The 576,716-nt window shown below is 46.0% G+C and overlaps 1 protein-coding gene across 2 annotated transcripts; it reads left to right on the top strand.

Annotated features, from left to right (window-relative positions):
* Nucleotides 1-157,632: 157,632 nt before the first annotated feature.
* Nucleotides 157,633-474,411, top strand: POLE (DNA polymerase epsilon, catalytic subunit). 2 transcript variants are annotated; one of them, XM_078667255.1, is made up of 49 exons: nt 157,633-157,747; nt 174,286-174,421; nt 177,290-177,370; nt 178,249-178,293; nt 179,099-179,191; nt 185,679-185,833; nt 195,145-195,289; nt 214,662-214,742; nt 214,947-215,054; nt 234,902-235,012; nt 235,513-235,598; nt 237,123-237,242; nt 239,021-239,153; nt 239,294-239,407; nt 255,106-255,318; nt 269,703-269,810; nt 274,833-274,961; nt 325,549-325,651; nt 334,084-334,230; nt 334,335-334,480; nt 335,287-335,435; nt 338,948-339,040; nt 339,179-339,323; nt 339,998-340,155; nt 341,235-341,430; nt 341,604-341,818; nt 346,662-346,764; nt 347,211-347,291; nt 375,047-375,169; nt 376,791-377,006; nt 393,160-393,372; nt 393,552-393,695; nt 395,835-395,975; nt 404,172-404,325; nt 408,313-408,419; nt 408,650-408,826; nt 413,244-413,467; nt 413,914-414,134; nt 414,367-414,571; nt 416,364-416,537; nt 448,342-448,467; nt 448,573-448,705; nt 449,871-450,054; nt 452,350-452,481; nt 452,629-452,822; nt 458,886-459,086; nt 460,492-460,617; nt 467,477-467,566; nt 473,653-474,411. In XM_078667255.1, the coding sequence occupies exons 1-49, from the start codon at nt 157,686-157,688 to the stop codon at nt 473,764-473,766; spliced, it is 6,855 nt and encodes a 2,284-aa protein (XP_078523381.1). In that variant the 5' UTR covers nt 157,633-157,685; the 3' UTR covers nt 473,767-474,411. The 2 variants fall into 2 exon arrangements, with proteins under 2 accessions (XP_078523381.1, XP_078523382.1); XM_078667256.1 differs by having other exon boundaries at nt 449,874-450,054.
* The last annotated feature ends 102,305 nt before the right edge of the window (nt 474,412-576,716 follow it).

Below are 576,716 nucleotides of genomic sequence, written 5' to 3' on the forward strand. Positions count from 1 at the left end.
ACTTTGATGCTTGTTTCTGTGGTCTTTCCACCCTCTGTGGCTTCTCTGTGCCACCCCTGTGGGTGCTCTCAGGCTCTGCCGCGCTCTTTAGGGTACCTGTGAGGTGGCTGGTAATCTTTCTGGCTCTCTGTTCCTCTGGGCTCCTGGTTCAGTGGTCCTGCTTGGCCCTGGTGCTCGCTGTGCACCGGTGAGGTTGCTGTTGCTCTTGGTGTTGCTTCCTTGCCAGTGGGGGGTCTGTCATCCCACCCTCGTCGCCATTGTAATGTGGTTAAAACCCAAGGAAGACGCTGGAGCCTCTGTATGGTTAACTATGTTTATTGCTCAGATTTTCCCTAAAGAGCGCCGAGCCTGTGCTGCTCGTACCGACTCTCTGCGCTGCTTTCGCGCCTCTGCCTAGCGCGATGCGCGCGCAGCCAACATGGCCGCCGGCACGTCACGTTGCCGACGTGACATGCAACCACTAGACTGCCACTACAATTCTTATTCCTCACTTGTCATTCTTATGTCTCAGCCCTACTTTTCATCTATCATCTCTTTTGGAATGACATGTGCAGGCGGGCACTCGGATGTTGGTTCTGTTGCACGAGTCAGAGGGTGCCGCGACGTAGTCGGCAGTGTTGAGCTCCTTTACTGGTTGTGTACTATTCTGAAGTCGTACTCCATCAGCCGTATCCCCCCATCTTTCAATTTGCAGAGGAATGTTTGCGTTCGAGTTGCCGTATATCGTGACCAGTGATTGGTGATCTGTCACAATGGTGAATGGCTTTCGGTAGATGAACATGTGATGTATTCCTATAGGTTCTGTATCGATCCCCCTATTCCTGACCCTGTTCTGGTTAACAATTAACTAGCAGCCATCCCATGATGCAAAAACCGTTATCTGATTAAGCCACACCACGGCACAGGAACGCGTTATCTGATTAGGTCATAACGCTTGCCATCTAATTAGGCAAGCACTATTCCTACAGCCCCTGATAAGGCATACGGAGTTCTCAAAACAAATCAAACCTATGACAACCTGGGAAAATCCCTGCGGCCATTGTTTTGATTCCACCGAGAACTTCAGTAAAGAATGTGCTAACGAGCAGTTCGTATGACATCCTTATTGACGTATCTATGTCCATCCTTACGTCAATCTCGGCACCTTACAGGTATAAATATTACCGACATTGCCTTAAGCAAACACACGCGGTGGTGACGAGATCGGAGCAGCGAGACTTGCCGAAGAGGCCAGCACAGAGCGGACCCCGCTGGCGCTGCCCCACCTTCCTGACGCGCTGAGAACGAGACGCTGCTTTCTCCTACCGAGAAATCCAGCTCCGGCGCTTCCAAGCAGCCCTTGCAGGCAGCCTGGAATATCGAGACCAAAGACGAGAGATACCAGCCCTCAACCATTCTAGATCTCAGGTACAGAACTGAATAACCCCTTGCAGAGAATTCTTGAGTCAGTCACTTGGCAAAACAAACTTAACTTAAACTGCTACTTATCTACTCCCGCCCACGTATTAGGCTTAGGTCAGGTACACTGGGGTAGGCGTAGTTAGAAGCACCAGTTGAGTAAGATTAGTCAAATGTATATATGTATGTATCTATTTTATCCATTTTAAACCACCATATGGCTTAGAAACCATATAAATGTTTTTACAGTATTATTTTATACTTCTGCTTTTATTGTATGCACTTTACTTAACCATAAGTATTGCAATAATATCGATTCATTTCTCTTGTACGAGAAAAGAGACTGATCAATAAATACCATCTTTTATTGAACACGCCCGTCTCTTCCTTTTCTCTACAATCTGGTGAAACTAAGAATGCACTGAACTGACTGAGTAAAATAAGTTGTCTTTTGTTTTCACACGACTCTAGAGATACACTCTTGATTAGGGGAGAGCAAAGTTGTCATGTTCTATGGTTGTCAGAAACGAAATCCCTTCTTGTCTATCCAGGGAGGTTCAACTCCTCCTTGCCTATTCGAGAAAGTTTCTAGTGAACTCTGAGCTAGCTGGCAAACCCAAAACTTTAAGTCTAATATCGTCAGTAGAAGACCTAGTTAACCTCCGTCCTAGGTCTATACTATTGAAGGTATTATTCCAATGCGCAGAGCCTATTGGGATAATAGGAACTACACTACATGGCGCCCAACGTTTGGAAAGGCGATAAAACTAACGCAAGACATTAGAGTAACTCAGTCGTGCTTTTTCACACAGAACCCCTTTTTTCCCATAATACTCCAAAGACGTCTGGAGTGGGTGAAAGGTCATATCCGCCAAACCTCGCAGGAGGAGACTCCTATGTATGGTTCTTGGTTTAGTCAACGTTGAACGATACACTGTTCCAAAATATTGTGCATCTAATCTTTGTTTCCATAAGAAACCTGATCTGCAAACAAACGGAATAACCTTCTGGACAGTACAATGTCAGAAAGTGAAGAAGAAAGAGAGACAGCTAGAATAGCAGCTGAACTAGAAGCAGCTGATAATACTATGCAAGAAGCAGACCCGGATATAATACTGATCCCGGTCAACATAAGAAAATCTGTAACTTTAAAACTTATAGAAAATGGACTGACGCCTAGAGGTGGCACAGTCATATTCGTAATAGAGGCACACGAATATCGGCAGACAGAGGTATTCTATTCATGGATAAACTTTCCAGCAGCTAATGCTGTAACAAAGGTCTTCCACTATTACAAAACAGAGGAACCTCCTAATGAGTACACTCCTTTCGAGGAGGTGGAAGTACCACTCAAATTCCAAGAGCACCTGCTCTTGTTTGATGGCGCCCTAAAACATAATAATCACATCACCGGGCTCGGTCCACTAGGTAGACCAGGAGCAACGTGGCCGGTCCTAGCCGGATACACACCACATCCAGACATCGATGGGATGTCTGCAGCAGCTCTTTTAGTACAAATAAAACAATTAATAAAATTACATAGACAATTAGTCCAATATGTAATGCGGACTTCAACAATCCAACCGGCAATCAAAATTCCACAGCTGACCCCTCATCAGGGGAACACAAATAAAATTACACCACAGAACATACAGTCCTGTCTAGGTAAAGTACCCGCAAAACGGGAACAAATACCTTTCTGGCTAGCACAAAAAATCACTCAAATAGAGGCGGTGTTTCCAGACACCACTCCTCTTGAGAAACACAGGATCCTGACTATCTGTCTTCCAATGGGAATCGCACCACACGTGGAGGACTGTGACACTTGGGGTACAGTCTTTGCTTCCATCTACACAAAAACACATGGTGTACCATCCATGTCAGTAATACCAGATGTGCTAAAACAAATTCAAGATGAATATGGTCCAGAACCCGCTTTAACTCTTGGTATGAAATTACTGAAAGACTTCAAGCAGGTCTCGGCTATATTATTAGCCAACATAAAGGGAGAAGCAACAAACGTGGCGATCCGCCAAAGGTTAAAAGAAACAGATATAGCAGACCAACCAACTGAAATTGCCAGAATCATAGAAAAATCCTATGAAGAACTAGGAAGAGATAGTCTGGGTGGAATACCGGTGAAACCCCAACTAATTGAAAGTCCTGAAAAAGTATTTATTAAAAATAATTTAACAACACAAAAAAAGAGCTGGGATGGAAAAAAACAATCCAATCCTAAAGAAAAAAGATTCCAATCCAGAGGAAGGTCTCCTCGGCGGAGAGAAAGATCTCCGAACCAAGGACGCAGGTCTCCCCAAAGTGAGCCCTCTGGGAAAAAATACAACCTTAGAAATAGGGATAATATAAAGAAACCTGATAGATATCAAGATAATGATACACGTCCCTCTCAATCTTTTCAGACTTCCTCGCAGAAATCGGAAAGAAGAGGACGATCAGAACACAGGGAAGAGCACGTCAAGTCCAAAGACAAGGAACCTGCTCATCCAAATAAAAAATTACAATTTCCAAAAAAGAAGGTAGCCAGCATTAAAGTAATCAATAATGCCGAGAATACTGAGGACACAACTGAAAAACGGAGAATGGGCTCAGACAATGCTAGACAGCGCAGCAGAAGTGAGCATAGCTCGCAAAGTCCTTATGAATCATCTGGAGACAGTGGACACGAATGAATACATTCAGGTGGAAACTGCCGACACCAGAGTTAGCAAACCTCACAAAATATATGAAATAACATTACGTATAGAGGGGGATAAGACTAGAAAAATAAGGGGACTATTTTGGGATAATCTCTCCCAGGGCTATGACATCCTTCTAGCTGAACGAGACTGGCCACCCGAGTTTGTCAGGGAGTGCCCTCATGGCGAAGAAATAATTATGCCTGCCTTCTCAAATCATATTCCAATTCATAAAAAATACACACTTGCAAGAAAGTGGGCAGTAGCTCTAGCTCCTGCTTTATATAAAAATCATGTAGGATGGGATAAGGACTCTCCTCCTCATAAAATCCAGTTAAAATCACAACCTACTGCACAGAGGCAGTACCCAATTAAGCAAGAAGCTAAAAAACAGGTAAAAGAGATCCTAGATCAACTTGAATACCAGGGGGTGATTGAAACTTGCACCTCACAAATGAACAACCCTTTGTTTCCTGTCTCCAAACCAGACAACTCATATCGTCTAGTTTTGGATTACAGACACCTTAACTCATGTTGCAAAACTTTTGCAGTACAAAGTTCGCATAGTGCTGCGCTAATGAATAACATGGTGCGCAAAAAATACAAAACAACATTAGACATCTCTAATGGATTCTTTTGTCAAAATATAGCACCAGAGAGCAGATATTTGACTGCGTTCTCGGTAAATGGCTCGCAAAAAAGTTTCTGCCGTTTACCCCAGGGGCACAAGAACAGCCCAGGATTATTCTCAGCGAGAGTAACAGAATTACTACAAACATATGATGACGGGGCATTATCCTATGTCGACGACATTTACCTAACAGATGATGACTTGGATACTCACTTGAAGAGAGTGAACACCATAATACTTGGGTTCGCATCAGAGGGTTACAAATTCAACTTTAATAAATCTAGAATTGCCCATTTAACAGTCCTGTTTTTAGGATATGAATTATCAAGTGAAGGCAAAAGCCTGGCTGACAATTTCCTAGAGAAATGTGCTGTACTCCAAGCACCTAGAACACTAAAAAACCTACAATCAATTCTAGGCTTCCTAAATTTCGGAAGAACATACATTGCAAATTACGCAGAAAGGGTAAAACCCCTTTATGATCTAATAAAACCAGATTTTACAAGAATCAATTGGACTCAACTACACACAGAAATTTTGAGATCCTTACAAACAGACATGTTAATTAAAACAAAATTAGAAACACGTGACAATACACGCAATCTTGTAATTCGAGTCATCCCAGGAAGATGCGGATTCACGTACCTGACCTGTAATGAGGGAGAAAAGGTACCAATTGCATATAAATCACACTTGTACACAGAAGCTGAAAAGAGTTTCAGTATTAAAGAAAACATTGTTCATGCAGTTCAAACGGCTATAGCAAGAGAAAAAGACAACGCTGACGGTAGACGTATCACAGTCAGAACAGCAGAATCAGCCTTTGAGGCATTAACAACCCCATGTAATTTACCAACAACAGCGTTGAATCCTGAATGGATACAATGGGTGAATTCAATTACAACGGACAGAGTAAAATACTACTTTGATCCAGAATTAAAAGAATTAAAATATCTAGAATATGAAATGACATACCCTCTGCCAATCGAGATTCGGCCCTTACGACAGTACGCCTGTATAATCTATACAGACGGCCATGCTCAACCACCAGGGTGGGGAAAACAAGCATATAACCCCACATGTGAAATCACAAAAGAAGTGTGGCACGGAGGGAAACTGAGACCTCTGCTAATAAAAACACTTTCAGTAGAAACTAATTCAGAAGAACAAACTGAAATAATAGCATTGAAAATGGCGCTAGATAATGCAGATCGAGAATTCCCGACACTTATAGTGTGCGATTCGTATTACTGCGTCAAATCATACAACTACGATTTGCAGAAATGGATTCAAAACGGTTACAAAGATGACACAGGTGCAACAATAAAGCAAAAAGTGCTTTGGAAACAAATAGTTCTTTTACAGAAAGAACTACCAAAGACTCACGTGATACACTCACTGAGTCATCAGCGTGATGGCGTTCACGTTGCAGGGAATTCATTGGCTGAGACAGCCACAGCGGTAGCAACTGAATCGGCTTCCGTAGTTAGAAAAAAGCGTGCAGTAAAATACATTGACGGTGAAACAGTGCTGGCGGTGAAAACGTCATCAAAAGGGGACTGCTCAGCGCTACCGATCAACTATCCACTCAAATATACATACATGATCGATGCAAACTCCATTCCTTTTGCTCGAATCCCTGGAGTGGGGGACAGAGTAATTCCAAACACGGACAGGAGAGGCTTGTTAATAGCAGACGCACATATGGGAGAGGGTCTCAGACACCTCAAACTAAAAGATTCTCTGGAAGAATTACAATCAAAATACTGGTGGCCAGGCATGAGCCTGCAGCATCATATTTTTGTAAAGAAATGCCCTAACTGCAACAGAGAACGCAGTGGCGAGAGAAACGGTATATTACCATGGCGTTTCACTCCGGAATGGATCAACAACAAAAATGAATGCGTCCAATTAACATATAAAGACTAGTTTCCACTTGTAATGTAGATCCCCAGCACTCGGCTGACGTCTGAACTGTTATAAAAAGATTTACGAGTCTATAATGGCATATACGCTAGAAGCATGCTACGTTTGGCTAATGTTTTTCCTCTTGCCCTAAAGCGTGTGGAAAACATGGTCAAATGAGCATAGCATAGCGGGACTCCTCTCACTTCCTACCTGAGGGAACGGGATGGTGTAAAGAAAAAACCAAAGGCATAAAGTAATCTATAACAGCGAAGGTATTAGGTTCGGGAGCTGGGTGGGTCAAACATCTAATAAGTGTCCAACGTAGTCTAAACAACCTGCCAAGAAATTCTCTGAGGGGATTCAGTCCGTACGAATTATTGTTTGGGACTAGAATGATGGTCTTAGATCTTGACAGTCAGACTTCAGTGGTTAAAGAAAAAAGCTTTGATATCAAAGATCGTTTGGCTATTTTGCAGGACTTAAATGAAACAAGGAAAGACCTGAGCAACATAAAGTTAAAACAACAGCCAACGACCACTGAAGAAAAACCACCTGTCCCAGCAAGACCTGTCTGGATTCCAAAAGTCGGGGATCTAGTCAGAGAAAAGATCGCGGTAAAGAAGGAATTTGGGCCTTCTTACAGAAAAGCAGTTCCTGTCTTGTCTATCAACGGGACAAGATCAGTAGTACTACCGCCCCTTGCTGGTAAAAAGGAGAACAGAGTTGTATCAATCGACCTGGTAAAACCACAATCATGTGGCCGATAACAAACAGTAGGCCAAGTGGACTCCCGATAAGTAGTAGAACACCAAGGTTTGCTACAAACACAGAGGTTCAATCTAAGAGGCTACTCACATTTGAAATGCCTACAGAACTACAACAAGGACTATGCAACAATGCTATGGAACTTAAACCTCTAAAAACCCAAATAAAAACATTTAGCAGAGACACACCAATCTACAATGAAGTAACAAATGACTATGCTGCTGCAACAAAACACACTAATAAAGCAAACAGTAATCCTGAAGCAATTGGAACAATAGACAGAACGGCATTCGGCTACTTCATCAACTTCAATGATTCTTCTGAAGATCTGAGTGAATCAAAGGAACAGACACCAACAAAAACCTTTAAAGATAAAGTTAAGGAACTTTTTAAAGAACTGAAAGAAACCTATCTGATTTCTCCATGGATTGAATTCTTGGTGGCCTTAGGTGCACTTATCCTCATACTTTGGCTCATCATGGTACTATGTTTGGGACATTTCATTGAGGGAAAATATGCTAAAATGGACACAGCAAGCCAGAAAATCAACTTGGTCCTCAAACCACACACGTCTTCACACGTCGAGAAAAGAGAACTTTCTTCAGTCAACTTCACAGCCAATCCTATACCCGGTGGGGTAGCATGGGACAATACTGATTATGAAATCTATGGTCCGGTTGAAATCCTGAAATATCTACATCAAATCAAGATCTCATTGAGTGACTTTGTAAAACCAAGCTCATTTGCTGATGATTGGGACTTTGAAAGTATTAATGATATGATGTCTGACCTAGTAATGTCTGCTAAATTTACAAAACATGATTATTTGCAGGGGTCGTCTAATTATGATAAGATGTTCTGCTATAATCACTTTGGTAACCATTATCTGCATAAATCTGCACAACCTAGAAATGTTTTAAATTATAATCAATGGGAACACTGTGCAACCCCTCCAAAAGGTAGCTCAAGAACTTTTTATGACAAATATTCATATTTTTCAGGGTTCAACACAAGTAATGCAGAAACATTTTATTTCAAATTGTCAGATAAGACAGGTTCGAAGACCATGCTTACAAACACTAAATTGATATATTCAGACTCGTTTTTTGAGCAAATGAGTACATTTGGTTTTGATTATTGGGACAAAAATGTTGAAGTAAAAAGTGTTTGGGGTACAAAAGAATGGCAAGTACAAGGTATAGAATCATTGTTTAGAGCCTGCATGATCCCAGAACAAATTATATTTTTGAATGACACTGTTCAACTAACTACCTGTCTTGGCCTAGCCAAAATCAAAGACTTAAACAAACCGTCTATTCCAAAGCCAACAATGAACAGTAATAGCTCTATAGATGAGGAGATAGACATAAACCATATATTAAGCCAAAACAGAACACATCCTGATTGGAAACAGTGGTTGATCTGGCCCACAAATACTAATAACTGTCAAGACAGATTCCTGAACAAAATACAGGGGTTCACATTGACCAGGCCAGACCCTAGATATTCCCAAAGACAACACCCAGGGATAATTACCACGTACAGTGTGGGCAAGCTTTGCCTTCAATGGCTACAAACATCCACACTGACAGAAATTAAGCAACACCTAACTTTACTTACTGATGGTGCTGACTTGCGTGACTTCATTATGGGACCGCGCAAACAGCGTCAGAAACGCTTCATAGCAGCCTCTATATATGCAGCTTATAACGAAGCCTGGAAAATAACTCAAATTGAAACATCAGAGAGAATACGGGAAATTGACCGTATTTATTTTGAAAAATCACTTTCTGTAGTGGACAATGGGTTAATGACTCTGTCCTCCAGAATATACTCATTGGACAGCATTGTGTCTTCAGCAATCGACATAATATCGCAAGACTTACTGTTGTTACAACACGGTCAGTCCCAATTGCGTTCTATTGTACAGCTTGGCTGGACGTTACAAAATCTGCGTTCAGGCTATGTGCCTTGGCGTTTAATCAACACAACGTCACTATTCAATATCTTTAACCTTACTGATAAACAAATCAGTATGGCACAGAAGGGTGCTGATTATACAATCCTGAGCATTGAGAAACTCGAGAGATTACCAGTGACAATGTCAGAACGACCTGTCAGTGAATGGATAATACATGGGATAATTAATATTCCAATATCTACTTTCAGGTTTCATTACTGCCAAAAATATATACAGGCTGGCATGTACGAAAAATTGGGTAAAGGGTACATTAAGTCAACATGGAACTTGCCCTATTCACATGCATGTGTCAGTAATAAAGGCCAGAAAGTGTTTCTTAGTGGCAATAATTGTGCGATGTCACTAAGCGGTACACTTCTGTGTAATGGAATTAGTTTACACGGAGCCTGTGAAGGGTCCTCAAATAACCTTTCATGCCACCAGCTAGGCACACCTGCAGCAAAAATAGAACCATTCTTTAGCAGACTATCGAACGGGAGTTACATTGTAATTGTAGACCGCAGATGTTGTAGTTTGGTGCCCGGAGTACCTTATCTCGTAACTACGACTGCGAAGGTCATGTGCTGTGAACAAGTATTGTTCCCCAGCGCAATGCCAGACAGGGAGGCAAGGTTATGGCCGAACTTGAAAATTGCTTCTATTCGAATTGATACTTTAAGCAGAATGAAAACAGTGCTCCTTCAGACGCCGACCAGGCTCACGTCATCAAAAGAAATGTATGATCTCCAAGTTGCAAGGACAACGGCAGAGATTAATTCATTGTTATCAACTAATTCCCCCATACATTTCGCAGAAATCCTGAACGAAATCTTAAATATTTCTGATACCAGTGGAGTCTCAAATGTATTTAAGACAGTGTTTTCGGGGGCTTTAACACCATTTAAAGCCATTCTGGGTATTTTTCCGGACTTTGTCCATTCCATCTTTGGTGGACTTCCTCTCCTTTTGGGACTAGTGGCAGGAATCCTATTTTTGATCCTGTTATTTCGCTATGGCAGACCGTGTCACAGACAAAACACCTGCGACAAGGGAAGAAACAATCCTAGCCATTGGATACCGGGACCGGATATCTAAGATCCTTGGACTATCCCGGCTTAGAGACCTGAACATGACTTGGTTTCTTTCATTTAGACCAATGTGGCAAAGATGTGTTTTACCTGTATTAAGGTGCTTGCTATGCGGAGAAGAATGCGTGTTGGACACCTGTCTGACGCTACAATCGGATGCGCCAATGGATGCAGAAACTTTGTTGGGTCCGGTCACGGCTCATGCATTGTGCTGTCCCCAGCGGCTACCAATCCTGATGACGGCATTCGTGGAAACTTCACCACTACGATTGAGGGGTAGTGAGGTTCAAGATGAAAGCAGCATCGATCAGGTACGACCTTCTGTCAGCTATGCTGATCAAAACATTAATGGAGGCAATCATGCTCATGAATGCATGGTGACCACTTTTTCCGAGTTAGTGGAGCTTTCACAGGAAGCTGTTGACAGCTTTTTCGACAGTCTAAATGATATGATGTTCTCACCAGAGCAGAAATAATGACTTTTGAGCAAGCTAGCACGTGGCGTTCCAACCACCGTGAAGTTGGCCTTCAACTTTAATGATAAAGTAACGTGAACAATTTTTCTCCAGTCTACGGACAGCAGATTTTTTCAAAACCCCCAAAATATTTTTATGATTTTTTCGGGACACTTATCTTCTGCTTAAAGTAGAAACTATTCTTAGAGAACTAAATTTCTATTTTAGGAACTTTAGAGACATTAGCTGTCTTCTGGCATGTTCATGGATATTTTATTTTGTGATGAAATGGTCTCGCACTTTTTCTTCTGTATTAAGAGCCATTTCATGTGTCATTTTCATATCTTATTAATAGTGATGTATACATATACGTGATTAATTAGCATTCCTCTACTGCTTATGTGCATATAGTGCATATGATTATATTTTTCTCGTATATTACATAATTTCATAATTTCAAAATGCATATGGATGTATTTTGGGGTGGTACGGTATACACATACGTCACTGTATATTTACTATGCCTAGATTAGTAAACATGGACATAGTTAGCGTGGAGTGGGTGTGATGTATTCCTCTAGGTTCTGTATCGATCCCCCTATTCCTGACCCTGTTCTGGTTAACAATTAACTAGCAGCCATCCCATGATGCAAAAACCGTTATCTGATTAAGCCACACCACGGCACAGGAACGCGTTATCTGATTAGGTCATAACGCTTGCCATCTAATTAGGCAAGCACTATTCCTACAGCCCCTGATAAGGCATACGGAGTTCTCAAAACAAATCAAACCTATGACAACCTGGGAAAATCCCTGCGGCCATTGTTTTGATTCCACCGAGAACTTCAGTAAAGAATGTGCTAACGACCAGTTCGTATGACATCCTTATTGACGTATCTATGTCCATCCTTACGTCAATCTCGGCACCTTACAGGTATAAATATTACCGACATTGCCTTAAGCAAACACACGCGGTGGTGACGAGATCGGAGCAGCGAGACTTGCCGAAGAGGCCAGCACAGAGCGGACCCCGCTGGCGCTGCCCCGACTTCCTGACGCGCTGAGAACGAGACGCTGCTTTCTCCTACCGAGAAATCCAGCTCCGGCGCTTCCAAGCAGCCCTTGCAGGCAGCCTGGAATATCGAGACCAAAGACAAGAGATACCAGCCCTCAACCATTCTAGATCTCAGGTACAGAACTGAATAACCCCTTGCAGAGAATTCTTGAGTCAGTCACTTGGCAAAACAAACTTAACTTAAACTGCTACTTATCTACTCCCGCCCACGTATTAGGCTTAGGTCAGGTACACTGGGGTAGGCGTAGTTAGAAGCACCAGTTGAGTACGATTAGTCAGATATATGTATGTATCTATTTTATCCATTTTAAACCACCATATGGCTTAGAAACCATATAAATGTTTTTACAGTATTATTTTATACTTCTGCTTTTATTGTATGCACTTTACTTAACCATAAGTATTGCAATAATATCGATTCATTTCTCTTGTACGAGAAAAGAGACTGATCAATAAATAACATCTTTAATTGAACACGCCCGTCTCTTCCTTTTCTCTACAATCTGTTGAAACTAAGAATGCACTGAACTGACTGAGTAAAATAAGTTGTCTTTTGTTTTCACACGACTCTAGAGATACACTCTTGATTAGGGGAGAGCAAAGTTGTCATGTTCTATGGTTGTCAGAAACGAAATCCCTTCTTGTCTATCCAGGGAGGTTCAACTCCTCCTTGCCTATTCGAGAAAGTTTCTAGTGAACTCTGAGCTAGCTGGCAAACCCAAAACTTTAAGTCTAATATCGTCAGTAGAAGACCTAGTTAACCTCCGTCCTAGGTCTATACTATTGAAGGTATTATTCCAATGCGCAGAGCCTATTGGGATAATAGGAACTACACTACAAACATGTGGTAGTGTTCGCATGCCCACACTACTGCTAAGCTCTCTTTCTCTGGTTGAGATTATGTCCTTTCTATGTCTGACAGGCTCCCACTGGCATACGCAACGATCTGTCTTGGTGAATCTCTTCCTAGCGTATGTTGTGTGAGAATGGCTCCTAATCCCACTTGGCTGGCGTCTACAGGTAGCTCAGTGCATAGGGATTCATCGAAATGGTGAGGTAGTCTACTGCTATGCCTGCATGCCGGCTGTCTTCAAACCCCCTGTCGCACTCTGAGGTCCAGAGGTATGACTGTCCCGGTTTAGTCAGTTCACAAAGTGGGGTGCTCACTGTGGTGAAGTCTTTGATGTAGCGAGCACAGTAGTTCCCCAGTCTAAGAAATGACCTCAACTCTGTTACGTCCACTGGGGGCCGTGTTTTGCGCAGTGTTTCAACTTTGCTGCAGTCTGGTCGCATTCCTTTTCATAAGAAAATGTATCCAAAGAACACGAGTTCTCCCTTCTCCAGCTTGCACTTGTCTTCATTTAGAGTCAGGCACTGCCAAGCAACGCACAGAAAGCTACGAACGACGACACTGAGAAGGGTGCAGACGGAGCACCGCACAGCAGCGAAGAACCTCCCTAGGGCAGTACCAGCAGGGGAAGAGCAGGCCCAGGAAAAGGAAAGATCCTGCCAACGGGAGTGAGCCGAAGACTGAAAAGGCTCAATAAAGAACTATAATGATGGGTCGAAGATCTATGTCTGGAACACAGCAAACAATGTACCTCTCTCTTTCTCTCTCTCTCTCTCTATTTCCTCTTTCTCATGTTCTCTGATATTTTCAGGTGGTTACTATTTCCTGCAAAGGCGGGGAGAAAAAGCAATATTTATCAACAAAGTAGGGGAGAAGTCAGAATAACATGTGGAAGCGGCCACTAGGACCCTGTACAGGACAGATGGGGATGTGAACGGACACCACTTCTGATCATTGAGTGGGGACGCAGGGCATTACTACATACACCCACGAAGGCCAAGGAGGGACCTGTGTGCTCTGTGCATACAGAGCAAATAAAGGAACTTGTGTACACTCACCAGCCTCTGCGTGCTGTTCTTTGGGGCTGGGACGCAAAATACACGACAGTCCCTATTTCTCATCCAACACCTTTTCTCAATACATGCAAATATTTTGAAATTAAAAGGATGGAGATTTTGGAAAAAAAAATAAGGGGACTGTAGTTTATCCACGGAATTTCACTGAAGCAGAGGCAATTACAGGCAGGAGATTAAATATAACTGTTTTTGGTTCTACAAATCTGGAGTCTCCCGCATGAATTGGGTCTGTTGGCATGTATGTACTTCTTATCCTTACCTCTCAAACATCACCTCTGCATCTCACCATCCTTACTCATCATTCATCATCCTTACTTCTCATCCATCTATCACATCATCATACATTCTCCCTATGCATTCTCCCTATGTCTCATCCCTAATTATAAGTGCATCATCCATCATCCCTACTGGTTCCTCCATGCAATATTCGGATGCATTGATAACGTTCCATGAGAGATAAGTGCTGGGGACAGTTATGTGAAACATTTTTGCATTAGAGGTATTTGAGTCTGTCAGTAGAAGTGTGCGGATAATATAAACAAATGTGATGTTTTAACTGCAGCATTCAAATATGTTGGCTGTAAATTGTGAAGTGCTGCCAGTAGTGTTTCAATATACAACTGTATAATACTGCAGACACCATTTAACGCCATCAAATTTAAATATTGTTGGCTCAAAACTATTTGTGCAATCCCAGCAATAGAGCAAAAAAATTAAAATTAAAAACCAGTGAAACAAAACCCTCTTAGATATGAAACCCAGATATCAACAACACCGCAGACAGGTAGCTAAAATATCTGTACAAATTACTGCTGCAAAAAAGCTGAAACCTTCTGGGAAAGTTTCAAAATACGGAAATATGAGATTTAAAAAAATGGCAATACTAGGTATATTTGATATCTAAGAAGAATTGATGCATGTCCTTACAAACAGTGTCTCAATGAGTTGTGTTTTTTTTTTAATACAACATAATATATGTGTCAAATAGGAGAGAGAGGAGCTCAAAACACAGTTCAGATATAGTGTGGTTACATGAAAAAGGCAACATGAAGGTGAGAGCATTTCCCAAATTGGTTAACATTTTCCTTGAGTGCCAATCCAATATGGCACTCTAGTGAAGAGCTCTTATTGAACACAACCCACGCGGTAGGGAGGAGGTACATAGGGCCCGAGACTGACAGATAGCTGCCAGCGGTCAGGTGTTCTGCCCAATCCCCTCAGTCACGGACTGCAGTGGCCCCAAGGCAGGGACCACACGGGTGGCCTAACCTAACTGCAAGGCGTGAGGCAGCAGGGAGGTGGGCTGCCATGCACCAGAGTGCCTGGGTGACAAAGACCCATATTGATCAGCAGAAGACAGTGGTGGCCACAGCAGAGCTGGGTAAAGCAGTCAACAGTCAGTCATCACAGTAACCGTCGGTGGCTGAGGTTCCACCCCTGCAATTGAAGGACGCCCTCCAGGTCTACAGCAACCAGCTATAATAGCAATGGCCAAGTGCATCTACATCAGCTTTAGGGGCCCAGGGCATCTAATCAGGCAGCGGGACTGTTTCTCTGAATGCACAATGGGTATTCAGTGGAGTTGCTGGCCTCCTGTAAGTCTCAGGCTGGATGCTGCATGTTACACAAGAGGTACACAAAGGACAGGCCCCACCAACAATGAAATAAGCACACGCATCTACCACCCTTTTCGTCCATAACAATGCTGTGTGACAAGAGGGGCACCCCTTGCAATTGGCTAGATTTGAAAAATATGCATTTCATAGTGACCCAAACAAGACCACTGTGTCGCTGATATTTGATCCTATGGATCAAGGAGATCATGAACCCTCCATCAATTACCCAATGCATGCACTCAGGAACACTTGATCCATTCTGGAAGGGTAAATTGATATAGTTGCCTTGGATGTTATCCTGATATGTGCCGACTTCAAAAAGATCTCTGCTAGGCTGACAGCCACAGAACAAATCCTCAAAAAACACTCGTGTTAAAAGCCAGTATAAAGAGGCTCAGCATCTCAAAGAGACTACTCACTGATTACATGTCAAAGCCAAGGATGTGGAAGGAAGGTCACATCGCAATAATATCTGGCTTGTGAGCTTTCCTGAACACTGTGAAGGTAAATGCCTGGAACACTTCCTTGCGGACCAAATAGCCCAATGATCTTTCTGTCCATCTTTCTGTGCATTTTGTAGTCAAGAGGGCAGGCACCATGCCTCGGGAATCGCCTAAACTAGGAGCCAGGTCCCAGCCCCTTATAGTCAAATTTTGAAACGTTTGTGACAGTGATGTGATTCTCAGTGCCGTACAGAAAAATGGTTTCCTACATCATGAAAAAATCAGATGGCATTGGTGTTCCCAGACTATACACTGGAGGAACTAGCAAAGTAAATCTCCTATACTAAAGTTAAATTGGAACTGAGAAAGCTTGACATTTAATACATGATTCTTTTACCCCGTGAAACTGTGGATTACCTCAGAGGGATGATCTTAATTTTATACAGAGGGATGATCTTGGGATTACCTGGAAAAATGGCAACCAATGGAACTTTAAAAAACCAGAGGAGATTGACAAATTGACTATACCAACACACCATGGCCAGGGGGAATAGGGAAAGAACAATCACCCTCAGAAGAAGGGGTAAAGGCGCCACCACCTCGGAGTCAGAGAAGACTGATGATGACAAAATGGAGCAGCTGCAACATTAACAGAACTTATTGAACTAGAGAGAGCACAGATAAGAGACGGGCTGCTCTATAACGCACTCACACAGTCCCACTTGCACCATCATGAGTGCACGATAGGCAATGAAGCGTTGCAAATACGGGAGTCACAGATGCCTCCTGCATTAGGGTCCGTGAAATCTCCAATGGGGTTAACCCAGTATCCCTAAGAACCTGGGCAGTTAATCAATATTACAACAATTGGTTCCTTCGGGTGTACCACATTCCTTTTTACTCAATCATAGTTATATGTAGTGTACAAAGTAAAATCAGAATCCAACACCAATCGTGTAGTTATGCACTATTTTATGAATTATAGTCATTCATAAATACTCTTTGTAATTTTCAAGAAAGGCTGTACAATAAGTGAAAAAGTGCAATTTGTGACATTTAGTGCTCAGTGCTGGCGGCGCAAAAAGTGAACAGGAACTATACAGTACTTATATACAAGGAAATATACAATAATTCAACTTCGGTCTGCGCAATTACACATATACCACTGTATACTACAAAAGTCAGTTTTCAGCACAGGGTATTGAGGCAACAGATCCAACTATTCGTCGACGTTTCGACCCTCTAAATGCGCACTTGCGGCGTCAACCACGGGTCTTCATCAGGACTGGGAGGGGACGGGACAGCCTTCAGATGAACTGTTTAGGTGGTGTAGCTTGAACTGCATATGTCTGTCGGTGGTGCGTGGAATGCATTATTCTTGTACCCGGTCGTGCTTCACCATAAAATTTGAAAAGCCACGGGAATCTCTTCCTTCCTAGCGTGGTAAAATTCCCATGAAATGCACCGGCGTCCAAGGACGCCGGTGCATTTCATGGGAATTTTACCACGCTAGGAAGGAAGAGATTCTCCTCCAGCATTGGAAATTGAGTAATAGCGGAATCCCGTGGCTTTTCAAATTTTATGGTGAAGCACGACCGGGTACAAGAATAATCTGGAATACCCAGTTAGGATACAATTGGGCACAGCGCTACAATAAGAATAACCGTCGGAGAGCATTCCACGCACCACCGACAGACATATGCAGTTCAAGCTACACCACCTAAACAGTTCATCTGAAGGCTGTCCCGTCCCCTCCCAGTCCTGATGAAGACCCGTGGTTGACGCCGCAAGTGCGCATTTAGAGGGTCGAAACGTCGACGAATAGTTGGATCTGTTGCCTCAATACCCTGTGCTGAAAACTGACTTTTGTAGTATACAGTGGTATATGTGTAATTGCGCAGACCGAAGTTGAATTATTGTATATTTCCTTGTATATAAGTACTGTATAGTTCCTGTTCACTTTTTGCGCCGCCAGCACTGAGCACTAAATGTCACAAATTGCACTTTTTCACTTATTGTACAGCCTTTCTTGAAAATTACAAAGAGTATTTATGAATGACTATAATTCATAAAATAGTGCATAACTACACGATTGGTGTTGGATTCTGATTTTACTTTGTACACTACATATAACTATGAGTGAGTAAAAAGGAATGTCCTGCATTAGGGTGGCAACCAGTTTTAGGGCTGTTGCAGGAGGCAGTAGGGTGTGGGCAGAGAGCTGTGGAGGGAGCGGAGTTGGAGAGTTTTGGCATAACTGGGATTACATTTGTTACTTTGATAGAAGGGCAATAAGAAGGCGGCACAGGAACCTATAGCTGCAGGTTTAACAGGGACAACGGGGCCACATAAGCTTATACTCAAAATAAACATGTGGAATGTTAATGTCCTGGCCAGCAAGGTGAAGAGAGGAATTGTCACTAAACTGTTCTCGAGGCATTACCTGTCTGTATCCTGCTCCAGGAGACCTATCTTGTCAGTACAAAATGTGGATTTACTGGGAGGGGACGTATAAGGTTCTGGTTCACTCAGAGTCACGAAAAGCTCATAAGAGAGCGGTATTTTGGAAAGGAGATCTCTCCCACTCGTGATGAACCGAGTTTGGGTCAACCAAGAGGGCTGCTATGCAGTGATCTGTAGGGAGTGGAATGGGGAAAGGATTCATGTCAGTGTATTTCCACCCAGGATTGCAGTCCATGAGACTGGTAAAGCTGGGAAACTGGATTGCCCAGGCCGCAGAGGCCATGAGGAATATAGTGACAGACCTAAATCTTACTCTGCAGCCAAACATGGATAATAGCACTTCCACGTGCCACCCGAGGAAGAATAACAACAGACTGTGAAGCTACTTAAAGGTCTTCTTGATCTTAAGTGAGTAACACACGCCTCAACACAACTATATTCTTATAATACTTGAAGGTCGCACTACTTCTTCAGACTTGACTGCTATTTGATACAGAGGTCCCAGGACTTGAGTTTCAATGATAACCAGTACTTGCAGTGCAGCATTTCAGACCCCTCCCCACTCAGTCCTATACTAAACACACATCTAAAGTGAAACTGAGAAGTCAAACAATAGATAACACACACCACTGACTTATACATTAAAGAGAACATGGGTTTGGTAGATGCAGAAGAAACACTGTGGGACGCCTACAAAGCAATATTGAAGGGGCCAATGTATTGCCATTACCACTATGCTATTGCAAGGAAAAGGTTCAAACATTACAGGATTTAGAGGATCCGACCTCTCCTCTACCTAGGTCATCCTTCGAGGCTTAAGCTCACCATGCGCCCCCCTAATAGGGAGACAGGTAAAGGGCCACAATGCTATTATTGTGCTGGCTGGGGCCATATCGCTCGTTATTGTCCTCAGGATTCTACTGTAGTATCGTGTGCAGCAGTCTAGTGTTTGGGATAGACTGGTGGGAGGAGCAGGAAAAGGAGGAGCAGGGAACCGGGAACGGGAAGTCAGTTATGAGCAAGCAAGGCTGAATAAAGGTTGTGTAGTAACCTGCTCCCGGCTCCTGTGTTAATTGGGGAAGGCGACAATGGCGACGAGGATGGGATAAGTACTGAAACCCACATTGCCTAAGACCCCTGCCGTCCGTGAACGGCCAAAGAACAGAGAGCCTGCAGCCTGTGTCGGCGCAGCGTGTGAAGAGCGCGAAAATGGAATGCTCCACACACCGCGCCTGAATGCTGCCCCAGGACCCGACGACCGGGGACCGCGATAAGCTGCCTGCACTGGTGGAGGGCCACCCGGAGCGTCCCTGATTCGGGAGAAATGGCCGGAAATAAAGAGAAACGGTGCGAAAACGGCACAGAAGCCTGAGAGCGCCCAGAAGCCAGAGAGCGCCCGAGGACAAACTGCCTTGATCAGGCGATCGTGTGAGGCCCTGACTAGCAAGCGCTGTTGAGCGCTGGAGCCGCCTGAAGCCGAGCGCTGGTTGGCGCCTGTTGGACAGGCCCCATGAAGGGCTTGCTCCCTCCCCGCAGGACAGGGCCCGGGTCCCGGCCTTCCAGGTACTGCCCACCGAACAAACCCACAACCCGTCCCCCATGGGACGCCTGCTCCCGGATGCCCCTGCGTCACGGGCCCGGGCCACCGTCAGCACCATTGCCCGGCCCAGCCGCCATCTTGGACACGGCACCACGCGGCCGCGCGGCCTCAGCCCGACCCCAACCCTGGGCCTGGCCAGGCCCCGACATCCCGGCACCACCATCCACCCAGGAGGTGAACGGACCACTTGGCAGGTCAATGGGAGTAAGAAGTGTCGAGGGCTCTCCCCCGCCAGGTGCCGATCACCCCCAGCCTCCTCGGGCACTGGCTCCACCCCCCTGCTGGGTGTCTGGACTCCCTCATCCCAGACCTCCCGACCTCCAAGAGCGAGGGTCCGGACATCAAAGGGGGCCAGACCTATAACTGAGGCAGCCCCAGGACAGGAAGGCAGTTGTATCCTGGAGTCGAGAGACACCGCGACGAACTCATCCTTGACGGACTGCTGGCGCTGCCACAGCCCTGCCTTGTGAACTATTGTCCTGCCTGCTGGCGCTGCCGCGGCCCTCTGCAACCTTCATCCTCGTTGGGACCTGCTGGTGCTGCCGCGGCCCGTTGCCACCTACGACCTCGTCGGGACCTGCTGGCGCTGCCGCGGCCCTCTGCAACCTTCATCCTCGTGGGACCTGCTGGCGCTGCCGCGGCCCGTCGTAACCTTCATCCTCGTGGGACCTGCTGGCGCTGCCGCGGCCCGTCGTAACCTTCATCCTCGTTGGGACCTGCTGGCGCTGCCGCGGCCCGTTGCCACCTACGACCTCTTCGGGACCTGCTGGCGCTGCCGCGGCCCGTTGCCACCTACGACCTCTTCGGGACCTGCTGGCGCTGCCGCGGTCCGACCCATCCTAACACCGAGCTCGAGGATTGTGAGCCACCACCATTACACCTCAGTACCTGTGGGTACCAAGACTGTCCCGCTACCCCCTTCCCCTACTAGAGACTAGAATTGAGAGGATCATCGTGTCCTGATCGCCTTGTATCGTACCACCCTACTCCAAGAATTGCCTATAAAAGGTGTTACCCTGAACTTCGTGTGGTGTCCATCTGTGGGGGGGAAGTTACCTGTCTGTGCGATCGCTAGAGACGGTCCTCACTGGAGGCCTCTCCCTTGTGCTCGGCCGACCCTCCAGGTCGCCGTCTAACATTGGTGGCCAGCGGCGCGATCCGAACCAACGCGTACCGTACAGACAGTAACTCACCCTACGACTAAAACCATAATGACGACCAAAGAGAGCGGATCGGCAGAGAAGTTCCAGATGGAAAGGCTGGAAGAATACAACCACCGAGAGCTCAAACAATTTTGCATGGACTTAGGCATTGCTACCACCGGGCTAAGCACAAAAGAAGACTTCAAAAACCCCCTAGAGGCCTGGACAGAGACGAATACCGCAACCCCCCGGGACCCCGTAGCCCCGGAAGTCAACACCACCCTGACGGAAGAACGGAGAACAGGCCCCTCCCGAGAAGAGATCCAGGAGCGGGAAAAAAATAGATTACACGAGTTAGACTTGGCACGACTCAAATTAGACGGAGAATTGAAGCTGGCGGAACAAAAAATAAACTTAGAACACTTACGGCTCAGAGAAGAGCGAGAGGAAAAACAGAGACAGAGGGATCTCGAAGAAAAAAGACTGGCATACGAGCACGAGTGCAAACTAGCGGAGATAGAAATACGCAAACTGAACAAAAACCTAGGGGTGCCCGAGCCACCGCGCTCACCGGGTACTACCGAGCAGAAGGTCCACATCCCCAAGGATGTGGTCCGAGAATATCACCGAAACGACGACATACAGCAGTGGTTCAAGGCCTATGAGATCGCCATGACTGCCCACCGGGTCGCTCGAAGTGACTGGGGAGCCGGTCTATGGGGGAGATTCGTCAATGAGGGCCGTGATGCCCTGCTGCAGCTTCCGGACCATCAAATGACGTCCTATGACCACATGAAGGCCGCCCTCCTCAGTCGATATGGGCTTACGCCCGAAATGTACCGCCAGAGGTTCCGCAACTGCACCCGGATCCCAGGTACAACGTGGTTGGAATACGTGAACTATTTCAGCCGGGCCTTAGAGGGATGGATCAAGGGTAACAACGTAACCACTTACGAACAACTCTTCAATCTCATTGTGTGGGAGCACCTCTCCAACAACTGCTTCGTCGAGCTCAGGCAGCACCTCCTCGACAGTAAATTGACTGACCCACGGCAGCTCGCCACCGAGGCTGACCGGTGGGAGAGCACCCGAGTGGCCCGGAGTGGGCCGAACGAGCAGACCAGAACCAACCAAGGTCATCATCGCCCCCGGGGAGGAGGTGGAGGACAGGGCCGGGGCAGAGACGCGGTCCCAGCCGCTCCCGCTAACGCCACCCCGCCCCCAGCGGGCCGGGGAAACCCCCCGATGCGCCCGGGGTTCCGAGCCAACGTGACGTGTCATCGATGCCAGCGAGTCGGCCACTATGCCAGTGACCCGACCTGCCCGAAGAACCAGGTTCCCGGGCCCCGCCAGGTGGCGGCCGCCGCCCTAGGAGAAGAACAAGTCTCCGAAGACTCTGAGGCCTACGAGTCGGAGCAGTTCGAGTGGGAACCCGCCGCCATGACCCTGGCATGCCTAGGAGGAAGAGACATGGTCCCGCGGACTCCCCTGCCCGCCAACATTCGGAAGTACAGCCAATGGGTGAGCATAAATGGGCGCAAGGCCGAGGCCCTGCGTGACACCGGGGCCAGTGTGACGGCCGTCCGCTGTCACCTGGTGACCCCGGAACAAATCCTGCCAAACGTGCTTTGCCCCGTCCGATCGGCAGATAACTCGGAGAGCCTGTGTCGGATGGCCTGCGTCCCCTTCGAATGGGGAGGAGTGTCCGGCATGCTGAAAGTAACTGTCCGCGACGATGCCCCCGTGGACTGCCTCCTGGGGAACGATCTTGAGAGCTCCCCGTGGGCAGCTGTGGAAAGAAGAGAGCATCTGGGGATGTTGGGTCTCCCGGACTGGGCGTGCGTGACCACCCGGTCCATGGCCACCCGCACCATCCCTGGACCAGAAGAACCCGAATGGGCAGCACCTCCGCCCTCGATCGCTCCAGAAGAAGACTTCCTCCAGACCGACCACCCGGACCCCACCACAGAGGGGTCCACACAGCCCCCCCAGCTTCCCGACCTGGCTCAGTGGCGTCAAGAAGGGGGGCCCACCCAAGAACAATTCCGGCAGGAGCAAAAGACCTGCCCCTCCCTCGAGGGATTGCGACAGCAAGCGCTCGCCCAGGGCCAAGGAGACACCACCGGGGCCCACTGGGTTTATTGGGACAATGATCTCTTGTACAGCGAGCAGAGAATCGCAGAACTGGGGGCCGGGCGAGTGCTGGTGGTGCCCCTCCACTTTAGAGACTTCCTGTTGAACCTGGCCCATGATGTCCCCCTGGCTGGGCACCTGGGGCAAGACAAGACCTACCACCGCCTGGTGACTCACTTTTTTTGGCCCAAAATGAGAAATGACGTCTCCAACCACTGCCGGTCCTGCCCGACCTGCCAGGCCAGCGGGAAGAGCGGCCGCAAACTCAAGGCACCCCTGCAACCCTTCCCCGTGGTGACCACCCCGTTCGAAAGGGTGGGAATAGACATTGTGGGGCCCCTGGACCCCCGAACAGCACAGGGGCATCGCTTCATCCTGGTCCTGGTGGACCACGCTACCCGCTATCCTGAGGCGGTCCCCCTTCGTACTATAACAGCCCCAGTAGTGGGTCGAGCCTTAATGGGGATCTTCTCTCGAGTGGGCTTCCCCCGGGAAGTCGTCAGCGACAGGGGTACGAACTTTATTTCAAAGTATATGAAATCCCTCTGGCAGCAGTGCGGGGTCACTTACCGATTCACAACACCCTATCACCCCCAGGGGAACGGACTGGTCGAGCGGTTCAACCGCACTCTCAAGGGGATGATTATGGGGCTGGAAGAACCCCTACGCCGCCAGTGGGACGTGCTGCTACCGTGCCTCCTCTTCGCCTACCGAGAAGTCCCCCAGAAGTCCCTCGGCTTCAGCCCCTTCGAACTCCTGTACGGACACCCCGTTCGCGGGCCTCTCAGCCTGGTGAAGGAGGAATGGGAAATGGCCCCCCTAAAAACCCCTCCAGACGTCTACAAATACCTCCTGACCCCCCGCAATCAGACCCGGAAATTCAGGGAGATCGCTAAAGCCAATCTGGAGGCCAGTCAAGAGGACATGAAGAAGTGGTACGACCAACATGCCTCCTCCATCGAGTTTGAACCGGGTCAGCAGGTATGGGTGATGTCCCCCATCGAACCGTGTGCCCTGCAGGACAAATGGACGGGGCCCTTCAAGGTGATCGAGCGCAAGAGTCCCGTCACCTATCTCATCGACCTGGAGTCCCCCCGGAACCCCCTCCGGGTCATCCACGCCAACAGACTCAAACCCCACTTCGTGCGCTCAGAGCTCAGCCTGCTGATGGCTACCGACAGTGGCGCAGAAGGAGACTCCGAGCCCCTCCCTGACCTACTGAGGACCCGGGAAAGAGATGGTTCAGTGGACGGGGTCCGACTCTCCGAGGCCCTGACCCCAGAGCAGCGTCAAGATTGCCGGGCCCTCCTGCTGCCATTCGCAAACCTGTTCTCCCTCGCACCCGGAGTCACCTCCTGGTGCCTGCACGACGTGGACACGGGGGACAGTCCTCCTGTTCGACACCGGGCGTACCGAGTACCGGATCGGGTACGTACATGCATCCAAGAAGAAGTCTCCAAGATTCTCGCCCTCGGGGTCATCGAACCTTCGGACAGTCCCTGGGCCAGCCCGGTCGTCCTGGTCCCCAAGGCCGCAGCCCCGGGCACTACACCGGAGCTCCGATTCTGCATCGACTATCGGGGTCTGAACGCGGTCACCCGAACCGACGCTCACCCTATCCCCCGAGCAGATGAACTAGTCGACCGCATGGGGGCAGCCCTCTACCTAAGCATCTTCGACCTGACAGCGGGCTACTGGCAGATCGGCCTCACCCCCAGGGCCCAAGAACGTTCCGCTTTCTCCACCCCGGATGGGCACTACCATTTCAGAGTGATGCCCTTCGGCATGAAGAACGCTCCAGCCACTTTTCAAAGACTGGTGAACCAGGTATTGGCGGGCCTCGAAGAATTCAGCGCCGCCTACCTGGACGACATCGCGGTATACAGCCGCCACTGGACAGACCACCTCCACCACCTCAGAGAGGTCCTGCAGGCCCTCCAACAGGCCGGCCTCACCATAAAGGCCAGCAAGTGCCAAATCGGCCAGGGGTCCGTGACCTACCTCGGACACCAAGTGGGGAGCGGTCTGGTGGCCCCCCTCCAACTCAAGGTAGCTGCCATTCAGTCCTGGCAACCCCCCGAAACACAAACCGAGGTCCGAGCCTTCCTGGGGCTCACCGGATACTACCGGCGGTTTGTAAGGGACTATGGCAGCATTGTGGGGCCCCTCACGGAACTCACGTCTAAGAACCACCCAAAAAGAGTCAACTGGACTCCCGACTGTCAAACAGCCTTCGAGACGCTGAAGGCCGCCATGTGCACCGCTCCTGTGCTCCAGGCCCCCGACTACAGCCGCGAGTTCATCGTGCAGACCGATGCCTCCGACCATGGTATTGGGGCCGTCCTCTCCCAACTGAACCCCGACGGAGTGGACCAACCAGTGGCCTTCATCAGCAGACGCCTACTGCCCCGAGAACAGCGCTGGAGCACCATTGAGCGAGAGGCCTTCGCAGTGGTATGGGCCCTCAAGAAGCTCCGGCCGTACCTCTTCGGAACCCATTTCCGGGTACAGACAGATCATCGGCCCCTGCAATGGCTCATGCAGATGCGGGGGGAGAACCCCAAACTATTGCGATGGTCCATCTCCCTGCAGGGGATGGACTTCACTGTGGAGCATCGCCCTGGTCAAGACCACGCCAACGCGGACGGCCTGTCCCGCTTTTTCCGCCTCGACGAAGAAAGTCCCCAAGAAGATGGGTGACTCTCCCCGCCTTCAGCTGGGGGGGACGCATGTTGGACAGGCCCCATGAAGGGCTCGCTCCCTCCCCGCAGGACAGGGCCCGGGTCCCGGCCTTCCAGGTACTGCCCACCGAACAAACCCACAACCCGTCCCCCATGGGACGCCTGCTCCCGGATGCCCCTGCGTCACGGGCCCGGGCCACCGTCAGCACCATTGCCCGGCCCAGCCGCCATCTTGGACACGGCACCACGCGGCCGCGCGGCCTCAGCCCAACTCCGACCCTGGGCCTGGCCAGGCCCCGACATCCCGGCACCACCATCCACCCAGGAGGTGAACGGACCACTTGGCAGGTCAATGGGAGTGAGAAGTGTCGAGGACTCTCCCCCGCCAGGTGCCGATCACCCCCAGCCTCCTCGGGCGCTGGCTCCACCCCCCTGCTGGGTGTCTGGACTCCCTCATCCCAGACCTCCCGACCTCCAAGAGCGAGGGTCCGGACATCAAAGGGGGCCAGACCTATAACTGAGGCAGCCCCAGGACAGGAAGGCAGTTGTATCCTGGAGTCGAGAGACACCGCGACGAACTCATCCTTGACGGACTGCTGGCGCTGCCACAGCCCTGCCTTGTGAACTATTGTCCTGCCTGCTGGCGCTGCCGCGGCCCTCTGCAACCTTCATCCTCGTTGGGACCTGTTGGCGCTGCCGCGGCCCGTTGCCACCTACGACCTCGTCGGGACCTGCTGGCGCTGCCGCGGCCCTCTGCAACCTTCATCCTCGTGGGACCTGCTGGCGCTGCCGCGGCCCATCGTAACCTTCATCCTCGTGGGACCTGCTGGCGCTGCCGCGGCCCGTCGTAACCTTCATCCTCGTTGGGACCTGCTGGCGCTGCCGCGGCCCGTTGCCACCTACGACCTCTTCGGGACCTGCTGGCGCTGCCGCGGCCCGTTGCCACCTACGACCTCTTCGGGACCTGCTGGCGCTGCCGCGGTCCGACCCATCCTAACACCGAGCTCGAGGATTGTGAGCCACCACCATTACACCTCAGTACCTGTGGGTACCAAGACTGTCCCGCTACCCCCTTCCCCTACTAGAGACTAGAATTGAGAGGATCATCGTGTCCTGATCGCCTTGTATCGTACCACCCTACTCCAAGAATTGCCTATAAAAGGTGTTACCCTGAACTTCGTGTGGTGTCCATCTGTGGGGGGGAAGTTACCTGTCTGTGCGATCGCTAGAGACGGTCCTCACTGGAGGCCTCTCCCTTGTGCTCGGCCGACCCTCCAGGTCGCCGTCTAACATTGGTGGCCAGCGGCGCGATCCGAACCAACGCATACCGTACAGACAGTAACTCACCCTACGACTAAAACCATAATGACGACCAAAGAGAGCGGATCGGCAGAGAAGTTCCAGATGGAAAGGCTGGAAGAATACAACCACCGAGAGCTCAAACAATTTTGCATGGACTTAGGCATTGCTACCACCGGGCTAAGCACAAAAGAAGACTTCAAAAACGCCCTAGAGGCCTGGACAGAGACGAATACCGCAACCCCCCCGGGACCCCGTAGCCCCGGAAGTCAACACCACCCTGACGGAAGAACGGAGAACAGGCCCCTCCCGAGAAGAGATCCAGGAGCGGGAAAAAAATAGATTACACGAGTTAGGCTTGGCACGACTCAAATTAGACGGAGAATTGAAGCTGGCGGAACAAAAAATAAACTTAGAACACTTACGGCTCAGAGAAGAGCGAGAGGAAAAACAGAGACAGAGGGATCTCGAAGAAAAAAGACTGGCATACGAGCACGAGTGCAAATTAGCGGAGATAGAAATACGCAAACTGAACAAAAACCTAGGGGTGCCCGAGCCACCGCGCTCACCGGGTACTACCGAGCAGAAGGTCCACATCCCCAAGGATGTGGTCCGAGAATATCACCGAAACGACGACATACAGCAGTGGTTCAAGGCCTATGAGATCGCCATGACTGCCCACCGGGTCGCTCGAAGTGACTGGGGAGCCGGTCTATGGGGGAGATTCGTCAATGAGGGCCGTGATGCCCTGCTGCAGCTTCCGGACCATCAAATGACGTCCTATGACCACATGAAGGCCGCCCTCCTCAGTCGATATGGGCTTACGCCCGAAATGTACCGCCAGAGGTTCCGCAACTGCACCCGGATCCCAGGTACAACGTGGTTGGAATACGTGAACTATTTCAGCCGGGCCTTAGAGGGATGGATCAAGGGTAACAACGTAACCACTTACGAACAACTCTTCAATCTCATTGTGTGGGAGCACCTCTCCAACAACTGCTTCGTCGAGCTCAGGCAGCACCTCCTCGACAGTAAATTGACTGACCCACGGCAGCTCGCCACCGAGGCTGACCGGTGGGAGAGCACCCGAGTGGCCCAGAGTGGGCCGAACGAGCAGACCAGAACCAACCAAGGTCATCATCGCCCCCGGGGAGGAGGTGGAGGACAGGGCCGGGGCAGAGACGCGGTCCCAGCCGCTCCCGCTAACGCCACCCCGCCCCCAGCGGGCCGGGGAAATCCTCCGATGCGCCCGGGGTTCCGAGCCAACGTGACGTGTCATCGATGCCAGCGAGTCGGCCACTATGCCAGTGACCCGACCTGCCCGAAGAACCAGGTTCCCGGGCCCCGCCAGGTGGCGGCCGCCGCCCTAGGAGAAGAACAAGTCTCCGAAGACTCTGAGGCCTACGAGTCGGAGCAGTTCGAGTGGGAACCCGCCGCCATGACCCTGGCATGCCTAGGAGGAAGAGACATGGTCCCGCGGACTCCCCTGCCCGCCAACACTCGGAAGTACAGCCAATGGGTGAGCATAAATGGGCGCAAGGCCGAGGCCCTGCGTGACACCGGGGCCAGTGTGACGGCCGTCCGCTGTCACCTGGTGACCCCGGAACAAATCCTGCCAAACGTGCTTTGCCCCGTCCGATCGGCAGATAACTCTGAGAGCCTGTGTCGGATGGCCTGCGTCCCCTTCGAATGGGGAGGAGTGTCCGGCATGCTGAAAGTAACTGTCCGCGACGATGCCCCCGTGGACTGCCTCCTGGGGAACGATCTTGAGAGCTCCCCGTGGGCAGCTGTGGAAAGAAGAGAGCATCTGGGGATGTTGGGTCTCCCGGACTGGGCGTGCGTGACCACCCGGTCCATGGCCACCCGCACCATCCCTGGACCAGAAGAACCCGAATGGGCAGCACCTCCGCCCTCGATCGCTCCAGAAGAAGACTTCCTCCAGACCGACCACCCGGACCCCACCACAGAGGGGTCCACACAGCCCCCCCAGCTTCCCGACCTGGCTCAGTGGCGTCAAGAAGGGGGGCCCACCCAAGAACAATTCCGGCAGGAGCAAAAGACCTGCCCCTCCCTCGAGGGATTGCGACAGCAAGCGCTCGCCCAGGGCCAAGGAGACACCACCGGGGCCCACTGGGTTTATTGGGACAATGATCTCTTGTACAGCGAGCAGAGAATCGCAGAACTGGGGGCCGGGCGAGTGCTGGTGGTGCCCCTCCACTTTAGAGACTTCCTGTTGAACCTGGCCCATGATGTCCCCCTGGCTGGGCACCTGGGGCAAGACAAGACCTACCACCGCCTGGTGACTCACTTTTTTTGGCCCAAAATGAGAAATGACGTCTCCAACCACTGCCGGTCCTGCCCGACCTGCCAGGCCAGCGGGAAGAGCGGCCGCAAACTCAAGGCACCCCTGCAACCCTTCCCCGTGGTGACCACCCCGTTCGAAAGGGTGGGAATAGACATTGTGGGGCCCCTGGACCCCCGAACAGCACAGGGGCATCGCTTCATCCTGGTCCTGGTGGACCACGCTACCCGCTATCCTGAGGCGGTCCCCCTTCGTACTATAACAGCCCCAGTAGTGGGTCGAGCCTTAATGGGGATCTTCTCTCGAGTGGGCTTCCCCCGGGAAGTCGTCAGCGACAGGGGTACGAACTTTATTTCAAAGTATATGAAATCCCTCTGGCAGCAGTGCGGGGTCACTTACCGATTCACAACACCCTATCACCCCCAGGGGAACGGACTGGTCGAGCGGTTCAACCGCACTCTCAAGGGGATGATTATGGGGCTGGAAGAACCCCTACGCCGCCAGTGGGACGTGCTGCTACCGTGCCTCCTCTTCGCCTACCGAGAAGTCCCCCAGAAGTCCCTCGGCTTCAGCCCCTTTGAACTCCTGTACGGACACCCCGTTCGCGGGCCTCTCAGCCTGGTGAAGGAGGAATGGGAAATGGCCCCCCTAAAAACCCCTCCAGACGTCTACAAATACCTCCTGACCCTCCGCAATCTGACCCGGAAATTCAGGGAGATCGCTAAAGCCAATCTGGAGGCCAGTCAAGAGGACATGAAGAAGTGGTACGACCAACATGCCTCCTCCATCGAGTTTGAACCGGGTCAGCAGGTATGGGTGATGTCCCCCATCGAACCGTGTGCCCTGCAGGACAAATGGACGGGGCCCTTCAAGGTGATCGAGCGCAAGAGTCCCGTCACCTATCTCATCGACCTGGAGTCCCCCCGGAACCCCCTCCGGGTCGTCCACGCCAACAGACTCAAACCCCACTTCGTGCGCTCAGAGCTCAGCCTGCTGATGGCTACCGACAGTGGCGCAGAAGGAGACTCCGAGCCCCTCCCTGACCTACTGAGGACCCGGGAAAGAGATGGTTCAGTGGACGGGGTCCGACTCTCCGAGGCCCTGACCCCAGAGCAGCGTCAAGATTGCCGGGCCCTCCTGCTGCCATTCGCAAACCTGTTCTCCCTCGCACCCGGAGTCACCTCCTGGTGCCTGCACGACGTGGACACGGGGGACAGTCCTCCTGTTCGACACCGGGCGTACCGAGTACCGGATCGGGTACGTACATGCATCCAAGAAGAAGTCTCCAAGATGCTCGCCCTCGGGGTCATCGAACCTTCGGACAGTCCCTGGGCCAGCCCGGTCGTCCTGGTCCCCAAGGCCGCGGCCCCGGGCACTACACCGGAGCTCCGATTCTGCATCGACTATCGGGGTCTGAACGCGGTCACCCGAACCGACGCTCACCCTATCCCCCGAGCAGATGAACTAGTCGACCGCATGGGGGCAGCCCGCTACCTAAGCATCTTCGACCTGACAGCGGGCTACTGGCAGATCGGCCTCACCCCCAGGGCCCAAGAACGTTCCGCTTTCTCCACCCCGGATGGGCACTACCATTTCAGAGTGATGCCCTTCGGCATGAAGAACGCTCCAGCCACTTTTCAAAGACTGGTGAACCAGGTATTGGCGGGCCTCGAAGAATTCAGCGCCGCCTACCTGGACGACATCGCGGTATACAGCCGCCACTGGACAGACCACCTCCACCACCTCAGAGAGGTCCTGCAGGCCCTCCAACAGGCCGGCCTCACCATAAAGGCCAGCAAGTGCCAAATCGGCCAGGGGTCCGTGACCTACCTCGGACACCAAGTGGGGAGCGGTCTGGTGGCCCCCCTCCAACTCAAGGTAGCTGCCATTCAGTCCTGGCAACCCCCCGAAACACAAACCGAGGTCCGAGCCTTCCTGGGGCTCCCCGGATACTACCGGCGGTTTGTAAGGGACTATGGCAGCATTGTGGGGCCCCTCACGGAACTCACGTCTAAGAACCACCCAAAAAGAGTCAACTGGACTCCCGACTGTCAAACGGCCTTCGAGACGCTGAAGGCCGCCATGTGCACCGCTCCTGTGCTCCAGGCCCCCGACTACAGCCGCGAGTTCATCGTGCAGACCGATGCCTCCGACCATGGTATTGGGGCCGTCCTCTCCCAACTGAACCCCGACGGAGTGGACCAACCAGTGGCCTTCATCAGCAGACGCCTACTGCCCCGAGAACAGCGCTGGAGCACCATTGAGCGAGAGGCCTTCGCAGTGGTATGGGCCCTCAAGAAGCTCCGGCCGTACCTCTTCGGAACCCATTTCCGGGTACAGACAGATCATCGGCCCCTGCAATGGCTCATGCAGATGCGGGGGGAGAACCCCAAACTATTGCGATGGTCCATCTCCCTGCAGGGGATGGACTTCACTGTGGAGCATCGCCCTGGTCAAGACCACGCCAACGCGGACGGCCTGTCCCGCTTTTTCCGCCTCGACGAAGAAAGTCCCCAAGAAGATGGGTGACTCTCCCCGCCTTCAGCTGGGGGGGACGCATGTTGGACAGGCCCCATGAAGGGCTCGCTCCCTCCCCGCAGGACAGGGCCCGGGTCCCGGCCTTCCAGGTACTGCCCACCGAACAAACCCACAACCCGTCCCCCATGGGACGCCTGCTCCCGGATGCCCCTGCGTCACGGGCCCGGGCCACCGTCAGCACCATTGCCCGGCCCAGCCGCCATCTTGGACACGGCACCACGCGGCCGCGCGGCCTCAGCCCGACCCCGACCCTGGGCCTGGCCAAGCCCCGACATCCCGGCACCACCATCCACCCAGGAGGTGAACGGACCACTTGGCAGGTCAATGGGAGTAAGAAGTGTCGAGGGCTCTCCCCCGCCAGGTGCCGATCACCCCCAGCCTCCTCGGGCGCTGGCTCCACCCCCCTGCTGGGTGTCTGGACTCCCTCATCCCAGACCTCCCGACCTCCAAGAGCGAGGGTCCGGACATCAAAGGGGGCCAGACCTATAACTGAGGCAGCCCCAGGACAGGAAGGCAGTTGTATCCTGGAGTCGAGAGACACCGCGACGAACTCATCCTTGACGGACTGCTGGCGCTGCCACAGCCCTGCCTTGTGAACTATTGTCCTGCCTGCTGGCGCTGCCGCGGCCCTCTGCAACCTTCATCCTCGTTGGGACCTGCTGGCGCTGCCGCGGCCCATTGCCACCTACGACCTCGTCGGGACCTGCTGGCGCTGCCGCGGCCCTCTGCAACCTTCATCCTCGTGGGACCTGCTGGCGCTGCCGCGGCCCGTCGTAACCTTCATCCTCGTGGGACCTGCTGGCGCTGCCGCGGCCCGTTGACACCTACGACCTCTTCGGGACCTGCTGGCGCTGCCGCGGCCCGTTGCCACCTACGACCTCTTCGGGACCTGCTGGCGCTGCCGCGGTCCGACCCATCCTAACACCGAGCTCGAGGATTGTGAGCCACCACCATTACACCTCAGTACCTGTGGGTACCAAGACTGTCCCGCTACCCCCTTCCCCTACTAGAGACTAGAATTGAGAGGATCATCGTGTCCTGATCGCCTTGTATCGTACCACCCTACTCCAAGAATTGCCTATAAAAGGTGTTACCCTGAACTTCGTGTGGTGTCCATCTGTGGGGGGGAAGTTACCTGTCTGTGCGATCGCTAGAGACGGTCCTCACTGGAGGCCTCTCCCTTGTGCTCGGCCGACCCTCCAGGTCGCCGTCTAACAGCGCCCAAAATTGGAAACTCACCCCCGATGCGTGAGATTTGGCACGCGGTCGCCGAGTGAGCGCGCGACCGAAGAAAAGCAAGGTGGGAGCCCACCTCAACCGTACCTGAATGTGGCAGCTGTGGAAAAGGTGTGGAGACCTGGAAAGTGCTGCCTTTGAGACCGGCTGCCGGTGAGTCCTATCTGAATTGGCCCTGGTGCGAATGAGCAGTGAGGAAGTCTCGTGTGAACTGAGACTTCAATGACGGCGGCCATCTTGAAGTCAGGCAGCCATAAGGACTGTTCCCTGTGGAAATTACAAGCGGCCATTTTGAAGTCAGGCAGCAATGGAAACTGTTAAACAAGCATTGGTAAAGACAAGAAAAGAAACACAACAAGCAGTGATCAATGTAAGTAAATAAAAGGAACAAGCAGTGGCAAATGGAACAGCTGCAGTTAACAAACATTGGCAAGTGCCAGACTATATCAGTGAACAAGCCTTGACGGACGCAAGCAAACAAGCACTGGCGAGTGCAAAAGATAAATGGACACAAAAGCATGCAAGCACAAATGATAAATAAGCACAAGTGAAGGCAACGGTGACATACAGAAAACACGAGCAAACACCAGAGCCAACACAAGCAACCACGAGTGAATGCGAGAAGCGCAAAATGGAAACAAGCACAAATAACGGACAAAGACGACTTGAACACAATCAATAACTGATACGAGCAACGATAAACACAGCAAGCACAAGCCAGTACCAATCTCGAATGCAACAAACACAAGCACATGCAGATCCTGAACGGAACAAGCACGAGCAAAGGCAAGTACCAAAGTAAACGTCAGAACCACATAAAGGCAAATAATTAAGAGTAGAAGAAGCGAAAGCGGGAATTTGCAGAGCCACGAGTCACGCATGGTGCAGCTGAATGGTGGCCATTTGACCTCAGGAGATCCAAGCCTAACTCACTGAAACATACAGAGACAGTCGCGCCAGCGGCAGACAACATACAAGAGTCACCCGAGCGCAGCGAATCTTATCAAAACCAAAGGAAACAACCAAACAAAGACTATCGGCCGAGGGGGGGTCAGCAAAAGAAGACAGGAAGAAAAAGGAACAGTCCTGTGACATTGTTATACATTTCACCATCATGTCGGTGAGAGAAGAAACACACACATCCAAACCCTGCATTGAAATACCACCCCCAGCGACGCAGACCAACAATCAGAGTTTAGGTCACCAATGGAACAGGTGGCTGGAATCACTGGATGACTTTCTTGAAACAACCGGTGAGCGAAGGGACGGAAAACGTCTACTATTGCTACGTCAGCTTGTAGGTCACGAAGGCCGACGCTTAATCAGAACATTTTCGGCAAAAGACACAGAGACATATGGAAAACTCAAAGAGACGCTACGTGCTCATTTCAACGCAAAAGACGACGTGGATCATGAACGCATCGCCTTCAACGCGGCACGGCAGGAACCCCGAGAATCATTACCAAACTTCATAACAAGGCTACAAAGTCTAGTGCACCACTGCCATTTTAACACATTTACAGATGAGGAAGCAGTTCGACTCCGGGTAATTAAAGGTTGCTCAAAACCTGAAACAAAACGCAAGATCCTTCAAGGGCAGTTCTCGCTACAAGAAATCATCAGGAGGGCTGACGTTGGAGAGCGAGTTAAAGCGAGACAATCAGCAAAAGAACTGCACCCGAATGCAAGTCACGCGGAGAAAGGAATGGAGACGTCTCTCATGTCTGTGGAAAAAGCCCAAATAACAAACAAAACCAGAAAGAGGGAGGGCGAAGGCAGAATAGAGACAAGACAGCGGAAGAACCCAAGTGACGTGAAACACCCTGAGTTAACAATACAAAAGGCAGTGAAGGATGATTACGACAGCCTCACTGATACGTCTTCATTGAATCATTCAACAGACATCACAAACTATTCAGAGGAAGCATCAAGTGTAACAGACCACACAGAGGAGACAGATGACAGTCTGCTCAATGGATATGTGGAAAGGACCAAATACAGACGAGTGGACAAGTCACGCCAACTCTGGACACCGGTATACGAACAAACTCGAGTAACCCACTGCCCATCAAATGTTGTGATACAGTAAAGGGGTGGTGATGGACAGAGTATTCCGAATTAATGCAGAACACTCCTACCCAGTCAACAGATCAGGGCTTGATCAATCACCGTTTTTTAGCTCACTGCACCATCCCAGTTCAGAACCTGGCTATATGCAAATTAGTCTGTCCCTGGCCCAGTGCATCATGGGAACAGGGCAGACCAAACTACCAAGCCAATTCTTTCACTGGAAAGGAAACAAGCTTCCGGGGACCGGTTTCTGGCATTACAGCCGTCTTCGGCCCGGCTTGCTTGAATCCTGATGGTGCAGTGAGCAAGGGACTCGCATCCGAGTATACCCTACCACGCTTATGGTGGCCAAAACGATACAGTAAAGGGGTGGTGATGGACAGAGTATTCCGAATTAATGCAGAACACTCCTACCCAGTCAACAGATCAGGGCTTGATCCATCACCGTTTTTTAGCTCACTGCACCATCCCAGTTCAGAACCTGGCTATATGCAAATTAGTCTGTCCCTGGCCCAGTGCATCATGGGAACAGGGCAGACCAAACTACCAAGCCAATTCTTTCACTGGAAAGGAAACAAGCTTCCGGGGACCGGTTTCTGGCATTACAGCCGTCTTCGGCCCGGCTTGCTTGAATCCTGATGGTGCAGTGAGCAAGGGACTCGCATCCGAGTATACCCTACCACGCTTATGGTGGCCAAAACGATACAGTAAAGTGGTGGTGATGGACAGAGTATTCCGAATTAATGCAGAACACTCCTACCCAGTCAACAGATCAGGGCTTGATCCATCACCGTTTTTTAGCTCACTGCACCATCCCAGTTCAGAACCTGGCTATATGCAAATTAGTCTGTCCCTGGCCCAGTGCATCATGGGAACAGGGCAGACCAAACTACCAAGCCAATTCTTTCACTGGAAAGGAAACAAGCTTCCGGGGACCGGTTTCTGGCATTACAGCCGTCTTCGGCCCGGCTTGCTTGAATCCTGATGGTGCAGTGAGCAAGGGACTCGCATCCGAGTATACCCTACCACGCTTATGGTGGCCAAAACGATACAGTAAAGGGGTGGTGATGGACAGAGTATTCCGAATTAATGCAGAACACTCCTACCCAATCAACAGATCAGGGCTTGATCCATCACCGTTTTTTAGCTCACTGCACCATCCCAGTTCAGAACCTGGCTATATGCAAATTAGTCTGTCCCTGGCCCAGTGCATCATGGGAACAGGGCAGACCAAACTACCAAGCCAATTCTTTCACTGGAAAGGAAGCAAGCTTCCGGGGACCGGTTTCTGGCATTACAGCCGTCTTCGGCCCGGCTTGCTTGAATCCTGATGGTGCAGTGAGCAAGGGACTCGCATCCGAGTATACCCTACCACGCTTATGGTGGCCAAAACGATACAGTAAAGGGGTGGTGATGGACAGAGTATTCCGAATTAATGCAGAACACTCCTACCCAGTCAACAGATCAGGGCTTGATCCATCACCGTTTTTTAGCTCACTGCACCATCCCAGTTCAGAACCTGGCTATATGCAAATTAGTCTGTCCCTGGCCCAGTGCATCATGGGAACAGGGCAGACCAAACTACCAAGCCAATTCTTTCACTGGAAAGGAAACAAGCTTTGGGGACCGGTTTCTGGCATTACAGCCGTCTTCGGCCCGGCTTGCTTGAATCCTGATGGTGCAGTGAGCAAGGGACTCGCATCCGAGTATACCCTACCACGCTTATGGTGGCCAAAACGATACAGTAAAGGGGTGGTGATGGACAGAGTATTCCGAATTAATGCAGAACACTCCTACCCAGTCAACAGATCAGGGCTTGATCCATCACCGTTTTTTAGCTCACTGCACCATCCCAGTTCAGAACCTGGCTATATGCAAATTAGTCTGTCCCTGGCCCAGTGCATCATGGGAACAGGGCAGACCAAACTACCAAGCCAATTCTTTCACTGGAAAGGAAACAAGCTTCCGGGGACCGGTTTCTGGCATTACAGCCGTCTTCGGCCCGGCTTGCTTGAATCCTGATGGTGCAGTGAGCAAGGGACTCACATCCGAGTATACCCTACCACGCTTATGGTGGCCAAAACGATACAGTAAAGGGGTGGTGATGGACAGAGTATTCCGAATTAATGCAGAACACTCCTACCCAGTCAACAGATCAGGGCTTGATCCATCACCGTTTTTTAGCTCACTGCACCATCCCAGTTCAGAACCTGGCTATATGCAAATTAGTCTGTCCCTGGCCCAGTGCATCATGGGAACAGGGCAGACCAAACTACCAAGCCAATTCTTTCACTGGAAAGGAAACAAGCTTCCGGGGACCGGTTTCTGGCATTACAGCCGTCTTCGGCCCGGCTTGCTTGAATCCTGATGGTGCAGTGAGCAAGGGACTCGCATCCGAGTATACCCTACCACGCTTATGGTGGCCAAAACGATACAGTAAAGGGGTGGTGATGGACAGAGTATTCCGAATTAATGCAGAACACTCCTACGCAGTCAACAGATCAGGGCTTGATCCATCACCGTTTTTTAGCTCACTGCACCATCCCAGTTCAGAACCTGGCTATATGCAAATTAGTCTGTCCCTGGCCCAGTGCATCATGGGAACAGGGCAGACCAAACTACCAAGCCAATTCTTTAACTGGAAAGGAAACAAGCTTCCGGGGACCGGTTTCTGGCATTACAGCCGTCTTCGGCCCGGCTTGCTTGAATCCTGATGGTGCAGTGAGCAAGGGACTCGCATCCGAGTATACCCTACCACGCTTATGGTGGCCAAAACGATACAGTAAAGGGGTGGTGATGGACAGAGTATTCCGAATTAATGCAGAACACTCCTACCCAGTCAACAGATCAGGGCTTGATCCATCACCGTTTTTTAGCTCACTGCACCATCCCAGTTCAGAACCTGGCTATATGCAAATTAGTCTGTCCCTGGCCCAGTGCATCATGGGAACAGGGCAGACCAAACTACCAAGCCAATTCTTTCACTGGAAAGGAAACAAGCTTCCGGGGACCGGTTTCTGGCATTACAGCCGTCTTCGGCCCGGCTTGCTTGAATCCTGATGGTGCAGTGAGCAAGGGACTCGCATCCGAGTATACCCTACCACGATTATGGTGGCCAAAACGATACAGTAAAGGGGTGGTGATGGACAGAATATTCCGAATTAATGCAGAACACTCCTACCCAGTCAACAGATCAGGGCTTGATCCATCACCGTTTTTTAGCTCACTGCACCATCCCAGTTCAGAACCTGGCTATATGCAAATTAGTCTGTCCCTGGCCCAGTGCATCATGGGAACAGGGCAGACCAAACTACCAAGCCAATTCTTTCACTGGAAAGGAAACAAGCTTCCGGGGACCGGTTTCTGGCATTACGGCCGTCTTCGGCCCGGCTTGCTTGAATCCTGATGGTGCAGTGAGCAAGGGACTCGCATCCGAGTATACCCTACCACGCTTATGGTGGCCAAAACGATAGAGTAAAGGGGTGGTGATGGACAGAGTATTCCGAATTAATGCAGAACACTCCTACCCAGTCAACAGATCAGGGCTTGATCCATCACCGTTTTTTAGCTCACTGCACCATCCCAGTTCAGAACCTGGCTATATGCAAATTAGTCTGTCCCTGGCCCAGTGCATCATGGGAACAGAGCAGACCAAACTACCAAGCCAATTCTTTCTCTGGAAAGGAAACAAGCTTCCGGGGACCGGTTTCTGGCATTACAGCCGTCTTCGGCCCGGCTTGCTTGAATCCTGATGGTGCAGTGAGCAAGGGACTCACATCCGAGTATACCCTACCACGCTTATGGTGGCCAAAACGATACAGTAAAGGGGTGGTGATGGACAGAGTATTCCGAATTAATGCAGAACACTCCTACCCAGTCAACAGATCAGGGCTTGATCCATCACCGTTTTTTAGCTCACTGCACCATCCCAGTTCAGAACCTGGCTATATGCAAATTAGTCTGTCCCTGGCCCAGTGCATCATGGGAACAGGGCAGACCAAACTACCAAGCCAATTCTTTCACTGGAAAGGAAACAAGCTTCCGGGGACCGGTTTCTGGCATTACAGCCGTCTTCGGCCCGGCTTGCTTGAATCCTGATGGTGCAGTGAGCAAGGGACTCGCATCCGAGTATACCCTACCACGCTTATGGTGGCCAAAACGATACAGTAAAGGGGTGGTGATGGACAGAGTATTCCGAATTAATGCAGAACACTCCTACCCAGTCAACAGATCAGGGCTTGATCCATCACCGTTTTTTAGCTCACTGCACCATCCCAGTTCAGAACCTGGCTATATGCAAATTAGTCTGTCCCTGGCCCAGTGCATCATGGGAACAGGGCAGACCAAACTACCAAGCCAATTCTTTCACTGGAAAGGAAACAAGCTTCCGGGGACCGGTTTCTGGCATTACAGCCGTCTTCGGCCCGGCTTGCTTGAATCCTGATGGTGCAGTGAGCAAGGGACTCGCATCCGAGTATACCCTACCACGCTTATGGTGGCCAAAACGATACAGTAAAGGGGTGGTGATGGACAGAGTATTCCGAATTAATGCAGAACACTCCTACCCAGTCAACAGATCAGGGCTTGATCCATCACCGTTTTTTAGCTCACTGCACCATCCCAGTTCAGAACCTGGCTATATGCAAATTAGTCTGTCCCTGGCCCAGTGCATCATGGGAACAGGGCAGACCAAACTACCAAGCCAATTCTTTCACTGGAAAGGAAACAAGCTTCCGGGGACCGGTTTCTGGCATTTCAGCCGTCTTCGGCCCGGCTTGCTTGAATCCTGATGGTGCAGTGAGCAAGGGACTCGCATCCGAGTATACCCTACCACGCTTATGGTGGCCAAAACGATACAGTAAAGGGGTGGTGATGGACAGAGTATTCCGAATTAATGCAGAACACTCCTACCCAGCCATATCGTTTTGGCCACTATAGGTGTGGCAGGGTATACTCAGACATGAGTCCCTTTCTCACTGATCCATCAGGATTCAAGCAAGCTGGGCCGAAGAGGCTGAAATGCCAGAAACCGGTCCCCGGTAGCTTGTCTCCTTTCTGGTGAAGAATTGGCTTGGTAGTTTGGTCTGCCCTGTTCCCATGATGCACTGGGCCAGGGACAGACTAATTTGCATATAGCTAGGTTCTGAGCTGGGATGGGGCAGTGAGATAAATAACGGTGATGGATCAAGCCCTGATCTTTGGACTGGGTAAGAGTGGTCTGCTTAATTCAGACACTCTGTTCATCACCACCCCCTTTTCTGTATCGTTTTTGGCCACTATAGGTGTGGCAGGGTATACTCAGACATGAGTCCCTTTCTCACTGCTCCATCAGGATTCAAGCAAGCCGGGCCGAAGAGGCTGAAATGCCAGAAACCGGTCCCCGGTAGCTTGTCTCCTTTCTGGTGAAGAATTGGCTTGGTAGTTTGGTCTGCCCTGTTCCCATGATGCACTGGGCCAGGGACAGACTAATTTGCATATAGCTAGGTTCTGAGCTGGGATGGGGCAGTGAGATAAATAACGGTGATGGATCAAGCCCTGATCTTTGGACTGGGTAAGAGTGGTCTGCTTAATTCAGACACTCTGTTCATCACCACCCCCTTTTCTGTATCGTTTTTGGCCACTATAGGTATGGCAGGGTATACTCAGACATGAGTCCCTTTCTCACTGCTCCATCAGGATTCAAGCAAGCCGGGCCGAAGAGGCTGAAATGCCAGAAACCGGTCCCCGGTAGCTTGTCTCCTTTCTGGTGAAGAATTGGCTTGGTAGTTTGGTCTGCCCTGTTCCCATGATGCACTGGGCCAGGGACAGACTAATTTGCATATAGCCAGGTTCTGAGCTGGGATGGGGCAGTGAGATAAATAACGGTGATGGATCAAGCCCTGATCTTTGGACTGGGTAAGAGTGGTCTGCTTAATTCAGACACTCTGTTCATCACCACCCCCTTTTCTGTATCGTTTTTGGCCACTATAGGTGTGGCAGGGTATACTCAGACATGAGTCCCTTTCTCACTGCTCCATCAGGATTCAAGCAAGCCGGGCCGAAGAGGCTGAAATGCCAGAAACCGGTCCCCGGTAGCTTGTCTCCTTTCTGGTGAAGAATTGGCTTGGTAGTTTGGTCTGCCCTGTTCCCATGATGCACTGGGCCAGGGACAGACTAATTTGCATATAGCTAGGTTCTGAGCTGGGATGGGGCAGTGAGATAAATAACGGTGATGGATCAAGCCCTGATCTTTGGACTGGGTAAGAGTGGTCTGCTTAATTCAGACACTCTGTTCATCACCACCCCCTTTTCTGTATCGTTTTTGGCCACTATAGGTGTGGCAGGGTATACTCAGACATGAGTCCCTTTCTCACTGCTCCATCAGGATTCAAGCAAGCCGGGCCGAAGAGGCTGAAATGCCAGAAACCGGTCCCCGGTAGCTTGTCTCCTTTCTGGTGAAGAATTGGCTTGGTAGTTTGGTCTGCCCTGTTCCCATGATGCACTGGGCCAGGGACAGACTAATTTGCATATAGCTAGGTTCTGAGCTGGGGTGGGGCAGTGAGATAAATAACGGTGATGGATCAAGCCCTGATCTTTGGACTGGGTAAGAGTGGTCTGCTTAATTCAGACACTCTGTTCATCACCACCCCCTTTTCTGTATCATTTTTGGCCACTATAGGTGTGGCAGGGTATACTCAGACATGAGTCCCTTTCTCACTGATCCATCAGGATTCAAGCAAGCTGGGCCGAAGAGGCTGAAATGCCAGAAACCGGTCCCCGGTAGCTTGTCTCCTTTCTGGTGAAGAATTGGCTTGGTAGTTTGGTCTGCCCTGTTCCCATGATGCACTGGGCCAGGGACAGACTAATTTGCATATAGCTAGGTTCTGAGCTGGGATGGGGCAGTGAGATAAATAACGGTGATGGATCAAGCCCTGATCTTTGGACTGGGTAAGAGTGGTCTGCTTAATTCAGACACTCTGTTCATCACCACCCCCTTTTCTGTATCGTTTTTGGCCACTATAGGTGTGGCAGGGTATACTCAGACATGAGTCCCTTTCTCACTGCTCCATCAGGATTCAAGCAAGCCGGGTCGAAGAGGCTGAAATGCCAGAAACCGGTCCCCGGTAGCTTGTCTCCTTTCTGGTGAAGAATTGGCTTGGTAGTTTGGTCTGCCCTGTTCCCATGATGCACTGGGCCAGGGACAGACTAATTTGCATATAGCTAGGTTCTGAGCTGGGATGGGGCAGTGAGATAAATAACGGTGATGGATCAAGCCCTGATCTTTGGACTGGGTAAGAGTGGTCTGCTTAATTCAGACACTCTGTTCATCACCACCCCCTTTTCTGTATCGTTTTTGGCCACTATAGGTATGGCAGGGTATACTCAGACATGAGTCCCTTTCTCACTGCTCCATCAGGATTCAAGCAAGCCGGGCCGAAGAGGCTGAAATGCCAGAAACCGGTCCCCGGTAGCTTGTCTCCTTTCTGGTGAAGAATTGGCTTGGTAGTTTGGTCTGCCCTGTTCCCATGATGCACTGGGCCAGGGACAGACTAATTTGCATATAGCCAGGTTCTGAGCTGGGATGGGGCAGTGAGATAAATAACGGTGATGGATCAAGCCCTGATCTTTGGACTGGGTAAGAGTGGTCTGCTTAATTCAGACACTCTGTTCATCACCACCCCCTTTTCTGTATCGTTTTTGGCCACTATAGGTGTGGCAGGGTATACTCAGACATGAGTCCCTTTCTCACTGCTCCATCAGGATTCAAGCAAGCCGGGCCGAAGAGGCTGAAATGTCAGAAACCGGTCCCCGGTAGCTTGTCTCCTTTCTGGTGAAGAATTGGCTTGGTAGTTTGGTCTGCCCTGTTCCCATGATGCACTGGGCCAGGGACAGACTAATTTGCATATAGCTAGGTTCTGAGCTGGGATGGGGCAGTGAGATAAATAACGGTGATGGATCAAGCCCTGATCTTTGGACTGGGTAAGAGTGGTCTGCTTAATTCAGACACTCTGTTCATCACCACCCCCTTTTCTGTATCGTTTTTGGCCACTATAGGTGTGGCAGGGTATACTCAGACATGAGTCCCTTTCTCACTGCTCCATCAGGATTCAAGCAAGCCGGGCCGAAGAGGCTGAAATGCCAGAAACCGGTCCCCGGTAGCTTGTCTCCTTTCTGGTGAAGAATTGGCTTGGTAGTTTGGTCTGCCCTGTTCCCATGATGCACTGGGCCAGGGACAGACTAATTTGCATATAGCTAGGTTCTGAGCTGGGGTGGGGCAGTGAGATAAATAACGGTGATGGATCAAGCCCTGATCTTTGGACTGGGTAAGAGTGGTCTGCTTAATTCAGACACTCTGTTCATCACCACCCCCTTTTCTGTATCGTTTTTGGCCACTATAGGTGTGGCAGGGTATACTCAGACATGAGTCCCTTTCTCACTGCTCCATCAGGATTCAAGCAAGCCGGGCCGAAGAGGCTGAAATGCCAGAAACCGGTCCCCGGTAGCTTGTCTCCTTTCTGGTGAAGAATTGGCTTGGTAGTTTGGTCTGCCCTGTTCCCATGATGCACTGGGCCAGGGACAGACTAATTTGCATATAGCTAGGTTCTGAGCTGGGATGGGGCAGTGAGATAAATAACGGTGATGGATCAAGCCCTGATCTTTGGACTGGGTAAGAGTGGTCTGCTTAATTCAGACACTCTGTTCATTACCACCCCCTTTTCTGTATCGTTTTTGGCCACTATAGGTGTGGCAGGGTATACTCAGACATGAGTCCCTTTCTCACTGCTCCATCAGGATTCAAGCAAGCCGGGCCGAAGAGGCTGAAATGCCAGAAACCGGTCCCCGGTAGCTTGTCTCCTTTCTGGTGAAGAATTGGCTTGGTAGTTTGGTCTGCCCTGTTCCCATGATGCACTGGGCCAGGGACAGACTAATTTGCATATAGCTAGGTTCTGAGCTGGGATGGGGCAGTGAGATAAATAACGGTGATGGATCAAGCCCTGATCTTTGGACTGGGTAAGAGTGGTCTGCTTAATTCAGACACTCTGTTCATCACCACCCCCTTTTCTGTATCGTTTTTGGCCACTATAGGTGTGGCAGGGTATACTCAGACATGAGTCCCTTTCTCACTGCTCCATCAGGATTCAAGCAAGCCGGGCCGAAGAGGCTGAAATGCCAGAAACCGGTCCCCGGTAGCTTGTCTCCTTTCTGGTGAAGAATTGGCTTGGTAGTTTGGTCTGCCCTGTTCCCATGATGCACTGGGCCAGGGACAGACTAATTTGCATATAGCTAGGTTCTGAGCTGGGGTGGGGCAGTGAGATAAATAACGGTGATGGATCAAGCCCTGATCTTTGGACTGGGTAAGAGTGGTCTGCTTAATTCAGACACTCTGTTCATCACCACCCCCTTTTCTGTATCGTTTTTGGCCACTATAGGTGTGGCAGGGTATACTCAGACATGAGTCCCTTTCTCACTGCTCCATCAGGATTCAAGCAAGCCGGGCCGAAGAGGCTGAAATGCCAGAAACCGGTCCCCGGTAGCTTGTCTCATTTCTGGTGAAGAATTGGCTTGGTAGTTTGGTCTGCCCTGTTCCCATGATGCACTGGGCCAGGGACAGACTAATTTGCATATAGCCAGGTTCTGAGCTGGGATGGGGCAGTGAGATAAATAACGGTGATGGATCAAGCCCTGATCTTTGGACTGGGTAAGAGTGGTGTGCTTAATTCAGACACTCTGTTCATCACCACCCCCTTTTCTGTATCGTTTTTGGCCACTATAGGTGTGGCAGGGTATACTCAGACATGAGTCCCTTTCTCACTGCTCCATCAGGATTCAAGCAAGCCGGGCCGAAGAGGCTGAAATGCCAGAAACCGGTCCCCGGTAGCTTGTCTCCTTTCTGGTGAAGAATTGGCTTGGTAGTTTGGTCTGCCCTGTTCCCATGATGCACTGGGCCAGGGACAGACTAATTTGCACATAGCCAGGTTCTGAGCTGGGATGGGGCAGTGAGATAAATAACGGTGATGGATCAAGCCCTGATCTTTGGACTGGGTAAGAGTGGTCTGCTTAATTCAGACACTCTGTTCATCACCACCCCCTTTTCTGTATCGTTTTTGGCCACTATAGGTGTGGCAGGGTATACTCAGACATGAGTCCCTTTCTCACTGCTCCATCAGGATTCAAGCAAGCCGGGCCGAAGAGGCTGAAATGCCAGAAACCGGTCCCCGGTAGCTTGTCTCCTTTCTGGTGAAGAATTGGCTTGGTAGTTTGGTCTGCCCTGTTCCCATGATGCACTGGGCCAGGGACAGACTAATTTGCATATAGCTAGGTTCTGAGCTGGGGTGGGGCAGTGAGATAAATAACGGTGATGGATCAAGCCCTGATCTTTGGACTGGGTAAGAGTGGTCTGCTTAATTCAGACACTCTGTTCATCACCACCCCCTTTTCTGTATCGTTTTTGGCCACTATAGGTGTGGCAGGGTATACTCAGACATGAGTCCCTTTCTCACTGCTCCATCAGGATTCAAGCAAGCCGGGCCGAAGAGGCTGAAATGCCAGAAACCGGTCCCCGGTAGCTTGTCTCCTTTCTGGTGAAGAATTGGCTTGGTAGTTTGGTCTGCCCTGTTCCCATGATGCACTGGGCCAGGGACAGACTAATTTGCATATAGCTAGGTTCTGAGCTGGGATGGGGCAGTGAGATAAATAACGGTGATGGATCAAGCCCTGATCTTTGGACTGGGTAAGAGTGGTCTGCTTAATTCAGACACTCTGTTCATTACCACCCCCTTTTCTGTATCGTTTTTGGCCACTATAGGTGTGGCAGGGTATACTCAGACATGAGTCCCTTTCTCACTGCTCCATCAGGATTCAAGCAAGCCGGGCCGAAGAGGCTGAAATGCCAGAAACCGGTCCCCGGTAGCTTGTCTCCTTTCTGGTGAAGAATTGGCTTGGTAGTTTGGTCTGCCCTGTTCCCATGATGCACTGGGCCAGGGACAGACTAATTTGCATATAGCTAGGTTCTGAGCTGGGATGGGGCAGTGAGATAAATAACGGTGATGGATCAAGCCCTGATCTTTGGACTGGGTAAGAGTGGTCTGCTTAATTCAGACACTCTGTTCATCACCACCCCCTTTTCTGTATCGTTTTTGGCCACTATAGGTGTGGCAGGGTATACTCAGACATGAGTCCCTTTCTCACTGCTCCATCAGGATTCAAGCAAGCTGGGCCGGAAGAGGCTGAAATGCCAGAAACCGGTCCCCGGTAGCTTGTCTCCTTTCTGGTGAAGAATTGGCTTGGTAGTTTGGTCTGCCCTGTTCCCATGATGCACTGGGCCAGGGACAGACTAATTTGCATATAGCTAGGTTCTGAGCTGGGGTGGGGCAGTGAGATAAATAACGGTGATGGATCAAGCCCTGATCTTTGGACTGGGTAAGAGTGGTCTGCTTAATTCAGACACTCTGTTCATCACCACCCCCTTTTCTGTATCGTTTTTGGCCACTATAGGTGTGGCAGGGTATACTCAGACATGAGTCCCTTTCTCACTGCTCCATCAGGATTCAAGCAAGCCGGGCAGAAGAGGCTGAAATGCCAGAAACCGGTCCCCGGTAGCTTGTCTCCTTTCTGGTGAAGAATTGGCTTGGTAGTTTGGTCTGCCCTGTTCCCATGATGCACTGGGCCAGGGACAGACTAATTTGCATATAGCCAGGTTCTGAGCTGGGATGGGGCAGTGAGATAAATAACGGTGATGGATCAAGCCCTGATCTTTGGACTGGGTAAGAGTGGTCTGCTTAAGTCAGACACTCTGTTTATCACCACCCCCTTTTCTGTATCGTTTTTGGCCACTATAGGTGTGGCAGGGTATACTCAGACATGAGTCCCTTTCTCACTGCTCCATCAGGATTCAAGCAAGCCGGGCCGAAGAGGCTGAAATGCCAGAAACCGGTCCCCGGTAGCTTGTCTCCTTTCTGGTGAAGAATTGGCTTGGTAGTTTGGTCTGCCCTGTTCCCATGATGCACTGGGCCAGGGACAGACTAATTTGCACATAGCCAGGTTCTGAGCTGGGATGGGGCAGTGAGATAAATAACGGTGATGGATCAAGCCCTGATCTTTGGACTGGGTAAGAGTGGTCTGCTTAATTCAGACACTCTGTTCATCACCACCCCCTTTTCTGTATCGTTTTTGGCCACTATAGGTGTGGCAGGGTATACTCAGACATGAGTCCCTTTCTCACTGCTCCATCAGGATTCAAGCAAGCCGGGCCGAAGAGGCTGAAATGCCAGAAACCGGTCCCCGGTAGCTTGTCTCCTTTCTGGTGAAGAATTGGCTTGGTAGTTTGGTCTGCCCTGTTCCCATGATGCACTGGGCCAGGGACAGACTAATTTGCATATAGCTAGGTTCTGAGCTGGGATGGGGCAGTGAGATAAATAACGGTGATGGATCAAGCCCTGATCTTTGGACTGGGTAAGAGTGGTCTGCTTAATTCAGACACTCTGTTCATCACCACCCCCTTTTCTGTATCGTTTTTGGCCACTATAGGTGTGGCAGGGTATACTCAGACATGAGTCCCTTTCTCACTGCTCCATCAGGATTCAAGCAAGCCGGGCCGAAGAGGCTGAAATGCCAGAAACCGGTCCCCGGTAGCTTGTCTCCTTTCTGGTGAAGAATTGGCTTGGTAGTTTGGTCTGCCCTGTTCCCATGATGCACTGGGCCAGGGACAGACTAATTTGCATATAGCCAGGTTCTGAGCTGGGATGGGGCAGTGAGATAAATAACGGTGATGGATCAAGCCCTGATCTTTGGACTGGGTAAGAGTGGTCTGCTTAATTCAGACACTCTGTTCATCACCACCCCCTTTTCTGTATCGTTTTTGGCCACTATAGGTGTGGCAGGGTATACTCAGACATGAGTCCCTTTCTCACTGCTCCATCAGGATTCAAGCAAGCCGGGCCGAAGAGGCTGAAATGCCAGAAACCGGTCCCCGGTAGCTTGTCTCCTTTCTGGTGAAGAATTGGCTTGGTAGTTTGGTCTGCCCTGTTCCCATGATGCACTGGGCCAGGGACAGACTAATTTGCACATAGCCAGGTTCTGAGCTGGGATGGGGCAGTGAGATAAATAACGGTGATGGATCAAGCCCTGATCTTTGGACTGGGTAAGAGTGGTCTGCTTAATTCAGACACTCTGTTCATCACCACCCCCTTTTCTGTATCGTTTTTGGCCACTATAGGTGTGGCAGGGTATACTCAGACATGAGTCCCTTTCTCACTGCTCCATCAGGATTCAAGCAAGCCGGGCCGAAGAGGCTGAAATGCCAGAAACCGGTCCCCGGTAGCTTGTCTCCTTTCTGGTGAAGAATTGGCTTGGTAGTTTGGTCTGCCCTGTTCCCATGATGCACTTGGCCAGGGACAGACTAATTTGCATATAGCCAGGTTCTGAGCTGGGATGGGGCAGTGAGATAAATAACGGTGATGGATCAAGCCCTGATCTTTGGACTGGGTAAGAGTGGTCTGCTTAATTCAGACACTCTGTTCATCACCACCCCCTTTTCTGTATCGTTTTTGGCCACTATAGGTGTGGCAGGGTATACTCAGACATGAGTCCCTTTCTCACTGCTCCATCAGGATTCAAGCAAGCCGGGCCGAAGAGGCTGAAATGCCAGAAACCGGTCCCCGGTAGCTTGTCTCCTTTCTGGTGAAGAATTGGCTTGGTAGTTTGGTCTGCCCTGTTCCCATGATGCACTGGGCCAGGGACAGACTAATTTGCATATAGCCAGGTTCTGAGCTGGGATGGGGCAGTGAGATAAATAACGGTGATGGATCAAGCCCTGATCTTTGGACTGGGTAAGAGTGGTCTGCTTAATTCAGACACTCTGTTCATCACCACCCCCTTTTCTGTATCGTTTTTGGCCACTATAGGTGTGGCAGGGTATACTCAGACATGAGTCCCTTTCTCACTGCTCCATCAGGATTCAAGCAAGCCGGGCCGAAGAGGCTGAAATGCCAGAAACCGGTCCCCGGTAGCTTGTCTCCTTTCTGGTGAAGAATTGGCTTGGTAGTTTGGTCTGCCCTGTTCCCATGATGCACTGGGCCAGGGACAGACTAATTTGCATATAGCCAGGTTCTGAGCTGGGATGGGGCAGTGAGATAAATAACGGTGATGGATCAAGCCCTGATCTTTGGACTGGGTAAGAGTGGTCTGCTTAATTCAGACACTCTGTTCATCACCACCCCCTTTTCTGTATCGTTTTTGGCCACTATAGGTGTGGCAGGGTATACTCAGACATGAGTCCCTTTCTCACTGCTCCATCAGGATTCAAGCAAGCCGGGCCGAAGATGGCTGCAATGCCAGAAACCGGTCCCCGGAAGCTTCTTTCCTTCCCAGTGTAAGAATTGGCTTTTGTAGTTTGGTTTGCCCTGTTCCCATCATGCACTGGGACAGGAACAGACTAATTTGCATACAGCCAGGTTCTGAAACTGGGATGGTGCAGTGAGCTAAAAAACGGTGTTGGATCTAGCCCTGATCTCTTGACTGGGTGAGAGTATTCTGCTTAATTCAGAGACTCTGTCCCTCACCACCCCTTGTTGTAAATATTTTTGTCCACCTTAAGCGTGGAAGGGTATACTCAGACATGAGTCCCTTGCTCATTGCACCATCAGGATTCAAGCAAGCCGGGCCGAAGACGGCTGCAATGCCAGAAACCGGTCCCCGGAAGCTTGTTTCCTTCCCAGTGTAAGAATTGGCTTTTGTAGTTTGGTTTGCCCTGTTCCCATCATGCACTGGGACAGGAACAGACTAATTTGCATACAGCCAGGTTCTGGAACTGGGATGGTGCAGTGAGCTAAAAAACAGTGTTGGATCTAGCCCTGATCTCTTGACTGGGTGAGAGTATTCTGCTTAATTCAGAGACTCTGTCCCTCACCACCCCTTGTTGTAAATATTTTTGTCCACCCTAAGCGTGGAAGGGTATACTCAGACATGAGTCCCTTGCTCATTGCACCATCAGGATTCAAGCAAGCCGGGCCGAAGACGGCTGCAATGCCAGAAACCGATCCCCGGAAGCTTGTTTCCTTCCCAGTGTAAGAATTGGCTTTTGTAGTTTGGTTTGCCCTGTTCCCATCATGCACTGGGACAGGAACAGACTAATTTGCATACAGCCAGGTTCTGAAACTGGGATGGTGCAGTGAGCTAAAAAACGGTGTTGGATCTAGCCCTGATCTCTTGACTGGGTGAGAGTATTCTGCTTAATTCAGAGACTCTGTCCCTCACCACCCCTTGTTGTAAATATTTTTGTCCACCCTAAGCGTGGAAGGGTATACTCAGACATGAGTCCCTTGCTCATTGCACCATCAGGATTCAAGCAAGCCGGGCCGAAGACGGCTGCAATGCCAGAAACCGGTCCCCGGAAGCTTGTTTCCTTCCCAGTGTAAGATTTGGCTTTTGTAGTTTGGTTTGCCCTGTTCCCATCATGCACTGGGACAGGAACAGACTAATTTGCATACAGCCAGGTTCTGAAACTGGGATGGTGCAGTGAGCTAAAAAACGGTGTTGGATCTAGCCCTGATCTCTTGACTGGGTGAGGGTATTCTGCTTAATTCAGAGACTCTGTCCCTCACCACCCCTTGTTGTAAATACATCAAATGTTGTGGACACTTCTGAAGAAGCACCAAGCAGGAAGACACATTACACAAGTGCCACTGCCGTTAGTGCACCCAACAAACGAGAAGAAGAAACAAATCACATGAGGCGTGGTAAGCCACTCAGGCACCGGAAAGGGATAGGCATGTGCACTAAAGACATCCATGACAATGAGAAAACTGGGGAGAGACAGTAAATGTCATGTGAGAGAGACAGTGACCAAATGCTCCACGACCAGACCGAAGAAATAAATGCGTGGCTAGCAAATAACCTATCCACAGCAATAACACAAAAGACACCTCAAAGGCTACACTCACAAAAATGTCTTACAGATGACTCCGACTCCACGAGCATGTCATCACAGACTACCAGCTCAAGAAATGCATCAGTCAAAACGCTCTCAAAGAAACGTTCTCAGAGGAAATCAGTGAAAGGCTCCTCCAATTCAGAAAACATGTCGGTACGGTCATTCCGGTCAACCGAGTCAAGGTCCTTACAATGCTCATGGCACCAGTCACCAAAATGCACAATAGAAACAGAGAACATTCTCCCCGTCCAGAGCAGCATATCTCACGTAAATGACTCGAAATATTTGATCACCCCACAATACAACACGTCATGTCAGTCAAGGTCATCTCAAGACATAAAATATATACTGGCACCCCTGAAGGGATCCGCTAGGCTGACTCAACGCGCCTGCAGAAGAAAACCAGATATATGGGACAGAACACACCGGGTAAGAAAGGACTACCCTGCCACTCAGCAAGGAAGGCAAAATGGGTGGATAAGGAAGAAACATACACATGCCCGGATGATCAAAGAGTCCACCAGTCCGAAATGCGAGTGGGAGTGGGTGAGACAAACAGGGTCAACAAATGAGTCCCGAGACCAAACCGAGCCACCCATGTCAGATAGTGCCTTACTGACTGGTATGCACCACTCGGAACAAGAGGACATTGCTGCCCCCGACCGGAAGAGACAAAAGGAAGTAAAATCTCATGCAGATGTTCGGAAGAGAACCAGAACACCGTCCATTCTTCAGGAAGTACAATCTCATGCAGATGTTCGGAAGAGAACCAGAACACCGTCCATTCTTGAAGGAGATCGAGCGTCAGTCGAACAAGAGCTACCAAAAAAGACAGATTGCCGCTATCGAGATGAGCCACCAACTGTCACCTTACAAAAGGCAACCACGATTGCGTCAGAATCTGTAAACGAGTGGATAGCTCGGAAGATTATTGGAAACCACAACGAATCTGAGAACCAGAGGATCACACACAATGTCTCGCACTTTCAAAGGCGCACTCCCGCAGTCAAGGATACTCTTGTCAAGGCAGCCGACAGCTCGAACAATGCAGTGTCTCCAACAGACTATACCTTGCCAGCGCCTGAGGAGCTGACTGAGTCTAAGCCTGGAACGGCAACGTGTCTATGACCCGTGCGGACAATCCGCAGACCTGTGCGGCCAGTCAAGAAACTATAAACATACTTGAATTTAACTCTATTTTGTCAAAAAAGGGGAGATGTAGTATTGTGTGCAGCAGTCTAGTGTTTGGGATAGACTGGTGGGAGGAGCAGGAAAGGGAGGAGCAGGGAACCGGGAATGGGAAGTCAGTTATGAGCAGGCAAGGCTGAATAAAGGTTGTGTAGTAACCTGCTCCCGGCTCCTGTGTTAATTGGGGAAGGCGACATCTACCACAAGTGAGACAATGGAAGTGGGTTATTCACTGGGTCGGGTTTTGTGGGTTGAGGGTGGCCCAGATCCCTACCACGTGACAGTTCAGGTGAACAGTGAGAACGCATGAGTACTAGTGGATTCAGGGTGCTGCCATTCCGTCATTAGTCGCAACAGGGTGAAAGAGCATCAATGGCGACCTAGGGAAACAGTAGATAACATGTGTCTATGGTGATTGTAAAATGTACCCCGCTGCTGTAGTTGACGTTGAATGGTAAGACAGAAAAGAATACAACAGAGTAGGAGGGATTCCCCGGCTTGTAGAAGAAATGATTGTAGGAACAGACTATGACGAATTCCCTAGGCTACTAGCTACAGCAGTTAGTCAGAAAAGCGAGCAAGAATGGCTGCAGGAAGCTCCATTTGTAACGGAGAATATGGCAGGCAGTCGGTATAAAGAAAGAAATAAGTGCAGAGAGAAACGTGTCAATAACAGACTAGTTGTTTTAAATGGTTTGTCTAACACACTGTCCGTTCCCGCCACTACATTAATGGGAAACAGGGAGTGCAACGCAACTTCAGGGCAGCTCATAGAGATGACCCCAACTTAGAGAATGCATGGGCTCATGTCGTGTTGGATGAGGAAGGACAGGTAGGACCTTATTTCCATATATCAAAAGGTCTACTATATAGAACGATACAGAAACCTACAGAGACTGTCTCCTAATTGTTGGTCTCATTCCCTTTCAGGGAATGTGTCTTACATCTGGCTCATGTACAGACTGGGGAGGGCATAATGGAAGGAAAAAAATGGAGGAGTATCTCCTAAAACGTTTTTATTGGCCCAGGGTTTTTTCAGACATTAGACGGTTTTGCGCAATGCATGTACATTGTCAGCGAGTGAATCCCCCTCATGGCTCCAGGGCCCCCTCACGGCCATTGCCTATCATAGATGTTCATTTCTCCAGGGTAGGTATGGATCTGGTGGGGCCTTTGGTTACATCAGCCTGTGGGTATCAGTACATATTGGTGCTGGTTGATTACGCTACTCGATACCCTGAGGCGATACCTCTCACCAGTATGACGACTACTGCTGTTGCCCAGGCCATGATCGGATTCTTTAGCAGGGTGGGTTTCCCCAGGAAGATCTTGACTGATCAAGGTACTCCTTTTATGTCAAGATTAATGGCCCAGATCTGTAAGGTGCTCAGGGTCTAGCAGATCCGCACTTCAGTCTATCACCCACAAACGGACGGTCTTGTGCAACGGTACAACCGTACCATCAAGACCATCCTAAAGAAAGCAGTATCTGACTGTGGCAGGGATTGGGATAAACAACTACCTTTAGCACTGTTTGCCATTCATGCACATACCCAATCCTCAACAGGATAAAGTCCCTTTGAGTTGGTTTTTGGAAAGAAACCTAGGACCCTTTTGGATATGGCAGCTGAGAGATGGGAGGATGAGGAAGACAAGGGATTGAATTTACTTGACTCTGCAGCTAGCTTGAAGAGAAGGGTAACCACTCCATAGGAAGATGTGCGTCAGAACCTAGAAAAAGCTCAGATAAGACAAAAAGGTAGTTATTCCTGTGAGCTGAAGGGGTTTGATGTGGACAAAGGTGTTGTATTGCTTCCGGATTCCTCTTGACCGGGGTGGTCTCCCCGGAGGCTCATAGGGGGATAAAGAAAATAATGGAACCGTAAGAATGAGGTTTTGATGTTATGGGGTTTAAGCTCCCTTCACCACACCTTTGTGCTCTATTACGTTTGTGCCAAGTCTGGTAAGAGATTGCGAGCAAAGCCAAGGAAAAATGACTTTAGGAAGAGGGAAATGGGGGGGGGAACGTAAAGCTTTGTCGGAGTTTTAAGTGCCTAGGATAAAAGAAAAGAAAGGTGCACAGTCCTATAGCAGAGGTCACTCAGTGTCCCGGATTATGGAATGGCGTGTATCTCCACAGAAGGGGGGTTCACAATAACAAGTAGTACCCTCCTGTTCACGCTTCCTCCCCTATACTCTCTCCCGCTTCTTCTCCCTCCCCTCTCCTGAGTTACGGCGGCTCCCCAACATCCTCTGGACACTACCAGTCCTCGTACCAGCTTTCCTCGCCTTCCTCGGGGTTCCCTGGTGTCCTAGCGTCCTGTAAGTCGGGTCCCGCGTCTTCCTCCTCGGGTCCCGCGTCTTCTCTACTTCTCTCAGGTCCCCGCCTTCTCTCTCGGGTCCCGCGCCTTCTCTCTGGGGTCCCGCGTCTTCTCTCTCGAACACTCTACTTCGGCGTTCCCTCCCTTCTTCTTCCGCACCTCCTTTGTGAACCTGCTCCCATTTCATTGGTCCATGGCATCTTCTTCCGGTTTGCGGGGGCGGTCCTTCCGGGGCATGCCTGTTGCCGTATCCCTGTGGAAATAGAGTAGAGGAGTCTGGATGGCGCCGTTCTGCAGGTTGTCGCGGAGTCCGCACCCGTGATTGTGGGTCCCCCCTCGGTGTTAGACCGGTAAGTGTCTCTCTCCTCAATGTAGCTTCCTCACGTACCCTTTCCCTTGCTGTCTTTCTTCTAGGGTTTGGATTCTGAGGATATCTAGACAGATAGTCTGCATTCCCTTGATCTTTCCCTTTTCTATGTCTAGTATGGAATCTATAAGGTTGTAAGGAGAGAAACCACCTCAGTACCCTCTCATTGTGACCCTTGTTCCTTGCTAACCATTCAAAGGGTGCGTGATCAGTAAAAAGGGTGACTTCTCTTCCTTCCAAATAATACCGTAAGGTCTCTATAGCCCACTTGATAGCGAGGGCCTCCTTCTCAATTGTAGCATAATTTTTCTCTCGGGGAAAGAGTTTACGGCTAATGTACAAAATTGTTTTTTCTCCTTGCGGTGTCTCTTGGGATAAAACCGCTCCTAGACACTGGTCGGAGGCGTCTGTTTGCAAAATAAAGGGTCGGGAATAATCCGGACTGATCAAGACAAAATCAGAGGTTAGGGATTTTTTTAAGGACTCAAAGGAGTGCAACACTTCATATCACTGACAACCAATCGGACTTCTTTGACAAAAACCTTGTCCCGCCCCTGGCCCGACTCCGTGCTGATGTTAAACATTGGGCTTCTTTGCCATTGACACTTCTCGGACGAGCTGCGCTGTACAAGATGATGGCTCTCCCGAGATTCCTTTATGTCCTGGAAAACTCACCCTACCCGGTCCCGCTTAGATATTTCAGACAGGTCGCGACACTAGTGTCCAACCTACTATGGAGGGACAAGCCAGCACGCATTGCACAGGCCAAGCTGACTAAAAGTTGGTTCGAGGGAGGAATTGCGCTGCCCAATTTGCACTTGTACTATTGGGCTGCCCAACTCAAGATCATCAACTGCTGGATACACGCGCCTCGAGATGACCCAGCATATAGAGAGGATAGAACTCAACTAGGCACGAACAGCATGCTTTCGGCGCTATGCAACAGAAGCCACGTGGCACGACTGCTGGGCCCCACGAAACACACGGGACTGTTGTGGCATGCGGCACAGACAAAACTAGGGTGGAAGGGTGTCATTACTAAACTTACCCCGCTTTGGGATACTAAAGCACTGGGTCAACTGAGAAATAGTAAAGGGTTTACGCAATGGGACACCATAGGTATATCTACGGTGGGAGACCTGTGGGACAAGGGTGATGTCCTATCGTTTTCAATTCTTCGACAACAGTATGACTTAGGCCACAATGAAACTTATAGATATGTGCAGATACGACACGCACTACTGCAGGCAATACCCCCAGGCACTGACGTCCCGGACTCCTCACCACTACAGGATAGACTACTCACGGACTACATGAAACGCAGCGCCACTTCCCTTACCTACAAAAAGCTACTGAATAACCAGGCAGACCCTACACTAAAACTGCGCGACAGATGGGTGGAGGACCTGGGGGACATGGATGAGAATGAATGGAATGAGGGGCTGGCATCACCAAGGGAAGTGGGCATTTCAACAAAGCTCCGACTAGTACAATTGAAAATCCTGCACCGTATATACTATACAAGAACCACACTACATAAATTGCAGAGAGCTCCACATCCCTACTGTCTTCGAAACTGTGGGGGGAAGGGATCGTTCTTCCACACCATATGGGACTGCCCCCAGATTGCCACCTATTGGCGTCAAGTAATGCGCACATTGTCACAAACACTGCAAATATCTCTGATTACCGAGCCGCGTAAATGTTTACTGAACATTTGGGAGCCAAATGACCTATCTAGGTATGGACAGATATGGGGTACATTGGCGATTATGGTGGCAAAACGAGACATAGCACAAAAATGGGGCGCACCTGATCTGCCCACGTTAGCACAGTGGAGCAAAAATCTGGATTTGATAATGATTACAGAGCGAGCAGTGTACGTAACCAGAGCCTGCCCGCGTAAATGTAATAAGATCTGGTCACCGTGGAATAAGTATAGGGGAGACTTGTGTGATCCATTGCCGGAAAATGAAGATGACAGCTCTGAGGAAGGGCTGGAAGGGGATTGAGACTGAAGTATTACCCTGATGCCGGAGATAGACTATATGGAGGGAATTCACTTTAGCAGCGATAATTGTGATTATTGGTCTCAGAACATGCTATAATTCTGCACCCTATGAAACTGTAGTTGTGTAATATGTTAACGTGTATGTTGGTTTACAGGTTTGAACAAAATTACAAAACACAACAAAATTGAAACACTCATAGACCTTAGGGTTCTCCGATACAGGTTATGTTTGAATTGAGTACACCTTAATTTGAAGTGCCGCCGGACCCCAGGGTTGTCGGCTAAACGGCTGTGTTCACTTGGACAACGTTGTGAGTAATGCAGTAACAACTCGGCCGGCCAAATGGCTAAACGCTGTGTTATTACGGAAGTGTACAACAAAGGTCTTTCATAAAAAAAAATTAAAAAAGGAGTGCAACACTGCAGTAGGAGGAGATTGTAATATTGGTTCTGTTCTGCTATTTTTCTGTAGAAGATCGGTTAGTGGAGCAGCCATTTGGGAAAACCTAGGGATAAACCTTCTATAATAACCTAATAGCCCAAGAAATGTTCTTAAATCCTTTTTGGTTTTGGGAAAAGGTATCTGGAAAATGGCCGATAATTTGGACGTCTGTGGTCTTATGACTCCTTCTTCCAATAGGTATCCTAAGTACCTAACTGTCTGAGCAGCCAAATGACTCTTGGCTGGGTTGATTTTCAATCCATGTGACCCTAAGGTTTGAATGACTTTGGAGAGATGTGACAAATGTTGTTCCCATGTATCCCTATATATCACAATATCATCGATATATGCTCCAGCAAAAGTATCATGGGGTCTCAATATCATGTTCATGGCTCTTTGGAATGTTGCAGGAGCCCCATGTAAACCGAAAGGTAACATTTTAAACTGGTATAAACCGTCAGGGGTGGAGAAGGCAGTTTTTTCTCTGTCTTCTTTTTTTAAAGGTATCTGCCAGTACCCTTTACATAAATCCAGGGTACTAATATAGTTAGCTCGCCCTATCCTTTCCACTATTTCATCCACACGGGGAAGGGATATGTGTCAAACTCAGAAATGTTGTTTACTTCCCTAAAGTCAATACAGAATCTTACTGACCCATCTGGCTTTGGTACGAGCACAATGGGAGAATTCCATTCGCCTTTGGTTGGTTCTATCATTTCCATCTGCAACATCTTTTGTACTTCCTCCCTTATAGTCTGACGGCGGGATTCAGGTATGCGGTATGGTCTTAATCTAACCCGTTTACCTGGTGGGGTTTTGATTGTGTGTTCAATGAGAGTAGTCCTCCCTGGAGTCGTGGAAAAAACAGGGCCAAGAGGTTGTAACACCTTGGTCAGGTCCTCATTCCAAGAACTGGGCAAATCGGGATCAATACACTGATGGAACAGTGGGACATGGGGTTCTACACTATGGACTGACACCGGAGCGGGTCCCTCCCATTTCTTTAGCAGGTTCACATGATATGCTTGGGATATTTTTTTATTGTTGTCTATTTCGATGCAATAGGTCACCGGGGTGACTTGTTGGAGTACTTTATAGGGTCCCTGCCATTGTCCTAATAGTTTTTGGTCCGATGAGGCCATCATAAGTAACACAAGGTCCCCTACTTGAAAGGACCCGAGTTTAGCCCCTTTGTCATATTGTTTCTTTTGGACGTTCTGTGCATTTTCTAGATTGTTTCTGACGATGTCTCGGATTTGTCTGAAATGCGTTTTTAGGTTCAAGACATATTCAGGAAGGGGCTTTGTGTCATCTTGTTCTGTTTCCCAATGCTCCTGGGCCATATCAAGTAATGTACGCGGCTTATGCCCATACAATAACTCAAAGGGAGAATACCCGGTACTTTTCTGTTCCTTACATCTAATGGCAAATAAAGCCAGAGGAAGGATATCTTCCCACCTTCGGGCTTCTAGGTCCAACAATTTTTTTAGGGTGGTCTTAATGGTGGCATTATATCTTTCAACCAATCCATCAGTTTGTGGGTGATAGGCGGCTGTTCTGATTTGTTTTAACTCTAACTGCTTACATATGTCTTTCATCATTTTGGAAACAAAAGGAGTCCCATGATCAGTTAAGATCTCCTTTGGGAAACCCATCCGAGAAACAACTCCAATCATAGCTTTAGCGATATTGGCTGTGTCAGGTCGGCGAAGTGGTATGGCATCGGGGAACCGGGTAGCATAGTCAACTATGACAAGTACGTATCTACACCCGCTTCTAGAAGGTAGCAAGGGCCCGATGACATCCATGCCAACTCGACAGAAAGGCTCATCGATAATGGGAAGGGGAAGCAATGGTGCCTTTGGAGGGTGGTAACGGCTGTGCCGTTGACAAATAGGACATTCCCTGCAATATCTTTTAACTTGATGAAATATACCTGGCCAATAACATTTTTCTAAGATGGTTTTCTCTGTTTTGTCTGCTCCAAAATGACCCCCTAAAAGATGACTATGAGCAAGATATAACACCTTCTCTCTAAATGGCTCTGGAACTAACAGTTGTGCCTTCTGGTCAGGATTACCTTTTCCATACAATAAGCTGTTCTTAGTGAAGAAATAAGGACCTACATGTTGTGGGTCTTCATCTTCAAGTGCCTTATTCCATGCTTCCTGAAGTACAGGGTACTCTCGCTGGGCAGCGTGGAAATTTCTGTCTGTCTCCCAGGGATTTTCTACTGGAATGATGGGCATCACCAGGGAGTCTCTCCTTTTCTCGGCCCTTCTCTGTCTTCGGCTTTTTCTGGGTTTAGAAGACGGCCATTCCCTTTCTGTGTCTTTGGAAAAAGAGGCTGAAGCTAACCACTCGTCTTCAGCTGAAGAGGAATCTTGTAACAACTGAGGTAGTTTAGCGTAATCATTGCCTAGAATAGCTTGTTCGGGTAGCCAGGGTATCAGTCCCACAGTTAAGGATGTTCCTGAATCCTGAGGATGTTGTATGAGCACCCTAGTAGTGGGGTATGGTTTGGTGTCACCATGTACACATTTGATAGCCACCATTCCCTCTATGGGACCTATGCTGCTACCGAGGCCTTGGGGTCTGACTACACTATGTAAACATCCAGTGTCAGCTGAAGCAGTAACAGACTGTCCATTCACAGAGACTGTGCACTTATAAGGGGGTAGTTTCTTTTCTGGGGGAGAACAATAGTAATTGCGAGCCATTCCTATTTGCATAGGCTCCTCTTTTTGTGGACAAAATCTAGCTATATGCCCCATCCCACCACATTGGAAACACTGGGGTCCTGTCGCAGGTGGTCGAATAAACGGGATACTAGGCAGAGGGGCACTGGGAACGAGAGCAAGAGGTTCGGGTTTCTTGGCTAATGGGGGTCTAGATGGTCCATGGGGTGTGTGTCCCCCTGTTTTCCCCATAATTTCTTCTCTTCCCTTTTGAAAGTGCTGCGCCCTATTATATGCACTGGCTATCTCTACTGCTGTTTCTAAAGTGAGGTTAGCTTGCTGTCGGACCCAACGTTGAATGGGTGGATGAAGGGAAGTTAGATACTGTTCAAGGTAAATCTTTGGCATGATCCCATCCTTGTCAGTAGTGGCGGGTTTTAGCCAACGGTCCGCCATGTCCTTTACCCTGAAGTACAAGGCGCGAGGGTTCTCCTGAGGTCCTTCCTTCGTTTGTCTTAGCTTTAATCTATAGGTTTCCTCGTCTATTCCCAGTCTCTCTAGGATGCATTTTTTTATCTCTGTATACGGGACTTCCCCTTGAAGGGTAGCGGCTTGGTAAGCGGGTTGTAGATCTCCAGATAGAAGAGGTCCCAGGTATTGATCCCATTTGTCTGCGGGCCATGAAGCTGCATTTGCCATTTGCTCAAAGTTACTAAAAAAGAAATCGGGGTCCTCCCCAGCTACATATCGCTGCAGCACTACAGATGGCAAGGTGGTTGGGCCTCGTTGTTGACCTAGGGCTTCAGTGAGTTTATCCATGGCTGCTCCATGGGTCTGACCTTGTCCTGTTAGTACCTGTTGTAACTTGCCCCGATCTTCCTCTACAACAGTCAAGAAATGTTCCATTACTTTACCCAAGTGTTCCTGGTTTTCAGCCATCTTCGCTAGGGCAGCCTCCATTTCGCCTTGCAATCCCACTTCTAACACCACTTGTGTGAGGCAGGTTTGATAAACAGGCGTGGAGGCTGAAGTATGGGTTTAACAAAAAGTGGTTTATTGATAATAGGAGGGGCTGTAGACTGATGGGATGGGTGTCCTTGGCGGTCTTCTTCTTCCTCCGATGATTCCTGTAAGCTGAAGGGGTTTGATGTGGACAAAGGTGTTGTCTTGCTTCCGGATTCCTCTTGACCGGGGTGGTCTCCCCGGAGGCTCATAGGGGGATAAAGAAAATAATGGAGCCGTAAGACTGAGGTTTTGATGTTATGGGGTTTAAGCTCCCTTCACCACACCTTTGTGCTCAATTACGTTTGCGCTCAGTCTGGTAAGAGATTGTGAGCAAAGCCAAGGAAAAACGACTTTAGGAAGAGGGAAATGGGGGGGGGGGAACGTAAAGCTTTGTAGGAGTTTTAAGTGCGTAGGATATAAGAAAAGAAAGGTGCACAGTCCTATAGCAGAGGTCACTCAGTGTCCCGGATTATGGAATGGCGTGTATCTCCACAGAAGGGGGGTTCACAATAACAAGTAGTACCTCCTGTTCACGCTTCCTCCCCTATACTCTCTCCCGCTTCTTCTCCCTCCCCTCTCCCTGAAAACCCCGAGCCGTTAACACTCACCGGCTCCGCCGTAACTCTCCTGAGTTACGGCTGCTCCCCAGCATCCTCCGGACACCACCAGTCCTCGTACCAGCTGTCCTCGCCTTCCTCGGGGTTCCCTGGTGTCCTGGCGTCCGGTAAGTCGGGTCCCGCGTCTTCTCTACTTCTCTCGGGTCCCGCGTCTTCTCTCTTGGGTCCCGCGTCTTCTCTCTCGGGTCCCGCGGCTTCTCTCTTGAACACTCTACTTCGGCGTTTCCTCCCTTCTTCTTCCGCGCCTCCTTTGTGAACCTGCTCCCATTTCATTGGTCCATGGCATCTTCTTCCGGTTTGCGGGGGCGGTGCTTCTGGGGTAAGCCTATTGCCGTATCCCTGTGGAAATAGAGTAGAGGATTCTGGATGGTGCAGTTCTGCAGGTTGTCGCAGAGTCCGCACCCGTGATTGTGGGCCCCCCTTGGTGTTAGACCGGTAAGTGTCTCTCCTCAATGTAGCTTCCTCACACTCACATTGACTTCAGTTGGAGCCTGTGTGCTGAACAATAACACAGGCTCCCATTTAAATAAGGGGTTGTGGGAAAAACCATGCACCCTCTGACGGGCACCCCATGGTGACTGCCTCACTGTGCATAGTTTAACAGGGGGGGTTCCTTGGGTACCCCCACGGATCCCAACCAGAGACCTCAGGGTGTGGGGGGCCTTCTACGGGCCCCAGTAGTCAGATTCCAACAGCTGTATCTTGTCGGGCAGACCGAATCGGAACGGCTGTCAGAATCGGTCATCGTAATCTCTCTTTCTGAAACTGTGTCCATAGAGCTATACGAATTGGCTCCGAACAACTCAAGCTGTCCGAATGCCGTTCGGAAGCGATTTGCACAGCCCAAATGGTTTCCTGGCATTATAATCTGTCGTCCAGAAAGGTGTCAGATTCAGTCGGAACCATAGGTTCTGAATCGGATTCACCAAATCCATATCCTGTTCGGAGCCTTTCCGGACAGCATCGAAATCGACCCCTAAGAGTATTGATGAGATTCTCAAATATGCAAAGTACTGTAGTGATTGTTTTGAAGCAAAGCAGCGGAAGTTGAAGGAAAAATTAATGATTGCACAGACAAAGCATTTACAGAGGAATGGTAAGAATCAGGTGATAGATTCAAATGTTGACTATGGTTTTGTTGATGATGCAAATTTTGATACAAACAAAAACCTGCAGGGAGTGATTATGCAGAGAAATAGTGTGTCAAATGTTGTTTTTTGAGTTAGAGGTTTTCGGATGGAATGAATGTGAATATTAACATGTTGGAAAAAACCACTCCTTGTCAATATAGTGGGCAATTTGGACACAGGGAAAGCAAATGTAAACAGAATCCAGATCGTATTCAAAATATTTTTTTTCTCCGCATGCATCAGATTTCAAATCTGGGATGGGATGGTACAGTCATCTTCCCTATCCCAACTGGCTTCTATGCAGAATCAGAGGCAATTCAATGTGAATATGTTTGTAGCTCCAGTAATGCAGCAAACCTTGCAAAATAAAACATCAATTTTCCCACGGAACCCCAGTTTTCAACAAAATCCTTTAATGCTTAATAATCATTTTCCCAGATATAAATTACTTTTCGTGTTCCTACTGGACCGTATCAGTCGAAATGACGATGCCCGAGGAAGGAGGAGAATTGCATGCTTGGTGCATTCCTAGAGGTAGACTTTCTGATCGATACAGGTGCAACCTGCTCACAGTTCGCCCCACGGAGGCTCCAAACCTACTCCTCTCAGGAAAACAAGCCCACTTTGGTACTAGAAGAAATAAACACTTTACTAATCAGCTCCCAGTAAATGATCTTGTAAAACATGTGGCAATGGAGAATGATCATGAGTTTCTATTATGTGGCTTGAGTTCTGTAAATCTGTTAGGTAGGGATTAACTCCGCAAAATGAAATGGTAATCCATTGCACACTGGAATACTGTGGTAAATCAAATGTAGAATGAAGACGAGATAAAATGGAAAAAGACCATTTATTCCCAGTTCTCACAAAATTATATTTGCCTCTTGCTTTTAGACACTGAGTGAAAGAAGTGGTGTGCCATTTTACAGGCAAAGAAACTGGCTCAATTAAAAGTACAGAGCCAATACAAATTACAGTAAAACTAAATGCCGTCTTCCTTCTAACTACTCAGTACAAGCGTACCAGAGAAGCAGAGGAGGGGATGAAACCTGTAATTGAGATGATGATTGAGCAGGGCATTTTAAAAGAAGTGCTGGCGTGTCCTTATAATTCATCTGTGATGGGAATTTTAAAAAAACAAGTGGGAAATGGAGGGTGGTCCAAGACCTTTGTCAAAGCAATAAAATTGTAGTGGTATGTTATCCTCTGGTACCGAATCCTGTGTTGATTTAATTTAATATTCCTGTGGATGCAGAATGGTACACAGTCTTCGACTTATGCTAAGCATTCTTTACTATTCCTCTTACTGAGCTTAGTCAACATCTCTTTGTGTTCAGATTTTTAAATAAAGTCCTTGTGTGATGTCGTATTCCACAAGGGCACATGCAGGGCCGCTCAATCTTTATCCAGATTCTAAAGAACAATTTGAAACTCTACAATTGCCCTGTAATTCATTGCTGGTGCTGTACATCAGTAACCTGATGGTCGCATCTATAACAAATGAAGATTCTAAGCTAGATTCAGTTTCGTTCTTGAATCATCTTGCAGACAATGGGCATAATGTATCTATCGCCCACAAACATGTAGTACTGGGTTACAAAAGTTATCTATTTTTTGTAAAACTTTTTTTGCAGCTTTACATAGTACGAACTTGATCCAAAGATATTGGAGAACTTTACATGAGCACCAGTCACATTACAAATGGATACACTCATTTTTGGTAGGCACGGGAAGATCTAGTGATTTGCCCAGAATCACAGGATGTTGACCCTATAGCAAGACTCGAACCTGGTTCTTCAGCTCCAAAGTCTGCAGCTGTGGCTGTTACGCCACATCCTCTCCATTTGGGTCAACCTGTTCAAAAAGGGGTGGGGAAATTGTCTAAAGAAAGAGTTACTATAGTCCTGAGAAGTAATCTACCAACCACACAAAGAGAAGTGAGGATTTTTTGGAAATGGTTGACTACTGTAGATAGTGGATTCCTAACTTTTCCCTGATTACAAAGCCTTCACTTCTGCCTACTCACAGTGATGTTACTAATCTGGTTCATCATACAGATGAACAAATGTAGGAGTGCCTTCCTCAAGCTCAGAGACAAACTCTGTAGTGCACCACCTCCAGAAATGCAAATTTATGAGTAATATTTGTACTTATTTGGTCATGAAAGGGAAGTGTGCGCATTATCAGTACTTATACAAAGGCATGGTGAAATCAAGCAGACAATGGTTTACTTTTCTCCCAAATTATATTCAATTGCTGCCACACTTCCTGGATACTGAATAAGTCAATAGCAGAATCTATCTGGCAATTCAGTAAAGTGAAGTGATTGTGATGGGTTACACACTAATTGTGTTAGTCCCTCATTCAGCTGAGGTTTTGTTGACTCATACACAAACTCAACATCTGACAAACAGCAGTCAAACCAAATCTGAACAGACAATCTTAGTGGATGATAACATTTCAATCAGAAAATGCAACACCCTGAATCCTGCAAAGTAGAGATGATGACATTGAGGATTGTGATCACGATTGCATTGATGTAAAAGTTTCAAGTTCACGTTTATTTTTTAAGTGCTCAGTTAATTAAAACCTTAGCACTAAGTGCTCACATAAAACCTTTAAACATATAATAGCATGGTAGTGCTTAAGTTAATGGCAATAATAAAAACACAGTACAAAATGTTAAAATGTTTAAATGTCTGATGTGTTTGATTTGTCCATAAAAAAACAGCTTCAGCCCCAGGCTACCTACTTGTAGTAAAGTGGCACTGTAGCACAATTTACATAAGAGACTTTGTTCAGGGGCCTTAGATTGCCGCAGGGGTTGTAGCATCAGATGAACCAGTGATTTTCTGGTCAATCTCAATCAGGTATTTTGTGAGCCTGCAACAAAACTGTTGTCCGCTGTATTAAAGCAAGCTAGTATTGCAGGCCTACAGCGGCATAACTCCCTCTGGTTCCCAACTGGTTTTAAAATAGATCGTTGTTTTTTTATATTGGCTTTGCAAATGCAGATCTGACAAACCAGGGTCTCACCGCACAGTCGACAGAGCTCTGTTGTGCGGATTCACTTCCATGGAGGTAGATGTGGAAGTGATTGCAGGCAGCTCAAACGAAACCTCATAAATGATGTTTTGAACTGGGCTTGAATGGCAATGCCCTGGTATGGTTGAGGTGTTAGCTTGGTGTAAGATGCCAAAGTGGGCCAAGTGTGCCATCCCCATGCAAACGCTTCTTTATCTGCAAGCAGCAAGCAAGATTTAACATGCTTGTTGACCGTGGTCTTGGTTTGGGAGTAGGTGGAAAAAGTCTCCCATTGCTCTTTTAGACCAAATGATGGCAGGGAGCTGGCAAGGTAATCTCTGGCTGGAGAGTAGTCTCAACCTCTGATTTCTGTTCCATAGTTGGTAGTTCACGTTGTCGCTACTGACTTCTTTTAGTTTGTAGTGAGTTTGATGAGGGCTCCCTGCTTTTCGATGGATTGTTTGACTAGGCCAAATTCGAGGTGCCGCTGGGCTGGAGATGAGTATACTGGTAAGGAAAAGACAGACTTATAAGAGTTTAATAATGGTGTTGTCCAGGGGGATGGCGCCTCTCTTCCTTAAAGCTTCGCTTCCATAGGCAATGGTAACAACTAGTTTGCCCTGAATTATTTTTAGAAGCTGGAGAAGTGTGGAGGATTCTGTGACTGCTTTGATGCACTTGAAGGCAACAGTAAGAATAACAGATTTTTGGTGCACAAGCTCCAGATGTGGTTTGAAAGAGCCCTGTCTGTCAACAAGCATACCCAGGAACTTGTATTCTTGTACCACCTCGATTTTGTTCTTGCCCATATGCCACTGGTGTGGGCTCCGAGGTGGTTTTCGCTGATTCATTATTTTAGACTTCTTTGGGTGATTTACATGGTGTTTGGGTCGGAATATAGGGCTGTGGCATCTAGAAGCCTTTTGAGGCCGATTTTAGTCCGGGTAAGTAGCACGAAATTGTCGCATACATCAAGCACGGAAGTAGAATATTGCCCAGCTTCTGAGCGTGAAAATTAAATTGCGCTAGGCAAATGGGCAAGTCAGCTAAGAAGAGGTTGAAGAGTGTGAGGGCTAGCACACACCCTTGCCATAGCCCTTGGTGGATTGGGATCCTTCTCGATATGTGGGGGCCTCCTCCAAACTCAATTCTGACGTAAGTGTCAGTGTGAAGAAGAACGAAGGCTCAGCAGTGAGTTGGGTATGTTCCAGCTGGCCTACTTGTTCCACAACGATCCTCTGTCCTCTTGATCAAAATCAGACTTGTAGTCAATTAAAGAGTGGATAAAGGGACTGCCTTGTGGCCCTACTTTGATCATACACTAGTGATATGGCCAGGAGGTTAGTAGTTGTGCCCACTCCTTTAGCAAACCCTGTTTGGTTAAATGGGATTAAGGTCTTTTCAGATGCTTGTGACTCTAATTCTTCTAGGAGATAGCCAGCAAAGTCTTTGGATTCCATATCCAAGAGAGCTATGAGCCGGTAATTTGCAGGGTCAAAGTCAGTACCCTCTTTGTAGATCAGGGTGATTGTTAAGCTTTTCCATGAGGAGGGAATGGTTTTTAGAAAAGTTAGGCTCTCATATGCTGACTCCAGATACCTTGCCCATTACGATTTGTCTTCTTTAAACAGAGCAGTTGCAATGCCGTTTGGACTAGGAGCTACTTCTCTTTGGCTTTTTAAGATCTGCTGCTCTATTGTTGCTACCTGAATGGACAAAAGTCTTGAGGTTGAGGGCCCAGTTGAGATGTGATTGGGGTCGAGAGAGCCTGTCACTCAATGTACGGTGACCTTCTGTGGGCTCAGCTTAGGTTCTGGGTGGGAGAAGTGAGATATTGATGCCCCGTCTCTTCAGGGATATTGACTATGTATCTTGATTGGGATAGATCATTTAGGTTGTTCACCATCTTCCAGAATGTATTATGCCTGTTAGCCTTGAGATCATGCAATAGTTTAGCTGATAGATTGTCAGTTTCTTCTCTTTTCAGATTTCACAGGAGCTTTCTGTACATAAGCCTTGACTTCACCGGGTTTGGTTTTAGTGTGTCGTTATTTGATTTTTATGGTACATGTGAAGGGCTTGATTTAGGCTCCATTTAAGCTCCTTGTTTTTTTTGTTTGCCACCAGTTGGGGAGCGCTGTGTACATGTCAGGAGCTTCCGCTGGTGGTTGGATGGCTATTAACAAATCTTGTAGAGAATTGATCCCAAGCACTGTAAGCAGCGTTCATACTATCTGAGAGGGCTGTCCATAAACATTTAGTTCATTCCAATATATCATAAATGGTCCTTAATGACCATTTAAGCTTATTGTTATTTACTGTGTGGATGCTGCCTTGGCATTGGTGTGACAGAATTGTGTACCAAGGCAGAACCAAACATAGATGTTCGACCTGAACTAGCTGATATGACACTCTTTGTGGATGGTTCTTGTTTGAGAGACCATCATGGACCATTGAGGGCAGCATATGCACTCTGTACCATATCAAATTTCATGAAGCATCATACTTGTTTAATGCAACTTTGGCACAAGTAGCAGAATTAATTGTGCTAACAAGAGAATGCTGCTTATCTGATAGATTGAATGGTACGATTCATACAGACGGCCAGTTTGGTTTTGGAGTGGTCCACAATTTTGGACAATTGTGCTTAACAAGGAGTTTTATGTCATCTTCTGTTACTCAGATCCGCAACAAGATTTATACATTTAATTTGTTGGAATCATTGCAGCAACCTAAAGATATTTCTGTAGAAAGGTGTGCTGTCCACAAAACTGGAACCAAATAACTTCGCTGGAAAAGTGCTATGCTCATGAGTTAGCAGGCGATGTATGACGGTACGACGCGTACCGTTTCAACGCGTGCCTTTACAACGTGTCTTTAACAACGCAAGTCGTTACAATGACTTGCGTTGTTGGGCGCGGATAGTGAATAGTATAATTTACTATTCTGACACCAGTCCCCGTGGATAGTAGGGAAGGTGTTGGAATAGTAACTATACTATTCTTTATCCTTTTGTGCCCTCCAGCGCAAGTCGTGGTTACGACTTGCGTTGTAAAGGACGCGTCGTAGAAGCACTGCGGGGTAACATCTGCGTTGAATAGGATGTTCCCCGTTAGCAGGACATTGTGCCCTTGAATCTGCTACAATCAATTCAAGATCAATATAAAACTGAGATCGAAATGTAAAGTATTTCTTGTTAACTTCAGTTCAAACCACGAGTCAGCTTAGGGAGGTTCAGGACTAGGCACCAGAAGATGATAAAAGCAAATGGGAAGCAGTAGGTTATGCAAAAGATGACAATGATGTGTGGGTAACAGCTGAGAAACAATATATTCTACCCAATTCAATGTTATTTTCAATGGCCAGGCTAATTCATGGTCCAACTCATCCTGGGTGAGATCCAATGGTAAGGCTCTTCAATAAATATTTTTACAATTCATACTTTTGATCTGTGGATGAAAATTTGTGTCAACGCTGTATTACCTGCCAGCAGAATAATGCAGGTAAAAGAACCTTGGTGATGATGAGTCACATAGGCAAGTCTGAAGGCCCATTTACTAAGATATACTTAGACTTAATCAAGATGCCTGCTCACAATAGTCTTGCGTCATTCTAGTGATTGTGTGTTTATTTTCTTGGTGGGTGGAAGCCGATAAACTAGTCGATCTGAGAGTATGACATTAGCCAAACTATTGATGAGGAAATCGATTTTGGTTTGTCAACTTCTTTAGCATTAGATACAGGTTCACACTTCGAAATTGATGTGATGAAACTTCTCTGCACAAATGTATGAATTAAGTAGATGTTCCATTGGCGTTACAGACCAGAAGCGCCAGCAGTTGTAGAAAAAGTCAATGGTGCACTGGAATCTAAGGTAGTGAAAGTGTGCCTTGACATCAATGAAATGGTCAAATGCATTTCCACTTATGTTAATGAGCATTAGAAACACACCAAATAAAAAGACAGGACTCCCCCCCCCCCCCCCCCCAACCCCCCACAAAGTTCTTATGTGGATGGCCTTGAGAATTACTTGCATCCATTCAGCTGCACTTGTGATGCTTGCTGTTGTGTTTAATTTCACCAGTTGGATATGTTTCACCTACAAAGGAGAGTAAAGAGTTATCCACTACATATAATAGTATAGCAGACACAGTTAACACATTGGGATAGGTTTCTACATATTGTCAAGAAAAAAGTTGACTCAAATGTATTGTCTGAACACGAGTATTATGTTTGGCTGTTGGTTACAGTTTATCCTCTGCAAGGTCTAGCGTTGGGAAGCTTCATTTGGGGGGCACCTATGCCCTTTATAAATCCCGATTACATAACATGTTACATTTGCACATTTCTTCCAAATCCCATGACCTACCTGCAACTTCTTTTGACTTATTAATTATCATCCAATGTGTTTAATAATGTTTTCTTAGATCAACAATTTCTAGCACTTTAGTTTACAGTGCCACCTTGGAAGCACTTTCTCAAATTGAAGATTTAAAATGTATTTCTAAACACCTGAGCTAATTATACAATCTAATCTGAAATCTAATATGACTATTAAACGTGTGTGTAAATTGAGTGATGCGAAGTAAATGTAAATGTAATGGGCATTTATAGAGCGCTGCTACCACTCCAAGGAGTATCTTGGCGCTTACACAACCCAGGTGGAAGAGTTGGATAGGGGAAGAAGTCCAGGTTTCTTAAACACAGCCACTACACTAGGGTTCTACATAGAGTATCAGACATGGAGAAAATCCAGGTTTTCAATGCCTTCCTAAAAGGGGCTTCTTGGGAGAGAGACCGCAAGGAAAGGGGGAGTTTGTTCCAGGCCTTGGTTCCTAGTACAAAAATGGATTTACCACCCTTTGTGGCCAGTTTAAAGCGGGGAATGGTAAGTAAGTTCTGGCTAGCGGATCTTAGACAGCGTGCTGGGTAGTATCTTTTGAAACCCCTTCGTAAATAGGTTGGGCCACGTTGATGGAAGGCCCTGAAGGTAGTCAAGAGAAGTTTGAACAGAGTTCTCTTTCCTATTGGCAGCCAATGTAGGGTATTTAGAGCTGCAGAGGCTGATGATCTACGAGGCAGACGCAGTACGAGGCGGGCAGCCGCGTTTTGGATCATCTGCAATTTGTGGAGCACGATTTTGTTTGCTCCAGCATAAAGTCCATTGCAGTAGTCCAGCCTAGAATTAATTAAGGCCACTGCGACTGTTTTCCTCGCCGAAAGAGGAAGGAGGTCAAAAAATTTCCTAAGTGCTTTAATGATTTGGAAGCACATACCTGCCACTGCCATAGCCTGAGGCTTGAAGGATAGGCAGTTGTCGAACTTTATGCCTAGGTTACGGGCGGATGCAATTGTGTTAGGTGGGGCTTCTGCATCCGAAGGCCAGCATACTGTGGGGGAAAAAGGTTTATTTATCCCTATGGGTAAGATTTCCGTTTTACCGGCGTTGCACTTTAGATGGTTGTTATTCATCCATTTGAATGTTGCTGCAAGACAATTCCTAAGATCTTCCTCGGCACCTGGTTGTTCCTTATCCAGCACCAAAATCAGTTGGGTATCGTCAGCGTATGAGATAGAACTGATCCTGAATGACTCGATCAAGTTCATCAGGGGTGCCATATATAGGTTGAAAAGGACAGGGCTTAAACTAGAGCCCTGTGGCACCCCTGAGCTGACATTTTTAGCCTCAGACTGATATGGGCCAAGCACTGTTATTTGGCGTCTGTTTGTAAGGAAGTGCCTACACCAAGCCAGCACCTGTCCTCCCACACCTGCGGCAGCCAACCGGTCCAGTAAGATGTTATGGGACACGGTATCGAAGGCTGCCGACAGGTCAAGAAGGATAAGGACAGCCTGTTTTCCCTGGTCCATTGCTGCTCTTAAAGTTTCAGCAGAGTATAGTAGAGCTGATTCGGTAGAGTGTTCTGACCGAAAGCCTGACTGATTCGGGTGGAGAACGTTGTTCTTCTCCAGAAAGTTTGTCAGTTGACTATTGACAAACTTTTCAGTCAGCTTAGATAGAATGGGTAGCAGGGAGATCGGGCGCAGGTTGGAAAGGGTGGTGGGATCGGCCAGGGCCTTTTTTTGGAGTGGCTTGACAGCTGCAAGTTTCCAATCATTTGGGATACTTGCTGTTGCTAGAGAAGAATTGATGATACTGTTAATCATGGGATTAACTATCTCTATTAAATGGTGCAACACCGGAGGAGGACAGGGATCAAAAGGGGAACCTGATTTGCTGGCTAAAATAGCTTTGGCAGTTTCCTCCAGGGAGACTGGGGCGAACTCGTCAAGGCGGCGGGGGGAAGTCATCTTCGCTATCTCTTCATCATCCGTTATGATGGTGGTTTCTGATGGAAAAGTATTCGTGATAGTTAGGATTTTGTTATCAAAATAATCAGATATCGTGTTACAGAGATCTTGCGATGGAGGGATCTCTTGCGATAGAGCTGAGGGCTTGATAAAATCCTTAACAATCCTAAAGATAGCTTTTTGTTCTTGGCCCGCTGAAGAAATGGCCTGTAGGTAATAAGCTTTTTTTGCTAATTTTAATCCTACATGATACTTCCGCCTACCTGCTATGTAGATGTTGCGTGCGGCTGTGTCGTAATTACGACGCCACCTTCGTTCTAGAGTTTTCACTTCGCCTAGCTCAGCCTTAAGAGCTGGTGAAAACCACGGGGCATTTTTTTTCATATTCCTAGGTTTCATATTCTCCTTGTTAGATGGTATAAGCAACTTGCCCGCTCCAGCAATCCAATCACAGAAGATTTGATAGTCTGAAGAAGCACAATCGGCAAAAGTTGGTAATTCATTTTTAAGTTTTTCAACATTGTCAGCTCTCCTGGCTAATGTCTTCCAGTTTGGAGTGGGTTTTATGTAAGGAATATCTGTGCATTTTAGGGAGTTAAAAAAGGATTTCCGAGTTTCAGCTATGCGGAAAGGAATTAAAAAGTGATCTGTCCATACCTGAGGGCAAGGGGGTTTGACTATGAGGCTGGAAAAATTTGAGCAGATACCATCCAATAGATGACCTGCTTGATGGGTAGGTTCACAGTTTAGCAAAGTGAGTCCCAACACTTCAATTGTGTCTAGGAAACAACTGACTCCAGGATCAGTTGGGGCCTCAAGATGTAAGTTGAGGTCACCCAACACCGTAAAGTTAGAGAACCTGAGAGTTAAATCACTCAACACATATGAACATATTAAAGAGTATAATGTGAGAAAGGTGAGAATGAGTAGAAATTGAGAAGAAATAAGAGGACTGGATTGCAAGAAGAGGCTAAGGAGAAATTAAAATATTCAAGAGTGCATCCTAGCCTGACTGGAGCAAGAAAGGAGTAAAGAGTATGGTAAGTGAGGAATCTCAGAGTGGGAAATCGAAGAATTTGCTGGTTAGGTGGGAGTGTAATGTGAATTATGTAGTCGATGATAAGCGACATAAGGTGTGGGTGTGTTTTGCCAAGTTTGCTTTCCTGCTGCTTAAAAGAACCCTAACCTTACAGTGGAGGGTTGAACAGACCCCTCCAGTTATTGCTTGGCACAGAGAGCTGCAGAAATGGGGGAAGGCCAAGGGAGAGGCCCTGTGATAAGAAGAAATTCGGCACCTTCGTAAGCAGCAATTTTAGCAGCTTGGGATACCCTCCTCAGACACTTCCAGCAACTTACCCACAATGACGACTTACCCCATGAACCTGATAGAGCTGACAGTTGTGAATATACAAGCCCTCTCACTACCACCTGTCTTTTCTTGCCCATCCCTTTCCCAATGCCCCTCCCTCCAGGATGCCATGGGCCAGTCCCTGCTACCAGTGCCACCTTTGGAGTCTCCCTTGATCTACCACCGCTCAGCCTGCCAGACCACAGCCTTTGCATGCTAACCCAAGCCCCCGCTCAGCTCAAACTTCCGTCCGGATAACAGCAGGGGTCCCACCCTGGTTCTTCTTTAATACCCAATTCAATTCAATTCAAAAGTCTTTATTCGAATTTGAAAAATTCATAAAAGTAGCCTCATAACAGAGTATCAATTCTAGTGGGGTACAGGAAAAGATGACCTTTATCCACGCTACATAGGCTCTTGTAGGCTCCTGAGAGCCAGTGGATCTCCATACCTTTATCACAACTGAGACAGTCACTTATAATTTGTTGCGTCAAAGTGGCTGATTTGTTCCTCCAGATGGAGAGCTAAAATGACGCTGGTCTTGTCCCAATAAAATCACAAATAAAATGCTAATTTAGTTCCCTGTGACAGATATACTCAGAAGTAGAGTTCGGTGTACCCAAGATTTTTCTGCAAAATCGATTTTCTTCTAATTGGATGCAGTGGTTTTTTGCCAGGCCCTATATCTCTGCCCCATATGTAACTACTGGAGCACACTGCAATTTAAAAAATGTTTAAATAGCCTTAATGGTGCCTATTTTCCTCGGGCATGGTAAGCTGAGGATTGAGTTGATGGCCTTTGAGAACTTGCTCGTGGAGTGAGCCAAATGTCCAGTCCACGAGCCGTTCGCAGCAAAGACCATCCCTAGATATGGGAATGAGCTGGTTGAGTGTAATCTATCACCCCCATGCTTTAATACCCTTGGTAGATATGGTTTAACCTACCTCTTAGTCAGAATCACTACCTCCTCCCCCTAGTTCAGGGGTAACCTCCCCGATCGTCAGATAGACTATTAGGCAGACAGCAACACAGTGTTTCTTCATCCGTTACCCATCACTGAGATGCCATGACAACTGCCTCGCTTACTCCTTTGCCTACCGTACATGTTCCTAACATGTAATTCTCTGTGATGTGGTTGTATAATGTTTCTGAATATCATGAAGGTCTTGTAACACTGTCTTCATTCTTAAATGAAAACTCCAATAATAACAGTTTTAAAAACATTTCGTCGATGATATGCTTATGATTGGTGAAGAACTAATTCTGAAAGAAATATATTATGCTTGTGGTAAAAGTCCCTAGTTTAATCTCCAACGTAAATGGATGGGAAGCTGCTATCTTGCCTTTGGTCTTTCCACATGTTTATCAAGTGAATGAGTTCAATCAAAGGAGTCATATGAGTACCAAAAAAGTGGGACTAAGTTTTGGACAAGTACTGTTAGATGTCTTTGATGTTTTGTTTCCTCCTATTGGTGTGGCTTTGAATGATGTGAAAATGTGAAAGTTGTCTACGATAATGGGTCGCTTAACAATTAATACTGCTGGTGTATTAACACAAAAGAGGAGTTAATGGCTATGCTTTCGGTAGTGGGAAGTTGCTATCTTGCATTTAGTCATTCTACGTGTTTATCAAGTGAATAAGCTAAATGAAAGGAGTCATAAGAGTATCAAAAGAACGGAACAGAGTTTTGGACAACTACTGTTAGATGTCTTTGACATTTTATTTCCTACTATAGATGTGGCTTTGAATGATTTGAAAATTAGAGAATTGTCTACACTAGTGGATCGTTTAACAATTAATACTGCTGGTGCCTTAACAAAAACAAGTTAATGGCTATGTTTGCGATGGTAATGCAAAATTGCCTTGCATTAGATATTCTTCTTGAATCAGAGGGCAAAGTCTTTCATGTATTGTGGGTTCAACAGTGCTGTACTTTTATTACGGATAACAGCAAGCTTAACAATAATTACATTGGCAATATCACTAACATTTCACTTGAGGCAAAAGTTCTTAAAGAACAAGGGTTGTGAGAATCAGTTAGTACATGGCTCATCGAGATTTGAAAGAGTTTTGTAAAGCTTGGTGAATGGTTTGAAAGTATTAGAGAGGGTGTACTTCAGAAAACACTAACCCCATCAATAATGATTTCTTTATGTACACATTGCCTCATTCTTTTGCAGAAATGTCTTGAGGTAATCAGTTTCAAAAGGAGTTTAAATTGTGGGTGTGGAAAGAAGGTGCCACTATTGTCTACAAAGAAAAGAAAAAGTAATGCGGAGTTAGAAGAGATGGCAGACATTAAGGATTGTGTTTACGATGTGATGAAGGACTTCGAACAATCAAGAAGTCAAAGATGATAGAGTATGTGTGATAAAAAAAGAATGGTGGAATTTATGATTGTTTATTCCATTAGAGGGTGATTTGAGGAATTTGAGGATGACATTTTTGATTGATAAAAAGTGTGTGGTTGACATCATGAACATTTTGTACTAAAAACGAAAACACAGCATTTGACCAAACTGTATTTTTGGTGCTTGGCCAAACTAGGCCCAAACTAGTCCTGGCTTAATCGTTCAATGCAGCCATGATATGCGTCTATCTTCATTTCTTGTATCCTTGCATGTAGCAAAAAGTGCATTAGTGAAATGCTCAACATTGATATGCTGTTTTCGAAGAACTCAGGTGGACTTTTACCCTCTATTGTAACTAATCAAGGTGTTTCCTACCTGTTGCCTCTGTAAGCTTATTCATTTATAGGCTTTTCATTGTTTTGTGCGTAACTAGGTTTTTACTCCCACAACCCTTGACAATAGGTCGAATATGTATTGATTAATATTTTATGTAGTTCAATACTGTTGCATATTGTTGTGTTGTGATTGGTTGAGCCCTGTAACATTTAGTTAATTTTATGTTGACTGTGTGACTTTTGCTAATCAAGCATTGTGTTATAAAAAGAACCCCAATTTGGAGGTGAGCCAGTGTGGTTTGCCCAGACCTTTGTCTCTTGCTAGGGTCTTGGCATAATTTATCCTGAAACTTGACTTCATGACAAACTCTTTGCTGCATTTGACTGAATGTTTTGGTTCTGCTAATTCCATATACTTTATTCATAATGTATTTTGACTAGCTATTATTTTGGGTTCTTTAGTGATTTTTAATTTATTTATTAAACAATCATGGCTTCTAACCTTTACTCATCTCAAGAAGGCTTATTTAATTGATTATGTGGATTTAGTTGCTGTCAATTTAATCTCCTTAGGCACATATAGCCAAATACATTTTTTAGGAACAACACAATTCCTGATCCTGCGTTGGCACTTTATCTAAGATTATCTGATTAGATAGTCTAAACATAGTTGACTGATCCTGTCCCAGCTTCTGAAGACCCTGTGATCAAGCCATTTATAATGGTGAAAAAGTCCTTATTTGCTCTGCGCTGGAGATAACTTGTTCCTGCAGCACTGGGAAGGCCCAAATGGAAGTGGCGGCTGGTTTGATGAATGTACACATGACAAATAGGACTCTTAGTGCCCCTGTTTTGACTTGAGCTGCTCCTACCTTAAGTGAAGAGATCAGATGGCCTGGACAGGAAGGGCTGGAGCTAGAGGGCGAAGAGCCTTCAGATGTGGGCGACATCACTAGGTGGCCCATACTTTTGGAAATCTTGAATGCAAAAGCCTACATTTGGAAATTTTATGGTGGATGAAGGAAGAACATTTTTTTAATTACACCTCTGGTGAGGAGGTGGAGGAAAACAGAAGACAAGATGTGCTCCGAGCACAGAGATACAAAAGGGGGTGGTGATGGACGGAGCATCTGAACCAATCAAACACATACACCCAGTCAAAAGATCTGGGTTTGATCCATCACCGTTCTTTAGCCCACTCTGCCACCCCAGTTCAGACATGGCTATATGCAAATCAGTCTGACCCTGTGCCTCATGGGAACAGTCCAGCCCGAACTGCCAAGCCCTGCCTTCCCAGGACCGGAAACAAGCTTCCGAGGACCGGTTTCTGGCATTCCAGCCGTCTTCAGCCCGGCTTGCTTGAATCCAGTGGCAAAGTGAGCAAGGGACTCACGTCTGAGCATACCCTGCCACACTTATGGCGGCCAAAGTGGTACAAAAGGGGGTGGTGATGGACGGAGCATCTGAACCAATCAAACACTCACACCCAGTCAAAAGATCTGGGTTTGATCCATCACCGTTCTTTAGCCCACTCTGTCACCCCAGTTCAGACATGGCTATATGCAAATCAGTCTGACCCTGTGCCTCATGGGAACAGTCCAGCCGGAACTGCCAAGCCATGCCTTCCCTGGACCGGAAACAAGCTTCCGAGGACCGGTTTCTGGCATTCCAGCTATCTTCAGCCCGGCTTGCTTGAATCCAGTGGCAAAGTGAGCAAGGGACTCACGTCTGAGCATACCCTGCCATACTTATGGCAGCCATAGCGGTACAAAAGGGGGTGGTGATGGACGGAGCATCTGAACCAATCAAACACTCACACCCAGTCAAAAGATCTGGGTTTGATCCATCACCGTTCTTTAGCCCACTTTGCCACCCCAGTTCAGACATGGCTATATGCAAATCAGTCTGACCCTGTGCCTCATGGGAACAGTCCAGCCCGAACTGCCAAGCCATGCCTTCCCTGGACCGGAAACAAGCTTCCGAGGACCGGTTTCTGGCATTCCAGCCGTCTTCAGCCCGGCTTGCTTGAATCCAGTGGCAAAGTGAGCAAGGGACTCACGTTTGAGCATACCCTGCCAACTTATGGCGGCCAAAGCGGTACAAAAGGGGGTCAGACTGATTTGCATATAGCCATGTCTGAACTGGGGTGGCAGAGTGGGCTAAAGAACGGTGATGGATCAAACCCAGATTTTTTGACTGGGTGTGAGTGTTTGATTGGTTCAGATGCTCCGTCCATCACCACCCCCTTTCGTACCGCTTTGGCCGCCATAAGTGTGGCAGGGTATACTCAGACGTGAGTCCCTTGCTCACTTTGCCACTGGATTCAAGCAAGCGGGCTGAAGACGGCTGGAATGCCAGAAACCGGTCCTCGGAAGCTTGTTTCCGGTCCAGGGAAGGCATGGCTTGGCAGTTCGGGCTGGACTGTTCCCATGAGGCACAGGGTCAGACTGATATGCATATAGCCATGTCTGAACTGGGGTGGCAGAGTGGGCTAAAGAACGGTGATGGATCAAACCCAGATCTTTTGACTGGGTGTGTTTGATTGGTTGAGATGCTCCGTCACCACCCCCTTTTGTACCGCTTTGGCAGCCATAAGTGTGGCAGGGTATGCTCAGACGTGAGTCCCTTGCTACCTTTGCCACTGGATTCAAGCAAGCCGGGTTGAAGACGGCTGGAATGCCAGAAACCGGTCCTCGGAAGCTTGTTTCCGGTCCAGGGAAGGCATGGCTTGGCAGTTCGGGCTGGACTGTTCCCATGAGGCACAGGGTCAGACTGATTTGCATATAGCCATGTCTGAACTGGGGTGGCAGAGTGGGCTAATGTACGGTGGTGGATCAAACCCAGATCTTTTGACTGGGTGTGAGTGTTTGATTTTTTCAGATGCTCCGTCAATCACCACCCCCTTTTGTACCGCTTTGGCTGCCATAAGTGTGGCAGGGTATGCTCAGACGTGAGTCCCTTGCTCACTTTGCCACTGGATTCAAGCAAGTCGGGCTTAAGACGGCTGGAATGCCAGAAACCGGTCCTCGGAAGCTTGTTTCCGGTCCAGGGAAGGCATGGCTTGGCAGTTCGGGCTGGACTGTTCCCATGAGGCACAGGGTCAGACTGATTTGCATATAGCCATGTCTGAACTGGGGTGGCAGATTGGGCTAAAGAACGGTGATGGATCAAACCCAGATCTTTTGACTGGGTGTGAGTGTTTGATTGGTTCAGATGCTCCGTCCATCACCACCCCCTTTTGTACCGAGCACAGAGAGACATGATGATTAGAGTGGAAGTAATTACAAAGATGTTGGAGAGGGTGAAAAAGAATGTGACAGCAGTAAAAGAACAATTAGGTAAAATTTAAATATGAGAATCGGTGTGAACGCAACAATGGATCAGGGAGGAGAAGAGTTCAGATTACAGAATTACAGAAGTGCACCTGAATGAAGAACGCGACTCTGGAGCCTTGGAAGGTAGCATCTTTTAGGAAAAGTGTTGTAAATGCTGTGTGGATGGACGTTGGGTAGAAAGCAGTTTTACCCTGCATCATCACAATTGAATAATGGGTAAAGGGGTGCAGTGGTTGAGTGTACAATCCCATTGTTAGACTTTAATGGTGTCGTTTTTTCACTTTAAGAATAGCATGTGTGCGCCTTGAAGCGTTTTTGGGTGTTAGTAACCTATGCCACTATGGGCCATATGTATGACAAACCGAATTTGCGATTCTCAGATTGCGATTCGTAGCGAATCGCATTTTGAGAATGGAAAATCGGTATGTAAAATAAAAATTGCAAATAATTAGCAATTCCTTAAAAATCGCAGAATCAGTTGCGAATACCCAAATAGTGATTTCTTAATTGCGTATTCGCAGAATTATTCTGATTCAATTTTTCTCACAATTGCTAATCACTAATTTAGCGATTAGCAATGTTGCGATGCGGATGTTGCTCATACATAGCATGGCTGTGTTTTGCGATCGCAAAACAGCTTCATACATCTGGCTCTATATTCTATTCTGCACCACAGTACTCCTTGCCACTGCACTGTGCGCCAATATACTCTACTCTGCAACACACTGCCACTGCACTTTACACCACTGCACTCTACATCACTTGTTTCTACTTTGCACCACTGCTCTCTACACCAATGCACTCTGCACCACTCTACGCCAAAGCTTTCTATTCCACTCTAATTTACTGTGCCTCACTGCACTCTGTGACACTGCATTCACCTCTCTACTCTATGCCAGTGTACTCTGCTCTAATATGCACCACTGCATTCTTTGCCACTCCACTCTAGGCCACTACTCTATGCCACTCCTCTCTACCCTGCAAAACTCAACTTTACCCTCGACCAATCCACTCCATGCCACTTCCCTCTACTCCAAAATAATCTACTCTAAGCCACTGCACTCTACTCCACTCTATCCCACTGCACTCTACACCACTGCAATCTATACTGCACCACTCTACGCCACTCTACTTTAAAACACTGCACTCTATAACCAATGTACTCTACACCACTCTACTCTAAACCAATGTTCTCCACCCCACTTTACTCAAAACCAATGCACTCTACGCCAACTACTCCATTACACTCTACACCGCTATTCTCAAATTTGCGACACGGTACTCTATGTCACTGCACTCTATGCCATTCTACACCACTGCACTCTACTCTACACCACTGCACTCTATGCCAACTACCCCGCTCCACTGCACTCCACACACTACTCTAATCTGCAACACTGTACTCTATGACACTGAACTTTTCGCCACTCTACATCATTAAGCTCTACGTCACTCTATTCTACTCCGCACCACTGTCCTGTATGCCACTGCTCTCTAAAGCACACTACTCTGCAACACTCTACTGCACTCTATGCCACTGCGCTGTACAGCACTCTACTGTGCAAGACTGCACTTTCTGCCACTGAACTCTACTCTATGCCACTTCACTGTATGCTACTGCCTTCTCCTCTGCACCACTCAACTCTACGCCACTCTTCTCTTCACCTCTGCCCTCTATCCTACACCGCTCTACTCTGAAGCAATCAACTCTATGCCCTTACACTTTACTCCACCCTGCACCACTCTACTCTATGCCACTGCAATAACTCATTGCACTTGACGCTACTGCAATCTATGCTGCGCCAGCCCACTCTGAACCAGTCTACGCTACTGCACTCTAGGCCACTCTACTCTAAGCCAATGCACACTACACCACTTTATTCAAAACCAATGCACTATATGCCAATCTAATCTGCACCACTGTACTTTACGCCATTTCACTCTAGGACACTCCACGGTATTCCACTCTAGGACGCTCTACTCCATTAAACTCTACGCTTCTCTACAACACTATTCCTCTCTACAATGCTCAAAGCAACTACCTCTACGACACTCCATGCCACTTTACTTTATTCTACATCACACAACTGCACTCTATGTCACTCCACTCTACCACTCTTTACTCTATGCCATTCCACTCTACTATACTAATCCACTCTACGATAATCTACTTGCTCTACTTCACTCGACTTCACGACACACTACTCCACTCCACTATGCGCCCTTCCAATGTATAGCACTCTATTCACTCTACTGCCTCCACGCCACACCACTCTATGCCATGCCACTCTACTGAACTCTACGCTACTCTATGCCATTTGTAACACTCCACTCTACCCCATGACACTCTACTTTACAACACTCCACTCTACTTTCGTTTACACCACTAACTTTTAGCCATGCTGAACAGCAGCCACGCTGGTGTAAAACATGGCTAAAACGTATTGGCAAAGCAAATAGCTTTTGCATGGGCGAGACCTATTGACTTTGTCAATGTTTGTTTAAATGGCTGCCTCGAAATATCTCAGCTCCCTCAAATTAGTGCTAGGTCACACAGGAACCTAATTTAGTCTTGAGTTTGTAGTGTACCATATTCATGTCTCAGCTCCTGTAGGTGTAACTTCTTCCAGTGACTACTAAGGCTGAACTTTGTCCGGTCATTGAGTCAATGGTGTGGCCCTGGCTCGTGGGACCTACATAAGCAGAAATGCCCGAGCTGTCTGTCATTGTGAGGTCACTGAGAGCGTTACAGGCACAGTGTTGACTGGTTGGCCATTTAATTTGTGATGTAACTGGCTCGTGCTTCATAGTTCTTGACCAGACCTGCTCTTGTTAGTGTTGCACCGCTAGACTTCAAACGACCAGCTGAAGGTGTTTTCAAGGGTAAGCAGTACTATAATTCCCTAAAACTTCCTGTCCTCTCCCCTGCCATTTTACCGTAGACAAGCCCTCGCTTACACTGTCAAAGGAATTATTTGAAAGGTTACATCTCAAGTGAACAATGTGGTATTCGAGAAAGCAGTTGTTGTTTCAGCCTTGCTTTTTATTGTTTTATTCAGGTTACGCTCAATTTATTGAATTTTCGTGAATGTTTTGTAATCGGATTCGGTGTCCTAAAATAAAACATTGAACTGCTGGTGTTAATTTCTATGGCTGTTGTGCAACATGTATAGATTAAAAGCTATAGCCCTACTCTTTAATCTAGATTTGGGGTTTTGTACTACCGCTTAGAGGACGCAGTATTTCATTTCACTGTCTTGCTGATCTGATGCTTGACTGCAGATGGGCTGCCAGAGTAAACGGAATTTCGAGCGGATTTTCTGAAGGGTGAGGGACTATGGGTTCATGTACAAATTCCCATCGAAGGGAACAAAATAACTAGGTGCACATTACTGATGTGAAGCAAGGGTGTAAAATCACGTGGGTTAGAGCTTCTGCTCAACGCATTGGCAAAGTAGGCTGGCATAGGAGAAACAACAGTGCAAACGGTTGGACCCAATGTAGAAGTCGGCCTTCTTTCTTGATGGACTGAAGCCTGCCCAATTGTGATGTCCCCCCCCCCCCCCCCTATTTAGGAAACGCATCATGCGGACAGTGTAAAATATCCCTTGGTGCAACTCTTTTGCGAACTGGAAGGCACGATGTGTATAGTACAGCAAAATACAATGTAGCAGTAAATAAGAATTCATATTAACAGAAAATGTGCCTGAAAATACATACTACGGAAATATACTCCACTACAGGCAAATACCACAGACAGGAAATGGAGAGTAATGCTATTACTATTATTATATCGCTAAAGCCATTTCCCCCACCTGCGGCTCCTCCGCCTCTCTGCGACCTGCAAGTTTACCTACTCTCCCCACGCATCTCTGCTGCGGGCAGTGCTTTAAATGGGAAAAAATAAGTGCAGGTACTCATTAAAATGCGCAAGAGGTGTAGTGAGTGGGCGGGGCTAGGGGCGGAGCTAAGCGCAGGCCATGATGATACTTAACAACTTCTATAATAGTTGCAGCACACAGCAAAACACATGATAAATGTGTTTATATAAACAAAGCAGGTTAACTCATTACACAAAATGAAAGAGAAATGCAATAATAAGTTAACATTTCTTTTTTTTGCAATAGTTGCACCTTCTTAATGCCATACTGTTAATTGCTGTTGTTTAGCACAATACTATATATTTTTGAGCAAGTGAGTAGGAAGAAACTGAAAATACCCCCACTTCGAACCAAAGCTCTTATGGCACCAAGCAAATCATCATGACCCTCCCCAGAAGATATCTCTTGTCTCTTCCATCGATCTATCCATTCATCCTTTCATCCAACCATTTACCTGCTGATGTTCACCATTTGCCGTTTACATTCTGTTTATTCAGTTTTTCATCCATCATTCAGTTGATTTTCACCATTCCGTCTGTCCACCCTTCATATCCAAACCTATCCATCCTTCCTTAAACCTATCCATTAATCTTTTCCCTCATCCATCTCTTTATCCACCTTTTCACTCATCCATCAATCCTTTCGCTCATCTATCCATCAACCCTTTCACTCCTTAATACCATCCGCCCTTTCATTCCATCCACCCTTTCACTCAATCCCTCCTTTCACTCATCCATCATCCATCCTTTCATCCATCCTCTCTACCTTTCATTCATTCATCCAATATTTAACTTACCCACCCATCATCGGCCCTTATATCCAATCATCCACCCTCTTTCACCCATCCATTCACTCATCCATCCATCCATTCATCTGCACATCCACCCTGGCTCACTCATCCACCCATCCACTCACTCACTCACCAACACTCCCTACTATGTTATTTATGAACCTTTGTCTTTGTCGCCAAGCAGACATGTACACGCAAAGGGCCACCCATTTTCTTTAAAATAACTCCTGAGAGTTTCTTGATTCTTTCTCTCTCACTTTTTTTGCTTTAAAAAAACAGGCTTACAAATGCAGGCAAACAGACAAACATAAGCAGACACATAAAAGATTTCGGTATGTTAAAAGCCATGTTATACTCTTCAATATGGCTTTTTTAATTGCCACTGCCAGGGGATTGCCAAAACTGCTAGTGTAGACAAAACGTAGTGCATATTAAGCCCAGACAGACAACTCTAGTGTGCCCATTTGCAAAGCCCCCTGCCGTGCTGGAGCCCCATAATCATTTTCGTAACAAACATTTTAAATGTCAGCAGCAGGAGAATATTAAATGATCTCTTTAGAGCTGTCAGAACGATGGACCGAGGAGCTGCTGGCCTGGCACCGCGTGGATCTCTAGCCTGTCTCTTCTTCAGGGAGTCAGACAGCGAGCCTTGCTGCAGTGTCTCTGCCTGTGCCCTCTGCTCTCACCATGAGACTCACAATGGCGTGGTGAGTCTGGGGCAGAGGTCAGGAGGAGGTGTGCAGGTGCTGAACCCGGACCCTCTGCAGGTTGCAAGTATCCTAGTGTTAGAGTTCTCTTCTGCTGATATGGTAAATGCTCTGTGCCGCGTAAAATCCAGAACACAAACACATTACCAAACATGGTTGGAAACTAGTGTAAGCCTTTTGTAACCGTTTCCATTCCAAACCAAAGCCACACAGTGCCCTCCAGGAGACCTTTAGCTTTGCTAATTAACGTATTCACCACATTTACATTTCTTTTAGGAAGGAGGCAGTGTTTCACTGCCAGCTCTTCCTCACACAGTATAAATATAGTGCGAGGAGCACAACGTGCAAGTCGCCATCCACCACCACAACAGGCACCAGCGGGCTCTCAGGAAAGAAAAGCACTTGTGGTGTTTTAAGCAGGGCGTAGCCTTTATTTTGCACATTAAATTCCAACTCCATGCAGCAGGGGAATTTCATGGGTGCACTGGGGCCAGCTGGCTGGCAGGAAAGGCAAAATCCTGCCACAGCCTGGGCATATAAGAAACAGACCTTGAGGCATTTGGCGTTAGGAAGGTGGGCGCCTCAGTGCAGAAAATCGTTAGATTAGCGCTCCAGGGGCCTCTTCGATCGCATAGACAATGCGATCGAAGAGGCCCCTGGAGCGTCAATCTAACTGTAGGGTTAATGCCCAGACAGGGCATTAACACTCACATCAAGAGAAAGGACGTGTGAAATTCCGCCGCCCTTTTGTCTGATAACATTTCTTATGTTCAAAGTGTTACCCTGCACTGACTTTTTACTTTTCACTACCTGAAGTGCTGCGCTTTGAAAATCACACGCGCGCACACTAGCAGGTAAAATGAATCTCCACCCAGCTCTGTCAAGCACAGCATGACGGCGAGCACCGGTCATTATCCAAAAGAGCTCTGCTGAATAGCTCAGCTGGGGCTCTGATGGGCGGGAGGGGGCTGCAGAAGCGGCGACTCGCCTGCCAGTGACATGTCCTACTCCGGCTCACCAGCCCAGCCACGAGCAGACCTTTTCATGAGTACCGGTACTCTCCTCGGGCAGTAGAGAAGTGCCGGTACTCAAAGTGATACATTTAGGAAGTGCCGGTACTCAGTACCGGTGAGTACCGGCCCATTTAAAGCACTGGCTGCGGGGGTTCCTGACGAGGTTCCTTGGAGTAGTATCGGGAGGCCCGCCCCCCAGCCACACTGCAGCCACAACTAAGGCAAACCTCCTCAGAACTGTATTGAACTGGGCTGACTCTGGGCTGTTCAGCTAATTAGAGAGTCTGCGAGCGCGGCTGCCGTTAGAGGCAGCTGCGAAGTAAGAGCCCGGGGGGGGGGGGCGGGGGGGGGTGGTCTAGGCTGGTCTGTCTAGGTCCGACCTTGCCAGTGGCCCCCCCTGCGTGCCCCGCTCGCTCCAGCCTGCCCTTCAGTGGCTCCCCAACAGAAGGGCGCAGACGCCAGGGGAAAACGCCCGACTGACTGTTCTCGAAAGAAAAGTGACCGGGCAGAGGATCTACGCTGCCTAAAATTGAATGCCCTTGTCACAAAAATCACACACGTTGTTCGCTCTGAATTTGCATAAAAGCAAAAGCAAAACATAGTAACCCTGTACTCTGCGCCTGCCCGAGGACACGCAGTGGCCATAGAGAGGGCGGGCCACTAGTCTCGGAGGGCTGTCCCGCCCCCCAGCAGGATGTTCAGCTTCACCTCCTCACTGGTTGGAGGAGGCGGCTGGCGGTGATTCACGTCCGGGGCGGCGGGGAGGGGCCTCCATGGGTACTTAAGTTCCTGTACCCCGTTGGAGGGCCTCTTTGCCTCTCCGGACGCCGTCGTGAGCTCGTCGGGACACTCTTTTTCCTTTGTTGTGCCGCGTCGCGCCGTGGGTCAAGCAGTGTCGGTGTTTGTACGGTGAGTCCAGGTTTTGGGGCGCTCCCAGTGTCAGTTGGCAACTCACGGGTTAATGCGGCGGCATAGCGTGGTGAAGGTGTTGATGCTTGGGTATTTGCCCCCGCTGGGTACGCTTCGTGTCCTGGGTCTGGCGTCGTAGTTTTAATGAGTAACGGGGCATGGCTGCTTCAGCGTGGCCTGCCCGAGCATAGAGCGGCGCGGCCTTTGCCTGTTATCTGCCCCCGCTGGACACGCCTCGTGTCCTGGGTCTATGTCGGGGTTGTTGATGCGTCCCGGGGCATGGCCGATTCAGCGTGGCCTGCCCGAGCTTAGAGCTGCGCGGCTGTTGTCTGTATTTACCCCCGCTGGACACACCTCGTGTCTTGGGGCGGGGCTTTGAAGTCTGGCAGTGGCTCAGACATCAAGACAGCATGCCACGAGGTAGGGCCAACTGCGAACTAACCGCTCGCTGTTTCCTTCCACCTTACCAGCAGGGCGTAGAAATTGCCTGTTATCTTGAGTCGAATTTTCATGTGCTCCTAAATTGCTTTGTATACGAGTCCCGGGCGGGACCGTCCGAGCATTGAGCTGCGCGGCCGCTTTTGGCCGGGTCTAAGTGATACGCTATTCGCAGTGGGCTGTTTGTATCGGATCGCCCCCACCGCTCACGCTGCAGAGGGGGAGTTGGTGGTCAATTGCAAGAGGCGTCCGTCCTCGGACTCGTAGATCCAAGGTAGGAGTCATGGGGTGGTCGGGGTCTAGTAGCGGCTAGATCTGGAATTATTCTTAATTTGCTAATCCGTTTTGCTGTATCTCTCAATGCACGGGTGTTTGCGTAGGGGATAGCCTACCAACTGGTCGATCGATCTCTATTTCGGGTAGCCGGTTCGAGTTTCGCCCACGAGTCTCAACATCGTGTGATTAGCAGGAAATATTTTGCATGGCAAAGCGGTGAATGATGGGCGCTTTGGGCCTCACAAGCTGTCCGCTGGAGCTCCATGCAGTGCTCAGTGTGCTACCCTTGGAGCTATGGCTCAATAGCAAGGTGTTCTGCCACTGGTGGCAGGGTTCTCCAAGGCAAGGGTTCGGAGGGTGTTGATGCCGGCAAACGTGCAAGGTGGTTTAACAAACAGGCTTTCGATTGTGCATTTAACCATGTGTGGCAGGGTTCTCCAAGGCAAGGGTTCGGAGGGTGCTGATGCCGGCAAAAGTTCAAGGTGGTTTAACAAACAGGCTTTCGATTGTGCATTTAACCATGTTCTGTCCCGGGGGTGTGGCTGGGGGTGAAAGGCTGATCCCACTCGTGGAAGCGGGGACTACGAACTGTTTCATGTGTAGTCGTGATCCTGCGGTTCCAGAAACTCTTTTGGAAGACAAAGCCTAACAATTTCCCCTTTAAGCCTGGTTGGTTAGAGAGGGAGTCCTGCTGCCCCCGCATCCCTCTGCATGTCGTGTTTTCCAAATCGCCTAATACTGTGTTGTCACCAGTCGGACCCTCCCATGTGACCTCCCGAGTGGAAAGGTTATTATAGGAAAGTACAAGCCTTGGGTTGGCAATAACCTACTGGCACCTTAATCATGTCCATCTTCAATTGAATTACGGGGTCATAATAGATCTCATGACCCATCGGATATGTAAGGTCCTAACATTATTTCTGTCTACATTGGAGGTTTTAAATAGTTTCCTTGATTACTCGTTGGTCTGCTCCCTCTCCTAGCGCAGCATGTAGAGAGGGTCCCCTCCCCGTGATTTGGTGGCTTAGGGCCTATCAGTTCCACCTCTTGTTCTCTTTTCTGCTCGGGCTGCGATGAAGCTGCGGAGACGCTGGCGGACCGGTGCTTACCACAGGACGGCCTTGCTGGTTTTTCTCCCTTTACTCTGGCCCGCGCGCAGTGCTTATGCCCAGAGCAGAATGCAAGGCATGCGAGATTTGTTACATATGGTCTGGTCGATCATCTTTGGCAGGATATGGCCTATGCGTCTTTTGTGAGGGTGATTGGCACTGGTCAGCGCATTTCGGTATTGGCGTCCGTATGTGGTCTTTGACTAGGTCGCCATGTTTCTCATTGGCAGGGGCACGTGGGTATTGGCGGCCGTGTGCGGCAATCTGCTTGGGTTGCAGGTTGCGCAATGTATGGTCCACGTGGTCAATGGCATCAGGGTGCGGCCATTTTCTTGGTCTTTGTCCGGCGCGCGTGGGGTCAGCCTACGAGCGCGGCTTTCCCAATTTTGTCGGCATGTCAGCAACGATGCAGCCTCGCGGAGCCGGCTTTCTGCCGCTAATCTTCATGTATGCGGGCTCTTATCTGGGGGCCGCCCCCAGGGACGGTTCAGTCTGAACGGGTGTGTACGGACCTGCCCTTGGCCGCGCAACACAGATTTCTCCGGGAGCGGGGTCAGACGCATTCGCTTCCCAGCCGCTTTCCGTCCTCAGAGTACTGGGGGTCTCTGGCTTCGAGCTGCTTTCTTCGACCCCCCCCCCTTTTGTTGGTTATGTTGGTCTGTTCTCAATGATTGCTTTCCAAAGCATTTTTCTGCCCTCACGTGTTGTGGATGTGCCGTCGTGGCGCGCGAGCCGTTTCTCATGCTGGTTATTCTTTCTAAGCTGAGCCATGTTGCCCCCCCCCCGCCTTCGGCTTTCCACGTCTGCCCGCTCAAAGGTGGGTGCGAGGCCGCGCCACACTCTCCGTGTGGGTTAGTTTCCTCGCATTCCAGGGTGACTGCTCACCACACGTAAGGCAGCGCAGAGGACTTTGGAGTCGAGGCGCAGTACTCGCGAACCAGCGGGCCTGCGGGGACCTTCAGGCCGAGTCCAGCTTTCCTGCGGGAGCCGGGGTCATTTTATCACCCCCATGGCCGTTCTGTTTGGGCCGGACGCTCTGCCTCAGCCAGGCGTCCTAGTTCCCGACGCAGCCTGCACCCCACCCACAGCGTTTTCGGGGGTTGCGGTGGCAGGCAGCTTGATAGCGGTATGAACTTTTTCCCAACGGCAGGGGAGCAGTGATTCGTCTGGTACAGATCGGCTGGGGAGGTAACTGGATGCGGTTGTATGTGTAAAATGATTACTTTTGTTTGGCTATTGGAGTACGCAGGTTGGTACATGCGCCTGGCCATAGCAGCGCTTCAGCGGCACCAGTTGCTCCATTTAAAGGCATCCTGGGTACGAGTGAGGGCTTGCAGTGGCGGGGGGAGCAGTTACAGCCATTCGTTTCCCCTCGCTTGGTTTGAGGCCCTCCTGATTGCCCCCCCCCCCCGGCGGGGTCATCGGGCAGCCGCACTCCCGTCAGTTCTGATTATTATTCATTTCGGGGGTTGCCCTCCGGGAATAGACTCCCTCACTCCCTTGTTGAATTTTAAAGTGATCTGGCACATCGGGGTTTTGCGACGTTTCGGCTCCATGTAGTTGAAAGGACTAGGACGCCATGGCTGTTTGGAGCCTGGGCACCGCAGGTGCTCTGTTGCGACCTCCGGTCACCAGAGATATTTCACTAATTACAGGTCCATTAGATAGCACAGGATAATACGTGTGGGCTAGCCGGTACGGACGTCGGCGTTACTCGGAGGTTGGCAGATGGAGGTTATGAGGCACAGGTTTTCAGTCATAGTGCTAGGCGCCGAGAGTCCGTGTAAAACACTTAGTTCCCGGCGCGGGCTGTCTCGGACTGTTTATGCGGTGGCAGGAGGGGGCTTCTCCTCTAGTTTGTGTCACCTCGGGCGCAAGTGTGTGCCAGCTTAGCGGGTTTGAAGCAGCTTCCAACAGTTGTGGTCCTCCATTTGCATGAGACCTTTGGTCGGAAGCGCCGCGTGTTACAATTTTGGCGGTGCGCGGGTGGCTTAATTAATTCAGGGCCGACTGTGGCCCTGCTCGGAGTTCATAAATTACATATACCCTAGGAGCGGGCGCTCCGCCCCCTCTTCACTCTCTCGGGCAGGCATGAGCGTATCCCCTGTTGTAAAGGATCACTCGATTTACGTAGTAAATTCCTTTATTATAGAAAGCTAGCACGAGGATGGGATGTCCTGTAGTGGACACTAGAACTGCAAACACAACATCCCCTTGGCCGCACTGCACCGTGGGTCCCCCTTAGCCCCAGCGTATTTCAAGTTGGTGTCTTTTGGGCCGGTTGGGGCGGTCCGGGCGGCTGCGAGGCTGCCAGAAACACTAGTGGCGTTTTGAGACAGGACAGGGTTTTGTCCATTAGTTTGCCGTTTATACTAGGTGTCACTGAGGTTATGCTGAAGCATGCGCTGTTACCGTTTTGTGCGTTTGCTTGGGCTAATTACTAGTTCGGGTGCTCGGAGATGTTGAATGTGCTGGGGGAGGGCAGTGAGCGCTGCATGGCGCTCCCCTTCCTTCAGGGTTGGCATTCCTATCTTTATTCCAGAGGTGCAGTAGGGCTGGCAGTATAAAATGCGGACACATGTACAGACGCCGTCATTGTTATCATGTATTTTCAGTGACCATCTCTTGGCTAGTCGCCACAGTTCTTGTATGTTAAACTTTGAGATGTTATGATTTAGCTGCATCACAGAGTAATGCAAAAAGCGACTACTCCGGTTTGCACACTGATTTAGACTTTCCTCGTATTAGTTTAGGTTTCTGCCCTTTCAGGATAAATGACCCTCTCTGACTCATGCATTTATTGAGATTTCCCGAAACGGCTCAGAATGCTGATCGGAACACGAGGAGTCGAATTGGCTGTCATGGAGCATTATCCATGCAATATAAGGTAGCAGCCAAAAAGCAACAATGACTAATCTGCTTATGACCTTGTTAAATAGTGCAACTGTAAGGTTTGCATCCCAAGGGAATGTAGGATGCAGCAGCGGTGCTGAGAAAGAATGCGAATGACTGCTCAAAGGATGCCTGTCGCCTCGTGTCCTAAACATCTGACACGCGCGTCAGAACTGCCACGCTTCCGGGTGTTTGCACCGACACGGAATGCACAAGCGGAAGTGCACGTGATTCAGGTCACTTTAAGGTTTGAGAGGTTGCTGTAGTATCAGTATCAGTATCAGAGTGACGTAAGCCGCCGTGCCCCTGTTGGGCTCTGCCCCTGGCACTGCCAGGTACCATGTATGTTAAACAGACGGGAATGTGTTTGGTTGGTTCAGTCGCCCGCGTTGCTCGGAGGCTGCTTTAATTTTAGAAATGTTATTTTACATCAAGAGTCTGATCGAAAGGGGACGTCAAAACCAATAGTGTTATTGATTAGCATGGTGACTAGAGATCAATAATACACCTTTTCGCCAATTTTTACATTCACTTGGAATTTTCCTAAGTGGTCAGTAATAATATGCTCTCGCGGATAGCGACCAGGCATCTTAACGCTGCGTAAAGGCACTCAGAGGAGTTGCCATTGCCTGTAGTCTAGAATTGACAGCCAGAACACACAGCTGCCTGAAGGCACAAGGGTAGAATTTCGGTGTCCTTTTCAGGCTGTTTCACAAAGATGGCTCGTTTGAATAATTTAGGTGTGCTTAGGAGCAAAGGGATTTGGACGGAAACGTCTGATTAGGTGTGCTGTAGTCCACACTCTAACCATCTTATGCCTTTGTGCACCACATGCTAATCTACTAATGTAGTATAGCCGAGGACCAGCATTGTGGGAGAGTTGTTGCAAGGGAGTTATGAGCTCTCTGGTGCAGTGTATGCTCATAGTAAGACAGTCATGAACTTATGATAATTTACACGACCTTGTGCCTGGGTTTTAACAGATTTATCTTCAAAAGCTGTTTATCTCAATGAGTTTCCACATCGTAGCAACCATTATATGCAGGGGCGTTGCAAGTTTTATTTTGCCTACATGCTCCCTGTGCTTCCTGCCACAGGCTGGGTGCTTCACAGCACTAAATATACTGAAGTCACTAATTTCACTGGCTCTCTGGTTCAGAATACACCTTCATCAGGCTCTCCCCCCTTGGGGATCCGCGTTTCTGTCCGGTATCGGTCCTACGGGCCTTCTTGGCCATGCGGCCTGCGGGGCCTGGTTACTTGTTTGTCCATGCTGACCTCAGCCCCTTGACTAAATATCAGATGGACAAAATAATGCTTGAGGATAGTTGCTCAAGCGTACACTAGGCACAGTTTACAGTTGTATTCTGTACTCTGCATTGCAGCAGAAGTAGTACATTACTGGGTGTAGTCTGCTGATGCTTTATGCGAAGGTGTGTGGTGGGCTTAATTGTCATGCGCTGGTTCTGCTATGGTTCTGATCAGGGAGAGATATCAGCAGGGGAGGTCCCCTTATCGCTTCGGCTCTTTCCAGGGGTATTACCTCTAGAACCAGGGTTAGTCTACACTATTGCTGTAGAGGGATTCATTCCCTGGTGTATTTGCTGACTAATTCAGTGGGCTTGTGGTGTCAGCGGGCGTGCATGTGGCAGGTAGGGACCTTACGGGGCACTTGGTTCCTGTCCCAGCAATCCCTGGTGGTGGTCTTCAGTCACTCTCACAAACAAGCTATCTACAGGTAGCGTGGCCTAAGCTGCTTCCAGACTAAACCCGAGAGGGCAGGGTATGCCTGTGGTTAATACCTGTTCAATCCTGTAGTGACATATGCAGAGTCATCGCCCAGGGATATAGTATAATATGTATTTATCCCCCTATGCCACTGTGCTCTTTCGAGTTTAGCTGCTCAAGCGTCATTGTAAGCACTCTTTCTCCATGTTATGCGGTGAACGACGCACAGCAGGAGTTGTAACTGGCTGGGGATAGCCTGCTGACGCTTGTTGTGAAAGGATGAGGTAGAGTTGCTGGGTATGTGCTGGAACGCCTATTGTTTGATGCGAAGCACTTTCAGTAGTAGGGTCCCTCCTCATCACGTTGTGATTCACCTGGAAGTATGATTTCAGGTAACCGGGTTTGGTTACACTATGGTTGCAAAGCATTAAAGTGACCCGAGGTATCTGCAGATTTGGGGCAGAGGGGCCTGGGTTCTTCAGGCATGTAATTTTATGTCAGGATCAGGTCGCTTCTAGGTGGAAAGGCTCCACCGCTCACCTGTCGTTTTGGTCTTGTTCCTTGGACCGCAATATGCTCTGCAGAGCAAGGGTTGAAGGTTTCCCTAAAAAGCAAAGTGGTGGGGGGCCGTGAAAAGATTCGCCCAACGGAGGGGCCTGGGTTTCTTCAAACATGAGATGATTCAGGACAAGGTCAAGGGGTACTTTGAAGCTGGGGTTCATCTCACGCCAGTAGGCTTAGACCTGTTCCTCCTAGACCTTAAAGAAGCTTGGATGAGCAAAGGTTGCAGGTAATGAGGAGTAGGAATGGTGGGGGGCCTGTGCGGCAGCGGGTACCACCGCACAGGCTGTGGCGGAGTTACTGGGCGATCCGGAAGATGAGAGGTGCCCCCCGGCAGACTTCCGTGGGATTTAGGGCACTCCACCGGATTACTCCGGAACTGCTGGCGCAGGCTTGTGCAGACCATCCCTGTGTGTTAACTGGGAACTTAGAGGAGGATGTGGAGCGATTGCAGGTCTGGCTCTCAGAGAGACTTAATGATCTTGCTCCCCTGAGACCCCTCCGCAAACCTGGAAAAGGCGCATCTGCCCCTTGGTTTACGGAAGCATTAGCGGCTTCACGGCGGCAATGCAAGGTGGCGGAAAGAGCATGGCGCGTGAAATACGACGCGATGGCGAAACTCGCCTACAGGTCTATGGCGAAAGCTTATCATCGGAACATCCTCGGGGAGAAGAAGGCCTATTTCGCGAGAAAAATTGAAGCGGCCTCCAATTCCTGTAAGGAGCTTTTTGCCATTGTGCGGGAGTTTACAACATCTCGCGCAGCACCAACCCAGACCCCCCCCCCTGCGCCTTGGGTCAGGGCGATTGCGGACTTTTTCACCTCCAAGATCCAGCGGATCCAGGACTCCTTCCATGTGCTGGAGCCTGAGATGCCAGGTCGGGCGGAGAATGCCGTTGTTACCCGACCTAACGCAGGTGTGGCCCTGGCAGCTTTCCCTCCTATCTCGTTGACCGCTTCATTTGACCTGATGGCCGGGCTTAAATCAGGTTCCCCCCGGGACGCCTGCCCCGCAAATTTTTTGGCTAGAATGGCAGCTGTCATTAATCCACTCGTGAACCCCCTGTTGAACTGTTCTCTTGCACAGGGTGTGGTTCCCCAGTCCTGGAAGCAGGCTATGATTATTCCCCTGCTAAAAAAGCCTGGCTTGGATGCGGAGGTGTTGGCGAATTATCGACCTATATCGCTTCTGCCGGCTTTTGCGAAGGTCACTGAAAAGCATGTCCATAAGGTGCTTGCCGATTACCTGGAGTCCCACGACCTACTGCACCCCACCCAGTCGGGTTTCCGCACCAATCTTAGCACCGAGACGGCTCTCCTAGAAGTCTCGGAGGCGATAAAGGAGGTGCTGGATTCGGGCGGGAGAGCGATGCTGGTGATGTTAGATCTGTCGGCGGCCTTCGACACCGTCCCTCATGAGGGTCTTCTTGCAAGACTCTCTGAGATTGGTCTCCAAGGGACGGTGCTCCAGTGGTTTCGATCTTTCCTGGCAGGCCGTCGACAAACGGTCTGGGCTTCGGCTTGCTCCGCCGAGATGTTGCCATTGGGTGTCGGAGTTCCTCAGGGCTCTGTCCTGAGCCCAACTTTATTTAACATCTTCATGACCCCTCTGGCGGCACTGGCGGAGTCTTTCGGGGCCCAGATCGTTTCTTACGCCGATGACACCCAGCTCCTCTTCACCTGTGAGAGGGGTGCGGACTTCGATGGAGGTAGGATCCAGGGTTGCCTTGAGGCTGTGTTCCAATGGTTCCATCATAACAGCCTCAAGTGCAACTCGGATAAATCCGAGGTCCTCTTTTTCGGGTGCAGTACGGATCCGGACTGGAAAGTGTGGTGGCCTGAGAACATGTTTCCACCAGCATGTTCGTCCCTGGTAGCTAAAAACCTTGGGATCAAGATCGACAATGGCCTCACACTACGCTCACAGGTAATCGGTCTCACTGGTACCTGCTTCGGTTTACTCCGGATGCTACGCAAGTTCCTTCCCCTGCTATCGGAGGAACATAGGAAGATCACGGTGCAGGCGATTATAGGCTCGAGAATTGACTATTCCAACGTCCTTTATCTCGGCCTGCCAGAATACCTGCTCCAACGGTTACAGGTTGTCCAGAATTCGGCAGCACGTGCTATTTTTGGACTATCTCGCCGTGCCAGAGCCTCAGGCCACCTGGAGGCCCTGCACTGGCTCCCTGTCCGGAAGCGGATCATTTTTAAGACTCTCACTCTGGCACACAAAGCCTTGCACGCCTCCGGAGCAAAATATCTTCAGAAAAGGTTGACCTTCTACCGTCCTGCCAGGTCGCTTAGGTCTGAAGCCCTGTCCCTTGCGGCGGTTCCTCGCGTGAAGAGAGCCCGCATCGGTGGCCGCTCTTTTAAACTACTAGCGCCTCAGTTGTGGAATAAACTGCCTGTGCCCCTGCGCAGCATTCCTAATCTGTTGGCCTTTAGGAAAGGACTCAAAACCTGGCTTTTTATCTCTTAGTTCTGGCCCCTAGTTAGGTTTTCTTCCTCTCTGGTCTCTTTTTACTTTATCTCCCTGTTGTGTTAGTGTGCAATTCAAAGCGTCGGGACACTCTTCTGAGTAGCCGTACGCTATATAAAACCTTTTATAACATAACATAACATAACATAACATAACAGGTGCAAACGATGTACTTCAGCGGGCACATAGGAGTGCCAGAGCCTAACCTGTAACCTCATGGGAGGTGCAGGAATTCGTGTCGGCACCCCAGTAGTCCTTCGGGCGGTTGTGGGCCTGTGCAACCGGGGGTTTGCCTAGTCACGCCCCACAAGGGGCGTGTCAGTAGTTTTATTCTAATTGTACAGCAGTTGGGTGGTTCGCCACTGTGCTGTTCGGCTCAACAGGCGGGCAGGTGGCGAGAATGCAGCCGGCCCGGGATCGCCCGTAATGTTTACCCACCTTCATTACATATGTTGTATGTAATAAACCTGCAGCAAATTTTTCCCCAAACTAATACGATGTCTGTGTATTATTTTGCACGTTTGGGGAATGTGGGGGCGGGAGATTTCCTGTGGCCCTGATGTGACTATGCGCCTGCCCGAGGACACGCAGTGGCCATAGAGAGGGCGGGCCACTAGTCTCGGAGGGCTGTCCCGCCCCCCAGCAGGATGTTCAGCTTCACCTCCTCACTGGTTGGAGGAGGCGGCTGGCGGTGATTCACGTCCGGGGCGGCGGGGAGGGGCCTCCATGGGTACTTAAGTTCCTGTACCCCGTTGGAGGGCCTCTTTGCCTCTCCGGACGCCGTCGTGAGCTCGTCGGGACACTCTTTTCCCTCCCTTGCCTCTAACCCAGAGTGTCTGTATGAGGGAATTGTGGAGGTTTGTTGATGTGTCTATTTATCGTTGCAGGTTGGAGTTAAGCGGAGTTACTGGGCGATCCGGAAGATGAGAGGTGCAAACGATGTACTTCAGCGGGCACATAGGAGTGCCAGAGCCTAACCTGTAACCTCATGGGAGGTGCAGGAATTCGTGTCGGCACCCCAGTAGTCCTTCGGGCGGTTGTGGGCCTGTGCAACCGGGGGTTTGCCTAGTCACGCCCCACAAGGGGCGTGTCAGTAGTTTTATTCTAATTGTACAGCAGTTGGGTGGTTCGCCACTGTGCTGTTCGGCTCAACAGGCGGGCAGGTGGCGAGAATGCAGCCGGTCCGGGATCGCCCGTAATGTTTACCCACCTTCATTACATATGTTGTATGTAATAAACCTGCAGCAAATTTTTTCCCAAACTAATACGATGTCTGTGTATTATTTTGCACGTTTGGGGAATGTGGGGGCGGGAGATTTCCTGTGGCCCTGATGTGACTATGTGTGTGGTAGAGGAGTCAAACTGCCACACACCACAACGCCTGACGGCAGCTGATTTAACCTTCTGTGAGCAAGCCGCCCCACTCCACCTTGTACCGCATTCCAGCTTGAGGTTGTAAGGTGTGAGCCCGCGACTTAAGGCCCCCTAAAGCCTCCTACACCATCGCAGGCTTAACCAACTAATAAAATAAGCTGCACACGCCACAAGATGACAACACGGATCCCAGTCACCAGGTCAAAATCAGCCGCAGATGCCAACAGCGGCGAAGCCTCAGTAGGACCTACAACGAACGCCTCAAACACACATTGCACAAACGCTTCGCACCCAGGCAACCTCCCCGGGGCCTCCAAGCTACCGAATAATCAAAAATCCACCAACACAGGCCTCATAACCAATTACTTGCTTCCACGGCCTTTAAACAACCTACCAGCTAAAGACAGGACAGACCACTCAGGAAACAGCTCAAGTGGCTGGGACGACTCTTCTACTTCCGCAATAACTATTCAGGGCCCCTGCCAAATGGAGATCGCTCTCTCACCACAGTATGGACACCATTAACAGTCCCATTCAACTGTGCTCGGATCCCGACTTGGCCTTTAACACCAACACAGGCTCTGCCCCAGCAGCTCCCCACCATTTACTTGACACAGACAGTTCTAAACTTGCCTTAAGTGGGCACGCCAGAATTACAACAACCGAGGCATTAATACATCAACCTCACTCACCCACTAGGCAAGTCTCCTCTCCGTGTACACTTACATGTTCTCCACTGTTTTAAAAAAACAAGATCCGGGAGAACTCTCAGCATCTTTTCTACAGCAACTCGAAATCAAAATCGAGCAAACCCTGGAGTCCACCCCACAGCTGTACAGACTATCAAGTGGGACAAACTATCAACATCATACCCCTGAAAATACAGAGAATTCCAGCTTCATGGGTGCCCCTGAATCACCAAAATTCACTAATCCACAATACCTAACGGCTAAAGCTTTACTTTGGCAATCCTCTAAAATGGACCAACAAATGGACCTGCTACAGACAATAGCTACATGTCTATCCGAGCTGAAAGGAAAAATGGACCACATTGCAAACCAGATTTCCAATTCTCAAACTACTTGCTCATGCTCATGTGCGGCCATTGTGGACCGATGGGCAAACCTACCTGCTGTTTTGACCATCCTAGTTGATTCAGTTCGCTCTTCAAGATCCCCTCCTGGTCCTCCCTTACCATTGGCCTCAACTAATTCACACATGGAATCATCTAACAACTTAGTCAACCCACTTGCAGACATCACCGACAATCCTACTAAAAATTTGCAGCTGATCTCAATTGCTGATCCTACCCCAACACCTCTGATGCACACTACACCTACTGTATCTTATCCCTCAACCAGCTGTAAAATAATAGAAGAAACTGAAGCTGCCCCAGCGCTCAATCAAAAGGCAGCTTCACTTTCCAGGAAAGCAAAGAAAAAACTAAAGAAAGCGCAAAAAAGGGAAAAATCCAAAAATCGAGCAGCATCTTTTACTACTTATATAAATAATTCAGTTACCAGCACAGACAAGCTCTATCCAATTTTTTTTTTCACAACAGATTTTATTGATTGATTAGACAAAGGGATAATCACAGTTTTCCACAATCAGGAAGGCACTGTCAAGTGGCAAAGCATAGTTCAATATACGTACAGTCCAATCAAGCGAAAGAGAAGAGGAAAAGGAAAATGGAAGGAAAACCCCCCCAACCACCCCCAGCCACCCCAACTACCCAGTGTCCCATCTACCCACCCCTTATCCCACCCTAACCCAATGCACGTGATCACAACAGTTCCAACAATTGATCGCATTACAGCAATCATCGAGTGTCACTCTAGGCCCGGAGGTCCTCCAATGTAGGCAACTCATCGTCCGGGGCAGCCGGAGGTTCCAGAGTCAAATCCCTGTAGTCTGCCCACCGTTTCCATATTTTAAAGTGTTTCCGTGGGCACCCCCTGGCTTCAAACACAGGTCGTTCCAATCCCATATAGTAGTCAAGCCCCGCCTTCCAGGCCCCAAGTGGCGGAGCTCGGTCACTCTTCCATGCCCTCGCCAGGTCCCGCTTGGCCACCACTAGACCCAACAGTAGAAGGTGACGCTTGTAAAGGTTTCCGCCCACATTCTCCAATACATGTAGAAGACCCAGCCGGGGAGACCGGGGGAGATCCCATCCCAGCACCTCCGACAGACAGCTCCAAACCCCGTGCCAGAACCGGGTCAGACCAACACATGACCACACCGTGTGCAACAGCGTACCTCTCTCAGTCCCACAACGCAGGCACACTGGGGATGCAATCAGGCCCGCCCTATACAGTCTCTCCCGGGTATAGTATGCCCTATGTAGGTATTTAAACTGAATCAGTCGGAGACGTACTGCAATCGCCGCCCCACGCGGCGATTCCAAGGCCTCCCTCCAATCATCCTCATCCAGGGGACCAACATCTTTTTCCCAGGAGTGCTTGAGCGGGAGCAAAGAGGCGGCGCAGTGAGTGACCAGGGTTTGGTAAATTCAGGACACCTTCTTGTCACTCAGGTCTCCCATAAAGATTTTAGCTTCCACTGGGCTGAATTCCGGCAGTCGTTCGAGTCCGACCAGGCTCGGAGCAAGCGCGTGGCGGAATTGTAGGTATTTAAAGAATTGGGATTTAGGCATGTGAAATTCCAAGCTAAGGTCCTGAAAGGATTTAAGCGTAGTCCCAGTTAGCACATGACCAAGGGAGGAGATTCCAATGGAGTCCCAGCCCCCAAATCCCGGCAACGAGGACAAGGCGGGAAGTAGACCGTTCTTCCACAATGGGGTCTTCGTCGTCAATTTACCCCACCATCCCATACGGCGCAGCGCCTGGCGCCATATCACGAAGACCACCTGCGTGACCCGGGGCAAGTCTTTCCGCAGCCTGGCCGAGTATAGTAGCGTATGAAGCGTGTTATCGCCCATCAGCGAGCGCTCAAGGGCATATGCGGGGTCCCCCCTATCGCCGTACCACCACTTGTTAAGAACTAAAAGGTGGGAGGCTTGATAGTACGATAGGAGGTCCGACGTGGCCAGCCCTCCACAGTAAGTGGACAGGAAGCATGTCCGCAGCGCCACCCTGGCTGCGCCCCCGGCCCACAGAAAGCGGCCCAGTACTGAGTTGACCCGACGGAACCACCGTGGATCTATCTGGTACGGGTGGTTCTGTAGCTGGTACAGCATGCGCGGGAGTGCAACCATTTTGAAGATTGCAGATCTTCCAAAGATCGTGAGAGGCATCCGGGACCACGTCCTGATGTCTGCCTGAACCTTCTCCCATACCGGCAGTACGTTGCGCTCCCACGCTATGTCAGAGAACTCGGATAGGAAGACACCCAGGTATTGCAGTCCTCCAGCTACCACCCGTAGGGCCGACGCCCAGGGGCAGACACCGGAGCCCCCGCCCAGCACCCAAAGGGTGGACTTACGTGGATTGAGGAAGAGCCCCGACACCTCGCCGAATATGCGCATAATCTCCAGTATACGGGGGCCGGACCGGTCGAGATCTGTAAGAAAGAAGAGGACATCATCCGCACAGAGCGCAATTCTATCGGAGAGTCCCCCACCCCACACAAAGCCACGAAGTTGTGCATCGATGCGCACCCAGGAAGCCAGGGGCTCCATGACCAACGCAAAGAGATAGGGGGATAGCGGGCATCCTTGCCGGGTCCCCCTACCTATCGAGAATCTCTCCGAGATCGCCCCGGATACCCGCACGGAAGCGGTCGGTTTTATCCAATTTTTACGAAAAAAACATTAAGTAAGAATGACGAAGAAGTGGCATCAACCAACTTACAATCTAAATCACTAAAGATCAAGAGCTCTGCTGAAGACCTAACCATAGAGGCGTCCTCCCTTAATGCCTCTCTCACCAGCCCCCATAACAAACTGAAAGGCGAGGTCTGCACAATGCCAACTGGCCTTGAACCCGCGGAAGGCTCAGGTGCAAGGAAAAGCCCTGCCCCCGGACCACCAAACTCAACTATTTCCTCAAGGCCACACCCGGAGGTCACTGAGCAACCACCCTCCACTATTACACATAATACAAATACGGAGTACCAACAGGCGGCAATATCCCCTCTCGGATCCATGGCTATCAGTACCCTCTCAATACACAGACCAATATCTGTGTCCAATAGCCAAGTCACATCGGGCATTTTAAGGATTAGTAGCTGTCCACAATCAAAAGAGCTGGAGGTTGTACTTACACCAAGATATCACGCTAAAGGCAACCATGATGTCTTGAACAGAGGTAATATTTTGCGCCTGCTTAACCATATTCCATCACTGGAACATATAGGATCTGCAGATATCGCCTGGGTGAAATTTCTAAGCCAGCCAGGCGACTCCCACGACGACTCAACAGTGGTGGGGCTAAAACAACAGACACATTTGACAGCAATGCTACGTGAAGCAAATCAATTCGCAGACTGGGGCATCGACATCAGGCCCCCACCTCAAGATAGATATCCCCACGTACTAGCTAAAAATTTCCAAAACACTTATTCCATTTTAAAATGCGGAGACGACCCGGGCTCCGGACACCACCTGGCCAACATTCCTCTTCAGCACGAACATCTGAGGATCACCTGCTCTACAAATCAGAGAAGGGTCTTTTCCAGCTCTGAGGTCACCAACTATCAATCTGGACACCAGGTCGAAAACGGCCGACAGTCAGCTCGACGGTATCTTTGATTGCCTTAAAGGCAACACGGATCACACTTGGAATAATCAAAATAACGGCCTTACAATCATATCCTGGAATGTGGCTGGCCTCCAGAAAATGGTTAAGAACAATTCGGCTGTAGAGTACCTTCAAAGTGTCGACCTCATTTGTTTCCAGGAAACATGGGCAACTACCACCACCACCCTTCCGGATATTACGAAATGCACGTCCCAGCCACAAGACAGAATATCTTCGGGCGGCCAATGGGCGGCCTTTCGGTTTACACCAAGCATTCGTGCAGACTGGAAGCAACAATGATAGGATCTGATTCACCCGGAATTCATGTAGTACGCATTAACGGACTAAAAAAATCACAATAACCCGCTCCGTTTGCTACTATTTAATTGCTACGTTAATCCTGCCTTGCACCCGAGAAATCAAGCATTGGACGACCTGGCCGCCACAATCGGAGACTTTCTTATTAAATACCCCAACCACAACCCACTTATAGCTGGGGACTTTAATAATAGATCGCTTGACAAACTAGAAAATGGAAACAATCCCGCTAAAGAGGTTGCGCTTCTACAAGCTCTATTTAAAGACAGCTCCATATCATCTGCCTACAACCTAAGAAAAGCAAATGACCATACATGGGCACCACCTCCAACTTATAGAAACATCTCTACCATTGACTACTTGTTCATTGGAAGTACGCTAGCCCTCCACCTAAATGACTTTAACATCGATCATCGAATCGAGAGCAATCACAGGCCTTTAAGAGCATCCTTTAGCCTTTCCATCGCTCCATCCTGCAGATTCACACCTACGGGCGAATCCACGGTCAAGGAAAACGAGCAACTTTCACGTAGGATTAAATGGTCATCAATTTAGACTCAAAACTGGCTGACTGGGTAACGAAAAACGCTCAAGTAAAAATCACTATTGGCCCACAAGCCCTCCTAAATCATTGGCCTATTCTCTTGAGAGATTTGCATCAGGCTCTGGGGGGCTCATCTGCCAATCAAAAGAAACGTACGCCAAAGGCTCTCAACCAAGCTTCAAACCAGGTAACACCTGAAAACAAACGAAAGAGGCAAAATGGCCTACATAGAAGGGAAAAAAGTGAAAGAGCAGCCCAGCGAGCCACAAAAGGGCCACATCGAGCAGCCAGTAAGAAACGCGCATGGGCCCAACGGATCAAACGTATTGAGGAAGCCTGGCTAAAAAATTTCTCCCTCTTAAAAGAAAAACATTCCGCCCGATTCTGGAGACACATTAACCAGCTTAGTAACAACGGCCAGACTAAAGAAAACGGGGTTCCTGAGAACGTATGGGTGGAGCATATCAACCAGCTTTATACCGGCGGGGTAGGGGAGCTGTCACCCCCCTCCCCGCCCCAAGCTCCACTCAATGGAAACACCCTGGGCCTGGCCACATCTGAAATCGTAGTAAGCAAGATCATCAGCCGCATGAAGAACGATGGGGCGCCAGGGCCAAACGGAATACCTGCAGCAGTCTTTAAAACATTTCGGCAGAACTCCTTACACCCCTCTTAGACATGCTTTCCTCACAGCCACAATTCCACCTTCTTGGCAGGGCTCAATACTACACCCGATTTATAAAAAGGGCAATCACTCATACCCGGCCAATTATAGATAAATAGCTCTGTTGGACATTGAAGCCAAAGCCTAGGCCCGTGTTTTACTGACGGAACTAGAAAATTGGGCCAATGAAAATAACATCGTGCCTTGCTCCCAGCCAGGCTTCAGAGCGGGCTGCTCCACGATGGACAATATAATAGCATTGTCCTACTTGTCGTGGAGAGCCACCTTGGCCAACCAGCTTCCTTTATTCTGTTGCTTCGTAGACTATAGCGCAGCTTTCGACAGAGTCAATCGAGGGATGTTATGGCACAAATTAAATTCCTGGGAGATACCATCTCCTCTTCTCTCAGCTCTGATATCCTTGCATCATAAAACTTGGGTTAGGATCAAAACAAGTGCACAAACATCATCCAAAAAAATTGCAACTAAAAACGGCTAAAACAAGGCTGCGTACTAGCTCCGCTACTATTCAACCTCTACACTGCCGACTTACCCAAAGAACTGGCAGGCACAGCCCTGGCCGCCCCAAAACTGGGTGGGATACGTTTACAGACAATGCAATATGCCGATGATATTATTATCATGGATCACACGAAAATTGGACTGCAAATATCGCTCACCGCTCTTAATAAGTATAATACAAAGAACCATCTTTTGATGAATGAATCCAAAACCAAAACCTTGATCTTTGGGAACTACAAAAAAAAGAAAAATCTTACTTGGAGAGTGGGGGGATTACAAAAAGCAACCTGCACCAGCTACAACTACTTAGGAGTCTGGCTTAACGTGACCGTCCTGACTCGTTCAGAAGCGGTCGCTCCCCACACGCTCCCTGGTCACTTGGTATCGTAGCGCTATTGTGCTCATTGCTGCCATTAACCAATTTGCGCATTGCCCTCATTGCCTGTATTATCATTTGTGGCTGACTGGTATCGTAGCGCTATATTGCATTGCCTTCATTGCTTGTATTATTGTTTGTGGCTGACTGATATCGTAGCGCTATATTGCATTGCTCGCACTGCTTTTGTAATCATTTGTGCCTGATTGTGCCGGTGCCTCTGCCCATATCTTAGCGACATCCCAGACTGTGCCCCAATCTCGTCCTGTTTCACTTTTGTTTTTGCTGCCATCTTGTTGTTGTGCCTCCTAGCCCGTCTCTCCACCCCGCTCCCGCCTCCCAGCTGCTCCTCCCTCCCACAGATAGCTAAGGATCGTCCCGTTTGTCTCAGCGCTCTGACCGTCCTGACTCGTTCAGAAGCGGTCGCTCCCCACACGCTCCCTGGTCACTTGGTATCGTAGCGCTATTGTGCTCATTGTTGCATTAACCAATTTGCGCATTGCCCTCATTGCCTGTATTATCATTTGTGGCTGACTGGTATCGTAGCGCTATATTGCATTACCCTCATTGCTTGTATTATTGTTTGTGGCTGACTGATATCGTAGCGCTACATTGCATTGCTCGCACTGCTTTTGTAATCATTTGTGCCTGATTATGCCGGTGCCTCTTCCCATATCTTAGCGACATCCCAGACTGTGCCCCAATCTCGTCCTGTTTCACTTTTGTTTTTGCTGCTATCTTGTTGTTGTGCCTCCTAGCCCGTCTCTCCACCCCGCTCCCGCCTCCCAGCTGCTCCTCCCTCGCTCCGCCCCCCTCCACTCTCCACTTATGACAGATGCATTTGCGCGCAGCGTCCACACGCAGCGGACGCGCCCTATGCGCGCCGAAGGCGCGCCAAAGGTAAGCCCGTCTACGCCCGTCCGCGCCCGGACCACACCCAGCGTCAGACCCCCTGGTCCCCGCACAATCCACTCCACCCGCATAACGTACGACGCCGCAACCCTCTCTGCACTTAACACAGGACGTCTCCCAGTCTGCTACCAAGCTGCCCCAGGACACACCCATGGACCCTTCACCTGCCACTCCTGCAAGCTAGACTGCATCAGGACCCACACCAAATCCACAAACGCCAAACAGAACTCCGACACTAACCACCTGAAGTGCATCCTGCTCAACACCCGCTCGGTCTACAAACACGCCACTGAACTATGGAACTTACTAGACACCACATCGCCGAACGTTGCCTTTCTCACAGAAACCTGGATGAACGCCTCATCAGCGCCCGACATCGCCATAGCCATCCCGGACGGCTACAAGATCATCCGAAAGGACCGAACCAACCAAACAGGAGGAGGCATCGCCATCGTCCATAAAAACACCATCCGCATCATGACCAGTTCCGACGACAACCTCGCAACCGCCGAACACCTTAACTTCCAGATTCACACCGACCCTAAGACCACACTCAGAGGCACCCTCATCTACAGACCCCCAGGACCCCGCACACAATTCAGCGAAGACATCGCAGACTTCATCAGCCCACACGCCCTCCCCTCCAAGGACTACATTCTACTAGGAGACCTCAACTTCCACCTGGAAAAGAACAACAACAGCAACACCACCACCCTTCTGGACAAACTCGCCAATCTCGGACTCAAACAACTGGTAAACACCCCCACCCACTACGCCGGACACACGCTCGACCCAATCTTCTCCTCCAGCAAGTACATCTCCTTCAATCACGCCACAGGACTCCATTGGACGGACCACAGCTGCGTTCACTTCAACTACAAAAAAAACACGACCCACCACCACCCACAACCAATCCCCCGCAGAAACTGGAACAAAATTACCACCGACCAGCTCTTCACATCGCTTTACCAAAACCCTCCCGCCAAATCATTGGACCCAAATCAAGCAGCCATCAACCTCACACAATGGATCACTCACTGCGCAGACGAATTAGCACCCTTGAAAAACCATCTGTAGGAGAGTGGGGTCTGCAATCCCATGGCCACCCCAGATTTTTTGCTTTTTGCTTCACTGGTTTACGACTTTCCCTGGCTGTGGGCCTGCTAATCAGACCCACAGCCTAGCTGTTCTCTCTCTAAATTACAACCATGTACCCTAGGTGCATTTAACAATTGGTACTGGGCCACCTTATCAGTCCCTGTACAGTATACCTTAGGTATCCAGGGCATAGGTGTACCCAGGGCCTACCAGGGGCTGCAGCATGTATTATGCCACCCCTGGCTGGCCACCCAAATCTGACACAACTGGCTGCACGACAGCTGGGGCAAGGTGGTGTAATCACCCCTTGCTTTAGATATAGTATTCCTATGTCTAACCCTAAAATGGACACATATATTCCTATCAGTCACTCCTATGGCAGGCCTTATCAATCCTGAAGGCAGTGCTTGGAATTATGTGAGATGGTGCTCTGGCATGAGCGGAGCCCGTTTGCAGCTTGCAGAACCAAGTCCTTATAGCTGTTCCATGATAACGCTATACCATATACTCTTAAGCGCATTATAATCCTCGCGGTTAAATGCTAACTTTGGCATAGCATTATCAAAACATGTCGAGTAAGGTGTCATACGAATTGGAATACTAACCCCTCGCCAATTCTGGCGACCGGGTTAGCATTCCACCCTTCTAGAGGGACACGACATGTATGTAACTGTAAACCCCGGTTAAAGTTAACTCGAGCCTCAGCATCACAAAATGGATGCTGCCACCACAGACACAAGTCTGACCTCCTGCTGCTGGGAGTCCTTCCAGCAAGGGAGACTCAGACAAAGGGTTTCCTGCCTTGGGAGGTGCTAGCACCACCCCAGACAGGATTTTGTGTATTAGGTAGGCCAAGGCTGAAAGGAATGAGACATGCCTGGGGCACACAAGGTGCCCTGTGCATACACCGGTTCCAACCAGTTGCTGGGGCACTCCAGCCCCAGCTCTGGTGGGAAACTGGACAAAGGATAGGGGGTGTAACCACCCCCCTTCCTGGTCCCACCCAGGGGAGGGACCTAGTCGTAGTGCAGCCCCTTTTAGCTGAATTAAGGTAGGAGCTGGTCCCATTCCAGATTAGATTACTCTTGACAACTTCCACGAAGGACTCTTGACCTTCGACCTCCTGGACACCAGAAGACTGAAGAATCTCCCCTATGGTCAGGGAGTGACCATCCTGCTTCGCAGGCACCATCAAGCTCCTGTGCGGTTTGCTGCAAAGTCCTTCCATCCCGGAATCAGACGACCCAGCTCGACAAGACCCGGACCTCCAGACCTCTCTGACCTCTACCCACATCCACAGCACAGCTGGGACCCGTGGGTGCGACGAGCAACGTGGAGATGGCCATCTTGAAGAAACCTGCACAGCGCTTCCAGCACGACCCCTGAGGGTTCCTCGAGTGAGTGCATTGGGGACTGAGAAGCCCCACACCGACGCAGCTCCTGCACCAAAGACCAGCCCCCCAGCATCCCCGTGATCTGCGTGGGGCCCTTTTGCCTGGTTGCTGCCCTTCCTGTTGTCTGGTCACTTGCCGGCTGGCTTGTGACCTCTGAGACGACGACCCGAAGATTTCGACACTGCTAGTCTGGTCCCCCAGAATGGCCCTTGCTTCCTTGTGAAAGAGAAGCACCCCGGACCCTCCTGGTCCACACCAGACGCCATCTTTGTTCCACCGCGTGGCTTGCATTAGCCAAGGCCTGTTGTCCAGATCGACGATCCGACACCGCCAACAGCAGCAGACTACGTCGGACAGCTCCTGCCTCCAGCCTGGTCGTGAAGAGCAGCTCCTGGTCCGCGCAGCTACAGAGAGAAGCGACCCTTCCTTCACCTGACTGCGGCGACAGCATCTGGTTCCCTCCTGGTTCCAGCACCGTCACTGGCTAGTGACCAAGACTCTGTCTCCTTCCCTTTCAGGACTTCCATCTTCCAGTTCCATCCTTGGAACCACCGGACTCCTCCATCTGGCTGCCTGCCAGCAACTTCTTGTTTCAGGCATCACCGGGATCAACGCAGCAAACCCGACGCAACTTCAGCCCTATGCACCCGCAGCCTGTGGGTTAGGTAACTAAAGCTCCTAGGTGCTGAAGTCTGTGTGCACTATCCTAGTGTCTAGGTCCACTGTTGTTTCCCCTCCATCCAGCCGGGTTCGTCCGGAATCCGTAACTTTCTAAACTGTAGCATCCATAGACGTTGGTACGTATCCCGCGTGAGAGTTTCCACTCTGCACGTGAGTCCCGTGGGCCTCCTGCTCCTTACTTACCTAGTTCGTAGCGTAGTCCCAGCGATCCTCCAGCCTCTGGATCTTCTTACAGTATTTTCCTTCCTCGCATTCCATTGTTTTGAGTATATGGTTTGCCGTGCCCCTCAGGCACACTTGTAGATATTGTGCAAACTCGTATTTCTTTTGTAGTATTGTCATGTGCTTAGCCCTCTGACCTCATAAAGAGTTCAGAGGTGTTGTTATTAATAAACATATCGTTTATTTTCATAACAACCTGTGTGGTGTCCTTTCATCTGGTATTCAAGGGGTTATATTGTGGTAAAACAGCTGGCTTCACATGCCAAAAGAGTTTAGCCTAAAGACTGCTTTTGTCCACGCTACTAGGATAGCTGGTCTATCAGGTTGACTTACAACCAATCACCATAAGGGTTGTTTGGACTGATACAAGGTGATCACTAGAATTAGTCAGCATCATATATCAGGCCAACTTCTCACATTGGTGTGCAGCGGTTGGGATTTGAGCTTGCTGTTGTTTTACCACGTATAATCTTGAGATATCATTTTGAAAGATCACATAGGTACCATAGGTACATATAACAAGCTTAGAAATACTCTGAGTTCTACTGAACCAGCTGTTGTAGTAGAAAGGGCCTAGCACACCCCGACTACAACTCTTAGCAAGGGATCAGTAGGAAAACCCATAGTGTAGGTAGGTGCATCACTTACACCTCACTAGAAAGCATGTCTACCCATGGAGAGTCTGCAGAGACTCCCCTAGTGGTTAGTGACCCTCCACAGGTCCTTTCCAGATATGCAGCTCTCAGTTTCCAGGAGATGAGACAATTGTGTACCTCCAGGAAATTGAAACAGGGTTCTAACCCTACCACTCCTTTTCTGTTAGGTCTCTTAGAGACATCTCATGCTAGGAAAGCTACTCATACAGATGGGAGCATGCCAGCCTTAGAATGTACCCTTGGTGATCCTGACCTCCCTGAAACTGAAGAAGTAGAGGAGGAGGAGGATGAAGAGGTTCTTTCTGGGGATGAGGCAGACAATGGTCCTGAGCTAGTCAGCAGACTTACTAGGGCCAACTTAGACCTACATAGGGAAGGATCTGGGGGACCCCCAGTACTGACCCTAAGCAGGCCTAACTTTGGAGTTAGAAGAGACAGGTCTCATTCTAGGGACTCCAATAGATCTGTGCACTCTCATGCCTCTTCTCAGAGGAGAATGACTTCTCCCCAGAGGAGAATGACTTCCCCTCAGAGAAGAGAACATGAAGCAAGGATGAAACAGGCTAATCTGAGGATTCAGAGGGAAGAACTTGCCCTTGCCAAGGAGAAGCTTGCCTTTGCTAGAGAGCAACAGTTGAGTGGGGCAGTCCCCACTGGTGGCAGCAATATCCCTAAGGATAAAGACAGGAGTTTTGATACTAGACACCTGAGTAAGATAGTGCCCCCCTTTAAACAAGGGGATGACATCCACAAATGGATGACTGCTTTGGAGAGGGCCTGCACTGTCCAGTGCATCCCCCAGAGTCAGTGGGCAGCTATACTGTGGCTCTCCTTGGAAGGTAAAGGTAGAGATAAGCTCCTCACTACTAGAGCTGAGGATGCTAACAATTACCAAGTCCTGAAGAATACACTGATTGATGGGTTTGGCTTAACAACTGAACAGTACAGGTTGCTGTTCAGAGACACCCAGAAAATTCAGTCTCAGGATTGGGCTGACTTTGTTGATTGTGCCACTAAGGCTTTTGAAGGCTGGTTACTGGGAAGTAAAGTTACTGATTACACAGGATTGTATAATCTAATTATGAGAGAACAAATCTTAAGTAATTGTCAGAATCAGTTGTTGCATCAGCACCTTATTGACTCAGATCTGACCTCTCCCCAAGAATTGGGAAAGAAGGCAGACAGATGGGTCAGGACAAGGGTCAAGCAGCAGAACCAGAACCAGGGTGGTGGCCAAAAGAAAGCAGACCCCAAGGGTAATGAGAATAAGCAAAATGACCAGAAGTCTTCAACAGGGCCCCAACAATCTAACGAGGGTGGGTCCCAGAATTCCCAAAAGAAGAAGAATAATGGTCAGAAGAAACCATGGTGCCAATACTGTAAAAGTAATACTCACTGGTTTAGTGAGTGCACCAAGAAAGGCCCAACTCCTACCACTACTGCCCCTAAGGCACCTGCACCCCCTAGTACAGTAGGTAGTGGTAGTAATCCTCCCAAGGCTATAGTGGGGTTAACCCTGGGAACTGAGGCGGGCTCAGGACACCTACTCAGGCTGTTCTTGTTTGTATTGGGGACATGGATATGACCCCTACAATAAGTCCCAGTACTCTGGGCAAGTACAGGCAGACGCCTTTGATCAATGGAAAAATGGCTCAGGCCTACAGGGACACTTGTGCCAGTGTCACTATGGTGACACCAAACTTTGTGGACCCTGACCAGGTAATACTAGGTTCAGACTACCTGGTGACCAATGCTAGCAATGCCACTACCCCCCATAGTATGGCACTTGTTAATTTCTCCTGGGGAGAGGTAAATGGCCTCAAAAGGGTTGTTGTTAGTTCAGACCTCCCAGTGGACTGTCTTTTGGGCAATGATTTGGAATCCTCCTTATGGTCAGATGTGGAGTATATGACTCATGTGGAAATGTTAGGTTTATCAGCACATGTCCTTGCTGTGACTAGGTCAAAGGCCAAGAAATGCCCAGCTGAACTAGTGCTGGATCCTAGAAGAATGGACCAGACACTACCCAAGAGAAAGAGCAGTAGGGGTAAGGTTGACCCTTCCCCCCTGCCTCAGGTGGAGGATCAGCTCTCTCAGGAGACTGACCCCAAGACCCCAGAAGGAACTGTCCTAGAAGAGCTTGAGCCTGAACAGGTTGAGTTTCTTGGGACAGGGGGACCTTCCAGGGCAGACTTGAGGCAGGCACAGTTAGACTGTTCCTCTCTTGAACTCCTCAGACAGCAGGCTGCTGCTGAGGCTGCAGGGAATGCTACAGGTGCCCATAAGGTATATTGGGACGATGGACTCCTATACTCTGAGGCAAGAGACCCCAAGCCTGGTGCTACCAGGAGGCTGGTCATCCCCTTGTCTCTTAGAGGTTTCCTTCTCACCTTAGCCCATGAAATTCCCCTTGCAGGTCACTTAGGCCAGAACAAGACTTGGCAAATCAGGTGGCACAACAAAGGCCCCCCTTATACCACTACCTGTGGTGGGGGTTCCCTTTGAGAGAGTGGGGATTGACATTGTTGGACCAATGGACCCCCCAACAGCATCTGGGCACAGATTTATACTGGTGGTAGTGGATCATGCCACCAGGTATCCAGAAGCTATTCCCCTTAGGACCACTACAGCTCCTGTTGTGGCCAGGGCCCTGGTTGGAGTTTTCTCCAGAGTGGGGTTTCCTAAGGAGGTTGTCTCTGACAGGGGTGCAAACTTCATGTCAGGATACTTGACTGCTATGTGGAAGGAGTGTGGTGTAAATTACAAATTTACCACACCCTATCACCCACAATGCAATGGGCTTGTTGAAAGATTCAACAGGACCCTCAAAGGGATGATAAAAGGGTTACCTGAAAAGTTTAGGCGAAGATGGGACATCCTTTTACCCTGCCTTCTGTTTGCTTACAGAGAGGTCCCACAGAAGGGGGTTGGTTACAGCCCTTTTGAGCTTTTGTTTGGACATCCTGTAAGAGGACCCCTATGTCTTGTGAAGGAAGGATGGGAGTTACCTCTCAAAAAGCCTAAACTTGACATAGTGGACTATGTACTTGGTCTCCGCTCCAGGATGGCAGAGTACATGGAGAAGGCATCTAAAAACCTGGAGGCCAGCCAAGAACTTCAGAAAGCTTGGCATGACCAAAAGGCTGTCCTAACTGTTTACCATGCAGGACAGAAGGTGTGGGTGTTGGAGCCAGTGGCCCCAGCAGCTCTCCAAGACAAATGGTCTGGGCCCCACATCATCATTGAGCAAAAGGGAGAAGTCACCTACTTGGTGGAGATGGGAACTCCCAGGAGCCCTCACAGAGTACTTCATGTGAATAGGCTCAAAGCATTTGTTGACAGGGGGGACATGGGCTTGCTCATGGTCACAGATGAGGGACAGGAGGAAGAGAGTGACCCTCTCCCAGACCTGCTCACTCAGAACCCTGATGATGGGTCAGTAGATGGTGTAGTCTTTTCTGACAGCCTCACTGAGCATCAACAAAAGGATTGTAAGCAAGTCCTTCAATCCTTCAGACAAATGTTTTCTCTGATTCCCAGTCAGACAAACTGGTGCACACATGAGGTGGACACTGGAGACAGTCTGCCTATAAAGAGTAAAATCTACAGGCAACCTGACCATGTCAGGGACTGCATAAAAACTGAAGTACAAAAGATGTTGGAATTGGGAGTCATTGAACCCTCAGAGAGCCCTTGGGCTAGTCCTGTAGTTCTAGTACCTAAACCTCACACCCAGGATGGTAAGAGAGAGATGAGGTTGTGTGTAGACTACAGGGGTCTCAATGCTGTCACTAAGACAGATGCCCATCCAATACCAAGAGCAGATGAACTCATTGACAGATTGGCTTCTGCCAAGTTCTTCAGTACATTTGACCTGACAGCTGGTTATTGGCAAATCAGGTTAGCTGAGGATGCCAAGGCCAAAACAGCATTTTCTACCCCAGAAGGTCATTACCAATTTGTGGTGATGCCCTTTGGTTTGAAAAATGCACCTGCCACTTTTCAAAGGTTGGTGAACCAAGTTCTCACTGGGTTGGATGACGTTTGTTCAGCATATCTAGATGATATTGCTGTCTTTAGCTCCACCTGGGAGGATCACCGGATCCACCTAAGGAAAGTTTTAGAGGCCCTGCAAAAGGCAGGCCTCACTATCAAGGCTACTAAGTGCCAGATAGGGCAGAGTCAAGTTGTATACTTGGGCCACCTTGTAGGCGGAGGCCAAGTTCAACCTCTGGAGAGCAAGATACAGGCCATAAAGGACTGGGCTCCTCCAACCACCCAGACACAGGTCAGAGCTTTCTTGGGCCTGTCTGGTTATTACAGGAAATTTGTCAGAAATTATGGAACCATTGTGACTCCACTTAATGACCTGACAAGTAAGAAAATGGCAAAGAAAGTTCAGTGGACAGTTAGCTGTCAGAAGGCATTCGATGACCTAAAGCAGGCCATGTGCACTGTACCTATTCTCAAGAGCCCAGACTACTACAAACTTTTCATTGTCCAAACAGATGCTTCTGAGTTGGGTGTGGGGGCTGTTCTATCTCAGCTGAATATTGATGGTCATGACCAGCCCATTGCTTTTATAAGTAGAAGGCTGACCCCTAGAGAGAAACGTTGGTCAGCTATTGAGAGGGAGGCCTTTGCTGTGGTTTGGGCCCTGAAGAAGTTGAGGCCATACTTGTTTGGTACTCACTTCAAGATTCAGACCGACCATAAGCCCCTCTTATGGCTAAATCAAATGAAGGGTGAAAACCCCAAACTTCTTAGGTGGTCCATTTCCCTACAGGGGATGGACTTTATAGTGGAGCACCGCCCAGGGACTGACCATGGTAATGCAGATGGTCTCTCCAGGTACTTCCACTTAGAGCAAGAAGACTCACCTGGTCAAGGTTAGTTTAATGTCCCTAAGTTTGGGGGGGGGGGTATGTAGGAGAGTGGGGTCTGCAATCCCATGGCCACCCCAGATTTTTTGCTTTTTGCTTCACTGGTTTACGACTTTCCCTGGCTGTGGGCCTGCTAATCAGACCCACAGCCTAGCTGTTCTCTCTCTAAATTACAACCATGTACCCTAGGTGCATTTACCAATTGGTACTGGGCCACCTTATCAGTCCCTGTACAGTATACCTTAGGTATCCAGGGCATAGGTGTACCCAGGGCCTACCTGGGGCTGCAGCATGTATTATGCCACCCCTGGCTGGCCACCCAAATCTGACACAACTGGCTGCACGACAGCTGGGGCAAGGTGGTGTAATCACCCCTTGCTTTAGATATAGTATTCCTATGTCTAACCCTAAAACGGACACATATATTCCTATCAGTCACTCCTATGGCAGGCCTTATCAATCCTGAAGGCAGAGTGCTTGGAATTATGTGAGATGGTGCTCTGGCATGAGCTGAGCCCGTTTGCAGCTTGCGGAACCAAGTCCTTATAGCTGTTCCATGATAACGCTATACCATATACTCTTAAGCGCATTATAATCCTCGCGGTTAAATGCTAACTTTGGCATAGCATTATCAAAACATGTCGAGTAAGGTGTCATACGAATTGGAATACTAACCCCTCGCCAATTCTGGCGACGGGGTTAGCATTCCACCCTTCTAGAGGGACACGACATGTATGTAACTGTTAACCCCGGTTAAAGTTAACTCGAGCCTCAGCATCACAAAATGGATGCTGCCACCACAGACACAAGTCTGACCTCCTGCTGCTGGGAGTCCTTCCAGCAAGGGAGACTCAGACAAAGGGTTTCCTGCCTTGGGAGGTGCTAGCACCACCCCAGACAGGATTTTGTGTATTAGGTAGGCCAAGGCTGAAAGGAATGAGACATGCCTGGGGCACACAAGGTGAGACATGCCTGGGGCACACAAGGTGCCCTGTGCATACACCGGTTCCAACCAGTTGCTGGGGCACTCCAGCCCCAGCTCTGGCTGGAAACTGGACAAAGGATAGGGGGTGTAACCACCCCCTTCCTGGTCCCACCCAGGGGAGGGTCCTAGTCGTAGTGCAGCCCCCTTTAGCTGAATAAAGGTAGGAGCTGGTCCCATTCCAGATTAGATTACTCTTGACAACTTCCACGAAGAACTCTTGACCTTCGACCTCCTGGACACCAGAAGACTGAAGAATCTCCCCTATGGTCAGGGAGTGACCATCCTGCTTCGCAGGCACCATCAAGCTCCTGTGCGGTTTGCTGCAAAGTCCTTCCATCCCGGAATCCGACGACCCAGCTCGACAAGACCCAGACCTCCAGACCTCTCTGACCTCTACCCACATCCACAGCACAGCTGGGACCCGTGGGTGCGACGAGCAACGTGGAGACGGCCATCTTGAAGAAACCTGCACAGCGCTTCCAGCACGACCCCTGAGGGTTCCTCGAGTGAGTGCATTGGGGACTGAGAAGCCCCACACCGACGCAGCTCCTGCACCAAAGACCAGCCCCCCAGCATCCCCGTGATCTGCGTGGGGCCCTTTTGCCTGGTTGCTGCCCTTCCTGTTGTCTGGTCACTTGCCGGCTGGCTTGTGACCTCTGAGACGACGACCCGAAGATTTCGACACTGCTAGTCTGGTCCCCCAGACTGGCCCTTGCTTCCTTGTGAAAGAGAAGCACCCCGGACCCTCCTGGTCCACACCAGACGCCATCTTTGTTCCACCGCGTGGCTTGCATTAGCCAAGGCCTGTTGTCCAGATCGACGATCCGACACCGCCAACAGCAGCAGACTACGTGGGACAGCTCCTGCCTCCAGCCTGGTCGTGAAGAGCAGCTCCTGGTCCGCGCAGCTACAGAGAGAAGCGACCCTTCCTTCACCTGACTGCGGCGACAGCATCTGGTTCCCTCCTGGTTCCAGCACCGTCACTGGCTAGTGACCAAGACTCTGTCCCCTTCCCTTTCAGGACTTCCATCTTCCAGTTCCATCCTTGGAACCACCAGACTCCTCCATCTGGCTGCCTGCCAGCAACTTTTTGTTTCAGGCATCACCGGGATCAACGCAGCAAACCCGACGCAACTTCAGGCCTATGCACCCGCAGCCTGTGGGTTAGGTAACTAAAGCTCCTAGGTGCTGAAGTCTGTGTGCACTATCCTAGTGTCTAGGTCCACTGTTGTTTTCCCTCCATCCAGCCAGGTTCGTCCGGAATCCGTAACTTTCTAAACTGTAGCATCCATAGACGTTGGTACGCATCCCGCGTGAGAGTTTCCACTCTGCACGTGAGTCCCGTGGGCCTCCTGCTCCTTACTTACCTAGTTCGTAGCGTAGTCCCAGCGATCCTCCAGCCTCTGGATCTTCTTACAGTATTTTCCTTCCTCGCATTCCATTGTTTTGAGTATATGGTTTGCCGTGCCCCTCAGGCACACTTGTAGATATTGTGCAAACTCGTATTTCTTTTGTAGTATTGTCATGTGCTTAGCCCTCTGACCTCATAAAGAGTTCAGAGGTGTTGTTATTAATAAATATATTGTTTATTTTCATAACAACCTGTGTGGTGTCCTTTCATCTGGTATTCAAGGGGTTATATTGTGGTAAAACAGCTGGCTTCACATGCCAAAAGAGTTTAGCCTAAAGACTGCTTTTGTCCACGCTACTAGGATAGCTGGTCTATCAGGTTGACTTACAACCAATCACCATAAGGGTTGTTTGGACTGATACAAGGTGATCACTAGAATTAGTGAGCATCATATATCAGGCCAACTTCTCACATTGGTGTGCAGCGGTTGGGATTTGAGCTTGCTGTTGTTTTACCACGTATAATCTTGAGATATCATTTTGAAAGATCACATAGGTACCATAGGTACATAGAACGAGCTTAGAAATACTCTGAGGGGGGAGGAGCCTAGCTCGAGAGCGTAATGGCCGCCTTTTAGCTCGGCTCCGTCGGCCCTCCGGCCAACCTCGAATATCCTGCAATATATCCTGTACTACGACGATACTTCACTACAGATTTTGGAATTTAACGACCCACTCTTACTCACCGTCTGGTCCGGAGGTTCCTGCGTGCTGTGGATCCGCGGTTGTGCCCTCGGTAGGATTGGGGCCTCCGGGCGCTCGAGACCGGGACCTCGCCTGTGGGACCCGACCGGCGGTGCTGAGATTGCCGGCCCCGGCCGCGAGAGTGAGCCACTGGTGGGAGCCGTTGTGTGTATGCCCCGGCGATCCTGAACCGGCCCCGATTTGTGGACCGTGCGGCTGGAGGGGGACGAGATGTGTTGGGGGCTGACTGTGTGAAGGGGTCCCTTCGCCTTTGTTCTGTCCGGCAGCCCTGGACCCCGCGCCTAGCACCTGCTTGTGGGGCCCGCCACGGTTCGGAGGGGGCCCCCCCCATCGAGCGCCTGCCCGTTCTGTGCCGGTGAGGCCGTTGTTGGGAACTTCCGGAGATCTGTAAAGTCCTACATCTGGGAACTGTTTGGGGGCCCACGGTGGAGTGCGGGGCGGCGAAACTCACAAAATGGCTACCAACAACGTGGGGGGTGATCCGCTCTGCACCGACGAACCTTGCTGGCCGGATTGCGCGGAGGCCTGGGCGTGTGCTCGTGTGCCCACGCTCGGAGATGTCCTGGACGCCTTGATGTCCTTGTACGCTGTCCTGGCCCCCGGTGCTTCTACCGACCCCATGCGGCCCGCCGCCATTTTGGGTCGCCGCTCTTTCCTGCACCCCTGTCGTCCTGATGCCTCCATTGCTTCGCCCCCTTCGGCTGCGCCAGGAGTTGCTGCCGCTGTTCTTCGGCCGCTTGATGGGCCGGTGGCTTTTGAACCTCCGCTTTTTCACCGCCCGGACTTCGAGGACTTGCACACGACGCGGAGATCTGCTCCTTCCCGGACAACTGGGAACTATGGTGGACCGCTGTTTGCTCCCGCTTCGATGGATTCGAGCTTTTGTCCTGGAGGGGTACCTTTGCATTGTCGAACTGCGAAACTGGACTCCGGCTTGCTTTTGCTTGCCCTGTCGCTGCTGCTACAATTGACTGGCTTCATTGACCTTTTGTGTTCCATTAGTATGGTGGCTCTCCCTAATCTACATCACTGCCGTAACCCTGGTCAACATTACGATTATTCTGTGCTGGGTGGTCCGCTCCATGTTATCCTTTATTGGGTTGGTTTTGTGATTAGGAAGGGCTGGGGGTAAGTTGCACAACACTGATAGATTGCTGGTTTATCTGTCCGTTGCACTGATGCTTGTACTCTCGACATTGTGAAACGTTAAAATTCCCCCCCCCCCCCTGCGGGGTTTTTGCTGTATGTGAAGGTGTAGTACTAATTTGATAATTATTCATTTGCTGGTCGGGGGAGGGTCGTAGCCGAGTGTGTTTGTTCATATCCTCTGGCTCCTCCCTCACCTCTTATTTTTGTTTTATATTCCCTTTCCTCCTTCTTTTTGTCTCCTTATTCTACTTTCTTTCTTTACTATATTTCGGGTTTCGGATTAGGGCGACAGGCACGCTGTTTGGAGGGTAGGCCGTAGCCTTCTGCAGGGGTGCGGGTGGGACGGGTGGGCGGGGTCTTTCAGATGTTTCTTTTTTGGTTCTATGGCCCTTTTCTATCCCTTTATAGCGGTGCCGCTTCTGTCCTCGCTTCTCTGGCATGAGTGGGTTGGGGTCTGTTGCTATGCCACTTTTATCAGTTTCGATGCTCCGTCGCGACTGCCACACCCTTCTTCTCGCTAGCTCTCTACTTTCTTCTGTATTATTAGCCGCGGGATGCCTGGCCCGGGGTGGCGCCCATCTTGCACGATTGTGTTTCTCCTTTTATATTTCTTTTTCTTTGTTCCTTCTTCTTCCCCTTTCCCTGTTCTTGCCCTTATTGGTTTCCTCCCCTCTGTTTCCCCCCTATTTTTCCCCCTTTCCCTCCCCCCTCCCCCTTCCCTCCCCCCCCCTTTTTTCCCCAGGCTCATATGGCGAGTAGGTTTCGATCGTGCAGTTTATCCGCTCCCCTTGCCTTGGTTAGCGTGTTATCGGGTGGGGGGCATGAGATGCTGGTAGTACTTGTATGCTTATCTACTATATTTTGCGTTTGTTTTGTGCTACGATCGACTCATGTCTTCACGTCCTCCTCCCCCCCCCTCCTCTTCCCATTTTGGCGTGGGTGTATTTCTGTTTATTGGTTTTTCCTGTATTTTTATGAGTCTGCCATGAGCCTTGTCCCCTTATTATAAAATGGACCTTATTGATCCTGATATTGGGCCGTTAATGTCGCTTGTCCTATCCTTAGCACTGTTTTAAATATGTTTGCCTGCCTGCCAGCTGGCCTTGTGTCGCTTGTTTTGACTTTGATCATTTTTTGACTTGTGGCCGGCCGGATTGGTTGTGGGCCCACGCTTGTCTATCCTGTTGATGCAAATAAAGGTTTTCAAAAAAAAAAAAAAAAAGAAATACTCTGAGTTCTACTGAACCAGCTGTTGTAGTAGAAAGGGCCTAGCACACCCCGACTACAACTCTTAGCAAGGGATCAGTAGGAAAACCCATAGTGTAGGTAGGTGCATCACTTACACCTCACTAGAAAGCATGTCTACCCATGGAGAGTCTGCAGAGACGCCCCTAGTGGTTAGTGACCCTCCACAGGTCCTTTCCAGATATGCAGCTCTCAGTTTCCAGGAGATGAGACAATTGTGTACCTCCAGGAAATTGAAACAGGGTTCTAACCCTACCACTCCTTTTCTGTTAGGTCTCTTAGAGACATATGATGCTAGGTAAGCTACTCATACAGATGGGAGCATGCCAGCCTTAGAAGGTACCCTTGGTGATCCTGACCTCCCTGAACTGAAGAAGTAGAGGAGGAGGAGGATGAAGAGGTTCTTTCTGGGGATGAGGCAGACAATGGTCCTGAGCTAGTCAGCAGACTTACTAGGGCCAACTTAGACCTACATAGGGAAGGTTCTGGGGGACCCCCAGTACTGACCCTAAGCAGGCCTAACTTTGGAGTTAGAAGAGACAGGTCTCATTCTAGGGACTCCAATAGATCTGTGCACTCTCATGCCTCTTCTCAGAGGAGAATGACTTCTCCCCAGAGGAGAATGACTTCCCCTCAGAGAAGAGAACATGAAGCAAGGATGAAACAGGCTAATCTGAGGATTCAGAGGGAAGAACTTGCCCTTGCCAAGGAGAAGCTTGCCTTTGCTAGAGAGCAACAGTTGAGTGGGGCAGTCCCCACTGGTGGCAGCAATATCCCTAAGGATAAAGACAGGAGTTTTGATACTAGACACCTGAGTAAGATAGTGCCCCCCTTTAAACAAGGGGATGACATCCACAAATGGATGACTGCTTTGGAGAGGGCCTGCACTGTCCAGTGCATCCCCCAGAGTCAGTGGGCAGCTATATTGTGGCTCTCCTTTGAAGGTAAAGGTAGAGATAAGCTCCTCACTACTAGAGCTGAGGATGCTAACAATTACCAAGTCCTGAAGAATACACTGATTGATGGGTTTGGCTTAACAACTGAACAGTACAGGTTGCTGTTCAGAGACACCCAGAAAATTCAGTCTCAGGATTGGGCTGACTTTGTTGATTGTGCCACTAAGGCTTTTGAAGGCTGGTTACTGGGAAGTAAAGTTACTGATTACACAGGATTGTATAATCTAATTATGAGAGAACAAATCTTAAGTAATTGTCAGAATCAGTTGTTGCATCAGCACCTTATTGACTCAGATCTGACCTCTCCCCAAGAATTGGGAAAGAAGGCAGACAGATGGGTCAGGACAAGGGTCAAGCAGCAGAACCAGAACCAGGGTGGTGGCCAAAAGAAAGCAGACCCCAAGGGTAATGAGAATAAGCAAAATGACCAGAAGTCTTCAACAGGGCCCCAAAAATCTAACGAGGGTGGGTCCCAGAGTTCCCAAAAGAAGAAGAATAATGGTCAGAAGAAACCATGGTGCCAATACTGTAAAAGTAATACTCACTGGTTTAGTGAGTGCACCAAGAAAGGCCCAACTCCTACCACTACTGCCCCTAAGGCACCTGCACCCCCTAGTACAGTAGGTAGTGGTAGTAATCCTCCCAAGGCTATAGTGGGGTTAACCCTGGGAACTGAGGCGGACTCTGACTTAGTCAGGACACCTACTCAGGCTGTTCTTGTTTGTACTGGGGACATGGATATGACCCCTACAATAAGTTCCAGTACTCTGGGCAAGTACAGGCAGACACCTTTGATCAATGGAAAAATGGCTCAGGCCTACAGGGACACTTGTGCCAGTGTCACTATGGTGACACCAAACTTTGTGGACCCTGACCAGGTAATACTAGGTTCAGACTACCTGGTGACCAATGCTAGCAATGCCACTACCTCCCATAGTATGGCACTTGTTAATTTCTCCTGGGGAGGGGTAAATAGCCTCAAAAGGGTTGTTGTTAGTTCAGACCTCCCAGTGGACTGTCTTTTGGGCAATGATTTGGAATCCTCCTTATGGTCAGATGTGGAGTATATGACTCATGTGGAAATGTTAGGTTTATCAGCACATGTCCTTGCTGTGACTAGGTCACAGGCCAAGAAATGCCCAGCTGAACTAGTGCTGGATCCTGGAAGAATGGACCAGACACTACCCAAGAGAAAGAGCAGTAGGGGTAAGGTTGACCCTTCCCCCCTGCCTCAGGTGGAGGATCAGCTCTCTCAGGAGACTGACCCCAAGACCCCAGAAGGAACTGTCCTAGAAGAGCTTGAGCCTGAACAGGTTGAGTTTCTTGGGACAGGGGGACCTTCCAGGGCAGACTTGAGGCAGGCACAGTTAAACTGTTCCTCTCTTGAACTCCTCAGACAGCAGGCTGCTGCTGAGGCTGCAGGGAATGCTACAGGTGCCCATAAGGTATATTGGGACGATGGACTCCTATACTCTGAGGCAAGAGACCCCAAGCCTGATGCTACCAGGAGGCTGGTCATGCCCTTGTCTCTTAGAGGTTTCCTTCTCACCTTAGCCCATGAAATTCCCCTTGCAGGTCACTTAGGCCAGAACAAGACTTGACAAATCAGGTGGCACAACAAAGGCCCCCCTTATACCACTACCTGTGGTGGGGGTTCCCTTTGAGAGAGTGGGGATTGACATTGTTGGACCAATGGACCCCCCAACAGCATCTGGGCACAGATTTATACTGGTGGTAGTGGATCATGCCACCAGGTATCCAGAAGCTATTCCCCTTAGGACCACTACAGCTCCTGTTGTGGCCAGGGCCCTGGTTGGAGTTTTCTCCAGAGTGGGGTTTCCTAAGGAGGTTGTCTCTGACAGGGGTGCAAACTTCATGTCAGGATACTTGACTGCTATGTGGAAGGAGTGTGGTGTAAATTACAAATTTACCACACCCTATCACCCACAATGCAATGGGCTTGTTGAAAGATTCAACAGGACCCTCAAAGGGATGATAAAAGGGTTACCTGAAAAGTTTAGGCGAAGATGGGACATCCTTTTACCCTGCCTTCTGTTTGCTTACAGAGAGGTCCCACAGAAGGGGGTTGGTTACAGCCCTTTTGAGCTTTTGTTTGGACATCCTGTAAGAGGACCCCTATGTCTTGTGAAGGAAGGATGGGAGTTACCTCTCAAAAAGCCTAAACTTGACATAGTGGACTATGTACTTGGTCTCCGCTCCAGGATGGCAGAGTACATGGAGAAGGCATCTAAAAACCTGGAGGCTAGCCAAGAACTTCAGAAAGCTTGGCATGACCAAAAGGCTGTCCTAACTGTTTACCATGCAGGACAGAAGGTGTGGGTGTTGGAGCCAGTGGCCCCAGCAGCTCTCCAAGACAAATGGTCTGGGCCCCACATCATCATTGAGCAAAAGGGAGAAGTCACTTACTTGGTGGAGATGGGAACTCCCAGGAGCCCTCACAGAGTACGTCATGTGAATAGGCTCAAAGCATTTGTTGACAGGGAGGACATGGGCTTGCTCATGGTCACAGATGAGGGACAGGAGGAAGAGAGTGACCCTCTCCCAGACCTGCTCACTCAGAACCCTGATGATGGGTCAGTAGATGGTGTAGTCTTTTCTGACAGCCTCACTGAGCATCAACAAAAGGATTGTAAGCAAGTCCTTCAATCCTTCAGACAAATGTTTTCTCTGACTCCCAGTCAGACAAACTGGTGCACACATGAGGTGGACACTGGAGACAGGCTGCCTATAAAGATTAAAATCTACAGGCAACCTGACCATGTCAGGGACTGCATAAAAACTGAAGTACAAAAGATGTTGGAATTGGGAGTCATTGAACCCTCCGAGAGCCCTTGGGCTAGTCCTGTAGTTCTAGTACCTAAACCTCACACCCAGGATGGTAAGAGAGAGATGAGGTTGTGTGTAGACTACAGGGGTCTCAATGCTGTCACTAAGACAGATGCCCATCCAATACCAAGAGCAGATGAACTCATTGACAGATTGGCTTCTGCCAAGTTCTTCAGTACATTCGACCTGACAGCTGGTTATTGGCAAATCAGGTTAGCTGAGGATGCCAAGGCCAAAACAGCATTTTCTACCCCAGGAGGTCATTACCAATTTGTGGTGATGCCCTTTGGTTTGAAAAATGCAACTGCCACTTTTCAAAGGTTGGTGAACCAAGTTCTCACTGGGTTGGATGACGTTTGTGCAGCATATCTAGATGATATTGCTGTCTTTAGGTCCACCTGGGAGGATCACCGGATCCACCTAAGGAAAGTTTTAGAGGCCCTGCAAAAGGCAGGCCTCACTATCAAGGCTACTAAGTGCCAGATAGGGCAGAGTCAAGTTGTATACTTGGGCCACCTTGTAGGCGGAGGCCAAGTTCAACCTCTGGAGAGCAAGATACAGGCCATAAAGGACTGGGCTCCTCCAACCACCCAGACACAGGTCAGAGCTTTCTTGGGCCTGTCTGTTTATTACAGGAAATTTGTCAGAAATTATGGAACCATTGTGACTCCACTTAATGACCTGACAAGTAAGAAAATGCCAAAGAAAGTTCAGTGGACAATTAGCTGTCAGAAGGCATTCGATGACCTAAAGCAGGCCATGTGCACTGTACCTATTCTCAAGAGTCCAGACTACTACAAACTTTTCATTGTCCAACCAGATGCTTCTGAGTTGGGTGTGGCGGCTGTTCTATCTCAGCTGAATATTGATGGTCATGACCAGCCCATTGCTTTTATAAGTAGAAGGCTGACCCCTAGAGAGAAACGTTGGTCAGCTATTGAGAGGGAGGCCTTTGCTGTGGTTTGGGCCCTGAAGAAGTTGAGGCCATACTTGTTTGGTACTCACTTCAAGATTCAGACCGACCATAAGCCCCTCTTATGGCTAAATCAAATGAAGGGTGAAAACCCCAAACTTCTTAGGTGGTCCATTTCCCTACAGGGGATGGACTTTACAGTGGAGCACCGCCCAGGGACTGACCCTGGTAATGCAGATGGTCTCTCCAGGTACTTCCACTTAGAGCAAGAAGACTCACCTGGTCAAGGTTAGTTTAATGTCCCTAAGTTTGGGGGGGGGGTATGTAGGAGAGTGGGGTCTGCAATCCCATGGCCTCCCCAGATTTTTTGCTTTTTGCTTCACTGGTTTACGACTTTCCCTGGCTGTGGGCCTGCTAATCAGACCCACAGCCTAGCTGTTCTCTCTAAATTACAACCATGTACCCTAGGTGCATTTACCAATTGGTACTGGGCCACCTTATCAGTCCTTGTACAGTATACCTTAGGTATCCAGGGCATAGGTGTACCCAGGGCCTACCTGGGGCTGCAGCATGTATTATGCCACCCCTGGCTGGCCACCCAAATCTGACACAACTGGCTGCACGACAGCTGGGGCAAGGTGGTGTAATCACCCCTTGCTTTAGATATAGTATTCCTATGTCTAACCCTAAAATGGACACATATATTCCTATCAGTCACTCCTATGGCAGGCCTTATCAATCCTGAAGGCAGAGTGCTTGGAATTATGTGAGATGGTGCTCTGGCATGAGCTGAGCCCGTTTGCAGCTTGCGGAACCAAGTCCTTATAGCTGTTCCATGATAACGCTATACCATATACTCTTAAGCGCATTATAATCCTCGCGGTTAAATGCTAACTTTGGCATAGCATTATCAAAACATGTCGAGTAAGGTGTCATACGAATTGGAATACTAACCCCTCGCCAATTCTGGCGACGGGGTTAGCATTCCACCCTTCTAGAGGGACACGACATGTATGTAACTGTAAACCCCGGTTAAAGTTAACTCGAGCCTCAGCATCACAAAATGGATGCTGCCACCACAGACACAAGTCTGACCTCCTGCTGCTGGGAGTCCTTCCAGCAAGGGAGACTCAGACAAAGGGTTTCCTGCCTTGGGAGGTGCTAGCACCACCCCAGACAGGATTTTGTGTATTAGGTAGGCCAAGGCTGAAAGGAATGAGACATGCCTGGGGCACACAAGGTGAGACATGCCTGGGGCACACAAGGTGCCCTGTGCATACACCGGTTCCAACCAGTTGCTGGGGCACTCCAGCCCCAGCTCTAGCTGGAAACTGGACAAAGGATAGGGGGTGTAACCACCCTCCTTCCTGGTCCCACCCAGGGGAGGGTCCTAGTCGTAGTGCAGCCCCCTTTAGCTGAATAAAGGTAGGAGCTGGTCCCATTCCAGATTAGATTACTCTTGACAACTTCCACGAAGAACTCTTGACCTTCGACCTCCTGGACACCAGAAGACTGAAGAATCTCCCCTATGGTCAGGGAGTGACCATCCTGCTTCGCAGGCACCATCAAGCTCCTGTGCGGTTTGCTGCAAAGTCCTTCCATCCCGGAATCCGACGACCCAGCTCGACAAGACCCGGACCTCCAGACCTCTCTGACCTCTACCCACATCCACAGCACAGCTGGGACCCGTGGGTGCGACGAACAACGTGGAGACTGCCATCTTGAAGAAACCTGCACAGCGCTTCCAGCACGACCCCTGAGGGTTCCTCGAGTGAGTGCATTGGGGACTGAGAAGCCCCACACCGACGCAGCTCCTGCACCAAAGACCAGCCCCCCAGCATCCCCGTGATCTGCGTGGGGCCCTTTTGCCTGGTTGCTGCCCTTCCTGTTGTCTGGTCACTTGCCGGCTGGCTTGTGACCTCTGAGACGACGACCCGAAGATTTCGACACTGCTAGTCTGGTCCCCCAGACTGGCCCTTGCTTCCTTGTGAAAGAGAAGCACCCCGGACCCTCCTGGTCCACACCAGACGCCATCTTTGTTCCACCGCGTGGCTTGCATTAGCCAAGGCCTGTTGTCCAGATCGACGATCCGACACCGCCAACAGCAGCAGACTACGTGGGACAGCTCATGCCTCCAGCCTGGTCGTGAAGAGCAGCTCCTGGTCCGCGCAGCTACAGAGAGAAGCAACCCTTTCTTCACCTGACTGCGGCGACAGCATCTGGTTCCCTCCTGGTTCCAGCACCGTCACTGGCTAGTGACCAAGACTCTGTCCCCTTCCCTTTCAGGACTTCCATCTTCCAGTTCCATCCTTGGAACCACCGGACTCCTCCATCTGGCTGCCTGCCAGCAACTTCTTGTTTCAGGCATCACCGGGATCAACGCAGCAAACCCGACGCAACTTCAGCCCTATGCACCCGCAGCCTGTGGGTTAGGTAACTAAAGCTCCTAGGTGCTGAAGTCTGTGTGCACTATCCTAGTGTCTAGGTCCACTGTTGTTTTCCCTCCATCCAGCCGGGTTCGTCCGGAATCCGTAACTTTCTAAACTGTAGCATCCATAGACGTTGGTACGCATCCCGTGTGAGAGTTTCCACTCTGCACGTGAGTCCCGTGGGCCTCCTGCTCCTTACTTACCTAGTTCGTAGCGTAGTCCCAGCGATCCTCCAGCCTCTGGATCTTCTTCCAGTATTTTCCTTCCTCGCATTCCATTGTTTTGAGTATATGGTTTGCCGTGCCCCTCAGGCACACTTGTAGATATTGTGCAAACTCGTATTTCTTTTGTAGTATTGTCATGTGCTTAGCCCTCTGACCTCATAAAGAGTTCAGAGGTGTTGTTATTAATAAATATATTGTTTATTTTCATAACAACCTGTGTGGTGTCCTTTCATCTGGTATTCAAGGGGTTATATTGTGGTAAAACAGCTGGCTTCACATGCCAAAAGAGTTTAGCCTAAAGACTGCTTTTGTCCACGCTACTAGGATAGCTGGTCTATCAGGTTGACTTACAACCAATCACCATAAGGGTTGTTTGGACTGATACAAGGTGATCACTAGAATTAGTGAGCATCATATATCAGGCCAACTTCTCACATTGGTGTGCAGCGGTTGGGATTTGAGCTTGCTGTTGTTTTACCACGTATAATCTTGAGATATCATTTTGAAAGATCACATAGGTACCATAGGTACATATAACGAGCTTAGAAATACTCTTGAGTTCTACTGAACCAGCTGTTGTAGTAGAAAGGGCCTAGCACACCCGACTACAACTCTTAGCAAGGGATCAGTAGGAAAACCCATAGTGTAGGTAGGTGCATCACTTACACCTCACTAGAAAGCATGTCTACCCATGGAGAGTCTGCAGAGACTCCCCTAGTGGTTAGTGACCCTCCACAGGTCCTTTCCAGATATGCAGCTCTCAGTTTCCAGGAGATGAGACAATTGTGTACCTCCAGGAAATTGAAACAGGGTTCTAACCCTACCACTCCTTTTCTGTTAGGTCTCTTAGAGACATATGATGCTAGGAAAGCTACTCATACAGATGGGAGCATGCCAGCCTTAGAAGGTACCCTTGGTGATCCTGACCTCCCTGAACTGAAGAAGTAGAGGAGGAGGAGGATGAAGAGGTTCTTTCTGGGGATGAGGCAGACAATGGTCCTGAGCTAGTCAGCAGACTTACTAGGGCCAACTTAGACCTACATAGGGAAGGATCTGGGGGCCCCCAGTACTGACCCTAAGCAGGCCTAACTTTGGAGTTAGAAGAGACAGGTCTCATTCTAGGGACTCCAATAGATCAGTGCACTCTCATGCCTCTTCTCAGAGGAGAATGACTTCTCCCCAGAGGAGAATGACTTCCCCTCAGAGAAGAGAACATGAAGCAAGGATGAAACAGGCTAATCTGAGGATTCAGAGGGAAGAACTTGCCCTTGCCAAGGAGAAGCTTGCCTTTGCTAGAGAGCAACAGTTGAGTGGGGCAGTCCCCACTGGTAGCAGCAATATCCCTAAGGATAAAGACAGGAGTTTTGATACTAGACACCTGAGTAAGATAGTGCCCCCCTTTAAACAAGGGGATGACATCCACAAATGGATGACTGCTTTGGAGAGGGCCTGCACTGTCCAGTGCATCCCCCAGAGTCAGTGGGCAGCTATATTGTGGCTCTCCTTTGAAGGTAAAGGTAGAGATAAGCTCCTCACTACTAGAGCTGAGGATGCTAACAATTATCAAGTCCTGAAGAATACACTGATTGATGGGTTTGGCTTAACAACTGAACAGTACAGGTTGCTGTTCAGAGACACCCAGAAAATTCAGTCTCAGGATTGGGCTGACTTTGTTGATTGTGCCACTAAGGCTTTTGAAGGCTGGTTACTGGGAAGTAAAGTTACTGATTACACAGGATTGTATAATCTAATTATGAGAGAACAAATCTTAAGTAATTGTCAGAATCAGTTGTTGCATCAGCACCTTATTGACTCAGATCTGACCTCTCCCCAAGAATTGGGAAAGAAGGCAGACAGATGGGTCAGGACAAGGGTCAAGCAGCAGAACCAGAACCAGGGTGGTGGCCAAAAGAAAGCAGACCCCAAGGGTAATGAGAATAAGCAAAATGACCAGAAGTCTTCAACAGGGCCCCAAAAATCTAACGAGGGTGGGTCCCAGAATTCCCAAAAGAAGAAGAATAATGGTCAGAAGAAACCATGGTGCCAAATACTCACTGGTTTAGTGAGTGCACCAAGAAAGGCCCAACTCCTACCACTACTGCCCCTAAGGCACCTGCACCCCCTAGTACAGTAGGTAGTGGTAGTAATCCTCCCAAGGCTATAGTGGGGTTAACCCTGGGAACTGAGGCGGGCTCTGACTTAGTCAGGACACCTACTCAGGCTGTTCTTGTTTGTACTGGGGACATGGATATGACCCCTACAATAAGTCCCAGTACTCTGGGCAAGTACAGGCAGACGCCTTTGATCAATGGAAAAATGGCTCAGGCCTACAGGGACACTTGTGCCAGTGTCACTATGGTGACACCAAACTTTGTGGACCCTGACCAGGTAATACTAGGTTCAGACTACCTGGTGACCAATGCTAGCAATGCCACTACCTCCCATAGTATGGCACTTGTTAATTTCTCCTGGGGAGGGGTAAATGGCCTCAAAAGGGTTGTTGTTAGTTCAGACCTCCCAGTGGACTGTCTTTTGGGCAATGATTTGGAATCCTCCTTATGGTCAGATGTGGAGTATATGACTCATGTGGAAATGTTAGGTTTATCAGCACATGTCCTTGCTGTGACTAGGTCACAGGCCAAGAAATGCCCAGCTGAACTAGTGCTGGATCCTGGAAGAATGGACCAGACACTACCCAAGAGAAAGAGCAGTAGGGGTAAGGTTGACCCTTCCCCCCTGCCTCAGGTGGAGGATCAGCTCTCTCAGGAGACTGACCCCAAGACCCCAGAAGGAACTGTCCTAGAAGAGCTTGAGCCTGAACAGGTTGAGTTTCTTGGGACAGGAGGACCTTCCAGGGCAGACTTGAGGCAGGCACAGTTAAACTGTTCCTCTCTTGAACTCCTCAGACAGCAGGCTGCTGTTGAGGCTGCAGGGAATGCTACAGGTGCCCATAAGGTATATTGGGACGATGGACTCCTATACTCTGAGGCAAGAGACCCCAAGCCTGGTGCTACCAGGAGGCTGGTCATCCCCTTGTCTCTTAGAGGTTTCCTTCTCACCTTAGCCCATGAAATTCCCCTTGCAGGTCACTTAGGCCAGAACAAGACTTGGCAAATCAGATGGCACAACAAAGGCCCCCCTTATACCACTACCTGTGGTGGGGGTTCCCTTTGAGAGAGTGGGGATTGACATTGTTGGACCAATGGACCCCCAACAGCATCTGGGCACAGATGTATACTGGTGGTAGTGGATCATGCCACCAGGTATCCAGAAGCTATTCCCCTTAGGACCACTACAGCTCCTGTTGTGGCCAGGGCCCTGGTTGGAGTTTTCTCCAGAGTGGGGTTTCCTAAGGAGGTTGTCTCTGACAGGGGTGCAAACTTCATGTCAGGATACTTGACTGCTATGTGGAAGGAGTGTGGTGTAAATTACAAATTTACCACACCCTATCACCCACAATGCAATGGGCTTGTTGAAAGATTCAACAGGACCCTCAAAGGGATGATAAAAGGGTTACCTGAAAAGTTTAGGCGAAGATGGGACATCCATTTACCCTGCCTTCTGTTTGCTTACAGAGAGGTCCCACAGAAGGGGATTGGTTACAGCCCTTTTGAGCTTTTGTTTGGACATCCTGTAAGAGGACCCCTATGTCTTGTGAAGGAAGGATGGGAGTTACCTCTCAAAAAGCCTAAACTTGACATAGTGGACTATGTACTTGGTCTCCGCTCCAGGATGGCAGAGTACATGGAGAAGGCATCTAAAAACCTGGAGGCCAGCCAAGAACTTCAGAAAGCTTGACATGACCAAAGGGCTGTCCTAACTGTTTACCATGCAGGACAGAAGGTGTGGGCGTTGGAGCCAGTGGCCCCAGCAGCTCTCCAAGACAAATGGTCTGGGCCCCACATCATCATTGAGCAAAAGGGAGAAGTCACCTACTTGGTGGAGATGGGAACTCCCAGGAGCCCTCACAGAGTACTTCATGTGAATAGGCTCAAAGCATTTGTTGACAGGGAGGACATGGGCTTGCTCATGGTCACAGATGAGGGATAGGAGGAAGAGAGTGACCCTCTCCCAGACCTGCTCACTCAGAACCCTGATGATGGGTCAGTAGATGGTGTAGTCTTTTCTGACCGCCTCACTGAGCATCAACGAAAGGATTGTAAGCAAGTCCTTCAATCCTTCAGACAAATGTTTTCTCTGACTCCCAGTCAGACAAACTGGTGCACACATGAGGTGGACACTGGAGACAGTCTGCCTATAAAGAGTAAAATCTACAGGCAACCTGACCATGTCAGGGACTGCATGAAAACTGAAGTACAAAAGATGTTGGAATTGGGAGTCATTGAACCCTCAGAGAGCCCTTGGGCTAGTCCTGTAGTTCTAGTACCTAAACCTCACACCCAGGATGGTAAGAGAGAGATGAGGTTGTGTGTAGACTACAGGGGTCTCAATGCTGTCACTAAGACAGATGCCCATCCAATACCAAGAGCAGATGAACTCATTGACAGATTGGCTTCTGCCAAGTTCTTCAGTACATTTGACCTGACAGCTGGTTATTGGCAAATCAGGTTAGCTGAGGATGCCAAGGCCAAAACAGCATTTTCTACCCCAGGAGGTCATTACCAATTTGTGGTGATGCCCTTTGGTTTGAAAAATGCATCTGCCACTTTTCAAAGGTTGGTGAACCAAGTTCTCACTGGGTTGGATGACGTTTGTGCAGCATATCTAGATGATATTGCTGTCTTTAGGTCCACCTGGGAGGATCACCGGATCCACCTAAGGAAAGTTTTAGAGGCCCTGCAAAAGGCAGGCCTCACTATCAAGGCTACTAAGTGCCAGATAGGGCAGAGTCAAGTTGTATACTTGGGCCACCTTGTAGGCGGAGGCCAAGTTCAACCTCTGGAGAGCAAGATACAGGCCATAAAGGACTGGGCTCCTCCAACCACCCAGACACAGGTCAGAGCTTTCTTGGGCCTGTCTGTTTATTACAGGAAATTTGTCAGAAATTATGGAACCATTGTGACTCCACTTAATGACCTGACAAGTAAGAAAATGCCAAAGAAAGTTCAGTGGACAGTTAGCTGTCAGAAGGCATTCGATGACCTAAAGCAGGCCATGTGCACTGTACCTATTCTCAAGAGTCCAGACTACTACAAACTTTTCATTGTCCAACCAGATGCTTCTGAGTTGGGTGTGGTGGCTGTTCTATCTCAGCTGAATATTGATGGTCATGACCAGCCCATTGCTTTTATAAGTAGAAGGCTGACCCCTAGAGAGAAACGTTGGTCAGCTATTGAGAGGGAGGCCTTTGCTGTGGTTTGGGCCCTGAAGAAGTTGAGGCCATACTTGTTTGGTACTCACTTCAAGATTCAGACCGACCATAAGGGTGAAATGAAGGGTGAAAACCCCAAACTTCTTAGGTGGTCCATTTCCCTACAGGGGATGGACTTTACAGTGGAGCACCGCCCAGGGACTGACCATGGTAATGCAGATGGTCTCTCCAGGTACTTCCACTTAGAGCAAGAAGACTCACCTGGTCAAGGTTAGTTTAATGTCCCTAAGTTTGGGGGGGGGGGGGTATGTAGGAGAGTGGGGTCTGCAATCCCATGGCCTCCCCAGATTTTTTGCTTTTTGCTTCACTGGTTTACGACTTTCCCTGGCTGTGGGCCTGCTAATCAGACCCACAGCCTAGCTGTTCTCTCTAAATTACAACCATGTACCCTAGGTGCATTTACCAATTGGTACTGGGCCACCTTATCAGTCCTTGTACAGTATACCTTAGGTATCCAGGGCATAGGTGTACCCAGGGCCTACCTGGGGCTGCAGCATGTATTATGCCACCCCTGGCTGGCCACCCAAATCTGACACAACTGGCTGCACGACAGCTGGGGCAAGGTGGTGTAATCACCCCTTGCTTTAGATATAGTATTCCTATGTCTAACCCTAAAATGGACACATATATTCCTATCAGTCACTCCTATGGCAGGCCTTATCAATCCTGAAGGCAGAGTGCTTGGAATTATGTGAGATGGTGCTCTGGCATGAGCTGAGCCCGTTTGCAGCTTGCGGAACCAAGTCCTTATAGCTGTTCCATGATAACGCTATACCATATACTCTTAAGCGCATTATAATCCTCGCGGTTAAATGCTAACTTTGGCATAGCATTATCAAAACATGTCGAGTAAGGTGTCATACGAATTGGAATACTAACCCCTCGCCAATTCTGGCGACGGGGTTAGCATTCCACCCTTCTAGAGGGACACGACATGTATGTAACTGTAAACCCCGGTTAAAGTTAACTCGAGCCTCAGCATCACAAAATGGATGCTGCCACCACAGACACAAGTCTGACCTCCTGCTGCTGGGAGTCCTTCCAGCAAGGGAGACTCAGACAAAGGGTTTCCTGCCTTGGGAGGTGCTAGCACCACCCCAGACAGGATTTTGTGTATTAGGTAGGCCAAGGCTGAAAGGAATGAGACATGCCTGGGGCACACAAGGTGAGACATGCCTGGGGCACACAAGGTGCCCTGTGCATACACCGGTTCCAACCAGTTGCTGGGGCACTCCAGCCCCAGCTCTAGCTGGAAACTGGACAAAGGATAGGGGTTGTAACCACCCCCCTTCCTGGTCCCACCCAGGGGAGGGTCCTAGTCGTAGTGCAGCCCCCTTTAGCTGAATAAAGGTAGGAGCTGGTCCCATTCCAGATTAGATTACTCTTGACAACTTCCACGAAGAACTCTTGACCTTCGACCTCCTGGACACCAGAAGACTGAAGAATCTCCCCTATGGTCAGGGAGTGACCATCCTGCTTCGCAGGCACCATCAAGCTCCTGTGCGGTTTGCTGCAAAGTCCTTCCATCCCGGAATCCGACGACCCAGCTCGACAAGACCCGGACCTCCAGACCTCTCTGACCTCTACCCACATCCACAGCACAGCTGGGACCCGTGGGTGCGACGAGCAACGTGGAGACGGCCATCTTGAAGAAACCTGCACAGCGCTTCCAGCACGACCCCTGAGGGTTCCTCGAGTGAGTGCATTGGGGACTGAGAAGCCCCACACCGACGCAGCTCCTGCACCAAAGACCAGCCCCCCAGCATCCCCGTGATCTGCGTGGGGCCCTTTTGCCTGGTTGCTGCCCTTCCTGTTGTCTAGTCACTTGCCGGCTGGCTTGTGACCTCTGAGACGACGACCCGAAGATTTCGACACTGCTAGTCTGGTCCCCCAGACTGGCCCTTGCTTCCTTGTGAAAGAGAAGCACCCCGGACCCTCCTGGTCCACACCAGACGCCATCTTTGTTCCACCGCGTGGCTTGCATTAGCCAAGGCCTGTTGTCCAGATCGACGATCCGACACCGCCAACAGCAGCAGACTACGTGGGACAGCTCGTGCCTCCAGCCTGGTCGTGAAGAGCAGCTCCTGGTCCGCGCAGCTACAGAGAGAAGCAACCCTTTCTTCACCTGACTGCGGCGACAGCATCTGGTTCCCTCCTGGTTCCAGCACCGTCACTGGCTAGTGACCAAGACTCTGTCCCCTTCCCTTTCAGGACTTCCATCTTCCAGTTCCATCCTTGGAACCACCGGACTCCTCCATCTGGCTGCCTGCCAGCAACTTCTTGTTTCAGGCATCACCGGGATCAACGCAGCAAACCCGACGCAACTTCAGCCTTATGCACCCGCAGCCTGTGGGTTAGGTAACTAAAGCTCCTAGGTGCTGAAGTCTGTGTGCACTATCCTAGTGTCTAGGTCCACTGTTGTTTTCCCTCCATCCAGCCGGGTTCGTCCGGAATCCGTAACTTTCTAAACTGTAGCATCCATAGACGTTGGTACGCATCCCGTGTGAGAGTTTCCACTCTGCACGTGAGTCCCGTGGGCCTCCTGCTCCTTACTTACCTAGTTCGTAGCGTAGTCCCAGCGATCCTCCAGCCTCTGGATCTTCTTACAGTATTTTCCTTCCTCGCATTCCATTGTTTTGAGTATATGGTTTGCCGTGCCCCTCAGGCACACTTGTAGATATTGTGCAAACTCGTATTTCTTTTGTAGTATTGTCATGTGCTTAGCCCTCTGACCTCATAAAGAGTTCAGAGGTGTTGTTATTAATAAATATATTGTTTATTTTCATAACAACCTGTGTGGTGTCCTTTCATCTGGTATTCAAGGGGTTATATTGTGGTAAAACAGCTGGCTTCACATGCCAAAAGAGTTTAGCCTAAAGACTGCTTTTGTCCACGCTACTAGGATAGCTGGTATATCAGGTTGACTTACAACCAATCACCATAAGGGTTGTTTGGACTGATACAAGGTGATCACTAGAATTAGTGAGCATCATATATCAGGTCAACTTCTCACATTGGTGTGCAGCGGTTGGGATTTGAGCTTGCTGTTGTTTTACCACGTATAATCTTGAGATATCATTTTGAAAGATCACATAGGTACCATAGGTACATATAACGAGCTTAGAAATACTCTTGAGTTCTACTGAACCAGCTGTTGTAGTAGAAAGGGCCTAGCACACCCAGACTACAACTCTTAGCAAGGGATCAGTAGGAAAACCCATAGTGTAGGTAGGTGCATCACTTACACCTCACTAGAAAGCATGTCTACCCATGGAGAGTCTGCAGAGACTCCCCTAGTGGTTAGTGACCCTCCACAGGTCCTTTCCAGATATGCAGCTCTCAGTTTCCAGGAGATGAGACAATTGTGTACCTCCAGGAAATTGAAACAGGGTTCTAACCCTACCACTCCTTTTCTGTTAGGTCTCTTAGAGACATATGATGCTAGGAAAGCTACTCATACAGATGGGAGCATGCCAGCCTTAGAAGGTACCCTTGGTGATCCTGACCTCCCTGAACTGAAGAAGTAGAGGAGGAGGAGGATGAAGAGGTTCTTTCTGGGGATGAGGCAGACAATGGTCCTGAGCTAGTCAGCAGACTTACTAGGGCCAACTTAGACCTACATAGGGAAGGATCTGGGGGGCCCCCAGTACTGACCCTAAGCAGGCCTAACTTTGGAGTTAGAAGAGACAGGTCTCATTCTAGGGACTCCAATAGATCTGTGCACTCTCATGCCTCTTCTCAGAGGAGAATGACTTCTCCCCAGAGGAGAATGACTTCCCCTCAGAGAAGAGAACATGAAGCAAGGATGAAACAGGCTAATCTGAGGATTCAGAGGGAAGAACTTGCCCTTGCCAAGGAGAGGCTTGCCTTTGCTAGAGAGCAACAGTTGAGTGGGGCAGTCCCCACTGGTGGCAGCAATATCCCTAAGGATAAAGACAGGAGTTTTGATACTAGACACCTGAGTAAGATAGTGCCCCCCTTTAAACAAGGGGATGACATCCACAAATGGATGACTGCTTTGGAGAGGGCCTGCACTGTCCAGTGCATCCCCCAGAGTCAGTGGGCAGCTATATTGTGGCTCTCCTTTGAAGGTAAAGGTAGAGATAAGCTCCTCACTACTAGAGCTGAGGATGCTAACAATTATCAAGTCCTGAAGAATACACTGATTGATGGGTTTGGCTTAACAACTGAACAGTACAGGTTGCTGTTCAGAGACACCCAGAAAATTCAGTCTCAGGATTGGGCTGACTTTGTTGATTGTGCCACTAAGGCTTTTGAAGGCTGGTTACTGGGAAGTAAAGTTACTGATTACACAGGATTGTATAATCTAATTATGAGAGAACAAATCTTAAGTAATTGTCAGAATCAGTTGTTGCATCAGCACCTTATTGACTCAGATCTGACCTCTCCCCAAGAATTGGGAAAGAAGGCAGACAGATGGGTCAGGACAAGGGTCAAGCAGCAGAACCAGAACCAGGGTGGTGGCCAAAAGAAAGCAGACCCCAAGGGTAATGAGAATAAGCAAAATGACCAGAAGTCTTCAACAGGGCCCCAAAAATCTAACGAGGGTGGGTCCCAGAATTCCCAAAAGAAGAAGAATAATGGTCAGAAGAAACCATGGTGCCAAATACTCACTGGTTTAGTGAGTGCACCAAGAAAGGCCCAACTCCTACCACTACTGCCCCTAAGGCACCTGCACCCCCTAGTACAGTAGGTAGTGGTAGTAATCCTCCCAAGGCTATAGTGGGGTTAACCCTGGGAACTGAGGCGGGCTCTGACTTAGTCAGGACACCTACTCAGGCTGTTCTTGTTTGTACTGGGGACATGGATATGACCCCTACAATAAGTCCCAGTACTCTGGGCAAGTACAGGCAGACGCCTTTGATCAATGGAAAAATGGCTCAGGCCTACAGGGACACTTGTGCCAGTGTCACTATGGTGACACCAAACTTTGTGGACCCTGACCAGGTAATACTAGGTTCAGACTACCTGGTGACCAATGCTAGCAATGCCACTACCTCCCATAGTATGGCACTTGTTAATTTCTCCTGGGGAGGGGTAAATGGCCTCAAAAGGGTTGTTGTTAGTTCAGACCTCCCAGTGGACTGTCTTTTGGGCAATGACTTGGAATCCTCCTTATGGTCAGATTTGGAGTATATGACTCATGTGGAATGTTAGGTTTATCAGCACATGTCCTTGCTGTGACTAGGTCACAGGCCAAGAAATGCCCAGCTGAACTAGTGCTGGATCCTGGAAGAATGGACCAGACACTACCCAAGAGAAAGAGCAGTAGGGGTAAGGTTGACCCTTCCCCCCTGCCTCAGGTGGAGGATCAGCTCTCTCAGGAGACTGACCCCAAGACCCCAGAAGGAACTGTCCTAGAAGAGCTTGAGCCTGAACAGGTTGAGTTTCTTGGGACAGGAGGACCTTCCAGGGCAGACTTGAGGCAGGCACAGTTAAACTGTTCCTCTCTTGAACTCCTCAGACAGCAGGCTGCTGTTGAGGCTGCAGGGAATGCTACAGGTGCCCATAAGGTATATTGGGACGATGGACTCCTATACTCTGAGGCAAGAGACCCCAAGCCTGGTGCTACCAGGAGGCTGGTCATCCCCTTGTCTCTTAGAGGTTTCCTTCTCACCTTAGCCCATGAAATTCCCCTTGCAGGTCACTTAGGCCAGACCAAGACTTGGCAAATCAGATGGCACAACAAAGGCCCCCCTTATACCACTACCTGTGGTGGGGGTTCCCTTTGAGAGAGTGGGGATTGACATTGTTAGACCAATGGACCCCCAACAGCATCTGGGCACAGATTTATACTGGTGGTAGTGGATCATGCCACCAGGTATCCAGAAGCTATTCCCCTTAGGACCACTACAGCTCCTGTTGTGGCCAGGGCCCTGGTTGGAGTTTTCTCCAGAGTGGGGTTTCCTAAGGAGGTTGTCTCTGACAGGGGTGCAAACTTCATGTCAGGATACTTGACTGCTATGTGGAAGGAGTGTGGTGTAAATTACAAATTTACCACACCCTATCACCCACAATGCAATGGGCTTGTTGAAAGATTCAACAGGACCCTCAAAGGGATGATAAAAGGGTTACCTGAAAAGTTTAGGCGAAGATGGGACATCCTTTTACCCTGCCTTCTGTTTGCTTACAGAGAGGTCCCACAGAAGGGGGTTGGTTACAGCCCTTTTGAGCTTTTGTTTGGACATCCTGTAAGAGGACCCCTATGTCTTGTGAAGGAAGGATGGGAGTTACCTCTCAAAAAGCCTAAACTTGACATAGTGGACTATGTACTTGGTCTCCGCTCCAGGATGGCAGAGTACATGGAGAAGGCATCTAAAAACCTGGAGGCCAGCCAAGAACTTCAGAAAGCTTGACATGACCAAAAGGCTGTCCTAACTGTTTACCATGCAGGACAGAAGGTGTGGGTGTTGGAGCCAGTGGCCCCAGCAGCTCTCCAAGACAAATGGTCTGGGCCCCACATCATCATTGAGCAAAAGGGAGAAGTCACCTACTTGGTGGAGATGGGAACTCCCAGGAGCCCTCACAGAGTACTTCATGTGAATAGGCTCAAAGCATTTGTTGACAGGGAGGACATGGGCTTGCTCATGGTCACAGATGAGGGATAGGAGGAAGAGAGTGACCCTCTCCCAGACCTGCTCACTCAGAACCCTGATGATGGGTCAGTAGATGGTGTAGTCTTTTCTGACCGCCTCACTGAGCATCAACAAAAGGATTGTAAGCAAGTCCTTCAATCCTTCAGACAAATGTTTTCTCTGACTCCCAGTCAGACAAACTGGTGCACACATGAGGTGGACACTGGAGACAGTCTGCCTATAAAGAGTAAAATCTACAGGCAACCTGACCATGTCAGGGACTGCATAAAAACTGAAGTACAAAAGATGTTGGAATTGGGAGTCATTGAACTCTCAGAGAGCCCTTGGGCTAGTCCTGTAGTTCTAGTACCTAAACATCACACCCAGGATGGTAAGAGAGAGATGAGGTTGTGTGTAGACTACAGGGGTCTCAATGCTGTCACTAAGACAGATGCCCATCCAATACCAAGAGCAGATGAACTCATTGACAGATTGGCTTCTGCCAAGTTCTTCAGTACATTTGACCTGACAGCTGGTTATTGGCAAATCAGGTTAGCTGAGGATGCCAAGGCCAAAACAGCATTTTCTACCCCAGGAGGTCATTACCAATTTGTGGTGATGCCCTTTGGTTTGAAAAATGCACCTGCTACTTTTCAAAGGTTGGTGAACCAAGTTCTCACTGGGTTGGATGACGTTTGTGCAGCATATCTAGATGATATTGCTGTCTTTAGCTCCACCTGGGAGGATCACCGGATCCACCTAAGGAAAGTTTTAGAGGCCCTGCAAAAGGCAGGCCTCACTATCAAGGCTACTAAGTGCCAGATAGGGCAGAGTCAAGTTGTATACTTGGGCCACCTTGTAGGCGGAGGCCAAGTTCAACCTCTGGAGAGCAAGATACAGGCCATAAAGGACTGGGCTCCTCCAACCACCCAGACACAGGTCGGAGCTTTCTTGGGCCTGTCTGGTTATTACAGGAAATTTGTCAGAAATTATGGAACCATTGTGACTCCACTTAATGACCTGACAAGTAAGAAAATGCCAAAGAAAGTTCAGTGGACAGTTAGCTGTCAGAAGGCATTCGATGACCTAAAGCAGGCCATGTGCACTGTACCTATTCTCAAGAGTCCAGACTACTACAAACTTTTCATTGTCCAAACAGATGCTTCTGAGTTGGGTGTGGGGGCTGTTCTATCTCAGCTGAATATTGATGGTCATGACCAGCCCATTGCTTTTATAAGTAGAAGGCTGACCCCTAGAGAGAAACGTTGGTCAGCTATTGAGAGGGAGGCCTTTGCTGTGGTTTGGGCCCTGAAGAAGTTGAGGCCATACTTGTTTGGTACTCACTTCAAGATTCAGACCGACCATAAGCCCCTCTTATGGCTAAATCAGATGAAGGGTGAAAACCCCAAACTTCTTAGGTGGTCCATTTCCCTACAGGGGATGGACTTTACAGTGGAGCACCGCCCAGGGACTGACAATGGTAATGCAGATGGTCTCTCCAGGTACTTCCACTTAGAGCAAGAAGACTCACCTGGTCAAGGTTAGTTTAATGTCCCTAAGTTTGGGGGGGGGGGTATGTAGGAGAGTGGGGTCTGCAATCCCATGGCCACCCCAGATTTTTTGCTTTTTGCTTCACTGGTTTACGACTTTCCCTGGCTGTGGGCCTGCTAATCAGACCCACAGCCTAGCTGTTCTCTCTCTAAATTACAACCATGTGCCCTAGGTGCATTTACCAATTGGTACTGGGCCACCTTATCAGTCCCTGTACAGTATACCTTAGGTATCCAGGGCATAGGTGTACCCAGGGCCTACCAGGGGCTGTAGCATGTATTATGCCACCCCTGGCTGGCCACCCAAATCTGACACAACTGGCTGCACGACAGCTGGGGCAAGGTGGTGTAATCACCCCTTGCTTTAGATATAGTATTCCTATGTCTAACCCTAAAATGGACACATATATTCCTATCAGTCACTCCTATGGCAGGCCTTATCAATCCTGAAGGCAGAGTGCTTGGAATTATGTGAGATGGTGCTCTGGCATGAGCTGAGCCCGTTTGCAGCTTGCGGAACCAAGTCCTTATAGCTGTTCCATGATAACGCTATACCATATACTCTTAAGCGCATTATAATCCTCGCGGTTAAATGCTAACTTTGGCATAGCATTATCAAACATGTCGAGTAAGGTGTCATACGAATTGGAATACTAACCCCTCGCCAATTCTGGCGACTGGGTTAGCATTCCACCCTTCTAGAGGGACACGACATGTATGTAACTGTAAACCCCGGTTAAAGTTAACTCGAGCCTCAGCATCACAAAATGGATGCTGCCACCACAGACACAAGTCTGACCTCCTGCTGCTGGGAGTCCTTCCAGCAAGGGAGACTCAGACAAAGGGTTTCCTGCCTTGGGAGGTGCTAGCACCACCCCAGGCAGGATTTTGTGTATTAGGTAGGCCAAGGCTGAAAGGAATGAGACATGCCTGGGGCACACAAGGTGAGACATGCCTGGGGCACACAAGGTGCCTTGTGCATACACCGGTTCCAACCAGTTGCTGGGGCACTCCAGCCCCAGCTCTGGCTGGAAACTGGACAAAGGATAGGTGGTGTAACCACCCCCCTTCCTGGTCCCACCCAGGGGAGGGTCCTAGTCGTAGTGCAGCCCCCTTTAGCTGAATAAAGGTAGGAGCTGGTCCCATTCCAGATTAGATTACTCTTGACAACTTCCACGAAGAACTCTTGACCTTCGACCTCCTGGACACCAGAAGACTGAAGAATCTCCCCTATGGTCAGTGAGTGACCATCCTGCTTCGCAGGCACCATCAAGCTCCTGTGCGGTTTGCTGCAAAGTCCTTCCATCCCAGAATCCGACGACCCAGCTCGACAAGACCCGGACCTCCAGACCTCTCTGACCTCTACCCACATCCACAGCACAGCTGGGACCCGTGGGTGCGACGAGCAACGTGGAGACGGCCATCTTGAAGAAACCTGCACAGCGCTTCCAGCACGACCCCTGAGGGTTCCTCGAGTGAGTGCATTGGAGACTGAGAAGCCCCACACCGACGCAGCTCCTGCACCAAAGACCAGCCCCCCAGCATCCCCGTGATCTGCGTGGGGCCCTTTTGCCTGGTTGCTGCCCTTCCTGTTGTCTGGTCACTTGCCGGCTGGCTTGTGACCTCTGAGACGACGACCCGAAGATTTCGACACTGCTAGTCTGGTCCCCCAGACTGGCCCTTGCTTCCTTGTGAAAGAGAAGCACCCCGGACCCTCCTGGTCCACACCAGACGCCATCTTTGTTCCACCGCGTGGCTTGCATTAGCCAAGGCCTGTTGTCCAGATCGACGATCCGACACCGCCAACAGCAGCAGACTACGTGGGACAGCTCGTGCCTCCAGCCTGGTCGTGAAGAGCAGCTCCTGGTCCGCGCAGCTACAGAGAGAAGCGACCCTTCCTTCACCTGACTGCGGCGACAGCATCTGGTTCCCTCCTGGTTCCAGCACCGTCACTGGCTAGTGACCAAGACTCTGTCCCCTTCCCTTTCAGGACTTCCATCTTCCAGTTCCATCCTTGGAACCACCGGACTCCTCCATCTGGCTGCCTGCCAGCAACTTCTTGTTTCAGGCATCACCGGGATCAACGCAGCAAACCCGACGCAACTTCAGCCCTATGCACCCGCAGCCTGTGGGTTAGGTAACTAAAGCTCCTAGGTGCTGAAGTCTGTGTGCACTATCCTAGTGTCTAGGTCCACTGTTGTTTTCCCTCCATCCAGCCGGGTTCGTCCGGAATCCGTAACTTTCTAAACTGTAGCATCCATAGACGTTGGTACGCATCCCGCGTGAGAGTTTCCACTCTGCACGTGAGTCCCGTGGGCCTCCTGCTCCTTACTTACCTAGTTCGTAGCGTAGTCCCAGCGATCCTCCAGCCTCTGGATCTTCTTACAGTATTTTCCTTCCTCGCATTCCATTGTTTTGAGTATATGGTTTGCCGTGCCCCTCAGGCACACTTGTAGATATTGTGCAAACTCGTATTTCTTTTGTAGTATTGTCATGTGCTTAGCCCTCTGACCTCATAAAGAGTTCAGAGGTGTTGTTATTAATAAATATATTGTTTATTTTCATAACAACCTGTGTGGTGTCCTTTCATCTGGTATTCAAGGGGTTATATTGTGGTAAAACAGCTGGCTTCACATGCCAAAAGAGTTTAGGCTAAAGACTGCTTTTGTCCACGCTACTAGGATAGCTGGTCTATCAGGTTGACTTACAACCAATCACCATAAGGGTTGTTTGGACTGATACAAGGTGATCACTAGAATTAGTGAGCATCATATATCAGGCCAACTTCTCACATTGGTGTGCAGCGGTTGGGATTTGAGCTTGCTGTTGTTTTACCACATATAATCTTGAGATATCATTTTGAAAGATCACATAGGTACCATAGGTACATATAACAAGCTTAGAAATACTCTGAGTTCTACTGAACCAGCTGTTGTAGTAGAAAGGGCCTAGCACACCCAGACTACAACTCTTAGCAAGGGATCAGTAGGAAAACCCATAGTGTAGGTAGGTGCATCACTTACACCTCACTAGAAAGCATGTCTACCCATGGAGAGTCTGCAGAGACTCCCCTAGTGGTTAGTGACCCTCCACAGGTCCTTTCCAGATATGCAGCTCTCAGTTTCCAGGATATGAGACAATTGTGTACCTCCAGGAAATTGAAACAGGGTTCTAACCCTACCACTCCTTTTCTGTTAGGTCTCTTAGAGACATATGATGCTAGGAAAGCTACTCATACAGATGGGAGCATGCCAGCCTTAGAAGGTACCCTTGGTGATCCTGACCTCCCTGAACTGAAGAAGTAGAGGAGGCGGAGGATGAAGAGGTTCTTTCTGGGGAAGAGGCAGACAATGGTCCTGAGCTAGCCAGCAGACTTACTAGGGCCAACTTAGACCTACATAGGGAAGGATCTGGGGGACCCCCAGTACTGACCCTAAGCAGGCCTAACTTTGGAGTTAGAAGAGACAGGTCTCATTCTAGGGACTCCAATAGATCTGTGCACTCTCATGCCTCTTCTCAGAGGAGAATGACTTCTCCCCAGAGGAGAATGACTTCCCCTCAGAGAAGAGAACATGAAGCAAGGATGAAACAGGCTAATCTGAGGATTCAGAGGGAAGAACTTGCCCTTGCCAGGGAGAAGCTTGCCTTTGCTAGAGAGCAACAGTTGAGTGGGGCAGTCCCCACTGGTGGCAGCAATATCCCTAAGGATAAAGACAGGAGTTTTGATACTAGACACCTGAGTAAGATAGTGCCCCCCTTTAAACAAGGGGATGACATCCACAAATGGATGACTGCTTTGGAGAGGGCCTGCACTGTCCAGTGCATCCCCCAGAGTCAGTGGGCAGCTATATTGTGGCTCTCCTTGGAAGGTAAAGGTAGAGATAAGCTCCTCACTACTAGAGCTGAGGATGCTAACAATTACCAAGTCCTGAAGAATACACTGATTGATGGGTTTGGCTTAACAACTGAACAGTACAGGTTGCTGTTCAGAGACACCCAGAAAATTCAGTCTCAGGATTGGGCTGACTTTGTTGATTGTGCCACTAAGGCTTTTGAAGGCTGGTTACTGGGAAGTAAAGTTACTGATTACACAGGATTGTATAATCTAATTATGAGAGAACAAATCTTAAGTAATTGTCAGAATCAGTTGTTGCATCAGCACCTTATTGACTCAGATCTGACCTCTCCCCAAGAATTGGGAAAGAAGGCAGACAGATGGGCCAGGACAAGGGTCAAGCAGCAGAACCAGAACCAGGGTGGTGGCCAAAAGAAAGCAGACCCCAAGGGTAATGAGAATAAGCAAAATGACCAGAAGTCTTCAACAGGGCCCCAAAAATCTAACGAGGGTGGGTCCCAGAATTCCCAAAAGAAGAAGAATAATGGTCAGAAGAAACCATGGTGCCAATACTGTAAAAGTAATACTCACTGGTTTAGTGAGTGCACCAGGAAAAGGCCCAACTCCTACCACTACTGCCCCTAAGGCACCTGAACCCCCTAGTACAGTAGGTAGTGGTAGTAATCCTCCCAAGGCTATAGTGGGGTTAACCCTGGGAACTGAGGCGGGCTCTGACTTAGTCAGGACACTTACTCAGGCTGTTCTTGTTTGTACTGGGGACATGGATATGACCCCTACAATAAGTCCCAGTACTCTGGGCAAGTACAGGCAGACGCCTTTGATCAATGGAAAAATGGCTCAGGCCTACAGGGACACTTGTGCCAGTGTCACTATGGTGACACCAAACTTTGTGGACCCTGACCAGGTAATACTAGGTTCAGACTACCTGGTGACCAATGCTAGCAATGCCACTACCTCCCATAGTATGGCACTTGTTAATTTCTCCTGGGGAGTGGTAAATGGCCTCAAAAGGGTTGTTGTTAGTTCAGACCTCCCAGTGGACTGTCTTTTGGGCAATGATTTGGAATCCTCCTTATGGTCAGATGTGGAGTATATGACTCATGTGGAAATGTTAGGTTTATCAGCACATGTCCTTGCTGTGACTAGGTCAAAGGCCAAGAAATGCCCAGCTGAACTAGTGCTGGATCCTGGATGAATGGACCAGACACTACCCAAGAGAAAGAGCAGTAGGGGTAAGGTTGACCCTTCCCCCCTGCCTCAGGTGGAGGATCAGCTCTCTCAGGAGACTGACCCCAAGACCCCAGAAGGAACTGTCCTAGAAGAGCTTGAGCCTGAACAGGTTGAGTTTCTTGGGACAGGGGGACCTTCCAGGGCAGACTTGAGGCAGGCACAGTTAGACTGTTCCTCTCTTGAACTCCTCAGACAGCAGGCTGCTGCTGAGGCTGCAGGGAATGCTACAGGTGCCCATAAGGTATATTGGGACGATGGACTCCTATACTCTGAGGCAAGAGACCCCAAGCCTGGTGCTACCAGGAGGCTGGTCATCCCCTTGTCTCTTAGAGGTTTCCTTCTCACCTTAGCCCATGAAATTCCCCTTGCAGGTCACTTAGGCCAGAACAAGACTTGGGACAGGCTTGCCACACACTTTCACTGGCCTCATATGTCTGAGGACACTAAAGAGTTTTGTCGCTCATGTATCACCTGCCATGCCAGTGGCAAATCAGGTGGCACAACAAAGGCCCCCCTTATACCACTACCTGTGGTGGGGGTTCCCTTTGAGAGAGTGGGGATTGACATTGTTGGACCAATGGACCCCCCAACAGCATCTGGGCACAGATTTATACTGGTGGTAGTGGATCATGCCACCAGGTATCCAGAAGCTATTCCCCTTAGGACCACTACAGCTCCTGTTGTGGCCAGGGCCCTGGTTGGAGTTTTCTCCAGAGTGGGGTTTCCTAAGGAGGTTGTCTCTGACAGGGGTGCAAACTTCATGTCAGGATACTTGACTGCTATGTGGAAGGAGTGTGGTGTAAATTACAAATTTACCACACCCTATCACCCACAATGCAATGGGCTTGTTGAAAGATTCAACAGGACCCTCAAAGGGATGATAAAAGGGTTACCTGAAAAGCTTAGGCGAAGATGGGACATCCTTTTACCCTGCCTTCTGTTTGCTTACAGAGAGGTCCCACAGAAGGGGGTTGGTTACAGCCCTTTTGAGCTTTTGTTTGGACATCCTGTAAGAGGACCCCTATGTCTTGTGAAGGAAGGATGGGAGTTACCTCTCAAAAAGCCTAAACTTGACATAGTGGACTATGTACTTGGTCTCCGCTCCAGGATGGCAGAGTACATGGAGAAGGCATCTAAAAACCTGGAGGCCAGCCAAGAACTTCAGAAAGCTTGGCATGACCAAAAGGCTGTCCTAAGTGTTTACCATGCAGGACAGAAGGTGTGGGTGTTGGAGCCAGTGGCCCAAGCAGCTCTCCAAGACAAATGGTCTGGGCCCCACATCATCATTGAGCAAAAGGGAGAAGTCACCTACTTGGTGGAGATGGGAACTCCCAGGAGCCCTCACAGAGTACTTCATGTGAATAGGCTCAAAGCATTTGTTGACAGGGAGGACATGGGCTTGCTCATGGTCACAGATGAGGGACAGGAGGAAGAGAGTGACCCTCTCCCAGACCTGCTCACTCAGAACCCTGATGATGGATCAGTAGATGGTGTAGTCTTTTCTGACAGCCTCACTGAGCATCAACAAAAGGATTGTAAGCAAGTCCTTCAATCCTTCAGACAAATGTTTTCTCTGACTCCCAGTCAGACAAACTGGTGCACACATGAGGTGGACACTGGAGACAGTCTGCCTATAAAGAGTAAAATCTACAGGCAACCTGACCATGTCAGGGACTGCATAAAAACTGAAGTACAAAAGATGTTGGAATTGGGAGTCATTGAACCCTCAGAGAGCCCTTGGGCTAGTCCTGTAGTTCTAGTACCTAAACCTCACACCCAGGATGGTAAGAGAGAGATGAGGTTGTGTGTAGACTACAGGGGTCTCAATGCTGTCACTAAGACAGATGCCCATCCAATACCAAGAGCAGATGAACTCATTGACAGATTGGCTTCTGCCAAGTTCTTCAGTACATTTGACCTGACAGCTGGTTATTGGCAAATCAGGTTAGCTGAGGATGCCAAGGCCAAAACAGCATTTTCTACCCCAGGAGGTCATTACCAATTTGTGGTGATGCCCTTTGGTTTGAAAAATGCACCTGCCACTTTTCAAAGGTTGGTGAACCAAGTTCTCACTGGGTTGGATGACGTTTGTGCAGCATATCTAGATGATATTGCTGTCTTTAGCTCCACCTGGGAGGATCACCGGATCCACCTAAGGAAAGTTTTAGAGGCCCTGCAAAAGGCAGGCCTCACTATCAAGGCTACTAAGTGCCAGATAGGGCAGAGTCAAGTTGTATACTTGGGCCACCTTGTAGGCGGAGGCCAAGTTCAACCTCTGGAGAGCAAGATACAGGCCATAAAGGACTGGGCTCCTCCAACCACCCAGACACAGGTCAGAGCTTTCTTGGGCCTGTCTGGTTATTACAGGAAATTTGTCAGAAATTATGGAACCATTGTGACTCCACTTAATGACCTGACAAGTAAGAAAATGCCAAAGAAAGTTCAGTGGACAGTTAGCTGTCAGAAGGCATTCGATGACCTAAAGCAGGCCATGTGCACTGTACCTATTCTCAAGAGTCCAGACTACTACAAACTTTTCATTGTCCAAACAGATGCTTCTGAGTTGGGTGTGGGGGCTGTTCTATCTCAGCTGAATATTGATGGTCATGACCAGCCCATTGCTTTTATAAGTAGAAGGCTGACCCCTAGAGAGAAACGTTGGTCAGCTATTGAGAGGGAGGCCTTTGCTGTGGTTTGGGCCCTGAAGAAGTTGAGGCCATACTTGTTTGGTACTCACTTCAAGATTCAGACCGACCATAAGCCCCTCTTATGGCTAAATCAAACTAAGGGTGAAAACCCCAAACTTCTTAGGTGGTCCATTTCCCTACAGGGGATGGACTTTACAGTGGAGCACCGCCCAGGGACTGACCATGGTAATGCAGATGGTCTCTCCAGGTACTTCCACTTAGAGCAAGAAGACTCACCTGGTCAAGGTTAGTTTAATGTCCCTAAGTTTGGGGGGGGGGGTTATGTAGGAGAGTGGGGTCTGCAATCCCATGGCCACCCCAGATTTTTTGCTTTTTGCTTCACTGGTTTACGACTTTCCCTGGCTGTGGGCCTGCTAATCAGACCCACAGCCTAGCTGTTCTCTCTCTAAATTACAACCATGTACCCTAGGTGCATTTACCAATTGGTACTGGGCCACCTTATCAGTCCCTGTACAGTATACCTTAGGTATCCAGGGCATAGGTGTACCCAGGGCCTACCAGGGGCTGTAGCATGTATTATGCCACCCCTGGCTGGCCACCCAAATCTGACACAACTGGCTGCACGACAGCTGGGGCAAGGTGGTGTAATCACCCCTTGCTTTAGATATAGTATTCCTATGTCTAACCCTAAAATGGACACATATATTCCTATCAGTCACTCCTATGGCAGGCCTTATCAATCCTGAAGGCAGAGTGCTTGGAATTATGTGAGATGGTGCTCTGGCATGAGCTGAGCCCGTTTGCAGCTTGCGGAACCAAGCCCGTATAGCTGTTCCATTATAACGCTATACCATATACTCTTAAGCGCATTATAATCCTCGCGGTTAAATGCTAACTTTGGCATAGCATTATCAAAACATGTCGAGTAAGGTGTCATACGAATTGGAATACTAACCCCTCGCCAATTCTGGCGACGGGGTTAGCATTCCACCCTTCTAGAGGGACACGACATGTATGTAACTGTAAACCCCAGTTAAAGTTAACTCGAGCCTCAGCATCACAAAATGGATGCTGCCACCACAGACACAAGTCTGACCTCCTGCTGCTGGGAGTCCTTCCAGCAAGGGAGACTCAGACAAAGGGTTTCCTGCCTTGGGAGGTGCTAGCACCACCCCAGACAGGATTTTGTGTATTAGGTAGGCCAAGGCTGAAAGGAATGAGACATGCCTGGGGCACACAAGGTGAGACATGCCTGGGGCACACAAGGTGCCCTGTGCATACACCGGTTCCAACCAGTTGCTGGGGCACTCCAGCCCCAGCTCTGGCTGGAAACTGGACAAAGGATAGGGGTTGTAACCACCCCCCTTCCTGGTCCCACCCAGGGGAGGGTCCTAGTCGTAGTGCAGCCCCCTTTAGCTGAATAAAGGTAGGAGCTGGTCCCATTCCAGATTAGATTACTCTTGACAACTTCCACGAAGAACTCTTGACCTTCGACCTCCTGGACACCAGAAGACTGAAGAATCTACCCTATGGTCAGGGAGTGACCATCCTGCTTCGCAGGCACCATCAAGCTCCTGTGCGGTTTGCTGCAAAGTCCTTCCATCCCGGAATCCGACGACCCAGCTCGACAAGACCCGGACCTCCAGACCTCTCTGACCTCTACCCACATCCACAGCACAGCTGGGACCCGTGGGTGCGACGAGCAACGTGGAGACGGCCATCTTGAAGAAACCTGCACAGCGCTTCCAGCACGAACCCTGAGGGTTCCTCGAGTGAGTGCATTGGGGACTGAGAAGCCCCACACCGACGCAGCTCCTGCACCAAAGACCAGCCCCCCAGCATCCCCGTGATCTGCGTGGGGCCCTTTTGCCTGGTTGCTGCCCTTCCTGTTGTCTGGTCACTTGCCGGCTGGCTTGTGACCTCTGAGACGACGACCCGAAGATTTCGACACTGCTAGTCTGGTCCCCCAGACTGGCCCTTGCTTCCTTGTGAAAGAGAAGCACCCCGGACCCTCCTGGTCCACACCAGACGCCATCTTTGTTCCACCGCGTGGCTTGCATTAGCCAAGGCCTGTTGTCCAGATCGACGATCCGACACCGCCAACAGCAGCAGACTACGTGGGACAGCTCGTGCCTCCAGCCTGGCGTGAAGAGCAGCTCCTGGTCCGCGCAGCTACAGAGACAAGCGACCCTTCCTTCACCTGACTGCGGCGACAGCATCTGGTTCCCTCCTGGTTCCAGCACCGTCACTGGCTAGTGACCAAGACTCTGTCCCCTTCCCTTTCAGGACTTCCATCTTCCAGTTCCATCCTTGGAACCACCGGACTCCTCCATCTGGCTGCCTGCCAGCAACTTCTTGTTTCAGGCATCACCGGGATCAACGCAGCAAACCCGACGCAACTTCAGCCCTATGCACCCGCAGCCTGTGGGTTAGGTAACTAAAGCTCCTAGGTGCTGAAGTCTGTGTGCACTATCCTAGTGTCTAGGTCCACTGTTGTTTTCCCTCAATCCAGCCGGGTTCGTCCGGAATCCGTAACTTTCTAAACTGTAGCATCCATAGACGTTGGTACGCATCCCGCGTGAGAGTTTCCACTCTGCACGTGAGTCCCGTGGGCCTCCTGCTCCTTACTTACCTAGTTTGTAGCATAGTCCCAGCGATCCTCCAGCCTCTGGATCTTCTTACAGTATTTTCCTTCCTCGCATTCCATTGTTTTGAGTATATGGTTTGCCGTGCCCCTCAGGCACACTTGTAGATATTGTGCGAACTCGTATTTCTTTTGTACTATTGTCATGTGCTTAGCCCTCTGACCTCATAAAGAGTTCAGAGGTGTTGTTATTAATAAATATATTGTTTATTTTCATAACAACCTGTGTGGTGTCCTTTCATCTGGTATTCAAGGGGTTATATTGTGGTAAAACAGCTGGCTTCACATGCCAAAAGAGTTTAGCCTAAAGACTGCTTTTGTCCACGCTACTAGGATAGCTGGTCTATCAGGTTGACTTACAACCAATCACCATTAGGGTTGTTTGGACTGATACAAGGTGATCACTAGAATTAGTGAGCATCATATATCAGGCCAACTTCTCACACCATCTAACCAAGCAAGGTAGCAAAAAAGCCCCCTGGTTCAATGACGACCTTAAGAAATCCAAAAAGATCTGCCGCACCCTCGAGAAAGCCTGGCAATAAAACCCAACCACTGACAACATGACCACCTTCAAGAACGCCACCCGCAAACACCACCAGCTGATCAGATCCACCAAGAAATCGGCATTTAAGGATCGACTCGACAACAACGCCCACAACAGCAGGGAACTATTCAACATCGTCAAAGAATTTACCAACCCCACCGCCGACACCAACGACATCACTCCATCTCAAGACCTCTGCGACTCTCTAGCCTCGTTCTTCCACAACAAAATCGCTGACATACATAACAGCTTTGGCGACCAGTCCACCCCCCTCACCTCCAAACCAAAGCCCCCCTCCGACATCCTTTGCGCCTGGAACCTAATCAGCACTGAAGACACCATCCGCTTGATGAACTCCATCCACTCCGGATCGCCAACCGACCCATGTCCCCACCACATCTTCAACAAAGCAGACTCCATCATCGCACCCCATCTCCGAGATGTCATCAACTGCTCCCTCAACACTGCTACCTTCCCGGAAAGCTGGAAACATGCCGAACTCAGCGCTCTCCTGAAGAAACCCATAGCAGACCCCACTGAACTTAAGAACTACCGTCCCATTTCGCTCCTCCCATTCCCTGCCAAAGTCATTGAGAAAACCGTCAACAATCAGCTCACCGCCGTTCTCGAATATAACGGCTCCCTCGACCCATCACAGTCAGGCTTCCGAGCCAAACACAGCACCGAGACCGCCCTCATTGCAGCCACAGACGACATTCGAACACTACTTGACAACGGAGAAACAGCTGCCCTCATCCTACTGGACCTCTCCGCAGCCTTCGACACAGTCTGCCATAGCACCCTGATACAACGCCTCAGCAACGTCGGGATACAAGGAAAAGCACTGGACTGGATCATCTCGTTCCTCGCCGGAAGAACCCAGAAAGTCTGCCTCCCCCCTTTCAGATCAGAGGCCACTGAAGTCATCTGCGGCGTACCACAAGGATCTTCACTCAGTCCCACCCTCTTCAACGTATACATGACCCCCCTCGCATCCATCGCGCGCCAACACAACCTCAACATCATCTCCTACGCAGACGACACCCAGCTGATCCTCTCCCTCACCAAAGACCCAAACACCGCCAAAACCAACCTACACGAAGGGATGCAAGAAGTAGCCGAGTGGATGAAGAACAGCCGTTTAAAACTGAATTCAGACAAAACGGAAGTCCTCATCTTAGGATCATCCCCCTCCGCTTGGGACGACTCAAGGTGGCCACCGGCCCTGGGCATCGCACCCAAACCAACGGACCACGCACGTAACCTGGGCTTCATCCTGGACTCCTCCCTCTCGATGACCAGACAAGTCAACGCCATCTCATCATCATGCTTTAACATCCTACGTATGCTCAAAAAAATCTTCCGCTGGATCCCCACCGAAACAAGAAAGACGGTCACCCAAGCACTTGTCACAAGCCGACTGGACTACGGAAACACCCTTTACGCCGGAACAACAGCCAAATTACAGAAAAAACTCCAACGCATTCAGAACGCCTCAGCCAGACTTATCCTAGACATCCCCCGCCAAGCTCACATATCCGGTCACCTGAGAGACCTCCACTGGCTCCCCGTCAACAAGAGAATAACGTTCCGTCTACTCACCCACGCACACAAAGCCCTCTACGACCTAGGACACAAATACCTCAACACGCGCCTGACCTTCTACACCCCCACCCGCCAACTACGATTGTCCAATCAAGCCCTCGCCGCGATTCCACGCATCCAAAGATCCACCATGGGAGGAAGATCCTTCTCCTACTTAGCGGCCAAGACCTGGAACTCTCTCCCCGCCCACCTCCGCCTTACACAGAACCACCTCTCCTTCAGAAAACAACTCAAAACTTGGATATTCGATAATTAACGCTTCCCCGCCCCACCCTCCCTCAAGCGCCTTGAGACCCTCTGGGTGAGTAGTGCGCTATACAAATTCTAACTTAACTTAACTTAACTTAACGCTAGGGCAAACCAAGCAGCGCACCTTAGACATGGAGGAGTGTGGCTCACTGATTAGAGCGGCAGACCCTGATGCAGAGGTCTGGCCCGGGACCAGGGTTCAATTCCCGACGCGGCAGGGTCCTGAGCCCAAAATGTCCACGGACTCGATAATTCTCGCCTCTGTGCCTATTCTAATCATGGGGTCCCACGCTGCAACTCTGGGCAATAGTTGCTTAATCTCCACTACGGCGGCCCACCCCGCTGCGGGATGCCTGGCTTTCACCCTGGGGATACCCAGTAGGGGTTATCTCACAGGGAAAAGCCAGGACGGGTTCCCAAGGCAAGCGCCTTGATGCCTTCGGGTGATACGTGCGCTATATAAGTCGCAATACATTACATTACATTAGACATTTAAGGCCTAAGGGCATGGGGATCACTCACAGCCTGAGGTGTTTGAACCGGCACCTACACAGCCCTTCAGCCGAACCAATCCTAAGGGTGCTACGGGCCAAACTACTACCTGCAGTGAACTATGGCCACTTGGCCTTCCCCGGAAAAATTGAAGCATTTTGGGGAAACTTACAAACAAAAACCTACAAGAAAATCTTCTCCGTCCCACAACACGTAAGGAGGTCGAGGTTGAGACTTGAGCTGGGCCTGACATGCGTAAACCTCTATTGCCTGGGAGACTTAATTAAATTTTCCATTCACACTTTACGAGCTCCAGGACAATCTCTGAAAGAACAATTACAAGCCGTGTTTAAGGACGAACAATCCCCTTAGCACAAACAGTTGCATCTTGCCATTTCCACACTAAAGATTGAAGCCTCCTCCCTTACTAACCCAACTATCCCCGTGTCAGTGTGGAAAAAAACAATAACAAATCAAATCGTTTCAGTTTCATTCCAGACAGACGTTGCTGGGCTCTCTAAAAATTTACTTTTTACAGCCTTGAATGAATCATACATCAAGGGGAAACCTCAACCATATTTTAAATATTCCCTCAATCCCCAGACCTGCAACAAAATACTATACATGAGACTGTTAGCCCTACCAATTTTTGACTTCAATCCGCAGTGGGCCTGGTAAAATGAGCAGCCCACTTGCAGGCTTTGCAATTACATACACGAGTCTTGGCTCCACCTGCTATGCTGCTGCCCATTCTTAGCTATCGACCGACGCCGCTTACTGATTCCTGTCTTCCAGGAACAGTCACTGAGACATTGCAGGTAAGCATCGGCTTTGTGTTTTAGCAACAATTTAGCCCAGGCCCTAGCAAGAGCTGGGAAGTTTGTCAATATTATTTTAACCGCACTGCATAATGCTCAGCACTAAGAATCTGATCATGATTTTATCCATTTAAAAATGTTACTCTATCATGTATTGTTATGTTTGTACATTACGGTTTTTATTAACTGTATAATAAAGTGAAGTGAGTAATGCTATTTGTAGCGCAAACACCGAACGGCCTAGGTTAAGTATAACCGAGAAACCTCAGCAAACAAAGCCACTAGAGGTCCAGGTTTTTAACACTGTGACTTTCTAAGTCAAAAAAGTCCTGAGACTCTGCTTTTTCCTTGAGGAAACCTGAAACACAAAGCGAACAGCCGTGTCCATCTGTTGCCAAAAAAACAACCTATAAATGCTATTTATAACCCTATTAGGGAAACGTGAATATACGTTGGTAATGATTGTCTAACTTGCTGGTCAGTAATATGAATTGTAGTTTGTGCCAGATTAGGTCAAATAAAGACCAGGACTTCAAAAAAGTGGGCTCAAAGTACCTATGGAAGAGTTGTGTAAGTTGGCCTCGAACACACTACTGATGACGGCAGCACAGTCCAGAAAAATCCTCCACACCTGGTCTTGACAGTCATTACTACGAAATCCATGTACAAAGTGTACTAGTCAAGAGATCAATTACTCGTGGATCAGAGTAACAGAGTACCTTAAACACCTAATCGAAAGGTGTATTCCTAAAGCTAGCTGGTACCCTCCACATAAGAAGTTGAAAGAAATCAGCCAGAAATTCATGTCTAGAACTTAACTATCTTATTCTATGAAGAAGACGACACAGAAACCTGAACGAAGGCCTAAACTTTAACTAGACGTTCTAAGTGTGAATGTGCTTATAAGAGCCTTGGTGCTGCTGTTTGCCAACATAGAAACAATACAAATACCTCTAGAATGTTGACATTCTTAGGGGTGAATAAACTAGGGCTTTCCAAAAGGATAAATTAGGGCATAAATGGCAGTTTAACCTATATGTATTAACATCGGATTTAGCTTTGCCCAACACATCCCTACATTGATCTGAGTATACTTAGGAAGTGAAGCTAGTGCCTTCGCAAAAGGGGGACGGTGGGTGTCGGGGGATGGACAACACAGAGTGCGATCAGCTATCATATGTTCTATGAGCTTTTTCCCGAGGACCTGGGATATTGAGAGGTTGCATATCCTTGATAGATAAGGCACTTGACTAATGTTCTAATAGGGCCAGAATACAAATATGCTCAACAGAATGACCGCATACCCCCACCTTACAAGAGTTGAGGCTTACTGCAGGAGGTAGCCGGCCTCAGCAACTCCGAATGAACTTTAGATATGTTTAATAACTTGAAAGTCAAGTCAGTAACGTAAAGAAGCAAATGTTTACTTGTAAATGAAATTATACACACACATATTTGAAGGAAACAAAAATGTCCCAGTACCTCGCAAGTCAGAGACCAACCCTAAATGGCGTTATAGATTTTTTTTGTGCTAACTGCTACATATCTATTCTAACATAAAGTACTCTGGTCAGTGTTAACCTGCGTGGAAGCTCTGGTTCATTGCAAAAGCAATTTTCTTACTAAAAATATTGATGGAAACTTATTTTTCCTTTTTCTATTCAAAGCTTCCGGTCTAGTAGTAGAATCCTCTCCCCTCTGAACAGAGAATCAGGATAGTGGCACATTACAAATGTAACATTCCGTTTCCACCAATGCTAGAAATGCCACATGTGCCTTAGAGAATTGCGACTTCATATCCTGCAGGACCCAGGCGCTCCCATTACACTGTCACGCTTTAGGCTGAGCACCAGGAACGTGGACAGCAACTAAAACTTCCACTCCAGGCATCAGTCATAAAGAGCCCGCGACAGAAGCCAAACAGCGCTCGCTCTTCGCAGCCAAAGACGCTCCCCCCGTCACCCTCCTTCCTTCGAGCCTCCTAGCCTGCTAGACCAAGACAAAAGTGTTACGGACGGATACGAGTAGACTCAGCTCAGGTAGACGGTCTTAAGCTACAATAAACACACTAGAAACGATAGTAAACAAGACGGCTTACACAGGGGCACGTGCGGATCTCATAACAATTCGACACGTCCCAACTCCCAGCGTCTTACTATGATTGGCTGAAGTACTCTCGCTGTTCCAATCGTAGGTCACCTTACACCTCCCATTCACAACGGACTCAGATGATACATTCAGTCCCTTGATTGGTTGGTGTGAGACCCGGTAGTGCCCACGTGACGGACTAATGACAGAAGCTGAAAGATTTGGCGGGTAGAGCGAAGATGGTTTTACAGAACAGCGGGCGGCGTAGAGAGGAGACCAGGGGTGATAAAGAAAATCAAAAGTGAGTACTGTCGTAGATTGTTTCTATTTTAATTCAGCCACGTGCCCAACTCCAAAGTGAAAAAAACATTCGTAAGGGCAGCAGGTCTACATTGATTGTGCAAACAGAGCTATGCATGCGTGCACCGTGTTTATTAGTCCGTACGTTTGTAGTTTTATGCAGCTCTGCAAGTTTGGGGAATAAAAAGAGTATAGATAAATATGGCCAATGATGCAGCCCAGAATGAGACATTGCACAGAGTCGCAGTACTAATAGTGTATGCATTTGTATAGAAAGGACACTGCAGGTTTTGAGTAGTTTCCAAAGTTGTTTTCTGGACTACAACACCGGGCCGGTAGTGACTCCTCCACCAACTCGCCGTCCAACAGCGCCCCAACAATTCAATTGACAGCTTTCCACAAAGAACACCACGATTCCGCTATTCTATTAAGGTGGACAACACAAATAATTAAGAGGAACTGCACATTGTATATCAACATACCCACCTGCTGCACACATCACCCTACCCAATAGAATTTGTTTAAAAAAAGAAATAAAAAACAAACCGGAGCAATTGAATATTAATACAAAATCACAATGTAAAGTACATAACTATATAATCACATCATGTCAAAATGACAGAGATGGGCGAGTCACCACACTTGGCAGGAGAGCCGTCTGGACACGAGTCGAGTCCTGAACATGTTTGCATGTGTAAATCGTGCTACAAATGTCATATGAAGTTATGATACTCTTTTTTTTAATTTTGAAGAAATTCTATTTCTTTAAAATCCGGAAGCGTTATACCTTGAAACATCTGTTTCAAGGTCGAAAGGCATTTAATAAAAGTGATCGTTTTTGAACATGAACTTAAAAAGTTCAGGCCTGTCCTCACCCTGATGACCCTGATTGCCATTAGGGAACTAAAAGCCAAGTCTGTTGTCATGTGTACTCCATATGTGGCCTAGATTCTGTTAAATCAAACACAAGGTTTTTTTACAGCGATTATCCTGAACACATGTATTTGAATGTGCTTGCATGTGATAATGAAAACAAGCATCGGCAAATGCATCAGGTTTCGCCTATGTGATTAATAATGAGCAGTTTTTGTTTTAAGTTGTAGCTTGCTCAGTAGTAGTACAATATAAATTTCTTAAAGTCTGTTAAGGTGTTATGACCTTTATTATGTACAAAAGGCAATGTATTGTGCTGTTGCTAGTGGTATAGTGCAGCCTGTGCAGGTAAGTAATAGAAACATTTAGAAAAATGAAATCAAGGTGGGAAATGATAGAAGTAACTGATATAATAGCAATATTATATGTTTAGAGGAGTTCTGATAACTTTTGGGCCCGGTGCCACTGCACCCGCTGCACCATTCAAATCATGCCTGCAAGATAACTTCACTTGTGGCTACCTGTTTAGCAGTAAAATATAGCAATAATTGGTGGTTATTGGGGTGCCTGGAGCTTTTGTTCTTGGTGTCACTGCACCTGCTGTACTATTGAAATCATGACCCTAGCACTTGCTAAGTAACTGCACTTGTGACTGTTTAGTAAAACATAGCAAGATTTAGTGTTTAGTGGAGTTATAACTTTTGGCCCGGGTACCACTAAACCTGCTGCAGCATTTAAATCAAGACCCTTTCAACTGTAAGGTTACTGCAATTATGACTGCCTGTTTAGTAGTAAAATACAGCAGTTTTAGGTGTTTAGTGGGGTAGCAGAGCTTTTGGCCCTGGTGCCACTGCACCATTCTAATCAAGTCCCTTGTAACTGTAACTGTGACTACCTGTTTAGCAGTCAAATATAGCAATATGTGTTTAGATGAGTTCTGACAACTTTTGAGCTTGGTGCTACTGCACTTGCTGCATCATTCAAATAATGACTGTTGTCTGCGAGGTAACTGCACTTGTGGCTACCTGTTTAGCAGTAACATTTAGCATTGATCTTGGATATTAACTTTATTTATAACGTGCAATGTTTATTTCAGCATTTAGAATTTGATAGTAATGACCAAATAGATTGAGTTGAAAATATCAATCTGATAATGCCTACAAAGTGCAAAGAAAGGTACTGAGGCATGAATAGGAAATGCCACAAACGTTCTAAGGCTAAAGCATCTGATTTACACAACTAAGTACTAAAAAGCAAGCATTCCAGCATACTGTTAGTTGTCTGCCTTTGCCTTTTCTGTGGGAAGAGATAATATCTTGACAGTGAATGGGGCCTAAACAGTGTGAACAGCTTTAGAAGTGTTGGCAATGCGTGCAGCCAGGGGAAGTTAACAAAAAAAGTTCCACACAAAAGCGAATAAACACAGTAATTCAGTCATGGGAACTAATAAGCTCTCCATTTTAAGATATATTAAATAAAAGAGATTTCAAAAGCCCAGCACAAGCTTTTTTCATGCGAAACCTAAAAAGCAGTGTTGATGAAATAAGAAAATAAAATGTTCACCTAGGATCGCACAGTTTGATCAAGCAGAGAAGCCGGGATTCATCCCAGTTTTTATAGTTTCACATTGTACAACTCCGTAACTAGATTGCTACCCTGTTCTTTTTCCGTTAAAGATTAATGCTATGTCTTGCATTCTGCAAGCATGACGCCACAGTGTGGGTCGCAGGCAAAAGCCATTTAAAAGCTTGACTTGATTTGAACTCAAGTGTCCACGGTGTCTTTGAGCTGAGTTGAGAGCCAGACATCTGGTTCGAGCTTTTAATGTCTCGCCTACCTCTAAAATGATCCCTTCTACACTACTAAACCCATCTTCCCTTACAGTAATAATACAGGAGTTCAGAACACATGCGTTTGTCCCGTGCATTTTTCTACTTTCATAAGATTTTCATTCCCAACCTGTCCCCCTTCATTCAACTTCCATTAGCTTAATCTCATATTTCCCTGAGACTGGATTCCAGAATTATCATCTCTGTTCCTTGCTGTTGAAAGTCTGCTTATGTGCCGCACTCCTCCATCCTCTAGTTTTATTGCATTACTGAATACTTAAAAAGTTTACTTGAACTTACTTAACAAGCTTTTACCTTTCGGAACCCCAAATGTTGTCGCAATCTAACACAAGGGTTAACCTGATCAGGAACCAAGGGTACTTACTTTGATACAAAAAGAAACAGCAGTGCTTTGTGAATTATTTAAAACATAATTTCTACAATGCATGGATGAAAATTTCACCAAAGGAACAAATCATGAGAACGTATCTTCTAACCATTCAGGAGCAGATTATCATAAATACTTTTATTAACATATATGCTGTAAAGGCATTCAGTGAAATATGCTCTAAATAAGTCCTCTGTGAACCGCTGTTTTTTGTAGCAGTTCGCCCAATACGTTGAGCCATGGATTAGTCAAATCCTTGGGTAAAGCCAACCATTACAGTAGTTGGCTACTACCCACAAATGACCACCCTCTCATCCCTCCAATACATCCTGCTAGGAAAAGGGGCAGGTGTTTGGCATGATTAGCGACGGTACTAACCAATTAGGAAGTGAGCTGAAACTGTCAGTAGGATCCTGGCTTGCGGCGTGCAGGCTCCGAAATTTGGAGATCAGGCATTCTTACAGGTGGGTGGAGTGCAGGGTGCAAAAATGAGACTCCTATTTAACCTTCATGTATGTTTTGGCGTAGCACTAATTGCCACCAGGAGATGGAAAATGCATATTTTATGCACGCAGGGTGCTGGATGTTCTTGGACCTTTATTCTAAAGTGGGTCATTGTGGGTGAAATAATGCAAGGCCACAGAGTCTAGGGATCCTTGCAGTCTGGACTAAAACAAGCCTACCGGAGAAAGTTCAAAGCCCAATTTCTAGGGGACTGGCAATGCTCCAGGGCTTACCTGACGGAGGTGCCCCAGCAAACAGCTCGCTCTGTACACCCATTACAATAACAAAATGTGTCAGTTGATTTCTGAATCTCAACCGAGCATTGATGCCTCCATTGGTTGTGAAAATACAAAAGTATGACTAAAGAACCGAGAGGTATGGAACCCATTCAGCCTATATCTGGCACCATTTAACAAAACAAGTTAGTGGACTTGACATGAAAGTGTAGCCCATAGATAGCTATTCGTTCCTCTGGGGCTGTCCGTTCTCTGTGTCAGGTCTTATAAACCTGGTCTGCAGGGAAGTGGCTCACCTGCAACTTGTGCGAGTCTCATGCTAAATTGGCATTGCTTCTGTACTACTAAATCTCTGGCAATACATTTAGCAAGACAGAGCATGGCCTGAAACTCCCATCGACATGAACCTTGGAAGTGGTGGGGAGAGTAAGCAGATGAACATAATCGGGCCTAAAGGCACAAAAATATGAAGCTGGAACAGTGCCTCATCCTCTGCCCAGATTACTACACTGTTGCAGATAGACACTAATGTAAGTGAGATGGCTGCCCAAAAAATACAGGTTCAAGGCCCAGAGACTGTCTTTCTGGACAAACAATTTAACTGAAAGAAAGTAGAGACATTTCCACCGACAGTAAGCTATGCTACTGTGAGAAGGACACAAGATTTAATAGTTCCAGGTGTGACTTTTCTCTTCCGAGGAAAGCTCTTTATTGTCCAAGTCTGGAGAAGGGTTTTATATCTATTTGTTCCAACGGACCTCAAGTCTCACTTAGCAGTCGATTCGATTCAAAAATCTTTATTCGGATTTCAGCAAATCCATAAAAGCAATACATTTAAAATATAGAAATTAAAATACATTTCAAGGACTATATACTACAAAAAGTTCATACAAACACAGGTGCAAAGATTCCATATGAAGCCAATTATAAAAGTGCAAAAAATACTTGGGCAACTGTAGTACAAATAAATCAAGGGCATTCCATGGTTTTACGTGTATAAGAGATAACTCTCAGAAAAGTACTTACACGAAATATCAATTCATCATTCTCTAATTTTAGGAGCATAGAATAGGATTGATTCAGGGAGAGTGGTCTGTGTTTTTTAAAATATGGGGCTAAAAACCATTTAATATATTTCATATAAAATTTGCAGTTAAAAAAGAAGTGTAAATCATTTTGCCTGCTAACTCCATCGCATGGGCAAGGCATATTTCCAGAATTCGTCATACTATGGCCCAAAGGAAAACAGAGTGAGAATTTTATAATCCCTGCTCTCATGCGAAATAATAACGATCATTGGCAATGTCAAGTATAATGGGATTTGTTGTAAAAATAGATAATTATTTACGTTATTCACATAAGACTCAACAGTTTGTTTCCGCATTTCTTCTTCCAACCTCTTTTTCCTATAAAGGGCATATAGTCCAGATTGTACTTCCTTTTTGTCAGTGTTCTTAATCTGAAAAGGATCATCAAAAAGGTGGCCTTTGCCTACACTGGTCAAACTTTCCTGCGTTGCTCGGAGCCATGGAATACTCATCCCTTTGTCGCAGACCAAGCACTCCTTCAGGATATCCTGTGTTAGAGTAGCACAGTCATTGGCCCAAATAGCCAGCCAGAATAAAGCAGGCCATGCTGCGATGAAATCAGTTATGTAGGGCAAATTTAATTCAGCATGGCAGATGTACCCAGATGAGGAAATTGGGGCTCCCAGTAGTTTCCTGCACAACCGATTTTCTTCTGTTTGCAGAATATTATATTTGCTGATTATAAGATTTAAGTTCAGGCATTGTTCAGTGGTCCCAACCCTACTTCTAAAGCCCATTTGGCAACGGTCCAGCACCCCCATTTCCTCAGCCCAGTCGTTCACTCTATTGTACAGTACCCGGCCCAGGATTTTCAAGGTGTTGTCCAGGAGCGAGATAGGCCTATAATTTGCGGGGTCAGATCTTTCGCCCTTTTTATAAATAGGTACTATTATACTTGTTGACCAGGTATCAGGGATTGGCACCAACGGAAGACTATTAAAAATATTTACAAAGATTGGTCCCCAAAATTCCGGCTTATATTTAATTATATCTATTGGGAAGCCATCAGGCCCAGGCGCCTTGTTACCAAGGCTCTGGTTAATAGCCGCGGTGACCTCCCCCAGGGTAATTTCTAGTGGTTGCAGATTGCCGGGGCTATAATCTTCTATGGCAGTGCCCAGATTTGCATATATTGTAGAGAAATGTTGTTCCCACTGTTGGCTTGAAATGGTGCAGCTTATTGGGGATAACTGGTTACCCATATCCCGCATCTTTCTTACAGCAGGCCAAAAGGTAGCACCATTCCCCACAGCAGCGGAAACAGTTAATTCCTCCCAATGCTCTGCCAATATAGCAGCCTTCCTTGCCCCCATAGCTGTTTTATAATTTTGTCTAGCAGCCCGTACCTCTATTTGACATCTAGGTTTAGAGTTTATAGCCCTACGGAGAGCCTTGTTTGCTGCTGAACAGCGACTATCAAACCACCTTGGCTCATAATTAATCCTTTTGTTGGGGGCACTTAAAAGGGTCTTTATAATTTTGCAAAGATTAGCAAAATCTTTAACTATCCTCTGATGGTTCCCATCAGAAAGTGAACAAGAATCAACTATGGGTCGGTGGTTACTTGTAATTGCATTCACAATACAGCCACTATCCACCCCCCTCCATTTCAGCCTTAAATTATCGGTTGAGGGCATGATATCCCTGGCTCCAGGGGTACAAACAGAGGCATTGGAGGATCCTAATCTAATGTTCACCTCCAGTGCATTATGGTCCCCAAAGGCGGTCTCCAGGACTCTAGCCATAGTGACTCTATCTATTAATTCTGCTGACATAAAAATATAGTCCACTGTGCTAGAAAAATCTCTGCCTCTAAAGGTTGGGATGTAGGTAGATACATTGGTCTTACTTACATCCATTATGTCCATTAAGATATGTTAATTTATAAAACTTTCTAGTTCCCTACCCCGTTTAGTGGCCCTATCCATTTGTGTGTTGCCCTCTTTAGAGTTAGGAAACTTCGCATTAAAATCCCCGGCTAAAATAATCCTATTGCTCGCACAATTATTAGATAATTCAGCTATTTTTGATAGGTTTCCGAATAATTCTATATAATTCTTATTCGGAGTGGAATGGAAATCATTATTGTAGAAATTAATCAAGTAATAAGGAAACCTACGTGTGAACTCAATTATCTGAATATTTGCACTTTTAGTGGGTATTAATTTAATAGATCCCCCTATGGTTATCCTAAACCCGATCAGTAAACCTCCAATCGGGCGACCAAAGACAGGCTTTTGAGCATTAATACTATAACAATGGAAGCCCTCTATATCTACAGCAGAAATAGCCCACGTCTCTTGCAGCAATATTATATCTTTTTCGGATAGAATGTTTAACCATTCCAAATCCGACACCCGCTGTTGGAGTCCTGCGACATTCCAACTAAGGATCCTGAGCTCATTGTTGGGTTGCTTTTTTAGGTGTTGTTTCCCAGGGTTCGTGTACATGTCCAAAACTTTTTGGGGACTGCTTGGGTCTTGAGGCCCAAATACCACGGCCTCCTTAGTGGTGCCACCTACTAACTCTTCCCTTGTCAATGCCATCCTGTGGCTAGTTGGGCCTGAGACTACACTGAGAACCTCCTCATCACAGGCGTCTTTAGTCTTCATCACCTTACTCTCACTGCCCCATTTATCTCCCTCCAGTGTGGTGTTTTGCAGCCCAGTCGGTGGTAGAAGTCCATCAACCATCTCTAGGCTGCTAAATCTATTAAAGGTTGGGATCCCCCAGTGGGCATCCCTACCTGTTATACTTCTTTGGGGATTTCTATGAGGATTTCTCCCCCACTCTCCCCAATTGTTCCCTGGGTCCCTCTGCCCCACCCGGCACCAACCTCCATCAGAGCCATGGTCATGATAATCTGACCTAGCGTGACTCCTGGGTGGATAGAAAAAGGAGAGGTGCCTTGTCTCAATACCTTCGCTATACACCTCACTTCTCCAGGAGCAGATGTAGTCTACCGTGCGTGGGTCTTCGAAATTAATAATCACACAGTCACCCTGTGTTTTCTTTCTCTCATGGCCCACCCACGGTACTCTCCGGACTGTTAAGATTTTACTTGTGCAATATGGGGGTAGGGGCCTGTTGTTATTTAGCCAATGGTTAACCTTATTTAGTAGGGACCAGGTGGGTTCATCTATGTTATCTAATGTCTCTGGGACCCCCGTCATCACAACTACAAAGGGACCTGAACCTGGGGGCAAATTAGCAGCGAATCTCTCCTTATTTCCTTTGTTCCCGTCCTTATCAGAACTCACGCCCTGCGACTTTGGTGGATTCCCTTGTGATTTTATGTTTACAGTGGGAAGGGTTGGTTTATTTACCACATCCTTGGTCACCAGTGATGGCTTGGGTTTGATGTTTGAGGCTGCCACGGCTTTCTTTACAGGTTGGCCCAGTAGTTGGGGGGGGGGGGGGTACAAGATTTTGCTGCCTCTACTATAGGTGCTACTTTTGTAAGGGGGCTTCTGACTAAGGTGCTTAATTCAATTAATTGTTTTTCTATGTTCCCCAGTCTTGCATCTATAGTTGCCAAATGGGCGGTTATAAGTTCCCCAACTTTCATTATTAATTGGCTGTTTGAGGAACAGTCTTTACATGTTATCCCCAAAGTGGGCAAATACCCTGTGTATTCCAAGCCTGTATTTACTTTCTTATTGCCCTTCTTTGGATTGTTAAGTGGACCTTTCCCCTGCTTTCTCTGTGGCAGAGGACTCCCCTTGGGTATGGATGTACTTAAGCCTTTAAGCTGTTTCTGTATGGCTCCCTCCCTTAGTCCTCCCAGCGCTCTCGGGCTTGGGGTTGGCTCCTCCAATATGTGAGTAATAACTGGGTCTACTACAAGAATGGGATTCGCAGCCACCAGTTCCGAGTCTACAATCAGGATCGGGTCGGTAGCAGAGGCACGTGTGGTATCCGTCATAAGAGTAGGTAATAACTCTGACTCCAGAATAGGGTTCGAAACCTGAACCGGGCTCACAGCAGGGATCGAATCGGTTACCAAATCCAGTTCCGTATTAAAGTTATCAGTCAAATATAAGTTTGGGGATTTTTCCAAGCTTAGCTGCGAATCAGAAAGTCACTGTGTTGCTGACAGATCAACTATATTTGGCATGCTATGGATTTCCACTCTAACTCCGGGCATAGCACCAGTGTCAATATCCCGGTTTGGAGTTTTGGCTGAGGAAATTAGGCCCAGTGATGAGCGTTTTGCCCGTGCCAAATCTAAAGAAACTCTACGTTCCAAAAGGGAAATTCCATGATCTATGGCCTCATTCGCCCTTGTAATAAAGTTATCGATTGGTCCGGTGACCTTAGCTCCTCCTGCCGCAGTCTTACTCCGACTGCCCCTTGTTGACATGATGGCAAATATCAAGAGCGATCACCCACTAGTAATGGATTGTACAAGGCAGATACTTATCTTGAGGGTCCTATTTTAAGTACCAGGAATTTGGAGTTTTCAGGTAAAAGGGGGGTGGGCCGTCCCGTCCTCCGTCGTCCCCGGACGGCCACAGACGGCCCGCCCTTTGCAGTCAGATTAACTCTTTTTGAAGTTAAGTTGACTTCTCGCTTCAACCAGAATGGATGTCGCACCTGGTAAGAAGAACCCATTGCACTGAAAGGAACGTCCCTAGGAAGAGAAGCTGCTTTGCACACATCAAGCTCTGCTCTGATTTGTGGGGATACCATACTTGTGCATTTAATCTGAAGCATTGCATATATAATTTCTGTATTACAAGTGTAGACTGCGTATCTATTTCAGTGATGCTTGGCGGTTCCATTTTTAATTGTGCATTTATCTGGAGCAATAATTGTGATTAAGTTGTCTGGAAACTTGATAACATGATATTGCCTGGAAATATGACCAAGATAAGGCAAAAGTCAGTTAACATATGCATGTTTTTGAACGGTTGTGAAGCTTAATTCAGAAATATGCCTGATATTCTTAGTAAGTTTTGTTGCACTATGCAAGTAGTACTACTGAATAATCCCAGTGCCCGATTTTTTTTGTTTACATTTGTTCATTGCTTTTGTACTTTTACAATTGCAGAAATGCCAGGAACACATTGTACAATAGTGATATCAGTCAACAAGTATACGTTGTTTTTGCAAGAACAATATTGACAGGACAGGCTGAATTATTAGCTACATGTGGTAGGGGGCCTAAAATGCCACACATAGTGCCTGTAGAATTAGGTCAAAAGAAACGGGCAGAAGGCAAACACATGGTCCATTAAAATGGGCGCAGCAATACAATTGTGAAATTCCAGCAAGTGAGGGCATGCATTGTTTACAGGAGGCAATATTGGACAACGTCAGATATAAACAGCTATGGATCCCAAACAGGGACAATGTGATCACATAAAAAGAGAAACATTAATAGTAACTGTTATGCTAGCCCTAACTTTGCAACCCACCCCTCAATCAAACAGCACCGCTCATCTAGTTGTTGAATGGATTTTATGTGTTGCCACCATAAATCCTATTGTTGAGGTCTGCACCAGGTGGAGGCATACTATCTCTGCAGCAAGCATGGCTGTGGATGCAACAGCAGGCAGCGCCTCTCTCATTCATCCTCCTGTTCCTCCATCACAGGGCATCTGGGCATTTAGCGATGGGGGAGCGTTAGTTATGTTATTGTGCAGGTCAGCCATAACGGCATTCCAGCCACCACCGGCTATTGGGTGTTTGCGAAGCCCCAGGGCTTTTTCCCTATGTACGGCAACACTTTATCCTTGCGCCCAGTAAGTGCACAACTGCATCCTGGCTGTGAGGTGTGGGGTATCTGGTGATTACCATCTGCGAGTGATCAGTCTTTTGGCTGCTATTAAACCCAGGTTAATAATTCGGAACGTGTTTTTGTTTTTCTTGCTCCTGTGCATGCACACCTCCCATGTGGCGGAGAGAACTCTATCAGTACAATGTATTAGGAGGAGACTCATTACTCCATGACAATAGCCCTGTAAGCAAGGGCAAGCCCAGAGCATCTGTATAATATCAGCACTTACCAGCTCGCATCAAGGGCATGCAGCATTGTACAGTGAAAATATCTATCTATTTAGTCAGGCGTGAGGTAGGCCCTGTGCACAATGTATAGCTGATTCATACAAAATCGGGCATTGCAGGGTATATGAACAGGACTCCAATAGGGTGGACCATTCCTTGTCGGTGCAGGAGCGAGCAAAGTTAATCTCCCACCGCTCGGGAAGGGATGCAAGTGTTGAGGCTGTGTGAAAGCGCAAAGATACAGCCAGCCAGTGCACCAAATGCCTACCCTGACCTAGAACATGCAGGTACTGTATATTTCAGTGCGTATGGGGTTTGCAGGTCATATACTCCCATCTTTGCCCCAGTGGCCTTATTAGAGTTGTGTGCAGCAAAAACTGACCAGGAGGGAGGATATTCTCGTCTAACAGTGATTCATAAGACAGAAACGTCCCGCCTCTATAGAGCTCGCCTACCAACTGGATTCCTGTCTCAGTCCAAGCAGATAGTTCCGCTGCAGTGGTGAAATGCTGCCCGCGCGGGGTGCCTAAGAGCACTTAAGCTGGTGCGTAAGATGTGGTCTTCCTCGTGAGATAGAGGCAAGGCGATGCGATGCAATGCGACGAGGAGCGCCTAAAAAAAGTGTAGGTTTGCGTGGCAGTGGCCGGGCACAGGTGTAGAACAGCTGGAAGATTATGGCTGGGCATCAGGCTGGGAGCAATGTGGTGGTGTCATTTGGTTGCAAAGTAGCAAGCCACCTCGCTACCCACTGAAGTTAGGACGCCAAGTAATACTGCTTAAATTTGGGGACTGTCAATCCTCTGCGGTCTGTGGGTTGGTAAAGGTTATTGAGTGCTACAAGACACCTAGCGGTGTGACATATGAAGTTCCAAATCGCTCCTTTGGATGTCGGAAAAAGGAGGCGCAAATGTATAAGGGCAGATCAACAAAATAGTACAGGAGCCGGGAAAGTACAACCATCTTGAGCAGAGCCACTTTGCCTGCCATGGACCGAGGCAAAGTCTTCCAGAAGGTCATCTGGGCACGCAGTGAAGTGACAGCATGTGTCAAGTTACTGTAAAAGTTAGTTCAAACAACAGGAGAGTCAGGGTATCAATTTTCACTCTTTTACCCCTAGTATCAATGATAATAAACAACAAAAAAGTGAAACAAAGTATATCCCCTCAAGTGAGAACTCCTATGAGGGAAAATGTGAAACCTGGTGAAAAAACACAACATGTTTCAGCTATCAGAGCCATAATCGCTCAGCATTCGTCAGGACCATGAGTGTGATCCTTCGGGCCACGGCATTGAATGGCTAGGTCGCCAGAGGGGAGTCGCCTACTAAACAATTGTAAGGCGTGAAGAAATCCCCTGCCGTGTCCGCCCATGTTGTGTGAATCGAAGCGCTAATTGGTTTTTGGCTCCAGTAAATTACTGAATGTGCCTACACGGTTAAAGCCGTGAGTAATTTATTACATTTTTATTTTTCACAATAATATCCTCACGGTTGGGTGCGCCTTAGTGTGTGCACACCGCCGGAGGATCACACTCATGGTCCTGATGAATGCTGAGCGATTACGGCTCTGATAGCTGAAACATGTTGACCGACTAAATTTACATAGGACTAAGGGTTTGCAATTAACGAAACCTTTTTTTGAAGTCCAAATATCACCAGTTTTTAACTAATGCGGGTTGGACTATTAATAAAGTAGTTGACAGTCACAACTACGCATTTTTTAAACTTTTTTGCACTCACTTAGCACAATTTGGTTTTCTCACTACATCAACACACAAAAGAACCAGCTCCGCTGTAAACAGACATTGAAGCACACTGGAAGGACATTAGGTCCTTCCAGTGGGAACCCAATGATGAAGCATGTCACCACTAGGTTGGGGAGTGAGGGTTCTTTTCACAATTAACTTCTATGTGTGTTTTTTCACCAGGTTTCACATTTACACGTTACTGTAAAATAAATGTGCAAGGGAACAATAGACTTGCAATACCAGGTATCTGCACGTATTGGACAGCCATGAACTGGGGTTGCAAACAAGTCGATGCCCGGGATTCGAGTGGTCAGAGATAGTGGGAAAAGCCATGATTTGGCCCGGTTGACTTTCATGCCAGGCAGGTCAGTAAATTAGCGGAGAGTGTGGGTGATCACCTCGGGGATAGAAGAAATGTCCCTCAAGTAGGTAAGCAGATCATCAGCATAGAGGGAGACTTAGTGGACGCCGTCTCCAAGGGGAACTCAGCACCTCACACTTGCAGGTGAGCTGCCAATGGTTCCACCGCTAGGGAAAAGAGCAGTGAAGAGTGGACAATCCTGGCGCGTGCCACTTTCCATGGGGATGGGATCAGAAATAAGGGAGCCAGTCTTCACCCGGGTTATTGCAGAGTATATAATAAACTGATGAATCTCAAGAATCTATCCACAAAGCCATAATGGGGCAGCACTGCATCAGAAAGGTTAATTCTAAAGATTTAAAGGCCCTTTCCAAATCAAGGACATAGCAGCCTGCATCAGGCTTTGTGATTGGGGTGTATTCTAGAAGACGGAAAAACTGCAGCAGGTTAAGTGAAGTTGTATGGGCTGGGACCAACCTGTTTTGATCCGGGTGTACTAACATCGAGACCAATGGTGCCAGGCGTTCTGCCAGAATTTTTGCCAGGAACTTATATTCCATCTTCAGCAGTGCTAGTGGTCGGTATGAACCGAGGACCTCAGGATCTTTGCCCGGTTTTAACAGAGAGATGAGAGCGCCTCACAGAGAGACCGGGAGGCAGGAGATTCCAGTGCCTCCACATGCAGTGACAGCAGGTGGGGTATCAACAGTGAAGTGTAAGCCTTATAAAATATTTGCTGTTAAGCCATCTATACCTGAGGTCCTGCCTGACAACAACGCCAGTATGGCCTCCCATATTTCGCAAGGTGTGATGGGTCATTTAGTTCTGCCTCCTGGTCTTGGTTGAGGCTAGGGAGGGCCACAGCAGTCAGGAAAGAGTCAATATCTTCTGGGGTAGCCATGGTATGATCGATTGATAAATGGAGGTGTAGTGTTGCGTTAGTTTCTCGCTGGGTATACAGTACTGGGCCAGCAGTAGAGTGCAGCACCACAATAGGACAGCTGGGCTAGTCATGACGTATCAGCCATGCTAGGAGCGAACCAGCTCTGTCAGCTGTAGCATGGGTTTTGGCTGAATTGGAGGCGTAAGTTATGACATCTTAAGCGTTGTAATAGTGCCATGTGCTTGCGCTGCACTTCTGCCAGTCTAAGGCCGCCAGCTGGGTCTGCAACAATTGTACCCTCTAAGCGGAGGAACTGTGCTCGATGTGCAAAATGTTGGCATCCAGTTGCTGGCGTATGTTCCAGCGCAGTCCCAGACAGTGCCACCCCCCAGCGTCACCTTAAATGCACCCCACTCAGTGGATCTTGCAGCAGTGGAGTCTGCTTTGAGATAAAAAAAAAAATCCTTCAATGACTGCAGCAAAAGTGGAACGAGAGGGCAGGGTCCTCTAGTGTTGATGGCTGTATGCACCATGTGGGGATTGGAGGGGTGCCTGCATCCAATGCAAACTGTAGATATTGGGGGTAGTGATCGGGGTGGGTGTGGCCCAGGTTGTCAGTGTGGGTGACACAGAGGGTGAGTACCAATGTACCTACTAGTCTGTCAATTTGTACGTGCAAGGAGTGAGGTACAGAGTAAAAGGAGTATACTTTGGCAGTCTTGTTACGACTGCACCAGATGTTGGCTAGGTCCCAGATCTGGAGCAAGCAATTAAGTGCCTGAGCTTTTGAGGAGTGTCAAATATTGGGGTTGTGTCCTATAAGTTGGCCGGGTAGGACAACATTTAATGCTAAACAAAGGAAAGACCCGGTCACTGTTTTGATCTGCCTATGTTTTATTTAACGCAGAGTCACACCCTAAGGTACTTAATCCTTGGATGTTTTGAATTTTCAATTGGCTACAAATTACAGTACATTTTTTCTGCAAGTTTGAGCCCAGGATGGCTCCGTGATTGGAATGGGATCCGTGTAGCGCCGGCAGAGAAGCTAAAGCTGAATAAACAAAGGAGACAGTGATCGTCACGATAACAAGATGAAGTCAGGCTAACCCACGAAAGCGCGAATAGCCTGCTGCTGTGGAAGACACGAATCGTAGCACGGAGGCAGCGTCCCTGACAAAAGTGAAGACGCCCCGTTAAGCAAAACAAAGCTAGCACATTCGACGAGCCCCTCAACAACTGACAAGCTAAAAGGTTACACGGCAGGAAAACCTGCAAAACCTAAAACGCTTTTTCAAGAGTCTCAGACCAATACAACAGACTCGACCATCTGGTAGAAGAAGGTACCCAGCTATTAAGCCCTGAAGAGAAGTCCAGTAATTGCATGACGGACTTGGAAACGCGTCGGCGTTGGCTTTGAGACATTCATACAAAAAACGAATGCTTCTTTCACAAAAGGCTTTGTTAAACATGTTTATGAGTTTAATGTCACAAAATAAGTGCATCAAGCTTTTAGCCTTTGTGGTACCAGGTTTATACTAAACTCAAATAGTTCCTTTCAAAACCTGGTGAAATCATCTAGCAGGGTACAATTCTGAAGCTAATAATCATTGTTTGTGTTAAATGTGTTGTATATATTGAAAAAAGTATTTATTTATAATTTTCCAATGTGTTTAATGTTATAGTTTTGTAAATACATGCTCTGTGCACGACAAAGCAACCTCAGACTTTTGGCTCAAACTTGCAGAAAAAATGTACTGTAATTTGTAACCAATTGAAAATTCAAAACATCCAAGGATTAAGTACCTTAGGGTGTGACTCTGAGCTTTTGAGGAGGCAGATGTGCGGGGCAGCGGAGGGAATGACCGATCTAGGGTAGGGTCAAGTAGGGCTGGTGGTGTAGCTGCAAGACAAGAGGCGACTAATCCCCAAATGTCAACCAATAGTAAGTGTCAATACAGCATAATAAGCAAACATAATGAAAGCCATTAGAGGCTATCCCCCTCTTTGGATCAAATACATAAATACATGCTATCCCAGTACCCATTATGTATAAAGTAAGTATAACATGTTCTAAAAGTAAGACAATGTTTAAATACAAACTAGTTGTTAAAATAAGTGTTACGCTTTGGAACTCTGGAAAACTACCAAATAAGCATCATTACTCACCTTCTTTAATATATTTATGTATGTTTCTGAAGTGGGAACTAAGCCAGAGACAACTGGGCACTGGATCAGGCCAGAAGGATGTGTATAGGATGCAGATCCTACCCAGAGTGTTTGTCAGGATCACTTCTGAAACATATTGCAGTCTGCAGGTTCTCAGTTTGAATCCCAGGAAGCCTGTCTGATCCTTCCAAAGTTTCTAAACTGACTATCAATATAAGATAATGGGTAGTAGTAACATAAGTTATGTGCAGCAGTAGCGCAGTATTAAGTGTTCTATAAAATAATATTTAAAAGTGAAGCAGGGACATTGAAGTATAACAGAGATGGGATAACAATTAACATGTGCCCCCCTGGGTTTTGGAATAAGATTAAAAAAAATCGTCTTTGTCTCCTAAATGTGAGGAGGTGTTTGTACATAGTAATGTAAGATGCTGTTTTTGGTGTCTGGTATTTTAGTGATGATGCCTCTGCAAGCTCTGCTGCCAAGCGCCTGGAGCGCAGCCAATGGACGGACCGCATGGATGCCCAGTATGGATTTGAACGCATCAAGGAACCGGGAGACAAGACTGGCTGGCTGCTCAATATGCATCCGGTATGACATGTGTTGATATTGGCATGCGGTGTGTACTAGTTCCTACCTCGATTCTGAGACAGTTGTAGCATTTTTCTGTATTGCACTGAGCCCGACAACGTGCACATTTTAGCTTGATTTGTTATTGCAAAAGGGTATGAAGCATTTGGTGAAATTTTAATTTCCATGAACAATTTTTCCTGTCGAGGGAAAAACATATATGCACTAATGTACATTTATTTAGACCGCTGCTGGAAATCTTACATGTATCATTTTGGAGCTTTGGTGTAATTTTGGAGTTATTTGTGAAGAAAATAAATTACGAATAAAATTATAAACATGTTAACCACAATAGAGAAAATATTCTTATGATGGGTGAAGAGTAATTTCCCATGCCTTGTGAACGCCGATAATGAACTACTAGGGGTCCAATTTCAAGAAAAAGCTCATACATAAACTTGCATTTACATGTGCCTATGTTTTGAGCAAATGTGAAGTTTTGAGATTTTTTTTATCCAGGAATGATGTTTGGAACCTGTGACTGTCGCTGGTTCCCCAGGAGTACCACTTTGTGAATTTTAAGTCTCATACATGTCTATTACATATATGAACCAGGTGTACATTTGCACAACTGTAAATACTGTGCACTCCAAACCCCCTTTATCCCACCACAAGAAACATTTATTTTCTTCAACTAAGATTATATGAAAAACAGTTGTTATTCCTCAGGCATTTGACACAAAGCCAATATGCACGCACAAGTAGAAATGTAAAGACAGTTTAAAGATTAGACTGAGTAGCGATAACATCAAAGTAGTGCTCGTATGTAATCAGCATCTTCTTTGTGGTAATACGACATCCTAAATCAAATAGGGAAGGATCACTTGTCCTGCATAACCAGGGTATGCAGGTCCGGTAACTGCGTGTCCCAAATAAAATTAAATAATAGTGGTAATACGACACTCAAAGTCAGTGCTATAATATTAAAGGACTGTCATTTTTCATTTTTTGAGTCTGAGATTCACATTTGATGTTGGTAAACGACTAAAAAAGATTATTTACACAGTGATCCCTTTAAAGAGTACATAGTCTTGCAATATTGAATCCACTTTTGGCAAATTGAGGAACATGTCAGAGACAATTCTTATAATGTTGGTCCATATATGACTGGAGTAAGGAAAAGGAACAAGTAAAAGAAGGAATTGGTAATACATTTATAAAGGTTAAAGTAATATCGAAGTTTGCTAGTAAGGGGATGATGAAATGGATTATCTTGATTTATGAAATAATCTGCCTAGTCATGCAGTTGCAAGAGCATGGGTCCGCCATAAGAACCTAGACATAAAATAGAACATCTTCATAGAAGAATGAAAATATTTGATAAAACTATTGCGTGGTATAAAAATGTAGATCTGAAATATAATTCTTCTAAGTACTTGGTCTCATAGGCTGTTGTGGAAAATGTATATTAATTACCCAAGAAAAAGGATGAGGCTGCCATATTGGTCATGTGATTGATGGAGTGCCAAAATATATCGTGCACATGTCTGATAATATAATGTTTTTAGAAAAATAACTTTGTGATGAACGCAGTTAATCGATTATCCAAGTTGAGGTTATGATGATTATCTCCAAAGAATTGGCATAGTGACTTAGGCCATAAAAATAAATTATTTTAATAGTAAGTAGTAGCCTCATCTATTATTATAAAGGTCAACGCCCGTTCTGAAGCAGCAGTCTATATGGGGGAGCAGAGAGTACTCGAAATCACATGGAAAATATCTCTATTATACACAGGGCAAGGGGCCAGTAGTTGGTAACAATTCATAACTAGAATATATAACCAGTATCCACAAAGAGTTTGAGTACAGCCCGTGGTTTTGATCATTGTTGCTGGTTCACTTAATCTGTAAGAAGGTGGTCTAATTGGTTTTGGACACACAATTGAAAATCAATATAGCTGCGTAGAGCACCATTTGAAGATAACACCTAGAATGTGATCATCCACAGGGTGAATGATCTCACAATACACCTCAGAACCCAAAGAAACATCATCATACAAAGCAACATTCTAGAATGCAGCACAGAGATTGTTACCTTATTCATCGCAGACGACTCCTACCAGACTACAGGTGCTTTCTGATATTGCTGGACCTCTCCGTCGCCTTCGACAAAGCCAGTCATCCAACCCTCATCCACATCCTGGAATCTTGAATGGGATTCACTGACCGAGTCCCTTCACTGGCTCTCCTCCTGCCTTTCCAAAAATCTCCATTTTGTTCACTGTATCTACAGGTCCAAAATGCTTCCCATAACCTGTTATCTTATTGATTGTCTAGTTTCCTGGACCTCCAAAGTCACTGATGTACACAGATATGGAGGGTTCTTGTCCTTTATTTGCTGTACTGGTTTGGAAAACATGCACTAGCTAACTGCCCCAGCATATGGGGACACCGCCTAGATAGATTCTACTGTTCTCAGAGGGATAGGCAGTAAATTAATTTTCGTTTTCTTAAATTGTTATTTTCTATGCCATAAAAGTAAGTTATGGCACCTAGAGTCCAGAGCAGTCCGCATAATCCACCTTCCCGCAGGAAAGACACACTTAACCTCATTTATTTTATTCATTTATATACCGCATCTAACCTGGTCTTCGAATGATGTTTATCAAATGTGTAATGTGCCTGTTAAGTGCACAGACCTTTCTCTTCTTCCTGGCTAAGTTACTCGATGTAGGTAATGGGTAGGCGAATTTATGTTGTTGATTAATGCATATTTGATACATACATTTTTCTCCAACGGTTGAGGTATTTGTGTTCATTTTTAAAATGCTTTGACGCTTCGCCATTTGGATTATGTTCTTAATACATCTTTCTAATTCTCTTTTAGACTGAGATTTTGGATGAAGACAAGCGACTTGTCAGCGCTGTCGACTATTACTTTATCCAGGAGGATGGCAGCAGGTTCAAGGTGACGCCTGTGATTTGATGCATGGATTGGGGAGTCAGGGCAGAGGGGTAGGGAGTCCAAGTACAGCAGGAGGACACCGAAAATTGTTTTGGGAGAGTTTGAGCTCAGAACATCTTAGTCAAAATAAATCCATGAGCCCCCTGCTTCAGACCTTTTCAGACAGCAATTAAAGACTCCCTTCTTGGGTAATTGAATGAATATATGCTTCAAGGACTTTTGTCGCAAGGACTCTCACCACATTTACAGGGGGAGAAAATTGCCTTAAGAGACAAATTGTAACTCCCAATAGAATAAAGCGCAGCTGGTAAATGTTTCAAAAGTTAATGGACGAGTACACAGAAGTACCTCTCTTCAAGCCAGGCTGTCTTGTCATGTAGTAGTTCATATGCTCAAACCTCCAGAAGCCAAACAGCGAGTGAGACAGAGGGGTGTAGTCTAGAATAGAGACCCAGTGGTGTGAGGAACCGTGCTTTAAACCCAGTGCTCTGAGCTTTAGGCAGCTTGTGCAGGCATGGGCTAGCAGTGGAGACCAGGTCCTGGCCTCGTAGCTGTGCCCTTGCCTCCTTGGAAGGCATTGGTGTTTTAAGCCGTTCCCAGAATGTGTGGGCTCCATCTCTGGCAGCTGGATGATGCAACTCGGACTCTAAACGTTATGTAAAGTAAGGTGGTGGTAGAGGTGGTTGTGGCGTTGAAAAATGTTGACGATATATTAACAGAACGTGTCAAGCTGATGGACCTTACTAAGCTGTTGATCTTTTTGTCAAGGATGAGGGGCTTGCCAATGTGGGAACCAGGCTGTGCATATCTCAAAGCTTGATTAAAATGCGTGAAAGTTCTTGCGATCTGCGTCTTTATGGACTCTCTCTTTCTCTCCCAAGGTGGCGCTGCCCTATAAACCATACTTCTACATCGCTACCAAAAAGGTTTGTTAAAATTTCCTAGGGTTTTTATTCTAAGAGGGGACACTTTAATCCTTTGGGGTGTTTTGTCCACTGGAATAGCATTCTGAGTTGTGGGCTGTGAACCTGACCTATGTGGCCACCAGAATGATTGGATTGACCATTACTGTCTTCTGCTCTGAGCCTTTGGATGGTTGTGCGCTCTTGCCTCCTATACTGATGACCTCTGAGTTGGATGTATGCTTCTATACTCAAACTCTGAGATTTTGGGTAAAAATAGATGCGGTTTCCTGTCATAAAGCGTTGGTGAGAGGGTGACAGTGACACCTCTTACAAAGCTTCAGTTTTTTTTTAGCCCCACGCTACTCTGCTCCGATAAGGAGTTGGATACAGGCACAAACGCCAGAACCATTTGTCAATTGAACCCAACCTCTGTTCTGGGGTGGAGGACTGGTATTGGATACAGGTACCTATGCGTAGACCAATTGTTGCCTGCTATTGCCTCCTGTGTGGAACTTTGGGTGGGCACAGATAATAGTCCTGCAAATTTGGGTTATGATGCAGTCAGTAGACTTTCGTAAAGTAGGTGACTTACTTCTGTTCTGCTTTGGATGGGGTCGTTCCTTATCACTGTATTTTGACTGTGGAAAGGTACGCAGCTGAGTAGGATTGAAGTCTCTGTGCTGAGACTGTGAATTATGAATCCTATAAGCCCATTTTCTGTAGCTCTCGACCTTAGAGTACATGTCCATATATCTGTGGGCGAAGTCTCTGTGTGACTGTACAGGATTGCTTTTCTCAAATGTTCTTTCTCTCTCTCACCTAACAGTACTGTGAGCGGGAGGTTACGTCCTTTCTTTCCAAGAAGTTTCAAGGGAAAATAGCAAAACTGGAAACTGTTCCTAAGGAAGACCTTGACCTGGTGAGCAGTGTCCTCGTTTATTCAATGATCTATTATTTCCCTCTCCAGCTCTGCCCCTCTCCAGCTCTGCCCCTCTCCAGCTCTGCCCCTCTCCAGCTTTACCCCTCTCCAGCTTTACCCCTCTCCAGCTCTGCACCTCCCTCGTTCCCTCTTTTGAGGGTTTCTTTCTCCCATAACCATAAAAAGTAGAAGGATGAAACCATTTCAAAAACTTGTTTTTTATTCATTTATTTATTTAAAGAGTTTTATATAGCGCTGGCTAGACCCGGAGGTATCAGAGCGCTTTACATGAGGTTTCACCAAATTACACGATTACATCAGTTTCGATTTACAACAGTTGCTAGACAAACAATTACAGGAGCATAGAGAACGAGATAAGTGGAGTGTAGAGGGGAAGGGGGTAAGGGTAAAGGGGAGGGAGGGAGAAAAGGCAGAAAGACGAAGGAAGGTCTGCCCAAAGTCCGGCTGGGTAGGTGACGGTCGAGGGGGGAGTCCCAAAACCTATCTCCTCTATAGCTATCGGTAGCTCCCCCGGGCTTTTGCCAAAAAGCTAGGTCTCAATGGGAAACATTTAAAGAACATGGAGGACAGAATAATGGAGCATAGAGGGGAGGGTGAGAAAGGGAGGAAAGGGGAAGAGACAACAAGGAGAGACGAAAAGAACTGTGTCTAAAGGCCGACTGGGTAGGTGACGACCAAGGAGGGAGTCCATGGCCCTTCTCCCCTTTAGCTAAACTAGGTGGCTCCATCGGGCATCAGACAAAATAGTTCAGTCTCAAAACATTGAGAGAGGAGAGAAGGAGAGACATAACTGGAGGGAGGATGCGTGAAGAGATGACAGGAGAGATGAAAGGAAATCTGGCTAAAGACCGACTGGGTAGGTGACGTCCAAGGAGGGAATGCCCGACCTTTCTCCCCGATAGCTAAACCAGGTAGCTCCATCGGGCATCAGACAAAATAGCTAGGTCTCAAATGACAAGGGAAAATTCACAGGTAAACAGGGTGGGGACTAGGGCCAGGACAAGGTGAGGGCAGAGGTCAGTAGCAGGCAAGGGCAGAGTAGTAGAGCGGGGAGGAAAGAAAGAATTACAGATGTTCTCAAAAGGGTAGGCGCAGTCCTAGACAGGTAGAGTAAGTCAAAGTTCAGCAGTGGGGGACAAAGTCATCTTTAAAGGGCATGATGGGGTCAGGCATCCTTGGACCCCGTTCCATATAAAAGAGTGTCGAGAGCGGCGGATCTTTGTATGTTAGGCTTTTGAGTTTGTGTGCTGTGGAAGTTTGGTTTTTATCTTGATGCTCTGCCTGCTGGTTCATGTGGTGGCTCTGTCTGTGTGCAGGAATATTTAGACTGTTTACCTAGGGAGGCTGTTGATGTTTAAGCATTAAATCCTCTTGAGGTTATATAGCACTGTGTCCGGAGTGCCTCTCCATAGACCTAGAGGCCACAGATGTGATCTCTGGAAGAACTGACTCAACCTTCGCCAATCTGAATTTGACACACATTGTGCTGTTGCTTTGGTTAACTATGCCAATGTCATTGCTTAGAACCTTTATGACATCGATTTTGGTGCTCATTCGTCTGTAGTCCTTTCACTTACAGTCTCTAAAGACCGAGGCTGCACTGCTATTTTATTCTTCTGCCATTACTGGCACTGTGGACATTTCTCATCTTGGTTACCTTTTGCCGACATTGGTTACCCTTTGCCGACCTTGGTTAATGTTTTTCTTTTAGGACTGGCGTAAGCCAAGGCATTAAGATTTTACTGACATTTTATATGTGATATATTTGAAGTAGGTTCATACATTGCCAGTGTTTTGGTTTTTACTTTTTTATTACTTAGTGTTTCTTTTGTTTTAAAAGCGTGCTGGGATAACAGGACACTCTCTACCCGCTCTTAATGCTGCTTTTGATGTGAGCACAGGCCTACTATATTCACCTTTATCTCTTCCTGTTTTCCGTTAATGCTGTTGCGTGTTCCTTTTGGAGTCGTCTTTATCTGACCACTTCTGTTTCACAGCATACCAGATTGTGACACTTGAAACCAAACCGTTCTTTATAAAGTTATCCTCTTTTTAGTATGCTCGCAATGATGTTCACTTAGAACTGCATATATATTTGTCATGCTGGTATGTATTTTAATTGAAGACTATAGTTACACTTGTAAACCAATTCAGTCTGTATAACCTGCTTGTATGACTTTCTTGTTTGCCTTCAAAACACTTCTATGTTATGCTTATGGAAAGATGTATCTACTAATATTACTAATTGAAGCTGTGCCATTTATTCTATCTATCTGTCTATCTTTTTCTTTGCTACTCTCTTTTCAGCTCTGTTTATCTAAGCAACCTTATCTTTCTATGCACCACTATTTATTTACCTATGCCTACTTTAGGAAAATAAAGCGCGCAAAGTCGGACTTCTTTAGCCGCCAGTTGGACCAAGCAAAAAACAGGCCAAGAAAGCTGTTCGAACTAATCAAGACTCAAACAAAGACACAACCCTTACAATCAAACAGCACAACAAGCGACACCCCACACTGTGAAGCCTTCTCTGCTTTCTTTAAGCTAAAAACCGACAACATAAGAAATGACCTCATCATGGATGTAAGCCGATTCCCCAACCACACCAGAATGTCTAACACTCAACCTAAAAACAAGGCATCATGGCTGCACTTCGACACCTACTCGGAAGAAGCAATACACAAACTGCTATGCACCTTGAAGCCCTCTAACCACCTCATAGACCCCCTACCTGCTAATGCTGTAAAAGACTTCATCCCCCTGCTCCTCCCACTTTGGACCCAAATCATCAACAGCTCCCTTCAACAAGGTCTCATTCCGGACTCCCTCAAGGTGGGGCTAGTCACGCCTATACTCAAGAAACCTACAGCTGACCCGTCTGACCTGAACAATTACCGCCCTATCACCAATATCCCCACCCTGGCCAAACTGCTGGAAAAATGTGTCCAACTCCAACTAACAAAACACATTGACCAATTTGACCTCCTCAACCATCATCAATCAGGCTTCCGAGCGAAACATAGCACGGAAACAGCTATGACATACATAATTGATGATGCCCTCCAAATCCTTGATCGCAATGAGTCCTGCCTCCTCATCCTTCTTGACCTCTCTTCAGCATTTGACACGGTCAAACATGAGAACTTACTGGAGCTGCTAAGCACTAGAATGGGTCTATCGGGAACTGTTCTCAAATGGTTTTCTTCCTTCCTTCATAACCGGTCTCAGAAGTTCAAGATCGACAATGTGCTATCTACACCTGTGCCTGCAGAACTAGGTGTTCCGCAAGGTTCCTTCCTCTCCCCCACACTGTTCAACCTCGTCATGGAACCGCTCGCCACCTTACTCCAAGCATCCAATGTTCAATTCCATATGTACGCCGATGACACACAACTTTACCTAAAGTTACAATCCCCGGAAGATATCAAACTTCTGAATTCCACACTTAGTAACACTCAATCTTGGTTGGCCGATAATCACCTCAAACTAAATGCTCTGAAAACTGAGTTCCTACTCATCTCACCTCCGGCGAAAATTTCCACCACCCAAACCTGGCTCAATAACCTAACAGCACTCAATGTCAAACCTACCATCGTGGATTCTGCGAAATCCCTAGGCATCACACTTGACGCCAAGCTCAACATGCAACAGCACGTTAGCAAAGCCACAAAAGGAGCCAACTTCCAAATCAACACACTGAGGAAACTTAAACCCTTCCTCCCTGCCAAAGACTTCCAAACTGCTGTACAAGCTTTAGTCATCCCTCGCATAGACTACGGAATTGTGGCCCTCAGCGGACTCCCGCTATCCACAACAGCACCCCTAAGAGCCTCCCTGAACGCTGCCGCGAGGCTCATCACTGGCTCAAGAAAACATTCGCATATATCCCCAGACTTAAAGTCTCTAAAATGGCTGCCTTTTGAAGCCAGAATACAGCTAAAAATCGCAGTCATGACACATTCGGCCGTGCACCACAAGGCACCCAACTACCTCGCTCAAAAGTTGTCTATATCAGGAGGTTCGAGATCCAATAGAAGTACAAAAAATTTACTCCTGAAACCTCGTAGATTCCGTAAAGAAAAAACATACAAGCGCTCCTTCTCAGGAATGGCACCCAGGATCTGGAATGCGCTCCCTCCTGAAACCAGGCTTTTCACCTCCACTGCACTCTTCAAGAAAGAGGTGAAAACCATCCTTCTAGCCAAGATCTCCTGAACTTTTTAGACGCTGGATCAGAGAGACTGCATCGCTTTGTATCATTGATCACCTTGTCTCCGGGCATTATACTCTTACCTGAATGTGACACTACTACGCTACTCTCGTACTACCGACCAATATATGATACACTTTAGTTTATTGAATAACCCTCCCCATGCCCCCACCCCGTGTTCTCTCTATCCTAAGAAATTGGTATAAGCCATCCACACATCTAAGGTTGACCTGAACCCTACTGTAATGGGATCAATGACTTGTGCGTTCTTATATTACTTGTTACCTGATTGTATATTGATATGTTTTCTGTATGTTACTGTTATCCTATTATGTTAGTGACTATTATACTGCTCCCATTATCTGTTCAGTCCTGCTGCCCCTACCCTTGTATCTGTGAAGCGCTCTGATATCTGTAAGGATCATGTTCGCGCTATATAAAACTTTGAATAAATAAATAAATAAATGCAACACTATCCGTGCAAAATTATCTACTTACGTATGCAACACTTTTTTTAGCTGTGCAACACTATCTACCTATCTGTATATGCAACCCTTTTGATCTATACAACCCCCTATTTATCTGTTAGCGCCTTAAGTGTGCTTCATCCGCCTACAGAAGTAAAGACTTGTACGTCTTGGCTCTGATTCTCAGGATAGACAAAGCCAATGCTAATGGAGTCTACAAACTTGTTCACAATTGTAAAACACCCACTGCAGTTGTCTGCCTTTTACCAGATATGGTAGGATGCCTTTTGATGCTTCCTATTTCACACTAGTGTCAAACTTCCTTCTTCGATATGAGCTGTTGCCCACATTTGTACCTGATTATTAAATGATTCTTTAACTTGTATTTAAATAAGCATTCTGTAGTTTGTGCCACATCATTAAAATGTTTTCTGCTATTCGTGGCGTCTGCCACAGACCATTTGTCACTTCGCTTTAAAAGTAAAGCCTAAAAGATGATAATGGATATTCATGGTATGTCTGAGAACTTGGGAACGACATCCCTAATAAATTAGACCAAAGGTATTGTACTTATTCTAAAAGAGACTGCACATGTTGCTTGGTTGCTCCAAACCTGATAAATCAGGAGTGTTGGTCAGATGTCAAAGGCAGAACTGTTTTGTTTTCACTAACAGTTCTGGTTGGATGACTTAAACCTCTATTAGTAAATCTTCCACTGCCTACTGTTATGGAAATTCTCCGGTCCTGCGCAGGCAGAAAACTACACTGGAGGGTCTCCTGAATCTGTCCTCGAGTTCCAGACAAAGAGTGCACCCAAGGCAACATCTGCACAGCTTTGAAGGAGGATGTTGATTTTTCAGAGACCATAATCAGAATGTTCAGAGGGCCGAAAGCACAGAAGGTGTTGGGCGGAATGCTTGTAAATAGTGTAACTGCTAACAATCGCTCAGGGTAGCATTCCAACTCTTAGCTATTCACCCACTGTGCCACTCTAGACAAAGACTTTGGCAGATTGGACTGGATTGTTCCTATTGGAGCAGGACCAACAATGACTTTAATATGGCTGGGTCTAATCTGAGGTGGCACGGTGGACAAAAAAGAACAATGGGTTGGAATGGTACCCCAAGTGATTGCCAGTGGTTAGACATATTGCAGACAAACCTCTCCTCACCCTTTGTAAATGATATGTTCAGTGGGTCGACCAGGTTTCTCCTAAATGGCCCGAAAAATATCAAAGTTCATCCAAAATTTAATCTGGCCTCGGGCATATGCTTTCTTGTTGTTGGTGCTTGATGTTTCCTCAGATTGTTCATCAAGGTGGCAGTTGCATGTAGTGCATTCTTTAGATTATAGCATAGTCTTCATATCTTAAATCTGAGACCAGTATATCAGGTCCTTGTATTACTTGACCCATCTAATGTCCTCTGTCAAGTTGCATAAAGGGCAAGCTACTTCACACATAGCAGTACAGAATTATTTACGTGAAGCAAACATAAATGAGCACAGAGTAATTGTAAACCTCTATACCATACATGTCTTTATTTTTGTTTCCTGTATAGAATCCTGAAACCTTGAGGTCGCGGCCCACAAATTGTACTGGGCTTTGAAGGTTGAAATTTACACGGATCAAATGTCTAGTAATGCAGTAAAAATTCCACCTCCCCTCTTTTTAAGCGTACCGTTTCCTGCGATTTTCTTACTTTTTTGTCTTTGAAACATCCCCTCATTCCCTTTTTGAAATTCTGTGCACCTGTCCTGACCTTCATGTTTGTTACTTGTTTGTTGGCAGCCAAACCACCTTGTAGGACTGAAGCGAAGTTACATCAAACTTTACTTCCTGTCGGTGGATGACTTGGTGAAGGTGAGGAAGGAGATCTCTCCCGCAGTGAGGAAGAATAAGGAGCGTGATCAAGCCAGTGATACCTACACAGCCATGCTAACCAGGTAACCTGTTTTCCCTCATACTATTATGGCATCTAGGTAAAAGACCTGTCCCTACACAAGTTGTGTGCTAGAGGGACACAAATGTTGTAGTCCAGGTAACACGCCTCTTAAACTGTCCTGTCTAGGTATCAACTCATTATACGCTATTCTGCGTTCCAGGTCATACCCTTTCCATAGGATTATACAGTCCAGGTTACATATCTCAAGATATTACTATACTGTGCAGGCGGTACAACACTAGACACTGCCTTACTGTTGCATTGACCTCTTCCAATGTATGGTTATGCTGTTCATATAACACACCTTCTAATACATGACCGTACTGCCCAGGTAGCATAGGTCACCATGCACTGCTTTGATGTTAAGGTAATGCACTACAGCCCTGGCAACTCGCCTCTCTATCCACCCCTGCCCAGGTATTGCCTTAAAATTTGCTAATATTCTGTGCAGGTAACATGCCTCCCCATACTGTACAACTAAACTAAGTCGTCTGTTGATTTTTTTTCTTCTTCTATTTGGAATTGGTTTATATGCTAGTTAACGGGTCACCCCCCCCTTTCCGGTTTTAATCTTAAAACATATGTAAAATATTATCAGTGTAAACCCAACTATTTTAGAAAATCACAGTGTTAAATCAATATAAAATACAAATGCAGTTCAAATGTCTTTCATAGCTACAGTTATCATTTTTACAGAGTGCTTGTGTACATTCCATTCTCCTTAAATTTACGGTCTTCTTTTTAATGATACAGTTCTTCACTGATGTTTCATTATACATCTCTTAATCAGCCAACACATGCTTTTCCCTTTAGTGGCACACAGTCCTAGGCCTTATCCAAGGCTTAGGGAAGTCATATGACTTCTGACCTGCTCTTTGGTTTCTTTCTTGTGTATCATCCTGGCAGGCTTTCCAGAAGTTGTAAGAGGTCTACGAAATGGAGCTGACGATGACAATTCAAGTCTATCTATGAAAGATACCCCAGTATTCTATATGGATTATACTCTGGCTCTATTCTACTAAGCACCACCCCCTATACATCACTGTACTGCCAAAGAGGCAGATCCCTCCATACACTGCCAATCTTTGTAGGTAATTCAAAACTCAATAGACTGCAATGCTGTCCAGCTAGTGTGCTTTTCAATATGTTATCATGCTTTCCTCAGACTTGCCTCGCAATACCCTACCATGCTTTTTGGATTGTCTCCTATATTCTACACGATTTCCCTGTTAATCCTCTGTCAAATATGTGCTGAAATATTTTCAGGACAATCGTCTTTCAATATAGTACCATGGTTTTCTTGCTTTGGACCTACTGATAGACTGACACACGCTTCTAGTAGTTTTTTCTAAATCTACTTCCCAGGTAGGTGACCTAGTTACGAACGTACATGCTTCCCAAGCAATGCACCTCTCGATATAACCACGTGTCGCTCATTTAATATTTGTCTCATATGTTAGCATTTTTCTGGCAATATTATTCTCATGCCCTAGAAGCTGTCCTTGATGGTCATATAACACAGCCATAAATGTGTTCATTCCTGTTGTTTCTTTAATAAACCTACACATCGAAAGCTGGGTTTCCCAGGTGACAATTGACACACTGCCTGCGGTTGACGAAATATCTCTGAATCCGTATGCATGTTCTTTAGTTCATGTATGTTGTGAATATGCAGCCTCCATGTTTGTTGAGTTAAGCTGCACAGCACTTCATCATGCCTACAGACCTTCATTGCATGTGGTGATGTAGGCTTTATCTTCCGAGGTGACTGGATGGTGGGACCCAAATCAACCCCATTGTCTTTCTTACTGTTTCCTTGTACCACTTTGTTAGAGGCACGCTTTAAAAAATATTTATACCTGTTTTTCTGAATGCAAGACATGTCTTGCGACAAGCCCTTTCTTTCCTCATCACTAGAATTCATGTGGGAGTTCTCAGTGTTCTGCATTTGTGGTTGCAAATTGGGTTTATAGAAGAGGGATTTCATGAACGTACCTCATTTGAGACTTTCTTCATCATTTGTTTGATATCTGGTCAGATGTTCATTAATACACTTTGTTGTTAGAAACTACTTTAGCTGCTTCGCAGATGAAGTCCTTGGACTATGGCTTTACTTAGATCATATCAAGATCCTGAAGCAAAGAGACTGTCTTTAAGGAGAATTGGCTGACCTCCTGGGATCTCCAGTATTTAAAAAAGTTGTAGCGTGTCTCAAGCTAAGCCAACCGGTTTGAGTACAATTTTTGGTGACTGTCTAAAGCTTGGTTGGTTACGTTTCCTAAATGACCACTCAAATGGTTAACACGTTAAGAATATATGGGTAGAGTTGAAGTATATAAAAACAATTACATTTTTATGGCCCTGTTAGCAGGCTATTTTATTAATCCAGTAGATGTTTTTCATGTCTTCATTTTTGAGGAATTGAACTTTGTAGCAATTTGAATCGTGCATATTTGTAGTTGAAGCATATATTTAAACTAAATGAAGCTTTCTTTACCAGGCATTTGTATGTGTCTGGTTTACTCTACTGCAGCTAAATGAATTAACCGGATATTGCACAGTGCCACAGTATTTAGCGAAACCAGGGTATGAACTAGTCCTCTCTGGAAGGCCATAAGGCCAGGGTGTCAATGAACCCCAAATTTTAAATATAAAAATATAAATATATGATAACATTCTACACAATGAGTTTCTATGAACAGAAGTGTATAATCAGTTGTTATCCTGAAAATGTGCCACTGAACCAGCCCTTCTGGACCTACATTGTGCTCTGTGCCCTGAATGTTAAGCCTTAACTTTAGTAAGAGTTCAAAATCACTGGACTGCTTGTGAAAATGACTGCTGCTCGTCACAGTTCAGAGAGTTTCTTTTGACTTGTGTATTTTTTGGCATACTTTTTTATTGGCATATAATACAAAATAGTACAAACCAATTGTTATGCATTAATAGCAACCCAGAAATCTCCCCTCCCAGCGCCCCCCCACGCCCCTTTGCTTTACCACAACAGAAGCCCAAGACAATTTATGGGGCAGAAATACAGGTGTAAATGAAGGGATTTGCAAAGTACATATTTTCGGGGCAACCAACCCATCTCGGGTATCACATTTGTATATGCTCCCTAGAAATATGCGCATGGTCACCCAACCCAAACCTCATCTCCCCACCCTTATTTGAAAGCATTGGACAAAGTCTCATTTGATCTAAACAGATCACGAGCCTAAGGGGGGGCAGCGTCTGTGAGCACCGCAGCCCAAGCATGCAAATCAGCTCTCTTCTGCCACTGCCCACTCTGTCATACCTCTCACCCATTCTCGCACCTCTGGGTTCAGTGGCTCAAATGTCCCCTCTCTATCCATATCCCGAGGTATCTCACGCTGGTGGCCTCCCAGGGGAGCCCCAGCGTTGGGAGAGTATGTTGTAGAATCGCTCTTAATCTGCCCAGTGGAACAGTTTGGATTTACATGAAGCCTGGCAAGCTCTCCACCTTACACAAGGGTTGCCAGCATAATGGGGACCGAGTACACCGACTGTCTCAAATATATCAATGTGTCGCTTGCTTATGAGAGACCACATGTTTGGTCTCCGTAGTCGTCACCCCCCACCATGCAGTACTGAGAGCACCTTGCATGATAGTGGCTCCATCGTCAGTGCGAATAGCAATGGCGACAACGGGCCACCCTGTCTGGCCCCCGACGAAGATAAAAATGACGTGACACTGTCAATACATACTCTCGCCATGGGTCCCTGGTAGAGCAACTGCACCCATTTGATTAATGTCTCCCCCTCGCACATCTTTCACAGTACCTGCCATAGGAATTCCCACACGAGGGAATTGAATGCCTGCTTAATGTCCAGCAGTCCCAGAGTGTATGGATCTTTCAATTCTGGCACATGCATGACTAGAGAAAGCTGCCTCAAATTACATAGAGTATTTCTGCGGGGGATAAAACCGCACCGGTCCTCATGGACCAGGGATGGCAGGTGCCAGGTGGCCCAGCAACCTGTTTGCTAGAATCTTGCTAAGTGTTTTTACTTCAATGTTTAGTGTGGAGAGGGGGCAGTAAGAGGGGACCTCCCTGATACTGGTTTAGGTATCATAACTGAGTGCTTCTCTCATAGAGTACAGCAGCGGCCCCCTCTCAAAAGCTTCCTGGTATACTACCAGCAAACGATCTGACAAGGAACCCGTTCTCCTTTGATGTAATTCAGCAGGCAGGCCATGCCCTCCTGGAGCCTTAGAAGTTTTAAAAGCATTGATCGCTGCTTTCATTTCCTCCTTAGTGATGGGTGCATCTGACTGTTCCATGTCGTCCCCAGACAGGCCATTTGCGGACCGGCCAGGTACACAGTCCCAATGGCTTGAGTCATCTGACGTTACTTAACCCCCTGTAGATAATCCGCAAAGACTTCCTTAATATTCTGCTGGGATCATACCTTCCTGCTCCAAGCATCATGCACCGCGACCACAGTTGTCTTCTGGGTTTCATTATGGAGAAGCATAGCTAACATCCTCCCAGCCCTGTCACTCTCCACGTATAGGCCAGTCCCCCAACTGATGCAGCTCCGCAGCCAGACACTCTTCAATTCGCCCAGTCTCTTTTCTTGTCATCCAGCATACGAGCGAGCAGCATTTTAACCCCATTCACAGTCTTCATAAATTCCCCCCGCAGGACCACTTTCATAGCATTCCACTCCATGGCCCTAGTGTTTGTGCTTTTCCAATTTTCCCCAAAGTAATAGTCCAGTACCTCGGAAACAGTAGGTGAAAAGACAGGATCCCCCAAGACTTCCACCCTCTACTGCCAAAGAGGGACTCTGGTGCCCCTCTACTCGTTTTGTAGGAAAATAAGAGAGGGGAATGATCGGAGAGATAGCCAGGTAGGAGGCGATAACCACATTCTGGATCAGGTTACCAGGCAGGCAATAAATAAGATGGCTAAGTGACTTTGTCACTGGAGTGAAACACTGGTAGCTGCTGCTCTGTGGCTTGCACACCCTCCACACATGTTGGAGACCAAGTACTTGCACGACCTCTCGAAGCACCCTAGTCATTGCTGGCTTCGTATCTACCTCGGGAGAGGGGTGTGCAACGATCAATCCCAAAACACAGTTTTAAGTCCCCAGTGAATATCACGTCAGGACAAACCTACTCAGTAGCAGCCTTCCTCAACGTGCCATACAATTCAGCATCATCCACATCAGGGGCATAAACATTTATCAAGCAATGTGCCCTGGCATCCAACAAACCAGATAGCTGAAAAAGGTTCCCTAGATCAGTACTCCAAGCATAACTGGAATAGGAGATCTCATATATCTGTTACCTCCATCATCTGCGTAGCTGACCTATAAAGTCTTCCCAAATGTGCATTTCCTGAAGCAAAGAAACTGAGATCTCATACCTCCTCAGGTACATATACAACCTCCTCCTCTTAATGGGCTGCTGGGGCCCATATCCTTCCAAGTAAGCAGTTTCCAGTTCTGATCCATCCTAGGTGTTAAGTAGAGTCCCCGCAAGCCCATTCTCCCCCCCCCCCCACACACGCAGCAACCACTCCAGTCTAACATCGAGCACCTTTGTTTTGTGCAGCATAGAGCAACTCCACCAACCCCAGTGCGACCAATAACTGCAAAACTAGAAACCACCCCCCAATCATAGGCAGTGTGCCCATAACATCTGGGCCAACACTCGGAATCTACCTCCCATGCACCCCGCAGAGGTTGAGGCCTCAATGTCCCTAATTGCATTTTTTTTTTTTTAAGGTTTTTTATTGAAGAAAAACAAGAGAACACATATACATCGGGTGTCATACACCTAACCCGATACATCAATAGGTGGGCAAGTATACAATGCGTTAAATGCAGTTTTACCGACGGATGCAATTACGGCAACGATACATACTTAAAGGGGAAATACGACCAACAATCCGACAAAACAGTAGTCCGCAAAGGCAGCCCACCCACGATAAAGGATATGAAGGACCACATTAGACACCCGACAAATAAGGAATGCGGTACAGGATAATCGACCCGTCTCTTGTGAAAGAAGAAAGGAAGAAGAAAAAAAGGCCATAGAACTAAACTAATGTAAAATAATAAACCCCTCCCCATTCCCCCCACCCTACACCTCTGCAATGGCTACGGCCCATCCCTAATAGCAGCGTGCCTGTCCCCCCGGAACTGGTCCTAAAAGAAGGAAAGAAGAAAGCGGAGGAGGGAATAACAAACATGTCCCCGGTCCCCTTGCCCCCCGCCGGCAGCAACCCACCCCATAAATCTCCAGGATAAGAAAACACAACAAGTAAAATCCAACAGGGGGGGGAAGCGCATAAAAACCACCCCCCTCCCGCGCAATCATGAGGTACAGTCCCGTGTCAAATGAAGTCATTTTTCAAATCCATACGGTAAAAGTCAACCCTGGCCACTACGATTCTTCATGCAAGCCCAGTCCATTTGAACCGCCATCACAACAGGAAGAGCAAGAAATAGGAAAGTTTCCAAAGCGACACGGAAGGAGTGATAACAGGATAGACGTTTACGAAGTCCCAAAGTAAAACAAAGTTCACTGCCCACCAGCAATAAATCAGCAGAGCGTTTTGGGTCCTTTTGAAAGAAAAGGGGCAGGTTATTAATCCAACTGTCCTTGGAAAACTCACGATGAAATATAGGACTAGTCACATCCATTCCAGGCGATATCGACATACGGCAAAACACACCTCCGATAGTTTCGGGCTCGCTCGTTGCCATCTGGGGTTTACAAAGAATTACAAAGTCTGGCTTCCGCACAGGGTCCTCGGCAGCAGTAGGAGGTCGTTCCGCGGGGAAAGAATCTTGAGCAACAACCAACAAAGGGTCGGAATCCGGCCTCCGGCAGATGATATCAGCCGTTACAATCATCCTCTGAACAATGGCGGTGACTTGTACGTGGAGTTCTCCAATGGCGGCCATGATAGTATGTAGCGACTGTGTACCATCAGCTCGCTTCATCGCCCCTCACTGAGCGACCGGGCAGGTCTCTGAACCCCGGAGGTCGACTACTCCGGGGCACCAGGTAAAGGCTATGTAGATGACAACTGTGGGCACCTCCAAAAGCACGATCTCAACACCGTCGCCGCCAGCGGGGAACCAAGCCCTTCGACCCCGGGGGCTCAACGGGGCCTCCGGGCAGCGGATCCCCGACCAAAGCAGTCAATATGCAAAGCCGCAGCAGTAGCGGGATAAAGCTGTCACCGAACCACCATCCAAAACGGACAAGAAAGACGTCACTTCGGGAGACCGGAAGCCACCCACGTCCCGCAGCCGATGTTGTTCAACTCCAACCCGGCTGGGTTGGAACTCGAGGCCCCGGCTTCAACTCCGGGTTAGGCCGAGAATGGCGCACGGCATATCTTTGTCATTTGAGCAGCTGGAAAGTCCGGGATCGCACCCTTGGAGTCAGGTGCACTTCAGCTGCATGGGAGTCCGGTGGGAATTCAGGATAAGAGTCAGGATTTATGAGCAACCGGCGGAGGTCGGCAGAGCCGGGAGCTTATGCGGCCATCTTAGATGCTAGCGTAGCTCCTCCCCCCTAATTGCATCTTGCTGAGAACCCAGCATCATGCTGGTACAGCAAAGCCAATGTCACTCAAGCTGCCCCAGTGGGACCGTAGTCCTCGATTGCTTCCCGCAAGCTAATGTCAAAAGGCTTCAATCGCAGTTGGTTAAATAACATCACAGAATAAGAATCCCCCCCCCCCATAGAACAACAAAGGGCTTGAAACAGTGTCTCTCCCTATCATCAACAGTGTGCCCAATGACAGTATCCAGGAGTATACATTACTGTATGGAAGACCCCAAACAGTCTCGAATCTGAAGATTCCAGGAGTCCCCAGCTGTGTTGAGTCCGCATGGGATGCAGATCCTAGTGGTAACCTCTGCATGGGATACAGATCCTAGTGGTAACCCCCCATTACAAAGAACAATTCCACAGTCCACGGCGGGGTTCCTGCCACCAGTGCAGCAGAGTCTCTGTCTCCTCTTTCATTGTCCCAAGTCAGTGCTATCACACAGTTAGTTTTGGTCACCCCGTGGAGCCTGAACGATTCACGGGTATCCAGCACACAGTTGGATTCTTTCAGTATTCCATCCAGGCAAACCACACTCCTACCAGTTTGTCGGACCCCAGTCCTTGCCTCTGAGCCCTTGGAGTTCTGACGCAAGCGAGTGGTCCTGCAGCCGCTAGCACTATCTTCCATTGTGCGGCTCGAGGGGGTCTTCCATTTGCTACCCAAAGCGGTCAAGTCAGTCATTAGCCGCCTCCTGGGGTAACAAAAAAATAAGCCTGTCCATTATGTTGTACAGCGAGTTTTGCAGTGAACATTAAGCTGTACCAAAGATCCAGGTTTTGTAGATGTATTTAGGTCGGTATGAAGCCTTTGCGAAGTTCTTGACCTTGCGGGTGTAGTCCGGGAAGACAATAATATTCCTCCTCTTGTATTGTGGAGCACAAATGCACCCAAATATGTTGCAATAGTGCATTGTGGGCCCTATTATTGAAAAACTTGGCACTAATGACACAAGGAGGTGCCCCTGGCTGAGGCACGGGTGCCAACACTCAGTGGGCATGTTCTATTGTGAAGAACTTGGAAAGTTTCCGTGGCTTCAGAGCAGTGGTGATCCAGTCCTCCAGGAATAGCTCTGCAGGTTGTCTCTGCTCCTCCTGGGATGCCCACAAATCTGATATTTTCTTCTGGAGCACCCCTCCGTATCCTCAATCCATTCCTCCTTGCGGGTGGAGAGCAACTGGAATGAAGCCAGTGTCTTCTTTAGTGTCACTAGTTCCTGCTGGAGTTCTGTGATGTGTCCATCTGTTTCGGCCACCTTCTCCAAAATGCTACAGAATTCTGCGTGAAGGAGTCCCACCTCAAAGGCCACAGTATCGATTTTCACTAACATGGCCTCTTTTAAGCCAGTGATTGCCGCCATAATGTCCAACATTTTTGGGGCACTGGGCTCCACAGATGGAGCCTGGTTGGCCTGTACCCCCGTAGCACACTCATTCTTGTTTGACTTATTTGCTTTAGGGTTATACTAGGTAGTCTTGCGTTTTGAAAGGAGTTTTATAACAATGTTGCATAGTTTTTGTATGTGTGTTGGGGTTTTTGTTTTTATTTTTTAAGGCATAGTGTGATGTGACTCTGAAATTTGATTCCTGAAGTCCCCAGGTCATTGTGTGAAGTTGATGTAGGGAAACATGCATGCCCTTCTACAACCTGGATATGTTCGCCTATTTGTAGCACTGCTGAAATTATTATTTTCAACCTTCTCCCTTTTCAGTGCTCTGGCTGGCACCAGCATGGCAATTGGGGAGGAGGAAGGAACCTCCAAGAAGATTGCCGACCAGCTAGATAACATTTTGGACATGCGAGAGTATGATGTTCCCTACCATGTACGCTTGTCCATCGACCTGAAGATTCATGTGGTGAGTAGGAAGCGGGCAGTAAACCAATACATTCTTTATCCTTGGAAAGGAGTTACTTGTTCACAAACTCTAAGGAAGTAGTCTGGCCGAGGGAGTTGCTATAGACTAGCACAGATGAGATCTGTTGAAACCATGAATGACGTAGGATGGTGACACCAACACAGATTATCCCTAGTGGTGAAGAGTGCATAATTGAGCAAAAAAGCTTGGATGCAGGGCCCAGAAAACATGCAACCTTGCCTGATGTGTCTGTATGTTGAAAGCTAAGGGCATGGCCAGCAGGTGTGTTGTAATATCCCATGGTTATTGAATGTGTTATTTTGTAGTAGTCGAGCCATTGTTTATTGCTTTCACCACATCTTCTATGTTCTCTCTGTCTAGGAACATGTCAGATCTCCCCTCATTATACCCATATTGTTTTAGGCTTTGCATTTGTTCTAATGTGTTGTAACTGGTCTTGGTAGCACAATTTCTCACATTTATACAGCATTAGCTGACAAGTTAATGGCTGTGCTTGACCTGTTGCTTGCGCTCCAAAATGTTAGTCTTGGCCTAGCATGCTTGCTGTTTAACATCTCATTTTAATAGTAATAGCAGGTTTAGTCATATGCCACACTTTATTCTTGTTGTTTAATAATCGAAAAAGTGACAGAAGGGTAATTCATATCACTTACTCCCTCTGGTCATAAAATATTCTTTGGTTCAAATTCTGGTTATTGACCAACCTGAGGGCAACCATTTTAGTTTCACAGATTTGTGCTGGTGACTGTAATCACTGCAAAGCCCACATCTCCATTCTCAAAGCATCCTCAGGAATATGTATATTATTATTTGTGTTTATTGAAATTTGCATTAACCAAAACATACAGTTCAATATCAAGTTTCACAGAAATGGTTAGCAGGGTACATCACAATGGGATAGGATTACACAAACCAATGATGATTGAATATGTCCTTATAATGTAGATAGAGGAGGGAAAATGAGACCGGATTCCTGAGTAGGGGATGCCGAGGGGAGGGAGGGAGGGAGGGAGGGGGGGAGGGAGAGGGAGGGAGGATGGGGGAGGGAGGATGGGGGAGGGAGAAACTTAAAGGCGTGAACATGCGACAAACTGGGAAAGAGAGGGGACAGGTGGCACTCTGGGATTGAAAATGTCATGGGATTATGTGATAAAGCCTATCCCAAGGGAGGGCGCACAATATGGAAAGAGAAACAGGTGAACGCGCTCAGGGGGTCACCTGCAAAGGAATAAAGAGGTGCGCCGGCCCTTAACTCACTCCACGTGACTTTATCTGACTGGGAAGCCTGACACAACACCCAAACTAACTTTCAAAACAGGTGTGGGGGGGGCGTGGGGGAGTTCCGGAGGGTAAACTCCTGCGAAAAAGTTATCCTCCTGAGAGTACATAAACTGGGACAATAGGTGCCTCCACACCGTAGCTCTCGGGCAACCGTGTAGACCTATGGCTCGTCCCTATGTCTGACCACTGCCTCGACCCGCACTGGCAGCATTTCTCCAAGCTGAACTGTTTGGAGGTGAGGACATTTCCCATTTCAGTGTAATCATCAGTTTAGCTAGCAGAAGGGCCTGGTCCATGAAATCCTTTTCATATATATTTATAACGGAACCTGCCACAGTGGGAGCTTTTATTTTAGCCATTTCAATGTCTTTGTCAATTGAAGGATAATGGCTCAAGGTCAAGATTAAACTCTGGCTTTCTCTACCAACAAACCAGAATCTGCATTGCCTCATTCAGGTAATCTGCATGTTGTTTGATGCAAAGATGGACATTCTCTTGCCCTTTACCCTCTGTGTGTGTGCCAACTATGAAAGAAATGTCAACAAAATAAAGTTACATCAAAAGTAACACTTTCCCCCCCCTCTTATGAGCAAGGATTAAAAGTGGTTTGTTGGTAGCAGAGTACTCTTTTGATGCCTTGGAAATCCATGTAGATCCCCATATTGGATCTCTTTGAGAGAAACCATGTCCAACTTTCCTTTACATCTGTTCCGCAGGGGCAGGTACTCCTTTTTGTTTTTTTTCTAACTAGTATTTGTATAGCGTAGCTTCTAGATAAGAAGCTCTTGTAGCTGCACTTTAACTGGTTTGTCTGAAGTTAATACCACTGTTTGTCTGTTGCAAGGCTCTATAAGACTTGAAAACTACTTCAAAGCAGGTGATGTATTTAATTTGATGCATCTGAATTTGCAGAACATGCACAAGCTTGAATGCTTGTGGTACTGCAGAATATGCTCTTGTAAGTAAGTGGGTGTAGAGATGAACCATACTTAGATTGGTGAAGTTCCATTATGGGGCCAAGAACTGATCACTGCAAAGTGGAAGGATTGGGCATGTGGTTGTCATCAAGTAGTGACCATGCCAGGTATACTGCATGCCACGCTACTGACAGTGTACAGTGTATTGCCTTAGTGCAAGTGTTTCTCAGTGTGACGTGTTGCCAGTGTTGCTAGCTAGATGCTTGCAAAACAATCTGACATGTACGAGTGATGGGGGCATGCATGCTCTCAGTGTTGGGGTGGTAAATACAATGTGCATTTCTAATGGTGCCAAGAAAAATCCTAGAAATGTATAGACCTCTGACATTGTTGTTGGGTTTTAGAGTATCCCGGGATATAGGTCTGAACAATGAGCTCCACTGGTCATGTGTATCTGGTAAACGGGATGGATACAATAACAATGCTGGATTCATTTTAACTTCAGTTCTAAGGAGAAAGTCAGTTGGATATACTGTTGCTCCCAGCAGGTTGTGAGTACAGGCATGCATGACGGACCAAGCATGCGATCGCTTTCTGGTTTCCCTTTTGTTCCTTTCAAATGAGACTATTTTGACAGTTTTGTTAGGAAGATTCTTGAAGATGTAACGTGTTTGTAAGGACCTAGCATCTTCTAAGTGGAATGTTTTTTAAGAGGCAGTATTGAGGTCCAACCAAAAGTTGTTTGATGATCTCGTCTTGGAGGTTAAATCCTGCCATAAAAAGTAACCTAGCGAGTTGTCACGACTGAATTGATTCTAAGCATCACTTGTGTGTCCATTAAATACCTCGCTACTTTTTAAACACATTGATTAAATTAAAGCCGATTTTGTTGTTGCAAGGCATTAGCAGGCAGATTCAGAACTCGCCTATACATCCTTGCAAATAAGAGATTAATGTTTGAGAAGAAAGGCTCCGGCAGAGTGGCTAAGCCATATAGGCGAGGGTTGGCCTAAATATTGGTCTTTATAGCTTAAAGTAGAAGTGCAATCGAGGGACATTGTAGTTTTGACTGTACTAGCTTAAAGGCTTGACCCAAAGAGTTGAAATTGTGCAAGTGTGTGTTTCCTAAAAGTTGCAAGAGAATTGGCATTTTTAGCCTAATCTTAGAGCATTAACAGCTAGACGTTTAACGGTCTTGTATGCATCAGAGATAAACATGTTAAATAAGGTAGGGGCAAAAACACAGACTTGCTTAAGGCCATTAGGTGTTTGAATTTTTCTGGAAATTGCACCTTTCCTGCCAGCCTTTATCTGAACCCAGGTGTTAGAACATTCCACCTTCCCTACTAAAAGCAGTCGAGCTTCTCTATACCATTTCATCAGCTACTGCAGGTGCTCTTGCGGCGGTTTGGCGCGGCCTCTGGATTATGGATACACTAGGATAGGTCTCAGCTGTTCCCGCTGACATCCCTTTCTCTGTAACAGCGACGAGTGCTTCCGAATAACACACTCATTTGGGTCTGTGATACGTTTAAATACCTGAGGATCCGTGTCGATCACTCAGACAGGGACCTGGTTGACGGCAACCCAGGTAGAGCCCTTACTGGTGCAAGAACTTCCCTCCATTTTTGGACCATATTGCTGCTCTCCCCTATGGAGCGTTTAGCTATTTCTAAGATGCTCCTTCTCCCTAGGTTGTTATATTACTTCTTCGCTCTTCCTGTTATCCTCCCTCAAAAGTTTTTTAGGGAGTTGTAAACACTCTTGACTACACTAATTTGGGCACCGGGACAAGGCGAGTGGTGCTTCACAAGCTGTGCGCCCCTTTGGAGGAGGGCGGCGGCCTGGGAGCCGGCACTATGAATATTATGTAGCCGCACAACTGCAGTGGCCCCTCGCCCTCCGTATACCCCTGAATGATCTCTGGGCGATGCCGGGCTTTGCCGCCCTTGGTTCCAGACCGGATGCGACCAAATGGCCAGACCGCAGCCTCATGACATGGGGCGACTTATTTAACAATAAAATTATTTGCATTTTAAAGAGTTTAGTAGACTATTACGGTATAGCACCAGGATCCTTCTTTCTTTATGCCTCGCTTACTAGAAACTTACACATGGTCTTGCATAGGACGCACGAAGAGCCAGAAACCTCCAAACTTTTTCAGGTGGTGCTAACACACGGGGGTGACTGCCATGCAATCACCCACTTGTATGGCTCTCTGCGAGCATAGGTACGCTGCTGAAGACTCGGTGCCTACTAGGACTATTGCACTCACAGATAAGCAATGGTCACAATGTGTTGGGGTCCTGAAGTGCGTTTCTACGAACGCACGGCTCAAATATACGCAATTCAACTATCTCCAACATACTTATCTTACCCTGGTGAGACTGGTACGCATGTACCCAGGTATCTCAGACTCCTGTCCCCGCTGCTGGAACACTACATTATTCATATGGTAAGGACTTGCCAGAGGTTTGTTCCCTACTGGGACAAGAAAACTGTAATTCTTTCGGGGGCCTTGGACTCCTCTTCTTAAAAATGGCCTTCATTACTTATTGGGGATCACCTTTCACTCTGCAGTGCGTAAATACCTCAAATTTATTGATCTAGCATTGGTTCTAGCTAATCTCAGAATAGTCATGTGTTGTAAATCAGCTACTGCTTCTCCCATTAGGTTGTGACTGTCCGATCTGTGCCCCAGCATTGTTTTGGAACAGGAAGTACTGCACAATGCGGGGACAGAGTGCATAACTCCATCCACCTATTTGACATGAAATATAGGGAAATAGTGGAGACCAAGTCTGCTGGCACTCTCCCTGACTGGGTCTGTGCTGGCCGGGTGCTGGAATCCATGCTTGAGTCAATCTGCCGTCTCCTCCCATCCGCCGTCTCCTGCCTAGAATGGAGTAACATGTCCTATGGCTGTCCCCGTCCTGCTTTTCCCTCCCTTCTCATTGCACCAGACATTCTACACTGTTTATCTTGGGTAGTTACACAAATATATTTGCATAGCCTATATACTGTTTGTGTTATTCTTTCAGTTATGTTTTAACTTTTGTTTACATTATTGATAGTGTAACGGTCCGAACTACTGCATACTGTAAAAATGTCTGTCTGATGTTCAACATCCAATTAACACCCTTGTATTGCATGTAAAGATATTATTTTTTTTCTGTTTGACCAGCTTGAATCCATGACTGTACTTATCATTGTCAAATATGCACAATATGTCAATAAAGGAATATTTAAAAAAGATATATTTTCTTAGCCATTAGCCAGTGCTCTTCAGCTAAAGCTCCTGGCCTTGTTGGGGTACCAATGGACCTTTAGAAGTGTCATCTGGACTTGTGAGACCCACTTTTAACTAACATTTTTAATAATTGTCCACATCTCCTGTTCTATCTTACTAAATAATTCTGGGGACACGCTGAACGGCGTGTTCTGCCACACTTGGATAAGGCGTGGGAGGGTCATCATTTTATAAAGTGCAGCTCTTCCCTAACGGGGTGAATGGCAGCGTAGGGCAGTGAGATACATCATTGTGCAGTCTCTCCAACTGTGGGTAGAGGTTTAATCGGCGGAATATTTGTGAGTCCCTAGTAATGTGGATACCCAGACATTGGCATCTATCCTCCACAATCGGGGCCTCGTAGTCTGACTGGAGCTGGGGAGTCCCCCCGATAGTGGAAAAAACAGCGATTTGGACCAGTTTATTTTTTATCCTGAATGACTTTCAAACGCCCCAAAGATTTGTAGCAGTCTGCTCACTGAGCGATATGGATGGGTGACGTATAGGAGGATGTCATCTGCGTAGAGAGATATACGCTCTTCCCATCCCCTGGGCATAGGGATCCCCCTGATCAACTGGTCCCCTCGCACCCACGCCGCTAGTGGCTCTAGTGCTAGTGCAAATATTAGTGGGGAGAGAGGCCAGCTTGGTGCGTCCCCCTGCCTAGCTGCATATTCGGGAAGAGGTACTGTTTACTTGTGCTTGGGCTAATGGATCCTGGTATAGTACCTGAACCCCTTTGTCGAAATTCGGTCCAAAGCCCATCTTTGGTAGTACAGTAACGTTCTGTCTATATCCATCTACACAGAGTTTCAACTACCAAAGAAAAAATGTACTCTCTTGAGACTATTGTGCTGTACATTGGATATGTGGAATAATCATTGTTTTTTGTTTATATGTATGATTTGTTTAGTATTTGTGTAATCATTTAGAGTATTCAGTCACTATTCACGACTCACTCACTCAATGTATTCTTAGTTTTTGTATTGTTTTGGACTGCTTACACTATGCTTCGAAATAATATGCTAAAAGGTTAAATACTAAAGATTTACCTTCTTATTTATTTGTGGTCAGTGTGTCTGTTTGGTTTTTTGATTTAACCTACACCAGATATATCTTTCCTTTTGTATTCAATACGTTTTCAAAGCAATTACGTTCCCCAACAGAACCACTTTGTTGTTTAATTTCACTGACCCAGGTTCTGAGGGTTATTGGGTTACCCCATTACTTCAATGGCGCCCTTTGTTAATGGCATTTTCTTTTATTTTTATTAAAAAAATCATTACGATACTGAGTGGAGTCAGAATTTTATGTGGGGGAGAAAGAGAGCCCTAAAGATAGTACCTCAATTTGAATAGGAGAAGGAGTTAAGTCAGATAGGTTTACCACGTGTGTGTGTGTGTGTCCATCATTGTGTCACACTGGGCCATTGTTGTCACTCCCATCGAGTCTTCAGCAGAACTGCCTCACTAAGTCACCGATGGGAAATGTAGGCGGTGCAGTCGACATAACTGGTGCTACTCCCATGTAGCCGGGAGAGAAATAACTCATTGGTCCATTACAACAGTTTCCAGATTCTAGCTCCTGATGCACGAAGCGGGCATGGCTGAACAGAGGCAGCACGTCCAACAACAAAAGGTTCAGACTACCATTCGTGCCTCTGTCCCCACTGATTGTGGTGCATTCTCAGGTGTGAGAAAACCCAAAATATATAAATCTAGAACTTTGCAGGTCACAAAGAAACTCGCATGCTTTCCAGATGTAGAATTATCCACGTGTTTATTGCACCGGTAGTGAAAGACTAGACGTGTTTCCAGACCCCAAGTTCTCTTGATCAATAGTGATCACTATGTGTATACATCTTTTTTAAGATGGCACCCATCATATATGGTCATATCCTGCATCACACAAAAATGCTGGCAAGCTTCTGCTTTAGAATATATAGAATAATAGCCTTCCAGAGCATTTTGTAAATTTCTAAATTCTACATTGCAGTTGGAAAATATATTGGATGGCCTTCGAGGCCGGCTGCTCTGCAAATGTTTTGTAAACATTTACTCTCCTCATTCCGAGATGGTGCACCTTTTTGTGTAGTCCTTTCTGCGCAAGAAGTTTGCTTTGGAATTATACTAGCATGTAAGGGTTACCTTTATTGGAAGTTCCTAGTTCTCTTTGTGGGGTAAAGGGCCAGCATTCTGGAGAAAGCGAGAGGAGTTATACTAGTCATGCGTTGGTGGTTTGGAGCATGCACTTTTTTAGGGAAGGAAAAGGAATTGATAATCCTCCTTTTCTCACAGATAGGCCAGAATGCCTAATTTAAAAAAAATGCAACCTTCAAGCTACCTCACTGCACCTCCGTTTACAATTGAGGCTCTTGCATTAATTAGTATGGCTCTTTGTCATCTCAAATTCCAGCATTTACTATTCCTTTGTTACTTTAGACACTGGTAACAGTAGGAAACTCTACACATGACTAGAACCTTATTGGCTAGGTAGACCAAGGTAGTCTTGTCTTTCCTTCATGTTGGTAGGAGGCACGAATCTAACCTGTTTTTTCCCAAATCTACAACACTTTCAGAAAGTAGTCTGTTACGTAAGTCCTGAAGTAGCTTCTGTTACTGGCTCATTGCTATATACTTCCCCTAGACTGTTTCTTGTGATTCGTAGCGTACGCTATTACATACTCACCACATCGGGCATGCCTCTAATGAGTCTCTTTGTGGCTGCAAGGTCTGCTAGCTTTGTCTGTCATTTGTTGTCTTGGGTGGCTATATTTCTGTCTTGTGTTGCTTCTGAAGCATCTGTTAAATGGTTAAACAATGCTTTGTTGAGAGAGTTTACAGCTTACCAGTGCTTGAATTTGAGACGGTGGTTTCTGGTGCTGTGCACCGGATCTTTATTGTCCACACCGGAATTATGACCGCCTGCTCTATAGTGCTGCCCTTTGTCTAATTTTGTGATGAGCACAACAATAGTTATTTAATAATTCAATATACATTAAATAAGCATAACTTGGGCAGTTGGGGAGGGACCATCACCGACGCGACAACGAACTCAGGTCCTTGTTATGTTATGTTATTAATTTTTATAACGCGCACAGCTGCCCCAGCGAAGGGGCGTCCTGGCGCGTGAACAGGTACTAAACATAACAGGATAAAAAGGAGGAGATCCTAGTCAGAAGCAGGGAACAGGAAGGTTTTAATCATACGTCTAAAAACAGTAAGATTATTCAGCGCACGGATATGCACCGGAAGAGCATTCCACAGACCAGCGGCGAGTACTCGGTAAGATCGACCACCCATCCGACTGAGTTTAAAACGGGGGCATACCGCCAGATGAAGCGCCTCCGATCTTAGAGACCTCAGTGGAATATATGGAGTTAGCAAATTCGCTAGAGCCGGCGGCAAAGAAGACTTCAGAATTTTAAAAGCCAGACATAGTGACTTGAACTGAATTCTTTGCCTGACTGGTAGCCAATGAAGAGCGGAGATCGTACTAGACACCGAGCAGTATTTGGGTAGGCCAACTATCGCCCTTGCTGCTGCATTCTGCACCCTTTGGAGTCTAGATGCTTCGGCCTAATTGACCCCCAGCAGAAGCACACTGCCGTAGTCCAGCCGAGATAGAACCGTGGCTTGAACCACGATTTGCCGAGTAGAGGCGTCGAAAAACTTGAGGATAGGTCTGAGGCCCCGCAAGATGCCAAAACAGGTGGCTGCGACCTTCTTCGTATGACTCGAGAAGGATAGGGCTGAGTCCATCCAGGCTCCTAGGTTCTTTACCTCAGTGACAGGGACGGGAATAACGCCCAGTTCCGGCGGCCACCACAGATCACCCCAAAGCTCTGCATGTTTCCCCAACACCATAACTTCGGTTTTTTTGGCGTTCAATTGTAGGCAGTTAGATCTTAACCAATCTGCCACGGCCAAAAGTCCTGCTCGGAATCTGGGGGCATCTATCTCAGGGTCACTGCTCAGAGTCACCGCCAGCTGCATATCGTCAGCATATGAGGTCCTAGTCAAACCCCATTGCTTGACGATCATAGCTAGCGGTTGCACATATAAGTTGAACAATGTGGGGCTCAACGAGGAACCCTGAGGGAGCCCCAGATCCAACGAGTGAAAGGTGGACTGGCCAGGTGGTATAGCCACTTTAAAGGACCGGCCGGAGAGGAAAGAGCGGAACCACTGAAGGGCAGTCCCCGAAATACCAGCCTCCTCCAGACGCAAGGCCAGAATGCGGTGAGACACAGTGTCGTACGCGGCGCTCAGATCAAGCAAAAGGAGCGCCGCCGTTCGCCCCGCATCGAGTACTCCACGTAGGTGCTCGGTCATGTAGAGTAGCGCGGTCTCGGTGCTGTGTCCCGACCGAAAACCATTCTGACTCGGGTCTAGGATATCATTACGGGCAAGATGTTCAGTCAGGATGGAATTGACATGTGCCTCAGTGATTTTGGCTATCCAGGGAAGAAGGGATATGGGGCGGTAGTTCTCAGGTAAAGCTGGATCCAAAGTGGCCTTCTTTAACACAGGGGTGACTACCGCCTGCTTCCATAAGGAAGGGACCGTTCCTGATGTTAACGACAGATTAATCAGGGACAGCATCGAGGCCCGACACGAATGGGGAAGAATCCTGATATGATCAGGCTTCAACGGATCTAGCGGAGATCCAGATTTAATCTTCAAACCCAATGTGTCAAAGGTCTCCATGGACAATGCCGGTAAACAGGACAAAGTCTCCACCTCAGACGAGTTAAAGCTCCCTAACTCTAAGTCATGCAATGAGCAGTTAAATCCTCGATAAATAATCTGCACTTTTTCTAAAAAGGATGCCAAACCTTCACAGTGAGCGTCAGTGCAGATAGCAGTCGAGGTGGCCCTCTTATTCAGAAGATCCTTGATGACCTTAAAAATTAGTTTAGAGGGATTAGTACTGGTTTGGAATTCCTGGGCATAGAATGTGGCACGGGTCCTGCAGATCGTTCTGTGATAGTTCTTAAGTTTGGAAAAATAGATGGACTTTAGGATCGGGTCGTAAGTCTTCCTCCATTCCCTCTCAGCTTTCCGGCAGGTTCTTTTGAGCTCGGCAAGTGAGTCATTATACCATGGGCTAGGTACTTTGGAATGGCATTTAGACCAGCGCATAGGTATGAGGGAGTCGAGGGCATCCGAAATCCATTTACAAAATGATTCATACCCGTGTTCCACATTCTGAGTGAGGCCCAGGGGATCCTTCTCCAGTATCCCAAAAAACTCCTCCAATTTCAACTTGTGCCACTGTCTCTTAAAGACCAATCTTTCTGCCGCTTTAAATGGCAGATCATCAATGGGGCAAAAGACTTCCACCAACAAGTGGTCAGTCCAGCCCTCCGGAATAGGATTGGTCATCTTCACCCTGTTAAGAGTAGTAAAAAAAGGGTCCAAAATATGGCCCCCAGAGTGAGTGGGCAGGGTAACTAGTTGAACGAGTTGTAGGGCTTCAAGGTCCGCGAGCAGAGAATCTATGCCCGTGGATGCCCTACAATCGAAGTGAATGTTAAGGTCACCTGTGATGTTAAAATTTGCACAACTAGGTACAAGAGAGCTTACCATATCTGTGCACACAGAATGCTATGGAATAATGGCTGATTCAACCCATTTGAAATGTATGACCTGGAATGTAAGGGGGCTTCACACTATGACCAAGAGACATAAAGTTCATGCTTATTTAATCCGTAGGGGAGTACATATTGCACTGCTCCAGGAGACGCACTTAACAAAGGCCGAGGGTATAGCGCCGCAGCATAGGTGGCGAGGTCAGGTATACAACACCACTTACTCTGCGTTTGCCAGGGGGGCGCTATTCTGGATTAGGGCGGGAGTGCCTTTCCAGCTGACTAGGCAAACAGTGGACCCTGAGGGTAGATATGTGGCCATTGAGGGGAAATTGAGAGGCAGGGACATCGCCTTTTGCAGTATATACGCACCCAATGTTGAGCAATTACGTTTCAAGGAGGGGCTATCTGGAGCGCTGGCGCAGTACCTGGCGAATCCCCTACTACTGGGCGGGGATTTCAATTCTGTCACGGATGTTGTTATGGACAGATCTCACCCACCGCTAGCTGATTCCCCGACATACCGTTTATCCAAAGGTAGATTAGACTGGCAGGTGCGATGGGGATTGGTAGACGTCTGGCACGCACAGCACCCGGGGGACCGGGATTATTCTTACTTTTCTAGTATGCAGGAGCTGCACGTGCGTTTAGATGCGGTGCTCTGCTCCCCGACAGTGGCGCCCGCTATTGTGCGGACAGAGTATTTAACTAGGACCGTCTCGGATCACAATCCACTGTTAGTTACGATGGACTGGATGGCCGGGATATCATGTGTCCCTACTTGGAGATTGCGTCCAGAAACATTGGATGACCCGCTCTTTCATGCCACACTAGAAGAAGGGATAACGCAGTACTTTATTGACAACGCTGGTACGACGGCGACGAGGGCGACAGAATGGGACGCTTTTAATGTAGTTATCAGGGGCCTCTGCATAGGCAAATATGCAGGAGTGCGGAAAGTGCTCCTGGGGGACCTAGCGAGAGCGGAGTCTAAACTACGAGAGGCAGAGGTGGCGAGACCCGGCCACCCCGAACTGCAGGAAGGGGTCCAGGCAGCTAGAGAAGAGGTGGCAGTTGAGGTAGAATGTTTGCGCAGCTTCGACCATAAAGCGTATACGATGAGAGCGCATGCAGAGGGTGACAAGGCAGGGACACTGTTGGCTTGGCTGGCTAACCCAGCGAAGAGGGGCTCCCCAATCCTAGCGCTAACAACAGAGGGGGGAGATGTGGTCCATACCCAAAATGAAATCTTGCAGGGCTTCAAGCTCTATTATGAGGCACTCTATAAAAGTAAACTGGAAGCGGATGACCCTGATGTCGGCACTTTTTTGGAGGAGCTGACTAGGACGGGTTTAGACGACGACCAAGCGAAAGACTTGGGTAAAGACATTGAGCTTGGAGAAATTCGGAGTGCCATTAAGCGTATGGCCCGTAATAAAACTCCGGGATTGGATGGCTTACCCATAGAATTTTATGGGAAGTATGTTGATATACTGGCGCCGAGACTCCAAGAAGTTTATAGAGAGGCTAAGGAGGCCGTTATCGATGTTAACAACCGACTATAAGATACTGAGCAGTATACTAGCAGCCCGCCTACTACCCCATATGACCGCATTGGTCCATGAGGATCAAGCTGGCTTTATACCAACGCGGAATACTACTACGAACATCAGGAGGTTAGTGCGATTATTGGATGATGATCACTCGGAGGCACTCGAGCCAATGATATTGTCAGTGGATATTGAGAAAGCCTTTGATAGCCTTGAATGGGAGTATCTATACAAAGTTCTAGATCGCTTTGGCTTAGGAGAGAGCTACCTACAGTGGACGAAGGTACTCTACACGTCTGCGGTGGCTAGAGTGAGAATTGGATCTCTGGTATCGTCACAGTACCCAGTGGAGCGAGGGACGAGGCAGGGATGCTCGTTGTCCCCATTGCTGTTTGCCTTGGCGATCGAGCCTCTGGCGATTGACCTATGGACAGGGAGGCATTACCGGGGCTTGAGGAGCAGAGTTGGGCAGCAGTATGTGTCACTCTATGCGGACGACCTACTGCTTTTCCGGGAGGATGCTGACAGAGCCTTAACAGGGGCTGAACGGCTGCTATCCAGGTTTGGGGGAATCTCGGGCTTGAGAGTCAATTGGTCCAAGACCTGTCTGTTCCCGGTTAGGGACGGAGAGACTGAACCGCACTTGACCCGAGCGGTGTGCTGGGAATCCACTTGCTTGAAATACTTAGGCGTGCACATATATCACACAGCGGCGGACATGCTGGAGGGGAACGTGGGCCGAGGAGTGAGGGCACTGAAGGGTAGCATGGCATTCTGGACTACCTTCCCCTTATCAGAAGCGGGCCGCATAGCCCTCTTAAAAATGGTGGTACTCCCCCGGTTCTTATATTATTTCCGAACGCTACCTGTGTGGATACCTAGCTCCACCTTCAAACTGCTGAAGTCCCTCATAGTGTCCTTTCTTTGGGGTACAGGCAGACGTAGAGTAGCACAAGCAACGCTTATACGACCGAAAGTTGAGGGTGGATTGGCGGTACCGGACTTTGAACTTTACTACCTTGCTGCCCAGCTACAGATCTTCACACAAGAAATAGCGCGGGTATTTAGAGGACCGGAACACAAAAGGGATACGGGGACGCCACGCCACGTCCTTTCCTATATAGCTCTGCAACAGAAACTAGACCTTAGAGATCTCCTCACAGAGGAGAAAACAATCAGACTTTGTTGGAATCGCACTCAATGCAGAGCAGGAGTGTTACATCCGTATGCTCCCGAAATACCGCTCGGGATGCTCACGGCGTTCCCACACAGTGGAGACTGGTCGCGACTACAAAGCTGGGAGGACGCTGGGGTGCAGGTGGTAGGCGACTTATATGAGGACGGGGCCATGCTGCCCTACCAGGCCCTACAAGAAAGATTCGAATTGCCGAGCGGGGATTTCTTACTGCACATGGCGGTGACTAGAGTGATACAGGTACACTGGAAAGAAGGACTAGTGGAACCCCCGACATCGATGGCCTGCCAATACACTATGATGGCAGCGGGGACCTTCAAAGCGGTCACGTGCTTGTATTCTAGGATGCTCAATGAGGGCCTGCCGCCCCTGGATGCATTGAAAGGTAAATGGGAAACAGACCTAGGCAGGGACATCCCTGAGACGGCCTGGACACAGATAGTGAGACGAGCCTGGAAGAGTTCGAGGAACGCCAGATTCCAGCTAGTGCACTTCTATATACTCCATAGGGCATACCTGACGCCGGGGAAAATTGGGAAGTATTTTTTTTTTAATTCAAATCTTTTTTTAGTGACAAAAGAACATAAGGAGAACAGAAAGATAAAAAAAAAAAAGCATAGTACGAGAATTGCATACAATACGTGCAGTTATGGCTGGCATTGAGTTAACTTGACAAATGGTGTAGAAAATAACATTGTAATGATATTCATTTATGACATTATACCTGTATTGCACAGCCAAGTAGTTGTTCTACAGACTGAACCAAATATACACGAAATAAATATAATAAATAATACATAATACACATATACTTAAAAGGTATTTTCAAGTAGTACATACACTGGTACAATACATTAAGAAATTGAATATAGCCCATACTGAGATCCTGTCGGTGTCGCAATAGTAAGTGTATGAGGAAGTAAGCCAACAATTACGTCGCACAGAGCATATTCACATACATGCAAGCAAGAGACAGTAGTATCCCTCTAAGGAGGATCGAACGAAATGGAGGAAGCATCAAGAGATTTCCAGAGTTTTTTGTTGTTGATGCACGCCAAGGAGAGGATTGTAGGGCATTATTGTCTACTCCTCTGATGCAAGAGACCCACTCTCGCCACATCTTGAAGGAGACTACCTCAGCATTCTTCCATTTACACAGTATAACCTTACATGCTAAGGTGAGAAGCAGGTCTAGCAGTTGTCGATCATACTCATTAGCCACAGTTGGGTCCAAAGCACCTAGAATGACATAGATAAATTCTCTCCGCGGTTTGATTTTAAAAATATGTTCTATGCAGTTGAAAATGCTATTCCAAAATTTTTTTAGGGAGGGGCAATGAAAAAACATGTGTGATAGGTCACCTTCAGCCTGATTACAATTCCAGCATTTTGGGGTATCCCTTAGTTTAAGTTTAAACAGTTTTTGGGGTGTCCAGAACACCCTGTTGAGCAACATAAACTTTGTTTGTGATAGGATTGGAGAAACTTTGTTAACAAGAGCTTTTGCGTTAATTCTATCCCAGTCAAGTTCAATTCCTGTGTTGTTGGGTTCTTCCTCCCATTTTATTTCATTACTCTTTTGTGCTTTCCCGGCTTTTGGGATAAGTAGTTTATAAACGTTAGATACGAAATGACCTGCAGCTTGGAGGCGTGCTAGTTGTGGTTGTGGTTGAAGCCATGGTTCAAGGGGTTTAAGTGGACGTGAAGCCAGGACTGTTTTCAGTTTTAGGAAAGCGTAAAAGTCCATTGGCGTGAGGCAGTGTGTTGCCTGGATCGCCGAGTATGGGAGTGGTGAGCGTCCGTCATATAGGTCAGAGACCATGTTTACGCCTTTCAATGACCAGTGTTCCCAGTGGAGTGATTCCCCATTAATTCGAATAGCTGGGTTATGCCATAAGGCAATGGAGGTAGTGTTTTTTTATTTTTGGACCGGACGATTGTACTTGGTCTAGTCTTAGAAGAGCTCGCCTAGTGTTTAGCATGATATATTTAGAATGAGGGAAATGCGCTAGATCCATGGTAAGCAGTGCTTGAAGGGGCGCATTGCCAACAATAGCTTTCTCTATCCATAATGGGGTATAACATGGGTCCTCAATAAACCAGGCTGCTCCCTGCTTGCACAAGAATGCTGTCTGGTAGTTTCTAAAATTGGGAAGCCCCAGGCCGCCTTTTTCCTTAGCCAGCTGTAGCTTTTTCATAGATACCCTGGGCTTCTTCCCCTGCCATAAAAATGTTCCAAACAGTTTATCTATTTTGCGCAGGAAGTCATCCGTGAACGTCATAGGGAGCATGCTCGCCAGATAATTTACCAAGGGTGTTACCATCATCTTCAGCGTCTCAGCTCTCCCCCACCACGATAGGAACTTAGGGGACCAACCATCTAGTAATTTAGTTATTTTATTCAGGAGGCGCTTTTCATTGACTCGTAATGTAGTAATTAGGTCTTTATCAAAATCTAATCCTAGATATTTAAAACAGTCCGGTTGCCAGGTTAAACCAGAATTCCCCAAAATCTCCTTATTCCCTATATTATTCAATAGTTTTACCTCAGTTTTATCTTTTTTCAAGAAGTATCCAGAGACTTCCGAGAATTCCTCTATGGTGTTCATAAGGGCTGGTATTGCCTCATCTGCCTTCTCAGACATGACTAAAACGTCATCTGCGTATGCTGTAAGCTTGATGACAGTCATTAAAGGCAATTCCAGGGATGCTATTGTTATTACGGATTTGGTACAAGAAGGGTTCTATGGCCAACAAAAAAAGCGAAGGGGACAGGGGGCAACCCTGTCTTGTTCCCTGCTGTAATTTGAAAGAAGAGGAGAAGGCACCACCCGCTCGGACCCTGGCCAAGGGACAGGTGTAAAGGGACATGACCAGTTTTATGAATGTTGGACCCAAGTTAAATTTATTTAAAACAGCCTCCAGAAACGTCCAATCCACCTTGTTGAAGGCTTTTTCTGCGTCCAATGTTATCGCTGCAGTGGGAGTAGAGAGAAGTTTTGATTTTTCAAGGACGTGTGCCAATATTCTAGTGTTGTCACTGGACATTCTGTTTTTCAGAAAGCCAGCTTGTGAGGGGTGGATAAGTTTCGGCAGGAATTTCTGGATTCGGTTTGCTAAGATCGAGGCTACGAGCTTGCAGTCTAAATTGATGAGCGAGATGGGTCTGTAGTTTTTTGGGAGCTTCGGATCTTTGCCCTCTTTTGGTAAGACCGCTATGACAGCCTCCGCCAGTGTGCCTCTAACCTCTCCCATTTCGTTAATTTCATGGAACAAATGAAGCAAGGGGAAAGCCAACGCTGAGGAAAAGCATTTGTAAAACTTAGCTGTATATCCATCAGGTCCTGGGGCTTTCCCGCAGCGAAGTCCTTTTTATAGCTTCTGTCACCTCGGCCTATGTTATCGGGTTGTTAAGCACCTCCCGATCTTCTAGAGGGAGGGTGGGCAGATCACATTTATCTAATTAGTGTTTAACCTTGTCTTTGTCTACATTATTGTTCCATTATTGTTCCTCGCATATAGACGCTCATAAAAGTCCTTGAAAATATCGGCAATTTTAAGGGGATCAGTCCAGGACACTCCCTTATCATCTACTAGTGAGTTGATTGTGTTTTTCTGTATCTTAAATTTCAGGTAGGCCGCTAGTCCCTTCCCCGCCTTATTAGATTCGCAGACTTTATAACGTTTCCTTCTGTCCAGCCACACCCCAGCCCTTTCACTTATAATTTTGTTGTATGCGTATTTTTGGTTAGTTAGTTTATTCAGAGTCACTTCTGACCTGTTCTGTGTATAGCTGGTCTCTAATGCGGCAATGACAGCCTCTAATGTCTCTAAGGCCGCGTTGTAGTTTTTATTTATGGCGGATTTAAGTTTAATGATTACGCCTCGTATAGTACTCTTTAGGGCCTCCCAACGGGTGTAGTCTGTAGTTTCCCCCCCTCTTGTTGTCTGTTAGATAGTCCTTTATTGCGACTTCAATTGTATTTCTGTGTTTCTCATCCCCCAGTATTTCATCGTTTAGCCGCCATAAGGATTGACGGAGATTCGGTTTTATATTAGATACCGTGAGTGAAATGCAGGAATGATTAGATATAACCCTCGGCTCTATGCTTGTGTTTTCAATTCTGGTTATGGCATTTTTAGTGATAAATAAATAATCAATTCGTGAGAATGAGTCATGTGGAGGGGAGTAGAACGTGTAGTCCCTGCCATCCGGGTTTTGTAGACGCCATGAGTCTATCATATTGAATCTGCTACAGAGTTTGGTAAAGGCCTTATGTGCCTTATTGCTGCGAAAAGGGCATTTAGAGTCCATATCTAGGGTGGGATCCGCCGGTAGATTAAAGTCACCCGCAAGGATGTGTACCGCTGTGTCGGGGATAGTGTCCATCTGTTTTGTGAGCTCTGACCAGAATGATTAGGAAGTATTTTAAGGTTGAGGAGGCGGCGTGCCCCAGATGCACGATGGCAGGAGCGGAACTTGACCACATGCTCTGGTCTTGCCCAGCGATAGGGCTGTACTGGGAGGAGGTGGGCGACACCCTAAATGCGGTAACGGAGAGGAGCTTGGAGTTTGACAGAGCTATCTGTATATTGCACTGGTTTCCCTACACGTCCAAAAACAAAGTCACGAGTAAATTTATAGATTTGGGACTCATACTGGCTAAACGAGAAATCACGAGGCACTGGAAGGCAACGGTGGGGCCATCCAGTCATAGATGGAGGAGAGAGCTCCTGAAGTGGGCTTCGGGGGAAAGCGCGCTGAAATTCCAGCTGGCACGTAGGCGAAACAGCGACAGGGCACTAGAGGCTGCAGCGGCATGGGAGGCATTTGTGCAGGCGCTGTGGGGCTGCGAGCCACACACCACCGGAAGGGAGCAGACCACTGATAGGGGGGAGCCCCTACCATGACAGGTACCATACATACACTGGACCATAGCATACCTGGAAAAGACTGTCAATTGAAAATATGTACGTCGGAATGCGTCAGGGTGGGAAGTTGGGGAGGGGGAGGGATGTTATCATCATTGGTGCAATAGCGATAATGTCATACTATGTAAGTTTGTTATTATTTCTGGGGCATTACCAGCGTGTCCTTATTATAATGTCGATCAATGTAATGTATCACGGTTGGGGTTTTCTCGTTCACCTGACTCTTTCATAGACGATATGGCATTTTTTTGTGTAACGCCTTCAGTGTGTTTGAATAAAAACCAATAAACTTTGTTTAAAAAAAAAATAAGAATAACTTGGGCAGCAGGTGTTAAACTTTTGATATACAATAAAAATGACTGAGTTGTCACACTTGTAAGAGTGGGATGGTTAGGTGTGTTGGTACTGTCCATGGCAGCCCTTGCAGGGGCAATGGGTGGTGTAAGTTGCAGGGGCCTCCTAACGAGGGCCCTGACACTTTTTTTTTTTCTTTAACAGATTAAGCACTGCAGCATACCGTAGATTATTGTTCCTGCTTGTGAAAGGTGGTTATACTAAATTGACGCAAGGGTGGCTCTCCATTTTCTGTTGCAGGCTCACTGGTATAACATTCGCTACCGTGGAAGCACCTTCCCACCAGAAATAACTAGGCGTGATGATTTGGTGGAGCGACCGGTGAGTCTTTACTGCTTTGAGTTTTTAATAAACCTGGTCTTTTATGTCGTCCTTGCCTCCATAATGATATTTCCTTTGCCGTAAACTGTTTCTCTTCAACTTGCCCGTTCACGATCTCTCCTACCGATGTCATTCAACCCCCCCACCCACGATGTACCTGCTGCCTGCACCATGACATTGATTTACTTATATTATCACTTGCAGGATCCAGTTGTTTTGGCATTTGATATTGAGACGACAAAGCTGCCTTTGAAGTTTCCAGATGCTGAGTCTGACCAGATCATGATGATCTCCTACATGATTGATGGACAGGTAAGGAGTTATTATTTCTCTTCAAACCCACTGGGCATTCTCAGACCTTCATTTTTTTTTATTCACACCTGGCTCATTCTTGATACATTGAACTTCCAGGCGTCCATGCCTGCCTCTTGCAAGTGTGGACCTTAAAGTGCTGACCTTCTCAGCATACTTGCCCCAATTCTCATTTTTGAGCTGCCATGCTTGCCCATGCTTTCAATAGCTTGTTCTTCATTTGTCCAGCTGCTGCAATATATAGCTGTACATTGCTGCATTAAAGTTTTTTTTTTCATCAATGTGTGTCGCACCCCCCTCTACCATTCCTCATGCTTGACCCTTGAGGCATTTTCTCCAGTGCACTGCTTTTGAAGCACATTTCGGCGTGTCACCGAATAGGCTGCTCTTCCTTTGTCTTGGGTGCTGCTTCTCTCATCTCGACACTTAAGGCAACCGCCTCATTTCAGATTCCTCCCACCCACCTCCGCCTGTCTCCATAACCCATATGAGATTTTGCCTCTATCAACTTCATTAATATTTCGTAAAAGCAATTAAGCACAGCCTACATACTATCACCATCCTTGAAAAGACACCAGTACACTTTAAAATGTTCACATTTAATAAATGTATATTTGGTGCAGAAAAAGTCAAACATCTGTCAACCTTTAAAGCATGTTTTTTAATAATGCTGGGTAGAACACTAATGCTCCGATGTGCATGAAAAAACTCAATATTTCTTCTGGTTTTCGGTACAAAATGTATTTAATACTGTTTTCCTGACAATATTTTTAAAAAGACCGTAAACCGTTTTAAGGTGTTTGGCTCATGATCAAATAGCATTTTTCCTGCCCTTCGCCTGGGTCCTTGGCTACTCATGTTTCCTTACCCGCGTGAGGTTTTTTGGGGAGTGAGTGACACAGTAGTATCTTGCCTTTCTCAAACATGGCTACATTTTTCTGTCTTTTACTTTGAGGATACAGATCATATCTGGCAATTGTTCCTCTTCTCTTGTCACTAGACCAACTGCAGTCTTTGAAGCCTTACCGAGGGTGCCAATAAAACTGAGAAAGGAATAGGTAATCAAAGTCCGAAAAAAAACAATTCTGCTGCTGCTTTTTCTGGGTTAGGCATCCCTAAAAATGACTGGGATGGGAGAACTAGTTTTCTTGCCTTGATAACCTTGTGTGTGTCCTCTAAAATATGTGCTGCACAAGTTTTCACCAAAGGGTGCTTTGGTGCTGTCTGTGTGCTAACTTGTTTGGTGCCTCAGAAGCCTCTTGTTATGAGAGGAATTTCTGTGTTAGGTTTTCATATCAGTCTCTGACTGGCGGATTCTGCAGTAAAGGACTGGAAAATGGTCACCACAGTGTAATAACCCACCCCCCCCCCCCCGGGCATGCTGTCTTGTAGGAATGGATTGATGTTACTACTAGTGCCTATTACCCGGCACTGTTATATTTTTTTATTGTACGGGGCAGGGTTCGCCTACATCTGTTGTGTTTGTAAGTGGGTAACACAATAAATGAAGATGTTTTTAAAAAAAACTTCTGGTATCAGTGCTAGAGAGCAGATTTTGGCACAGAAAGCCTGTTAAAATGCATACTGTGACAAATGGATAAGGGCTATGGTTTTGATACTGTATTGGCTTTAGTGGCTTTTTATGAATGAAGAAATTTTTTTTGCACAGTGGGAGAGGCCAGTCAGTATTTTCAGGATGGCTGCTTCACCTTGTCTTACTATGCGACACCTCCTTTGCCTTGACATCTCTCGCAGCACGTGCTAGCCTGCCATGATCTCTTTGGAGTTCCTCTCTGGGGCATCCAGGTACCATTCTCGCTTGACCGATGGTGAAATGGTTTTCTACTCCTACATGACTGTGTGAGCCCTCCATTGTATATGGGGTCGCCTGCCACTGTCATGCAAATCAGAATATCCTATGGAATTCTTCTATAAGGTTTAATTGCCAATATTAAATGTCAGCCTGATGAAAACACTGATGACACTTCATGTTGGAGAAATGCCATAATGATGAAATACTCTTTCCCTGGAGAAAAAAAGCTTGGTGGGTTTAAACAGAAGCTCGAATGGCACATGGCGTTTTGATGGCATGGGTGTTGAGGGACACCACAAGATTAAGGAAATGAAGAGGGATCTTGGAAATTAAGGGGTCACAACCTTTTAAAAACCAACAATCTTAAGAATTTTTTCAAGAATGCTTTTCACCAGATTTGTTCCATCAACCTGATTAAAGCCATTCTTGAACAAGTCCTCAACAGCAGTTTCACGAAAAAGATTAGTCAGTACCGTTTTCTACATGTTGGTTTAGCATCAAAACTGCATACAACCATATAATATTTAGGTTGAACTCTTTTTTATTTGAAATCTGCACCTGGAAGACAAGTCAGTCAGCGCAAACATTACATCATCAACAGCAGTCATAAACGTGTGAAAGGTAAGGAGAAGGCTTAAGAAAATGAGCATAACAGTCCAATACCTGTCTAACCCATGGCAGCGTTGACATACAAGGGAAATTATACAGTGCCAACCAAGTGGAAACCCCCCCTCCCCCCAAACTCCCCCTGCCCTTCCCTCGCCCCCCCGTCCAGTGCTCGAGTCAGTCTCTCCCGGCGTCTTCTCGCCAGATCCTGATGCAAAGTCCCCCTGTCTTTCCCTCATGAGGCCTCCGCCTCTGGTCCAGTGAGTCTAAACAAGCGGAGATACCTTGGGCATGTAAGTTCTCTGAATTCAGTAACCAGTAATGAGTGGAACGGTTGCCAAAGCTCGTCATATTGATCCTTGTCCCCGGCTAAAGTAAGTGACATCTTCTCCATCCCCAACACACACCACAACCGATGAAGCCAACCTGTAGTGGAGGGGACTGTGGTAGTGCGCCAGTGTATTAAAATATTTTGGATCGCAGAACCTAGGGCGATACCCTCTGCGCTCACGAAGGGGACGCCAGATGGCTATGTCAGGGGGTTAGGTAGCCCTAGTATGATGTAGGCAGGGAAGCGAGGCAGTTCGGTGTGAAAATGTGCGTCAGTGTCATCGATCACCTGTGTCCAGTATGGTTGTATCAGGGGACAGTCCCACAAGATGTGCAGTAGCGTGCCTATGTGTCCACATCCCCTCCAGCAGTTCTTATCTTTACTGTGGTCCATCTCATTTATCCGTTCCGGTGTGTAGTACCAGTATGTGGTTACCTTAGTCAGTGTCTCAGTAAGTCCGGAGTGGTATGCTGAGTGTCGTGCTCTGTAGGAGATTTGGTCCCATTCTTTGTGGCTCAGGGTCCTGCCTAGCTCCCTCTCCCAACGTTCTCTGCCTGGATTATAAAGATGAGCTGGTTGTGGTTGAAGGAATTTGTAAAGATCAGATAAAAATTTGGTGTCTGAGGTGCGAGTCAGAAGCCATCTCTCGTATGGCTGAAAGTGCAGATCGGCCGTCTCCCTCACCTGCGGCTGGAGTGTCCAGTGGCGAACTTGAAGGTAGCGCATCCGCTCCGTCTCGGGGAAGTTTAATTCCGGTCTGAAGAGTGGAAAGGGGAGCACAACATCTGGGCCAAAGATGTGACAAAGGCAGCGACATCCCGCCGATCGCCAGTGGGCGCAAGTTCCCTTGGCCATGCCCGGAGTGAAGTCCGGGTTATGGACTAGGGGCGTAAGCGGTGAGGGAAAGGTAGTGAGGTCGTGTACGGTATTAGTGGCATCCCACACATTTAGTGGGACCCGCGTGATGAATGAGGCGTAAAGATTAGACGGTCGGGCGGCTTTGCTGAGGAAGGGGATTTCCTGAAGTGGGCGTCCCGCCACTGCTTGATCCTGGAATAACCAGTGTTTTTCGGAATCCCACTTGCTCCATTCTACCAGATAGCGTAGTTGCGCTGCCTGGAAATACTTGTGTAGGTCTGGTATTCCTAACCCCCCCCGCTTCAGGGGCTAAAGTGGTCAGTGCCCTCCTCATTCTCGGCTTCCGACCTTGCCAAATAAAGCAGACGAGGTCAGCCTGCGTTTGCCGGATCCATCCCGTGGGCGGCTGGAGCGGTAGTGCTCGGAAGAGGTACAGGATTTGGGGTAAAATGGTCATTTTGACCGCTGCTATTCTGCCCAGCCACGAGAGGGGGAGGCTCCTCCATCGGCCCAATTCATTGCGTACTTTCCTTTGGAGCGTGTTATAATTGACTGCTGTCATAGTGGGGAGTGTGGAGGTCAGCTGGATCCCCAGATAAGGCACTGCGTCCGCCGCCCATTGGAGGGGAAAGATGGTCCGCAGATACGCCTTGGTAGGGGGCCTCAGGGATAGGTCGAGGGCCAACGATTTGTCAGTATTCATTTTGAATCCGGCCACCGCCGCAAAGGCATCTAATTCTGTCATGCATGCAGGCAGGGCCGTCCGCGGGTTGTCAAGTGTAAGTAAGACATCGTCCGCGTAGAGGCTAATGGTGTGTGTATAGCCACCAAATTTTATCCCCGTCGCTGTTTTGTTTTGACGTATCCTCTGAGCGAACGGCTCCATATATAGGGCAAAGAGCAGAGGCGACAGCGGGCACCCCTGACTCGTGCCTCTCTCAATGGCAAAGCTCCGGGAACTATAGCCGTTTACTCGACCCACTGGTGTAGGGAATTTGTAGCAATTGAAGATGAGGGTGCAAAATTTCTCCCTGATGCCGATTTTCTTCAGGACCATCTCTAGGTACGGCCAGTGAACTCGATCGAATGCTTTTTCGGCGTCAACCGCCAGCATCATACATTCTCCGGGGATTCAGGAAGTCTTTTCTTTGAGGTGTGTAACTCTCTTGGTATGGTCTACTGTTTGGCGGTCCGGTATGAATCCCGCCTGATCCGGGTCTATAAGGCCCGGTAGGTAGGGGGCCAGTCGGGCCGCTAGAATGCTCGTGTACAATTTGAGGTCCACGTTGAGTAACGAGATGGGCCTGTATGAACCGCATTTAGTTTGGTCTTTCCCAGGTTTTGGGATGACTGAGAGAGATGCACGTAAGAGGTCTTGGGGGATGGCACCAGGTTCCGAGAAGGTATTAAAAAGACGGGTGAGAATCGGAGCTAATATAGCGCAGAATGTCCTGTAAAAAAGGGCTGTGAAGCCATCTGGCCCCGGGGGGCTTCCCTGGCTTAAGTTTAGCTATGGCAGAAATCACTTCCTCAATGCGGATATCTCTGTCGAGGTACTCCGTCTGTGAGGGCGCCAGGGAGGGAAGCGTGACCGAGTCAAGATAATCGGTTGCTGCCTGGCTGTCTAGACGGTCACTGGTATAGAGAGTTGCATAGAATTCTCGAAACGTTTCCGCAATCTCTGCGTCTTCTGTGACTGTAGACCCGTCGGTGCAGGAAAGTTCTTTCACTATCTGTTGTTGGCGCATGACTCGGAGCCTGCTTGCCAACAACCGGCCACATCTGTCCCCTCCCGTGTAATAGGCATGTTGCAGCCGCAGGGCTGCGTATTCCGCCCGATCCATATCTAGGGCGGACAAAAGGTGTCTGGCCGCTTTAAGTTGTTTCCAAATTCTAGGAGCCCCCGTTCGCTGCTGGATTCGCTCCAACTCCCGTACCCTCTGTGTAAGCTCATCCCGTTTGTGTTGTCTGTCTTTATTCTCTGCCGAGGAGAGGGCTATAAATTCTCCTCGGATCACCACCTTCATGGCTGCCCACTGCGTCGCCCGTGTCGTGTCACCATTAGCATTGTGTAATTGGTAGTCGTGAATAGTGTCCTGAATGCGTCTTACTACATCTTTTCTATGCAGAAGAGTGTCCCGAAGACACCAGACCCTGGGGGGATTTGAGGTAGGTGGTAAAGTGAGGGTGGTGGTAACTGGTGCATGGTCTGAGAGTGAGAGCACCCCTATCTCTGTCGAGGTGGATAGTGCGCAGACTGGGCCAGAGACCAAGAGATGATCTAGTCTAGCGTAAGTTTTGTGTGCATTAGAATAATAAGAGTATTCTCTGTCATTTGGGTGCGTGCGGCGCCAAAGGTCATGGAGGTCCAGCTCAGTTAATCGGTTTGTGCAGTTGGCGGAGAATGCTCCGGTTTGGGGAGAACGTTGTGCTGACCTATCCAGGACTCTGTCAAACACCATGTTGAGATCCCCCCCCTAGTATGATGTGTCTATATGGTGTGACTGTGACGTCGGTGAGGGCAGAGTGCAGAAAGCATTCCTGGCCGTCGTTAGGACTGTAGATGGACTTGATTGTAAACAACAGGCCTCCCAGGGCAAAGCGGTACGCTAACAGTCTCCCCCTTTGTTCTGCACACTTATGTAGAACCTCCCCTCTAAATGTCTGTGCTACTAAGATCGCTACCCCCCGTTCTTGTTAGGGCCCGAAGAAAAGAGCGGAGTTGGGAACTTTCGCGAGCGGAGTCTATGACAGTCGCGTGCCACCAAGTGGGTTTCTTGTAGTAGACAGATGTCTGCCTGGGTGTTCTCTAGTAGGGACAAAATGGCATGCCGCTTAACAGGATTGTTGAGACCCCGTACATTCAGAGTTAAGATCTTAAGGGTTGTAGGCGGCATGATGTCTACGGAAAACAGACTGACTAGTCTGCACACCAGAGGGGGTGCGGGACGCTGGGCTGGGACCAAGACTATTGTGAATAGAACTGAGCACTGGACAACCCACCCACTCTCCCACCCTTTCCTTTCCCCAACCCAGCCAGTCCCCCAACCCAACTTCCCCCAAACCCCTACCCCAGCATCAACCAAGTCCCCCCCCAACCACCACGTCCTCCCACCAGTCCCCCCCATAACAACCCCGTAGAAAAATACTACTCATAGTCTCGGGCCTACTGGAACAAAGTTCAGGTCCATAGATTGTCACTGTGGAGGGTAACGTGGCAGCGGCCGACTCAGCGGCTCCCCTGCCCTTCCCCCCAGACAAGGCTATAGCGTGAAGACATACCCCTTGATAACAACACCTTACAGTTTAGTCGCTGTGTTGTCTGCTACCTCCTGTACTGCCACCTCCCGTTCTTGAGCGGCCGTGATGGGGTCAGGCCTCCGAAAAGACCTGGGGGATCGTCGTCGTCGTCGTACAGTCTGCCATCCATCTCTGGGTCGTCGCATGGGCCCGTCCTGCGATCTACTCAGGGAGGCCTCTCTAGATCCTGCCTCCTCCGGCACGTCAATGCCCAGCAGTGCACATGTGTCGCGGAGTGATCTGAGTTGGTGTAGTGACCCTTTCCACTTGAAAATGAGGCGAAACGGGTGACCCCAGGAGTATGGCACTCCGCTGTCCCTCAAAAAGTTCGTGGCTATCCGGAAGGTTTTTCGTTTCTGCAGGGTAATGGCAGAGAGGTCCTGGAAGAGGGCTACCAGATCCCCCCGGAAATGAATTGGTTGTTTCAATCGGGCCTCTCTCAGAATACGTTCATTCAGTGAAAAATCGGGGAGGAAAGCCAGTATGTCCGGAGGGGGGGCCGGTGCTCTTTGCGCCAATCCGACTCTATGTGCGCGGTCAATACGAATGTCAAACTCCTCGGATTCCCCAAGGATCTCCCGGAATAGCTCCTGCAGGTAGTTGACAACGCTGTTCCCCTCGGAGTTCAACGGGACTCCCCGGACTCGTATGTTGTTACTCCGAGAGCGGTTCTCAAGATCCTCCGAGTGTGCTTTCAGGTCCACCTGTTGGTCTTGAAGACGGAGGATCTCCTGTTGTAGCCGCTCTACCTCCATGCTGCGGGTCTGGTCCGCTTCCTCCACTGCCGCCACGCGCTCCCCCAGGCCATCCAAATTTCGGCGCAGCTCCCGTTGTTCCCCCGCTAGTTCCTGTTTCAGGGCCTGGAAGTCGTCCCTCAAGGTGTTAAAGAGGGAGGCTAGGAAGGCTTTGGTGATGGGGGAAGTCTCGGCTTCCTGGCTCTGGGGGCTGACAGGCGCCTTCGGGGATGATGTTACCTGGGCCTTCTCTCCTTTTGGAGTGTTTTTGTGGAGTAAGTCCACAATGTTGCGGGATCCTTGTGAGCCATGTCGCTGGAGTTTGGAATCGTTGAGCGTCCGGATGGGGCACCCTAGGAGGCCGCAGGTGGCACTACGGCGATGTCGGGGGCGGAACTCGCTAGGCCCGTGGGTCTGTTTCGGAGTCTTAGAGCTTGTTTTGCTTGAGCCACTTGGACCGTCAAGTACTCCTGCCCGGTCGTGGGGGCTGAGAGCCGATCCGCGCCGGCCCGGGTCCGCTATGCACCCGCGTGCAGAGGGCAAATGCGATGTCGGGAATAAGACGCGCTAGGCCCGTGGGTCTGTGTCGGCGTCCGAGAACCTGTTATGCCTGAGCCATTGGGCCCTTCGAGCAGTCCCGCCCGTTCGTGAAGGCTGTGAGCCAGTCCGCGCCGGCCCGGGTCCGCTATGCTCCCGTGGTCAGGGGCGGGATGTGGGAGCCCTCCGCTCAGGTCCGTAGGTCCCGCGGCCGGCCCGCCGGGGTGGATGCTGGGCCCAGAAGGCCGCAGGGGTGTTCTGTTTCCTCCGGGGGCCCCCAGAGCGAACAGCGGCTGCAGGATGTCTCTGAGTGGGCCACTGGTTTCTGTGCGGTGATCACCCCGGCTTGAATATGGCGCTATGTCGGCGGCCCCCGATGCACCCTAACAGTAGGCCCAAAGCCTGGGCCTCGAGTCCCAGCACTCCGCTTGAGGGGTCGAGCAAGTTGGGGGCGCGGGTGTCACCCCCTTCCGTCTCTGGGGTAATCACCAGGCTGGTAGTGCGTAGGGTCGCCCGATCCCGGTGCGTTACAACTCAGTCTATCCCAGACCTCCAGTCGGCGGCAGCGGCCTCTCCGGGGCCGAGGTCCGTCTCTCCGCCGCCGTCTATTCTGTTCACCTCTGTAAGGGCCTAGTCTCTAGGTGACGGGGTCAACCGCCGTCCACCAAGCCGGGGCGTCTGATGTTCCTCTGGAGGGCCCGCAACCACTCGGGGTGTATGAGCCGCCGCTCCGCGTCGTCCTGCTCGAAGGCTAGGCCCCAAGCCGGGGGTTCAGGTGATTCAGCGGCCTGCCCGGCCGCTAACTGGCGCCCTCACTGCCAGCCCCTTCTGTATGTCGGCCACGCGGAGCCCTGGCTGTCCGTCCGCCGTACTGAGGGTGACAATAGCTGCGCGTGACCCTCCGATCGCGCTGTACCAGACCGAGGGGCACAGGAGTCACTCCAGGCGGCGAGCGCCCGTGGCCGCCATTTCGTTGATTCACGCCGGCGGGGGCTCCCGCTGTATGCCTCACGGCTCCAGAAGTCGACGTAGCCCAAATCTTCCGAGAAGGGGCACCGGAGCAAAGCGTTGTGCCCCCCGCTGTCAAATATGTGATTTCAAGGGGCAGATCACTCTATTAAAAAGGCGATTTGGGGTTCAGGGCTGGGGAGCCTCGCAAGACACGTCTGATCAGGCCGCCATCTTGGCCACGCCCCCCCATATAATATTTAGAGTATTTGTCATCTAGTCTTGTTTTGAATAACCGGCCTGCCAGCTTTGAACTTGATGCAATCAGTAGAAGGTCTACGGTATGACTACATAGACTCATCATATTTCAAGCTTGGCCTTCTAAAGTAAAGATGTTTTCACTACAAAATCTTTAAGGTAGCTAAACTGATATTCTGGGGGAATGGATGTGAGTATTTAAAGATGATTTCGTGTTTTAAATGAAAATTTACTTTACCCTCTGATTGACTAAGCCAAGGTGGGAAGGTGGGGGTTTGGAGACTGAAGTGATTTCAGAGAAAGCAACATTTTTGTTCAAGTTTGAAATTGGGTTTCATATTCTTAGTGAGCAAAAGATTTTACTGACAATGTGTTTTTTTCTCTAGAAGGCTATACTTGCATCTGTTCTTTGTGGTTTCTCTTAAGCCATTGCTTCCTGAGTTATGCAAGAAATGTTTTAAGACTAGTTTAAATAAAAACAATCTTATGCTGTTGTCACAGATTCAGGGCAAGGCTTGGTTAAGACCTCCGAGCATGTATATCTTTTTGCATTATTTTATGTGGTTGAGTTATTTAGCTTTTTCTTTTTTTTTTTAAATATATTCGTTTGATTTTGTCAAAATAACCCCCCCCCCTACCCACATCCCCCCCCTTTCCAGGTCAGATAAGTGGACATACAATAAGTTCTATACTTTATCCACAACTCCCCACTTCGTCAATTTCATAAGCATTTAAGGCATTCACTATACAAACTAACCAAAACTGTGTATGCCGAAGGCAAATGTTCATCATAAATCATAAAGTACAATATTATTTTGGGCTTGACATAAACAAATTCAAAAGCAGTGAACATATTTACTATACAGATTAACCAAAACCCTAGCTGTATGCCAAAGGAAAATGTTCATCATAGATCATACAGTACTATTTTTGGGCTTGCCACCAATCCATTAAGGGGGCCCAAATTCTCAACCCCAATTTGCGTCTCTTCTTACCCTTTCTTTTATAAATGGCAATTTCTAAATTGAAGATAGCTAATAACCTCGCCAGCCATTGCTGAAACGAAGGAGCATGCAAATCCTTAACACAGCCATGGCAGTATAAATTAATTCTTCCCCCGATCCGGACAGACTGGAATCTACGGCCCCTAATAAGATTATTTCATCGGACAAACTTACAGATCTTTTTAATACAGCCGAGAGGAATTTCTCGATCTCCTGTTTAAGCAGGATTAATCCGTCACATGAGGAGAAAATATGTACACAATCAGCCTTGAATAGTTGACATCTAGGGCAGCAAGTTATCTAAAATTGCGCCTGCAGTTTAGTGGACATGAGACATGTTTGTGACATTGAGTAGGTTTTGTGGAATTCATCCAAAGATATCCCTATTTTTCCTTGCCACTTCTGGTCGGTTTTCTCTAGATCATCCGGAAACCTCATATTCACAAGGGAGTATACCCCCCCCATGGTGTTTCTATTACTATGGATTAGAGTTTCTACTAGTATGATTTTCTCGGGCGTAGCCCCTCCCGCCGCTCTTCGTATAATATAATCTCGGATTTAGAGATATTTAAAAAAATCCCTCCTGTCCACCTTTCTCTTAATTCTTCAAAAGATAACATCCCCTCGGTTGAGAAGAGGCTCTCAAAATGTGTAATTCCAGACGCATCCCATTTCTTCATACAATTGACTCTAAAGATCTCTGGTAGGTCGGGGTTATCCCATAAAGGTGTGTAGTATGAGACACGCCCAATGCCCAGGATTTTCCTCAACGCTTTCCAAGTTTTAAATCCACTAAATAACGTCTTGAATTTAACTTTCTCATGGTAGCTGTCGTGAAGATGTCGCCATAGCCGAGGCTTTGATTTCCTATGATTAGTTGAAATATAGAGGGCTGGACGTCCCCAGAGCGCCCCTTATATTTTGCAGCAATTCCTGACTATAGAGCAGTACAGAAGCCCAATAATAAGCTTTAAGGTTTGGGAGAGCAAGCCCGCCTCTTTCTTTTGTAAGGGTCAGAAATGTATAGGCACGCCGGGGTTGTGCGTAGGCCCAAATGAAGTTAGGAAAAGTACGTTCCATTGTTTTAAAGCATTGATCGGGGAATTCTAAACAGATAGCTCTAAATAGATAGAGGATTTTAGGGAAAAAGAACCTTTTCAAGGTGTTAGCCCTACCTATGAGAGAGAGATGTAAGTTATCTAACCGCCGCAGATCCTTTTGCATTGAATCCAACATTGGTTTCACATTTACTTCCACTAAACACTCGAGTTTAGATGTGATGGAGATACCCAGGTACGTCGTCTCACTTACCACTAAAGGGTCGTTCATCTCGATTTCATTATTCACAACGATCTTAGTCTTCCCCTGATTAAGTGCGTATCCCGAAATTCCTCCAAATTTAATCGCCTTACTGGTAATAGCAGACATAGCAGTTTTCGGGTTTGTGGTCACAATTGCTATATCGTCAGCGTAAGCCAAGGTTTTGGTGGTGTGTTCCTGTGACAAAATTGGCTCTATCTCACTATTCCTTTCCAATCTGCGAATAAAAGAATCAAGATACAGCGCAAAGAGTAGAGGGGTGCATGGGCACCCCTGCCGGGTTCCTCTAGTTACAATCAATTACTTTGTAAGACTACCATTCACCATTACCATAGCCCTGGGGTTGATATATAGTTTTTGTACTGTTTGAATAAACCCCGTAGAAATACCCACCCTGGACATGGCAGACCATAAAAATTGCCAGGAGACCCTATCGTAGGCCTTCTCGGGTCGAGAAGAACCAACGCCATAGGGTCTCCTGCAACTTTCGAATGATCAAATTGGGTAATCACTCTTTGAATGTGATTCACCGTAGATCTTCCAGGCACAAAGCCATGCTGGTAGTTAGCTATAACTTTGTAAATGATAGGGGAGATTCGATTTGCTAGAAGTTTTGGAAAGATTTTGGAGTCTGCATTAATGAGCGTGATCGGCCGATAAGAGCCTAGCTGTTCTGGCGGTTTATTTTTTTTAGGAAAGATTACTATCTTTGCGCTGGACCATGATAGGTGGGGGATGGCCTCCTTTGAAAATATGAGTAAATAAATCAAGTAAGATACCTTTCAATTGGTCCAAAAAAACTAAAATAAATTCGGATGGTAAACTATCTAAACCTGTTGCTTTTCCTCTTGGTAAGTTTTTAATTATAGTCACGATTTCTTCTATGTTAGGATTTTCTTCTAGTATAGTCTGATCTGTTTCGCTAAACCTAACTAGACCACTATTATCTAGATAGTTTTGGATCTCTGCAGCGTTTCTTCCCCCCTCCTCCGTGTAAAGGGTACTATAAAATTGCCAAAAAACCTCTCTAATCAATTCTGGGTCAGTAATTATGCCTTGCACTGGGTCCACTATCTCCCGAATCAGGTTAGGTGAAGCCTGTTGTCTCATACGGACAGCTAGCTGCTGGCCAACCTGCTTGTTAACCTCGTACACCAACTCTTTATTAGCTGTAGCTGTTTTTTATGGCTTTAGCAGTGAAGATATGTGATAGCAGCCTATGCAATAGCAACTAGGTTCTGTTGTCTATCAATCTCTTCGGTCCCTAGGTCCCCCATAGTTGCATTTATTAACCCTTCCTCTGCCAACCGGAGTTCTCCCTGCAACTCCCTCATTGACTCTTTGGCACTTTTATTCGCTTTTAATGAAAATTGCAACGTTTCACCGCGAATCCCTGCTTTTAGGGCATCCCACAAAACATCGAGAGAAAAACTCCCCAGGTTGTCTTTTAAACAATTAGAGATCTATTCTCGTATATGTACACAATTCAGGTGATCCGATAGCAGTGATTTCTCAAAAGTCCAAGAACTTGGTGTTGGGTAACCTTGTGCTAAAGTTAGTGTACAGATTAGGGGGTTATGATCTGAAAGAATTCTGGGTAATTTCAAGATTTGGGACTTAGATTTTAATGAATTGGAGATCAAAAAAGGTCTATTCTGACGTGCGTGTGATGAGGATTAGAAAAAAATGTATATCCAGGGTCATTAGTATTGGAGCTTTGCCACCCATAAATAAGCCCATGTGTAAGGCACAAGTGTTTTATAGCCTTAAAAAGTTTGGGCTTACGACCCTTATACAACCAATCCTCCTTAATGGGCCAATCGCTAGGGAGATTAAAATTGAAGTCCCCGCATATCAATAACGGTAAAGGCCAATATGAGAGTTTATTAGAAATATCATTAAAGACAGACGGGTCGTCCGTATTACTTCCATATATGGCACAGATCGTTATCTTCTGCCCCTGTCTATCCTGACATTCAGTGATTGCCCAGCGACCGAATTTGTCAATCTTACAGCTGGAAAAGGTATATCCTGTCCCCTTAGCTAAGATAGCAACACCCCGAACCCGAGCCCCTTGTGTTGTTGCACACACCAGTTTATAGCCAAGTGATCTTAGAAGATATGTTTGAGAGCACTCAATGTGGGTTTCCTGTAGCCAGACAACATTGGCACCCATAGATTGCAAACCTATAGCTACATTTTGCTGTTTCTTTACATCATTTAGGCCGCAGATATTTAAGGATAACGCTCTTAGTGTCCCCATTTTTTATATTCTATTTTCCCCATTGCTTGCTCTGGGTTGAGTACCAACCCCACCTCGTGCTATATTCTAAGGATTCCTACATACCAGATAGCCCAGTTTTTCTTGCTCTTGTGTCTACTTGTAATGAAAACTTGCCTGACCCGCGATACTTCCGCCCCTCCCCCTTTCCCCCCAACCCCTACCCCCTACCTACACTGGAGGTTACCTGGCCGGCCTGGGCCAGGGGTGTGACGTCCGTCATACATTACCCCAGTGAGTCCGCTGAGGCACCCCCCTAAGTAATGCCTATCATAGAAACGCCGAAAAGAATGAAAATACTAAACAAACATAAACCTGCACAAGCAACGCGACCTGTACCTAAAACCCCACGAAAAAAAAACATTCTGAAACCCTACTCATAGAGACAATTGTCACCAAAAGAAACAAAAGAAAAAAAGCAGTGGATACAGCATACCTTACAATATATACCTTTCCTGTCCCTGCTTTAACGCTCTTCTACAACAGACGCTCACGTTGCATGTCATTTAGCTAAGGTATCCCTGACCCATTTTTACATCTTTTTTTGTTTTCCCCCCTTTACTTATGTCCCGATATTTCTTCCAAATACTTTTTGGCCTGTATTTCGGAGATGAAGCTACGAGTGGTCCCTTGGTGAACAATTTACAGTATTGCAGGATTCTGCAGATACACTGTAGCCCCATGTTTTTGAAAGGGATCACAAAGTTGTCTTAGTCTCAACCTACGCTCGACTGTGGTGTGCGCGAAATCAGGCCGAGTAAAAAATGTAATTCCATCATATATTCTCTTGTTTGTGGGTCTGGCAAGATCATACAAAGATTGCTGCAGCAGAAAGTTGCAGAAAAACAGCAGCATAGCACAGGGTGTGACTGAGTTGAGGATTTGCGTTTGCCAGGAGTTAAAGGAAATCTATGTGTTCTCGGGACTTCCTTGTCCCAATCCCATGATTGTAGCTCGGGGAAAGCTCCCCTAAGAAAAGAGACCATAAACTTCCTGGGGTCGTCCTTCTCGACACCCTCCGGAATCCCCAGGAAGCGGAGGTTGTTCCGCCTTTGCCGGTTTTCCTGCTCCTCCAATTTCCACAGGTAGTCTTTTATCGCTCCCTCATGCTCCTCTGTTTTGGTTTTAAGTAAGGTAACATCCTTCTCCAGTTGTTCAGTTCTATCTACTACCGCTGTCATACGGTCAGCAATTTCAGCCCAGGTTTTCCCACTTTTCTCACTGCGCCTTGTAACTTTTTAGCTGCCAGACGAGATCTACGGCTATCTGTTTTACCTTCGGCGTGAAAGTTTTCAATAGATTGCAAAATGTCAATTAGAGTGGGTTCGTTCTTTCGGGCCCCCCCCCCTGGGCAGCACCAGTATCAATAGTGGTTTGATTGCCTCCTGAGATTCCTGAGGCGTTAGAACATATTGTTAATGATGTGTCATTATAATCCCATTTCAACTCATTATCCTCCTTGTCAGAGAGTTAATTTACCCTTTTGTGTTGATCTCTCATTTTCTTCTTTTGGATTTTTTTTAGAGCGATGTTTGTGGCTCTGTACTTCTGACTTAGAGCTGTTGCTCCATTTGATTTCCTCTTCTCCACTCGACAGAGAGATGCTCACATCAGATAATTCAGATTTGTCTGTGAAAGAATAGAATTGATCCTGATTATCCGGGGTTCTTGGCTTGAAATCATGCTGGGTGGTGTTAGGGTCCAGAGGTGATGCTGCGTATGCAGAGCAGTCTATTCCCCTTAATAGTGGGAGTTTCCCGTGGGGGAGCGTTGGCATTATTGCACCTGTTATTGTCCAAAGGAGTGCTTACTAACTGAATGTGAGGTGCGGATCCACTTGTAATAGCCAGGGTGGGGGAGGAGGGAGGCTCGGGCGCGGTGGAGCTTTAAACAATAAAGCATTGCATATGCCCGATTTAGGGTGCTCTGTAGTTTCGCCTACCTTTGGAGCGGGCATAGCAGCAATTACATCCAAACACCCACCCCCCATTTTGGGGTCGCTTTCCTCCCCCCTCGTAGTTGCCATTGCACTGAAGCAATGGTTGACCACAGCCCTTTTCCTTTGTGGTGCGGGCGAGTGTTCTTTTTGCAGAGATATTGCTCACGGTTTCGCTCCCCCCGGGACTTTTCTCAGGACTTTCACCTCCGTCTTTTTTCCCTCTGTTTTTATCAACCCAGCATCTACCCTTAGCCCCTGTAGGCTCGGGTTTCCTTTGGTGTAAGGCTGTCAGGGTAGTATTTCCCTGTATGGTAATTAGTGTTTTTATTTTTTGGGGTGCGGCCCCCCTTGTTAGCCATCCTTACTTGAATGTCCTGGAAGGTAAAGGAAATCTGTAGCGAGGAACCGCTGGTACAGAGAGAGGGTTGCTGGTTTTTCAATGCTGGCGACCTTGACTCTCCGCTCTGTGTTCTTTGAAGTTCGGGACACCGCCGCCAGATTTGCCGCTCTTTGACAACCCCTACAGATCTTTCTATTACAGGGGAAGCGTTTTGGGATTCATTATTCACCATCACCGAGTTGCGGCATCTCCTTTGCACCCCTCTGCTCTTCACCGCTAGTAGCTGGATTCTCCGGTCTCTCACGTCAGACAGTGAGACGCGCAGGGCAGTGTTGATCCGGGATGTCTGAGCCCGTTCGTCGTTTTTGCGGCTGGGAGGGTGTTTCTCCCCCGACTGATGCCGCTAGATCAGGTAGAAAACTAGAAGTTTTGCTTGAAGTTTAGCTTGCGAGATTTGCAGCATGTTTGTGCTATTTTTTCCGTAGGTTTAGAGTTTCTTTTCGGCTGAATTTGTCTTTCACAAGAGGATGCTCCGCGGAACATCACGAAGGTGCTGCTTAGCCGATCGCCATCTTGCCTCCTTGAAGCTCCTCTTTTCCCATTTCTAATTTTAGAGTTGTTTAGCTTTTTAGCGAAAACGTTTCAGTTGAATATTTGGTAGCAGGGTTCTTTGCTAGCTGTCTCTCTTCTGTCACAAACTGAAAGTACTTATCTTCTCTAGAAAGTTGGCTGGTCATCAGTTTTTATTCCTTTGGCCCTAGTTATCATTGCTATTATTCAAGAGTTCATGTCCTAATCCATTAAATAGCAGGTCGCAAACTGATTTATCCATCCATTTACTCACCAACCATTGACTCGTTCTTACATTCACTCATCCAGCCGAAAAGAGACACTCGAACAAACTTGCCAATCCGTAAAAAGGCACTTTTACTAACGAAATAGCCAAACCCATTGGCTTGATCTATGGCTGCTCTCAATTTATTGTTGAAAGGAGGGTATGTAAATAGATATTTAGGAGTTCTCTATTGTAAGGCAAAATTAATTTTATTGAGAGATCCGTGTGTTTTTGCAGTTGAGGTTGTAACTATTTATCAGCCATTGAATGCAATGCTTCTTATTCTGATAGCAATATGTCCACCATTCTGGTGTTTCCATCTTTGTGTGCCTGCTGCTACACACATTTGTACATGGAGACTGACTTAAAGTTGTTCATTTGTAAGTTTCAGTAAGCTCTGATTTCCCTCTACGTGGTAGGGGGAGGGTTCTGGTAAGATACAGCTATGAAATATGTTCTAAAGTTAGGAATGTGTGAAGGATCCACTTTAGGAAAAGCAAACGCTACTAATATGTACCAATAGTTGTGCTCTCAGGGTCTCCTCCCCAGATTAATAATGAGCTACCGTCCTACTGACTTAAAAGAAGAACTGAGGGAAAATATTTTTTCAGCATGAATCCTTTTCTAGAATCCTCCAGTAATGCTTTTTTTTTCTGAATGTCATACCTAATCTCCTCTTGGTTTATGCCCTTCTGTATCAGAGGATTTTGCTGCATGCCCATGTATTTACTTTCCAACTCTGGGGCTTCAATTGTTTTACTTCTCTCCCTCTATTTAAGATGTTCTTTTCTGTTTCCTCTCAGTGACTCTTTATCCACATTAGCTTTTCTGTTTGTGAGCAACAGTGGATACCTTTAAATAGTACTACTTTTTTCATTAAATTCTCAATCTCTGTTTCGAGTGACCTTTTCATCTTCTTGCCTTCAATGGCTTTAAAAGGCTGTTTATCTCCTTGGTGATTCTTTTTTCCAGGCCAAACGCCTTTCTTTACCCTTTCAAACTCTTTCCTGGTGGCATTTTCTTTGGACCTGGTAGGTCCAAACAACCTCATTGATTGACAACCTTTTAGGAATCTCGTTTTTTATGCGACCCTTCCTGTTTGCTTGAGGTTTAACACTGCCAAAGTCGAAATGAGGGTTTTGATTTTGTGTGCTTCGATGGTTCTGACAACCCTCCACTATGGAACTCTGTAGGCTTAGGATCTGACTCCAAGTGATATGATCTATGCATCTCCATGTCATGGCATATGCCTTCTTTGAGGTCTGAATCAGCATATGCTCTCCCTGAGCCTTCTGAGATGTGTCTACATCTACCTTGTGAAACATGTCTGCAGGGCCCATGTGCACCAGTCATTATTTTAAAAAGCAAACGTGAATAACCGTTTTTAATATATGCTGCCTTGAGAGGTATATCAGGTATTATGGATGTTCCCAGTTAAGCGCAAACTTCCTCTGGCAAGTAGGGCAGAAACTAAAGAGTGTGCACATTATACAAATGGTGTTGTATCATCAGAGACATCACCTCCCATATTTAGCAGTCTTCAAATATGTTGAATATCCCCCCTCGCTTCCCTGGTTAATGTTTGACGATCACTCAACACTTTGCAGCTTATTATGGACACCTTCTTGGGAGCTCTCCCGATTCTCCGCTAAAACCACCAGCATAAAAAATAATGTAAAATTTAGGTCGCATTAGAGGGCATTGTAGTCTTGCAGTCACCATCACTGAGTGTCATATGGATTCCTCCTATGACGCTGCTCATCAGGGGAGAAACATTATAAATAAACACTTCTAGACTCAAACTCTAGATGGTGGACTATTCCACAACATGTGAAATTCGAAGATCTTCAAGCTGGAAAAACATTCTTACAGTTGTGTTTTTGCTGATCTCATTGAACCAAAGAGGGGCTCAGTGGTATTGGTAAAGAAATGTAAAAGAAAGCAATCACTAATTTTCTACATATGCTGCCATATGAAAAGTATTTTAAAATTTTCTATTTCTAAGGCCAGGTTTCAAATGTGGAAGCAGAACAAAATAGTGGAGAAAGGAAATACAAAAATAAACATACATATCTAAAATACAATTCGTACAAATATTATATAAACTTCTATGTTTAAGTGTAGCGTAACCAGTGCAAATTATTCGAAGCTTACCAATCTATGGGAACAGCGTACCTACTGACACGGTGACTATTGTTACAGGAACTTTTTCTTACCTTACATTTGCCTTGTCCTTAATGTTATTTCTCATAGCCACTAGCCTATCCTCGGTCAGTCTCTGACCCCAGGCGACACTTAGATTCTTCATGTTGGGTTTTATCTGTCATCACCCCTTCTCACCACCAAGTGGTATTCCTACTAACACCCTTAAATTGCCATGCTCTTTCACCCGGCCACCATCGCTTGTGATCTCAAATTTAGTATTTGTGGCAATTTCAATCTGGAATCTTCTCCTAACTCAAGGTAAATATTCCCTCCCAAGCTATGCATCATTGTTAACTTTACGCAGTAGCCCTAACTCCTTGTTCCCAACCCCTCCTTTACCTTCTTAACCATGAGAACCTGGTAGCCATCATGTTACTGTTACACCGACCGTGTGTGACAATGATGGAGATTGAAGGAGGCACTGAATCAGTGTTCGGTTGTGGAGGATTAGTGCTGCTACTTCTTCGAGCCCTCTTCATGAAGAACATTTTTCACCAATGTCTCTGTACTGACACAATAATCGCGGTTTCTTTCCCAGGGATACCTGATCACAAACCGAGAGATCGTCTCAGAAGACATTGAAGATTTTGAGTTCACGCCTAAACCAGAGTACGAGGGGCCATTCTGTATCTTCAATGAGCCCGATGAGGTGAGTGTGCCAGATGCCAAACTCCAGGCAAGTGTCCTGATGCTCTTGTTCAGACACTGGCACCTGAAAGTGATTGCAAGTGTAAAGCTCTCTGGAAAATGTGTCCAGGCACAGGCTCTGAAAAGTGCTTTCTTTATCCTATAGGTGTGGAATTTAGGGCTTCTGAGCCAATAGTTTTTACTGAAGCATGCTTGATCTCATTCTGTACCTAAGGATCTTTGTGCGCTGATTTTGTAGACTATAGTCCTCTGCATGAGGTGGCCTCCTTCCATTGTAAAGAGTTCCTTCAATAGGATGTTTTTTGACCAGATTCAATTGTCTTTCGAGTTACCTGGCAAAATGAAGGCTTAAGGACTGGCCCCTCCTTCCTTATTCTGCCAACTTGTACACTCTGCACCTGGCTCTGTTCTCATTTTTGGAAGTGGTGACTCTCATTGACTATTTTGCATTTTCTTTTGAATAAATGGGTTTATTGACTAGTTTCACATCTTTGTTTTTAGGCACATTTAATCCAGAGATGGTTTGAACATGTCCAGGAGACAAAACCCAGTATCATGGTCACCTACAATGGGGACTTTTTTGACTGGTAAGTGTGAAAGTATTCTTGAATTCCTCAGCTGAGTTTGTACAGATCTCCCACTTGATCCTTCCTTCGTTGCTTCTCCAGAACTCAAACTGGACTCTTAGATATTGTTCCAGCGTAGCGATGTGTTTACTCTGAAGCCCGCTCTGAAAGACACTCGCTTTTATCCTTCTATAGAGAGGCAATTAAAGTACCTTTAAATTAAAAAAAATAGACTTGTGTGCTTTCAGTTTCAAGAAAGCTTAAAAGCGGATGCTTATTCTTAACATAAGACTATTTTTGGTATGTTCCAAGATACAGCCCCAGAAGGATCCTAAAAATGGAACGAAAAGTCCAGCTGATTCGTAGCAGACTGCCTTGATAAGAACAGCAGAGTTTTGAGAATAACAACAGTCGTGAATTCATGCATGGTGCAGAGGCCTTTTAAATGTCCTCCTGGAAGGGTTTCAAGACATTACATGACTAAATTCCAATAAAAGCCTGGCATGTCCTCGTCTTGAAGGTATCTCCTGACACTGTACTGCTTCCATTAAATAGGCGTGCTATATTCAAGTGCATTGGTTTAAAAAAAAAGGCCCCGTTTCATTTGTCGAATTTCGTTTGGTACTTCAGTGTGCTCTTTATGCTTGTCCTCAACCCACTTTTGGTTGTAACCAAGATGAGGTAATCCCGACAGGCTGGCCATTCTTATGCCTACACATAGATTCTCTTCCCTTTGAGCTATACAGGGCTTTCAACTACTGTACCTGACATTTAGAAAAATAGTTAACTTTCCTCTGTAACTTAAAATTGTGGCAGTGTGATTAGACCTTTTAGTAATTTGCATGCTTGCTAAATATTGTTTTAAAAAAATAAGTAAAATAAATAGGGTGCAAGTCTGACAGGCTCCGGTTGAGCCTTCTTTAAAAAAAACCCTGAAAAACCCCCAAAGAAGTACTCAAGAATGCATACTTGGTACTGTCACCATCCAAACACCTACACGCTTTGTCTTACCTTTGCTTGACTGCGCTCCATTTGGCACTCAGTAGCTTTCTTTAGTCGTGGAGCACTTTATAAAAACAAGAAAATAAAAGTCTGCAAAAATAATGAGATGAATATTTAATTAAAATACTGCTAACATAAAGACCCACAAGCATTTTTGTGGCCTTGAGTGTGGATTCCATTCACAGCATTGGGGAACTTCCAGAGCCGATACTTCTGCGTCCAGCCTGCAATTCAATAGACAGGCTAAAAAGAATTCAGGACAACAACATCTTTACTAACCAAGCTTTTTGGTACTCATTTCAAAGCCAGTGACTGATGTATTTCATAATTGTTCACTTTCAGTCCTGGAGAATGGTACTTTTGCAGATTTGTGAAAGAGGCAGGCTTTCTTGCCTGACCTTCACTGGGACAATTCAGTCAAACCTGCCTCAGGTTTTGTCAGTGGTGGCTGGGACTTGGATAGTGGTTTTCATTGAAAACTGCTGAGGGATGCACGTTCTTGAATGTTGGTGACTTTTTCCTACCTCTTTTGTTTTCTTTTAGGCCTTTTATTGAAGCCAGAGCAGCTGTTCATGAGATGGACATGTACCAAGAAATTGGGTTTCAGAAGGACAGCCAGGGGGAGTTCAAATCTCCCTCATGCATTCACATGGACTGCTACAGGTAGGGTACAGACTCCTGTAAAAGAATATAGCTATTCACCCACCTGGGATAGTTTTTAGGTGGGTTGGGAGTGGGGATGGCCAACTGGTATAATGGGTTGGGAAGGAGGATTCCTTGACACTAACCTGGTTTAAACTACAATTACAGCATTGCCATGCATGTCAACAGAGTCATCAAAGTCCATCAAGCAAAGTCTTCTTTTGTTGTCTAGTTGTTCTCACTGAGCATATTCTAGCCAGCCAGTTTCATCACTTGGTGACAAATTAAAAGTAGATAAGATCACCTACTGGCAAATCAGATGGATTCTGTATGTGAGTGGTGTTCAAGGCAGAGGTATACACCAAGATACATAGTACTCTGCCACTCCCAGACAGGAGTTTGAACACCATTCCTTCTTCAGTTTCCCCCAGAATATGGCAGTTTGCCCTCCAGATGGTGAAACTAACATAGTTTTACATTGTCTGTTATCCTGTGTTGCATTCAGACATGTTATACACTCATATGTGTAAAACAGTCTTGTACTACGTGTACTTAGTGTGTGTGTGTGTATATATATATATATATATATATATATATATATATATATATATATATATATATATATATATATATATATATATTATACAAATTGCCTGTGGCATGAGAGGCACACTGCAGGGCTCTCCTCTCCGGGCTACAGCGTCTCAGCGCGCTTCCCCACGTGCAATGAGTAATTTGCCCGACGCGTTTCTGGGGGACTCCACCCCCGTCATCAGGGGCTGTTACCAAGTAATCCTCGGTGTGCTTCACTTAATTTATGGGCGTTTTTATTGCAAGCAAATCCCTAGGCATGCATGTGGCCAGATAGAGTTATGGGATTTGTAGTCCATAGTGAAAGAAACACCTCGTTTGTCTTGGATCAATAAAATGTCAATTGAAGACCTTGAGTAGGCTTGCTTTTCGTGCTTTGGCGCGCTGATATACCATGACGAGTCCTGCGCTTCTTTACTTCCAAGTAGTTTGGTTGTGAAGCTTCATCCTGCCGCTCCTCGTTTCACAGCGGCAAGCGATGGTGCCCTCTCCGCGGCCAGGCAGCCGCGAGAAAATGTTTATACAAATTGCCTGTGGCATGAGAGGCACACTGCAGGGCTCTCCTCTCCGGGCTACAGCGTCTCAGCGCGCTTCCCCACGTGCAATGAGTAATTTGCCCGACGCGTTTCTGGGGGACTCCACCCCCGTCATCAGGGGCTGTTACCAAGTAATCCTCGGTGTGCTTCACTTAATTTATGGGCGTTTTTATTGCAAGCAAATCCCTAGGCATTAATTGTATAAACATTTTCTCGCGGCTGCCTGGCCGCGGAGAGGGCACCATCGCTTGCCGCTGTGATATATATATATACACTCTCACACATGTACACGCTTAAAATACGCTATATATGTGTATATGTGTGGGGGTGTATATATATATGGTCCAGTGGAAGGCTAGGAGTAGCCGAAACACGTAGGCCGTCCGATTACTGCATGTAACTTTGCACATGGTGTGTTAAAATAAAAACAATTTGACAAAGGACTTACCTGTTTGCTGTGCCGTGACTTCCGCCAGGAGGTGGGGGATTCAACTGAATATATATATATATATATATATATATATATATATATATATATGACGGATCGTTCGATATGTCAGTGGTGTTTGTTGGGTGGATGCGTCTGTGGTTGATTCTTTAAGGGGCAATTAAAGTTAGTGGTGAAGGTCTCCTATTTTACTTATTTATAGCACAAGTCTTCTTTATTGTTAGGTGGGTAAAGAGGGACAGTTACCTTCCAGTTGGGAGTCAAAACCTGAAAGCTGCAGCCAAAGCCAAGCTGGGCTATGACCCGGTGGAGCTGGATCCTGAAGAAATGTGTCGAATGGCCACAGAAGAGCCCCAGGTATGTTTGTGTCAACTAGACATGTTACTAGACATGATGGGTGTTCTGGGAGTTTAGAGACATATGGGGAGGCTGGAGAAAACCTAATATCTGTCTTTGGAATTCCCACACTTTTTCCCCCATTATTTCTTTGCTTGCAGATACTGGCTACGTATTCTGTGTCCGATGCTGTTGCCACATATTATATGTACATGAAGTATGTACATCCCTTCATCTTCGCCCTCTGCACCATTATACCTATGGAACCTGATGAGGTACAGTTTGCTGCTCTGTTTGCTTGATCATAGGTCTTGCCTGCTATAGACTCGACCGTAATGCAGAGGCATACAATGTTGACCAATGTAGGACCAAAACAATCTGATCCACACCTGATTTTCAGCATCACTACTGACTGTGAATTGGTTCCATTTAGATTCATTTGATGTTTATTATGTTATTTTGCATTGTATTGTGCCAGCTACAATTGCAATGACCTACAATTCAGCGTGGCTTTGACTTTCCTGTATTTTCAGCTGGAATAACATGATTTTTTTTACATCAAATTGTATTTGGTTATTTTGCAATATGAAGGGGCAATGGACCACAAATACATAGAAAGCGAGAGGATATTTTTGCTCTAACAACGACATTTCTGACATATAACAACACCCGCCAAACATGCAGGTGTAATAAACAAACAATTCAATTCAATACCACTTTATTCGATTAATAAAAAATCATAAAAGTAACAATACAAAAAATGAGGGATTACATTAATACGCATAAGAGTTAAAAAAAAATATAAACAAACAACATATGGACAGTTTCCGATCGGAATGACATGATTTTGAAGGTACCCGGGTTTCCATTCGATCTGGAATGGAACGATCTGAAACTTGTGGTCCAGTGAGCGCTTAATTGTCTTCTAGACTTTATGCTTTCAGTAATCTGTCGTCTATAGACTTTACGTTATCTTTGAGTTCGGAAAGACCTCGAAATCCAGTTATCCCTCATTCAGAGGCTGGGCTGTATTAGAGAGTGAACAGTGATGGAACTCCCACACCGGCGTAGAACATCCCAAAGACACTTAAGTGTTTCCTTAGCTACACGCCATCACTGCCTGTTGCTCATGTGAACAAATTGATTTCAATGTGTGTAAGAGCATCACTTGGATAAGCAAGATTTTAGTAGCTTCAATGTTTCTGGGGATTAATTTGTTTGATCAGTTGTAGTCTTTGGAGCTTCGTCAGTGCTTTGTGCCTGTAGGGTGCAATTTTATGAGGGAGAACTGCTGGTGAATAGACTTGTTTTTGCTAATTAAAAAAATAAAAAGCATACTAATGGCAACAACAGCTACTCCGGTTCTAAGAGCCCTTCAAACTCTGTGCTATGTAAAATTGTGTGTACATATATAACTGGGCATATTGGAGCAAAGTTAGAGTAACTTCTCCAGTGCAACTGGCATTTGTGAAACTATTGCTAAAGTATTAATGGGTGCCAAGAGTGGGATGTATTTTATAATGCACAGGTAAATCAGCTGTCATAGTGTTCATGGGATTTGAGGAGGAACGGGGACACTGTCATTATGATTTTGAGTAGACCATGTTTAACTCGCTGGGAGGAAATGTACTTGGAATGATGAATTTCAAAATGGATACTGACCGCTTGAAAAAATTGAATATTGTGAAACTCATGTTGGCTGAAGTTAGATCATTTTCGTAATTTTAGCTAAAGGATGTACATTATTTGGGATTGAAGAAATAAAGCAATTATGCTTAATAGTTAGAAAAGTTTTGCCTTACCTGATAAAGATTTGTTTGATTTGTGAATGTTTTTAAGCGCATTGGTGGGTATTACCGGTACTCCGTGCTGGGCAACTGTACTCCTTTATGCCTCCAAATGATATTTGTGTATGTCATGTGTTCATTGATCCAGGGCTTTTTAGTACACAAGTCAGTGCCCCTGAAATTGGATACATTTGATAGTGGGTGTGTCTTTGTTGTACAATGTATTGTACGAAGATAAGCAGATTCTGATGCTTTCGAAATAGCCAATGAAGCGAAGGAAGTGAAAAGTCTGAATTGAGAGCTGGTTTGAGTGTTAGCGGGAAGGTCAGTTGTACATGCTGAGTTCCTCCATTACTATTGGACAGAATTGTGCCAAGCCGTGTCCTCTTTGAATTGTTTCGTATTGTAATGGGCAATAAACACATTTCCAGGACATCTTTAGCTAGTATAAAATGCCCCTTGGTGTACCTTGCAGAGCACCTTGAAACTTCTATTTTCTGTATGTAAAATCTCTAATTTATGCCACTGTCTTTCAGTATCCCAAACCCAGAAATGCTGCTAGATTATTGATTCTTTAAAATTATGATGCAGTTGTTTAGGGAACCTTGATTGCAAAGAGGTCCATTGTAAAGTCTCCCTGAGAAGGTTTGCTTACTTTAGCGATGTAAGAGCAATTCAACAAAAAAGAAGACTTCTTTGGCGGAGTAGCAACTGGTGAAGTATATGGGAATGGTAGAATGGCCAAACAAGTGTAAACATTTTTTTTGCCATTGACCACTGTGGCAGAGACAGGTGCTACCAAAACTGTGGGAATTCATTATAAAGGAAAGCAATTGTACAGGTCACAGATCCCTTCCTGGGCAGAGGCACTGGGTGCAGAGTAGGGTAATATTAGGGAACAAAAAGAAGATCTATATTGTGTTGGGACAGGATGTCCCCTGCATAGTAAATGGGCATGTTCCCCTGCCATAAGTGCCCAACTGTGTTTCTCTTTTTTTTTTTTAGCCCTGGCGTCGCACTAAATTAGCGATTGCACAGAAGAGACCCTGCCTGTCCTTGACGATGAGTAGGTCCTGGACTTGCCCTGTGACTTGGAAGGGTATACCTCATTGGTTGACAGTGGCCCTTGTTGGGTTTAGCACAGCATTTCTTAACCTATGGTCTGCAGATCACTAGGGGTTAGCAGCAGACTAATAAAGTACTTATACACAATGAAGCAGTATTGAAAATGGAAAGTTTTAAAATGCTCTGCGAGTGGTAAGGAATTTGAAATTGGACGCTAAAAATTAGATGAAGTTGGTATCTGGATTCATTGGAGCAGTGCAAGTACTGCAAGCAGAATCTAGTCTGGATGATTGGAGGCCTCAATGAAGCAATAGTATGTGCCAACAGAAAGACTGCATTAGGAGCAAGAAAGACAAAGTGCTATGTTAGAATCTAGAATATTGCTAAGACTTTTAGAAATAAAACTACATTTTTAGCACTCCCATTAAAATTAAAATGTTTCCATAGTTGTGAATTAAATACAGTATTTCATGATTTGGGTATTTGTTTGATGTATACTTGTTTCTGTGTTTTTGTGTATTATTTTGAGGTTTATTTTGTAGAAATAGCATTGGTGGAGGTCCAGTCATGATTTAGTTGGGGTTCCACAGATGTCTAAAGGTTAAGAGCCTCTCAAAAGGTTAAGAACAACCACTTTAGCATATATAGTGGTTGTGGCAGCATACAGTGTTCTAAGAATCAATAGTTGAACAGACCTTTGCATCTGAGACACTCGAATGGAGGCCTGCTGGCCCTTTCGTGTAAAGTTTGGCTTCTATTTGCCTACTCAGTCCCTTGCACTAGCATCCCGAGCAGATGTTAAGCATATTGCTGTGTGTCGCCTTGCTGACACATGCTTTCTGTGTGTGTTTGTGTGTGAGAGAGAATCTGAAAAATGGAGGGCAGTGAGATACATTCGGAGGCCCCTGGCCTGGCCGTGCACAAGATGGAGGTGCAGAATGTGCTCCCAGACAGTGGAAGTGTATTGTTCACATTCCTGTTGCTGAAGTGTGGATACTTAGCAAGAAGAAATCGGATGGAAAGCACTGCTTTTTTTAGATATTCTATAAAGCCATTTGTAGTCAAGGAGCTGCTGATTAGTTTTCCTGAACATTGACATTTGGTGGATGGTAAGGGCTAGGGTGGGACTGCAGACTCTGGTAAATGTTGGGGAAACCTTTAGGTGAGGACTGCATTTTGCCTTCATTTATCCAGGTGCGGAATCCTTACGCCTTTTTGTGCCTCTGTTGTGAGGCAGTTTCCGTACTGTGGTTGGGTTTGAAACCAGACTGGCAGTGTTGAGGAGTTGGTGGTCGTTGAGGTTTTTGGTGTGGTGTCTGTTGATATTTTTCTGTAAGACCGTGGCTGGGTATGGTAGCAAGGAGATCAATCTGTAGTTGGTGAGCATTAAAGGGTCAGTGGAGAGTTTTTTCAGCAATGGGAGGACAGTTATGTGTTTTCCAGCACTTTGGAATGGTCACAGGAGAGGTGGAGGCATTAAGAATGGGTGTTAGCATAGCGCTGATGGGTTGCAGTCCTGTAGGAGACGTGGCGGCAGGGGTCCTATGGGGGTCCTTAGTGGATGGACTGCATGTTGGCAGGGGTTTCTTCGGGGGTGTTGATGCACCATATGATTAGAATTGGTTCTTTGGATAGGATCGGAAAGCGTTTGACGAGGTATGTCGGATCCGCTTGCGGTTTGAAGTGCTCTAAATGACTTTGATTTTGTTGCTGAAGAATTGAGAGAGCTTGTTGCCGCAGTCCTGAGAATGGGTGTTTGAGTTGGAGGCGGCTGCTGGTGAGGTGAAATCCTTCACAATGGCGAAGGTTTCCTTGCTTCTGTTGGTGCTAGCATCAATGCGGTCCTCCAGGGCGGCGTGCTTCGTGGTCTGGATCATTTGGTGGTAGTATCTCAGGATGGGTTTCAATGTACTCCTATTGGCATTGTCCCGGCTCATTGTCCATTTGCACTCCAGTTGTTTGCACTCCAGTTGTTTGCAGTGTCGTTTCATCAATTTGAGTTTTTCCATCTACATACTGGTCTTGGGGTCTAGATCTTGTTGATTTGTTTTTTTTATTTTTATTTTTTTAAGTTTTTATTTGCCATTAGGTACATTTTCAGGTGGCTTAGCACTTTATACAGCAGATTCTAAAAACAGATAATAAATATAGACATTACTATTAACCATACATACATTTTAGAGAGAGCAGAAGTATAGAACACAAATATACTGAAGAGAGCATACAAACCAAAAAACATCCTTACAACATTACTTCACCAAATTCCCGCTCTTTCTAGTGTCATAATTCAACCTATACCTATTCTATTTCCTAGTTCATCTTGGCTTTTTCCCAGCCATTTTGATAAGGGGGCCCAGATCTTATCCCCTTTCTTACTAGCTCGATGACCCTTGTTTTTATAAAGAGCCATTTCCATATTCTATATATTCAATAGGCGAGGAAGCCAAGCGGTATATACCGATGGGTTCGAGTCTTTCCAAGCTGTAGCTATTAATAGCCTTGCAACCTCTATTTAGACAAAACCAAAATTCCTATATGCAGGTATTAACTCGGTGACCATCATACCCTAAAAGCATCAACGGAGCCCTAATCTTGATTGTGCAATTCATCAATTCATACCAGAATTTTTCTATACCCTTTATTAGAGGAGTCCGGTATATACGCGCATAAAACATATGCGTAATGTCCGCCGGGCTGTGCTGACATCTGGAGCACTGATCGTTGTCTCGTTTCCCCCACCTAAAGAGTTTTGCTGGGGTGTAATATAGGTTAAACAGAGTCTTATAATGTTGGGTTTGAAGGTTTGCAGCCAAAAATATGCTTTCACCCAATTTTAATGACATATCAATACTATATCGTTGTCCCCCAGTTATGATGCCCACTTTGACTCCGTGTTCTCCACATCGTCAGGTATTGTTTCTATTAGAATTTTATACATTTCCCCTATCCTCCCATCACCCCAAAATATTTTAGCCAATAGCGGTATTGCCCGGAGGTTTTCCTGTTTCCTGAGTAGGTTCTTTATACATCCCCTCATTTGAATATATTTAAAATATGTTCTATTACGAACCTCAAATTTCTGAGCCAGTACTGTAAATGACAGCCTATCGGAATTTTCGTTAAATAGGTCCCCAACTAGCTGTATACCCACCTGTGCCCACTCTCTAGCCATGTTATCCAAAAATTCGGCTGGGAAAATCGATATTCCCCACAATGGGGTATACCGATTACATTTTGGAATTCCCATAATTTTACATACTTTGCTCCAAACGGATCTAGCTGCTTTCAAACATTTTAGAATGGTTTTTTTTTTATAATAGCTAGGTTCTAGCTGTCTGGGGAGGAGCCCTGTTGATTCTCTCCCCACACCTAGTTGGTAGATTGATGGGACTCTATCCTCACTCACACATTTATCTGCTCCCAATAGTTCTCCAATTTCTAGCACGAAATTTGCCAGGTAATAACCCGATCTGCACTTTCTGCCTCGGCAACCAACGCAGGCAGAGCCCCACGTTCACGAGGAAATACCTTGCGAACCTTAGGGGAGAATAACTTTGGACTCCCTCCTTTGACTATCACCTACCCAGCCGGACTTTCGGGCAAACGCTCCCGCATCTCTCCTGCCCTTATCTTCCCCCTCTCTCTTCCCCCAACTCCCTCCCCTCTCCGCTCCTACTCTTTTCCGCTTCTGTCCTCTGCCTTCACCTGCCCCTCCCCTTGTCCCCACCCTGTTTCTCAGTGAACCTCTTCCCTCGACACTTGAGACCAAACTATTTTGTCTGAAGCCCAATGGAGCTACCTGGTTTAGATATAGGGGAGATGGGCCATGGATTCCCTTCTTGGTCGTCACCTACACAGTCGATCTTTAGACTGACTTCCTTTCGTCTCTACGGTTGTCTCTTCCCTTATCCTCACTTTCTCACCTCCCCTACCCCCCACTACTTCGCTCTCTCCTTTCTCTCCTCTCCTAATGTATTGCTGATTGTTTGATGTAATGTGTAATTATCGATCTTTTTCTGTTATATTGTTGAACCACATTGTTGCACCTCCCTTCGTCTCTCCTGTTGTCTCCTCCGCATCCTCCCTCTAGTTATGTCTCTCCTTCTCTCCTCTCTCAATGTATTGAGACTAAACTATTTAGTCTGATGCCCGATGGAGCTACCTGGTTTAGCTATAGGGGAGATGGGCCGTGGACTCCCTCCTTGGTCGTCATCTACCCAGTCGGTCTTTAGACGGACTTCTTTTCATCTCTCCTTATTGTCTCTTCCCTTATCCTCACTTTCTCACTTCCCCTACCCCCCGTACTTTTCTCTATCCTTTCTCTCCTCTCCTAATGCATTGCTGATTGTTTGATGTAATTGTGTAATTGTTGATCTATTTCTGTTATATTGTTGAACCACAATGTTCCACTTCCTTTCGTCTCTCCTATCCTCTCCTCCCGCATCCGCCCTCTATTTTATGTCTCTCCTTCTCTCCTCTCCCAATGTATTGAGACTGAACAATTTCGTCTGATGCCCGTTGGAGCTACTTGGTTTAGCTATAGGGGAGATGGGCCTTAGATTCCCTCCTTGGTCGTCACCTACCCAGTCTGTCTTTAGACAGACTTCTTTTCGTCTCTCCTTATTGTCTCTTCCCTTATCCTCCCTCTCTCACCTCCCCTGCTCCCTCCACTACTTTTCTCTCCATTTTTCTCCCCTCCTAATTGAATTGCCTATTTTTTGATGTATTGTGTAATTGTTGAATTTGTTCTGTTACATTGTTGATTCTCATGTAAAGCGCTCTGATACCTTCGGGTCTAGCCAGCGCTATATAAAACTCTTTAAATAAAATAAATTAATAAAATAAATAAACCCCCTCTCTCTCTAGGCAAACTTAATGTCCTCAAGGCCCGTCTAGTTTTTTGATAGCTCCAAATAAAATTAGAAAAAATGTAATTAATTTTCTGAAATGAGCAGGGTGGCAGTTCTAGAGGGATCGCTCGAAATAAATTAAGTATCTTCGGGAAAATCTTCATTTTTAGGACATTGATTCTGCCCACTATCTTTAAATGCTAATTATCCAACCGTCGTAGCTCGGTGGATATCTCCTGTAGCACAGGGTCAATATTATTTGCCCATAATGTGTCCATATCCGGCCCAATCTTTACTCCCAGATAGGATGCAATATCTTTCTGACGCTGATCTTGAAAATGTCCCTGTCCGGTGCAGACTATCTGTGTCTTTCCTTTATTCAGACAATAGCCTGACCTACTGCCAAATTCCTCTGCCATTCTCTCTATTTCTACTATTGTTGTTGCTGGGTTTGATGTAATGACCGCAATATCGTCCGCGTGCGCAAGTATTTTTGTCTCATATCCATTGATTTCATAAGGTTCAGTCGCTAAGTTCTCAGTTATCTGTCTAATAAATGGATCCAGATCTATGGCGAACAGGATTGGGGAGCATGGGCAATCCTGCCGAGTGCCCCTTGCTACCTCTATCGGATCTGATGCCACTCCCATCATTTGTAGTCTAGCAAATGTTTTATGATACATCGCCTGAATTGCTGTTATCATTTTTGGACCTATCACTCACTCCGCTGAAGTCTCCCCCCCCCCCCCCCCCACCCACCCACCCACCCACCCCCCCACCCCACCAGATACTGCCACTTCACTCTGTCAAAGGCCTTCTCTGCGTCCAAGAGATTCACAACCAACCCATCCCCCCTTGCTGCAGCTAGATCTAGCAGAGATATTACTCGCCGAGTGTGATCCGTTGCCCCCCTTTCTGGCACAAATCCATGCTGCCAGGGTGAGACCAACCTGGCTATGATTCTCTGGAGCTGAGTTGCTAACATTTTTGAATATATCTTTGTATCTGAATTTATCAGAGAGATGGGTCGGTATGATCCAGGTGCTGACCGAGGTTTCCCCTTTTTATGAAATAAAATTATGTCTGTTTCCTTCCATGAATTAGGCGGGATCCCCCGGTATTGGACATCCAAAAAAAATCCTGAAGGAGTATAGCCAGATCACCTTGAAGTAATTTATATAGCTCTACTGGGATCCTGTTGATTTGCTGTGTTTGAAAGAGGCTAGGGAGTCTCACGTGAGGTGATACAATTGATTACATTCTTAGGGGGCTCCGGTTGAGGACTTCAGTCAGGTTTCTGTGAGGAAAAATCGGTCCAGGTGATGTTGTGCAGCAGGTCCCAGATTTCTGTTGTGTTTTTGGTGAGTGAATTAGATGTTACTGCAGAGTTTTGTTGGTGGTTGCAGAACTGTGTGAGTATGAGAGAGTGAGATTTTGGATGCTGTTGATACAGGTGCTCTGAGGGTTGGGTAATTGCATGAGAATTTGTAGGAAGCTCAGTAGAATGCTCCCTCAGTGTTGTGTGGTGCAGCGAGGCAGCCTCATGGATGGTGGTGTCCAGGGATCAGTGTGCAGTGTGTCGCAGTAGAATAGCGGCAGGAAGGGGCAAGACAAGGATTTCTGGAGCTTGGGATGATCCAGTCACTTACAGGCTTGTCTTTAGCATCTGTGCTGTGGCCACCATTCGATGGGTCCTGGTAGGGGGTGTTGTGATGTCCCTTCATATGCCACAGGATATAATGCATTTGCAACAAGGTGGATGGGATATCCATCACATTTGTGATGGCGTAACCCGTCAAACAAACTCTAAATCAGGCCCTCTGTTTCAATACAGTTACTGTTCGGGTGCGACTAAGCTGCACCTGTATTAAATTTAAGCTGCACCTGTTTTCCCTTAATTATGGCTTGGATTACCCAAAACCATGAAGAGAACTAATGGACACTGGGGACATCGAGGAAGCGGGGTGAGCACAGCCCTTGCCAAAGTAGCGCCCAGGAACAATGACTGTTTTTTTAAAGTTTATTTCACTAGTAGTGTGTAGTATTTAGTACTCTTGTGTAATTCGAGTACTTAATTTCTTCTTTTTTTTTTTCTTTTACATTTTATTGAATTTTCCTCTATTGTCAGATTTACAATAAAATGTTAGTCCTAGATTCAATAACCCAGCATACAGAACAAGTACATAAACAGTACCTCTCCCCTCCCCATCCCCCTCCGCACCCCCATGGCTCCTCAGTCCATTTCTGAGCCATGATTAGAAATGTTTGGATTTTTTTCCCTACAGATCTGTTGATCCTGCTGGGTTCAAGCAAGATTCCACTGTATTGAGCCCAGTACGCCCAAATCTTTAAGTGCTTTTGTGGACAACCTCTGGCTGTGTAGATTGGTATCTCTAAAGTCGTACAGGAGTACTTTTTTGTCCTCCAGAGTGCGGGATGCATCTTTTTTCCAATGCCATGTGATATATCCGTTACTGCCCAGATAAGCCCTTATATGTAGCAGCACTAGCTTTGAGTCTCTTGGGATCCTCCAGTCCCCCCACCCCCTTGTAGTGAGCACGCCTCCCGAAAAGGGGTCAGCTCCTTATAGTACCAAATTGTACGTAGTAGGTCTTCCACCTCTGCTCAGCAAGCATCTCGGAAGAGGGCACCAGACCCCTCTTCCACAACCGATACCTCGCTCAATATGTTCTTTGGAGATTGTACAGCTGAACGATTCTGAATGATGTGGCAATCTCTACATTCCGTGGAGAGCTTCCCTCCAATTCTCTTTTTCTTGCCAGCCTAGATCTGATTCCCAAGCGCCTCTGTTTTAGGAAAGTATCAGGAGTGTTAAGCACCAAGGTGTGGTATATTTGTGACATCTGATGGGGACCCAGGTTTCTCTCCAATAATTTATTCTCGAAGGGGCTAGCCATCAGCGGGTCCTCTAGGGGCCCTGCGTATGGTGTCCATGCATAGGCAGAGTTGGAGATATTGGAAGAATTGGCTTTGGTGGATTTCAAAATCCTCCTGAAGTGTTGCAAACGATTTCATAGTAGTGCTTCGCATCACATCCCCTAGTTTGTAGATCCCAACAGTTTCCCATAAATAGAAGCCTTCCAAATGGATAACCTTGGGGAGTCTTTGTCCCTTACACAAGGGAGTCGCCTCTGAGAATCTACCCTTCCACCCCAATTCTCTATTGGTGTTGTTCCAATTGTGCAGTACTCCTGATGTGGATGGAGGAAGATCCAGTGTATGTATGCCTCCATAGAGGAGGTGTAGCAGGACAGTGCCCAGCCTTCAGCGGCATTTACCCGGTCATCGTCTGAATTATGTCACCAATAATGGAAGGAAGGCAGTTGGCCAGCCCGATGATAGCACGTCACATCTGCTGTCGCTATACCCCCACATATGCTGTCCCTATACCCCCATCGTATGTAGACTTATAACTTCTATTTAATGCAATCCTGGCGGTCCCACCATTCCACAGAAACTTCTTTATAATCCCTTCTAGTTTGGTAAATAAGCACTAGGGGATTATATAGATCGGTTTCTGCAACTGGTAAAGGATTCGAGGCAGTGAGACCATCTTGAGGATAGCTGAATGGCCCAGAAGTGATTGGGGCAGGGCTGACCAGAATGAGATGTCCGCTCCCAGTTTATCTAACAACGGTTGAATGGGGTTATGCCAAGTACTCTGGGGTCTGGTGTAACATAAACCCCCAAATATCTGAACCCCCTTCCGCTCATCAAATGTTTTTTGCCCGTGCCAAGTCACTGGTTGGTCACCAATCGCATACAGAGAAGACTTGGTCTAATGGAGCCACAGCCCAGAGAAAGTACCAAATAAGCTGAGGATCTGTAACAGACTGAGGTCGGACCACTGCAGTTCTGATAGAAACACGAGTACTTAATTGGCCTATAATGTGATTTTGTTCTCTAGTCTTGGTGCCCATTAAAGCCTGGATCTGTGCGTCTGCCTGGATCCATTGCACAAGCGGCTCTATTGCTAGCGCAAAATGGAGCGGGAAAAGCCCTGCCGTGCTCCTCGGCTGATTCGGAAGTCATCAGAGATGACCTTCCAGAGCCTGATGTGAGCTTTGAGAAGTATGAAGTAGTTTGTTGTAACTGCAGAACCTTTGACCCAAATATTATGTTGTGTCGCTCTTCCTCACATAAAACCTGATTGATTCGGGACTCCAGGGTAGAAATAACTGTAGTCTGGCAGTTTGCGAGGGCTTTCGCCATTATTTTGGCTTCTACATTAAGTAGGGTGATAGGACGAGCACCGCTCTGGGGGTCTTCCCGATTTATGTATCGCCACTATCTCAGCTGGCCATAAGTTCTCCAGCAGAGCCCACTGTTGAGCAGCCTCTGCGTACATGGCGGCCAGGTGAAGGACGATGACATCCTAGTGCAACTGAAAAAACTCCAACGGGAACCCATTGGGACCTGGAGTCTAACCAGCCATCAATTGAACCAAGGCCTCCTGCAACTTGCCCTCTGTGAGGGGTCCTCTCATAGTGCTCAGGCTGTCGACTGGGAGGTCCGTGATAAACCTGTCCATGTCATGTCCCAGTTGTAGGCCCCCCTCAGAATATAATTTCGCATAGTAAGAGGCAAACTCTCTAGCCACAGCCTAATGTTCCTTGAGGGGGGCATTGACTGCTGCGATTGTTACTATGTAGTTTCTCAGGATCCTATTTGAGTATAGCCAATAAAGGGTGCTACTTGCTTTGTTACCCCATTGATAGATGCTGCATTAAGTCACTTTCCATGATTGCTTAGCCGCACCCATATATAGCTGTTTGAGGGTATCCTGTGTATGTATACTAAGTTACAGTGTGTGGTGGGTGATGGAGAGAGCATCCATTGATGTTCAGGATGCGAAATTCTAATTCTGTAAGTGTTTGCTGTTTCCTTCTACCCACTCCTGACTGATAGCTAATAAGTTCGCTTCACAGAGTGCCCCTAAAAGCCTCCCACAGACTTATAGGGGAAGTGACGGTATCAGCGTTGGTTTCTAAGAAGGACTTTATAGAAGCTGGAAGATGATGCCTATGACTGCTAACAACCAGGAGTCCAATCGCAACCTGTTTGTCTACTTGCAAGCCCTGTTCTCAATTGTAATTCTATGGGTGAGTGGTTGGGGATGATACGAGCTAGGATCTGGGCGCCAGCCACCCGCTGGATATCTGAGCTTGAAATAAGGAAGTAGTTCAATCAGGAAAAAGTCTTGTAAGCCCCTGAATATAAAGTATATCCCATCTCGTGTAGGTGCAGTGCCCGCCATGGCTCTATGAGCCCAGAGCCTTTGTAAATTTTGCCAGGTGGGTTGCTCTCGATAAGGGACCGCCACGTTAACTGGAACAATCTCAGTCGGAGCTCAATACGCCATTAAAGTCCCCGCCAAGTACTCTCCGACTCAGAGGATTTTGTGCAAGCAATTTCCCCATCGGTTCTAAGAAGGTTCTTGCAAGGGTGGGTGGGGGCATAAACATAGACTCTCGTAAGTGGAGTCAATGCAATAGCCCCACCACTCCTACATATCTGCCCTGTGGGTCTTGCTTAGTATGATGTCCTTCAAAAGGCAGCCGTTTTCTTGAGGATGGCTACACTCCTTAATCACACGGTTTTGTTTTTCATCACTTCTTAGTTGCATTAGTTGTGTCTTGGACAAGGGTAGAGTAGAGCTTTCTAGACCCATAGACATTCTTTGTTGGTATTACAGTACACTCCTTAATCCCCTTGTAAAACCAGCATAGAACACCCTTGAAAATTCCATCTGGGCCAGGAAGGGGTACTGGTTGCCCAGAAGGGTGTTCTCTTGGAGAAGGAGAATGTCTGGTCTATGACGTTTTGCTGCCCTCAAGACAGCCCCATGCTTAATACGGTCTATGAACCCATTTACATTCCTTGAAAGGAATTTCAGTAAGTCCAGTTCAGCGACAAAGGTCATAGGAGTATGGAGTCAGTCTAAGGAGGGGCCCGGGCAAAGAGGGTTCTTCTAAAATGGCGCTATTGTAGGTCACTGACATCAAGAGGTAAACTATACACTTCTGAGCAAAGAACAGTAAGAAAGCAACATTCCTGGATTCAAACCCCTTCCCCCACCCTATACTAAGAGAACATGATGAATCTCTTGTATCGCTGTATGGGGCATAATTGTCTGCACACAAGAAAACACCAACAAAGCCCCACTGTGCATTGAGCCCCCCTAACTCTCCCATACACCTGCAACCAGGGAAAAACAGAGCATTTGACAGTGGGTGGGGAGGCCACCAATGTAGGGTCCTCCTAGGGCCCTCTAAATGTCCAAGGTTTGATTTCAGCATGTGGTACAAAAGGGGGTGGTGATGGACGGAGCATCTGAACCAATCAAACACTCACACCCAGTCAAAAGATCTGGGTTCGATCCATTACCGTTCTTTAGCCCACTCTGCCACCCCAGTTCAGACATGGCTATATGCAAATCAGTCTGACCCTGTGCCTCATGGGAACAGTCCAGCCCGAACCGCAAGCCATGCCTTCCCTGGACCGGAAACATGCTTCCTAGGACCGGTTTCTGGCATTTCAACCGTCTTCAGCCAGGCTTGCTTGAATCCAGTGGCAAAGTGAGCAAGGGACTCACGTCTGAGCATACCCTACCAACTTATGGCGAACAAAGTGGTACAAAAGGGGGTGGTGATGGACGGAGCATCTGAACCAATCAAACACTCACACCCAGTCATCAGATCTGGGTTTAATCCATCACCGTTCTTTAGCCCACTCTGCCACCCCAGTTCAGACATGACCATATGCAAATCAGTCTGACCCTGTGCCTCATGGGAACAGTCCAGCCCGAACCACCAAGCCATGCCTTCCCTGGACCAGAAACAAGCTTCCTAGGACCGGTTTCGGGCATTACAGCCGTCTTCAGCATGATCAGAAGGTCTCAAGACCATAATGCCCTGTTTGCTACATCTCGCCGCATCCGACCATAACTCTTCACAGTCAGTTTGCGGTTGAGCCCGAGTCCAACTTTTAATCATCTAGGCCGTGGTGTCGCAGCAGGTGTCTCCTATCCACTTACATCATTCCCTCTACCTCTGTTATTTTAGATTCCCGTCTAGAGGGGCTTGCAGTGCTCCTGGGGGCCGCTATCTGCAACTTCTTGGGGAGTTATCGGTGTCTGACCCTATGCCTACCCGGGGGTGGAAGGGCACCTCCAGAGCCCCAGCCATGAGACCTTTTTCTGGTGGCAGCATCACTGTAAGGAGCAGCAGTGTTCTCCTCTTCCCAGACTGCTTCCGGCGAGCAACGCATAGGGTAAGGTTTTCACAGCCCCGTTGTCACTGCTTCCAGAGCCAGCCAAAGGTGGATCACCGCTATAGCATGTTCTCCAGCTCGCCCAGAAGAAGCCCCAGCAAAATCAAGTCCGTGGACCGCTCCGAAATATACTGGTCTGACTGGGCACACCAGGTTCGGAGTACTCCCAGCTCAGGGCGACCCCACCGAGGTCTCTTGGACAACCCCGGTGATACGTGTCCTCTGCACTCGCCCAATGCAGTCCCATGGCCTCCACAGATATAGATTAATACAATTCAATCTTGAAATTTTACTTTAGCTATTAAAAACTCCCATTGTTAAATAAACAGGTTATGACCTGCCTCTCAACAGAAGTCATAGAGCACTAGTTCATAACCTAACTATCAAAAATCATAGGACTTCAAAAGAGTATGCATACAGTGGGAATAAGGAGCTAGCTAGATAGTTTGTCTGTACAGTTGGTAAATGCTAAAGCTAGTTAGGCCTTGTGGTCATTATTTGTAGATTTCTAGGAAGCCAGTGGGTCAGTGTGAAATAGCATTTCATTCTTTGAGTGTAGACAAATGTGTTGGGTTACTTAACTGCTCCAGGGACAGACACTTTTTGGAAGCTGGCATCTTTAAAAGGAATGGTTACCGCTCAACATGGAGGCTCTGTGTGGCTATTGCAAAGCTTGAAGGTGTGCAGTGAAACCGCATGATGTCCGTTGATCCAATTACATGAAGTAGTGTGCTGAGGATTCATTGTTATAGGTAAGGAGCCTTTTTTCCTCTAGTACTGTTTTGAAGAATGACCTGAATACGCAATAATTCGAAATGGATACCTAGGAGCTGAAGAACTTTCATTGCCTATTTTGCCTTGGAAGCAAAACATTGCGTATTTTGATATATTAGTCAATGTTGGATTGTAAGTCACTTGTTGATCGAAAGAATGCTTGCTTGTGTGTGTGTTCACCCTCACCTTTCTCATCCCAACTAGGTACTTCGTAAGGGCTCTGGGACACTGTGTGAGGCACTGCTCATGGTTCAAGCATATCACGCCAACATAATCTTTCCAAACAAGCAAGAGCAAGTTTTTAATAAGATGACTAGTGATGGACATGTGCTGGATTCCGAAACCTATGTTGGTGGCCACGTGGAAGCCCTGGAGTCTGGCGTGTTCCGGAGTGACATCCCCTGCCGTTTCAAAATGGTGAGTTCCTGCCTTTCACTTTCACTCCCTCTTTCTATCATGTGTTGGGGTGTATTTCTGTTTCCAGTATGAAAAAGGTGGCTTGGTCTCAACGTTTACTCCATCATTCTAGGACATAATGGATAAACAGAACAGTAACTGGAATAGCATTATCAATGTTTCTAATTAAGCAGTATTTGAATCTGTCAAACTTGAGACCACGCTTTATATCTCTGCTGTGTCACAAACATCATTTGTGAAGTATGTGAACAAGAAATTCGGTCACCTCCTGTCCTCTTTTAATTGTATTATTATTGAGAATGTCAGGCTATATTAAGAGAAGTGAAGTTGTATGCCACCCAACCAAGTCATTGGTTTCTGCCATACATTTCCAGCTAGCTCATGTTTCCTTTACGTAGTCTATGTAGTGTGGCACATATGTTTAATTTGTCATCACTTGAACTGTGGCATATTGCAGATTTCACTCTATATTATAGACCATTGTCCCACACCAAATTGTGCAATTACTTGTTAGATTTTCAATCTGCGTAACCGGCTTTTTGCGAATGGATACTTTATTAGTGTATTAACCCCTTCGCTGCTAGGCCTTTTCCCCTCCTGTGCTGAGGCTTTTTTTGGCGTTTTGGAGTAGTGCGCGCTTAGGCCCTTGTAACTTTTTGACCACATAAGGTATCCACGCCAAATTTGCGTCCTTTTCTTCCAACATCATGTGGATTCTAAAGGCGCCCTGGGTTTGTGGATTCCCTTGGAGGGGGCCCAGAAATTTAGCAAAATATAGTGATTTTTTTGTTTTTTTCAGAAAAATGGGAAAAACGGGCTGCAAATGAAAGCCTCTGGGTGTTTCCCTGAAAATGGTATCACAAAAAGGTTTGTGGGGCTGAAATCTCCATTTTCTCAGCTTTCAGGGAATGACAGACTTTTGTCAGAGAACCGAAATTTTTCACTCAGTTTTGGCATTTTTCTGGGACATAGCCTATTTTTGCTATTTTTAGAGCTTTCCACCTCCTTCCAGTTAATGGTAGAAATGAGTTTGAAAGCAATAATGGATCCTGGAAAGCTTTACATTTTCGAAAAGTAGACAAAATTCTGAATTCAGAAAGGGGTCATTTGTCTAAATCCATGAAGGTTTCGTTATAGAAACTAACAGTTAGATATTGGAATATTTGAAATTTTGTTGAAAAAAACAGCCTTTTGTCTCAACGTTTTCACCTATAACTTTTTCTAATTTTGACAGCTCTTGGAAAGCAATATACCGTTACATCCGTTAGACCTTCCTGGTTGTGGGGATATATAGGACTTGTAGTTTCACCAAGAACCCGACGAACCCAGATCCAAAAACTGAGCAGCAACTTGCAATGGTATTTTTTCATTTACTGGGTATAGTGCACTTTGTCTTGGAAAATGTATACATGGAATAATCTGTATGAAAGACACCTATGTATTTCTGAATTGGGTACAAATTATAGACTTCAGAAACAGTATATAATTGCACATTTTCAAAGTTGGGAATACTCATACTAGCATGAGAATTATTGGTCATTTTTCATAAAGATTTTTTTTTTACTCAATGTCTTTCATTCAAAGGGAGAAATGCATGAAAGCTCAATTGGTAATAACAGTTGATTTACAAATCTGAATTACCCCAAGTGTCCCGATAAAAACGGTACCTCACTTGTGTGGGTCGGCCTTGTGCCTGCGACAGGAAACGGCGGAAAATGCAACGTGGTCACACCTAAATTTAGCAGTTACAAATTGACCCTTTTTTGGCAAAGTGCCTACCTGTAGTTTTTGCACCCTAGCTCTGCCGGCACCTAGGGAAACCTTGCAAACCTATACATTTTTGAAAAGTAGACACCCAGGGGAATTCAGGATGGGGTGACTCGACTGCCTACCCCCAGGTTTTGTTACCCAGAATCCCTTGCAAAGCTAAGTTTTTCACAAAATAAACACATTTTCCTCACATTTCTGTGGTGGAAAGTTCTGGAATCTGCGTGGATCAACAAATTTCCACCCACCCAGCGTGCCCCCAGGTCTCCCGAAAAAAACGGTACCTCACTTGCGTGGGTAGGCATAGTGGCTGCGACATGAAACAGCGCAAAACGCAGCATGGTCGCACCTCAATTTCCCAGTGAAATTTAGCACGATTCGGACAAAAAGACTACCTTTTGTTTTTGCGCCGTAGCTCTGCCAGCACCTAGGGAAACCTAGCAAACCTATACATTTTTGAAAACTAGACACCCAGGGGAATTCAGGATGGGGTGACTTGCCTGCCTACCCCCAGGTTTTGTTACCCAGAATCCCTTGCAAACATAAAAATTTGACCAAAAAAACACATTTTCCTCACATTTCTGTGGTGGAAAGTTCTGGAATCTGCGTGGATCAACAAATTTCCACCCACCCAGCGTGCCCCCAGGTCTCCCGAAAAAAACGGTACCTCACTTGCGTGGGTAGGCATAGTGGCTGCGACATGAAACAGCGCAAAACGCAGCATGGTCGCACCTCAATTTCCCAGTGAAATTTAGCACGATTCGGACAAAAAGACTACCTTTTGTTTTTGCGCCGTAGCTCTGCCAGCACCTAGGGAAACCTAGCAAACCTATACATTTTTGAAAACTAGACACCCAGGGGAATTCAGGATGGGGTGACTTGCCTGCCTACCCCCAGGTTTTGTTACCCAGAATCCCTTGCAAACATAAAAATTTGACCAAAAAAACACATTTTCCTCACATTTCTGTGGTGGAAAGTTCTGGAATCTGCGTGGATCAACAAATTTCCACCCACCCAGCGTGCCCCCAGGTCTCCCGAAAAAAACGGTACCTCACTTGCGTGGGTAGGCATAGTGGCTGCGACATGAAACAGCGCAAAACGCAGCATGGTCGCACCTCAATTTCCCAGTGAAATTTAGCACGATTCGGACAAAAAGACTACCTTTTGTTTTTGCGCCGTAGCTCTGCCAGCACCTAGGGAAACCTAGCAAACCTATACATTTTTAAAAACTAGACACCCAGGGGAATTCAGGATGGGGTGACTCGCCTGCCTACCCCCAGGTTTTGTTACCCAGAATCCCTTGCAAACATAAACATTTGACCAAAAAAACACATTTTCCTCACATTTCTGTGGTGGAAAGTTCTGGAATCTGCGTGGATCAACAAATTTCCACCCACCCAGCGTGCCCCCAGGTCTCCCGAAAAAAACAGTACCTCACTTGCGTGGGTAGGCATAGTGGCTGCGACATGAAACAGCGCAAAACGCAGCATGGTCGCACCTCAATTTCCCAGTGAAATTTAGCACGATTCGGACAAAAAGACTACCTTTTGTTTTTGCGCCGTAGCTCTGCCAGCACCTAGGGAAACCTAGCAAACCTATACATGTTTGAAAACTAGACACCCAGGGGAATTCAGGATGGGGTGACTCGCCTGCCCACCCCCAGGTTTTGTTACCCAGAATCCCTTGCAAACATAAAAATTTGACCAAAAAAACACATTTTCCTCACATTTCTGTGGTGGAAAGTTCTGGAATCTGCGTGGATCAACAAATTTCCACCCACCCAGCGTGCCCCCAGGTCTCCCGAAAAAAACGGTACCTCACTTGCGTGGGTAGGCATAGTGGCTGCGACATGAAACAGCGCAAAACGCAGCATGGTCGCACCTCAATTTCCCAGTGAAATTTAGCACGATTCGGACAAAAAGACTACCTTTTGTTTTTGCGCCATAGCTCTGCCAGCACCTAGGGAAACCTAGCAAACCTATACATTTTTGAAAAGTAGACACCCAGGGGAATTCAGGATGGGGTGACTCGCCTGCCTACCCCCAGGTTTTGTTACCCAGAATCCCTTGCAAACATAAAAATTTGACCAAAAAAACACATTTTCCTCACATTTCTGTGGTGGAAAGTTCTGGAATCTGCGTGGATCAACAAATTTCCACCCACCCAGCGTGCCCCCAGGTCTCCCGAAAAAAACGGTACCTCACTTGCGTGGGTAGGCATAGTGGCTGCGACATGAAACAGCGCAAAACGCAGCATGGTCGCACCTCAATTTCCCAGTGAAATTTAGCACGATTCGGACAAAAAGACTACCTTTTGTTTTTGCGCCGTAGCTCTGCCAGCACCTAGGGAAACCTAGCAAACCTATACATTTTTGAAAACTAGACACCCAGGGGAATTCAGGATGGGGTGACTCGCCTGCCCACCCCCAGGTTTTGTTACCCAGAATCCCTTGCAAACATAAAAATTTGACCAAAAAAACACATTTTCCTCACATTTCTGTGGTGGAAAGTTCTGGAATCTGCGTGGATCAACAAATTTCCACCCACCCAGCGTGCCCCCAGGTCTCCCGAAAAAAACAGTACCTCACTTGCGTGGGTAGGCATAGTGGCTGCGACATGAAACAGCGCAAAACGCAGCATGGTCGCACCTCAATTTCCCAGTGAAATTTAGCACGATTCGGACAAAAAGACTACCTTTTGTTTTTGCGCCGTAGCTCTGCCAGCACCTAGGGAAACCTAGCAAACCTATACATGTTTGAAAACTAGACACCCAGGGGAATTCAGGATGGGGTGACTCGCCTGCCCACCCCCAGGTTTTGTTACCCAGAATCCCTTGCAAACATAAAAATTTGACCAAAAAAACACATTTTCCTCACATTTCTGTGGTGGAAAGTTCTGGAATCTGCGTGGATCAACAAATTTCCACCCACCCAGCGTGCCCCCAGGTCTCCCGAAAAAAACGGTACCTCACTTGCGTGGGTAGGCATAGTGGCTGCGACATGAAACAGCGCAAAACGCAGCATGGTCGCACCTCAATTTCCCAGTGAAATTTAGCACGATTCGGACAAAAAGACTACCTTTTGTTTTTGCGCCATAGCTCTGCCAGCACCTAGGGAAACCTAGCAAACCTATACATTTTTGAAAAGTAGACACCCAGGGGAATTCAGGATGGGGTGACTCGCCTGCCTACCCCCAGGTTTTGTTACCCAGAATCCCTTGCAAACATAAAAATTTGACCAAAAAAACACATTTTCCTCACATTTCTGTGGTGGAAAGTTCTGGAATCTGCATGGATCAACAAATTTCCACCCACCCAGCGTGCCCCCAGGTCTCCCGAAAAAAACGGTACCTCACTTGCGTGGGTAGGCATAGTGGCTGCGACATGAAACAGCGCAAAACGCAGCATGGTCGCACCTCAATTTCCCAGTGAAATTTAGCACGATTCGGACAAAAAGACTACCTTTTGTTTTTGCGCCATAGCTCTGCCAGCACCTAGGGAAACCTAGCAAACCTATACATGTTTGAAAAGTAGACACCCAGGGGAATTCAGGATGGGGTGACTCGCCTGCCTACCCCCAGGTTTTGTTACCCAGAATCCCTTGCAAACATAAAAATTTGACCAAAAAAACACATTTTCCTCACATTTCTGTGGTGGAAAGTTCTGGAATCTGCGTGGACCAACAAATTTCCACCCACCCAGCGTGCCCCCAGGTCTCCCGAAAAAAACGGTACCTCACTTGCGTGGGTAGGCATAGTGGCTGCGACATGAAACAGCGCAAAACGCAGCATGGTCGCACCTCAATTTCCCAGTGAAATTTAGCACGATTCGGACAAAAAGACTACCTTTTGTTTTTGCGCCGTAGCTCTGCCAGCACCTAGGGAAACCTAGCAAACCTATACATTTTTGAAAACTAGACACCCAGGGGAATTCAGGATGGGGTGACTCGCCTGCCTACCCCCAGGTTTTGTTACCCAGAATCCCTTGCAAACATAAAAATTTGACCAAAAAAACAAATTTTCCTCACATTTCTGTGGTGGAAAGTTCTGGAATCTGCGTGGATCAACAAATTTCCACCCACCCAGCGTGCCCCCAGGTCTCCCGAAAAAAACGGTACCTCACTTGCGTGGGTAAACATAGTGGCTGCAACAGGAAACGGTTCAAATTGTACGGTGGTGAATTTACATTACCTTATTGCAAAACTACCTTGATTTTGGGGGGGGGGGCATCTGAGTTTGTGGCCCGGGGCTCGGTGGTATTCTTTGCAAAGTAGCAAACCCAAACAGTTCTGAAAACTAGACACCCGGGGGACTCCAGGGAGGTATGGCATGCATGGGTCCCCCAATGTTTTCCTACCCAGAACTCTCTGCAAACCTTAAAATTAGGTAAAAATTGCACTTTTCCAAACTTTTTGGCGTGGGATCGCCGAGTCGGCAAAAAAGTCATACCACCCTGCGTTCCCCTTGTTCTCCCGAGTAAAAGGATACCTCACTTGTGTGGGTGCCCCAAAGCAGAATACGCCAAAAATGAATTTTGAAAAAAGTAGTTTTTACTCATATTTACGTTTTACAAATTAAGCACCCCAGCCTAAGTCACATGCCTTTGGCCCACCCACACAAGTGAGGTATCATTTTACTCGGGAGAACAAGGGAAACACTGGGTGGTAGGACATTTGTTCCGGCAGCGAGATCCCACCCAAAAAAGTATGGAAAAGTGGGTTTTTTGACCAAAATTTCAGGTTTGCAGGGGTTTCTGGGTAGGAAAACATTGGGGGACCCACGCATGCCATACCACCCTGGACTCCCCCGGGTGTCTAGTTCTCAGAACTGTTTGGGTTTGGTAGTTTCCAAAGATGCCTGCCAAGCCCCGGGCCAAAAGCTCAGGTGACCCCCTCAAAAAATAAGATTATTTGGCTAAAGGTAAAGTTTTTGTCTCCACAGTATGAATTGGGCCTTTTCCTAAAGCAGCCGCTATGCCTACCCACGCAAGTGAGGTACCATTTTTATCGGGAGACCTTGGGGAACGCTGGGTGGGAGGTAATTTGTGTGTGCCCAGTGATGCCACGCTTTCCCACACTAAAACGTGTGAAAAAACTGATTTTTTACCATGCAAAAAATGAGGTTTGCAAGGGATTCTGGGTAAAGGAACGTTGGAGGATCCACGCAAGCCATACCTCCTTGGAAGCCCCCGGTTGTCTACTTTTCAGAAATGTGTGGGATTGGTAGGTTTCCCTAGATGGCTGTCTCGCACGGGGCCAAAAACCCAGGTAACCCCTCTTGCAAAAGCTGGTGGACTTAGGGGTTACCTGGGTTTCTGGCCCCGTGCGAGACAGCCATCTATGGAAACCTACCAAACCCACACATTTCTGAAAATTAGACACCCGGGCGCTTCCAAGGAGGTATGGCTTGCGTGGATCCGCCAACGTTCCTTTACCCAGAATCCCTTGCAAACCTCAATTTTAGCAGAAAAAAATCAATTTTTTCACACGTTGTAGTCTGGGAAAGCGTGGCATCACTGGGCTCACACAAATTACCTCCCACCCAGCATTCCCCCAGGTCTCCCGATAAAAACGGTACCTCACTTGCGTGGGTAGCCATAGTGGCTGCAACAGGAAAAGGTCCAAATCTAACAGTGGTGAATATAAAATACCCTGAAGCAATATAACTTTGATTTTTTGGGGGGGGAGGCACCTGAGTTTTTGGCCCGGGGTGGGTGGTATTCTTTGGAAAGTAGCAAACCCAAACAGTTCTGAAAACTAGACACCCGGGAGAGTCCAGGGAGGTATGGCATGTGTGGGTCCACCAATGTTTTCCTACCCAGAACTCCTTGCAAACCTTAAAAATAGGTAAAAATAGCACTTTTCCAAACATTTTGGCGTGGGATCGCCGTGCCGGCAAAAAAGTCCTACCACCCTGCGCTCCCCTTGTTCTCCCAAGTAAAAGGATACCACACCTTAACAGAGTTACTCAAAAGTCAAACATTCAAGCACGGCTATCTATTCCTCAAAGACACACACATACAGGTTGGATTTGGCACGAGGGCGAGTGATGGTTCAGTACATAAAATTTTATTAACAAGATATTTCAAAAAAATGAAATGCTCTGTCAATAAATAAATGCATAAAAACTGAACCAGTGACTCGCAACTCGTGAGCTGTAAAGCCACGACAAGGCACCAACCGTTTTACAGGCCATTCACGCACCTTTCATACCTGATACAAACCAGACCATTGACACCATCCGAATGGAAAAGCAACACATAACAACAATCACAATAAGGGGCAAGGTACACCCTACTGCAGAAATTAGAAAAAAAACAATTATTACTGCACACCCATCTAATCCGCAAGCACACACACATACTGGTTGGATTTGGCACGAGGGTGAGTGATGATTCAGTACATACAATTGGATACGCAAGTAATTTCATCAAAAATGAAATACACTGCGTATAATTGAAAGTATGATAAACTGAACCACTGACTCGCAGCTCGTGAGCTGTAAAGCCACGTCAAGGCACCAATCTCTTTACAGGCCATTCATACACCTTTCGTACGCGTGACACATGCAAAACATTCACACCGCCAGCCGCGGACCCATCACATTTCAACACTCACACCAGCAAACAGCGCCATTCAAGGGCCCATCACTTTCACACGCCCACATTTCTGACACTGCAACTACACAAAATGATGGACTGTGTGGAGTGTCACTCAACCCAGCCAAGCATCACTCCACGCACACCACCAGCCAAGCGCCACTCCACAAACACAACACCATCCAAGCACCACTCCACACACGCCGCCAGCCAAGCACCACTCCACACACACCGCCAGCCAAGCACCACTCCACTCACACCGCCAGCCAAGCACCTAACCATACACTCCGCCAGCCAAGCAAAAATCCACTAACCCCCCCAGCACAACTCCAATCCATGCACTATTCCAGCCAAGCACCAGACCACGCACACCACCAGCCAAGCGCCTGTCCACGCACACCAACAATCCAAGCACAATCCTGCACACACCACCATCGAAATTAGAATTTTTTAAAGAAATACCACAAATCAAATGTAGAAACCTACAAATCTGCTAACACAAATTCAAAACCTAAATGCTTTGCACTAATGCAAACCTAAAAGCAAACAAAAAAATATTACAGAAAACAAATCAGACAGTACACTTACAAGCTCAATGAAACTCCCAAAACTTCTTTTGTGTGTGGTACGATTTAAAACAAGCTGGCACACACAATCCAGGATTTGAAGGACAGTCAGGACAGTGCATACGAGACTCCCTCCGCACTTCTCTTCGCCAACAGACTCTACATCTTTTAGTGGGTTTGTCTTTTGCAGTTGTGGGAGGAATGTATTCTGGAAAGTGGCGATCTTTCAGTCTAGCCACTTCCTCCACCACTCCAAATCTTGGCACACTTGCCTGTTCCACTAGTACAAGGCTGCCTATTATAGTCTCCTGAAACTTAACAAAAGGCATCTTTGACTCAGGACAAGATTTCTGGAAAACAACAAAAGCATTAAAGGATGCCAAGTGGAAAAGATGGATAGCCAACTTCTTGTACCAAACGTAAGCCTTTCGAAGAGCAGCATAAGGTTCCAACCTCTGATCTACTCTGTCAACACCACCCATGTGCCTATTATAGTCTAAAATGCACACAGGTTTACGCACTTCAGCAGTCTCACCCCGAACTGGCAGAGCTTCAGTGCTTTCGTCATGGATAGTAGTCAGCATGTAAACATCTCTCCTGTCTGAAAACTTCACAGCTAGAAGCTTCCCACATCGCAATGCAGTAGACTGTCCCCGCACAAGCCTTTTGCAAACAAGTTCTATTGGAAAACCTTTCCGGTTACTGCGCATCGTGCCACATGCAACAGTGCCCACTTTGGCCAACTCCTTGAACAAACGCACACTAGTGTAGAAGTTATCTACATATAAATGGTGGCCTTTGTTAAATAATCGTCTACCTAGTTCCCACACAATTTTCTCAGTCACTCCAAAAGTGGACGGACAAGCAGAAGTGTTAATGCTGGAATCCTTACCGGTGTACACCCTGAAATTATAAACATATCCAGTCTCACTGTCACACAGCATATACAGTTTGATGCCATAGCGTGCCCTCTTACTAGGAATGTATTGCCTAAAAACCAAGCGGCCCTTGAACAACACCAAAGACTCGTCCACAGCTATTTCTCTTCCAGGTGCAAACATCTCAGGAAAACGATCAACAAAGTGATCAAGGACAGGCCGAATCTTAAAAAGACGGTCACAATCAGGGTGATCGCGTGGCAACGCTAAATCATTATCAACAAAATGCATCATGCGAAGAAGAAGCATATATCGATCACGAGTCATAACTGCTGGAAATATAGATGTTGCCATCAAGGGACTAGTGGACCAATAAGAAGACATTGATGGCTTCCTTAGCAAGCCCATCAAAAAAGTTAATCCCAAAAACTTCTTCATCTCTTCAACATATGTGGGAGACCAATGGGTAGCTCTGGAATGGGGCTTAAGGCTGGCACTGTGGTCCCTCAAATACTGCTCTGCATACAAATTAGTTTGCTCCACAATCTCCTGCAAAAACTCATCGTCAAAAAACAATTGAAAATATTGAATTGGCAAAAAATTGTCAGTATCCACTCTACACCCTGGAACACCAGTGAAGTCTGGCAATTCCGGCTGCACCATGCCAGGGGCAACCCAGACGTCATCACTAACATGAGGAGAAGAAGCCACCCTAGCCTGCAGGCCAGATGCCTCTTGCTGCACTACATCAACGGGAACACTAGCATCCCCAGATGCCTCTTGCCTCACTACACCAACAGGAATACTAGCATCCCCAGATACATTTTGCATCTCTTCACCAACAGAAGAACTCACATCCCCAGCTGCCTCTTGCATCTCAACATCAACAGAAGAACTCGCATCCCCAGATGCCACTTGCTGCTCAACAACAACAGAAAGACTAGCAGCACCAGATGCCTCATGCTGCTCAACAACAGGAAGACTAGCAGCACCAGATAACCTTTGGCGCACCACAGCAATGTGAAACCTTTTGGGCGCAGCCTTTACCACACTTGCCTGTTCCTGACGAGAAAAAAAGGGAAACCTTGAGGACCTAGGCTGCCGCTCACATGGCTCTTCCCTCTCTACCGGCACATCAATGTCCCTCTCTACCACAGGCACTTCATCAGCACTAGAAGAAGAATCATCATCCGATGATACCATGCGAAGAGAAAACTCACTGCCTGAATCTTCTGCACCTAACTCAAGCTCCGAATCGGAGTCAGTGTCTGGACCATGGTCAGAGGAAGACTCAAAAAGCAAACTAACAACCTGCTTAGCAGTAATCCTGCGAGCAGCCATTATCCTTACAAATCAAGAAGACTACACACACAAGTGAACATCAACCTACACTGTGCAAAGGAAGAAGTAAACAAGGTAGAGTCTTCACACAAAAATCAATACACTCAAAAACAATTCAAATCTAACCAAATATAAGAAGACTCACCAGCACCTACTCTGCTGAAACACAGCAAAAAGAAAGGAAATCCCACTGGAAAGAAAAAAAAACAAGTATAGATTAGACAAAGTACACATCAAGCAGCAATACAAAAAAAAAGTTAACAATCAAGAAACACAAAGCCACACAAACAGCAATAACTTCACTTTTCATAACAACACATTTATCTAGGAAAAATAGTACAAAAAACATTTACTTACCAAGCACATGCAACTACACAAGCTGCAAAACCAGCATTAACCGAACCACAACCTACACCAATACAAACAGCAAAAGCCTGGATCAAAAACAAAGAAGAAAAAAAATAATTTAATACTACATTTCACAAACAACATAACAAATGAATAAACAATACACAAATGTACCCCCAAAATCACATCCACACAGATGGGCCATCAAAAAGGGCAAAACGGACAAAAGTACGGGTTGATTTGCCCACCGGGGGGGGGGGGCCAGAAAATCTAAATTTAAAATCCGACCCACCTGAAAGCGACCCTTGCACAATGGGTCACTTCCTACAATCTAAAATAAAATCCCTGGTGCTAGTGAGGGCATTTCCACCGCACAATCGCAATGCTGTGCGCGACCGTGAGCCAGAAATGCCCTGCAAAGAGACATCAGAAGAGAGGAAAATCACTTACTTCTCCCCTGAAGCCTCTTTGCAAACCCCCCCAAATATCTCAAAACCAACCTAACACCTCCAGGCGCAGGAAGCAAATGGCTTCCCGACCGCCTGGGAATCCCTGAAGATGTTGGCGCGTGCTGTGCGCGCTGACATCATCAGGGATTCTCATGGGGAGGGGGACAACAGAATTACTGTGGTTAACTGCGATGCTGGACAGAGGCACTTGCATCCTTGATTTTCACAAGCGCAATCCTAAAACAGTTCCTATGACCAGGAGCTTCTTTCTCCCCATCTGCTGCTCTCAACAGTCTCTGACCATTTATACACATAAGAGGCATGTGAACTCACACAGAAGATCCCCTATTGGCAACGCCCACCAACTAGCGGAGTGCACCATCTTTCCTAAATTTACCCACTATGATGGACAGCTCACTCAAGGGACCTGTGCACACATTGGTGCGATGGCATAGTAACACACACGGACACTGGAGACAAAGCAAGCGCTCGAGTTGCAGCACAAATTCAGGAAAACATTCATCAGCCCAAAAACATTTGTGACCTTCCCACTATGATTCACAGCTCACACAAGGGACCCCTGCGCACATCTGTGCAATTGCATAGTAACGCACACATGGACACTGGAGACAAAGATGGGGCTCGAGTTGCAGCACAAACTCAGGAAAGCAATCATCAGCCCAAAAACATTTGTGAACTTCCCACTATGATGAACAAATGGTCTCTGTTTCCAGATACCTAAGAGCCTTGCTAGTTTATTCAGATAACAGCCAACACACACTGGGGTCGATTGTGAAAATATGGTATTGTGTACAAAAAAGGGGAGAAATGCTCCTCTTTTAGGTGTCCCCTCACTCACCAGGGTTGCCCCACGGTGACATGCTTCATCATTGGGGCCATCCCAGTCCTCTACGGGCTGGGGCGTGCTGCGACTTGCGAAAGTTACGTAGGAGCACTTTATTAGACTATGTGTGGTGCATGTGTATTTGAGGAGTGGACTATGTGATGTGTGAAATACCTGCCCAGTAGGTTTACAATAAACTTTATTCTTGCCTCGGTGGTAATAAACGGGGTGGAAAGATAGGCTGCCCTAAACGTAATGTGTCCAGATGTACCTATCAACTCCTATCGTCGACATGTTTCGTGCATACACCAAGCACTATGATGGACAGCTCACACAAGGGACCCCTGCGCACATCTGTGCAATTGCATAGTAACGCACACATGGACACTGGAGATGGCGCTCGAGTTGCGGCACAAACTCAGGAAAACAATCATCAACACAAAAACATTTGTGAGCTTCCCACTATGATGGACAGCTCACTCAAGGGACCCCTGCGCACATTTGTGCAGTTGCATAGTAACGCACACATGGTCAATGGAGACAAAGATGGCGCTAGAGTTGCAGCACAAATTCAGGTAACAATCAACAGCCCAAAAACATTTGTGAGCTTCCCACTATGATGGACAGCTCACTCAAGGGACCCCTTCGCACATGGCATAGTAACACACACATGGTCACTGGAGACAAAGCATGTGTTTGAAAAGCAGCACACAAAAAAAAACATTCATCAGGCCAAAAACACTAGTGAGCTTTGCCTAGGCAGCACAGGTGTGTTTTTTAGCCACTTCAGAAACACACATCAGTATAAGTAATGAAGGACAGAGGCACTTGCATCCTTCATTACAATGAGCACTATCATTTTACTTTATAAATGACCCCCATCAGCATTTTTGTACAAAAAACGGCCTTTCCACAACATTGCAGCCAAGAAAAGACTTCATAGATAATGTTCCCCCAACAAGGGGAGCGACCCTTCCCCAAGGGGCCGCTCCCCGAACTAAGAAACTGATCACAAAACCAAAAAAAAAAAAATCCCTAACATTCCTGCTGCACGATCGCACGATCGTGCAGCAGGAAACCTCTAAAATGCCACCGAGGGAAAGGAAAAGCCTTTCCTTTCCCTCGATGCAAGTTGCATCACAATCCCCCCCGCCCCAGCCGCAAAACTAACCTCTTTGTGCAACGACGCGCAGGAAGCAAATGGCTTCCCTGCGCGTCTGTAAACAAAGGAAGCCTCCGGTGACGTCAGCGCGCCTCGCGCGCTGACGTCATTGATGACGTGGGCGGGGAGGGCGGGGGGAGGCAGGGGAAGGTCTTCCCCTGCCATCCCCGCAAAAACAAAAAAAATCAGGCAGACTCGGAGGGAGCGCTGGCGCTTCCCCCGAGGGTGGGGCTCATGACGAGCTGGGCTCGTCATGAGCGTGCGAGGAGGCTACGCCATGACGAGCCCAGCTCGTCATCAGCCCCGAAGGGGTTAAGTCATGTTTGTTAAGCAGTGCATCAGTTGTCTCTAAAAATTTTATTTGAATTCTCTTAACCACCTGCTATTGTTCATTTGGCATTTTCTGAAAACCATGCTCATTTTTTATTTTCCCAGAATCCTTCTGCCTTTGACTTTCTCCTTCAACGTGTAGAGATGACTTTGAAGCATGCAATTGAGGAGGAAGAGAAGCTGCCCATTGAGGAAGTCACTAACTTCCAGGAGGTAGGTAACTTTGGGTACCCCCTTTCGCATGATCCAGACTCTTCAATTTTTTGATCTTCAAAAATCATTTTTCATCTGGTTAATCTATCTCTGTGATTATGGCCGGAGGACAGTTTCCTTTCATTCCCATGTTTACCCCTGATCCCCCGTTGTCCTCTCCTAACCATACACACCCTATACCTCTCTTTTCCATTCTTTATCTATTAAAATGGTTAATGGCAAGAAGATAGTACTCATGACCCCACCCCTTTCTGAGGCTAGTTTCTTGGCCAACCCCCTGGATACTTTCTTGGGTCTGTTTCTTCTGAGTTGCCCTTTTTCTTAATGGTGAGTGTATTTTCCATTACTGTCATTCCTGGCTATTTGCTGTTAATAGCACCTCACCACCTATTTTTTACCTAGCTGTGTGGGTTAGCAGCAGCTACTTCTGCATTAGTACAGAGAGTAACAGGGTGCTTTCCTGTGCTTCAGCTGGGTCTTTTTACTATTATTTTAGCAGTTTTTTCACATTGTTCTCTATTTTCTTTTGCTTAGGTAGCTTAAAACAGGCCTTGCCTTCAGCCACACGTCTTGCGATCAACCGTTTCCTGGCCCATATAACCTCAGTGTTTTGTGTTTGGGAAACATTAATTGCACTCTTTGTGCTTCCAATATTAAGATGTTTTACCAGAACCTTCTGACTTGTATGCAGATTCATGGTGTACACTGATCCCCAAATAGGGTTCGATTCCTTCATCACGAAGAAAATGTGGGTTACAAGTTCATGGCAATGGCTACTCCTCGTATTGGAGGACTACCCCTAACTTTGCTGCGTGACTTGCCCATCCTGTTTAAACACCCAACATCCCACTACCAGAGCCCCTCCTTCATGGAGATCACCCATATTGGCTTTATGCAAATTACCTGAGTCACCAAGGGATAAGCACTCGGGTCACATGACTGGTTTTTAACTGGTACCAATCAGCTTGCTCAAGTCATACCTTGTTATCACAGTCAAAACAGCAGGAAGCACACTTCCTTTTGGGACTGAACCCTCTATCTACTGCTCAGGACAACGCTGCACTATAAAGGCCAATTCCTCATCTGCTCTTTGAGGTACCACCCTGTCTGCGTTCAAATGGGTTAAGCTAGTCTTTCCTTCTGGGTCTAGAACGGTAGACCCGCTGCACCAAGTGGTTGAGACCCTCTACATCCCTGGATGTCGATCTGGGGGGGACGAGTCTCAATTTGATGTAGTAACTCTAGACATGTGCACTTGGGAATCGAACCCCGCAAGTCCTCTTGGTGTTCTTTGTTGCAGCCCCAAAGTGATCAGATATGACCATCTACTGACTCCTCCTCCTCTCTGACTGGTTGAGCACAACTTTGTGACTTTGCAGGTGGCAGTTGAAAATGTGTGTACTACTTAGTGAATAATCAAGGGAGCATCTGCTAAATAAGTGCAGACGTCAGTTATTCACTGAGTTCACTCCTACAAAGTACAGTGGGCACATAAAAAGTACTAAGAATCAGTGGCCTAAATCGCCCTTTCTGAGTACCCAACTACCACAGTCCTATTGGGAGGACACCCTAATACTGGAAACACACCAGAGTACTAGAATCCTCCACATTATTGTTCCAATTTCTGCAGGAGTTGGCACCAGTCGCCTAGGCACTCTGTTTTCCTTGGGCTCTCTGGTGGATATTACCGTGTCAAGGTAAGAGGTGCTTTGTTGTAATTTTAGTCCAAATCATTAGTCTCATCCAATCCATTGGATCAGTGGCAGCTGAACAAGGAATTATTGAACCACTCCCACTGTGATCCGGCTGCAGGGTTTGCTTATTTGCTGTACTGTAATGTTGGGTCAGATGTCTTGTTGGATGCTCTCAGTGCAAAGTTGAAAGCTAAGGAAACCATAAAGGTGCCTGAGCCTTGAGTCCTGCTGCTGTCGTCCATCCATTTGGCTGCAACTCTTGGAGACTCCAGTGCAGTCCCCAGTTTAGAGGACTAACTGAAGGCTGACGGCCCGATCTCTGTCCTGAATGCTCCAACTGGGCTATCTAGTATGGTCAGTTCTCCCATAAACCCTTCTCCCAGCCCACCTCCTCACATGGGAAAGTGGGACACAGATGTTTACTAGGAACCAAGAGGAACCAAGAGGACCCACACCCTGACAACTGATCGAAGACTTTGGAATGCTGTCCATTGAGTCTCGAGTGACTGTAGCTATATATTGGTCGTACAGCAGCTCCCCTTCCTAAGCAAGCCCTAGTCATAGAGCTGCAAGTTCTCAGTCAGGCTCAAGAGATTAAGAGGCCTTTTTCTGAGTCTGTCATCCCAAGAATACTTGGACAATGGTTACAGGCCTCAAGAAAGTTATATTTTTGTGTAAAGTGATGTGCTGTCACATAGTTAATGAGGTTTAGTGTCTGTAAATATATTGTACCAAAATATATGTGAACAGTAGCCTTTTCCTTAGCTGTACCAGTGTCAACACGGGCAGCTACATTCAACTGTAATGTGCCCAGGAGCAATATATGTTTGCTTAACCTGGGGAAAGTAGTGGCACTGTAAAAAGTGCTGGTATCCCTGGACCTCTTAGACACTGCTGCCTTTGTGGTGAACTCCATGGTGATGTGCCAACAGTCATGGCTGAAGCCTTCAGGCCAGAGTATGGGAAAACAAATCCTTCCTTGGATAAGCCCTACCTGTCTGTCATCATCTCTGGAGGCCCTTCCCACTCCTGTATGGGGAAACCACCATAGGATACACAACTGCAGATGCCTTAGATATCTCTGGGGAAAATAATGGCTGTGGTTTAGCTTTAATGGCCATCACATCTAGGTGTGGCCTGTCCTAGACCGCATGCCAAGAAGATTTGCAGGTGCTAGAGGCACCTTCTCATAGGAGCTGTAAAGTCAGTCCTACCACCAAAAACGAGACATGTATACTTTATCTATTGTTTCGTAACCCATACAATCTAAACTAGTTCCTTACACAACCGAAGCTAAAAATGTTGACTTTGGCTAAGGAGACTCCCATTTGATCTCATTACCACCCCTTGGATCTTTATAAATATCTTGGGCCTGGTTGTGGCCTATCTGCAGCAATAGATGTGCCTGATGCTATCAAGGTGATTCTCTCATTTGAATGATAACATATCATCAAAGTAGGTGTAATGAAGTCGGCCCACATTGGATCATGGGGTTTATAGTTAAATTCCCAATCTAAGGGGATTCAGTTTGTGGGACTTATTTTTTTTATTTTTTTATTCTAGCGTCTTGAAAAACGTTCCTCTTTTAGACCAGGCAGGATTATCAGCTAGGTGGTGGTTCACTTCTTCACTAACAAGACTGGTAAGCCTGATGGTTCCAGAGACTTGCATGCATCCTGCATAGATGATGTTCTCCATGCCAAAACCCACATGAAATCCCTACAGCTTCACCGTGCGTAACTTTTAAATCAAATAATGAATAACTGGTCAGAGCATATCTCACTTCATCCATGCTTGGTTCCAACCATACCGCACTGAGCAGATCTCCCTCCCCTCATGGTTGGAAGGATCCTTAATATTCCCTATCCACAGACCATGAGCCACTACAGACCCCTGGGAGCATTAGTGGACGCGATTTATTTGTTGTATGTTGGGGGCAGGGGATTGTCACCCCTTATTAATCCGTGCACATACAGTCTTTAGAGCTGTAGGTTGTGTTTAAAAAAAAATATTTAAGCATTCCTACCTGTTGCGATCTTCATCATAGCAGTGACTTACACAGCCCTCTTCCTTATTAGAATACCGGAAGGGACCCACTTACTATAGCTCTGATGACTACCCATAGTTCTGAAGGAATGAACATTGCAAAACAGCATTTTCCTGTTAACCTTGAGCATTCCGAGGATCATGAGAAACAGCAGGTGGAGCAGGTGTTATGCACTGATCACGCAAATTGAGAAATTCTTCAGGAAGTTTTGCCCAGTCACGAAAGCCTCCACCCTTGTCTGCCTATGCAACTCATCTGAATACCAAGTGTGCCCATTTCTCTTTTGAGATGGGCAGGTGGCCCAGATCGTGTAAGATCACCTTTGTGAAACCTGTGAGATGATTTTGGCCATCGCTCATCGATGGCCCAATGTTGGATTAAACAGTCTTCTTTCTCTCACTTTCATCCAACTCCTGTGAACTCAAGAGTACTCCAGAAGGTCAGGTAGAGCCCAGGTGTGAGCGCTCACTCTACATTGACTAAGGTCGTCAATTTTGTTTTATGCAGCCATCTGTTTTGTAGACCTACTCCAGACATCTACATGGACTGCCTCATATGCATTCTACTGTTCGTAAACTCTAAAGGCTTCTTTTTTGAGTGATTGATGAAATATTTGGCCAGGAAGTTCTGTGTACACTGTTCGCCTAGTCTTAAACTGGCTGATCCCACCTTTTTTTTCCTACTAATTCTCTTGCTGTAGAGCCTACCCAAAAACTGAGAATGGGAAGGAATCATAATGAAAGAGTAGGATTAATCAGCTTTACTTACTCCTAGGGATGAGGGGGGCTTTTTGTCCCACCACTTGGTGCAAGGGTACCCAAAAGTTGAGAATGGGAAATAGTTTACAGACTAAGAGAAACAGATGCACCTAAAGGTAACTTTAATCTGTTAGTTCATGTTTAATTATCCGGCCAAGCACTGAAAGTGGTTGCAAACCAGTTCCTGTCTCAATTAGTTTGTGTTTTTTGATCTTGTTCATCCCTTTATGTTTAAGTGCTTACTCTGTTGTATTGATGCCTCAAAGGATGCTTAATTTATGCTTGATTTCTCTGTTTCATTTCGTGCGTGTGTGGTCTTCTTCTTTCATTGGCTCCATCTAGCTTTGTCTCTTATCGCTTTGCTGGCAGTCTTTGCAGTCCTTTTTGATCTTATGTTCTTCCTTATCACTCCCTTCACTCTTTCTCCTTTTTTACCTTCAACCTTTATTTTTTGCAATTCAGCCCTTCAACCCCCTTCATATCTCCCCATATCTGAACCTGGATTTGCCTTCTCTTCCTGCAGGTCTGTGATGAGATTAAGAAGAAATTAAATTATCTGAAGGAGGTGCCAAACCGGATTGAGTGCCCACTTATTTATCATCTGGATGTGGGGGCCATGTACCCAAATATCATTCTCACTAACCGTTTGCAGGTGAGACTCTGTAACTGTGCCGCAGTTACTCTGGTTTTAATCCACCTTTTCCTCAACCGGTGAGGATATTCATTTTATTTTCTTTATCAGAACTACATTTGCTGCAATAAAGGTATAGTGAGGCTAGTAACAAAGGTGACTTAAGTTGTGTTTTTTTCCCTCCGTCAAATTTCTTGTTTGTTAACTGATGGTCCGGTAGCTGTCCAACACATCCGCTTTTGAGTGGGAAGCCGTACTTTAGATGCTCTTAATATTATTTCGGTAGAGGTGGATTTGTGTTGGTGTGCACATCTGTATGTTTTACCAATGCAGCAATATCCATCCAAAGACATCTGAATACAAAGACAGAATGTCCTTTAGGTATGAGGTCTAATCGGGTGATTTCCCATGGCTCTTAATTTCTTGATTGAGTTCTCTGTTGTTTGCAGATCTTCAGATGTTCAGTAAGGACTTTTAGACCAGCTGATCATCAGTTGATCCGTCTAAACATTCTTGCACGGAAATGCAAAGGATTTTAAGGGAGCGGTTGTGGCTTATCTCAGCAGAGGCTCTTGTATTTGGACGAACAGTGCCGTCCTGCATTTTTCTGCCATAATGTGAAGTGAGAAATATTTAATGGTAAATGGTATTCAAAAATCATTATAGGATAGTGGTGCCAGTAAGAAACGATGATTGATAAAACTCTTGATTTAAAATTTTGAGTGATGCAAATCTTTTAGTATACTCCTAGCAATACCATGACTGTATTGTATGTGCAATATGGGAATCGTTACACAATCTTGCAAAGTTATGAGCACGTCCTGTTAATGAAACTGTGGTCCAACTCTTAACATTTCATTAAAACGCTTTGACCTAGATGGGTTTACAGCATCCCTACTGTCCAAATACGCTGCTCATAAACGGCTAGAAACATGACTAGGGCAGAGCCCCCAAGAATTCCCATCAGTGGAACTATTGAGCCATGGCTTACTTATTGGCAGTGCCTCAGTCTTTGACCCATCCAGTCAGTCTGCTCTATTGCATCCATCTTTTGTATTTCCATCAAGTGTTCTGATGAATCGTGTCCCTTTCGTGGACTGGTAGTGTTCGCTTTTTGCCGTCTGCTTATGTCTGACACAGCACCTGTTGTGACACGGTACCCTTACCAGCATAGACAAATAGATTTTCTAAAGGAGAGAGGGAGAGCCCTGCGGAGCACAACTGTGTCCCATTCTCGGGGGAGGGAAATTAATGCCTTTTTTTGATCACTTTTGTCTTTGGTCTGTTAATAATGAACTGATGCTTGCCCTAGCAACCCCTATCAAGCGCACTTGTCTCCCTTAGCAAGTGATGTTCTGCACTTTCAAAGGCGAGAGTACAACAATATAAGGATGTCTGAAAGTCCAACATCCTTTGCCCAAGGCAGACTGTGCATACTCTGTCCTGTGCCCTGGAGAAAACCATAATCAAAGAATTGATTAACAATGATTAGCAATTTTGTGATGAGCCTCTAACTAGCAGGCCCATCCAGGGAGCATGTTTTTACATCCGGGTGACTGCGGCCTACTGCAGGATCGAAGGTACCACCCAGAAGTCCAAATTATTCTAAAAAAAAAGTATTGAAAAAAGAGTGTCTTTACTGGCAAAGGGTGGGGGATGAAGAATAACCTAGTGTTCCAAACAGCTATCCTACTTGTTCCTCCATTACAGGCATCAGTCTGATTCAATTACAGGCTTCAGTCTGATTCAAAGGATCGTCTGACCTGAACAGGTAACCTCTAGTGCCACTGTGGTAACCCACTAAAAGTACTGAGATTAATTTTCTACCCTTAAGTATTTAAGGAGCTCTCCTCTATCAGGTGTGGGGTGTGGTTGACTGCATGCATACTGGAGTTGTGAGCTGTCAAAGTTTATCATATAAGGCTGAAGAGTTGGCTATTTCCTGCGACACCTATAAATAGGCCATCCTGTTTTCACTTTCAGTTTGTTGAGTACCAGTGGGGATTTTTCAGGGTTTTGCAGCATTTAGAAATGTTTTTGAAATCAGTGGTTGTCCGTTATTTTCTCAGTTCTTTCCTGCTTCTTTCTCCCTTCATGTCCTTTTCTTGAATTTCCCCATTCATGTATCTTTTCATTATTTATCTCACCTCACTGATTGACATATTTCCCAACAATCAATCCCTTCTTCTCTTCAGGCCACTTCCTTCAAGGATCACTGATTTGCACAGCTGGAGATATGTGGGCTGCAATCAAATCTGAATGAAGTACAAATGAAAGGTTAATGGTGGGCAGTTAACACTTCTTCCTGCTGCTTTGTTATTCAGTCAATGACACTTCACTGCAGAAAGATTTTCTTCTACAACCTGGGATATATATTATGGGGTTAAGCAAAAGACCTGGGCACACATTAAACAGTAAATAATCTGGTAGATAAATATTTAAAGCAAAGTAGGACAGTCCAACGGTGGAGGCTTTGTTCTGCAACTTCTCTTTTAATCGTGCATCCGGAATAATTTACAAACAGCCAGCCAACACGGGTTTCATTGTAGAAAAGAGTGCTCTACAACTCTTCAGGGCTATATGGCTGAATCCAAAATTGGAATACCCACATCTGGTGATAATTCCAACCCGGCAGGGTAGTTAGGATCTTGGATAGAAGTGAATGGAGGTAAAATTTGGCAGCCAAAAATAGGCTGATCAGTGAGAAGACGCCGAACACAGTCAAATCAATAACATGTAGCGATGGAAATTCAACGTGTAATCCCAAAGGAAGTAAAACAAGGACCGGTGCAATCCCCGGTGAGGCACGAGTATGTGTCCTCTATAATCTCGCTCTAAGTGAAGAGCCCAGATCCGGCGTCTATCGGCAATCGTATGAGTGCCGATAGACGCCGGATCTGGGATTACATGTTGAATTTCCATCGCTACATGTTATTGATTTGATTGTGTTCGGCGTCTCCTCACTGATCAGCCTATTATTGGCTGCCAAATTTCTACAATGAAACACGTGTCGGCTGGCTGTTTGTAAATTATTCCAGATGCACGATTAAAAGAGAAGTTGCAGAACAAAGACTCCACCATTGGACTGTCCTACTTTGCTTTGAATATTTATCTACCAGATTATTTACTGTTTAATGTGTGCACAGGTCTTTTGCTTAACTGTTGTTGTGTGTTTCTCTACACAGATTGAGGGGTTTTGAGGGTCTCCCCTTCCTGTTGGCACCATTTTGATTATGACACCCAACTATTCACATTACGTTTAAACTGCTTGAGCGCCACTACTTCCTGGTTACTAAAACCCGTCTCGAATCATTATATATTATGGGGTATACGGTGCCCTGCAGTTGCAAACCATGCAATCCACCGTCACTTTAAACTGTTAGTCCCAAAATGCCAAGTAAGAAATAAACTAATACTCATTCCTATTGCCTTATATAGACCTTTTCCTAATCTTTGTCATAGCACATGTTTGTTAAGGAATTAAAATGCTTCTGGTTGGTCGAATGCCCTTAGCAAAGTGTGCTGCATTTTGAAAAACCTGCTGAGGTAGGAAAGAAACTTCTGTCTTGCAGTGATGGAGACGGTAATTTCTTCTGGTAGTTTCTCAATGCAAAACCCTCATGCTGCCTCTAATTTACCACTCAAAAGGTGTTGGGCCCTTCACACCATGTATTACCTTCAGGAGACTTTAAATAAAGATGAACAGTCAAAATACAATTATTATTGTAAGCCAAAAAAGAGAGTTGTTGATTATTTTAAAGGGTTTTATTTTCTAGTCAAAAGTTAATTTTTCTCTGACCCTTTATTCATTAGTAAAATATCAATCAGGTTACAGAATTTGGAGAACAGGAAATATACCAATAATACAGAACACATTACAGTCTGCATATAAGCATTACATGTAGTTATGAAAATGTGGCGCAAAATTTCAGTCACAATTCTTAAAGAGTTTCTAAGAAAAATAGTCTTGCAAAGCTAATCAATAATTAAATAGTTGGCAAAAATCTCCCATAAAGAGAAATAAATGCACAAGACAAATAAATCTTTTCAGACCTAATTAATTAGTCAAAGCATAAACTTAAAGTTTAGCATCTAATTCTATCCTGATCCACTGCACTCTCTGTCTGTCTGTGTCTAAAAGAGGAAAGCAGCCCCTCCTTCACAGGCCTCAAAGGAATGTGGCCTGAAGTGCCAAGATATGACGTGGATATCACATGAAAAAGTGCCACCCCACCTTACTTGTGAACTCTTACTGATAAGCAACACATAAATCTTAATTAGACATGTGCGGTATATTTATTTACCTCTTTTTCAAGTGTTTTTGAAAAACAATCTTTAGTCGTATGTCAGAGTAAAAAACACAACATATATAATATATATACACAACAATTTGACAATTAAGCAAAAGAAAAGAAACCATTACTACATAAACAATGCAATCACTATATACAATCACTATACACAACAACACATATATTTCTACTACCACTCGTTCCAAAGGGCAAGTCACAATCCCTTGCCTAAATGACCATAAATGAATTGAATTGAATGGAACAGTAGTGGAAAAACACAGTTAGAAGGAGATATCAAGAATCATTATTTCTGTAATTCAATGATTATTATTAAAGGGTTTTTAAACTCCTTCTTTGCCGACGCGTTTCGAACTCCATACAGCTGTTATGGGTTCTCTTCAGGGCCTTGTCACTTCTATCTGTATGTGTGTAAGGAAAAAGAACACTCTTTTAGTGTCTATTTCTCTAGCCTCATATTAACATTCCGCTTGTACCTTCTTAAAGGTCCATATTACCTTCACTGTAGCCAGTTGGAGTGTTCCTATCTCTGGGGTTGAATTTTGCGAGCTGCAATCTAGGGGACATGCAAAGATCCCATTTAGTCTCAGCTCCCACTGGTCAACCCGCGGTTACTTTCAACAATAACATTGCAGGACATACCTTTAATATCGTTTTGGGGTCCGGCCGGGGGCGTCTCCCTAGGGTGCGGTCTTCTTTCGACCTACGGGGAACGCAAGATGCAGTCAACACTAGGGGACATAGGTGGATTCCTCACTCCTAATCGTTATCCCTTTTGCCTTTCTCATGTAAATACCTTATGGCGCACACCGCTTGCTTCGGGGACGGTTTTTCATTTCAATTTCCGCCTAGCTGGTGATCTGTGCCACCGTGCGCACAGCGCACTTGATTCTGTGTCTTATCTCCGTTAGCAATTGTGTCCCCCTCGCTCGTGGTCTTAATCTTTCGCTCTGACTCAGGGCGCTGTTCGGGAAAGAATTAAAAGGCAGGTTTTAGTTGTCCTGCGTGCGAGCGTCTCTGCGCCCCCGTCCCAGCTTACCCTGTTTAGCAGCAACCTTCACTCGTCAGTTCTCCGGTAACTGTGGAGGACGACGACTGGAGTGTCTGGTTGTTTTGAACGATCACATGATACTTTGCCTTCTGGGATTTGTAGTTTTCGTGTTTGGGACATGAAGAGAAACTTTAGTGGATCCCCACGTAGCTCTTCTTATTAGTTTTGAGTACTATTAAATTTCAAGATGAGGTACGCCTCTTTTCTGAGGAGTGTATCCTCAATGTCAATGGGACCCTTGTTACTTGGTTGCACTACAGTACATAACACGGTCCATTTGAAATCCGTTTCGCTATGGTTTAAATCAATGAAGTGTTGGACCATAGGAGCGCTTACGACCTTCTTTTTAATTCTAGACCTGTGTTGGGTAATTCGACTGTTTACCTGCTGCGTCGTTTTCCCAATGTATATTTTTTGGCAGGCGCACACCACTGCATAAACCACATTACGTGTCTTGCAGTTCGAAAAGCCAGTGCTTTTACATTTCACTCCCCTGTGCTCAAACCCTGATCCTTCAATTGTGGAGTCACACGATATGCAATTTCCACACTTGTGGTGCCCCTCTATCGGTTTAAGCCCCCATTTCGAGAGTAAATCACTCTTTGGTTTGGGTGTTAGAACGTCCGCTCTTATTACACATTGGCCAATGCTCCTGTTTTTCTTATAAGCGAACAAAGGTCGCGGAAATGAGCAGTCAAGTTCCTCTAGCAGGTGCCAATTTTTAAGGACCATTTGCCGTATTTTATGGGTGTCTGGTCCAAAGGTCGTGACACAGACCAACCTGTCCATGTCTTGTTTCATCTTTCTTTCAAGTAAGCACTCCCTAGGTGTGTAATGTGCCCTTTTCTTGGAGTGACTTAATAGTTTCTTGGGGTACCCACGACTCTTCATTTCCTCACAAAATCTAGTTGCATGCAAATCCCAGAAGGCAAAGTATCATGTGATCGTTCAAAACAACCAGACACTCCAGTCGTCGTCCTCCACAGTTACCGGAGAACTGACGAGTGAAGGTTGCTGCTAAACAGGGTAAGCTGGGACGGGGGCGCAGAGACGCTCGCACGCAGGACAACTAAAACCTGCCTTTTAATTCTTTCCCGAACAGCGCCCTGAGTCAGAGCGAAAGATTAAGACCACGAGCGAGGGGGACACAATTGCTAACGGAGATAAGACACAGAATCAAGTGCGCTGTGCGCACGGTGGCACAGATCACCAGCGAGGCGGAAATTGAAATGAAAAACCGTCCCCGAAGCAAGCGGTGTGCGCCATAAGGTATTTACATGAGAAAGGCAAAAGGGATAACGATTAGGAGTGAGGAATCCACCTATGTCCCCTAGTGTTGACTGCATCTTGCGTTCCCCGTAGGTCGAAAGAAGACCGCACCATAGGGAGACGCCCCCGGCCGGACCCCAAAACGATATTAAAGGTATGTCCTGCAATGTTATTGTTGAAAGTAACCGCGGGTTGACCAGTGGGAGCTGAGACTAAATGGGATCTTTGCTTGTCCCCTAGATTGCAGCTCGCAAAATTCAACCCCAGAGATAGGAACACTCCAACTGGCTACAGTGAAGGTAATATGGACCTTTAAGAAGGTACAAGCGGAATGTTAATATGAGGCTAGAGAAATAGACACTAAAAGAGTGTTCTTTTTCCTTACACACATACAGATAGAAGTGACAAGGCCCTGAAGAGAACCCATAACAGCTGTATGGAGTTCGAAACGCGTCGGCAAAGAAGGAGTTTAAAAACCCTTTAATAATAATCATTGAATTACAGAAATAATGATTCTTGATATCTCCTTCTAACTGTGTTTTTCCACTACTGTTCCATTCAATTCAATTCATTTATGGTCATTTAGGCAAGGGATTGTGACTTGCCCTTTGGAACGAGTGGTAGTAGAAATATATGTGTTGTTGTGTATAGTGATTGTATATAGTGATTGCATTGTTTATGTAGTAATGGTTTCTTTTCTTTTGCTTAATTGTCAAATTGTTGTGTATATATATTATATATGTTGTGTTTTTTACTCTGACATATGACTAAAGATTGTTTTTCAAAAACACTTGAAAAAGAGGTAAATAAATATACCGCACATGTCTAATTAAGATTTATGTGTTGCTTATCAGTAAGAGTTCACAAGTAAGGTGGGGTGGCACTTTTTCATGTGATATATGATTTATACGGTCCAGCCAACCCCATAGTTTTATGGGCCTAACTCCTTTACACTCAAAAGATATGACGTGGAAGCATGAAACCTCCCCCTGAATCTCCTCGGACGCACCTCTGCCCCTTCAGCAATCTCCCGGGACGTTTCTCGTACCTGACCCATAGGATGTCTGGCCTAATCTGTTCCTTCTCTCAAGGGCTCACACACCCCTAATGAGCCTAGAAGCCAGCTGAGCTGAGATAGCCAGCCCCCATCCAGAGAGGACAGTATTTATACCCTAATTATTGGCAGATTACACAAAGATGTAGCATCTTTCAGGAGAACCTTACGTGATTGGTCAGTCATGATGGCATGAGTTCTCACTCCCCCGGACTCATTCTAAAAACCTGACTTCACCAGTTTTAACAAAAGAAGCGCAAATGACTTAATACATTTTATATGTTTGCAACATTTACTAGGAAAAATGTTTCATTCTAATTCATCCTTCCTTCCACAGCGTAGTCAGATGGACACTTTTAACTAACACTGGTACATTGGCAGAATCACAAGAATGTATAGTTTAAGATGTCCTTGACTTCTTGTCATGAGGAAAGCTGCCACAATCTGCGCATGCTCCCTTCTCATTAAATTGCAAGCCATAGCCTTGATGGATTCACAGGCAGCCATGTTTTGTGTAGGCCCCAAAAATAAAACAAACACAAAGATAATATTAATTTCATGTAAATCAGTCCATTATGTTTCCCAAGTGCATTATTAATTCACACACATTATAAAAAGAGGTGTTATTAACTGAAAATGTTTATCAAAATATGCAACAAGTCAAAGTCCTTTAAGACAGGAATAAGAAATCTAGATTACATGGATGAGCTGGGAAGAGAGAAACACATTCTATTAATCCTCAAAGGTAAAAAGGCCACTTTTTCTCTACATTGCAACAAAAAAAACACATGTTAATTCAGCAAAAGCATTTTCAGGCCTCACTTTCATGTTTTTCATGTGCCATGGTTTTAACCTGCACCAAAATGTGCATTACAATTTAAATGCAGTCTGTCTGTAGCACAAAAATAAAACAATGCCTGACTGCAGATGAAATCTGCTCCATCAATCCACCCTTCTGATAATTCAAATCATAATAAAATGAATTATAATTCATCACACATTTAATTTCACAAGTGACAATATATATATATATTTTTTTTAAATTGCAAAAGCTGAGCATATAAGAATGTTACTTCTATTTCTAAGGCAAACACAAGTCTGGTCTGTAATCAGATCATATATAGCCACGCTCAAATGTTTTAGTGCAGAGTTCTGTAAGTAGCTTCTTGGAACAGTCTTCTTTAAAATAAGTAACTAAAATAATAAAAAATGAATTCAACAGGACAGTTTCAGCATTTCTTTGCTCATTGTCATCAGCTTGTCATCAGTATGGCTCATACTTTCCATGCAAATTGGACTACTTAGGTGCTAAGAAACTCTGACAGAGCACCATCAATCCTTTGCACTTTTTCAACCAAGGCCTTTCACTCTTATTTTCACTTTGATCAGATTCAGATGTTTCACCACAGCATCTCTCAGACCAAAGCCGTTGCACCATCCATTATGCAGATCTTGTGTAGCAGCTGCAATCTGGTGAGAAACTGCACACTGTACATCAACCAGACCTACACAGCAATGGCTAGTGTTCTCCTCCGTGTTTTCCACAAGTGCATTTGCATATGCATTTTCAAGCCACTTTAGTGTTGCTGAAACACAGTCTTTTGCAAAAGGTAACTCAGTGCTGCCATTGTGTTGCTTTATTATGCTTGACACTTCAGGCAGATAGCTACAATCCATTCCTTGTCCAATCTGTTGTTCTGCACTCATTATCTTGGAGACCACATTATGATCTGATTTCAGAGAAACTGGCAATCTATACCTGGGCATCAGTCTTTGCAATAACACATTTGCCACTTTGCAGTTGTCATTTTTCTCAATAACAGTTCTGATACAACCCTGTTGTGCTGCTTCAAAAACATTTTCTTGAGCCTCTTTTAATTCAACTGTGAAGATTCCATAGAATGTATATGCTAACAGAACACAATTTTGTGCAACTGAATTAGCATTTCTCTCTCCCATGCCACATTGACTCTCATTTGAGCAGATATACTGCATGTTATGGTAAGGGCAATCAATTTCGAATTTTGGGCTGGGGTAATTACTAAAAGCCATGAAGCTTTGACAACATAATGTATAAGGAGCACAGCATGTGCTGCTTTTAATGTGTCACCTTTCAAACATGGGCGATTGTTGGGCTGACTCAGACGTTCATCTTTAAAGTCTGAATTTGGCTTTATGCATATTTTCATGATATTTAGACACTCATATTCAGTTTCATCATAATCCAATTCATTTGCTGACATTTCTGTGAAGTTAGGGTCAAAGGTCATTGGGCAATACATCACAGACCTTTGAACAAAGTCATCTTTTTCAATAGGCAATGAGAGAGCGCAGCCCTCCCTCTCACTGCAAATTAGTGTATTTTCTTTCAAATAAACTTTCATTCCTAGTGCTGGGGCGCGACATTCTTTCTCTTTCAACTCTAGGAATGCCTTTGTGTAATTGTAGTCCAATGGAAGCGGATCAGACACACCAGAGTGTGTCAGCCTCAGTAAAGGCTTAGCCACTAGGGAAATGTTTAGTAACCACTCTCTACAGTAGCTAACCATTCCCAAAAATGTCCTGACTTCTTTCTGAATTTGAGATGAATTCATCTTGGAAATTATTTCCACCTTCTCTGATGACACCTTTCTACCTCCCTTTCCAATTTTGTGTCCCAGACATTCATCTTCTTTTTGACAGTACTCCTGACTATTCTCATGCAATGGCACTGCGACATGAACTTTTCAAAAATCAATAAAAATAAGCCATTCTTCACCACATGGAATATGAAAAAATATATTGGCTGGATTCGGTACCACAGGACAACATGAAAAAAATATGCTTTTAATCTCCTGCACTATTCTGTTCTTTTCATTTATTTTCTGTGAACCTATGATCAGAAAGTTACACAAACTTCTAATCAATTCCATCAAAAATCCTATTATTGGTAAAATTCCTGCAACTGATTGTGTTCCTGAATACATGTCATCAGGTTCAAATTTTAATAAGACATGTTCTGCACATTTTATTAATCTGGCATCCTTCTCTGTGAACTCTCTTATTTCTGTGTTTATTATTTTTTCCAAAGCAGAAGGTAATTTTTCAACTGTCTTTTCTGAAAATAATGCTACAACGGTCTCTTTTTTGGCCATTTTAAAATGTACATCCTCATCAGGAATCTGAAAAATAGCATTATCTGGTGTACAGTAATCTGTGCTGCTTAATTCGCAAAACAATTGTTTTCTTGCTAGGCCAGAGTCACAGACAACAGTTTTGCAATTTTTCTCAAATGGGCCTAATTTTGGTGCAAATTCTTCTAACACTGGGTTTCTAATTTCTCTGTTTAAAACTCCTGCAACTAAATCTGGACTTTCCACTGCCTTCACAATGGAATTGGTAAATTCAGAATTGTGAGTGTTAAAACTCTCATTTGCAAACAAAGCAACCTGTTTGACTGGGTTCTCATTTTGTCTCTGGAAATAATTCACATTTGCTCTGGGCAACTTATTTAAATTAATTTTAGCATTTTCCATATTTTGTGGGACCATCTGTGCTTGAATAATTTCTGCCATAGGTACCGGTTTCTGAACTGACATTTGCATTTGCTTAACTGGCATAATTTGCACCTGCATTTCTCCATGTTTTTGTGCATCATGTTTAAATTTAGTTTTCTTCTTCCAATGCTCAAATCTCTTATAAAGATGTCAAAAGGACACATTTTCCAGCAGTACAACAACCATACCTGAATTTGCACAAACCAAAACACCTTTACTTCCACCCTGTGTTCTTTTAATCTGTACCCAATCAACATCCTTTGCTAGCACTCTGCCCTTTAGGAAATAAATCACTGCTATATTTTCCTCCATAACAACAGAAAATGATGGTGCATTCCTGCAAACCCTTTTCACTGTCTCTTCACCTGGCCCTTGAACAACAACTTTAGATTCAAACCACAATTTAGTCCGCATGGCAATATAAAAGAACATTTCCAAATGAATGCACAACTCTTTCAATATTTCATCAAATCCATCAACTTGTGGGTACCACAGCACAATCTTGTCTCTCAATTGTGGGAATGTGTTCAGAAATGCTGCAAGTTCACTTTTATTCTGTGGCATAGGAACATGCACTTCTCCCACCATTTCTCTCAATGAGTAAGCAAAAGCTTCTCCCTCATTCTGCTTATTATTTTTCTCAATTATATCTGGTGGCTTCTTTTCCTTATCCAGTTTCCTTGCTAGGTCTGGTGGTTTCTTTTTCTTCTCATGTTTTCTTGCCCACTTGTCTCCTAATTTCTCCAACCTATTGCATTTGAAAATATATTTTATTTCTGCAATCTGCAAATGCATTCCTGAAGAACACATTTTCTCATTTGCTTCATCATCCATGTGTACCTTAAAACTTTTCTGAAATGGAAAACTTCCTGAAACATCAGTTTCATATTTTTGAGCCAAATCTGTCAGTCCATCATTATGTGTAGTTAATGCACATGCAGCTGTTTCCTTACTCAGGGAAATTAATTATTTTTCCTGACAATGGTTCACATTTTCATTATTTAAACAGCAGGGATTGTTAATTTCTTCATGTTCAAATGCTGAATTTAAAACACTAAGCTGTCTCTCTTTTTCAGGGCCTGTGTTAATATGTTCTCCCATGTTCTCTATCTTTTTAATTACTGCTGCTTCCTCAGAGCAGGTTTGAAAAAGCCCATTTTCAAATATATTTATTTTATCCTGGGCTGCAGATGTTGTAAATACCATTTTTCTCTCACCTTTCAGTGCTTGGTGTACTTTCGGTTCAATAATCTGTGTGTTCTGAGTTTCTGAAATAAACCCTGCCATAATCACTCCTTCTGCAGCCCTTTGCACCTTTTCAGTAGGGCCCATATTAATTGGGACAGTCATGATGTTTCTAGGCATTATCTGTGCATCTGCAGTTTGCAATTCTTGGACTGAATCAGGCACATTTGAAGCAGTAACACCTGGAGGTATCACTGTCAGTACTGTATCAACAGGTAATGGTTCAATATAAAATGTCTGCACAGTTTTCTCAGTCTGTATTTCTCTCTGTTCAACAGAAGCAGTAGCCCCTGTAGTATTTACTGGTGCACTATTTTCAGTCTTTTTCATGGGAACCACATAAAGTGGTAGACACTCAGTTAACAATTCATCCATTATTTCATCCCCTGAATCATTATTTATTTGAAGCTCTTTGTCAGCATTAATTCCCTTCTCCTGTATCTGGTGCTTTACCTTTTTATCCTCACTTGCTTTCTCTCTTGCTGTCTTTTTCCACAGGCTTAAGGCCTCAAATTGTGCAGCTTTAGATGGTGTCTTTATTTCACATAACACTTCCCTTAATTTGTCAATAATTTGCAATTCAAAAGTACCATCTTTTGGAAACCTCAAAGCACCCTCTTTTTCAGTAATCTTGCACCATTGTTGAACCCACATACATGTGTTTTGTCCCAAACTGGTAGACATAAAATGCACAGGTGTTCCTTCAGGAGCATCACCAATAAAAAACGAATTTTTCACTTTACCTCCTAACAGCTTCTTTAAACCTTCAAACAGTTTCATTTTTGCAATAGTTCAATGCAATTTCTTTTCTCCAAAGCTGTCAGTCTCAATTTTAGTCAGTTTTACTCCTACCACTGACCCTCCACAAAATAATACTGCAATATTTCTCTTAATCAATAACTCTGTTAGTAACAACATAAATACATTCGCTACTCTGTCTGTTGTGCTAAATAAAGGATAGATTTATATTCACTGCGAGTAACACATTCCGCTTACCCGTCACAAAGTAAGACTTTCCGTTTACTCTTCAAACACTACAGGTAAATCCCTTCCGCTTACCTTTCACTCAAGCTCAGAAGAACCTGCTACTCCTTTGGACTTATCCTTCAGGATATATCTTAGTCCAAAGTTTCACCAGCGAACCCTTTTGCTGTCTATCAAGCTCAGAAGAACCTGCTACTCCTTTAGTGTGACCCTTTCTAGGTGATATCAGACCAAAGTTTCACCAGCGAACTCTTTGCTATCAATCACTCACACAGAAAATAGTCCCTAATTTAACACTGCCAGCCCTACCTAGCTTCTCAGTGTTATTCCAACAGACAAGTAACCTCAGTGCAGTGTGGCTTCCATTTACCACCCGCTATTCCTTCCCGGGATTCCACAGGTGTGCATACCTGCGTGTTCCAGACAACATTGAACAAGACACTAACTTAACATAAAGAGTTAAAACATGTAATCAATAACCACAAATTATGTCCTATGAAATTACCAATATAATCAATAACACCATCAATTCAAAATGAGCAAAATTTCACCAACAGCAAAAATCATTACTATTTTCAACACTTCAAAAAATACATGCTAGCATATTAACAACATTTCACAACCCTATTGATACTCACACCACTTCTTGCATGACCTGCCAGTACTGCTTTGCCAGTCTTCAGGTTCTGAGCATTGGAGTCAGGAATCAGGACTTGGACATTTATCTAACTTGGGCAATTATTTTATTTCCCTCTTAAGGTCAATGATCCATTAGTTGAGTAGTTGATGGTGAAATCAATAATTACTAATCACCAAACTAATCAATAATGACCATCCTCTGCTTACCAAAAACTGATGGAGACGGTAATTTCTTCTGGTAGTTTCTCAATGCAAAACCCTCATGCTGCCTCTAATTTACCACTCAAAAGGTGTTGGGCCCTTCACACCATGTATTACCTTCAGGAGACTTTAAATAAAGATGAACAGTCAAAATACAATTATTATTGTAAGCCAAAAAAGAGAGTTGTTGATTATTTTAAAGGGTTTTATTTTCTAGTCAAAAGTTAATTTTTCTCTGACCCTTTATTCATTAGTAAAATATCAATCAGGTTACAGAATTTGGAGAACAGGAAATATATCAATAATACAGAACACATTACAGTCTGCATATAAGCATTACATGTAGTTATGAAAATGTGGCGCAAAATTTCAGTCACAATTCTTAAAGAGTTTCTAAGAAAAATAGTCTTGCAAAGCTAGCTAATCAATAATTAAATAGTTGGCAAAAATCTCCCATAAAGAGAAATAAATGCACAAGACAAATCTTTTCAGACCTAATTAATTAGTCAAAGCATAAACTTAAAGTTTACCATCTAATTCTATCCTGATCCACTGCACTCTCTGTCTGTCTGTGTCTAAAAGAGGAAAGCAGCCCCTCCTTCACAGGCCTCAAATGAATGTGGCCTGAAGTGCCAAGATATGACGTGGATATCACATGAAAAAGTGCCACCCCACCTTACTTGTGAACTCTTACTGATTAACAAGACCGCTCAATACGAGAAAGACTCTAAATCATTTACATTAGAGAAAGCCTACCCTTTTTTGAAGGAGGATTTTTATTCGCAGGTCGATTCACGCGGAGCACTGTATAACTATCAAGGACGGTCCCGCAATCGATTCAAAACATTCTCTGAGACATCGTCTTCATCTGATTCTTCGGGCACTGAGGCAAGAGGGAATACCAATAAAAAACAGGTCTCTTTTTTAGAGAAGGGCCAACAAGGAAAACCACGAAACAAAATACCATGGGAAATGCGTACCCGGAGGAACGTTTACAAAACATAGAAATGTCTTCCTCTATAGTTAACTTGTCAAATAAAATCTTAACCAGAGACGAAGAGTCTGTCCTCAACTTGGGTTTAAAGTTTGTCCCCAATCATCAACCTGACTTCACCAAAACCAAGATGGAAGCCATTGCCTTCTGTCGGAAAGTGCGATTAAAAGCCTTTTTCGCTACCCAGCCGCCTCCTCTAGAGATTGAGACAACAGGACTGCGGAACAAATCTACCTTTATTCCCAGTTATAATATCCCTAAACAGATTTTGGCATTTGAACAAGTAGTCTTGTCCTCTATTAATAAACTTGAAAAGAACAAAATGTTTGTTAAACCGAACATCAGTAGAGGCCAACGCCAAGCGATACAAAATCTTAGAGCGGATTCATCTATTGTAGTGAAAGCTGCAGATAAAGGCGGTGCCACTGTGTTGTGGCCAAGGGAGAAATACATTTTGGAAGGTGAATCACAGGTCAATAACCAGATACGGTATAGGAAAGTTGATGTAGATCCAACTAAAGACATACTAGGGACAATAACGCAATTGATTGCGAGTGGTGTTGAAGAAGGGTTTGTGGGCAAAAAGGAAGGTGAATTTTTGGTAAAAAAATTCCCACGGACTCCTATATTGTACTTTCTGCCCAAGATTCACAAAAATCTGAATGACCCCCCCGGACGTCCTATCGTCTCGGGGTGTGACTCTTGTCTAGAGCCACTGTCCAAATATGTGGATTTTTTCCTAAAGCCCTTCATCTGTAATGTGACATCATACCTGAAAGATACGACCGATTTCCTCAATAAAATAGAGGGCCTAGAATTTAATCCACTTGAGGAAATAATGGTCACTATGGACGTCACGTCCCTTTATACGCAAATCCCGCAAGGGGAGGCGTTGGAGGTGATGGAGATGTACCTTGACACAAGAGACCGACCTCATCGAGTGCCCACCAGATTTATTCTGCAGTTGGCTGAACTAACCCTAAAAAAGAACTACTTTTGCTTCAATGGCGAGTTCTTTTTTCAAATCAAGGGGCCAGCCATGGGATGTCCCTATGCGCCGGAGATGGCCATATTATTTATGGCACAGTATGAAGAGAAATTTGTGGCAAATAACAACCCCTACAAGAAATGTATAAAACAATGGCTAAGATACATTGATGACGTGTGGCTCCTGTGGCAGGGGAGCCACACCGAATTGATGGAATTTCATCAATGGCTAAACAACAAACACGGCGACATTAAATTCTCTATGGAACAAAGCAATTTGAAAATGACATTCCTAGATGTGGAAGTTAGCTGCATTGACGGTCGTTTAAAGTCATCTCTTTTTAGAAAAAAGACGGACAAAAACACTATTCTCCACCATAGGAGTGCGCATCCACGCAATTTAAAAACAAATTTACCCTACGGGCAGCTACTCCGCATCAGAAGGAACTGCTCTGATGTCACAGACTATGACTTACACGGAGGAAGATTTTGTGAGGATATGAAAAGCAGGGGCTACCCTAGGAAGCTGCTGAAACATGCTTTCAAACGAGCACGCTATACCCCGAGAGAATGTCTATTACAAAGTAAAGTGAAACCCGAAATGGACAAATTGGTTTGTGTAACAACATTTGGTCCACATACCCATAAAATTCGACAGACCATACTTAAAAATTGGCATCTGCTGGAGGGCTTAGAATGCCCCTTTCCCAAACCGATTTTTGCTTTTAAAAAAAACCGCAGCATTGGACAGCAACTGGTGCGTGCGGACGTCACCATTGAAAAACCTAAACATGACTTATTGTCAATGTGGGGATTCAAGCCGGTCGAGGGACACCATAGATGCGGCAACTGTGTCTCTTGTGACACAACAATCGAGGGAAGTGAATTCACACACAAAAATGTCAGGTGGAAGAACCAAGGGTTTTCAAACTGCAAAACACGGAATGTCGTGTATGCAATTGTCTGCGGATGCGGAAAATTGTATATAGGAAAGACTAACCAGCAGGTTAATACCCGAATAACACAGCATAGGTCACGAATAAAAACAAAAGTGCTAACCGCTCCAATGGTACAACATTTTGTTGACACTGGACACACTGAAACAGATTTCACGTGGACGGTTTTGTACACAGTGACTCGAGCCCAATGTATTAAGGATGTGGACGATGTCTTATTGAGGAAAGAAGCGTATTTAATCCTGCGCTTCAATAGTTTACAAACTGGACTAAATTCGATGTCTGAGATTTCACGACTGTAATCCGCTTTGATATAATACAGTGCTCAAGTGGAACCTTTTATGTAGACTTTTACTTAGGAAAACATCAGAATGCAAAATGGGACTCCAACTCCCATAAAGCCCGGATAGCCCTGACAGTCATGTGACAGTCATGTGACACGCATTGACGATCACATGTCTGCTTTTTAAGATGGCGACTTAGTCAAACGAGTGACTCCCTGGATTGGTTTGGAGTGCACTTGGGAGCGTGTGTTTCTTCAAGACCACCAACATTTAGGTAAGCACAAAGATAGGTAACGCTTAGTGATACCGCGCATGACACAGGAGCGGGCTCACACTGTCCGTGTTTGTCATTTTAGAACATAAAAACGAACATAAAAACGAACTGAAACCGGCTAGAAGTTAGAAAAACAGGGGAACTGCATTTAAACAGCCCAAGCGCCAACAATAAGGTAGGCACCCGGTTCTGTTACCCGTTCTACTCGTTCTAACCGCTGTTTGTAAAACCGATTGGAATAGTTGAGTGACTTTAAACTCTCCTTGTAGGTGCAATAAGACGTGTCCACCGCCGGCTGGCGGGTGGGAGCTGATTTTTGTCCCACGCACGGCTGTTTCAAATATTTACCAAACAGAAGTGCAGACTACTGGTTTGAAGGTAATTTTCCAAGATTGTCCTCTGGCCATCTAGGCGCAGGCTGTCCTGACCATTACTATATTGTAATTTGGTTCGTTGTAATTTTCTAGAACCGAATCTACATTGATTGAATAAGATCTCTTGAAAATTGAAAACCCGCTGCCAACTTGAAAATAAAGGTACACGTTTTCTAGAAAGTCTTGGTAGGGGGCAATGTATATAGGGGACGAAAATGAGGATTGCAAAATCTCACTCATTTTCTTTGTACATAATTTTCAGAAGAATAATACGAGAAAGCCCTGATGAGAACTTGCCAGAGCGAGTTCGAAACGCGTCGGCAATAGCAGAAAGGAATTGGCAATAGCAGAAAGAATTCAAGTTTATTTATCAGACAATTGAAAATTTGTATTTGTTACAATTCATTTTGTTTTCTTTTCCTTACTGCAAATAGCTTCATTGCTTAATACTACTTAACGACTGATGCTTCTCGTATGACCATATTTGTATATTTATGTACACTAAATGATTGGATGTCATTTTGTCATATGTATTTATGTATTTTTGTTAAAATTCTTTGTCAAATGTTTTTGTATAAATTGTATGTACGTAGTGTTTTTCTCATGCAATCAATGCTTTAACTTAATGAGATTTATATGAAAAAGTAAATGGTTTAAATACATTCGACCATACAAATCATAACAAGGATTTGGTTTGTTGCTCAAAATATAGCTATCAAAAATCGCAGGGCCAGCATTTCTCTTTTTATAAGATATGACGTGGAAGCATGAAACCTCCCCCTGAATCTCCTCGGACGCACCTCTGCCCCTTCAGCAATCTCCCGGGACGTTTCTCGTACCTAACCCATAGGATGTCTGGCCTAATATGTTCCTTCTCTCAAGGGCTCACACACCCCTAATGAGCCTAGAAGCCAGCTGAGCTGAGATAGCCAGCCCCCATCCAGAGAGGACAGTATTTATACCCTAATTATTGGCATATTACACAAAGATGTAGCATCTTTCAGGAGAACCTTACGTGATTGGTCAGTCATGATGGCATGAGTTCTCACTCCCCCTGACTCATTCTAAAAACCTGACTTCACCAGTTTTAACAAAAGAAGCGCAAACGACTTAATACATTTTATATGTTTGCAACATTTACTAGGAAAAATGTTTCATTCTAATTCATCCCTTCTTCCACAGCGTAGTCAGATGGACACTTTTAACTAACACTGGTACATTGGCAGAATCACAAGAATGTATAGTTTAAGATGTCCTTGACTTCTTGTCATGAGGAAAGCTGCCACAGTCTGCGCATGCTCCCTTCTCATTAAATTGCAAGCCATAGCCTTGATGGATTCACAGGCAGCCATGTTTTGTGTAGGCCCCAAAAATAAAACAAACACAAAGATAATATTAATTTCATGTAAATCAGTCCATTATGTTTCCCAAGTGCATTATTAATTCACACACATTATAAAAAGAGGTGTTATTAACTGAAAATGTTTATCAAAATATGCAACAAGTCAAAGTCCTTTAAGACAGGAATAATAAATCTAGATTACATGGATGAGCTGGGAAGAGAGAAACACATTCTATTAATCCTCAAAGGTAAAAAGGCCACTTTTTCTCTACATTGCAAAAAAAAAACACATGTTAATTCAGCAAAAGCATTTTCAGGCCTCACTTTCATGTTTTTCATGTGCCATGGTTTTAACCTGCACCAAAATGTGAATTGCAATTTAAATGCAGTCTGTCTGTAGCACAAAAATAAAACAATGCCTGACTGCAGATGAAATCTGCTCCATCAGCAGGCCTTTGGTTGTTTGCTTGTGTGGGTCACTTTGACAATGAAGTGCGCAAGTGTGGCACAGAAGGTGAATAACTAAATGTATGAAATAAAAAAACAAGGTCGATATGCCTTTGTTTCTTTTCACTTGTTTTTAGGTCTCGCCTAGCTATCGCGTAAGCGATCGCTATGCGAGAGATTTAGTAAGGGGCTCCAGAAAATCCTCCCAAGGACCTTTGAAATGCGGTTTATGGCCAGTGCATGTGAGGCATTCAAGCGCGAAGCTGGCATCTGGCATCTGACTTGAAAGCAGCAGACTTCTTTCACCAGGGCTCGCTCGGCCTCACTTCCTGCTCCCCCTCTTACAGCAATTAACTTTCGTTATTGCTCACACCCCATATGCTCGTTCCCTCCCACCCTTCCTTTGATGTCCGCTTTTCTTGTTGTTTACAAACCATTGCGTTGGTTCACTCGCTCACAATTTCCAATTAGAAAACACGCACGCCCCGCATGACTGGCCTTCCTTCTGTTTTCATCATTCATTCATACTGTTTGTGACTAAGAACCTGAAACGCACTCACCCTGAGAATTGAACGCGCACACTGTCGCGGCAGAGCGTGCACGCACTGATACGAGAGCATGCACACTCTAGTATCAAAGCACTTACACTGCTGCACGCCTTACACTGCTGCACGCCTTACACTGCTGCACGCCTTACACTGCTGCACGCCTCACACTGCTACACGCCTCACACTGCTGCACGCCTCACACTGCTGCACGCCACACACTGCTGCACGCCACACACTGCTGCACGCCACACACTGCTGCACGCCACACACTGCTGCAAGCCACACACTGCTGCACGCCTCACACTGCTGCACGCCTCACACTGCTGCACGCCTCACACTGCTGCACGCCTCACACTGCTGCACGCCTCACACTGCTGCATGCCTCACACTGCTGCACACCTCACACTGCTGCACACGGCTGCATTACTCACACTGCTGCATGCTGCACACTGCTGCATGCCTCACACTGCTGCATGCCTCACACTGCTGCATGCCGCACACTGCACGACACACTGCTGCACGACACACTGCTGCACGACACACTGCTGCACGACACACTGCTGCACGACACACTGCTGCACGACACACTGCTGCACGACACACTGCTGCACGACACACTGCTGCACGACACACTGCTGCACGACACACTGCTGCACGACACACTGCTGCACGCCTCACACTGCTGCACGCCTCACACTGCTGCACGCCTCACACTGCTGCACGCCTCACACTGCTGCACGCCTCACACTGCTGCACGCCTCACACTGCTGCACGCCTCACACTGCTGCATTACTCACACTTCTGCATTACTCACACTGCTGCATTACTCACACTGCTGCACGCCTCACACTGCTGCACGCCTCACACTGCTGCACGCCTCACACTGCTGCACGCCTCACACTGCTGCACGCCTCACACTGCTGCACGCCTCACACTGCTGCACGCCTCACACTGCTGCACGCCTCACACTGCTGCACGCCGCACTGCTGCACGCCGCACACTGCTGCACGCCGCACACTGCTGCACGCCGCACACTGCTGCACGCCGTACACTGCTGCACGCCGCACTGCTGCACGCCGCACTGCTGCACGCCTCACAGTGCTGCATTACTCAGTGCTGCACGCCTCACACTGCTGCACGCCTCACACTGCTGCACGCCTCGCACTGCTGCACGCCTCGCACTGCTGCACGCCTCGCACTGCTGCACGCCTCGCACTGCTGCACGCCTCGCACTGCTGCACGCCTCGCACTGCTGCACGCCTCGCACTGCTGCACGCCGCGCACTGCTGCACGCCGCGCACTGCTGCACGCCGCGCACTGCTGCACGCCGCGCACTGCTGCACGCCGCGCACTGCTGCACGCCGCGCACTGCTGCACGCCGCGCACTGCTGCACGCCGCGCACTGCTGCACGCCGCGCACTGCTGCACGCCGCGCACTGCTGCACTGTTGCAGGGTTTCTGTACTCACACAGAACTGTGCACAGAGGAGTGGAACCTCGGCAAATTAGGGTGTCCCAAAACTTACCTTACCAACCAACTCACCCCTTACCGAGCTAGCTACAGTGTCTCATTGGACATATCAAACTTCCAATGTTTAGACAAACCAGAACATGAACTTACAGTACCTCAGGGTACGTGGGACTCATGAACACTCTTTCGTTATATTATCATTACAAACCAGAACATGGAGTAAAGAAGACACATGTGCATTTGAAATGTTTATTTACTAATGCCGTCTTCTCAGGCGCAGTATCTTAGATAATACAAGTATACTTATTATCAGTAGCAAAATTATCAGCATAGTTACTAAGACATAAAAAGCGAATGGTGACAGCATGTTAACATGCTGTAATGAATACGAGTTAACAACACTTATATCTCACCCTCCCTAACACATATATTATATTATTAGCTAAGAAGGTCTCTTTGGGTTGTTTTAGGGCGGGCCCATACCTTAGTGTCCTAGCATGAAGGAATCACATCAGCATACACCAGCTCTCTCTGCATGTGCACCGCATCAAGTGTGTTAACTATTCTCGTGCAAAGCAATATCAATCCCGCCTCAAGCCCAAGTTGGCAAAGGCTGCACTTGTGTTATGACTATGAAGGCGTGGAGATCAGACCTCATAACAATTCCATATCGTGTTGCTCCTGAAACTTCAGCACTCTCCGTGCAGACATGGTTTATTAAACAAAACAGATATCAGAGCAATAACATATTATTCTCACATACACCACGGCAAACCACTAGGTTGAAAGCTAAGTCAACAATTAAGGGTCGTGTGCAGAAGTTGCAAGAAAGGAAAAATGGCGTTTAAATCTCAAATGTACCTATGCTAACTTAACACGATATAAGGATATATAGGAGCTATACAACACCCCCCCATGATCCGAGAACGGACTAAATAAGATAACAGAAGTGCCATCACGTGAGAGCAGAATCCAACAAGAAACGAGCATGAATAAAAATTCAATTATAAAAACTGATGCTAAAAAACAGCCCACAAGTATAATGAGGCTCAAGCCAATAGGCAAGCAAAAATAAAATGTCTTGACCAAAAGTCAATAAAATCAAGGAAATGCTATCAATCAGCATGTCAATTTGAGGCAGTGTCTATGATAAGACTGTATATGAAAAGTAAGCTGCAACAGCCTCCAGGAGGAAGTCACTGTCCTCATCCGAAAACAGTTCAGCCATCCAATTTAAAAGATGAAAGGAACATACGTGATCTCCCAGCACCGGATCCTCTATAACCATCAGAGGACAGCTCGGTGGGTTTTCAAGAAAACTTCGTTCCAAGAAATTTCGCGCTGCCGACAACACATCCCAGGGACCCATTAGTCCATGTGCCACCGCCAAGGCCATAATCCTTTCGTCAGAACAAACCAACTCGTGAGCAATGATAGGACTCATCAGTTGATCAAAATCGACGTCAGAAGATATTGGTCCGCAGAGACACAAATCAATGGCCCAAAGGAAATCACAGGTCAGGCAGCGAAATACAGGCTGGACACAGGTGAAATAGGAGAACCGAAAAGATAATCCAAACGCCGTGCTTAGAGTCGCCAACGGCAGTGTGCCATAATAATCAAGCATGCGGTTGCGAAACCGCGTCAGCAGCAGTTGAGCGTGGTCTTGCACAGGAAGGGCATCCATATTTAAAAAGGCAGAAAACCACCAATGCGCCAGCCGCTAATGCAAGTAAAAACGGGAACCCTCCAAATAAGGATGAAAAAATAGAATGGAAGAAGGCAGGGATGACTCCAAAAATCTTCTCAAAGGAAGTCACGAGACCACCGCTAACAACTTTAAAAAAATGTGCTAGGCCCGTTGTGGAGGATGCGTTAAAGATAGAACGAACCATGGCTCCGAAATGCAAAGGCAAATCAGTATTTAAAAGAGCCTGAACCTCCGTACGGGTGTTAGCAATGTGAAGCACGAAAGTTTCACGGGCCGAGCTCAAGGCCACCTCTTTCTGGGACAAAAGAGCTCTTATTCTAGCCATGCCGCTGAATTCTGCTCCCAAGGTCGGTATCTGTGGCCAAATGGAAGACTCCCTATGTTCACGTGTGGGAGGATAAAGAACATTTCTGCAGCAAATAACTCGCTCACTTACTGTTACTATGAAAGCTATACCTTTAATTAACCCACAACAGTTTTCATTATTGAGCATTAAATAACTACCATTCTCTAACAATTTAAACGTGGGGATGATAGCAGGAACAGGCGTGCCCTGTAAAACGCAAGCCATATTCGGTCGGTCCTTGTTACATGAACCGTGTAACTGTATGTGTCTGCACATTAAAGAATGATCTGGCGTCTCAGTACACTCATCCCCTGTTAGATAAACCTCCTGTTCATCCTTGAAACATCTGTATGTGTATGGGAGTGACCAGACCTCATGAAGAAAACCGCTACCTAAGGGTTCAAAACGACCTATTGGCACATATTTCATACAATTTGAAAACTTATATAAAGCAAAAGGCAGTGTTATTAAACCGTGGATAAGCCACGTAGCAGCAGTGGCTTCTGCCACAGAAAAAGGTAAAGATTCCAACCTTTCAATATGTAGCATAGAAAAGGAAGCATCACGCATTGAAAGCAAGCGTTGTTTGTCTGTCAAATTAAACGGTGCAAATAAAGAGGAAACGTTCATGTATCCCCAGGGAACTTTACCCATTTTCAGAGTCTGAAGTGTCCATGCAAACTGCATGATTGACCGTAATTGATTTTGACCATGGTATAATACAGACACTTCATCATGCACAATATCAACAACAGACGACACAATATTATCTAATGTGTAAATTCTAGAGGAAAGCACGTTAATGCTATTGTCAACAACTGCAAGCACTTTCTCAAGATTCGCCTGATCAATAGCCCTAAGGCGTGAAGCAGCCTCAATCTGTGACAGTTTCCAAATTTCATTGTAAACCCCATATAACCACCTTTTCGACCTGCTACTAGCTGGGCCTTTAATGAAATCATTCAAATCCACGTCTGCATTCAGTTTGGAAAGGTGATACTTAACCGCAGGTAAAGTTGAATGTTTCAGCCAAGCTTGACACAACTTGCCCACAGAGTAAGAGGTGACAGTATGACTCAAATCAAACCGGGGATCAGATCTAACAGTCTTAAAACCGTCAGTTATATTTAAAAATCTTTTTTGGCAAGAATCAGCACTACGGTGCCAAAGCAGCCAACCCTTAGGATTCATACTGGAAATGTTAAAGGAGGAATTAAGAAGCAGAGCCTGTATATCTTTAATGGACAATTGAGTAAAATTACTCCAATCCTCATATTCCTCCAACTCCGGGAAAGACGGGGTGTTTAACCTTTTAGATGTAGCCAATCCAAAGCATGTGGTCTGGGAAATGGTTTCATTTAAAAACCACATATGATTCGGGATGAGACATGCACGGTGCAAAGCCTCAGTGCCTCGTACCTGCCAGGCCCTTGAACCCCAAACCGATTTAAGGTCTATTGTTTCCTTCCATAACTCATAGCCCCCAGTAACTAATTGATCTAGGAAGGCCTTCGAATACAACAATTTGGTATCGGTAAGTCTAACCTTGGACAGTGGCTGTTTTTGAAATTTAAAATAAAAGGACTCGGGATTGGACTGATTAAAGTCAGTGAAATAAGTATACTTTTTAAGAAACGTTTCTGAACTCCCTTGTGTAGGTGCCGGGCAATGTTCCCACTGAGTAAAATTAACAGCATCCCTTCGGGAAGATGTTTTGTGTAAGAAGTGATTGCCATAATGTTGGTAACAGAACAATTCACCATAATTAGCAGATTCTAAATATAAATCCTCAGCATCAAAAGCAGCATAGTATTTCAAATCAGAAAACAAACTTTCCACAGCATTAACATCCCAATCATCAGAACGAATGTTTTGTTTCACCACATCCCCCATATTCACTCTAAGTACATTAGGAACATTAACGACTTCCGTTGGGCCATGAATTTGAAACCGAACTGCATCCCACGCGATTCCATCCAGAACAGGCCATGCTGTGATGTTAACCAAAGTCAAGTCTCTTTTTAATCTGTGTGTAGAATGTGAAGAGGAAAGTGGGGCCAAAGTTCCATTTAAATGAGTAATGCAAGTTCTCTCCTCGACATAGTGTCCATTCATAATTCGAAAAAAATAAAACACAAAACCAATTGACATAAAAAGGTAAACCGAAAAAAGGACCAGCCAAATGTATATCCAAGGAGGTATCAAAAAATGTTTTTTAAACAGGCTAGCATATACTGCAATTTGAGAGGGTTTTTTCGAGGCAAGGGAAGCAGAGTCAAATGAAAATCTGGATTCCGAGGCTAAACGAGCTTGCAGGTCAGGCATGGACAAATCAGTGGGGTATGTATAGTCCAATTCATCAACGTTAGTTCCGGGTAAATTATTTAATAATGGACTGGAAACAGCAGGTAATTCGATGGCCACTTCAGGTTCAATATTAGAAGCAGTGGGCATAATTGAATTTCTCACAATGGAAGGACAGGAAACAGCTGGTGTCATGCTAAGAAGAATCGGCCACTCTGTGTATCTTGACATTGTCAATAGAAATAAACCTGTTTTCCTTACGACCTGGAAGTGGTGGTAAAATGACTGTTCTTGTGCCCTTCACTCCAAGCACTGGGACTGGAGCTCGATAGGAGGGACCAAACTCTTTCTTGTTGTCGATCTTCTCTCGAACCAGTTCTCCAACTTGGGGTAGCCAGCCAACTACCGGGATCTGCAACGCATCATCCGCTGTGGAGGGCAAATGTTCCTTTGCAAGACTGTCTCTGGTCTTTTGTAGATTCTGTAAAACATTGCAATGTTCATCTGCGTCAAAGGAAGTGGCGCGAACCACAGAGTCTAGACCGTCAAGGTCAGGGACGTACATCTTGATGCCAAAGAGCATTTCGTATGGGGTCCGCCCACCCAGAGACCTTCTAGGGAGATTATTAAGAGCACGCTGCACGCCATAGAGGTGAGCCAGCCAGTTTCTGCCAGTGCCTATAACTCGGGCTGTCAAAGATTGCTTTAAATCACGGTTCATTCGTTCAACTACACTATTACCCTCAGGTCTGTAGGGTGACGAAAACTTGACTTGGACCCCCATCGAAGTCATGGCATCCTTATACGCCTTAGAGGCGAAAGCCGGACCCTGATCCGAATGGAAGGTACCACAGGCAAAAATCCCTATAAAGAAACGCAAATCTCTAATGACAGTCCGTGAATCAGCGCTGCGATGTGGCCATACCCACACAAAGCGTGTGCATGAGTCAACTGCTACTAAGATGTACTTATATGCAGTATCAGATGAAAATGGACCGCAGTGATCTAAATAAACACAGCCTAGCGGTTTATTAGAAATGTACAACTGAGTCTGTGGCGGACGCGTAGCAGTTGAAGGTTTAATCTGCTGGCATATGTCACAAAGAAGGACATAATCACGCGTCTGTTTGTACAGTCCCCGCCACCAGAAACGTAGTTGTAATTGAGTTACAGTGGCCGAGACGCCCGCATGCGCAGACGCCACACCTTCATGAGCCGCTGTAATCAAGTCTGCTCTGCGATCCGAGTTGGGAATCAGCCGTTCCCCAACATCAGGAATTGTCACAAAAGGAACCTTTTCGGGATTTAAGTGGTATTTATACTTCGAAGGGAATCCCGCAGGATGTTTACTTCCCTTCTCAGAGGCAGCAATCGCTGCCAAGATGTCGCTATCAATCTTGGTTTTAGACCTAGTAACTGCTGCAACTAAGTATGTAGATACTGCTGATTTCGCTGCTTCATCAGCAAGCGAGTTGCCAACAGCGTGAACTCCTACGCGCTGATGACCGAGAGTATGAATCACATAAACGAGTGGCAACATAGCCTTAAGCTCTGCCACTCGAACCCAGATCATTTTATGTTTTATTGTGCTACCCTTGGAATCATGAAAATCATTTTGAATCCAAAAGAACAAGTTTTCATTGTAAGACTGGACACAGTAGTAAGAATCACTTACAATTAGAGTAGTAACACTTGGATCTGCGTACTCCAAAGCTAGTAAGAGAGCACGAAGCTCCGCCAATTGTGCGGTGCAATCGCCCAGGGGCAACGTGTGCACTTCCCTGGAAATGAACTCATCATTCAACATAGCACCGACCACAATGGCGCATGCGGAAACGTAGGCATGTTTAGAGCCATGCGCAACCTGCGCCGACCCATCAGTGTAAATGATGCAATGGAAGTCCTCCAAAGGTCGCATAGCCAGAGGAGCAGGGTGAACGAATTCATACATCTGAAAGAAACAGGTTAGTATTAGATTCCTTACCTTAGAATATCCCCAGGCGTCAGTCTGGATCCGGAAACTTTTGCGTAGCAGTACCCCTGCGCGTCGGTAGGCGTCGTCTGCAGGCGTCCCCTGCGGCTCCGCGTCGTCGGCGTCGTGCGCCGTGATGACGTCGCTGGAGTATATAGACGCCGCCTCCGCGCGCTGACGTCTGTTCTTCTTTTTTCCGCGCCAGTTAGCGCAGATCCGAAGAGCAGTACTCCGGTCTTTTGACCAAGTTTTTTGTTAACTTCTTTACGGTGCCGGTAGGATGCCCGGTTTCAAGAGTTGTGACGAGTGCGACCGCATGATGTCGGTCACCGACCACCATCGACTCTGCCTCCGGTGTCTGGGCGCGGACCACGACGTGGAGTCCTGCGTCGACTGTCGGGCCTTGACTGGAAAAGCTAGGCGGGAGCGGTCCCGCAAGCTTCTCGAACTCCGGTTGTCGGCCCCGCGTCGAGAGCGGTCCCGGTCCGGTCGGAGGTCGAGGGAGCGGTCGAGGGAGCGGTCGCGGAGCCGCCATGGGCGCTCCGGGAGTCGCCACCATTCCTCCGGCTCGTCAGGTAAGCACAAGAAGTCGGGGCGTCGCCATCGCGCCCCCGACTCCCCCCGACGCCCGCGTGCTGCGGCCGGGGGCTCGGGTGACCCCACCCCCGCGGTCCCGCATGGGTCGCCGACGCCGTCTGCCCCACACCTGTCGGTCCCTGGGGAAGGCGCGTCGCGTGAGGAGATCGAGGCCTTCCTCATTGCTATGAGGGCGAGGTCTTCTCCGGCGGGGCCTTCGGCGCCTGCGGGCCCGTCGGTCCCGTCTGGGGGCCCGAGCGGTTCGGGTGCTCCTGCCCCGGCGCCGCCGGTGGCTCCGGCCCCGGCGCCGCTGGTTCCCTCTGGTTCGTCGCCGGCTGGTCTCCCGGCCTCTCCGGCGTCGGTTCCTGTGGGCCAGCCCATGGTACCGCCCCCGCGTGGTGCAGCGACTCCGCCGTCGGCTCCGGCCGGCGTCGGGTCCCCGGCACCGACGCCGCGCGGCGCCACCCCCCTTTCCTCCCCGACTCCGGACTCGGAGCCGGACCGGCGTCGGCCGACGCCGGACCCGACGCCGATGGGGCCTGTTGACCCCGATGTCTATATCGTCGACCCAGAATATGGGTATGACGAGGAGGAGTATGGAGAGGGTTGGGAGGGGTCTGAGGACCCTCTATCCCGTGCCTGCCAGTACGATGTGGACTGGGTAGGTGATCTGGGTGATGCCAGTGGCCTGGACGAGTCGCCCAACCCTGGGTTTGTCTCTCCGTCCCCTGTGGCGTCCGAGGCGGGTGCTGCCTATTCGGTGGTCCTGATGAGGGCTGCCAAGGCCTTACACCTTGAGCTCCCCGTCGCGAAGGTCAAACCGAATATCCTGACGGAAGTTTTTAAACCGCAGTCATGCCCCCAGGAGCCTCTGCTGCCGTTTAATGAGGCCCTGACGGATGTCCTTCTGGGCACCTGGTCCAGGCCCGCCTCTGGTGCGCCGGTTGACCGGAACGTTGCCAGGCGTCACCGTCCCTGCGCGGACGACCCTGCCTTCCTGTCCACCCATCCCTCCCCGGAGAGTCTGGTGATCCAGGCCTCCACTTCGCAGTCCGCATTTCCGTCGGCTCCGCCCGACCGGGAATCAAAGAGGTACGACCAATTCGGAAAGAAAGTGTTTTCCTCTTTGAGTGCTGGGCTGCGGTCTTGTAACACCGCGTGCCTCTTGGGCCGCTACACCCACTCCCTGTGGGATACGGTCGAGGAGTGTTTGCCGCAATGCCCCCAGGAAGTGCGGGACAAGCTCACCCGGGCCTTTGTTGAAGGCCGGGATGCGGCGCGGTACTCGATCCGTTGTGGTCTGGACACCACGGACTCACTGGGACGGGCCATGTCCACTACGGTGGCGATTCGTCGCCATGCCTGGCTGAGATCTGCCAACTTCTCACCAGACGTCCAAAATACGCTTATGGACATGCCATTTGATGGCAGTCGCCTATTTGGTGACAAAGCGGACCACGCGCTGGAGCGCTTCAAGGACTCCAGGGTCACGGCCAAGTCCTTGGGTCTCTCGACCCAGACCCAGCGCCAGCAGACGGGTTCGTTTCGGCCCTTTCGTGGCCAAGGGAGAGGAGGTCCCACACGTGCTGCCAGCCACGCGGCGCAGAGCGCTCCCCAGCGCGGTGGCGCCCGTGGTTTCCGCCGTGGTGGCGGTAGAGGCCAGCGTCGTGGTCAGTCCACGCCTCCCTCCGCTGCGGCATCCAAGCCTTCCTAGTCCGAGCTTTCGGGCTCACGTGACGCCAGTGGGTGGCAGGGTTCGCCATCACCACTCCCGCTGGCGCGCGATAACATCGGACAGGTGGGTGCTGCAGCTTGTCCGAAGGGGCTATGCCCTCCCCTTCGAGTCCACTCCTCCAGCCATGCCACCGCAGAACCACCGTGTGTCGGGGGACCACTTGACACTTCTGCAGGAGGAAGTTACGGCCCTCTTGGCCAAGGGGGCCATCGAGCGCGTTCCTGGGCCAGAAGTAGGGTGTGGTTGCTACTCCCACTACTTTCTGGTACCCAAGAAGGACAAGGGAGGCCTGCGTCCTATCTTGGATCTACGGAACGTCAACGGCTTCCTCCGGAAGGAGAAGTTCAAGATGTTGACTTTGGCTCAGGTCTTGGCTGCTCTAGACCCACACGACTGGATGGTAGCGTTGGACTTGCAGGATGCGTACTTTCACATCCCCGTCCTGCCGGCCCACCGGCGTTACCTGCGGTTCACGGTAGGCCACGAGCATTTTCAGTTTATCGTGCTCCCATTCGGCCTTACCAGCGCCCCACGGGTGTTCACGAAAGTGATGGCGGTGGTCGCAGCTCATCTGCGCCGGTTAGGGGTTTCAGTCTTCCCCTACCTCGACGACTGGCTGTTGAAGGCGGGCTCGCCCCAGACAGTCGTCCACCACCTTCAGATGACGGCAGACCTCCTGCACGAGTTGGGGTTTTCCATCAATGTGCCGAAATCACACCTGTGTCCCTCTCAAAAGCTCCTTTTCATCGGAGCGGTTCTCGACTCGGCGCAGTTTCGGGTTTGTCCCCCGGAACGGCGGGTCCGGGATATTCAGGCTCTGATTCCCATCTTTCAGCCGTTATCCCGGGTTTCGGTCAGGTTGACGCTGCGGCTTCTGGGGCTGATGGCCTCCTGCATCCTTCTGGTGCATCACGCCAGATGGCGGATGCGGGCTCTGCAGTGGGACCTGAAGTTTCAGTGGGCCCAGCATCAGGGCAACCTATCCGACCATGTCCTGATCTCGGAGGGCACTGCGAGACAGTTGCAGTGGTGGCTTACAGACCGCGATTGGGTCAGGGGCAGATCCCTCTCCCTTCCCCAGCCGGAGCACGTGGTTGTGACGGACGCGTCCCTCCAAGGCTGGGGTGGCCACTTGGGAGAGGCGGAGATCAGAGGCCTCTGGTCTCCGGCGGAGTCCCGGCTCCATATCAACATGTTGGAGCTGCGGGCGATTCGCCTGGCACTGAAGGCATTCCTCCCCTTTGTCAACGGGAGTGTAGTGCAGGTGTTCACGGACAACACCACCGCCATGTGGTACTGCAACAAACAGGGCGGTGTGGGGTCGTGGACCCTTTGCCAAGAGGCTCTGCGCCTCTGGCAATGGCTGGAACGTCAGGGCGTGACTCTGACGGTTCAACACCTGGCAGGTTCTCTGAACGCCAGGGCGGACGAACTCAGCCGTCGGTGCTCGGTGGATCACGAATGGCGTCTGAACTCGGATGTGGCGAGAGGCCTCTTTCAGCAATGGGGAGAGCCTTGGTTAGATCTATTCGCCACAGAAGAGAACGCGCAATGTCATCAGTTCTGCGCGTTGGAGTTTCCAAGACGGCACTCGCTCGGCGACGCCTTTCGGCGCGAGTGGAGTTGCGGTCTGTTGTACGCCTTTCCGCCTATACCACTTCTGCCCAGAGTGCTGAAGAAGATCAGGCGCGACCGGGCCCAAGTTATCCTTGTGGCTCCGGACTGGGCTCGAAGGTACTGGTATCCCGAGCTACTCAGCATGACAGTCGGTCCCTCGATCCGCCTGCCCCTTCAGGAGGACCTTCTGTCGCAGCAGCAGGGGACGGTCCTCCACCCGAACCTGTCCAGTCTCCACCTCCATGCGTGGAGATTGAGCGGCGACAGTTGAGGCCATTTGACTTGCCTCCTGAAGTCTGTGGTGTCATTCTGGCAGCCAGGCGTCCCTCCACAAAGTCGGTATACGCCTGCCGGTGGAACAGATTTGTGGCATGGTGCACAGCAAGGGCTGTGGATCCCCTTTCTGCCCCTCTATCTGAGGTTCTCCTCTTCCTCCTTTCCCTTGCCCAGCAGGGCTCTGCTCTGGGCACTATCAAGGGCTATCTTTCTGCCCTTTCCGCCTTCTTGAGGCTACCTGATCAGCCATCTTTGTTCAAGTCCCCTATTGTGTTAAGATTCTTAAAGGGCATCACGCACATGTATCCCCCAGCTCCGTTCGTGATGCCTCAGTGGGACTTGAACCTGGTTTTGACTTTCCTGATGTGCGCTCCCTTTGAGCCCCTTCATTCCTGTCCTCTCCGTCTTCTCACCTTAAAGACGGCCTTCCTGGTAGCCATCACCTCTGCCAGGAGAGTGAGTGAGCTCCAGGCTCTTTCTGTTCAACCTCCTTTCTTGTCTGTTCATCCTGATAAGGTGGTTCTTCGGACCAGACCTTCTTTCCTGCCCAAGGTAGTCTCTGCTTTTCACATTGGGCAGTCCATCACCTTGCCCTCCTTCTTCCCGCCTCCGCATCCTTCAAAGGATGAAGAGCGGCTCCATCGTCTGGACCCAAAACGTGCGCTTTCATTCTATATGGATCGCACACGCCAGTTCCGGGTGGATGACCAACTGTTTGTTGGCTACGTGGGTGAGAAGAAGGGAAGGGCGGTACAGAAACGGACCATCTCTCGGTGGGTCGTCCTGTGCATCAAAGCATGCTACTCTTTGGCTCGGAAGGAGCCTCCTGTTGGGCTGAGGGCCCATTCCACTCGGGCCACGGCGGCTACTACTGCCCTGGGCCGGGGAGTCCCTTTGCAGGACATTTGCCAGGCGGCCACGTGGGCCTCGCTGCACACCTTTGCGAGGCACTACTGCCTGGACAGTCAAGTCCGGAGGGATGGCTTCTTTGGCCGTTCGGTCCTCCAGGACTTTCTGGTGTAGGTTGTATTGGTTCGCAGACCCACCACCGGGGTTGGTATTGCTGGGGTATCTATTCTAAGGTAAGGAATCTAATACTAACCTGTTTCTTTCAGATGAACAAGTTACTTACCTTCGGTAACGATATATCTGTAAGAAACAGTAGTTAGTATTAGATTCCTTACCGCCCCGCCCATCCTCCCCGTTCTGCGAACTGATACCTAGGGTTAGGGACATCCCTTTCAGGGCCCTAGTTTCAAATGGCACCAGTGTTGGTTCTCACATGGCTCTGCGTGTTCTGGCGCGGAAAAGCTGTGTGCAAAGAACTGACGTCAGCGCGCGGAGGCGGCGTCTATATACTCCAGCGACGTCATCACGGCGCACGACGCCGACGACGCGGAGCCGCAGGGGACGCCTGCAGACGACGCCTACCGACGCGCAGGGGTACTGCTACGCAAAAGTTTCCGGATCCAGACTGACGCCTGGGGATATTCTAAGGTAAGGAATCTAATACTAACTACTGTTTCTTACAGATATATCGTTACCGAAGGTAAGTAACTTGTTCTGCAAGTACTCTTGCGACCGTAAGGAGGCGTCAAAAATAAACATGACATCCGTGGATGACAATGACGCAGCCCACTGAATCCACCGAGGGTGCAAAGCTTTTGAATTCGGTACACTGGCTTTCGTGACTGCCTCCAAATGAGGACAGGGTGTTACCACTAGCATGCGTTTCCCCTGAGACAGTGCTCGTTCCTTTAGAATTGCCATCTGTACAGCAGTTAAAACCTTTTCCACTGTGGGAAACCGCATCTCAGCCGAAGTGTACAAGTGTGACTTGTAAGCAATAGGTACTGTGTCACCTTCATTAAAAGTGAGGTATGTGAAACCCACCGTCCCAGGAATTATTCTTATTACCAGGTTGGTGTGGTTATCACGAGTCAGTAAATATTTAGAAGCGAGCAGATCAGCCTGCAAGGATTGCAAAATGGCTGAATGCTCAGGCAGCCAGCATGATTTTGAGAAAGTTGGTTGTATCAAAGCATACAAAGGCTTGATACGCTGGGCATATTCCGGAATGTAAGTTCTGCCGAAATTCAAAAAGCCCAGTAAAGATTGTAATTTTTTCAGTGTTGTAGGAGCGCGCAATTGTGCGCACTTCTCTAAGAAGTGAGGAGCCAAACCTCTACCTTCATTGTTGAGCTCATAGCCCAAAAACAACAGCGTGTTCAGCAATGTGCGATTTTGCAAAGTTAAATTTGTAACCCATGTCAGCGAAGTTGCAAATAACAGAATTTACACGACACAGATGCTCCCAAATATCGTCGTCTGTGAGATATATGTCATCCACATACGAAAAAGCATCAGGGTCGAGTGCCTCCAGAATAGAGACAATGCGAGCGGTAAATATACCAGGACTATTCTTATAGCCCATTGGAAGACGCCGGAATTGCTTTTGGACTCCAGCGCTCGTAAAACTGGTCCATTGGGAGCTAAAGCTGTCCAATCTGTGGGCATAAAAACCATTGGATATGTCAAGCGTTGTCTTGAAACGCTTACGCACGAGACTATCCACTAGGGCAGAGCCGTGGGTATTCTGTACAGCACAGTTACGGCAATGCGAGTTTAAATGCCGGTAATCCAAAACCAAACGATATGATTCGTCAGGTTTGTTCACAGTAAAAAGGGGATTATTCATCGGTGACACACACGTTTCAATAACTCCCTGATATTCCAATTGTTCAAGGATTTCAGCGACGGAAGATTTAGCTTCACGCCGAATGGGATATTGAGGTTGAGGCTGCGGCTGAGACCGCAACGGAATTTCGTGGCAAGGCGACAATCTATCCCAACCACATTGGTTACGGTACAGAGCCGGCGCGAGAGCCCGAGCCCACTCTTCTGCAAAATGCTGCGCATGCTCTTTCGAGACAGTGTTCGCGAAACTGGGTAGGATCACCTCCTCCCCTCGCGGCGCCGCGAGCACAAAAGGTGGGGGCCAGTCAGCCTCCGAAAGTAAAATATCATATGTAGAAGACAGATTCTCCCAAAATACACCTTTAACGGCACGCTGTATGTCACCTTCAATTAACAGGACAATTTCATATAGTCTTTCAGGGGGAGCAAGTCTCGTATCCGCTGTTTCTATCACAACGTAGACATCAGTCGCTGTCACCCTCAGTAGTGGACGCAGCGCCTCTCTGACTATGGTTATCTCCGCCGCGCTGTCCAGCAAGGTCAGAGCCCACGTCAGATTCCGAAGCCGCGTTCTCACTATCTGTGGCATATCGATGCGCTGTTAAGGCTGCGACTTTCTTTTTCGCAAACTGCGGACGCCTAGGCGTAGAATCCTCCTGCTTCACTGCGCCGTCCGTCTGGCGGGACTGACCACGTCCTTGTTGGCCACCACGTCCACGTCCACCCCCTCCTCCTCCACCGGTCTTCGGGGCCGATGTTTCCTGAAAGGAACGAGGAGAGCGTTGATCAGAACCCTGAAATTGATCAGGTGATTTAATCATCGCGCGATCGCGCAAATCATAAACTTTTTCAGTCGGCGCAGGTGCTTGTACTGCAGGAAAAGAATCCTGAGTCTGTGTATTCTTCCTCCCCTGTGTCTGTTTCTTAGGCCAATTTGGTTTTTTGGACTTGGGCTGGACATCTGTCACCGCAGATTGTCCTTGAGGTTGTTTTTTCTCCTTTACTGGAAAATATTTCAGACCTCTACTTGTGCGGCCAATTGTCTTATAAGCGGCCACCACAATCTTTGCTAACTGGCGGGGTTTGTCGGCATCGGGCAGAGCAGCCAAAGCATTCGACACCTGAAAGTTAACTGCATCTCCTTTAACATTGGAGAGAATGAGATCACTTACAATCTCAAAAGAACCACACAGGCGCATACCCAATTCAACCGCTGCCTCTGGACCGTGATCATTCTGAACACGTCTAATGATTTCAGGCAGGGCAGTCATAGACGGGGTGCCGAAGCACCTTGTATAAACTGCCGCAAAAGTTTTTCCCCAGCTTTCACAGTCAACAAGTTCAGGAGTTATATCCTTCGGTAGAGTAATCGTTAACATTCTATGTTTATCCGCAGGAGTAGAATTCGGAAAAACCGCCTCCAGTTGATCAAACTTCTCTGCTAGCCAGAATGGGAAGTCATCGTTGTCAACTGGACGCGCACCAAAAACCGAATTAACCATCACTGGATTGAGACGCATTCCGCCTCGTTCCATGGGAGCGGCCGCACCCCCCTGGGGACCACCAGGAAGATGTCGACCGATGTATTGCACTAAAGCACGAATCACGGAAATGGAAACAACATGTAGCCTGCGTATTTCTGCTAGAGTACAAGCCCCGTGATTCGGGTGCGGGGTAAAGCCACCCAACGCAGGCCAATTTGTACCTGGAATTGAGAGTGGACCTAACCTCGCAGCGGACAAAGAGTGGGGGAGGGCGCCATCAAACCAAACTCGATGCTGCCAATGATCAATAGGTATTTCCAATGCCCTGTACGGCGTATATACAGCCGGGACATCCGAGGCGGTGTAGGAGTGGAACAAACCAGAATTAGCGTCCACAGCCGGAAACGTAACCCAAGAGTAAAACAACTCGTAAGGAAACGCCGGATCTGCACATACCACGAAAATCACAGCCATCCCATCTACTGGGACCTGGTACGTCTGAAGATGGTTGCGTACCGCTACGCGACTATGCTGCGCAATAGCCACCGCCGCCATGACAACACTGGAAACAAGAACACACAAAGAATACTTTGTAGCACAACTGGGTAGTAATTCAAAGAAACCGTTTAAGAAAGAATCAAGCTTGAATAAAGACCTATTTCAAAAAATAGGTAGGTTTCACCGACACCCCGTTCTCCGGAAACGAATGTGAAGGGGTTAAGGCATGAACGATAAACTACTCGAGTGTCATGATATAAGACCACCGAAACCGTTGGGCGCCATGTTGCAGGGTTTCTGTACTCACACAGAACTGTGCACAGAGGAGTGGAACCTCGGCAAATTAGGGTGTCCCAAAACTTACCTTAGCAACCAACTCACCCCTTACCGAGCTAGCTACAGTGTCTCATTGGACATATCAAACTTCCAATGTTTAGACAAACCAGAACATGAACTTACAGTACCTCAGGGTACGTGGGACTCATGAACACTCTTTCGTTATATTATCATTACAAACCAGAACATGGAGTAAAGAAGACACATGTGCATTTGAAATGTTTATTTACTAATGCCGTCTTCTCAGGCGCAGTATCTTAGATAATACAAGTATACTTATTATCAGTAGCAAAATTATCAGCATAGTTACTAAGACATAAAAAGCGAATGGTGACAGCATGTTAACATGCTGTAATGAATAAGAGTTAACAACACTTATATCTCACCCTCCCTAACACATATATTATATTATTAGCTAAGAAGGTCTCTTTGGGTTGTTTTAGGGCGGGCCCATACCTTAGTGTCGTAGCATGAAGGAATCACATCAGCATACACCAGCTCTCTCTGCATGTGCACCGCATCAAGTGTGTTAACTATTCTCGTGCAAAGCAATATCAATCCCGCCTCAAGCCCAAGTTGGCAAAGGCTGCACTTGTGTTATGACTATGAAGGCGTGGAGATCAGACCTCATAACAATTCCATATCGTGTTGCTCCTGAAACTTCAGCACTCTCCGTGCAGACATGGTTTATTAAACAAAACAGATATCAGAGCAATAACATATTATTCTCACATACACCACGGCAAACCACTAGGTTGAAAGCTAAGTCAACAATTAAGGGTCGTGTGCAGAAGTTGCAAGAAAGGAAAAATGGCGTTTAAATCTCAAATGTACCTATGCTAACTTAACACGATATAAGGATATATAGGAGCTATACAACAGCACGCCGCGCACTGCTGCACGCCGCGCACTGCTGCACGCCGCGCACTGCTGCACGCCGCGCACTGCTGCACGCCTCACACCGCTGCACGCCTCACACCGCTGCACGCCTCACACCGCTGCACGCCTCACACCGCTGCACGCCTCACACCGCTGCACGCCGCACTCCGCCGGACGCCGCACTCCGCCGGACGCCGCACTCCGCCGGACGCCGCACTCCGCCAGACGCCGCACTCCGCCGGACGCCGCACTCCGCCGGACGCCGCACTCCGCCGGACGCCGCACTCCGCCGGACGCCGCACTCCGCCGGACGCCGCACTCCGCCGGACGCCGCACTCCGCCGGACGCCGCACTCCGCCGGACGCCGCACTCCGCCGGACGCCGCACTCCGCCGGACGCCGCACTCCGCCGGACGCCGCACTCCGCCGGACGCCGCACTCCGCCGCACTCCGCTGCACGCCGCACTCCGCTGCACGCCGCACTCCGCCGCACTCCGCCGCACTCCGCTGCACGCCGCACTCCGCTGCACGCCGCACTCCGCTGCACGCCGCACTCCGCTGCACGCCGCACTCCGCTGCACGCCGCACTCCGCTGCACGCCGCACTCCGCTACACGCCGCACTCCGCTGCACGCCGCACTCCGCTGCACGCCGCACTCCGCTGCACGCCGCACTCTGCTACACGCCGCACTCTGCTGCACGCCGCACACTGCTGCATGCCTCACCACACCACCACATCACTGTAGGACACAACCACATCACTCTGGGACACCATCACTCTGGGACACCACCACATCACTCTGGGGCATCACCACATCACTCTGGGGCATCACCACATCACTCTGGGGCATCACCACATCACTCTGGGGCACCACCACATCACTCGGGGGCACCACCACATCACTCGGGGGCACCACCACATCACTCGGGGGCACCACCACATCACTCGGGGGCACCACCACATCACTCGGGGGCACCACCACATCACTCGGGGGCACCACCACATCACTCGGGGGCACCACCACATCACTCGGGGGCACCACCACATCACTCGGGGGCACCACCACATCACTCGGGGGCACCACCACATCACTCGGGGGCACCACCACATCACTCTCACATCACTCTGGGGCACCACCACATCACTCTCACATCACTCTGGGACACCACCACATCACTCTCACATCACTCTGGGGCACCACCACATCACTCGGGGGCACCACCACATCACTCTCACATCTCTGGGACACCACCACATCACTCGGGAGCACCACCACATCACTCTCACATCTCTGGGACACCACCACATCACTCGGGAGCACCACCACATCACTCTCACATCACTCTGCGACACCACCACATCACTCGGGGGCACCACCACATCACTCTCACATCACTCGGGGGCACCACCACATCACTCTGGGACACCACCACATCACTCAGCCCAACCACCACATCACTCAGCCCAACCACCACATCACTCAGCCCCACAACAGCATCACTCAGCACCACAACAGCATCACTCAGCACCACAACAGCATCACTCAGCACCACAACAGCACTGTCCTTGCTTGCTACCAACAAGCATTGCCATAGGCAATAGGACTCGCATTAGGAAAGTGTAAGGTATTGGCTTTGTGAATAACAATGCTATTAATTTATATATTTTCAAAGCTAACACATATTTAAAAAAATTGTCATTTACAATACAAATAGGTCACACTTTCCTAATGCGAGGCCTATTGCATTGCAAATGCTTGTTTACATTGTTTGGTCTTGGCTGTTTATTTGGAAGTCAAAGTGAGAACTGCTAAGGCCTGATTTCTGCCAAGCATTGATTTCTTCCAGGCATGTATTTGCTTATTAGAAAGCAGTGACGGATTGCTCTGCTACTGGTGGGTGGGTGGCATAAGTTACTATAGCTTTGTGTTCTGTGTAGCTGTTTTGTTACGTGCCTTATTTGATTGCGTTTTCAGTCTTATGCTAAAAGAACAATCACAGCTAGATGCGTTTCCATTAAATGGAAACAGCAGAATGCAGAGAACAGCACGCTGAAGCCAGATGAGATGAGTTGTGTGCCCAAAATGGCAAGGGCATGGAGTTGGAAGCAGGTCCTGGGGGCATTTGTGGTTGCTTACCAGGAGCCCCAAGTGACTGACACTTGGCAACACAGTGTAAAAGAGCAGTGGAAGTGTTGCAAAATTCTGGTATCCAATGAAAACCATATACCGTATTTTCCGGCGTATAAGACAACTTTTTAACCCCTTAAAATGTTCTGGAAAATCGGGGGTCGTCTTATACGCCGAGTGCCAAATTTGACGGTATGTTTTCATGCGTTTCTTTTTTTTTTTTTAAGTTTACAATGTTTATTTAAACTATCAAGCTCTAAGATGCAGTTACGCCACAATTAGACAACAAATGCCTATAAAAAATATCAGCATGGTTAACAAAGGATGTACCATAAAAAGCCCTTTCATATTGTAAAACAGATTAGCCTACTCCTCCTCCTTGTCTACTGAAGATAAATGATTATATATTCTCTATATTAATCAATTAGAATCAGTTTTTACTGATCCTCACCTTTATGCCCCTATGGCAGGTGGCCGCTTGATCCCTGCTCTGCTTTATATAGTTTTATTAGCGTGGACTGCTAGAGAGTTACAGAATCTTTTAGACTTAATTATTATTTTTTTTTAATTTTTTTTTTTGGTTAAAAACTTTTATTGAGCAACAAAATCATGTGTACAGAGATGGGCCCACAACCGCACGGGCTGGCCGCTAAGATCGAAGCATAATGTGGTATAAAACCGTGGTCGCCACTCCGGCGGTCAGGCACAAACTGGACACAAAATGTCGCCCACAGTATGGAACAGGATAAGACAATTTTCTTATTTTAAAACACACCAAAACGACAAACATAAAAAACAAGGCGGAGGAGTAATACACAGAGAGTCAGCCCTGGAGGGGAGGGAAACCCACTAATCAGGAATACGACGTCATAATCAGTAGGACACGGTAAGGCGGGGGGACAGCGGGGAGGTCAATCAAGCCAGTACATGAAATTTCAGGAACATCAACCTAGGGTGATGAGGGAACATCAGGGGCCTCCACCAGGGGAGGAGCACAAATATCTCCGCGATAGGCGTTCCACTGACACCAGATCTTCGTCCATGCCCTAGGTCTGCCCCTAGCTGTGTAGACGGTCTTTTCGCGGAACATAGACCAGTCCATGTTTTCTTCCCACACAGAGACAGTGGGGGGCCTGTGGGAGCCCCAAAGTTGCGCTATGTCCCGCTTCGCAACCATATACCCCAGGGTCGCCCATCTGGTTTGGGCCACCGAACAGTCGGTAGGTTCCCACACGTTCAACAAGCATCTCCGGGCCTCCGGCACCAGTGCAATTCCAGTCACGTCAGCCATCACCGCAAGCACCGCAGTCCAATAGGCAGCCACCCTCAGACACTCCCAAATAATGTGAAGGAACGTAGCACTCATCCCACATCCACGCTTGCATAGGCCATCCGGGGAAAAACCCATCGCAACCAAACGAGTACCAGTAACATACACCCGGTGGAGGATCTTGAGTTGAACCAGACGGAGACGGGCAGGAATGGCAACCTCTTTCGGAGAAGATAACGCCGATTGCCAATCCTCATCATCTAATTCCAGCCCGTCGCCGACCCACGCTTCTCTAAGTCGAACGAGCAAGTCAGCGCGATTGTGAATCAGCTTCTTATAAATCAAGGAGATAGTGCTATCAGGGAGATAGCCATCCAGGATACGATCCTCGAGGGGGGAGGACTCAGGGATGGCGGCACCGGAAGTCAGAACAGAAGTGAGGGCATGACGGACCTGTAAATATCTAAAAAATTCCCTATCACTCAGGTCATAATCATTTCGAAGGGCCTCGAAGGACACACGTCACCCACTCTACAGATTCCAATCATGTCCCAACGGTCAAACCCTTTCGTTGTCCAAAGACATCCCAGACGCTCAGATGCAAAAAGCGGAGTTGCCAGCGTCACTCGTTCATCCCACCCCAAGCTCACATTCGCAGCGCGCCACACACTAACCGCAATCCTAGTTGGTCCCGTAAGGTGGAGCCCAGCCGACCTAGAGTAAAGCGCTCTATTAAAGTTACCACCCGGCAGTTGGAGTCTGTCCAATTCAAAGGCCGGATCCGGACCCGGGGAGTACATCGAGTGGTTAATGGCAGACAGTTGAGTAGCCCAATAATATCTCTTGATATCAGGAAGTGCTATGCCCCCGTCATACCAAGGGATGGTGAGCTTCGCAAGTGCGATACGTGGGCGCCCGTCCCAAATCAGTTGCCTTTGTAGACTCTCGACCTCTCGGAAATAAGTAGCGGGGATATCATCATAGGAATTCTGGAGTGCGTAAAGAAATCGCGGTAAGGACATCATCTTGAAAAGGGCAGCCCTGCCCAGCGACGACAAGGGTAATTTACGCCAGCGAGCCACGTCCAGCCGCAATCTATGAAGCGGGGGAAGGAGATTACGTTCAAACCGGAGCGACGAATCCAATGTAATAAAAAACCCCAAATATTTGAAACCGGACTGAACAACCTGGATGGGAAATCTATTCGGCAATGGGGGCAGGTCACCCGAAATAACATAGACACAGGATTTAGCCCAGTTTATAATCAAACCAGAATTCTTACCAAACGAGGCGAGAACGTCAAATAAGACATTCAAAGATTTACGCGGGGAAGTAAGATAAAGAAGAATGTCGTCCGCGTAAAGCGAAACACGGTCCTCAAAATCTGGGGACCAACGTATACCCTTGAGGGAAGGCTCCCAGCGAATCCACGCAGCTAGCGGCTCTAATGCGAGAGCAAAAAGTAGTGGAGACAAGGGGCACCCCTGTCTGGTCCCCCTACCAAGGGGAAAGGGAGCCGACACTCGACCATTAACCACGACCTGTGCCAGGGGGTCGGTATATAGTAGCTTCACCCATCCGATGAACCCCGGGCCAAAACCAAACTTCTCAAGAGCCGCCCAAAGGTAGGGCCACTCTATCGTGTCGAAGGCCATCGAGGCGTCCAACGAGGCTAAAATGGCCGGCTCCGTCAGAAGCCCCGCCCTCGCGATGGCTCCATGGAGGCGACGTAGATTAAGGGCTGTGTTACGGTGCGGGATAAATCCGGATTGGTCCGGATGAATCAAGTCACTAACGACCGTGAGGAGGCGAGTAGCCAAGAGTTTGGCAAGAACCTTAGGCTCGACATTTAACAGGGAGATGGGTCTATAAGACGAACAAAGATCCCGGGGCTTACCATCTTTAGGAATTACCACAATCGTAGCCAGGCGCTGGTCATAAGGGAGAACACCCCGCTCCCGGGACTCCGAAAACATTGTTCGAAGATAGGGCGCAATCTTATCAGGACGCAGTTTGTATAACTCAATTGGCAAACCGTTCGGGCCCAAAGCCTTGCCCGAACGGAGAGAGCGAATTGCAGTCGCGATTTCGTCCGTAGAGAACGGGGCCTCCATAAAGGACCGCTCCAAATCGGAGAGGAATGGCAAAGCTATGTCGCGCAGCAAGAGGCGAGAGTCGTCTTCATCCCTTTCTGACACTGGGGAGTAAACCGCACGAAAATAGTCCGCAAAACATTCCACTATTTCAACCGGGTCTGTCACTCTCACACCATTCAAAGTCTGAATCACAGGCACCACTCGATTCGCCCGCTCCTTCTTGTCCAACCAGGCAAGCAATTTCCCCGCTTTGTCTCCGACATCATACAGACTACCCTGTTGCTCTCTAAACATCATTTTGGCCGCATATGTGACCAGAGACTTATAGGCCAATTGCTTCAGACCCAGGGCATGGAGTTTGTCACGAGTGACATTCGATTTCAGGTCAGCCTCCATCGCAAGTATTTCCATCTCAAGCTCCACCACCTCCCGATTCCTTGCCTTCTTGGTTTCAGCAATAAGAGACAGGGCCTGCCCACGAGTCACCGTCTTAAAAGCCTCCCATAGGGACACCGCAGAAGAGACAGACCCCTCGTTCTCCAGAAAGTAGTTGTCCAAGGACGTAATCAATCGACCACGGGTCTCAGGGGAGGTCAGGTACCAAGGGTTGATAGGAGCCACCCGGCCCGCCGCCTCCGCCCCCACATCAAACCAGAGCCAGAGCGGAGAATGGTCTGAGATGCCCCGGGGGAGGTGTCTAATCTCGCGGACAGCCGATGACTGTTTAGCTGGCATGAGGAAGTAATCTAGTCTAGACAAACTCCCGTGGGCCCCAGAGTGGAAAGTATATTGAAGTTGAGCGGGGTGCATAAGTCGCCAACAGTCCACCAAACCAAAAGTATCCAAAAAACCACCCAGCCATAATTGGGTCGAAGGAGTATCCCTAGGGGGGTAACGATCACTTAGACCAGAGAGAACAGAATTAAAGTCACCAGCCATGAAGAGAGCACCATCAGGGAGGCCCAACAGAACTCGGCCCAAATCAGAGAAGGTAGAGGCTTGCAAGCCGGGGGGCACATAGACGGAAAACAGGGAGAGGGTTTTGCCCTCATATCGACCCACGAGGACGGCATAGCGCCCCCGATCATCAAGGATCACATCATCTATCGCAAGGGGAAGGGAAGCCCGGACCAGGATGCCCACCCCCCTGGAACCCGTTGTAAACCCTGAGTGCGCAACAAGACGATAGCCCCACCTATTCATCGCGTGACAAGTATTGCCCACCAGGTGCGTCTCCTGCAAAAAGACAATATCGGGCGACAAACGTCGCAGGCAGCGCAACACCACCCCCCGCTTTATACGATCCCCTAGACCATTGACATTCCATGAAATAAACCTCAACCTGCTACCCCCCATCCCACGAAGTAATGCAGGAACCCTCCCCCAATGAGCATGACACTGAAAGTACAATCATCAAAATAGAATCGCCTTGAGAAAACAAAACACAAACTACAAACTCCCCAACAGCCCACCCCCCAACACCCACGGAAACACCCCCCACCCTGCACCCCTGCAGTAGACAAAGAAGCCACCCCAACATGCAGTGTGCCTGTCGCCCAGAAAACCCCGTTCTACAAAAAGACCCAGGAGGAGGAAAGGGCTCAGTCCCACCCGCCACCCCGACAGAAAGTAAGGGAGAAGAGAATACATGGAAAAAAGATGCATTCAAGTACAGAACCCAGGAAGAGATAACATAATACGGAAACAGGGGCCCAGATTACAAATTCAGCTCTCCACGCCACCCTCGGCACCACCCGGGTGCTCGGTGGGATCAGTCAGATTTGGCCGGTCCGGCAGAGAGTCCAGCCAGTCATTTACCGAATCAGGTCGATCAAAGAAAAGGGTCCGTTCATTGTACTCCACTCGTAGCCTGGTAGGAAAAAGCATGGCGTATCTCAGACCCAGGTCTCGAAGACGCTTCTTAACTCCACGGAAGCCCATGCGCTGTCTCTGCACAAGCTGTGAGAAGTCCGGGTAAAAGTTCACCGTGGCATTTTCGAAAGCCACCGGGCCCTTAACTCTAGAGGCCTGCATGATAGCGTCTCGGTCCCTATAATGAAAAAGGTTTGCGACAATGGGCCTCGGCGGGGCGCCCGGCTTACCCTGGCCACCCGGAACACGATGGGCACGTTCCACCGCAAAGAACTTACTCAATCCGGACGGAGAAAGGTAGTTTTGTATCAAGTCCTCAACCAGGAGATCAACAGAATGCGGATCAGGATTTTCCGGGACACCGATCACACGCACGTTACAACGCCGTGCCCTGTTTTCAAAATCCTCCAGGCGCTGAGTCATGAAATCGTTCACCTTTCTGAGGTTGCCGATCTCCGTCTGCATCTCCGAGACGTCGGCCGTGAGGCTAGATGACTTGAGGTCCAATGACTTCACCTTCTCATTGGTTTTAGATAAGTCGGCCCGAATCAGGTTCACATCAATAGCCACGGTATCGATTTTGTGGGCCAGAGCCTCATACTGTTGGCCGATGGTGTCTCTCATGCCAGAGATGGCGCCCATGATGTCCTGCAGGGACGGCTCCGCCGCCGCATCCAAAGGGTGCCCCACTGCACTCGGGCCAGGCAAGGTAGCACTGGGGGACACCTTCGATTGTGTGTACCGGTCCATGATATTAGACTGGACTGGGCCCCCGCAAAGGGGCGTCTTGGTTTTTCGCCTCTCTTGGTCCCCTCTGCCAGTCATAGTGGAGACCGCGTCCCCAAAAGACCCACGCGACCTGGTGAAAATGGCCGCAGGAAGACAGGGCGCCGGAGCCGATGAAATCAGCAGCGAGGGCAAGTCGAGGTGCGAATCGGCCCAGAAGGACACGAAGTAGGCAAAGGGTGCAACTGTAGCCTCGCGCCGCTGGACCCAGCACCGGCCAGACACTTCCGCTAGAAGACGTAGTCTGAGTCAGAATCGAAACCGAAAGTTAAGAGGGGGGCCCATTGGTCGAGTCCCCCAGCCGCTGTTGTTCAACTCAGACACGGCAACAGAGCCTCACCAAGACCCGGGCGCGCCACCAAGGCGGGCCCCGAAAGTTTGAGTCGACGTAGCTTCGGTGCCCCTGGTCCAATTCGAAATCCAAAAACAATATTAGGATCAGCCCAGGTTCCTCTTTATTAACCCTTGTAAGAAATCAGGATATGTTCAGGATATCATGCCGGGAGTGGCGGGGGTCCGGAGAGCGCTGTGCTCACGCGGCCATCATGGATGCCCGCCAAGCTCCTCCTCTTTCATGCGTTTCTTACATAGCGCGGACTTTACTTTTAGTTCTGCCAGCTTTAATACTCCTGAACTTGACCTCACAGTGCTGAAAGGTTGAACTGCTACTCTCAGCAACCGTGACAGGGGTGGCGCTCCTCTTCCCCTGAATTGTACTGTTACTTATGACAGATTTTCCATCCAGGGGCTGCATGCTGTTTTTCCCATCAGGTGTCAGAGCGCTTTGCAGTAGGAACAGTATTGATACAAGAGGAACAATTACAAATGAACAAATTACAAAAGCAAACGTTAAGTTACATGGATCAAAAGTGACAATAGTGAGCAACCAAAATACATGAGGTAGCAATCGGTACATTCCTGGAGAAAAAAGTGATAAGTGTGCAGGTTACAAAAGCGTACAAAGTACGAGCCAACTATGCATTACTGCGTTGGACTGCGCTGGAAGTGGGGGTAGTCTTATACGGTGAGTATAGCACGAAACCTACATTTTATCAAGCAAAGTAGGGGGTCGTCTTATACGCCGGGTCGTCTTATACGCCGGAAAATACGGTATTTGTTTCAGCTGGGTTATATGAGTTATAATCGGTTCTAACTGAAAATCAGAAGCCCCGGCTTTGTATATTATTGTATCGGCGTTTTTTGCTTTATGTACCATCTTATAGGCTCTTTTGTGCCCTCCTAAAGAAAATTCTGACTGCCTCAATCCCAGACGTCCTCCATCTGCCCCCCAACTACTGTGTGAATCCCCTTATGAGCTCCTTAATGGTTATGTGCACCTTGTAACATTTTTGGCTGCAAAATACTTAAATTCCATGCTCTATTTTGGGAGCCCCACAAAAGAGGTATTAAAATAAAATTGCCTCTGAAGGAGCTTTGTCTAACTCATCCTTGAGACATGATTGCAGGCATGTAAAAACTGCTTGGTGGGGACTTTGGTTCAGTTCCGCTTAAATTGATTTTGGCAGGTCTCACAGCTGAGTTTGTCCAATGAGCAAGTGACCTGTGTAAGGTTGGGAGTGTCTTAATCTCCAGTTGGTCTGCCAAAGCTGAGATCAGCTATTTCAGCTTGTACCCAGAAGACTAGGTTTGAGTCTTGGACGTGTAGAATCGGATTCTTGTACCACTTCTCTCACTCTCCTGGTCATTGTGTTTTCTCCTTTGAATCCTCACACATTGAAGTTCCCCATCACAATCCTCCAATTCACCCTACTCTGCAAGTCATCTATCGATCTGTGTAAACTCACCTTAAACTTGCAGTTTAAACCGTAGCACGTTACAGCAACCCCAAGTCTTCCTAAGGTAGGGTCCTAAGAAGATCTTGGAGCAGAAACTTGTCAAACTAATCATTATTAGCAGAGGTTTCCCCGACAATTGAAAAATGTCCCTGGAGATCCTAAATAACAGCCCCATTCTCTTTCCCTCCTTGTTCACGTAGAATACCCAGGAGTTGGGTAGGACCATCTCATTGAATAATCATTTGTAGTTCTCCTACTATTAGTTGGACCTTTTTGGTGTTACCCTAACAATGCAGTTCCTGTTTGATGAACAGTATCCTTGGGAGACGGGCCTTGTACTTAACTGATCTCCACCCATTCTAACTTTCCACTCTTATACTGGGTGTAAGAAAAAGAAAATCAGCCCTGATCCAGCCTTCTGTTGCTTTACTGCACCATCACAGTCTTTTATAGGGTGAACCATATCATTTCCCTCAATCCCTGAAAAGGTTGCATCATCAGTCCTACCAATTGATTTTTCTTCTTAAAAGAGTCTCCAGCTGCCCAGGTTTTTGTTGCGGACCTCCCCCGCGTTGAATGGCCATTAGGAGCCTAACCTGGGAATCTTCTTTTCAACTTTCACTGGGAGCCACTTACGCTATCAGAGGCCAGTTACTCTTTATGCAGCAATTTGACTCCACCTTCATCCTAACCCATACATCAATATGTTTCTCTCCCTCTTTTTTCTTTTTCCTGCTAAATCCGGAGTCAGTGCAGTCCTGAGCTGTAGGTCCTTTTGAAATGCTAGTATATGACCCAAGGACTGCACGGTTTGGATCTTTCTTCCCCTTCACATGCCATTTATTTCACTTTTGAACTGACCTGGCCCTCTTCCTCTTGTGTATGCATCATTCGTCCATTATGTAATCTCTCCAGTGTATCCCTCTTTATGTGTACCTTTCAAGTGGTCTCTTCTTTTTTACTAGAAGGGCTGGCATTGAGCTAACTCTGAACGTTCTGACAATATCCTCTTCTGACTTATTCAGGAACTTCTCAAGGAGGATGCTCTGAACTCCAATTTAGCTTTCTGCTTGATTAAATTTACCTTTTCGCAAGACACTTTGTTTTGGATTCAGCAAATCTTTTGAAAATTTTAAAATTGAAGGCGAATTTTACCTTTTGTAAGGCGTCTTTAAATACCTTCAAACACTGTAAAGTTGCATTCCAGTGTTTGTCCAAGATCTCAGTTGCTACATATCAGACAACAGAGGCACGGCCCCTTGTTTTCTTGGAACAGTTATGAAAATGATGCAATGCCTGCTCCTTTCCACAACAGAAGATAGTTCAAGTAAAGTGAGTGAATTTAATTAGACTTGTTTTTAAAAATAGAATGAATTAGAAATTTGCCAGGATGTGGCAGTTGTAATTCCTGACATTTAAAAAAAAAAATCATTTGAATTTCTTGTAACACACATTTATTAATGTTTTTGTTGTGTGGTATGTTCACTATTATACACAAAAACCTATTAGCAAATGTAGGCATTTAAATGGTATGGCATATGACAAATTGCTCCCATCATTATTGTGCTATTTTCCCTGTGTTTTGATTTAAATGTTTTAATACTACTTGTTTGAATATTACTTATAAAATATTTTGAACCTCAGTGCACAGGCCAAGTTATTCTCTTGGTACTAATGTTTACTACAGTTTTTAAGCCAGTCAAAATAATTTCTGTTGAGCTGCTGCCCTGTGATCTACTGCAAATATGAATGTTTGATTGTGCTTAAACAGAGGGGTACTTGTATAGTGCAAACAGGGCAACGGTGGACTTTCGAAACAAAAGGCTTGAGGTGGAGTAACCTCTGCCATACACACAATGCTACAGGCTATTGAATAGGTAGAGCTGGAAATACCATAGCCCAGGTATGTGTGTGCATGATCCCTCAAAAGACCTATATTAGAGCTTCATATGTTATTGATGTAGGGGACCAATTAGTCTCAAGGCTGTTTTATCCAATGACTAAGACTTTTCATCTTAAGGGGTAGTCAATCAGTCATCTGTCACCCACTTATCCTTCATTCTTGTCGCATTGTTTGAAGTTAAGTACAAATAACTGTGCTGAAAAGCTATAGTGTCTTCTGCATCCTTCATCCTGGACTACCTGTTCATTTGGGTGGATGCGGTTTGTGATTGTCCCTTTATTACATCTTATGACTGTGTGTTTTATTTTCTTCTTGATTTCATTAGTCATCAATGTACTTTTCATTTCTTTCTTGTTTTCTAGCCCTCAGCAATGGTGGATGAAGCCACCTGTGCTGCCTGTGACTTCAATAAACCTGGAGCCAACTGCCAGCGGAAGATGACGTGGCAGTGGAGGGGGGAGACCAGTGAGTGCTAACTTCACTTTTTGATAACACACACTTTCAATATGGATCATTGCTTTCCATTAATTCCCCCACTTTCTTCAAGCTAGGGTTAAAAAATATCTACTGCTCTATTGAAAGCTGAACTGCAATCAAATTATTTGTTTGAGCAAGTGCAACTATGATGCCAGCTCCATTCTCCTGCCCCCAAATGCTTGTAGGAAGTGTGACTAGGGTGAATGTGTTTAGTCCAAAATTAGAGTTGAGGCTATGGAACAAAAAAGTACAATATTTCCGTTGTGCTAAACTGTGTTTGTCGTGGATTATTGGAGATTATGGACCGATTTCCACATGGAAAGCCCCAGTTATTCTGGCATTGATTGTACATCTGCTCATTTTATATTGACTGTTGCTCAGTAGGCTGTGACTGTGTGTGAATTTTTAACGTGTGTGACTCTCCGAGATTACCATTCTGTGTTAGAGGAAGCAACATAGGGAATGAGGCACCGGGAGGCATTGAGGTAGAGGAGAGAGACCGAACATGCTGTTCACTTGTGGCAAAGCCAACAGTGAATGGACTACCACTTGAAAGTATAAAGCCCAAGAGATTAATTTAGCTCATCAAGTCAACGCGCACGCCTTGGGGCTAAACTGCATGGGAATATGATAATGCAGCTATTATTCCTTTTGTGTCCTTTCTCTAGAGCATTGTCTTATCTGTGATTGTGAACATGTGTTGGAATTGAATATATTCAAATTTGTCTCATTCGGTTATATACTGCCTGTCTCCGGCTTCATACTTTAGTTGGCGGCTGTCTGCAGATGTTCATTTTTGAGTCTGAACACCTCCTCCTTCACATCTTCAAAAGTATTTTTCTATATCCTGGGGAGAAGTGTGGGTGTCCGAATGCTCAAATGTATGGCAAGGGTTCGATAAAAATCATATATTTTAATTTTTCTCTCTCCCCATGGTGCCAGGAGGCAATTTTAATTGTAGAGAGCAGGAGGCTCCCTGTGCAAAGGAGGTTCTAGAAAATTCAAAGTAAACTTTCTAGCAGAAGACCAGATGTTCCTTTTTATCACAACTAAGTGACTTTTGTTTCTCTTTAGACCCTATTATAATGTTTCATCAGGTGTGAGCCTAAACATATTTCTCTTTTATCAGGCACCCCATATCCACCATTGGTTGTGTCTTCTATATGGGGATTCTTAAATATTAATAGTTATTTATGAGCCCAAATACATTCTAAAATTTTCTGGCAGGTGCTGGAGACTCAGAGGGTATATAGATGGCAGGGCTTCCATTCCTCTTTGTTATTAATTTTCCAAAAAACACATGTCCATCGTCGACCTATGCTCTAGATTCCTGTATATGGAGTATAGAAGAGGGTATTATGTATTTGCCTATCAGGCATGCAATGCATTTTTATTTTATTTATTTACAAATAGCTCAGCTTCTCAATTTCAAATAAAAATTGTAAGTAGTAATAGTTATATGAATAGAACATCTGAGCCTGAAAATATAGGCCCTGAGCATCGAGGGAAACCATTTTACAGGTTGACATACTATGGTTGATAGTTGTGCTCAAACTTGCTGCATCATTTGCCTTGTATTCTTAAGCAGACCCCTAATGATTTAATTGAGAGCTATGCTAACCATCAGAAACTTGAACTCTGGAGCTACTTTTTATCAAGAATTCACTGTTACCTGATCAACAGCGTTAATGCCCAGTCCGTGCCTTGCTGCCATGTTCCTTCCTATCATATATAGTTTCCGCAAACAACAAGATGAGATCCTATCCCGGAGGAATTTCCTACCCACTTGACTGAGTTCCAGATAACCCGGCTTAGCACAACCCTTGACAAAATAGTGGTGCAGTTGATGTTCTTTCCACCCATGGTTTGTGAAGACATTACAATAGATTTTCCCCAAGCTGCCAGATCCCTGAAATCACAAGCAGGCAAATTAAACCAGCCTTGATTAAAAACCCTATATCGGTATTATTTTTTTTATAATTCCCAGAGTTTTCCTTAGTTATTTGTAGCAATTTCCTTCAATTACATATTCTCTTCTTGCATATCTTTGCTATTTGGTGATTTGTGACAGACTGAAGGAACTGAGTCTTCGTCTTGTCTAAGGACATTGTAAATGTTCAGTTGAACATTAATCGTTTTGATGTCTTTTCCTCGTATGAAATGGCTACAGCTTTGAGAATGACACTTCTTATCACGTTTATTGTAGTCAACTGTATCCTAATACATATATGTAAATTGTTAGCTGTAACTCTGGAAAGAGTTTAAAAATGCAAATAAAGATATTTAAACAAATATATATTTTAAAAAAAATGAAATGGCAACAGCTTTTTTGAAATCTGAAGATCACTTTGAATTGGAAAGCCACATTCTAACTTTTCTAAGCAGATTTTGATCTTGTGCGTCTTTCTCATCTTCTGCTGTGCTGTATAGAAGCTAATGTTAATTAGTTTGTGCTTAGGATCTAGTAAGAGGTTCCTTCTGCTCCATTTTCTTCATGCTGAAGAAGTGGAACGTCCGTTAATACGTCCAGGTCTGATAGTTTAATCTTCTGATAGCTTGCAAAGACTCTGTGGGTGGTATCTATAGTGACCCCCCTGTATGGATCTATAGTGAATTGGATCTTCCTGTAACGGGTGAAAGATTTTCAGATCTTTTGAGGGCATTCTTGATGGGATTCTGTGAATTCTGATATTATTCAGTACGATTTTCCCACTTTTACATCTTGATCGACAGGGTGACCTACTTATTGGTATCATCAGCACTAGCAGCTTTTAGGTGACACTCTTTTTCCAACCCACCATGTTGTTTATCTTAGCCACTGATTGCACCTACATGGGTTGTATTCACCTTTTCAACCCTAAAGTCTTGTAATAACGTTTCCAAGGCAGGGTTTGAATGTCTCTGTTCATCTTGCATGTCTCTGGTCTTGGATTCACAGAACCTTTGGGCTTGACTCTCCGCGTTCTTTTGAGGCCCTAAAATGAAAACCAGTCTTTGATGGTGGCATGCAACAAAGTTTCTTTTTCAATTGCAGCAATGTTGAGTTACTCCCGGTTGTTGACTTGGTCATATTTTCAGGAGCTTAGAAAGTGTAGAGACATACCCAAGGCTTTTAACTGCATTGAAGATATTTGGGTATTGGATGACTATCCCACCTTCCCTGAAATGGGCAGATTTCCGTTGCCTTTGTTTTTTTCTTAATTACAAGTGTCTATGGGGGGGAACATCCTCCTCAAGCATAGTTGATGAAATACCTTGTCTTGGGACTGAAAACCCACCCTCCAGAAATGGGTTGATGACTGGCTCAGTTTTCCACATAACTGCAAAATAAGTTGTATGCTTAAGATCCTTCTTCATGTCATACTTAACAAAATCATTGTTGTGTTTTATATTCCAGCTGTGCACTGTTTTTTGTTCCCTGGTGTCAATCACACCACTTCTAGCTTGTTTTCAGAATCAGATCTAGCTCCGAGTTACATCTGTATACTTAGATTAAAATTCGCGCATTGAGCGCACACACTGCTTTAGAATCTGGTCTCACTTCTTATGTGAACTCTTCCTCTTTTTCATTTCCTGCTGTATTGATACGCCTGTTCTTCAATAAAAATTTGTGGAAATTAGCTTAACAAGCGTTCTTTTTTATTATTATTCAACACCAATGATTTTTCTTGAGTGTGTACTTGCCCTGGAATGAACATAGACCATGCTGTCTTGCTTGTGATCTCTCCGACACGGATGCCTGCAACAGGCTTCTACTTCATCCACGCAACCTGTGCTTCAAGGGGGTCAAGTATCACACAGTGGGGTCAGCAGACTTATTGATATTCCTCAAACCGGACTTTCAGTGCTCACAGCCAAAAGGCACTAATCATCAAAAGAACCTTTGCATCCTCTAGATATGCTATTCCTTCTTCGTCTAAGCAATTTGCTTCTTTCATGTCTAAGGCCAGCTTCGTCCAAGTACACACTAAACACTCATTTTCTTTTTTTTCTGTATTTGTCTCCGTTAATGATGATGCATATTCTAGGATTCAAATAAGCAGACAAGTTCAAATATTGTTTTAAGAGCTATCAATCTTGGTTACTCATCTGGATTCCCCATGTGGCATGGACTCAAACCTTTAGTTCAACAGATTGATGATTGATAGGTTTGTCGGTTGCAGAGGCCTTCCTGGACAGCAGCCCCCCAAAGCCTCACAATGTTGTGCAGCACCGTAAACACAGCTTCCTAATAATTACACATACATTCAGAGGTTCAACATTTACAGATCAGGATTTAAGTGAGCATAACAAGCCATGGGGCCAGTGCCAAAGCTCTCCCCTCCCTGTGCACAATCACCACCATCTTTTATATTCAGGTGAAGAGGAACCTTCCCGCAGTCCTGCTCTTTGTTTCTGCAGATTAAGTCTATCCTTATTATTGGGCTATGTGAAGCAGAACTTTCAACCCTATTAGGAAATGCCTTAAATCTGCAGACTGCCGGAGTTCCATAATTGTATCAGTTTTGTCCTTCCGTATTCCAGAGCAGTCCTCTTTTGCTGTCTGTCCAGCAATGGAGTATATATTTTAGCAGGATCTGCTTTCTTGCCTGATTTACTGCTCCAGACAAAAAGAGTGGGTGATATACAGGCTGGGTTCACAGCTGCCAGTTCACCCGGTGACCGTTGCAATATATGGTAAACCAAGAATATATTTGTTTGAGCTGGTGTTTGTGCAAAGTATATCATGCGAATTTGCTGTTCCAGCAGTTGACACTCGGGATAGAAGCAAAACTACAGTGTAAACAGACAGTATCAACTAACATGGAAGATAATTCCAGCTGGCTTGTTTTTAAGGCACATTCTTGTATAGCCTTTACACTTGCGGGAGTCCATTTTAAACATATATCCACAATGGGTTCTCAATATGTTTTCTGCCAGCATCAGCCAAGTGTAGCCTTCAAGTTTGACACACTTTCGTCTAGTCCTTACATCCTGGATCCTCAGGAAAATTCTAGGCGAGATGTTCTTTGTATACGCTTTTCACACAGGCCCTATAATTTGTTTCCCATTCAAATCTTCAGTGGGTCGATTCACTCCCTAATGCTTTAATGGAAACTTAATTCCAGATTGACTTTGAAAAAGATGGAGGTTTCCAAACCATCTTCTCCTTGCTGAGAAGCCTCATGGGAGATTTTCATCCACTCCAGATGTCCTCTGCTGGAGGTCCTGAGAGCTTACTAATGTTTCTCCAGCCAAATGTTAACAAACTAAGAAAACACGTACGCTGATCCATCTGTTTCTGAACTGAAAAGCGGATTTGTGGTATCCAGGCCTACTGTCGGCAGAGCACTTCATAGGATTTCAGGCAAGGCCCTTCTCCCTAGTATTTCATAAGCTAGGCATTTCCACATTTCCCTTACAGGTTATCAATTTTGGTACTTTATTTCCAGCCCGAAGATATCCTAAAGATTACAAAGCATTCTTCCATTACTTGTACGCCTTCAAGTGGATGGGAATCCATGTTTGGGTCTGGAGAAGCATATGTTAAAAAGATGGTTCCATCTAATCTTCTATATTTGGCTCAATCTGGCCTTCAATTAACTTCTGAAACGTATATTTCACTTCTATTACAGCTTATCCATCATGTGTTTCTCCGGCATCTTTTTTTTCACCATCTCAGATTTCCAGTAGTAATTTAGGGGGTCCTCCCCCATATGGCAAGAACATTGCTCCTTTTTGGCAATTCTGTCCTGTCCTGCCCAAGCATGCAGGCTCCTTCTAAAAAATCTATGCATTTGTCGGACTTGAAACATATAACAGGGGTGGTGGTTTTAAGAACAAACAAATTGTAATTAAGAAAGAATTAAAAGCAAGAAAAATGTAATTCATGAAAAAGTGTTATTCAAGACAGCACATATATGTTTACCCAAGGCACATGTGATGCTACCACAATAATATGGCTTTAAGAATCTTGTTATACCTTTTTCCTATGGCAATGTTGAGTATTCCTTCTGATATAGAGTGGAAAGGTGCGTCATAGTTTACATACCGACAGATCTCTGAAGTATTAGCTTAGTTAAAATTAAGATGTACACAGGTCAAACCAGGTATCTGTAAATAATTGAGTCTATCTTAATAGCCTCATAACAGTCCTTACGTAGTTGTTTGTAAACTACGTTACCACTTCCCAAAAAGCCAACATGCCCCTCTACTTATTGATAAGGCTCACTCTGTAAGACACTCCGTGTTTTGTACGCTACATGTTGAATGACTAGATTATTACCTTTTTCCCCAAATTATCCTCTATTACCAACTTCCAGAGTAGAATGCTGAGCGTTTGCTCTTTTCTAATGTTTTGAATATTAAGGATATTACCAAAGATTCTGTAATGGAGAAAAATGACTAACTAATAATCTTGGTTGTCCATCACGGATATGTTTTAGAATTCATACGAAGCACCCCCCAACCCTCTACCTTCAGGTGAAATTTGCCTCACTTAGGTTTCATTTTCCTCTTCCTTTTCGCGTTCACTCACCTACATCAAGCAACAAAAAAGCTCTGTACTGTTGTAAAAATTGGTACACTTTGCGGTGTGCCGTGCTGCTGAATATGGTTCTTATAAATTCCATAAGTGTATCTATCGTACCTGAGAACTCTTTTCTCCGACCTGCCTTCTAAATTCTCAGTTCTGTCTGCGACCAGAAACATTTTCGTATTTGCAGTACTGCCAGGCAAAGCTTCTTGGGGTGTGCCCTTAATAAACTTGGGGGAGAAAGCCTTACACAGGGTATGTCAGAGGAGAGGGTCTCTCACCTGGTTATAAACAAATATATTTGATCACACAGCACAAACCAGTCCGTTCTCTGGGGAATTGTGTGAAAACTTGTATATTGAGGGTCAAAAAGCACGTACTTATCTGGTAGAGAGTAAAAAGATGTAATCATTGCGGATGGAATGTATTTTCTGGATATATGAAAACATTAAACTCTGTATTCCCTGGTCTACATTATGCTCCGCATTGTCGGGGTTTGGCTGGAGAGAGGGAACTTGTAATCCCCATTATCTCACAGGGATAGGCTGGCCAATCTCATCAATTCTGGCCCTGACCTTTCCATGCAGAAATAACGGGGAGCTTAGAATGAGGTCTTTAGTATTTGTGATTTAGCACGCATGGGGCACTCAAAAAAACAAGTTAAAATATATGTACATTCTTGGGCACACATTTGTTTTGCAAAAGTATAATTCTAAAAAAATTCTGGACATAACTTTTGGAGTGTTAAAATAATCTGAATTGATGTTTTTCTTAAGTAGTTAAGTTAATTTTTAGTATCAGACAAGCCTTGAGGCTGGTAGAACTCTGGGTTATTATGCTGTATGATCTGCACTGTTCATTTATATAAATGGGTGGGGACCCTTCTCTGACAAAAGATCCGAGTCAAACAACAATCTTGTAGTCGCTTTCTGATAAACCCCATCAAACCACTACCATTCAACTCCTATGGAAACCCACTCACTGTTCATATGATGTGCCCCCTTCTACAATTTTCCAGACACTCCAGTGTCAACCTATTTTCCTAGAGCCTGCTCCGTTGTACACCCTCTTGATAGAACTGTTTTCTGGTCCTTGGTCTCCTCTGAGACTCCAGATTCTGTATCTTTAATAGTTAATATCATCTTCAATCTGTCGGAACCTGGCTTCACACTTGAGACATTTTCCTTCATTTTCCCCATTTTAGTTTCTGCTTCAGATGTTTCTTTCAGTTCTTTCTAACATGGCCGCAATTGTATTTTTGAATGGAGATCCCCGTTCTTTCCATGGAGTTCCTGGGGGTGAAAAACTATTTCTCCTGTTATCTTCGATTTAACTCTTTCGCCCTGGGAACATGCGGTCACGAGTAGTTCTGTTTCAGTCATTTACATCCAGCTGTTTTTGCTTCCACTGTTGTCTTAAGAGGCAAACCCATAAACTCTAGGTCCTTCCCATCTTCACAAGCCAAGATAGCTGTCAGCCAGTAACCTCCCAGTGCCCAGGTACAGGTACCTCGTCTGAGGCTCCATGGAGCTGCTCTCTTAACCGGCGTCTACCCACCCCATGCCTTTCTTGCTGCTCTGTGCATGCTCCAGGGCTTGGGGGCTGTCACTGTTCAAGTCTCAACCAATACGTACTGAAACCTTAGGTGAGGTCACAGAGACACCCTCCAATACAGCCCCGGTTCAAAGGCACAGTGGGAGTGTCAAGCCACCTGCCAGAATCATCCCCAGTGTAGTCTCTTCGCTAATCCTAGGACCAGCATCTGAGCCTTTTCTTTGAGGGTCAATGAAAGTACACTGTTAAGCAAAATGCAATTCATAGTGTAAAAATGGGTGTTCTAATTAGTTGTGTGATAAAATGGACATAATGCTCAGATATTTAGCTCTTGCTTTCCACCCCTTTCCAGTGCCAGCCAGCCGCAGTGAATACCACCGCATACAGCAACAGCTAGAGTCTGAGAAGTTCCCCCCACTTTTTCCTGATCGGCCTCCCAGAGCTTTTCATGAACTGAATCGGGAGGAACAGGCCAAGTACGAGAAGAAGCGTTTGGCTGGTAAGCACCTCATGGCAATATATTTATCCAACATCTCTAGTCGAGATTAGTCTGGACCCTTTTATTTGGCCCATTTTGTTTCAGTGATACACTCTCTTCTTCAGATTACTGCCGTAGAGCTTATAAGAAGATCCATGTAACACGTCTTGAGGATCGAGTGACTACCATCTGTCAGCGTGAGAACTCCTTCTACGTGGACACTGTCCGCGCCTTCCGCGACAGACGATACGAGTTCAAGGGATTGCACAAGGTCTGTTTTGGATGTGGTCTGGGGTAAAACGTTGCAACATATAATGGGTAGAGGGTGTTTCAGCGCCCTCTACCCATTATATGTTGAGACGTTGTGAGAGGGAACAATGTGTTCTATATAAGGCTGGTTGCATAGAAGGGCAACTGGTATGGGTAATGTGAGCTATTACCGGGAGGAAGTGAGGCAAACAGGTTTTCGTTTTTTTAAAAGGTAATATTGGATAGTCTTATGGGAATGTTCCATAGTGATATGTTGATTTTGGGGTATCATATCTTCCATGGTAATTTTCATGACTGGTTCAGAGGTGATATGCTGTAATGGTCAATGTTTGCAGGGGTCTCTAAGACAATTAATTTCTTTGTAGACATTGATATTTTGATTATGTCACTAAAATGCGCATGGTAATGCTTGAATTAGCTTTTCATTTTACTATCCTTCTCCCACAATTATTCATACATCGTACATCTCCACTTGCCCCGTGCTGCTCTTTGCCAACTGGATTTTTACTGTTGATGGTCTTCCTGCGCTGTTTTAAATATCATTGCTTCTAACCAAACAACTTTCTATCTGATGCATTTGTCATCTGCTTATTTGTTATTGTTTCTTACTCATGACCTCCTCTCTCGCCTTATTTTCACTCCTTCCTTTTCATTGGTTCTCATCCACTTCTTCTTGCTGCATACCTCCATTCCCCATGTCATTACTTGTTCTGCCTCTTGTACTGTCTCTATCTGCTCCCATTATTCCATCCTCTGCTTTACCCTTACCTTTCTCCCTTTGTCTCTCCTACCACTCGTCACTTTCAGGTTTGGAAGAAGAAACTGTCTGCAGCCATGGAGAGTGGAGATGCTGCAGAGATGAAGCGCTGTAAGAACATGGAGATCCTGTACGAGTCTCTGCAGCTGGCGCACAAGTGCATCCTCAACTCATTCTACGGCTACGTCATGCGCAAAGGGTGAGTTCACCCGCTTCAAATGGAGGGTGGAATACCACGCTCATACAGTATTAGGCATTGCGTCCATTCCTGGGGAGGATTCAGGCATTCAGAGCCTGTCCCCATTAGAGTGGTCTGTGATTTGATTTGGGAACTATTATATTAAGGCTGTAAAAAAACTTTTCAGTGTCACTTTGGATCCGTTTGTTAAGCTGTCAGAGAACGATGTTTACAATACTGGTCTCCCTATAGTTTCCAGTGAGTGATCATGATACGTTTCAATAAAGTAACTTTTTGTGGGTCTTTAATGAACCCTTTTCCCCATTTCTCTGAGCTTTAAAACTGAGCACATGTATTTCCTCCCTTCATAAAAAAATGGCAAAATGAAAAGGAATCTTTAACCGTTTCAGGCCTCTACACCCTAGTCCACTCCCACATAATGTGCAACAGAGGCAAAACACCCCTTACACATATTATTCCAGATGTAGGAGCGATGTGCACATGGGAATGCAATTTGTGATGCAACCTATCTTTATTAAGTTGCAACGCAAATTGTCCATTCACTGGAGGTCACAAAAGAATCTGCCTAATTAATGTTAGTTGGGTCACAAATTTCAACCTTCTAGAATGGAGGCCTACAGGGGACCACAGGCCTGCATTTGCATTCTCCATCGTGGAAACCTTTTTGTGTTTTTTTTAAAGCAGCTTGTGTCCATTAAAGGAACAGGTGTTGCTTTAAAAAAAGAACAATAAGCAACCAGTAAACCTCTGAGTCTACCAACACTGTTACTAAAGAGAAACTTGTCCCACAGTGAGGACATGTGTTTCTTTACTCCTCAACCTTCATTTCTCTTTAAAAGTAGGCTTGTCATTATAGAGAATCACCCTCTTTGAATTGATGTATTTCACAGTCTGTTACTACATTTTGTCTGTCGGGGATCTGGGGCTCTACCTTCCACTTAAATCTTAAATTTGCTCTGGGAACACAATATGTATCTCATATTTCAAACTCTGGTTTACGGTGACACCTAATCTCTTTTGTCTACATTGTTCCTGAAACTCATTGGACTCCTGACCCTCACCCGCATTACAAATGCTTCATTATTGAACTTTTGTCATTTGATGTCTCACAAAAGGGCACACACGTTTGCTTGAAGTGTGGAACCTTTTAGGTTCCCCTAGTGCGATCAGCACAGAGGAGAAATCCAGGTAAACTCTGTCTTAAAAAGCCTCACTGTAGCACATCTTCTTAGTGGTATGCATCAGGAAAAACAAAGGTTGAAAGTTAGCCAGGAATAAAACGTCAGATCCGCATGGCATGGAGGCCATGTTCAAATAAATGGTCTTGGTTAGGTTATTAAGAAGACTCCTTCCATCCAGATACCCTTTTCAGTGTTCTCCATAGAGGAATAAACTGTTCAGAACACAGATTTGCATCTTATTACTGAAAGGATGGAGCTGGTGCAGTTGAATTGCTGATAGTTGTACAGCTTTATGCTGAAAGATATACATTTACAGTCCCAGTCACAAACTTATATTTTTTAGAGGAGAGTTGTCCATAGAAGGTGTTTGCTGGCTGCAGTAGCACACGTTTTTCAGGATTACCTTGGACTGTAAGTGATTCATCTTGAGATTTATGGAGTTAGGCTGAAAACGGGACATGGATCCAGCCTTTGATAACCCATACTGGGCTCCCCTACCTAGGGTAAAGAGGGCGTTTACTTTGGTTGAAGGCAATCTCCCATCTCACTTTATAGAGCTTCCTCCAAACCACCTCAACCAGTGGGGTCATTACATAGTTCCATCAGGTGTAGCTGAAAAACAGCTTAACACAAATTAGTCTGCAATTTACTCAGACTGGGTACTCAATGCTGTTTATTGTGACATCTATAGTTCTACTGCCTCTCCAGGGAAATGTTCATGACTAACATAAGTTGGTCCTGAGGCTAGATGTCACCCACTTTCAAGCATAATAAGCAATCAAAATGGTAGAAACCACCTTAAACAAGGTGGCAGAGCCTATTGAATTTATTTTGGGCTTGGAAGGACCAGAGACCAATTGCGGAAACGAGGAGGGTAACTCGGTGTTTGGGATTCTCGGTCAAGCATGCTTTGTATCCTACAGGGACAATTTCCAGTGTCCCACATCTCATAACTATTCATCAAAGGTTTCAGCTTTCACACTAAACTCTGCTGGAGGATATATATCAAATGCCTGTCAGTGGTAATACTAAATGTTATGAGAATTTGCTTGCGTGTCTTCCCAGTAAATATCTGGCTTTCATAACGATCTCATGCCATACAAAATCCAGCATACAGCACCCTGCTTCTATAGAGTTTGGATTATTGGCCAGTTTGAAATCAACACAGATCTAGCTAGGTTTTTATTGTGCCCTGTGAGAACCATTTTCACATCTAGTGTGTGCAAGTCAGCTGGCATGGACAGACTTGGCAGAAGGTTGAGTGGTAAATCGGCTGATTCTTAAGACATTTCAAGATGGGAAGCACATTTGCAGTGGTAGCCTTGTTTTGATACATATTACTGCAAAATAAAAATGGTCACGGATGTTATCATTGGTTCTGTACATTAATACACAACTTTCCCATCCTACCCTTTGTGACCCTGAATGTTAAGCAGTTTTGATACTTGAAGGCCTGTACACATTTACTGCTGTATAGCATAGGCAGTTGGTCTTGGACCCTATCCCTAAAGTCGAGGAGCACTGGGTCAAACATGTAAATCATAAACCCATGCTGGAGATCCTTTGTTACACGATAGCCAGCTTTTCCCGGAGGAATAGGGTAGTCTTGACACTAAAAGATGATCCTCTTTTCTGTTTCAGGGTGCATATGTGCATAGCTGATATGGAATACCTGCTGAAAAAAAACACTATTAGGTTCATCTGTAGAGTTTGGTGTATGCAGGATATATTCCAGAAATTGGCAGTTGTCCCAAATCCTGTATTAAGAGTGCAGTGATGTCAGTTGCACTCTACCTATGGTGGCTGTGACTTCTGCCACTTTGTGGTGGATGCCTTGCACTCACCAGTCTTTAAATAAGTCTTAGTTTTTTTATCATTTACAAATGGCTTTTCCCTCCATCCTTCTGCTCTGTTTGGTTGTTGGAAAAACAGAAGTAGTGTCCCATGACCACTCCGCTCTTACTCTTTACTTTATTGTCTGCAGTTCTCCTTGGTGTGCTATTAAGATCACTATTTTCTCAATGTTCTTTTGCTTTTGTCATATAACTAGTTAATTCATATAGAGCTGTTCTTTCTTTCCATTTTGCCAATTTCTTCATCCTGGCAGAGCCTCCTGATGCCAGCCTCGATAGCCAACTTATCTCTTATTGGTGTGGCTTTAACCTTTGCCAAAATTGTGTGGTGCTTCCCTCACTTGTTGCTTTGCATTTGTCATGCACTGGAGTCCTAATCTTTTTCTCAGTACTTAGCCTCACACCTTTCATCTATCCTTGAAAATCTCTGCCCATTGTGCAATTGATGACTTGTAATTTCTATCTTGGTTACTGGCAGGGCCCGCTGGTATTCCATGGAGATGGCTGGGATTGTATGCTACACTGGGGCGAACATCATTACGCAGGCTCGGGAGTTGATTGAGCAGATTGGGTGAGTCCTGGTGCTGAAAGCGTACTTTCTCATTCTCTCTACCGATTGACTGTACAGTTCTATTGGCTCTTCTCACTGTAATCATTGCTTATACGTGTTTCTGAGTTCTTCTCCATAATTCTTCCTTCCTTCCTTCAGGAGGCCACTTGAGTTGGACACTGATGGAATTTGGTGTGTACTCCCTAACAGTTTTCCTGAGAACTTTGTCATTAAGTCAACTAATGCAAAGAAGCCGAAAGTTACCATCTCCTATCCAGGTGCCATGCTGAATATCTTGGTGAAGGTGAGTCTGGTTAAATATCTTGCAACAGGTTCCATTCTGCACATTCAGCAGAAGACAAATACTTCTAGTAAAGCATTATATTGTAGTTTACCATTTGTAAAGTCCAGTAGAACATAATTGATACAAACCACTGAATGCAGATAGTGCTTTATCTCGAATAGTTTTTTTCAGTACCACTGTCTTGAAGAAAATATTCTTAAAATATTTGCACTTTCTCTTTGTTCCTTCTTCATAATTATGCTCCTTGTATCGGCATTGTTGATACTTCTGCATGATCTAATGACCATAGTGTAGTCTCTTCAGTTGATATTACCTCATGGGAGTCATTCTTTGGAATCGATCTTCTGGTTAATCCCCATGAACTATTCCTCCTCTTATGTATGTGGGAAGCAGCTTCCCACTGCAAAATGTTTTGATTCCTTGTTGAGTGCTATATTCAGGAAGTTTTGGAGACCTTTATTAGGTAAATCCCATCCATGAGCCATCTACTTGGGGAAACCCTGTCTGCGGAGCTGTCTGTGCGAGCACTGCCCATGGTAAGCTCTGTCAGTGGTGTCCTAGAAGCCCTGTATGTGAGTGCTATGCCTAGAGTCCCTGTCTGAGCGCACTTTGCCTAGAAGCAGTTTCTGAGTGCTGAGTCTTTCAGCTCTGTCTTTTAAATTTTGTGTTTTCAGGAGGGATTCACTAATGATCAGTATCAGGAGCTAGTCGACCCTGCCTCGCTCACCTATGTAACTCGCTCTGAAAACAGTATCTTCTTTGAAGTGGACGGGCCTTATCTTGCCATGATTCTCCCAGCCTCCAAGGAGGAAGGAAAGAAATTAAAGAAGAGGTAGGCGTTGCAAATATAAAAACTAAAAATGTGTTTTGAGAAAGCAATATACACCATTTTGCTCTCCTACATAAAGCCTGATCACTGTGTGTGTGTGTGTGTGTGTGTGTGTGTGTGTGCACCCTAATATCACCTGTCTACGCCCATTGTGTTAATGCGGTTTCAGTGTCTGGTGCTGACCCCATTTTAGTGGTAACTGTTTTTTCTAACTGTTTCCTTGTTCTCTTGCATTTCCAGTTTGGAGACATTCCCAGATGCTTGTCTGTTTTTTCCTCCCCTATTGTATGTTCTCAGTTGTTGGCCCATTGCTCTTATTTTGTAACTTGTTTTTTTATCTTCCTCTTGTTCTTTGCCACCTAGTCCAGATGTCTTCTATGCTTAAGTGCTAGAGAAAGAGACAGAAAGATGTTTAACCTGGTGCTGGCATCGCTCATTGTCTGTGCACTCAGCTATTGACACTGGTTTCGTACTGTTCAATTTCTCTAGGGCTCACACCTCCTCTTTGAAACTGCTTGCCTGCTATAAATCTTTGTTGCGGAATGCTGATTTATGCTCCTTTTTTTTAAACCTGACTGCTACTTTCTTTTTCTCTTAGTTGCTTATGCTCTCCTCCTCTGTTTTGTGCTGTTGGATGCGTCTCTCCATCCTCTCCTACTGACGTATCCTTTTTCTGCACTCTTCTGTGGACTCGTCTTTTGCACTCCTAGATTTGCTTCTTCTCAGTCCTGCCTGCTGCTCTCTGCCACAGTGTTCTACCACCCCCCCCCCCTCAGCGCTCCCTGTATCTTTTCTTTCTCTTTGGTTTTGTCATGTTTTCTCACTGTCCATGTAGGCGACATACTCCATCTGTAACCGAGTGTTGACTTAGGTTTTCCCTGACTTAAGAAAATCATGCTCCCTTTTGGTCTACAACATGTTTGAGTTTTCCACCCGCTTTATCTGTCCCTATGTGCTGTTATTTTTTTGTGCCGCAGAGCGAATTCCTGCCATCATTGTTATTACCGGACCACTCTTTTCGTGCTCTGTTGTTGACATGATTATTTGTACTGTCACTGATGATGCTGCATCTTTACCCCCAGGTACGCAGTGTTCAATGAAGATGGGTCCCTGGCAGAGCTAAAGGGGTTTGAAATTAAGCGGCGTGGAGAACTCCAATTGATTAAGATTTTCCAGTCCTCAGTCTTTGAGGCCTTTCTGAAGGGCACCACGCTTGAGGAGGTGTATGCCTCTGTGGCCAAAGTAGCAGATTACTGGCTGGATGTTCTGTACAGCAAGGTGAAGTTGGGCTCCATGTTTGCAATCTATATACGCTATGAGAGTGATTTGGGAGTATGATGAGGTGCAAGAACTGTTGTGAATCTTAAGCTTTATTTGATGTCTGACAATAGAAGGGGATGACCAAGCAGTACTGATAGGAAGACACTGAGAATATTTTTTGTCTTTGATAGGCCGCCAACATGCCAGACACCGAGCTTTTTGAATTGATCTCTGAGAATCGTTCAATGTCACGGAAGCTGGAAGACTATGGGGAGCAGAAGTCTACTTCCATCAGTACAGCCAAGCGCTTGGCAGAGTTCCTCGGGGACCAAATGGTGAAAGATGCTGGTCTTAGCTGCCGCTATATCATCTCTAGGAAACCAGAAGGCTCACCAGTCACTGAGAGGTGCGCAGCATATGAGTGGGGCAGTGAAATGGTGAAGAAAGAAAGAGGAATTAGAAGGTTGATTATAGAACTCCTCTGTTGCTTACAGATGTGGGCGGAAAGGGCTTATGGGTTAAGAAATCATAATTTTCTGTTTTATAAATGTGTCGCAGACTGGTTAGAAGACACAGAGAATTTAATAAATGGGGCCTACCTGTCCCCAAAAGGTTCATAGCAGAAGAGTGCAAGGAAAGACTTTTAAAAAATGTATAAAGGTCGACAGATCCAACATTTTAAGGCTTCAAGTTGTTCAAAGTACTGTGCTGTTTTAGTAGCCCCTGTAAAATGCTCTGAGGTCATTTAAAGGTCATGCAAACAAATTGTCTTACTTTGTGCAAACTGAAAGGAAGAAGTTTGTATGAGGAAGATGTCTTTTGCAACAAGTGCTCATGGGTGTGAGGATGGGCATGCCTTCTGTCCATGGGACTCAGTTATACCCAGAAAACATTAGTGTGGTCAATCTTGATAAGAAGACAGCTCCTTCTGACATGGTCATAAGATCCCAGATGAGGCAAAGGACCTTCTGGGGCAGATATTCTGATAAATCTAGGAGCAGTCATGCCTACCCCATCACCCCTTCCCGCCCCCAATCCTCCCAAGGTTTACTGGTATATGATTTTTAATCCTCCTGCATGGTGGTTAATATAGAAGTGAGCTGGTATGTTCCTTTTCTTGGATTTGGTCTAATTCTTTCCTCTGGAAAAGTTTAGAAGGTCAGCACATGCGCAGTTCCTGAATACCAGGCAGACGAGTGAATAACAATTGTTGGTGCAGTTTGTGATTTTCTTCTACCTCATTGCATTGTAACATTATGTTGTCAGATCATGGTGTCAGAATTCAGGTTCGTAGTATTACAACCTCTTGGAGCTCACGACTTAGTATCAGTAATGTGATTTGTCAATTACATTCTTTAGACACCAACCTCGATCTGTTCACCTGCTCCCAACTGAGCTTTTTCACTTATTAAATGTAATGAGGTTATGCTATTGGAGAGGTTGGCTTTACAGTAGTGAAAAATAAATGTAGGTGTTTTTCACCACAAGTACATGTTAAAATAAAAAGTACATGTCACACTTTTTAATTACAGTGCTTCCTGCACTCTAGGCTGCGTAGGGCACACCTTAGGGATGTTCTATATGTATTAAAAAGGAAGGTTTGGGTCTGGCAAGAGTTTTTATATTGCTAGGTCGAAATAGCAGTTTAAACTGCACACCCAGACTGCAGTAGCAGGCCTGAGACTTGTTTAACCGCATGCGCGCTGCGGCTATTTTTGCGCTACGCGGCTTTTTTCAAAAAGCCGCGTTACATTTTTTATTTATTTATTTATTTTTTATTTTTATTTATTTATTTTGTAGAGCGCGTAGTCACCCGGAGGTATCCCAGCGCTAAAAAATCTTATCTCCTGAGTACAGTGGACCAAGGGAGGGGGAGAGGGAAGGAGGGACAAGGAAGAGGACGGGGAGGGCGGAACAAGGAACAAGATAAGGGCCAGGAGTGATTCACTGTGGGAAGAGGTGGGTTTTGAGCTGTTTCCTAAACCGGAGGTATTGAGGTTCGAGACGCAGGGCTCGGGGGAGAGCGTTCCAAAGTCGTGCAGTCTGGACTGAGAAACGCCTTCCTCCCGATCGAGCTCTCTTGAATTTGGGGGCAACAATGAGGTTTTCGGTGTCAGAACGGAGAGGTCTTGAGGATTTGTAACGGAGAGGTCAGCTCAGCTCATCATCAGCGTGCGAGCGGCGCAACTGATGACGAGCTGAGCTTGTCATCAGCGCCGAAGGGGTTAAAGGAATACTTAAGTGGGTGGCACAGTCTGTGCTGCAGGCCCACTATTAGCATTACATTTACAAGCCCTGGGTACATGTAGGACCATTTTATTAGGGTCCTATAAGTCATTAAAATGTGTAATTGGGTATAAGACAATTCTACCATGTTTAGGGGAGAGAGCACAAGCCCTTTAGCATTGGTAAAGTGCATGGATTCCTAAGGCCAGCAAAAACGAGATTAGCAAAAATAGAAGGGGTGAAGGCAAAATGTTTGTGCGAAGTCTGCCCTAAGGCTGACAGGTCTAACACCTACTCTTACGCAGATACTGGTTCATTGCAAATTCGTCTCAATGTTAGATCCTTGTTCACTTTGTTTCTCATATAAAATGCATTATCGCACACCCTTTACTTAACGTTTTCAAAATGTCACTTAATCCAGTGACTAGTCCCCACAGCTTTTTAAATAGTTTAAAAAGTGTACTTACTGTCTTGAACAAAACTTGGGTTATATCATCCAACTCCTCATATTTTTCCCTGTCACTTTTAGTGGCAGCTGCCAAAACTATAGATATGCTAGATGACCTTTCAGTATCCACAGATATCGACTGTGTCAGTGCCTTAGTTTTACTAGCTCTGTCAGCAGCATTAACACTGTTGACTGTAATCTACTTATCCAGGAACCTTATATAAACCAGTATAGAATGGACAGTCGCAGGTTATTCGTCTTGTTTCTTTCAAGTATAGCTCAAAAAGTGTTGCCTGCTCCTTTTCTGTTGACCTCCAAACTGCTTGATTATGGTGTGCCACGGAGCTCGGCTCCCTCTCCATACCTGGCCACTTTTATTCGATGTCAAGAGCTCCTACTGTACCCGTAAGCTTGTGACATACAAATGTTGTTCAGACTCTAGAGTCGGGAACAATCACTCCAGCTTGTTTACCTGATGTTAGAGAATGAAATTATCTCAATTAGCTTAAGTTAAACACCAACAAAATGGAGATTCTGGTCACTGGCATGATGCACATTTCTCTAGCCTTCTGATTTTGGTATGAGCCCTTAACCATAAAGCACAGTAAAAAGTTACATAGCCTCATAGTTGCCCCATTGCAATATCCGCGATGACTGGCTCCAGGTTCGACTATTGTAACAGTGCATATTTAGGCATCAAAACGACATTTTTGCACATACTTAATGTGTCCTACTTAATCTGTGCACATGCTTCATCTGTCTGACACAATGGTTCTTTAGCTCTAAGAGATCCATGGTGATTGTGTGCTTTATGAATTTTCTTTAAAATTACATTGTTTTTACTGTAGACATGCCCTGCCATAAGCTTTTACCTACGTGCAGGCAACATTTTCTGCCTCCCTTTCAGCTATTGCTTAGGGTGGGTGTGCGTTAAAAGATGCCTCCTAACACCCCCTGTGCAAATTCAATAATTACTTACATTGTTGCACAAGCTTTTTTTTCCTTTCTTCATACTCTTATGATATTTTTGTCCTATATGTTATAGATTTTTGTAGAGCACAACATTTATACCTACCAATATCCTTGCACTAGGTATGTGGTGTATAATTGCTCTGAGTGATTAGTGGGAGAAGTTGGTAAAGAGGGAAGTTATTAATGCTTTTCTAAAAGATTCCATTATATGGCAGTAGCAACAAAAAGCCAATGCTCACCTGACCTAGATCTTCTAAAGCATGACGCTCTGACCAATGTTGTGGTTCTGGAATGAAGAAATCTCTTTGGGAAATAGGGAGCATCTTTTCTATGTAAACTGCTCTTTGTTGATAGAAGGCCCGATGAGATATACAAAGACCCTTAAAAATGATGAGTTTCCTCAATGGGAGCCATGGAAGGGCAGCTAGTAGTAGTAGTAACATTCAAATACATCTGTTAAATCCTAGCAGAGAATGACCTGCCACGTTCTGCCAAAGCTGTCATTTAAGGATGTCACTTATAGGGAAATTTAGTACAGTGCATTAAAGTAGTCTAAACTTGAGAGTATGATTGCATGATAGACCACTGTCCTCCGATCAATAGGAAGGAAAGTTCTAATCCTCTTCAAACATTTAAGATAATAGAAAAGAGGTCGATTTGTTGCCCTGAGAAGTAAAGAATTATCTATTAATCCAAGATTTTTTTTTATAGATGCTAGGTAGAATTCCTAATTCAAAAGGACACCAAGTTGTGTCCCAGACAGAATTGTGATCACAGTAATCAGAATTATAGACTTCTCTATATTAAGTTTTGGGACATATATGTCATCCAAGCAATGACTTCAATAAGACCTATTTTGAACTTCTATTTTACCTGGTGTATCCAGCCCATTAGTGGCCCCGTAGGATCTAAAAAGACAGGTCAGCTGGGCCACATAAATATTAAAGTGGGACTTTGGCAAGACTTGTTGTTAAATATATTTGAGGAAGAGAGAAAAGATAGCATGTGGTACTAGTTATGCTGCATCTGTCAGACTATTGTATTCAGAAAAACTATCTAACATAAATACTGTGTCTTAAATATCGCGTACACATAAATATCGTGCATTGGGTATAGATTTTCAGTTACTAACTCCAATTAGTTAAAATGTTTGAACACAACATTTAGAACACAATATTTCTCAGACAATTTTTTGACCGATAATCTGCCCCACACGGTTCTCCTTAGCAGCATATCACACTTTTATTCTAATGCTTAATTTGGCTTTTCTTTTTGCTGGTAGCCATGCTGATTCACATGCACCTTTGACCTCTCACATGCATGGCTGTCTAGTGACCTGCGAGACCCAAAGGGATTCAAGATATAGAAGTACCATGTTACGTGGCGGTAATACCTGTTCAACAATCTCAGTGAATTTTCAATGTACTCTAGGTGTCTAGTAAAGTTTCTTTACTTGGTAGTCTTCAACTGCGTCAGGATAATGCTGACTTTTATAGAGCTGGTAATAGGATATTTGTGAGAGATTTTATACTACCTTGTGATTTACAGGCTCTTGTGGCTACATTCTATGGGCTAAAATAATCTGCTTTCATATTTTTCTCAGGGCAATCCCATTAGCCATCTTCCAGGCAGAGAGCGGTGTGAAGAGGCATTACCTACGAAAATGGCTGAAGAATTCCTCGCTGCAGGATTTGGACATCCGGACCGTTAGTATTTCCTGAATCTTTTCACTTTCTTGGCATCTATATTGCGAAGTATTTTCGCTTATTTGCCAAGATGCATAAGTGTGACACCAGTCTCTCCTTTGCAGGGACTTTGATAGCATGACTGGTGATGTGCTTTAATTCTACTGCTTGCTCCTTTCCTTCCCTTGTATCCTATGACCTGACCTTGCTTGGAAGACTACTTACCGAAAAAACCCCTCTTGGTTATGGCCTACAAATGTCCAAATAAAGTGCACTAAAATTCATTCTTTATAAATTTTCATTGTTTATATTTATTGTTTCTACCCTGAAAACCTGTCTGGCTTCTCTAAAAGAGCCCATTCTTACTTCAGCTCTTATTTTTGTGTAATTCATTGCCACTGTCTGCCTAGTTGCCAAACTCTGGCTCCTCTTGTTCTTCTTCCTGACTTATGTGGTTTCTTACACAGATCCTGGATTGGGATTATTACATAGAGCGACTCGGAAGTGCCATTCAGAAGATTATTACCATTCCAGCTGCACTACAGCAGGTAAGTATGGGGTCTTTTAGAAGGGTGGTGTTTTATGTAGTACTGCACATGTAGCGCACTGAAGCTGCAGAGTTTGAAACCAAGTCTTCCGTGGTGGAGTGCGAGGATGCTGCTTTTTCAGTTTCTTATAACTGTGAGAGGGCCAAGTACTGTTAAAATGGACAGCCGTAACATTTATTATTTTCAGCTGAGCACATAGAAACAGCAAAAACTGCAGTGAGAAGTGCTGTATCAGAGTGGTTCTTCTCAAACAATATATTGTCCCTTTATTCATAAGCTTGAAATTGTTTACATCAGCCATTCTGGATCTCATTAAAAAAACGTATTAAAATTCTTCTGAAACACCTTTCAAAACAGATCAAGACAGTAATGCTGTGCACACCTTTTTGCTACAGGTGGTAGAGCTTACTATATGGCACAGAGACCAGTTCCCTGGCATAAATGGGGAAACGGCCATTACAACGAAGCCTTTACAACGAAATCGTTAACCACGCATGCAGTACAACGCATGCGTGGTTAACACAAAAGCCTTTACCACGCATACCTTTACTACGAGGTTTGTAGTAAAGATATATGTGGTAAAGGTAAAAAGAAAAAAAAGGGGGGCTGGGGGGGGGTCTCCCCCCAAAAAAAGAAACTCACTTGATGTCACGTCGGGTATCAGCGTCGTTTAAGAGAAAACGGAAAATAAACTTGCGCTTTCTCTTAACGACGTATGACGTCACCACGCTAGTAATTGTGGTAAATGAAATGCGTGGTAAACGAATTCCGTTGTAACGCATGCGTGGTAAAGGCATGCGTTGCAACGGAAATCGTTGTAACGTCATATATTCCATAAATGTTCTACCAGAGGTTTTTGCCTAGACCGAGCAAAGCTTTGGAACACCTTTGTGCTTTCACATAGTCTTTCTCTTCCTTATAAGTCCATTCAGATTTGTTGGCATCAATTTTTTATTGCTATTTCTGGCGGCAAGATGGATTTTTCTGTTTTCCTTGTGGTACACTGGTTTTGTTTCTGTAATGCAGCCAGTATGATGGAAAGATGTCTGATGGAGAAGGGCATTTTAGTTGCCTGTATTGCCTACCTCCTGACCATGGTGTTTCAGCTTGCAGAAATTGCATGAACATGAGACTCATTGCCAACAGGGTAACAGCTCTTCTCTGCACATTATTGTAAAGTCTCAAAGCCTTATATCGAGTCGGGCTTTCCTCTCCAGAGGTCATTTTCTGTGGTGTTAATGTATGCCTCAGACCCATTGGCACTGATCGAGAAATTTGTGCATCATTGTTTGAAATTTCAATCCTGAGGGTGTGGGCAAAATGAGATGTTAGGCCAATGTAACCATTTGATTCTAAAATGAGCAACATATGAGTGGTGGGTAAACTCTCCATAATCAGGATCTTGATTTTAAGTTTCCTCGTAATGTATGATATTCTACTCCCTCTTTATTCTCTGGTGAATAGGAGTATCTGTCACTTCTAGTGGATGTTTCAAGGGAAGATTTTAATTAGCAGAACTTCTCAGAGTGAGCTTGCCAATGAGATCAATACAGCTATATATATAGATAGTTATATATATTGTTATATATATAGTTATATATATATATGTAATACGAGCAGGTTGCTTAAAAGCAAAAGCCGCACTCAGGAATACTGCAGCATAAAGGGTTTATTATCCAGTTTACACGCTACGCGTTTCGACAATAACTCTTCACACGTGAGAAAACCCCTGCCGGTCACAGTATAATATACACATTCTATACAAATTCATGAACATAGAAGAGGATTACCCCTAACAGCCATACTGAATCTAGTAGTATTAGATCGTACAACAAGCCGCCATCTTAGAGTGGTATATCTTGTGTGCACTTGCAATACGTGATGGTTGGTGATTGCCTTAGTGTCAACCCATATTCACATCTTAGACCCTAATAATGTTAAGACAGATTATGAGATACTTCAAAAATTACAGTGTCGTTTTTTCACTATAAGCATGCAAATACGTTTGGTCTAGTGCCAAAACTGTTATTACTTGCTAAGTGGATGTGGGATTAACGGGTGCCAGAGACGACGTACCCGTACATAGAGGGGGGCGTGTGTAGTGCTCCCCAGCGGCTAATGGTGGATTTTAATGGAACGATTATGCAGGTCTAGTGCCCCAAATCAATCATCCGTACGGGGATCCTCCATTGAGATAAGGAAATGACGTAAAAATGCATGTGTCCTGCAGGGAGCGGTGCCGAGAAAAATTATTAAGTGAAACATCTACTTTCATACCGGTGCTTGTGTCTTTCATCCAGGTTTCAAGCAGGTCAAAGGACCGTGAATATAGACGTGACAGGAGTGAGAAAGATCTTCCAATCCTCCTAAAAAACACATAAAACTTACAGTTCAAATCTGCATTAAAATCAAATGAACATTTTAACTTCTTCATTACACACAGATTCTTCAGTTCTTTTCTAATTGCACATAATCAGTCGGTACATATAAGTGGGCACATAAGTCTCATACAAATGTCTAATCCTCATGCAGATGGGTTGCAAGCTCTTCATCCCAATTATGCTCTCCGGGGAACTTAGTTTCGAGTTCCATGATCCAGCGTGATTCTTTCTTCCTCAACGCTAGTTCACGGTTCCCCCCTCTTCTCCCAATGTTCACCTGCTCAATCGCAAAGTACCTCAATAGGGAGTTATCAGAGTGGTGATGTTCCTGGAAATGTCTAGCAATGGGATAGTGGCTATCTGCATGTGTGATGGCCCTGAGGTGCTCTTGTATCCTCTTCTTGGCCATACATGTAGTACTGCCCGCATACCTCTTTTTGCACGGGCACTCACGTACATAAATGACATAGGTAGGTGGTAGTACATGTCAAAAATTGTTTGATCATTTTGGGTTCCTTCCTGCCTGGTATGTCGATATGTTTGACCATAATGCTGGTTGTACAGGCTTTACAGTGCCCGCACGGGTAAAACCCCTTTAGGCCTTGTACATGACGTTTATTTTCAGTTATGTCCCCTTTGATCAACATGTCCCTGAGATTCCTGCCTCGTCTGTAGGTAATTTGAGGTCTATCTTTGAGATCAGGGCCCACTATGTTGTCTGCCTTGAGAATATTCCAATTACTGGCAAGGATTTTCCGGATCTTATCTGATTCCTGGTTAAATGTGGTTATTACTCGGGTACCACTCTCAGTATCAGTGTCCATCTCGGGAGCTACCGGATTTAGCGTGTCACTATGATCTACAACTGACACTTTTTGGACTGCTTTGATAAGGACCCCCTCCGGGTATCCTCTTTCTCTGAACCTTTTCAGCATGTTTTCTTGTTCGGCAGCAAAGCCAGCCTCATCGCTGCAGTTTCTTTTTGCCCTCAGTAGCTCACCGAACGGAATACTCCATTTGAGAGGATCCGGGTGAGCACTGAGGGCATGGAGTAGGGTGTTTCCTGCCGTGTCCTTCCTATGTAACTTAGAAGTGAGATTGCCATCAATCACTTCTATTACGGTATCAAGGAATTCTACACGTTTCTCATTGATGTTGTGTGTCAGGTGTATATTGTAGGTGTTAGCATTGAGTTTCTCAATGAACGAGATAGCTTCCTCTCGTGTGCCTTGCCATATAACAAACAGGTCGTCGATGTATCTGACCCAAGTGGAGACTTTCTCAAAATCTTTCATGAGGTTACTGTCACATCTGATTTCCTCCTCCCATTTACCTAGGAACAGATTCGCGAAACTGGGCGCAAATGCTGAACCCATGGCCGCGCCACGTACCTGTTTATACATGGCTCCATTGAACATGAAGATATTGTTCCTAAGACAAATCTTCATCATCTCAATGAGCATGTGAGTATGGTCTGAGTAACCTATGTCCCTTTGTCTCAGGAAATGACGGCTAGCTTCCATGCCCTGGACATGATCAATGATCGTATACAGGGCATTAACGTCCATTGTAATGAGTAGGGAGCCCTCTACCCATTATATGCTACCAATCTTATTGAGGAAGTCGGTGGTATCCCTGATATATGCTGGTAACCCACAAATATATTCCCTCAAGAAGTGGTCGATGTATTGTGTAAGGTTCTCGTTTACACTGCCTATAGATGAAATGATAGGTCTGCCAGGAGGAACCCTGGTATCCTTATGCACCTTGGGTAAAAGGTAAAATATAGGCAGTTTGGGGTAATCCCTTTTCAGAAAACAGAATTCTTGCCAAGTAAGCAAACCCTTATTACGCCATTCGTTCAATGATTCCCAGGTTTCCATTATACTTTCGTTATAGTTCATCATAGTACATTTCACATAGAAATTGCTGGTATTTAGTTGTCTAAGTGCTTTGTTGACATACATGTCCCTGCCCCAAAGTACAATATTTCCCCCTTTGTCAGCAGGTCTCAGTATAATGCTAGTGTCTTCTGCAAATGAGATAATAAATTTCCTTTGGTTTTTAGTGAGATTAAAGTCACCTTTCCCCCATCCTCCCGAAGTGTGTTTAAGTTTGGTTAGTTCTTTAGTAACCACTTTGTGGAAAGTATCTATGGCGTCATGGGGCATGATCGGGCAGAAGACTGATTTAGGCTTAAATGAGGAGCATGCTGCTCTATCAGTTCTGCTTTCTTCCAGGATCGTGTTGCTAACATCTCCTTGACTTTCCCATATGGTCAAGTCAATAGTATCAGTTTTATCTTCCAAAGTTTCAACCATGTCTACCCCACCTTCCACATACACGGCACCCCGATTTTGTCTCAAGAAGTGCCATTTCTTCAATTTTAATTTTCTGGTGAACTTAAAAATGTCCACCCTAGTACCTGAATAGTTGAAGAGTTCGGTGGGGCAGAAGGTAAGACCCAGACATAGAGTTTGTTTTTCAGAGTGGGTAAGGGTTCTAGAAGAAAGATTGATGATAGTTTTATTTACCATTTGTGCATCCATGGTTATTTTCTGTTTTTGTAACCACCTCTTTTGTTTCCCACTGGTTTTTGTTTCTTTTCTTCTCCTCTGCTGGAGCTTGAGTCGTCTCCTGAGTGACCTCCCCTGCCTTTTCCTCTTCCCTTTGGGCGTCCCCGTACGGGATTCTTCTGGAATGTGGGGGTTGGTTCCTGTGCCTTTTTGCGTCTTGCCTCAGCACTCTGAATTCGTCTAAAAAATTCGCTTGCTTGGTGACTATTTCCAGATCCGATGTAGTACTCTTACTTTGTCCGGATGCATCGCTGTCTGATTCTGTCGGTATGTTGGACGTTCCTGCTTCAGCCGCAGATGTACTTGTGGATGTGCTCTGTTTTTGTAACCCCGTTTGATTGTACATATAATCATATTTAAGACTGTACGTTAGGATGCGTCAACTCTCATAGTCGCCGCAGTCCCTATGTAACTTGCGCTGCTCGCGATATTTTATATCGTCTTCATGTTTCTTTAGGCGAGTTTTCAATTCTTCTTTGAATTTGACAATGGTCTCTTGGTCTGGACTGCTGGCAAACTCTTCATCCAATTCTTTAAGTTGTTTGAGGATGTCTTCACGTTCCTCCCATGCGTACTTAATGAGGATGTGGAGCATGTTTTTGCTACTCATTGCAGAGTTCCGTGCCCAATCTTCTAACATCTGTGGATTGGGTGATTCGTGGGATGATGTTATGTAGATTCTAAGCCCACGTGGCACCATCTCTCAATAATTTCGCCACTTCTGGCTTCGGGCCCATATACTTTACTTTATCATATACATTGATCAGATGACCACACAATCTACTATCAATAATTGTGAGTTCCCTTTCGATTTATTTCCAGTGTACCCAACTTACCATCCACCGTTATGGGTACCTATGACCACGATGGGTCAGGGAGCTAGCTGTAAAAGGAAAGGCAGCAAAATACAAACCCAACTTTATTGTATTTTATTTCATGAAATGACCACGGACAACTAGAAGTTTTTAAAAGATTTATCTTAGATTTCAGATTCTGCACTCATACAGTTTATAGTAATGAGGCAATCTATAATCAGAATAACGAAGAGCACATAACAATATAGGAAGAGTATACAGGTAACCATCTAACCCTATAATGAGGGAATTCAGAATTAACGAAAATGAAATTCGAGAGAGGGTACTAAATGCTAGGAATTTTATGCACGTTTTAGGATTTTATCATTAGGTCATATTTCGAGAGAAAAGACACTAGGGAAAACCTATACATCTATGAAAGGAAAAAATGCAGCACGTTATAATTCTAACGTTATTACTTCAATTCAGTATTTAAGGAAAATCTGAAAAACATTTATTTAATTCATAAACAGTATGGAAAGAATTTTACTAAAAAGATAGAGAACATAGGAACATGCTATGAAATGTAAACTGTAAATGACTTTAATGAGATGCAATGATTTGCAGAGAAAAGCATGGAAAATTAACTTATGCAAAGGGTATGTCTTTATTGAAGCAAAGACGGAAAAATAGGAAGTTGCAGTTGTAAGAGCTCCGAGCGATATTTACCTAGACTGGTGTGAAAACCAACCCTGGCCACGGGTCAGTTAAGGACAGGAAAACCCTCAAGGAAGGATAACCCTCAGTGGGACAGCAGGTGCAGAATGGACACCTCAGGACAGGACAGGAAACCCAGATTAGGATCAGGACAGGACCACCAGGACACGACCAGCACCCGCAGTTCGGAAGCAACGCCTGCGCTCCACCCTCTCTGCAGCTATCAGTCAGGACCCCGAATGGGTCAGCGAACTCCCAGCAAAAGTGCTCCGCCAGCACTTAAGGTTTAGTAAAACCTTAGTCTATGGTCAAATTCGGACAGAGTGCTCCGCAGCGCTCTGTATATTCAGTCACCTATTGAGTGCGTTGGGTCAGTGACAGGTCAGCTATTCAGACAAGTCGGACAATTTCCCTAGATGAACCTAGGCTAGATATACTGTTTTGGGACAGGGTACCACCCCCCAATGTTGCAAAGTGTCAGAATCCCCAAATTTCGATTGGTCCTAAGGTAGGATTTGGTTAACACACCAATCAGAACAGACTATTCTAAGGCCTAATTTGCATGTTAAGGTACCGCCTAGCAAGATTGGGGTTCCCATGAGAAAGTCGCACAGAATACAATGCAAATGTCTACAATTGTATCATTCTAGGAACACTGGCTCCATCCTCCTGGGTCAGAGCTAGCTTTCTCAGGAGCCTCTTGACTGTGGCTGCCAGTTGGCTGTATTCCACGGTCCATGGTTGACTCTGGCCTTGCATCTGGAGCATGCGCAGAAAGGACCTTCAAAATGGCTCACGACCCATTCGGACCCCCATTTCCCGTGATACATGAAAAGTAAGCGAAAACAAATTAATACATAAAAATAAATGAATGTACTTCATGTCATGATGTCGTACTCTAGCTTCATCATTATAAAAAATATACTATGCATTAATGATAAGTGCAACGAACAAGGTCACAAGAGCAGCAGCACAAAGCTTCACCACGTTATCAAAGCACAGCCATCTTATTGCTTATTACGCATGCGCACCCTTTCCCTCCAAAACTATCTCTACGCGAAGTCACGTGAGTGTGACTGACGCATGCGCAGAAGAGGACAGTCAAGCAGCGGCCATTTTTAGGGACACAAATTAATCGTATTAGTAGAACACATAAGCAAGCATCTCTATGATACCCACGCACATTCAAAATACATAAAATTAGTAAAACAAACAATTGAAGTTACGAGATTATAATAGATTTTTAGGGTTCTTGACTCGAGCAAGTCGCGAAACGAAATCCTGCTCTATCAATCCCCTCTTTGATGATATTTACTATCATCACAAAAATGGAACCAGATGCCAACTTTCTTTCACACTTTGTACATCTCTATCTCTTCCAACAACCGATTCAGCTTCTCTTTCTCAGTTTTGGTAGGGTGAGAATTTTTCACCTTTTTATAAATCTGATTATTCATTTCTTCCAATTCAAGTTCATCCGCACTCCGTTTCACTCCTCTTGCATTCACCTGATATTTCTTAGTATGCTTTCGACATTTGCAACAGACGAATATGAGAAATAGGATAATACCTATCACTCCAATTGGCATCAGTACCTTAAGTAATAAGCTTTTACCTAAACTAGCAAACCAATGACCTACATTGGAGAGACCATCAACCAGTCTCTTCCAGGCACTGTCAACCTCGAGTGGTTTGAGTTCCTTTTCCAAATTAGTAATGTTTTTCACATATCTTTTGAGCTGTACGCTTTTGTCCGGAATGTAAGTGCAACAATGTTGCGCCTTCAACATCCGACAGACTCCGCCCTCTTTTGCTAATAAGGTGTCAAGAGCAAGTCTGTTCTGCAAAACCATTGATCTGATCGCAACCATTTCGGTATTGACCAGCAGAAATCCATGAGCTGTGTCAGTAGACAACACATCCACTATTGTGGATAATTTGCAAATTCTGTGAGTGTTCAAAACCACTCCCACTCCAGGTATCAGTGCACTAAAAATACTACCCATTATTTCACCTACGCTTTCTCTTTTACTACGCGCTAAGCCATTAGTATTTTCACTGCTTCCAGCAATTTCATTCACATGGTATATTCTCGGGAAAACAATGCCAAAGTAGCAGCTTCCATACCAGTGATCTGGCAATTTGAAATAAGCCTTGTCTCCACATATATAATAAATTCCAGGAAACACAGGCTCTGACCCATTTTTGAATCCCCATCCTCCAATTACCTTGTAATTGTGCTCACATTGACTGGAACCAATGAAAATGTTATTATAATAACTAGTCTTCTCGCGATAAAGACAGAGTTTCCCTTTCTTCTCGAAATCCAGCAACAAAGCAGGCCCTGCCCCGCCATTTGAGGTGCTTTCCATGTTTTCAGCCCATTTAGGTGTTTTCTGCCGTTTGTCATTTGCCTTCCTTTGGAAACTCTCCCTTCTTTTCTCTGCCATGTTTAAGAATACCTTTTCTTGTTCATGTAATAAACAGGTCAAGTTGTCTCTGTGTGCTTCATTTAAGTCTATAGTACCTATAGTCAGAAAATATTCTCCCATATAACGTGTAACGTCATTTCTAGCATGTACAGGATTCAGATTTCCACGTATAGGAAGTTCAGAAAAGATCACGTCATTGTTAGAGTAATAGTACTGTAACGGTCCTCTTTTGTAAAATAAGCTTGCTAAAATACTACAGGAGATTCCATAGGTCAGAGGTAGGTGATATGTCACGCCTTCAGCCACAGAAGTAGGTAGCTTCATGCAGACATAGCAATCTTCTATTTCCATAGTTTCTACATAATGCACTAACAGGTTTGCGAAAACATTTAAATGAGTCTTGTTTCTAACTCCGTGGTAATGTAGTCCTTTCTCATCTGATGCTTCTAAGTCTCGTTTTGTCTGTCTGAGTGCTTTTTCACGTCTTTCTACACTTCGTGTTGTCAGTTCTTCAGTGTCAGTAGTCTGAGTAGGGTCAATATTAGTATTTTTGCTTACCATAAAAGGAATGAAAACTGTTAATCCTATCCAAATTAATATTACTATAACTATACTACATATACACACCTTGCAGCATGTCTTGCAACAACTGCGACTAGGTCTACCACTCTAGTTTGTCTCAGACATTTTGGCTCAGAAGAAAATTTTAACCCCTCTTTGTAGCTTTTCCCAGGTATTTTTATTCTGTGCAATCTCACGGCGGTTCTTCTTCTTCCTCTGTAGAGTAATCAGTAATTCGTTCTCCGTTGCTTTCGTCAGTAATATCAAGATCTTCAAAGTTTTCCAAGATTAAGTAGGTCCACTCCGGATCCTTGTATTTTTCGTTTTGTCTTTTTATTCGCTCACTCCTTCTCTTGGGGCTATCTTCAGGTATTTCTGCAATTCGGGGACTTCTTCTTATGTCTGCAAGTTTCTCTTGGACTGTTTTTATTCTTAATTTTAGTCTCTTAATATACCTTGGCTCAATGTGCTTCTTTTTCTTGAGTCTTTTAGTTGGCACTGTTATTTGGCTTTCTTCTAATGTCCTTTTATTTTCAATTGTTTGGGGCACTTCAATTTCTGCCTTCTCCCTTTCTGTCTGACTAGTCCCAGGTCTTGTATCTATTTCTTCTGCCTGGTTACTAAGCTGGCCTTGTTCAGGTGAGTTTTGATTTTGGCTTTCAAATGTCTGTTTCTGTGTCCTGAACACGTTCTTCTAGTTCTGCCTGATCCTGCTCGAGCACTTCGATCCCTTGATTTTCTTCTGCTCGAACTATTACACTGTCTAGTCTGTCCCTTTTCGACATCAGGAGTCAGTGGAGGAGTATCGATCACTTGTTCTGTCCCTGTCTGACCTTCTTCTTCGTCCTCAGATTTGATGCGAATCTCAATGATCTGAGGGTCTTCGCCTGTGCCTTGCTCGACCTCTCTATTCCACTCTCTGTCTTCTCTTATTCGCTCTCTTGTTCTGAGTGGGTCTCCAGGAAGGTCGATTATGGGTATCCAATCTTCTGGCCAAATCCTCTGCGGCTCGTCATCAGCTACTTTCGGACCAACAGCGGTGGGATCCTCAGCAGTACTAGTGCTTGGCCATACGTCGTCAATTACCTCTGGACCAACGCCTACAGGACCCTCAATGGGACTGGTGCTCGGCCGTCTGATATCAGCTACTTCAGGACCAACAGCTGTAGACCCCTCAGCTGGACAACCTTCTGCTCCAGGTTCCTCGTCGGGTATCACCTTCTGGGTATGGCTGGCATGGATCCACTTGGGAACTCCTGCACACCTCACCGCTGTCGTGGTGACCAGGATTACTTGGCGCTTTTGTCCCCACCTTGGTTCAAGGCAACTCGAACGAGTATGCTTCTTTATCTTAACCCAGTCACCAGGAACCAATTTGTGAACTGGTGTTGTCGGGTTGGCGACGGCGTCTGCCCCAATCTGGCGAGAGATAGAACGCACTTGGTCACCCAGTTGCTTGCAGTATTCAAGTACCAAATCATCAGAAATGTTTAACAGTTTGTATCCTGGTACCCAAGCTTGTCTCATCACTCTTCCCATCAATATCTCATGGGGGCTCAGGCCTGTTCTTCGATCTGGAATGCTTCTGAGTCCCATCAGAACAAGAGGCAAGGCATTTATCCAATTCAAGCCAGTAGAATCACACATTTTTGCCAATCTATTTTTTTATAGTGCCATTTATTTGTTCTACCACTCCAGAAGCCTCTGGATGATATGCACAGTGCAGCTTTTGGGTGATCGTGAATGCTTTGCAAAGCTGGGCCAAAGTTTCATTCTGAAAATGTGTGCCTCTATCTGAGTCAATAAAGACTGGAACCCCGAACCTAGGTATCAACTCTTTTAGTAGGAGCTTAGCTACTGTTATGGCGTCATTCTGTGCGGCAGGGTAAGCTTCCACCCACTTTGAAAATAGGCAGACAATGACAAGGACATACCTTTTTCCCTCACAACGAGGCATGGTAATGAAATCAATTTGTATTCTCACAAAGGGACCCCCTGATCTCCCAATTTTCATCAATTCAACTACTGTTCTTTTGCCAGCGTTGAACTGCTGACAGGTCAAGCACCTCTGGCAGAGAGATTCTGCTACCTTCCTGAATTTCTTGTTGTACCAAGTCTGTTGAAATACCAGAATCATGGCGTCCCTCCCAATGTGTGATCCCTCATGTATCAATCGAGCCATTGGGGCAAGCAGGTGTCTGGGTAGCACAGGCATACCATTTGGGCCCACAATGACACCATCCTCACGTCTCGGTTTACAACCCTCTTCTTTCCATTTCTCTTTCTCTTCCCAGGGCGTCACATGCTGCCATTCTCTCACTTCATCCCATGTAGGCACATCTTCAAACATTCTAAGTTGGCAGCTGTTTCCAACCCCACCCCGATTGGGATTTATTCTCATTTGTTCCATAGCACATTGTTTTGCCACCCGATCAGCAAAATCATTTCCCAAAGATACAGGGTCAAGGCCCTTCTTATGAGCAACACATTTGACCACTGCCAATTCTTTTGGTAATTGGATTGCCTCTAGAAGGTCTTGGACAACTTTTCCATTCCGAATGCGGGTACCTGAGGAAGTCAGGAATTCTCTTTGTAGCCATAATTGGCCAAAGTCATGCACAACCCCGTAACAGTACTGACTATCAGTATACACTGTTACCTTTTTGTCTTTTCCCAATTTGCAAGCTCTTATCAGGGCGATCAATTCGGCTACTTGTGCAGACTTTACTCCAAATAGATAGGATGCTTCTTCAATTTTGTTTAACGTGACTACAGCATATGCGGCACTTAGGCCTCCTAGTTCATGCCTCAGGCAGGAACCATCTACAAACCATTCCTCATCATGTACAAGCAAAGGAGTTTCTTTAATGTCTGGGCGAGGTTTAGTACTAAACTCTGTCAGGTCAATGCAGTCATGCTCATGATCTCCCTTATCTTCCATTACCATTGAGTCAGGGAGTAGTGTGGCAGGGTTTAAAATGTTACATCGGGTAATGACAATATTTGCAGCACCCATGAGAATCCTCTCATATTTAGTCAGTCGACTAGGGGTGAGATACTGAGTTTTTGTACGAGTCAATAGAATTACAACTGCATGTGGAACATACACAGTTACAGGATGTCCCATAATAATAGACTCACTTTGTTCTAAACTGGTGCAAGTTGCAGCTACTGCTTTTAGACATCCAGGTAGTCCAGCAGCCACTGGATCCAAAGTGGCAGAAAAATATGCCACAGGCCTTCTGGTCAAACCATGCTCCTGAGTCAGGACTGACAATGCACAATTGTCACGAGTGTCACAAAATAAGCCAAACTCCTTAGAGTAGTCAGGCATTCCCAGAGCAGGGGCTGTACACAGTCAATTTTGCAACTGTGTGAAAGCTGTTAAGCTCTCGTCATTCCATTCAACTGGGTCTTTTGCTCCTTTCTTTGTCATTTGTATCAAGGGCTTTGCAAGGACTGCGAATCCCACAATCCATTGCCTGCAGTAACCTACAACTCCGAGGAACATTCTTATTTCTTTCTGAGTACGGGGTAACTGCATATTTTGAATTATTCTGACTCTCTCTGAGGTGACTTTTCTGATACCTTTTTCTATCTGGTGTCCCAGATATTTCACTGATTTCGAACAGAACTGTAATTTCTCAGGGGCCACTTTATGTCCCTTTTCACTCAGGTGATTCAGTAGGGCAATGGTGTCAACCACGCAATCCCTATGGCTTTTAGACGCCACCAATAGGTCGTCAATGTACTGTACCAAAACAGATTTTCCAGGTAAGACTAAAGTTTCCAGGCATTTTTTCAAGATCTGATTAAAGATAGAGGGGATTTCTGTGTACCCCTGGGGGGGGACCCTGTTCCAGACATACACGTTACTGTTGAAAGCAAATGAGAAAAGAAATTTGCTATCTGGATGCAATGGGATCGAAAAGAAATCATGACATAGGTCTATCACAGTGAACCATTCAGCATCCCAGGGGATCTGATACAGAATCACTGCTGGATTCGGGACAATAGGGCAGCAAGGGACCACTATCTTGTTTACCTTTCTCAGGTACTGCACTACTCTGTACTTGCCATTAGGCTTTTTGATACCCATAATGGGAGAGTTGCACGGGCTACTCATTACTTCCTGTATGATGTTTGCTTCTAGCAATTTCTGTATTTCAATGGCAACACCTGCTCTTACTTCTGCACTCATTCTGTAAGGCTTGGTATTGGGGTATACTGCATTTTCCTTCATGGCTATTTGTATGGGGTCTATGTTTTTCATTAATCCCACATCCTTTCCTGTAAAGTCCCACACTTCTTGTTTCACTGTCTGCTGGAGTTCTTCAGGTAAGTCCTGTATAGTCAGTCGTTATATTTCTGAGTCAGGTCTAATTAACATTAGCTTGTAGATACCGTCTTCATCTGGGGTTTGAATTTCAACGCCCTTTGGTGTGCAAAAGATGGTACAATTCATTTTGCACAGCAAATCACGTCCCAGTAAGTTTACCGGACTGGTATCACAGACAACAAATCTGTGCATTTGTTTAAAGTTTCCAATTGAGATCTCCATGGGTCCGGTAACAGGTGTACTAATCAATTGATTAGATACTCCTACTACTTGGATTGCTTCTCCCGAGAGGGGTAGGTTTGGAACGTCCACTGTTCTCACAGTAGAACGGGTAGCACCAGTGTCCAATAGAAAGGTGACATCATTTCCATCAACCTTTCCTTCAATGTATGGCCCTGACTGGTCTACCGGCAAAGAGGCGCCAAGTACGCACTCCTCGTCCTCCCCTCTCAGGCCCCGTCAGTACTGGTCATCACAGAAAAAAGTGTTGTTCAACAAATACTGCGAAGTTGCTGTATTTCTGTCTTCATTGCCTCCCCAGATTTCTACATCATCACCCTGTGGTGACTTCCCTTTAAAAATAGGCTTTGGCGCTCGAGGCACTTGAATCGTTTTTACCTGCTGCTGGGTCTTTCTTTGCTTTTCATTCTGCGTCTGTGGAATTAAATCAGGTGTTTGGGCATTATCACCTTGTAAATACGGACACTCGTCTCGCCAATGTCCAATTTCTCCGCACTGGTGGCAGGGAAATTTCTTTTTCGCTTCTTCTCTGCTCATTTTAGGCCTAGGTTTTCCTCCACCCCCAGCCCCAGGACCTTGGTTCCGAGTAGTTTTGTTTAACTTACTCAATTGCTTTTCCTGCTGTTCTGCGAGCTTTACTTGAGCCCACATCACCTTCTCCTTCAGGGCCTTTTTCTTTTCTGCCATTTCGTCCTCACAGTACTTTGCGTACCGTAGGACCTCATCTATCTTCTTGGTATGCCAACAGATTTTATTATCCTTTATCCACTGACAAATTTCGGGTCTTAAACCGTTTACAAACCTGTAAATGAAATGGGTCATGTCCTTCATCTCGATGTTATCTATACCACTGTATGTTTTAAATACCTGCAACAGCCTTTCATAAAAAGAATGCACTGTCTCATCCCTTTCCTGCGTGGTTCTATCTATCTTGGTCCAATCAGTTTCCTTTGCAGGTACCTTTATTTTCAAATGTTGAATTACTTGTTCATACTTCCTCATCACTTCCTTCAATGGTTCCCCTGTTTTGTCATCTCTCGGGTATTCCTCACTAGGCCAGGCTATGGCTATCTTACACTCAGTCCACAGATCTACAGGGACCACTATGTCGAAGAACCCATCCAGGTCCTTCCACAAGCACTTTTGTACTTTTACAAATCTTTCTACCTGCCGGTACCAATCGACTGGCTTTTCTCGCAATTTCGGGAAGTCATTGGTAAAGGACACAATATCCTGTCGGGACCATGGAACATGTACATATTTTCCTCCTGGCACTTCGCGCATAGGGCATAACTGTTCGGGCTTGTCTACCTCCTTTAGGACAAGTTCAGGAGTTATCTGCCTAGACCTGGCCTCATCCTTTTTTCTAGCCCATCTGGCTTTCCATTTTTCTACGTCTCCCCATTTCTGCAACACTGTCAATAGTTCTTTGACCTGTGCCTTTTTTCCTGATATATTCAGGTTTTCCAAATCTTTGTCTGAAAATTCTGCTCGGTATGGCTTCTGCAAGGGTTTCGATTTTGAAATGTCTATTCCCATACTAGCAGCAGTATCTGTCAATTTTTCATGAAGTACTCGGACATTGCGGGTAAGACTTTTGCACATAAACAACAGCTCTTCTTCAGAGTAGGTATTTAATCTGTCTAATCCTACGTTTCCTGCCATTAATTCTTCGATTTCTACTCTCAGTTTGTAGAGGTCTAAAGGTTTCGTTTGCGAAGTTTGTTTCTCTAATTCTTGACTCCATCTTTCGATTTCCTCAGGTGTGACCAAAGTGACACTTCTAGTACCCGAAGTTGATTCCATTTGAATCTCCCTCGCATTGAAAGGATTATGTCTTTTCTGCATCCTTTTCCCTGTATTTCTAATGGGCAGATCCATCAGTGAGACCTCAGATTCACACTCGCTCGTCTGTTCATCTACAATTAAGGGTTCTGGTCTGGGCTGGGCTATGACGGGAGTAATGACTGGAGGTTTTGGACTTTCATGCCGATCCCCGTACAATGAAACCACGGGTCCGATTGTTACTGGGATTGTCAATGCTTCAGGACTGGTGTTTAACTGGGTCATTTTCTGAATGATCTCAGCTCTCTGTTTTGCTAGAACCTCCCGCTCCTTCTCTTCCAGTAATCTCTCTAAGGATTTATCATGTAACACCTGCGGGGTCAGTGTGGGAGCATAACTCGGGGCAGTGGGATGAGTCTCACTAGGTCCTTCACCATAATTTGGTCTTGGGAATAAACTTCCTGTACCTAGGGATCTTCGTTCTTCCTCATGCTGAGGCTGTAATAACGGCATCCCTGAACTTGAGGGTCTCATCTCGCCTCCGTAGGGAGGTCGAGAACAAAAATCTCCTTCACAGGAATATCCTATCTCCCCACTAGCTGACATTCTGGGGTATATGTTTCTGGTATCCACTGGTCCTAGACTCTCGGTATAGGGAGGTATGTGGTAACCCCCTCCTACACTTGCGGACCTAACTTCTTCCTGAGGAGGAAGTCTTCGGGAAATATCTCCTGCACTGGAAGGTCGATGTCCTTCATGATAAGGAGGCGGACTTCTCGTACATAGGTCATCTAATAATTCATCATCCGACTCCGATGGGTACCCAATGTTTAGATTTTTCCAACCGTTTCTTCCCCCCAGAAGAATCATCTGCTGGCATCATGGGAAACAATCCCTCCACTATCATGTTCTGCCTCCACTGTTTCATCTTTTTGGCTCGGGCTTCCTGCTTCAATTTTGGATAAAATTTAGTTAACCCTTTATCCATTCGGGGCTTATCCCTTTCAAAAGCCTCGATTTCCCATTCTTCTAGTGCTTCATACTGCGTTAACCTCGGTCTGGGATGTAAGTCATTCATTCTGGTTCTAAGATTGAATAGAATCCTACTGTTAAATGTTCCGTCTAACGGAAAAGCCAATACTCCGTCATCTTTCGTGTATTTCACCCAATTTTCCAACCATACACATGTGTTGTACCCTTTATCGAACATCATGAAAGATGCGGGAGTGTTGGGTTGTGGTATGACAACACCTTCTCTAGTTTTAATCGGCTTGTCCTTTTTGAAATAATTCTTCACCTTGTTTACAAGAGACACTTTTCTCTTAGTTCCGTACATAATGTCGTTTTTAACGCCTTTCCACTGATCGTCCGCAAATCCCATATGCCGTGGATCAGGTCTAGTATGTGGTCTATATGAATGCCACATACGAATTTTACGAGTGATTTGTTTACAATATCACTTCCAATCCAAGTGCGTCTTTTATTTTCGTGCAACCAATGAAATGCACGAGTTCAAATAAATCTCGACCAATGGGTGCGCGGCCTTTCGCGAGACAGTTCTCACGCTTTGGCACTCACCCCTCCTTCACAATTTCAGCTCTGCTACCAGCTCGCTACGCCTACCAATCCCGGCGCGGCACGGAGTGACGTCAGAGCCTCTTCGCGACTGACTCCCTCCTTCACAAGGTAACGGAAACTTTCTTTCTTTCTAAAGTGTTCAGTGCTTGGTTATTTAACAACGAATACACATTCGCCACTGTGCTCAAGTGTCTAGACAGGAAAGATTTGTTTTACTGCAAGTAAACTACTTCCATTTACTTTTCAATCACTACGAGTAGATCTCTTCTGCCTACCCTTCACACTAGCATTGGGGCACCTGCTACTTCCCTAGACTCATCCACCTTTCCGGGATATATCCAAGTCTAAAGTTTCACCAGCGAGCCCTTTTGCTTTCACTCAAGCTCCGATGAACCTGCTACTCTTCCGGTGTGACCCTCACTAGGTTATGCCACAGTAGGAATTTTGCCAATGAACCTCGTTACTAACATTTATTCAATCATACATTCAGAAAAACCCTAGTTAGTGCTTCCAGTTCTGCCTAACCTGCACCAACTTTCCTTAGAGCAAATGACCTCAAAGCAAGTGGATTCTATTCACCACTCGCTATTCAATTCCCCGGGGATTCCTAACAACATAAAAAACGGTTTACGTACGAATGGATTAATACATATAACAGTATAATAACAAGAACAATAATTTTAAAACATTTCATAATTTTTCAAAACAAGCATTCCAAGTGAGTGATCAGATCACCTGAAGTACCTATTCTCTTATAGCAGCAGATAAGGCTTTCTACCTAGCAGCATCCGACCTTAGCTTGACTAACTAGTCCTACCTAACCTTTAACTATTCCCTAACCATCCTCTTCGCTACCAGAAAATTACTGCTAGAGATTGCGGGTCACCCGACCAATAATTTCGCCACTTCTGGCTTCGGGCCCATATACTTTACTTTATCATATATAGGCTGACCTGTTTTCAGTTTCTATTTTTGGTAAATTCTGGTGGGGTTTTTTCAGTGTTTTCAATATCTTAAAAAACAGTTGTTATCAGTGGTTACACATTTTAACGCCACTAAAAACAAAAGAAAAAGTGTTTTTCCGGTGTTTATTAAACGTTTTGCTTTTCATTGCTTGCTTTCTGCACTGAAAGAACATGGTATATAGACAGTGTACGTATAGTGTATATGAGGTCCAAAGAGATTTTTGCAAATTAATCTTATTGTAGTACACCATACAATACTTCTTCAGTGAGTCTTTAGTCATGTGCGCTCGTGCTTTCCTTCCCATGTATACTTCTGTGAAAAGGCCCTCTCAGCATTCATAGCCCCTTGGGCTGAGAACCGTCAGCTAAGGGACACAGTTGGGATGACTCTTTCTTTGATGCCACATAAAGCACGAAATGATAAATATTTGCATTTTAGTTCTGGGCATAAGAAAACAGTGCACCAGAATGGACTAAAAAGTCAGTAGCATCCCTCATTAACTCTGAAGATTGTAAAGATGCTTTCAGCATACCATCTAACAAGTGGCAAGGATCTCCTACAGGGAATCACTTCAGCTCGGGTATCAATTTTGACTGGTCATCACACAATTTTTTTTATATACGTAGCTGAATCACTACAAATACAAATAATATCACTCCAATCTTTGTTGAACTTGGAAAGAGCCTTTTTTGCAGAGCATAACAAGTGACACTGTGTTCCATGTTTTCCAAAAGTCTAGTGTCACGTTTTTACCACTATCCCAGATGCTTGGTGATATATATACTTGTCACTATACCTTGCATTTAATGATTAAAGCCTGAGGTGTTGGCAATTCACCTACTATCAATACTGACCCACAAGAAACTATGGTCTGATGTATTAAGGGTTTTTACCCATTCTCTGTGGGTAAATGTGATGACACATATTAGGAAATATTTTTATGAAACTAGCAATTTTACCTATCAGTGAAAGAATCAAATGCAGCCAAAATATAAAATGTGTGTTTGATATGTCCTGATTCTCTACAGTTTATAAAATAATTAAACTAAACCTAAAACGTGAAACTAAACCCTGCATCTTTAGACCAAAGGCCATAAAACTGAAAAAAGTAAAAGGAAGAAGAAACAATATTTTAGTGGCATCCCTAAAGAACAAAACTCAAGCAGAATGTTAGCCAGCCTTTCTTACTGCTAGCTTGTATAACAAAGTTACACTTTATTGACCCCTTCAGTAAGAACAAAATGACTCTTTCACTTTCTTTTTCCTTTCTTTGAATGGCATTTAGTTTGTGGTTGTGCAGGTGTTTTTTCAGTGTTTATATGTTTTCACCGGGGAGGGCTATTTTTCTTTCAGTGGGGTTTTATCAGTTATTATAGGTTTAAACCTAAAACCCCACAGCCTAATCATATACATTGATCAGATGACCACACAATCTACTATCAATAATTGTGAGTTCCCTTTCGATTTATTTCCAGTGTACCCAACTTACCATCCACCGTTATGGGTACCTATGACCACGATGGGTCAGGGAGCTAGCTGTAAAAGGAAAGGCAGCAAAATACAAACCCAACTTTATTGTATTTTATTTCATGAAATGACCACGGACAACTAGAAGTTTTTAAAAGATTTATCTTAGATTTCAGATTCTGCAATCATACAGTTTATAGTAATGAGGCAATCTATAATCAGAATAACGAAGAGCACATAACAATATAGGAAGAGTATACAGGTAACCATCTAACCCTATAATGAGGGAATTCAGAATTAACGAAAATGAAATTCGAGAGAGGGTACTAAATGCTAGGAATTTTATGCACGTTTTAGGATTTTATCATTAGGTCATATTTCGAGAGAAAAGACACTAGGGAAAACCTATACATCTATGAAAGGAAAAAATGCAGCACGTTATAATTCTAACGTTATTACTTCAATTCAGTATTTAAGGAAAATCTGAAAAACATTTATTTAATTCATAAACAGTATGGAAAGAATTTTACTAAAAAGATAGAGAACATAGGAACATGCTATGAAATGTAAACTGTAAATGACTTTAATGAGATGCAATGATTTGCAGAGAAAAGCATGGAAAATTAACTTATGCAAAGGGTATGTCTTTATTGAAGCAAAGACGGAAAAATAGGAAGGTGCAGTTGTAAGAACTCCGAGCGATATTTACCTAGACTGGTGTGAAAACCAACCCTGGCCACGGGTCAGTTAAGGACAGGAAAACCCTCAAGGAAGGATAACCCTCAGTGGGACAGCAGGTGCAGAATGGACACCTCAGGACAGGACAGGAAACCCAGATTAGGATCAGGACAGGACCACCAGGACACGACCAGCACCCGCAGTTCGGAAGCAACGCCTGCGCTCCACCCTCTCTGCAGCTATCAGTCAGGACCCCGATTGGGTCAGCGAACTCCCAGCAAAAGTGCTCCGCCAGCACTTAAGGTTTAGTAAAACCTTAGTCTATGGTCAAAATCGGACAGAGTGCTCAGCAGCGCTCTGTATATTCAGTCTCCTATTGAGTGCGTTGGGTCAGTGACAGGTCAGCTATTCAGACAAGTCGGACAATTTCCCTAGATGAACCTAGGCTAGATATACTGTTTTGGGACAGGGTGCCACCCCCCAATGTTGCAAAGTGTCAGAATCCCCAAATTTCGATTGGTCCTAAGGTAGGATTTGGTTAACACACCAATCAGAACAGACTATTCTAAGGCCTAATTTGCATGTTAAGGTACCGCCTAGCAAGATTGGGGTTCCCATGAGAAAGTCGCACAGAATACAATGCAAATGTCTACAATTGTATCATTCTAGGAACACTGGCTCCATCCTCCTGGGTCAGAGGTAGCTTTCTCAGGAGCCTCTTGACTGTGGCTGCCAGTTGGCTGTATTCCACGGTCCATGGTTGACTCTGGCCTTGCATCTGGAGCATGCGCAGAAAGGACCTTCAAAATGGCTCACGACCCATTCGGACCCCCATTTCCCGTGATACATGAAAAGTAAGCGAAAACAAATTAATACATAAAAATAAATGAATGTACTTCATGTCCTGATGTCGTACTCTAGCTTCATCATTATAAAAATATACTATGCATTAATGATAAGTGCAACAAACAAGGTCACAAGAGCAGCAGCACAAAGCTTCACCACGTTATCAAAGCACAGCCATCTTATTGCTTATTACGCATGCGCACCCTTTCCCTCCAAAACTATCTCTACGCGAAGTCACGTGAGTGTGACTGACGCATGCGCAGAAGAGGACAGTCAAGCAGCGGCCATTTTTAGGGACACGAATTAATCGTATTAGTAGAACACATAAGCAAGCATCTCTATGATACCCACGCACATTCAAAATACATAAAATTAGTAAAACAAACAATTGAAGTTACGAGATTATAATAGATTTTCGAGGTCCTTGACTCGAGCAAGTCGCGATGCGAAATCTTGCTCTATCAGTGGGATGGTGTTATGTAGATTCTAAGCCCACGTGGCACCATCTTTGTCTACATAGTCCTGTAATGAGGTGGCCTCCCACCATCGGGCGCTCTCCTGTTTCCGTAATTTTTCATATTTTCTCAACTGCGCAGTGAGGGACTTATTGTCAGATTTTTCATTGTTTATGGGCTGGGTGTTGCCTTTTCCTGGTGTCTAGCAAAGAGCGTCGCCGCCTCACGTTTTCTCTCTCCCTCCTCCTCCATTTAGAGGCACTGATTGTCAAAAGGTAAATGACGAAGTCTCGGTGTGACAGAAAATATCTCTTGCACTCGTAGTTTCAAGAGTACCGTCTACTGTTCTGTTATATTCTGCTGCATATTCCCCCACTCGATAAGTGGTTCCTGATGCCGCTCGATAAGCCCCAGAGAAATACAGGGACGCGAGGAAATACAGGTAGGTGGCAACGATGGTTGCTTAAACCCGGGAAATCCCAATCTGTCCTCACGTCCGCCCGCCTGCCCTCACGGGAACACTCCAACCCCTTATGCCGCCAGCGTCAAGGGGGGAAAAATGAAACACTCCTGTGCCCTTCTCCCCGTCCCGCCGTAGCAACAAGCAGCAAGAGTCGAGGCGTTCGTTCACCAAGGCAGGTCAAATCCATCCGTGGTTGGTAAAGATCGGCGGCAGGCACTGGATCCCTCGAATCTAATCCAAAACAACAGCGGGGTCCTTCCGGGATCCTTCCTCCCCAGTCAGGTGGCGTCTCAGGTTCGGCGGACCACACCGGCCGAAAAGTAAATAATACGAGCAGGTTGCTTAAAAGCAAAAGACGCACTCAGGAATACTGCAGCATAAAGGGTTTATTATCCAGTTTACACGCTACGCGTTTCGACAATAACTCTTCACACGTGAGAAAACCCCTGCCGGTCACAGTATAATATACACATTCTATACAAATTCATGAACATAGAAGAGGATTACCCCTAACAGCCATACTGAATCTAGTAGTATTAGATCGTACAACAAGCCGCCATCTTAGAGTGGTATATCTTGTGTGCACTTGCAATACTTGATGGTTGGTGATTGCCTTAGTGTCAACCCATATTCACATCTTAGACCCTAATAATGTTAAGACAGATTATGAGATACTTCAAAAATTACAGGGTCGTTTTTTCACTATAAGCATGCAAATACGTTCGGTCTAGTGCCAAAACTGTTATTACTTGCTAAGTGGATGTGGGATTAACGGGTGCCAGAGACGACGTACCCGTACATAGAGGGGGGGCGTGTGTAGTGCTCCCCAGCGGCTAATGGTGGATTTTAATGGTCCATTAAAATCCAAACGCCGTGCACAGCTTGGGTTTGGCTGCCTGGTTTGCTGCAGGGCGTGGCAGCAGAAGGGGTTGGCTTTACATATGCTAATAAAATATTACTTTACGTAAAAAAAAAAAACCCTAGAAAATCGCTGAAAAAAACAAAGGTTACCTTATAGTTGTGATAAAAAGATCTCTTTTTCTTACATTTTTTTTAAACCTTGGAAATTTGCTGAAAGGAAACTGGTTAAAGTAACATAATTAGGTGACTATGTTAATGACATTAATGTTGTAACTCAAAATACCACAGTAATTCACCACCTATAGTTAGCAGAACTATAACTTGTGCTACTCCATGCACTGCTTATGACCTCACATATTACATCACTCATGACCCGTTCTATGACTTCATTCATCAAATCACTGACCTCTCAAATGACATCATTGAATGTCACCAATGATAACATCCAAGCTTCTTTTTTACACATTACTCTATAAACTAGTATGGCATTAGAGGCCTGTAAGTAAGTACAACATATCTTTGAATAATACAAACATCATTAATGCCATCACCGATACAACTCCCTTAGGTGTTGCAAGCATGTGTTATGTGCAAGATTGACCCTATACCATACACTTCACGAGAAGCCTAGTTCACATTAACAACCATTGATATATGAACATCTGTACCAAAATTAATGCCCTTCTACTGACAGCTTTCATTTGTATTTGTATCAAACCCCTCCCATTCACCGAACCTACATTGAGAAATGAGGTTGATAAGAGTAGAAAAGTGGGTACTGTAAACAGTTTACTCTATGGAGAGAGTTTTATCTGTACCACACTGTTTTCTGACAGTGAAAATGTCATGAGAAATACACCAGAATATTAAAAAAATCTATTTAGATCAGTGTACACTGAAAAAAGATATTATTTGCTTAAAGTAACCAACATCTGAAGGTGCTGAAGATCATACGACCTTCATACTGTGGGGAAAACTTTGCAGCCCATCTTTTGAAGCTAAACCAGCACATGTACGTCAATCAATCAATCAGGGGTTGGTGAAGCGCGCTACTCACCCGTGAGGGTCTCAAGGCGTTAAGGGGGGGGTAGGGCAGCTGCAGGTCAGTGAAGAGCCAGGTCTTGAGATCTCTTCTGAATGAGTGCAGGTTAGGAGAGCTCCGTATTCCTAATGGGAGAGAGTTCCAAGCTGTGGCAGCGGTGTAGGAGAAAGCTTCCTCTTGATCTGGCTCGGCTGATGCGGGGGACCTCTGCCAGGGCGAGGTCCGCTGAACGGAGGTTCCTTGTGGGTGCGTGGAAACTTATTCTGTTGTTGAGGTAGCTGGGTCCGATGTTGTTGAGAGCCTTGTAGGCGTGTGTGAGTAGTTTGTAGGTGACCCTCTTCTCGATGGGGAGCCAGTGGAGTTCTCGCAGGTGAGGGGTCATGTGATCATGGCGAGGTGTCCCTAAGATTAGCCTGGCGGCTGCGTTCTGGATCGTTTGGAGTTTGCGTAGTAGAGATTTGTTGATTCCTGAGTAGAGGGCGTTTCCGTAGTCTAGCCTGCTTGTGATGAGAGCGTGGGTGACTGTCTTTCTGCAATCGGGGGGAATCCATTTGAAAGTCTTCCGTAGAGTCCGTAGGCAGTTGAAACAGGTGGATGAGATGGCGTTGATTTGGCGGTTCATGGAGACGGTACGCGAGTCAGTACCTGGTGCACTCCGTCTGCTAAGTTAGGTAGAAATTGTCATTCTACGACAATTCTATCTAATTACTCTAGGCTGCTTACAATACTTAGTATTTACTACGTAGAGTCCGTAGGCAGTTGAAACAGGTGGATGAGATGGCGTTGATTTGGCGGTTCATGGAGACGGTACGCGAGTCAGTACCTGGTGCACTCCGTCTGCTAAGTTAGGTAGAAATTGTCATTCTACGACAATTCTATCTAATTACTCTAGGCTGCTTACAATACTTAGTACTTACTACGTAGAATCTTTGACCAGTTGGAAACTTTTTTCTGCAGAACCAACTGGACATAAGTCGTCAACTGTCATCTGCACACAGTTATTCTTCTATACAAAGATTTGTAATGTGTTCAATATCTCTACACACCAATGATTCATGAGAAGAACATGCGTTTTGTAAACACTTACACCCATTAGCTGGACACAGGCTGTACAAAATTAGGAAAATAAGTAATATGGTAATTACCTTCCACTGTATTACCTATAAAACAAACTAACACACTCATTGGATAATGTCAACAGTAATGTCATAAATTATGTCCTAAATTATGTCATCAGTGATGTAAAATGTGAGCTCATAAGCAGTGCATGGCGTGGCAGGCTATAGTTAGCTATGCTAAGTAGAACTACTGGATTTCTGTTTTTAATTTTCGTTCAAAACGATGTTGTCACTGACATATTCACTTAACTATAATAACCTTTGTTTTTTTTTCAATGAAAAATGTAATCTATATATATATATATATATATATTCATATTCCTTTGGATAGTCCAGTTCAGGAAACTGCAGTCTTTATTTCTTAATCCATGTGAAAATAAAGCAAGTGCAAAAGCATGGCATCCGTGTTTCATTCCGCGCCTTCTATTGGGCCATAGAGGAAGAAAGATATGTACGTGTGTGTGTGTGTGTGTGTATATATATTTAGTATTTCTACCCCACGCGATTGCCAGTGGTTATTAAACTTATTACACACCTTTCTCCCATCACCTTTTGTGCTTACACTATGTCCAAAGGAATTTTAGTGTGCTTTTATCTTTTTTTCCCCAGTGATTCAGTCTTGTGTTATAGCAGCCCTTAGTTTGACTACGATTGGTCATCTCCATCCACTTCAAAGCCCTGTTTGAATTCTGATAATGATTGCAAGTGCAGGTATTGTTTCTTTCAAGCTGCTATGAAGTTCGTCTTTCTGGAATTTTAATTTAGTTGAGAAGCCTCTGTCAACGGGTTAGTTTGGCAGTTGTTTTTCTTCTCCAAAATGGTTTCACTTCCTGTGCATCTCTGGGTGTGCATGAAGCCTAAAAGCAGTTTTTGACTTCTCTGTTTATTTTGGACATACAGTTCCTTTTTAAACCGATTTGTTTTACACAACTGTTGATTGCTGTATTTTATTTGTATTCGCAACCAATCATCCAAGTCTAATTTAATGGGTGACGAGCTTTTAAGCAGCCATGTTTTCTGCTTTGCCTTCACTTATGGATTTCTGGTCTCCAGAGTGGTGCACTGTGCCGTGTCAAATAGACATTTTAATATTTTCCTTACGATGCCACTATATAAAGCTGGTGATACTGTACTTAATTTATTTGGAGATTATGAACAACCCTTGTGCTTAGGTTTTGAAACGTTTTTGTGCTGCTTCTTTGTATATTAAGATCCCTTTAAAATGGTTGATGTCCATGGTTTGTGGGGTGGATTTCACCTTGCTGAATGCTTTCACTCGAGCTCTTCCTGTCAGTTCTCGCTGTATGGTCCTAATGTAGATTGATTACAACCATTCCAGAGTGCAAGCAGTGTATGTGCAAGTTCTGGTATTTGCTTGTAATTTTTATTGTAGTAGATTTGAATCTTTTTACTTCTACTTCCCCCTAGTAATGTCCCTTTACCTTTTATATTAAGTGATTGCCTGTGTTCGTATTCTTAGTAACTGAGGGTCAGCAAGTCTCTTAAGTCGGTCGCCCCTGCAATTTGGTGTTCTTTAAAAGGCCACCATAGGTACTTGCCTGCGATGTTGCTCCTTCTCTGGCATTGGGGTCTCTTGCTAAACCACAAGGTCACAATAACTCTGCACATGGCTGGTGGGAGTGGGTGTAGCACCCCAAGTTTCGTCCTGCTCCTTTAAAGTCTACTTTTGTTCTGCTCCAGATGGTCATTCCCGCTGCCTCCCTGCACCCCTACTTTTTCTGTCTCGATTTCCCTTCACAGGTATTTTAACCACAGTGTGACAGAACTTCTTCAGGAGCAAGCTTTTGGTCAAAAACGGGGTCAAGTTTTCACGTGAAAGGAGGCAGCCTGGGACTCTGGCAAAATTAAACCACTTAAATGTAAATCCAGTATTTGTAAAGCGCACAGCTACCCGTAGGCATCCCGGTGCTGGGGGCTGTCGGGAAGATTAAGCAAGCTATTGCCCAGAGTCACATGGTGCTGGGCGGACCTGCCGCCGGTGTCGGGGATCGAACCATGATCCATGGCTTAAGTCGCCCTGGCCGCTGCGCCACACCTCTTCCCTCCTCTTTGTCTCGCTCTCACAATTATTGGGCACGTGGGAGTATGTTTCTCTTTCTTCCGAGTTTTCAGTTTTGCCTTACGCAATCAAGTGTAGGAAGGACAAATTCCGTGAAATCTGCTATTTGCAAATAATGCCCATTTAATAAATGATTTCAAGCAGCGATGCACAATTCACAATGTGGCTGTTTAGATGCCAGAATTACATATCTTACTGCCTTTCTCCACAAGCCATGCACCACGTTGAAGCGTAATCTCCCGCAAGTTAGTAAGGGATAGCTTTAACCAGGGGTGTCATCGCTACTGAACCTTAAATGGATTGTGCTTAATAGTAGTTTAAATAAATTATTTTTGTGACACCAGTTTCTGTCCACCTCATGCTTATTTCTTAACAGGTAAAGAACCCTGTGCCCAGGGTCCGGCATCCAGACTGGCTCCACAAGAAACTACTGGAGAAAAATGATGTGTATAAACAGAAGAAGATCAATGAACTCTTTACTAGTGAAGGGAAGAAACAGGTGAGAAGGCGAGCAAAGACAAACATGTTGCACACTGTTGAATGAAAGAGGCATGAAGAAGACGGGTTGTTTTGCTTGGGGAACAGTGTTTTTGTTGTGGAGCGCAATATAAGGAAGGTAAAATGAAGCACCAATCCCCTGAAGCAAATCTGTAGGTGCCACTTATGTGGTGGTGTGCTGGATGATTGTGTATTCCAAAATGATTAACATGGGTTTGAAGTAAAGCTGTGAAGTAGGAGATGGAAAGGGAAGGAAAAGGGGGTGAACAGAGGTAGACTGAAGACGAGCATTACTGGCTGCAAAAGGTATGGGGGGGGGGGAATTTGAATGGGAAGACTTTTGAGGGATGGGTGTACATGGAAATGCTCTACAAGGAAACATGAAGTTTCATTAGAAGATTACATGGGAATGTATTTAGGGCTTATGAAAGTTTCAATGAGTTTAATTTTTTCAGGATTAAGAAGGGGAAAGTTCTCAGAGAGGGTTGAATCCTTTTTACGAGATGATGGAAAGGGGATGCTTTGAAAATTATCTTACATGAAATCTAGATGTTTGAGGTTTTCCAAGCAGTAGAGGGAGAGAAGCTGAAGAACAGGTGCTCTGACAAAGTGGGACAATCTGGCAACACCTCTTAAGAGGACTAAGGGAGCAGTCTTTCAAGCGGTGGATGTGCAAAGGTTGTATGACAGAGGCACGCTTGGCTAGACCATGCGTGCGTCAGCCACGTAACCGGAACGACGAGTGCGACTTAACCATGCATGCCTTTACCATACATAGCCCCTTTACCACGCATGCCTTTACCATGCATATCCCCTTACCATGCATGCCTTTACCCCGGAATTTCATTGTAAAGGCATGTTTGGTAAGGCGATATGCGTGGTGAAGATCGCCACTACCCTGACCCCCCCCTCCCTACCCTGAACCCTAAAGTTCTATCTCCTTATCCCCCCACCACCCTTAGGTCTAAAACCAACCTCGTCCTGCCCTTAAACCTTCCCCTCCCCCTGCCCTGAGGCCTAAAACCTGCCCCCTTTAAAAAAAACTACCCGACCCGCTCTGAAACTTATCCCCGTGCTGCCTTTAGAATTATCCCCTCCCCGCCCTAAAACCCTGCCCTTTTTTTTAAAAAGGGGAAAAAACTGCAACACCCCCCACCCTGAACCCTAAATCCGACCCCAACCGTTTAAAAAAAAAAAAAATACTTCCCCACCCTGAAACTTACCCCAGTGCTGCCCTTAAAATGAACCCAACCTCCCCCTCCCCCTTCCCGAGCCCTAAAACCTACCCGCAACCCTTAAAAACTACCCCCTCCCACACCCAGCCCCACTTATCTGGAGCTTCCTGTTCCAACACATTCTCTTCCTCTTACTACTCATCTGGACACTGGACAGCGCTATCTGCCTTAGCCACGCATATATAAATCAGATGCGTGGTTCAGGCAATCGTGGTTGCGCTTGCGTTGCAACGGCACGCGTGGCTCTGCCCTCATTGTTATGGATGTTTCTCACGTGCAAACTTTTACGTATCATCTAGAATATTTGTTATAAGCTCCGAGGTTGCTGTTTAGGAGTTGTGGCCAATGCAATGGCTATCATGCCTCATACTGAGCCTTTCTTTATAGGTTACAGCCCACACAGCTCCAGCAAGTAGCCAGTCCTTGCAGGTTGCAGACTTGGAAGATTTTGGTGTGGCCAAGAGGATACAACCGGCAATTCCAATAAGCACGAAGCGGAAGCGTACATCAGCGGTAGAGAGCCAGCAGGAGTCTCAAGATGTGGAACTGACACAGTCTTGGAGGGAGATCTTGGGTCCACCTCCTCCCTCAGGGACGACAAAGGTAATGGGCTAATGCACCAGGTATTGTGACTTCGCCATGGGCTTAGATGCAGCCATCTTGAAATGACTGGCTCTCTGTGTAGCCAGACGGATTCAGTGATAAGAGTGTGACCTCTGGAGATTGACTTCAGCAGTGAGTGTGAATGTGAGTGTAATGTGTCATTACAGCCCACAGGTGTGGACCAGTCTACTATTCCCTCCAAGCATGCAAGAGTTTCTTCTTTCAAGTATTCAATGCCCACACTGTTTCAATTGATTGATGTTTTGGCTACCACCTCTCCACTCTCATCATCCGCTGAATCAAACCCTGTTATGTTATGTTATGTTAAATGGGGTGCTTCTATAGCGCACGGCTACTCCGAAGAGTGTCCCGGCACTGTCAGAGCCTCACAGGTCTAAATGGGAATTCAAAACAGGTGGAACAGGCAGCATGAGGAGAGGACACGGTGAAAGGACTTATTGCTGAAACAGCCAGGTTTTCAAATCCTTCCTGAATGCCAAAAGATTGGAACAGGATCTGAGCGCGAGAGGAAGATCGTTCCACAGCAGAGGCGCAAGATGTTTAAAGGAGCGTCCGCCGCGGCGAGCCTGAGCCCGATGTATCTTAGGGGTGACTGCCCTAGCTTGTGACGAAGAACGAAGGGATCTCGAAGGAAGGTAGAAAGTGATCCACTTCTGAAGATAGCAGGCACCTAAACCATGCAGGGCTTTAAAGGCGGCGGTCAGGGCCTTAAAAGCGATCCGCTTCTTTATGGGCAGCCAGTGAAGAGTTCTGAGGAGCTCCGTGGCCCTGGCTCTTCTGGTAAGGCCGAAGATGGCCCGGGCTGCCGAGTTCTGTACTATTTGGAGGCGCGATATGAGGTATTCTGGCAGACCAAGGTACAGAACGTTGGCGTAGTCCAGGCGAGAGCCAATCGGGGCCTGCACCGTGATCTTTCTGTGCTCGATGGATAGTAAGGGCAGGAACTTCCTCAGCATCCTCAAGATCGCAAAACATCTGCCAGCCAGGCCCGACACCTGACCACTGAAAGAGAGGCAGTTGTCGACCTGAATACCTAGGTTCTTCGCAGACCAGAATCACTGTCAGGAGGGAACATGGCGGCAGGCCACCACTCCTTCCACCTGGGATCAGCGGGGCAGCCAAAGAAGAGAACTTCCGACTTTTCGGAGTTGCACTTGAGGCAGTGTCGGTTGAACCAGTCAAACCCCGCCCCAAGGCAACCCCGAATAGAAGTCCCGTCAAAGTCATGGCCCTTGTCGCAGGTGTACAGGAGTTGTGTATCGTCAGCGTACGATACGATCTGGGCCCCAAAGCCCTCCGCGAGTGCCGCCAACGGGGTCATGTAAATGTTAAAAAGCGAAGGGCTCAGAATAGAGCCCTGCGGCACTCCAACCTCCAGAGGTGGCATCGCGGCGGAAAAGGGTGGAGCCTAGATAGTTTGCTGTCGGTTAGAGAGGAAGGAGCGGAACCAGCTGAACACCGTCCCCCTTAGACCCACCTCCCAGAGTCTTGCTAGGAGGCGGTCATGGGGGATGGTGTCGAAAACCGCAGAGGTCGAGCAACACCAGCATGACTTTTCCTCCCTTGTCCAAGGTTGCCTTGATCACTTCGGTGACCTCGAGTAGAGCGGTTTCGGTGCTCAGGTTGGAGCGAAAGCCAGACTGGGATCTATGTAGCATGCCATTTGTCTCTAGAAAGTGGGACAAAGAGATGTGGACATGTTTCTCCACCACTTTCGCAAGGGCAGACAAGAGGGAGATGGGTCGATAATTGGCATGAGAGTCAGGGTTCAGATTGGGTTTCTTGAGTAATGGCAGGATGAGTGCTTGTTTCCAAGGCTGCGGAACTTCACCTGTGCTAAGTGAGAGGTTAAGGATCGGGTTTATGAGATGATTGAGAGTGGGGGCCAGTTGAGCGAGGGTTTTGGCAGGGCAAGGGTCAAGGAGCGAGCCAGATTTGAGTTTAGTGAGGAGGTCCAGTGACGCCTGAAGAGACATGGGAGGAAAGTTGCAAAGGGAAGGCTCTGGCGCCGCAGATGAGGGATCTGGAGACCAAAGGATAGACGTGTAGCTCATCTTGGAGGCACCAAAGGAAAGCTGGATATTTTTAATTTTGTCAGCGAAAAAGACAGCCAAATCGGAGATCCAGGACTCTGAATGCATGATTTTAGGATTGGTCCGGGGGGGGGGTGATAAAATCCTTGACAATCCTGAAAATTTCCTTGCAGGAGTTTGTGGCCTCCTCAATACGGCTAGCCAGGTAGGACTTTTTATTGGCGATGATATCGCGATGATAGTCTCTGATCAGCGACCTATATGATTCCCTGCAGCTGGCATCGTAGTGTTTACGCCACTTCCTTTTGGCTATTTTACACTGCCGACGTTTGTCTGCCAGGGCCGAAGAGAACCATGGAGTAGAGGATTTCACCGATGGGGTTTTAGCGAGTATGGGGGGGGCGAGGTCTGTGAAGCGTTGGGTCAACCAACCCTGTAAGAGGTCAAGGTCCGTTTCCAAGGAGCCCGAAAGCAAGCAAGGATGGCTCTCTAGTTCCTTTAAGAGCATGGCTGGAGAGACTCGGTGAAAGGCTCTTGAAGGCAGCACTTTGTCCCTTTGTCCACACTCAGGGCTCTTTGTAGAAGAAGGGATTTCGAATTCTGCCAAGAAATGGTCAAACCATAGGACCGGCGCAAGGGCAGTGAGAACTACTGGAACGGTAGAAAACAGTTGGTCTAATATGTGACCTTTACAATGGGTAGGGGACCGAAGGTATGGCACCAGACCTAAGGGAGAGGTGATGTCATTGAGCTTAATACTGTGGGCATCATCTGATTTGTCCAAGTGAATGTTGAAATCGCCAAGGAGCAAGCAGTGGTTAGATCTCAGGCATAGTGAGGAAATCACCGAGTGGAGATCATCAAAGAAAGTGCCGATAGGTCCAGGGGGCCTATAGACCAACAGTCCTATGCAGGACTGCTGAGGGGATAGTGAGAGGGAAAAGGCCAGTGTTTCACTCCCCGGGATGTTCTCCGAGGGAAGGATAGTGCAGGCGATACGTTTGTTGATGATTAGCGCCACACCACCCCCCTTCCCGCTAACTCTGTCTTTCCTATAAATCACATGGCTCGGGGGGATAGCAGTGGCGATATCCGGGCCAGCGCCCTCTCCCAGCCAGGTTTCTGTCAAAAACAGACAGTCGGCTCTGGAATCTATAATGAGGTTGTAAATATCGAGCGCGTGCTTGGCTAGGGACCTTGTGTTCAACAGAAGACAACTAGTACTTTCGGCCGGAGGAGTGAGGGAAGCAATACGGCCTAGGCCAGGTAACCAGCCACAACCCGGGCATCTATTGTTAGACCGCAAGGGTTTAGGAAACACCTTAGTGCAGTTATTAGTGGGGGTGCAAAGGGAAAGAAGGACATCCTTAGAATAGGTTATCATCATAAAAGGTAAAACGCCCAGCCTGGCCCGCGCCCGGCCGCCTCCGGGACGCTGACGGGCGCAGACGGGCTTTTCTCCGGCGCTCCTCAGGCGCCTCCGCAGCGCGCGTCCGCTGCGTGGAGGGGAGTGTACTTAGTTTTAAGGCGGAGCTGGCCGTCCGGCACAAGACTGCACCACTAGACTGCCGCCTGACTAGCTGCCTACCCCCAATATGGCCGCCACCAAAACGCGCGTCTGCGGGTCCCAAGGAAACCCCTAGCAGCAAGCTAAGCCGTCAGGAGGCTGGAGAGACTGCAGGCAGGGCAGGGCGGCGCCAACAGAGGAGGAAACAGAGATAGGAGGAAACCGAGCAGTTTTAAAATAACTCGGGTCACCCGGCTTTCCGCCTCAGGTGCCTGTCAGGAAAGTGCAAAGTGCGAAGGGATAGAAGAAGACACAGAAGCTAGTAGTCAGCCATGTGTAGTCAGCATTGTAAATTAGAATACAAGTCACAACAAGATAAAATACTTAAAACAAGTTTAAAATCGCTAGTGTTCAGCGCTATGTGTTTCACTCGCCTGCACCCGGCTTCCGCCTCAGGTGACTGGACTAGTGAGGATCTCCACATTTGTAAGTGATTGATCCAAACACATTGTGTCTGTGGTGCCTTTGTACTGATAATGGCCCAGGCATGTTTAAATTCCGTCCTCAAATGCATCCTAGGGCTAGCCGCAAGAGCCTGGCTAAGATCTTCACGGTTGTTCTGAAGGATGAAAGAGTTAAGTTGAAATTGAATTCCAAGGGGTCCTGGAGAAGCTGCGGTTCTGGCTTCTCAAGTTGAGTGGGTTGCAAAATGCGTGTAAACCCAAAACTCCAGCAAACCATACCTAAAAAAAACTAAAAAAACTTTTTGTCTGTCAGCCTTTAGAATAATCCTCACTGAGACTTATCTTAACTGGAAAAAACGGGGTGGAAACACCAATAATAGTGATCTGAGCTTGACGCAGTCAGTAGCCTCACAGACTGAAACTACACTGACAATGGTGTCTAGAGGCTTCTGCAGCAAAGAAAATAATTTGGTTCCCCTACAGAGAATTAACATTCACTGTCCGCCACCAGGCTGAGACTCAAACTGCGGGAGAGAGGTGGGGACAGACAAGCGTAAATGGGTGCACAATGCAGAAGCAGATAAGGCACTTCTAGCAGAAGAGCAGCACCTACAGCAGCAGGTACTTCAGCAAAAAAGAAGTCAAACAAAGGACACGCTTAAAGACTTTGTTTTGTATCAATAACCAGAGATCATGAAAAAGTGGAAAGAGATTGTTTAACAGTATATTGTACAGCACATTTGGAAAAAAGTGAGGGGAGTAGTGATCCTTATGGAGGGGCAGGTGAACTTTAAACCATGTCGGATAATGAAGGACACAAGGAATTTGGATGGTTGTCTCAGGCTCATTCAGTAGATGAGAGATCTTTGTCACTTCAGCCCCAACCAGTGGGACCTCTCCATTGAAGACCTTCTCCTAGCTCTGATGTGAATGACAGAAAGAGGAGACTGGAATGAAATTTCACAAAGTAAGGTCCACCCCGAACTAAGATGCCTTTCTAAGGATAATAGATAATCATGCATGCTAATAACTTAACCCCTCAGTGAGGAGTTTTTCTCTCCAGCACTTAAATCTTATTCATGCATGGACTTGCTCTGGTCATGGCACTGCACCAAACAGTCTTGGGTGCTAAGATTCTGGCATCCACAATATCTAACCATGCCCAAGTTGCGAGCATATACACTGTGCGAACTCAGACCTTACTTTTTGTGGAGGAATAACTCTTTGTGTTTGAAAAAGCTAATGAAACTTAAATAATTGAAGTAAAAATGATATTTGATATCCACAGCAAAGTGAAGACCTCACCTGAAATGATATGAAATACATTCAAGGTGTTGCGGAGTGGTCTGATAATTGGACTCCCATAAAAACAAAGCTGAAATTTGTCTTTTGACAGATCTCCAGGCATTAAATTGGTAGAAGAAAAAGTTATCAAGATCCCAAAACAGTTTCTTGAAATTTTACCAGGGTGGGGTTTCGCATATGTGTGTTAACAATTTGTCTACATTTTACACATAAGTTACAATGTGCATGAAATTGTTCAGATGTATAAAGAAGTCGAGAGATTTGTCCAGAATGACCCATGATTTTTTAAGGTCATGTACCAGTGGCTGAATTACAATCTAAGGGGCTTATTTACAAGTCCCTTGCACCACCAGTGCCTCATTTTTTCCATATTAAGTGACACACCAGCGGTGCCAGGGGCTTGTAAATAAACCTGTAAGTATCCAAGTTCATCATCTTAGCAATTGGACCATATCTCTACCCCTAGCCATGAGCTGTACAGTATTTTAATATCTTCTTTGGTGGCTTTAGCCGTAAACCAAGCTTCCTTGGATCTTGCTCTGAAATTCAGGTCTAGGTATATCCATAGGACCAGACAGTTCTGTGGTGGAATGGCTGTCCAAATCAATTTTCCTAACACTTTAAGGAACATAATGATCAAATGAGAAAACCTACCACGTCCGAATACTGCACCTCGGGCTCATTCATCTAGCCCAAAGCTATTTGTTCCCATTTCTTCATCAAACTTTATATACTCTTTGACAAAGCAACCTAAATCAGTTTCAGAACCATCCAGGGCAAGTTATGCAAAACTGTTACTGGCTGTTTGCAAGAAACTTTCCGATCAGTGTTACACATTCCAGATGTTGTAAGTTCACTTCAGACAAACAAAGAATCCTCTTTAAGAAAAACAAGAATGCATAATTAACAACAGCTACAAAGTAAGAATATTTGGAAGATCTCCAGGCATTAAAATGGTAAATGAAAGTTATCAAGACCCCAAAACACTTTCTTGAATTGAATTTTCTGCAAATCACCTCTGTTTCAACTCTTTGCCACCAAAGAAAATACGGAGTAATTCTGTCCATAGATCCAGAATCAACCCAAGGAGTTTGCCATATTTATTTGCTCATAATTTTCCAAACGTCCTAATCAGGCTAAAACAGTCCAAGAATAGATTGTGCTGACTGGCTTACCAGTGGCGGTTTCAAAATAAGTGTGTTATTTCAGATGCCAAACAGAAGACTGCCTTGTAGGCCAGATTGCATCTCACAGAAAGTCTGGCAGAATCCTTCACCAGAGCCCAGCACCTTTGAGCTTGACTGGCCGTTCTTGAGAACATTTATTATAGGCATCTTAACCTTCCTCTTTACTGCATGATCATTTGAAGGAAGTCCAAGGCAGAGTAACAAGTTCTTCCTAGACCATTAAAAGTAAGGTGTAATGTACCTGCAAAACATTGTGAACGCAACATGAGGGAAGAAATGGCACTTATTTATTTATTTTGTGTTTTATATAGTGGGAACGTGACGCAATAAGGTGTCAGAGCGCTTAACAGAGAAATAGCGGTCCCGATTGCGACAGTAGCAAGTATCATAAACTTAAGATTGAAGAACATTATTAAAAAAAACAGTGCCAGTAAAAGTTCTCTGTGCTTACAATAGTATCTGAGACTGACCGAATACGTCAAATTACAAACTTTCTTTTTAACCATCCAAGGAGTATAAAGTAAAGCTGATGAGCGCTCGCCTCAGTGGCATGACGAGCAGGGGCCCCTGGAAAAGGAAGCCCTTATTACTTGTGCTGTGTAGTAATAACTGGCCTACAGTTCTCTCCTTTAAGGTCCCTTGGCTAGCTATTAGAACAAGCAGAAAATGTCCTTAACCGAACTCTTTCCTCAACATTCTGTTAATAAAGTACATTTTTATAAGGTTTAACAAGTGTGCTTCTCTTCCAAATCGAGTTGCAGTTGCATTACTTTATCTTCTCCTACTTGGTAAATATATTGCAATCCGGATTAATATGACCCTCCTTTTAAAACCAAGAACATAGTAACTTTACAAGTGTCCCTTACATCGGTCAAGCTGGGTGAGCTGAATACAGTTCTTAAGATCCCAACAGCGTCACACTGTATTTCATAACACATCCCTTTCAGGGCTCTTATATCCTTCAAGAGATAATTTAGACTCCCTCATTATGCAGCCTATTTCTCTGCCAGTGCCCTTTCCAAATCTCACCTCCCCAAAAGTTAGATTTCTCTGCTTTCGATTTTGAAAAGGTTCTTATATACCGTGTGGAGATTATCAAGAGTATTTGATTTTTTTTTTAAAAATAAATTATTTTAATGATGGTCCTGGCCACTTTGACTTAGCCTGCTTGAAACAATCGGTTGCCAGGTGCATGGTATTGTTTCTCTATCCGAAGTTCACTAGTTAAGGCAACTATTGTTGGAGTCTTGAAGAATGTTCCTTTCAGTGAAACATGCTGTACAGCATCTTGGAAATCAGTCCCTACTGTTATCAAACTATTACTACTTGGACTTCAGTGTGGAGCATTAAGAAGGCCTAGTGTTTGATGAAAGTTACTAACTAAAGAAGTCAGAGTTCTCTTGCTATTTCCCTGATTTAGCTTCCAGTGTATTCAAAGGCTAGCTCAATATCAAATGCTGTGTTTGTGAATACCAAAGAATAAATATCCAGCAACAGTGAAGCAAAAGTTATTTAGTTGTAATTCTAGTTTTCAGTCGTAGGTATGTTTTTTTGAATGCATAAAGCTTGCTCGTTTTCATGCTAGGAGACCGGTTGTCACTCTACTGGATAACTAAGCCTTCACCCAAATGAATGCCGTACTGGATGGTAGGAATATATGCACAGCACTGGCTCTGAGGGCTGGCGAAGTATCGCTCCATAAACCAGTGTGATAGTATCACCTCCCGTGTGGCTGCTAACCTGTTCCGTTGTACCTTCAGCCCCTGCCCCCATACCTGAATACTCCATCCGGGGCACTGTCTGCATACAGGTCTCAATTGTAGTTGTAGGTAACAGTGTAAAAACTGATCTAATGTAGCAAATAGTGATGAAATTGAGGTATGATAGTTTCTCATTCCTCTCACATTTTCCCCACATTGTAAAGAAATTCTGCAGCCTTCGTGCGGTCCTCCCACAAATCTGGCCATACAATTTAGGTTTCACAAGGCAAAATAATTTCCAGTGGTGGCATCAAGAAAAGTGTTGATACATGATGTTACCAGGCGACATTTAAATGATTTGTATATTTCATATACGTGCAGCAACTTTAACTGTACATGATGGTTTTGTTTTTGGCGAGAAAGCAAAAGACACACAGATGATGGACGGAATGCAGAGCAAATCAAACATTCACCCCCATTCAATAGATCTGGGTTAAATTCATTGTTCTTTTGCTCACCATGCCACCCCAATTTAGACCCAGCCATATGCAAATCAGCCAGGCTAGCTTGAATCCAGTGGCACAGTGAGCCCTGGACCCACGTCTGCGCATACCTGACGTACTTAGGGCGAGTAAGCAAAAGAGACTCAGATGATGGACAGAATGCAGAGCAAATCGAACATTCACTCCCAGTCACTAGATCTTTTGCTCACCATGCCACCCCACTTCATACCCAGCCATATACAAATCAGACTTGACCCTGTGCCTCATGGAACAGTCCAGCCCAAACGATGGATTTAGGCACAGATCTCTGTACTGGGGTGAATGTATGACATTGTTCTTCATTCTGTCCATCAAGTGTTCTTTTTGCATTTGTCACCCAGAGTGGGATGGGTATGCTCAGACATGGATCCCGTGCTCTCCACGCCACTGGAGTCCCGATATCCTGGCTGATGAGGAGTGAAACCCCAAAACCGGTCCTAGGATGCTTGTTTCCAGTCCAGCGAGGACCTGGCCTGGCAGTTCGATTTGGACTGTTCCCAATGGGCGCAGGGTCAAGACTAATTTGCATATGGCTGGGTCCAAACTGGAATGCCATGGTGAGTAAAAAAAACGCTGGTTATAGGCCCAGATCTCTGTACTGGGGTGAATGTATGACATTGTGCTGCATTCTGCCCATCAACTGTTCTTTTAGCATGTGTCACCCCGAGTGGGACGGGTATGACCAGATGTGGGTGCCGTCCTCTCCATGCCACTTGGGTCAAGCTATACCGGCTGATGAGGGGTGAAATCCCGTAACCGGTCCTAGGATGCATGTGTTCGAGGCATGTGGGCTGCTAAATTCATATCTAGTGCATAGATCGCCGCCTAGTGTTGGGTCCGGATGATTGCACATTGTTGTCCTGGAAGAGTCTTCGAAGTATCACGAGATAGGTGGCTCCTCCCCTGGACTACAGTGCGCATGGGCATCGACTCCATCCCCAGATTGTTTTTTTCCGCCATTGGGTTCGGATGTGGTTCTCGACGTCTCCGTGTCGGAACCGATAAACTTTGTTCTTAAGGCCAAAAGGCCTTCGTTACCAGCGTCGGTATTGTTTGCGCACGGTCTCGAGCGTCGTCCGACTCTCGGAGCCGGAAATCTACGGAGTCAAGTTACTCTTCAGAACCGGACCACAACGAAGACAACTGCATGGCCTGCTCTCAATTCAGGTCAAAGAAGACGCTCAAGCATCGGCGCGCGGCGCGCCTCGAGGCCCAGCGAGCAACACCGGCACCCGACAACATATTCGACGACCCCGCGGTGGAAGGCAAGAGCCATCATCTCCAAATTTCGCCTCCGACGACGGAGGTCCAGTCCGATGCCGAAGAACACGTCGAAGGACACGGCCAGGACACTGAATACATCGAGGAGGTAGGGGACGACGAAGAAGTTTATGGGGCCGCGGAAGATAGCTCGGAGGAAGAGCTATGCCCCGAAGTCTATATAATTCAGGCTCAGGTCACGGGATTGCCACTCGGCCTTACCCACGACCCCGCACCGCTATCCCCGGCCCCGCCTTCTCGCCCGGCCACGGACACTCAAGCGAAGCCGCCATTAACCGTATCGAAACCGAAAACGAAACCTTCGGTCTCTACGGCACCTAAGATGGCAGACGTCCAGCCGAAACCGAAACCCACGGATTCGACAAAAGACAAAATGGCCGACGTCCAGGCAAAATCGAAAACGAAACTACCGGACGCGACAACACCTAAAATGGCCGACGTCCAACAAACAATATCGAAACCTGCTCCTTCATCGGCTCCGTCCACCTCCGGCCCACAGAAGTCGAAGAAGGCTGTCGAGCCAACAGCGCCGCACAAAGTGCACAAGGACTCGTCCTCCAAGAAGGCCGTCCGTCAAGAGTCGGCCTCTGTTGCTCCGGCACGGTCGTCGAAGTCCGTTCACACGCCTTCAGACGCTCCTACGGCGCAGCCAACTAAACGCCCAGTCGAACAAAAGTCGACTACAAGCCACGACCCGAAGGCCGCAGGCACTACGCATCGGCACAAAGATGTCGGATCTGCAGCATCGGCGCCAAAGTCTACAACAGACCCGCGCCACAATGCAGCTGAAGATTCGTCGACGCAAATACCGTCGACACCGAGGGACTCCGCCGCCACCGGACACCGGCCGTCGGCTATCACACCCTCCGCCTCCTTCACTACACAGGTCACCGACTCCCTGAAACGGATTCGGGAAAAGACTTTGTCGACGACGGCTCCCACGCCGTCGGCTCCAAAAGAGGTGGACACTCCTCAGAAGTCATCAGCCAAGCTTCTTTACACTCTTCCACCAAAGGTGCCACCAAAGGCATTTGCACCTAGATCGGTGCCAAAGACTTCGGCTCCTTCGGCGCTTCAAGCCTCAGATGAACAATCTGAGCATTACATCGATGCCCACACAGGGAAACTGACCCTTTACAAAAGGAAGATCACTTCCCAACCACTGGAATCCTATGTTATTCCACTGAAGAAAAAGAGGACAGCACAGGACAGTCCTGCCCTTATTGAGCCCATTCTACCACCACCAAGAAGGAGTCCATCACCTTCCCCAAACCAATCAGGGGGAGAGGATGATGAGGAAGACGACCAATACAATTTCCCAGTGGACAATGACCCTGATGTTCAGCAGGACACATATGACGACACTGGGGACCAAGGTGGACAGCAGGTGGTACAAGATCCACAAGGTTTTGGGGCACGTACATCTCCAACAGAGCATTCTGCAGCATTTAATGCTTTAATCGAACGGGCAGCAGCAAATCATGATGTAGACATGCATGCTGACCCGGTGGAGGAAGACTTTTTGTTTAACACTTTCTCTGTCTCAGAAAGAACTGTTAAAATACTTCCTATGCTCAAAGGTGTCCTTAGACATGCCCCAGAGATCTTTAAGGAACCTTCCAGGGCAAGAGTGGTGAACCCACGTATCGAGAAAAAATACAGGCCAGCACCTGGAGATCCTGCATATATTCGAGGACAGTTGCCTCTGGACTCGTTGGTGGTCGCCAATGCCCGCAAGAGGGCAAACTCCCAAACTACGGGTGACGCTCCTCCCCCTGACAAGGAGTCGAAAGTGCTTGAGGCATCCGGCAAGAGGGTGGCTGCGCAGGCTGCCAATGTATGGCGTATAGCAAACACACAGGCACTATTGGCGCGTTACGATAGGGCGCATTACGACACCCTAGAACAGCTCCTTCAACATCTACCTGATGAGTATAAAGAAGCAGCCGAAATGCTCATACAAGAGGGTAAGCTTATATCAAACGCTGCAATAAAGTGTGCACTTGATGTGGCAGACACAGCGGCTAGGGGAATTAACACTAGCGTCATGCTAAGACGACAAGCTTGGCTTCGTATATCTGGATTTAAGCCTGACATCCAAACTACAATCCTCAACCAGCCCGTCAATCCTGACAGACTGTTTGGCCCAGATGTAGACACCACACTTGAAAAGATTAAAAAGGACAACGAGACTGCTAAGTCCATGGGGGCACTTCAGTCACAACAATTCAGGGGAAACACTTTTCGTCGCTCAGGAGCGCGTGGTGTTACCAGAGGACACTTGGGTCAACAATCACAATTTACAAAGGGTAATGCACAATCCTCCTACCCCAAGCAAGGTAGAGGGGGTTACAGAGGTAACAGTGCCAAGGGCAGGGGCAGAGGGAACAACAACTCCCGTTCCTCTGCCGCCAACAAACAGTGACTCTCTGTCACTGCCCCCCGACCATCCAACACCTGTCGGGGGGAGACTCCAGCAGTTCCTGCCAGTCTGGACATCCATCACCACAGACAGGTGGGTGAGAAAACTAATCCAATACGGTTATTGTTTGGAGTTAACATCCACTCCTCCCAACATTCCCCCAAGACACCGTCCTATGTCGGCAGAGCACTTGCACTTATTGCAGCAGGAGGTCTTGGTAATGCTGCAAAAAGGCGCAATAGAGCTCGTACCAATAGAGGAGGAGGGCACAGGGGTCTATTCCCTGTACTTCCTCATCCCAAAAAAGGACGGATCCCTCAGACCTATTCTGGATCTACGCCCCCTCAACATGTATATACTGTCAGAACACTTTCACATGCTGACACTGCAACAAATTCTTCCCCTGCTAAACCAAGGGGACTTCCTGGCAACCTTAGACCTCAAGGATGCTTACTTCCACATCCCACTCCACCCATCCCACAGAAAGTACCTCAGGTTCACCATTCAGAACAAACACTATCAGTTCAAAGTCCTACCCTTCGGGGTGACTACTGCCCCCAGAGTGTTTACAAAGTGTCTGGCGACAGTAGCGGCGCACCTCAGACGGCAGAACATACATGTCTACCCGTACCTAGACGACTGGCTTGTTCAAGCGAAGTCGGAACAACAATGCGCAGCGGACATGTCCCACACTATTCAACTCCTTCACAGTCTGGCATTCTCGCTAAACTACCCAAAGTCGCACCTTCAACCAGCCCATGTGCGGCAGTATCTAGGCGCGACAATAAACACCCTGACTGCTATGGCTCAGCCAAACCCAGCCAGGATCGACAGCATCCAGTCACTAATCCAACGGTTCAGACCGCAACACTCCCTACCAGCAAGAGTGTTCATGCAGTTGATAGGCATGATGGCCTCCTGCATTTTCATAGTCCCGCACGCGAGGTTGCACATGCGTCCTCTCCAAGAATGCTTAGCAAATCAGTGGACACAGGCTCGGCGACAACTGACGGACCTAGTGTTGGTGACCGGTCGGGCATACAACTCTCTGCATTGGTGGAATCCACACAACCTTTGCAAAGGACGACCGTTCCAAGAGCCTGTGCCACAGATTATCCTGACGACTGACGCATCTCTCCAAGGATGGGGAGCTCATGTGCTCCACTACACTGTGCAGGGACTGTGGTCCACTCACCAACAGAAGTTGCACATCAACTACCTGGAATTGATGGCAATCTTCATGGCGCTAAAGTCCTTCAAGGTACATTTGTGCAACAAAGTCGTGTTGATCCGGACGGACAACATGACAGCCATGTACTACATCCAAAAGCAAGGAGGTACTCACTCACCACAGCTGTCTCATCTGGCTCAGAGCATGTGGAAGTGGGCCATTCAGAGGAACATTTTCCTCATGGCAGAACACCTCCCCGGCAAGGACAATCAGATGGCGGATCTGCTCAGCAGGTACAGCCATCAAATGCACGAGTGGGAGATACATCCATCAGTGCTCCACCCGTACTTCCAGCAGTTGGGTCATCCAGAGATAGACCTGTTTGCCACGAGGGAAAACGCAAAATGCCAAAGCTTTGCCGCCAGGTTCCCTCATCCGCAATCGCAGGGGAATGCGATATGGATGAACTGGTCAGGCAAATTTGCGTACGCTTTTCCCCCAGCGCCTCTCATTCCGCTGGTGGCAAGAAAGCTAAAGCAACACTCGATGACTCTCATCCTAGTTGCTCCAACATGGGCACGCCAACCATGGTACACCACGTTTCTAGAACTTTCCGTGGTACCGCATCAAAGGCTGCATCTCACACCCAGCCTCTTGACGCAGAGCCATGGCGACATTCAGCATCCAGATCCGCAACAGCTCAATCTGGCGATCTGGCTCCTGAGGTCTTAGAATTTGGCTACCTCAACCTGCCTCCTGAATGCATGGACATCATCCGTGAGGCAAGAAAGCCCACGACCAGAGCTTGCTATGCCGCAAAATGGAAGCGGTTTGTCATTTACTGTACAAACAACAATATCAACCCGCTAGATGCATCCATTCCTAACATCATCTGCTATTTGTTACATCTTTACAAATGCAATCTGGCGTACGCTTCCATTCGGATACATTTATCCGCCATAGCGGCTTACCTCCAGAATCGCCAGCACCTCTCTGTTTTCAGAGTGCCTGCCATTAAAGCCTTCCTAGAGGGACTGAAACGAGTCATTCCTCCTAGAACTCCACCAGCTCCTGTGTGGAACCTCAATGTGGTCCTCACTAGGCTGATGGGCCCACCTTTCGAGCCACTGCACTCATGCGAACTTCAGTTTCTAACATGGAAAGTGGCTTTTCTCATTGCTATCACGTCGCTCAGGCGTGTTAGCGTGCTGCAAGCGCTCACGATCCAAGAGCCATTCATCCAAATACACTCTAACAGGGTAGTGCTCCGCACTAACCCCAAATTCGTTCCAAAGGTGGTGTCACAGTTTCATATCAACCAAACTATTGACCTGCCTGCATTTTTCCAAAACCCGCAAACGGTAGCAGAAAGAATGCTTCATACATTAGACGTTAGGAGGGCGCTAATGTACTACATTGACAGGACACAACCCTTTAGGAAGACACAACAACTTTTTGTTGCCTTCTCAGCACAACACAAAGGCAACCCCATTTCCAAAGCAGGAATAGCCAGATGTATTGTTAAATGCATTCAAATCTGTTATCAAAAGGCTAAACGCACTTTAACAATACCCCCAAGGGCGCACTCTACACGCAAATTGGGGGCCTCCATGGCTTTCCTGGGGAACATTCCTTTAGAAGACATTTGTAGAGCAGCCTCATGGTCTACACCACACACATTTACCAAGCATTATTGCGTAGATGTGCATTCCAAACAGCAAGCAGCTGTAGGACAGGCTGTTCTCAAGACACTTTTTCAAGCTTCTGCAGCTGGCACGGGCAACCGCCCTTAATGGAGGGACTGCTGTGTATTCTATGCACTAGATATGAATTTAGCAGCCCACATGCCTCGAACTGAATATGCTACTTACCAGTATGCATCTGTTCTTGGCATGTAGGGCTGCTAACATTCATATCGCCCGCCCTCCTCCCCGGTGCCCGTAGCGGCTGCAGACACTCTCTTGCATTCATCATTAGCATGGACATCCTGTACACTGTTTCACTCCATCTCTGCCACAATGGCTAAAAACAATCTGGGGATGGAGTCGATGCCCATGCGCACTGTAGTCCAGGGGAGGAGCCACCTATCTCGTGATACTTCGAAGACTCTTCCAGGACAACAATGTGCAATCATCCGGACCCAACACTAGGCGGCGATCTATGCACTAGATATGAATGTTAGCAGCCCTACATGCCAAGAACAGATGCATACTGGTAAGTAGCATATTCATTCCAGTCCAGGGAGGGCCTGGCCTGGCAGTCCGTTATAGACTGTTCCCATTGGTTGCAGGGTCAAGACTGATTTGCATATGGATGGGTCCAAATGGAATGCCATGGTGAGCAAAAAAAGCTGGTTTTAGTCCCAGATCTCTGTACTGGGGTGAATGTATGACATTGTCATGCATTCTGTCCATCAATTGTTCTTTTTGCGGTTCTGTTTTTGGACATCATTCACTGACTGTTGCAGAGTTGGTCATTCCTCCTCCTCTCACCTTGGTCTTCTCACTCTTGTTCCTTCAGGAGGAGCGCCTTGTGTGGCTCCGGTACCATAAGAAGAAGTGGGAGCTGCAGGCTCGGCAGCGGCGAGATCGGCAGAAGAAACGCAAGCTGGATGATGGAGATGCAGCCACCGGAGGGGGCGGGGTCATCCGAGATGGACCCACTTCCGGGCTCGGGAACTTCCTGCGTCGGACGGCACGCAGCATCCTGGATATGCCCTGGCAGATTGTACAGGTACTGGGATTATGGCTGACACTGGGAAATATTGGTCTGGTGAGGGGCGAAAATTAGTTGTAGCAAAACATTTTGGTGATGGTGCAGTTGGAGACTGGTTTTAGATACCCAGAGAAGGGTATTGGCAGTTTCTGCCAAGCTTCATTTAATCCTAAGTGCCCTAATATTCTTTTTTTCAGATAGGGGAGACTAATATGCCAGGCCTCTTCCGTCTGTGGGCTGTGATTGGCAGCGACCTCCACTGCATCAAACTCAGCATCCCGCGAGTCTTCTATGTCAACCAGCGCATCCCCAAGTCTGAGGAGAGTACGGTGTACAGAAAGGTAAGCTGCACAGAATACCGGAAAGCAGCAATCTATTGTGAGCATGCGCACTTGAATACATTTGATTTCCAGGTAGCTCAGTCCTTCGTTTAGAGTGTACTATCACTACAGCAGCAATGCCCTCCATTTATCTGGTCTCCGAAGCTTCTCAGTGCATCACATTCATACCAGCAAACTTTAGCTCCCCCTCCCTTAGGCCCTCCCTCCTTCTAAACTAATTCCTGCTGTTTAAGCTAACCGCACAATGGGGAGAAGAGGTCGTCCTCAGTCTCTCTCTTTATCAGTGCCACTTCATTAAGAGCTCTTCTGGCACATTGACAAGATTATGAGCTAGCTCAATCTGCCATGGAGGGCATCCTACTCCAGGTCCCTCCATTGGTGCCAGGCTACTTGAATGAGACTAAGCTCAAATTGTGAGTTTTATTAAAATGTGCTTTGCTACTTTTTGTACCTTATCATGGCCACAGCTCAGTGACATTAGTAGTTTAACTGCTATATAAACAATCATTGCTAAAGCCAATATGTCTCGTCTTCGAGGCCTATTGCTTCTGCTGATGCTCTTGTTCATGCTGCGCAGCATGAACAAAAGGGGGAAAAAAGGTGCCATGATGTGTTTACATCATTTTGTAAGCATGCATGTGTCATGACACAGGCACCACTTTTATTTTAGCTTGATCCAAGAGGTATCAGTAAATTAAAAAAAATTAAAACGTTGTGCTAAAGTGCTTTTATTTTAATGAAGCAGATGGCCTTGCAGCAATTTGCTGCCAGGCCCTCCAAACACAATGCCAAAATGAAATTTAAAAAATGTGACCCCAGGGTGGAGATTGAAAGGGGTCCAACAGAGAATCTGGTCAGTTTAGCGGCTGAGCGAATGAACAGGAAAGAAGCACACAAAAGAGGGAGCACACAGAAGTTAAAGGAGACACAAGTGAGCGAGAAAGAGATAGAACAACACAGGACAAAGGGAGCAGCACATGGACGAAAGCAGAATAAGGTGCGGAGGAGGAGAGAAACGCGCAAGGGAAAGAGCTGCAAAACTCATGTACTCTCATTGACTGCTTAAGCAAAAAAGAAAAAAGTAGTTATTCCAAACTGAGCATGGGAAGGACGCAAGCTATGCTTCAGGAGAAGGATGAACACAAGATGGACTATGCAAGCCATTAAATAAGAAACAAGCAAATAAATGACAATAAAGTTGTCCAATTGTAAACAATGAGTGAGCTTTAAGCCCACTGTATTTTCTTGGAAAGCTGACAATCCGTCTCTTCCAGCTAGCATTATCCGTTCAGCCCAACGTAAAAAAGGCATACTTAAGTGACCACACCAACACGTTTGCTGTCGCTGAGGCACATATAGCAAGTATGTGTAACACAGAAGAATGCAAATTTACTCTAATTTGTAACTGTTGCTAACCCTACACATGTACACAAATAAGGGTGCTTTGAACTCAGATTGATGGAGTGGTATATTGGACTGAAACCCAAGGACATTGTGTATATAGTTTGTGTTCTTGGCACAGCTGGTTTGAATTTTAATGTGAACAGGTTGTCTGGCAATCAGTTGACCATGTTGTCCACGTGGATGGGTCTGTGCCCTTCCCTCTCTTATGTCTGGCACCTGACTTCTACCTGAGGTCATCTGTGTGGGCCTCTAGGTAAACGCTGGAGAGGTTATGGGCGACGTCAAGCGGTGAGTTCTTTGCTTGTCCCTGTTTGGACCTGTGACCAGAAACTCTGCCCATTCACCCAGAGTACTCCACACCCGTTATATCTGCTCCTATGTCCTTCAAACTACCTTTCTTCAACAAGTATAATCATATGAACCACAAAGGTGTAGTATGGGTGAAAGTAAGCAAATTAATTGCACCTAGGAGTTCTGGTCCCCTAATAATGCCTCGGTGTTTCTGGATATGTTGCTCCAGGGTGGACTCTGGTTTCCTACCTTTCCCAAACTCATTGCCAATAGTGGTAGGTTCAGCCCTTGGGAAGGGACCCTGTAGGTCCACTTCATTGTACCCCAGCACAGCATCCCCCATTAAGGAGCTACTCTGCAGATTCAAGATGTTTATTCAGGCAATCATTTAACTCAGTTTCTTTTTACCAACCTTTTTCCCTTCGTTCCATGCCTGACCCTAAGGTGAACAGAATCCTTCCGCGTTCCAACCTGACCTACAACCTGTATGAATACTCCGTCCCTGAGGATATGTACCAAGAGCACATCAATGAGATCAATGCTGACCTGTCTGCCCCAGACATTGAGGGTGTATATGAAACTCAGGTATGTTGCCTGTTATTACTTCTTTTTTCTTTGTTAGTGTCGGATTGCATACAGTGGTGGAACTTCAAATCACATATGCTTGTGATTGTGCCTAGATTAACATTTTCAGCCATGGATGTCAGCTAACGCACATGGGCGGGACTATTCACTAGATTATGACTATAACAGAGATACCCCTACTACAGAACAGGATTTACAGGACAGAAACTACTCCTTCTCAGGACAGGAAGCAAAGTCAAGCATGAGTTGCCCCTTTAAATGAAATTGAATTCTAATTTGGTCCGCTTCTGGAAAAGTTTAATCGCTTGCCTCTTTAGTTAATCTAGGGTGAGCTAATTAGAACAGCACTTGATACCCAAAAACGAGCTGATGGCCCATACAGTTTCTACAGCTACACGTGCATATATATTCCTGGATTTTAGTATTACACGTTATTGCTCATTAAGATATCTGATTCTTTTTTTTCAAAATTTGTAATGTAGCAAGAATGTCTAATTTGGGGAACCCTTGATCTCCAAATAAATCGTTTGTCATAAAGAAAGCGGTTCCCAATACAAATGAGTAGTGTGAAAACTCCTACTTAAACCTTGATGAGTTGCTTGGCAAGCAAAAGTGTTGACCATGTTTTAGTCAATCCACAGCTCTACAGTTGTGCTTCACTTTTGTTTTGATAAAAGGATTTTTCTTCTCCAATTATGTTGGTTCTTAACTAAGTATCTGGATCTTGAAATCCCATCACCCTGCCCGAATTAGCCTACATTCTGACTTTCAAGAAATGTTTAGGACTTGTCAAGACTTAACCCATGGAAAACAAGGCAGCTGTTGCGGCAAGAAGACAACATGGAGACTTTAAGTTCTGTGTACTACAGTGGTGGGGCAGAAGACTACATAACTCGACCTTAGCACTACAGGGCAAAACACAGTCCGTGCATTACATTAAATTATTCCAATTTCGGTTGTGTTTTTTACTGTATGTCTATTTCCTAATAGCATTGCAGTAGGCTTGGTATATGGGTTGAAACAAAACAACCCCTCAATACCTCTGAATTCATGGCAAATAGTTACAACCCATATTTTTTAGTTTCTACCCACACCTCATGATGCATTTTTGCCATTCTATAGCATATGAATATCTGAAGCATGCAGAGAAATTGATTATCCTCCACTTGCCTTGGGTGGTGCTTAGCTGGCGGCCTTAGAAGCCGTTGCATCTGGGCTCTGCTGATGCTGCTTCTTTAGGTAGGTTCATTATTTCTTTTTGTGCTGGCTTAAGCAAGGGGTGGATGAAATCCCTGTTGGGGTAGGTTGTGTCTTCAGTATTTTCTTGAAAAACTGAATGTTAGCCATGTTCTTCAAAAAACATTGTAACATGTTTAAGAGCCTACACCTAGATTGATTTCCACTATGTTCCTTATGCATTGAAGTAATAGTTTGGCCCTTGCCTGCCTCAAAGTTTCGAAAGACTGCTTGGGAGCAAGCTACTGCAGGTATTTTGATCCTCTGATATTTTATTTTATTCTTTGTTCCCCCAGGAGACGGTAGCTCTTTCTATGCCAACAATGTACTTGTAATAAAGTTTGTAGTGTATATTAGAACATCACTTTAATTCTCATATAGCTGTTTGCCTACCGCCAAGAAGTTGCACTGCAGAGTATTTCAAAGCGAAGCAGTTGTGTCCTGGAGAAGCTGTTAAATTTCAGGAAGAGAGAGGTGCATCTCTGCCACTATGGAAATGCAAGTTTCCATGTCTATGAATCCAAATCCTCACTGCAGATGGTCATGGAAGAGAAGTTGGGGATAGTGCATGAAAGACTGGTAGTCTTCATCCACGGCGACTTTATCTTTCCTTCCCCTCGTGATCAAAGTGGTCAGGAAGATCAGAATAGAGGTCTTAGTCCTCCTGATTGTCCTACTGTGGGAATGTTGCATCAAAAACTCTTAATAACATCTGATGCAAGTGGCTTCGCAAGAATGTGAGGATCCCCAATTCCAACATAGGGATGGGCCTTACCCTTGGTAGTTCATCTGTAAGTCTAGCTCCTGACATCTTTTTCTAGTGTGCTTTTTGGTAACGGAGCCACTTAATTTCACATATGTTTCCTCGACTTTGAGTTAAGCCTTAATGAAGGGTTTGAAGAATCCATTTCCTTGACAATGGAGTTTGACTTCGACTTGTTGGTTTATATTGGGCTATTGGATTCTCCATTTGAATGTGGAGTATTAAATAGAGTTGTTTGGCGATAATTGACTAAATAAGAGAAGAATTGGTATCACAGGAATTGTAAGCTGAGGTACTTGGCACGCCAACTTACTCTTCCCATTCAGGCTTAAGACCGTGGAAGATTCCAGTGTATTAAAAATGAATAATATTAAACAGCTGTCCTGTTCGGCAAATCCATCAAAAGGTAATTTTTAGCATCGTTTTGCCACAGTTGGCTGCATCCCCAAAGTATTATCCCGCATATACCTTTTTTAGAACTTATGGGACATAATCCTTATACCTGCCCTGTAGATAACTTCAAGAGGCATGCCCCTAGCAAACTACTGAGTGACTGTCACCAGCTGTGCATGAATTTCCAAACAGAATAGGCCTTAAAGACTTAGGATAAAGCCAACCAGCTGTTGACTACTTGTAGCATCATGCCACCGTAACTCAAAACGTATGTACATAACTGAAAGAACTTAAGCTACACATACAGAAACTATTAGCCTCTGATAAAGGTGTGGGAAAGGGGTTCAACCTTTCTGTGCAATACCCAATTATTGGTCCTGTTCTGTCATGAGCTTCAGCATTAAGAAACACCTTCACAATCATATCAGGGCTTCTTAATGTACGCTGTCCGTCTTTGCACTATATCCTTTTGTAACATACACACCACTGTTAATTAGTTTCTAAGAGCAACAGTGTCTGACAAGTATACTTTGTATTTGCATGAGTGTTTGAACAAATTAACTGAGAGGAAGAAAAACATAGAATTGATTTGGTAAGGTAATGAGTTGACATCATTTGCAAAGGTCCAATTGCAGAAATAGTCAATTTTATTGTATTGTTTTCTTATTGCTTTCTGAAGACATTCAGACATATTCATCCATTCATGAAGTTCACAACTCCCTTCCTCGGGTGTTGGGAAATATCTGCTGCTTTGTTCGAATTATTTTCAGCAGGGATACAGTGTGGATGTGCATGGGATTGTAGAGTCAGTACTTCATTTTATATACACAGTACTTGAACTGTCTTTCTGCTTTTTATAATGTTCTCATTTTCCTCTTAACTGGTGGGAGTAGTGTCTAGTTTAGGGAATCATTAATGCTTAGGTGCATATGTGAACAACCAGTTGGGCCTATATGTAAAAGAGAGCCCTTAATTAAAGTGCTCGTTGTGCGACCTTATGCTCTCGAAAGGGTTTACCCATGGATTTCCCCCCATCTTACTGTCATCTCTACTAATATGCAGATAAATCTCCAGTAAAGTACTTTGGTGTATGTTTTGTGTCTTTCCTTAGAATGCAGTTCTTCCTAGACTCTACATACCAGACAAAGGCAATGTTTTAGATGTGGTTATGGTTATATAGCATCTTTCCCCTGAGGCGGAAGCCGGGGGCGCTCTTTTCTTCTTTACCGCACTGCGTAGAATCAATTACTTGGTGTGTGTCATTGCCATAGGATTGCAATTGTTTTTAAAAACTGTACATATTTTACTGGCCGCTATTTTACGTCCTGACAACGCGACCCGAAAGGTGAGAGTTACTTCGCCTCCTGGGTCCCATTCCCATCCCATTCATCACTTGAGCCTACCGGCGCAGCCGAATTGAGGTGCTGACGCCGGTAGTCGCGGAACAACCGCCGCCATATTGGGAAGGGCAGGGTAGCGGTCCAGCTCCTGGACGATTCCCACCCTCCTTACCATGTATAAAAACAAACAGTTTACCCGGGCGCGCCGATGGCGCGCCGAAGGCGCGCCTAAGGCAAGCCCGTCTGCGCCCGTCCGCGCCTGGCCCGGGCCTAGGGCCACCCCCCCTGCCCATCTGATTACCACGGGTCGTATGAGTTGGACCAGGGATCAGCTCATCCAATTAGGGTCTGATTCTTGTGCAGCTTCTGCTCGCCATATACACGGCTCCTTGGATAGACATCCTTTCCACTGTACATATTGTAATTTTACCATCCCTCCCTGGAGTGAACGTACCTTACCCCCTTCTATTTCCATGAATACCCCACAAATACTAAAAACAGCTCTGATTAACTGCCGATCGCTTCCTCGACACTCGAGTGAAATCTGGTCCACCTTGAACATTCACGATTGGGACATATTATTTCTCACTGAATCTTGGTTAAAGGATACCTCAAATCCGGATATTTTTTTAGCTACCCCCCCTGACTACCGTTTTACGGGTATTAACCGAGAAGGGAAAACAGGTGGTGGCATTGCCATTATTTTTAAAACTCACTTTCGACTGACCATTAAAAAACTTGCAAATATCGGGCTGATTGAAGCCATGCATTTTTCTATTGCGGATTCCGCGGCGGTCTTTTTAACTGGTATTTTAGTGTATAATCCCCCGAAAGCAACATTCGCTTCACTAATGCAGTTGGTACATCTCATTTCGGATCTATCACTCAGGCACCCACATTTCATTGTACTCGGTGATTTCAACCTACACGCTGAAGACCCTACTTGCTCTCAGGCCATGAGATTTTTAGACTCCCTACAGAGCCTTAATTTGACGCAACTTATCCAAGGACCAACCCACGCGGCAGGTCATACGTTGGACCTAATATTTTCTAACCTTCCGCGCACTACAACCCACCCTCCCCTCCCCTCCCCCTCACCTGGTCCGACCATTATCTTCTTACGGTCGACATTCAGCTACCTCCAACACCAATTTCGGTGGAACTGGGAACGGACCAGAGGAGAAAATGGCATAATGTCACTTGCTCAGCCTTGGAGCCTGTCTTCTGCTGTCCCCTAAAACCTCTTGTAGAAGACATCGACATCTGCGTTAATAAGCTTAACGCGACCTTACTGTCAGCTATCGACAGCATTGCTCCATCGCTTCCAGTCTCATCGGCAAGATCTCGTCCATCAGCCCCTTGGTTTTCAACAGCCTTGCGTATAGAAAAAAGTCGCTGCAAAAAATTAGAACGCAGCTGGAGACTAGCCTATGACCCAGAGGCAAAAAGTATTTACAGAGCAGCCCTAAAGAAATTTATTAAACTAAAAAAGGCTGCTATGAAAGACTATTTTGCCATTCAAATTGAAAAAGCTGATAATTCGGCTAAAACATTGTTTAGTATCGTTAAAGACTTTGTCAAACCTCCTGCTATGATGCCCAACAACCTGGCCAGTCAATCTCTGTGTAATGGTCTATCAGATTTTTTTCAAGAAAAAATTGAGAAAATGTCCTCCTCTTTTCCTGTAGTATCTGCTCCTGATCAGTTGCTCTACTCTGTCTCTAACATGTATAATAATGCACCTTCCCTGATAGCATTTAAGGATCTTACCCCAGATTCTGCGCTTAAATTATTTCTTCAGTGCAAATCAGGCTCCCCTTTGGACCCTGCCCCTCCTAAGGTGATGAGCGATCTTGCCCCTCTTTTAGTTGAGCCTCTTACCTCTATATGGAATGCCTCATTACATCTAGGCCAATTTCCTACTGCCTGGAAAGAGGCAATGCTAGTCCCCATCCTGAAGAAAACAGATGCGGACCCCACGCAATTTTGTAACTATCGTCCCATCTCCCTCCTTCCTAAACCGGCGAAGGTCTTGGAAAAGGCCGTCCAATTACAGCTCGCGGAATATCTGGAGATTAATTCCTTACTCCACGACTCCCAATCAGGTTTCCGTACAGGTTTCAGTACGTAAACTGCGCTCCTGGAAGTCTCTGAGACCATTCGAGAATGTGTGGATAGGGGAGAGGAGGCCATGTTGGTCCTCCTCGACCTATCCGCCGCTTTCGATACGGTGTCGCATAAGAGACTGTCAGATCGATTGGAGCAGATTGGACTGGGCGGTTCAGCACTGTCGTGGATCAGCTCCTTTCTTCAAGGACGTACTCAGAGGGTTTTTCTCAGACCATTTCAATCGGAAGGTAAACCACTAGTATGCGGAGTCCCACAGGGCTCGGCCTTGAGCCCGTTGTTTTTTAATGTCTATCTGGCCCCGTTGGCCAAGGTGGTTGAATCATCTGGGGTCAGAGTGATCTCTTATGCTGATGATACACAGCTTATATTTTCTTTCAGAGATCACTCTGACTCCAGCCTCTCCTGCTTCCGACACTGCCTGGGTGAAATATGCTCCTGGATGGCTTCGAACCATCTCAATACCGACAAGACGGAGGTTTTGTTTTTCAATCAAAAACAGAGTATACCATCCACTTTGTGGTGGCCTACGGTACTTGATCCCCCCCTACTCCTGTCCATACCGCTCGCAACCTGGGCTTCCAGTTTGACGACACTCTCTCCTGCGACCCTCATATCAATAAGGTCACTGCAGCTTGCTTTTGGAAACTGCGGATGATGAGAAAGATCTTCCCCTTTCTACCTTTGGATGCTCGTAGAACTGTTACTCAGGCCCTGATCACTTCACACATGGATTATGCCAACAGTCTCTACGCAGGGGCCCCCCAATACCAAATTGAACGCTTACAAATCGTTCAGAATGCGGCGGTGAGGCTGATTGGCAATATCCCCTACAGGCATTCGGTCTCAACGTATCGCAAGAAGCTTCACTGGCTCCCAATAGCCAGTCGTATCAAGTTCAAGTTGCTTACTCTTGCTTTTCGGGCCCTCAATGGAGTAGGACCTGAATATTTAAGAAAGAGATTAGTTCTATCCCACTCTGCCAGAAATTTACGATCTAATAATCTTCGCCTCATTGTGGTCCCACGGTTCTGCCGCTCTAGAATGGGTGGCAGAGCCTTTGCAGTCATCACGTCCAAACTGTGGAACAGTCTACCGTTAGATCTCAGATTCACCCCCTCTGAAGCACTCTTTCGTAACCGTCTCAAGACATGGTTATTCTCATCTACTTAGTTAGACTCCTTTTTTTCCAGCTTAGTCTCAGCGCCGGGACACCCCCGTTGGGGGTAGCCGTGCGCTCTACAAGCTTCATAAATAAATAAATAAATGGTTGCAGGGCTACTCCACTTGGAACTTTTTGCACTGTGCACACCCATGTTTAGCTGTTGTTGAGATGTGAAGATTACAGATTGGTGATGCCAAATGCCCATGAAGTCATTTTGTTCATGTGCACTGTTTTGAGTAATCTTTATTAACACAAAGATTTGAGTGGGAGACTGGGGGTTTTGTAGAGAGTACTCTTGCCATCTCATTAGCCTTGGAGTTCTGAGGTTTCAGATTACTTAATTTGATTGATTGTCTAAAGCAGGGGTCTCCAAACCTGTCCTGGAGGGCCGGATCCATGCCAGATTTTGTGCATATCCCCATTTAGATACATGTAGTTATTTAAAAAATCTGGCATGGATCCGGCCCCCCAGGACCGGTTTGGAGAACCCTGGTCTAAAGCAATGTGAGAAAGAAGGCAAGTGTTTATGAAGGGCTAGTGACTTCATTTGGTCCACTGTCTGTTTGCATCTCTCATACTTTCCTGTAAACCAAGGAATCCAGATCAATAAAATGTGTATTATGTACAAGCCTTTTTGGGAAAAGGCTCACCATTCTTAATAATCCCCCCCCCCCCAAAAAACTAGCTCCCTCTGTCTACCCTCGAGAAACCTGACATCAAAGAAAGCTTCCAGTTTATGCCAAGGCAAGTTCAAACGACGAAAACAGGAAGGAAGGCTACAGCTCAAGCTCATGGAACATGGTCAACCTAACCACCTTAAGTTTAGTAAATACTTCAATCCATCTCTTTTCAACTCCGCTTTTGTTTTCTCACTACCTACGTGTAACCATTGCACTCCATGCCCCTGATCACCAATAAGATCATTCTTGGATTTGTGTTCTTTGAGATCTGTAAGACTCTGCTCTCTCCTTTCCAGGGTCCACAGTACCAGACTGCGAGGACCGATGTTTAATGTGATCTGTTGTATGTACCTGGAGGTTCTTGGACTGTTCTCATCTAAAAGTTTACTTACCACCACATAGTACTCTGATGTTGCAGCAAGGCTTCTTGTTTATCCCTATACAAAAGTGTCTAAATCACTATTCACATTGAAGTGTCTTTCTCTTCCCCAGGTACCCTTGCTGATGCGCTCTCTGGCTCAGATTGGCTGTGTGTGTATGGTAAATAAGCAGTTGACTCGTCATCTTGCGGGAAGGGAGTCAGACACCTTTGACCTGGAGCACCTGGAAATGAGGTCCCTGGCCCAATTCAACTATTTAGAACCAGGTAAAACGATTGTTAGCAACATAAAAGTTGAAACACATTTAGTGGCCTTCCTGGTATTTTCTTAGAAGCAAGTGATTCAATTGCCCATTTGAAGACTGATAGCTTTAAGTGGTCACAGACACGTGCCCCACACATGCACACAAATACATTTATGTATGCAAAAAGGTGTAAGATGCTATTCTGATGAATATTTCAACCCAGCGATTTCTCACCTTTAGAATATTCCCAGGTGTCAGAACTGTTCCAGAGATTTTTTCAGCAATTCACCCCCGCACGCTGATAGGTGGCACCATATTTCTACAACCTTTTCTGTAATGAGAATTACTTCGGATCAGTGAAAATCGTTGTGAGCTATTGAAGGCCATGTAACTCGTGCATTGTAACCAGACACCCCCTCATCCAGCTTCATTTACTTTAAACCTAATCTCCATGGAGCCCGATACTATTGTTTGAACCAAAAACTATAACTAGGGGTACTATGAAAGTGCTGCCACGTACGTCAGTGAGTGCATGGTCTGTGGCACAATTATATGTACACCACATCAATTTTTTTAAGTGGGAGAAATTCAAAGTGCAGAACAATGTTCTGTAAAAATGTTCCTAATAAGGAACATTTTTCTGCACTTTAAATGTTTCCCATTTAAAATAAACTGCTGTATTTTCCAGTTATAAATTTGACAGTGTACCTACCACCCACTGGTAGCAAGATGCCTGCTGTGTGTAAATGCGACACTTTGAAATGGGAGAAAATTCACCTGAAGAGTTACCTTCATGTTTATATGCATTACATAAAACTCATCATTTTAATTTTCTCCCATGTCAAAGTTTCTTTACTCATAGCAGGCATATTACTCCCAGTGGCCTGTACACATGGTGCCATATTTAAAATGGGAAACTACAGTCATTTGTTTAAATGTAAGGAAGTTCGAGTTAAGAAATATGCTTCTTAAAACAGCACTTAATTGGCTTAATTTAAAGTAGAGAAAAACATTAAGACAAGGTTTCATTCCTTCCATTTAGAAGAAAATTACTGTATTTTTCAGTTATAAATATGGCACTGTCTCCCAGCCACTGACATTGTAAATGTGACACTTTTAAAAGTGTAAAAAATAAAGAGTTAACTTAATCATTAAGTTAACAATTTATTTTTATTTTCTCTCATTTAAAAGCATTCAGAAATACCATTTTGTTCTTATGCTCCAGTATTGAATTGAGAACAACGTTTATTTAAGAGTTAAATACCTCAGTGCTTCAGTTCTGAACCTCTGTGACCCACATGGGTCATAAACCTGAGTGGAGCACTGCTCATTATTAGGCTCTGCTCTCTGCAGCCTGATAATAATTTAAAATAACACAGCCTTTCCTTAATTTTAACATTTATTGCAGTTCTTAGTTAAAAATGAACTCCAGGCCTGGAACTACTTTGAAGGTTTCTGTGAGCTACTGGTAGGCAATCCACTGGTTGGAAACACAAGGACTTCTTACAACCATGCATGTGACGGAGCAGAGCCATGTATGTGTGCCACTCCTTTTGGATGACGTCAGTTCCTTTGTGCGCAATTTGAGGCAGATCCGGAACCCACCTGGGTCGGTTTTCTGATGACTCTAAACTTGGTCTCAAAGACCGCGTGCTAGGCAGATGTCCCTCGAAAATGACTGGATTTAAGTCCTGCCACTGCTGCAGGAAACTGATATTGGTTAGGGAACTGCATGATGTGCTCATGGTGCCTGGCCTCCGGGCACAACTCAGTCATGCGATAAGTCAGTGCCCCTCAAAGGAAATCTGCTAGTTGGAGGTGCTTTAGGTCACCAGGCATACGAGGTCATGTTCAAACAGCAGTCCTGCTGGAAGTCTTGGGTCCATTCTCCATTGAGGAGTCCTCAGCAAAGTCCCGTTCCTGCTCAATGCTTCGGAAGTCAGTTGCAAACTCCCCATAAGCGTAAAGAAGGCACTTAGCCTGGTGAGAAGCTACACGGCTGTCACTCAATAGGTTCTGTATCTTCCGAGTCAGAGCCGGTCCTGTCTTTGGTCTTGTCTCTCCCCAGATTACCATTGTTGTCCTCAACCCAGGAGCTCAGAGCAGCCTTCAATGAGACCCTTTTGCAACTTTTCCATGCACTCTCAACTCCCTCTGGTGCTCTGTTGGGCCCCACAGACCAGGAGGGGCTCAATGGGGGCCTACTACAATGGGCCCTTCCCTGGTGCCTGTACTGACTGAGCCACCCGGCCCGTCCACGCACGCACACACGTATACACGCATGCACGCATTCACGCATTCATACACCCTGAGGGCGGGCTCGCCCGCAGGGTATAAATAAATGGGCGCGAGACCGCTCGTGGTTTTCGGCCCGTAGCTACAGTTAGCGTCTGTGTGGAATTATTCACAGAGTGAAGTCTAGGTCCCGCTCGGTGGCGTAGGCGTTCCCTTCCCCGTACCACAGCAGTACAGTGCCGACTGTCCTCTTGGGACTCATTCCTGGGACCATACTGAAGCCAGTATAGAATCCCAGTTCCTTGTACACTGAAAGATGCCTATCCTGCACAAGGTTAAAAACAGAAAATAGAGAGTGGCTTTAAAGGTAGCTATTTGGGTTCCTTCCTCCCAAAGCACCAACGTGGGCCAGGCAAGTTTCGTACTCCCAGCTGTTGGAAATGTCCATTCAGATGCAGTGTAGACTAAACGTTTGTCCAAAGCGTTTAACAATGCCACCCGATCATATTTGCTGGCCAGACTACCATTTCCTATGGGAAGGACAACCTTGCACAGAATAAGTGAACTTCAGGTTCAAACTGTTGAAGAGTCCTTTATTCCAATTCACAAAGACAGGGTAGTGTTACATACCCACCCACAATTTCTACCAAAGGTGGTCTCTCCCTTTCATTTCTGTCAAACCATTGAACTCCCAAAGCTCATGTGCATACAACATGCACAGCAGACAAGACCGTGTATTCACATGAAGGCTTGGTTCGTTTTGGACTCGAGGAACCTTGCACCGAGCCAGACCAGGCATCTGGCTTCAGCCTTCTGTGGCTCACCCACTTCTATCACATATTTGCAAATAAGGGGCCGAAGTATACGATTTGAGCCTTGAAATAACTCACTGTCCACACCATGTATATTCTTTGCTTTCCCTGCGTCCACCTTGCACCACCCCTGACTCTCAACCTTCAGGGATCAGGGCAGCCTTTGGTCAGTCCTCAGATCATAATGTTTGGCCCCGGAAAAGAATGAGTACCCATGCTCCAAACACTTGTTTACATGCAAGTAACATTTTCGTACTTGCAGTAGTATCATTAGTTATCTTCAGCTTTCTCCCAAGGACTCTTCAAACAGCCCTGCTCTGTTAATTTGTGGTTTACCTGGCAAGTTAAATTAGTAGATTGTAGACCTTCCTATTGTGATGTGTGGCGTATGGGTGCAGACCAACTGGCTTCAATCTTTACTCAAAATGCACATCAACTCCTGGACCTTACAGTACCAGTCTGCCATAAGAGTTGAGAAATGGTATTTGGGGTTGGGGGGAGGCAAGGACTAAGAGTAAAGTGACTGCAGTTCGTACTTTGCTCTATTCATATTGCTTTTCCACCTAATTTGTCTCATTGTTTGGGTTGCACATAGATACAAGTCTTGTAACTAAATTCTCACTCGCGTGTGGTTATGAGTACAATTCACTTTATGGCACATCAGCAGTTTCTTCCTCTCTATCCCTCCGCTTCCCTCCTTTCGTCTCTCTGTTCGTATGCATTCATACAAAGTCTTGTGCATGGGTCTGTTTACTTCCTTTGCATGTTCTCTGCTGTCTTTCCAGGCGGGATTACACAAAGTGACACTGAACAATTGCCAGTCTATGCTCTTGTTTTCTCTTGGATGTGGCAGTTTCAGTAGGGGTGAGGATGTTTGTTGAGTACTTTTGTTCATGCTGCTCTTTGAGGTGAGTGTTGCAATGATGGAAATAATACACACCACCTTTTTTGTTGTCTCACAGGGAGCATTCGCCACATTTATCTTTACCACAATTCCCAGGGAAACAAAGCACTTTTTGGCCTCTTCATACCATCCCAGCGCAAAGCAGCAGTGTTTGTGGTGGATACGGTAAGAAACTATTGTGGTACCTATTTGAGAGGCAGCAATCCGGGAGGAGGTGGTGGTGAAGATATCAGGTTTTTTTTTGTCTCATGTTTTGGCAGATGAATGTCAAACTGTGCTTTCTGCATTTGTCTGGAAATAAAAATATTCAGCCTCTGCTTCTCTTTCCTGCACCTTCATAAATCATTGTTTGTGCTCCTGATACCAAAGTTTTGAATTCCTTTTCTTTGATGTAGGTGAGGAGTAACCAGATGCCGAATTTAAACAACATGTATTCTACTGAGCATACAGCTATGCTAGAGAAGTTGGACCAAGAGCTTCTCCCTCCAGAGAAGCACACCTTTGAGGTGCGGGCAGAAACTGACCTCAAAACAGTCTACCGAGCTATCCAGAGACTCCTCCTGAGCTATAAGGTGAGGATGGGCATGCATGGGTGAGTATTCAGCTACTGCGCCAGAAGATCGTCTACTTTGCTGTATGTAACAATGTCCTCTGGATAGATCCATTAGTAAGAATCCTATCCCTTTCAGGAAACAAGTAAAAATTGTGGTACTTGTTGGCCCTCTGTGATGAACTCGGGAAAGTCTCGGGATACACATTGAATTGGGCTAAATCGGAACTATATGTTTTGAGGGGCCTGATTCCGGCGTTAAACGCAGACTGCCCCTTAAAGGTAGCCGGCTCCTCCTTTAAATATTTGGGAGTCCATGTCACCATGGATCCATTAGAATTTGCCCGGAAGAATTTGATGCCACCCATGGAGCGGCTTAAACAGGACGTTGCATATTGGGCAGGGCTGCCCCTAACGATGCTGGGTAAAGCAGCACTTTATAAGATGATGTCACTGCCCTGTTTTTTATACATTCTAGAAAATACGCCATACCCGGTGGAACCAGGATACTTCAGGTAAGTATCAGCGTTGGTGGCAGGTCTTCTATGGAGTAATCGTCCGGCACGCATTGCACAGGCTAAAATGCATAGGGGCTGGTATGACGGGGGGGATCGCCCTGCCTAGTTTGAAACTGTATTACTGGGCAGCGCAGTTGAAACCCATAAATCAATGGCTTCATGCTCCCCAGAGCGACCCGGCATTCCAAGCGGACAAGTAGACGTTAGGCACCAACACCTTAATGGCCCCTTTATACGACCAGCGAAAGATACGCAAACTGGTGGGACCCACGAGACTTACCGCAGCACTGTGGCACACAGCGCTGACAGCCCTAGCTTGGAAAGGAAAAATAACCAAACTCACTTCACTGTGGGACTCTCGAGCTCTGGGAAACCTGCAACATAGCAAGGGCTTCTCCCACTGGGATACCATAGGGATATCTACGGTGGGAGACTTATGGGAAAGAGGCGCGGTAGTCCCCTTTGATCAGCTGAGGGAGCAATACGAACTGTGAACTCGGGAATTGTTCCGATATGTTCAGGTTCGGCACGCATTACTCACGGCCATTCCCCCCGAGACAGAGGTCCCAGAGGCCTCTCCGCTTGAGGATCGCCTTCTTACGGACTTCATGCCGGAACGAGCAACTTCCCTCGTATATCGTAAGTTAATTAATAACTTGCCAGACCCCATGCTTAAACTGAAGGATAAATGGGAGGGAGACGTAGAAGCTATGGACGAGAATGAATGGAATGCAGCACTGGCGTCGCCTAAAGAAGTCGGCATCTCTGCTAAATTCCGCCTTGTACAATTAAAATTTCTACACAGGGTGTACTATACAAGAACGACGCTACACCTCATACACCGCGCACAACACCCATACTGTCTTCGTGGATGTGGTGAGGAGGGCACGTTCTTCCACACGGTATGGGAATGCCCACGCATTCAGGAATACTGGAGGCAGGTAATGCGCACAATATCGCAGACGGTGGAGACCTCCTTGTTCCCGGAGCCGCGGAACTGCTTACTAAATGTATGGGGACCCAACGATTTGTCCAGGCACGGACAGCAGTGGGTTACCTTAGGCATAATAATCGCAAAAAGGGACATAGCGCAAAAATGGGGGGCGGTAGAGGTGCCAACGAAAACGCAATGGTGTATGAATATGGACAGGGTGATGATAACAGAAAGGGCGGTGTATGCAGGCCGGGCTTGCCCAAGAAAATGGAACAAGATATGGACCCCATGGAATGTATACAGGGGGGAGATTTGTGAACCCTTACTGGAGGAAGACGCACTAACATCAGATGATGAGGGGGAAGACGACTAAAGGAACCTAGAAGTGGGAGCAGGGAGGGAGATGCCACGGGTAGGGAGGGGGAGATTGAGAATCGGCGGGTAGAAGAGGGTGAGGCCGAAAGTGCACAGCCCCAGTAGGACCAGACACACATGACCGCACTCATTCACGGGTACTGCGGCCTCGGCCGCTGCTAGGAGTGTTAGTACTGCTTTCCTTAGCGGGAACATTACCAGACACAGTTAGTGCTAATTACGTATTCTACTGATGACCTAAATGTGGTTTCTTCATTGTTATGTTGTTTAATGTTATAAAACAGAAAACCAAACCTAAATAGATCAGCATGCTACTGCGAATTATGCACCTCCATTATGTTGCGAATTAGCCCAACACCGAGCATGGCGGCTGGTAGGCGGTACTATCCTATTGATTTATACTTGTTTTAATACTGTTGCGGCCAGCCCCCTGGGTTGTAGGCCTATGGCTGTGTAAAATGATAAAGTGCAATAAAGGTTTAAAAAAAATAAAAATGTGGTACTTGGACCAAATTGGCACTTATGATCTCTATAGCTTTGTTTTGCAATGCAGCACTTTTAGTCATAAAAGACATTCTTTAGACATTCTTACAGGTTTCATGGAAGTTGTCAACACAGTTTGCATTCATTAAAGATACTACTCTTAAGCACCGTATCTTCTGCATTAACTTAACTGATACATTTAAAAAAAATGTGATTCTGCACTACATTCTGGACTTTTTTACTTTGCAGACCAGTTTGCAACATATTTATATAATCATAATAATTCCAAATTTCTAAAGTGCAAATTTATCACCCCCAAAATGGTATCCCGGCGCTGAGGGGGCCTTCGGGGAGATTAAGTGAGCCAATGCCCAGAGTCACGTGATGCTGAGCTGGCGCCGGGCATCGTACCTTGAGCCACTTCGTGATTTGCCTCTCTTGCCGCTGCCCCACACCTCTCCCCTATGATGCTCCAATGATGCACCTATGTAATTGCCATCTGCAGAAACAAAAGTCAAAATTTGTTCAGAAACCTGTAATCGAGCACTTTTTTTGTTGATGATCAAGTTTATTAGATTTTTCAAAGAACAAAAAATACATTGGTAGCAATCAGACACGTTATTCAGTTACAGTACATTTGAAAGAAGACGACGTAGACTCATAAGGCACTTGTGGACGGAGCATTGCCCCCGCCTGTAACTCGCCATATCCATTACCCACTTGAACCCTTCAAACGGGCAGTAAGTAAAATCATTTGCCCCATATTCTGCCAAAGAGTTCGGGGCAGCCCTGGGCCTCGAACAGGGGTTCCTCTTGGGTACCACACCAATCCACACCCCGCCTCCATTTCCGCATGGTGGGTGGCTTGGCCTGGACCAGTGTGCCGCAATATCGCTCTTCGCCACTGTCATTCCCAGGAAGCACTTATCGGCCCGGGATCCATCGAGGCCATCGAACACCCCCAGGATCAGGCGTAGAGTGTCGTGGGGAACCTCCCACCCTAGGATTTGTGTAAGTTCAAGTTCCACCCCCGCCCAGAGTAATCGAGCACTTTTACCGGTGGACTACCCATGGTACATCCAGCACCTTACCCCAACCACATATTATCAAAACTACTTTGTAGATTTTCCTGGTTATATTGCGCATTGTACAAACATTATCAGTCAAAAGTCTCTGTTAGTTCAAAGTGGAAAATACATTTCTTCTCTGTAAATTAGCTTTCCTTGCGAGCTAGATTCCTGCTTGAAAAGCTTCTAAAATGTTGTTTGACTAGCATCAACAGACATCATATCATATTTAGAACATATCTTAGTTTCCACAAAAATGTGGCAGATGTTGATGACTCAGAAAATTGCCCCTCCTGCTTTTGATTCCAGACCCCACACTAGTAAGTAAGACCTCTGTTTGAAGGCATGGGTGGCATCCCAGATTTTATTGAATCCAGACAGCTTTGTGGATTATCAGCCAGCAATCTAAATTAAAGCAATCTCTATGGAACCCGTTTAGTAAATGGTAATTTGCTTGAGGTACTCTGCAGACACTAGCATGTTAGTTGGTGATTCTCAGAAGAGTTACATTCAGGCTTTCCCTTTAAGGTATTAGCCAACGCTGATTGTATCTGCTAGAAAGCAGCTTGATATTTGCAAGGAGTCTGGAGTTTTAAGCCTTCATTTTGTCGATGTTAGTGCAATCTCCCAGTGTATCACATGCTCCTGAGCAGGAGAAACTGTTTTTCCGCATTCTAACCTTTCACTTTGTGCTCTCTCGAATTGTGGATTTCATAAATGTCTAGAAACATAGGGAAAGTTTACTTTCTGTATTTTGTGTTTTTTGGGACGCAATGTGTGTCATCTAACTTTATAATAAAAAACCATTTTTCATATGAATACATGTACTTCTCTACTTTTATTTAACCTTGAAACCTAAAGGGCTGTAAATGTATGCATACACAACTGTAAAAGTCAGTGGCCTCAAGCCAGCCTTAGCGGCTCTCCCAGCCTTGCCCCCATATACTGCAAAAAGCCCATTCCCTACTACGTTTTCCACCAACCTTGCTCTCTCCTCTTTAACCTCCCTTCCCTATTTTTGCTTCACATTTTCTTCTCGCTGTCTTTATTCACTGTCTGTAGGATGAACGACGAGGCCCATCCCTGATAGCTGTGCAGTCGAACTGGGATATGAAGCGTCTGACCATCGGAATACCAATCTTTGAAGAGTTTCCATTAGTTCCTGTCCGTGTGACGGATGACATCAGCTACAGTGTATTGGACTGGCAGCGGCACGGTGCCCGACGGATGATCAAACACTACCTCAACCTGGACAGCTACCTAACCCAGGCCTTTGAGATGGCCAGGTATGTTGACCTTATAACTTGTCTTCACCATGTGTAGTGACCTTGGGCGATGAATAATGTGTCTCGGCTGGAGGCCCGAGGCTAAGGCTCAAACAAATGTAGGTACTTTATACAAGACTTTTAGGTGCCACAATTTTATTATCGAAATAGAAGGTATTTCTCTATCACCTACTTATCACCTACTTAGACACTTTGAGTTGTTGTCTCAGGTTTGATCCTGTTTGTCACCAGCAAGGGTAAATGTTCTTGTTGATCCCACATTTTTTCTCCTTTAGTTCTGGTAGTCCATTGTAGAGTACCTAATAATCTTTCATTCTTATCCATAATACTCTGTATTATAGTTTGCCCTGATAACATGCATTGAAGTCTTACTTTCCACTTATGTCACGCTTTCTTATTTTAGACTTGATAATTCTGTGTTAAAGACTCATCTTTTCTTTGGATAGATATTATCATATTCCGGTGGGAAACCTTCCAGATGACATTTCTACCTTTGGCTCTGATCTGTTCTTCTCTCGCCACCTTCGAAGACACAATCACCTTTTGTGGCAGTCGCCAACATCCCGCCCAGATCTTGGCGGTAAAGAGGCTGATGATAACCGCCTGGTGATGGAATTTGATGAGCGAGCATCCGTGGAAATCAACAATCCTGGCTGCTTCTCAACGGGTACGTAGCCAGGCCATGAGCCCTCCAGGTGTGAGCCCTCCAGGTGTGCGGTATAGTGTTTACCTGCTGGCATACAGATGAAAGCAGAGTATCTAAGCTTTGCCTAGCAGGAAAGCAGTGAAGAGTTGAATATCAAGAGTAAAACACCGGTAGATTAGTAGGTAGTAATTAATGCCACATGTTCTCCAGCGTGCCAGTAGTCTGTCTTTAATATGAACTTGATATGTTTTAGTCTGTGTGGAGTTGGACATCCAGAGCCTGGCAGTGAACACTATACTGCAGTCCCATCACATCAATGACATGGAAGGAGCATCCAGCATCGGGGTTAGCTTTGATGTTATTCAGCAAGCATCTCTGGAGGACATGGTTACTGGGAACCAAGCGGTCAACTCCCTAGCAAGTTACGATGAAACTGCACTTTGCTCCAACACATTCAGGTATTATGTTAACCACACTGCTGGTAATTCTTGGTGGATTCTATTTACTTAAACTGCTTTTGATCTGCATATTTATCTAGCAACTCCAGGTTGTGTAGGGATGGGTTTGCGGTGAGTAGTGGATGTGAATGAGCAAATTTAGAGTCTTTAAGTTTGTTCAATGCCCTTATACACTGATCATTGATTGAACTGAACAACTTGTGGAGCTGAAATGTCTGTTTACCAGGAGTATCCTATTAGAATTCCTGCAAGTTCCCACAGCCCTATGTCGTTTTGAGGTGGCCAGGTATGTTTTGCGGCTGCGATACCTCTACCTCTCCAACTTAGCTCTCGGTGTGCCCTCAGTTACCAATAGTGCTTACTGTAGACCTAGGAGGCTAGGCCAAACGCCTCATGAATCGGTGTTTCGTTATCAGCATCTTGTGTTCCTCATGGGTCCATTGCTCTGTGCTGCTGGGCAGGTCATCTGTTCTTGATTGTCCCTCTACCCTGATCTTGACTTTGCCCAGTTGTCCCTCTACCTTGATCTTGACTGGGCCCAGTTGGGCTGAGGTGTGGTGCTAGTTCATGGCTCTCTTCCAGTGCCCTGATTGGTGCTACCGGATCCACTCTTGGGTATTTCAGCACATAGTGCTGACATTGCTCAAGTGATGCAGTTCACCCTGGCTCTGCTTTCAAGGCTATACCCCTCCTCTGTTATGCACTGGGCATAAAGGAGTTTTCAGCATGTCGGTTGCACCTCTGCTGGTGGCTTTTGCCCTGGCATGGTCATCTACAATCAGCTGGTCGGCTCCAGTCCTGGCCAGAAGCATTCCACTCTGGCACCAAAGGTTCCCAGTTTTTTTTATCATTGCTGCCATAGCTGGTGCAAAGCCAGTGTCCTGCCTGTAAGGTATTTGTCTACTCTGTCAATAAGAGTCAGAGCTTTTGAACTGTCGCTGGAGTTTTCTCCTTGTGCCACACATTCTCGACCTCCGAGTCCTGGACATTTGGGTGTCTTGTGTGTCTTCAGCTTCTTCCTTTATGGCTTCAAGGAAAGTGTGTTATGTTGTGACTTATTTCTGGGAGGCTTTCTGGGCCCTCTCCTCTTGGGTGTCACAGGGAGGTTTTTATGGAATCTTTCATTATTCCATTGGCTGAGAATTGAAGCAAGGGGTTGATTCTGACCTGGCTTCATTTGGTCCTTCAGATGGCATTTCTTCAATTCATGAGACTCTGCATAAGGCTGTGAAGGTTTGGGATTTTACTGACGTCATGGTAGAGGTTAAAACCAGCTTCTTGCTTGAAAATCTCCTCACAGACCCTTTCTATTCAGAACGTTTACTGCCATGCAATGTGGCACTGATGGAGCTTATTAGGTGTATTTGCAATTTAGCATCTTATGCACCAACCGATCTGCGTGGCTTTCTCACTTGTCTCCTAATGACCTTGACTTTTTTGTTTTCTAATCTTGAGTCTGACTATAGCCTATGCTGATAAAAGTAATGGGCTCACCCCGTAGAATAAGATCATCTTTATATAACTAATCTGGTACTTTATCAAGACCAAGAGTGCTACCCCTCTTCTATTTATTGATTGGTGCAAGAATTTCTGTAAATGTGTAAATTAGTACTGCTTATTGAAACTGATGAGCCTTCATCCCCAGCGCCTTGACGCCTATGGGCAAAGTTGCGCTATATAAGGCTCAATCATCATCATCATGAGTTGTATGTGACTTTCACTGGTTTTGTGTAATTTGTGAGTTAAAAGAACCCCTCTGATTGTTGACTGATATGGATTTTCTCTCTTTCAGGATTCTGAAAAGCATGGTAGTTGGCTGGGTGAAGGAAATCACTCAGTATCATAACATCTACGCTGATAATCAGGTGATGCATTTCTACCGCTGGCTCAGATCACCTTCTTCTTTGCTGTACGACCCGGCGCTGCACCGCACACTGCACAACATGATGAAGAAACTCTTTCTTCAGTGAGTAAAATATGTGGATAATAGGGGCGCTGTTGTGTAAGTTCATAGAATGTGGGAACACTCCAATGGTACTTGCAACTAAACATTTGGGCTTTTCGTGGTGCTCCAGCTTTTGGAATGCTCTTCTGCGACCTTCTCGTGCTGGGGAACACCCATAGCTCGATTCATCTAAAGGTGTATTGTTGCACCGAGTAATACGAGCTCAGCATAATAAGTTGAAACTTCTTTGAAGAACAAAGAGCTCAAAATACCCTTTATCTCTTGTTGTGGTTTATTTAATTTGGTATGATATTTAAATCTGCTTCTTCTAAAGTTCTGGGGATCAGTGTACAAACCTGCCTGCTGTCTCTCTGGTGTGTAAAATTTGTGCTAATAATTTTGCTCCAAGTAACCTATGTTCTTTTATGGTATAGTCAATATTCCTAGATATTAGACGTCTGTCTCAGTTTGGTTTCTGCAAACATGTACACAATGAGGAAGTTGCTCAAGTAATTTATAGAGAACACATACATATACAAGAAAAAGATTTTGTTAAGAATGCGGTTTTAAATGTTTTTGTTTTTTTAAGGGTGAAATAGGTCTAGAATCTACGCAGATAGGCATTGATCTGACAAGAGAAATTTTATACTGTCCCTTTAAGGCTCAGGGGACCGCCACTGTCTTAAACTGCAGTTAAGTTATGGCAGTTCTTTTGTGCTCCATAAAGTATCCCTGAATACATTGATCGCAAAAATGATTTTCAAAGAAGGTTATTTCCTTCACTAGTGCAGTAGGACATTGCTACATGTACAATTTTATTTTATTTATTTATTTTGAAAGTTTTATATAGCGCGAACAAGATCTTTGCAGATATCAGAGCGCTTTACAGGACACGGGGGTGATAGAGTAATAGAATGTAATAGTTGAGGTAGTTAGGTACAAGGTGCATAGTTACATAGGTAGGTAAAAAAAAAAAAAAAACAAGAGGTAGGTCACAGGTTAGGTAGTGTCTGTACAAGGTGCATAGTCAAACAGTTGCGCCAATAATATAAAAGTACAAAAATAAGCATATACTTTTTTAAGCGTGCTTAAAATGTTTTTCTGGAGATAACATAAAGGTGGGCATAGTTGAGGTAGGTGAGTGCAGGATGTATAGTCACACAGGTACATCAGTAGTACAAGAGTAGGGATATTTGAGGTGGTGTAGGTACAGTGTGCAAGGTCAGACAGGTGCGTCAACAATATAACAATATACAAAGAGGGAACGTATACAATCAAATAAGTCATAATACAAGTAGTACAAGTAGACCAAGGGGTCAGGCAGGTATTACGGAGCGGATTCATGAGAAATACAGAATAATAGATCATGTGTATTTAGCCATGAGGATCGCTTTTACTTCTTTCTTAAACAGTTTGTTGGAGGAGATGAGCCTGGTTTCAGGAGGGAGTGAGTTCCAGATCCTGGGTGCCATTCCTGAAAAGGAGCATTTATAGGTTTTTTCCTTCCGGAATCTTCGAGGCTTCAGTAGAAGATTGTTTGTGCTTCTAGTAGTTCTAGAGCCACCCGAAATTGTCAGCTTTTGAGTGAGGTAGGCGGGTGAGTTCATGTGTACAGCCTTGTGAGTCATGCAGGCGATTTTCAGATGTATTCTGGCTTCAAAAGGTAGCCAGTTCAGGGATTTAAAGTCAGGGGAAATATGCGAGTGTTTTTTTGATCCAGTGATGAGTCTCGCTGCAGCGTTAAGGGACGCTCTTAGGGGTGCCGTTGTAGTTAGGGGGAGCCCGCAGAGGGCGGTGCTACCGTATTCTATGTGAGGGATGACTATAGATTGTACTGCAGTTTGGAAGTCTTTGGCTGGAAGGAAGGGTTTAAGTTTTCTCAAGGTATTGATTTGGAAGTTCGCTCCTTTGGTTGCCTTGCTGATGTGCTGCTGCATGTTGAGATTGGCGTCAAGTGATATGCCTAAAGATTTTGCTGAGTCTACGACGGTAGGTTGTACATTTAGAGCCGTTAAGTGCTTAAGCCATGTTTGAGCCGTAGAGATTTTTGCGGGAGGTGAGATCAGGAGGAACTCGGTCTTCAGGGCATTGAGTTTGAGGTGATTCTCGGCAAGCCAGGATTGGGTGTTTCTGATTGTGGTGTTCAGAAGCATGATGTCCTTGGGAGATTGTATTTTGAGATAAAGTTGGGTGTCGTCGGCATACATGTGAAAGTGAACATTGGATGTCTGTAGCAAAGTAGTGAGAGGTTCCATCACTAGGTTGAACAGTGTTGGGGAGAGGGAGGATCCTTGAGGAACGCCTAGCGATACAGGTACCGGAGAGGACATCAGGTTGTTGCTTTTGAATCTTTGTGACCGGTTGTGTAGAAAGGAGGTGAACCACTTGAGAACAGTCCCTGATATGCCCATTCTTGTGTTTAACAGTTCGAGTAAGTTCTCATGTTTAACTGTGTCGAATGCTGAGGAGAGATCCAGAAGGATGAGGAGGCAGGTATCGTTTTGGTCTAGGATTTGGAGGGCGTCGTCCACTATGTGAGTCATGGCAGTTTCGGTACTGTGCCCTGCACGGAAGCCTGATTGATGAGCGTTGAGGAGATCAAACTTGCCTATGTGTTTAGTCAGTTGTAGCTGTACGCATTTTTCCAACAGTTTAGCGAGGGTGGGAATATTTGTGATAGGGCGGTAATTGTTTAGATCAGTGGGGTCTGCTGTTGTTTTTTTTAGTAGAGGTGTGACTTGTCCGACTTTGAGGGTGTCAGGGATGGATCCTTGTTGAAGAGAGCTATTGATAATTTTAGTCCAGAGCGGGAGGAGCAAAGGGGTAAAGTCTTTTACAGCATTTGCAGGAAGGGGGTCAGTGAGGTGATTGGATGGTTTCAGAGTGCTGAGCAATCTGCCAATTTCTTCTTCGGAGTAGGTGCCAAAGGATGACCATGTAGCATTGTTCTTTGGTTCAGGCGCTGCTGTGTGTTGGGGGTTGGAGTAAAGGATTGCGTCATTGAGGAGATCGCTTCTTATGTTGTCGGTTTTTTGGTTAAAGAAAGCAGAGAAGTCTTCACAGGAAGGTGTAACGCCCATGGTGCTGAGTGTCTGGAGTTGTTCTTTGGATTGTGTTCTGATTAACTCAAACAATTCCCTTGGGCGGTTTTTTGCTTGGGCGAGCTGGAGGCTTAAGAAATCTCTTTTTGAGCGTTTTATTTTCCTGAAGTAGGCGTTTCTCTGTTTCTTCAGGCTTTTTAGGTGCAGTGCAGAGGGGGCTGACCTCCAAGTGCGCTCTGCCAATCGCATGGCCCGTCTATCCTCATTGAGGCTCCCGTCATACCATGGGTTGGAGATCTTGGACGAAGCTCTTTTCAGTTGCATGGGTGCAGCCTCATTGATTATTGTGGACGTAGCATTTAGATAGTGGTCAGTCAGGAGTTGAACGTCCGTAGCGCCGGAAGGGGGAAGTAGGAGATTGCAGCTGTTAGGCGGTAAGGAGTTTGGGTTGAGTTTCTTCATGTCCCTTTTCCAGACTTTGGGCTTAGAGGGTTGAACTAGGTTGAATTTAATTTTTTCATTGATAAGGAAGGAGACAATATGATGATCTGACCAGTCACAAGGTAGGATTGACTCAAGTTGAATAGCGTCCTCTTTGGAGATAAGGTCGAGGATAGAACCTTTCTCATGGGTCGGGCTATTGCATATTTGGGTGAGATCAAGGGCGTTGAGGAAGCTTTTGAGGCTATTTACCACTGTGTCACTGCTGTCATTCCAATGGAGGATGTAGTCGCCAAGGAAAATTTGGGTGTTTTGCCGTCCTGAATTGGTTGATATTGTGTCCATGAGTTGTTGGCAGAAGGAGAGCTTGTCCCCAGGTGGGTGGTATATGATGTGTAGTGAGCATACCGGTTTGCTTTCGCTGATGACATCAAGGCAGAGGTATTCACAGGAAGTGAGAGAGGGGGCGGACGCTTTAATAACGGAGAGGTTGCTTCTGTAAATACAGGCAATTTCTTTTCAGATTTGGCTGTTGATGGCAACATTCATTTGTGACCCTACTGATGGTAGCATGGGCTGTGATGCGATCAGTAAGATTGATAGTTTTGCTATTGATTATGTGTTAAGTGGGGTACTATGAGAAAGAAATTCAGTTATTCCCGGCAAGGTTCAGGAGGTCTTTGGTACATCCCATTGTGTGGGATTTTTTGTGATGGAATTGAAAAGCAAACACTACCTATGAAAATGTTCTAGAGGAGCAGGATGGTAGAAAATAAGCAACGTTGTTACCTAAGATGCAAAAACAGACATATTAAAGAAATAATAAAAAATCAAATGTATATATAGTGGGAACATGTATTTCTTTAAAATTTAGTATCCATCCATTCCTTCATGTGTGTGTAGCTGCTACATGGCCACATCGTCAGTCAACTCTTGCTTTTTTACTAAAAGAAATCTCAGCATGACAGAACCAGATGTCTTTAAACTCAGTAGTGACTAAAAGTTTCATTTATGACTTGGTGTTCTTGAGAGTTTGCTGTCAGGCTTGTGTTCCGGTACAAAATATACTATTTACATAAAGTATCTACCCTCACATGGGTCCTTGCTCTTCTAAAATATGTATTCAAATGCATTCTAAAGAACGGCTGACATAGTTTGTCCTCACAAAATGTCACATTTCAGTAGTGTTTCTGTGCCTTCTGGCACAGGTGTTTTTTTATAATGGGGCAATGCTAATGATCCCATATATGGAAAGAAAAAAATAGGCTGTCAACTGATGTGGGTGCTGCGGCTGGTCTTGTGATTACCAAGACTGTTTTTTATGGGCCACCTGCAATGCCATTGCAGGCTGCAGGCCTTGTTTGATTTGGATTTAGCCACTGTTCAAGGCCTACTTGATGAGGTGAATAACTTGCCCCCGTCATGTATAGATGTAGTCCAGCTTCAGTATTGATGCTAGACTATATCTATTCATTAAAAATGCCAGAGGCGATATAGCTCTTTTGAAATAGAACTGAAATCCCTGCTTGGACCCCACTGAGGAGAGGGCCTTCTGTGCCTTAGTAACCTGTAGCCAGGCAGGAGTACTAATCTGCAGCTACTAATTATTTTTAGAGACCAAAATACCAAGATCTTGCATCCTCGGCCTGCTACGACTGAGCCTTTACTGCTGTTCAGTGAGACCCTAATGGTATCCAGGATGCAGCCGAGCTCTGCTTCCCCGGTTAGTCACCCGGTCATAGGCCAGACCTTGTAGATCTGGCCTTTCTGACTCTACACCCAATTCCCTCTGAAATGTAATACGAGACTCTTGTTTGCCTTGTTTCTCTTGCCCCAGGTTCTAAAAAAGGCAGGAGCAACTGGGCCCTAGTCATCCTAGTTACTCCAGATTGAGCCAGGAGGGTGTTGTACATGGCACTTTCGTGCATGAGAATATGACTTCCCGTCGGGCCACTTCTTGGCAAGGACCTCCTGTTTCAGAAGAAGGGCAGGATTCGCCACCCTATTCTGCACAATCTACACCTATATATGTGGAGATTGAGCATCGGCAACTGACTGCATTTGATCTGCTGTCTGAAGTGATGGATGTCATCCTTGCTGCAAGGTGCCCTTCCACAAAATGTATTTATGCGGGTTGCTGGGAACCATTTGTGGCCTAGTGTGGTGTTTGCATGTGTACACCATTCGAGCCGATGTACAGCTGCTCACTGAGTTTCCTGACTTTGAAGAATTTTTTCCCTGTTGCGATTGTCAGCTAGTCACATGAGTAAACTTCAAGCACTTTAAATGCTACTGGCCTATACCATCTTTTGCCCTACAAGTATGTGCTGGGGATTAGGGTGGCATTCTTGCTAAAAGTCGTGACTTCCTTCCACATTGGGCAATCCATTACTGTGCCTGCTTTATTTGCTCTATCTCACCCTCCAAAAGAGAAGGAGAGACTACATTGACTGGACTCAAAAACGTCTGTAAGCGTTCTCATTGATAGCAGCAAGGACCATTGAGTGGACAATAACGTTTTTGTGGGGTTCTCAGAGCAGAGAAAGGGAAGATTGTACAGAAGAGGACCCATTTGAGTATTAAGATCTGCTACGCACTAGCCAAAAACCGGCTCCCTTAAGGTCGGCGTGCATGGAATACCGGTCCTTGATATCTGACAGGCTTAAATGATTATGTTCAGGAAGCACTACTGCCTAGACACCTTGTTCCAGCCGTAAAGACATTTCGTCTCCTCCGTCCTGCAAGATGTTTTGGCCTGAGTCCGCTCCACAGGTGAAGCTGGAGAGATTCTGCTTTGGTATCTACTCTACATGAGGAATCTAGGTTTAAAAGTATACATCAGAAGAACACTTCTATTTGGTAATGCTCTTTCTGATTGATTCTCTGTCTAACTGCAGACTCCTCATTGACCTTCCTATTCCCCGTTCTGTGGTGTGGCCTCTTTTTGACAAAAAAAGGTCCAAATTTGTTATTCAGTACATTGATCTAAAAATGTTCACTCTTTGCGTCTGAGGACACAGAAAAGAAAGAAAGACAAGCATTTACAATACAATGGTTTCGCCTTTGGAAAAGTTTGAGCTATTGGCATTGTAAATGACAAAATTTGTATTTATGTATTCGTTTTGAAAACAGATAAATAAATGGCATTGTCATTTACATTACCATTAGCAGTATGTGTTTATGGGCCCAGGTGAGTATGGTAAAATCCCGAGCAGGTGAGCCTGCGCTCTGTCAGGTCAAATCAATGGAATAGCACCAGTCCTCTGTCACGAAAAAATGTATGTCTGATGGCTTTCGCGCACATACACCAAAGAAAAATTCTGAGCTAAGTAAGGAAATACAAAACACGTTTTGCAAATGCATTTTAGGTAAACATGTTGAAAGGAAAACATAGGGTGAACCCCTTTTTGAAAGCACAAGATACAAGCCCAACCTTCGATCCAAACTTCAGTGTCTTGCTTTCAGGTAGTGAATAACTGGCAGCCACATCCATTTAGAGCGGGGGTGTTGCGTAAGTGAGGAGCTGCAGTATGGCCCGCGCGACCGACTCCACTGGAAATCTTGATGAGCGCACATGACTATTTAAATCTTATGATCTGTTCCCATGGTAGCCCAGTCAGTTTCTCCTCTGCTGCTCTTTAGAGGCACACTCACCAAACCCACTTGCTGGCAACCGTGGAAAGGTTTTGCAATATGCCGCTTTTCAAGCACCAAATAACATTGCTAACTAAGAGACATGCATAAACGTTTAGCAAAGTACCCTAATCTACCAATGCGTTTTTCAAAGTTTATTGCTGGAACAATACAGGTTTTAAATCTCTTCTACTCTTCTGTTTTACTCAGCCATGGGCGAGGAGAACGGTCAATATGTGCAATCTAAACAAATTAGCGGTTCCTTTAATAACAACATTATGCAGGATTTATGCAGAGCACATGTTAGAAAAAGGTCTTATACATTACAATACAGAGTAGCACACTGTGCTAGCAGAGCGGACTCAGCAGACCAGGAAGGGGAGATTCTGTAGGGAGAGTGGCAGCCATTTCGACAGTTTGGGATCCATGTAAGCAAAACCATCTGACCAGCACCTAGGAGAACAAGGAAAGGCACGGACAGCGGGAGGGGGGGCAGGAAAGACACGGACAGCGGGAGGGGGGCGGGAGAGACACGGACAGCGGGAGGGGGGCGGGAAAGGCACGGACAGCGGGAGGGGGGGCGGGAAAGGCACGGACAGCGGGAGGGGGTGCGGGAAAGGCACGGACAGCGGGAGGGGGGTGCGGGAAAGGCACGGACAGCGGGAGGGGGCTGCGTGAAAGGCACTTCTGTTTTAAAGGATTGGTAAGAATCCATCAAGCACAGCTGCACAATCAAACCTGACATATCGAACAGTAAGTTACTTGTGTAGAACCCCTAGCCATTGATCAAACATTGCTGACTGTCCATTTCCGAATAGGAACAATACAGGTTTTAAATCTCTTCTACTCTTCTGTTTTACTCAGCCATGGGCAAGGAGAACGGTCAAAATGTGCAATCTAAACAAATTAGCGGTTCCTTTAATAACAATATTATGCAGGATTTATGCAGAGCACATGTTAGAAAAAGGTCTTATACATTACAATACAGAGTAGCACACTGTGCTAGCAGAGCGGACACAGCAGACCAGGAAGGGGAGATTCTGTAGGGAGAGTGGCAGCCATTTCGACAGTTTGGGATTCATGTAAGCAAAACCATCTGACCAGCACCTAGGAGAACAAGGAAAGGCCCACATATTTAGACAGAGTTTACCCATTAGTTAATCTATACTTTAGTTTCAAGCACTGGTTGCTGCACAGTGCTGCAGAAAGTACCAGCGTGAGTACCCATGGTTGTAGATGGTATTCCTGTAGATACCAAAGAAGCAACTCTGGTTGCTCAAAAAAAGACCTACTGTCGATATGCTTTGCTCAGTACTGCAGCGAGTGTCTTCTGTGTATTTAGTGCTGCAAGGAGCAGTCCTGCAGGAGGCCCACGAGGATAACGTTCTCAAGTAGCATCCCCTACACGAATACCGTGGTGCTGGTAGTTACACTAAGATACACGTGATATTGTAGCCCCCCTATTTGACTTAGAGTGATTGCATTGCGCTGCAAATAATTCAACTTTCTCGGTGCCCAGCGTTGCAGTTATTAACCCATGAATATCTAGTCAAACGGAATGGCCTCGTTAATTGTGTAGTGCCATAGCTAGTGCTTCTTAAGTGCAAATATCCTGACTTACAAGCAGCTTCCCTACAGGTCTCCAATACAATAGGAAGGGCAAATCTCTAAGAGTAATATCTGGATTCTTCTTCTTCTAAAAGTAGTGGTCTACTCCTGTAAACACCCGGTATCCCAGTTCTCGACCACTTTATATTGCAGGTTATGCTCCCTCACTTGCAGGCACATGGTACTTAATGCTCTCTCGAGACCCCTTGAGATCCAGTTCCCCCCACTACCACTAGAACCTGGAGCTGCAAGTAATGCCTGGCGCTGGTAGTTTAACCCACTCCTCTTCTAGCACTGACTACATCGATCGACTCCAACACATACCTGGCTGCTGCAGTCCTGTGGTAAATTCCTAATCAGGATCTTTCTGCGGTTGCACAGCTCCCAGCGTGTTTTCTGCAGCTGGTTCTGGATCTCTTCGGGATCCAGCTCCCCGCACCACCTCCACCTCTCGGGGGGGGGTACGGGTGGGGGCGGGTAGAGAGAGGGGGTGCCGCTGCGCCATAGGCCACGGCCGCGGCCATTTTGCCCCACACGACTCCGGGATTTGAGTTAAAGGTGGGCGCTCTCCGAGAAGGAAACATGAGGCCCCTCCCCCGCCGTAAACCCGGAGTAACAAGGCTGGCAGCAACTGGGCTTCGGGGAAAGACCCAGGCTAGCCACGTCGCAGCTCAAGCAGAGGACGCCGCCGGGGCCTACGAACGAGCCGGGGCCCTCTGCGCTTCCAGAGCTGTCCTGCTCCCCAGATATCCTACCCCGTGACGGCTCTCCACGTCCCCTGTCCTCGGCGGTGCTCCAGTGTACGTTGTGCACGGCTCCTCCCCTTCACCTAAGCACGCCGCCGGGAAGTTTGTATGTGTCTCGCTCTTCCTCCGAGTCTGCACGGCCCCCAGCGCTGGTGCAGGGTAATGACACTCCAGCGCCCTGGCCTCGCTGCTCTTCCTGCCTGAAAGCCGCGTGTGGCTCTCGGTGAACAGCAGCGTCCGCCCGGGAGGTGTTACTTCCCCACTTCCTTTATTTGGAAGGTATGAGTGCACACTGACGCGAGGGCTCGGCCTTGCTGGCACGGGCTTGTGGAAAACGTATAGCTTGCCAAACACTTTGTGTACTTAAGAAACAAGAAGCACTGGCACACGGACAGCAGGGGGCGGGAACGGACAGCGGGAGGGGGCGTACAGCTTGCCAAAGACTTTGTGTACTTAAGAAACAAGAAACACGGACAGCGGAGGGGGGTGGGGGGGGGGGGGGGGGACAGCGGAAGGGGGGGCGGGAAGGCAAGGAAAAAAACAAGCACTCACCTGGACTTCCTCCGGCGGCGGTCGGCCGCGGAATGGCCAAAACAAACCTGGACGCCCCAAAAAAAACCCCGCCCACGGCCACGATGACGATCAGAAAAGGGTGGAGAGGGAAGAAATCGCGGGAACGCCCACGAATCTGGTCCGGCCATGACGGACAGATCTCTGTTCCAATGGCTAGCCTCCATTTATGGAGCTAGCCAATGGAACAGAGGGCGTATTCCAAAGCCACATATTATTCTCATTAGGTTTTCACCTGTGTGAAAAAGCTGCGCAGTGCGCAGCTTTCACTTAGGCGAAACCTAAAAAAACAGACTTCAGCCCTCAGGGTGCCGGTTATATGTGGCCCCACTCCATCCTTTCCTGCACGGTGTGGAGTCATCTCAAAGCCACACAGCTCCATCTAGCAGTGCACAAGAGCACCGCTGCGTAAAAGGGTTTCTGGGTCCAGATGGGCATATGGGAAGTATTCTAAGGTAAGGAATCTGCAGTTAGAGTATCCACCTGAAAGAGCGTTACCAAAGGTATGTGAACTTGACAATGTATCTCACTATGCATCTCTCAGACGTTCACATTACAAGTTTACATTGACAAACCTGCCTCATCAGTTATTTTCAGAGCTACTTCTATGGTTTTGTCATTTTGAAAATAATGTATATAAAGATATATCAGAAACTTACTAGACCACTGTCTTCTAAACCTATTTCTCATTGTACTAGGCGTATGGCAGCAACTGCTGATCTTATGAGGAATGTCCCTTTCATTGAAATTTGCAACGCAGTCACTGTAGAACTATTACACCTTGTCAAACTTTATTACCTAGATTATGACATGAGAATCAATACCCTCCGATTATAGGTGTCTGTTTGTAATGTTTTCATGTTACTAATTTCTCACTGTTAATTCTTCCCCTATGCTCATCGTTTACTTTCCATCTGTTAGGATGAGCTTTCTTTTTTAAATTCTAATATTGATGAATATCAAAGATGCTCCCATGACTTGTAATCTAGTTCTTCATCAGTGGTTTCCCAAGGTTAATAAATAACCTTCCCTCCTCCCCATTAAATCAGAAGAATAGCTAAATAGTAATGATTTACCTCTTTACTTTGACATGTCTTTGACTCCATTTCTATGAGTCCTGAAATAATGTTTTACTAACTTAGAAAGATGTGGCATGCGGACTGAAACATGTACCTTCAACATCTACAGCTTCCGGTCAAGTTTACTCCATAGAGAGCAATTGCAGCTTCGCCACTGAGTTCTAATGAGCAAGTAGAGCGCTTACATTCCTTATTTGACAAAAGGGTGGCACACCTGAACGCTATCTTGATGGATTAGGAGCTATTGAATTTAACACTTTTCCTTAAGAGAAGACCGAAGTAAACAAGCATTGAGATGTTAATGCAGATATGAAACCAGATGGCTAAAAATGTGAGTGGGGTTATAGGTTTTTAGTAATTTGATGCACAAGATATTTTTTAAAAGGCTTACAAATAGAGATGTCTGCATAAGTACAGCATCCCCTTTACTCCTCTGTTTACTTAGCCTACCCATCTACTCAGTAAAATAGTATCATTTTGATATCTATAGCTATATAATTATTTAGCGTTGACAACTGCCCACTTCAAAGAATTGCAACCCTTGTCAGTGTGAGCCTTAATAGTCAGTAAATTAACCTGAGCTCAATCCCCTGGTAGCTATGGCACAGAGCAGGCAGGCTTAATTTAGGACAATGTGCAAAGCTATTTATGTAGTACCAAACTAATTTAAAAAAAATGCAAAACAATAGAAATCTCCACCCTAATTACGAAAATAGAGTAAAATTTTAAAAAATGACACCCAAATCACAAACATTTATTAAGGGAATGGCAATGTGAATTTTTAACGTTTTAATTAATTAAATATAAATAAAAGTGCCAATGATAGTCTGTGGTTGTGGTAAGACCAAGTATGGTGTCCCTGAAGTCTAATCTGGGTATGACATGCTGTCTTGTTTTGTTAGTCTGTTGGATAAATTGAAGTGTAGGGTCCATGGTCAATCAACATGATTCGACTAATCGCAGCCGAGAAGCCAATGAGGTTGGGTAGGTTCAAAAGAGACATAATCCATTTCCATCTCTTCGGCAAAAAAGGTGGATCTGTTTTTTCTGAGTTTGAGCAGAAACTTCTTTCCTCCAGGCTTGAAGTTGATCGTTAGGTTCTTAAGGTGATGGCATGAAAGTTTTATTGTGTTTAAGTACAGTTGTTTATCATCAGTGTATTTGATCGTACTGTATTTGTAGAATTATGCCAGAGTTTCCCATGATTAAACCAAACAAGTCCATTCAAATGTTGAGGAGGGTTGGAGCAATAAATGATCCCTAAAGGGACCCCATGAGGCGTTCTGGCACAGAATAATTTCATGCCAGCATAATTTATAATGCATTTTTTTAAGACTGTATGTCTGATGATAGTTTTTTTGGGAAAGCCTGTGCTCAATATGGTAGGTCTGAATTATTTATGGTGATAAGCCAATGAAAAAGGCTATAAGGCTGATTTTCGGTTCAGCGAGAAATTTTATATCCAATGTCATAAGTCTGATGTGTTATGAAAAGTTATGACACAGACAGTAGGCCTTGCTTTATTGTTCCAACCATAGTAAAGCAGTGTTAAAGGTTGCAGGCGAGTATTTTGTTACGCTCGCATGTGCAAGCCAGATTTAATTAGGGCGAGCTATTCTCAGGTCCTACTCGCCCTTTCTCTCGAATAGAAAGACAAACTGACTTTTGACCTCTGTTTCTGAAAGCAGAGCAAATGTGACCAGATACCAATATTTAAAGGTATCTTTATTCCTCACAAAGTAAACGAACAATAAAAATGCCTTTAATTCTTGTCAATTGCCACATTTGCTCACATAGGTCAAGTGCATTACAGTTAGGTCGAGTAGACTTTTGAAGTTACTAGACCTGCAGGTCTAGTAACAATTTTTTTATTTTTCGAGCCCTGACATGGGATAAAACAGATAACTGTTGTAGATAGTTTTTGGTGTTGGTTACCATCTATTAATCAACCTTGGGGTGTAGAAGATTTGGACCATGATAATCCTTTCTAGACTCTCTTAGGAGGGTTTGTATATTGTGTTGCCAGCTATAATTTTGTATCATTTTTGTAATTGTAGAGTACATATGATCAAAATCAAGATGGAGAGGAAAGGTAGAGGCCAGTTCACTTCCCCTAAGGTTATACTGTATACTACATATCCATGCATAGAAGGCTTTGGATCACCAACTTTAACCATTTGGCGTTCACTTTCATTTTCCACCCATAATATATATATATATATATATATATATATATATATATATATATATATATATAATCCACATTTGTAAAGCGCACAATCACCCGTTAGGGTCTCTAGGCGCTGGGGGCCGTCGGGAAGATTAAGCAAGCTATTGCCCAGAGTCACATGGTGCTGGGCTAACCTGCCGTCGGAGCCAGGGATCGAACCGTGATCCCCAGATTCCAGCGTCAGTCGCCCTGGCCGCGGCGCCACACCTCTTCCTAACTATGACTATATATGGTATGTGCAGCGGGTTAACCCACTTGCGCCAGTGGCTCTATAGGCCTGAGTGGCAGCTTTGTGCCTTACACAGAGCTGCCTGAAGTTAAGCCTTTACTGGCAGGTCCTTTGATTTTCCATTTTCTCCTTTTATAGCACCCCTTTAAGTTCTTCCCTTATTTAGGTTTAATATTTTTTGTCACTGTGAGAAGTTGGCCTGGTATATGATGCTCACTATTCTAGTGAGCACCTTGCACCAGTCCAAACAACCCTTATGGTGATGGTTGTAAAGTCTACCTTATAGACCAGCTATCCTAGTGGTAGCATGGACAAAGCAGTATTAGTCTAAACTCAAGAGGGCATGTGAAGCCAGCTGTTTTACCATATGCAATCCCTTTAATACCAAATGAAAGGACACCAGACGGGTTATATATTCAAAATATATGTATTTATTTCTAAATCAATCCTCTGAACTCTTTATGAGGGCAGAGGCACAAGTGCATAACAAGTAACTCAATATAACAAATAAGTTGCACAATATGGATAGGCCCTGGTGGCCTGCTAAACCATATACTAAAATAGTGGTAGAAGAACCACGTCACGAACAGTTGGAAGGCCTCGGGCCTTGGGAATCGCTGGGGCTACACTGGACTAACAGTAGTTAGGAAGCAGGAGGCCCACGGGATGCGTGTGCTGAGTCTAAATTGATTGATTGATTGATTGATAAAAATTTATATTGCGCAAAAAACAATAACCCGCAGGTATCAAGGCGCCTAACAATAATATCGAAAGTCTGAATCAATCATCATTACACATAGGCTTTCAGAAAAAGGCGAGTTTTTAAGGTACCGCGGAAAGTCTGCAGGGAGGGTAGGGACCTTAGATCCAGGGGAAGATCGTTCCACCATTTAGGAGCTAGAGTGGAAAAAGCCCTACCACCCCATTTTGCTCTTCGCACCTGAGGGACTGACAAAAGCAATTTCCCGGAGGAACGCAAATTCCTTCCAGGGATGTAGGGGGAGATGATAGAGCCCACTCCAGAGACACAGTTTCTTGCAATGGCCCTGTATGTCATGCACAGGACCTTGAAGCGTACTCGGTACTCTACAGAGAGCCAATGCAATGTTTTTCTGGCCAGAGTGGCCGATGAGCGACTAGGAGCATCCAGGACAAATCTGGCCGCGGCATTCTGGACTACCTGCAAGCGCTGCAGGAGGGTCTTATTTAGCCCCGCATACAGCGCATTGCAGTAGTCCAGGCGAGAGCTGATGAGCGCGACAGCGATTTGCTTTCTGGACTGCGCAGAAAGATATTTCCTGATCCTTCGCAAGGTATGGATAAGACCCCAACAGGTGGAGATGGTCCTACTCACCTGTCTGCTCATATCCAGGGCAGGATCTACCATCACCCCAAGATTCTTTGCAGATATAGTGGGGGAGGGACACACTCCAAGTGAATCAGGCCACCAACTAGAAGACCAGATGTTTTCGTTCCCACCAAACACCATCACCTCAGTCTTCTCCCCATTCAGTTTAAGGGAGTTCTGTATCATCCAGTGACCAACCGCCTCCATACATGATCTAAATTTGGAGGCGGTCTGCACATCTGAATGGGAGAGAGAGACGAGTATTTGGGTGTCGTCAGCATAGGAAACTACCTCCATCCCGAAAGTTCTTATAAGTCTGGCCAGTGGGGTCACATAGATGTTAAATAGGGTCGGGCTAAGAGCCGACCCTTGTGGGACCCCACATAGCACAGACTGGGATGGAGATAGAAACTCACCCATCTTGACTCTCTGTTCCCTCCCAGTAAGGAAGGAGGTTAGAAGATCCAAAGCTGCGTCCCTCACCCCCACATCCCTCAGACGAGATGAAAGAACTGAGGGAGAGAGGGTGTCAAAGGCAGCAGTTAGATCTAGCAGGACCAGGAGGGTGGTCTGGCCTCTATCCACTGTCGAGCGGATGTTATCAAGCACGACAGTGAGGGCCGACTCGGTGCTGTGTTCCCTCCTGAATCCATGCTGAGAAGAGTCAAGACAGCCCGAGCTTTCTACAAAAGCGGCGAGATGCTTATTTAGATGTGCCTCAAGCATCTTCGCAGGGGCGGGAAGCAGCGAGATTGGTCGGAAGTTTTTCAGGACTTCCGGATCAAGGGAGGCCTTCTTTAGCAGAGGTTTTACTACTGCTTTCTTCCATTCCAAGGGTAAGACACCATCTCTTATTGCTAGGTTCATAATTTCTAGCAATGGTGGTAGGAGGGACTCCCCACACTGCTTGATGATTTTCAAAGGGCAAGTATCCAAAGGGGAACCAGATTTGATCTTTTTAAGCAGTACTTCAAGATCCTGCAATTCTAGAGGTGGGAAAGAATCCAGGGTGTCCAAAGGGGAGGCGTCGAGAGTAGATACATTCGGTAGGGCCAGGGTAGTGGGCACACTAATACAAGCTCTTTGCTTCTCAAGAGCAAATGCACACGCGTGCACACATAGGAGTCAATGGGTGCGTAAAGTTAGAAAGTTAAAGATTTAGGAGTCTTCCGACTGGACTAGGAACTAACCACTTGAAACTAGGATAGTCAATCTTCACAGGAGCACCGAAGTACTCGCGTTACCTCACCCACAGGAAGCGGGTGCATAGGTCCCAAAGTGTTTCGGGTTTCGTAGTTTATTCCTATGGAGCCTTGGAGAAAAGATGCCGCAGGCGACCAGGAGAGAAGAGTCCAGTTGGATCCAAGGGCGGATCGAGGATGAGGAGTACCTGAAAGCAGAGGGGACAGAGTCTGGGTCACTAGCCAGTGACCAGGATGGAACCAGGAAGGAACCAGGCGATGTCGGGAAGCAATCAGGCGATGTCGTGAAGCTTGTCTCTGCTGCCACGTGGACCAGGAGGACTGTCCCACGAAGGCTCTCACGGTCGGCGGTGTCGGTTTCCGGATTGGAGTCAACAAGCCTTGGCAAAGGCAACCCACGCAGGATTCGAAGAGGGCTTCTTACTCAGGCCAGCAAGGACTGAGGGGCTTCTCCTTCGCAGGGAAGCAAGGGCCAGTCTGGAGCGACCAGACCAGCAGTGTAGATTTCGGGTTTCGTCGTCACAGAGGCCACTAGCCCACTGGCAAGTGACCGGACACACGCAGATACAGAAATTACGGAACAGACGACCTGACCAAGGTTCAGCACAACCATAACATAAATATAATAAGTGTAAATCCGGTGCAGCACACTTCCCGTGCCCGTCGCCACAAGGCACAAAAAAGGTCAACAAATTTCTTCAGATGGAAGGCGCACTCATTCAAATATAAGCGAGAAATCTTCTTTAGTCCAAAATGTTAAGTTCTTTATTGTGGCAATTATGCCAAACAAGTTGCACAGCCAACGCGTTTCGTTCCTAGGCGGAACTTCGTCAGGGCAATTCAAATTTAAAGAAGGGTGTCCCAAGAGTGTGTAAGCCAGCAAAAGTAATTATGCAGTCAACCAAACGAGTAACGGATCCCAGGGAAAGGGAGCGTCGTCCCAAGGTATCCCACAAATGATGAGGATAAACTGTTCACCAAGTTATTCCAACCCGAGTGAAAGGAGTTTGGTCACACACAGTAGTGTGCCCCTGGCACAAGGATAATCTCAGGGCTCAAAATATGTAAATACAGGCAATAAGGATATAGACATACAAAGGGCACTTCAATTCAGCAACCACTTAGCACGATGTACACTCAAATTTCGGCGGCAGCTCCCGGCATAATAACGACCGGACAGACGCGTCAAGCAGGAAAATGCAAAAGGGCCCTACGCAGCACTCGATGAGTGTGGAGAGGTGATCTTTGGTGCAGTTGATGCTCTGAGCTGGGGCTTCTCAATCCCCAAAGCACAACTAAGAGGGTGCCTCAGAAGCTGCTCGGAAAGCGTTTCACTGGCTTTCCAAGATGGCCGGTCCCACCTCTCGCGTCGCCTCCACGGGTCTCAGCTTTGCTGTGGATCGGGCTGAAAAAAAGTCTGGAAGTCCGGGTCTTGTCAGGCTCTGTGTCTGGGCTCCGGCGGGAGCAACGACAAAGCAAACCGTTGAGCGCTTGATGGTGCCTGCTTGCACAGGGTGGTCACTCCTTGACTACAAGGGAGATTCTTCAGTCTTCTACGTCGAGTAGGATGTCAAAGGTCCAGAGTTTCGTATCAGAGTTTCAGTCAGGATAAATCTAAAGTCTTGGGACTCAGCTCCTACCTATATACCAAATCTAGGGACTGGATTACCTGCTAGGTCCCTCCTATGGGTGGGACCCAGGAAGGGGGTGGTTACACCCCTTTCCCTTTGTCCAGTTTCACGCCAGAGCTGGGGCTGGAGTGTCCCAGCACTGGTTTGAACTGGACTATGCATGGGACACCTTGTGTGCCCCAGGCAGTGTCTCATTTCATTCAGCCCTCCCTGCCCGAATACACTATAGCTGTCTGGGGTGGTGCTAGCACCTCTCTGTGACAGGAAACCTATTGTCCAAGCCTCCCTCGCTGGAAGGACTCCCAGCAGCAGGAGGTCAGACTTGTGTCTGTGGCAGCAGCATCCATTTTGTGATGTTGAGGCTCTGGTTAACTTTAACCGGGATTAATGGAAGTAACATGTCTTCTCCCTCTAGAAGGGTGGAATGCTACCCCCGTCGCCAGAACTGGCGAGGGGGTAGTATTCCAAAGCGTATGACACCTTACACGACATGTTTTGATAAAGCCAAACCAAAGTTAGCATCTGACCGCGAGGTTCATAATGCACTTAAGAGTATATGGTATGGCAATATCCTAGAACAGCTATAAGGACATGGTTCCGAAAGCTGCAGACAGGCTCAGCTCATGCTAGAGCACCATCTCGCATAAAACCAAGCACTCTGCCTTCAGGATTGTTAAGGCCTGCCATAGGAGTGACTTATAGGTGTATATGTGTCTAGATATAAGGTTAGACATAGGAATACTATATCTAAGCAAGGGGTGATCACACGACCTTGCCCCAGCTGAGTGATCAGCCAGTTATGTCAATTTGGATGGCCAGCCAGGGGTGGCAAAAGATATGCTGCAGCCCCTGGTAGGCCTTGGGTGCACCTATGCCCTGGGTACCTACAGTACTCTGTACAGGAACTCACAAGAGTGGCCCAATATCCAATTAGGTATGTACCTAAGGTACATGGAGTCCATTTTATAGAGAGAGCAGATAGCCTGGGGCCCTGATAAGCAGGATCCCAGGCCAACTAAGTCGAAAACTAGCTAAACACAAGGCAACAAATCTTGGGTAACTATAGTCAGGTATCCACCTTCCTACACAACCCCCCTCACCCCCAACGAAAGGAGATGAGGCTATCCTTGACCAGGTAAGCCTATATTGCCTAAATGGCCATATAAGGAATTACCTGCACTAGCATGGTTACCCCCTGTCTCATGGTCCACTAAGCAATCCCTCACCCTAGGCGTATCAGAGGGTGTCCACCATTGGGAATCTCTACCTGTGGTGTGTTTTGGCAAAGTAAAAGGCTGGTGTTGAGATGGAGTACTAAAGTGAGGCTCCACTAATGTAGGGCTCAGCTTCCTCCAATCACTATCCACCATGGATGCCTTTCTTTCCATGACTGAGTTGCACTGTGCTCTCAGGGTCAACCTCTGGCTGCCTACAGCTGGAGGCTGGGTCCCTTTTGTTGGCTTACTGGAGGGACAGGTCAGGTTTGGGCCCTTTGGGTCCCATGTTTGGCTGTGCCCAACAGTGTCTCTCTGGGGGAGGTTCCGAACTAGGTGTAAGGGAGATCCCTCACGAGTTTTTGACATTTTCACCTTGCTAGGGCTGCTAGCTTTGGTGCCCCTAATCTGCTGATGGGGGTGTTCTTGTGGACAGGGGGCCCTTTGGGGTCCACTGGCCTCCCGGACCTCTACAGCCCTGGGCTGACTGAGGCAGGGTAGAGAGGGTCAGGTTACCTGCTCCAGACTGGGTCCCACCTTGGAAGGGTCCACTGACATCAGGGGCTCTGCCAGGCCAGGCCTGACTACCTCTGGGGCAGTTCCTTCACAAGGGGTAGGGTCAGTTCCCTGAGGAGGCTGACTCTCACCTAATGTCTGGTGGGAGGGAGACATGCCTTCCTCCCCAATGCTCTCTGTCTGAGTGGAGTGATCCATAGTTTCAGGCTTCACAACACTAAAATCTGTGAGTTTGGGCTGTGACCATCACAGCCCTACCAACCTTTTCTGGAAGGTACTCTGTTTGGGTGTGGGCTGTGACCATCACAGCCCTGCCAACCTTTTCAGGGAAGTCTGCATGAGCCTGGGCGGTGACCATCACAGCCATTCCAACCTCTTTAGGAAGGAATTCTGCTTGAGCTGGGGCTGTAGCCATCACAGCCCCACTAACCTTTTCTGGAAGGCCTACCATTTTGGAATGGGTTTTTTGTTCTACCCCCGCCTAGGCTGAGATCTCTAGATCATTTCCCAGTAGACAATCTACAGGCAAGTTTGTAGACACTGCCACTCTCTTGGGGCCAGTGACACCTCCCCAGCTGAGATTTACTACTGCCATGGGATGATCTTTCTGCACTCCATGTTGGTCACCTGATAGGTGAACCCAGGTAAAAGTTGTCCTGAGGGGACTAGACTGTCAGTCACCATAGTGATGCTAGGCCCTGTGTCTCGGTAGGCTTCAACTTTCTGGCCATTGATGTGGGGCTCCTGTCTGTACTTGCCCAAAGTGTTGGGACAAGCAGTGAAGTTGGCAAACCCCATGCCATCTTCACAGACCAGAGTAGCTATGTTAGGGGACCTGGTTAGGCCAGAGTCCACATGAGTTCCCAAGGTAAACCCAGCCAAATTCTTGGGGGCACTCCCACCACCTGGGGGATTTCTACTAACAGTAACAGGAGGCCTGGGAGTATTACTTGGGGGAATGTTTTCCTTATTGTTGGCCCTTGGGCAACTGCTGTCAGTTTTCCAGTGGCCAGGCTGTTTACAGACATGGCAATAAGGTTTCATTTGGTTAGAGAAAGTGTTTTGGGACCCACCCCCACCAGTGGAGTTTTGGGGCCCTGCGGAGGACTTGTCTTTTGATTTATCCCCACCTTTTTCTTGAGGCTTGGTAGAATCTTTCTTCTGGTCACCACCCTGATTTCTAGTCCTAATCCTGGTTCGGACCTATTTGTCTGCCTTCTTACCCAATTCTTGGGGAGAGGTCAGATCAGAGCCCACCAGGTGTTGATGTAGAAGCTGGTTCTGACAATTATTAAGGATTTGCTCTCTCATAATCAAATTATACAATTCTGTATAGTCCTTAACTTTACTTCCCAGTAACCAACCTTCCAGAGCCTTAGTGGCACAATCAACAAAATCAGTCCAGTCCCGAGTCTGTGTCTTCTGGGTATCTCTGAACATCAACCTGTACTGTTCAGTGGTTAGGCCAAACCCATCAATTAGAGCACTCTTCAGGACAGGGTAGTTATTAGCATCCGCACCACTAACTGTGAGGAGCTTATCTCTGCCTTTTTCTTCAAAGGAGAGCCACAAGATAGCTGCCCACTGACTCTGGGGGTCCTGCTGGACTTTGCAGGCCCTTTCCAAAGCAGTTATCCATTTGTGGGGGGCACTATCTTACTCAGGTGCCTAGTATTCTCATGGGGCCTGTCTTTATCCTTAGGGATATTGCTGCCACCAGTGGTTTGTGACCCACCCAATTTCTGCTCTCTAGCTAAGGCAAGCTTCTCTTTGGCAAGGGCAACTTCTAGTTCTTGCCTCTCAATCCTTAGATTAGCTTCCCTCACCCTAGCCTGATGTTCTCTCCTTTCAGGAGAGGCCATCCTTCTCTGAGCAGGGGTAATGGATCCCCTAGAGGCATTAGAGTGGAGGGACTCACCTGAGTGGGACCTTCTCCTCTCATACCCCTGGTTAAGTCTACTAATAGGTCCGTATGGGGCTAGCCCATTCTCAGCCCCATGTAGGCTTAGGTTAGCCTGGCTAAGATCTCCCAACTTGGACCTGGCTATCTTGAAAAACTTCTTCTTCAGATTCTTCCTCTTGTTCATCCCCTTCTTCACCTACGACAGTGGGGTCTGATGCATCATCTGTAGAGGGTAAGACCTCTTCTGTAGTAGGGGATCTCTGTGTATAGTCAGAATCTAGTGAATAGTCACGCCCATGTGCGTGGACCCCGGAGCAATCAAAAATCTCTTACGGTGTCGAAAAATGCAGAACTGCACAGACACTTCAGAGAGAATTTAAAGACAGATAATGCAGCCTATATCCACAGGCTACACTGTCCAGTACTTCAACTAGAAATTCCACCAAAAATCCACAAACAGGAAAGCCTGTCCAGATTTCCCCTGCTTTAACAGCAAAAACCCTCTGGAATGATAGAGAGAAAGACCTGGACAGACAAGCCCCATAGGCTGCCATTATGTGGCTCAAAACAGGATACTGTGCCTTTAAGAGAACCTTCCAGAACTTCACAGTATCCCAGAATGCACTGCAGGTCCCTTTTACTTTCAGTTCTTTTTTCCGGCTCCTGCTAGCAGGACCCTGTATCCCAGAATGCACTGCAGGTCCCTTTTTACTTTCAGTTCTTTTTTCCGGCTCCTGCTAGCAGGACCCTGGAGCATTGAGCTCTCCCTTTTGGTATTTGTTTTTGTGATTTCTCACTTTTTCAAGTGTTTTTTGGTACTTTGTTCAAAATACTTTGGTTATTTCTTCTTTGGTGTGCTTTTGGGGCAGTCTTTTTGTCGAATATGCCTGCATTATTTGACAAATGCCTGGAGTGTTCCAGGAAGAAGACGACACCGCCGTTCGCCTTCGGCGAAAAGGAGAAGGTCGTCGTCGAGGGGATCCTCGACGTCGAGGGGGCGATCGCCGTCGAGGCGCAAGAGATCGCCGTCGAGGCACAAGAGATCGCCGTCGAGGCGGAAGCGTTCGCCGTCGAGGGACAGGCGTTCGCCATCAAGGAAGCGCAGTTCGACATCGAGGGGCCGACGCTCGGGGTCGGGTCGCCGTTCTTCGACGCAGGAACGGCGCAGGAGGAGTTTGGGCGCCAGGAGTCCGTCTGGCAGGCGTCAAGTGCCTAGGAGAGACTCTCCCACATCCCAGCCTGATAAGGAGGGCGGGTCACCGGGCTCGGTGTACTCCCTGGTGTATACCCCTCCTAAGCCGGGGACAGTGACGCCTCCTCCTCCACCTCCTTGCCGAGAGGACTTCCTCCGCGGGTCCCTACCCCGCCTCCTCTTCCACCTCTACCGCCTCAGCCCCAGCCTCAGCCTCAACCTCAACCTCAGCTTCCGGTTGACAAGCCTCCACCGCTTCCTCCGAGGTCGGTTTCCCTGCCCAGGTACCCGACTCCTCCGAAGGGGACCCTTGGCCGAGGGGACCACCCAAGCCACAGTCTCCTGTCCCGGTGGAACCGGCAGGGCGACCAAAGCCACGGAAGTCGCGTTCCCGCTCCGGACGGAGAGGGAGGTCGCGCAGTCGTCACAGATCCTCGACGAGGTCAAGACTGCGCCACAGGAGGCGCGTATCACGGTCCCGCACGGGCTTTTCCAGGACAAGGTCCTACTCCCCGACCTTGTCAGACTCCCCGGGGACTAGGGTGTCTCCCGTGGATGACATCAGCACGTTCCAGGATGTTCTCCTGAGGGGTGCGGTGAAATTGGGAATCACGGTGACGGCTCCCACACCTACGACGTCCGTGATCTTTGGGGACGCTTCACAAGAAACATTTGTCTCGCCCTCTGCTACGGCTCGTGCCAGGCTTGGTAGAGCCAGCGGAGGATCTGTTCCTTACGCCTGCAGTAATGAGAGCTGCTCCATCCCGTCTGCTGAAGAAGTATAGGGCTCCGGATTCCAACCCGGCTTTTCTAAGGTCTGACCCGGTTCCGGACTCCGTTATAGTGACGGCAGCCAGAAAACAACATTCTACCTCTCCGTCTTCTACCGTGCCTCCGGATAAGGAGAGCCGATGGATCAACTCTAATGGCAGGAAGGCTTGTGGGACGGCGGCTACGGCCATGAAGACCGCTAGCGATACGGCTCTGCTGGGACGGTATGATCGTTCCCTGTGGGAATCTCTCCAGCAGTTCACGGAACTCCTGCCACGAGACAAGAGGGAGGATTTCCTAGAAATCCTGAAGGAAGGAATGCTGGTTTCTAACCAGGTTATCAGCGCGGCTGCGGATGGTTCCCTGTTGGCGGCCCATGGTTACTGCCATGGGATCAACCAGCGACGCCATACTTGGCTCAGGCTCCCGTCACTCAAGCCGGAGGCCCAGCAGCGAGTGGCTAATCTGCCCTTCTCGGGGGAGACCCTGTTCGGAAACCATGCGGATGATGAGATGGCCCGCATGAAGGCGGAGGCAGAGACTCTGACGGCTGTGGGCTTGGAGAAGCCCAAAGAAAAGAAAGCCTACCGCCCGTTCCAGAGACGGTTCGGGGCGCAGGGCCGAGGGCGAGGACAGGCTTCGGGACAGCAGCAGCAACAACAGCAGCAGTTCCGGAGGCCCTTCCAGAAACGCCAGAAGGGTAGAGGAGGTCAGCAGTCCTCTACAGCGAGCAAGGGCGCGGCCGGGTCTCGACCTTGAGCTGTTACTTCCCCTTCATCCGTTACCTGCTCCGGTGGGGGGAAGCGTCCAATTTTTTCTGGCAGAGTGGAGAAAAATTACTCAGGACAAGTGGGTGCTGAATATTGTTTGCAATGGATACAGTCTTCGGTTCACCGGACCGCCTCCATCGATTCCTCCGGTCAGCTCGCAGTTTCAGCTGCGCGAGCTCCAGGCGGAGGCCGATATCCTGTTGAGGAAAAAGGCGATAGAAGATGTACCTCTGTCTCAAAGAGGAAGAGGTCTGTACTCCTGGTTCTTTCTGGTCCGCAAGAAGGACAAGAACGAGTTCAGGCCCATTCTGGATTTGCGACAAGCAAACAAGTGGATTCGCAGAGAGAAGTTTTGCATGCTGTCGTTGCATCAGATTTATCCTCAGCTGCAACAGGGAGACTGGCTGTGTGCCATAGATCTACATTGCACCATCAGGATTCAAGCAAGCCGGGCCGAAGACTGCTGTAATGCCAGAAACCGGTCCCCGGAAGCTTGTTTCCTTTCCAGTGAAGAATTGGCTTGGTAGTTTGGTCTGCCCTGTTCCCATGATGCACTGGGCCAGGGACAGACTAATTTGCATATAGCCAGGTTCTGAACTGGGATGGTGCAGTGAGCTAAAAAACGGTGATGGATCAAGCTCTGATCTGTTGACTGGGTAGGAGTGTTCTGATTAACTCAGATACTCTGTCCATCACCACCCCCTTTTTGTAAATTATTTTGGCCACCATGAGTGTGGAAGGGTATGCTCAGACATGAGTCCCTTGCTCATTGCACCATCAGGATTCAAGCAAGCCGGGCCGAAGACGGCTGTAATGGCAGAAACCGGTCCCCGGAAGCTTGTTTCCTTTCCAGTGAAGAATTGGCTTGGTAGTTTGGTCTGCCCTGTTCCCATGATGCACTGGGCCAGGGACAGACTAATTTGCATATAGCCAGGTTCTAAACTGGGATGGTGCAGTGAGCTAAAAAACGGTGATGGATCAAGCTCTGATCTGTTGACTGGGTAGGAGTGTTCTGATTAACTCAGATACTCTGTCCATCACCACCCCCTTTTTGTAAATTATAGATCTACAGGATGCATACTTCCATGTGCCCATTGCACACAAACACAGGAAGTTCCTGCGATTCCAAGTCAGCGCCAATCATTATCAGTACACAGTACTGCCATTCGGATTGAAATCTGCGCCCAGGACATTCTCGAAGTGCATGGCAGTGGTAGCCGCACACCTAAGGAAGAACAAGGTGTTTGTCTACCCGTACCTGGACGATTGGTTGATCAAGGCCTCCTCCTTCTCGGAAGCTCAAGCGCACTTCCGGAAGACGTGTGTTCTCTTGAACAAGCTGGGGTTGCACATCAACATGTCCAAGTCTGTCCCGACTCCGGTCCAGTGCATACAGTACTTGGGAGCCTCCATCAATACGCTGTCAGCAAGCGTGTCTCCTTCGGAGAAGAGACAGTTATCACTCCTTCGGAAGGCTCAGGCTCTTATGACCGCTCCATCTACAACAGTGAGGACGGTGTCTTCTCTACTGGGGTCGATGGCCTCTTGTATCTTCCTCACGCCACACGCACGGCTGCACATGAGACCATTGCAGGAGTGCTTGGAGGATCAGAGGAAAGGATCTTGGACAAGATACGACTGTCTCTGCATGCTCTTCAGTCTCTGAAGTGGTGGTGTTCAGCGGGGAATCTCCTGAGAGGGGTTCCCTTCCACAAGGACATTCCCACGCAGACTATTGTGACGGATGCGTCTCTCCACGGCTGGGGGGCGCACTCCGGAGACCTACAGATTCAAGGGACGTGGTCCCAGATGGAGTCCACGTACCACATCAATTTCCTGGAACTCAGAGCTGTTCACTTGGCACTGAAGGCCTTTCTTCCGTCCTTCCGGACCAACTCTTTGCTTGTTCAGACAGACAATACGACCACGATGTATTACCTCAACAAGCAGGGTGGGTCGAGATCGCGCACTCTGTCGCAGGAGGCGCAGGCGATTTGGCACTGGCTTCTGGCCAGAGGACTGACGATAACGGCCACTCATCTACCAGGTGTGCAGAATGTTCAGGCAGACGCACTGAGCAGACTGATCCAGGAAAATCACAAATGGGTCATAAGCGACGAAGTGCTAGGAGAAGTCTTCGCAAGGTGGGGGACTCCAGACGTAGATCTGTTCGCCACCGCCGAAAACAGCAAATGCTGAGACTTCGCCTCCAGGTACTACCAACCAGGGACGCTGGGGAATGCGCTATGGATCAACTGGTCGAACAGCTTTCTGTACGCTTTTCCACCCATTCCCCTGATTCGGCGGTGCTCATCAAACTGTCCCAGCCGTCCAGGGCACGGATGATCCTGATTGCCCCGGAATGGCCCAGACAGTGGTGGTTCACGGACCTACTTCACCGGTCGCTCCTTCATCACATACGGCTGCCGTGCAGGCCGGACCTTCTCACGAAGTTCGGGGGGGCAGATGTTGCACCCCAACCTCTCGTCTTTGAGTTTGGCGGCATGGCTCCTGAGATAGTGCAATATGGCCATCTGAATCTACCAGAGGATTGCATGGACATTCTGAAGGAGGCTAAGCGACCTTCCACTAGGACTTCTTATGCTTACAAGTGGAAGAGGTTTTGTATCTGGTGCAAGTCTAAGAACTATGACCCGACGACATGTAAGGAAGATGTCATCCTTCCATATCTTCTACATCTGGCTCAGTCTGGCCTTAATGTCCATTCCATTAAGGTTCATCTGACTGCTTTGACTGCCTACAGGAAATGCCCTTCACAGACTTCCTTCTTTCAGATCCCTGTGATCAAAGATTTTTTGGAAGGCTTGAAGAAAGTGTTCCCTCCTGTCCGGCTTCCTTCGCCTTCATGGGAATTGAATGTGGTGCTGTCCAGATTGATGAAGGAGCCTTTTGAACCTATTCATAAGGCTTCGTTGCAGCACCTATCCTGGAAGGCGGCGTTCCTCGTGGCCATTACATCGGCCCGGAGGGTGAGTGAAATTCAGGCATTGTGTTGCCAAGAACCTTATACTGTATTTCATGCTGCTAAGGTTGTTATGCGTACTCACCCTAAATTTCTTCCTAAAGTTATATCTGACTTTCATGTTAACCAGACCATAACTTTACCTATGTTTTTTCAGAATCCTTCCTCTCCAGCGGAAAGGTCCCTGCATTCCCTGGGTGTCAGGAGGGTGTTGAAATTTTATCTGGATAAAACCAAGGATATTCGTAGGTCAGACCAATTGTTTGTCAATTATGGATCAGTCAGGACAGGTCTTGCTACCTCTAAACAGTCCATTTCTAGGTGGATTGTGTCCTGTATACAGTTGTGTTACCAAAAAGCTGGTAAGACCTTAGGGGGTAAACCTAAGGCTCATTCCACCAGGGGCAAAGCTGTCACGACTGCTTTGCTCCGTAATGTTCCAATTGCAGAAATCTGCAAGGCGGCCACTTGGAAGTCAGTCCATACCTTTGCTAAGCATTACTGCCTGGACACTGATGCCAGGGCAGACGCTCAGGTTGGGCAGGCTTCGCTGCGAAATTTGTTCGCACAGTAGTGGTGTTATTTCTCTTTTCTCCACCGCCGCTTTGGTGTGGGGATGGGCTTGCCATTCTATTCACTAAATTATGACTATACACAGAGATCCCCTACTACAGAAGGAGTAGTTTCTGTCCTGTAACTCCAGTTCTGTAGTAGGGGTATCTCTGTTATAGTCATAAGCGCCCGCCCTCCTCCCCGGTGGAGAGAGATATTCATGTAAGGAATGCTAAAGGTCTGGCTTGTTACGCCTTCAAAAAGAACTGAAAGTAAAAGGGACCTGCGGTGCATTCTGGGATACTGTGAAGTTCTGGAAGGTTCTCTTAAAGGCTCAGTATCCTGTTTTGAGCCACATAATGGCAGCCTATGGGGCTTGTTTGTCCAGGTCTTTCTCTCTATCATTCCAGAGGGTTTTTGCTGTTAAAGCAGGGGAAATCTGGACAGGCTTTGCTGTTTGTGGATTTTTGGTGGAATTTCTAGTTGAAGTACTGGACAGTGTAGCCTGTGGATATAGGCTGCATTATCTGTCTTTAAATTCTCTCTTAAGTGTCTGTGCAGTTCTGCATTTTTCGACTCCTTAAGAGATTAATTTTGATTGCTCCGGGGTCCACGCACATGGGCGGGACTATTCACTAGATTATGACTATAACAGAGATACCCCTACTACAGAACTGGAGTTACAGGACAGAAACTACTCCTTCTGTATGAATCGAGGGACCTTGTCTAGAGGCCTTCTCAGCATCAGCCCTCTCTAGGAGTTCTATTAGGTGGGAAATGGTAGGGTTGAAACCCTGTTTCAATTTCCTTGAGGTACACAAGTGTCTCATCTCTTGGAAGTTGAGCATTTCATATCTAGAGGGTGCCCTGGGAGGGTCACTCCCCACAGGAAGAGTCATACTTGGCTCACCTGTGGTAGACCTGATTCTAGTGAGGTGTGGTGTGTGCACCTACTTACACTATGTGTTTTCTACTAGAAACTCTCTATGAGTTGTAGTCAGGGTGTGCTAGGCCCTTTGGTCTACAACAACTAAGTTCAGTAGAACTTATGTATTCTAAGTCGTGTTATATGTACCTATGGTACCTAATGTGATCTTTCAAATGATATCTCAAAGATTGCAATTGGTAAAACAGCAAGCTCAAATCCCAACCGCTGCACACCAATGTGAGAAGTTGGCCTGGTATATGATGTTCACTATTCTAGTGAGCACCTTGCACCAGTCCAAACAACCCTTATGGTGATGGTTTTAAAGTCAACCTTATAGACCAGCTATCCTAGTGGTAGCATGGACAAAAGCAGTCTTAGGCTAAACACAAGAAGGCATGTGAAGCCAGCTGTTTTACCATATACAATCCCTTTAATACCAAATGAAAGGACACCACACAGGTTATATATTCAAAATATATGTATTTATTTCTAAATCAATCCTCTGAACTCTTTATGAGGGCAGAGGCACAAGTGCATAACAAGTAACTCAATATAACATACAATAAGTTGCACAATATGGATAGGCCCTGGTGTCCCGCTAAACCATATACTAAAATAGTGGTATAAGAACCACGTCACGAACAGTTGGAAGGCCTAGGGCCTTGGGAATTGCTGGGGCTACACTGGACTAACAGTAGTTAGGAAGCAGGAGGCCCACGGGATGCGTGTGCAGCCTAAATGCACACGCGTGCACACATAGGAGTCAATGGGTGCGTAAAGTTAGAAAGTTAAAGATTTAGGAGTCTTCCGGCTGGACTAGGAACTAACCACTTGAAACTAGGATAGTCAATCTTCACAGGAGCACCGAAGTACTTGCGTTACCTCACCCACAGGAAGCGGGTGCATAGGTCCCAAAGTGTGTCGGGTTTCGTCTTGGATTCCTATGGAGCCTTGGAGAAAAGATGCCGCAGGCGACCAGGAGAGAAGAGTCCGGTTGGATCCAAGGGCGGATCGAGGATGAGGAGTACCTGAAAGCAGAGGGGACAGAGTCTGGGTCACTAGCCAGTGACCAGGATGGAACCAGGAAGGAACCAGGCGATGTCGTGAAGCTTGTCTCTGCTGCCACGTGGACCAGGAGGTGTCGACGACGACCATGAGCTGGGCACGGACTGTCCCACGAAGGCTCTCACTGTCGGCGGTGTCGGCTTCTGGATTGGAGTCAACAAGCCTTGGCAAAGGCAACCCACGCAGGATTCGAAGAGGGCTTCTTACTCAGGCCAGCAAGGACTGAGGGGCTTCTCCTTCGCAGGGAAGCAAAGGGCCAATCTGGAGCAACCAGACCAGCAGTGTAGATTTCGGGTTTCGTCTTCACAGAGGCCACTAGCCAACGGGCAAGTGACCGGACAGACGCGTCGAGCAGGAAATTGCAAAAGGGCCCCACGCAGCACTCGATGAGTGTGGAGAGGTGATCTTTGGTGCAGTTGATGCTCGGGCTGGGGCTTCTCAATCCCCAATGCACAGCTTCGAGGGTGCCTCAGAAGCTGCATGGAAAGCGTTTCGCTGGCTTTCCAAGATGGACGGTCCCACGTCTCGCGTCGCCTCCACGGGTCTCAGCTTTGCGGTGGCTGTGGATCGGGCTGAAGGAAGTCTGGAAGTCCGGGTCTTGTCAGGCTCTGTATTCGGGCTCCGGCGGGAGCAACGACAAAGCAAACTGTTGAGCGCTTGATGGTGCCTGCTTGCACAGGGTGGTCACTCCTTGACCACAAGGGAGATTCTTCAGTCTTCTACGTCGAGTAGGATGTCGAAGGTCCAGAGTTTCGTATCAGAGTTTCAGTCAGGATAAATCTAAAGTCTTGGGACTCAGCTCCTACCTATATACCAAATCTAGGGGATGGATTACCTGCTAGGTCCCTCCTATTGGTGGGACCCAGGAAGGGGGTGGTTACACCCCTTTCCCTTTGTCCAGTTTCGCGCCAGAGCTGGGGCCGGAGTTTGAACTGGACTATGCATGGGACACCTTGTGTGCCCCAGGCAGTGTCTCATTTCATTCAGACCTCCCTGCCCCAATACACTATAGCCTGTCTGGGGTGGTGCTAGCACCTCCCTGTGACAGGAAACCTATTGTCCAAGCCTCACTCGCTGGAAGGACTCCCAGCAGCAGGAGGTCAGACTTGTGTCTGTGGCAACAGCATCCATTTTGTGATGCTGATGCTGAGGCTCTGGTTAACTTTAACCGGGATTAATGGAAGTAACATGTCTTCTCCCTCTAGAAGGGTGGAATGCTACCCCCGTCGCCAGAACTGGCGAGGGGGTAGTATTCCAAAGCGTATGACACCTTACACGACATGTTTTGATAAAGCCAAACCAAAGTTAGCATCTGACCGCGAGGTTCATAATGCACTTAAGAGTATATGGTATGGCAATATCCTAGAACAGCTATAAGGACATGGTTCCGAAAGTTGCAGACAGGCTCAGCTCATGCTAGAGCACCATCTCCCATAAAACCAAGCACTCTGCCTTCAGGATTGTTAAGGCCTGCCATAGGAGTGACTTATAGGTGTATATGTGTCCAGATATAAGGTTAGACATAGGAATACTATATCTAAGCAAGGGGTGATCACACGACCTTGCCCCAGCTGAGTGATCAGCCAGTTGTGTCAATTTGGATGGCCAGCCAGGGGTGGCAAAAGATATGCTGCAGCCCCTGGTAGGCCTTGGGTGCACCTATGCCCTGGGTACCTACAGTACTCTGTACAGGAACTCACAAGAGTGGTCCAATATCCAATTAGGTATGTACCTAAGGTACATGGAGTCCATTTTTTAGAGAGAGCAGATAGCCTGGGGCCCTGATTAGCAGGATCCCAGGCCAACTAAGTCGAAAACCAGCTAAACACAAGGCAAAAAATCTGGGGTAACCATAGTCTGGTATCCACCTTCCTACAGTCACGCCTTGCAGCTCCTCAGATAGTGCTACACGGCTTCTAATTTTACATTTCATCTACAGCATGCCACATCCCACATGTTTACTGCTTATAAAGCGGTGTTCAATAGTATTGCCCCCAGTGTACCATTATTTTACTCTTCCTAGATGGCTGCCAAGTGACTGAAGAAGCACTTTTGGGTATAAGCCACACCTACATAATTGCTGTTGGTTGATTCTTTGTACTCCCATCTCAGTTGTTCTATCTTTTCTTGTCCTGCTCACTTACTCTTTTCTTTTATGTTTCTTCTCCTTCAGGCTGGTGGCAGAGTTTAAGCGTCTTGGTTCCTCCGTAATATACGCTAACTTTAACAGGATCATCCTTTGTACGAAAAAGCGAAGAATTGAAGATGCCATAGCCTACGTGGAGTACATCACAAAGAGGTTAGTGGCGTCTGAGGTGAGCACACCAGTATGCTTGTCTGCTTTACACGAGCAAAGTATATTTCTTGAGTCACTAATTATGGTTGCGTTTTCCATTGTTCCCAGTATTCACTCACGAGAGATATTCCACTCGCTTACTATCTCCCTCTCCCGGTGCTGGGAATTCTTGCTTTGGATGGACCCAGCGAACTATGGGGGAATTAAAGGAAAGATCCCCTCCAACGTCCTCTACGGAGAGGTGAGAGACTAGCTAAAGGGCAAAGTGCGTATAAAAGTGCAACAATTCGAGGCTCTATAAAGGTGAAATAAAAAGTATGCTGTTGCTGTTGTGGGTATGCGACGTCGATAAAGCTATGAAAGAATGAATGGAGGCCAACCTCCTAGGGTGAGAAGGTCCTGGCCAGCCCTAGACCAAATAACATCTGATGTATGGAACATCAAAGGCTCCTACTCCTTCTTTTGGCCACTACATTTTTTGTTTTGTTTTTTGATTCTCCTAGAAGTTGCCTCTTTGTGCAGTCATCTTGATCAATACCCCAAACTGAGTTCCTTAAAATTTAGCTTAACACAGTTCGAGATCACACGGAGTTGTAGGAGTCCACATAGAACTAAACGATATCAGTACATGCTGAGGATGTAGCACTACGAATGAAGGGTGGTCCTACGAATGAAGCAACACGAAAATGGGAAAGTGCCCATATAGTTGTAGTTGGAGAGATATCGCTACAGAGAGGCATAGCGACAGGTGTAGTTAGGGGCACGCGCAAGTGGTTGGCAGAATGGACTTGAGTATTACGGTTAAGGTATATCAAGGTATGACTTATTCAGTCAGAGACGAGGTAGCTTAATTACTACATTGTGTATTAGGACTCTGGTTTGTAAAGTGGGTTATAAAAGGTCATTCTTTGATTCATTTGAGAGCAAGGGTGACTAAGTAGTACAGGTGGATGCTGGAGACTGGGATTGGCTGAACAGTATTATAGAGAGGTGAAAGCTCACCTTGGAAAGGTGATAATCCATGCTGTGGTTCATTCACAATGTTAGCGAAGTTATTATCTACCATGGGGCTGCTGGAGAGGGTGACTCTGGGAAAACTTTGGGTTCCAATTAGATAAAGGTACCATAAGCAAGGTCAAACTTTTCATTAGGTATCCTAGCAAAGAAGAGTCTTGGGGAAGTTCCAAGGTTATGGTTTGTATATTGTGGTCTATTTTGAACGTTAGTAAATTACAGTAAATATCAAGTTTTTGAATGTTGACGTGGAACTGAATAGTGCTTTTAAGGTTTGAACTACCTGTGTAGGGCAGGAGAGGTAGGGAAGGATAAGACAGGCTGAGGAATAGCCACTTGATAGGATGGTTCTTAGTTTGATTGACACTGTAAGCTGTTTTGTTTACTTGCAGCAGAAAGGACCTGCAAAGGTCCAGGGGGAGGATGAAGGCAGCGAAGATGAAGAGGAGGTTGTCGCTTCGGATGGGGAAGAAACTGGAGATGAGGTTGAAGATTCATTGGAGAACAACTGGAACATTGTACAGTACCTGCCGCAGGCGGCCTCCTGCCAGAGCTACTTCCTGATGATCATCTCAGGTGATGTTCTCCCCACCCTTTTCATTTCACCCCTGGACTTTCCCCTCCATGGAGAAATAAATGGTTCTCATATGGCACCACAGACCAAGTAATCACCAGTGCCCAATATGGTGCTCTACTGGGCCTGCTTCACCAGGTAGAAGACACTTCATTTTTTATACATGTACTACCTTTTGATCAACATAGAACACTGCGTCAATTGCTATTAAATCTATTTCTTTTAAAGGATATTTATAGACCAAGATCGATATACAACATGCATTAAAGACTACACTTTTTTGGATTATTAAATGGATTGTTAGTGTTACGAAACTTACTGTTTTTCAGCGTCTGAGCCATATTTTCATGGATTTTTCAAAGCCTATCTAAACTGCTAAATGCTATTTAGGTCTTCCTCATAGGCAACAGTTTTATCCAACATAGACTTGCAGTGGGCTATGGGTGTAGCCCTTGCTTATGATTCGATGTAACTGTCCAAGGGGAATAGCTGTGTATTTATGCTTGAATTGGTGAGGGTGTCTTGGGTTCACTTCTCCTGATTACATAGTTTTTCTCCCTTTTGTGTTTGTATTGCCCAAAGAGCATTTTGGTCTGATTGTATTTTGATGTAATGAATTGTATCCTTCCACTGCCGACGTCGAGGGCGTGCATTATTGCATGAGAGGGAACATTTTCTTTCCCTCAGTTTCCTTTTTGTTACCCCTTCGTCTGCCTTTTCTGCTCTTACAGTTTTTATTTAAATACCATCCAGGCACCACTTTGGCCCTCCTCAAGCTCCCTAACTGTGTGTGCCACACGTAGCTTTTCATTTTTTAATGATCAAGAATCATTCCTAGATGGCTGCCCGTGTGGGCACACAGCATTTTCCAAAATGGCCATGCGTGCGTGTACAGCAGCTATCACGAGAATTAGACCAGTTTGTTCTTCATAAGAATTGCATCATTGTGAACAACTGCACACACTGGAGGCTGAATCTCTTCTCTCGGCTTGTGTGACTTTGGCTCTCTAAAATTGAACAAGACGTGAGCTGTGGAAATGCTTCTCCCCATGTTGTATAAAAATCCACATCAAATAACTGCCAGGAGGAACCGGATTGTAGGGGTTGTATAAAGGAGTTCCCAATAACTTGTAAACTAAGTCCATCACCAGCCATGGTGGTGGCAGTAAGGAAAATAGTGTGACAACTAGAAGAGAAAACAATGGTTTAACAGTGCAACCAAGAACCAATGTTAATGAAGAGTGTTTTTGTTAAAGATGTAATCGTTTTGACAATCCTTCCTTGAGGACGGCTGATTGTAATTTACTATTGTATCTCCAGACTTCTGAATCTAAGTTTTTAGCAGCTGAAAGAGGGCTTTCATGGGTCAACTGAACAAATTGGTAGGCAAGATCTTAGTTGCTCTAGATGTTCCTGTGCTAACCTTGCAAAGCTCCTCCTTAGAGGAGTACCACAGTGCTGGATGTGCATGGACCAGTTCAACACTCCTCTCCTATGCCCTAGCATATAAATTCTCCTTCCCCCTCCAGGTAACACAAGTCCCAGCGTTGGGCCCTCACTCGGATATTGTCCCCCTTTGCTACTCTTAATGCCCGCTTTCAACGTGCACTTTATTGGGGCAGTGAAACTAGTGCCATCTGGTCCAAAACATTCCTGTTGGACTTTCCGATATTTGAAAGTATGCATTTCTCCTTGCCTCTGCTAGCATCTGTCCTCCCCAAACATCCTACCCCCGTGCCAGTGCAGCCTCTTCTTCACTTGTACATCCAAAGTCTGAGACCTAAACCGAAGATAAAAAGGGGAAAGCGAGAAACAGTCTTTAAATGGTTGAGAAGAAAGACTTTCCTAAGGCTGGAATAGTGAGGGTGGAACATACTATTCCTGGCCCGAATAGTTGAGGTTAGAAGAAACAATGTCTTTTCAGGCTGTAGGAGGGAGAAGATTGAGAAGATGCATTTATGACCAGAAATGACCTTTCTATTCCCTCCAGTCAATGGTTCTACAGTGGTTTCTAGCCTCAGCTGGTACTATCCATTTCCAGCCTGTGCTTTTCCTGGTTCTTTATCTAGGGCCTCCATGGTTTTAACTGCCTTGGTCTGACCATTTGCCTATGCTTTTTCTGCCACTTCGTATTCTAGGTTGCACATCTACTGTTGTGTATCTTTCATTGATCGATTCATAGTGTAATATACCCAGCCTCTAGTATACAAATGAGCCTGTCATCAAAACATTATCATGTGATCTTACTTATTTATAATTTATTATATTTATTTTTACGTAATCTCTTTTCTTTATAGCATATATAGTAGCCGTGTATCATAGCATGCGAGAAGAGATGAGACGTAATGCTCCTGGAAGCACGCCAATCAAGCGAAGGCAGAACAGCCAGATATCGCAGGAGGTTGAAGGAGAAGCAGGTGCTATGCCTGGTGCGTATTTACTGGATATTAGTTGCAGGCATCCCGGTCTGCTCGTATGTTTTCGGCTTCTATTTTGTTATAGTTCTAAATATTTGTCATGTTGTCTTATTTTTTCTCAACACTTTTTTCCCCCTTAATACTTTCTCTCTTTTCCAGGTATGATCTCCTTCTCCCAAGATTATGTTGCGAACGAGCTGACACAGAACTTCTTTACCATCACCCAGAAAATCCAAAAGAAAGTAACCGGAACCCGAAATGTTACAGAGCCCTCTGAAATGTTCCCAGTGTTACCTGGATCTTACCTTCCTCTCAACAATCCTGCTTTAGAATTCATTAAATATGTCTGCAAGGTGAGATGGCTTGTATTGTGTTTGTGTGTAGATGGTAGTGTATGTGCTTACAATGTGATCTTGGAAGGTAAAGGGGACGTTGAGTGCATACTGCAGTGTTTTGTGTGCATCATAGGATCTTCGTTTAAGTCATAAACATTAGAATGTCCCCATCCTAGATTCTATACACACTAATATAAACAAATAACTTAACACACTCACACAGACCAATTAATGTGAGTTTAAAAGCTCTCCATGTGCTATCAGTAACATAGAAACACTGGCCAATTCATCCTATTCTAAATGTTTTGAATCCAATTTAAGGACTGGAACAATGTGAGAAAGCTCCTAGAAAAGAACAGAAATCCCCTTTGCTGCTCTGCAATAGCTGACAAACATGTAGAAATGCATGGAAATACTGCCAAACAGCCAACTGTCCTGAATACTTAAGAAATATGGCCCCCGTACAGAATCCTGCAACCATCCCTACCCCATCATGCCTCCCGTTGGCTGTTGCTGGATACCAAGAGTCCTTTTATCCGACTCATGCTGAGAAGATCTCAGAGCACTTCTGTGGTTTTCGAAACCATGATTGTTCTTCTGAAAATTAAATTATATTTTCTGCTCCTGTGAAGTTTTACTTGCCTACTTTTTTATGATTGAAGTGTTCCAGACAAGATGTTTTTCTCCACTCCCTTTTTTTTTTTTTAACACGAAAATGCCCATGAGATGAAAGTAAAAAGGTACTGACATACAAGCCCTATGTGTGACCTGTCTCCCAAACCCCCATGCTGCGGTGGAATGCTCCCTTTGCTAGAAAATGTGCAATGGATCTTAAAAGATCGCGAGGGCATTCCCCTCAGAGGTAGATTAGAGTCGGAACACAAGGGCAGAAAATCAGGGAGGCGCAGGACCACCTTGAAGCAGCCACCGAAGGGGCTTCTACTGTGCGTTAATATTCTGTCTGAAGGAATACACCAAGGGGGAAGATCCAGGGAAAGAAGTGGGCATTGGTGGCACTGCCAGTCCCTACAAAGGCATTGGGCTCGTATGATGATGAAGATTCTGACGTCTACAATACTGCTTACTGTCAAAGACCAGCTCAACACTGAATCCCCAAACTGGTGCAGATTTGCTGTCGAGGAGACTATTTAGGACAACACATGGATCGTCAGTACATTCAAGGTCAAGACACTTGTCATCAATACTTAATCATCAAGAGCCTCAAGACACTCCTCAACGTTGTGGCACTCAGTTTACCCACAAATTGATGTCTAAAGAAAAGGCATCTAGGAGACTGTTCTTTTTGTCAGAATCTCCTCAGAAATATCTGCTTCAAGTGATCATAATTCCTCTCGAAGGTCAGTTGCAAACTCCACCGAAACCTTTATTTCTAAGAACGACTTCAAAGATGATAATTTTTCCCAAAACTTTGCTTAAAGCGAAACAGTCTTCAGAGACTGTTAAGGATTCCAAATGACTTTCTTCTTTTACCCAGGCTTCTGTTGACCCAGCTGGGGATACCCTACCACCTATGCCTTCTTCAAACCTGCTGATGCAGTGTCCTAAAGGAAAGACCTCTGGCATAGTCACATTCAGCTCACTTCGACTCTTTTTCAGGCACAGATCCAACATCTTACTCTCAGGAGTCTTGTCCGCAGTTGATATTTCCACCTTACATGAGGTATTGTTTAGAGTGACTGTTAAACTAAACATCCCTATGGACTCCTGTCCAATATTAGTTTTGATATTGTTAAATCTCTGCAATACAGGCCTTCTTCAAGGCTGTTACTTTAATTTCTTTTTGACCTTTTAGAGATTGCAAATGAAAGGTTCTTGTCTTCAGCAACATCTAAACTGCTACAAGGCTATTAAAGTGCAAACCTTCCAGACAAGAGTCAGTGTTTTTAAGATTCAACCCCAAACAAGACTCTGTTCGTTTGCTATGAGGAAGTATCACGTTTCAACCCAGGAAACATCATTGCTGGTGGGTAGGGGGCGACAGGGTGCTTTGAGCAGAAAAATGCGCATTGAGGCATGGGCTTAAAATCAGTCCTAAAGCTTTACTAGGCTGCTGTGATAGATCTATATGGAAGTCCATGAAAACGTATGTTGATCACCTTCCAAGGGCCAAGATGAAAAGCTTCCTCAAAGCTCTTGCTGCAGGTTTTCTGGCATCTAACCAAATAATGAGTGCATCTTTTGACTCCACAACTAATGTCTCCATGAAATACTGCCACGGTCTTACGTTATATAGATCCTCGTGGCTGCTTCTCACCTCATTGAAGAATGATGAGCAACAATAAATGTTGAACCTATCATTCTATGGATGTCTTCTTTTCGGAACACATACAGATGAAGAAATACAGAGGATGAAGACTGGTACCTTAAAGGCTGTTTGTCTGGAAGACAGATATAAAGAAATTTTACAAATCTCTGTGTGTCACTCATACCTTCCTCAGGATTTAGGCCCATTTCTGGCAGCTCCGAAACCAGTAGCAAAACCAACCACACCAAAAGAGGCATCAGTATCGCCATAGAAAGTCCACAAGGGGTTGTGGTACACACCATCAACTGGAATCTGTCTGAGAATCTTAAAAATAAAATAAAAATTAGCAATGGCTTGCATGCAATATTTCCACGTTGTCATTCTGTAGGGCTTTGGAGCAGGTAGGGGAATATTACACACCATTTAAAAAAAGTGGCAAAGCATAACTAGAGACCAGTGGGTGCTGAATAGCGTGCAACATCATTATTCTTTGTTTCAAGACACCCCGCTCTTCATTACAGCTGAAGAAATCAGATTTATTTTAGCTGTGCTGATTGTACTGAAAGAGGAAAGGCAGATTTTACTGCAAGAGCGGGCCATAAAACCAGCCCTTACATCTTAAAGATAGGGCATGTACTTCATTTATTTTCTCAACCAAAAGAAATGTCCTGAAAGGTCTACACACCAAATCTAAGCCTGATAAGGACTAGCAGGTGGATAAGAAAATACGTTTCGGATGTAGTCATCTTCAGGATGCCTTCTTTTGCTTCCATGTGGCACCAAACAAAGGAAATTCTGATGTCCCTGGTGTGGAATTGTCATTACCAATACAGAGTTTTTGGATTCAAATTGACCTCTGTTCCCAGAATATTTTCCAAATGAATGACAGTGGTAACTGCTTTTCAGAAGAAAGAAGTTCCTGGGAGCTGATCAACAGTTAGGAACAGTGCCGGAATGCGCAATCTCAAGATGGTCTCTCCCCCTTCCTCTTGCAGTATTTTCTGTCTTGATCACAACCCTGTGTGTCGTCTGCAATAGAAAAAGGGCTTGGTAGACAGATATCCTTGCCATCACATTTATGTGGTAAGCTCCTTGAATGCTCAAGTTGCCCCGATTGGCTCGCTAGCCAATGAGAAATTGATCTGTAACAATTGCTTGAGTTAATGTCTTGTGTGTGAAGATCCCTGATCTTGGCTGCATGTCTCCTGACTTAGTCTAAGATGGGCATTTGAACTTATCAAAAGATTGCATGGAATTGCGTAACGAATCCGAAGCCTAAGAAGAGGATGTCCAATGCCTTCAAATGGAAAATGTTGATTGTTTAGTGTCAACAGGAGAATCTTCTGTTAAGAAGAGATGATTTTTCTATCCATCCTGTATTTCGCTAAAAACCAGTCTACAACATTCATCAATCACAATGCATTTAGCATCCTACTGAAAGAGCTCTTCTCTGAAACCCTTTACTATACTAGTTGTTGACGTTTTCTTAAAAGGTTTAACAAAGGTTTGTTATCCCTTTCAAAAACCATCTTCCCCTAGGGAACTTCATGCAGTTTTATCAAGGTTACTGGCTCCTCTGTTTGAGCCTATACACAAACCCTATTTGCAGCATCCTTCATGCAAAGTTAATTTTCAGATTGCTATTACCTCCATTCGTAAGGTTAGTGAAATCCAAGTGTTGTTAATTCAATGACCTGTACGTGATTTTCTGTTCAGGTAGACTCTTTTTAAGGACCAATCCATTGTTTCTTACCAAGATGGTACTGGAATTTCATTAAAATCAGTCTGTCTACTTGGAGAAAACTAAGGAGTTCAGGAAGACTTGTCAGCTATTCTTCGACTACGGTTTGTTAAAATCATGTTATCCCCCCTATTTTCAGTTAATATTGAGGTAGATTATTTCCTGCATCTGTTACCAACTAGCAGACCCTTGCCAGGAAAGCCTAAAGCTCATTTGACAAGGGGAAAAGTGGCAAAGTCCACTTGATTAATTAGCGTCCTGTTTTAGGAGATATTTAAATCTGCAACTTTAAAAACTCTGCACTGTTTTGAACGCAAATGCCAGACCCGGCGCAGGGGTAGGCCAGACTGCAATTAACAACCTTTTTGCGTAACTTTTGTTTTGTAGTTGCTTAGAGCCTAGTTGGTCTTCCAGTTATGTTTTTTCCTTATGCTTTGAGGGATAAGCAGTCTATTCTGTTCTCATAGATATGGCTGTCAAGGAAGATCCTTCAATGTTAAATTGTGGGTATCTTCGTTGAAGTCATAAATCACCCTAGCTACTCCTCGTATTAAATACAAGTTAGTAAGGATTATCCTCCTTGGAGATGATCCTGAGTTTATTGTGTCAAAAGAACTGTTGGTCTCCAGCGACTGCCAGTACATGGCATGATTGACAGTGGGGGACAGTCTTCTCCTCAATTCTTAAGTCCCCAGGAGTGCTTCCCTTCAGGCTACTTGTTTCTTAGCAATTGCAAAGCAGCAAGTAGTTATGTTGTAAGAGGTTTTCTGTTCTTCTCTAGGAATGTTATCTCCTTGTTCTGGTGTTTTTAATCGGAGTACACTCCACAGAACAGGGAGGAGGGATGGCAGTGAGGAATCACTAGAGAGAACGTTACCGAAAGTAAGTAACCTGTTCATCAGGATACCAGTTTCCCATGCAGTCGGGCACTCAGGGCAAGGGTACACAGCAGTTTGCAATGAAGGGGACATTCCCGTCACAGCCAACATACCCGGAGAGTACATAGCCAACTCTTTATAAAAAGCCTTTGCGTCATTAGGATCTAGATTGTGATAATAAATTCTGAAGATTAAAAAAATACCATTCCATAACTTATTCATTACTTTATAAACATTACCCTGTACATTCCTGAATTAATGTAGGTAATAACAGTATAAATATATAATTTATATTTTCAGAATCACTGTTTTCTGGATAAGAGCTAGTGCAATTTGATACTAAAAGTAGGCTGCACTATGGGCAGAGAGAATACTCCAATCTCACAGCTGTATTTAACAGTGGGAGTATCGTGAGCTGATAACACTTGATACTATGTCCACTATCAATTGTGCTAAGACTTTGATTAGGCTCCTAGCTAAAAATTGTATTGGATGGGGTTGTGAAAGTTTAGAAACAAATCTCAAAAGAATGGTAAGTAGGGAAACAACACTGGGCTATCCAGTTTGGAGACATAGACACGCTGCAGATTTGACACAAAATAGATACAGTGCTATGGAAGGGAGGAACAAGACTGTAGTTATTATACATGTGATGCTGTTAAGCGGTTAATGTCAAAGTGTTTATTTTTTGTTTGTCTTAAAGAGACTAGCTGTAAAGTGCCTAAGACTCTCTTCCAAGATTCTCTCCGGAATGTGTTGTGTTCTAACAGGATGTGACTAAAAAGAAACATTACAAAAAGGATGCGTGTGTCTTGACAGTGTCACTTGTTTGCTCTTGGACTGCAAACATCAACCCTTGGTGTTACCCTTAAGGAATGTCACTCAAGCTGTTATGTTGATCTTGATATATGAAGAAACCTTTAGACATAAGTAATGAAAGGAAAAGGTTACTTTCAAAAACACTTGCTGGATTAAAATTGTGAAGTGAAAATCACATTGAAGATAGTACTTACAATATTTATTTAGTGTGTTTTAAATGTGGAAATATTTTGTTTTTGGCAATTAGTGCCCAGAACACTCTAAACCCACTCTAAAGTTAGGATGTCCGATGGAAAGCATATTTTGGACTGTATTCACATATTTATACATGGTTAGATGTGTTTTTTATGTTTTTTATTTGACCTGGTGACTTGTAGGTGCTGTCGCTGGATGCCAACATCACAAATCAGGTGAATAAGCTGAAGCGAGACCTGCTGCGCTTGATAGATGTGGGCGAGTTCTCTGAGGATGCCCAGTTTAAGGATCCGTGTCGCTCGTACATCCTGCCTGAACTCATTTGCAGGAACTGCAATTTCTGTCGCGATCTGGACTTGTGCAAAGACCCAACGCTTGCTCAGGTGAGGTGAAACTCTGAGAAGTGTGTCCTTTGTTCTGGTGACCTAAGGTGTGTGGGCCCGTGATCTTCCTAGTGTTGGGATTAAAAATGCAGTGCATGGGTGTCATCCTTTCACCTGCCTCATTGTCTTTTTTTTCCTTATTTCACATTCTTTTCCTACTACCTTGTGTTCGTCTGTCCGCTTGTTGTGCCATCTTACTTTCTTCTTCTGCAACTCCTGAGCTATCGCCATGGTGTTCTCCTCTGTTTCACTGTTAATCTCTTCTCTGTTTAATTGTTGCTTTCTCCTCTGTCCACCTTGGAGAATTGTGGGAGATCCTGGGATGTTTGTGCTTGGAGGTCAGTCACTGCTCAGGCTGGTGAACTCAAAAAGGGCTCCCTGCTGCTTCATTTTATTCACTAGTAGCAGCAATGGGGCCGCATTTACTGTTTGCCCAGGCCTGCTCTGGGTAACCCCTTACTGTTCCCGTTACTGACCTCCTTGGTGCTCCCTCCTCTTTCACCCGTGCCGGTCCCTCCTCTTTCACCCCTGCTGGTCCCTCCTCTTTCACCCCTGCTGGTCCCTCCTCTTTCACCCCTGCTGGTCCCTCCTCTTTCGCCCGTGCCGGTCCCTCCTCTTTCGCCCGTGCCGGTCCCTCCTCTTTCGCCCGTGCCGGTCCCTCCTCTTTCGCCCGTGCCGGTCCCTCCTCTTTCGCCCGTGCCGGTCCCTCCTCTTTCGCCCGTGCCGGTCCCTCCTCTTTCGCCCGTGCCGGTCCCTCCTCTTTCGCCCGTGCCGGTCCCTCCTCTTTCGCCCGTGCCGGTCCCTCCTCTTTCGCCCGTGCCGGTCCCTCCTCTTTCGCCCGTGCCGGTCCCTCCTCTTTCGCCCGTGCCGGTCCCTCCTCTTTCGCCCGTGCCGGTCCCTCCTCTTTCGCCCGTGCCGGTCCCTCCTCTTTCACCCGTTCCGGTCCCTCCTCTTTCACCCGTGCCGGTCCCTCCTCTTTCACCCGTGCCGGTCCCTTCTCTTTCACCCGTGCCGGTCCCTTCTCTTTCACCCGTGCCGGTCCCTTCTCTTTCACCCGTGCCGGTCCCCCCTCTTTCACCCGTGCCGGTCCCCCCTCTTTCACCTGTGCCGGTCCCCCCTCTTTCACCCGTGCCGGTCCCTCCTCTGCTGCCTCTTGCAACTCCCTCCTCGGCCCCCTTGCTGCTCAGTCCTCTGTTCACTGCCCCTACATTGCTTATCCCTCACCTGCCTCTCGCCCCCCTTTGCTTGTTTCTCCTCTAATACCGGTTGCCTCCTTTCTCTGTCCACCATTCCTCCCACCTAACCCCAAACACACCTTTATTGCCTAACTTTTAATTGTTGACTCACGGATATTGCTACGATGGACACCCACCCCTACCTCATAATATATGCGTTTTCTATGCAGGACGGGTCAATTTTACCCAAGTGGATCTGCACAAACTGCCAAGCGGAGTACGAGTCTGACTTCATTGAGATGGCCTTGGTGGAAGCTCTGCAGAAGAAACTGATGGCGTTCATGCTGCAGGATCTGGTGAGGCACTACTGCTGAGGGCTGGGGATGGAAGTCTAGGTCTAGCCTAGTCTAGTCTAGGTGACTACCCTGCTAGGGAAAGTGGCAGAGAGAAATCTGATTCCCTAAACCACATGGAAACCAATCCGATCCATCTTTAACTGTCTTCATTGCAAGATGGGTGTAAAGGAGGCATGAATGTCATGCAAAACTCTGCCTTGAAGTTCCTCCATTTAAATGCACTTGCATCAGGTACACACTGTAGAAAAACTGCAGTCCCTATCTATTGACCTGTTTTAGATTGAGTACTTTTCGGCAACATTGAATGCAGTGACCCTATGTGTCTTAACACCTATCACAAGGTGCTACCCTCGCAGTCAAAAGTTCCTTACTCCTTTACATATATTGCATCAGGTCGGGAATTCCAAGTTTTTTCTCCTTTCTGAACATTTTCCCAATTTTCATTCAAAGCATTAGTTGAGCTAATGTTTCATTCACGGAATATGCTTCGCTGCATTGGTCGCTTTGAAAATGCATACTCACTCTATTTGAGCAGAAAGACTTCAGAAACAGTCTTAAGCCACCTCTGAAGCCTTCAATAGGATCACCCCAGCTGTCTCCAGTGCCTGGTTTTATCAACACTGCTTCGATTGCATATGCCAGTCCTTGCTGATGCAACCTACTCTGCCATTTCAGAGAAGCAGGCCACATTTGACAGGCGGGCTAGAATGTTTTTTTAAGTTGTCTTTTTTTTACATCAGACAAGTGACCAGTTTCCTCTTTTCTTCCCTGTCCTTTGCCTCTCTATGGGAGGCAATGTCTGCTCAGCTGAAGATAGCTGTTCTGTCTTCAAGCGCAGAAGATTGTTTTTATGGTAGCATTTCAGGTGTGAGGCTTTATTGTAACCTACTGGCAAGCAGTATGGGAGCCTGGTCTTTGTATTGCTAAGTAATAAGAATTCCAGTTTGATTTGGAAATAGTTTGAAAAATGATTTATCATTTTGTATGTATGAAGTGTTTCTCATATAATTGTAATTATTGTTGGCCCTAACTCCGTCAGTTGGATAGAACATGAAAACTCTACAGTAACTCTAATGAATAAATGTTGCAGCTGTCTCTAACGCATTTAAGAGTGGCAAGAGCTGTTCATCACAATTGTTCTTATTTGCCCTTATTTCTCTTAAATATGTTTGCACTTCAACATGTAAACATCGTTTCAGGACATTTGCAGCACTTTTAAATCCACCTTTAATCGCACGTACCGCTGCTGGCCTTCAGACTATTGCCCAGTTGATGTAGTTCTCCATTTAAAGAGCCCCTCACTCATCTCCAGTGGTTTCTCCGGCTCTATGTTCCCTTCCCCTTCTAATTCACAGTCTACGTTGAGAAGGTCATTCCTGTTGGAGCTGATGCACTCAGAATTTCCAGGGCCATTGTTGGCCCAGAGTAGATGGGGGCATTCAAGGACGTGATATTGTAGGGTTTTCGGGTGATTCTGGGGTCTCCTCAAGTGCCCTCATGGGTTCACTGGGCCTCCAGTTGAACTTCTGCCATAGGATCCCTCCCTGGAGTCTTCTGCCCCCATTAGGCCCGCACCCAGGGTCTTGCTGGTGCCAGGCTGTGCATTCATACCTTCTTTCCTTTGGGTCATGCTGGTTCCAGACTGTTTTGAGGACAGTTTTCCAGATGATGGAGGATATATTCTTTGCTTTTTTTACTGACTCTTTACAGTACACTCGCCATGTTTCGGATGACCAGGAGGCGCACAGTATTTCTCCTCACATCCCATACACTGATCTAGTCTATACTTAGATTTGCACAACGCTATTGGCCTTCACTCTACTCTAAAAAACAGCGTTGGTCGTTGCATTTGGTGCACCTACTGGAGAAAGCGTATTTGTTTTGCGGTGGTAGTTCACAGAGCCACATAAGTGATACAGTTGCATTTGCCTTCTGTGGTACCTACAGCGAATTTGCACTCACATTCTTTAGCTAGGCCCTTCTATCTCTGATCCAATGCTACTCTGCAAAGAGACCCTGACTGAGGGCTTGATGGCGGGCTGGTTCAAGCATTGCTCATTGCTGTAGGTCAACTTATGAATTGGTAATTGCCATAAGTCTATCGGGGGACCCGGGCTCCTTGACACAACAACTTCTGACACCAGAAATTATTGTTGTACAGGCATCTGCCAATGATGTATATCTGAATGCCTTTCCTAAGGCACTGTCAGACAGGGAAAGCACAGTGATGCACTGGTGAAGAGTATTCTCCACAGCAAGTTGGGTGGTACACGTCCTCCCGAATCTTGTGTGAGATATTTTAACCACCTAAACCAGAAGAATTCTGAAAAGTGTTAGTTCAGAAAGTTCACAATGTACAGGATACGGCCAGGTACCTTTTGTGGGCTGGTCTGGGCACCATGGACTCAGTTGATTGACACCAGTGTGGTGGTATGGCGTCATGCCTGGATGCCTGCCACAGTTTTATCAGTTTTCCACGGTGATGTTAAGGCGTCTCCGATGGATGTGCCTATTGATCGCATCAGGCTTTTCAGCAAAAAGGTGGACTTTGCTTCGGAACATTTCTTTGGAAGATGAGCGACGGCTTGAGTTTTGAGTCCGTTATCTCCGACTTGTCAATTTCAGCGAATGTACTGGAAATTCTGGGACTATTTGATGAGTCTTGCCTATTGCCAGAGGCAATCCTCGCAAATCTGTCCCATCAATCACTCAGCCTTGGTGATAGAGGCAGGAGCCATCAGACAGGGCAGCAGTATTGCTAATAATCATCAGCAGCAACCGCCATATTCCTCTGAACCCCCTCCAGTGGCCGTCTGCGGCTGTTGGGAGGGTGGGGGGGGGATTGGAACATTTTCAGACTGGCTGGCTGGCGCTCCGTTACCTCAGACTGGTGGGCTTTAGGGGTTGTTCACAATGGTTCTGCCCTCCCATTTCTGTCTACACCCATGCCTGTTTCTTCTCTTTTTTATCTGACTTAAGCGGATAATTCCACCATTCTCTCAGAAGGACAGTCACTGCTTACCAAAGGGCCAATAGAGAGTTGTTGAGGCATAGAGGGGCATGGGATACTACTCCAGGCAGTTCCTCGTTCTCAAAAGGGACAGCAGTCTGAATCCGATCATTGATCTTAGGTGTGTGAATGCCTTCCTTTGGAGGCAAAAATTCAAAATATCCATGTCCTTTCTGCAGTAGACCACGGTGTTTAGATGATGTTGTTGGACTTGCACAATGTGTATTTCAATGTACCTGGCCTTCAGTCTCATGTGTGTTTCCTCAACTTCACTGTGGGGGTACTAGCAGTTCCAGTTTCACTGTTCTGCCCATTGGCCTCACTTTGTCCCAGACGGGAAATCTCCTTTACAACGGAACCGCTACAACGCGGTACCGTTACGACGCAGTTTTAACAACTAAAGTCGTTACAACGACTTTCGCTGGAGGGCGCTCTAGGATAGGGGATAGTTTAATTTACTATCCAACACCTTCCCTACTATCCACGGGGACTGGTGTTGGAATAGTAAATTAAACTATTCACTATCAGCGCCCCCCCCCCCAACGCAAGTCGTTGTAACGACTTGCATTGTTAAAACTGCGCCGTAAAGGGACGCGTTGTAACGGTACGCGTTGTACCGTAATACATCCGTCCCCGACGGGTGTTCGTGAAGATTATGGCAGTGGTCGCTGCTAATTTGCACACACAAGTCGAGAGATAAGATATTCCTGTACTTGAGGACTGTCTGGCGTGCCACAGTCTGTTACGAACCACTTGCATTTGATCGTTCTTTTGTCTTCCCTGGGATTCTTCATCAACAAACTGAAACCCCACCTTCGGCCAGGGCAGAGAGGATTCCCTTCATTGGGGTTATTCTGAACACTTCAAATTTCACAGCCTGTCAAAAGCAACCCCCCCCCTGCACGCCACCACGCCCACCCTCCCCCCCCCCAGGATAGAGGACTCCCTTTATAGGAGTTATTCTGGACACTGAATTTCAGTCTATCAGAAATTAAAAATCCCCCCTCCCTTGCCCCCTACTTTAGTCTCCGAAAAAGCAGACGCAACAGATCAATCTACTGGAGATGTGGGCAATCCGGCTAGCTACCAATACCTTCGGCATTTCATCGTGGGCAGCCCTGCTCAGGTTCTGACGAACAACACAATCGCTATCTAGACTGCAAGAAGCAGGGCAGTGTGGGGTTATATGTGCTGTGCCAGGAAGTGCTGAGACTGTAGCACTGGCTGAACTTTAAGGGCATTTCTCTGGCTGTCATCCCTCTGGCAGGCTCCTTTAAAGACATGGTGGAAAAACTCAGCAGACCCCATTTAACTTCCCATGTGTGGTATCTGCAGCCGGTGCTAGTTCGAGGCAGGCGTGCTTGGTTAGATCTCTTCACTTCTACCATGAATGCTCAGTGTTGCATCTTTTGCTCCCTGAAGTTTTTCTCTCTCAGCTCCCTGGGGGAACATGTTTGTACTTCCATTGGCCTCCAGTCGCCTTAATGCATTTCTCACTCTGCCGCTGCTTCCTCTAGTTCTGAAGGAGGATAGGAGGTTCAGCTCATCCTGATAGCCTTAGATAGGGCTTGGGAGTTTGATACTCCCATCTGCTAAATCTGAACATTCTTTGCCCTCATTCCCTACCTCTTTGGGGGGGGGGCTCCTGTCCTGATAGCAGGGCAGTGTTCTACATTAGAACCTCCACAACTTGCACCTCCATGCATAGATTTGTGTGGAATCATCTGAGTGTCTTTGACATGACTGTAGAATTTGTGGATGTGATTTTGACTGCTTGACAGCAGCTCACCATGTCAATTTATTCTGGCCACTGCACAAAGTTTGTGGCCTGGCGAGAGGACCATTTGGTCGATCAGACTCATGTTAAGCTTAGTGATATATTTACATTTGTTCTGTCTTTGCACCAGCAAGGCTTTGCTCTGGACAAGATTAAGGGTTACTTATCGGCCCTTTCAGCCTTTGAGTCTTTGCCTGATCAGCCATCTTTGCTCAAATGACTCGTTATGCTTTTTCATTTAAAGGGCTTAGTTATAAGTTTCCTACTGTGCCTTTCATTATGCTGCAGTGGGACCTTAACTTGGGTCTTAATGTTCATATTTGAATTTACGCGCAATTTTCTCTGAGGTTGCTGACCATTAAGACCGTTTTCCTCTTTGCAGTCACCTTGGCAAGTCACCTCAATGAGCGCTAGGATGGATGGATGGGTTTTTATATAGCGCAATATCACCGCCAGGTCTCAAAGCGCTTTGCATTGGGAACCCGTCCTAGTTTTTCCCTGTGAGATAGCCCCTGCTGGGTATCCCCAAGGTGAAAGCCAGGCATCCCGCCGCGGGGGCCATTGTGGAGATTAAGCAAGCTATTGTCCAGAGTTGCAGAGTGTTAACCTGTGATTCGAGTAGGCACCAAAGCGAGAATTACCGAGTCGTGGACATTTTGGGCTCAAGACCCTGCTGCGTCGGGAATTGAACCCTGGTCCCGGGCCTGATCTCAGCGTCCGGGTCTGCCTCCTCTAACCAGTGAGCCACACTCCTCCACCCCTCCCCTAGGCACTGTAGTCACAGCTTACTTTCTTTCTTACGTTCTTCTCTGACAAGTTGGTACTACGAACTTGATCAACCTCTCTTCTGAAAGTGGTGTTGCCATTCCATGTGGGGTAGTCCATTCTGCTCCCTGCTTTCTTCTCTCCACCATATCATTTTAAGCAGGAAGGACTGTAAGAAAACACTCTTTCAAGATGGATCATCCTGTCTATGAAGAGATACTATGCCTTTGACAAGAGGGAGTTTGCTGAGGGCCTTCGGGCTCATTATGTCAGAGCTAAAGCCACCCCTGCAGCTTTAGCTTTGGGTGTGTCCTTGCTGGACATCTTCCCGGCTGTTATGTGGGCATCTGCCCACATCCAGAGGTAGGGCCATTTTGACTGTTTGGTCCTGCAGGATTTCATGGTATAAACTTCACTCCTCAGACCCACCACCTTAGAGGGAGTCACTGCATCTGACGGTGAGGAAGTTGCCTTTCTAAACTGATGTTGATGCGCATGGCTATAGGCTGTATACTGCTGTTTTCATTTTCGGAGGAGGCTTATGTGGGATCTAGTGGCTCCACCTACCAGTATGCAGACACTATTGCAGGAAAATTTTCCAGATTTACTCTGTCGCTTGTGGGGAAATCATGGGAATTCAAAAGGTGAGAAAACTGTGGGTTGGAGTAAGGGCCAGAAAAAGTTACCAAAGGTAAGTAATTTGTTCGTTTAGCCCAAAGTGTGCTACCCTATTCTCCACACTTCTCCTTATGGCATGAGCCCACTTGTGTACAGAGACAAATTATGACAGCTCTCACTTCCTCACACTGAACAGAAATCCTTCTACTAAAGTGTAAAGTCAAACCTGCAAGTCAAGCTGAAGCTTGAACCCGTATGGTCAAAGGAACTGTTCATGAGGCCTCCAGCTTGCCCCAAATCGTATAAGGATTCCTGGTACGGAAGTCCAGCTTGCAACATTCTGTGCAATGCAGCCATTTACGCACGCTCTGGCTTGAAGCTAATTGGGGCATGTATTAGACATCACTACAGAGCCATCAGTGCTGCATACCAATACATTTCTTTTGCCAGTCGATTTGGTGGGGTGGAACGTTTTCGTCTTACAATACGTTGCCCCAAGGCAATAATATTCAGAAGGATAGGGCTGTTCAGTGGATGCCTACACGGAAGAGTGATGGCTACATGGACACCTCTGTTGTGTCTTCGAGGTGGTGGGTGGGGTTATGGACTTCAATAGCCCTTAATTCCTAGTTTCTTGTTTCCCAGATGTCTGGAATCTTAACTGTCTTTTTACTCCTGTTCTATTTTAGGCCTGTATGAAATGCAAGGGAGTGAAAGAAGCAAACATGCCTCTATACTGCATTTGTGCTGGGGACTTTGACCTTACCATTTCCCTGAAGGTATGTAAACCTTGTCCTTGGAATTTTGCTCCATGTCCAATGTATTGGCACTCCTGTCCCTACCCTTGTATGGCAACTTTTTGAGGATGAGAGTGCCATAATTACTGCCTTTTCCCCTTATTTGCTCCTTCCTAAGACTCGTAGCTCAAAAATTCAAATTAATTACTACATCCCATATCCGTTTTCCTCTACTTGCCTCTACTCTGCTTGTTTGCTGCCATGTAACATATCTGCTAATCCACCCCTCACATCCCAGTCTCCAACCAGCATACATTGATTGGTCTTTGACTTCCCGAATCCTCCAAGAGTTAAATCTACTTAGTGTATTTTGAGAGGTCCCAAAAATGTTAGTATTTCTTTTAGCATTTTAGTGTGAAAGTGCCGATTTCCATGGCTGACCTTTGCGCAAAATCTGCAATTTCTCTTAAACGGCCAGGCCTAACACTTCCAAAAACGACATTATGAGATCCACAAGTCAACTCGTGTAGTTTAAGGAAATTGTGCACAAGTATTGTTGTTCTATGTAAATAACTTGTTTGTATTTCCCCTCATTTGTGTTTGTTAGCAATTTACAATTGGGTGACCATTGCAAGACACTACCTAGTTGCTACAATCAGTAACCTTAGTGAAAGAGTGGGATTGAGTTATAGACCTGTGTGTTGCTAGAGTAAAACGCTATGCATTCCTTGCTATAATGTTTGGGAAGGATGGGGGGGGGGGGTGACTCTTAAAATGGGTGCACACGGCCAACCTCAGGGTATGGTTACAATATGTATACTCGTACTGTGAAAAAACTATTTACCTCACTAAGCTAATAGACGTCTTATGTAAAAATAGGAATACTCCCATTTGGACATTAAATATAATATGATCTGGTTGACCTTCTTGCACATTGCCTCGGTAATGATACAGTCGGAAGCAAGTGACTTTATAATGCATGTTTTTGCTAAAGGATTGTTGACCCGTAAGCCATTCTGATGGCCTCAAGTCATGTTATGCCATGCTAAAAGAAGCGAGTTGCACAAAAAGCTATCGAAGTGGACTTGGGACACTGGTTGGCCTATGACTTTAATTTCTGCATGAATAGGAACATCTACTTCTGACTTTGTGATTTCTGCTTTTTGCAACAAATCTGATTTTTAGGAAAGACTGGCTACATTTAATTTGTGTAAGGTGTATAGCTGAATAGTAGCATGATTGGGTGCAGTCTGTGTTGCAATAAGAACTTAAGGCTAACCTGTCAAGTTCATTAATGTATCACACATTTCATCTCGCGCTGTAATAAGCTACTGAGAACAGCAGTAGTAAAGAGTTGTGATTGAAACCAGAATTCCCCAAAACACACTGTTGCTCCAGGTTTTCTGTTTTATTAACACATAGTAGTGTATTAATGATTAAATTTTTTTAATGGTGTTTTTGCAACCACTTTATTTCAAATTCAGTGGTCATTGTACACTCCACTGTTAATATACAGTGACAGCTGTGGTGTTTTTAATTTCAGAAAATAATCTTGATTAGGGATAATACTCAGTTTTTTACGTTAGTATATTTCGTTAATAAAACGAAAATAAGTATGGTATTATTTTTGTAATCCAAGTATGGAAATGCATCTTATGCCAGCGAAGATGTGCTAACACAAAACAAGTGTCTATAGACTTTCACTGTTTCTGTACTCACAATGATTTCCTTACTATTGAATACTATATATAACCTCTCTAGAAGAGTGGTCATATAAAGCCCTGCCCTGAAAAGTACACTGCACCTTTAGAGCGGTCTTCGCCTCGGTCCACCACGGCTGGTGCCGGTTGTGTGGAGGGCGTTTTCGACCTTCCTGCCCGACCCCTGTGGGCGTAGCACTCCCTTCAGAGGCGGGACCGGTGCCTTCTTAGGCACGCCATCTCCCCACGACATGTGCAGCTCATCACTGGCATCCAGGCTCACAATATATGCGGTGTGATCACTGTGGCTTTGAGGCCTCGGAAGCTGTCCTCACCCTTCCGGCTACGGCCTCAGTAGGGGGAAAAACAGTTACTTTACAGATACTGAGCCTCAACTGTAGGTCCTTAGCGAAACATCACGAGGATGTTTTTGAGCTCCTCACTGACCGCTCCCCTGATTTGCTAGCTCTAACGGAAACGTGGTTAACTAGTGACTCATTGGCTATTCCGGCTTTGGCTCTCCCCTCTGGTTACTCTATTCTAACTAAAAACAGACCCAAAGGGAGGGGTGGGGGATTAGCGGTGATTTTTAAAACCATTTATTCCTGCATTCTCTCCCCCTCAATCATAACCAACTGTGAAAGCACTCTTGTTTAAGCTAAGGGTCTCTGACATCTATACTTTGACTGGGCTTTTGATATACCGCCCTCCTGGCCCTGTGAGTGCTTTCCAGGAGTCACTGGTTTCAACCGCTTCCGCACTCATCCTGCAGTCAGCTAACTTCACTGTGCTCGGAGACCTCAACCTCCATCTTGAGTCTCGGGAGTCCCCGGCTACACTGAAGTTTCTTGGAGATCTGGAAGCCTGCCAGCTATGTCAGCTGGTTGAAGGGCCTTCACATCTGGCAGGTCATCTGCTAGACCCGATGTTCTCGAATATCCAGGGAATTACTGTTTCTCCCCCATATCCCCTCAGTTGGACAGATAATTTTTTGGTACAAATTAATATTAAAATTCCAGGTAGCCCTAGGATGAAGCCATCTCCTCCTCTCTGGAGGCGCCCGTGGCATAAACTTGATGGTGCCTTATTTGAGGCCAGGCTGAAAAATTCCCGTCCAGAGTGGTCTGGTAATATGGAGGAGGCGGATCTAGCCTATAGAGAATGGATTAATGAGTCTCTAGATCATTTTATCCCTAAGAAAATATCAAGGCCCAAACGCGAGCAATCCCATCCCTGGTACTGTGAGGCACTCACAGCCAAAAAAAACCAATGTAAAGTACTCTAGCACATTTGGAGGCGGTCTTATGACCCCTGTGCTAAGACTAACTTTAGAACTGCCACTAAAGCCTATCATAGATTGATAAAAAAAGACCAAAGCTAGCTATTATGCTGAGCTGATCAACTCCAGCACTAATCGCGCCAAAACTATCTTTGCGCTAGTGAAGGAGATGACTAAGCTGCCCGAGGGGAACAATTCTACAATAGTGTCTGACTTACAGTGCGAAGAACTCGCCTGTTTTTTTGTTAATAAAGTTCAAGGAATCTACAATTCCTTCAACTCTGGTGGCACCTTGATGAGTCCCAGATCTAATATAGATCCTTTGGACCTGCCCTATTCGCTCCTTACCCTTCCATCTATCTCACAAACAGATATGGAGACCCTGGCTTTAAAAATCAAGTCTGGGTCCCCAGAACACCCGGTTAAACCAGAGCTATTTAAACTCTTCCAGGACTCCATCATGATTGAAGGACGGGAGCTGATCAACAGATCTCTCCAGTCGGCCACTATCCCTAAAACCTGGAAACATGCCAAAGTTGTCCCCCTACTAAAAAAAATCTACTCTGGACCCCTCTAGGCCAGAAAATTATCGGCCTATCTCCTTGCTTCCGTACGTGGCTAAAGTGGCGGAGAGGCATGTGAATTCCATCTTGCTAGGTTTTTTGGAGACTAATGGGATTTTGGAGGATTCTAAGAACAGATTCCGTGCTAAACATAGCACCGAATCGGCCTTATTGGCCGTTACGAAACAGCTACGGGAGACACAGGACATGGGTAACACCGCGGCCGTGGTTCTGCTGGATTTGAGTGCGGCGTTCGACATGGTCTCCCATGGGATCCTTCTTAGGGGACTGGGGGAGATCGGTGTCGGGGATAGAGCCTTGGATTGGTTCGTGTCATTTCTATCAGACCGTTCCTTCCAGGTTCATGCCCCACCGTACTCATCCAGCAGTTTCCCTTTAGGTTGCGGTGTCCCACAGGGCTCCGCTCTCAGCCCCACGTTGTTTAACGTATACGTCTGCCCCTTGGCCATGTTGGCCAGGGAACGTAACATCAAATTAATTTCCTATGCGGACGATACGCAACTAATCTTTACTTTCTCTAATGACACCGTGGGTGATCGAGCCAAATTCCAGGATGACATCTTGGCCATTTCCAATTGGCTTACAGAGAATTGCCTTCAGTTGAACTCATCTAAAACTGAGGTTCTCCTCATTGGAAAGGACACTCAGAAGTGGGATGAGCAGTGGTGGCCTTCTACACTGGGCCCGCCACCTACTCCTAAGAAAGAAGTTAAAAATCTAGGGGTGATTGTAGATGATTCACTTACCCTTGAATCCCAGGCCAAAAGAGTGGCTGGCACTTGCTATGGTCGCCTCCGGTCTCTTAAACCCATCCTAGGGTTTTTTTTAACCTCCCATGCGGCAGACAATTGTCCAAGCTATGGTTCTGTCCCATTTGGACATGAGACCCTCGGGACTCAAGGGGAATAAATCCCCCAATTTACAACGCGCCAGGGTGGCGCGTTTGCACAGTGGTACAGGGAGGGTGCGGGGCCTGACATAGCAAGTGTGCAAATGCACCCCATGGCACATTGTAAATTGGGGGATTAAGTCCCCTTGAATACTGAGGGTCCCTGGCGGCCAACTAGCCCACCAGGTACCTCCAGTATGCGCCACAGGGCTGCGTTGCAGAGAGGTGGTCTGAGGCCACGCCCCTTTTTACACCTCCGTGCAACGCAGCTCTGTGGTGAAGGCAGGGGGCGGGCCTCATGTGACAAGTGTGCAAACACGCTCCATGGTGTATTTTAAGTTGGGGGATTAAGTCCCCTTGAATCCTGAGGGTCCCTGAGGGCCAACTGGCCCACCTGGTATCTCCAGTAAGCACAACAGAGTTGCGTTGCAGAGAGGTGTAAAACGGGGCGTGGTCTCGGACCACCTCTCTACAGCGCAGCCCTGTGGCGCTTACTGAGGCACCTGGTGGGCTAGTTGGCCTCCAGGGAGCCTCAGGATTCAAGGGGACTAACCCCCCCAACTGAAAATGCGCCACGGGGCGGGTTTGCACACTTGTAACATTAGGTCCTGCCCCCTCCCTTCAACACAGTGCAAACGGGCCCTCTGGCGTGTTGTAAATGGGGGATTTACTCCCCTTGAATCCTGAGGGTCCCTGGGGTCCAACTAGCCCACCAGGTACCTCCAGTAAGCACCACAGAGCTGCTTTGCCGAGAGGTGTAAAAAGGGGCGTGGCCTTGGACTATCTCTCTGCAAAGCAGCTCTGTGGCTCTTACTGGAGGTACCTGGTGGGCTAGTTAGCCCACAAGGACCCGCAAGATTCAAGGGGACTTAATCTCCCAACTTACGAGCTAGGGGGCACGTTTGTAGTGGTGCAGGGAGGGGACGGGCCTTGATATAAAAAGTTAGCAATCCTGCTGTGTCGGTCTTACTGGTGGTAATAAAAGGGGTAGATGGCCACCAAGGTTGACATTGGGGGTTAGCTACTCCTCCTGTTACCTCCAGTAAATCCCACACGGTGGGATTGCTAAGAGGTGTTTGAAGGCCACGCTCTCCTTTCTCCACCACTCTGCAAACGCAACTGCTATCTTATAGTTAGAAATTAGCATTTAAAAAAACCTTTGAAATTCACTTAAAAAACTATAGGTTTCAGGGACGTTATACTTAGAAAATAGCATTTAAAAAAACATTTAAATTCACTAAAAAAAAATAGGTTTCAGGGAAGTTCTAGTTAGTTGGACATTTCACTCGTACAAAACCATAGAAATTCCCCCGTTCTAGTTAGTTCAGCTAACTAGAACTCACGCCCCCGCAATGCACTGCTGATGACATCATATATTACATAAAAAACCAAGCCTGGATGATGTCATGACAAAGGAGGATGGACAGACCCTTTAAATAAGATGGGTGATGAAGATCAGACTGCCTATAGAGCATTTCTGTTTTCGTTAAGCGTGCCCATTGAATATTTGCGTACATTAAGTTTGCTTGAATTGTGACTTCTCCACCCTTTCATTTTATGCTCCACTTCTTGCTCCTTTCTGCGGGCTACCAAGCCCTGACTGTTTTCGGTTAATGCTTACCAGTGAAATTATGATGCTCTTGTAGTGACTGATTTCCCCTGTTTTTATCACGCAGGTCTTTGTGGAACAAATCGATGTATTTAAAAACATCGCTCAACATTACAACATGCCTTTCCTACTGGAGACCATTGAATGGCTGCTGCAAAGGAACCCCCATATTAAGCGATAGGATGAGCTTGGGCCAACAATCCCTGGCAAAGCAGAAGATTCTCTTCTAATACACCTTCCTCCAAGCACGGAAAGCGGCAAGTCGTGTACCAAGAGCAAAATGGATTGCAACATTTTCACGTCTTGGCTCTATGAATAAGTGCGCTTTTGCGGTCAGATTATTGTATGAAATGTGCTACATTCATTTTTGCTAAGAATCCGCTGCAGTAACAGCGGGCAGAGTGCTTGTTGTGGACTAGAAATCACATGGGCAAAATAAGGAAGAAAGACTAGAAAATAAAATCAAAATCTGGAAACGTCAAAGATTGTGATGGGCACTCCACTGTTATATTCTGACATGGCGGCAATGTTTTTTTTTTGTATTGCTTTATTTTGAAAGCCTTGCGAAGATAGCACAAGATTTGTCTTGCAGTGTGCGAACTGGACAAGTGTGGTCATGTATGTTGTATGGCTCATATTGTATAGAACATACAAGGAAAAGATGGACTTGTTACGTTACTATGTATATATTGCACAGTTCTGTTCATAGTCATAGTCCAGTCTGGATACTTGAGCAGTGTTTTTCTGTATAGTATTTACATCATTTTGTGTCTGGTAATCCAATGTGCAAATAAGTGTTTTATAATAAATTGTACTAAATATTAAATTTTATGCATTTTTGATTTTGTTCTAAGACTTAATTTCTCCCCTCACACAAGCATGTAGATAAGTACTCACCACTGTGTAGTTCAGCAACACTCTCCTTTGAAAAGGCATTTCTTGATTTGCCTAGAACTGTGGCCTCCATGGCGGTATATGCCCCAAATTTGCCAGTTGCTTAGTGTAGTCAGCTAAGGCCTGGCATGCAGGTTTTCATGTTGTTCCTTGCAGGGGAAAAGAAAGTTATGGGGAGGTGAGAAAGACTTTCTTTCCATTTGCGCTACTGTAGGAAATGTTCTACCCGTCTAAAGTAAAAACTACTGAAAGGAATTTACAGCACAATTGGGTATGAATATAACGTTTAACTTAAAACGTGCTTTTTTAGGTTTGATGTAAATCTGTTTAGTAGCCTTGGAGAGATGTGTTTAAAAGAGGTGCTGGGTGGGCATAAAATTGCTTTTGTATTTCTAATGGATACTTCTAACCGTGGGATCTTCACCTTTAGAATATCCCCAAGCCTCCAGACTGGATCTGGAGAATTCCTACATCAATGCCGTCATGTGCTAGTAGGTGCCACTGTTTGAATCTGTGATGACTCCTTACCACCCTAGACATGACAGAGCAGAGCCACGTTTAAGTGTCATCGATTTACCTCAGTGTGCCAGGGATGCTTTTCCATCCAAAATAACAGGATCCATGCCATGCCTTTACTGCTGGAAGCAGATGTCTGGTACAAAGCTGGACACAGTTTGTCTTTGGTGCTTAGCCTTGAGCTACAACGTAGTCTTGTGATCATTCCCCCTCAGGACAGCGCTCAAGCCAGTTTAAGGAGCTGGTCCCGCATAAGGTCTTCTAGTCTTCAGAAGGCGAAACCAGACTCTACCCCTTCCTGCCAGTTAAATCGGGTGCCAAGGCACGAGAACGTCAATCTAAAGATCATACACCACAAGTGTCTTCTAACTCGAACCTTTCCTTCAGCTGGTCCTGGCACCCCAGAGTTTCCCGAGCCGTTGTTGACTTGCCCGAAAATAGTGTCTTTCAAAGAGGCCATGCTGCAGCTTTCAGACGCTCCTGGCTCCCTCTTGTCTGCATTGAGGCCCACAAAGCCATGTGGGGCTCCAGTTGGACATCTGCTAGCATGCCCTCTCTTGCTGCCATCTGACTCCCTGGGGCCTGTTTCTGGGGTCCATTCTGATACCGGTTCACGGATCCACCCCGGTCGCTAAAGTCCCTGGCCAGCTCTGGTTTCCTCTTCTGTAGTGTAGTTCCTATCTTCCCAATAGGCTCTGCGCATTGGAATAATACCTACAGCAGTAAAGGCCTAGGCCAGACGTTAACTAGGTCTACTACTGTCGATACTAGACTTAAGTTTTGGGTTTGCCAGCGTAGCTCAGAGTTCGCTAGAAACTTTCTCGAATGTTCAGGAAAGAATTAACTCCCCTGATTAGACAAGAAGGGATTTAGTTTCTGACAACCATAGAACATGACAACTTTGCTCTCCCCTAATCAAGAGTCAATCTCAAGAGTCGTGTGAGCACAAGGCAATTATTTTACTCAGTCAGTACGTGCATTCTTAGTCTCATCAGATTGTAGAGAAAAGGAAGAGACGGGCGTGTTCAATAAAAAGGTGTTATTTATTGATCAGTCTCTTTTCTCGTACAAGAGAAATGGATCGATATTATTGCAATACTTATAGTTAAGTAAAGTGCATACATTAAAAGCAATAGTATAAAATAATACTGTAAAAACATTGATATGGTTTCTGAGCCATATGATGTTTAAAATGATTAAAATATATTTACATACACATATACATTTGACTAAACGTACTCAACTGGTGTTTCTAAATACGCCTACCCCGTGTACCTGACCTAAGTCTAATGCGTGGGCGGGAATAGAAAGTTACAGTTTAAGTTAAGTTTGTTTTTGCCAAGAGAATAACTAAAGAATTCTCTGTGAGGGGTTATTCAGTTCTGTACCTGGAAGTTAGGATGAATGAGGAATGGTATCTCTTTCTCTGCTCTCGATATTCCAGGCTGCCTGCGAGGGCTGCCCAGAAGCGCCGGTGCTGGGTCTCTCGGCTTGAGATAGCAGCGCGTCTCTCAGCGCGTCAGGAAGGCGGGGCTGCTGCCAGCGGGGTCTGCTTCTGCTCTCGGCTTTGGCAAGTATGGCTGCTCCGTCTCGTCACCACGCGTGTGTTTGCATAGGGCAAGATCGGCAATATTTATACCTTAAAGGTGCCGAGATTGACGTAAGGATGGACATAGATACGTCAATAAAGATGTCATACGACTTGCTCGTTAGCACATTCTTTACTAAAGTTCTCTGTGAAATCAAAACAATGGCCGCACGGATTTTCCAGGTTGTCATAGGTTTGATTTGTTATGAGAACGTCGTATGCCTTATCAGGGGCTGGAGGAATGTCGCTTGTCTAATTAGATCTCAAGCGTTATGACCTAATCAGATAACACGTTCCTGTGCCGTAGTGTGACTGCGTCAGATAACGGTATCTGCATCATGGGGGCTTTTCTTGCCTCATGGGCTGACTGTTAGTTAACTTGATAGTTAGTTTAACCAGAATAGGGTCAGGAATAGGGGGATCGATTCAGAACCTATAGGAATACATGACACCCACTCCACGCTAACTATGGTCATATTTACTAATCTATGCATAGTATAACATAGTACAACATACTATAGAGTATAGTGTATACCTTACCACCCCAAAATACATAAATGCATTTTGAAATTTTCAAATATACTGAAAAATTGCAGTCATATATATTGTATGCACTTAAGCTATGAATTAAACGCTAAAGTAAACACGCATTTGTAGACATTATTGCTTATTTGGTATATGAGAAATACACATGAAATGGCTCTTAATATGGCTATACAGAAAGAAAGTCCGAGACCATTTCATCACATAATAAAATATTTGTGAACATACCAGCGGGCAACTAAAGTTTATAAAGTATCTAAAAATAGAAATCTTAGTTCTCTAGGAATAGTTTCTTACTTTAAGCAGAAGATAAGTGTCCCGAAAATTTTGTAAAAATAATTTGGGGCTGCTAAAAAATTGTTGTCCGTGAACTGGTGGGAAAAATTGTTCATGTGACTTTATTTTTAAAGTTGAAGGCCGAATTCAGGGAACGCCGTGTGCGAGCTTGCTCAAAAGTCTCTATTTCTGTTCTGGAGAGAACATCATATCATTAAGGCTTTCGAAAAAACTGTCAACAGCTTCATGGGAAAGTTCCACTAAGTCGGAAATAGGTGTAACCATGCATTCGTGCGCATGATTGCCTCCATTGACATTCTGATTCGCATTGCTGACAGAAGGTCGTACCTGTTCGATGCTGCTTTCATCTTGAACTTCACTACTCTTCAATCGCAGTGGTGAAGATTCCAGGAATGCCGTCATCAGGATTGGCAGCCTTTGAGGGCAGCACAAAGCGTGAACCTTGGTAGGAACCAACAATGTATCTGCATCCACTGGCGCATCCGATTGTAGCGTCAGACAGGTGTCTAACACGCATTCTTCTCCGCATAGCAGACATCTCAATACAGGTAAAACACACCTTTGCCACATCGGTCGAAATGATAGAAACCAAGTCATGTTTAGGTCTCTAAGCCGGGAGAGTCCCAGGATTTTTGATATCCGGGACTGGTATCCAATGGCTAGGATCGTGTCTTCCATTGTCGCGAGAGTTTGATCTGTGACATGGGTTGCCATAACGAAAAATAAGGACTAAGAATAGGATTCCTGCAATTAGTCCCAGGATCAGGGGAAGTCCGCCAAAAATCGAATGGACGAAATCTGGAAAAATACCCAGTATGGCTTTGAATGGTGTTAATGCCATCGAAAATACTGTCTTAAATACCTTTGAGACCCCAGTGGTATCAGAAATATTTAAGATTTCGCTCAGGATTTCCGCGAAATGTACGGGGGAATTAGTTGATAATAATGTATGTATCTCTGCAGTCGTCCTTGCGACTTGAAGATCATACGTTTCTTTTGATGACGTGAGCCTTGTAGGCGTCTGAAGAAGCACTGTTTTCATTCTGCTTAAAGTATCTATTCGAATAGAAGTAATTTTCAAACTGGGCCATGCCCTTGCCTCCCTGTCTGGAAAGGAGCTGGGGAACAAAGAACGTCCACAGCACTTGACCTTCGCAGTCGTAGTGACAAGATAAGGAGTCCCGGGCATAAGACTACAACATCTGCGGTCTACAATAAGAATGTAACTCCCATTATAGAGTCTTTGAAAGAATGGTTCTATTTCAGTTGCAGGTGCGCCTTGCTGGTGACATGAAAGGTTGTATAAATTTCCTTCACAGGCTCCATGCAAACTAATTCCGTTACACAGAAGCGTGCCGCTTAGTGACATAGCACAATTGTTGCCACTAAGAAACACTTTCTGTCCTTTATTACTGACACATGCATGTGAATAGGGCAGGTTCCAAGTTGTTTTAAGGTACCCCTTTCCCAATTTCTCGTACATGCCAGCCTGTATATATTTTTGGCAGTATTGAAACCTGAAGGTTGAGATTGGAATATTTATGATTCCGTGGATTATCCATTCACTGACAGGTCGTTCTGACATTGTCATTGGTAATCTTTCTAGTTTTTCAATGCTCAAGATTGTATAATCAGCACCCTTTTGCGCCATACCGATTTGTCTATCAGTAAGGTTAAAGATTTGGAATAGTGACGTTGTGTTGATTAAACGCCAAGGCACATAGCCTGAACGCAGATTTTGTAACGTCCAGCCAAGCTGTACAATAGAACGCAATTGTGACTGACCATGTTGTAATAACAGTAAGTCTTGCGATAATATGTCGATTGCTGAAGACACAATGCTGTCCAAAGAAAAAATTCTGGAGGACAGAGTCATTAACCCATTGTCCACTACAGAAAGTGATTTTTCCAAATTAATACGGTCAATTTCCCGTATTCTCTCTGCTGTCTCAATTTGAGTAACCTTCCAGGCCTCATTGTATGCTGCATATACAGAGGCTGATATGAAACGCTTTTGACGCTGTTTGCGTGGTCCCATTATGAAATCACGCAAGTCAGCACCATCAGTAAGTAAAGTTAGGTGTTGCTTAATTTCAGGCAGTGTGGAAGTTTGTAGCCATTGAAGGCATAATTTGCCCACACTGTAGGTTGTTGTTATCCCTGGGTGATGTCTCTGGGGATATCTAGGGTCTGGCCTGGTCATTTTGAAACCCTGTGTTTTGTTCAGGAATCTATCTTGACAGTTATTTGTATCTGTGGGCCAGATCAACCACTGTTTCCAATCAGGATGTGTTCTGTTTTGGTTTAATATATGGTTTACGTCTATCTCTTCATCTGTATCAGAGTTATTGCTAAACATTGTTGGCTTTGGAATAGACGGTTTATTTAAATCTTTGATTTTGGCTAAGCCAAGACAGGTGGTTTGTTGAACAGTGTCATTTAAAAATATCATTTGTTCTGGGATCATGCAGGCTCTTAACAAAGCTTCTAAACCCTGTACTTGCCAATCTTTTGTACCCCAAACACTTTTCAAATCAACATTTTTGTCCCAATAATCAAATCCAAAAGTATTCATTTTTTCGAAGAATGAATCTGAATATATCAATTTTGTGTTGGTTATCATGGTTTTCATCCCTGTCTTGTTTGACAATTTAAAATAAAATGTTTCAGCATTACTTGTGTTAAAACCTGAAAAATATGAATATTTGTCGTAAACGGTTCTTGAGCTCCCTTTTGGAGGTGTAGCACAATGTTCCCATTGATTATAATTTTAAAACATTTCTAGGTTGTGCAGATTTATGTAAAAAATGGTTACCATAGTGGTTATAGCAATACATACTGTCATAATTTGTGGAACCTTGCAAATAATCATGTTTTGTAAATTTAGCAGACATTACTAAGTCAGACATCATGTTATTAATGTTTTCGAAGTCCCAATCATCAGCAAATGAGTTTGGTTTTGCAAAGTCACTCAAGGAGATCTTGATTAGGTGTGGATATTTCAGGATCTCGACCGGACCATAAATTTCATAGTCAGTGTTGTCCCAGGCTACCCCACCAGGTATCGGATAGGCTGTGAAGTTGGCTGAAGAAAGTTCTCTTTTCTCGACGTGTGAAGATGTGTGTGGTTTGAGGACCAAGTTGATGTTCTGACTTGCTGTGTCCATTTTAGCATATTTTCCCTCAATGAAGCGTCCCAAAGTAAATACCATGATTAGCCAAAGTATGAGGATAAATGCACCAAAACCCACCCAAAATTCAATCCATGGAGAAATCAGATATGTTTCTTTCAGTTGGTTCAAAAGTTCCTTAGCTTTGTCTTTAAAGGATTTTGATGATGGCTGTGTCTTTGATTCACTGAAGCCTTCAGAGGAATCATCGAAGTTGATGAAGTACCCGGATGCAGTTCTGTCAATTGTTCCAATTGCTTCAGGATTTTTGTTTCTTGCATTGTCACTTGGTACTTCATTGTAGATTGGTGTGTCTCTGCTAAATGTTTTTATTTGGGTTGTCAGAGGTCTGAGTTCTATTGCATTGTTGCATAGTCCTTGTTGTTCTTCTGTAGGCGTTTCGAATGTGATGAGCCTCTTTGTTAGGACCTCTGTACTGGTAGCAAACCTTGGTGTTCTGCTACTTATTGGGAGTCCACTTGGCCTACTGTTTATCGGCCACATGTTGTGGTTTTACCAGGTCGATGGATACAACTCGGTTCTCCTTTTTACCAGCAAGTGGCGGTAGTACAACTGATCTTGTCCCGTTGACAGACAAGACAGGAACTGCTTTTCTGTAAGAAGGCCCAAATTCCTTCTTTACCGCGATCCTCTCCCTGACTAGATCCCCAACTTTTGGAATCCAGACAGGTCTTGCTGGGACAGGTGGTGATTCTTCAGTGGTTGTTGGCTGTTGTTTCAACTGCATGTTGCTCAGGTCTTTTCTTGTTTTGTTTAAGTCCTGCAAAATAGCCAAACGGTCTTTGACATCAAAGCTTTTTTCTTTAACAACTGAAGTCTGACTGTCGAGGTCAGAGATAATCATTCTAGTTCCAAACAATAATTCGTACGGACTGAATCCCTTCAGAGAATTTCTTGGCAAGTTATTTAGACTACGTTGGACACTTATTAGATGTTTGACCCACCCAGCTCCCGAACCTAATATCCTTTCCATTATAGATTGCTTTCTGCCTTGGTTTTTTCTTTACACCATCCCGTACCCTCAGGAAGGAAGTGAGAAGATTCCCGCTGGGCTGTGCTCATTTGGCCATGTTCCCCCCCCGGCCGGAGGGCTTGAGTGAAAACAATGGTCGAACGTAGCATGCTCTTAGCGTATATGCCATTTAGACTCGCAAATCTTTGTATAACAGTCCGGACGTCAGCCGAGTGCTGGTAATCTACATTATAAGTGGAAACTAGCCTGTATATGTTAATCGCAAGCCCTGCTTTTTACTGGTGATATTATCTCCCTTGATACGACGAGGTATTAAACTGTTTCTCTCCCCACTGCGATCTCTGTTGCAGTTTGGGCAGTTTTTTACAAACATGGTGTAATGCAGGCTCATGCCTGGCCACCAGTACCGTGATTGTAATTCTTCCAGAGAATCTTTCAGTTTGAGGTGTCTGAGACCCTCGCCCATGTGTGCGTCTGCGATTAACAAGCTTCTCCTGTCCATGTTTGGAATCACTCTATCCCCCACTCCAGGGATTCGAGCAAAAGGGACGGAGTTTGCATCGATTATGTATGTATAATTGAGTGGATAGTTGATCGGTAACGCTGAGCAGTCGCCTTTTGATGACGTTTTCACCGCCAGCATTGTTTCACCGTCAATGTATTTTAATGTACGCTTTTTTCGATCTACGGGAGCCGGTTTAGTGGCTGCCGCTGCGGCTGTTTCAGCCAATTAATTCCCTACAACGTGAACGCCAAATCGCTGATGACTCAGTGAGTGTGTCACGTGAGTCTTTGGTAGTTCTTTTTGTAAAAGAGCTATTTGTTCCCAGAGCAATTTCTGCTTTATTGGTGCATCTGTGTCATCCTTGTAACCGTTCTGAATCCATGTCTGCAAATCCTTGTTATATGCTTTGACGCAGTAATATGAATCTGACACTATAAGTGTCGGGAATTCGCGATCCGCATTATCCAGCGCCATTTTTAATGCTATTATTTCAGTTTGTAGTTCTGAATTAGTTTCTACTGAGTGTGATTTTGTTAATAGAGGTCTTAGTTTACCTCCGCGCCACACTTCTTTTGTAATCTCACATGTGGGGTTGTATGCATGTTCTCCCCAAACGGAGGGCTGAGCATGTCCGTCTGTATAGATTACACAGGCGTAATGTCGTAGAGGCAGAATGTCGATTGGCAGAGGATACGTCTTTTCATATTTTAGATTTTTTAATTCTTCTAGTTCTGGATCAAAGTAGTAGTATACTTTGTCCGTTGTGATTGGATTCACCCATTGTATCCATTCCGGATTCAATGTTGTTATTGGTAAATTACAAGGTGTTGTTAGTGCCTCAAAGGCTGGTTCTGCTGTTCTGACTGTGATATGTCTACCGTCAGCTATGTCTTTTTCTCCAGCTATTGCGGTTTGAACTGCACGAATGATTTTTTCTGTATTGCTGAATTTCTGTTCAGCTTCTGTATACAAGTGTGATTTGGATGCAATTGGTACCTTTCCTCCCTCATTAGAGGTCAGGTATGTGAATCCGCATCTCCCTGGGATGACTCGAATCACAAGATTGCGTGTGTTATCACGTGTTTCTAATTTTGTTTTAATTAGCATGTCTGTTTGTAAGGATCTCAAAATTTCTGTGTGTTTGAGTCCAATTGGATCTTTTAAAGTCTGGTTTAATTAGATCATAAAGGGGTTTGACCCTTTCTGCGTAATTTGCAATGTATGTTCTTCCGAAATTTAGGAAGCCTAGAATTGACTGTAGGTTTTTTAGTGTTTTAGGAGCTTGGATTACGGCACATTTCTCTAGGAAATTGTCTGCCAGGCTTTTACCTTCACTTGATAACTCATATCCTAAGAATAGGACTGTCAGATGGGCAATTCTAGACTTTTTAAAGTTGAATTTGTAACCCTCTGCTGCGAACCCAAGTATTATGGTGTTCACTCTTTTCAAGTGAGTATCCAAGTCATCATCTGTTAAGTAAATGTCATCGACATAAGATAATGCTTCATCATCATATAGTTGTAGTAATTCTGTTACTCTCGCTGAGAATACCCCCGGGCTGTTCTTGTACCCCTGGGCTAACCGACAGAATTGTTTTTGAGTGCCATTTACTGAGAATGCAGTTAAATATCTGCTCTCTGGTGCTATGTTTTGACAAAAGAATCCATTGGAGATGTCCAAGGTTGTTTTGTATTTTTTGCGCACTATGTTATTCATTAGTGCAGCACTGTGTGAGTTTTGCACTGCAAAGGTTTTGCAACATGTGTTAAGGTGTCGGTAATCCAAAACTAGACGATATGTATTGTCTGGTTTGGAGACCGGAAACAAAGGATTGTTCATTTGTGAGGTGCAAGTTTCAATCACCCCCTGGTATTCTAGCTGATCTAGTATTTCATTTACCTGTTTTTTAGCTTCTTGCTTAATTGGGTACTGCCTTTGTGCAGTAGGTTGTGATTTTAACTGGATTTTGTGAGGAGGAGAATCCTCATCCCATCCTACATGATTTTTATATAAAGCAGGTGCTAAGGCCACTGCCCACTTTCTAGCAAGTGTGTATTTTTTATGAATCGGGATTTGATTCGAGAAGGCAGGCATAATTACTTCTTCGCCATGAGGGCACTCCCTGACAAACTCTGGTGGCCAGTCTTTTTCAGCTAGAAGGATGTCATAGCCCTTGGAGAGGTTATCCCAAAATAGTCCCCTTATTTTCCTAGTCTTATCTCCCTCTATACGTAATGTTTTCTCGTATATCTTGTGGGGTTTGCTAACTCTGGTGTCTGCAGTTTCCACTTGAAGATATTCATTCGTGTCCACTGTCTCCAGATGATTCATAAGGACTTTGCGAGCTATGCTCACCTCTGCTGCGCTGTCTAGCATTGTCTGAGCCCACTCTCCGTTTTTCAGTTGTGTCCTCAGTATTCTCGGCATTGTTAACTACCTTGATACTGGCTACCTTTTTTTTTGGAAATTGTAATTTCTTTTTTAGCTGAGCAGGTTCCTTGTCTTTGGACTTGGCGTGCTCTTCTCTTTGTTCTGATCGTCCTCTTCTTTCCGATTTCTGCGAGGAAGTCTGAAAAGATTGAGAGGGACGTGTATCAATGTCTTGATATCTATCAGGTTTTTTAATATTATCCCTATTTCTAAGGTTATATCTATTCCCAGAGGGGTCACTCTGCGGTGACCTCTGTCTTCGGTTTGGAGACTTTTCTCTTCGCCTAGGAGACCTTCCTCGGGACTGGAATTTCTTTTCTTTTGGATTAGATTGTTTTTCCATCCCAGTTCTTTTTTGGTGAATTATTATTAAAAAATATTTTTTCTGGACTTTCAGTCAGTTGCGGTTTTACTGGTATTCCACCTAAACTATCTCTACCTAGTTCCTCATAGGATTTTTCTATGATTCTGGCAATTTCAGCTGGTTGGTCTGCTATATCTGTCTCTTTTAACCTCTGGCGGATCGCCACGTTTGCTGCTTCACCTTTTATGTTGGCTAGTAATATAGCCGAGACCTGCTTGAAGTCTTTCAGTAATTTCATACAAAGAGTTAAAGCTGGTTCTGGACCGTATTTATCTTGAATTTGTTTTAGCACATCTGGTATTACCGAAATGGATGGAACACCGTGCGTTTTTGTGTAGATTGAAGCAAAGACTGTACCCCAAGTGTCACAGTCCTCTATGTGTGGTGCGATTCCCATTGGGAGACATATAGTCAGAATCCTGTGTTTTTCTAGCGGGGTGGTGTCAGGAAACACCGCCTCTATTTGGGTGATTTTCTGTGCCAACCAGAATGGTATTTGTTCCCGTTTAGCCGGAACTTTACCTAGGCAGGATTGGATGTTCTGTGGTGTGATTTTATTTGTGTTCCCCTGGTGAGGGGTCAGCTGTGGTAGTTTAATCGCTGGCTGAATTGTTGAAGTCCGCATTACATACTGAACTAATTGTCTATGAATTTTTAGTAATTGTTTTAGCTGTATTAACAGCTCTCCTGTAGACATTCCTTCGATGTCTGGGTGTGGTGTGTATCCGGCTAAGACCGGCCACGTTGCTCCTGGTCTACCTAAAGGACCGAGCCTTGTAATGTGATTGTTATGTATTAGGGCGCCATCAAATAAGAGCAAATGCTCTTGGAATTTGAGTGGTACTTCCACCTCCTCGAAAGGAGTGTAAATGTCGGGTGGTACCTCTATTTTGTAATAGTGGAAGTACTTTGTTACAGCATTTGCTGCTGGAAAATGTATCCATGAATAGTATACCTCTGTCTGCCGATATTCGTGTGCCTCAATTACGAATATGACTGTGCCACCTCTAGGTGTCAGTCCATTTTCTATAAGTTTTAAGGTTATAGATTTCCTTTTGGCGACCGGGATGAGTATTATATCCCCGTCTGCATCTAGTGCTGCAGTATCAGCTGCTACTATTTCAGCTGCTAATCTAACTGCCTCTCTTTCTTCATCACTTTCTGACATTTTACTGTTAGAAAGGTTATTCTTTTTGTTTGCAGATCAGGTTTCTTATGGAACAAAGATTAGATGCACAATATTTTGGAACAGTGTATCCTTCAACGTTGACTAAACCAAGAACCTTACATAGGAGTTCCCTCCTGTGCGGTTTTGGAGGATATTACCTTTCACCCACTCCAGACGTCTTTGGAGTATTTGGGAAAAGGGGTCTGAGTGAGAAAGCACGACTGAGTTACTTTAAATGTCTTACGTTAGTTTTATCGCCCTTTCCAAACGCGTTGGGCGCCATGTAGTGTAGTTCCTATCTTCCCAATAGGCTCTGCGCATTGGAATAATACCTACAGCAGTAAAGGCCTAGGCCAGACGTTAACTAGGTCTACTACTGTCGATACTAGACTTAAAGTTTTGGGTTTGCCAGCGTAGCTCAGAGTTCGCTAGAAACTTTCTCGAATGTTCAGGAAAGAATTAACTCCCCTGATTAGACAAGAAGGGATTTAGTTTCTGACAACCATAGAACATGACAACTTTGCTCTCCCCTAATCAAGAGTCAATCTCAAGAGTCGTGTGAGCACAAGGCAATTATTTTACTCAGTCAGTACGTGCATTCTTAGTCTCATCAGATTGTAGAGAAAAGGAAGAGACGGGCGTGTTCAATAAAAAGGTGTTATTTATTGATCAGTCTCTTTTCTCGTACAAGAGAAATGGATCGATATTATTGCAATACTTATAGTTAAGTAAAGTGCATACATTAAAAGCAATAGTATAAAATAATACTGTAAAAACATTGATATGGTTTCTGAGCCATATGATGTTTAAAATGATTAAAATATATTTACATACACATATACATTTGACTAAACGTACTCAACTGGTGTTTCTAAATACGCCTACCCCGTGTACCTGACCTAAGTCTAATGCGTGGGCGGGAATAGAAAGTTACAGTTTAAGTTAAGTTTGTTTTTGCCAAGTGAATAACTAAAGAATTCCCTGTGAGGGGTTATTCAGTTCTGTACCTGGAAGTTAGGATGAATGAGGAATGGTATCTCTTTCTCTGCTCTCGATATTCCAGGCTGCCTGCGAGGGCTGCCCAGAAGCGCCGGTGCTGGGTCTCTCGGCTTGAGATAGCAGCGCGTCTCTCAGCGCGTCAGGAAGGCGGGGCTGCTGCCAGCGGGGTCTGCTTCTGCTCTCGGCTTCGGCAAGTATGGCTGCTCCGTCTCGTCACCACGCGTGTGTTTGCATAGGGCAAGATCGGCAATATTTATACCTTAAAGGTGCCGAGATTGACGTAAGGATGGACATAGATACGTCAATAAAGATGTCATACGACTTGCTCGTTAGCACATTCTTTACTAAAGTTCTCTGTGAAATCAAAACAATGGGCGCACGGATTTTCCAGGTTGTCATAGGTTTGATTTGTTATGAGAACGTCGTATGCCTTATCAGGGGCTGGAGGAATGTCGCTTGTCTAATTAGATCTCAAGCGTTATGACCTAATCAGATAACACGTTCCTGTGCCGTAGTGTGACTGCGTCAGATAACGGTATCTGCATCATGGGGGCTTTTCTTGCCTCATGGGCTGACTGTTAGTTAACTTGATAGTTAGTTTAACCAGAATAGGGTCAGGAATAGGGGGATCGATTCAGAACCTATAGGAATACATGACACTTCCAGTGCCATTCTCCGACCCCAAGCTGTTGTCTGCTTGCGTTAGGACTGTGTTGCTCTACGAGAATACAATACACAACCAGTTAGTTTGCTACTAGACTCTAAATCATTTTCCTGTGCCTCTGCCTAGCAGCATACTAGAAACGGTTAAAGACCTTATTTGGATCTCCCTTTGACGCAGTTCAGGATATGCAAACTTTTCCCTATTACACGGATGATGAGGTGGAGACGGACGACTTCTTTTCCCCTCACTAGACTGATGATGCACTGGATTTATAGCATGCCACTAAGCTGTTTACATCTCCAGAGACTGAGGTAGATTCGTCACCAATGGAAGACTGCCTTTTTCATAGTAGTAGTGCAGCGTGCAGCAGAAGTACTAAATTTACAGTTACCTGGTGTTGAATTTAACAGGTGACTTTTAACTGAGATCCTTCAACCAGGTCCAACCTCTTCAGAGCCACTATTACCATTGAGCAAAGGCTCATACAGAGGCTCTCATGGCCCTCAGTCTAAACCATGCTCGGGCTCTCACCAGCCCCCAGTGATTCAGATTTTCTGACAAGGTATACTATGCCTCAGAGGCTGGGGGTAGAGGCATTGATGAGTAAAATCTCTCGTAGTGCCTTTCTGACCAGCCCTCAAGATACAGTAGAAACATATTCACGCCTTCAGGAAGGGACTATTCTCTTTTGGCATGTTAAGCTCTAAGATGCTGAGTGCAGCGTGCCTTCTCAGCAAGTACCACCCAGGCTTTATGGGATGTGACCATCGAGATCTTAATGGCTGTCCTGGAAGATCTCAGGGCCTCTCTGCCACAAACAATGGATAATGGTGAGTATGTAGCAAAATATGTCGTCCAGACAGGCTTGGACACCCCAATATGTTGGTAGAGCTGTTGCATTTTGCTTAAAAGGCGTGTCTGCATGCGATACTGTTTTTTCAGGGGATGGCCAAGCATCCCTTATCAACATGCTCTTGGATTGTTTTTGAATGCCTTGGAGAGAAGAGTGATTAGGCAATCAAGCAATTTAAATGCAGCCTAGCCACAGCACAGTCCTTGGGACTCTTATGTCCACCAAACATTTCCACCAACAGTTCAGGAAGTTTAGCGGCTGTTCCCAGGGGCTGGCTTACAGATAATGCTAGAACTTATACACTGTGGTGCAACGTCTTACACCGTTCTTTTCCACAATAGGCTCTGGTGGTGCTCAAGGCTGATAACACCTGCAGGAAAGCTCTCCTCTAGCTCTTCCTGCCTGTTTCTGTGGCAGTCAGATAAATATTTTTTTGCCATAACTGACCCATACTCAACTTGCTGAGGCAAAATAGAACATTTCTGATTGATACTCCTAACAACAGTTTCCTCACCTTTAGAATATTCCACTGGTACCATACTGGATTCAGACATTTTCATAGCTGTCCTCCTACGTGCTGCTAGGTGGCGCTGTGGAGCTCCACATTGACTTTGTTCCGCCCTTGAGGTGACGGAGTCAAGTAGCATTAAAGCAATAAGCTGCACCAGTGTGCTGCCATATCAGTTCCTTTCTTTTCTCACGATCATACGTAGATCAGTAGTTCGGCTCCCTTTTGTTGGTTGATTACTGCTTTCAACAATTCACAGTTTGCAAGAGAACAATGTCCCTAGTGAAGACTGTACTGTTTAAACAGTGTTGTGATTGTCGAAAATAGATCTCAGTGTTGGACCCCCATGATGCCAGTCTCTTGTGCTTGATACAACTCTAAGACGTGTAGAAAAGGTAACGTTATGCACCCAAAAGCAACCTGGGACTGTAAAGCGTAGCTGCATGTCGCCGAACGCGACATGCAGCTACGTCTCAGATCTTTGCTTAAGTCTCACTCCAAGTGGAGGGACCATACTCATTCCTGCTTTCGAGACTGCTACAGCGACAGCTCATATTTGCAGTTGAGGTCATATGGTAAGTCAGAGTCATAGAAGAAATGCAAGAAGTCGAAGCAGAACTCAACCCCTTCCTACCACTCTGTCCAAAGAGAAGTCTGGAGAACATCAAGGTTCCAACCGATCTTGCTCCTGATGCCCTGTTGCTCTAATGATTCCTCAACTGATCCCGTTGCACCTCAACTTCCCCAGGCCATCGCCGACGGGGCAATAAGTAGAGGCCTTCAAGGTGTAGTGTAGTTCCTATCATCCCAATAGGCTCTGCGCATTGGAATAATACCTACAGCAGTAAAGGCCTAGACCAGACGTTAACTAGGTCTACTACTGTCGATACTAGACTTAAAGTTTTGGGTTTGCCAGCTTAGCTCAGAGTTCACTAGAAACTTTCTCGAATGTTCAGGAAAGAATTAACTCCCCTGATTAGACAAGAAGGGATTTAGTTTCTGACAACCATAGAACATGACAACTTTGCTCTCCCCTAATCAAGAGTATATCTCGAGAGTCGTGTGAACAAAAGGCAATTTATTTTACTCAGTCAGTACGTGCATTCTTAGTCTCATCAGAATGTAGAGAAAAGGAAGAGACGGGCGTGTTCAATAAAAAGGTGTTATTTATTGATCAGTCTCTTTTCTCGTACAAGAGAAATGGATCGATATTATTGCAATACTTAGTTAAGTAAAGTGCATACATTAAAAGCAATAGTATAAAATAATACTGTAAAAACATTGATATGGTTTCTAAGCCATAAGATGTTTTAAAATGAATAAAATATATTACATACACATATACATTTGACTAAACGTACTCAACTGGTGTTTCTAGATACGCCTACCCCGTGTACCTGACCTAAGTCTAATACGAGGGCGGGAATAGAAAGTTACAGTTTAAGTTAAGTTTGTTTTTGCCAAGTGAATAACTTAAGAATTCTCTGTGAGGGGTTATTCAGTTCTATACCTGGAAGTTAGGATGAATGAGGAATTGTATCTCTCTCTCTGGTCTCGATATTCCAGGCTGCCTGCGAGGGCTACCCAGAAACGCCGGGGCTGGATTTCTCGGCAGGAGAAGTCAGCGCGTCTCTCAGCGCATCAGGAAGGCGGGGCTGCTGCCAGCGGGGTCTGCTCTGCTCTTGGCTTCGGCAAGTATGGCTGCTCCGTCTCGTCACCACGCGTGTGTTTGCATAGGGCAAGATCGGTAATATTTATACCTTTAAGGTGCCGAGATTGACGTAAGGATGGAAATAGATACGTCAATAAGGATGTCATACGACTTGCTCGTTAGCACATTCTTTTACTGAAGTTCTCGGTGAAATCAAAACAATGGCCGCAGGGTTTTGCCCAGGTTGTCATAGGTTTGATTTGTTATGAGAACTCCGTATGCCTTATCAGGGGCTGGAGGAATATCGCTTGTCTAATTAGATCGCAAGCGTTATGACCTAATCAGATAACACGTTCCTGTGCCGTAGTGTGACTGCGTCAGATAACGGTATCTGCATCATGGGGATTTTCTGCCTCATGGGCTGATTACTAGTTAACTTGTTAGTTTACTAACCAGAATAGGGTCAGGAATAGGGGGATCGATTCAGAACCTATAGGAATACATCACACCCACTCCACGCTAACTATGTACATATTTACTAATCTATGCATAGTATAACATAGTACAACATACTATAGAGTATAGTGTATACCTTACCACCCCAAAATACATAAATGCATTTTGAAATTTTTCAAATATACGGAAAAATTGCAGACATATGTATTGTATGCACTCAAGCTGTAGAATAATGCCAAAGTAATCGCATTTGTATACATTATTGCTTATTTGGTATATGAGAATTACACATGAAATGGCTTCTTAATACAGAAAAAAGTTCGAGACCATTCCATCACAGAATAAAATATTTATGAACGTATCAGCGGGCAGCTAATGTCTATATGCTATCTAAAATTTTGAAACCTTAGTTCTTTAAGAATAGTTCTTACTTTAAGCAGAAGATAGTGTCCCGAAAAATATGCAAAAATATTTGGGGCTGCTGAAAAATTGCTGTCCGTGAACTGGAGGGAAAATCTGTTCATGTGACTTTATTTTTAAAGTTGAAGGCCGAATTCAGGGAACGCCGTGTGCGAGCTTGCTCAAAAGTCTCTATTTCTGTTCTGGAGAGAACATCGTATCATTCAGGCTTTCGAAAAAACTGTCAACAGCTTCCTGGGAAAGTTCCACTAACTCGGAAATAGGTGTAATCATGCATTCTTGCGCATGATTGTCTCCATTGACATTCTGATTTGCATTACTGACAGAAGGTCGTACCTGTTCGATGCTGCTTTCATCTTGAACTTCACTACCCATCAATCGTAGTGGTGAAGCTTCCACGAATGCCGTCATCAGGATTGGTAGACTTTGAGGGCAGCACAAAGCATGAACCTTGATCGGGCTCAACAATGTTTCTGCATCCATTGGCGCATCCGATTGTAGCGTCAGACAGGTGTCTAACACGCATTCTTCTCCGCATAGCAGACACCTCAATACAGGTAAAACACATCTTTGCAACATTGGTCGAAATGATAGAAACCAAGTCATGTTCAGGTCTCTAAGCCGGGAGAGTCCCAGGATTTTTGATATCCGGTCCCGGTATCCAATGGCTAGGATTGTTTCTTCCCTTGTCGCAAGAGTTTTGTCTGTGACATGGGTTGCCATAACGAAAAATAAGGACTAAGAATAGGATTCCTGCAATTAGTCCCAGGATCAGGGGAAGTCCGCCAAAAATCGAATGGACGAAATCTGGAAAAATACCCAGTATGGCTTTGAATGGTGTTAATGCCATCGAAAATACTGTCTTAAATACCTTTGAGACCCCATTGGTATCAGAAATATTTAAGATTTCATTCAGGATTTCCGCGAAATGTACGGGGGAATTAGTTGATAATAATGTATGTATCTCTGCAGTCGTCCTTGCGACTTGTAGATCATACGTTTCTTTTGATGACGAGAGCCTGGTAGGCGTCTGAAGAAGCACTGTTTTCATTCTGCTTAAAGTATCTATTCGAATAGAAGTAATTTTCAAATCGGGCCATGCCCTTGCCTCCCTGTCTGGGAAGGAGCTGGGGAACAATGAGCGTCCACAGTACTTGACCTTCGCAGTCGTAGTTACTAGATAAGGAGTCCCGGGCATAAGACTACAACATTTGCGGTCTACAATAAGAATGTAACTCCCATTATAGAGTCTTTGAAAGAATGGTTCTATTTCTGTTGCAGGTGCGCCTTGCTGGTGACATGAAAGGTTGTATGAATTCCCTTCACAGGCTCCATGCAAACTAATTCCGTTACACAGAAGCGTGCCGCTTAGTGACATCGCACAATTATTGCCACTAAGAAACACTTTCTGTCCTTTATTACTGACACATGCATGTGAATAGGGCAGGTTCCATGTTGTTTTAAGGTATCCTTTTCCCAATTTCTCGTACATGCCAGCCTGTATATATTTTTGGCAGTATTGAAACCTGAAGGTTGAGATTGGAATATTTATTATCCCATGTATTATCCATTCACTGACAGGTCGTTCTGACATTGTCACTGGTAATCTCTCAAGTTTCTCAATGCTCAGGATTGTATAATCAGCACCCTTTTGTGCCATACTGATTCGTCTATCAGTAAGGTTAAAGATTTGGAATAGTGACGTTGTGTTGATTAAACGCCAAGGCACATAGCCTGAACGCAGATTTTGTAACGTCCAGCCAAGCTGTACAATAGAACGCAATTGTGACTGACCGTGTTGTAATAACAGTAAGTCCTGCGATAATATGTCGATTGCTGAAGACACAATGCTGTCCAAAGAAAAAATTCTGGAGGACAGAGTCATTAACCCATTGTCCACCACAGAAAGTGATTTTTCCAAATTAATACGGTCAATTTCCCGTATTCTGTCTGCTGTTTCAATTTGAGTAACCTTCCAGGCCTCATTGTATGCTGCATATACAGAGGCTGCTATGAAACGCTTTTGACGCTGTTTGCGTGGTCCCAAAGTGAAATCACGCAAGTCAGCACCATCAGTAAGTAAAGTTAGGTGTTGCTTAATTTCTGCCAGTGTGGAAGTTTGTAGCCATTGAAGGCATAATTTGCCCACACTGTAGGTTGTTATTATCCCTGGGTGATGTCTTTGAGGATATCTAGGGTCTGGCCTGGTCATTTTGAACCCCTGTGTTTTGTTCAGGAATCTGTCTTGACAGTTATTAGTATCTGTGGGCCAGATCAACCACTGTTTCCAATCAGGATGTGTTCTGTTTTGGTTTAATATATTGTTTACGTCTATCTCTTCATCTGTAGAAGTGTTGCTAAACATTGTTGGCTTTGGAATAGACGGTTTATTTAAATCTTTGATTTTGGCTAGGCCAAGACAGGTGGTTTGTTGAACAGTGTCATTTAAAAATATCATTTGTTCTGGGATCATGCAGGCTCTAAACAAAGCTTCTATACCCTGTACTTGCCATTCTTTTGTACCCCAAACACTTTTCAATTCAACATTTTTGTCCCAATAATCAAAACCAAAAGTATTCATTTTTTCAAAGAATGAGTCTGAATATAACAATTTTGTGTTGGTTATCATGGTCTTGGTCCCTGTTTTGTTTGACAATTTAAAATAAAATGTTTCAGCATTACTTGTGTTAAACCCTGAAAAATATGAATATTTGTCGTAAACGGTTCTTGAGCTCCCTTTTGGAGGTGTTGCACAATGTTCCCATTGATTATAATTTAAAACATTTCTAGGTTGTGCAGATCTATGTAAAAAATGGTTACCATAGTGGTTATAACAGTACATACTATCATAATTTGTAGAACCCTGCAAATAATCATGTTTGGTAAATTTAGTAGACATTACTAAGTCAGACATCATATTATTAATGCTTTCGAAGTCCCAATCATCAGCAAATGAGTTTGGTTTTACAAAGTCACTCAAGGAGATCTTAATTTGGTGTGGATATTTCAGGATCTCGACCGGACCATAAATTTCATAGTCAGTGTTGTCCCAAGCTACCCCACCAGGTATCGGATTGGCTGTGAAGTTGGCTGAAGAAAGTTCTCTTTTCTCGACGTGTGAAGATGTGTGTGGTTTGAGGATCAAGTTGATTTTCTGACTTGCTGTGTCCATTTTAGCATATTTTCCCTCAATGAAGCGTCCCAATGTTAGTATCATGATGAGCCAAAGTATGAGGATAAATGCACCAAAACCCACCCAAAATTCAATCCATGGAGAAATCAGATATGTTTCTTTCAGTTGTTTCAAAAGTTCCTTAGCTTTATCTTTAAAGGTTTTTGATGATGGCTGTGTCTTTGATTCACTGAAGCCTTCAGAGGAATCATCGAAGTTTATGAAGTAGCCGGATGCAGTTCTGTCAATTGTTCCAATTGCTTCAGGATTTCTGTTTCTTGCATTTTCGTTTGGTACTTCAGTATAGATTGGTGTGTCTCTGCTAAATGTTTTTATTTGGGATTTCAGAGGTCTTAGTTCTATGGCATTGTTGCATAGTCCATGTTGTTCTTCTGTAGGCGTTTCGAATGTGATGAGCCTCTTTGTTAGGACCTCTGTACTGGTAGCAAACCTTGGTGTTCTGCTACTTATTGGGAGTCCACTTGGCCTACTGTTTGTTATCGGCCACATGATTGTGGTTTTACCAGGTCGATGGATACTACTCGGTTCACCTTTTTACCAGCAAGTGGCGGTAGTACAACTGATCTTGTCCCGTTGACAGACAAGACAGGAACTGCTTTTCTGTAAGAAGGCCCAAATTCCTTCTTTACCGCGATCTTCTCCCTGACTAGATCCCCGACTTTTGGAATCCAGACAGGTCTTGCTGGGACAGGTGGTGGTTCTTCAGTGGTTGTTGGCTGTTGTTTCAACTTTATGTTGCTCAGGTCTTTTCTTGTTTTGTTTAAGTCCTGCAAAATAGCCAAACGGTCTTTGATATCAAAGCTTTTTTCTTTCACCACTGAAGTCTGACTATCAATGTCAGAGATCATCATCCTAGTTCCAAATAATAATTCGTACGCACTGAATCCCTTCAGAGAATTTCTTGGCAAGTTATTGAGACTACGTTGGACACTTATTAGATGTTTGACCCACCCAGCTCCCGAACCTAATATCCTTTCCGCTATAGATTGCTTTATGCCTTGGTTTTTTCTTTACACCATCCCGTACCCTCAGGAAGGAAGTGAGAAGATTCCCGCTGGGCTATGCTCATTTGGTCATGTTTCCCCTCAGGCTTGAGGGCTAGAGTGGAGACAATGGTCAAACGTAGCATGCTCTTAGCGTATATGCCATTTAGACTCGCAAATCTTTGTATAACAGTCCGGACGTCAGCCGAGTGCTGGTGATCTACATTATAAGTGGAACTAGCCTGTATATGTTAATCGCAACCCTTCCTTTTTACTCCTGATTTTTTCTGGAGTAGAACGACGAGGTATTAAACTGTTTCTCTCCCCACTGCGATCTCTGTTGCAGTTTGGGCAGTTTTTTACAAACATGGTGTGACGCAGGCTCATGCCTGGCCACCAGTACCTTGATTGTAATTCTTCCAGAGAATTTTTTAGTTTGAGGTGTCTGAGACCCTCGCCCATATGTGCGTCTGCGATTAACAAGTTTCTCCTGTCCATGTTTGGAATCACTCTATCCCCCACTCCAGGGATTCGAGCAAAAGGGACGGAGTTTGCATCGATTATGTATGTATAATTGAGTGGATAGTTGATCGGTAACGCTGAGCAGTCGCCTTTTGATGACGTTTTCACCGCCAGCACTGTTTCACCGTCAATGTATTTTAATGTACGCTTTTTTCGAACTACGGGAGCCGATTTAGTGGCTGCCGCTGCGCCCGTTTCAGCCAATGAATTCCCTGCAACGTGAACGCCATCACGCTGATGACTCAGTGAGTGAGTCACGTGAGTCTTTGGTAGTTCTTTTTGTAAAAGAGCTATTTGTTCCCAGAGCAGTTTCTGCTTTATTGGTGCATCTGTGTTATCTTTGTAACCGTTTTGAATCCATGTCTGCAAATCCTTGTTATATGATTTGACGCAGTAATATGAATCTGACACTATAAGTGTCGGGAATTCGCGATCCGCATTATCTAGCGCCATTTTCAAAGCTAATATTTCAGTTTGTTGTTCTGAATTAGTTTCTACTGAGTGTGTCTTTGTTAATAGAGGTTTTAGTTTACCTCCGCGCCACACTTCTTTTGTAATCTCACATGTGGGGTTGTATGCTTGTTCTCCCCAAACGGAGGGTTGAGCATGTCCGTCTGTATAGATTACACAGGCGTAATGTCGTAAAGGCAGAATGTCGATTGGCAGAGGGTATGTTTTTTCATATTCTAGATTTTCCATTTCTTCTAGTTCTGGATCAATGTAATAGTATACTTTGTCCGTTGTGATTGAATTCACCCATTGTATCCATTCCGGATTCAATGTTGTTGTTGGTAAATTACACGGTGTTGTTAATGCCTCAAAGGCTGATTCAGCTGTTCTGACTGTGATATGTCTACCGTCTGCTTGATCTTTTTCTCTAGCTATTGCGGTTTGAACTGCATGAACAATTTTTTCTTTGTTGCTGAATTTTTGTTCAGCTTCTGTGTACAAGTGTGATTTGAATGCAATTGGAATTTGATTTGAGAAGGCAGGCATAATTATTTCTTCGCCATGAGGGCACTCCCTGACAAACTCTGGTGGCCAGTCTTTTTCAGCTAGAAGGATGTCATAGCCCTTGGAGAGATTATCCCAAAATAGTCCCCTTATTTTCCTAGTCTTATCCCCCTCTATACGCAATGCTATTTCGTATATTTTGTGAGGTTTGCTAACTCTGGTGTCCGCAGTTTCCACTTGAAGATATTCATTCGTGTCCACTGTCTCCAGATGATTCATAAGGACTTTGCGAGCTATGCTCACTTCTGCTGCACTGTCTAGCATTGTCTGAGCCCACTCTCCGTTTTTCAGTTGTGTCCTCAGTATTCTCGGCATTGTTAACTACCTTGATACTGGCTACCTTCTTTTTTGGAAATTGTAATTTCTTTTTTAGTTGAGCAGGTTCCTTGTCTTTGGACTTGGCGTGCTCTTCTCTTTGTTCTGATCGTCCTCTTCTTTCCGATTTCTGCGAGGAAGTCTGAAAAGATTGAGAGGGACGTGTATCAATGTCTTGATATCTATCAGGCTTCTTTATATTATCCCTATTTCTAAGGTTATATCTATTCCCAGAGGGGTCACTCTGGGGTGACCTGTGTCCTTGGTTCGGAGATTTTTCTCTTCGCCTAGGAGACCTTCCTCGGGACTGGAATTTCTTTTCTTTAGGATTGGATTGTTTGTTTCCATCCCAGTTCTTTTTTGGTGATGTAGATTTATTATTAAAAAATATTTTTTCTGGACTTTCAATCAGTTGCGGTTTTACTGGTATTCCACCTAAACTATCTCTACCTAGTTCCTCATAGGATTTTTCTATGATTCTGACAATTTCCGCTGGTTGGTCTGCTATATCTGTCTCTTTTAACCTCTGGCGGATCGCCACGTTTGCTGCTTCACCTTTTATGTTGGCTAATAATATAGCCGAGACCTGCTTGAAGTCTTTCAGTAATTTCATACCAAGAGTTAAAGCGGGTTCAGGACCATATTCATCTTGAATTTGTTTTAGCACATCTGGTATTACCGAAATGGATGGAACACCGTGCGTTTTTGTGTAGATGGAAGCAAAGACTGTACCCCAAGTGTCACAGTCCTCTATGTGTGGTGCGATTCCCATTGGGAGACAGATAGTCAGAATCCTGTGTTTTTCTCATGGGGTGGTGTCAGGAAACACCGCCTCTATTTGGGTGATTTTCTGTGCCAACCAGAATGGTATTTGTTCCCGTTTAGCCGGTACTTTACCTAGGCAGGACTGGATGTTCTGTGGTGTAATTTTATTTGTGTTCCCCTGGTGAGGGGTCAGCTGTGGGAGTTTAATCGCTGGCTGAATTGTTGAAGTCCGCATCACATACTGGACTAATTGTCTATGTATTTTTATTAATTGTTTTAGCTGTGTTAACAGCTCTGCTGCTGGCATCTCATTGATGTCTGGATGTGGTGTGTATCCGGCTAGGACCGGCCACGTTGCTCCTGGTCTACCTAAAGGACCGAGCCTGGTGATGTGATTATTATGTTTTAGGGCGCCATCAAATAAGAGCAAATGCTCTTGAAATTTGAGTGGTACTTCCACCTCCTCGAAAGGAGTGTACTCATTAGGAGGTTCCTCTATTTTGTAATAGTGGAAGTACTTTGTTACAGCATTTGCTGCTGGAAAATGTATCCATGAATAGTATACCTCTGTCTGCCGATATTCGTGTGCCTCAATTACGAATATGACTGTGCCACCTCTAGGTGTCAGTCCATTTTCTATAAGTTTTAGAGTTATAGATCTCCTTTTGATGACCGGGATGAGTATTATATCCTGGTCTGCTGCCTGCATGGTAGCATCAGCTGCTGCGAGTTCAGTTGCTAATCTAACTGCCTCTCTTTCATCCTCATTGTCTGACATGTTACTGACAGGATGGTTATTTCTTTTGTTTGCAGATCAGGTTTCTTATGGAAACAAAGGTTAGATGCACAATATTTTGGAACTGTTTATCCTTCAACGTTGACTATACCAAGAACCATACATAGGAGTTCCCTCCTGCGAGGTCTGGCGGATATAACCTTTCACCCACTCCAGACGTCTTTGGAGTATTGTGGGAAAAGGGGTCTGAGTGAGAAAGCACGACTGAGTTACTCTAAATGTCTTACGTTAGTTTTATCGCCCTTTCCAAACGCGTTGGGCGCCATGTAGTGTAGTTCCTATCATCCCAATAGGCTCTGCGCATTGGAATAATACCTACAGCAGTAAAGGCCTAGACCAGACGTTAACTAGGTCTACTACTGTCGATACTAGACTTAAAGTTTTGGGTTTGCCAGCTTAGCTCAGAGTTCACTAGAAACTTTCTCGAATGTTCAGGAAAGAATTAACTCCCCTGATTAGACAAGAAGGGATTTAGTTTCTGACAACCATAGAACATGACAACTTTGCTCTCCCCTAATCAAGAGTATATCTCGAGAGTCGTGTGAACAAAAGGCAATTTATTTTACTCAGTCAGTATGTGCATTCTTAGTCTCATCAGAATGTAGAGAAAAGGAAGAGACGGGCGTGTTCAATAAAAAGGTGTTATTTATTGATCAGTCTCTTTTCTCGTACAAGAGAAATGGATCGATATTATTGCAATACTTATAGTTAAGTAAAGTGCATACATTAAAAGCAATAGTATAAAATAATACTGTAAAAACATTGATATGGTTTCTAAGCCATAAGATGTTTTAAAATGAATAAAATATATTACATACACATATACATTTGACTAAACGTACTCAACTGGTGTTTCTAGATACGCCTACCCCGTGTACCTGACCTAAGTCTAATACGAGGGCGGGAATAGAAAGTTACAGTTTAAGTTAAGTTTGTTTTTGCCAAGTGAATAACTTAAGAATTCTCTGTGAGGGGTTATTCAGTTCTGTACCTGGAAGTTAGGATGAATGAGGAATGGTATCTCTCTCTCTGGTCTCGATATTCCAGGCTGCCTGCGAGGGCTACCCAGAAACGCCGGGGCTGGATTTCTCGGCAGGAGAAGTCAGCGCGTCTCTCAGCGCGTCAGGAAGGCGGGGCTGCTGCCAGCGGGGTCTGCTCTGCTCTTGGCTTCGGCAAGTATGGCTGCTCCGTCTCGTCACCACGCGTGTGTTTGCATAGGGCAAGATCGGTAATATTTATACCTTTAAGGTGCCGAGATTGACGTAAGGATGGACATAGATACGTCAATAAGGATGTCATACGACTTGCTCGTTAGCACATTCTTTTACTGAAGTTCTCGGTGAAATCAAAACAATGGCCGCAGGGTTTTGCCCAGGTTGTCATAGGTTTGATTTGTTATGAGAACTCCGTATGCCTTATCAGGGGCTGGAGGAATATCGCTTGTCTAATTAGATCGCAAGCGTTATGACCTAATCAGATAACACGTTCCTGTGCCGTAGTGTGACTGCGTCAGATAACGGTATCTGCATCATGGGGATTTTCTGCCTCATGGGCTGATTACTAGTTAACTTGTTAGTTTACTAACCAGAATAGGGTCAGGAATAGGGGGATCGATTCAGAACCTATAGGAATACATCACAAAGGAGACCATGCCGCATATTTCTGGCACTCTTCTGGCTCCCACTAGCGTGACTTCGTGACCCCACAGCATATGCAGTGGTGTTCCCACCAGAGGATTCGCCTACGCCATGGTCTGAGCCTATCAAACATGCTCTAGGTTCCCCAACAACTCTGGTGCCGACTCAAATTCCTGCTCCAGGATCCACACTGGTTCTTTCTCCATCAATGCTTGTCCTGATGTTGCTGGGGCCGGAGGATGAGGCCTGCTGACTCTGATTTTGACCTAGAGCTAAATCCACTTCAACCTCAATGAGGTCGTACTTAATTCAACTCTAGCCCACTTGGTCTGAGTACACTCTGATTCAGACAAAGCTCTGGTGAAGCTGACATCGGAGGCTTCATCCCTCTTTAGGCTCGGATTGATGGTGGTGATTTACTCCCTCACTGATTAGTAGGCTGATTAATGTGAAATTTACATGGACTTGCAAGAGGCCTCTCGGCTGGCTGCTTCCCCTGACTTCTGGTTGGTGCCTCCCCCCTCGCCACTTTGAACCCTTTACTGAAGAAAGTCACATTTTTTCTGTAGTGATTAAACATATAGATGAAGTCCTGGACCTACAGCTCCCCTAAGTGGAAGTAAAAGCCAATGTGCTGTCTGAAATTCTGCACTTGGGGCTGCTTTATCCGAGCCCTCACTCTCATTTAATGAAGCCCTGACTGACACCTTATGGATTTCTGGGCAAAGGCCTGCTCCTGCCTGCCAGTAAACAGACGGGTGGCCAGACGCCATAGGATGGCCCAAGATGACCCGTACTTCCTTACTCTGCACCCAAATACTGAGAGTTCGGTTGTTCAAGCTTCCACATGTAAGGTTAAACCTAATGCGTTTCCTACGACCGCTCTGGACATGGATTTGAAAATGACTAAGGTGTTCATAAAACTGATGTTCTCCTCTGCCAGCTTGTTTTTGCATTTAGTCAATGCTGTCTGCCAATTAGGCCATCATCTGCACGCCCTTTGAGATATGCCCATCAAGATCTTGCGATCCGTTACAGAGGAGTTCCAATCTTCTTTGGTTCAAACCATTCAGGACAGCCAGGGCACAGCTAAATATGTAATCTGGGCTGGTAACTTACTGATTGCTTGGGGTGTGCAGTGGGCACTAGAGTGGTGCTATGTCTCCACTTGTGTATGAGATACACTAGCTTGTCTGGGGACACCGGGTGTCCCTAATGGATATACCTTCTGATGGTCCGTTTTTTTGGTAATAGGGCTAATTTTGCCCTTAAACGATTTAAGGAAAGCAGATCCACACCGTATTCCTTGATCCTCTCAACCCCTGCCCGCCAGTTTCCTCAGCAGTTCTGACATTCTCCAGACCATTCCGAGCCTAATGGGGAATGGGCCACAGCAGGCTTATCATCCCAGGTCTTTCCTGGCCGTATATGGGAATCAAACAAGCACCGTGCAGGTCACCAGGGGTACCTTTCCAGTCAGTCCCCTGCCCTATCAGTCTCCAAACCACCTTAGTTTTCTTTTAGTAGCACACAACCACCCTGTGGGAGACAGAATCATAAATTTTCTTCCATGGTTGGCAGGCCAGCACGTTTGACGGGTGGCTCTTTCAGATTGTCCAAAAGGTCTGTGCTCTACCATTACTTTCCAACCTTTCAAATTCTTCCACATCATAGTGGCTTTAGGTAAGCACCTTTCCATGTAGCTGCAAGAGGTGTAGGCTCTATTGGCCTAACAGTCCATTGAGAGGGTGGCTGGCCGCAGAATCAGAGTAGAGTTGCTAGTCCTTCTGTTTCCTCTTGCCGAAGGAGGACAGGGGCCTTTGCCTATTTTAGATCTTTGTCCTCTGAATGATTTCCTCTAGAAGGACAAATTCAAAATGCTCACTTTGGCTCAAGTTCTTTCTGCCGTGGATCCAGCCGACTGGATGGTTGCGTTTGACATGCAGGATTTATATTTTTGTGTACCCATACTGTAGTCCCACAGACGCTACCTGTGGTTCAGTGTAGACCAGGAGCATTTTCAGTTTTTCGTGCTTCCCTTCAGCCTTGCCAGCACCTCTCAGGTGTTCACCAAAGTGATGGCAGTCACGGTGCACCTTTAGAGATTGGGGGTGCCAGTTTTTCCCTACCTCGGATACTGAATGGTGAAGGCTTCAGGGCTTTTTACTTAAACGTAGCTTTTATATCTTGCTCCTTATGAAAGATGCCCTCATCTGATTTGAATTCTTTACCCAGCTCTGTGGGGGTATCTATTCTTGGTCCACTAGACAAATACTTTGCCAGAGCCAAAAGTGAGGTTGATCGAGAGATTACGTTGGCAGAAAGGCGGGCCGAACGTAGATTCTCTATAGAACTACTCAAAAAACAACCACTCTTACCCCCACAGAAGGCTGACACATGTATCACATTAGACTTAACAATACGCAAAGAAACTGATGCTGATTTATTTAGTACAGAAAATATACCCCTAATTTTCCAAGATACTCATACGGTTTTAGATGATACCATAGCTCCCACTGAATCCATCAATATCGAGACAATACAAACACCTAACTCCTTAATTGATTTAAGTACACCTATACCTAGTGAAGTGGCACCCCTCCACAACAAAAATGTACCGTCTCCTCTGTTCACACCCCTAGTACCAGACGTCCATTCGATTGGAGCACCTAAAAAAAAAGTCCAAAAAACCATCCTCCACAGTGACTAATAGCGCTTATCGTTCTCCGCCACGGAAGCGGAGAAGAAAGGGAGGGGCCAGAAAGGGGGACAGATTTCCCCCTTTCGTTACTAGTAACTTATATCCCCCACATAAGAAAACCACAGATGTAGGGAAGACTGATTCAATAGACCAGCAAATTGTTTATTTGAAATTTGCTCCTAACTACAAAGGACTGTTGGAGGACATCGAAAGCCTCCTAAAATCGCTAATACTTCCTCTTACCGAAAGAGTCAAAAGGCTGGGGGAGTTAATGGATCAGATCATGTCTGAGAAAAGCTCGACAGATCAACAGCCATTTAAAAATCTAAGTAAAACACACTCTTCAGTTATACAGCCTGTTACTAATCCTTCTAGGCCACACTCCGATATTTTCCCAACTAATAAAACTTCAGTTGTTAAAAAATCAAATGATCTAGCCGCCACTAAAAACGTCACTGCTATTGAGAAAACAAATAATGGAAACACACACACAGGAGTCTTAAAAAAAGACCACAAGACTAATGATCCCCTCCCCAAGGCCGTTAACTCAACTAGACCTATACCTAGTAACGTAGTAGATTTACCCCCGGAATCAGCAAACTATGTCATTATTCTTACAGGCGTCCCGATTTTGCCAGGCGGAAATATTGAACATAATTCTAGCCTCAAAAACAAAGTTATCCACTGGCTGCGTAAGAATAGACCACTTCCCCCGCATTTAAATGGAGATATAGTTTCAGTAAGACGCTGCAACTGGGTGGGTATACGACCTAAAGAGATTGAAGGGAATGTGATTATAGTCAATTTTAAAGACCATAGACTGGTCACACATATCAGCGACTGGTTCCCCGGGAGATGTGAAGGAGGCATATCTACGCGGAATCTGAGCTACTTTTATCCTGAAGGTCTGATGACGCATTCCAATAAACATTCTACGAGGTCTGTGAGTCGTCCCCCTATGAAGTACAGACCTGACGCGCCATATAGACCCGATTCAATCCGATACCAGTCTGCCTCTAGTTATCATAGTGAGCATGATACCCCATTCCATCAACTTATGCCCACCTATCACCCATCACTGATTCGGAGACACGCACCAACATACAGACAACATTTTGTCCCGAACCAATCTGCCCATAGATATGATATTAATAACAATAAATCCTCACTTCAATACACGCGTGCCAATTTACAACAACCTTTGGCCAATAACAATTACCTCTATAACAACAATCCTAGGGAATACTGGGATATACCATTAACAAATCTCTTCTATCCCTTGTCTGGCCTGGATGAGAATGAATGACTCACTGCATCTTGCCTGAGGAAGAATTCCTCTGGTGGGTATAGGCTTACCAGTCAAATTAATACAGAGGCATGTAATCCTGACCTAGGGAAGGAAAACATTGCTTATATAAGTAGTAATTCGACTAGGGATAATTCCTCGATAGGGAGGCGTGATTGTAATAGGGGTGACCCTGGTAGAGCTAAACAGGATAGTATATTGAAGGAGCATAGTGGGTCTGTTAAGCGTCACGAAGCCTCTTCAGGCATGGAAGTCTTGGGATGTGGTCCCAAGGTAACTACCCAAGACAGAATGCAAGGTACTAGTTGCGGTCCTATCGAAAACTTCCGCAAACAATGGTCTATTACATTCTGGAATATAGCTGGCCTGCAGGCAAAACTAGATAACCCAGACTGGAAGCTTTTCATGGAAAAATGTGATGTGATTTGTTTGCAAGAAACATGGGCAAAGAGTGAATATCATTTGAGCGGCTTTAAAACCGTATTAATTCCCGCTGTAAGTTCTATACACGGACGAGCGAAAGGGGGGTTATGTATGTACATCTCAAATCGTTTAATTTTTAAAAAACTTCATGTATATTTCCAGACTTGTTTTTTCCATATTGTAGGGGTGTATTTTTGTGGTTCTGTTTCCATATTATTAGTTAATTTTTATAACAACATTCCCCCTGCAGATGTTGGGACGGTACTTAAAACTTTGAACAACGAACAAGATGGTATTATTAATGGTTCTAACAGATTGTATACGGTAGTATGGGGAGGGGATTTCAATTGTACTCTTTGTGATAGATCTGGTACAGGAAATTGTGGCCTAACCACGGAAGGGGGCGTTAATCTATCTCATTTTGAGCACTCAATGTTGGGAAACGCGTTAAATGAGATCCTGTTTACATATGATTTAGGGTTTGCAAATGAATTATGCCTTAACAAGACTGCATTTACCCCAACCTTTAATGGCAGAGGATTGATGTCAACCATAGATTTCATTCTCATCTCATCATGTTACAGGAACTGCATCTTTAAATGTAACGTTCTAAATACTCCCCTTAGTGATCATTTCCCTATAAGGATGGAACTTTTGGATGTAGATTTAACAGTACATAAAAGAGCTGTGGATTTTTCTGCGGACATAGACTTAAACAGGCAAAATGGATATGCCATTAAATGGACTAGGGTGGTCCCTGAGGTTTTTCTTAGCAACATTGTTAGTACTTGTAGTACAAATTTTGATGTTTACCTGGACCCGGAATCTGAGGATGATGAAATCATAATGAATTTTAAAGAGATAATTGCTAGTATAAAAAGGGAGCTCTGGGTTAATTTCAAGGCAAATAAGAATCCAAAGAAAATCAGAGGCTGGTTTACACCGGCCTGTAGTAAGGCGTACAAAAAACTCAAATTAGCCTTGCAACAGCGAGTAAGAAATCAACCTCTCATAAAGACCCTTCGCAAAGAGTATAAGACTGCACTCAAAACCCCAAAACAGTTGCTAAAAGACAAAGCATGGACTGACATTATGGAGGCCTCGGAATTAAAGGACATGACTGCTTTTTGGAAAGCAGTCAATGCTCCTTTTTTCAAAGATAGTTCTAAAGCCCGTATAGAGATAGCCGTAAATGAAGGGGACTGGGTCAAGCATTTTGAAAGTCTATACAACTCAGGACCTGTTACTACTGATCTAATAAAGGTGCCTACGGCCAAGAAAAAACACCTAGAAGGGCACCAACTTAATTTTACACTGAAAGAGGTAATTAAGGGTATCAAGTTGAGTCTTGGGGGCAAGGCACCAGGCCCTGACGGTGTTCCAGTAGATATTTACAAGAAGAACATCTGTCTTTGGGCCCCGCTTCTTACTAGAACTTTTAATGCCGCCATCTCTGTAGGCCTATTCGACACTTGGTATCAATCAATTATCATCCCAATCTTCAAAAAAGGAGATAGATCTAGTTGTGCTTGCTATCGGCCTATATCTTTGCTCGACTCCACCATCAAAATCATTGGGAGAGTCATTTTAGATAGACTCCAGAAATGGGCTGAGGAACACCACATCATAAGTGATCTTTAATATGGGTTCCGAGAAGGAGTTGGCACTATTGAGCAAGCACTTAATCTATCTATTTTGATAGAGAAGTACACAACGGCTAAGGGAGGTAGACTTTTTCTAACCTTTCTAGATCTCACCTCGGCTTTTGATTTTGTAAATCATGGTAAATTATGGACTATTTTAACTAATCTGAACGTCGACGCAAATATTATTAGCTTTTTAAGAGAATTATATAGTGAGGCTAGTGCAATGGTCAGATTTGGTATGAGGGGTGAATGTACAAAGGAATTTAGAGTTGGCAGGGGCGTGAGGCAGGGGTGTGTCCTTGCTCCTTTTTTATTTTCTATTTATATTAACAACTTAGAGGACACACTTCTACAGGAATGTTTTGATATGCCAAACGCCTCAGCTCGCCGGTTACCCGCACTTATTTATGCAGACGATACCGTGCTTATGGCGAGAACCCCCCTAGCCATGCAGACCATGATCTCGTCTTTTAGTGCCTTTATGGAGAAATTGGAACTACAAATAAATTGCACTAAGACCTTTGCAATGAATTGCGGTGGTAATGCTCGTCTAAGGAAAAAACCTATGTTTATTAAATCAATCCCACTACAGCACACCCCAACTTTCCCATATCTAGGGATTCTCTTTGACCAAATGGGAAAGTGGAATAGTGCAATACAGGCCAGAAACCTATTATTTTCTAAAGCCATTATGGCTGTTAAATCTTTTAGCAAAAAAATGGGCAAAAAGCCAGTTAAAGAGCTTATCTATATCTACAAGACTAGCTGTGTTTCAGTGGCACTATACGGGGCAGGCATATGGGGACACTTAGACGTCAGCAGACTACAGGTAACTGAAAATGGTTTTCTACGTTATCTATTGGCACTCCCAAGGAGCACGTCCAACTACAATTGCCATACAGAATTGGGAATTCCCTTCTTGGAAGATCTAATTAGAATCCAACCGATACTGTTATGGCATCGGGTATGGACTGTCGAGAAATGTCATCTAAATAGACTCATATTGGGATATGCGTTAAAATTGGACGGGGCAAAAAGGATAAAATGGTTTTGCTATATCAAAACTGTTTGTAAGAATAGTAAACACCCAGAGTTTTTTGCTGAGCCAGAAACTATGTCTAATATTACCAGAAAGATCTTGAAGTCCCTGTGCCTAAATTTCCTCTTTAGTCTTAGACAAACAGGTGAAATTTCAAGAAGAACTGTGATTTCTCATCAAATGTTTACTAATGTAAGGACTATTCAGCCTTATCTAAATCTACACATGAAAGAGCATGAAAGGTTTTTATTGACCAGATTTAGGTTTGGAATTCTGTTTAGATTAGTAAGTCTCCCAGTCATGAATGACTGGGCAAGGGTTTTGTCTAAATGCCCCTGCGACAACATCTCTGACCAATCGGATATACACATTTTATTTTTTTGTAGATTTTATCTGATATCCAGAAAGAGATGGATCGTGCCAATTCTAAAATATATGAATTCAAGACATTGCCGCCCTGCTTTTTTGACTATACGGAGTTTGGAGGATATTTTTACTGTTTCCTCTGTTGTGACATTTCTTAAAAGTGTATTCTATTTGCGTAAAACAATGATAACATGATTTTTGTTTATGTACTTATATATTGTGCAGATAGTCCATCCTTTACTTTTTGATCAATGTCTGATTTCTGTAAATTTTATTTTGATTTTATGTACTTTTATGGCTATGAAATATAGCCGAATAAAGTTTATTGAATTGAATTGAATGGTGAAGGCAGGCTCACCTGTCAGTCAGGGATCACATCCAGACAACAGCAAACCTCCTTACTTTGCAGGGCTCTCAATTAACAAGCCATAGTCTCACCAGACTCCTTTACAGAGACTCCCCTTTGTTGGGGCCATTCTGGATACAGTGTCAGGGCCGTTCCTCCACAGCAATAAATCCAGGACATTCAGTCTATTATTCTGATATTTCAGGCTCAGTCCTGGATCTCAGTGAGAAAGGCTCTGAGACTTCTTGTTCTCGTGGCCTCCTGTAGACTGCAGACCCACTTTGCCAGGTCTTATTTGCGGGCTCTGCAGTGGTAATTGAAGTGTCAGCGGGTCCCGCACAAAGGAAACATTTATGATGTCATCCATGTTTCACAGGAGACTGTGTAAGATCTGAATTGGTGACTGCTTGACTGCAGTCTGCCCAGCTGCAGACCGAAGAAGAGGAGATCAGAGGTCTCTTCCAGTAAGCCGACCACCTAAATTTGTTGGGACTACCGACCATCTGCTTGGTGTTAAAGGCTTTCCTGCCATCCTTCTAGAGAAGCTTTATGCTGGGTCTAATGGACAATACCACCCCCATGCAGCATTGTAACAAGCAAGGCGTTTTGGGGTCCTGGGTCATGAACCAAGAGGCACTATGCCTATGGGTGTGGCTGGAGAGGCTGGTATTTCTCGGATTGTGGACCACCTGGTGGAATCTTTAAATGTCAGGGTAGATAAACTCAGCCGGGGGTACCTAGCAGGTCGTGAATGTTGGCTACAATTGAAGGTGGCACTGGTCATCTTCAAACAGTGTGGAGATCCCTGGCTGGATCTATTTGCCATATAAAATGCTCAGTGTCACAACTTTTTCACGAGTTTCCAAAAATGCTCTCTTTTGGAGATTAATTCAGGCTAAATTGGAGAATTGGACTCCTGTATGTCTTTCCTACGTCTCCTGCCCTAATGTCTGGAGGAGATGAGGAACGACTGGGCCACAGCCATTCTAGTGGCAACAGATTTAACCAGGAGAGTGTGGTACTCGGAACTTGTTCACATAAGCATTTGTCCTCCAATCAGGATACCACTGGGGGAAGATATGTCTCAACACCAGCCCAGGATTCTTCACCTGAACCACGACAATCCACACTTTCATGCATGGAGTTTGATCCGCAGCAGTTCAGTATGTTCGATCTAGCACTGGAAGTGGTGAATGTGATCCTTACATCCAGGCGTCCTTCTACAAAGTCCATCTATACTGTGTGCTGAGACAAGTTTGTAGCCTGAATGAGCACATCAAAAACATCTCTGGAACCTGTTTAGGTCTCATGCGCATGCTGAAGCAAGTTTTCCAGTGGAAACCTCTACAGACCAGAAAAACCTTAGTCCAGGCACTGATAGTAAGTCGCCTCGACTCCGGAAACGCCTTAATGGTTGGAATAAATTAAAGTCTTGTAGCTAGGCTCCCGGTGGTACAAAACACAAATACACAACTCATTCATATTCTTCCACCATGCTCCTCATCGAAACCCCTTCTGCGCTCACTCCATTGGTTACAGATCAAAAAACTGGCACTCTTCAAACTGCTCTGTCTAGTCTGTAAAACTCTGCACGGAAAAAGATCTTGTTAGCTAGAAAACAAACTACAGCTGTACATCCCAGCTCGCCAGCTTAGATCCAGCGATCTACTACTGCTACGCCCCAAACATATCCGTACGACTAGATTTGGGAGCCGCTCCTTTTTTCTGGCACCATATCATTGGAACCGGCTGCCCATGTCAATCCTGCCATGATTTTAATCTTTAAAAATCTTTTGTAACCTTGGCTGTATAATCTCTAACTGCGTACTTCGATCTGCCTGCCACTGCTGGGGTGCCGAGAGATCCCTTCTAGGATGATTAGTGCGCCTATAAAATAAAATGATGTGGGGTCTGCAAACGAGACCTCTTACAAACCTTATTGTTGGATATGTTACTGCTTGTTTGGTCTCTAACCCAACTGTCGATCTTTAAATCACCTTTTGTAAAACGTTTCATGAAAGGCTTGACACACATGTTCCTTCCCATACCATTTGTGATGGCACAGTGGGACCTTTATTTGCTACTCACATTCCTTGTGCACTTCATTTAAGTGCATGCACTGATGTTCACTGCGCCTTCTGACTCTCAGAACTGCCTTTCTTCTTGCGATCACTTCATCTTGTCGCATAAGTGAGCTGCAGGCTCTCTCAGTGCAGTCAGCCTAGACCACCTTTTTCCTAGACAAACTGATGTGGCGGATAAGACCAACCATTTTGCCGAAAGTCCTGATGCGGTTTCAAGTTGGGAAATACATCACCCTCCCAACCTTTCTTTACCCTGCCTCACCTCTCAAAAGAGAAGGAGCAACTCCATCAGTTGAACCCCAAAATCTTCTACATTAATTGAATCAAAGGTCATTAGGTAGACAATTAGTTCTTTGTGGGGTTCTTTGGGTTGAAGAAAGGTGCAGAACAGGAGTCTGCCACAGTTATGATACCCTGCATTAAGAATTGATACACACTGTTATGTTATGTTAAAATTATTTATTAAGTGCGCTTTCACCAAGCGGTTTCATGGCGCTGAGAGAAGGAGAGCTGAGTCGTAAAGTACTATTCATATGCTTGAGAGAATAGAAGAGTTTTCAGGAAAGTTCTGAATTTGGTGTAGCATGTGACCAGTCTGAACTCGTTAGAAAGGGAATTCCAGAAGCGGGGGGCTAAGGTGGGGATGGTGAGCAGGTGGAGATGGGAGGAACGGAGCTCACGTGACTGGGCATAACGTTGAATTCGGGAAGAAATGAAGGCAGAGGATTGGTCAGCGAGAGCTTTGAAGATGGTACAGCCAAGTTACCGGTAGCCAATGCAAGCTCTTCATCAGGGGGCTAACTAGTTGTTGTCTGGGTTGGCGAAAGATGAGCCTAGCTGCCTGATTCTGTACAAGTTGCAGGCGATGGAGTTGGAACGCCAGGATGCCAACATACAGAGCATTCGCATAGTCGATGCGGGAGGTGACAAGGGCCATGATAACAAGGATGAGGGCTTCCTTGGTAAGGAAATTCTGCAGAGGTGGAAAAAGCAGGAGGAAACCACTGCATTGATTTGGGGCTTAAGAGACTGGCCAAGAAGCAGCCTCCAGAACGTCTAAGAGCTCATTCCACATAAAACACACAAACGTGATTTGGGGGGTGGGTGCTTGCAATAAGTCTAACCACTGGCAAATATTTGTGGTGGCATGCCACCCCATTGTTGTTGTGCCCACCATGCCACCTCAGATTAGACCCAGACATATGCAAGTCTGTTTTGGTCCTGCTCCAATAGAAACTGTCTAGCATGAACTGACCTACCAGGTCCTCTCCGAACTGGAACACAAGCTTCCCCAGAACGAATTCGGCCGGATTTGTCTCTTCACTCGGGTGTAGCTCAATTCCACTGTCTGTGTGACCAAGGGACTCACATTTGGGCATGTCCTTGGCATTACATGAAACACACAAAAGGTGATGGGGAGGGGAATGCTTTCAGTATGTCTAATCACTGGCAATCACTTGGGGTAGCATTCCTATCCATCGTTTTTTTTTCTTTGGGAATACTGTGACACCATTTTTTGCTGGCTGTTTCGGGTGACCTTCGATTGACCCTTTCTCAGGCTATTCAGGATGGGCGAATGTTAGGTTGGCACTTGCCTACCACCACAGAAGATCCTGAGCAGACTCATGCGAGATCTGGATAGAGTATCCACCTGAAAGATTGTTACTGAAGTTAAGTAACTTGTTAGTTTCTGGATCAATCCTAGATCTTGGTGATGAATTCTGAGGCTTCTTGGAATTTTTGCTTCATGAAACCTAATCCCGAATGCCAGATGACATATACAGGCCCTGGAGGAGAACCTGAGATGTTACTTTTCCCCAGAATGAGTGCTACATCCAAGACCTCATCCAGATATTGCAGGAGACTGCTTAGGATCTTCTGTGGTGGCAGGCTATTGCCGACCTAACTTGCATCATGCTAGTCTGCCTTCCCCAGCCAGACTTCACAGGTGTGACAAATGCATCATTGATTGATTCAGCGAATTACCTGGGTGCGGTGCAGATTAGTGGAGTGCTAACTCCAAATCAGTTTTCTGGAGCTTCAGGTGATCCATCTGGCCCTGAAAACCTTCCTGCCTACCATCAATTGGAGGGTGGTGCAGTTCTTCATGGACAACCCGAACACCATGTCATCCAACAACAGGCTGGGTAGACAGGGGTTCTGGATCATATGCTAAGCTAAGCAGCCCTATGTCTCTAGAGGTGGCTGGACCAGCAGAACCTCTTTCTGATATTCAACCATCTATGAAAATCTCTGAATGCCAGAGCAGATGAGCTGAACAGACTTCAACTGACTGATCATGCTTGGCATCTCCAGCCCCTGGTGGCAATGGACATCTTTGATCAGAGGGGCATGTCCCGATTAGATCTGTTCACTCATGCGTTTTGGAAAATTACTCTGAGATGCATTTGCATTTTGACTACGATTGGACACTGATCTTCTGTATGCCTTTCAATCACCGCTCCTTCTGCCTGGAGTTCTGAGGAAAGTTCAGACAGACAACCTAATTCATAATATCTCCACACTGTCAGGAGAGTGCCCAGAGCTCCTGTGCAAGAGCATTTGCCCTCCGATCTTGCTACTAATTTTGAGAACCTTTTGCCTCAACAACAGGGTAAGGTTCTGCACCTGATTCCCTTCAATGTCCATCTCCATGCGTGGTGCTCGAGCGACAGCAGTTAGATGGGATTGCTCTGCTAGTCACCGCAGTCCGTCTTCCTTACTTCACAATGCCCTTCGGCAAAATTAATCTATGCTGGAAGAAATTCATTTTGAGGTGTGGGGCTTATCATACCGACATTCTGCAGGCCAAACGTTTGAATGTTCTATTGTTGGCTCAGCAAAGTCTTGCAGTGGTACAGTTAAAGGGTCTCTGTCGGCCCTTTCTGTATTCACCTGGTCAACCATCTCTATTTAATACATCGATTGGAATATGTATTATCAAAGGTCTGACTTGTGTGCCGTTCGTCATGCCCCAAATGTACTTGTGCTTCGTGTTGACACTTCTTTTGTGTACGCCTTTTGAGCTAATGTAGAGCTGCTCACTTCAACAGTGCTTAAAATGGTTTCCTGAGTGACAACACATCTGTGCGCCCTGTGAGTGAACAGCAGGCTCTCTTGGTACACCTGCCCTACAGCCATCCCTCCCGGACAAATTGGTGCTACACATCTGGGCAGCCTTCTTGTCCAAATTTGTGACTCCTTTTCATGTTAGTCAGTCAATCACTCTACCAACATTTTTACGCAGCTTCACCCTTCTAAGTAGGAGGAGAGGTCCCATTGACTCAAATGCCACTGGTGCCAAAATTATTAGAAAATTAAAGCTTTTTTTATATATTTTTTTAAAACAATGCTCTTCTTTCATTGCTAACTTTGTCAGATCTCCATAAAACATGTGGTCCGTGTACTGGGCTTAACTTGACATCATACAACATCAATTCCTGCTATATTTTCTGACAAATGTATTGGTAAAGAATATTTTTTATTCTCCCCCTGTACAACTTTAACTTCCCCACCTGTGACAAAAGTGCATGTAAATCAACATTTTAAGAGGAAGGTAAACATGCTAAGTGTCTTCTATGTTTTGGCTAGCTCTATAAACCTGTTAGTAAATCAAAGAATTTTGTATGCCTGCCTTTTACATTTTCCGTCACCATATCAGATATGGATGAAACCTGAGATACTTGCATGAGGTATAACCTCCTAACAGCCTCCCGATTTAGCCGGTGCCAAAGTCATTAGTACATGAAAATATTTCTGCCCCTCCTAACTTTGTCCCCCTTGATAGATCTGCTCTAAAAATAACATATCAAAAGAAAACGACCTTAAATTACTTACAAAGTTCATGGCAAAGGGTGCTAACTTTGTTAGACCTCCATAAAACTTGTGGTCCGTGAACTGGGCTTAACTTGACATCATACAACATCAATTCCAGCTATATTTTTTGTCAAATTTATTTGTTATGAATATTTTTTTATCTCCCTCTGTACCAAATTTAATTGTCCCACCTGTGACAAATGTGCATGTAATTCAACATTTGAAGAGTAAGGTAAACATGTGAAGTGTCTCCTATGTTTTGCCTAGATCTATAAACCTGATAGTAAATCAAAGATTTTTGTTTGCTCTTCCTTTTACATTTTCCGTCACCATGTCAGATATGGAGGCAACCTGAGATACTTGCATGACGTATAACCTCCTAACAGCCTCCCGATTTAACCATTGCCAAGGTCATTAGTATGTGGAAAAGTAAATTTTGCCATGTTATATGTGCCTACGTGTTCCCCATGTTATGTCATATGTGCATGATCGATATGCATGTATTCCCTTCTGATCGATTAAAGACGCAATTACCGTTGTGTCCATCTCTAGTATGTCAGTTTCCAGTCCTCGTGAAAGCTACGAATATTAGGCCTATGTAAACCTACGTTGCCACATTTTACAGTGTGCACGTTAATTCATTGAATTGTCCCCGTTTCTAGGCCTCAAAAGGGCCCGGACTCAGATTCAGCTCCTGTCTCCTGAACCCTCTCCGAGGAGCGATACAGCCCCCACCTGTATCCCTGACCCTTAGCTTACTTTCATGCCTCGCAGTGCCCGGCTCGGCCTGGCTCTGCCTCCCCGTCTGCCAAGAGTATGTTATGTTTCTAGTTATCAGTCCAGCCCTCCTTCTCTGCATTCCTGAGCTACTGAATCGCATCAATAGTTTCCGTCATGGTCTAGCCTTTATGTCTCCATGTAAGAGAAATACTGTATTAATATTCATAGAATATTCCTCGCACACGCACTACATATAGAATTATGCATGCACCAGTCGTAGTGTCTGTTAGCCTTTACCCTGATAACTTTTGGATTCTATCAACATGTACTATAAACACCAGATACTAGATATGCCTAGGTACATGTCGCTCTGACCCTCCAGACTTTCGTCTCCTCTTCTAGTGCAGAAGTCATAGCCCCCAGTTCTCCCTAGTAACACGTCATTGTCAGTTTGCGCGCACCACTAGGTTAGAGGTCCCAGCTGCTCAGGTAGCCCCCTCCATGTTTCCGCCCCATTTATGACATATTCTGTTACGTTGTATCACATGTCTATGTATACGCCCTGTACACGCCTTCTTGTTACATCATGTTGCCCTTATCTTTCGCGACTGCTACAAACTCCGCCTACTGCTACGCCTACTGTATTGAATGCAATGTATTTGTTTAACTATAAATATTGTGCACTGTTATTAAAAGCCAGCCAATTCCCAGATCCTGCCCCCGGCAGCTGCCATCCTATTCCCATGCAGGCTGTCCTGTTCCTGTCCTTTTATGCCTGATTAAAGCCTGTCAACTCCAGCTACCTCGAATCTTGACTCTTATTTATTGAGCTACCTGTTTATTGATTATAGTCAAAAATAGATCCGGTAATTAATTATTTATTTACCACATAATGGCGCCCGAATAGGGACTTGCCCTTTCCCCACGCGCCGGAGAAGCCACGCAGGCCCCCTGATCCTCTGCAGCCGTGACGGAACCATACCGGCCACGTGCAGATATTTCTGCTTCAAGTATCCCTCAGGCCCACGGAGGAGACGGAGGTTGCGGTCCAGCGTCCAGACGAGGCGGTGGAGGAACGCGGCGAGTCCCGACCAGAGCCCAAGCCGAGAGTCCAAGGTCCGAGGTATCCGGAGGCCCACCTGTAACTGAAGTCCGAAGTTCGTCCGTCCGTCGTCGTAGCAGTCCAGTCCAGTCCGAGGCCTTCCGTTCTTGCTGCCCGGTGAGTACCGTTGCTGGGGTAGTATCTAGACAGGGTCAATCAATTTGTCTCTGGTCCGTGGGTTTGGGTACGCAAATCCAACACGAAGTGTTCACTTAGGTGGGCGCGGGTCCTGACGTGTCTCTTTATGGGACCGGTAAGTTTCGTACTGTTTTAGCAGTGCATCTAGTCATTCTAGTAAGTTTCTGTTCCAGTAAGTTCTGTTCTCGAGAAATTCATGTGTTCTGTTTTCAGTATTCCAGGTAATATTCTGTCCGAACTGTTATTTTAAATGTTATTTCATGTGTTTTCAATGTCGTGGTATGAGTGATTTGTTTTCTTAAAGTTATTATTGTGTTTATCGTGTATTGTATTGTGTCCAGATTCCAGTCTTAGTTATGCCTCTGTTCACGAAGTTACGCCAGTTAAGAACTAGAAAAGGTCTGCTCGAAGAAGCAGTTCCTGTCCCGCCTAGGGACAGTCCAGGTCATTTTATGTATCATAAGCATGGCATAAGTGCCATATTATATCTAGACTTATGGGTGGAGTACACCAAAGAATTAGAAGAGAAATATAGATGGCCCGTATCAGGTACGTGGGATGCCGAGTGCATCATGCGAGTAGAAGAAGCATTATGGAAAAAGAAATCCAGACAGTCCCAGAAAGATGCCATCGAGTTATGGCGCAAAGAATCTCATAAAAGAACCGAAAAAGAAATCAGAAAGTCAGAATTAAGTAGAGAATCCTCAGAAAGAGCCCAAGAAAGGGAATTAATCGAAGTAGGTGAACGAGTTAAAGCCGAACAGTCAGACAGACAGAGAAATGCCCTTATTAAGGGTATGTATCCTCTTCTTGCCGAGGGCTTGCCAAAAGCAACCCCGGAAGCACCATGTAATTTTCCGCCGACATTGGTTCCGATTAAGCTACGTCACAAACCGACCGCAGCTGATATTTTTCTCTCGTCCTATTTGGACGACACAGTCCCAGAATATGCAAATCCTGTTCCGCCAGCTCCTGTAAATAATGTAATTCCTGTTCCTCCAGCCACCGGGGCACCTGTTACAGCACCTGTTACGGTACCCCCGGTCCAGCCCGTAGTACAAGTTCCCGCTACATCGGTCACTCTGCCAGCACGAAGAGTATCAGTCGACGATTCTAGTATAGGGGCCGCGGGGGGAGGTCCTCCTGGTACCCCGCCGCCACACAAACGTGTAACGTTAGTCGAGTTACATGAACGTGCGTTACAGTGTACGCCCAAATATCAGTCCGTTGCAGATATCAGACGAGCTCTCACCGAATGCCGTTATGATCCAGTCCCAGGCGATGATAATATGGTTATATATTCATTGCGTGTAAGACGGGTGACCGAGTATTTGGACACCCTACCGAATATGAAAGAAGATCTAGACAGAATATATTGTTTCATCCGTACAGGAGACGATCCAGAAAGTATTGGCGAAATCATGTCTCTAAGGAAAGCTGAGACCCAGCTCATGCTATTAAAATTTCTAATCAATTGTTTAGTAAGGGAACAAGATTGTCCGACTAAAGATCCGATCGAAATGAGAATTCTGACAAAGTGGACTGATCATATAGCCGAGGGAAGACACAAGACACTCAGTAGTATAGAGAGTATGTACAAGAAAATTCGTAAGGAAATAATAAGGTTACACGAGAAACGCAAAGCAGCACAAGTAAGCGAGAAAGAAGACAACACTGATACTGAAGAGGTAGAAGACGAGAATACCGCCAGAATAGCGTATGTAGGTAAATCTAGACTTCTAGACCGACATTCACGCCTAGAACACAAGAAAGTTTTTCACCTTCCAGCACTAGAACAAGAGAATCTTGAACAAGTATTTCAAGCTACCGATCACATTCTGAAATCACGTATCGGTTATAGTGAACTTAGTACCATGCATGAACTAGAACTAGCCCGATCAGCAGTCCGATGGACTACTGATTCTACCACTTTTCCAGATGAAATAGTGGCACAAATGTTTCTGAAACTGCCCCCAGCCGAGCAGCGACTGGTGGGTATGTATATGATCCAGCACCTCATTACACTGTATGAGGGACAACATTCTGATCCAGGTCCGTTACATGATGTTCTGAACGAGTTGCTCCAGTATAGGTGGAAAGGTTTAGGTACCGATTTAATTAGTGTCATTCTAGAACAGCGCCACAAATATAGAACGTTTTTGAATCCGCATTTTGTTCACGTCTCACCTCCAGAAAGTAAACCATTTTACATAGATAGACAGCATCCGTTACGAGAAGTACACCCAGTTAGGACAGCGGGTGGTGAAATGCAACGAGTATTTGTTTACACCCCTATCACAAAGATGGAACTCTTAGAGATGAAGAAATTAATTCCTTGTCACGACAAAGATCCAGCAGGGTTCCATCGAGAATTAAAAGACATGCTCCGTATGGGAGAATACACGTATCCAGATGTCATTAAAATGCTAAAGGTCCTGTTGCCCGCAGGGGTATATGAAAAACTCAAGGAAAAAGAATGGGAGGTGGGAGAGAAAAAGATTGATTGGACAGCTCTAGAAGCTGAAGATAAAATACGAGTACCAGGTACCGGTCTTGGGGACAAATGTAAAGAATTGCCCGAGTTATTGATACAAGTTTTGCCAAGGTTATTATCCACGAAAAAGGAAGATTGGGATGCAATCTCAGCATGTAAACAGAAACAGGATGAAGACACTAGTGATTTCTATTCTAGATTTGAAAAATGTTTTATTATTAACAGTGGTTTGAAGACAGGTAGCGAGTCATACCCTCATTTTTTTGTTACTAAACTAGTCGAGAATTCAAGCCCACAAGTTAAAAATCGAGTTTTGAAAGTCGAAAGTACCTGGCAAGCTAGTACCCCGTCACAAATGCTTCAAATGCTCCAGTATCACCAGAATAGAATCAGGGAAGAGCAAGAACACGAAAGGAGACGTATGAAAGACACGAAAATGAAAGTACTAGTTGCACAATCTGTTCCACAAGACAGTCAGAAGAGGGGTCCGAATCAAGCCAGTCATCCTGCAGCTCCCGTTAAAGGGACATGCAATTATTGTAAACAGCCAGGTCATTTTATAAACGAGTGTGCAGTTCTGAAACACAACATAGCTACTGGTAAGACTAAAGAAAGACCACGTCCGCCTAGACCAGAACAAGTCTCACAGACTTCTCAGTCACCGCAGAATGCACAACAGACAGTTCCAGCACCGCAGCCTATCGCTACAACACAGCATGTTACACAGCAAATGTACCAGTATGCTCAGACAGAGTATCAACAGTATTCATGAAACAGCCTAGAGAGGGAGGTAGGCTTGCCTCTCATCGAGATACCTGTAGATCAAGAGGGTCCCTATGTGCACAGTCAAGTATTAGGGAAAGACAGAAAGTTTTTGATTGTTACAGGGGCAAGTAGGACTACTATCAGTCATGACGAGGTTCCAGGGGCTCCGCTCTCAGGCTCTAGAAATGTTTCCCTTGGATTTTCAGGAAAGCCTATTGTTAACGAGATTTCAAAGCCAGTTACTCTAGAAGTTGGTCCATTGTCCCGAACTACTGATTTGTTACTTACGAAGTCATGTCCAGAAAATTTGTTAGGCATTAAAACATTGAAAGAATTAGGTGCAGTAATTTGCTGCTCTCCAGAAGGAATACGATTGTTTTTGCGTGACTTTAAAGGTCACTATGTATTACGCGATTTTGATCCAAGATTATCCAATGTACCGCAGCATTTATGGGCGCAAGGTCCAACTGATGTAGGTTTTATGCAAATCACACCCCATCGTGTGACTCTCAAGCAAGGTATAGTCTTGCCACGAATCAGACAATATAGATTGCCACCTGAGGCTGTAGCAGCCTTATCCAAAATTATTGATGAGCTCATTGCTCAAGGAGTGGTTGTAGAAACTGACTCCAATGTATGTAATTCTCCTATCATTCCAGTCATGAAACGTACTGATCCAAATGCACCTCCAGTATATCGATTAGTGATTGACCTTCGAGAACTTAATAAATGTATCATACCCCAGTATCCAGTAGTCCCAGATATTTCATCCCTATTGACAGCCATTGATTCTGAAGCTACATTTTTCACTGTCATCGACCTCAAGAATGCATTTTTCAGTGTCCCCATTCATCCAGACAGCCAGTACCTTTTCGGTTTTTGTTTAAATGGAAGGAGCTATAAATTCACACGAGCTCCTCAAGGTTTCACAGAAAGTCCTAGTATTTACAGTCAAGCACTTAAAAGACAACTAGACAATATCCACATGCCAACTGACACTGCCCTGCTCCAGTATGTCGATGATCTACTGATCACAGCCCGTTCTGAACGTGACTGCGAACGAGCGTCACTTACAGTTCTGTATTTTCTGGCCGAGATGGGGCACAAGGTGTCCCCTTCAAAGCTCCAGTTCTGTGTCCAGCAAGTGATCTACTTAGGCCACTTACTGTCCAAGTGGGGTAGGCAGTTGACACCAGACCGTATCCAGTTGATAGCGAGTCTTCCACAGCCCAAGACACAGAAGGAGGTACGTGCTTTTATTGGCCTCACTTCTTACTGCAGACAATGGATTCCTCAGTATGCATTTCTAGCCAAGCCACTGATACAGTTAACGACACAGGAGGCAGCCGTATCGACTGTCCTCCCTTGGACATCTGAACATACACTTAGTTTTAATGAATTAAAGAAAGCCTTATGCCAAGCACCTGTTCTAGCTACACCGAACTACAGTAAGCCTTTTACACTTTTTGTCACAGAACGTGATGGTACTGCATTATCTGTTCTCACACAAGATCAAGCAGGACAGTACAAGCCTTGTGCTTATTTTTCGAGCACATTAGATCCAGTAGCCCAGGCTTTGCCTGCGTGCCTCAAGTCAGTTGCAGCCACAGCTCTAGCTATCAGACAAAGTGATTCCATAGTATTAGGACACTCCTTGACAGTACAAGTTCCACACTCTGTGGAAGTTCTTTTAAACCAAACACAGACACAGCACTTGACCATAGCACGTTTAACAGGTTATGAACTGACACTGTTTCAGCCACACATAGAAATCAGACGCTGCAACGTTCTAAATCCTGCTACCCTGTTACCATCAGTTACTTCAAATCCTGCCACACATGACTGTGTGGAAGTCATTAATACTATGACTAAGCCAAGACAAGATCTGACAGACATTGCATTACCTAACCCCGACCTGACACTTTATGTGGACGGTTCATGTATGAGAACTAGTACAGGAGAACTAGTAGCCGCGTATGCAGTGACTACTGAAACCGAAGTTATAGAAACACGTCGTATTGACACCCTGTCTGCTCAAGCAGCAGAGCTAGTTGCTCTGACCCAAGCCTGCATACGTGCCAAGAACCTGAAAGTAAACATATATACAGATTCACGTTACGCATTCGGAGTTGTACACGACTTCGGAGTACTCTGGCAGGAGAGAGGTTTCATGACTTCTCATGGAACCAAGATTCAGCATGGTCTCCTCATTCAAGCTCTGTTAGATGCAATACATTTACCGACAGCTATCGCTATCATGAAGTGCAAGGCACATACGAAAGTTACTGACATCATTTCCCAAGGTAACGATCTAGCAGATCGAACAGCCAAGCTTACAGCTCAGACACCAGACATTCCAGTTAACAAGACACAGACATCCACTCCAGAAGAGACTACCTGTATGACAGTTAAGGACCCTACACAAGATGTCATAGACATACAGTTACATGCTACTCCCGAAGAAATCAAGAAATGGTCCGAACAAGGAGGGGTCCAGACAGATCAAGGATGGTTGACGAAGGGAAAAGCCACATGGTTTCTCCCCGACTCCATGGTTCAAGTCATTATCAATACCGCACATAGTCCAGCACATCTAGGAGAAAAAGCCATGTTAGACAGTATACAGAACCTCTGGTTCAACAAGCATTTACGAGCTGCAGCCAAGCAGAAAGTCCGTACCTGTATGATATGTTGCCAGTTCAATCCAGGTAAAAGTGTCCCGGTGGAACAAGGTGGATTCCAACCTCCTGACCACCCTTTTGAAGTCCTCCAGATGGATTATATTCAGATGGAGCGATGTCGAGGTTTCAAGTATGTCCTTGTAGTTGTATGCGCTTTGTTCAGGTGGACAGAAGCATATCCAGTTCCAGATTACACAGCAGCGACCACTGCCAAGCAGTTGGTTCGTGAATTTTTTCCCCGTTATGGACTCCCTAGGGTCGTGTATTCTGATAACGGCCAGCCATTCTCATCCGAGTTAATGAAACATGTTTCCCTTCTGTTAGGGTACCAGTGGAAGTTCCATTGTGTGCGCCATCCTGAAGCAGCCGGTCTCGTAGAGAGACATAATCAAACCCTGAAAATCCGTATTGCTAAGACATGTAAAGAGAAAGGTGTAGACTGGCTAGTTGCCCTGCCAGTTGCTTTATTCTACATGAGAATGGTCGCACATTCCAGATCAGGTCTGTCCCCTTATGAGGTCGTATTCGGCCGCCCCCCAAACATGTGGGGTACACCTAGACCCCGCAGTATTACAGATGTTTCCAGTAATATGTTGACAGATTACCTAGCTTCCTTGATGTCTGCCCTACACTCTTGTCGTTCCCAGGTTGCCGCCGCATTTCCAGACAACACCGAGGTGAAACCGCATGAGGTCATTCCAGGCGACCTCGTCCTTGTAAGGAACTTTGATCGTTCAAGTCCGCTGGAGCCTCGTTGGAAGGAGCCGCGACTTGTTCTCCTGACCACCCGCACGGCCGTGAAGTTGGAGGGCCGCAAGGGGTGGGTCCATCTGTCTCATCTAAAGAAGTTCCATGGAGTCCGAAAAAAAACATTTGCAAAGGACATTTCTAAAGACTGCCTGAAACCAGACACTGATTTGAATCCTGAACTGAAAGTTCCTCTGTTAGAGAAAACTCCGCAACAGGAGTATAAGTTAAAACTCCGGTCTAGTAAAATAAGTCAGCCAGTTTAATTGTCTAAGTCCCTCTCGGGTGAAACGGTTAGACAGGTCCCTGACATGTATGAGATAGACCCCCATAGTGAGAGAGTTAGTCAAAACTCTATACGATGTATCGTCATTCTAAGTTTCCTATTGTTTCTAAGTTTGATGGTTACCTGCACAAGTTATGCATTACATTTATGTTTTCCAATTTCGCATATAAATAAGTTTGCTAATGCTACAGTAGAGCACACATTTAGTGATCTGCCTCCTCACGAGCTATCCTATCGTCTTGCTATGCGTAATAATACATTCATCCGAATGTTACACTATTCACATCAGACCAGCAATGCCACTAATTGTTGGGTGTGTGGTCGACTTCCCCCTTTCCAGACACCGAAGGGAGTTCTGCCACTCTTTCCTTATCCGTTTTCACATAATGGTTCGTGTGGAGCATGGTCCATGTTAACGTCATCTTCAAATGATATGTCCCTTCTGAATAGAACATGTTTTCCAGACAAGCAAGGTCTCCCCCATAGAACAGGGTTAGATCTAGAAAATGAAGTATATAATTTAGGTAATTATTCTTCGAATTTTATGGTATTGAATGTTCAGTCTGATACTACTCCAGACTTACCTGCTATTTCAGTACTACCAGTCAAAGGCGAATTATGTGTCAGAAAGAATGGTTCCGCACATGTAGGACATAGTGATTGTACTACTACTGTCAAGTATAGTGACAGTGGGAAATCTATTTTCAAAGCATCACGTCATTCTTATTTTGTTTGTGGTCAGACCGCATATGTTCGTCTGCCCCTCGATTGGGATGGAACATGTTACATTGCCTTCCTACTGCCACCAGTTTTTCTAGCCCCATCTGATTATCATAGAAACACACATCTAGTACAGGTCAGACATAGAAGGGAGATTGAGTCCCCGATTGTCGATCAAACTGAAACTACTCTAGAACAATATCAAGATTTCAATAAAGGTTTCTTCTTCTTTATAGGACCTATCCAGAATAGTAAGTTAATACGTAGACTAACCAGAACCCTTGAAGCAGTAGTGAATGAGACTACTTCTGCTCTAGGTAACTTAACCGAAGAGCAATCTGCTATGAGATTTGTCGTGCTCCAAAATCGTCTCGTTCTTGACGTCATACTGGCCGATAGAGGAGGAGCATGTAGAGTCATCGGATCTAGTTGCTGCATTTTCATTCCTAATAACGCGTCGTCTGTTTATTCAGCTATAACCAGACTTCATAAAATTGCCCATCAGTTACACCAGAATCCAGGCACCTGGACATGGTCCGGTTGGCTCTGGAGTATCATATCTGCCTGGGGATGGAAAGTATTGTCATTTCTAGGTATTGCAGTAATGATCCTATTCAGTTGCTGCCTCTGTATACAATGTGGCCCTGCGATTTGCGGCATTTGTGCTACCTCTTGTATTCCTAGTCCTAAGTCCCGTTCCAAGACAATTCGAGACGAGCAGATGATGCTATATGAAATGATAGATGGTATCATGAATATTGATGTTTCCTGATGGAAACGTAGGGCACAAGGAGGGAATGTGGAAAAGTAAATTTTGCCATGTTATATGTGCCTACGTGTTCCCCATGTTATGTCATATGTGCATGATCGATATGCATGTATTCCCTTCTGATCGATTAAAGACGCAATTACCGTTGTGTCCATCTCTAGTATGTCAGTTTCCAGTCCTCGTGAAAGCTACGAATATTAGGCCTATGTAAACCTACGTTGCCACATTTTACAGTGTGCACGTTAATTCATTGAATTGTCCCCGTTTCTAGGCCTCAAAAGGGCCCGGACTCAGATTCAGCTCCTGTCTCCTGAACCCTCTCCGAGGAGCGATACAGCCCCCACCTGTATCCCTGACCCTTAGCTTACTTTCATGCCTCGCAGTGCCCGGCTCGGCCTGGCTCTGCCTCCCCGTCTGCCAAGAGTATGTTATGTTTCTAGTTATCAGTCCAGCCCTCCTTCTCTGCATTCCTGAGCTACTGAATCGCATCAATAGTTTCCGTCATGGTCTAGCCTTTATGTCTCCATGTAAGAGAAATACTGTATTAATATTCATAGAATATTCCTCGCACACGCACTACATATAGAATTATGCATGCACCAGTCTTAGTGTCTGTTAGCCTTTACCCTGATAACTTTTGGATTCTATCAACATGTACTATAAACACCAGATACTAGATATGCCTAGGTACATGTCGCTCTGACCCTCCAGACTTTCGTCTCCTCTTCTAGTGCAGAAGTCATAGCCCCCAGTTCTCCCTAGTAACACGTCATTGTCAGTTTGCGCGCACCACTAGGTTAGAGGTCCCAGCTGCTCAGGTAGCCCCCTCCATGTTTCGGCCCATTTATGACATATTCTGTTACGTTGTATCACATGTCTATGTATACGCCCTGTACACGCCTTCTTGTTACATCATGTTGCCCTTATCTTTCGCGACTGCTACAAACTCCGCCTACTGCTACACCTACTGTATTGAATGCAATGTATTTGTTTAACTATAAATATTGTGCACTGTTATTAAAAGCCAGCCAATTCCCAGATCCTGCCCCCGGCAGCTGCCATCCTATTCCCATGCAGGCTGTCCTGTTCCTGTCCTTTTATGCCTGATTAAAGCCTGTCAACTCCAGCTACCTCGAATCTTGACTCTTATTTATTGAGCTACCTGTTTATTGATTATAGTCAAAAATAGATCCGGTAATTAATTATTTATTTACCACAAGTAGATGAAACCATTTCTGCCCCTCCTTAACTTTGTCCCCCTTGATAGATCTGCTCCAAAAATAACATATCAAAAGAAAACAATCTTAAATTACTGAGAAAGTTCATGTTAATTTGGCAAAGTGTACCACGGTTATTGGTAAATACATTATTTTTTACCCCTCCCCCTTTTAAGTATACTGCCCCTTTGATAGAACTGTACACATTTAAAAACCCACGAGGAAACTAGATATGCTAAACATCGGCCAAATGTCGTACCAATTTGTCAAACTGTGCTAAAGTTATAGGTACATTTTAAAAATAAAACTTTTAAACCGTCAAGCGCCCTCTAAATCTTCAATGCCTTTTCAAATGCTACTTTCTCAAAAACAACTGAATGGATTTACACCGAACTGCAAAAAATCATGCAGAGTCAAGCTCTACTTTCATATTACGATAGATGTAACACCTGTCAGGGGTTTTAGCCACAGTAGGGACACAATTATATTTTTTTATCCATGCCTACATCGACATGACAATAAGCATGTAGAAACTTAAAACATGCATATTTCTTAATCGATAAAAAAATGATTAGCAATCCAAAAAATGAATTTCTGCGGGATACATCCGCAGACTCCTCACCTTTAGCATATCCCTGTCAGGTGCCCCACAAGACTCACCTGGGCTTGTGAAGCGATCCTACAGAGACGACAGGGACCACCGCCCCTGTTCCCAAACAACCCCCGCGGGGCACAACACCCGTCACGGATTGGATGGATCCAGGGAAGGGGGCCAAATAAATAACGGGAGTGGCCTTGGTGGACGGGTCGCAGGGCAGGGTCTTGGCACAGCTGGGGAAACAAGAGGAGATCAGATGAGGACTAGGTACTATTTCTGCAACAGAACACGCCACAACACGCATGCAGGAGGGAGTCCTTGGTACACACTCGTGCCGGACCCAGGAAGAGGTCGCAACGTAGCGTCCAGGTCCCTTGGTGCCTTGTAGTATAAACGGAGGGAAGCGCTCCTGCGCCAGAACCACAAATAACAAAGAAACAACAGAAGGCGCTCCTGCGCGTAAGAGACCAATAACAAAACTCCAGGGTAAGCGCTATAGCGCGGCCCAATGCATGTTTGGACAATGCTCCTGAGGCACATGCAATAGAACAGCAGTGTTCCTACGCGTCATGCGTCAGGTCACTAGTAGCAGCGCTCCTGTGTCAGTAGGGTACAAAACAAACAAAGCCTGTCACAGCGCTCCTGCGCTTGCTAACAGAACATGCAGCAGCGCTCCTGCGTAAGTAAAGTACAAAACAAACAATTCCTGTCACAGCGCTCCTGCGCTTGCTAACAGAACATGCAGCAGCGCTCCTGCGTAAGTAAATTACAAAACAAACAATTCCTGTCACAGCGCTCCTGCGCTTGCTAACAGAACATGCAGTAGCGCTCCTGCGCCAGGATAGGGTTAATCCAACAACGGAACACTGCGCTCCTGCGCACAGCAACCGGAGCAAGCGGAGATAGAAACCCCGCATGGTAGTCTTAGCCCCGAGGGCTCGAAGAAGTACTAGACCGCGCAGCACACGCTGGTACTCGAAATGCGGCCAGAAGGAAGTCACGCAACGCCAGGAGGCTAGGGGCAGGCGTCACCGTGACTCGTAGTGCCGTGGAACTCCAGGGACCAGGTTACGGCAGAACCAGTCCGATGCCGTCAGCTTGGGCTCTGAGCACGATCCAGAAAGCGGAATCAGAAGCGCCAACCCGAAGGTGCTTCCTGCCTTTAACCCTAGTCCCCCGGAAGCGCTGCCATTGGCCGGAGGACTAGACAGGAATACTCCTTCCGGCCGGAAGTGAGTATTCCCGCATGCATGTTGTGGTGTTTGAACGGCGGAAAACCGCCACCTGACAATCCCCTGATTACCGACCCATCTGGAGAAGTCTAGGGGTGGGCGGAATTTGCTACGCAAATCTCCGCGAAACGGTAAAAAATCTCAGCGAATACACAGACATTCCGCGAACACGCGGAATTGCTTGTTAGCCATGCTTTTTTCCCGTTAACAATCGCTGTTTGCGTGCTCAGGGGGAAATATCTTGCGAACACGCATTTTGAGAATGCGAACAAGCAAAAAATTTCGCTAAGTCGCGGAACGCAGAATTTTGGGCAATTTCGCATTCTCCGCAGAATGCGAAATTCCCCAAATTCCGCGAGCGGAATGGAATTTACCGCCTACGCCTAGAGAAATCTTCATCAGTGCACCCCCCGAGTTAGGAGGTGGTGCAGTGTGGCTCTTCAAAGACTCCCTACCCCCACCACTGTGAACTCGCATCCGTTCTTTTTATTTTGTGCCTGTCCATGTTTTCTTGAGCTCTGCTCCCAACTTAATCGGTTTTCTAATACTTTTCAAAGTGTGTTGGTGAACAATGTCTCCACCGAAAAAAGACAGTATTCAAGCTGTGGCAAGAATAAAGTAAGCAAATGTTAGCCACATACTTGCATGAGGTACGCTTGTGGTGCTTGGACTCTGGTCACAATTTAAAGTCATTTAATAAGTGTACCTTTATGCACTCAAAGGTGATTTTGAACCGTGTAGTGAAACTGTTGCTGAACATAAGATGATGTGTGGTTGAAGCCCAGGTCTCTCTCTTGTAACAAGTCGATGCCCCAAACTCTTTCCCCTGCCATGCAGTCCACTTCCTGGTCAAAATTTTCTGGTAAGTCAAAATCTAAACACAAGCACAAGAAAGTGAAGTGGGACTCGGCCCGATCCTGCAGCTCTGCCTCAGAAGTGGTAACTGGAGCCATATATAGGCACCACCCAAGCATGCTGATGCCAATTCCTTTCTTTACATCCCTTCGTAAACTGATCTGGAGCTAGTCCCTACTTTTTCTCATCAGTTGACTAGCTTTTTTCTCCAAATATTTTTCCAGTCTGCAAGGGAAAATTGCTCACCTTAAAACACCATGGTTTAAACCTTGTAGGGATTGTTAACAAATATCTTTGACGGATCTTCACACAGTACGCCTCTAGTATTTAGGGTCAGGCCATGACTCCAAGTCTGTCCTGATGAACCCAAAGGTTATCCGGGACCACAAAGCCAAGCTGTCCATCACAGAGAGGAAGATGTGTAAATGTTGTTTCAGCTCGAAGTCATAGACTGACCTGTTCCAGCTCTCAGAGCCAGTCTCTCAACAGGTCATCATTGCAGTCCAAGTCTTTATGTAAGCCGAAGAAACACAAGAAGTCTAAACGGACCTTGGCCTAGCTTCGCCACTCTTCATCTAAGAAGTGAGCATGTCCAGGTTCCCAGTGATATCATTTATGGTTCCTTACACAGTAGCTGATTCCGATGCACCCTGAGTTCTTGAGTCTATCAGCAACATTACAACAAACTGAAGCATTTAAGGAGTCCATGCTTTGCATTTTCGCACCTTACCGGTTCCCTCTGATACACTTTCGGGTCCCATTAATACGAGAATACCTCCAACCAGGTTACCGTCCATGGCTCCACCACTGGCACATGCTGTGACTCCTTAACCCACTTCGGGTTCAGCTCTGACCCTGGAGCCACCTCCATAATACATGCACGATCCCTGCCATGTTGATGTCTGCACTGATGCCGCCAATACAGAGGAGAACATCAAGCGCATAGTTCTGTCTGACTCTGAGCAGGATCAGTCTCAATCTTGGCTAAAGCCACCTGCAAGTTCTTTTCCCACCCTCCCGAACCTCATTCATTATGACTCCAACAAGACAGTACCTTTAGCATGAGGCCGTTTTCCAAGATCTCTTTCGGTCAGACTCTGACCTAAGCCAAACAGGTTTTGTAAATTATAGTAATGGTTATGGTTGACAAAAGTTTGTCCCACAGTATGATGATGACACATTTTAAATGGACCTACTGCAGGCCAGTGTACTGGAAAATAATTCCCCTTCTTTCAAGGGGTTAGTTTTGCTCCCTGGTCCTTCCAGAAAAGAGTCTGCTTCCTTCACCATGTTGATAAAAAGGGCAGCTGAAGCCCTGGATTTACAACTGCCTTCGGTTGATGTAAATACTAATGTTCTAATAGAGGTTTTCCAATCAGGACAATCCTCATTAGAACCTCTGCCGCCGTTTAACAGAGCTATAACAAGACTAATGGGCACTTGCTCCAAACCTTGTTCTTGTGCACCAGTGAATAGACAACTGGCAAATCGCCCTAGGTCAGCTCCTAATGACCCTGCTCCTAATGATCCTACTCTGGAGAGCCTGGTGGGACAGACCTCCACCAGCATAGTTAACCCCAATTCCTTCCCTGTTACCCAGCTGGACATGGAATCGAAGTGAAGGGAGGTGTCTGGGCAGAGGAGATTTTCCTTAGCTAAGCTCGCCCTGAGATCGGTCAACACCAGCTGCTTGCTTCGACGATACTCCCACACATTATGGGACTTAGTTGCTGAACTTTTACTTGCAGTCCCAAAAGAATTCAGAGCCAATTTGGCACAAATCATTCAGGATAGTCAGGATGCGTCCATGTACCTCTTCCATTCCGGACTGGACATGGCAGACGGGGGAGAATGGTCAGCGCTAGCATGGTGCTCAGGTGCCACCTGTGGAAGAGATTCACTGACCTTTTTAAATGAAATTTACAGAGTTTTCGGGTGGCGTTCAAGTGTCACTCATGGATATGCCATGCAAAGGGTCTCGCCTCTTTGGCGAGAAGGTCATCTCCACCCTTAAGTGCTTTAACGAAAGCAGAGCCACTGCACACACCCTCGGTCTTTCCACGTCGGCAAAGCATTATTCCCAACAATTTCGCCCCTTTCAAGACTTTGCATGGGGCTACGCTATCAAACAACGTAAAGGTCCACCACCTTAAAGCAGGTACCTCAGTTATTTCGAGGTCATGGTGGGGGTTCTAGCGGGCAACTCTCAGGCCAACAGGGACAACCAAGCTCCTTCAGCAGCAGCTTCCGAACCACTTTAGTTTACCTTTAACAACACACAATCAACCTGTAGGAGACATGATCACTCATTATCTCCACAGGTGGCAAGCAATAACATTCAATAAGTGAGTCCTGCAGATAGTCGAAAGGGGCTATGTGTTGCTATTCCTTTCCTTCCCGCCACCTGTTCTCCCTACATCAGAGTGGCTTTTGGAGGATTATTTGTCCATTTTACTGCAGAAGAAGGTTCTGGCCTCAGAAATCTAAACTACATGTTACTTCCACTAGTGCCAAAGGAGGTTGGAGACCTTTGCTCTACTTTAGATTTTCGACACCTCTGCTGCTTCCTGTGGAAAAACACATTTAAGATGTTAACACTGTCTTGGGTTCTCTCTACCTTACGTCAAGGAGACTGGATGGTAGTGTTGTACCTGTAAGATGCCTATTTCTATATCACCGCCCTGCAGGCCTATAGACTCTGCCTGCAGTTTAAGGTGGGCCATAGCATTTTCAGTTTATGGTGCTCCCTTTCAGCCTCATCAGTGCCCCTTGGGTTTTCACAAAGGTTATGGCTGTGTTTGGAGTTCACCTTCAGAGGTACCAGTCATCTCCTACCTCGATAATAGGCTGTTAAAGACGAACCCTACACAGACAATCATAGACACTGGTAGGTACACCTCATTTCATCCTTGGGGTTCTTGATCAATGTGCTGATCTCACACCTGACTCCTTTGCAGAGGCTCCCTTTCATTTGAGCCATCATGGGTATGGTGCATTTTCGAGCCTGCCCTCCGTAACAACGAGTCCAGGACATTATGGCTATGATCCCAATGTTCATTCTCAGTCTCAGTCCTGGGTTTACTTGAGGCTTCTGGGACAATTGCTTTCACGTATCATGCTTGTTGATCATGCCAGGTGGCATATACAAGCTGTGCAGTAGAATCTAAAGTCTTAGTGGGCCCAACACTAATTTAACCTGTTGAACTCTATCCAGGTTTCAGAGGAAACTCCAAAAGATCTGCAGTCCAGGCTGCTCAAGAGCGTTTGGACCAGAGGCAGACCCCTCTCCCTGCCGCACCCAGAGCTGATTGTGTTGATGGCCATGTCTCTGCTGGTTTGGGGAGGTCATCTGTGAGAGATGGAGCTAAGTGGACTGTGGTCTCCAGCGGCCGCGCTCCTTCACATCAACCTGCTGAAGTTGCGGCCATTTGCTTGGTATTGTAAGCCCTACTGCAATTAATTAAGGGGACGCCCGATCAGATCCTCACAGACAACACCACTGCCAGGTGGCATTGCTGCAAGTAGAACGGAATAGGGTCCTTGATGCTTAGCTAAGAAGCCCTGCATCTCTGGACCTGGCTGAACCATCAGACTGTATCCCTGATCAAAAAGCACCTAGCTGGGTCTTTAAAAGCCTGGATGGCCAACCTCAACCGACTTCCTCTCGTGGATCATGAAGGGCAACTGTACCCAGAGCTGTGCACAATACGTTTGCCATATTTGAGACCGTGCAGTGTCAACACTTGAGTGTTGGAGTTCGCAGGAAGGCTCTTTCTCGAAGATGCATTCCGCTTAAAGTGTATGCCTTTATGCCACTACCTCTCCTGCGTTGAGTTAGAAGATCATTAAGAATGACCATGCCCAAGTCATCTTAGTGGCCCTGGATTGGCCCTTGATAGTTTGCTTCCTGAAACTTCTGGGCATGACATCTGTGCTTGAATCAGGATGCTACTATGGGAGGATCTTCTGTCGCAGCAGCAGGGCAGGGCCATGAACCCTGGGCCTGCGCAAACTACATCTCCATGAGTGGTGCCAATTGACTGTGTTTGATATATCTTCCAAAGTAGCTGGCGTTATCCTTGTGGCCTTCTACGAAATCTATTTACACTGGGACAAGTTTGTGACTTAGTTTGGCACCAACAATATAGACCCATTGCAAGCCAAACTGTTGGATGTGTTGCTGTTTGTTCTGGCTTTGGCCCACCAAGGACTTAAAGGTTACTTTTCAGGCCTTTTTGCATTTACTGGACTAATCGTCCTTGTTAAAATCACCTATTGTGATGTTTCTTCTAAAGGTTTGGTGCACAGGTTTCCCTCAAAACCTTTTAGGATGCTGCAGTGGGACCTCAACTTGGTCATTACTTTTCTTGCGCGTTCTCTCTTAGTGCCTTTACAAAGCTGTCTCCTTTGTCTGCTGACACTGAAGATGGTTTTCCTCATCGGGATAACATCTTCACGTCGTGTGAGCGAGCTTCAAGCTCTTAGTCCAGCTGCCCTACATCGCCTTCTTTCCAAAAAAGCTTCAGACGAGGACAAATGGGTCTTTTCTTCCGATGATTCTGACCTTTTTTCACTTCGGGCAGTTCATCACTTTTCCGATATTCTTTTCTCCACCTTACCCCTTAAAAGAGGAAGAGAGATTCCATCTTCTGATGGATATTTCTAACTATAGATTCTGATAGAGCGCGCAAGGTCACCCAACCAATAATTTCGCCGTTTCCGGCTTCGGGCCCATATACTTTCAATTCACACTATTCATTGACAGGGTGACTTCACGGGCTGCTACCAATTTGTGTGAATTTCCCTACTGTTATTACTCAGCGTACCCGACTTACCATCCACCGACACGGGTACCTATGACCTCAACAGATCAGGGAGCTAGCTGTAAAGGGAAAGGCAGCAAAATACCAACTCAAATGACATTCAATACTGTTGTAAAATGACCACGGACAACTGGAAGTTTTAAAAGCTTTATCTAAAGTTCGTTTTCGTTGAGCATTAAGTTTACAAGAATGAGACAATCAATAATCAAAATAATGAAGAGTACATAACTATAGAGAAATAGAGTCAGGGTAATCATGGAAATGCTAATATGAGATGCAACAGGAAAACGCTAGGCTTTCAGGGTAAAGATTCTTTAGACAGTCTAAGTAAGGCCGTTCTAGACCATATCAGAAAATGACAAACTGCAATGCAAAATATGATTTCTAAAAGGTAGGATAACATGGGAAAACGTTATGAAAATATGCAATTGACTTTATGATTCAATAGTTTGCGGCAAAGCATGGAAAAAATCAACATGTGCAAAGGTGTGTCTTTATTGAAGCAAAAGACAGAAAAATAGAAAGGTGCAAGTTCAAAGAATTTTAGAGCAATATTTACCTAGACTGGTGTGAAAACCAAACCCTGGCCACGGGTCAGTTAAGGACAGGAAACCCTCAAGGAAGGATACCCCTCAAAGGACAGCAGGTGCTGAACGGACACCCAGGACAGGACAGGATACCCTCAGATTAGGAATCAGGACAGGACCCTCAGGACAGGACAGCAAACCCTCAGGACAGGACCGCTCAGGACAGGACCACACCCGCAGTTTGGAAGCAACGCCTGCGCTCCACCCTCTCTGCAGCTATCGATCAAGACCCCGATTGGGTCAGCGAACTCCCAGCAAAGTGCTTCGCCAGCACTTTAAGGTTCAGTAGAACCTTAGTCTATGGTCAATTTCGGACAGAGTGCTCCGCAGCACTCTGTATCTTCAGTCACCTATTGAGTACGATGGGTCAGTGACAGGTCAGCTAAACCAGACAAGTCGGACAATTTCCCTTGGTGAACCCAGGGTAGATATACTGTTTTGGGACGGTGTACCACCCCCCAATGTTGCAAAGTGTCAGAATCCCTCAATTTGGATTGGTCCTAAGGTAGGATTTGGGTAACACACCAATCATAACACACTATTTGGATGCCTAATTTGCATCTTTGGGTACCGCCTAGCAAGATTGGGGTTCCCATGAGAAACTGCAGGGAAATACAATGACAATTTACATTGTTGCAGAGTAGGGACACATGGCTCCATTTTCCTGGGTTTTCAGGTCAGTTCTCAGGAGCATCTTGCCCATCCCTGCCAGCTGGCCAAGTTCCACCAGTCAAGGTTGTCAGTTCCCCAGATGGAGGAGCATGCGCAGAAAGGCCCTCCAAGATGGCATTCAGCTCAGTCAGACCCCCATTCCCCGCGGTACATGAAAAGTAAGCGAGAACAAATTAATACATAGAAATAACATTATGAAAACATATCACAGGGTTTGTACTTTCAACTTATCACTATAAAATATACTTATGCAGTCTAAATGTTAGCTACATGTATACGTACACAAGAGCAGTGGCACGAGCAGTACCACGTTACTGGCAAAGCTATGCATTACGCATGCGCAACTATTTCCCTCCAACTCTGCAAACACATCAGGACACGTGAGTGTGACTGACGCATGCGCAGACACTTACTTCCAAGCAGCGGCCATTTTAAAAGACTCGAGTTAATTATTTTAGTAAAACACATAGGCAAGCGTCGGGAAACCTCGTTTAAACATAGAATAAACGTTAGTAAGACGTACAACTTATTACTGGATTACACACGGGCGAGGTTCATGAATAAAGCACGTCGCAAATGCGAAGCTTTGCTTCATCAATCCCCTCTTTGATGATATTTACTATCATCACAAAATAAATGGAACCAGATGCCAACTTCTCACACCTTATACATCTCTATCTCTTCCAACAATTTGCTCAACTTTTCTTTCTCATCTTTAGTAGGGTGAGAATTCTTCACCCTTTTGTATATCTGATTATTCATTTCCTCTAATTCAAGCTCATCCACACTTCGTTTCACTCCTCTGGCATTCACTTGATGCTTTCCGGTGTGTTTGCGACATTTGCAACAGGCAAATATGAAAAATAGGATAAGACCTATAATTCCAATTGGCATCAGTATCTTAAACAATAAGCTTTTACCTAAGCTAGCAAACCAATGTCCTACATTTGAGAGACCATCTACCAGTCTCTTCCAGGCACTGTCAACCTCGAGTGGTTTGAGTTCCTTTGCCAAATTAGTAATGTTTTTCACGTATCTTTTAAGCTGCACACTTTTGTCCGGAATATAAGTGCAACAATGTTGCGCCTTCAACATCCGGCAGACTCCGCCCTCTTTTGCTAATAAGGTATCAAGAGCAAGTCTGTTCTGCAAAACCATTGATCTGATCGCAACCATTTCGGTATTGACCAGCAGAAATCCATGAGCTGTGTCAGTAGACAACGCATCCACTATAGTGGACAATTTACAAATTCTGTGAGTGTTCAGAACCACTCCCACTCCAGGTATCAGTGCACTGAAAATACTACCCATTATTTCACCTATATTTTCTCTTTTACTACGCACTAAGCCATTAGTATTTTCACTGCTTCCAGCAACTCCATTCACATGGTATATTTTCGGGAAGACAATGCCAAAATAGCAACTTCCATACCAGTGATCCGGCAATTTGAAATAAGCCTTGTCCCCACAAATATAATAAATTCCAGGAAACACAGGCTCTGACCCATTTTTGAAACCCCAACCTCCAATTACCTTGTAATTATGTTCGCATTCACTGGAACCAATGAAAATGTTATTATAATAGCTAGTCTTCTCGCGGTGAAGACATAGCTTGCCTTTCTTTTCAAAATCCAGCAACAGAGCAGGACCCGCCCCACCAGTTGAGGTGCCTTCCATGTTCTCTGCCCACCTTGGTCTTTTCTGACTTTCGTCATTTGCTTTCTTTTGTATTTTAATTCTCCTTTTCTCTGCCATGTTCAGGAACATCTTTTCCTGCTCATGCAAAGAACAAGTCAAGTTATCTCTGTGTGCGTCACCTATGTCAATATCGCCAATAGTCAGGAAATAGTCTCCCATATATCGTATTACGTCGCTTTTTGTATGTACAGGATTCAAGTTCCCACGTATAGGAAGCTCAGAAAAGATCACGTCATTATTAGAGTAATAGTACTGTAACGGTCCTCTTTTGTAAAATAAACTAGCTAAAATGCTACAGGAGATTCCGTATGTCAGCGGCAAGTGATGGTATGTCACGCCTTCAGCTACAGAGGTAGGTAGCTTCATGCAGACATAGCAATCTTCAATTTCCATAGTCTCTACATAGTGTATTAACAAGTTTGCGAAAACATTTAAGCGCGTCTTATTTTTAATTCCATGATAATGTAGTTCTCCCTCATCTGATGCTTCTAAGTCTTGTTTTGTTTGTCTCAGTGCTCTCTCATGTCTGGCTACACTCTGTGTTGTCAGCTCCTCACTGTCAGTATTTACAATTTCAGTAGGGACAATATTAGTATTTTTGCTCACCGCAAAAGGAATGAAAACTGTTAGTCCTATCCAGAGTAATATCAGTATAACTATACTACATACACATACCTTGCAGCATGTTTTGCAACGACTGCAACTAGGTCTATCATTCACGTTTGAATCAGACATTTTGGCTCAGAAGAAGTTTCTCGACCCCTCTTTGTGTCTTTACACCAGTAGCTTACTTTGTGCAAATTCACGGTGGCTCGTCTTCTTCTTCGGCAGAGTACTCAGGGACGGGTTCTCCGTCGCTCTCGTCAGTTAGATCAAGATCTTCAAATTCTTCCAACACAAGTGTCCATTCAGGTGACTTGTACTTTTTGTTTTGTCTCTTTATTCGATCACTCCTTCTTTTGGAAGTGTCTTCTGGTTGTTCTGCTATGCGAGCACTTCTCCTTTCTTCTGCACGTTTTTCTTCTACTGTTTTTATTCTCAGTCTCAATTTCTTTATGTATCCAGGCTCAATGTGCTTTCTTTTCTTGAGTCTTTTAGTTGGTACTTGGACTTCGTTTTCTTCTCTGGCCCTCTTGTTCTCCTTAGTTTGTGGCAATTCTGTTTCAGTTTTTTCCTCTTCTATCTGACTGTTTCCAGGGCTAGCATCTATTTCTTCTGCCTGGTTACTAATCTGGCCTTGTTCAGGACAGTTTTGCGTATGGTCTTCGAATGTCTCTGTTTCTGTTTCCTGAACACGTTCTTCTAATCCTATCTGATCCTGTTCAAGCACTTCGATCTCTGGACTTTCTTCTGCTCGAACTATTACGCTATGTCTAGTCTGTCCCTTCCCGATATCAGGAGTCAGTGGAGGAGTATCAATCACTTGTTCTGTATCCTTCACTTGTTCAGTATCGGGCACTTGCTCTGTATTATTCACTTGTTCTGTATCAATCACTTGTTCTGTCCCTGTCTGACCTTCTCCTTCCTCAGTTTTGATGTGAATCTCAAGATTCTGAGGTTCTTCGCCTGTGCCTTGCTTTTCCTCTCTAGTCCACTCTCTACCTTCCCAAAGTCGCTCACTTGTTCGAATGGGGTCTTCAGTGAGATCAATCAATGGAATCCACTCCTCTGGCCATATGCTCGGCAGCTCGTCTTCAGCTACTTCTGGCTCAGCTTCTTGGATCCCTTCAGCAGGCTGGACTCTTGGTAGTTCGTTTTCAACTATTCTTGGGCCAACGTCTGCTGATTCTGCAGCTCGACTGGTACTGGGCTGTACGTCGTCAGCTACTTCTGGTCTGGCTCCTGCAGAGTCCTCTGCTGGACGCCCTTCTTCTTCAGGCTCCTCGTCTGGTAATACCTTCTGGGTGTGGCTGGCGTGTACCCAGCGTGGAACCCCTGCACACTTTACTGCTGTGGTAGTTACCAGGATCACCTGACGTTTCTCTCCCCACCTTGGCTCCAGGCAGCTCTTCCGAGTATGTTTCTTTATCTTCACCCAGTCCCCCGGGACCAGGTTGTGGAGGGGAGTCGTTGGATTGAGGATGGCGTCTTCTCCGATCTGGCGAGAGATAGAACGCACTTGGTCACCCAATCTCTTGCAGTATTCAAGCACCAAATCATCAGTAATACTCAACAGTTTGCTTCCTGGCACCCATGCTTGTCTCATCACTCTTCCCATAATGATTTCATGGGGACTTAGGCCTGTCTTGCGGTCAGGAACACTTCTGAGTCCCATCAGGACCAGGGGCAGGGCCTTCACCCAGGTCATTTTAGTTGCATCACACAGTTTTGCTAGTCTGTTTTTGATAGTTCCATTTACTTGTTCCACTATTCCAGAAGCCTCTGGACGGTATGCACAGTGAAGCTTTTGTGAGATTCCAAAGGCCTTACAGAGTTCGTCGATCACCTCATTCTGAAAATGTCGGCCTCTATCTGATTCAATAGTGACTGGAACCCCGAACCTAGGTATCAGTTCCTTCAGTAAACACTTAGCTACTGTCATTGCGTCATTTTGGGGAGTAGGGAAGGCTTCCACCCACTTCGAAAATAAACAGACCATGACAAGGACATATCGCTTCCCTTCACAACGGGGCATGGTGATGAAATCAACCTGTATTCTCACAAAGGGACCCCCGGACCTCCCAATTTTTCCCAGTTCCACCACAGTTTTCTTCCCTGCGTTCATCCTTTGACATGGCAGGCACCTCTGGCAGAGGGACTCTGCTACTTTCCTGAACTTTTTACTGTACCAAGTCTGTTGGAACACTAGAATCATGGCGTCCCTACCAATGTGTGATCCTTCATGTATCAATCTCGCCATTGTGCTAAGTAAGTGTCTAGGTAACACAGGCATACCAGTTGGGCCTAAGATGACACCATCCACACGTCTTGGTCTACACCCATCTTCCTTCCACTTCTCTCTCTCTTGCCAAGGTGCCGCCTGCTGCCACTCTTTCACTTCATCCCATGTAGGCACTTCTTCAAACACCTGAAGTTGGCAGCTGGTTCCTGGCCCCCCTCGCTTGGGATTTACGATATACCGATCTCTGGCGCACCATTGGGCCACTCGATCAGCAAAATCATTTCCCAGTGATACAGTGTCCATACTCTTCTTATGAGCAACACACTTCACCACTGCCAGTTCCTTTGGTAACTGGATTGCCTCTAAAAGGTCTTGAACGACTTTTCCATTTCGAATTGGGGTACCTGAGGAAGTCAGGAACTCCCTCTGTAGCCACAACTGGCCAAAGTCATGCACAACCCCATAACAGTACTGACTGTCAGTATACACTGTTATGCGTAGGTTTTTCCCAATTTTGCAAGCTTTTATCATAGCAATCAATTTGGCTACTTGTGCAGACTTTATGTCAAATAGATAACCTGCTTCTTCAATTTTTGTTAAGGAGACTACCGCATAGGCAGCACTCAGGCCTCCTTGTTCATGTCTTAGACATTAACCATCCACAAATAATTCCTTGTCATGCACAGGCAATGGAGTTTCTTTAATGTCTGGACGTGGCTTGGTATTGAATTCTGTTAAATCAATGCAATCATGCTCATCATCCACCCCACCTTCCATATCCATTGGGTCGGGGAGTAAAGTGGCAGGGTTCAAAATACTGCACCTAACAATGTTTACATTTGCAGCACCCACAAGAATCCTCTCGTATTTAGTCAGCCGACTAGGGGTGAGATACTGAGTCTTTGTTCTGGTCAGTAAAATTACCACTCCATGGGGGACATACACAGTTACCGGATGTCCCATGACAATGGACTCACTCTGCTCTAAACTTGCGCAGGTAGCAGCTACTGCTTTCAGACAACCTGGTAATCCAGCAGCCACTGGATCCAGGGTGGCAGAGAAATATGCCACAGGCCTTCTCGTTGTGCCATGATCTTGTGTCAGGACTGACAACGCGCAATTATCGCGAGTGTCACAGAATAGGGCAAACTCTTTGGAATAGTCTGGCATTCCTAATGCAGGGGCTGTACACAGACAATCTCGCAGTTTGGTGAAGGCTGTTAAGCTTTCATCATCCCATTCTACAATATCTGGTGTTCCTCTCTTGGTCATTTTTATCAAGGGCCTATCTAGGACTGCAAATCCCAGAATCCACTGTCTGCAGTATCCTATCACTCCCAGGAACATTCTGATCTCTTTCTGAGTACGGGGTAACTGCATCTTTTGAATTATTCTCACTCTTTCTGATGTTACTTTCCTGACCCCTTTCTCTATCTGGTGCCCCAGATATTTCACTGATTTTGCACAAAACTGTAATTTGTCAGGGGCCACTTTATGTCCCTTTTCACTCAGGTGATTCAGTAGGGCAATGGTGTCAATCACACAATCCCTATGACTTTTAGACGCCACCAAGAGGTCGTCTATGTATTGCACTAGGACAGAGTTCCCAGGTAAGACCAAAGTTTCCAAACATTTTTTCAAGATCTGATTAAAGATAGAGGGGCTCTCTGTGTACCCTTGAGGGACCCTGTTCCAGACATACACGTGACCATTGAAGGCAAATGAGAAAAGAAATTTGCTATCTGGATGTGAGGGAATGGAAAAGAATGCATGACACAGGTCTAGCACAGTGAACCACTCAGCATCCCAGGGAATCTGATACAGAATCACTGCTGGGTTCGGGACAATAGGGCAGCAGGGGACCACTATCTTGTTGACTTTTCGTAGGTCCTGCACTACTCTGTACTTGCCACTAGGCTTCTTGATGCCCATAATCGGGGAGTTGCATGGGCTACTCATTACTTCCTGTATGATGTTTCCTTCCAGCAATTTCTGTATTTCCAGGGTAACACCAGCTCTCACTTCTGCATTCATTCTGTAGGGTTTAGTATTGGGGTATACCGCATTGTCCTTGATTGCTATCTGTATGGGGTCTACTTTTTTCATTAACCCTACATCTTTCCCAGTAAAGTCCCATACCTCTGGCTTCACTGCTTCTTGGAGTTCTTGGGGCAAATCCTGCATGGTCATTCGTTTAATTTCTGAGTCAGGTCTGATTAACATTAATTTATAAATGCCGTCTTCATCTGGGGTCTGAATTTCAACACCCTTTGGTGTGCAAAAGATGGTACAATTCATTTTGCACAGCAAATCACGTCCCAGTAAGTTCACTGGACTAGTGTCGCAAACGACAAATCTATGCATTTCCTTAAAGTTTCCAATTGAGATCTCCATGGGCTTGGTAACAGGAGTACTAATCAATTGATTAGATACACCCACTACTTGGATGGCTTCTCCCAAAAGGGGTAGGTTTGGAACGTCCACTGTTCTCACAGTAGAACGGGTAGCGCCAGTGTCCAACAGAAAAGTGACATCATTTCCGTCAACCTTTCCTTCAATGTATGGTCCGGACTGGTCTACCGGCAAGGAGGCGCCAAGTACGCACTCCTCGTCCTCCCCTCTCAGGCCCCGTCAGTACTGGTCATCACAAAGGAAGGTATCGTTCAACAGATACTGCGAAGTTGCTGCATTTCTGTTCTCATTACTTTCCCAGACTTCTATCTCATCACCCTCTGTTCCTTTTCCCTTATGTACTTGCTTAGGAGCTCGGGGCACCTGAACCGTTTTTACCTGTGGTTGAGTCTTTCTTGGTCTTTCTTTCTGCGTCTGTGGAGTTAAATCAGGTGTTTTGGGGTTATCGTCAGGCAAATAAGGACACTCGTTACGCCAGTGTCCAATTTCTCCGCACTGGTGACAGTGAAATTTCTTCATAGCCTCCTCCCTGCTCATTTTGGGCCGGGGCTTACCTCCCCCCCCACCCCCAGGACCTTGGTTCTGAGTGTTTTTGGCCATATTACTCAACTGCTTTTCCTGCTGTTCTGCGAGCTTCACTTGAGCCCACATGACCTTCTCCTTGAGAGCCTTTTTCTTTTCTGCCATCTCGTCCTCGCAGTACTTTGCGTACCGCAGGACCTCGTCTATCTTTTTGGAGTGCCAACAAATTTTGTTATCCTTTATCCACTGACAAATTTCAGGCCTTAAACCGTTTACAAACCTGTAAATGAAATGTGTCATATCCTTCATCTCGATGTTATCTATACCACTGTATGTTTTAAACACCTGCAACAGCCTTTCATAATAGGAGTGCACTGTCTCGTCTCTCTCCTGCGTGGTTCTATCTATCCTGGTCCAATCAGTTTCCTTTGCTGGCACCTTATTTTTCAAATGCAGCATTACTTGTTCGTATTTTTTCATCACTTCAATCGACGGCTCCCCTGTGCTAGAGTCCCTCGGGTACTCCTCACTAGGCCAGCCTATGGCAATTTTACACTCGGTCCATAGATCTACCGGAACCACAATGTCGAAAAATCCATCCAGGTCTTTCCACAGGCATTTTTGCACCTTTACGAACCTTTCCACTTGCCGGTACCAGTCAACTGGCTTTTCGCGCAATTTCGGGAAATCGTTAGTAAAGGACACAATATCCTGTCTGGACCATGGAACGTGCACATACCTCCCACCTGGTACTTCACGCATGGGGCATAACTGTTCAGGCTTGTCTACTTCTCTCAAAGGGAACTCAGGGGTCGCTTGTCTGGATCGAGCCTCATCTTTCTTTCGTGCCCACCTGCTTTTCCATTTTTCCACGTCTCCCCATTTCTGCAAAATTGCTAGCAGCTCTTTAATCTGCAACTTTTTCCCTGACACATTCAAGTTCTCTATATCTTTGTCTGAGAATTCAGCTCTGTAAGGTTTTTGCAAGGGCTTGGATCTTGAAATATCTACCCCCATACTAGCGGCAGTGTCTGTCAACTTTTCGTGGAGCACCCTAGTACTTCTGGTAAGGCTTTTACACATAAACAGCAACTCTTCTTCAGAATAGGTGTTTAATCTGTCTAATCCCACATTTCCTGCCATCAATTCCTCTATTTCTACCCTCAGCTTGTAGAGGTCTAAAGGTTTCGTTTGCGGAGTCTGTTTTTCTAATTCACGACTCCAATTCTCAATTTCCTCCGGAGTTACTACAGAAACACTCCTAGTACCTGACATTGATTCTAATTTAATTTCTTTCGCATTAAAAGGATTATGCCTCTTCTGCACTCCCTTCCCGGTCTGTTTGTTTGGCAGGTCCAAAAACACAACTTCGGACTCGCACTCACTGGACTGATCATCTATCAGTAGGGGCTCCTGCCTCGGCGGGGCCATGATAGGGTTCATAACTGGAGGGTTTGGACCTCCTTGATTATTCCCATATAATGGAACCACTGGTCCGATTGTTACCGGAATAGTCAAAGCCTCAGGACTGGTATTTAACTGGGAGATTTTCTGAATTATTTCTGTCCTCTGTCTAGCTAGGGCCTCTTGCTCCCTCTCATCTAGTACTCTTCCTAATGTCCGGTCAGGTATCATCTGTGGGGTCAGGTGAGGGGTAAGACTCGGGGCAGTAGGATGCGTTTCACTTGGTCCCCCACCATAATTTGGTTTTGGGAACAAAGTTCCTGTGCCAAATGACCTGCGCTCCTCCCCATATGGAGGCTGCAAAAAGGGCATTCCTGAACTTAATGGCTTTTCTTCGTTTTCATAAAGAGGTCCGGGGAAAAAGGCTCTTTCACGGGAATATTTTTCCTCCGAGCTCACGGGCACTCTAGGATATATATCTCGTACCTCCGCGGGTCCAGGATTCTCAAAATAGGGCAGTACTTGACCACCTCCCCCCTACTTAGGGATCTGTCCTCCTCCTTAATAGATGGACGCTGGGGATTCCCTCCTGTACTGGAAAGTCGGGTTCCCTCATCATAAGGGGGCGGACTTCTCGTAAAGATGTCATCTAACAATTCATCGTCTGACTCTCCAAGCGCTCCCCAATGCTTACTCTTTTCTGTCTTTCTCTCTCCCGCAGAAGGGGTACCTGCTGGCATCATGGGAATCAGACCCTCAACAATCATGCTCTGTCTCCACTGTTTCATCTTTTTATCCCTGGTCTCTTGTTTCAGCCTTGGGTACCACTTGCTCAGACCTTTGTCCATTCGGGGTTTCTCTCTTTCGAAAGCCTCAATCTCCCATTCCTCTAATGCCTCATACTGCGTTAGTCTCGGTCTGGGATGCAATTCATTCATTCGGGTTCTTAAATTAAATAAAATCCTGCCATTGAAAGTACCGTCTAACGGAAAAGCCAATATTCCGTCATCTTTTGTGTACTTTACCCAATTTTCCAACCACACACAGGTATTGTACCCTCGGTCAAACATCATGAACGAGGCGGGAGTATTCGGTGGCGGGACAATAACGCCCTCTCTGGATTTAATCGGTTTGTCCATTTTGAAATAATTCTTTACCCTATTTACAAGGGACATCTTTCTCTTAGTCCCGTACATAATATCGTATCTATTGGCTTTCCACTGATCCCTTTCAAACCCTTGGCTTCTTGGATCGGGTCTAGTCTCTGGACAATACGAGTGCCACATACGATTTCTACGCTTAACTCTGTTTATAATGTCACCTCCAATCAGAACGCGCCTTGCAATTCCGTGCGACCAATGGGTGCACGCGTTCAAAAATCTCGGCCAATGGGTGCGCGGCCCCTTCGTGAGACTGTCCTCACGCTCCGGCGCTTCACCCCTCCTTTACAATTCCAGCCCCGCTACCCGCCCGCTGCTTCTACCAATCCCAGCGCGGCACGGAGTGACGTCAGAGGCGCTTCGCGACTGACTCCCTCCCTTCACAAGGTAACGGAAACTTTCTTTCTTTTTAAAGTGCTAGTGCTTGGTTATTTAACAACGAATACACATTCGCCACAGTGCTCAAGTGTCTAGACAGAACAGCGTTGTTTTACTGCAAGTAAACTACTTCCATTTACTTTTCACGCGCTGCGGGCAGATCTCTTCCGCCTACCCTTCACTCTAGCATCGGTGAACCTGTTATTCCCCTAAACTCATCCACTCTTCCGGGATATATCCGAGTCTAAGGTTTCCCAGCGGACCCCTCTGCTTTCACCCAAGCTCCGAGGAACCTGCTACTCTTCCGATGTGACCCTTACTAGGTTACGCCACTATGGGAATTTTGCCAATGAACCTCGTTACTGACATCTATTCACACACGTATTCAGAAAAACCCTAGTTAGTGCTTCCCGGTTATCCTAACCTGCACCTAACTTTTCCTTAAGCCTGTGACCTCAAGACAATGGATTCTATTCACCACTTGCCTTTTCAATTCCCCGGGGAGTTCGGACAACAATGAACTAGACGGTTTACAAATGCTTGGATTAATACACATAACAATATAAGAACAAGAATAACAATAATAAAACAATTCATGAATTTCAGCAGCGTATTCACAAGAGAGTGATCGGGTCCCTCGGAACAGCCGCTCTTATAGCAGCATTAATATACTAGCAGCTACCGAGTTAACTAGTCTGACTAATCCTGCCTAACCTTCAACTAGTCCCTAACCATCCTCTGCTACCCAGAAAAACTGATAGAGCGCGCGAGGTCACCCAACCAATAATTTCGCCGTTTCCGGCTTCGGGCCCATATACTTTCAATTCACACTATTCATTGACAGGGTGACTTCACGGGCTGCTACCAATTTGTGTGAATTTCCCTACTGTTATTACTCAGCGTACCCGACTTACCATCCACCGACACGGGTACCTATGACCTCAACAGATCAGGGAGCTAGCTGTAAAGGGAAAGGCAGCAAAATACCAACTCAAATGACATTCAATACTGTTGTAAAATGACCACGGACAACTGGAAGTTTTAAAAGCTTTATCTAAAGTTCGTTTTCGTTGAGCATTAAGTTTACAAGAATGAGACAATCAATAATCAAAATAATGAAGAGTACATAACTATAGAGAAATAGAGTCAGGGTAATCATGGAAATGCTAATATGAGATGCAACAGGAAAACGCTAGGCTTGCAGGGTAAAGATTCTTTAGACAGTCTAAGTAAGGCCGTTCTAGACCATATCAGAAAATGACAAACTGCAATGCAAAATATGATTTCTAAAAGGTAGGATAACATGGGAAAACGTTATGAAAATATGCAATTGACTTTATGATTCAATAGTTTGCGGCAAAGCATGGAAAAAATCAACATGTGCAAAGGTGTGTCTTTATTGAAGCAAAAGACAGAAAAATAGAAAGGTGCAAGTTCAAAGAATTTTAGAGCAATATTTACCTAGACTGGTGTGAAAACCAAACCCTGGCCACGGGTCAGTTAAGGACAGGAAACCCTCAAGGAAGGATACCCCTCAAAGGACAGCAGGTGCAGAACGGACACCCAGGACAGGACAGGATACCCTCAGATTAGGAATCAGGACAGGACCCTCAGGACAGGACAGCAAACCCTCAGGACAGGACCGCTCAGGACAGGACCACACCCGCAGTTTGGAAGCAACGCCTGCGCTCCACCCTCTCTGCAGCTATCGATCAAGACCCCGATTGGGTCAGCGAACTCCCAGCAAAGTGCTTCGCCAGCACTTTAAGGTTCAGTAGAACCTTAGTCTATGGTCAATTTCGGACAGAGTGCTCCGCAGCGCTCTGTATCTTCAGTCACCTATTGAGTACGATGGGTCAGTGACAGGTCAGCTAAACCAGACAAGTCGGACAATTTCCCTTGGTGAACCCAGGGTAGATATACTGTTTTGGGACGGTGTACCACCCCCCAATGTTGCAAAGTGTCAGAATCCCTCAATTTGGATTGGTCCTAAGGTAGGATTTGGGTAACACACCAATCATAACACACTATTTGGATGCCTAATTTGCATCTTTGGGTACCGCCTAGCAAGATTGGGGTTCCCATGAGAAACTGCAGGGAAATACAATGACAATTTACATTGTTGCAGAGTAGGGACACATGGCTCCATTTTCCTGGGTTTTCAGGTCAGTTCTCAGGAGCATCTTGCCCATCCCTGCCAGCTGGCCAAGTTCCACCAGTCAAGGTTGTCAGTTCCCCAGATGGAGGAGCATGCGCAGAAAGGCCCTCCAAGATGGCATTCAGCTCAGTCAGACCCCCATTCCCCGCGGTACATGAAAAGTAAGCGAGAACAAATTAATACATAGAAATAACATTATGAAAACATATCACAGGGTTTGTACTTTCAACTTATCACTATAAAATATACTTATGCAGTCTAAATGTTAGCTACATGTATACGTACACAAGAGCAGTGGCACGAGCAGTACCACGTTACTGGCAAAGCTATGCATTACGCATGCGCAACTATTTCCCTCCAACTCTGCAAACACATCAGGACACGTGAGTGTGACTGATGCATGCGCAGACACTTACTTCCAAGCAGCGGCCATTTTAAAAGACTCGAGTTAATTATTTTAGTAAAACACATAGGCAAGCGTCGGGAAACCTCGTTTAAACATAGAATAAACGTTAGTAAGACGTACAACTTATTACTGGATTACACACGGGCGAGGTTCATGAATAAAGCACGTCGCGAATGCGAAGCTTTGCTTCATCAATTCCTTACCTTGTGAATACTACCCAGGCATCGACAGGACATGAAAACTTTAGGGCAATACTCTTGCGTGCCTGTAAGTGGGTTGTGTGACTTTGTGCTGACCTTCTTCTCCGGAAGTAACAAGCGTAGCCACATATAAGCGCACCCATGCACTCTGATGTCAGTTCCTTTCTTTACATACTTCAAATGTGGATCCCGAGCTACTCCTCAGTCTTTCCAGACACTTTTTTTTTAAAAATGTCACGCAATATGCAATGGAAAATGTCACCCCCCAAAACAGGGTTCAAGCTGAGTAGGGGCTGTTGCTAACCGATGAATGTTTATGGTGCCTCGGGTCGTAGCACGATTCTGGGGTCTACGATAACTGCAGGCAGATGAGTCTGAAGCTATATAGGACCTCAAGGTGGAGCTGTATGTCACATTTGAAGTAGAAGTTAATGTCCTGTTCCTACTCCTGAAGTTGCTGTGCGACAGATTATCTTTGTGGTGAATGTCTTCAGGTATGTCCAAAAAGAAGTGTTAGAAGTCAAAGCAGGAATTGGACCTTTGTTTCCACTCTTGTACTCCATGGAAGGCATCAAAGTGCCTCCTGATCTTGCTCTCACTCTCCATTGGAGGCTATTCAGAGTCTAGTCCTGATGCACCCTGAACTTCTAGGTCTATTGGCAAAGTCACAGCAACTGGAGTCTTTTATAGAGGTGTACATTTTTGTTACCTTACCAGTTCCCTCTGGCGTGCCTTCAGGCCCGAAAGTTCCACAGAGATCTCCAGTTGGGTTTCCGCCGGCAGGTCTGCCCTCTGTTCTGCCTGTGCACCTCGAACCCAACTTTGGCTTTGGCACCAACCACTGTTCCGCTTCCCCTTGCATTGATGCTGGAACCAACATCAGAGGAAAATTTGCAGCCCATTGTGTTTTCTGACTTTGAACAGAATCTACCTCTCCCTCAGCCGAGGCCATGGCAGTTTTCCACTGTAGCATAGTTAGCTGGCAACCCCCCTGATTAGGATACCTTGCCCATACCACCTGGTAGGGCCCAGACTTTGCATATGCCTAGATTAGGTGCTTGGGCTTTTTTGGAGATGTCCAGGCATCTTTGAGTAACATGCCGCTCAATGCCTCACACCGTTTTTAGGACAAGGCAGATTTGACCCTGTTATGCTTTAAGAATTGCAGGGCCATAGCACATTACTTGGATCTTTTTGCCACCACTAAACAGTTCCAACAATTTTACCCTCTCTGTGGCTATGGCAGGGGTTTTCAGTTTTGCCAGCATTAGTCCCCTCTGCCAGCCCAGCAGGCCTTTCAGCCTTTTCATGGCCAAGGTCTGCACTTCAGAAAGATGTCCAGGGCATTAAGGGCAACATGCACCTCAGGCCCTTGCCCCTCTAGCATCCTCAGCCACAAAACTGTTTTAGCATGTCCTTAGCAGCACACAACCATCCTGTGGGAGGCAGGATCTGATATATCCTCCACGGGCAGCAAGCCATCACTTCAGACAAGTGGTTCTTCCAAACTGTACATCGGGGTAATGCCTCCCCATATACCTGAATTAGGCAATATGGCTGAAAGCGTCAGTTGTGCAACTTTTCCAACATGGGAGATCCACAAAGGCCACAAGAGAGGGTAGTAGAGTAAAATGATGATAACACTTTCATAACTGTCCCCATTGAGGGGAGTCAGACAAGATAAAAAGGAAAGGAGATAAAAACTCTGAGGGATCAGGAGATGATAAAATATACCATTCAAAGGAGTAGATAAAAGCCCCCACACCCTCTTGTATGTCTCTAGCTTGTCATTGAACCCATACATAGTGTGTTTTTGAAGTGCTACTGATGGAGCAAGTTTTCGCACGTTACGCGACTTGCTTGTACTCATGAACCTCGAATGGTGTTAATAATCTAATCAAGGTGTTTGTCTTACTAATATCGCACTTTTTACACTATACGGGGTGTCCCAGTGACGCTTGCCTATGTGTACTAAACAGTAATAAGGCTTGCTATTAAAAATGGCCGCTGCTTCGCGGGAATTTAGTCTGCGCATGCGTCGGTCATAATCACGTGATGTGACGCACTTGCAGTCCTGGTGGGAAAAGTTTGCTCATGCGCAATACTGCTAATATGGCCGCTTTGTCTCCTCATATGCTCCGTGCTTGCAAAGCTGCTATCGCAAAGTTATTTGTTATGCACTCACCCTAACGCTACAGTTATTATGAAGTAAGGGGTATAGAGTAGCTATTCATGGTATACAGTGAATTCATTTTTTTCTGTATTTCTAAATTGTTTTCGCTTACTTTTCATGAATCGTATTCTTTGGGGCCTGAGGAACACTCGTGATTCCATATTGAACAGCCCTTCTGCGCATGACAGTCTTCTGCCGGTGGCATTGAAACCCTGCCAACCCGAAGTCCCAGCCAAGATGTGCCTGGGAAGATGCACCTTCGCCTAGCAGAAGAAGCTGAACTGTTCTAAATGTATCATAATTCATAGATGCGCTATTGTAATGTTAAGATTTAGGTCATGGGAACCCCAAATTCAATAGACGGTCCCAGAGTATGCTAATTAAGTCTTGTAAAAGTGAAATGTGGTTGGTGTGTTGACCTATCCTACTTGTGGACCAATCAAAATTGGGGATTCTTACACTTGCAACATCTGGGGGGTGGTACACTGACCCGAAAACAGTATAACTAGCCTAGGTTTAGCTAGAGAAATTGTCCGACTTGTCCGAATAGCTGACCTGTCACTGATCCAACGCACTCAATAGGTGACTGATACAGAGAGCTGCAGAGCACTCTGTCCGTAATTCCCACAGACCCAAGCGGGGGTTTTGAGAACCTTAAGTGCTGGCGGAGCACTTTGCTGGAGAATTCGATAACCCATTCGGGGTTCTGACTGATAGCTGCAGAGAGGGTGTAGCGCAGGCGTTGCTACCAAACTGCGGGTGCTGGTCTTACCTTGGTGGTCCTGTCCTGATCCTAATCTGGTTTCCCGGTCCTGTCCTGGGGTGTCCATTCTGCATCGGCTGGCCTACTGGCGACTGTCCTTCCTTGGGGTTCCTCCTGTCCTAAACTGACCTGTGGCTGGGGTTAGTCTTCACACCATACTAGGTAAATATAGTGCTGAAAGTCTACTCTGCATATTCTATATTTCCGTTCTTTTGCTTTAATAAAGTCATACTCTTGCATATTTGATTTTCCATGCTTTCCGCACTGCTAATTGAAAAGGTCATACTTTATGATTGTTATTCTAACATGTTCCTTATTTTTCCCCGTCCTTTAGTTACTCACGCTTAAGTCTGAACTCTAAAACTGTTTTAATAGTATATTCCCTATTTTTACCTTTCCTTTATCACTTCTAAATGGTTGTCCTGATTTATTTTCTATATGGATACGTGCTCTTTTTAATCTTAGTTATTGACAGTTTATTAGTTGTAAACCTAATGTTCAATGAAACTGATGAAATTTAGATAAAGGTTTTTAAAACTTCCTAAGTTTGTGGTTATTATAGAAGTACAAATAGAATATAAAATAGGTATTATGGTGTTTGCCTTTCTTTTCAGCTAGCTCCCTGATCCATTGTGGTCATTAGGTACCCGTAGCAGTGGAGTGGTAAGTCGGGTACACTGGAAATAAAATAGGAAGGAACTGGGATACTGGTAGTAGAGCGTAAGGTTACCTGATTTATGATTATGGTGAATTGAAATTTTTATGGGCCCAATATGTATATGGTAAAATAATAGTCGGGTGACCTGCGCGCTCTATCACTACCCTATGCAATTCTAGTAACCACTCTTGACTTATGGCAGTGGTGAGTAGGGGCCAATCACAAAAAATTTACATCTTGGACAAATGATTAGCTAGCAGCGGCTACAGAGGCGTAACACAGGCCCCCAAAGCCCCAACTGCAGGGGGCTCCCTCAGCACGGTATTCAAGCCTGAGAGTTACGGATTAAATCCAGTGGGGGGGCCCTCTTTGTACCTTTCAGGGGGGCCCCTTCAACTTTAGCACCTCAACACCACTGAGCTGTTACTGTGTGAGTCAGTCACAGAGCTGAGCTGTGTTGTGAAGGAGTGTTAGATGGGACAATGGAAAAAGTGCCAGAGAGCTGTATTGGCTTAGATTGCCCACAGGGATGTCCAGTAGGGTTGGAGCATTCCATTGGACCACAAGATGTGATAAATGTCAAAGTGACAGTTCCTACAAGCCCAACGCTGGTCATCTGGTATTTCTTAGCAAACACAAGGAATGATGATGGATTCAACCCAGATCTGTGACTGGGGGTGAGTGTTTGAAAAGTTTCAGCACTCCATTCATCATCTCCTTGTGTTTGCTTTGTTCGCCTTAAGTTGGTATGCCCAGACATGGGTCCCTTGCTCACTTTGCCACTGGATTCAAGCTAGCCTGACTGATTAGGGCTGTTAGCCGAAACCGGTCCCAGGATGATTGGTTCCGGTCTAGGAAAGACATGGCTTGGCAGTTCGGTCTGGACTGTTCCCATGAGGCACAGGGTCAAGACTGATTTGCATATAGCTATGTCAGAACTGGGGTGGCAAAGTGAGCTAAAGAATGATGATGGATTCAACCCAGATCTGTGACTGGGGGTGAGTGTTTGAAAAGTTTCAGCACTCCATCCATCATCTCCTTGTGTTTTCATCTGGTATTTCTTTCCATCCCGTCATCCCTTCTAAGCATGGGCGTAAAATCCGTTCCGCTCGCGGAATTTGCGGATTTTCGGTAAATTCGCAATCCGCGAACTCTAGCGAATTTGCCGAAAATCCGTCAATTCGCACACGGCGGATTTTTTTGCTTGGTGATACAATATTGCGGCGCGCGGCGTGGCGCATGGCGTTCACTTTCCGTCATTCAGCGTTTGCCGAGTTGTTTTTCTCGATATTTTGCGAGTGCTGCGCCATTTTGGATCTTGCTGCGGGATCCCGCGGGAGTTGGCGCCCGCGAATACGTAATCGCGGCTTGCCACCTTACCTTGCACAGCACGCATCGCGAGAGTTCGCAATTGCGAACACGTAGGTGCGGCGGGCAGGAACAATCTCGCACTCCCGAAATAGAGATTTTGCAATTCTGCACAAGAAATCCACCAGCAAACAGCATAAACCTCCAGAAAATGATGATTTTTATCAGAATCACTCCTCAGGTTGACATTTGCCTGCACTTTTTTTTTGCAAGGAGTCCATTTTTGGGGCGGGGGGAGGAAGGAAGTGCCCCACAGTCTCCAACTTCCTGTTCCTGTCCAGCAGGCTCCACCCAGTGCTTTCTTCATGTGCTGGTCACTTTCATTTGGACCTTGACCTGGAAGGATTACTTTTTGTGGGTGCTGCTGGATATTTGGATTTGAGGCCTTTTTGGCTTTCTTTGGATCACTTTTGGATTAGAAATCAACTTTCACAAGTAAGTTTGTTTGGGGCATTACAGTTGCTGCAACTACAATTTTGGAACTTTTTCAGAACATTTAATAAAATATATTGTGGGTAGCCACAGTATCCAGTAGGACCAGGGTTGGTTATGGGTGCATGATACAACTGTTTTGTTGAATTTAAACATCATTGAGGCCATGGATGGGCTGGGATTGTGCTTAATTTTGTGTTTTTTGTCGATTTTTTTGGGGGTGCTGTTGGGGCCTTTTGCCCAGGGGTAGTGAGTGGTGTGAGGAAAATGATTATTTATCATACAGTTATGTCCCATCATACACCCTCTTCCGTCACGTCCCCGAGCCCAGCATGCCAAAACACGAGCACACGAGAACACGAGCACCCGAGAAAAAACGAGCACGAACCGATCACGCGCTGATCATACGCCTCATGTAGTCACACACGCGCTCTCCTTCCCCAAAAAGTCAAACGCTCATCCTTATGGTCAAAGCGACTCCGAGAACCAACTGCCTCACTCAAACCGTGCATTACTGTGGTTAAGCCGATGCCGAGAACAAGACCCCCCCCCCCATCTGTAACCATTTCCCTATAATCGGGCCAATTCTGAGAAATAGGCCCCATTCTGTTAAACCACGATAACCAATTCCGAGAAGAAGAGCCCCCGAATGCTGAAACACGACAAACAGACATCCTGTCACGACCACCTCTCCCTTATCTAAGGAACCAGCCTAGTGTTATTTCTCCACACCTTCGCCTCTCTTGTGCTTCCTCATTCTAAATCATGACTCAGCCTTATCTCCTCTACCATGTCTTCACTCTTTCATGACACTGCCTCCTTTTATGGTCATGACTTCTGTTTTATGTTAACGTATGATCCGGGCATTCTTTGAAGGGAAGCTCCTTCCTCTTTTCCTGCTATAAATACTGTGTGTTCAGATAATAAAGTTAGAGATTCTTCCGATCCTCCTCAGGTGACGGAGCTCTCCCTTAACTCGAGTTACTGAATAAAGACCCTGAATTCGAACCACCACGGACTCTGCTCTTCATACTTTGAACTTATTGATATTGTCTAGAAATTCCGATCAAGGTAAATTACTAAAATATTTACCACAGCAAATTGGCGCCCGAACAGGAACTTCCCTTTCTCCCCACACGCCGGTGATGCGGACCTAGACCGGTCTCTTCAAGATATCGACGGACTTCTACGTGCACACTGCAGGGTGTTCCTGCATGAACTCCTTCGTGTCGAAGAGGGGCCGAGCCACGGCCTAGCCATCCATACGAGGCGGTGAGGACGACAGCGGAAGTTCCGACCCAGAGGCCGAAACCTGTGAAGATTGCCGAGTCCGAGGTCGTCTGAAACCCGACCAGTCCCTGTGCACAAGCGCTGCGTAATCAAGTGTCCAGATCTTCAAGGTCTTCAAGTTCTCTGCACCTCGGTGAGTACTGCTGGGGGTGTATAAAGACGGGTTCTGAATTTTCAGAGCACGGTAAAGACGGGTTCTGAATTATTCGGAGCACGGTAAAGACGGGTTCTAGGTTTCTAGAAAACGGTATGTTTGTATTCTGATACTCAGAATATATCGAGTTTTTTCAAGTGTAAAGTTTTATCTGTATCTGATACAATGCCTTTGTTCTCTAAGCTGTGTAAACTGGGTACCCGGAAGGGGTTACTGGAACAGTCTGTACCAGTCCCCCCGAAGGATACTCCTGGTTATTTTATGTACACAAAGTATGGGATTGGTGCCATCTTGTATTTGGATCTTTGGGAAGGTTATACTAAAGATTTAGACATCGCGATCAGATGGCCAAAGAGTGGCACATGGGATTTGAATTGTATCATGGCAGTTGAGAAAAGATGTTGGGAAAAGAAAGCGAGACCCTTGATGTTAGAGAGTGTTGATATATGGTGAAAAGAAGCACATCGAAGGGAACAGAAAGAACAAGGGAAAGTTGAGAAAGCAAAAAGAATGTCGGAAGAAAGTAAGATGAAAAAGTTACAGGATCAGGATGATGATATTTGTTCTGAACAAAAGAAAAGGGAGGTCTCAGCCTCAGTAACGGGTATATATCCTGTCCTCTCACCGAAAACAGGGTCCGAGATTAACTCAGATTCTAGTACCCCTACGGCACCTCCACGCCCTAAGGTTCCTTCTGTACCCGACGATTTTATTACTACTTACTTGATGGAGCCTCCTCCTGCTTATACGAATCAGGTAGCAGCCAGACGAGTAGTTACTCAGACGGAACCCATCCCTGACACTTCGGGTGGTGTTCTACCTCTGTTAGAATGTGATTATGATCCAACCCCAGGGGAAGGTTCACAAGCAGATATTTCCCTTCGCTTACGAGAAGCTCTAGAAGGTATACGAGAGGTACCGAATATCACAAATTGCCTAAACAAAATTTATGAAGCGCTTCGAACAGGAGAAAATTTAGAAACACTACAGGAGGCTATAAAAAATAGACCCATAGCACATAGAAAATGCCTCTCACGATTCATGATCACTTGTTTTATTAGAATGATAGCTAGTGCAGGAAAAAGAGTTCCTGATGATTTACTACAACTAGACCAAGCAGTAGTCGCAGGAAATTACAATAAAATAAAAGAAATAGATCTTTTTATTCCACTCTTCATAAGCAAGGTTTCCGATTCCCATCGAAAAGATGCCCCTACCCAGGGAACTGAGAATGAGAGTACGAGCGAGGATAGAGACGAAGGAACTGCTTTTCAGGGTCCAGTACGTTCCCGTATCCCTCGTTCTCAGAATAACGGACAATTCAAACTTAGAACTAAGAAATTGTCAGCCCCCACAGATAGGTTGTTCCAACGAACGCAAGAAGCTCTAGATGATTGGATGGACGACGAGCCTCCACTCACCACACAAGAAAAAGAACTCGCTAGATCAAGCACCCATTGGGTATCTCAATACTCCATATATGGCTCTGATATAGTTGCTCAAATGTTTTTATCAATCCCTCTAACCTCTCAAAGGCTAGCTAGTATCTATATGGTTCAACACCTCATTACAATGTACGAAGATACTGGTTGCCCACCAAAAATATTACATCCTCTCTTACGAGACTGTTTAGAAGGGAGGTGGGTGGCTAGGGGACAAGAATTCCTTAATATCTTCCTTGAACTATGACAGCGATATATCCAATGTTTTACAGACAGTTATGATACATATCCCCATCCCTATGACCAAGGACAGTTCCCCCTCCTAGAAGTACACCCCGTTGCAGATTGCGATGGAAAGTTGCAACAAACATTCGTGTACACTCCTTTGACAAAACTAGAAATACTCGAGATGAAGAAAATGGTCCCTTCCCACGAAAAAGACCCTTCGGGTTTCCATAGGGAACTCAAGGACATTCTTCAAATGGGTTCCTTTACTTATAAAGACCTCAATATTCTCCTTAAAGTCCTGTTACCTCAAGGAACGTACGACAAGCTAAAAGGAAAAGATTGGGAGATTGAAGGGAAAAAGGTAACATGGGCAGACTTAGAAAAAGAAGATACCACTCGTAATCCCGGACAAGGTTTGGGACCTCTAGTTCAGGAACTCCCTCGCTGTCTCCCTAAAATACTGTCCCAGTTGCTGACCACTAAGAAAGAAGATTGGGATGCTATCTCTGCATGCAAACAGAAACCAGATGAGGATATAGGGGACTATTATTCCAGGTTAGAGAAATGCTTCCTCATCAACAGCGGCCTCTCCTCCGGTGGAGATGCCTATAGTCGATTATTTGTTTCCAAACTCGTAGAAAATGCCTTGCCCACGATCAAAAATAGAGTACTGAAGGTAGAAAGTACTTGGCAAGCAAGCTCCCCCTCACAAGCACTGTCTGTGGCAGAGACACGGCGGTCGGCACCCTGGTAGGACTGGACGCGAGCAACTGCACAAAACAAGTTCGGCACATTTTTCCTTCTTTAGCATTACAAAATCTAAAAAAGAACAGATAATATGTTATAGGGAACACTGCCTCCTCTGATATAGGAGCCTCAATTGACAACTCCTCTACACCCATTAAGATCCAAAAACGATATTGTCCTTAAAGACTAAAAGACCAAAACCAGACATGGACGTGACCTCTAAAGAATTGTAATCAGCCGCCAAAACTAAGCGCCTTAATAAAGCCACAGCAGATCCATTCTACTCTACGACTTTATACACTAAGATTAAGAGAACCCCATTGTTTCTGACTATTTGCATACATTTGTTTAGTCCAAGCTGGCCCTGAAGAAGGTGAATTCAAATAAAATATCGCCGTACGCACATAAAGACCCTCGAATATGACAAATTGAAAAATCAAAAGAACTAAATTGGAAAGGAAATCCAAATCGAGATTACAACAAGAATATACAGATTATCTCATGATTTAAGACAGACTGAAACCACATCACGAGGAGTCTTGTATTGGACATTGATAATATATCACCACAAAGTTTGCAATCATTTATGTATTTTGTCACTGTTGTGTGTATGTGAGTAAGTATGAGTATGTATGCTGTGATGAATGTTCATATCTGCACATAAGAGAAAAATGAGGGGTTCTATCTAGAACAACAACTTCAGCTAATATGTTGTACCTCAACAAACGCACGTCAATTGATATTTAGTCATATTTATTATGTTTTTTATGTGAAAGAAAATTCAAAAAAGTATATTTTTGTATAATGATGAATAAACTGATAAAAAATAACAAATATGTGAGAATTCTATTGTGTCATGAGATGCATCCTATGTATAAATAATTGACTTAATTGCCAAAAGTGTTGAATGATATTCAGGTCATATAAGAGGTTCTCCCCTATGTTTCTGTACTATTAGTTACTCCTACCTCTTGACCACAAACAAAATACGGAGTACCCTTGTTTCTATTGCTTTCCCCCTCACAAGCACTTCAGATGCTCCAATATCACCAAAATAGAATTAGGGACGAACAAGAACAAGAAAAGAAGAGAACAAAAGATACTAAAATGAAGGTATTAGTAGCACAAACTAATACGATCCAACCGACCCCTAAACAACCCCAAGTATCACAAGAAAAAGTTACTTGTAATTACTGTAAAAAGCCAGGACATTTCGTGCGTGACTGTCCAGTATTACAACATAATATTGCCACTGGGAAGACACAACCTCGTAACTATCCCCCTCGTCCTTCTGCTCCTCCAACTGATGCTAAACTTACCACCCAACTCTATCAGTACCCAGTGTCATCCTATCCTGAATTCCCCACGATCTCATGAAACAGCTGGGAGGAACACGATAATCGTCCACTAATACCGGTCCCGGTTGACCAAGAGGGTCCCTATGTACATGCTAAACTCCTAGGTAAGGAAGCAAAATTTCTGATCGACACCGGGGCTAGTAGGACGACAGTGCAGCACAACGAAGTTCCCAAGGTACCCCTCTCTAGCTCAAATAGTATTTCCTTGGGTTTTTCTGGTACACCTGTCATCAACAAAGTTTCTGAACCAATTTCTCTTAAAGTTGGTCCTCTTACAAATTCCACCGATTTAGTACTTACAAAGTCCTGTCCCGAAAATCTCCTTGGCATCCAGACACTAAAAGAACTAGGTGCTATAATATGTTGTTCCCCAGAAGGAGTCTGACTATTCCTCCGAGATTTTAAAGGTCATTTCACCACACGAGAACTAGATGTCAGACTAAGAGACATTCCTGTTACACTATGGGCTACTGATCCAACAGATGTAGGATTCATGGATATTACACCACACTTAGTGACACTGAAAGAAGGCGTTGTCCTACCTCGTATCCGTCAATACAAATTACCTCCAGATGCAGAACAAGCCCTTATTCATATTATCGATGATTTGATAACAAAAGGAGTAGTCAGAGAAGTACCTTCCAACACATGTAACTCGCCAGTCCTGCCAGTCAGAAAGAAAACTGATGATGGTGCGCCACCAGTCTACAGACTCGTGGTTGACTTACGTGAACTCAATAAATGCGTAGTACCACAATACCCTGTGGTCTCGGATATCAGTACTCTGTTAACAGCCATAGATCCTGAGGCTACACATTTCACTGTAATAGACCTGAAGAATGCTTTCTTCAGTGTACCCATCCACCGAGACAGTCAGTACCTATTCGGATTCTCCCTACGAGAGCTCCCCAAGGATATACAGAAAGTCCCAGTATCTACAGTCAGGCACTTAAAAGACAGCTAGATGACATTGTTCTGCCCGCCAACACGACATTGTTACAATATGTCGATGACTTGCTGGTCACCGCACGCTCCGAACCAGAATGTGAACAAGCTTCACGAATTGTCCTAATGTTCCTTGCACAACATGGCCACAAGGTGTCACCCTCGAAATTACAATTGTGTTTACAGCAGGTGGCCTACCTAGGACACCTGCTGTCAAAGGAGGGTAGGGCACTCACACCTGAAAGAATTCAACTCATTTTTAACATTCCTGTCCCCAAGACACAGAAAGAAGTCTGTGCTTTTATTGGTCTCACGTCTTACTGTAGACAGTGGATTCCCCAGTTTGCATACTTGGCCAAACCCCTGATACAGTTAACAAGCACAACCTCTTCCCCATTGCCATGGACACCTGAGCACACTTTTGCTTTTGACACCCTCAAACAGGCATTATGCTCTACACCTGTCCTAGCTACACCTGATTATGCCAAACCTTTTGTCCTCTTTGTCACAGAACGGGAAGGTACAGCCTTGTCAGTACTCACACAAACACAAGCTAACAAACACCGTCCCTGTGCTTATTTTTCTAGCACTCTTGACCCTGTTGCACAAGGTTTGCCGGCCTGCCTAAAATCTGTTGCAGCTACAGCTCTAGCAATACGACAAAGTGATTCCATAGTACTAGGACACTCCCTTGAAGTACAAGTTCCACATGCAGTAGAATTGCTTTTGAATAGGACACAGACACAACACCTAACCATAGCTCGCCTCACAGGTTACGAAGTCACTCTGTTCCAACCCCATATTATCATCAAAAGGTGCAATATCCTCAACCCAGCTACGCTACTGCCTACTGTTCCAGTTGACAACCAGGTTCATGACTGCTTAGAGGTGGTCGAACTAGTCACAAAACCCCGGTCTGATCTTACAGATGTCCCTCTAAGTACACCAGAACACACACTGTTTGTAGACGGTTCCTGTATGCGTCTCCAATCAGGCGAACTCTCAGCAGCCTATGCTGTCACTACAGAGAACACCGTCCTTCTAGCAGCCAGAATACCCGTACATTCTGCACAAGCAGCAGAACTAATAGCTCTCACCCAAGCATGTGGATGGTCCAAAGGAAAGCGAGTCAACATCTACACCGACTCACAATATGCATTCGGGGTAGTTCATAATTTCGGCATCCTTTGGAAAGAGAGAGGTTTCCTGACCTCTCATGGAACCAAGATCCAACATGGAGACCTTGTCCTCCAGCTACTAGAGTCAATACACAAACCCACAGAAATAGCCATACTAACATGTAAAGCACACACCAAAGTTGTAGACTCTATCACCAGAGGTAATGCTCTGGCCGACGCCACAGCTAAACATACTGCTCAGACAGAAACACTAAACACCGAAACCACCATTAGTACTATCTGTCCAGTTATCGATCCGACCAAGGATGTAGTAGACATCCAAAATCAAGCCACAGAAACCGAAAAGAGAAAATGGGAAGAGGAGGGAGGATCACACACAGATCAAGGTTGGGTAACACAGGACAAATCCAAATGGTTTCTCCCTGACCTAATGGTTCCCATAATGATAGAAACTGCTCATGGTCCCGCACATCTAGGAGAGAAAGGAATGTTAGACAGTCTGAATCTGATATGGCACAACAAGCATCTGCGTGCAGCAGCCAAACAAAAAGTACGAACCTGTATGATTTGCTGTCAGTTCAATCCAGGGAAAAGTGTATCCGTTGAGCAAGGAGGGTTCCATCCTCCAGATCACCCCTTCGAAGTCCTACAAATGGACTACATACAGATGGAGAGATGTCGGGGATATAAGTATGTCCTCTTAGTAGTCTGTACCTTAACTCGATGGACTGAAGCATACCCCGTCCCAGACTATGGTGCCCAGATGACTGCCAAGCAATTGGTGAGGGAATTCTTCCCTCGCTACGGGTTGCCAAGAGTCATTTACTCTGACAACGGACAACCATTCTCCTCTAAATTGATGGAAGCTGTCTCCTTACTGCTAGGATACACCTGGAAGTTTCACTGAGTTAGGCATCCCCAAGCAGCAGGCCTAGTCGAACGACATAACCAGACATTAAAAACAAAATTAGCAAAAATATGCGCTGACAAACAAATAGATTGGGTTACAGCTCTTCCGGTTGCCCTCTTCTATATGAGAATGGTGGCACATTCCCGGACGGGTCTGTCCCCCTATGAAATTACATTTGGGAGGCCTCCGAATATCTGGGGTGTCCCATCTCCTAAAAAGCTAATTGACATTGATGCAAATGTACTGACAGATTACTTGGCTTCTTTGATGTCTGTACTACGCTCTTGCCGTTCACAGGTGGCTGCAGCCTTCCCAGACAAGACCACACCCGATGAGCACCCCCTTCAGCCTGGTCAATGGGTGCTCGTCAGAAATTTTGATCGAACCAGCCCTCTGGAGAAAAGGTGGACGTCCCCCAAACTGGTGCTGCTGACGACGAGGACCGCCATCAAGGTCGAGGGACGGAAAGGGTGGTTGCACGTGTCGCATTGCAAACCCTTCTACGGACCAACTCCGGACACTGTTGCTGATCCTGAGACCAGAGACACTGAAAAAACAGACTTTAAAGACACTGAAACGACAGACTTTATTTCACCCCTCCCAGAACTTTTACCCCAAGAAGAGTACAAATCGCGGCTGCGATCCTACCCCAAACAGACTTGAGACATTTGCATCTGAATCCGGCCTGCCAGTGGCTATTTAAGCCCAAGACGGACGCTTGGTGAAGCGGTTGCTGGGAAGAGTCCGGTTACTGGTGCATTTTTCCTCTCAAAGATTAAGCAGCCGAAATTATGAAGATAAAGACTCATTGTGCGAAACTGTTACATGACAAAGTTCCCCTTTTCCTTTCTACCATGATTCTTATTTTCTGCATCATGGCTTGTCTAGGTTGGTTCCTTCATCTAGCTTTCCCACCGTCTTCCCCCGCGCCCTTGAACAATACTGCTATGCATTCACACGTAGATCTTCCTCCACATCTCATGAACAGAAGAAAAGAGTTCCTCAATAACACATTCATCTCCACACTCCACCAACATCAATTGGTGATTAACAAAACAAATTGTTGGGTCTGTGGTTTAATGCCACATTCTGTGCACGGAGGAATGCCTTTTATTCCTCTCCCTTTTGGCTATGCTGGATCTACCTATGCACTCTCAATGATATTTTCCGCCTCTGTTAGGAACATTCCTGAGACCCAGATCAAAAACGCTAGTACCTGGAATGAGATAAAAACAAAAACAGTAAGAGCCGTCGCAAGGATGGTAACTTTCACAGCAACATGGGGACGAGCAGACATTAGTGAAAACAACAGTTACTCCCTCTCTAATGACACCACCTCCTTTAGGGAGACATTTTCAGTCCAGAAAAGACAGACAGACCAGGGAGGATGGGCCGTGCCCCACCAGGGCCTATTCTGCGTAAGAGGAAAGGGCAAGGGTCAGAAAATGAGAGATAGTGAATGTAACAAGACCTACACCCTACCTGATCCAAATTTCCCAACGATGGCCACTGCCCCCAACACCTACTTTATCTGTGGATCTCACGCGCGCACTTGGTTACCTCAAGGCTGGTCTGGAAAATGCTACATTGCATTTCTCCTTCCCCCTACCTACACCGCCCCAGCAGATTATCATCTCAGTGACCCCCCGACCGTAATTAATAGACGGCGAAGGGGGGCCATAGATGCTGAAGATACCGCAGGCCAAGAGGCTGGCGATTTCTTTAAAGGAGTCATCCCATTCTGGGGGCCTAAGATCAACAGCCGCCACATAAGACAACTGACTCGTGTAGTCCAGGGAGCCATAAACGAAACAGCCGGTGCATTAAGTAACATCACCGCTGAGATGGCTGCCGACAGACTCATGATGTTACAAAACCGTATGGTCCTAGACATCATATTGGCTGACCGTGGTGGTGTATGTGAACTGATCGGGTCCAGCTGCTGTATATTTATCCCAGATAATGCACCTTCGGTGTATGCCGCTATTTCCCGCCTTCATATACTTTCCAGAAAACTAGATGCAGACACTTTTGCCTGGTCCCTGACGGGTTGGCTCTGGAGCCTCCTGTCCTCATGGGGATGGAAGGTGCTTACAGTCCTAGGTCTTGCTCTAGCTATTCTCTTCACCTGCTGCCTCTGTATTCAGTGCGGTCCAGCACTCTGTAGTGTCTGTATCACTACCTGCATTCCCAAAACCCAGACCAGAAAGAAAGAAAGAGAAAGAATCATGTTACAGGAACAAGTAAACGACCTAATGAGTATAGAGGTGGACTAGAAAAAGCAAAGAATTTTAAAAGGGTAAATTATGGGACAAGGAGGGAATGAGGAAAATGATTATTTATCGTACAGTTATGTCCCATCATACACCCTCTTCCGTCACGTCCCCAAGCCCAGCATGCCAAAACACGAGCACACGAGAACACGAGCACCCGAGAAAAAACGAGCACGAACCGATCACGCGCTGATCATACGCCTCATGTAGTTACACACACGCTCTCCTTCCCCAAAAAGTCAAACGCTCATCCTTATGGTCAAAGCGACTCCGAGAACCAACTCCCTCTCTCAAACCGTGCATTACTGTGGTTAAGCCGATGCCGAGAACAAGACCCCCCCCATCTGTAACCATTTCCCTATAATCGGGCCAATTCCGAGAAATAGGCCCCATTCTGTTAAACCACGATAACCAATTCCGAGAACAAGAGCCCCCGAATGCTGAAACACGACAAACAGACATCCTGTCACGACCACCTCTCCCTTATCTAAGGAACCAGCCTAGTGTTATTTCTCCACACCTTCGCCTCTCTTGTGCTTCCTCTTTCTAAATCATGACTCAGCCTTATCTCCTCTACCATGTCTTCACTCTTTCATGACACTGCCTCCTTTTATGGTCATGACTTCTGTTTTATGTTAACGTATGATCCGGGCATTCATTGAAGGGAAGCTCCTTCCTCTTTTCCTGCTATAAATACTGTGTGTTCAGATAATAATGTTAGAGATTCTTCCGATCCTCCTCAGGTGACGGAGCTCTCCCTTAACTCGAGTTACTGAATAAAGACCCTGAATTCGAACCACCACGGACTCTGCTCTTCATACTTTGAACTTATTGATATTGTCTAGAAATTCCGATAAAGGTAAATTACTAAAATATTTACCACAGGTGCATGGACTGAGTCTGCCTGTGGGGTCTTTTTAATGTAAACATCCTGGATGGCATTGGATTGTGGTGATTTTTGTGTGTTTTTCTTTTTTTTTTGGGGTGTACTGTTGATTTGGACTGGCCATGTGGGTGGCGGTGGTGGCCATCTTGAGTGCTGGTACAGACAACATGTGCTTGGGGTGCAAGGGGCCATTTTGAAGAGAGGCAGTGTCTGAGGCCTGCACTTATTTTGCCTAGCTTTCATCCATTATGCCCAGGGGTAGTGAGTGGTGCATGGGCCTAGTCTTTCTGTGGGGTGTCTTCTTGAATTTAAACACCATTGAGGCCATGGATGGGCTGGAATTGTGCTGAATTTTGTGTTTTTTGTCATTTTTTGGGGCTGCTGGTGGGGCCTTTTGCCCAGGGGTAGTGAGTGGTGCATGGGCCTAGTCTTTCTGTGGGGTGTCTTCTTGGATTTAAACACCATTGAGGCCATGGATGGGCTGGGATTGTGCTGAAGTTTGTGTTTTTTGTCGTTTATTTGGGGCTGCTGGTGGGGCCTTTTGCCCAGGGGTAGTGGTGCATGGACTGAGTCTGCCTGTGGGGTCTTTTTAATGTAAACATCCTGGATGGCATTGGATTGTGGTGATTTTTGTGTATTTTTCGTTTCTTTTTGGGGTGTACTGTTGATTTGGACTGGCCATGTGGGTGGTGGTGGTGGCCATCTTGAGTGCTGGTACAGGCAACATGTGCTTGGGGTTCAGGGGCCATTTTGAAGAGAGGCAGTGTCTGAGGCCTGTACTTATTTTGCCTAGCTTTCATCCATTATGCCCAGGGGTAGTGAGTGGTGCATGGGCCTAGTCTTTCTGTTGGGTGTCTTTCTTGAATTTAAACACCACTGAGGCCATGGATGGGCTGGGCTTGTGCTGAATTTTCTGTTTTTTGTCATTTTTTTGGGGCTGCTGGTGGGGCCTTCTGCCCAGGGGTAGTGAGTGGTGCATGGGCCTAGTCTTTCTGTGGGTTGTCTTCTTGAATTTAAACATCATTGAGGCCATGGATGGGCTGGGATTGTGCTGAATTTTGTGTTTTTTGTCGTTTTTTTGGGGCTGCTGGTGGGGCCTTTTGCCCAGGGGTAGTGAGTGGTGCATGGGCCTAGTCTTTCTGTGGGGTGTTTTCTTGGATTTAAACACCATTGAGGCCATGGATGGGATGGGATTGTGCTGAATTTTGTGTTTTTTGTAGTTTTTTTTGGGCTGCTGGTGGGGCCTTTTGCCCAGGGGTAGTGAGTGGTGCATGGGCCTAGACTTTCTGTGGGGTGTCTTCTTGGATTTAAACACCATTGAGGCCATGGATGGGCTGGGATTGTGCTGAATTTTGTGTTTTTTGTCGTTTTTTTGGGGCTGCTGGTGGGGCCTTTTGCCCAGGGGTAGTGGTGCATGGACTGAGTCTGCCTGTGGGGTCTTTTTAATGTAAACATCCTGGATGGCATTGGATTGTGGTGATTTTTGTGTGTTTTTCGTTTCTTTTTGGGGTATACTGTTGATTTGGACTGACCATGTGGGTGGTGGTGGTGGCCATCTTGAGTGCTGGTACAGGCAACATGTGCTTGGGGTTCAAGGGGCCATTTTGAAGAGAGGCAGTGTCTGAGGCCTGCACTTATTTTGCCTAGCTTTCATCCATTATGCCCAGGGGTAGTGAGTGGTGCATGGGCCTAGTCTTTCTGTGGGGTGTCTTCTTGGATTTAAACACCATTGAGGCCATGGATGGGCTGGGATTGTGCTGAAGTTTGTGTTTTTTGTCGTTTATTTGGGGCTGCTGGTGGGGCCTTTTGCCCAGGGGTAGTGGTGCATGGACTGAGTCTGCCTGTGGGGTCTTTTTAATGTAAACATCCTGGATGGCATTGGATTGTGGTGATTTTTGTGTATTTTTCGTTTCTTTTTGGGGTGTACTGTTGATTTGGACTGGCCATGTGGGTGGTGGTGGTGGCCATCTTGAGTGCTGGTACAGGCAACATGTGCTTGGGGTTCAGGGGCCATTTTGAAGAGAGGCAGTGTCTGAGGCCTGCACTTATTTTGCCTAGCTTTCATCCATTATGCCCAGGGGTAGTGAGTGGTGCATGGGCCTAGTCTTTCTGTGGGGTGTCTTTCTTGAATTTAAACACCACTGAGGCCATGGATGGGCTGGGCTTGTGCTGAATTTTCTGTTTTTTGTCATTTTTTTGGGGCTGCTGGTGGGGCCTTCTGCCCAGGGGTAGTGAGTGGTGCATGGGCCTAGTCTTTCTGTGGGGTGTCTTTCTTGAATTTAAACACCATTGAGGCCATGGATGGGCTGGGCTTGTACTGGTTTTTGTGTGTTTTTTCGACTTTTTGGGGTGTATAACTGATGTTCCTCTGTCTTCCATTGCTTGTAGGTGCACAAGAGAACCACCAGTGCCAGGAAGAAGTCCTGCTGTGGTGTGTGCAGCACAACGTCACGTGTGGCCACAGACAACTCTGCAACTTGTGCAACTGCGGCCTGCTGTTCAGAGTGACATCTGAAGAAGATGGCCCCAAAAAAAATTGCCCGTAGCTCCTCTAGCAAAAAAGTTGCCAGTAAGGAGCAGTAGAAGCAAGTGGCGCCACTTACCAAGGAGACTGGTGTGATGACGACTGCCACATTTTTTGGGATAAAAAAAAGTACGCCTGCAGCAGCAGCGGGGTCTGCTGGGGACCAAGCTGGGAGCAGCACCTCCGCCCCATTGGGCTCAGTGCCACCACCACCACGCCAACTTAGGTCCAAGCCCTTGAGTGCTGCAGAGGCAGCCAGTATAGTTGTTCAATCACCATCGACCAGTGATGTTGGCTCATCGCAAGAAAGTAGCAGCAATGTCCCTCAATCAACACAGGTTGTTGTAACTCATCTGACAAGTGTTGAACAACCACAGCCGCAACAACAATCACATGTGCAAGTACAAGCCCAAGTACATGTGGAAGGAGAGGCGGCGCAAGGAGAGGAGCAAGCAGAGGTGCATGGAGGGGCACAACAAGTGGCCACAATAGTTGTTCCTCCAGAAGTAGGGGCACATCTGGAAATCGACAATCAAGCCGAGGTATCATTCGAGGAAGCCACTCCTCCTGATGATCATTCATTGTCTTCCACATCCCGAGCAAGGAAAAGATCAAGGGTGTTGGTGTCTACATCTTCTTCAAGCCCACCTCCTTCTGATGATATGGATCTTACTTGGGAACCAGCACCACTGCCGTCTGAGAGTGAGGTTGAGGAGGCACACCATGATCTGACAAAGGTAGCTAAGCGTAAAAGGAAGGTCGTCAAAACTCTCCGAGTTATGGAGTGTGATGACGCTCAACAAGAAGTGGCGTATACTCCTGCTGCTGAAGACTCTCACGACGACGACGCAGTCATCATCACTAACATCACTGAAGCCCCAGCAGGCAAGCAGCAAACAGATATTTTGACCCTAGCCCGACAAGCTGCTGAGCGTGATGATGAAGCCGACGAGGAGGCAATGGGAACACCACAATCATTGATGTTAACTAGTACACCACAACCTACCGCTTCCATATTTCTTACTCGCCAGAAGGGACCTCCATCCACCTTGACCTCAATTAGTGGTGGTGAAAGTGCACAACGTAGTAAAGTTCAGCAATACACATCCTCCACTTCATCTGGCATTAGCAGCACGACCACCACCAGTATCGCCTCCTCTGGCCCCCACAGACATTTCAAGTCCGCAGTTTGGGACTTCTTTAGTGTTTGCCCAAAAAGGGAAAACATAGCCATTTGTAGCATTTGTAAGCTTGCAGTTAGTCGTGGTAAGCTTGGTATCAACTATGGGACTGGAGGCCAGAGAGGTCATCTTAAGAGACAGCACCTTGTCCAATGGCTTGCGCACCTAAAGGAGATCAAGGAAGCCCGAATTGCAAGTCGAGAAAACGTTGATGTAACATCTGATGATGACGAGGAGGAAGAAGTGTCACACACTTCACTTACACCCAGTACCCCTGTCAGCACACCCCCTGTGAGCCACACTAAGAGTGTGGGACAAAGTGAGACACCAATGCGAAAAAGTTCATCAGCGAGCGTAACTGGGTCGAAGAAGTCATCATCATCATCCCGTAAAATGGTCCAGGGCAACATTAAAACAATGTTGTTTTCAGAAGCGCCATATGACCGCAACCACCCAATGGTGCGTCTGTATAACACTAAGCTGGCTAAAATGCTAGCGCTGGATCTTCTCCCTTTTTCTTTTGTAGAAGGGGTTGGTTTTCTCGAATTAGTGGCAGCGCTCTGCCCTAAATGGAAGGTTCCTAGCCGGTACTATTTTGCCCGAGTTGCGGTTCCAGCACTACATGAAGATGTGCTGGAGGTGATTGGGGCAGCTTTGCAGAAGAGTGCTGTTCACACTATACATCTGACAACAGACATGTGGACCAGTGGCGCAGGCACTGATTACATGTGCATCACTGCACACTGGGTCTCTTTTTCAGGGGTTAAAGCAAAGCTAAACGCAGGTGCTGACCTGGACCAAGTTTTTAAAGCTGCTCGGAAACATGCAACACTAGCCATGTTTGGCTTGGAGAAACGTCATACAGCACAAAACATTTTGAATGAGTTCAACACAAAGGTCTTTTACTGGCTGTCTCCAAAAAAACGCGGCATTGGTTATGTTTCCACGGATAATGGCGCCAATGTAGTTAAGGCTTTGGAACTGGGTGACTATTTCAGAGTGCCGTGTTTGGCGCACTGTATAAACCTGGTTGTTAAAAAATTCTTGGATAAAGACAGTCCAGCATGCCAGTTAGTGGTCACCTGCCGAAAAATGTGTAACCTTTTCAGCCATTCTTTTAAGGCCCGGAAGCATCTGAGGAGCCTGCTACATGAACGTCGAATGCCAGTGAAAGCACTCATCCAGGAGGTGCCAACACGTTGGAACTCAACCTTCTACATGCTTGAGCGTCTGTATGAGCAGTTTACGGTACTCGATCAGTATTTCTTAACAATGGGTACAGCTGTGAAGGAGGACCTGAGGTTAAATGCGGCGCAATGGGAGCTAGTTAAAAGCCTGACAGACATGCTTCGTCCTTTTGAGTTCTTCACGCGTGTAGTCAGCAGGGAGGACTGTAATTTGGGAAAAGCTATCCCATTGTTGCGCATGCTGGAGCACAAACTGAAGGCGGTGTCTTCAAAGTTTCAAAAAGATGAAGAAAAGCAAGAAGCTTTTGTTTTGGCGGAAAAATTATTAGAGCGCCTACGTGGCGATGAACGTCTTCAAAAGATCCACTCAGAACAGCATTACATTTGTGCTACTATTCTGCATCCACGCTACAAAAAGGCGCTGGCAGGCTCTGCATTATTTCCTTTTAGTGATGAAGATGTTACAAAGTACAAACGTTGGCTAGCCTGGTCAGCCATCAGGTTTGAAAGAGAACGGAAGCAAATTGAAGGAAAAGGCAGTACATCAGCATCAGCAGGCCATCCCCAGTCAAAGACTCCACTTCTGCACCTGTGGCTGTGGCAGAAGTGACCTCTCAGCCGTTAAAGACACCGGCAACCGCATCATCTGCACCAGACACAACAGAAATATCGGGTGATGAAGAGGATTGGCTAGCTGAGATTGGTTATGGTTCTGAAAAGGTCCGAGCGAAAATTCAGCAAAGTGGAGGAACCGTGGAGAACTTTGAGTCGATGGTGCAGGACTATCTGAATGACTCAACAGAGGTCTATGTTAATGCTGACCCATTGGCGTATTGGCAAGGGAAAAAAGAATTGTGGCCAGAGATCACCCGCCTGGCTATACATTACTTGTCTTGCCCACTCGCAAGCGTGTCTTCTGAACGTGTTTTCAGTGCTGCTGGTGGCATTGTAACTTGCAAACGGACCCGCCTCTTGCCCAAAAATGTGGAGATATTGACAATGATCAAGATGAATGAGCACCTCATACCACCAGATTTCAAAGTACCAGATCGCACGACGGAAGAAGACGGGGAGGACAGCAACTTAGATGAGGGAATTTCTTCTGTGTTAGGTGACACTGACCTACTCCTGCCTGATTTCGCAGAGTATGAGGACGAACTCTTCTTCCCTGACACCGAGGCCTGAAAATGAGCCAATGAATTCAGAAATTTTCTTTTTCGGACTTATTCACTTTTATTCCTGTGTTTCTGTCTTTCTTTGTTTTGCACAAGTTAATATAATTAAAACTTTAATCACCTGTACTTTTGCTTTTTGGCTGTTTGGGGGTCTTCTACTTGTTTTCGCCTGGGTTGACGGCTCTGGGGCCATTGCTGGGAAGGTCTAATACCGGATAAAACTGGTTTAAACAACATCCATGAGGAAAAAGGTTTTGGCACTTTTTGTAACTTAGGGTTCATTAGGGTTAGCCCTAGCAGCAGGATTGCATGTGTTTCGGGGTGTTCTTGATTTTTGCAACTGAGTTCTGGGGTTTTAGAGCACTCGTGGGAATGTGTAATTTTTGTTGCAAGTGATTTGAAGAAAATCCATGGTGGGAAAGGGGGGAGCACTTACTCTGTGAGAGGCACTTAGTGTTGAAAACATTTAGCCATTTAGACTTAAAGGAAGAAAATGACACAGACTTAAGTTTCAGGAAAACAAACTTACTGTTAAAGCACCACCCACCAGACTCAAAAGCAGTAGTATGGTGGGAAAGGGGGGATTTGGCATAGTTAAAGAAAGCCTTTGCCACTATTCTTAACTTAGGGCTCGTTAGGGTTAGCAGTATTTCTATTGCATGTGTTTGGGTGGGAGGGTTTTCGAGTCTTGGAGCGATGCTGGCTATGGATACTTTTGCTTGCTTGCAAGTGGTTTGAGTACAATCCACGGTGGATAACGGGTTATTTGGGCCTACTTTTACTTTCAAAGTACGTTTTGTCACCAGTTTTCTGCTAGGCCTCGTTTTTTGAGATCTGTTTGGGGGTCTTCTACATTTTTGCGACTGGCTTTAGTAAGGGTCTGGGTGGGAGCACTGCTGGGAAGGTCTAATTTTGTTCTAAAACACAGTTTACAGTACACCTAGCTTGAGGGGAAAGATTAGCTAAATTAATTTGCCCATACGTATTTATCCTTCAAAAGGTGACTCAGGCAGAGTACGCACTTTCAAAAATATTGTACTGTCTATTAGGAAAATCAAAGTGTGACTTTTTGCACTACACAGCGTACATACCTTATATTTATTTATCAGTGGTGTTGTAATAGCACTTCCTGTTTTTCGTTCAATAATTACAGGCCGGGTTTCAGTCTGTGCAATGGGGAAAAAAGGATGGAGTCAAGCTTCACATTAGCGAGCCGCAATTCAGCATCCACCAGGCAGGCAGTGGACAGGGTGTCTTCTGGTCACCAACATTGATGGACGAAGCGTCAGCTGGAATGGAAGAGTGCCGCTAATAAGAGGAATTGTTTGCTGCATGCAACTTACTTACCAAATTCAACAGGACAACTACAACAACATACAGATACAGTATCCATTGTTTTCTTCTATGAGTGTGACTGCATTTCTTGGATCTCTCTCTGCTTCTAAATTGATCCCTACAGCCATTCTATAGGTTTTACTTCGGCTAATTTTTAAACCTAATTTAATGTAAGAAGTGTTTCTCTGAGTGCAGAGATAGGCAAGTGAAAACGCTGCAGCCCTGTACTGTCGCATTCTAGTACTACTTACTTTTCAGTAACAATGCATGCAGTAGGGCATGCACTTGCTTTATGTCACTTAAAAGATTTATGGTTAGCTTTGTACCCAAAGATTTCTTTATCTTCAATTATTGTTTGTCCATGCTGTGCTTTTTTTTTCTCTCAACAAAACCTACCCAAAAAGAAACCCCCATTCCCATCCATTTTCCAAACCCTAACCCTCTTCCCCCGGGCTGTGTGGTTTTGCTTGATGTGTGACTAAATGACATCAATAATTCTACACACTTGCTGAGGAGGATAAGGTCATAGCAACAGGCTGGTGAAGGAATCCGAGGATATATTCTAGACTTACTCAGCTTCAGTACTATTTCTTGTAGTAGTAGCCAATGTCAAAGAAATTCAACGCAAGTACTAGTTATACTTTCAATACTTTACCATTTGTTAGGCTCTGTGTGGCACTGTTCTAGTGTACTGTCACCTGCTATATTCTCTATCGTACCGTTGTAATGCTACAGTAAGGACAAACCAGGTTTCATTTTCTTTTTTTCCATAGGCATGCAACTGCCACTGTGTCACACCACTAGTACCACCGCAATGAGGACATTTCATCCGCCCAGGATTGCCAACCTTAATCGCCATTTCCCGTGGAGCCAGCCCTGGGCCTAGCCCTACTTTCAAACACAAATTACAGGTAAGATAAGCGTTTGGTGGGAGGTAGTATAATGGAGTATTAGGAATAGACGAGAGATTGACGGTAGTACTACTAAAGTCCTAGGACTCTTCAGGAAAACAAACGTACTGTTAAACCCCCACCCACCAGACTCAAAAGCAGTAAAAAAACAGGTATGGTCAGATAAAGTTTCAAAAAAAATATTTTTGTAGCCCTAACAAAATAATCTCCCGCAAGACCCTCCCTAACCCCAACGATTGTCCTTCAAAAGTCCCAAAAACAACCCAACTCCCAATTCCCACCCCCCAAAAGTCTCTAAAAAAGGGGCAAGGGACACTACACTACGGGAGGGTGCTGTTGACTTTAGCGGCCAGGGCATCATACTCCTTGCGGAGGGTGGCATGGTCGAAGCGGAGGCCCTCCACCAAGTTCTTATAGGTATGCACCTCCTGCTCCAGGTAGGACACTCTGAGGCATAAGCGGCGCTGGCGTGCCTTGCAACTCCTGTGGGGGGCAGCTGCTGTCTTTGCTGCTCGGCGGTGGCGGTTGGCTTTGGTAGCCCGGCTCCGTACTGCTGGAGCACTGTGCTGGCTGGCAGCCCGTGGGGGCACGGAGGAGGATGCAGCTGTCCCAGTGGATGTTGTTGTTGTACCGGTAGACTGCGTCTCCTCCTCCTCCAGGGCCACCAGCCGCCGATATTCGGCAACAGTGGTATCCAGCCTCCGTTGCCGGGCCATTTGAGCCAGCTCCCTCCTTGATGTTCTGTTTGATTTGGATGGAGCAACTATATGAAGGAAGAAAGACATAGTCTGTAACCAATGCTCCGTAAGATTAACACAAAATGATTGAGCAGAAAGTTGTGTCACAGTACAAGTAGCAAATTGAAAGCACAGTACATAACTATTGAGTACAGTATCTATCTAACCTCCCACTTCTTCATCCTTGCTCTAACATTAGTGGGAGTTTAAGGAACAAATTCTACGAGCACTATGGACTTCCATTACAGTCGACTATGACAGTAGACCAGTCTTATTCTTCTTCTTCTCTCTTGTTTAGGAAAATTGGTACGTTATCTTATGCAAGCCGGCATAATGCCAGCGCAGTGAACTTGCACCAGAGAAAAACAGACGCACACCATGAAGAGTGAGACAGACTTGCGTTACTGTACCGGTCCAGTACATGCAGGTGGTGAAGCTCTTACTTTTCTATTACGGGTGGCACTGAGAATACTCTGTTAAAAGGGCTACTGCTTAATTAATTTAGCTTTTACCCTACAGTGCAAATGAGTACTAGAAAAGGAAAATGAAGAAGCTAAATAATCTGATTATCTATCACTTCACATGGGATGTATTTGATGACATATGGGATGACTTTAGGTGCTTTGCTTATTATTGAGTGAACAGTGATACACCCACACATGAATGACGTACTACTACTAAACTAAAGTTATTAAGAGAGGTAGGGAGTGTCCACCGTAATAACCGGATATATGCTGTGCTTGCAGTTGCAATACAAACTACTGCTACTATTCATGGTAGTATTTGGACAAAATTACAACTTCTTTTCCTTGCCTTTCCTACACTGGAACGGACGTGCGGGTGCGGTGTTACATGCTCTCCAAAGTAACACTTAGTTCATCCAGTGACCGTCTACTCTCTCTAGATACACATATGCTATCTAAGAGTCAGATAATACCATGATCCAGGCATCCATCCATTCAAAGTATATGCACACATACAGTTTCTATTTCACCCACCCAGGCTGTTCTCCTTCCACCCATCCTTGCTTCATCATTCACCCAGCCATGCACCATACCATATTCTTTCCTTCCCAGCCACCTCGGGGACCAAGCAAACACATATCTTTCTTCTTTACCAGTCATCATTAAATTTCTCGTCCTTCCACACTTACTTACACCCTTCTTTCGCTTATCGTTCATCCCATCCATCAAGTTCATCTCAGATCTTATTATTCTTCTCGCCAAAAACTTCACAGCTAAGTCGAAGTACATTTAGAGGAGGCTACTACCTGGTTGATTTATAATACACCCGTGCAGAAAGCACACTATGCAGTCTTCAATCTCAATAAGTAAGGAATATATAGCTTACCTCTGCCCGCCACCACCGTGTGAACCCTCATAGGCACGTCCGGCACTTGCACCGCCTCCTCCCCAGAGTTGTTCCCCTCGTCCAATACCACCACCTCCGCGCTGGCCCCGCCACCAGATGTTCCACCTACAAAGTACATTTAAGAATGTTAGAATACACCACTCACTACTATATAATATTTGGTCTAGGAGGAATAAAGAAATGTGAAAAAAACAGAATACAATGTAATAATTTGTGACTGTCTACTCTAAAGTAAAAATTTCCCTTTTTCCAGGGAAGGCTGTTGTCTTGCTGCACTTTTTGGCACAACTGATGAATGCTTGCTTTTTATTTTTAACACGCACCACTTTTTCTCCTAACAGACAGAAGCTTGACTTCTAAGAACACGAGCAGGATCAAGTTCAAACCAGGTGAGAGCTCGGCACGACCACAAGAAATGTGTCCAATTAATCGTCAGCACTAAGCACTTTTCCATTTTCAGTTAAACTTTTAGTTTTATGACAAAGTTGATTTTAATAAATGTGTTTACTTTTAATAAAGCTTTTAAACTTAAATAGACTCTGTGGTTTTTGGTCCGCCAGACTAGAGTGGATGAGCTAAAGGTTTTGGAATTTTTGCAAGCATGAGTCCGTACCTCTGACACTTCTTGACTCTGACTCCGTACTCTTGTCCTGCGTTGGATAATCTAATCATCATTGGGGATCAATCATCGGTGACTTTGGGAGCTAAATGACTCTGCCACACTATCTAGTCAGTAAGGAGATTGGGGGTTCAACTACAAAGTCTTTTATCACTGAGGTATGTGGAAAGTCTAACAGCACCTATTATAATTGATAAGCTAAGCAATGCATTATTTAGTGTCCATAGTTCTGTTTGTGCAGATTTGTCCCTGCAACAGTAGTAGAATGGATTGTCCTACTATCCAAACCCAAAGTAAAGTAGTGTCTTATTCTTTCTTGGTGGTCATTCACCTTTTTATTGTTGGCAATTGTCAAAGCATAAACATTTAGAAGACTTGAAAAGACATTATGGACAATCCCAGAGGACTGCACTCAGTGCATAGAGCTATTGCTGACTAGAATGGGAGTCCAATGGAATTGCCAAATGTGCAATCTTAGTTAGCTACACAGACAGACTAATAAGAATAATCTAGTAATACCACAGGGAGTCATAGTCGAGGCAGGATAAGAATTTAGATCCAGTCTACAAGAAGATCAAAGACGATTTAGAAAAAATCGAATGAGGAACGCTAGGAAAAAATAGGTACTCTATATTAAAATTAAAACTTACTGGGGCCAGCAAAGGAGCCCTCGCCTGCCCGATCCTGGCCTGCATCCTGAACAGCACCCTCCTCCTGTGTCCTCTTGCCCCTGGGGGAGCGATGTACAACATGAAAGAAAGAAAGA

This window comes from Lissotriton helveticus, chromosome 11, assembly GCF_964261635.1.
Source record: "Lissotriton helveticus chromosome 11, aLisHel1.1, whole genome shotgun sequence".
Classification (NCBI taxonomy): Eukaryota; Metazoa; Chordata; class Amphibia; order Caudata; family Salamandridae; genus Lissotriton; species Lissotriton helveticus.

What these genes read in the sequence shown, in the direction of transcription:
- POLE (XM_078667255.1), top strand. Translation starts at nt 157,686, where the DNA reads ATGGTTTTACAGAACAGCGGGCGGCGTAGAGAGGAGACCAGGGGTGAT. An exon ending in GCAGTGGAGGGGGGAGACCA is followed by an intron (nt 325,652 to 334,083) that starts GTGAGTGCTAAC and finishes ACCCCTTTCCAG; the next exon opens with TGCCAGCCAGCCGCAGTGAA. An exon ending in GAGTTGATTGAGCAGATTGG is followed by an intron (nt 339,041 to 339,178) that starts GTGAGTCCTGGT and finishes TCCTTCCTTCAG; the next exon opens with GAGGCCACTTGAGTTGGACA.